General features: G+C 38.8%; 5 protein-coding genes and 1 long non-coding RNA gene across 15 annotated transcripts; 2 read left to right on the forward strand and 4 right to left on the reverse strand.

Moving 5' to 3' along the window:
• Window positions 1-47,248: 47,248 nt before the first annotated feature.
• On the reverse strand, window positions 47,249-65,450 carry LOC101446597 (uncharacterized). The gene is made up of 3 exons (XR_188545.5): window positions 65,350-65,450; window positions 64,666-64,718; window positions 47,249-47,472 (listed from the first exon to the last, which is right to left on the reverse strand). It is a non-coding gene; the product is annotated as an uncharacterized lncRNA (long non-coding RNA).
• On the forward strand, window positions 65,427-177,584 carry XPO4 (exportin 4). 4 transcript variants are annotated; one of them, XM_071208187.1, is made up of 24 exons: window positions 65,497-65,579; window positions 93,919-94,024; window positions 98,929-99,083; window positions 99,192-99,333; window positions 107,203-107,341; window positions 117,353-117,469; window positions 118,205-118,358; window positions 130,464-130,576; window positions 135,416-135,573; window positions 135,820-135,994; window positions 149,282-149,458; window positions 150,050-150,192; window positions 150,702-150,847; window positions 151,656-151,833; window positions 156,806-156,965; window positions 157,470-157,639; window positions 159,103-159,277; window positions 160,486-160,779; window positions 161,522-161,702; window positions 167,515-167,633; window positions 169,158-169,288; window positions 169,843-169,960; window positions 170,378-170,470; window positions 172,529-177,584. In XM_071208187.1, the coding sequence occupies exons 4-24, from the start codon at window positions 99,239-99,241 to the stop codon at window positions 172,724-172,726; spliced, it is 3,234 nt and encodes a 1,077-aa protein (XP_071064288.1). In that variant the 5' UTR covers window positions 65,497-65,579; window positions 93,919-94,024; window positions 98,929-99,083; window positions 99,192-99,238; the 3' UTR covers window positions 172,727-177,584. The 4 variants fall into 4 exon arrangements, with proteins under 4 accessions (XP_004467588.2, XP_023447218.1, XP_071064288.1 ...); XM_004467531.4 differs by lacking the exon at window positions 98,929-99,083 and having other exon boundaries at window positions 65,427-65,579; XM_023591450.3 differs by lacking the exon at window positions 98,929-99,083 and having other exon boundaries at window positions 65,427-65,579; window positions 170,378-170,435; window positions 172,529-172,751.
• Window positions 177,585-181,150: 3,566 nt separating this feature from the next.
• Window positions 181,151-225,419, forward strand: EEF1AKMT1 (EEF1A lysine methyltransferase 1). Of its 4 annotated transcripts, none has more exons than XM_058276334.2 (6): window positions 181,151-181,236; window positions 199,871-199,951; window positions 203,933-204,095; window positions 214,885-214,967; window positions 222,681-222,961; window positions 225,131-225,419. In XM_058276334.2, the coding sequence occupies exons 3-6, from the start codon at window positions 203,952-203,954 to the stop codon at window positions 225,265-225,267; spliced, it is 645 nt and encodes a 214-aa protein (XP_058132317.1). In that variant the 5' UTR covers window positions 181,151-181,236; window positions 199,871-199,951; window positions 203,933-203,951; the 3' UTR covers window positions 225,268-225,419. The 4 variants fall into 4 exon arrangements, with proteins under 4 accessions (XP_058132317.1, XP_058132318.1, XP_058132319.1 ...); XM_058276336.2 differs by having other exon boundaries at window positions 181,160-181,299; XM_058276335.2 differs by lacking the exon at window positions 199,871-199,951 and having other exon boundaries at window positions 181,156-181,236.
• Window positions 225,415-261,605, reverse strand: IL17D (interleukin 17D). Its single transcript, XM_071208188.1, has 3 exons — window positions 261,328-261,605; window positions 226,351-231,381; window positions 225,415-225,891 (listed from the first exon to the last, which is right to left on the reverse strand). Exons 1-2 carry the CDS (start codon window positions 261,603-261,605, stop codon window positions 231,063-231,065), a joined length of 597 nt encoding a protein of 198 aa, XP_071064289.1. The 3' UTR covers window positions 225,415-225,891; window positions 226,351-231,062.
• A 15,057-nt stretch (window positions 261,606-276,662) lies between these two features.
• On the reverse strand, window positions 276,663-427,352 carry IFT88 (intraflagellar transport 88). Of its 4 annotated transcripts, XM_058276340.2 has the most exons (26): window positions 427,189-427,287; window positions 421,683-421,778; window positions 418,997-419,059; window positions 413,733-413,789; window positions 412,574-412,627; window positions 411,907-411,970; window positions 411,178-411,247; window positions 410,532-410,622; window positions 398,102-398,206; window positions 395,320-395,422; window positions 394,517-394,631; window positions 380,505-380,736; window positions 379,254-379,324; window positions 371,326-371,412; window positions 366,766-366,865; window positions 356,909-356,995; window positions 348,188-348,374; window positions 346,653-346,761; window positions 344,736-344,886; window positions 344,152-344,267; window positions 337,519-337,571; window positions 335,902-335,967; window positions 315,651-315,757; window positions 296,177-296,243; window positions 277,214-277,324; window positions 276,663-276,960 (listed from the first exon to the last, which is right to left on the reverse strand). In XM_058276340.2, exons 2-26 carry the CDS (start codon window positions 421,770-421,772, stop codon window positions 276,839-276,841), a joined length of 2,478 nt encoding a protein of 825 aa, XP_058132323.1. In that variant the 5' UTR covers window positions 421,773-421,778; window positions 427,189-427,287; the 3' UTR covers window positions 276,663-276,838. The 4 variants fall into 4 exon arrangements, with proteins under 4 accessions (XP_058132323.1, XP_058132325.1, XP_058132324.1 ...); XM_058276342.2 differs by lacking the exon at window positions 277,214-277,324 and having other exon boundaries at window positions 427,189-427,352; XM_058276341.1 differs by lacking the exon at window positions 413,733-413,789 and having other exon boundaries at window positions 427,189-427,329.
• Window positions 424,573-425,165, reverse strand: LOC105747016 (peptidyl-prolyl cis-trans isomerase-like 3). The gene is made up of 2 exons (XM_012528638.2): window positions 424,926-425,165; window positions 424,573-424,818 (listed from the first exon to the last, which is right to left on the reverse strand). Exons 1-2 carry the CDS (start codon window positions 425,163-425,165, stop codon window positions 424,573-424,575), a joined length of 486 nt encoding a protein of 161 aa, XP_012384092.1.
• Window positions 427,353-461,419: the final 34,067 nt, after the last annotated feature.

The raw sequence follows: 461,419 nt of genomic DNA on the forward strand, positions 1-461,419 counted from the left end.
AGGTGGTGTGGGACTGAATGAAAATCACAGTGACAGTAGGGACTGACTTCTTTCCATCCAGATTAGCGCAGCCCAGGAAACGGACCTGGCCCAGTGGTTAGGGCGTCCGTCTACCACATGGGAGGTCCACGGTTCAAACCCCGGGCCTCCTTGACTCGTGTGCAGCTGGCCCGTGTGCAGTGCTGATGCGCGTGAGGAGTGCCGTGCCATGCAGGGGTGTCCCCCGCGTAGGGGAGCCCCACGCACAAGGAGTGCGCCCCCTAAGGAGAGCCGCCCAGCGTGAAAGAGAGTGCAGCCTGCTCAGGAATGGCACGACCCACACGGAGAGCTGACAAAACAAGATGATGCAACAAAAAGAAACACAGATTCCCATGCCTCTGACAACAACAGAAGCGGACAAAGAAACAAGACTCAGCAAATAGACACAGAGAACAGACAACTGGGGTGTGGGGGGAGAGAGAAATAAATAAATAAACCTTCAAAAACAACAACAACAAAAACAAAAAAACTGGATTAGCACAGCCCTAGCCTAGGCTCCATCCCTACCTCTGGCAGGGAGGAAACTGGGGGGGCCTACAACAGCCTCTCAGACAACTGCTGGTGCTTTCAGCCCTCATGGAGTTGAGTGTTGGGCACTCCTGTGGCTCCATCCCCGTCCCTTAGAGGGCAGATGGAACAATGTTCCCTTAGCCCTCTGGGCAACTGCAGTCACTTTCGGTCCACACAAACAAGATTATTGGACACATCTATGGCTCCACCCAAGCCCCCTTTGGATAGGAGGAGGATGGGTCTTCCCCAGCCTCTCTGGGCAACTGAAGTTGCTTTTGGCCTGCGTGGACTTGACTAGTGGGCAATTCTGTGGATACAGCGCCACCCCCAGTAGGATAGGAGAAGGACGGTGTTTCCTCACCCTTTCAGGGCAACTGCAGGGGCTTTCAACCCACATGAACTAGATCACCGGACACATCTTGGCTCCATCCCTACCCGTGACAGAGCAAGAGGGGGGAGAGTGCTCCCTCACCTTCTCTGGACAACTGCAGTCACTTTCAGCCTCCAAAGACACGACTACTGGGCATACTGCAGGCTCCATTCCCACTCCTGATGGGGGGAGGGGGGCTGGCGCTTCATCAGTCTATGTGAGCGATTGTGGTCAGTTTTGACTCACATGGCTTAGTTTACTGCCCACACTTGCTGCACCATCCCCACCCCAGGCAGGGGAGGAAGGGGAGTGGAGCTTCATCTGGGAAGCTACAGATGGTTTTGGCCTGCACAGCTTGAATTACTGCACATGACTGTGGCTCCGTTCCTACCCCTGGCAGAGGAGAAAGGTGGGAAAATCTTCATTGGTTCCTGTGGCAGCACAAGCAGCTTCAGCTTCCACGGCTTAAAGTACCAAATGCATCTTCAGCTCCTACTCTGCAACTAGCAAGGGAGAAAGGGAAAAAAACAGATGAAAAAGCTAAAAAATTTCAGATTGGCTAAAAACAAGTCACTATAAAGTTCCAAATTAAGTTGTACCAAGTATCAAAGATGGGCTGTTGCACAAAGACAAATAGAAAGCCCTAGACTAAAGAGAGAAAAGGGACCAAGAATAAACACTAGTAAATCAGATGCTGAGACACCAACAAAAAGTTACAATCCATACCAAGGAACAGGAAGATATGGCCCATCCAAAGGAATAGACTAAGCCTCCAGATGACATAAAGTAGTTGAGACAACTAATCATAGCTGTTCAAACAAATCTTAATAAATTTAATGAGATGGTTAAAGAGATTAAGGACATCAAGAAGACACTGGATGAGCAAAAAGAATTTGAAGGCATTCATAGAAAAATAGCAGAACTTATGGGAATGAAAGGCACAAGAAATGAAATTAAAAATATACTGGAGGAATTTGACAGCAGATTTGAAGAGGCAGGAGAAAGAATCAGTGAACTTGAAGGTGGTCTCTGAAAGTGATCATGAAAAAGAACAGATAAAGAAAAGAATGGAAAAAAATGGAAAAGGGTCCCAGGGAACTAAATGACAGCAACAGATGTGCAAACATATGTGTCATGGTGTCCCAGAAGTTGAGAAGAGAAGGGAAAAGGGATAGAAGGAATATTTGAGGAAATAACTATAGAAAATTTCCCAACCCTTTTGAGGATGTAGATATCTGTGTCCAAGAAGAACAACATACTCACATCCAAATAAATCCGGATAGACCTACTCCAAGATATATACTAATCAAAATGTCAAGTGCCAAAGATAAAGAATCCTGAGAGTAGCAAGAGAAAAGATATTCACCACATGCAAGGGATACCTACCCAATAAGATTAAATGGGATTTCTCATCAGAAACCATGGTGATAGGAAGGTAGTGTTATGATATATTTAAAATACTACAGCAGAAAAATTGCCAACCAAGGATCTTATATCTAGCAAGATATTCTTTAAAAAATGAGGGCAAGTTTAGGATATTCACAGATAAACAGAAACTGAATATGTTTATAACCAAGAGACTGGCTTTGCAGGAAAACTAAAGGGAATGTTACAGTTTGAAAAGAAAAAACAGGAGAGAGAGGCTTGGAAGAGAGTCTAGAAATGAAGATTTTATCAGTAAAAGTAACTAAAAGTCTCAAGGGTGGTGAAAACAAGATATGACAGATAAAACCCAAATGGGTGAGGTCAGAACTGCCTTTACAGTAATAACATAGAATGTTAATGGATTAAATTCCCCAATCAAAAGACACAGACTGGCAGAATGGATAAGAAAATATAAGGCATTTATATGCTGTCTACAAGAGACTCACCTTAGACCCAAGGACACCGATAGACTGAAAGACTGGAAAAAGGTATTACATGTATGCAATACCAACAACAACAAAAGCTGGAATAGCTATACTTAGATGAAATAGATTTTAAAAGCAAAGCTGTTATTAGTGACAAGGAAAGTCATTATATACGAATAAAAGGGACAATTCACCAGAAAGAAATAACAATAATAAATATATATGCACCTAACCAGGATGCCCCAAATTACATGAGACAAACACTGGCAAAACAGAAGAAATAGAAGTCTCTACAATAGTGGTTGGAGACATCGATATACCACTCTCATTGGATAGATCATCTCAACAGAGGATCAATAAACAGCTTGAATAATATGATCAATGAACTAAACCTAATAGACATACACAGCACTCCAAAACATCAGGATATACATTCTTCTCAAGTGCTCATGGATCTTTCTCCAGGATAGACCAAATGTTGGGTCACAAAGCAGTTTTCAGTAAATTCAACAAGATCAAAGTTATACAAAGTACTTTCTCTGGTGATAATAGTATAAAGCTAGAAATCCACAACATGTAGAAAAAGGGAAAATTCACAAATATATGGCAATTAAACAACACACTCTTAAATAATTAGTGGTTCAAAGAAGAAATTGCTAGAGAAATCAATAAATATTCATGATGAATAAAAATGAGAACAAAATATTTCAAAACCTATGTGATGCAGCAAAAGCAGTGCTGAGAAGGAAATGTATAGCCCTCAATACTTACACAAAGAAAGAAGAAAGAGCTAAAATTAACCAACTAAATACACTGCTGGAAGAGATAGAAAAAGAGCAAACTGTTTAAAGCAAGCAGAAAGAATGAAATAACATAGATCAGAGCAGAAAGAAATGAAATTAAGTACAAAAAACAACAGAGAATTAACAAAACCTGCAGTTGGTTCTTTGATAAGATTAACAAAATTGACAAACTCTTAGCTGGACTGACAGATAAAAGAGAAGATGCCAATAAAATCAGAAATGAAAATGGGGACATTACTCCTGACCCCACAAGATGAAAGAGATCATAAGAGGATACTATGAACAACTGTATGCTAACAAATAGACAATGTAGATTAAATGGGAGAATTCCTAGGAACAAATGAACAATCTACACTGATCCTAGAAGAAATAGAAGTCCTCAACAAACCAACCACAAATAAAGAGATTGAAACAGTCATCAAACAACTCCCCAAAATGAAAAATGCCCAGGACCAAATAGTTTCACCAGCGAGTTCTGTCAAGCATTCAAAGAAGATTTAATACCAATCTTACTTGGTGAAAGTCACTGAGTGTACACTTTGGATAGAAAGTACAAGGCAGGGGACGGTATAATACACTGAATGATGTGGTGGAAGATGGACTGTGGTTAAACAAATTTTAGAGTGTTTGTCATGAACTATAACAAATGTACTAACACATAGTGTTAGTAATGGGGGTGGGTATAGAAAAAGTATACCAAGTGTATGCTATGGACCATGGTTAGTGGTAATAGTCTGATCCTGTTCTTTAAAAATCTGTAAAAAATGTTCCACAACAATGTAAGGTGTTGGTGAAGGGGTAATATATGGGAATTCTGCATATTATGCATGATTGTTTTGCAAGCTCACAACTTTTCTAATAAAAAAATGAAAAAACTACTTTAAAAATATTAATAATCCTAATTTTACGCAGTTTTTGAGTGTTGCAGCTTAAGGCTTGTCTTGGAGAATCCTAAAAGATTTCCATTCTTTTCTTACCCTTCATCTTCTCTTTCTGCTCAGCTAAAGTAAACTATTCAATGGGTGAGTCGCCAGATAACAAATAACTGAGAACAGATGCCTTCTGTGTTTCTGACAGATTCCATAGGAGATGAATATTCTGCTTAGAGCTTCACAAGGGCACAGCCAGGCCTGGCTGCAACATATTTGTGGGCATTGCTGGGTGTGATTGGAGCCTACTGCAGGAACAAATAGCTTATTACATCCCTTCCAAGTTTCCTTCTTCACACTTACATGCTACATGTCCCTTGCTAAGTCTAAATGCAGTTCAAGGAGGAAAAAACATTAGCCACTTTGATGTGCTTCCTCTGAACCTCCTGTGGGCTAACCATTTTTCAGCTGAAAATTTTTGAAATGCCGTTTATCAAGTTCATTCGATTTCCTCCAGTATGACTTAGAAGCCAAATTTAAAACCTTATTAAATGGTTGAATATTTTATTTCCATTGGTAAAATTCAGCATACTCAAAAAGTTCTTTGCTATTAAATGCGTATTTGTTAGTAGTAATATGCTGCCACTGTTAACCTTTATAGCCCTCTCCATTAATGAAGGACCTTTTCCTCATCAAAAGAAGTTTCCATTTCCAAAAGTGACAGCCTGGGTTTAACAGTCAAAATGAGGTTATTTACCTTAGAAAAGAAGAAAATCTTATTGTGACTGGATGCTGGAATGAAAATAGAGATAGCTTAATTTTATATAGAAAACTAGCCTAAATGTCAACACGAATTCCACCAGATTCCAGCTTTCTATTACTTCTCTGGGGTGGGCCTTTGGAAACAATGGGTACTTCTTCCAAAAACTAGATAGTGTTGATAGAGCACTTTCTCCCCAATCCTCAGTTTCATGTGAGACACACTCCCAACTTCTCTGACACAGGCTGATAAGAGTAGAAAAAGGCACTAAACCAGAACTCATGGTTATATAGTTCTACCTGTGCCTAAGCAGGTAAATTGAATTCTAGGCTAAAGTATCATAATTGCATTGTATTCACACATTTTGAGTCATACCTTCTGTATTAGTCAGCCAAAGGGGGTGCTGATGCAAAATACCAGAAATTGGTTGGTTTTTTTGTTTTGTTTTTAAAGATTTCTTTCTTTCTCTCCCTTTCCCCTCACCCCCCCCCCCCCGCCTCGCCCCACCCCAGTTGTCTGTTCTCTGTGTCTATTTGCTGCATCATCTTCTTTGTCCGCTTCTGTTGTTGTCAGCCACACGGGAATCTGTGTTTCTTTTTGTTGCATCATCTTGTTGTGTCAGCTCTCCGTGTGGGCAGCACCATTCTTAGGCAAGCTGCACTTTCTTTTGCGCTGGGCGGCTCTCCTTACGGGGCACACTCCTTACACGTGGGGCTCCCCTACGCAGGGGACACCCCTGCATGGCATGGCACTCCTTGCGTGCATCTGTGCTGCGCATGGGCAAGATCCACACATGTCAAGGAGGCCTGGGGTTTGACCCGCAGACCTCCCATGTGGTAGACGGATGCCCTAACCACTGGGCCAAGTCTGCTTGTGTTTTTATAAAGGGTATTTGTTTGGGGTAGGAACTTACAGATACCAGGCCATAAAGCATAAGTTACTTCCCTCACCAAAGTCTGTTTAGACCAAGATGGCTGCCGACATCTGTGAGGGTTCAGGCTTCCTGGGTTCCTACGTTCCTGGGGCTTGCTTTACTCTGGCTTCAAGTTTCCTTCCTTCCTGGGGCTGGCTACTCTTTCCTTTGCGTGCTGACTTTCCCGGGCTCTAGTTTAAGTCTTCAGCATCAAACTCCAAAATCAAAACTCTAGCATTAAAAGCCCCAACTCTGTTCTTTGCCATGTCTTTTATATGTGAGTCCCCACCCCTTGGTGGGGACTAATCAATGCCCTAATCATAACTCAATCATGTCCAGGTACAGATCAGATTATAAACATAATCCAATAATTCTTTTTGGAATTCATCAATTATTTCAAACTGCTATATCTTCCAATCCACTTTTACCAGAAACAGAGCCAATTTCTTCATCCAGATTTGTTTCTTATGTCTGTGTTGATTCTAAACCCAGCAAGGAAAGGGGATATTATTTGTCTTTACCATAAAACCCCAGTGAATAGGTATGAAAAATTTTTGAATTCACAGGATATGCCTAAGTAATAATAAGTGATTATAGCAGTTTAATATAGTGATGAATTCCAAAAATAGATATTGGATTATGTTTGTAATCTGGTCTATTACTGGGCATGACTAAGTTATGATTAGGGCTTTGATTGGGCCACATCATCTGGGTGTTGAGTCCTCACCCCTTGGTGGATGGGGACTCACAGATAAAAGGCATGGCAAAGGCCAGAGTTGGAGCTTTTGATGCGAAGGTATTTGATGTTGGAGTTTGATGCTGAAGCCATAAGCAGGAACCCCGGGAAGTAAGCGCACAGTGAAAGAGAAGCCAGTCCCAGGAAGAAAGGAACACTGAGCCCAGGAAGAAGCAAGCCCTGGGAAGAGAGGAACCCTGAAACTAGAGAAAAGCAAGACCCTGGAAGGGAGGAACCCAGGAAGCCTGCACTCTCGCAGACGTTGGCAGCCATCTTCCTCCAACACATGGAAATAGACTTTTGTGAGGGAAGTAACCTATGCTTTATGGCCTCGTATCTGTAAGATCCTACCCCAAATAAATACCCTTTATAAAAAGCCAGCAGATTTCTGATATTTTGCATCAGCACCTCTTTGGCTGACTAATACAGTGACCAACCATTGCCAGACTCCCAATAATGCCACAGTGGCTAAAATCTTTCAGAGAAAGATTGATTTGGTCAGACTGTTGCAAATTACATACCTTATAGTACTGCTTCCATAAATAATTTATAATCTTTTAAGAAGTAGTAAAGTAATAGAGTTTGAGATAGTGTTGTTTAATAGAAATCTAATGTGAGCTACACATATAACTAAAATTTCCATATTAAAAAGAGTACAAAGAGGAAATTTTAATAAGATATTTAATTTAACCCAAAATATCCAAGATATTATCAGTTCAACATGTAGTGGATATAAAAATTATTAATGAGATATTTTATATTCTTTTTCTCACACTAAGTCTTTGAAATTTGGTGTGTATCTTAAACTTACAGCGCATCTCGTTTCAAACTAAATTTTCATCAGAAAATCTGATCTGTACCTAGATTTCATAAAATTTACATTTGACAGAGGGGATTATCATACCCAAGTTGTTTTAAACATCCTTAAAAGTTTTCCAATAACTGAATCGAGTATCCAGATTTTATTAGTTCAACTTATTTTCTAGGTAATGCTAGATTCACATGAGGTCATAGGAAATATTACAGAGATATCCCTTACCCTATTCCTCAGTGGTAACATAACATCTTGTAAAACCAGAGTACAATATCACAACTGGGATATCCACATAGTCAAGCTACAGAACAATTTCATGACCACATGGATCCTTTATTTACTCATTTATAGCCATACCCATTTCCTTCCCCTCTCATCCCCTTCTTAACTCTTGGGAGCCACTAATCTGTTCTCCATTTCTAGAAATGTGTCATTTCGAGAACGTGATAGAAATGGAAGCCTACAACATGTAAGCTTTTGCTGCTGACATTTTTACTCAAACTCATTCTCTGAAGGTGTATCAATAGCAATTTCGTATATGGTTGTCCCTGAGTTTTTTCACCGTTCACCCATTGAAGGGCATTTGGATTGTTTCCAGTATAGGGCTCTTATGAATAATGCTGCTGAGAACAATTATGTCTCTGTACTGATAGTTTCATTCCATCCTTTTTGATTTATATCCATTTCCTTTCCGTTCCTGCCCATTTTGCACTGGCAACACTATTACCACACTGGAGAAGTCTGGGAGGCATGTGGGCCACCACCTAGGATTGACCTTACACATGCTGCCCAGAAGACCGTTGCTCCTCCTTGGTTTGAAGACTCTGGAATTTACAGATAGCATAGCCTCGGTTACAAGTTGAATTGTATTCCCCTAGAAGGTCCAAATCCTAAGCCCCAGTTCCATAAGTGGGACCTTCTTTGGAAATAGGATCTTTGAAAATGTGATTAAAGTTGAGGCCAGCCTGGATGAGGATGGGCCCTACTCCAATATGCCTGGTGTCTTTATAAGAAGAGAAGAATTGAACACAGTGTTCCAACCCAGCTCCTGGAGGGCACAGGTCAGGGCCATTGCAAGACCACAGAATGCACTTGGTGCACAGTCAGACACAAGCTTTATTGGGACTTAGAGACAGGAGAGGATCTCTGGTAATGATGAAATGAAAGTGGCGCTCCTCAAACAGGTGGGAAAATGAGGGGCAATATAAAGGGTTGCAGAACAAAGACATTTCAAAACACTTTCTGCTTGGGTCACATGATGCACATAAATGGGACCTGGTGATGTTATTGTAGGAAGGAAGTGTACAGCCTGGAGAACATTACAGTCTATAATCCCATCTGTGGCACTTTGAGATAATGAATTCCAAAAAGAGAGATTATGTTCTAAACTGGTCTATTTCTCTGGGTGTGAAACCCTTTGATTGTATTAGGTTCAGCTGAGATGTCTTTGATTAAATTAAGATTAGGGCTTTGGTTTGACCACTTCAGTAGAATGTAATTCAGTTTGAATCCCCACACTGCTTGTGGGCTATATAAACAATCAAGGAGACACAGAGAAGCAGGTACACAGAAAAAGGCATGGCAGAGGAGAGAACTTGGTTTTGACGCAGTAGCCCTGGGGAGAGATGAGCCATTCACCTAATAGCTAAAGTTGACCCTGTGAAGAGAACAGAGAAGCTGAGCAGCCCTGAGAGATGAGTCTTATGCCAGCCTACACCTGACATCGGAAGAAGCTGGGACCACAGAGCCTTAAGAGGAAAGAGGAAGGCTGAAACCTCACAGACATTGTCCACCATCTTGTTTCAACACATGGCAACAGACTTTGGGTGAAAAATCAACTTTGAGTTGGACTCTTTAGGGCCTTGTAACTATAAGCTTTTATCCCAAATAAGTACCATTTATAAAAGCCAACAGTTTTCTGGTGCTTTGCATCAGCACCTCTTTGGTTGACTAATACACCATCTGAGCATTCTTTTCCTTGTTACTTTTTAACTCATGTCTGGGTCATCCAGGTGGCTACATGCTATGGGCTTTGTTTCCATTAAGGAGGTGGAGCCAGGACTCTGGGTTCCCAGACAGACATGGGAGGAGGAGGCATGTGCAGTGGGGGCAGAGATATCTGCAAGGATGGCCAACAAACACCAGACGCTTTGAAGAGGCCAGGAAGGATGCTCCCCCAAAGGTTCCAGTGGGAGCACAGCCCAGCTGACCTTGATTTTGGACTTCTGTCCTCCAGAGCTGTTAGAAGACCATTATTATTATTTGAAGCTGCCCAGTTTTTGGTACCTTATTACAGAAGTCCTAGGAAGCTGAGACAGCCTGTAGGCTGAGGCCATGTCTTTTCTTCCTGGGAAATTTGCCCTTCAGGTTTAGCTTCCAGGGGCATGGAATCTCTTTTCATGTTTTGGGGAAGTGCACACAGAATTAGCAGAGAGCCGATGCTTGAGCACAAACTTTTTTTTTCTTTTGCCTGCTCACGTACAAATACAAGGTAGAAATTAACCACAGACCTACAGTAGAGCCACCAGCATCCTACTGAGAAAATACACATCTCCTCTGGCTCAGTCTACAGCTAAGTAAGGATGGGAACTAGTGGGAACCTGAAGCAGAGCCAGGTTGCACCACACCTGTCCATCCTTAGGGCATTTGGGAGCTGAGGAACCAGGCAGGGGCTGCAAACCTTAGAGTGTTACTGTTTGGTATATTTTTTTCTTCCTGCAAGAACAAGTGATACAAGAAATTTTGGAATGAGAGACTTTGAAGGTCAACACTGAAGAGAATAGAGTCGTCGCAGAGCAGACAAGGACTTCCTTTGTGTAGATTGTTTCCTTTGCTTCCCTTTGCCCGTATTTTACCTCCTTTCCTGGCATTTCCAGACTATGCCCAGGAGTTACCCAGAGGATAACTCCTTTTGTCTTTGACCCAATTGGATCAAATCCTTCCATCAAAACACCCCTGATGGTTTTCCATTGCCAAACTCCAGTGCTGATGGCCCCCACAGTCTCCTCTAGTCAAAGTCAGCCTCTCCAGGGGACAGAAGCCAATGGAACATGAAAGAGAAAGAGGACGTCTCTGTGTTAGTGGAATGCTCTGGGTTCTGGGCTTCTAGGTCCTTTGCTATGTTGCATAAAGGAATTTAAGGACACACCATAGAGTAGGCAAGGGAGTCTATTGAGAAACAGTGGAAAAGAAAAAAACTACACACCCCAGATACATTGCGGGCATGTGTGATGGTTAGGCTATTGTGTCAACTCACCAGGTAACTGTGCGCAGTTGTTTGGTCAAGCAAGCACTGGGCTAACTGTAATACAAGGGCATATATGGACTTTAGTCACCATTGACTTTACTGCCGTGGTAAATCATAGATAGCTGGTTATAATTACATCAGTCAGCAAGATTGCTATCAGCAAGAGTGACACTTAACCCAATTGATTGAATGCCTTAAAAGGGGAAGTGATTCCAGCATTGGGAGAGAATTTCCCAGCTCATCTTAAGACAGCCAACATCTCCCAGAACTTGTCAAGAACATACACTGGACTTCCATTGCAGCCCCTGGTTGCAGCCTGCCTGCATAACCTGGACTTGTGTATCCCCATGGCTGTGTGAGAGATTCTTATAGAATCACATACTATTGACAGATATCTCTTGTTGATTCTGTTTTCCTAGAGAACCCTGACTAATATAGCTTGGTACCGGGAGTGGTTTCTGAGGAACAGATTTCTTAAACATAGGATGTCTGAGGTGGTTCTGGGAATTTTGCAATTGCCTCTGTACCCTAACTGGACTCAAGTGTACTGACAACTCCCTTTCCAATAACAAAGAGGCTGCTAACAGTCCACAGCATGAGTTGGCAATTGAAATATGCAAAATGGCATCACTGGATTCCCCTACTTCCACGCTTATAAGAAGCAAGGATCTGGGTAAAAGTGTTTTCAAATTTGAAACTTAAACACCGAATGGATGATGCAAAAGTTTCTATGTGTGCTCTGAAAGAAAATCTTGTCTCCTGTAGCCACAGCTTCGAAATATCTGAGAACCAAACTCACAGACCCTCATTGTACGAGTAGGGGAGTTACAAAGGAAACTAAAATCTCAACCCCACAGGGTTTCTGCAGTTAAAGTGAAGGCAGTGATTGGAAAAGAGTGGAATCCAGAGAATTGGGATGGAGACATGTGGGATGATGATATTGGTGGAGACATCGAAACCCTGAATTCTGCTGAGACTTTACCAGATTAGCCTGCCATGGCCTGCCCTGTCCAGACTGCCCCCTTGTCAATCTTACATCACCCAGCCGCCAGCCTGCCCCAGGGAATCTGAAACAACTTCCAGCCCTGAGGTGGCTACCAGCCAAATTGAAGCCTGCCCTGCCCAGCCTCCAACCTGCCCCAGGGAATATGGACCTCCTCCCAGCCCTAAGGCATGTACCAGCCAAACTCCATATGCACTGCGGAGCCTCCAGTTTGCCCTGAGGAAACTGCCCTGTCTCACCAGAAGAAAATGCAAGGGAATGCCCTGCGGTCGGTAGCTTGCAAGGCATTTCTAATCCTTCTTATCCAACCTCACACCTCTCTTGTCTTGGAGATCTATTACTAGACTAAAATCACAACAAGCCCCCAAAGGTGAAATACAAAGTGTGACCCATGAGGAAGTCAGAAAGAACTGCATGAGTTTTCCAATTTATATAGACAGAAATCAGGGGAATATGTGTGGGAATGAATACTAGGTCGGTAGCTTGCAAGGCATTTCTAATCCTTCTTATCCAACCTCACACCTCTCTTGTCTTGGAGATCTATTACTAGACTAAAATCACAACAAGCCCCCAAAGGTGAAATACAAAGTGTGACCCATGAGGAAGTCAGAAAGAACTGCATGAGTTTTCCAATTTATATAGACAGAAATCAGGGGAATATGTGTGGGAATGAATATTAAGGGCATAGGATAATGGTGGAAGGAATATAAAGTTGGATCAGGCTGAATTTATTGTTATGGGCCCATTAAGCATAAATTCTGGATTCAACACTGTAGCTTGAGGGGTTAGAAAGGGCTCTAACCGTTTGTTGGGGTGGCTGACTGAAACATGGACCAAAAGATGGCCTAGCATGTCTGAGGTTGAGATGCCCGATTTGCCCTGGTACACAGTAGAAGATGGAATTCAAAGGCTTAAGGAGATTGGAATGCTAGAATGGATTTACCATACAAGAGCTGCTGCCCACCCCAGAATGTCCTGAGGACACCTTTAACTGGGACTGTGAGGAATAAATTTGTAAAACTAACTCTGACTTCCCTGTAGAGCTCTGTGGTTGCTCTTCTCTGTCCAGATATTACTGTAGGGAGGGCTGTGATGGAATTAGAATCCTTAAACATTATGGGGTGATTGGATGTCAGTCTGGTAAAAGTCAACTATCAGCAGTTAATCACCAAAGTCAAGGTGGGTGTGGCTACCACAATGAAAGGCAGATTTAAAAAAGCACTCAAAATAGTCTTTGAGTCCTGTAGAGTTATGGCATTGGCTAATACATCATGGGGCACCTAGCAGTGAAACAGACAGGCAGTCTACTAAATTTCTTCTGGATCTGTATAAACAGAAGAGTTCTAGGTTAAGTGAACAAAACCCAAACTCAAATTACAGATGCAGAGAATCACTGCCCCTGAATCAATTCCCAGACTTGAGACAGTTTACAGTCCCAGAGCCCCTTGAATGAGAAGGAGGCCAGGTCTCCTTGGGAAGGATCCTGTTAAACAACCCAACATTTATACTGTTAGTCTTCCTCCCACCTTTCCCCAAGGAGATCTATGGCCTTTTACCAGAGTAACTGTGCATTATGGGGAAAGGAAATGATCAGACATTTCAGGTATTATTAGACACTGGCTCAGAAGTGACATTAATTCCAGGAGACCCAAAACGTCACTGTGGTCCACCAGTCAGAGTAGGGGCTTATGGAAGTCAGGTGATTAATGGAGTTTTAGCTCAGGTCTGTCTTACAGTTGGCCCAGTGGGTCCCTGGACCCATTCTGTGGTTATTTCCCCAGTTCCAGAATGCAAATTGGAATAGACATACTCAGTAACTGGCAGACTCCCCACATTGGATCCCTGACTTGTGGAGTGAAGGCTATTAAGGTTGGAAAGGCCAAGTGGAAGCCACTAGAACTGCCCATACCTACCAAAATAGTAAACCAAAAGCAATACCGGATTCCTGGAGGGATTGCAGATATTAGTGCCACCATCAAGGACTTGAAGGATACAGGGGTGGAGATTCCCACCACATCCCCATTCAACTCTCCTATTTGGCCTGTACAGAATACAGATGGATCTTGGAGGATGACAGTAGATTTTCGTAAACTTAACCAGGTGGTGACTCCAATTGCAGCTGCTATCCCAGATGTGGTATCATTGCTTGAACATACCAACACATCCCCTGGTACCTGGTATGCAGCTGTTGATTTGGCAGATGCTTTTATCTCAATTGCTATTAGTAAGGACCACCAGAAACAGTTGCTTTCAGCTGGCAAGGCCAGCAGTATACCTTCACTGTCCTGCCTCAGGGGTATATCACCTCTCCAGTCCTGTTTCATAATATTGTCTGCACGGAATTTGATTGCCTCTCCCTCCCACAAGACATCACACTGGTCCATTTATATTGATGATATCATGTTGATAGGACCTAGTGAGCAAGAAGTAGCAAAGACTCTAGACTTATTAGTAAGGCATTTGTATCAGAGAGGATGGGAGATAAATCAAATAAACAAGGTCCTTCCACCTCAGTGAAATTTCTAGGTGTCCAGTGATGTGTGGCATGTCGATTTATCCCTTCTAAAGGGAAGGATAAGCTGTTGCATCTGGCTTCTCCTATGACCAAAAAAGAGGCACAATGCTTAGTTGGTATCTTTGGATTTTGGAGATAACACATTCCTCATTTGGGTGTGCTACTCTAGCCCATATACCAGGTGATCAGAAAAGCTTCTAGTTTTGATTGGGGACCAGAATAAGAAGAGGCTATGTCAGGTCCAGGCTGCTATGCAAGCTGCTCTACCATTTGGGTCATATGATCTAGCAGATCCAATGGTGCTGGAAGTTTCAGTGGCAAATAGAGATGCTGTCTGGAGCCTTTGGCAGACCCCTATAGGAGAATCACAAGGCAGACCCTTAGGATTTTGGAGCAAAGCCCTGCCATCCTCTGCAGATAACTACTCCCATTTTGAGAAACAGCTTTTGGTCTGCTACTGGGCCTTAGTCGAGACCGAATGCTTAACCATGGGCCATCAAGTTACCATGAGACCTGAGGTGCCTATGATGAGCTGGGTATTATCAGACCCACCAAACCATAACGTTGGGCATGCAGAGCAGCACTCCATAATAAAGTGGAAGTGGTATATACAAAATAGGGCTTGAGCAGGTCCTGAAAGCACAGTAAGTTACATGAGGAAGTAGCCCAAATGCCCATGGTCACCACCCCTGCCATGTTACCTTTTCTTTCCCAGCCCACAGCTTTGGCCTCTTGGGGAGTTCCTTACAATCAGTTGACTGAGGAAGAGAAAAGTCTGGCCTGATTTACAGATGGCTCTGCACGATATGCAGGCACCACTTGAAAGTGGACAGCTGCAGCACTGCAGCCCCTTTCTGGGACATCCCTGAAGGACAGTAGTGAGGGCAAATAATCCCAGTGGACATAACTTTGAGCAGTGCACCTGGTTGTTCATTTGCTTAGAAGAAGAAATGGCCAGAGGTGTGATTCATGGGCTGTTGCTGATTCTTTGACTGGATGGCCAGGGACTTGGAAGGAACATGATAGGAAAATTGATGACAAAGAGATCTGGGAAAGAGGTATGTGGATTGACCTTTTTGAGTGGGCAAAAAACATGAAAATTTTTGTTTCCCATGTGAATGCTCACCAGAGGGTAACTTCAGCAGAGGAAGATTTTAATAATCAAGTGGAGAAGAATAATCTGTGGCTAATGCTCAGCCTCTTTCCCCAGCCACTCCTGTCATAGCCCAATGGGCTCATGAACAAAGTGGCCATGGAGGTAGGGATGGAAGGTATGCATGGGCTCAGCAACATGGACTTCCCCTTACCAAGGCTGACTTGGCTACAGCTACTGCTGAGTGTTCAATCTGCTGGCAGCAGAGACCCACAGTCAGCCCCCAATATGGCACCATTCCTCGAGGTGACCAGCCTGCTACCTGGTGGTTGGTTGACTACATTCGACCACTTCCACCATGGAAGGGATAGTGATTTGTTTTAACTGGAATAGACAAATACTCTGGATATATGTTTGCATATCCTGCATGTAATGCTTCTTCCAAAAGTCCATCCATGTCTTATCTACCGCCAGGACATTCCTCACAGCATTGCTTTTGATCAAGGAACCCACTTCACAGCAAATGATGTGCAGGAATGGGCACATTCCCATGAAATTCACTGGTCTTACCATGTTCCCCATCACCCTGAAGCTGCTGGATTGATAGAACAGTGGAATGGCTTTTTGAAGATTCAGTCGTGGCACCAACTAGATGGCAATACCTTGCAGGGCTGGAGCAATGTTCTCCAGGAGGCTGTGTATGTTTTAAATCAGCATCCACTCTATCATGCTGTTTCTCCCATAACCAGGACACATGGGTCCTGGAATCAAGGAGAGGAAATGGGAGTGGCACCATTCACTATTACCCCTAGTGACCCACTAGGAAAATTTTTGCTTCCTGTCCCTGCAACCTCAAACTCTGGTGGTCTACATGTTTTTGTCCCAAAAGGAGGAGTGCTTTCACCAGGGAACACAGCAAAATGATTCAGCTGAACTGGAAGTTAAAACTGCCACCTGGCCACTGTGGGCTCCTCTTACCTCTGAATCAACAGTCAAAGAAGGGAATTACTGTACTGGCTGGGGTGACTGATCCTGACTATCAAGGGGAAATAGGACTGCATCTACATAATGGGGATAAAGAAGAGTTTGCCTGGAATACAGAAGATCTCCTAGGGCATCTCCTAATACTGCCATGTCCTATGATTAAAGTCAATGGAAAATTGCAACAACCCAATCCAAGCAGGACTAACAATGGCTCAGAATCTTCAGGAATGAAAGTTTGGGTCACCCACCAGGCAAAGAACCATGGCCAGCTGAAGTGCTTGCTGAGGGTAATGGAAACATGGAGTGGGTAGTGGAAGAAGGTAGTGATAAATATGAACTTCAACCACGTGACCAGTTACAGAATGGTCATGAATCTTCCTTCCTTGTTTCATTATGATGATGATTATATATGTACACAAAATGAATTTGTCTTCTTCCCCAAACTTTCTCCTTATCATATAACAGGTTGTATCCATTTCATGTCATAATATTTGAGGATGTCAAGTTTGAGAGTAAATATTATCCAAGAACTTGCACCCTCTTCTGTATGGAATTAATGCATTTCTGGTTGTATGCAGGAGAGTTGAACATTGTTAAGCAGAAATGCATGTCTGTTATTGTTTTTCCTTAGAGACTAAGTATGGTTTAAGGTAATGTGTATGGTTGCCGAGTTGACAAGGGGGGTGGACTGTGATGGTTAGGCTATTGCGTCAACTTGGCTGGGTAATTCTGCCCAGTTGTTTGGTCAAGCAGCCACTAGGCTAACTGTAATACAAGGGTATTTATGGACTTCAGTCACCATTGACTTTCTGCAGTGGTAATCATAGATAGCTGGTAATAATTACATCAATCAGGGAGATTGACATCAGTAAGAGTGACACTTAACCCAACCGGTCGAATGCCTTAAAAGGGGAAGTGATTCTATAATTGGGAGAGAATTTCCCAGTTCATCTTTGGACAGCCAGCATCTCCCAGAACTTGTCAAGAACCTACAGTGGACTTTCATTGCAGCTCCTGGTTGCAGCCTGATCGCGGAACCTGGACTTGTGCATCCCCATGGCTGTGTGAGAAACTCTTATAGAATCGCATACTATTGACAGATACCTCTTGTTGATTCTGTTTCCCTAGAGAACCCTGACTAATACAGCATGCTACAGGGTGAGACTGAGCGTGGGGTCCTGGGTTAAGCCTTTTTATGGCCTTTCCTTCTGTTGGGGAGGCTTTTTTGATTGGTTGCCTTACAATCCTCCCCATTAGTTCCCAGGGGACCAATGAGGAGGAGGCCTTTGGCTTGGAGGTATGTGGGACCAATGGGGAGGCCTGTATGGAGTTATCCGGGGCTTCCTCTTGAGCCCAGGGTCTTGACAGGGTCTGTCCAGCTTTGTTCTCAGTAGTGGCCTTCCCTGGGTGGGGTGGTGTTTCCAGATGGAGTCTCACAGCCATGTTTTCTGCAGGGTCCCAGCTGTGACTCAGTCTTCCCTCTTTCCCAATACTATTCCGCCTCAGCTGTGTGATGGGAAAGTCAAGGAATCCAAGGATTGCCAGCAGCTAGAAAGCTACCATCCATGAGGAAGTAAACCTTCTAGTCTGAAACCCAAATCAATAAATTCCTTTGGTTTAAGCCAACCCAAGGTATAGCATTCATTTTGGCAGCCAGGAAACTATGATACCATGAGAATTTTAGGTACTTTTCTTAATTTGAGAGAGTTGCTTAATACTTCTGAGCCTCAATGACTGTAATATAAAACAAAGGTCACAGTGTCAATGTGAGAATGCAATCAAAAGCATAGGGCAAGTGCTTGACAAACAGAGACCTGCTCAACCAATAGGGACTCAGTCTCATTTCCCTCCATTTCCCCTACCCTTCTCCACATTCCAAAATTACTCATGAATCCTTAAGCCTGTGTGCTTCATTCCTGTAAAATGCCATTTCCCCCATTTTTTCACCTTAAAAACTACTGCAACACTTTGAGTCTCAGTTCAAGAGCTCTCTCTGAGGTGAGGGTCCTCCCCTCAATTGTCCTTTCCTTTCCTCCAGACTCTAGGGCAGTTTGTACAAACCTTAGTCTAGCCTAACTCTGGGTGTTTTGTAATTTTGTATTTACCAACCTGTGGCTCCTTCTAGACTTGGAGTTACCTGGGGTCAGGGACCAAGTTATCATGTATTTCTAGAAGAGAGCACAGTGTGACACAGAGCAGGCCTTGGAAAATGTTTGCTGAATAAACAAATGAAAATGGACCATTGTTAATGGCTCTTCCACCGTGGGGTCAGACAGAGGGCTCCAGCCCTCATTGAATATGACCTTGGGTGGATCCCTTAATCCCTCTAGCTTCAGTTTTGTTATATAAAATGGAGATAGGGAAGCAGATGTGGCTCAAGCAGTTGGGTGCCCACCTACCACATGGGAAGTCCCAGGTTCGATTCCTGGTGACTACTAAACCGAAGACAAGCAGACAGCAAGTGCAAACAAAGAGGTGGGGAGGGGGGAGAGAAATAAATAAAATAAATCTTTTAAAAAATGTTTAAAAATGGAGATAATAATATCTATTTCAAGGGTTTTTGTTTTGTTTTTCCTAAGCATAAAGTGATCTGCTGCATGTAAAGTACTTAGCAAAGTGATTGGCTCATTGTTTTCATTTTAAAATGTTATTATCATCAAATCATGTTACCTTGGGTAGGTCATGAGATAACTCCCATCTCAATAGTCTCATCTGTAAAATGACAGGGTAGGAGCAAATTATTCCTAAAGCTATTCTAGCTTGCAAAAATTTTTGTTGTAAGATTCTGTGACAACTCCCTTTTTTACACATGAATACCATGTGAAAGGGGTTATATAATAAGAGAACTATCAACTGGGTTGTGGGACAATTGTGTCAACCAAGAAATAATTTCAGTTGCAAGGCAACTAATGCATTTATTTGGCATCTTAGAATTGCAATTCGGGGAGCACAGATTCAGGTAGCAAACCAAACTGATTCCAGTCTTGACATTTCCAGGCAAGGATTTTTTAAGGAAAAGAAGATTAGACAAATTTGTGGTTGGTGGGTATTTAGGGTACTCTAATTGTCCTTCAGCTTACATGCTTATGTTCTTTATATTGTGGTTTGTTTTGTGGTCTGGATGTCCTTGAGGTTTTGAGGAACATTGTAGCTTGAGGCTTGCTTACTTTGGCAGGTTGGGATAGCTGACTGAGATCTGCCCAAGAGTAACCTCCAGAATGACCTCCCAACTCCATTTTAAATCTCTTAGCCACAGTAACTTTATTTTGTTCTCTTTCTTTTAGCAATGGGTCAGGTCAAAGCAGCATTTGAGGAAAATTAATATACCTGAAGGGTAATTTTTGTAGAATATTTTTTCTAAGTTACTTAAATGTCTACAGAAAATAGAAAAGCTATTTTTCAGCAATTTACCTGCTATCATATAATGGCCCATCAGTTTTTTTCACAGGAAAGTTCTTCAGATCTTCCACTACCATTATTTATCAATAAAGATCACACTTTTCAGATTTTGGTTGGTAATAAAAAAATAATAGTTTTCACTAGAAGATGCTTTTCAGCTTACTAATATTTTAATGCCCATGATCTCATTTAATATTTGCAACAAACCTGGAAAATGGTAAATATTGGTGTCTTAATTTCACAGTTGGGGAAACGGAGGCCTGGGTGACTTGCTTCAGAAAAGTGCGACTACCACTTGTTCCAGCCCACATCTCCTGATTCCCACATGCTTCCCAAGATCTTTGTTCAGAAATGGCAATGCATTTTTTTTTTCCAATGGAAATCACCCTCTGGAGGGCCGGGCCTTGCCCAGAAAGGAGTGAAGGGCACTCTGGGGTGGCAGCAATCAGGAGGCTGGGGTGGGGGGTCCCTGGGGGTGTGTGAACTCAGGCAGCGGGAATTCCACACAATTTCTATGACCTTAACCCTGAAGGGTTGTTTTCCTCTCTTAAATGCCCCCATCCCTGCATAGAGGCCTGCAGAAGCCCTGGTCACAGTGCCTGCCACCTGGGCACAAGGGCCATCTCCTCCTACCAGTATGTGGCTGGGTGGGGTGGGTGGACAGCAGCAGGTCACTCTAATGGATTAATCTTCATGGAGAGGAGGAAAGAAGAGAAACGGGGAGGAGGGAGCTAAAGGAGAAGAATGTGCAAGGGAGAGTGTGCTTTATCTGAATGAAAATTAAACCATAGTGTGTTCATCTTGTCTATTCAAACCAGGCAGCAGCAGTAGTGCTGATCGATCTGCATCAACACTCCTTCCTCCGCCTCTCCTGGATCTGCCCTGTCTTCTCATAACACGGTGATTCGCCCACTCCTTCTCGTTCTCTCCATGTGTCTCTTCCTTTTTCTCCTCTCTCCCTCCCTCTCTTCTTCCCTCCCTTCCTTCCTTCCTTTTTTCCATAAAGATAAAAATCTTTTGCATGCTAACTATGTATGGGGATTATCCATGAAGATCTCAAACAAGCTTCTTGTTGCGGGGAACTCACAGTGGAGTAAAGCATTTATTATAATACAATAGTCTAAAAGGCACAATGGAGAAGTACAGGTGCTTCTTTAGGAGCACTTATGAGAGCCCCTGATCTGGACTGGGAATACTCCTCAGAGGAACGATGAGGAGAGGTCAAGGGAGTGCGTAAGAGGTATGGTGCAGAAGGGCTGAGCATACAGTGCCTCAGGGGATTGGACGCTGGCAGGGCCAGCTCCCCAAGAATCTTATGAGTCTTATTAAGGAAACTGGACTTTATCCTCAAGGCATGCTTAGCTAAAGTTGGTTTCTGTTGCTTGCAACCAAAGAACACTAACTGGATTCATATCGAACCATAGATTAATTTATCTCAAAGCTTGTAAGGAACTCCAGAGATAATCTAGGTTGGAGCCCAGCCTTTGCACAGATAAAGTATTATTAGCCCTATTTTATAGATGGGGCATACCACTCAGGCTGAGAGACCATAAGTAGCCTGTCCAGTGTCACAGTGAGAAGGTGCTAGAGTGAAAACAACAACTCAGAGGTCTCCTGTCTCTTGGATGGAGTGGCTCACCGACTGCTGACTCTTTCAAAGCCCATGTTGTTTCTGGTATAATACCTTGCTTTGAGAGGAAATACTTTTAGTAGAGATAGTGATATGCAGTTTAAGCATTTCAGTTAAAAACACAAAGAGAAGTAGAAAGTCATGTAGCACTACTAATATTTAGAATCCTTTAGGAATTTTTTTTTAAATAACTGCCACATTAAAATATGTTCTAATCTTTCTTGACTTCCCTTTTCTTGAACTTAATCCTCTCCCACCCAAATGACTCTTTTCTGATGTTGAACCAAACAAAGAAAATTACCATAGCGACTTCAGCAACTGGTGCTTTGTCAAGGAACGGTCTCAGAATGGCGCCACCTTGTGGTCAGAGCTTGGGAGACCATGACTTACTATTAGGCAGATGCCTTTGATTTTAAAAGGGAACAAGCTGCATAGCTGAAGTATTTTTCAAAGCAATAAAAATGTTCAAATGAGTCATGTGGTTTATAACAACTCCCAGGAAACCCTTTTCCAAACAATTTATTTCTAGTCTCTGTTGAGTGCATACAGCACTAAGTTTCTCTTAGAGTATTTTTTATACCATAGCAAAAATTGCGACTTAGATTAGAATAGCATTTCTCAAAGTGTGCACTGAAGATTTCAAGGGCCACGAGGTATCCTATTCTAACTATCTGCCCAGATGAGACTGAAGTTTCTCCACCATTCTCTAACCAAGACAACATATCGCAACAGACTGAATGCAGAAACAGAAAAAAAAAAAAAAAAAAAAAAATCCAGCTGTCTTCTATTAAACCAGGGATTAAAGAGATTTGCAAAATATAAAACAATGCCACTTATCTCACTAACTTTGTTGTTTTCATTTTGGAAAAGACTTATTTTGCATAAAAATATTTTTAGCACATGTAATGGTGTTTTTTCAGTTAATTATAAATACTTTTAAAAATGTCTCGGTTTTCATTTCAATATGATAAATCTTGATAGATATAACCCTCCTCTTACCCTTCCCTCCCCCCCACACACAAAGGTCTTTAGGGCCTTTAATCATTTTTAAGAATGTAAATTGATCCCTAGCCCCAAAAGTTTGAGAAACCACTGGACTGGAGTGATGTGTTAGCCGAGCCTTCAACACACCAGGGATGTCAATGTTCTATATGGATAATGGTGATGGAGGTACAGCTTTGCGACTGTAGTTAACGCCACTGAAATGTATATTTGAAAGTGGATAAAATGGTAAATTTTAGGTTATATAGCTGTTACCAGAATAAAATTTTTTTTAAATTATAGAACCGCACAATGCAAACAGAAAACTCTGATATAAACTATGAACTACTTTTAATAGTATAATTATAATAATATTGTGTCATTAATTGTAACAAAGGTATCACACTGATGGAAAGTGCTAATAATAGGGAAAACTGTGTGTGTGAGGGGAGTATATGGGAACTCTATACTTACTGCATGATTTTTCGGTAATAAAAATAAGTTTACTGAGTTGTGCAACTATCACCATAGCTCAGTTTAGAATATGTTCATAACCCTAATAATAATCCCCATGCCCATTTATCATTAACCACACTCAGCCCCAAGAAGCCTTTAATTTACACTCTGTCTCTATATATTTACCTTTTCTTGACATTTCATATACACAGAATCATATAATATATGACCTTTTGTGACTGGTTTCTTTCACTTAGCATCATGGTTTCAAGGTACGTCCATATTGTATCATGTCTAAGAACTTCATTTTATTTCACTGCTAAGTTTATTTCATTTATTTCATTTGCATTATACATATATAGCCACTTGGCTTACCTACTCATCTGTCAATAGACAGTTGGGTTTTTTCTGCTTTTTGGCTATTGTGAATAATGCTACTATGAACACTGGTGTACATGTATCTGTTTGAATCCCTGTTTCCGATTCTTTGGGGTATATACCTAGGTATAAGATTACCATGTCATGGGGTACATTTATATTTAGCTTTTTAAGAAATGGCCAAACTATTTTCCAAAGTGGCTGTATCTGTCAATATTTTTTATTAATTTTAATTCATTATAATTTAATTAATTAATTGCAATCCTTGCAGCCTCCCTGAGTTTACAAATCAGAATACTGTATTCAATAACAACCAAAATGACCAATTTTCTATGTAAATTATGGCTTCGCCAAGTAAAAAGGTGTGAGTTGAGATAGATGTGTCTGAATTGTTTACAGAGGGGAGTCACATTTATGACTACAGGACAGGGGGTTGGGGGGTCAGGGAAGCTTTATCCAAGAAAATTGGGCTCTTGGGCCCCAGCTGTAGCCCTTTTCCTCCTGGGCCCACTGTGGTGCAGTGAGGGGTGGGTTCCCGGGAGCTTGGGAGCCTCCTGCGAGGTGCACCTGTAGTCCTTTTCCAGATGCCTGCACCACCAAGGGGCAACTGTGCCTACCCTCCTTGGTCCCCTAAAGTGCTCTTTTGTTTTACTCAGGTCGAACTTCTCTAGTCAAAATGGCTCTTTGCACAGTCATGTCCCTCAGCCAATAGATTGTGTCCTGCGGGCTCAGTCAGAAGAAGACATTAACTCTCCAGCCCTTGCTCACCCCTTATCAACCCCTTTTATTCTCAGCTGTCCTTTCTGAAGCCATCTCTCCCTCTTCTCTCCGCCTCTCCTCCGCCTCCCTCCCTTGTTACCTTCTTCTGACTTTTTGATGTTCCTTCACCCTCTCACACACAGTTTTCCCTGTTATTGTCATTTTGCATTAGGCTGGTACCTTTGTTATGATTATATTACTAATGATAGTACATAATTTACATTAGCAGTCACTCTTTGTGATGTACAGTTTTATGGGTTCTTTTTTATTTGGATTCTAATAACATACTTACAACCTAAAATTTCCCATTTTAACTACCTTCAAATATACAATGCAGAGGTGTTAATTACATTTACAATGTTGGGCTACCATCACCAGCATCCATTATAAAATGTTTGATGTATGATATGAGCAGAGACTCTGATTTGAATTTTCCTGTAAAGAGTTAATGTATTTAATTTATAATGAACACCTACAAAGCAATGAGAAAAACAGCCTCCTGATATAAAAAGTGGGTGAAGAACATGAACAAGAAATTCAAAGAAGAACTACAAGGCACTAACAAATATCTGACAAACATTCGACCTGATCTTCACTATTAATTGAATAAATACACATAAAACACTGAGATACTATTTTTCACCTATCAATATAGAAAAGATTGAAAATGATAACTTTGTGATTCTAGAGTGGTTATATTGAATAGATATTTTTGATGAAAGTAAAAATAGGTATAAATTTTCTGGAGAAAAATTTGGCAATTTCTAAGGAAACAATAAAAAAAAAATGGGCAAGGATTTATGCACAAAAGCATTTATTCCAGCAAATTTTTAGTGGTATTTTAAAAAAGGATTTATATATCAAATAATATAAGGACAATTAAAAATATTACAGATTCTGGGAAGATAGCATTGGAATAAATAGGCAGGGCTCAACTAATTAAAAAAAAAAAACAGAGCAAAAAGCTGTCAGAGGGAACTGCTTTGGGGCTCTGCAGACCAGGAGAACACTGCACATCCCAGGAGGGCAAGGGACAGAGAGATGACAATGCCAATACAAAAACCATGGGTTACCAAACCCCCTGCAGTGACCAGGAAAGGTACCCATCCTCCACCCTCAAGGCGGATAGCCTGGATAAAACCCAGGGTTCACTGCAGCAGATGTCTTCCTCCCTGGGAAGAGGGAAGGTGTGGCAGAGTGCAGAGAGTGGTTTCTCTTTAATGAATTTGGCCAGCAGAGCCAGCTTTGAATCTCAGCTCTGGTCAGACCAGATTTCAAGAATCACCTTCATGAAAAGATTTACTGATGATCCCCATCTGCTGACTGGCTGGGAAATTGCAAGGAGAAAAACTGCTTTTCAGTGTCTTTTGTCCCCTTGATTTGTGCTGCACCCCATTAGTAAAGCCCTGGTCCTATGTTGATAACTTAAGTTATGCAATGCTAAAGACTTAGAATAAGTTGAAACAAAAATCAAAGAAGAGCTGTGAAACAAAACCACTAGGCAAGAGAGAGAAATTGACCATTAGAATAAATTCACTAACATATTCAGATGCCTAGACAGCAGCAAAATTCTACAAGCCATACTAAGAAACAGGAAAATATGGCCCAGACACAGGATTTAAGACAACTATCAATGATAATCACACATATCACCTAATTCAATTCAAGGAGTTGAAAGAAGATATGACAAAAGAGATAAAGAATTCTAATAAGACACTGGGTGAACATGAAGAACATTTTGAAAGCTTGCAAAGAAAATTAACAGAGCTTATGGGTATTAAAGACACCATGGATGAGATTAAAAATACATTAGATGCCTATAACAGCAAATTTTAATTGCTGGAGTAATGAGTTAGTGAAACTGAAGACAAAACATCTGAACTTGAAAAGGCCTGAGAACAGACAGAGAAAAGAATGGAAAAAATGGAACAGTATCTCAGGGAACTGAATGACAATACAAAATACACAAGCATATGCATTATCAGGATCCAAGAAGGGGAAGCAACAGAAAAGGGGAAGAAAGAATATTTGAGGAAACAATGACTGAAAATTTCCCAACCCTTATGAAAGACATAAATATCAGTATTCAAGAAGGATAGCACACCCCAAACAGAATAAGTCTGAATAGGTCTACTCCAAAACACCGACTATTCAGAATGACAGGATCCTAAAAGCAGCAAGAGAAAAGCAAGGCATCACAACAGAGCCTCAATATGATTAAATGCCAACCTTTCATTAGAAACCATGGAGGTGAGAAGAAAGTGATATGATGTATTTAAGGTACTAAAAGAGAAGAAGTGCCAACCAGGAATTCTTTATCTGGCAAAACTGTCCTTCAAAAATGAGGGTGAGTTTAAAGTCTTCACAGACAAAGAAAAACTGAAAGAGTATTTACCAAAGACAAGATTTACAAGAGCTACTAAAGGGAGTGCTACAGCCTGAAAGGAAAAAACAAGGGTGAGATATTTGGAGAAGGGTGCAGAAATTAAGACTATTAGGAAGGCTAACCTAAAGAGTAAAAGAATGGACAATAGAGATTTTCAGGAAATGCTAAAGTGTGTGCTAGAGCCTGAAAAGACAGGAGAAAGGCCTGGAAGAGTGTCTAGAAATGAAGATTAAGGGAGGCAAGATGGTCGCTGAGTGAACTTGCCTTTGCGTGAACTTAACCAACAACAAGAAACTAGAATAAGAAGAAAAAAGTGATATCTTGAAAATAAAAAGATAAACAACCCATTTAAAAAATGGGAAAAAGACTTAAACAGACACTTTTCCGAAGAAGAAATACAAATGGCAAAAAAGCACATGAAAAAATGTTCCAAATCTCTAGCTATCAGGGAAATGCAAATCAAAACTACAATGAGATACCATCTTACACCCATAAGATTGGCAGCTATGAAAAAAACAGAAGAATACAAGTGCTGGAGAGGATGTGAAGGAAGGGGAACACTCATCCACTGCTGGTGGGAATGCAGAAGGATCCAACCGTTCTGGAGGACAGTATGGCGGTTTCTCAAAAAACTAGCCATAGATTTGCCATATGACCCAGCAATACCACTGCTGGGTATATACCCAGCAGAACTGAAAACAAAGACACAAACAGATATATGTACACCAATGTTCATAGCAGCATTGTTCACTATTGCCAAAAGTTGGAATCAACCCAAATGCCCATCAACAGATGAGTGGATCAATAAAATGTGGTATATACACACAATGGAATACTACTCGGCTGTAAGAACAAACACACTACAAACACATGTGATAACATGGATGAATCTTGAGAACCTTATGTTGAGTGAAGCAACCCAGACATTGAAGGACAAATACTACATGACCTCAATGATATGAAATAAACAAGCTGCATTAGATAGCAAGAGACTGAACGATAGGCTTACAGGAAATCGGAGGGTGGAGGAAGGATATGAGCTGATGTCTGCAGGGGTGGAATTTAAGACGAGATGGTGGTAAGTATGAACACAAAGAAGAGATAAAAGGGGGGCAAGGGGTTGCCTTTGGTTGGGGCTTTGGGGGTTTGAGGGTGGCTGGGGAGGGACGGATGGGTAACATTGCCCAAAAGTGGGGGGAGGGAGGGGTAGCATACGAACACAGGAGAGGGTCAGGTGTTGGTGGAGAGTAAAATGCCGAGAAAATCATATCAAAATATAATAAAGAGGGTTACCTGTTTAGAATGCTCGGAGGGGGTGTCTGATGCAGGATGGGCTCCTGGGGAATGTCTAAATGCTCATTCTGCCAGAGTGGGTGTCACCATGGGGTAGAAACCCAAGTAGTGAGAGTGGGGGTGGACCCACATCCTGGGGAGGACTAATGCCACCAAATAGAGGGAACTGTATCCCTCGAGAGAAAGGGTGGCTCCCAGGGCATTGGGGCAGTTGAGCAAGTTAAGTCCTGAACACTATTCCATCTATCTCTGGAAGTGGCTCCTCAGGAAACGGAGGTTGGCTGTCACTGTGGGCACCAAGGTGGAAGGGAAAATGGACGTTAGATGTGTGGAACCAAGGTAAATGGGGGATAAGAGAGGAGTTTCTTGAGAGTACACAAGGATGGATATAAAACATGTAATATTACACCATAACATATAGGAGATGACAGACTGATAATGTAAACCATAATGTAAAACATAGGATAACTAAGAATGTAAAGAACTGTATATCCTAAAGTATGCACCAGAATGTAAGCACAGATGTCACCTTGTTAGAAAGCTAATGTCTCAGACTCTGTACATCACGTTAAGTAAATATGATATGAATAGGGTGTAAGAGTATCGCTGTGGAAGGAAAAAGGTTTTGTGGTGGATGTATGGGAGTGCTGTATATTATATATATGCATTGCTGTGGTCTAGGACTCCTGTGAAGAGAAGCTGAATAATTAGGGGGGGGGGAAAAAAAAAAAGATATGATGTAGAATTTTTTCAAGTCAACATTCTTTATCTAAGTTCTTTATCTAACTTTATCCAAGTTCTTTATCTAACCTTTAAATCCATCGCTATATGCCATTCCCTAGTAAGGGACCATGACATTATATTGGGCTTCAAATTTCGGGGAGTTCTGGATCACAGAGTGTTTCAACAATGGCAATGGAGGGATACTGGTATGGGATACCAATGACAGGTAATATATGGCTGACAGGGAGCTATACAGAACATATGTCCAGGGTGCATGGTAATGTTTGGATATACTCATAGTGGCAACAATTAAAAACCACAGCAGGGGGGGTACTGGGTTCCTGGCCAATGGTGTTCTGTCGTGGTCCCTGGGGGAGCAGCGATAGTCTCCCAGGTACAGCGGCGGGGACCGGGAGGGAGTGAGGGTTCAACAGTGAGCCCCTGATGCTAATGACTATGCTTGTGAGCTGATAAGCCTAAAATAAGAACAAGGCCTAGAGCAACATTGTGCCTGGGAATTTCCTCCTGTCAGCCTTCATGTTACTCAAATGTGGCCAGTCTCGAAGCCAAACTCAGCATGTAAATGCAATGCCTTCCCCCCAGCGTGGGACATGACACCCGGGGATGAGCCTCCCTGGCACCGAGGGACCACTATCAACTACCAACTGATGATGCAACTGGAAAATGACCTTATACGGAAGGTTCAATGTGGATCAGCAGAATATCCCTGTCTACATAAAATAACATGACTTTAAAATGCTGTTTGACCTAAAGTAAGGGGGAAATGGAAAAGAGAAATGAGTTTATATGGCTACGAGTTTCTAAAAAAGAGTCTGGAGACTGGCAGAAGGATTGCCCTCATGCACAACTGAGCAGAGTCAGAGAGACAGATAAAGCAGATACAACCCCCAGATATCGGTTCCTTCGAGGGCTAAAGAGACCCATGGGAGTTATGGTCATGGCCGATGGGGTTAACTACCAGGTCAGATGGCCCCTTTTTTGGAACTGGTGTTTATGTGTGATGAATCTGGACTCAGATGGGATCTTCCTTCATAAGACTTTCATGCTAAGGTGATGGAGGTGCAGTTAATGTTGGGGTTTAAGATATATTTAGCGGATTTGAATCTCTGGACTGACAATGTGATAGCCAGGTCCTGAGCCTCAACAGACTCCAGCACCTACAATATGATTTATTGGACTTATCACACTCAGCTAAGATGGAGTTGAAGAAGGACAACCACCACACCATGGAGCCTAGAGTGATTACAACTGAAAGTGGGAGGATTGCATCCAACATCCATGTGGAATCTGAGCCTCCTCTTGACATAGAGGTGCAATGGACACAACCAATCCAATGTCCACATAGAAGAGGTGGCATTGGATTGGGAAAAGTGGACATGGTGGCTGATGGGTATGGGGAAAGGCAGGAAGAGATGAGAGGTGGAGGCGTCTTTGGGACATGGAGCTGCCCTGGATGGTGCTTCAGAGGCAATCACCGGACATTGTAAATCCTCACAGGGCCCACTGGATGGAATGGAGGAGAGTATGGGCCATGATGTGAACCATTGACTATGAGGTGCAGAGATGACCAAAGATGTACTTACCAAATGCAATGGATGTGTCATGATGATGGGAACGAGTGTTGCTGGGGGGGGGGGGAGAGGTGGGGTGCGGGGGTGGGGTTGAATGGGACCTCACATATATATTTTTAATGTAATATTATTACAAAATCAATTAAAAAAAATGTAAAAAAAAAAAAAAAAAAAAGAATGGACAATAGTAAGATATGAAACAGAAAGCCAAAGGAAAAAATGGATGAAGAAATGTCTTTACTGTAAAAACACTGAATGTTAATGGATTGAATTCCCCAGTCAAAAGACACAGGCTGACAGATGGATATAAAGAAAAATATGAGCCACCTATATGTTGTCTACAAGAGGTATACATAAGGACACAACCAGGTTGAAAGTGAAAAGTTGGAAAAAGGTATTGCATGCAAAGAGTAATCAAAAAAGATCTGAAGTAGAGATACTACTATTGGACAAAATAGTTTTTAAAATGCAAAACTTACAAGAGATGGAGAAGGTCATTATATGTTATTAAAAGGGGCAATTCACCAAGAAGAAATAATCATAATAAATATTTTTGCACCTAAACCAGGTGCCCCAAGATACATAAGACACAAACTGGCAAAACTGAAAGGAAAAATAGACATCTCTATAATAATAGTTGGAGACTTCAATATACCATTCTCAGCATTGGATAGAACATCTGGACAGAGGAGAAATAAAGAAATAGAAAGCTTCAATAATATGGTAAATGAACTAGACCTAACAGACATGTATAGAGCATTATACCCCCAAAATAGCAGGATATACACCTTTTCAAGTGCTCATGGATCCTTCCCAGGATAAGACCACATGCTCAGTCACAAGGTCTCAATAAATGTGAAAAGATTGAAATGATACAAAACGCTTTCTCTGATCATAATGAAATGAAACATCAATAACTGACAGAAAAGGAAAAATTCACAAATATATGGAAACCCCTTAGCAAGACTGACAAAGGAAAAAAGAAAGATGATGCAAATAAATAAATGAGAAATTGGGGGGTGGGGTACATTACCACTGACCCAGAAGAATTGAGAGATCATAAGAGGATACTATGAACAACTGTATGCCAAAAAACTAGAAAATGTAGACAAAATGGACAAATTCCTAGAAACACATGAACAACCTGTACTGACCTTAGAAGAAACAAAATACCTCAAAATCCAATCATAAGTAAAGAGATTGAAACAGTCATCAAAAACCTCCCAAAGATGAAAAGCCCAGGTCCAGATGGATTCACAGGTGCACCCTACCAATCATTCAAGGTCAGTCTAATCCCAATCTTGCTCAAGCTTTTCTAAAAATTTGAATTGGAAGGAATACTACCAAACTCATTCTATGAAGCAAGCATCACCCTAATACCAAACCAGGTAAAGATACTACAAAGAAAGAAAACTATGACCAATTTCTCTAATGAATATAGACGCAAAACTCAACAAAATACTTGCAAACTGATTCCAAAAGCACATTAAAAAGTGAAGCAGATTTGGCTCAACTGATAGAGCATCCACCTACCACATGAGAGGTCCAGGGTCCAAACCCAGGGCCCCCTGACCCATGTGGTGAGCTGGCCCATGCACAGTGCTGATGTGCAGAAGGAGTGCCATGCCACGCAGGGGTGTCCCCCGCATAGGGGAGCCTCACACGCAAGGAGTGCTGCCCCACACGACAAAAAAAAAAGTGCAGTGCGCCCAGGCGTGGCACCACACACACAAAGAGCTCACGCAGCAAGATGATGCAACAAAAAAAGAGACACAGATTCCCAGTGCCGCTGACAAGAATGAACGCAGACACAGAAGAACACACAGTAAATGGACACAGAAGCAGGCAATGGGGCGGGGGGGGGGGGGGGGGGGGAGGAGAGAGAAATAAAAAATAAAAAAATCTAAAAAAAATACCATATTAAAACACACACACACACACAAAAGCACATTAAAAGAATTATACATCAAGATAAGGTGGATTTTATCCCAAGTATGCAAGGGTGGTTCAACACAAGAAAATCAATTAGTGTAATAAACCACATTAATAAATAGAAGAAGAAAAATCACATGATCCTCTAAATTGATGCAGAAAGGGCATCTGCAAAATCTAGCATCCTTTCTTGATGAAAACACTCCTAAAGATAGGAATAGAAGGAAGCTTTCTTAATATGTTAATGTGCATATATGAAAAACCCACAGCTAGCATTGCACTCAATGGTGAAAAACTGAAAGTTTTCTCACTGAGATCAGGAAAAAGACAAGGATGCCCATGGATCACCACTGTTATTCAATATTGTGTTAAATGTTCTAGCTAGAGCAAATAGAAAAGAAAGAAGTAAAACTGTCACTATTCACTGATGATATGATTCTATCTCTAGAAAATCCCCAAAAATCTACAACAAAGCTACTAGAACTAATAGATGAGGTCAGCAAAGTGACAGGATACAAGATTAATACACAAAATCAATAGTGTTTCCATACACTACTGATAAGCAATCAGAGAAAAAATTAATTTATAATAGTAACTAAAAGAATAAAATATTTAGGAATAAACTTAGCATAGGACATAAAGGACCTGTATTCAGAAATACAAAACATTGCTGAAAGAAACCAAAGAAGAGGTTTCTCCTGGAGAGGATGTGGAGAAACAGGAACACTCATTCACTGTTGGTGGTAAGGTAGAATGGTGTAGCCTCTGTGGAAGTTTGGCAGTACCTCAAGAAGCTGAATATAACAGCCATATGATCCAGCAATCCCTTTACTAAGAATATATTTAGAAGAACTGAAAGCAAGGATGCAAACTGACATTTGCACACTGCTGTTCACAGCAGCATTATTCACAATTGCTAAAATATGGAACCAGGCCAAGTGTCCATCACTTAGGAATAGCCAAACAAAGTGTGGTATACACTTATGATAGAATACTATTCAGCTGTAAGAAGAAACGAAATTGGGATGCATATGACAACACTGATGAACCTTGAGGATATTATGTTGAGTGAAATAAGCCAGATGCAAAATGACAAATACTCTATGATTATGCTATTATGAATGCAATATATTGGTAAACTCACGGAGTTAAGAACTAGAATATAGGTCACCAAAAAAATAGAATGAGGTTATAGAATGGAAAACTGAGGGTTAATCTGTGCAGAATTGGTAAAAAGGTTGTTCATAAATCTTTGGAAATGAGTAGAAACAGTGAAAGCACATCATATTGTTTATAACTAACATGCTAATATCTGGGTATGACAGTGGTTAAAAGGAAAGTCTAAGGTCATGTATATTACTAGAAGAAAAGCTTAAAAATGTAACATGGGCCTGTATAGCACAGCAAAACCTCATGTGAAATCTGAATATGGGTAATATGGCATATATAAGACTCTTTTTTTCTTTGAAACTGAGTAAATGTATATTAATGTTACAAGATGTTACTATCAGGCAAAAATACAACCAAAGCAAAATATGGACAATAGTATATAGTAATATATTAATCTTCCATTAAGGGTAAAAAAAATAAAGGAAATATACTAAGTGAAAGAAGTTAGACAAAAGATACTGCATAGTTTCACAGCAATGGTAAAAAAGATATATCAATTCTAAGAGACAATTATAGAGGTGTTTATAGGGGTATGGGATTTTTCCTTACGGAGTAATGGAAATGTTCTAAAATTGACCGAGGCGGCGATGGCACAACTCTGTGATGAAAATGACAGCCACTGAATCTAAACTTAGAATGGATTGTACAAAACATGGAACTCTTCAATACGGGGAATCCAGTGGTGGAAGATGGACTGTGCTTAACACAACAGATATGAGAACATTCTTCCTGGAAATACAACAAATACCAATACAGGATGTTAATAATCAGGTGGGTTGGGGGAGAATATACCAAATGTAAGCTATTGGCTATAGTTAGTAGTAATTTTTTTTTCACTTTTTAAATTTTTTCAAAACAGACTTCAATTACATAAATGTTACAGAGAATATATATGGGATTTCCATATGCCCTGCTCTCTACACCTCCCACATTTTCCCACAGTAACATCTTCTATCAGGGTGTGTAGCAGTTTGCTTTGGTTATGAATTCCAGAAATAGATATTGGATTGTGTTTGTAATCTGACCTGTATCTGGGCAAGATAGATTTATGATTAGGGCATTGAGTCTCTACCCCTTGGTGGGTGGGGATTCACAGATAAAAGGCTTGGCAAAGGACAGAGTTGAGGGGTTCTTAATGTTGGAGTATTGATGTTGGAGTTTGATGCTGAAGCCTTAAGCTGGAGCCCCAGGGAAAGAGACAGAGCCATTTGCCTGAGAGTCTACAGCTGACCTTGTGGAGAGAGGCAAAGCCTAGAGAGCCTCTTAGTCTACAGCTGTCCTTGTGAAGAAAACAGGAGCTGAGCCCAGAGGAACCCAGGAAGCCTGAACCCTCACAGATGTTGGCAGCCATCTTGCTCCAACATGTGAAAATAGATTTTGGTGAGGGAAGTAACTTATGCTTTATGGCCTGGTATCTGTAGGTTCCTACCCCAAATAAATACCCTTTATAAAAACCAACCAATTTCTGGTATTTTGCATCAGCACCCTTTTGGCTGACTAATTGATGAACACATTTTGGAGCACTGCCACTAAGCATGGATTATAGTTTACTTTGTAGTTACACTCTCTCCCATTCAACTCTATAGGTTATGGCCAGATATATAATGGCCTATACATTAGTCAGCCAAAGGGGCACTGAGGCAAAATACCAAAGTCTGTCCCATGAACATGTGAACACAATTATATACCTTATATGTATAACAAGGTGAACTTCCCACCACATATCTCCCCTCACTGACATGCCACACCAATGCTCCTCCCCTGACGCTTATTGTAACCCTTCTGTGATCCAAAACCTCTTCAAAAATGAAGCCAATAAAATAACCACACACAATTAATAAGAAAATGAAATAATGATAGTTTTATACATAAAACAGAAGAAAATTAATAAAAATAAAAATAAAAAATATTTTTAAAAATTGAGTATTAAAAAATAATGAAAAAATATTTAAAGGGAAAAAAATTTTTTTTTTTTTACATTTTGCATTTCATCACTGTAAGACTGTTGTCCTGTATGTACAGGGACATATTCTTCCATTTATTCCCCTGGTGTCTTACTTTTTTTTTTTCATTTTTTCTTCAGAGAAATTTTAGGTCACAGTAGCGTCACAGACAGAATACAGGGTATTCAGACCCCACGCCTAGTACCAAAAAAAAAAAAAAAAGAATACAGGGGATTCCCATATACCCAACATCCTCCTCCTTTCCCCCTTTCCCCCATCAATAATATTTTATGTGTGGATGGTACGTTTGTTGCAACTGATGCACAAATATTGAAATATAGCTACTAACTATTGTCAATGGTTCACATTATGGTTTACATTTTGGACCATACACTTTTATAAAATCTGATAAAATTTAACATGGCCTGTATCCATCATTACAAGATCATGCAGAACACGTCCATCATCTTCAAAATGCCCTTTGTTCCATCTATTCTATTCCTCCCTTCCCCTCCCCTTTGGGCCCATGGCGACTACCAGGCTTCACTCCTTTAGGACAAGATTCATAATTACTTGCATTTTCACTGAGGGCTAATAGGGCTAACAGGGGAGGCATCTGTCCTCCCCATTAGGCACTGCTGATGCTTTTAAGTGACTCCCATCCCTCTCTGAGAACATAGTGGGCCTCTCTAGGATGGGAGTCCAAACTTCATGCTCATTATGTGGGTCTCTATCCACTGATGCAACACACTATGCCAAAATGATCACTCACACGCTCCCTAGAAGCCTGCCCCAGGCGCACCCTATCCTGAATGCCCCCCATATCCAATACCCTAAACCAGCAACCCTTCCTTGTCATATTGCCAAATGAGCATTCCCAACATGAAATTTCAACCACATACTGCCGATCCCCAGTGTTCACCTACTCCCTCCCCCAACCCTTCTCCCATTTCCATGGACCATCCAAGCCACACTCCCCACCCTACGTCCCTGACAAATGTGCACCACCCAACACAATATTATCACTATACCCCCGTCATGTCTCTTCACTGTACCAGTACATGCTTCCACCTTGTCATAGATTTTGCCTGTATGGGTGTTGGCTCACAACCTTCTTCTATTTCCTGTAAACCTATCTTCCAGACTCTAGCTCTGTGAGTCTGTTCAGTTGGCTTAATTTGTATCAGTGAAGTCATGTAATATTTGTTCTTCAATGCCTGGCTTGCTTCACTCAACATAAGGTCCTCAAGGTTCACCATGTTATCCCATGTGTTAATACTTTATTCCTTCTTAGAGCTGAGTAATATTCTATTGTTTGTGTATACCACATATTGTTTATCCACTTATCAGTTGATGGGCATTTGGGTTGTTTCCAACTTCTGGCAATAGTGAATAATACCACTATGAACATTGGTGTGCATGTATCTGTTAATGTCCTTACTTTCCATTCTTCTGGGTATACCCAGCAGTGGAATTGCTGGAACATATGGCAGATCTATATTTAGCTTTTTGAGGAACTGTCAAACTGTCCTCCACAATGGCTGCACCCTTCTTCATTCCCACCAGCAGTGGATGAGGGTTCCCATTCCTCCCCATCCTTTCCAACACTTGCAGTCCTCTGTTTTTTAATAGCCGCCAGTCTAATTAATGGGTGTAAGGTGGTATCTCATTGTAGCTTTGATTTGTATTTTCCTAATAGCTGGTGTTGTTGAGCATCTTTTCATGTGCTTTTTAGCCATTTGTATTTCTTTTTTGGAGAAGTGTCTATTCAAATCACTTGCCCTTTCTTAAAATGGGTTGTCTTTAAATGTTTGAGGTGTAGGATTTCTTTATATATGATAGATAATAGGCTCCTATCAGATATATGATTACCAAATATTTTCTCTAATTGGGAAGGCTGCCTTTTCACTTTCTAGAACTCCTTTGAGGTGCAAAAGTTTCACATTTTGAGGAGGTCTCATTTGTCTATTTTTTCTTTTATTCTCGTACATTGGGTGTGAAGTTCATGAAATCATTTCCTATTACAAGGTCCTACATTATCTTCCAAGTTCTTTATGGTCTTGGCTCTTATATTTAGATCTTTGATCCATCTTGAGTTAATTTTTGTATAAGGTGTGAGATGGTATTCCTCTTTCATTCTTTTGGATATGGATATCCAGTTCTCCAAGCACCATTTGTTAAAGAGGCCATTCTCTCCCAGTAGAGTGGGCTTGGTGGGCTTGTCGAATATGAGGTGTCCATATATGCAAGGATCTATATCAGAATTCTCAGTTCAGTTTCATTGGTCAGTATGTCTATCCTTGTGCCAATACCAGGCAGTTTTGACCACTGAGGCTTGTACTATGTTTTAGAGTCTGGTAGTATGATTCCTCCTATTTCATTCCTCTTTTTCAATATGTATTTGGCTATTTGGGTCCTCTTGCCCTTCCAAATAAATTTCATAGTTTTTTTCCAATTCAGTAAAAAATGTTGTTGATGTTTATTGAGATTGCGTTAAATCCGTATATCAGTTTGGGTATGATAGACATCTTCATGATGTTAGTCTTCCTATCCATGACCAGGGAATATTCTTTCATTTATTTAAGTCTTCTTTGATTTCCTTTAACAGTGTTGTGTAGTTTACTGCATATAAGATATTTAAATCTTTAAATTTATTCCTAGGTATTTGATTCTTTTAGTTACTATTGTAAATGGTATTTTTTTCCTGATTTCCTCCTCAGATTGTTCATTATTGATGAACAGAAATGCTGATTTTTGCACAGTTATCTTAAAACATGTCACTTTACTGAACTCATTTATAAGCTCTGGAAGCTCTGTTGTACATTTCTCAGGGCTTTCTATGTATAGGTTTATGTTGTCTGCAAATAGCAATGTTTATACTTCTTCCTTTCCAATTTGGATGTCATTTATATTTTATTCTTGCCTAAGTGCTTGAGCAAGTACTTCTAACATAATGTTAAATAGAAGCAGTGATAGTGGACATCCTTGTCTAGTTCCCAATCTTAGAGGGAAAGTGTAGTAATGTTTTGATGATGCTATTTCACAGTAAATGTAACAAATGTTTCACAACAATGCAAGGTGCTGGTGGTGGGCTGATGTATGTGAGCCTTGTATGATGATATGCATGTTTGTTTTTTAAGTTCATAAATTTTATTATTCTTTTGCTTATGTATATTCATGAATGAATGATATACTTCAATAAAATTGTATTAAAATATTACAGTATAAATCTATGCTATATTGGCTTATTACATCATCTTTAGAAATCATATTTTTAAGGAGTTTCTATTTTTTATTAGAACAGTTGTGGGTTTACAGAAAAACAATGCAGAGAGTAGAGTTTTCATATACTCCCACCACTACCACCATTTTTCCTAAGAATTTTTTAATGATAAGGCAAAATGATCACTATGTAATGTTAAGTGAAAAATACAGGACTCAATCTGCATGTACTATATGATCTCAATTACAGATTGAAGAGGGAAAAAGACAGAAATATGTCAAAATATATGTAAGTAAATGTCAAAGTATTAAAAAACTGTTGCCCCTTTTATGTGGTACAATTGTGGGTGATTTTTTCTTCTTCCTTCTTTATATTTTCTGTATATTTCCAAATTTTCTATAATGCAAATGTTATCTTTTTGTGTAAATAATTTTTTTTAGGAGGTACCAGAGTTGAATTCAGGACCTCATAGTTGGGAAGCAGGCACTCAACCACTGAGCTACACCTACTCCCCTTTATTCATTTATTCATTTATTCATTTATTCCCCCCTCACCTGTTGTCTGCTCTCTGTGTCCATTTGCTGTGCATTCTTCTGTGTCTGCTTGTCTTCTCTTTAGACAGCACTGGGAACTGATCCTGGCCCTGCCATAGTAGGAGAGAGGGGCTCAATCTCTTGTGCCACCTCAGCTCTCTGGTCTCTTTTGTCTCTTCTCGTCTCTTTTCTGTTCCTTTTTGTTGTGTCATCTTGCTGCACCAGCTCTCTGCTCAGGTTGGCTTGCAACATGGTGCTGACCCTGGGGAATCAAACCCTGGACCTCCCATATGGTAGATCTGCTTCCTGTAAATAACTTTAAAAAGGTAAAAATAAGGTTTGGCTTCCATGATCACTCTAAAGTGACTTTTAGTTCTAAAATTCTATAATTCACAACACATTCTTATTACAGTTTTTTGTAGTTTGTTTTTTACCTTCTCTTAATAGTAGTAGAATGTATTACAAGTCTGCTAATAACAGTGTTGTTTTGGCATGTCACTGCCTAAGATTTATAAGTCTTGGGCAAGACATTATCAGTGTCTAAGATTTGTGATCTTTTACACAATGTTTTGATGCTGCCAGAAGACTATTAGGTTAGTAATGCAAGTAGAGGGTAGGAATGTGATACTTGTAAATGTGTCAGCACTAGATTTAGAGTAATATAGAACTTAATCATCCAAGAGACAGTTTCCTTTTGCTGCATTATGATAGCACTTCTAATTGTTTCCTTAAGGCAAGACGAGTGCGATGATTGCCAAGTCAGTGTTAATTTAGAATGATTAACAAGCAGGTATGGACTCATGCCTCCAGTCCGCTCATGTGAAGAGGAAGGGGTCCACCTTACCTTATCTACAGCTGAACAGGAGGAAAGAAGAGTGAATCAAAACAGTCACACAAGGGAAGCAGACTTGGCCCAATGGATAGGGCGTCCGCCTACGATATGGGAGGTTTGCGGTTCAAACCCCAGGCCTCCTTGACCCGTGTGGAGCTGGCCCATGCGCAGTGCTGGTGTGCACAAGGAGTGCCCTGCCACTCAGGGGTGGCCCCGTGTAGGGGAGCCCCACGCTCAAGTTGTGCACCCTGTAAGGATAGCTGCCCAGTGCGAAAAAAGTGCAGCCTGCCCAGGAATGGTGCCGTACACACGGAGAACTGACACAAGATAATGCAACAAAAAGAAACACAGATTCCCAGTGCCGCTGATAAGGATAGAAGAGGTCACAGAAGAACCCACTGCGAATGGACACAGAGCAGACAACTGGGGAGGGGGCGGTGGGAAGAGGGGAGAAATTAAAAAAAAAAAATCTTAAGAAAAAAAAGTGTCACACAAAAATGGGAGTTTACAATAATGGAGGGCTTGCTGTGTGCCAGGCACTGTGCTAAGGATTTTACTAAACATCTCTTTTGAGTCTCACAACACTCTACGAGGTAGATACCCATATCCCCATTTTACAGGTGAGAAAACTGACATATCAAGATTAAATGAGGGAAGCAGATTTGGCTCAATGGATAGAGCATCTGCCTACCACATGGGAGGTCCAAGGTTCAAACCCAGGGCCTCCTGATCCATTGGTGAAGCTGGCCCACGTGCAGTGCTGATGCACGCAAGGAGTGCCTTGCCACACAGGGGTGTCTCCCGCGTAGGGGAGCCCCACGCCCAAAGAGTGTGCCTGCATGAAAAAAGTGCAGCCTGTGCAGGAGTGGGGCTGCACACACGGAGAGCTGATACAGCAAGATGATGCAACAAAGAGACACAGATTCCCAGTGCCACTGACAAGAATACAAGCAGACACAAAAGAACACACAGTGAATGGACACAGAGAGCAGACAACTGGGGAGGGGAGAGAAATAAATAAAAAATAAATATTAAAAAAAAAAGATTAAATGAACTCATCCAGAATACACAAATAATAATTGACAGAGGTCAAATTGGAGCAAAGACCTATCTTAAATCAGAGACCATTCCGCTAACCCTGTCCTGACTTTATAGAACTTACTATTTAGTAGGTAACTGCCAGCACAGAAAATTAAAATATACACTAGAAAATGTTTAGGATACTCTGAAAACACAATGAAGAGGAACCTGTGATAATCGTTTTCCCAGTCATTAAAACTCATAAAAATATGACTTTGGATGACTATGTAATTTTCCACTGTGGTGATATGGCACAACTTATTTAGTCATTTATTTATCATTGAAAATTTAGATTATTTACAATTTTAAATAATTGGAAATATAAATATTCCTTATAAAATCATAAAGCATATCTTTGTGCATAAATCTTTACCTCTAATTATATCCTTAGGAGTCTGATATCTCTTAATATATAGCCTCTAATTAGACCCTAATTTTTTTATCCCCCCCACCTCCCAGATGGTTCTCTGTCTGTTCATTGTTTGCTTGCCTTCTCTAGGATGCATCAGGAACAGAACCCAGGGCCTCCCACATGGGAGGCTACTGTCCAATGGCCTGAGCCACATGCGTTCCCTGTGGGCTGTGGTGTCTTCTGGCTTCTGGCGTCTGCTCGTTGCAATGGGTACAGCATCTGCTCGTCTTCTTTAGGAGGCACTGGGGTCTGAATCCAGGACCTCCCATGTGGTAGTCAGGCATCCGACTGGTTGAGCCACATCTGCTTCCCAGATTCTAAATATTTTAAGGATCTCGTTATGTATTCGCAAATCAATTTGCTGAAAAAGTTGTGCCAGTTTATATGCCCACAAGAGTGTGAATTTCATGATAGCTTCTAGTGAGTGTTTCATTTGATTTTATTACTGATATTAACAATAAATTAATTTTATTAAAATGTTTTCTATCTTTTGAATCGGTCATAAATTTACATGGATTTTGCATGGAGCTCTTTCTTTTGTTCCAGAATTGCAGCTGAGGCCCAAAGTCATAGACAAAAGATGTTAAAAGTCCTGCTTTCTAAGTTTACAGAGGTCCAAATACCCTTCCGGGCTTACTGAGATATACTATCACCAATCACCTCTCAAAACCTCACCGCCCCAATTAACAGACATTTTTTGTTCACTGGTTGGACTTCTGCTCAGCCTGAGTTCTTGCTGATCAGGAAAATCTATGTTACTGGCACTGGGAAAAGGAAACTGAAAAGAAAGACAAGAGCAGGTGGGGGAGCAGGGAGCAGTGCCGTCATCCCCTTTTGCCTTGGATTTTTCCCCACAGATGAAGTCAGTTTTGGTTGAGTGGGCACCATGGAAGACAACTGGACGTAAGCAGCCAGCCTATCCAAGAAGCTTGCTCACTGAGTGAGAGGAGACTGTGGGAGAACCAAGAGAAGCAGAAGCCAGCGCCAAAGGTCAAACTGGAGCTGGATCTCCCCCATGAGGGTGCTGTGCAGTGGGGAGATTCCCTCCTGCTAGAGTTTCCTAAGGGACCCCCTCCAGAAGCACCCCCGGGAATCCTCACCTCTAGGCACCTGCCTCACGGCACCCCTGTCATTAGAGACACAGGGACAACCAACAGAAGTGGGCTACAAAGGTGAGCTTACCGTGAAGAAATGAAGTTTAAGCTCCAGGGCCTTTCTCTTCCCTGAGCCTCTTTCTATATTGTATTATATGAGGATTTCCAAAATTTCTTCTATTTTTGCAAGTTTCAGTTTTCATGAATCTTGGGTCTGTACCTGGCAAGCAGTCATGTTAAGGCGGCTTCTGTCTTCCACACTTCTTTCTAGCCCCAGTGCCAGGGATGCCAAGCAGATGCTCCTTTCTATTCGTCCCCCCACCCCGCTTCCCATGGAGTCAACAAAGTAATAGTGCAGACCGCACTGAAAGTTAAGGATGCTTCGCAAGATGTCTTCAAGGGACAGCTACCCAGTTGGCAAGAGAAGTTTGACAGACCATTTTGGGGAAAAAACATACAGAATACTTCAGGTTTTGTCCCAGTGGGTGGGCTCAAAGATTCAAAGATTATACCAGGGTATACAGCTGGAGTTCTCAGCCTGTGTTCAGAGGTGCCCCAGGCACAGCAAACTCACAGGGATGACTCGGGGTATTTTAAATTTTGGAGGGAAACAGAGTGATGTCTGTTGGACAACACTCTAACCGCTAGGTAAAGGCCAGTCACAATTTTCACATTAGATCACACTGCATTTAATTTAATAACATCATATCTTTGCAAAGCTGGGATGTTGATGGCTGCTGTGATAAAAAAGCAAGCACCACCTGAAAAATCAACGTGGGACAGGAATGAGGGGGGAGTTGTGCAGTGCCCAACAGGCACACACAGCCTATGAGTAATTGGTTATATAGAGATGAAATATAAATAGTATTTTTCTTTCAATTTATGAGGACTTTTTTTTTTTTCCCCCAGTGGTGCCTTAGTTTCCTAGGACTGCCATAACAAAGCAATACAAGCCAGGTGGCTTAAAACAACAGAAATTTATTGTCCCACAGTTCTGAAGGGCAGAATTCCAAAACCAAGGTGTTGGCAAGGCCATGCTGCCTCTGAAACCTGCATGGTTCTGCTGGTGGCCAGCAATTCCTTGGTTTGTGGCATAACTCAATCTTTGCCTCTGTCACTTCTCTTGTATCCAAATTTCCTCTCCTTGTAAGGACACCATTCATATGGGGTTCAACCTAATCCAGCCTGGTCTCATCTTAACTAATAACATCCTCAAAGACCCTATTTCCAAAGAGGATCACATTCATGAGACCTGGGCTTAGGAGTTGAACATAGATTTTTGGACGACACAATTCAGTCCATAACAAATAGCTATTAGGTTTTTGGGTCATTAATACTTACTAAGGAAAAATACACCTAGAGTGACCTATGGTTAGCAGCAATGCTGTAATATTCATGAATCTATGTGAAAAATGTACTGTGTTGATAATGAGCGAGTATGGAAAAAGTGTGCCAATGTATGCTATGGACCATAGTTGATGGTAATAGTCTCATGATATTATCTCATAATCTGTAACAAATGTCGCACCATGATGTGGTGTGTTGATAGAGGGGCATTGTATGGGAATTCTTCACATGTGCATGGTTGTTTTGTAAGTTCACAACTTTTGTAATAAAAATATATTTAAAAAAAAAAAAAAAAGAAAAAAATACTAAGTTGTTGGGAACTAACTACTTAATAAATGGAACTGTTAGGTAGTTCTTTTGGCCTATGGGTGCTTAGAAAAAATTACTGAGACACTAAAAAGTGTGAACTGAGAAAGTTTGGGAACCATTGGCATACAATGATGAGATCTCCCTCTCCCAACAAACTGAAAGTTACCATCCACAGAGGCAACCACAGATATTAGTTTCTTCTATGTTCTAGAGATAATTAATGTATATAATGATAGCTAACATTTCTAAGAGCTTTGAGCTTATTAACTAATTTAATATAACTGATGTAGATGGCTGCTATTATTCCTCTTTTATACAAGAGAACATTGAAGTTGATGAACTGTCCAAATTCACACAGAGAATCAATCAATGGCTTCAGGGTCAGATCTCTTAAATAAATTCTATATTCTAATAAGTTTGGATATTATCTCTAAAATTTGTTCAATTTGACAGGGAAAAATGCTAGTTTCCTTTGGTTATTAGTGAAATAAAACATTTTTTCATAAGTTTATTGGTCATTTATATTTCTTTCCATGACTTTCCTTTCTTTTAAAAAAGATTGGGAAGCGGACTTGGCCCAGGGTTAGGGCATTTGTCTACCACATGGAAGGTCTGTGGTTCAAATCCTGGGTCTCCTTGACCCGTGTGGAGCTGGCCCATGCGCAGTGCTGATGCGCGCAAGGAGTGCCGTGCCATGCAGGGGTGCCTCCCGCACAGGGGAGCCCCATGTGCAAGGAATGCGCCCCGTAAGGAGAGCTGCCCAGCAAGAAAAAAAGTTCAGCCTGCCCAGGAATGCACCGCACACACGGAGAGCTGACACAAGATGACACAACAATAACAACAACAAAAAAGAAACACAGATCCCGTGCCGCTGACAACAGAAGTGGACAAAGAAGAACACGCAGCAAATAGACACAGAGAACAGACAACTTGGTGGGGGGGAGGGGAGAGAAAAAAGAATAAAGAAAAAAGATTTATTTATTTATTCCTCCCTCCCCCTGTTGTTTGGAGGCACCGGGAACCGAACCCCAGACCTTGTGGGAAAGAGGCACTCAAAAACACTTGAGCCACTTTCACTCCCTGCTTGTTGTGTCTCTCATTGTGTTTCCTTGCTGTGTCTCTATGCTGCCTCATCTTGTAGCCTTGCTTGTCTTCTTTAAGACATACCAGGAACTGAACCCGGGACCTATCATGTAGTAGGCAGGCACCCAATAGCTCGAGCCACTTTTACTTCCCCATAACTTTCCTTCTAAGTGAACATTTTAAAAAATATTTATTTTCCCCCCTACCCCTCCTCCTGCCCTGCTGTTTTTGCTGTCTGTGTTGTCTTTTCTTCTCATTTTCTCTCCTCTAGGATTCACCGAGATTCTATTCTGGAGACCTCTGATGGGGAGAGAGGTGCCCTGTCAATTGCGCCACCTCCTGGTTTCTGCTGTACTTCACCTTGACTTTCCCCTTGGCTCTCTTTTGATGCATCATAATCTTGCTGCATGACTCACTTGCACTGGTTCACCACGTGGGCACTTGCGTGGGCACTGGCTCACGATGCAGGCATGCTTTCTTTTTCACCAGGAGGCCCCAGGGATCAAACCTGAGCCTCTCATATGGTAGGCGGAAGCTCTTTAACTTGAGCCACATCTCCTTCCCCTAAGTGAACATTCTTAAACTTTTGTAATGTCACCATTTTCTAGGGTTGTCTCTTTAACAATTGCGTGAATTATTTTGAAATACACAATTAGGCAGAAGGGGTAACTATTGTGCCAACGAAGATCTCTACATTTCTACTCCTTTAAATTTCAGTAGGTCAAATCCATTTTTTTAAGTTACAAGTTTAATTTTTGGAAACTTAAAACCAGTACTCAGGTTTTCCCTTATGGCATCTAGATTAAAGTAGTTATTTGAGAACAATAAAAAGAGAAAAATCTCCTTTAATAATAAAATATTGTGAGTTCTACAGAAATCACTTAATGGTACTTGTTTTTCTAATAACCAGCCATTGGGTTTTTCAAAGTATGAGGAAGAACCAAGGTTATGTGACTTTTTTTGGTCTAATTTTCACTGTGGTTCACAATTTATCATTGCTGATTTTATTCCCCTTTGCCATGTGGGGATCTTGTTCCATATCCAAGTAAATTGAAAGCATTTGGAATTGGTACTACCAAGGCACAGATTTAGTAAACATCAGCCCCACAGACTTCCTGTGAGAAAGTGAGCCAATGAAGAATTCAAGGTTTCCTTGTGTGAAGAATCAAATCCTGAAGATGAAAAAGTTAAAACAAATTCCCAAACAGTATTTTTAAATTGTCTTAACTCACCTCATTTTTCATGTGATACTTTCCTTTTATTGTATAACTAGTACAGATAACTTATCTGCAGCACTAACAACCAAATATCAGCAGTGATTCAAGAAAAGACTGCTCCAGAGTATGTTTCTTCATAAGCAATCTTTTTTAATCTAAAGATTGATTGCTTTGTGAAAATAAAATGGCTTTTTCCAAATAAATCTGTTTTTTTCCCATCTAGTCTGAAGTCTTTAAGAACTAGTGAAATAATGTAGGTCAGAAACTCTAGAAATATGGATATTAGGAAGGGAACTAGTCAGAAATTAAGATAATGTACTTTGGGGATGGAGTTATGAATAATTTAAAACTCATTATTTTCTCTTATTAAGGAAAAATAACTAGAATCCACAGTCCAGAACTCTAAGAAGGCTTTAGTACTTTGGAATGAGAAATACTTTAAGGCTAGGGAAAGAAAATAAAATTGTTGCCACATATAGGACTACAGGTTTTCTTCCTAACTGTTCGTTTTATTTTCACCACAGAATTTTGAATTTGAGGAATTGATGGACTAGAGATGAAAGCTTCAATTAAACGCAGAGACAATCTCTTGGTGTTTATCGCCTCAGGCAGGGATTTTTTTTTTTTAAATTGGGTTGTTAATGGTCTTAATAAGTAGAGGTTCAGAAATAAAGGCTTAAATCCTTAAATGGCCTTTGGTTGCTCTAGCCTGATCTTCCACAAATATCTTTTCCAGAGATCACCTGAATTTTGTTGGGTAGATTTTTTGCCTGTTTCTCTCCTGGGCCTTAGAAATTTATACTAAATAAATGTAAATAAATAACTGTCGAAACTGTTTCTTCAGAAAAATGTCACAGCTGAAACAAAACAGAGATAGTAAGAATACATGCGGAAATACCCTTATGTAAACGCATTTGATGGTTTGATTTCCTTCACTCTGGAATATAAATACAGAATATGCTGATATTGATGCGGTTGCCTATGCCTTATCCAGTAAATTTATTCTGAACTCTATACAGTATTTAGTCCAGAAAGGACTGTAGCTTCTGCGGCTTTCAAAACAAGTCAACAAACAGCAGAGGGAGCTGGTGATGTGTTTTTGCAAACAAGATTTGTGTGACTTCAAGGGTCCAATTTCTTGGCAGGCTGCGTCCACAAAGAGTTCTTCATCAAGCTACTCACAAGCTGGAATGTCTTTAAAAAAAAAAAAAATTATTACTTATTTTTATTTTTAAGGAAGCTTTACATTACATTACATTGAAAATAAAGTGAATTCCCATATACCTCATCCTCTCCCCCGTCCACACTCTTCCCCATTAACAACATCTTTCATTAGTTTGGTACATTTGTTACAATTGATGAACACATATTGAAGTATTCTGGAATGTTTTCTTTTAATTATTTCTTTTTATGTCTATATTTTTCATGAAGGTGTGAATGAACCTACATAATCACTTAAAAAGAAATATTTTGTAGATTTTTATGTTAAGGAAAATCTGCATTATGTGCCCCCCCACAAAAAAATAAATAAAAACTAGACAGTTGTCCAGGGACACCTGAATGGCATGGCTTACTCTGTTTTTGAACTATTATGGGCACTTACTGTTCACTCATTCCATAGTAAGTCAACAAAAACATACTGAGCAGCATTAAACTCCATGTATATATTGAGCGCCATTTCACATATTAATATATTGAATGCTTAAAACTGAATCTCGAATGTATGCAAAATCCATGGGGAGCCTCTACATCCATTTACCATGTTTTTATAGAACAACAGTAGAAAGCAGATAGGATTATCTGATTCAGTTATTATGTTCTACAGGGCATTACTATTTATGTTGATCAAGTTGAAGATTTGCAGTGCTTCCAGATTTAGAAGAATTTAGAGCATGGGAAAGAGAAGTTTCTTAAGGCTCAGAAAGAACATGGTTTTGCTTCAAATACGACTTTTCCTTCCTTTTAAATAAAATTGTGGGGACGTGGTTAGGAGAGTTAATTGAGGAGGTCTTTGAGAAGAGGTGCGCTTGAACTTTGTTGAAAGATAAATAGAATGAAATCATTGCGGGGGTAGGGATGATGTTACAGGTGAGGGTAACAGTCCCATGGTTGAGGGCAGAAGGCAGAGTACGCGTCTCATGTCTGGGACAGTGGGTAAGTCTGGCTGAAACCGAGTATTACTTTTGTTTTTTGTTGTTTTTTTAAAAAAGATTTCTTTTACTTATTTCCCCCCTCCCCCCCATTGTCTGCTCTCTGTGTCCATTTGCTGTGTGTTCTGTGTCCGCTTGCATTCTTGTTATGTGGCACTGGGAAATTGGGTTGCTTTCTTTGTTGCACCATCTGCGTCAGCTCTCCGTGTGTGTGGTGCCACTCCTGGGCCGGCTGTGCTTTTTTCATGTGGGGCAGCTCTCCTTGCAGGGCGCACTCCTCACACATGGGATACCCCTACACAGGGGATACCCCTGCGTTCATGGCACTCCTTGCATGCAGCAGCACTGCGCATGGGCTAGCTCTCCACATGGGTCAGGAGGCCCTGGGCACCAAACCCTGGACCTCCTATATGGTAGGTGGACACTCTATCAGTTGAGCCACATCCACTTCCCAGAGCATTACTTTAGTAGTTAACAAGAAAAGAGTTCTTAGCAAATGACACTTTCCTTCCCACTAGACTGAATGTGACAAAATGCTATTCCAAATCGATAAGTTCTCTGATGGAGCAGTTCTTAAGTTGTTCTTTTGGAACCTTTCTCCACTTATAAAAATGATTGATAAGGAACCCACCAATAGTGGAGAACACCGCTCTCAGACATGAAGTCTTGTTTTGTGGCCTCTGGTGAGGATGGGCTAGGGGATAGTGAGGCCAGGCAGGTGGGTTATCAAAGCGCTACATTTTAACTCCAAGAGCCAAACTCTGAAGGGCCTACCCCACTCCAATATGACTCATTTTAATGTGCCTAATTTCATTTGTAATGACCCTATTTCCAAGTAAGGACGCACTCTGAGGTACAGGGGTTAAGACCTGAACATAGTTTTGGAAGACACAAGTCACCTCCAATGCAATCCAGTCATCCCCATGAGTTCATGCAGTCATAGTGCATGGTCCCTTTTGAAGGGTCAGCGGTAGAGTTACAATTGTATCCTCAAACAATGCTCATCACCCCAAGTGAACTTCCTCCTTTTCCCTACTCCCCACAGACACCCAGGGACTCTTCCCAGCAGACACAATGCCACTAGCATCCTTTATGGGCTGGTAAGAAGCAATTGGCTATGGTGCTTCTAAACAACTAGAAGATGGCTTGGGTTTTCATCTCTTTGATGTCACCTGAAAAGCCTTAGCTGACCTGCCTGAGAAGGAACTCCCAGGACAAGACCACATCTCTTCAGAACCCTCCTAACACAACTGCAGCCACCAAAGGTCCAGCCTGCAGATTCCTGCCAGCTGCCCCACCCATTAACACCGACTCTCAAAACAGAACCTTTTCAGTCTTGCAACAGAGCCTCCCTCAATTTCAGCAGCACCAGGTTTACAATTCATTCAGTTTTCCAAGCCAGGCCGGCACCTATCCTTGTATGGCCTTTCCATGCAATAGCATCATGCACTTGAATCACAGCAAACTCCACCTCCAATAGCAATTTCTTAGACTTGAATCTCCTGCACAGCACAACAAAGGTTTCGAGGGGTTCCTATATCATGTAGGTTCATTTAAAGCCTTTGAAAATTTGAGACTAACTCATGCTTTCAAGTTGTTGGGTGGGTAGAGAGTAGGGAGGACTTACTGTTAGTCTTAGATGTTTCTTGGGAAAAAAATATATTTAAAGTCTTTAGCATGATCTCATAAAATTTTAATTGGATGGATGTGTTATAATACTAAGCTTTATAGAGAAGGGTGTAACTGGTTATAGTTTAAAAACATTGCACCTAGAGAGTTGCCAGGTTTTCATATATCATATAAATGGAAAGCAAAAAAGAGAAGGAATAAGGGCGGTGTGGGAAGGGAGAGAGTAAGGGAGAAAGAAAGGAAGAAAAGGCTCTAAAATTATGGTGCTGTAGAGTTCAACAGCAAGATAAAAGTTCTGATTTTATACTCTAAAATTAAGTTGCTTCAAAAAGAAATTTTAAGATGGTAATTATTAAGAACAGGAGGGATAAGGCCACTCTACTTGTGACGATTACTTACTATGATATATACACACATCAAAATGGTGACATACATTAATAAAGTATTTAATATTTGATACTTCCAAATATTAATGTTTCACACATATCTTATGAGCAGAAATACACATTCTATGAAAAAGAAGTGTTCTGAGGAGAGATATTTTCCCTTTTGTTATAAAATGTTTTATTTCTGGGGAAATATATAAGGCTCCTATACGTTTGATACCATAATATTTCCAGTACTATATCAGAGGTTTTCAGAGTTTTGGGTTATAAGATTCCTTAATGTTTTACAGATCAATAGTATTTAATATATAAGGGAGTTATTATTAAAGAGTCCCCATTTAATTTGGGCTTAGATGTCTACTCAAAAGGAAATTCTGTTATCCTGATTTTTTCAAGGAGAATAGATTAGTTCCTCCCTCTGTTACACAATTCATCTTTATTCCTTGTCATGGCCTATATATATATATATACATATATATACACACACATATGTTATTGTAGCAGTTGTAGTTTACAGAAAAATCATGCAATAAGTACAGAGCCTTCCTACTCTCACACTCAGTTATTCCTATTATTAACATTTTGCACTAGTGTGGTATTTTGGTTATCACTGATGAATCAATATTATTATACTTCTGCTATTAACTTTAATCAGCTATTTACATTAGGGTTTATAGTCTTTGTATTATAGAGTCTAGGGTTGTTGTTTTTTGTGGTAACTTACATACAGCCTAAATTTCCCTTTTTAAACCTTTTTGATTATAAAATCCAGTGGTGTTCATTACATTCACAGAGTTATGCTGCCATCACCTCATCTAAACCTTTTCCATCACCCCAAATAGAAACTCTGAATCAATTAAACATTAACACCCCATTTACCTCCCCTGTCTGGCCCTTGGTAACCCATATTCCAGTTTCTGTTTTTATGAATTTGTATATTTGGCTTATTTCATATACTTGAGCTCATACAATATTTGTCCTTTTCTGGACAAATTTCACACAACATGATGTCTTCAAGGTTCATCCATGTTATAGTATGCACCTGAACTTCATTACTTTTTATGGGTGAATAATATCCTATTATTTGGATATACCACATTTTGTTCCATTCATTGGTTGATGGACACTTGGGTTGCTTCCATCTTTTGGCAACTGTGAATAATGCTGCTATGAATATCGGTGTGCAAATATCTGTTCAAGTCCCTATTTTCAATTCTTTTGGTAATAAGTGGGATTGCCATGTCATATGGTAATTATATACTTAATTTTCTGAGGAATTGCCAAGGTGTTTTCCACTGTGTAAGTCCAATGAACCGGAGAATAGGAGTTGCAACTCTATTGAGGCTCAGGGCCTAGCTGGCACATGGCCAGTCGATTCAAGTCTCCTGAGTATACACCAACACCAGCGCCAACCATAGGTTCAGTAAAAGTGACAGAAGAGGCATGTATAGAAAGGTCACATCTGAGTCTCACTCCATTACACCCAGAGCACAAATTCCAAAGTGGGGCCCACTGGCAAGGCACTGAACTCCAGAGCCATCTGCCATGACCAAAGAACCTGTGTGTCTCCGTAGCCCTCAGGAGCACCAGTACCTGGGGTTGTATCTACTCTGGCTGTCTCTGTGATCCTGCTGAGATGTGCATTTTTTTTTTTTTAAAGATTTATTATTTCTCTCCCCTTCCCACCGTCCCCTTCCCAGTTGTCTGTTCTCTGTGTCCATTCGCAGTGTATTCTTCTGTGACCGCTTCTATCCTTATCAGCAGCACTGGGAATCTGTGTTTCTTTTTGTTGCATCATCTTGTTGTGTCAGCTCTCCGTGTGTGCGGTGCCATTCCTGGGCAGGCTGCACTTCCTTTCACGCTGGGCGGCTCTCCTTACAGGGAGCACTCCTTGCGCGTGGGGTTCCCCTACGCGGGGGACACCCCTGCGTGGCACAGCACTCCTTGCGCGCATCAGCACTGCGCATGGGCCAACTCCATATGGGTCAAGGAGGCCCAGGGTTTGAACCGCGGACCTCCCATGTGGTAGGCGGACGCCGTATCCATTGGGCCAAGTCCACTTCCAACCATAAGCTTTTAATCTCATAAATTCCATTGGAAAAGCCAACCCATTTCGGGTATAATACTTCCAGAGGCTTTTAGCCATAGTTTGCCATGTGACAAACTAAGGCCCAAGGCTCACCATCAGCCAGTCCCAGAATATCAGTCTTTGGGAAAAAGCATTGCCTTTGATGATGCCTTGATTTTGACTTTATTTTAACCTCAAAATCATAGGCTAATAAATTCCCATTGTTTAAGTTGAAGCATTTCATGATATTTGCTTGAGAAGCCTAGGAAACTAAAACAATGATTTAATCTATGTACATTCAGTGTAATTACAAATAAGGGAATCATCTTGTCCTTTGTTTCTTATATATCTTGTATCTTTTTTTGCCCTTCTTGTCCTTTATTGCAGCCTTCTTTTGCGTATAGTTCATCTTTTGTTAAATAACTGACTGATTTATTTCTCATTTCTATTTTTGTATATATTTTAAATACATTCTTTGTGGTTACCCTGGGAATTGTATTAGTCAACCTAAGTCTGTAATGTAATAGTTCAAAAAGATACCAACTTAACTTCAATAGCATATACAATCTCTGCTCCTATATCTGTTTCCCCTCTATATGTTGTTTTTTGTCATACAACTCTATATTTTCCATGTCCATAACAAGTAAATATGATACTTATTCAATTATATTGTAAATTATACAAGAAACAAAGAGTAGACTTACATACTGAGGACACTACACTATTGGGTTTTTTTAAAGAAATGAATTTTGATACATATTAATAAAGCATACAATTCATCCAAAGTGTACAATCAATGATGTTTGGTATAATCACATAGTTATGCACTCATCACTTTAATCATAATTACAGCATTCTCATTATTTCAATAATAGTAAACAAAAAACAGACAAGAAAATTCTTCATCTCTCAATCTCTTTATCCTTCCCCTGCCGTACATATAGCTGCTATTTCTAGCTATTCTTGCACAGTTATTTTTAAGCAGCTTTACTGAGATATATTCATGTACCATATGATCTATCCAAAATCAATGGCATTTAATATAATCACAATATTGTGCATTCATTACTACAAAAATTTTTAAATCAATTTAATTACTCCAAATAGAACTCCACACCTCTTAGCAGTCACCTCTTAATCCCTCTACCCTTCTCCACCCTTACATAACAACTAATCTAATTGTCTTTGTAAGTTGATTTATATTTACATTTTATATAAATGGGATCATACAACATGTGGTACTATGTCTGGTTTCTTTCATTTAGCATAGTGGTTTATTTTGGTCTGATATTAACATCTTGTAGCATTAAAATACATTAGTTCAGTTTCAAAGAAAAATGGTCTTATATATACAATTTTACTCATATTCCTATTTCACATGCAGTTTTACTATTCTATACATTCCCATGTTGCATTTTTTAGCTTTCCTTTTAGTAATATACATGACCTTAGACTTCCCTTTCAGCCACAGACATACACATATAATAGTACTGCTAGTTACAATTATGTTGTTCTTTCACCTTTTGTATTCATTTCCAAAGATGAACATACAGCCTCTTTACCAACTGTGCACAAGTTAACCCTCACTTTCCAGTCTCTAACCTCATTCTATTTTCTGTTGACCCATATTCAAGTGATTAACTCCATGATATTACACAATTTATTTAGTTCATAGTAGCACAGTCATACAGTATTTGCCCTTTTGTGTCTGGCTTGCTTCACTCAACATAATGTCCTCCAGATTCACTCATGTTGTCATATGCTTCATGACTTAAGTTCTCCTTACAGCTCCCTAATATAACATTGTGTATATACCCCACAGTTTATCCATTCATCAGTTGATGGACACCTGGGTTGTTTCCATCTTTTGGTAATTGTGAATATCACTGCTATGAACGTCGGTGTGCAGATGTCTGTTAGTGTCACTGCTCTCAGTTATTTGGGCATATACCCTGTAGTGGTATTGCTGAGTCACATGGCAAATCTATATTCAACTTCTTTAGGAACTGCCAAACAGTCCTCCACAGTGGCTGTACCATTCTACATTCCCACCAACAGTGAACGAGTGTTCCTATCTCTCCACATCCTTTACTACACTGGTAGTTCTCTTTTTTTTTTAAGATTTATTTATTTATTTCTCTCCCCTTCCCCCCGCCCGCCCCCGTTGTCTGTTCTCTGTGTCTATTTGCTGCGTCGTCTTCTTTGTCTGTTTCTGTTGTTGTCAGCAGCACGGGAATCTGCATTTCTTTTTGTTGTGTCATCTTGTGTCAGCTCTCCATGTGTGCGGCACCATTCCTGGGCAGGCTGCACTTTCTTTCGCGCTGGGCGGCTCTCCCCACGGGGCGCACTCCTTGCGCGTGGGGCTCCCCTATGTGGGGGACACACCTGTGTGGCACGCCACTCCCCGCATGCACCAGCACTGCGCATGGCCCAGCTCCACATGGGTCAAGGAGGCCCGGGGTTTGAACCGTGGACCTCCCGTGTGGTAGCAGACACCCTAACCACTGGGCCAAGTCCGCCGCCCCAGTTCTGTCTTTTTATTTTTATTTTTTTCATATCATTTTTTTTTATTGACTTTGTAATAATATTACATTAAAAATATATATGTGAGGTCCCATTCAACCCCACCCCCCTACCCCACCTCTCCCCCCCCCCCCCCCCCCCAGCAACACTCGTTCCCATCATCATGACACATCCATTGGATTTGGTAAGTACATCTTTGGGCACCTCTGCACCTCATAGTCAATGGTCCACATCATGGCCCATACTCTCCTCCATTCCATCCAGTGGGCCCTGTGAGGATTTACAATGTCCGGTGATTGCCTCTGAAGCACCATCCAGGGCAGCTCCATGTCCCAAAGCCTCCACCTCTCATCTCTTCCTGCCTTTCCCCATACCCATCAGCCACCATGTCCACTTTTCCCAATCCAATGCCACCTCTTCTATGTGGGGTTCTGTCTTTTTAATAGTGGTCATTCTAGTAGGTGTGACATGGTATCTCACTGTAGCTTTGATTTGCATTTCCCTAGTTACTAGTGATGTTGAATGTTTTTCATGTGGGTTTTGTTTTTTTTTTTGCCATTTGTATTTCTCCTTTGGACAAATGTCTCTTAAAGTTTTTGGCCCATTTTTCAATCAGGTCATTTGTCTTTTTATTGTTGAGTTGTATGATCACTTTATAAATCATATATATTAAATCCTTATTGGATATGTGATTTCCAAATATTTTCTCCCATTGAGTTGGCTACTTTTTCACCCTTTTGACCTCACTTAGTGAGGTTCAAAAGTGTTCAATTTTGAGGAGGTCCCATTAATCTATTTTTTCTTGTTGCTTGTGCTTTGGATGTAAGGTCCAAGAAACTACCACCTACCACAAGGTCATTGAAATGTTTCCCTACATTTTCTTCCAATAGTTTAGTGGTCCTGGCTTTTATATTTAGGTCTTTGATTGATATTGAGTTAGTTCTTGTATAGGAAGTGAAATAGGAGTTCTCTTTCATTCTATTGGTTATAGATATCCAGTTCTCCAGCACCATATGTTGAAGAGACCGTTTTGTTCTGTTAAAATGGCTTTGGTAGGTTTGTCGAAATCCAGTTGCCCTAGAGGTGAGGGTTTATTTCTGGACTCTCAATTCTATTCCACTGATTGATGTGTCTAACTTTATAACAATACCATGCTGTTCTGATCACTGTAGTTTTGTAATATGTTTCAAGGTCAGGCAGTGAAAGTTCTCCCACACCGTTCTTTTTTTAGAATGCTTTTGGCTATTCAGGTACATTTTCCCTTCAAATGAATTTGGTAATTGCCTTTTCTGTTTCTGTAAAGAAGGCTGTTGGAATTTTGATTGGTATTGCATTGAATCTATAAATCAGTTTGGGTAGGACCGACATCTTCATGATATTTAGTCTTCCAATCTATGAACAAGGAATGCCTTTCCATTTGTTTAGGACTTCACTGATTCCTTTTAACATTGTTTGGTAGTTTTCTGCATACAGACTCTGTATTTCTTTGGTTAAATTGATTCCTCTGTATTTGAGTCTTTTTGTTGCTATTGTAAATGGAATTTTTTCCGTGATTTCCTCCTCTGATTGTACAATACTAGTTTTGCATGTTAATCTTGTATCCTGACACTTTGTTGAAATCATTTATAGGCTCAGGTAGCTCTGTTGTAGACATTTCATAATTTTCTAAATATGGGTCATGTCATCCATGAATAGTGAAAATTTTACCCGTCTTTTCTATTTAGATGACTTTTTCCCCTTGCTTAAATGCTTTAGCTAGAACTCCTAGCACAATGTTGAATAGCAATAGTGACAGTGGGCATCCTTATATTGTTCTCAATCTTAAAGGGAAAGCTTTCAATCTTTCCCCATTGAGTACAATGATTGCTGTAGGTTTTTCAAATATGCCCTTTATCATATAGAGAAATTTTCCTTCTATTCCTATCTTTTGAAGTGTTTTTATCAAGAAAATATGCTGGATTTTGCTGAACTCCTTTTCTGCATTGATTAAGATGATCATGTGTTTTCTTTCCTTCAACTTGTTAATGTGGTGTATTACATTAACTGATTTTCATATGTTGAACCATCCTTGCATACCAGGAATAAATCCCATTTGGTTGTGGTGTATAAGTCTTTTGATATGCTTTTGGATTCGATTTGCAAATATTTTGTTGAGAACTTCTGCAGCTATGTTCATTAGAGAGATTGGTCTGTAATTTTCTTTTCTTGTAGTTTTTGTCTTGGTATAAGGGTGATGCCGGTTTCATAAAATGTATTGGGTAATTTTCCCTCCTCTTCAATTTTTGGAAGAGTTTAAACAGGATTGGTGCTAATTCTTCTTGCCATCCTTGGTAGAATTCACCTGTGAAGCCATCTAGTCTTGGACTTTCCTTTGTTGGGAGTTTTTTGTTGATGGAGTCAATCTCTTTAAATTTGATTGGTCTGTTAAGTTCTTTGTATTTCTTGTAGCATCAGTGTAAGTTGTTTGTTCATTTCTAGGAATCTGTCCATTTCATTTAGGCTGTGCAATTTGTTGGCATACAGATTCTCATAATATCCTCTCATGATCCTTTTTATTTCTGTGGGGTCAATTGTATCTTCCCCTCTTTCATTTCTGATTTCATTTGTGCCTTTTCTTTTTCTTTGTTAGTGTAGCTAAGGATTTGTAAATTTTATGGATCTCAAAGAACGAGTTTTTGGTTTTGTTGGTTTTCTCTATTTTTGTTTTCCAATTTCATTTCTTTCCACTCTAATTTTTATTATTTCCTTCCTTCTGCTTGCTTTGGGAATGGTTTGCTGTTCTTTTTCTAGTTTCTCCAGCTGTTAAGTTATTGGTTTGATTTTAGCTTTTCCTTCTTTTTAAATATAGGCATTTAGGGCTATAAATTTCCCTCTCAGTAAAGCCTTTGCTGTATCCCATAAGTTTTCATTAGTTGTGTTGTTTTCATTTGTCTCAATATATTTACCAATTTCAATTGCAATCTCTTCTTTGACCTACTGATAATTTAGAAGTAGGTTGCAGACCTGCTTCGAAGGGCCTTGGGGAAAGACTGTAAAGGCCAGAAAAAGCCTTCATTATTTATTTACTTTTCATTTCCTTACGTGCACTTCCTTGGTCCACCAGTAGATGGCACCCTTTGACAGCCCTCTCAGTTCAAAGCCTGGTCAGAATATGTTCCCTGCAACACCAACCAGATCAATGGGCTAGAGGATCCTGCCTGGAGGCAAAGAGCCCCATAATTCAAATTTCCTCAAAGGCACTTCTCCAACCTTTTCTGGCAGCCCCCTCACTTTTCCAGGGTAGGAAATAATTCCACTGCTGAGTCCTCAACAACCATTCTTGGTCAGTAGAGAGAGACATCCAGAGGGTCGGATTTCTTTTGTCCCTTGATGGCTCCCAAGGCAAACATGGCGAGGACCCACCTGGTCTGGAAGGGCTCCTGGGACACTGTGGACCAAATTGTGCATCAAAAGCTGAGTCAACCTTAGGCTGTGTTCCTCTCTCTCCCTCTCCCAGGCAGGTGGATTCCTGGGGTCCCATTTGTCTATAGCCAACAGCCTCAACACCTGAGAATTCAAACATGTCTATAAGGTAGGGAAGGATGCCGGCCGTTGCAGCTGCAGGTTTTAACTCACAGTTTTGCTGTTGCTCTTCTTTTCCTTTGCCCCTTTCTCTTCTGGGCAGTGTCCAACCTTTCCCTGGTGCCCTAAATCCTAGGACACTTTTTAAAGGCTATTTCTGCCTGTCCTGTAGCTATTTTTCTGGAAGAGAAGAGAGTTCCCTATCTTTTAAGTCTACCACCTTCCCAGAAGTTGCTCTGACCATTTTAAATGTACAAATCAATGACACTAATTGTTCTTTTTTTCAACCTGAAGTACTACCTTTAGGTTTTCTTGCAGGGCAGGTCTCTTGGTAATGAACTCTCTGCTCTTGTTTATCTGTGAATTTATTTTTTTAAAGATTTTATTTCTCCCTATCCTCTTGTTGTTTTTCACTTGCTTTGTCTGCCTTGTTTCTTTAGGGGGCACCAGGAGCCAAACCCGGGACCTCTGATGTGGGAGGGAGGTGCCTAATTGTTTGAGCCACCTCCGCTTCCTCCTTTGTTGGGTTTCTCATTACGTTTTTCCTCCCTCTGTCTCTTGTTGTGTTATCTTGTTGCATTGGCTTGCCATGCCTGCCAGTTGCTTCAACTCGTTGTCCTTTTTAGGAGGCAGTGGCATTTGAACCAGTGACCTCTCGTGGTAGAGGGGAACCCAGTTGCCTGAGCCACATCCACTTCCCTGTGACTATCTTAAAGTCCTCTCATATTTGGAGAACAGTTTTGTCAGATAAAGAATTTTTTGCTGGCAATTATTCTCTTTCAGAACCATAAATATATCACACCACTGCCTTCTTGCCTCCATGGTTTCTAATGAAAAATCAATGCTTAAGTCTTATTGAGAATCCCTTTTATGTGACAATTGCTTTTCCCTTGCTACTTTTGGCATCTCTCTATATCTTTAGCATTTGACATTTTGATTAGCATCTGTGTTGGAGTAGGTCTGTTAGGGTTTATTGTGTTTGGAGTTATTTTGCTTCTTGGACATGTATTTATGCTTTTTGAAAGACTTGGGAAATTTTTGACCACTATTTCCCCAGATATTCTTTCTGCCCCTTTTTCCTTCTCCTCTCCTCCTGGAATTCCCATAATGTGTACATTGATATGCTTCCTGTTGTCCTATACATCCCTCAAGTTCTGATACCTTTTCCATTCTTTTCTCTATTTGCTGTTTTGATTATATGATTTCAATTGCTCAGTCTTAGTTTGAAGATTCTTTCTTTTGCTTGTTCAAATCTGCTTTTGTATGCCTCTAGTGTATTTTTTAAAAAGATTTATTTTCCCCCTTCCCCTCTACCCGCCCTGCTGTTTTTGCTGTCTGTATTGTCTTGTCATTTTCTCTCCTCTAGGATTCACCAGGATTTAATCCTGGAGACCCCTTATGTGGAGAAAGGTTCCCTGTCAATTGCGCCACCTCATTTCCTGGTTTCTGTTGCACTCCACCTTGACTTTCCCCTTGTCTCTCTTTTGATGCATCATCATCTTCCTGTGTGACTCACTTGCATGGGCACTGGCTCGCCATGTGGCATTTCTAGTGTATTTTTAACCTCCATTATTGTGATCTCATCCCAATAAGTTGTTTTTTAACTTTCTAATTTTCCTTGCTCATGCAATGTCTTTGTATCCTTTAGTTCTACATCCATATTTAGTTTATTTCTGTCCATATTTTCCCTTAGCTTCTTGTCTTAGTGTGCCACAGAGCTGCTAATGCAAAGTACCAGAAATGAACTGGATTTTCTAACAGGGTTTTTATTTAGGGTAAAAAGCTTATCTTTTTGAGGCTGTGAAATGTCAAAATCAAAACACCATCTGAGATGCTTTTTCACCAAAGTCAGCCATTTGTAATCCTGGCATCCTGCCATGTGGTGATCAGGCAAGAGAGTGGGCCTGCCAGCCTCTTTCTACTTTCTCTTTGAACTCAACTGTAGCTATCAGTCATCCCTCCCTGGGTCTTGGCTCCCTGAGCCTTTTGGGGCTTCTCTCCTTGAGGTAGGTTGTGGGAGATCTTGTAGTCCTTTCTCTCACATGGCCAGATCAAATATGGCAGCTCCCTTTCTCCCTGTGTCGTTTATATCAGACCCAGCAAAAGGGCAGATACCCAAGCTGGCTTACACCTCATAGACGTAGTCTAATCAAAAGAACCCACACCCCACAAGAATGGATTAGTTCAAAGACATAACAGTTTTCTTTTTGGGATTTATACAAGAACTTCAAATTGTCATACTCCTTGAATTGATTTAGAAGACCTGGCTGTTTTTGATTAGTTGTTTCAATGTCTGTGCTTCCTCTTAAGTTTCAATTTGCTCCTCTGAAGGAGACATTTTATTCCTGTTTTTTTTTTTTTTTCATGGCTTGTGATCTTTTGTTGATATCTGGGCATTTGATTATTTTGATGTGCTAACTCTGGAAGTCAGTTTCAATGTCTCCAAAGTATTAAGCAAATATGTAATCAAATTTGACATGCTGTAATAACATGCATTCATAGTAGACTTCACAGTTTTGCAAAGTTGTCTCAAAGGTATTACATCATTTGAACCTCCTGCACTTGTGATCTCAATTTTATAGATGACCAAGCTTAGTTCCCAAAATGCTGCTACTTACCCACTAAACATAGCTCATGAGCATAGATACAACTCATTCCTAGTTCTTTTGATTTGAATTCCCGTCTCTGTCCACATCACCATAAAGGTATTGAACTACAGGGCAGGTGATGGGCTCTGATTAGCTTGGTCTGAAGTCATTTAATTTCTATGGGACTTATTTTAATCATCTGAAAAATAGGTAGGACTTAAAGTTCTTTCAGTTCCAAATTCTCAAGATTCTATAACTTCAAACTTCTCTTGTAGTTTTAAATGATCATATGCGTGATCCACAACAGCTGGCTTTTCCTTTGCAGCAGAATGTAAGCAGTGGTGACAATAATTATATTTTTGCTTAGCAAATGTTCTCAGAGAGCCACTAATTTGGGAAAGACACAAAATTTAGCAAAGTTGACTTCTGAAGCAAATCCCACTGGCTTCATTAAACACATACATACACACATAATCTATGTTCCCAAGAAGAAATATATAATATACTTATTAATCAATTTTGGTTAAGATTAAGTAGGGGAGGGAAGCGGACTTGGCCCAGTGGTTAGGGCGTCTGTCTACCACATGGGAGGTCCGCGGTTCAAACCCTGGGCCTCCTTGACCTGTGTGGAGCTGGCCCACGCGCAGTGCTGATGCGTGCAAGGAGTGCTGTGCCACGCAGGGGCGTCCCCCGCGTAGGGGAGCCCCACACGCAAGGAATGTGCCCCATAAGGAGAGCCGCCCGGCGTGAAAGAAAGTGCAGCCTGCCTAAGAATGGCGCCACCCACACGGAGAACTGTCACAACAAGATGACGCAATAAAAAGAAACAGATTCCCATGGCGCTGACAACAACAGAGGCGGACAAAGAAGAGGATACAGCAAATAGACACAGAGAACAGACAACCGGGGCGGGGGGGGGAGGGGAGAAAAATAAATAAATAAATAAATCTTTTAAAACAAAAAAGATTAAGTAGGGGGTAGTGGATTTGGCTCAACTGATAGAGTGTCCTCCTACCATATGGGAGGTCCAGGGTTCAAACCCAGGGCCTCCTGGCTTGTGTGGTGAGCTGGCCCATGCACAGTGCTGCTACGCACAAGGAGTGCCATGCCACGCAGGGGTGTCCCCTGCATAGGGGAGTCCCGTGCGCAAGAAGTGCACCCCATAAGGAGCTGCCCCGTGCAAAAAAAGTGGAGCCTGCCCAGGAGTGGCCCAGCACACATGGAGAGCTGACACAGCATTAGCACAACTTTCTTCTCCTTTACTATTAAAGGATATGAAGAGCACATGATTAAATTAAACTTGATTTATTAAACTTTATTAAATATTAAAAATATTCCTTTTTTAATTTTTTGGAAGAGTATTATTTTTGAACAACAAATCAAGCAGTAACAATATGCAAGTTCTGAATGGGGTGGTTGAACTAGTAGGTAAGTTCTGAAGTGCCTTCCAACATTGAGATTCTTCAATGTTATTTTCAAATTTAGATTGCTCTAAAATTTTAGATTCCTCTAAAATTCTCAGTTATGTGAGATGAGTAACTTACTTAAAAGGGGAGTAGATGTGGTTTAAGTGGTTGAGCGCCTGCCTCCCACATGGGAGGTCCCAGGTTTGGTTCCTGGTGCCTCCTGAAAAAACAAAGATGGACAACAAGCAAAACAAATGAAAAAGTCAACTCAGGGAAGCCGATGTGGCTCAGAGGTTGAGTGCTGGCTTCCCATATACGAGGTCCTAGGTTCAATTCCTGGCTCCTCGTACCTCAAAAAAAAAAAAAAAAGAAATTAAAAATACTATATTAATTTGAAAAGAGCAACATTTGATGAAACACCTTTTCTTCCTCCTTTCGTATAGTGTGTCTAGATACTCTAGAAGCAAAGTTCTTAAGTAATTTCAACAAAGCAAATGATTTGGAACCCAAGGCCCAATCTCAAGTATAATAAGTTTCTTTCAAACATTTAATGTCACAAACTATTATTTATCTATGTAGTTGCAGATATATTATTGACCTGCGGTTACAACTCTTTGTAGCAGCTACAGTCATTTTGTAATCTTTTTGCAATAAGTTAGGCAGTATGTTAACCACTTAGTTTTACATAGTTATTAAAATTAAAAAAGGTTATTAACTGCATTTTGGCTCACTTTACACTTTGGTAATGAAATAAAAAGTACTGCCTTTGTTTCTTGCAATAAAAATCTTGTTAATTCACTTTCTTTACTTCAAGTTGTAGAGATGCCAAATGCAAGAAACAAAATGATCTTTTTTTTAAGATTTACTTATTTCTTCCCACTCTTTTGTTGTTTCATTTGCTGTGTCTGTTTCTTGTGTGCTCATTTTCCTTTTTTTATTTAGGAGGCACCAAAAATGAACCTGGCACCTCCTGTATGGGAGGGAGGTGCCTAACCGTTTGAGCCACCTCCACTCCCTGCTTTGTTGTGTCTCTCGTTATATTTTCCTCCTTGTGTCTTTTGTTGCCTCATCTTGTTGCGTCAGCTCACTGTGCCAGCCCCTCGTGTCGGCTCTCTGTTTTGCTCATCTTCTTTAGGAGGCACTGAGAATGAACTAGGACCTCCCATGTGGTAGGCCAATCCTTTGAACCACATCTGCTTTCCACAACACACTTCTTTTTTAAAAAAAATTATTTACTTATTTATTAGTCATTCCCCCCTTCCCCTCATTGTTTGCTCTCTGAGTCAACTGTTCTTCTGTGTCTGCTAGTCTTCTCTTTAGGCAGCTTCGGGAACCGATCCTGGGACCTTCTGGAGTGGGAGAGAGGTGCTCAATCTCTTGTGCCACTTCAGTTCCCTGGTCTGCTGCGTTTCTTATTGTCTCTCCTCTGTCTCTCTTTTTTTTTTGTTCCATCATCTTGCTGCACCAGCTCTCTGCTGGGTTGCTGTGTGGGCCAGCACTCCACTGGGGCCAGCTCCCTGCACGGGCCAGTACTCTGTGTGGAGCCTGCATGCTAGCTGGAACCCTGGACCTCCCATATGGTAGATGGAAGTCCAATTGCTTGAGCCATATCTGCTTCCCTCACAACATGCTTTTTAATGGCGCTAATAACATAGTCCTAGTACAGTAACATAAAATATAGAACCTAAAAAGTATGTTTTACTTATAAGTAGGGAGAAGATATATAGGAAGATTTTTCTCTAGAAGAAACATTGAAATACTGAAATGAATCTGACTTTTTGTGTAGCTCCAAAAGGCAGAGGAAGCACCAAAAAGTAGAAAGAAGATAAAAACCAAACAAAAGAAATCCCTCAGGCAAACAACTTTTTCTAATACTTAAAGCTTGTTGGCATACTCAAATAGCTGTGACAGGACCACTTAACAGGAATGTAGTAAAGGATACTGAAGTATGGGAAAGAAGGTTGGATTAGCAGACACTCTAATGTATCTTCAACATCATTAACATGACTATTATGAATTTCTAAAGCACAGCAAAGTTGTAGCAACTGAGGTCTTACTGAATTCAGGAAGACTTACCAAGCAAGGAGGGCTCCTGTTCTCTCCCTTCTCCCTTCCTACATGAGACAGCCCTAAGAAAGTGAAGAGGGCAAGATAAAAGGACGGGGTTTTTTATTTGGGTTCCCTAGAGACCCGCCGTCCCAGTGATTTTGGAAGACTCTCCTATAGAGGGACCTCCATTCAGAAAAGGTAGCAGCATGTATCCTGGAATGCTTCCTTTTTATGGCGAGAAGAAAGAGAGAAGTAGGACGCAGAAGACAGTGGTACTCTAAAACGAGGTGCAATCTCAGGAGAGTAAGGAAGTTTCCAAGTCTAAAAAACTCTTCACAGAAGCTCGATGTGCAACGGAGAAACAATTAAAAAAAAAAAGTGTGTGTGTGGGGAAAGGCTAGCGATGTGAAGGGTAGGACGACGGGGGCGGATCGGCATCTGAGGCCCTGTGCTCAGTGGAGGGGTCGCCTGGCGTCTAGGGCCCTCGGGGATGGGAAGGGGTAAGAACCAGCGTCTGGGGCCCTCGAGGTGAGCACAGGTAACTGGAGTCTAGGGAACGGGCGGGGAGTGGGGGTTGGGGACGGAGGATGTGCAGGTACGGCGCATGCGCTGGCTACCGGCGCGCATCGCAGCCTCGCAGTCTAACCCACCGTTTCGATCCCGCCCCTGCCCGGGTTCCGACTCTCTGTCTGGACCTTTAGCCCCACTCACGCTTTCCGCGGCTGCCGCCCTAGACCCGCATCCGGCCCGGGAGAGCGGAGACCAGACGTCGGCGTCCGCGTGGGGCCGCGCGCGCTCCGGGCCGCACCCTAATTGGCCGCTGCGGCGCCGCTCCCAGAATGCAGCGCATGGCGCGTCATTGAAGAGAGACCATGATGGCGGCGGCGCTGGGGCCCCCAGAAGTGATCGCTCAGCTGGAGAACGCTGCCAAAGTTCTGATGGTGAGGACGCCGCGCCCCCGGCCCCGGCTACCCGGGCCTGTGGCTGGCTCTGCCGTGCCGTCCTCGCCACCCACCGGACTGGCGACCGGGCAGGGCCTCCAGGGACTCCTGCAAGTGGAGGAGGAGGCGGCGATGGTGGCGTGGCGCAGGATTCTCCATCCTGCTTCTTTCATCCTGCCTTCGTCCCCTTCTTCTTGGGGTTGTCCCCTTGTCCTAGCTGCCCACCACCCCAGCCGCGCGTCGGGAAAGTAATGGAGTGGGAGAGAAGGTTTCCGGTGCCAGGTCTTCACCCTATACCCTGCCCGGGTCGCAGAGCAAGTCGCGGGCAGGGAAGTCGGGGCTGCATCGCAGAATTTGGGTCGGGAAAATTTGGGATCTTTGAGCGCGCCGCTGGGGTGTTGGAACCGGCAGGGAATTGATGGCACAACCTGCTGTTAGGTAAACCCTTATTCCCTCTGTGCATTCGGGTCCGCAAAAGCGCTTTCGCTGAAATGCAGCCCGGTTTGGGTAATCGCAACCGGCAGCACGTGGAAGGACCGGCTGGAGCAAGGGAAGGGAACCTCTGGGATCAAGGTCATTGGGGCAAAACTTGGTCTAGTACCGACCTCCTTGCGGGTCCCTCTTTATGGAGAGTTTGGTCTACTGTACTCGTTGACTTCATTCTTAACCTTACACAGTAAAACATAGTAAACTGTATGTGTGTGTTTGCTGGTTCATCTTTTTGTAAATTATGACTTAGGTGTTTGTATTTTTGGTTTTTATTTTGGAAGTTAGAGTTTGGTTCATGTGATTACTTGAATTGATTCAGCCTGTTTTGTTGCATTTTTGAACTTTTTTCTTTCTCTTTCGGTTCGGTGACTGGGTTATGTGTCCGAGCAACACATTTAAAAATATTTCAACTAATTCTAGCATAGTTTCTGGTTTCATTTATTAAGTTTTGTTTTCACACACACCCCAAATATTTTAACTCATGAAATTGAGAAGTCTAATAAAAGCAGGGTTTGCTTGCTTCGTTATGAGTAAAATTCAGTATGTAATTTTGTCACTAAACTGAATGGATAACATTTTGCAAGTAAGCTCAGAAAAAATTAGCCTGTCATCCACAAGGTTTTTAAAATCTGTGACATACAGAGTTTGGTGAGATCTCTGACATTTTTCTAGAGACTAAGGGCCCGTTTTCACGAGAATCTAGAAGGAATATGTGACCCCAAAAATACTGCTTTAGTTCTTACATGGATAAGATAGAATTAGTGTTCGTCATGGGCCCGATTTAAATTATTTGCACTGCCTTTAACTTCTCTTTTCCCTGGTAAAGCTAGTTTTATCACCTGTAAAGGGAAGCTGAAAAGAATAATGTTAAGTGCTGTTTATTGAGTATATACTACATGCCTGATACTGGACTTGATGCTTTACCTAATTTTATTAATTCTTGCAAGAGCCTACAAGGTTCAGAGAGAGTTTAATTAGCCCAGGTTACATGATTACTAAGTTACTGAATTAGGTCTAGAACTCAGATCTAAATAGTCTCTTTTCACTCTACCTCACAAACCTCATGTATGCTCTCTAGATACCTTTTACATGCTTTTTATCTTTCCAGAGAAGAGTATTGAACAGAAAAGTATTATTTTGTTAAAAATAATGGAAGAATTAAAGGGAATTCTCAATATGACTAAGAAAAAATAGTTATTTGAAACCATTATTAAATGGTGGCATTCTTAGGAGTAAGAGAGGAAGTCCTAGTAGTCCTAATATAAGTATTGTTCCTCACCTGGAGGCCTAATTGAGAAAATAAGATAAGAAAAAGGAGTAAGTGCAACTGTTGGAAAGAAATGTAAAAATGATGATTATATGTAGGTGATGTAATGACATTCAGGGAAAAAAATTCCAAGGGAATTAACTAAAAAACTATTAAAACCAATAGTTGTTTGGTAAATTGACCAGATACAAGATAAATAAACCTTTATAACTAGATATCCTTTTAACAATGATTAACTTAAAAATGGAAAAAAGATCTTCTGTTAGGAATGAAAATGTAGCAATATATTATAAGACACTATTTAATAAGAAACCTGGGACCTTTTTCTGAAGGAAAGCATGTAGTGTATTTAAAGAATATAAAAGAGTATCTAAATTAAATGAAGACTGTTCCTGGATCCAGTGTGTCAGTCTGGTTAAGGTGGCAGTTCATCCCTCATTAATCTAAATTGACTGTATTGTCAATCACAGTCCCTCCTCTCCTCTCATCTTTTTTTTTTTAAGATTTATTTTTTATTTATTTTTCTCCCCTCCCCCACAGTTGTCTGCTCTCTGTGTTCATTGGCTGTGTGTTCTTCTGTGTCCACTTGTATTCTTGTCAGCGTCATCCAGAATCTGGGTCTCGTTTTTGTTGCGTCATCTTGCTGCATCAGCTCTCTGTGTGTGTGGCACCATTCCTGGGCAGGCTGCACTTTCTTTCGTGCTGGGCGGCTCTCCCCACGGGGCGCACTCCTTGCGTGTAGGGCTCCCCTATGCTAGGGCTCCCCTATGCGGGGGAAACCCCTGCGTGGCAGGGCACTCCTTGCACGCATCAGCACTGCACATGGGCCAGCTCCACACGGGTCAAGGAGGCCCGGGGTTTGAACCGCGGACCTCTCATGTGGTAGATGGACGCCCTATCTGTTGGGCCATATCTGCTTCCCTTATCCTTTTTTTAAGGTGGGAAAAAAACTTGACTAATTAAAAATAAATCTGGAAGAATAATTGTAAGAGAATAACCATTTAAAAAGAAGAGAGGAAGTACTGGGAAACTTGATGTAACAATTTTTAAATGTATTCACATGTTATAGGAAGTTGGAACAGAAGAGTCCATAAAGAAAACTGTGATTAAAATGGTATTTCTAAGTGTAAATGTGTGGGGAAGCAGTGTCTGCTAGTGGAAGTATAAAATGCTACAAGTTTTTGGTAGATATTTTTGTGGTATGTTACAGGAACCTTAAAAATGTACATATTTTTTGACCCCAGCTATTCCACTTTTACTCATCCATTCTGCCTATGAAAATATTTGTACATATACAAAGGATATTTACTGTAGTATACTTTGCTATAGCAAAGAACTGTTATAATGTGAATGCATAGTTTTAAGAAATTGGACAAACTGTGATATTCTATATAATGGAATCTTAGGGAACTTTAAAAAATCTGGTAGATCTAATATTGTTAGTTTTTTTTTTTTTTCATGTGGAAAAATCTTAATGGACAAGGAAAGATCCTCAAAATAAGTGAGGAGGGTGTAGAACTGAATATATGGTATGATCCTATTTTTATTTCTTAAAAAGAAAATCACTACATATGTTTGTATATGTATAGAAACAATTGGAACTTTTAATGATGACTAGGAAATGGGATTGGAATTGGCAAGAGTCCTCATTTTCTATGTTTTTATATAGATTGAAGTTTTTACAACATAAGAGCATTATACTGAATCACAAATTTAAAAAAAGATTAAAAAGTAAGTAATGACTCAGACTGAGTAAAGACCAGATTTGTGGTTTTGCATTTTAAATTAGGTCATCCTATTTCCACAGCTATGTTTAATCACTGTTAGTTAAACATAACCTTATTAACAAAAGTGAAAAAAAAACTTTGAATGAGAAAGAGCTATTAGAAAATCATTCTACCTGATCTGGAAAAGAGGTACAGATTGACTCTCAGATCCAGCTCCATTCCCTTGTAATTATGGGAAAAATTAGGTCCATTATGAAATGACCAGAATATTCTAGAGTAGGGACTTTCACATGAATGTACATAATCCATTTTAGGATGATTACTGAGTTTTACCTATAAAGGTTCTCTTTGAGTGGGCCACTCTCATCTCCTTATCTTGAAATGGCTTTCTTAATAGAGTTCTGAAAGCTCAACATAGCTATTGGCCCCTGCTTCATATTCCAGCCATATCTCTAACTAGGCTGATTCTGCTTCTTTCTTTGTGTACCAGCCAGGACTAGCTACATAATAGCAGGGACCAATGCAAAATGAAAATGCAGGGTGCATGGTTAAAAAACAACAACAACAAAACAGCAAACAAACAAAAAACACCCAGGAAAAAGGTGTCCTTAAAGATACTAGAACATAATGTTTTTTCTTTGAAAGTATTTTATTCCTTATAAAACGCAATGGAGGAAATAGTACTTTATGAGTAATAACATTTTTAAATTGCAAAATGTTTTTGGTGTCATTAATTTTATGTAATAGATTCAATACATATGGGAGATATACACTACATACAGTACATTTATTTATGTATATCTAGATAAGATTTTTCTGGCTGTCCCACAAATTTATTTAATTCATACAGATTATATGTTTAGCAAGTTTATTTTCAGTTGATATAATTGAAAGCGATGTCAGTCAGTTGCTCTTGGCAAATGCAAGATTGCTGGTAATTTTTAATTTTGAAAAGGCTCTTTATACTGATGCAACTATTACTGGAGCTGTTAAGAGTATTTAATAGCTTGTGCCAACATTGGGATAAATTTCTGATAAATTATTTCAAAATATAAATGTTAGTACATTTAGCGTTTATGATTTTTGCGGAATAATTTTTTTCTAAAAAGATTTAACTTCATACAAATCATTTTCATGTAAGTCTAAATTTAAATTTATACATTGAACATTTTAATGTTTCCTTTGACCTTCTTGTTTCTTTTAGGGGTAATACCAGAAACCAAAAGTGACTTCATTATTTGTTATGTAATTCAGAATGCCCATGCATTGTCTCTGTATTCTTAGTTATAAGAAAAAAGTAATTTAAAAATTGTCTTCCTCATTTATAATGGGTTCACCTGAAACTTCCTATTAAAACAGCGTTCTTTTCCATCCAGTGTGATGATCTTTAATTTCCATTTTCTAAGTCTGTGGATATTTTGCTTTGCTGTCATAGTTTTCAAAACCAGGGACTCAAAAGTGTTTGAAGAATTTTAATAATTCACTGATACGCTTTATTGCAATGTCCACATTTTTGTTCTGTAGTTTACTGATAAACTTTACTGCCTGAGTGTGGCAGTTTTGTGCCAGCACTCAGGCTGGAGAGTTAACACTTGTATGGTTTCCTTAGGGTAAGCTGGCTCCCCATTGTGAATCCCAGAGCCCCAGCACTGTCCCCATGTGCACCAACTTTTTCCTATGACTGCTGCTGCTGTAGCTACCAATTGGGCCTAGGTCCCATTGACGTAGCCACCCCCTGCTACCCTGAGACGTGTGCATATGTGTGCCCCAATTCTGGCCTGTCTTCACTGCTATTGTGCATGTTCCTTTGTCCCATTGGATTTCACTTACAAAACACAAGTTCAAATATCAAGTAAAATTAAGAATTTCAAGGCAACATATACCCATGAAGTCAACCCTGGACTCTAGCAAACTGGCTTTTTAAAGTCTATTGCACTTGACCTCCTCTTTCTTATAGGATTTATAAGTATTGTATTTATAAGTATTCTTATAAGTATTGCCCTACCTTTGCGTAGAACACTGAATTCTTTAGATCTCAACTTAGTTGTTTACTTTGTCAAAAAGACCTGACTTCCTGAATGAGATTAAGTTATTATTTCATAGCACCATTTGATTTATAGCATTTATAACCCTTGTAATTTTGTACTTATTCAAGTGAGTATCTTATTGACTCCACTAAATTGTGAACTCTATGAGGATAGGGATTCTGTTTGTTTTGGCTTATTATTGATTCTCTGTTGTGTCTGCAACATCTAGCACATTGTCAAGCACATAATGGGCATTTGATAGATATATTTGTGGACTGAAATATATCAACAGACTGCTGTAGGGGAAGCCATATTAGTATAATGGGTTCCAGAGACAGATTTACCAAGGTTTGAATTGAAGCTTCATTCACTTCTTGATCCTTGTGTGGCTTTGGATTTGTTATTACCTTTCTAGCTTATAACCCTTGTAGCATGGCTTTTTTTTTTCCTGTATGTTAGCCACACCAGCCTTTTTTCAAACCTTTGTCCTCCATCCTGCCACAGGACCTTTACTTATATGCACTTCCTCTTGCCTGGAATACTTTTTTCTTTTGTAGGTTTATACGGGAAACATGCATAAAATGCAGTGTTCCCATATACCACCCTATTATTAATGCTTTGCATTAGTGTGGTTCATTTGCTACAACTGGCAAAAGAATATGTGCACTATTACCTGTAATCCATGGTTTCTATTAGGGTTCACTGTGTTGTAGAATCCTTTGTTGTTGTTGGTTTAAAATTTTTATTCTAGTTGTATATATAAATTAAAATTTCCCATTTTAACAACTATATGCAGATATAAAATTCAGTGCTGTTAATTATGTTCACAGTGTTGTGCCATCATCACCACCATTCATTACCAAAACTTTTCCATCAGCCCAAATAGAAGTTGTACAATTCGATGGTTTTCTTTTTTATGCTTTCACCTAATCCTTCAGCATCAATTCATTTGCCACTTTCTCAGAGAGACCTTCCTTAACCTTTTGAAAATGAAATTCATCTATCCTATAATCAGGTAACTGAACGTTTCTTTCATAGCACCCCCCACGTTTGGAATCGCATACTTATATGTGTGGTTAATGAATGCATGTTGGTTTCCCTTGCTAGACGTTAATATATATGAGCACAGGGAGCTTGTTTGCTTTTCCTCAATGATCTATCACAGTGCCAGACACATAGTAGTAGCTCAGTAACATCTGTTGAATGAATAAACGAATGAATAAATGAGGAAGAGAGTAGTATGAGACAAACCTACAAAAGCAGGAGGCAGGGATTGGGTCATCTAAGGCCTTATTTGCCATAATAATTAGTTTCTATTCACCCAGTAGTAAATTTTGTTAGATTAGTGCTTTAGATGTTTGTCTGACAGCGGTGTGGAAAATCTGATCTGATGGAGACAAACTGGGAGGTAGGAAGACCAGTTAGGAGGCTGTTTAAGTTCAATAAGATTCTGAACAAGGCTTGGGTAGGAGGGAATATAGTCATCTTTTCAAAATCAGTGGTGAGATAGTGACCTGATAATCACCCTGGTGCTGTATTAGTATGCACACATGGTGAAATTATTGAAACCTTAGGTGTTGAAAGGCAGTGTAAACAAAGAGTATATGGAGCCAGACTGATTATTCTTGGCTCTGCCAGTGACTAGCTGTGTGACTTTTGGCAAGTCAATTAATCTCTCTGTGTCTGTTTCTTCATCTTGAAAATAGAAAAATAATGATAATTAATGTGGAGATTAAATTATTTATTTTACATTAAAAGGAAAGCACTTAGTATAGTGAAGTTAGTAAAATTTTGCTATCGTTAGTCGAGTCTGGAGCAGCTCTGTCTAGTAAAACTTTCTGTGGTGATAGAAATGTTCTATATTTGTGTTGTATAATGTGGCATCCACTAGCCATATGTGACTATTAAGCACTTGAAATGTGGTTAGTGCAACTGAGGAACTGATTTTTTAATTTAATTTGATTTAAATTAATTTAATTAGCTTCATGTGACTAATGGCTACAGTATTGGGCAGCACAGGTCTGGAGGGTTGTGCTCTCTTTGCAGTCATCTACTGGTTTGCCTCATAATTGTGAAACACCTTCCTTTGTCATGTTTCTTCACTTTGCTGTTACGGGTGGGAAATGAAACATTCTGAATTCTCAACAGTGTTCAATGAAACATAAAAAAAAGCTATGAAGATGGTGTCTCCAGACTTATTTTATACTTTTTGAAATATGTTATATGTTGGATAATATAGTAAAAAAAAAAACAACAAAACACCACTTCAAGATAATGTAATAACTCTTTAACTATGCATCATTTTTCTAGGTAATTTCATCATTCTTCCATTTTCTGATTAGTCTTTTTTTATATTATAGTTGGGAAGAATTGATGTATTTTGATGAAATAATCCCTAGGATGATGAAATAGCAAAATGTTTTAAGATATAGGAAAAATATCATCACTAAGATCCCATAATGTATTTTATTTTTTAAAAGAAACTTAGATTACATAAATGTTACACAAAAAAATATAGGGAATACCCATATGCCCCGTTCCCTAGCCCTCCCACATTTTCCCACATCAACAACATCCTTCATTGGTGTGTTACATTTGCCACAATTGATGAACACTTCTTGGAGCATTACCACTAAGTGATGATTATAGTTTACATTGTAGCTTACACTCTCTCACACACATTTTTGCAAGTTATTACAAGATATACAATGACCTGTATCTCTCATTGCAGTGTCATTCAGGATAATACCTAAGTCCCCAAAATGTCCCCAAACAACACCTATTTTTCCCTCTCCCTCCCCTCAGAAGCTCCAGTGACCACTGCCTCCACATCCATGAAAAAGTTCTTCCATTGCTTGGATCGCAACAGGTCTACAGTAGAGCAACTGTAAGTCTATTCTAGTCCATCATTCATTCCTCATCCTGAGGATTCTGGGATCGTGATGCCCACTCCATCTCTAACTGAGAGAGCCTTAGGTCCCATGGAGCAGATGGATGGGACTATCTTGCTTGCAGTTGCAGACTCTTTCTGTTCCTTGGGATGGTTGTTGTCCATCATCATCTCCTTGTTAGTTGTCCTGGGTGAGTCCAGTGAACTGGAGAGTAGGTGTTGCAAGCTTGTTGAGATTCAGGGCCCAACTGGCACATGGACAGCCCAAAGATTTAAGTCTCTTGGAGATGTAACTGAACTCTGTTACTCACTATAGGTTCAGCTAGAGGGGCAGCAGAGCCATGTGTAGGGAAAACACAACTGAGTCCAACTCTATCACATTGAGGAGTGTAAATTCCAAAATAGGGCCCACTGTCAGGGCGCCAAATTCCTGAGCTGTCTGCCCTGACTGTAGTGTCTGGATGTCTCCAGAGCCCTCAGGAGCCCCGGATACCTGAGGAAATATTTACTTTGGCAGTCAATGAATTCCTGATGAGATGTGCATAAGTGTAAACTCTGAAATGACCTCCTGACTCACCATGAAGTCTCTTAGCCATATAAACTCATTTGTCGGGCGGTGGACTTGACCCAGTGGTTAGGGCGTCTGTCTACCACATGGGAGGTCCGCGGTTCAAACCCTGGACCTCCTTGACCTGTGTGGAGCTGGCCCATGTGCAGTGCTGATGCGTGCAAGGAGTGCCGTGCCATGCAGAGGTGTCCCCCACGTAGGGGAGCCCCATGTGCAAGGAGTGCGCCCTGTAAGGAGAGCCGCCCAGCGCAAAAGAAAGTGCAGCCTGCCCAGGAATGGTGCCACACACAGGGAGAGCTGACACACAAGATGACGCAACAAAAAGAAACACAGATTCCCATGCCGCTGACAACAATAGAAGCGGACAAAGAAGATGCAGCAAATAGACACAGAGAACAGACAACTGGGGTGGGGGGGTGAGGGGAGAGAAATAAATCTTTAAAAAAATAATAACCTCATTTGTCTTGACCCTTTCCCCCTTTTAGTCAAGGTCTTTTTCCAGTTGCATTGCTAGTTGGTTCTTGGTAGTAATCCCTCAGTACCAGGGGATTCACGGCTCATCCCTGGGAGTCATGTCCCAAGTATAGTGTATTTTAGACTTAGGAAAAGGTCCAGTAGACCTATAAGGTAACTTCAAGATGGAAGTGGTTTTATTCTATTAACAAAAAGTAAACTTTGGGAAGCGGCTGTGGCTTAAACAATTGAGCTCCCATTTACTATATGGAGGTCCTGGGCTCGATCCCTGGGACCTCCTGGTAAAAAAAGAAAAAGAAAAAAAAACGCAACCCAGACCTGTGCGGTTTGGAGAGGGGCAGGCCCCCACATGCCAAGTGACACACCAAAAAGATGATGATGCACCTAGATTTTTAAAAAAAAGTAAACTTTCTCTTTATTTTTTTTAAGATCTCTAAGAAAAAAAAAGTCATAAAATATGAATTGTTAAAAATAGAACTATTTTTTAAAAAGCCTCAGAATACAGAAATTGAGTTCAGTGGACCCAGAGTGTATACAAACAGTTAAGGGAATGCCTTTATTGACTTTATTACTGTGATGTTTGTGAAAGGTTTTTTGGTAAATTTTTTATCAAGTGTGTTAGCCAAAGGGATGCTGATGCAAAATACCAGAAATTGCTTGGTTTTTAAAGGGTATTTATTTGGGATAGGAGCTTACAGATACCAGGCCATAGGCATAAGTTATTTCCCTCACCAAAGTCTATTTCATGTGTTGGGGCAAGATGGCTGCCGACATCTGCGAGGATTTAGGCTTCCTGGGCTCAGCTCCTGTTTTCTCCACAAGTTCAGCTGTAGACTATGAAGCTCTCTAGGCTTTGCTCTCTCCACAAGGTCACCTGTAGACTATCAGGCGAGTGGCTCTGTCTCTTTCCCCGGGGCTCCAGCTTAAGACTTCAAGCATCAAACTCCAACATTAAAACTCCCACATTAAGAACCCCTGCATCAAAAGCTCCAACTCTGGGAAGTGGATTTGGCTCAACTGATAGAGCATCCACCTACCACATACGAGGTCCAAGGTTCAAACCCAGGACCTCCTGACCTGTGTGGTGAGCTGGTGCACACGCTGTGCTGATGTGTGCAAGGAGTGCCATACCACACAGGGCCATCCCCCGTGCAAGGAATGCACCCCGTAAGGAGAGCCACTCTGTGTGAAAAAAGTGCAGCCTGCCCAGGTGTGGTGCCACACACACGGAGAGCTGACGCAGCAAGATGATGAAGCAAAAAGACACAGATTCATGGTGCTGCTGACAAGAATCCAAGCAGACACTGAAGAACACGCACAGCGAATGGACACGGAAAGCAGACAGCAGGGTGGGGGAAGGGGAGAGAAAGAAATAAAAAAATAAATCTTTAAGAAAAAAAAAAGCTTCAACTCTGTCCTTTGCCGCACCTTTTATCTGTGAGTCCCCACCCACCAAGGGGTGGGGACTCAATGTCCTAATGATGTGGCCCAATCAAAGCCCTAATCGTAACTTAATCATGCTCAGACCAGATTACAAACATAGTCCAGTATCTATTTTTGGAATTCATAACTATATCAAACTGCTACATCAAGTTAAGGACATACACATTCTTTGCCGAAAGTTTACTTAGAGATCTTAATTTATTAAAATTATTTGTTATTTGTTATGATAATATGATTTCTCCCATTTAAACTGATGTAGTTTATTTAATGGTTGGAGGGCTGTTTAGGTTTTCTATTTCTTATTAAGTTAATTTTTTTTTGAGATTTATTTACACACACACACACATCACCCCCTGCCCCGCTCTGTTCCTTCTGCCATCTGCTCTCTGTGTCCATTCACTGTGTGTTCTTCTGTGTCTGCTTGTATTCTCATTAGGGGGCTCTGGGACCTTCTGGAGTGGGAGAGAGGTGATTACTCTTTTGCGCCACCTCAATTCCCTGTTCTGCTACATCTTCTTATTTTCTTTCCTCTGTGTCTCTTGTTGCGTCATCTTGCTGCGCCAGCTCTCAGCATCGGCTGGCACTCCTGCGTTGGGCGGCTTTCCTGTGCTGGGCAGCATTCCCACACTGGGTGGCTCTACCATGTGGGGTAGTGCTCACCATGTGGGCCAGCTTGCCCTCACCAGGAGGCTCTGGGCATTGAACCCTGGACCTCCTATGTGATAGACGGGAGCCCAGTTGGTTGAGCCACATCCATTTCCCTTAAGTCATTTATGTTGTTATATTTTTCTACAGATTTGTCCATACTATATAAGCTTTTATATATTAGCATAAAGTTATTAATTTTTTTTTTTTTAGTTTTTGAGGGTTTTGTGGTTATATTTTCTTTTAACTATTGCTTATATATTTGGCTCCTCTCTGTATTAACTGTACTCTTCTTTCTCTCTATGAATTTGCATAATTTTCTTTGTGGTTACCATGGGGCTTAAATTTAACATTCTAAATCTATAACAATTTTATTAGTCACTCCAAAGAAGCAATTTTTTTTTCTATTGCATATGTAATTTCTGCTTCATCAATTTCTGCCCTAATCTTTATTGTTTCCTTCTATTTTCTATTCTATTTTCTTTGGGTATATTCTGCTGCTTTTGCTAAATTCTTAGGTAGATGCTTAGTTCATTTATTTTAACTTTCTCAATTTCTTAAATATTTAAGACTATGCATTTTCTTCTAGTACTATATTTGTGTACTATAAGCTTTTGATATATTTTTGTTAGTTTAAAATGTCTAATTTCCATTATGATTACTATTTTGATCCTTGAATTTTTTGTTTTTTTGTTGTTGTTAAGTTAGTTTCTAACTTAATTGTGCTTGATTTGCAGTCAGATAATGTGTTTTTTATATATATATAGTAGTTATTTAAAATTTGTTTGGATTTGTCTTACGGCATTATGTTGTCAGTTTTTGTTGAGTGTGTGTTTGAAAAGAATATGTGATAGCTGGTTAAAGATGGAATATATTTATGCCCATCAAATCAAGATTATTAAATGTTTTTGTCTTCATAAGCTTCCATTTCATGAGTTTGTCAGTAGTCCTGTCATTTTTTACTTTGCATATATTTAGTATATTTTAATTGTTTTCCTGTTAAATTGACCTTTTGTGATTATGAGATGACTCACTTCTCTTTAGTAACATTTTGCCTAAAATTCTTCTTTTGTTCTGGTGTTATCATAGTTATATTGGTTACATCAGTTTTCTTTTGATAGAATTCACTCTGTATGTAAATGTATAGGAAACATCCTTTTACTTTTGGCCTCTCCTTGCATATATGTTTTTTGTTTTGTTTTGTTTAGATGCTGGGGCTGGGGATTGAACCTGGACCTAATATATGGGAAGCCGGTGCTTAATCACTGTGCCACATTGGCTCCCCTGAGTTGATTTTTCCCCCATTTTTTTGCTTGCTTGTTTTTGTTTTGTTTTGTTTTTTATTTTAGGAGGTACTGGGGACCAAACCCGGGACCTCCCATATGGGACACAGGTGCTTAACCACTTGAGCTATATCCATTCTTCTCTGCACATGTGTTTTGTATGAATTTTTAATAAATATCATAAAGTTGAATTTTTTTTCCATCTTGACAATTTTGTTTTTTTAAGAGATTTATTTCATTTATTTATTTCTCCCATCTCCCCTCATTGTTTGTGTTTGCTGTCTGTTTTCTGTGTCTGTTGTGTGCTCTCTGTGACTGCCCTTCTTTTTTTTGGAGGGACTTAGAACCAAACCCAGGACCTCCTGTGTGGTAGGCAGGTGCCCAACTACTCAAGCCACATCTGCTTCCCCAGTTTTTTTTTTAATCTTGGGAGTTTACTCTATTTACATTTATTCATGATTGCTGAAAATTTATTATTTATTCCTCTTAATGTGTGTTTCTTTCTTGCCTTCTTTTTGGGGTTGATATTTTTGTTTCTCATTCCATAGTTCAGATGTCATAAACGATGTCTCTCTTCTTTTGGTGCTCACTGTTAAAATTTTAACATGCATACTCAACTTAGTCTGAAGTTTATCTCCATATTCTGGTTCAACCAGAAGAGTACTAGGACATCAGACTACCTCTCTCCTGACTGTTCAAGATTTTAAGTGTCTTTTTAAAAAAATTCCACATATTAGTTTTTTGTAATACAATCAATACTTCGTTTAGATTTAATCACAGATGTAACAATTTCTTCTCTCCATATTCCTTTGAATTCAAGACCTTCCATCTGGAATAACTATTCTTGTAAATCCTTTGACAATTTCTTAAGGAAGAATGTTTTGGTGATAAACTCTCTTGGTTCTTATTGGCATAAGTATGTCTCCATTAAGTTCTAATTCTTGAAAAATAGTTTTCATGGACATACATTTCATACTATGAAATTGTTATTCTTCTCTTGCTCTTGTCTGGCTTTTCTTGTTGCTTTGAGAAATCAGTTCTGGTCTGTTATTCATTTGAAGGTAATCTCTTTTCTCTTTGCTTTTAGAATTTTCCAGTTTCCCTGTTATATTGTAATATAATTTCGAGTTTTAGTCCTAATCAATTTTGGAATACTTTCTGCCATTATTGTTTTGAAACTTCGTTTTTCTCATTTTTTTCTCTTCTCCCACTGAAACTCCATGCTCAGTCAGGATCCTGGCAAGAAATACTCAAAGCGGTAATTGAAAAGAGTGAATGAAGGGTCTGTTGACAGAGCTTTAGAGGGTATAAGGTATAAGGGAACCACAAAGGATGGTGAAGCTCTTACCAAGGGGGGAGGGTTGAGAATCTGGAAGAGCTTCAGCTGTAAGAGAGAAGAGTCTGTGGCTTTTGGTGGAGAAAAGGAGCTCAAGGGCTGGGGAAGGCTGAGTGATATGTCTCTAGAGATCAGCCTCCTGGGATGCTGAGTAGGGCAGAAAAGGTTGGAGAATGGACCATCACCATCTCATACCATCAGTACTTTTCCATCTGTTTGTATCTTTCTGCATTCTGAATAATTTTTCGTATCTGTCTTCCACTTTCCCAATTTTCTCCGCAGTGTATCTAATCTCCTTTTTAAACTGTCCATTGTGGTTTTTGTTTCTGTTTTTGAATGGCAATGTTTTTGTTTCATTTTTAAATAACTCTTCTTACTAATGGGATATAAGCAGTACATCTTTTGTCACTCACTGTACAACTTCTCAAACCTTGGAACCAGATTGCCTACCTCCACTTTCCTATTCTACATTGATTTTCTTATGGTAATTGCTGTTGTCTTAGCAACTGTTGAGAATGCAGCTTTGCAAAAAAATGATATTATTGGAAGGAATATAAGGTGATCTGGTATTGAAACTGTGGACTACTTTGAGTTAGTAGTTCATGCAGTGTCCAACAAATGTTGCTGTATTTCCTTCAAAAAGTTAAAATATCCCTCACTGTACCTTTGTGAGTTCACTTTTGGAAACTGAGGCTCTAAAGATCATAATAAACCATGACATCTCTTGCATGTTTCTATACTAACACCTAAAATTTTTCTTAATGCATTTAGAGCCTTACAAAAAAGTATAATTTCCAGTGAATTGTAAAAACTGTTACATCATTTTAAATGTCTCTAAATATAGCAGTGTTGTCTACTGAATTGTTAATATGTATTTTTGCTGAGATATGTTAACATATAGTAAAATTCACACATCTTAGATGTCCAGTTTAATGAATTTTGGCAGTCGTATATACCTCTGTAACTATCATCCAAATGAGGTATATGTCTTTTGATTTTAAATTGCTTTATTATATTGCTTCTAAAAGTTGTATTATCGTGTTTCTTACATTTTTATTTTTAGTCCTTTTATTTCTTTAAGTCTATTAAACGTATTTTGTATTTTGTTTCTGACGTTTTCAATATCTGTGAGTTTTGTTGGTCTGGTTCTATCATTTATTTTTCTGCAAACTCATGGTGGTTTGTTTCCTCATGTGTTTAGTAAAATTTGGGGATTAGTTCTTAGAACTGTTTCTGGGCAACTGAAGCCTGGATGAAGGCGTGTTTGTTCCTTCAAGCCAAGACTGCTTGAAGTGTTTTAGACCACATGGGTCCTATGTAAGCTGGCAACAAACCTGTTTGAGGGCTTTTTTGTTGTTATCAATTCCCCGAAATAGTTTTCCCTATTTCATCTTTCTCCAAGGTCCAGATTGGCAGGTTTCTCCATCCCTCCTCCTCTTCCTCCAACTTTATGTCAAGAGCTCTCTTCTTGGTTCTGTAGACACCTTAGGCAGGCCCTGGTTTTATTGCTTGTCCTTTGCCCTTCTTGGCATCTTGTCCAAATGGAAGTTCAAGGACACTAGCGGGTAGCACATGTTCCAGGGTAAATGCATCTTGCAGGCTTGCTTTCATCTTTGGATCCCTTCATTTGCTTCTTTTTTTAGTTTTTGAGGATTCCTTAATTTCTTGTAAGCTCAGTAATACTTTGGAAAAATGTTTTCGAATTTTATCCACCATTTTTATTTGGTTTTAGCAGAAGAGTTGGTCAAGGTATCTAGTCAGCCATTGGGAATGGAAGGCCCACTCATTTTTTTAAAATTCTGTGTTCAAATATATGGAAAAGTACATAGAATAATATAAACCATGCTCATGTGTCCACCTCTGGATTAACAAATATTTATATAGCCATTTTGTTTATAGTCTTTTTAAAGATAATATATCACTGATACAATTGAAGTCACCTTTGAGTCCCTTTTAGATACAATTCTCCAGCCTCTGCTTCTTCCTGTACAAAGGTAGCCACAATTTTAAAGTTGTTTATCTTTCCCTTGCCTGTTTTTACACTTTTCTCACAAAGATATATAACCATAAATGATATATAATACTGGTTTAAAAATTTTTACATAAATGATATATATGTGTCTTCAACCATTTACCTTTTTCATTCAGGAAAAATTTCAGTTTATCCATGTTGCTATTAGTTCAATCATTTAATTGTCTTATTAACCATTACAGCATACCTTGTTTTATTGTGCTTTGCTTTATTGCACTTTGTAAATATTATGTTTTTTTGTTGTTTTTTACAAATTGAAGGTTTGTGACAAACCTGCTCTGAGCAAGTCTGTCAGTGCCATTTTTCCAATAGCGTGTGCTTGCTTTGTATCTTTGTCATTTTTGGTAATTCTTTCAATATTTCAAACTTTTTCATTATTCTCTTATAGTGTAAACATAAAATGAAACCAAAAATTTCGTGTGACTTGCTTTATTACAATATTTGCTTTATTGTGGTGGTCTGGAACCAAACCTGCAATAATCCCCTAGGTATGCCTATATATGATTATATCAAATGCATTCCCTACTGATGGAAATTCAAATTGTTTCTTTTATTTTTTTGGTAATCCAGTGCTGTGGGAATACCTTTATGCCCTTTATATGTATGTAGGAGAGTTTCTCTAGGGAATAAATGCCTTGAGGTGGACTTGTGCATACTGTGCTGTTGAGCGCCATCAACTTTTTCTAGATAATTCTAAATTCCATGTGAATGTTCCATTTTGTATAACCATCAGCAGTTTATAAGAGTCCACGTTTTTTCAAAACCTCCCCAAAACTTGTTTTTGTGTTTAAGTTTTGTCCAGCTAGATAGAAATAATACCTCATTGTGTTAATTTGCATTTCCCTGGTTACTGATGAGATGGAGTGTGTTCTTATGTTTTTTGGTCAATTTAATTTTCTATTCTATGAATTGTATAGCCCGTTCATTGCCCATTTTTCTCTTGCATTGTGTATTAGTTTAGACAGGGTTTGGCAGCATGTAACAATACTCAAGTAATAGCGTCTTAAAGAGAGGTTTATTTTCTTTCATATAAAGTAGGAGTTAAGCAATCCAGGGATGGTTTAGTGGTTCCAGGATGTTGTCAGGGGCCAGGCTTCTTCTATTTTTGTTTTACTCTTTGTGGCTGTTGCCTTCCACCTTCTAGGCTGTCTTCTGGTCCAGGATGGATTGGGAGAACTATAGCCATTCTCTTCATTTCCAGCGAGCAGGAAGAAAGGACATCAAGCACAAAAAGGGATGTATTTTAAACTGAACCAGCTTCCTTTAGGAAGTCCTACCCCAAACTTTGCTTACATCGTATTGGCCAGGACTTAATCTTAATCTTATGGCTGCTCATATCTGAGAATGGGACTGGGAAATGTCGTTGAACTGGGCCCACTAATGCTGTGAACAAACTCAGGGCTCTATTACTAAGGAGGAAGGGGAGAGTGACTATTGAGGAGGTAGCTGCAAGTCTCTGCTATAAGTTGTATTTTTCTTACTCTTTTTAAAGAGTTTTATGTTATGAATACCAATCTTTTGTTAACTGTGTGCAGTACAGTTATTGTCTTTTAATCTGTGACTAGCCTTTTCACTTTGTTACTTTTTCATATTTAAAGGTTATAATTTTATGTAGTTAATCTTATTTTTAAAAAACTCTTTGTGCCTTTTATTTTTGTTTAGAAATTCTTCACTACCCTGGCATTATATTTTCCTATGTTCTTTTCTTAATGCTATTTTTGTTATGTTTTCAAATTTCATCTTTTTGATCAGCTCTGTGAAGGACATTTTGAACACTCTTTGAGACACAGCAGAATATTTCTTTCTTCGAGTATTAAAAAGATGACATTCGCAAACATTTTTAAGAGTAATTAGGGTGGCGGTGACATAATGTGGCGGTGACATAATATAGAGTGAAAAACATCTCTAGCAATCATGCTCTTGATGGAGATTTCTTCTATATGTTTGGAAACTGCTTCCTAACTGTGGTAAGAAAACATTGTGTATACATTTTTTTTAATGTCCCCAGATGCACCTTAATTTTATTTGTTTTTATTTTTTAAAGATTTATTTATTCCCCTTCCCCCCTCATTTTTTGTGCTTCTTGTCTGCTCTCTGTGTTATTCTGTGTCTGCTAGTCTTCTTTTAGGCAGTACTGGGAACCGATCCTGAGACCTTCCAGAGTGGAGGAGAGGTGCTCAATCTTCTGCGCCACCTCGGCTTCCTGGTCTGCTGCATCTCTTATTGTCTCTTCTCTGTGTCTCTTTTTGTTGTGTCATCTTGCTGCACCAGCTCTCCAAGTGGGCCAACATTCCTGCGCGGGCCAGGTCTCCTGTGTGGGTCAACACTCCTGCGTGGACCAGCACTCCGCATGGGCCAGCACTCTGCTCAGGCCAGTTTGCTGCACGGGCCAGCTTTCCTTTCACCAAGAGGCCCCAGGAATCGAACCTTGGACTTCCTATGTGGTAGACAGGAGCCCAGTCTCTTGAGCCACATCCATTTCCCAGATGCACGCTAATTTTAAAAAGTCATTGTGACCAAACTTTTTTCGTTGTTTTTGCCAGAACTAATAATCCTGAGAGCCCAAACTATAAACTAGTAAAAGATAAATACCCAGACTTTACAGTGTCCCAGAATTTGTCTTTAAATGAAGGGAAAAAATTTTGAAATACATGGAGCTTTCTAAAAGGTCTTTGATAGGCTATCCTGGCTATCCTATAAAAAAATAGAAGTTGATGTACTAAAACAAAGATCTTTCAGTGCGGCTCCAAAAATCCTTATAAGGACAGCTATTTGGAAGGACAATACTGAATCGAAAGAATTTTTATTCTTTGTGTATTTACATTATGAATGCAAACCTCATCTCAGTTGTCGTAGTTGTCTCCATAATTCCCTCCAGAGTAGTGGTCATAACCACCCTGGCTTCTGCCACCATGGTCTCTGGATCATCTATTTCCGTCTTATTCTCCATCCTCCTCCATCCTCTTCATCCTCTTCCATCCTCCTCCATCCTCCATGACTTGTATGGGACCTGAGACATGCTCTGAGTTGGTAGAGGTGATGAAGCTAAGCTTCCTGGTCCTTGAAGATGACCACTTCAGAGATAGGCCTGAAGCTGCTGAAGCGGTCTTTCAGTGCCTGCTCATCAGTTTTGAAATTGAGCCCTCCTGTAGAGAGCTTCCCTTCTTCAGATGATATGGCAGGGAATTCGAGTCCTGGATATTAGAAAATAAAATGGCCTGAGTAACACCCAATGCTAAGCAGCAGAGAGAATGGGGCCTTAATGTTTTTTCTTAATAATTTTAAAAGTTTGCTTTTCATTATTAAATCTTAAATTCACCTAGAGTTTATTATTAGGTTTGATATGGGTAAAGATCTAATTTTATGTTTTTCTTATAAACAGCCAGCTGTTTCTGCACCATTTATTGTATAGTCTATCCTTCATATCAGGGTCCTTTTCTGGAAATTCTCTCTGCCCCATTGTTTGTTTGTTTTTCCCCCTTTGCTCTAATTCTCTCTCTCTGTTGCTCTGTCTCTGTCTTGATTATTATTATACCTTCATAAGTGTTCATATCTGGTAGGGTAAGACCCCTTCTCTTTTTCCAGAGTTGATTTGATGATTCTCTCATATGTGTTAAGATCACTTTGTCACACATTCTGAGATAGTTATTGGGATTTTAATTGGAATTTTATTATTATTATTTTTTAAAGATTTATTTATTTCTCTCCCCTTCCCCCCGCCCCCCTGCCCCCCTGCCCTCGTTGTCTGTTCTCTGTGTCTATTTGCTGCGTGTTTTTTCTTTGTCTGCTTCTGTTGTTGTCAGCGGCACGGGAATCTGTGTTTTTTTTTTTTGTGTCATCTTGTTGTGTCAACTCTCCATGTGTGCGGCTCCATTCTTGGGCAGGCTGCACTTTCTTTCACGCTGGGCGGCAGGGCACTCCTAGCGCTCATCAGCACTGCTCATGGGCCGGCTCCACACGGGTCAAGGAGGCCTGGGGTTTGAACTGCAGACCTCCCATGTGGTAGGTGGATGCCCTATCCACTGGGCCAAGTCTGCTTCCCTTTATTAATTATTTTATTAATTATTATAGATTAATTTTGTGAGACATAGAATTTTCAATGCAGTTTTCATATTAATTATGGGATGATTCCTTAGTATTGGTTTGCAGGTGGGGGCCCTGAGGTGCAGGATCCAGATTTTCCCAACTAGTATGTTGTAGAGCTGGGATTAGGAATCAGGTCTTTCCGATTCCATGTTCTATTGTAATTAAAGGAGGGGCTATAAAATTGTGTAAGAGGGGGTTTTTGAGGTATAGTAGACCTTATTTGTAAGCAGAAAGGAATCAACTGTTAAAGACATTAAGATAAGATAAAGAGCTAGGGAAGAAGAAGGAAATGAGGCAGAATGGGAGCAAGGAGAACAGATTTAAGAGAAAGTTGAGATGTAGTGGATATTCTGTAAAAAATGGAGAAGGTAATAGACGGATAAGATTAGGATGAAGAAATTTTGAAAAGGACGATATGTAGAGGAGAGGATCATATCAGAAGGCTTTTATTTTGGAAAAGTAAAAACAAGGTCATTTGTTGGAGTAATGCTATTAAGATGAGATGAGAGGTTTGAGAGGATAACACAATTGAATGGACAACTTTGGGGTTATGCTAGAGAATCTTGGGATTAATTAGGGCAGTGATTCAAATTTGTTTAACTGGAAAGGTTCAGTAGCTTGAATTTATAGTATTTGTAGTAGAAAATTATGAAATTTATAGTAGAAATTGTAGTATTATTTGTACAATTGTACAATTATGAAATTGTAGTAGAAAATTATGATAAATTTAAAGTAACAAAGCACCATTTTGTGGTAGTAGGTTTAAGTTTAGATATGAGCAATTGCATGCTCTAACAGTTTAAGAAAAGATTATGAGGGAAAAATTAAAAATTGAGCAAATTCTTATCATTCACTTAAATTTTTTAGTGATGGAGTCAAAACTACTATTATTCATGTTTTGGGGTGATACAGGTGTAATTTTCTAATTGGAACACTAAACCATACTGACTCTTTAACAGTGGGAGAAGAATTAGAGTTGAGAAAAGCCTTAATCCAAGCTCTGTGGTGTAACTTCAAAGCAAGATTTCTAATTTTGGAGCTTATTTCCTATATACAAGTAGTACCTGATTTTCTATCTGAGTTTGATATCCTTGCTTTTTTTTTTTTTTTGTGGTCCTATAAATGGTGACTAGGTGTCTGATGGATCTTAAGCTTGCAGATAAGGACAAAAATTTTAGTGTATGGAAAAATCTACCCAATTGTGTATTCTCAGCAGTAATATTGAAGGAGGTTCAAATCATGGGCTTTGCTGTCATGCAGATTTAAGTCCAGATTTTGGATATGTCACTTGTAAACTTTGTGATCTGTTCCATCCTAGCTCCTGAAGGCCACAGGTTGGGGCAGCAGCAAGACCAAAGGATGCATTTGGCATAGTGACAGACATAAGCTTTATTTATTGGTACTCATGTACAGGAGAGGGTCCCTGAAGGCAGCAGTTCAGAAAATGAAGGTAGCGCCCTGCAAAGAGGTGGGAAAATGAAGGGCAATATGTAGGGTCTCAGAACAAAGGGTCACATGAAACACACACATGGGGTCTGGTGATGTTATTTAAAAGGAAGTATATAGCCTGGAGAAAATTACAGTCTGTGATACCATCTTTACATTTTTTCTTGGTGAGGAGGTCTGTCGCAATTTAAGTTGTGTTCCAGACCATGCAGGTAACTGTGCTGCAGGCTGAGTTTCCCTCAGGGAGGGGAAGCCAGGCCCTGGGATCCACTGGACCTCCATATGATCTTGGGCCTGTGACAATCTCAGAGTCTCAATTTCTCCATTAAAGGGGAAGGCCCTGCCCTTATCAAGTGGCAGAGTGAGATGCTTCAGCGCCCCATACACCCATAGAAGCTTTGAACAACCAGCGAGACCTGGCAGAAACATTTCTAAAAGCTCCAGAAAATAGTTAAAGAATTGCAGTAACAGGGTGAGAACCAAATCAAGAAAAAGGCCACTTAAAAGTAGCACCCTGGTTGGCCCCTCTGTCACTCCTCACTGGGTCAGGGGGAGCAGGTTCTTCTGCACTGACCATGTGGAAGTTAGAGAGGGAGCAGAGTAATCTCTGTACTCATACTGGGAGCATGTATGCCTGGCCTAAGCTGTTTGGTGAAGGCCTGAGGGATTTGCCATCCTAGAACTCACCCTGTGTGTAGAACCTAGAACTTGCCCTCGCGTAGAAGGCATCTAACCATGCTCTCCTTGTAGTCAAGTTGTGTTGCCTGGGTCAAAGGAATGCTGCTGTAGTACATACAGTGCAGTGCCTGGGACCATGAAGAAACAGGTTTCCTGAGAGAAGGAGAATCCACATAAAAGAGGGAATTTCCAGGACCACGTGCACATTGTCAAGACAAGAAGTACGCTCAGAAAGTATCAGGAAGGTACTTAAGCTCTTGGCCTGAACCTGTTCCCCAGACTCATTGTATGGATGAGACATGAAGGAAGAGCACTGCACATGTAAATCTGCAAGAATGGGAAAAAAATGTTTTCTTTCTTTTTCTTTGTTCACTCCTGGCATGCAATGTTGTGTCATTACTCTAGCTGGATATATAGGCTTAAGGAATAGCAACTTCAGAGTTCAAATTCCAATGATAGCACACTAAAACATCGAAATGTTCAGTTCTGAACAGAAGATTACAAAACATGCAAATAAACAAGAAGTGATGGCCCAGGTAAAAGAGGAAATTAAAACATTAGAAATCCTTAATGAAGATAATCAGACCTGGAACATTCCAGAAAAAGACATTAAGAAAATGGCCCTGAATATGCTCAAAGAGCTAAAGGAAAACATGGACAAAGAACTAAGGGAAATCAGGAACATGATAGCTGAACACAAAGAGAATATTAGTAGAGAGGTGGAAGTTATGAAAAGGAACCAAACAGAGCTAAGGACCACAATAACAGAAATTAAAAATTCCCTAGAGGGGTTCAATAGCAAATTGAATCTGTGGACTTGAAGATAAGACAGTTGACATCATCCAGTCTGAGGAACAGAAGGAAGAAGGAATGAAGAAAAGTAAACAGAGCTCGAGGAGCCTGTGGGACACCACCAACCATATCAGAAGGAAAAGAGAGAAAGGGGTAGAAAGAATATTCAAAGAAATAATGACTGAAAATTTAATTAAGACATGAAAATATACATCCAAGACATACACATCCAAGATACCAAACAGGGTAAACCCAAATAGATCCAAGCTGTGGCATAGTATAATCAAACTGTTGAATGCCAAAGATAAAGAGAATTCTGAAAGTTGTAAGAGAGAAGCAGTGTGTCTCATACAAGAGAGCATCAATAAGATTTCTCATCGGAAACTGTGGAGCAAGTACGCAGTGGGAATCATATTTAAAGTGCTTAAAGCAAAAAATTGCCAACCAAGAAACCCAGGGCCTCCTGATGTGTGTGGTGAGCTGGCCCACACGCCGTGCTGATGAGTGCAAGGGGTGCTGTGCCACACAGAGGTGTCCCCTGCATAGGGGAGCCCCATGTACAAAGACTGCGTCTCCGTAAGGAGAGCCGCCCAGTGCAAAAAAAGCACAGCCTGCCTAGAAGTGGTGCCGCATATACGGAGAGCTGACTCAGCAAGATGATGCAACAAAAAGAGACACAGATTCCAGGTGCCGCTGACAAGATTGCAAGCAGACAGAAGAACAGACAGCAAATGGACACAGAGAGCAGACAATGGGAGGGTGGGGTGAAGGGGAGAGAAATTAAAAAAAAAAAGACTTAGGTAAACCTAAGCTGAAGAGTTTGTCACCACTATACCAGCCCTGTAAGAAATGCTAAAGGGAGTTCTGCAAGTTGAAGGGAAAGGACAATAGACAATTGACTGAAGCTACATGAAGAAATAAAGATCTCTGGTAAAGATAATGACATGGGTAAATAAAAATACCAGTACTATTGTGTTTTTTTATTTGTAACTCCACTCTCTTCTTCCTACTGGATCTAAAAGGCAATTGTATAAATTGTAAGGCTAAATCAATGATTGTGTATAAATACGTAATTTGTGACAAGAACTACATAAAAGTGGGGGTAAAAAGGGTATAGAACATAGTTTATGTATGCTATTAAATTGGTATCAAAGCACACGAGATTGTTACAGATTTAGGATGTTAAATTTAAACCCAATGGTAAGCAAGAAAATATCAGAATATTCAGAATCTTAGAGACAGAAGAGTACAGGTTATCAGGGGTGGAGGCTAGGGACAGTGAGGAGTTAGTGCAAAATAGTATAGGGTTTCTGTTTGGGGTGAAGGGAAACTTAGAGCAGTAGATGTTGGTGAGGGTATTGCAACACTGTGAATGTGATTAATGCCACCGAATGTGTATGCTTGGGAGAGGCTGAGTTGGGAAGATGTATGTTGTTTATATGTTTCCACAAATAAAAGAAAAGAGAGACACACTAAAGAAATAATGACAGTTAAATGGAATCCCTGATATTGGATGGGATCTAATAAGGAAGGAGAAAAGACTCAAAAGGATGTTATTGTGACAAAGGAAAAAGTTGAAATATATAATGTAAGCTTTATATCAGCATTAAATTTCTTGAACTTGATAACTATACTTCAGGTGATTGCATAAATGAATATCCTTGTTTGTAGGAAATATACATGGAAATGTTTTGTGTTCAAGGAGTATGATGTGTGCAACCTGCTCTCAAATGTTGATGGATGAATGGATTGATTGATTGATAGATAGATAGATAGATAGAAGATAGATAGATAAAGAAAAAGAAAGAAAAGAGTGAGGGAGGGAAGAAGGGAGGGAGAGCAAAATGTTCAGATTGGTAGATCTGAGTATCTGGGGGTGGGTGGGATATGTTGGAATCTATATGGGGCTTATATTATTTTTGCAACTGTCCTGTAAGTTTGAAATCATTTCAAAATAAAAAGTTAAAAAAAAAAATCCAACAGAAATATTGTTGAAACTGAATGAGATAATGTATGTAAAGTACCTAGCAGTCTGGGAGTGGCAACTAAATGGTAGCCACTCGTGTTGTGAATAGTATAAAAGTTTTAATTATAGCTGCCAGGGAAAGAAAGAGTCTCAAGGCCCCACTGGATTTGGCAATTAGGATTCCTGACTTTTTTGAGGTTTAGTAGCATGATAAGAGAGGAAGCTAGAACGTTGTTATTGGAGGCAGAAATTACAGCTATCATAATTATTTGTGTAATTGATTAATGTCTGTCTTTTTTCATGACTCAGAATTCTTTAAGGGCAGGGACCGTTTTCCTTACTTTTGTTTCTCTAGTTATGGCATGCTGCTTCGAATGTAGTCAACCCTCAGTACATTTTTTTTTTAATAAATAGAAACTATTTAGGTACTGTGGCCTTCTCTGTCTCTTTGGATGTTCCTAGCTCTGAGCCACTGATACGTCTCCAGCCTTGTTTATAAATTGAAGGGGTCTGGACAGGGGTAGTGGGGGTGTTGAGAGTTGGGTCCTGAAACACCAGTAAATTGAGTTAGGAATTCGTGAGGTCCAAGTCTTGTGCTAGTGTGATGCCTTAGAAACAGTCTCAGATTTTCCTCGTCCATATCTTTATTTTCCTGATGATACCTGAAATTGATCACCTGCTTTCTCCCTATTTCCATCACTGTATGCTAGTAACACCTTGCATTGCTTTCAGTTTTTCTGATACATTGAATTCCATCTCTGAATTGATTTCTTTTAAACTTTTTGCCCTTAGTGACAATGAGAAAGCATAAACATGGAATATAAAGCGGCACCTTTGTTTTTTCCTTACTGAGGCTATTATGTAAAGGAGGCTATGTAAAACACTGTAATGTCTATATTGGGTCTATTGAGAAAGACTTTTTAAATATTTAAAAATATTTAAAGAAATATTTATTTCTCTCCCCTCCATTCCCCCTCCCCCCTACCCTGTTGTCTGCTCTTTTTGTCCATTTACTGTGTTCTTCTGTGTCTGCTTGTATTCTCATTAGGTGGCTCTGGGAACCGATCCTGGGACCTTCCAGAGTGGGAGAGAGGTGATTACTCTCTTGTGCCACCTCAGCTCCCTGTTGTGCTTCATCTTATTTTCTCTCTTCTCTGTCTCTTCTTGTCATCTTGCTGCACCAGCTTTCAGTGTCGGCTGGCACTCCTGTGCGGGGCAGCTTTCCTGTGATAGGCCGTATTCCCATGCAGGGGGTCACTCCAGTGCGGGGTGGCATTCCAGCATGGGCTGGCACTCCGTGTGGGCCAGCTTGCCCTCACCAGAAGGCGCTGGGCATCAAACCCTGGACCTCCTATATGGTGGACGGGAACCCAATTGGTTGAGCCACATTGGTTTCCCATAGAGGAAGGCTTTTAGTAGACTTTTGCTTCCTTTCTATCCCAGACCTTAAGAATGATGGATCTTCTATAATATTGAGCCCTGCAAGTTTACTTTCTGTTGAGAGTTAGGGCCCTGGAGTCATACTACCTCTGTTTAATTTCCAGCTCTGCTTCCTACTGATAGTGTGGCCTTGGGCACATTACTCATTCTCTCTGTGCTTCAGTTTCTTCATCTATAAAATGGGAATAATAGTATCTACCTCATAAGGGTATTGTTAGGATTAATGAAATTATGCGTGTGCATGTGCCTTACAGTGCTAGGTATCAATAAATGTTAGCTGTTAATAATGGATTATTATTTTAATTATTGGATGTCTCTCCCTTTTGTATGTGCTAGGTTCTAGGAATTTGGAGATGAATAAAATAAAGTCCCTGCTTTCAGAAAACAAATAAAGAAAAAGGCAGATAATTGCAGTACGTTGTGACAAGCTGGTGCATCTGCTTTGCTGCTTTGTTGAATTAGGGAAATGGTGGAAATAAAGAATTTGCAAAAAGGGCAAAATATATTTGCTTTTAGCTCATAGTTAGCTGTTCACAGTATTTTTTTATTCTAAAGCTTTTTTTTTATGTACTGAAGAATTTAACAGAGTTCTCTAATGGAAATATTTTCCATTTTATCTAGAGAACTGTAGAGGGTGCTGTAGTCTTAGAAATAGTTGTAACTGACTAGCTAATAATAAGAATTCTGTTAGGACAGAGTATGAAAGTTAAATAATTTCTCTTGGATATGCATCTTTTCTTACTGTTTTGACTGAAATGAGAATGACTGATGTTGGATAATTGATATAATTTATTTGTGTTCATCTAATAGTACTTGCTTGCAAAATAGTTTTCATTGTCCACATTCTTTGACTATAGCTGAAATTATTATTTAGCTCCTTTATATTGAATAGAATAATGAAGGTTTATTTTCCCACCATCTATTCCCACCCTCCCCTCCCAAATGGGAATTTCTGACTTTAATTGGTGGTCTATGGAAGCAATCTTTTCTCTTTCTCTTGGTCTTATAATAGGTCAAAAGATACCCAAACCATATAATGAGACTATATATTTTAAGTAGATCTGGTTCATAAGAGTATTATCTTTAGAAGAGAGATTGTTAGAACAAAACAACATTTAAAAACCTGGGTAGACTTTAGAAGCTACTTTTGTTAAGACAGAAGTCTGATTAATTTATTAATTGAGAGGAGTTCCATAAATTCCAAACTTTGTTCTCTAATTTTCCTGATTTATTGGTGACTTTAGAAAAGTTTAGGTGAAATTATTTCATAATACTTGTCTCAAAGGATTGCTTTTAGAAATCAAATTTTAGTAACTTTTGGATTTAGTTTTAATCAGTGCAGAAGAATTTAGAAGTTTTTTTTGGACTTTGTCAGTTAGATGGTGTGGTATATCTTGGAATAAATGGTGATGTAAATTAGCTATGTTTGAAAAAATATACAAAAAATGTTAAATATCTATCTTTCTAAAATGTGGACTACTTTAAAGGTTTCTCTGACCCAAACCTTGCCAGGAGTTTCTTTCTTTTTCCTAAAACCAATTCTTAAATATTTTTATCGTAAAGTTTATGCTACGTTTCCTGAAACATTTAAGTAAGAAGTTGTCCCTACATACTGCACTTTCTCGCAAATAATATGAATGCATTTTCTCTTGTTGTGGGTCAGAGGATTGCTGTTGTTCAAGCTTTCTCATTTAACAAGCACACTCTTTTTTTCTTCTTCTTTTTTGTTCTTCCCGTTTTAACTCTCAAGGCACCACCTTCCATGGTCAATAATGAACAGCGCCAGCATGCAGAGCACATATTTTTATCATTTAGGAAATCAAAATCACCATTTGCAGTTTGCAAGCATATTTTGGGTAAGTATTCACTTTAAAAATATTTTTGCATAATCAGATTTAGTTTTCCTATCTTCAACATTAGGTATTTTAAATTCCATTAAAGAATAATCAGTTTCATATTAGTTATAATTTTCCTTTAATAATTCTACTGGAATGGCTTTGAAAATATTCCATAAAGCCAGAGAGAAAATTTTATTTTTATTATTGACCATAACGTGAAGGTTGTTAGTGATAGGAAAAAAGTCATGGTTTTCCAATTGTTTTCAAGTGTTATATCATTTATTACAGGAAATTTACTGTTATAACATCTTATCCCAGTTTTCTAAGTGTTAGTTTTAAAACTCAGATTGTGAGGCATAACAATATTCATACAATACTTTACTCTTTTAGGTTAACGTTAAAAATTTAAAACCTCTTCAGTACTTATTGTTAATTTTATGTTTTTTTGAGGTTTCTGCATTTTCTTATATTTGTTTTCCATGATGTTCTCTTTTTTTTAACATTTAATTTGTACTCACTTTGCTTAGTGATTATTACTCATTTCTGGGTAAGTATTACTGTTTGAGAAATAAAGCATTTATTTTCACCTTTGTAAAATATGCTTTATGAGCACCCTCTATCTGACAAAAAGAAATTATTTCTTTCTTTTTAAAACAATTGCAAGTGTATAACTCTTGTCCAAAGATAGTATTTCCCAGTAAAGGTTATATAATGTTGTCATCTGCCTCTTAGCTAGTTTTCAATAATTATATGAGAGATTTCATCAGTTACTGTTATTTTATAATCGTTATTGTTGGCTCTTTTTGTTAATTGGAACCATCTTTTATAGCCCACATTTAGGTCCCTTAAAGGCTGTTTGAGTTACCAAGACCATAAAATAGTTGAGGATTAGGAACTAAACCATCTGACCTTTTTATTGTGCTTCTATATTTTTAGTAAGGCTTATCTTTTAGCCAATATGTTGGTTTCCAGGTTGAAATAAATGACAAATAAAGTTATATATTAAAAATGCTTTACAACTAAGGGCTTATAAATACAAGTGTTAAATTATAGTGGAATGCACACTGGAGTAGGAGCTCTGAGATCCAAGTTCCAGTGGTGCTGGCTGCACCTGGTAAGCTTGAGGATGTCACTTTCCCCTTTGGGCCTTCCATCTGCAATAGGGGAATAATGAAACCATTTTTCTTTTTCAACTCAACTATCTTAAATTGTGAAGCTCAAATATAGTAACGTATATTAAAGCACTTTGTAACTAGTAAAGTACTATATATAAATGTCAAACATTACCTCATTTTCAAAGGCTTTCAAATATGTAAGCTTAAAAAATTCTCTATTCTCTAATTGCAAGGAGCCAGCAGCAGTGGTTGAAAGATAGCTCTGTCTCATCAGGAATTAAAGGAATTAGGTCTTCCATCAGAGGAGCAGTTGTTTTTTTTTTGTTTTTGTTTTTGTTTTTTTAATGTAACCAGACATTTATTAATCTCTCCAAATAAGAGAATAAGCTAGTTGACTGCTAGGCACAAATAACTGTTTTAATCTGCTCTAGAGGAGCTGTTTTGACAACCACCAAAATGAGGCAGTTTTATTTTATTTTAATTTTTTTGAGTGGTTAGTTTTATACCTGGGTGAATTTGTTTCTGATACTGAGAAAATTTCTTATCTTATGCCTATACAGAATATATGAGCTAAATATTAAATTAAAAGGAGGATTCCATCAGTGTTTCACCTGACTTTGTATTGTAATTCAGTTGTCAATTCTCTACTGGTTATGAAATAGTTGATTTAAGTTATAAGAATTTTATTAGAATGTATTTGTTTATATTACTCTTTCCTTTTAGAGAATGCATATTTTGTGAAGTGTGGTTGCTTTGTTACTATTTGAGCTTGTTTTGGAATACTTTTGTTTTTCCGATAAAAAATTTTCTAAAGAGTAGCATTGCTAGTTTCCGGCACACTTTAAAAATCAGATTGGGTTTGGAGACGTTAACTATTTAAAAGGTTGAGTGTGTGTATTACAAGCATAATCATTAATGTACTGCAAAGTCCTGTGTTACATTAATGTTTATATCTAAACCTCACAGAAAATCTTTTAACTCCCTACTCAGTTGCCACCAGCACAGAAGGGTTAATTCCTCTAAGAAGACTTCTCATACAAGTGGCAGTCAATCACAGTTCAGAATTTTCACATTCTTATTTAGGGATTGTATTTCATTTTAATAGAACGTCTGGGTAATATATTCTAATATTTCTCTTTGACGCTTCCTTTTTCTGGCCTCTTAAAATTCTTCCTGCCCACTTCCAACTTAAGTTTTAAATGTTTCTTGTTTTTCCTCATTCCTTCTCTTCTTATCTTTTTGTTTTCATTCTGTTTTTTATTTTCTTTGCTTTTTTCTGTGCGTGCGCACGTGTGCATGTGTATGCTTGTTGTGCATTTTGTCAGAAGAGCACTTTTAGACTTCTTTTCCTCAGAAGTCTTTGGCACTTAGGAATTTACTGGCTTTATAGAATCAAATGCTCTTTCAAAAAACCTGAGGGTTCTAATCTTTTTAAAGAAATATCCAAGAACAGTGAGGGATTGGTTTAGCATTCCTGGAGCTAACTTTGTAGCATCTTTTTGTTCTTCTCTCAGGAAGAAATTGATTTCTTTCACTTCTCATCTCAGAATAGCCACACAAAATGAAATGAGAAACCACAAAGAAGACAGACGAGTAAACTTTCTCTTCTCTAAATCAGGAAATTATTTTTTCTTGATGCTGTCAGTTACTGGAAATTGATCATCTTTCAGCTGAGACTTTTTACTATTGACTGGTGGGCATATAGATAAATCATAAAAGTCAAAGCGAAGACTTTGTGGAGCCTCTGTTTCTTTTGCTTTGGAGAGGAATCTTTAAGGCCAAAGGAATTATTGTAATAGCTGAACTTCTGTGGCTTGAATACTAGGGTTTTGTTTTTATCTTTAACTTTTTTGATCACAATGTAGTACTTTTCCTCTCTTATTACTTACTTCACTTTAACTTTTGTTTTGCTTCAGATGGCAGACAAGAGGCAAGTGAGTTGTGTATATGTAATTAGTAGGAAAGAAAGCTGTTGTTTTAGGAAGTGGAGACTTCTGTTAAAGTGCCTTAAAATAATTTAACTTCCAGGCAGTGTCCTAGTCAGTGGTAGATCTTCCTAAAAGTAGATTCCTTTGTTCTTAGAGTTTCATATATGGGAGCAGTAAGTTAAGAGGTCTTCATTTAATGCCTTAGGAAGATATCCAAGAAAAAGTTACCAAACTCCTTTATTTCTTGAAAACTTTTGAATGTCATTCACTTCTGTAATTGTCCCTCCCCGCCCCCAAAATAGTGGAAAAGGCTAGGGTATAAGCACAAGTAGTTAGAAATCAACAGCATATTTCATTGCTCATGAAAATCAGGTGGTGCTTATTTGGTCTTATCTTCATTGGCATATGTATTTAGGAATAGATTAGTATTCGTCTAGGAATACTTTCTAGCAATGACCTTGATTTCACTTTCTTAATCTTGTGGGGGATCAGTTTCTTCAATTGTAAAATGCAAGGATTGAATTGGATAATCTCTTTGTTTTTAAAATTCTCTGAATCATTAAGATTCTACTTCCTTGTTAAAACCCATCGTAAATGATTTCGGGTTTCTTGTCCTTAAAATGTTTACTTTTGCAATAAAAAATGAAGACAGAAACTACCATCATTTTCTCGCAAGAAGAAGTTTATAATGAAAAAGTATTTGAATTTCTTTAGTGAGGCAGTACCATATTTCTCAAGTGACTAAATTTAATTGATCTGTTTCAAATCATCTTTGCATAAAACCCTTGTTTTATATTTTTCCTAGAACATGTAAACACATCTTTTTATAACAGGTTCACATTTTTTAATCTGTTTTGTTTTATTATTTTCTAAAGTTTCTAAATTTTTGTGAGTTCTGATTATCATCTCAATTAGAATCCATGTAAAGATAGCATGGAATAATCAAAACTTTAAAAAGGTCCAAATTGGCTTCTTTCATTAATTTTGGTAGATTCAAAACACTTAGGTACAAGTATAATATAATAGGAATTTATGTAGGGTACACCTTTTCTTGCAGATTTTTATTGCTAATGTGTCAAGTCCATTTGTAAGATTTTAAAATGACCAAGCCTGAGTAGGAAAGAACTGATGTGCCTGGCTATATCTTCATGCTCTTCTGATAAATTCTCGAAGGTGCCATTCTATGCCTAGAGTTAATTTCTCACGACTTTTGGATATTCCTGTCCAGTGATCTTGGCAAATAATCTGAAGTCTAACTGTAGACTTTTTATGGATTTCACATGAGGATTATTTTTTTGGAGCTTCAGAAAATTTCTACTTTTTCTTGACTTCATTTTTGACTATTTCTCCCTTTTGATAATGCTGTTTGGAAACTGATTGTAGTGGTATTGGTGAATAAAAGAAAAAATAGAAAATTAATGTACGATATTTCTTAGGTGTGTTAATTTTCTATTTTTGCCCCAATTCATTTTTTATCTCAGATAATCTAACTTGCTAGTTAAGGGCTGGCAAAGTTTAGCTTTGGGATTTTACTCAGTTTGATCAGTATTGCGATCAGAAAATTCACAAGAACTCACCTTGTGTAAACATGACTTGTTTTGTTTTTAAATTAAAAAAATAAAAAACAAACCTAAACATGGTTTTGTTATTTCTGGACTTGCTATTGGAGTTGGGTCATCCTGCTGAAAGCTTAATTACCTGAAAACCTAGATACTTTAACAGCATGGCTCATCACAAATAGTAATGTTCAAAAACTAGTTTATTAAGGTATTTTTCAGCTATTGAGTTTTGTTTTGCACAGGGTGAGAATCTCTTAGGAAATTTTCTGATTGCTTTATATTTTTATTTTTATTTTTTTTAAAGCTGTGTTATTTTTTAGTTCTTCATGCTTTGGAAGTAACAGTTGAAGAGAGGTGAGGAAAGTTTGTGAAAATTGTGATCGGTGATTAGCTGCCACCTGCCTGAGGTGTCTTCTGAGAGGAACTAACCTCTTTGTGGTCCTAGAGCAAGGTCACTGGATTAAAAAAAGAACAGGTAATCATCTTATTCCTTGTCTGAAAAGTTCTGTTTTAAAATTAATAAATCCAAAATGTTCAAGCTAATATGAACTAGTATTTAAAGAGTTTTTTATTTTCTCCTCAGAAACTAGTAAAGTGGACTATGTCCTTTTTCAAGCTGCCACAGCCATAATGGAAGCAGTTGTACGAGAGTGGATTCTCTTGGAAAAAGGTAGCATCGAGTCACTGCGAACATTCCTTTTAACCTATGTCTTACAAAGGCCTAAGTAAGTACATGGAGGAAGTACTGCTAAAATACTTCTGCTGCAGTTGCTTATCTGTCCTTCTTTTTTGTTTGTTTTTTCTTTATTTTTTAGTGATAGGCTTTCATCCTTAAACTCTGTGTGGGGCTTGTATGTTAAAAACTGATACATATGTAATTGTAGGCCGTGTTGGTACTTAATGAAACGATACCCTTTATATAAGCTTACAGTATTACACTTTGTTTCTTCAGAAAGATTGTGCTAGATATTAGGATTTTTGGTTATAAATAATAGTTGAGTTCTGAAGATTTTGGTTATAAATAAAAGTTGATCTTGGACTCAGTCTAAAATCCTGTATACTTGTTCTTATTTTGGTGCTTGGTGGGGTATTAATTTCTTTTAACCTGTTTTGAATTTAGAATGGTAATGTTAAGTCAAGTGTACAGGGGAAAATGAAGTACCATTAAGAGACCAAATGATGATTGCATATGTATATAGAAATATGCATAGAAAAAGGTTCTAGAAGAGTAGGCACCACATTTTTTAACTATTTCCTCTGGAGAGGTGGTGAGGTTTGAGGAATGGGATGAGAGTAAATTTCCTTTTTCCATGTACACATCTGTATTGTTTAAACATTTTACAAGACTGTATGCATTTTATTGCTTGTGTTTTAAAAAAAAAAGAAGGAAAGTTATTCGCCAGACAACTTTTAGGGGAAATTCAGAGTCCCCAAATACCAAGTCTTTCCTTTTTTTTTTTTTTTTGAAGAATTGTCAGTGCACATTGTATGTTTTCACTTTGTGCAGTTGAATACTTTTTGCATAGATGTTAATTTCTAAATTAAGTGAGGAGAATTTTCTTATATTTTCAGAAACGTTTATACTTAGGAATGCTGATTTCTTATAAGTACATGCATAAAACCTTAAATACCATTTAGAGTTGCAGACTTAGCTTTGTTCTTACTAACCACTAGCAGAGTTTCTGAGTTCATAATATTTAGTAGTAATTACTGACATATCTTCAGAATCAGTTGTCCCAGGCATTGTTAACTGCTTTACATATAAAGAAATGCACGAAAGAAAATAGCCAAGGTTTAATGAATAATGTGTACTAAAGATGAGTGGATATGAGTGTGTATGTAGGGGGGAGGGTATGTGGCTTATTTTTTCTAGTTTTAATAAAATAAGGAAGAATTGCTCTTAGTTTTTAAACTGTTCTTTTTTCTTTCCTGCTGCTTTTACTCTTTTTTTAAAAAATATTTATATTTTATTTACTTTTCCCCACCCCCTCCTTGTTTGCACTTGATGTGTCTGTTCACTTCCTTGTTTCTTTAAGAGGCATCAGAGCCGAACCCAGGACCCCTGATGTGGGAGGGAGGTGCCTAATTGCTTGAGCCACCTCTGCTCCCTACTTAGTTGAGTCTCTCATTATGATTTTCTTCTCTGTATCTCTTCTTGTGTCAACTCGCCTCCCTGCTCATAGCATCAGCTTGCTGTCTTCTTGAGGAGGCACTGGAAATTTCTACTCCCTGCTTTGTTGTGTGTCTCATTATGTTTTTCTCCTTGTGTCTTTTGTTGTGTCAGCTCGCTGTCTTCTTTAAGAGGTACCAGGATCCACACCAGCAACCTCCTGTGTGGTAGGCGGGAGCCCAGTTGCCTGAGCCACATCTGCTTCCCTGCTTTTACTTTTTTATTAAAAAAGGAAAAAGGCCTTTGGTGAGGCCATTTGAGTGTGATACTAGTTTGCCCTTTGATTGTTTCCATTTGACCATATTTGCTAGGCCTGATAGGACTATTTTTATTTTATTTTTTAAAATATTTTGAGGTACCAGGGGTCGGAGATTGAACCTGGGATCTCGTATATGGAAAGCTGGTGCTCAATCGCTGAGTCATATTGGCTTCCCTGAGTTAGTTTTTTCATTTATTTTGCTTGTTATTCATTTTTGTTTTTTCAGGGGGCACCGGGAACCGAACCCGGGATCTTCCATGTGGGAGGTGGGAACTCAACTGCTTGAGTCACATTTGCTCCCTATTTTTATTTTGACCCCTTTCTTTTGAAAGATTAAGTTGAAGTCTTGACAAGTGAATGTTTTGTTGCATTGTGTGCTTGTTTTTTATACACTGTAACAGCAGAAATTTTCTCACAGGGGAGCAGGTATAATTCAGTGGTTGAACACCTGGCTTTGTATGTATGAGATCCTGGGTTCAATCCTCAGTACCTTTTGAAAATATATATATATATATTTTTTCTCATAGGTAGCAATTGTGGAAAAGATAATTTTGTTGAATTTCACTAAATGATAGATCCTTTGATTTTTTTTCTTTACCCTAATAAAATATTTTTGAATCAATTTTGATAACATGGGTTTAGGAGACATTGTTGAAGTTGAGAGGAACCTTCACATTTGTATTATATAATAAAAGAAAATATACTCTGAGTTATCTATGTTTGTAAGAATTTAGAAGTGTGAAGAATTTTTTATATTTTGGCTCCTAGGCCTAGACTGGTAAAGAAAAACAAGTTTTCTGAAGAACAATCTATTTATGTGACTTTGGGGAAATGACTTGAAAAAAATCTGTTTTCTTATCTGTAAATCACGTAATTGGTACACACCTTGTGTGGTTTGTGTAGCAATTCTATCTATAAGAGTCAGTTCTGAGTCCAGTGCCTGGTGAATAGTAAGAGCTCTGGCCACTGCTGCTGCAGCTATTGTTTTCTACAGCAGTGTTTCCTAAGGAGTCAAGATCACCAGGAAGCTTTGTATCAAACTATAAACACTCTCTTACCCTTGGAGCTTCTTATTAATCATGCACCCAAGCCCCCACTCCCGGGATTTAGAGAGCTTGATAGATTTAAGTGTGTGATATATTTTGATTGGGTGTGCACGTGTGGTCTCTTTATTATCCAAAATAATATTTTTTTTTTCCCTAAGATTTTTATTTATTTATTTAATTTCCCCTCCCTCCCCCGGTTGCCTGTTCTCGGTGTCTATTTGCTGCGTCTTGTTTCTTTTTCTTTTTTAAAGATTTATTAATTTATTTTTAATCCCCCCCCCCCCCCCGCCGGTTGTCTGTTCTCTGTGTCTGTTTGCTGTGTCTTGTTTCTTTGTCCGCTTCTGTTGTCCTCAGCGGCACGTGTGGGCGGGAAGTGTGGGCGGCACCATTCCTGGGCAGGCTGCACTTTCTTTCACGCTGGGCGGCTCTCCTTATGGGGCACAGTCCTTGCGCGTGGGGCTCCCCTACGCGGGGGACACCCCTGCGTGGCAGGGCACTCCTTGCGCGCATCAGCACTGCGCATGGGCCAGCTCCACACGGGTCAGGGGGGCCCGGGGTTTGAACCCCGGACCTCCCATGTGGTAGACGGACGTCCTAACCACTGGGCCAAGTCCGTTTCCTGTCCAAAATAATCTTGATTAGTTTAGAAGCAGTTTTAGAGTTGATTATAGAGTTCCACATTGAAATAGTTTATATGTTTGCCCCCAAACTCTTTTAATTTTGAAAAAATTAAGAACTTTCAGAAAAGTTGCAAGAATAGTACATTGAACACTCATATACCCTTTTCCTAGAGAAGCACAGTTAACATTTAGCCACATTTGATATCTCTCTGTAACGTATATATGCCCCCATCCTTTTTCGAACCATTTGAAAGTATGCTCAAACATCATCCTTCATTGCTTTAGCATACCTCTCCTAAGAACATAATCCCAATACTATTTATACAGTTGGTATATTTATATTATCTAACGTTGTAGTCTCATTTCGTTAGAATAATATTGTCTGAATAGTGTTTACAGCCTTTCCTCTTTATAGGTTTTTTGATTAATCATTTAGCTAAGGATTATACTCTGCATTTAGTTGTCAAATCTCATTAGTTTCTTAATCTAGAACAGTTCTCCTGTCCTTTTTTGTCTTTCCTGACACAGACATTGTCCTATGATACGAATTAGTCAAGTTAAAAATTTTTTGGCAGACTGCATAAGTAGACTATTAGAGGTGGTATAAAATAGAAAAGAATAGTATTTAAATGTGTACTTCCCATTATATGCCCAGAGCTTTCTCTTTCCTTTTCTAGTTTTTCCTTCTAAATGTAGTAAAATTGACATAGAGTAAAATGCATGGTATACTTTTTTTTAAAAAAAATTAATTTTATTGATAAATATTATTAAAACATACAGTTCATCCAAAGTGTACAATCAGTGGTATGTGGTATAAACACATAGTTGCACATTCATCACTTCAATCATTAATTTCATTTTCATTATCTCAATAATAATAAAAAACAGACAAATGAAAATTCTTCACTTCTCAATCTCTCTATGCTTCCCTTGCCATACATAGCTGCTATTTCTGGCTATTCTTGCACTGTTATTTATTTTTTTATTAGGCAGTTTTGTTGAGTTATATTCATATACCGTATGATCTATCCAAAGTGTTTAATCAGTGGCTTTTAGTATAATCACAATGTTTTGCATTCATCACCATGAAAAATTTTAGAACAATTTTATTACTCAAAAAAAAACACAAAAAACCAAAAACACAGCACCCCTTAGTAGTCCTTCCCTACAATCTGATTTCATCTTTATAAATTGATTTATATTTACATTTTATATAAATAGTATCATACAATATATGGTCCTCTGTGTCTGGTTTCTTCCACTTATCATAATGGTTTTTTTCCATGTGATATTAACATCTTGTACAAAATTAAACACTTGCATCTCACAGGACTTTGTCAAAAGAGTGAAAAGGCACCTAAGTCAATGGGAGAAAATATATGGAAGTCACATATCCAATAAGGGTTTAATATCTAGGATATATAAAGAGATGTTACAACCCAACCCAAAAAAGACAAATGAGCCAATTAAAAAATGGGCAAAAGACTTGAATAGACATTTGTCCAAAGAAGAAATACAAGTGACAAAAAAAAAACACATGAAGAAATGCTCAAAGTCACTAATGATTAGGGAAGTGCATATCAAAACTGCAGTGAGATATCATTTCCTATCATTCACCTATCAGAATGACCACTATTAGAGAACTACAAGTGTTGGAGAGGATGTGGAGAGATAGGAACACTCTTTCACTGTTGGTAGGAATGCAGAATGGAACAGCCACTGTGGAGGACTGTTTGACAGTTGCTAAAGAAGTTGAATATAGACTTGCCAAGTGACCCTGCAATACCATTGCTGGGTATATACCCAGAAGAACTGAGAGCAGAGACACGAACAGACATCTGCACACCAATGTTCATAGTGACCTTATTCACAATTGCCAAAAGTTAGAAACAACCCAGGCGTCCATCAACAGATGAATGGATAAACAAACTGGTCTGTTTACATGATGGAATATTATGCAGCTAAAAGAAGAAATGAAGTCATAAAACATATGACAACATGAATGAACCTGGAGGACATTATGTTGAGTGAAGCAAGCCAGGCACTAAAGGATAAATACTGTATGATTGCATTACTATGAACCAAATACATTGTACAACATATTGTATGATTTTAAAAAAATGTATAGGTATCCAGTACATTTTATTGAGAAATGTGTGCTTTTATTCAACTATGTTTTCTTTTTGATTTTTAACTGTTTATATTTTCAGTTATTAAATGTACAAAATATAATTTTTTGAAAAAGGAAAAAAATCTTGTAGTATTAACATAATTGTTCAGTTTCAAAGGCAGTCTTATATATGCAGTTTTACCCATATTCATACTTCACATGCAGCTTTTCTCTCTCTCTATTTCCATGTTACATTTTTTAGCTTTCCAGTTAGCAGCATACATGACCTTAGACTTTCCCTTTCAACGACTTTCATACCCACACAAGTACTACTAGTTACAGACATTATGTTGTGCTTTCACCTTTTCTACGCAGCCTCTTTACCAATTCTGCACAAGTTAACCCTCAGCTTTCCATTCTCTAACCTCATTCTATTTTCTGGTGACCCATATTTAAATTATTAACTTGATGAGATTACACAATATATTTAGTTTATAGTGGCACAGTCATACAGTATTTATTCTTTTGTATCTGGCTTTATTCCTCTCCCCCTTTTCTTTTCTTTTTTTTTTTTTTTAAAGAGGCACCACAGTTTAGTGGTTGAGAAAGAGACTCTGAATCTCATTTCTGCCATTTACTAACTCCGTGGCCTAGGGCAAATTACTTAATTTTGTGCATCAATTTTGTAATCATGAAATGGAGTACTTAACTTGAAAGATTATTGTGAGGGTTGAATGTGTTAATGTCTATAAAATTAGTTTATATAAAGTCTTTTATATTGTAAGCACTCAATAAATGTTATTTTCCTAATAATTTATATTTCTTGCAAATAGGAATATTTAAAACTAGCTTTACGCATATTTCTAATAGTATTCTTCCATTTTATTTTATTTTTTTCAAAGAAGTGTATTTGAAACTGTTCTGTTGCCCAAACCGCCCTCCTCCCCTCCTACTCCTGCACAAAAATCCCTTTACTCAACTAATATTCTTGCTCATCGTAGGTTCTCTGCATTTATTTGCTTAATGAATGCAGGATGCATCGCTCAAGTCTATGATTTGAAGTATTTTTCAGTTCAGTCTTGACCTAAGGAAACATGGTCATTCATTGTTTAATAAATACCTGTTAAGTGGCAGGCAATGTGCTTTGCTATGGGAGAATGGTGGTTAGCTTAGTGTGGGCAGTCTGTCTGGGAAATCTTGGTTGTACACATAGTAACAGATGAGTGCATGTCCTGTGGGGAACTATGGGGCCCATGTTAGGAATGTCCAGCCAAGCTTAGAAGAGTATCCAGGGAATACTTTGTGGAGAAAGTGACATAATCCTGGCAGAGGGAATAGAAGTTGAGAGGCCTGGAAGTGCAAGTGCATGGTGCCAAGAACAGAAAGAATTCCACTTTATTCACGTTGCGCATGTATGGAAGAGATGAGGTCAGAGAGGGAACAGTCATCCCAGCCACAAAGGACCTTAGAAGGGGATGATCATATAGTACAAACTCTGAGCCTTTTGAGGGTGAAAGAGAACACTGTTATTAATTATACCAGGATAAAAGGTAAATTGGGACTGTCCCAGGAGAACAGGAATGGGCCACACTACTTCTAAGGCATTTAAAGGAGTTTGGGTTTTATCCTAAGGGTACATGGTTGTTGCAACCTTGTGGCCATCTAGAGGCAGGGTTATAAAGTTCAGGGTTAAGAAAAGGTTGTGAAAAGACAGTTAAGTATCTGCCCTTGTGGTTGAATGGGCTTTGTAGAATGTCTCGACTTGGAATCACTGCTTTTGCAACTAGACTGAGGAAGAAAAACTTGGACATGAAATTTTAAAATGTTTGTTGGAATTCGTATGTTTTCATCATGTATATCTTGTATAGATAACATGTCTTTTCATACAAAAGGGAAAAGGGACTTAAGATTATACTACTGCTTGGACATATATGTTAGATCAGAATTTATCCCAAATCATTGGACTCTTAGTGGCTTCCACCCAAAATATTTAACAGGGAACTGACTTGGGTCTATTTAACACTGCTGAAAGTTGCTACCACTTATATAATGCTTAGTATGTCTGGTACATGTTCTAGGAACATTTATTTCTTAAAACAACCCTAGTACTATTATTATTCCCATTTTATGGATGAGAAAACTGAGGCACTGAGTACTTTTTATCTTGCCAGGGTCACCAAGCCAGCAAATAATGGAGCTGGGTTTGAACCCAAGTATTCTGCCTTCAGAGTCAATGCATAACCAGTAGGCTATATAGTCCTCAAATGTGAGTGGTGGTATAAGTAGCTTCATACATAGTGGGAAACTTGGGGAGGGTTTTTTTGTTTGTTTTTTGTTTTTTAATTAGATTTAGGTAAATGTTTTCACAAATGATTTTTATGTTTTACAGCCTCCAAAAGTATGTTCGGGAACAGATTCTATTAGCAGTAGCAGTAATTGTAAAACGAGGATCATTAGATAAATCAATTGACTGCAAAAGCATTTTCCATGAAGTCAGCCAGTTGATAAGTAGTGGCAATCCCACTGTGGTAAGTATGTTAACTATCTGTGTTTATAAATTTTAAAAGAAGATTATTTTGCTTTATACAAATGGTGTTATAGCAATGTTAATGGATATCTACAGAAAAAAAAGGGAGGACTCTTATAAATCAAGCAATTTTCATTTGCTCAGGTTTTCCTCTAGTCCTTTCTTGTATGTGTACATAATATAGATATAGGGTAGGGTTTTTTGCTTTTTGTTTGATTCTGTAAATGCTTTTCAATGTTGCCAGAGTTCATAAGAATCATTTTAATGGTAGTAAATTATAAGTTAATATGCCATATTATTCTTAACCTATTCCCTTCTATTGAACATTTTGCTCTTTTTTAATAAACTTTTGACAGCTACTGATAATTATAGCAACATGTGGATGAAATAAAATACTTGATATAACAAAGATCATTAAGTGTTTGCTATCCCTCTAGGTCAAGGTACACCATGTCTTCCAGGTGCTACTGTAGACTGAAAACTTTTGAGAACCATTGTTCTCAACTGAATTACCGTGGGGAGTATGACTTTTCTGCTCCTAGTCTTCAGTCCACTTTTTAGAGAAATAAGGATCATGCCCAGAAAGTGGCTGTTTGGTTGTAATCACTCTGTCAGGCAAGAGGCCTTCCTTGCATCTTCCTGTCTGCAGCCAGCAGTACCCTTACCTCACTGCTTTAGTCATCTTCTCTCTTCTGTGCCTGAGACCCCCCCCCCAGGATCCAGACGAAAGGAATGCATGAGCACGCTTGTCAGTATTTTGGAATTTATATAAACCCCAAGTATTTTTTGTTGTTCCTTTTGAATTCATCAGTGGTCATGTATATATTTTTTTTCTCTTATCACTTTTATTAAGGAATACTTTACTTATAATTTACCACATTGATTTAAATGTACACTTTGATAAGTTGTGACAGTTATATATACTAGTAAAACCACCACCACAACCAAGGAACAGAACATTTCTATCTATATCTTGGTTTTTGATCATATAGATATTAAATTGATGCCACTTTTTTGTGGCAAATTTCTTCGAGAGCCGTGCTGTCGAGGAGAATTGTCTGTATTGATGAAAGTGTTCTTCCAGTTCTGCCTGCTCCTTCCACTTCCTAGCTACTGGCCACATGTGGTTTTTAAGCACTTGAAATATGGCTAGTATGATTGAGGAGCTAAATTTTTAATTTGTAAAATTTTATTTAATCTTAGTTAAAATTTAAATAGGCACACGTAACTAGTAGCAACTGTTTAGAACAGTGTCATTCTAGAGACTTTGATAATCTGAAGGTTTAATTTTATGCTCCTTTCACTTAATATTATGAAATTTAACTGTTAATATAAAGTTAACACTTGAAAATTAGCATGTTTGAATCATTATGTTTTCTGCGTTATTGTGATTTTATTTTGTGTAGCAAGAAGATCCCTTGAAAATAATCTCCTAATAAGGTTCCATTTAAAATTTTGGAGGTGAGAATTATTGGGAAGCTACTTTTTACTTAATCTCTGCATTCTTCAAGTTCTCTCTATTGGTAGAGTTTCCATTTCTGATGAAAACTTTGTCCTTGATGTGCTGGTGCTCCAGTGATGTCTACATTAATTGTTTAATGATAACATTGTTTGCATGGATTTTTCTTGGCATTTGTTTCCTAACTGGTAGCCACTGGGCATAGACCAGTGGTCACATTCATTGATGGCCAATGGGGAAAACATGGTGGATATAACTAGCCAAAAGTGGCAGGAAAAATATTTGGAAATAAGGCTGGTGGTACTTGGAGATAATATCCTAGCCCTGCTTCTCTGAGTCAAGTTGTTCCCTATATTTTAGATTTTGCTTAAGGATATCCTGTTTCATTTTGATAATCTGAAATAAAGTAGTCCAGTTCATTGTGATTGACCGGAACTGTATCAGTGGCTTTGGAATCAATATACTTATGACTAATGCTTTTTCCTTATTAGTTTGGTGGTCATTCCAACTGGGATTTTGATATTAAGGTAGAGTTTCTGTAGCCTCTCCTTCATCCTCCACAGCTTATTGGCACCAGGATGTTGCAGTGAAGGGATCAAGAGTTCTCTTGCTTGTATTAGGAATGAGCACATATGTAGGAATTGTGTTCTCTTGTTCCTTTCCCCTTCAGTAACTTGACCCGGGACAAAAAGTAGTCCCACTCTAACCTGGTAATTGGATTTTTTTTGAGCCACTCAAATAACTGATACTCTGAGAATGATTGGAACAGATGTAGCTGTTCAGTCAGAGGAGATTTTGCTCCTTTCACATTGAGTACACTTTTGAGAATAGTGGTTAAATTTAATATCCTCATGGAATTTTCCAAAACATAACCTTCTTTTTTTTAAGTTGAAATTCTAGCAGGGCTAATAACTTCTATAGTAGTAGGATGTCAGTAATGGGAAGTAGAATTTAATTTCAAGATTGCAAGATGAAATTTATTTGTTTATAGGTTAAATTTTTTATGATGACCACATTGAAATCTTTAAACCATAAACTATTTAATAGATACATTTTTACAACAAGTTCAATTCACACTGTCTGGCCATCCATGTTTGTCCTTGTCCAGCAGCTTGAAACAAGCTCACTCGCCAGGTCTAAAAAAAATGAGGGTACCGGCCAGTAAAACATTTTAATATATCTCCCTCTCTCTTTATCTTCTTCTCAGACTGTTAAGAATTTGTGGGAGTGATTCAAGAATTTACTTAAGATTTTCTTAGTCTCAGAGAAATGAATAACAGTGGAAGAGAGGTTTAACCTTCGGTAAGAAAGTAGAATGATAAAGTAATCAGAACACCAATATAATGTTGACTAGAAACTTACATTATAAAGTGATTTTAAGAGAAAAATCTCTAAAATAAGAGACAATTAGAGACAATTAACTATGGTTTCCTATAGATGAAAGAAAGGATTGATCTCACGAACTTTAAGTTAGGTGACTAAGTTTTCCCTCCTAGAAAATTTAGTAGATCTTCTAGAATGATGCTTGCATCAACCTTCCTTGTCCAGAAACTGTATGTAGTCTGGCTTTCCCTCTTCTCTTTTCAAGGTATTGATTTTTGGTAGTCCATCTATTTGTATGCTTTTGGTATGCATGCTTGTATAGGTTTAGGGGCAGTATAGCATAATAGAATACTGATTATCCATGCCCAGTCATTTACTGTCTAACTACTTTGAACAAATTATTTAACTTCTCTAGGCCTTAATACACTAATTTGTAAAATAAGTGTGATAATATCCATTTCAGGGGCTGCTTTTGGAATGAAAGAACATTTTAAGTGCATGTAGTAAGCATTCAGCAAGAGTTTGTCTTATCTCTCTTGTGTTCTCTTCATCCCTATCAAATAATATTTTAAATATTGAAAGTCAAACCTACAGAATTGAGTGGGAGAGAGTGTAAACTACAATATGAACTATAATCCATACTTAGTGGCAATGTTCCACATGTGTTCATCAGCTTCAGTGAATGTACCACACTAATGAAAGAAGTTGTTAATGTGAAAAAGGGTGGGAGGTGTGGGGAGGGAGGCATATGGGAACCCCTTATATTTTTTTTGAACATTTTGTGTAATCTAAGTATTTTTTAAAAAAATAAAAAATACATTTTAAAAAAGAAAGAAAAATTTATGCTATTCATGAGCGAAAACTAATTGTATATTTTAAAAATAATTATCATATTAGCTATTCTTTGAGTGCTTTAAGAAGTTTTGACAGATAGTGTTAGGGATAAATTATGTTTAACTCGTAAAGTATTTTCCTAAGGAAATTACATTTTTTAGCCATAATAAAATTTTCCATGTATCATGGCGTATTCTTAGCATATTTAAGATTGTATAGCTATTAAATAATATATTATTTCATATCTATCTCTTTGGATAGTCTCTTTTCCTTCCATGGTTGTGAAAGACCACTTCATCTCAGTTTGTACCATTGTTACACTCTCAGTACTGGTTTGAGAGGGGTATGGAAACTTTTCTTAATTTAAGCCAACATTTAAGATGAATATTTTATTCATGTTTGTCTTATTTCCTTTGAAAAGAGTAGGTAGGCAGAAGTTAAATCTCTTATAAAGCTCTTTAACTTAGCATTTAAGCCTCCTTTCTTCCCCTTTGCGATGCTAGAGAGAAGTGGGTAAGAAATTCACTTGTCTGCAGCAGTGCTGCTTCTGGATGTGATGGTCAAGTTAATCTCTCTTATCACAAGTCTCATTGATGTTTGCTTAGAAGAGCAGCTGAAAGTCTGCTTTATGTATGGCAACCTTTCATAAAGTTTATTCTTGGTAATAAAGCTCCTGGGGTAAGAGCCAGGCTATTATAAGAGACAATCCTCTCTCTGAACAAGGGTATTTTATTTTGTCAGCTGGAGTTTGTGTTTGAGTATTTTGTGCTTGTGACAGTAAGCTGGTGAGTAAGGCAAGCTATATCTGAAGGGTTTTTTTTTTCACTAGTGTGAAATTAATAGCTTTTACTAGGTTCAAGAATACTGCTCTTAAACTTTCAATGTGGAGATGAGTTATTTAATTTGTAAGCTAGTGAATTAACTTGTGCATTTTCACTACTTCAATGAAAGAAGACCTATTAGACTCTTTCGTAGCCTGGAACATTGCATTGTCTTCTAGTTGTTTTGCCTATTTAAATTTTCTCTTTGAAATCATAAACAGCTAAAGTAGAGGTAAAACATTATGTATTTCTTTTCCATTTCCATTGTGTTAACACAATGTGGGCATAGAAGTAAATGTTAATTCATTAATCCAAAAATCATTTCCTGAGCATGTACTATATTGCTTTACTGATGCTTTCATTATGGCTCTGTTTTTAAGAGATAACTTTTTTGGTCATTTTAATTTGGTAGAATATAGATATCAAGAACTAGACTGAAAAAAGACCCTTAGCCAACATAGTTGGTGCTGGTTATTTTTTATGGTAATGATAAAAGTATGGTTGCTGCTTTACCTTATCACAACCTGCTGTATTTTTATAATATTTTATGTGCATTATCTAATTTGAGCCTTAGGACAATCATTTGAGTTAGGCAGGCCAGAGAGGAGTAAGCCCCTTTCACAGATGAGAAAAAGGAGGCCAAATTAAAGTGATTTACCCCCAGTTACTTGAAGTGGTAAAGCTTGGACTGTTAAAACCTAGATTTTCTGACTCCTTGATTTAAGAAGTAAAATTCAAGTATCTTGACTCCTAAAAGAGGCCTGCAGAGATTTTATATTTTATTTATTTTAGATGTAAATGTTACTTGGTTTCTAACTTGTTGCAAATGAAAATGATCAATTTAGGACTACCTGTTAACTATTTGTGATAGTTAAATTGGCCAGCCATGAATGATGAACTCCAATAATTAAGAAAAACTTATGAAGGAGGCAAAATCAAAAGTATTGGGATTTGGTGTCCCTTTGTTAAAGGGTGCAAAACTCTATATGCTTTAGCAGTTTCCAGTTAGTCACTTTATTAAAATACCATATAGTAATTGCTTCAGAAATGACTCTTTTAGAAAAATTTACATGAAGTTTTAATTAAAATGTTTGCTTGCTGCTTTTGGAAAATTAACATATATTAACAATTCTTTCCGATCTTGACTAAATGAAACATTGCCATTTAACACCTTATAAGTCTTTAAGATTTGTAGTAAAGCTTTTTTTTTTTTTTTTTAAAGGAGGTACGGGGATTAAACCCAGGCCCTCGTACATGGGAAGCAGGCACTCAACCACTGAGCTACACCTGCTCCCCGTAGTAATGGTATTTTATACTGCTCAGATCTCTGTTAACTTTGGTATGACAATCTCATGGTATATTGCTTACTTAATCAGTTAGTCAAGTTTGGAATGATTTCATTGAAAATCACTGCTCTTAAATTATTTACAGCAGTGCTTTTCTCTGACCCTCTTAAGTATCAGAGCCACTGTCTCTAATACATATATAGTATCTAGCCCTGGCTGTGACAAAGAGCAGAGAGAAGGAGTACTTTAAGGTACTATTCAGTAAGAGGGCTCTTGAGAGGTGTACAAGTTGAAGGACTGTTGAGACCTCAAAGTGTGAAGCAAGCAGATAGGAAGCTCCAACAAGAGTAGGAAAGACAAAAGCTTGTGATCTCTTGTAGGCAGATTTGATGCTTTTTTTTTTTTTTTTTTTTCCCTCTCCTTCCCCTTTCTTTTCTTACTCTGTCCTGGGAAGGAGCTGTCCTCTTTTCTCCCAGAGGACTTCAATTTTGGCTTGCTTCTGTAGCTTTTTCTCCATTACATATGATATATCTACTTCATTTTAAGGGGAGTTAATTGCTAATTAAATACCAAAATAAGTAAACATATTTGAAAATGAGTCTTATTACTTTGTTCAATTACTCTATGAATAGGGAGAAATACTTTAGTGATATGTACAGGAGTGTCTTAATTGCTGTCTCATATATAATCAATGCTTAATTAACATTATCTTGAATTTCTATTAATTGGGAACCATTCCATAGTAGTATAGTTAAGGTTTCATGATGCTAATTTCAGATCCTTACAGGGCTTCTGAATCAAGGAGAGGTGATACTATTTGCTATCTTTTATTTATTTATTTTTGTGTGTTTTTGTTTATTATCTTTTAATGATGAAAATATCTTAATGAATTCTAAGTATTTGAAAGCTGGTCATTTTAGGTAGGGTTAAAGCCAGAATACCTGATTTCAAGTAATACTTGTAATCTTTTTTCTTTCTTCATATGATTTATTTATTTATCCCCCTCTCCCCCCCGTCCCCCCTCCTTCCCAGTGTCTGCTCCCTGTGTCCATTCGCTGTGTCCGCTTGTACTCTCATCTGGCGGCACTGGGAATCTGTGTCTCTTTTTGTTGCATCATCTTGTGTCAGCTCTCCGTGTGTGTGGCACCACTCCTGGGTGAGCTGCGGTTTTGCACAGGGTGGCTCTCCTTGCACCGAGGCTACTTCTTGCATTGGGGCACCCTTACGTGGGGGCATCCCTCCGTGGGCTGGCACTCCTTGCACGCAGCAGCACTGCATGTGGGCCAGCTCACCACATGAGCCAGGAGGCCCTGGGTATCGAACTCTTGGACTCCTCTATGGTAGGAGGACGCTCATCTGTTGAGCCACATCCACTTCCCTTTATGTATTTCTTAGTGCTTAAGTGGTAAATTTGAAAAGAACATACTTGTTTTTAAAGATTTCTCTTTTTATTTCCCAAGTATAAAGTGGAAGATCAGAATATAAAACAATATATATGGTTTGATAGCAATTGTGTATTAATGTATACCTATGCATTAAAAATTTGGGAAACTATAAACAGATGCTACAATATCGATCCTACGATGGTGGGACTGTAAGCAGTTTTATTTACTTTGTTCTTTTATATACTTTCTAGTTCTAAGGCAAAGATGTGTTATTTTTGTGGAGAAAAAAGTTATTTAAAAACAAAACATCTTTATATTAAGGGAGCTAAGTCTGTATAGTATGCATTTTAATGTTCTTAATTCTCTTAAGAATGTGCTTCCTTTTATGGGTAAATTTGTACTTCATTTAGTTAACAGTTTGCTGTTTTGGAGGGATATCTTTATAGCTACAATTTAAAGCAACTATTTCCATAAATTCCATGATACCAACTATTCCATGTTTGATGACTTTTGTAGTTAAAGGAGACCTTTACTTTTAAAAATCCTTCCTTTCTCAACAATGATTCCTTTTTCTGAGCAGTAGTAACCTCAGAAAGACTCTCACCTTTCATTGCCCAGCCCCTTTCCTTCAGTCATGTCTTCATACATATACATACATGTATGTAATTTTAGGAAAAGTTTATTTCACATAAATTGAAGCTTTGTTGTGAGCACATGCTTTTTAATCATTAATTAGAGCTGTGTTACTGACATTTTGAATATGGTCATAGTGAAAAATATACTATTTTTTGGTGTGTGTTATTTGGCACTAGATACCAATTGTGACAAGTTGTAAATTGTAGAAATTTATTATAGATACTTTATTTGTAAGAGTGATAGTAGTTTGTGTTTAATGCGTTATTTCTGGGTTTCATTTAGCTTTCATGTTTTCATGTAAATTGTTTACAAATTCTGTTTTCAGTAGATTAACTATCTCACCAAAGATGCTGAAATTAATTTCACTTTTTAATAAGACAGATTTGCTCAAACATTTAGGTATCTGTTTATAATATTCTATTCACTGAAGTCTTATTCAGAGAAGATAGTTGAAAAACAAATGCAAAAACTTACAGAAAGTTATGGAATTGTAAAATTGTTTTAAGCGTTAAGATTTTGAAACTGAGCAGGATCTTGAAAATTATTTTGTTCAATCCTTATGAGTTAGTTTTTTTCCTTTAATTTCATTAATCTGAATTTAGTACCTATGCTTTTCACCAAAGCCTAGCTATATTTTAAAACTTTTCATAGTTTGATCACTATGTATCTATGAAATTTATCTATGAAGTTTTGATTGCTGGAACTTTTGTATTAATAGCCATTGTGGAAGAAAGCTATTTTTAAACTACATTTTTGTTAACCGAAAAAAATGAAGGTGTTTTACTTGGTGAGTTTCTAAGATCCCTTTAAAGTATAAAATGAATTAAGTATGTGATACACTGTTTTTTATACAAAAGACTTTAGTGTCTGGTTGTTCTGACCAGTTTTCTCACTCTCCATGTGCCTGGGACCATGCAAAGGCACAGCTAACCCAGCACACTTTTCTTGGAGATTTGGAGAGGACGGAGCATTTTTAAATTAAAACAAATATATATTTTGAAGTAAAATTGCAAAAGTGTTTTTTCCCAACCCTTAGGCCAAACAAAGTTATATTCAGAGTGGTTTTCTTTTTTTTTAATCATTGTAGTATTTTTATCATTGTATAGTTTTGGGCTGTATACCCCAGACTCCCAGGGAATTTGCATTTGCCCTCCTTGTTGGGGCTTTCTGTGTGGAAGAGTATGAGAAACTGCTTTAATGTATGTGGCAGTGTGCCATCTATACATTTTAGTTATACCATCATGCTTATTTTAGATGTGATTAAGAGACAAGTAGGAATTTAATGTATATTTTTTTACAGTTTTTCAAAGAAAATTTCAAACACAAAAATAGTATATTTACCCATGTAATCATCATTCAGCTTCAACAACTATCAACTGATGCCTGTCTTTAGGAATTTAATTTTATGTATATTTGCTAAGATTTGCCAAGATAAGCATCTGTAAGGTCAAGGTACTGACATCAGAAGCATTTCTGAACAAAGATGTTGCAGTTGCTGGGTGGATATGACTGTGTTCAGCTGTTGTGTAAGCTTGCATAAATAGTATCATCCTGACTTTAATCTTTCGGTTGTTCAGAGGTAGTGTGCATATTTCTGTTTAACCCCTGGAATCATGCCAGAATAATTTGTATCCTTCTCTCCATCCTTGGCACCTTGACTCTAAATAGTCTATGAATGAAATCAATGAGTTGAAATTAGGAGCCTCTTGGGATAGAGCCACTGAAAAAGAAAATCTTCATCTTTAATTTAAAAATCTATTAGGTACAACCTGCTTGATATTTTGGAGCCTGTAAAACTTGTCTCACTTTTCATCTGTTTGGGAATGCATTTTTACAGACATCAGAGTCAGATGGACCTGGGTTCAGATGTCAGCTGATCTTGGGCAAATTTAGCCTTTCTGGGTCTTGGGTTTTTTTCAGATATAAAATAGGGATAGGGATTTTTATGTGAACTAAGTCAAGTAATACATTCAACGCTGATTGTTTTAAAATACCACTTGAACTCCACAGTTAAGTTAGGAATGTGTCCTGAGTTTAGGTCTTAGATCAATTTGTTTAACTGCGAGGTTGAAGAAGTACTGTTAACACTTACCAGGCAATTTAAAAAGGGAAGCTAATCTTTATTTTGTCCTATCCTATCAAATTTTCTGACTGATATTTAAAAGATCTAAAGATATAAGGGAAGATTTAAAGATAGAGGTTTATTGTATTGAAACAAAGTATTGTATAAAGAATGCCTCACAGTTATTTTTTATCAAATAATTACAGCAAACTCTAGCCTGTTCCATTCTAACTGCACTATTGAGTGAATTCTCAAGTTCAAGTAAAACTAGCAACATTGGACTGAGTATGGAATTCCATGGTAACTGCAAAAGAATTTTTCAGGTATTGGCATTTTTGTTTTTGTATTTTAATTATGGAATTACTCACTTTTTACCCAGTCTCCTCCCAGTGGGGCAAGAACATTTATTTTATCTAGTTGAATGAGAGTCTGTACTTGAGGATTTGTGTTGTGATTTCATAGGATATAGTAAAATGATAGGCTTGGAGAACATACCTGACAATTTAAAATTACTTGTTTAACTCTAGTCTGTGGACAAAATAAAAAGGAAATATACTGTAAAGACCCTTTTTTAAGGCTTATTGATTTTAAATATAACTCTTTCAATTGGTGGGACTCTGCTGGCCTTAAAAATAGGTCTGGCAGAATGCCAGAGAAAAGCCATGTATTTTAAATGTTATTTTGCAGATGGTGTGGGCTCTTTGTCTCCCATGTATTGTTTGGCTCAGGAGTAAAGTTATGTGAAGGCATTGGTTTAAATCCGGGGGCTCTGAAATACAGCAACTGACTCCTCCAGCTTTGTAGTGGTTGTCAGAGACGTGCTCTCTGTGGTAGCAGCATTTATGTTACAGTAAATGTGTTCTGATCGGCATTACTTTGAAAGCATACTAAGATGTAAATTACGAGCACGCTTGAAAATGGAAAACAGTCTTAAGGAAAATATTTTTTCCATTGGAAATTTTAAGGTTTTTTGTTTGTTTGTTTGTTTTATGATCCTAAAAGGAAATTTGTTTTGAAGAAGTTTTGATACAAAAATATTTGTGATTTATTTATTATAGGAAGAAGACCTTCGCCAAATCTTCATGCTAACTGTTGAAGTTCTGCAGGAATTCAGCAGGCGGGAAAACTTAAATGCTCAAATGTCTTCGGTATTTCAGCGTTATCTTGCACTAGCTAATCAGGTCTTGAGCTGGAACTTTCTTCCTCCAAATTATATCCTTTTAACAACTGAATAGTGTATTTGTGACCATATTCATTATTAGTGCTCAAAAGAATTCATCTGCTGTTTTCGAAAAGTGTTATTAAAAAGAACATGAGTGGCTTATTACAAATGGAATTTATTTTTTAAAATTTTACCACAATACAGTGGACTACATAGAAGATATAAAATTTCATATACTACTTCGTAGAAGAGTATTAAATAGAAGGATAATAGCTATTGCTGGCTAAGGAGCCGTAGTATATCTTGGGAAGGAAAAGGAAAAAAGGTGCAAAGAACATTTTTATTAAGAAACGGAATAATTTCCTCCTTCTTACCATGTAATTCCTAGCTTTGCTTGATTGACTTTCCTTTAGGCTTGTTTGGTATGCTTTAATGAATAATTTGATCACTATGGATGGTAATATTGTTCCAATGTAGATAATAAGATAGTAATATGTTTATTATTCCAAGACCTTTGTAATGTAACAAGAGGAAAATCTTACTTTTTTTGGAAATATATTTAGTAATTCAAAAGTTCAAATGATTTATTATGTAGAGACATATATCTGCTTTTTATCAGTTACATCAGTAGAAAAATTTCTACTTTAGAAATTTTTTGCTATTTTAGAGCAATTTTATTGATAGATTAAAAGCAATAACATGTAGGGACTACCCATTTGTAGCATAGTGGAGTCAGTCAGTCCTAGGTTAAAGTCTCAGCTGACCTTAGGCAAATTACTTAACCTTTCTCAGTTTTAGCTTTTCCAAGTGTAAAATGGGGATAAGGATTGTTGTGTGTTTAAATGACTAAAATACTCAGGTCTTAGCTACTATTTATTGAGCTCTTAATAACCACCTTGACTGAAGGACACATATAGCTATTTGTGTTATGCTTTTCATTCTTGGTCTAATACCCTTCTGTGTAGTGTAGGAAATTCAGTTTAACCTGTTCCAGAACTTTCATCAGTTCTTTTTTCTGGGGTTGGGGGGGGAGGTGGGGGGACATTGATGGACTATTTAAGAGAAAAAGGAAGATGATAAGCAGACAGGAAATAGCTTTTAGCCATATTGGAGATTTAGGGTGAAACTCATCTTTATTCCAAGAGCCAACTACATTCATCCACATAGATTAGCTAATTATTTTTGGCTGGTAAAGTGGTGGAATTTAAGGGGTCAAAGCGTGGTGAGGTATAACATTCTTTTTTCTTTTATTTTCAAGCTAATACTTTCACATGGTAGAAAATTAAGTGTAAAAGGCTGTGTAAGGAAAAGTGAGTCTGACTCCTCAAACCCTGAGTTGCCCCATTTTCTTTCCAATAGTCATGGTGAGCTGCCACAATGTGGGGAGAAGCTTACACTTTTTTCCTTTTATCTCTATACCCTTATCATATTCAGTCTGTTAATTCTTGTTGGTTGTTAGGAGGCATGTAGTTTCTTAGGTTTGCTCACCTTCAAATATTGCAATATTATTTTTGTTCCAGTTTTTGTTAGTAAGAAAAAGATGTTGAGAAACTTTGAGACAGATTTTAAAAAGTGTCAGACCATATGGAGCTATCAAAACATTAATTATATGTAGGGAAAATCAGCAAAAGTTACACTGTATATATTGTAGACAATTTAAAGTATCTGTTTAGGGGAAAATGTCCTTGGCTGAAGAGTGAATATTTCTTAGAGGGAAATAGTCTGTGAGAGTTTGGAAACAAAGTTTGTTTAAAGATACACAATGCCCATTAAATATTTTATAAAGTATTTAAATAAAACTTTGGAAAACCTGTCATCTTAAAATGATAAGTACTGCTACAGTATTGCCAAAAGAGATAAATCCTTATTTAAAGAAAATCCATCTTTTGATCTTGCTTTCAGGTTTGAGGGTGACCCACTCTATTACTGATTCATGAGGTCTCATGTGACCTCACACGCTAGGCATTTGTAGAGTAGTCATTTGTTGGCTAACTAAACTACAGTTAAGTATTCCTCCCTTTAAGTGGATTAGCTTTAAGTATAGGAGAAAGAACATTGCAGTGGGATTAAACTAGGCTACTTTGGAAAATAAGTTTCAAGAAACCCATTTCTAATATAAAATTCTATCTTGAAGATGGTTTAATGATCAAATTTAACTTTGTTAAAATATATTAAGTTGATGTCTTTTTTTTTTTAAATTGTTTGTCTTTTAGGGTAGATTTTACAAGTAGACCTTATGAAATGTGTTTGTGTATTTGTATAAAATATATTTGATTACGTAGAATAGTATGTTAAATGAGGCTGTATTAAATTATCATTACCAAACATTTCTTTTGTAAGTTATCTTGATATAATTTCAAATATGCATAAATATTGCAAGAGTAGTTCAAAGAACACCCCTTTGCAGTTTACAGTTGTTAGCATTTTGTCTCATTTTTTATTCTTTTACTCTATCATCTATCTATCTGATTGTGTTTGTATGTGTATGTATACATTATATATATATGTATTTATTTAAACACATTTCTTCTTGAACCATTTGAAAGTAGTTACAGACATCATACCATTAACCCTGAATTCTTTACTGTTTATTTTCCCAAGATTAAGAATTTCGATGATTGCATTATCAAAATAATGTCTTTCAAGTCCATCATTCATTTATCAAAATCACAAAATTTAACAGTGTACAATATTGTCTAATCTACAGTCCATATTCAGATTTTTTCAGTAGTGTCTCCACTATGTTTTCCCCATCACATGAAGCAATGCATTTAGTTGTCATAGCTCCTTAGTTTTCTTTAACCTGGAACAGTTTCTTAGCCTTTCTTTGTCTTTCACAAACTTGATATATTTGAAATATATATAGGCCAGCCATTTTTTTTTAATGTCCCTCAATTTTGGTCTGCCCAGTATTTCCTTAAGATTAGATTCAGCTTATACTTTTTTTGTGGGAGTACTCTAAGAATGGTATTGTGTCCTCAGTACGTTGTCTCTTGAGGCACATGATATCAGTTTGACCCATTTGGTAGAATTATCCACTTTGCTCACTTGGTTAAAGTATTGTCTACCAAGTATTTCCATTTATAAAGTTGCTCTGTTTGTTTTTGTAATAAGTGAGTAATTGGTGTTAATTGGTGTTACTTGGAGCCTATATAAATATCCTGCTCCTCCTAAAAGTTTCACCCGTTAGGTTTAACATCTTTCTGTGTTTTTATATGTTCGCATTCTACTATGAGAGCGTTCCCTTCTTCCTCATTTATTTATTTATCCATATATATTGATAGGAACTTGGGGATTCTTACTCTTTTGAGTGGATTCTAATCCATGGCTATCATTTTGATTCTCAAATTGTTCCAGATTTGGCTCCTGCTAGCTGACCTCTATGACTTTGACTTGTCCTACGACTTTTAATTTTTTAACTGAAACAACTTAGGTTTCCATTTATAGGATTAAATAATAATGTATTTTAGTTCTTTGTAGAGTCTGTTCTAATTCTTTAAAAGTTGTCCTTTAAATATTTAGCAATAAGAAAATTGAGCTCTATTAAAGAACATCTCTGCCTAGAAGCCCTTATCTATGCTTAGGATCAAAGTAGTTTTTATCGCAGTAATAATAGGCTGTTTTTTATAATAGCTTTATTGAGATACACAATCCACCCATTTAAAGTGTACAATTCAATGTAAGTTTTTTCTTCTATCATCTCTTGGTGAATGGGTTCCCCCCCAAACTGTTCTTTTCTCCATTTAAACCTGGTATTACACCATTTAAGAAGAAATTAAATCTATAAAGTTATTAATTGGTGTGTGAAGTAACATGTATTATTCCTCCAAAGGGATATTTCTACTTTATTCGGAAGGTGTTCAAAGGAACAAGTAAGTGTGATTTCTGGCTCTTTTGAGAGGAAGGGATATTTGGGGAGCTGTCCCTTCAGACTTGCATCATGCTTGATTACTTACATAACATAGGGTGAGGTATTCAATTTGATAATTCTTCTATCTGTTCTGTATCTTCTTCCCTCACCTCCTGTCTGTGACATCCAGCTGTGTATTTGGTAGGATCTCTGGAGCTAAGAGAACTCAGTGAAACTGCTTTTCTGATGTTAAACTGCAAGTGGTTGGCTAGGAGAGAAGAGAAAGTCCACAGAAATTGTTTGCTGCTGCCTGAGGAGTGATACATTCAATTTTATTTTCTCTTACCAAGCCCACAGATTTTTCTTTTACTACCTTAGGTAGTTTAAATCAGTGCAAGAGCAGGGAGGAATGGATTGAATCTTAGAAAAAATTCCCCTTAATGTAGAAAGTTGCTTCCATTTTTTAAACTCTCAATTGTTTAAACTTCCTTTGCTAAATTTATTCCTGAATATTTTATTCTTTTTAATGGTATTTTAAATGGAATTGTATTTTAAATTGCATTTTCACATTGATTGCTAGGGTATAGCAATACAAGTTATTTTTGTTTGTTGATTGTGTACCCTGTAACCTTTCTGCATTTGTTTCTTAGTTCTAACAGTTTTTAAAGTAAAGTTTTAAGGGTTTTCTAAATATACGATCATGTCATCAGCAAACCATTATTTTTTTTTTAAGGATTATTATATGTAGATTTTTATATATACAGATGTGAATGGTACAAAGTCTCCCCTCCTGGGATTTGGTACACGGGAAAATCACCCCCTACTTACAAGTGGTTAAAATAGGAAATGTTATATTGTATATATGTTACCACCATAAAGTTTTTTAAAAAGGCAAAGAAGACTCACCCCTGACCCATTGAGCTAACTCCCCTGGTGATTCTTCTTTGTGTGCATTTTCCTGAAATCCTATTGAGATGAAACCCAGCCTACTTTTCTTTCAGCTTTTTAGGTCACTACTGTCCAAAGAATGTGTTCTAGTCTTAGGATCCTCTGTCATTCCACCATCCCCATAGTGTTCTGACCCTACCCTGTTATAACCTCCATTCTTCCCCTTTTTCTAGATGGTTGTGTTGTGTCCTTCTCAAGCACTCCCTTAATGTCTTTAACCTCCTTGAGACTGTTTTTCTACCACTTGGTCTGATATGTCCTTCCCCACTGAGGACATCATTCTACTCAGAAATAATTGATCTTTCAGCTGGAAATTCATTCTATCTTACTAAACATCATTGACTTCGGCAAGAATCCTTTCTTTCACTCCTGTTACACTGGAAGAAGAGGCATCAGTCTGTTTTCTCAGGCTAATCTCTCCACCTGTGCTTTGGATCCTGTTTGTCTTCTTTCTCAATAATGTTAAGCACTTTCAGTGATCCCTTCTCTTTCGTGTTCCATTGCTCTCTGAAATAGCTCTTCCCCTTCAGATTTGAATCAGCTTAAATCTTTTCCATCAAAAAAAATAGTCCTTCTGTGGTCTAACATTCCCCTCTTACTACCTTCCTATTTCTCTGTCACCTTTTTCCCCCTTCCTTCACTCCTTATATCCTTTAATCTAGCTGCTTCTTCCATTCGTTTCTCAAAGTAAGTTTCCTTCAGTTTACCGGTACCCTTCATATTACCAAATTCAATAGATATTTTTCTATTCTCATTTTCTTGGAACTCTCAGAGTCTTTCCTCTTGAAGCACTCCTTTCCCTTGACTTACATGTCAGCACTTTTATTTGGTGGGGAAGGGAAAGGATCATTCTTTTACCACTTTGGCTATCTTCCTTTCTTTTTTTCTTTAATATCCTTTCTCTGTAGGTTTTTTAAAAAAGTAATCCTCCACTACCAGAGTACAAAATGATGAATTTCCTCAAGGTTCATCTTAGTCTCTTTTGTTTTATTTCCTAGGCATTCTTATCCATGGCCACCTCTTCAGTCTTTCCTCTCCTTTGAATTCCAGACCAACATATATATAGCTACCTACTCATTTTAAATCTAAAGTATATCCAGAGTGGGACTCAGAGCTCTTCCTCCTAAATTGCGTACCTGTCTTTTTTTTCATCATTCAGAAACCTAGGTGTAATCTCCTTCAACCTCTATATCAGTCCCTTCATCAAGTCTTGATAATTATATCTTCTAAATATCTTTGTGTCCAATTCTCCAATACCACTGCCATCTTCTTTGCTAGGCAGCTCTCAGTTGTGCTTCTCATCTGCCCGGTATATGTGATTTCCTCCCATTAGGCTCACTTCTCAGTTGTAATTATTTGTTCATTAGCTTAATTGGGTAATGCCTGCTTAACCCACTTATTTGGAATCTCACAAAAGCATAGGCCATGCTTTTGCTTACTGTAATGTTGATAGCTCACACAGTGTCTAGCATGTAGTAATAGGTGCTTAGTAAAAAATATTGAAGTCTTATCTCGGTTCTTGAATGTTTATTCTGCTAATATTGTTCAGCTCTTAATTTGCCCAATGTCCATAAATACTTAAAAGAATTTTGACAATGCTAATCATAAATGGCAATATCATTTTGTAATAAGAATGTTTGGCAGGTATGTGTGGTATGTTGGATTCAGTAATATTTCTTTTTTTAGTTTGGTTGCACTGCCTTTTATTGGTATTCTATTTTTGTGGATCTGATTTGGTTTGGGTCAATTTTTTAGCTTAGGGAAAGCTAAGTGGATTAAAAAATAGTAATGAGATGAAAGAGGCTTTCACCTAAACTAGTTAGAGTCAACTTTACTATTTGGGGCCCAGGCTTAGGAAAATATTCAGGTGAGGCCAATTCTCTGCTTCAGCAGTCTTATGGTTACTTGGATTACGTGCTGCCTGTGAGGCTAGGCTCCTTGGGAATGTTCTTTGTCAGAAAGAGAAATCACTTTTATTGTTAGAAAAATTAATAGTGAGTGAGATTAAATATTTAAGAAGAAAAACTGGGTTTCCCATTGCTCCTGAAATTTTTTTAACTGATCAAGTGGGAGAAAAGAATATGAGAAGATGGAGAAATTTATTCTTTGTACAAGTTTCCATTGCTGCTAAAGACCTTCCTTTATTGTAAAGTACTTAGAAGAATAGGTATTAGAAATTTTCAGACTGTAAATATTTGTTTGAGAATATTTTGTAGCTATTGTATGACTCATTTAATTTTTGCTCCCTACTGTTAATTACCACTACAAAATGATACTGTAATCAAGGTGTTAGTAATTGAACAAGAACTTATTTACATATGTAAGGACCTGTAAATTTGGAAAGATGACATTTTTCCCTCCTGTTAAGGTGTGTGTACTTGATGGCACTAATGTTTGTTATTCGAGAAGTTGAGACAGAAGACTTAGTAGGATTTATCAAGTGACAGTCGGTTGCAGGGTGCGTTGAAACTCTGTCCTTCTGGCTCTCAGCCTAGTGTGTGTCTCTATAGGGCAGGTGGTATATTTATATGCCTTTGATTTCTCAGAAGTGAGGTACTTTACTAAGCATAGAATTTTAGAGCTAGAAAGGTTCATTGTGAAAGAACAGGCTAGGGGATGGAGTGTTAGTTCTTTAATGTTCTGTAGTACAATTGAATTTCTGTCCACCTGCAGCAGATTTCTCCATTTTAAAATTAGTGTTGATCTTAGAAAACTTGGTTGGGTTTTATCACTACAGAATTTGAACAATGGAGGCCTTGCAAGAGAGAGTAGGATCGTGTTTTCTGTCATTTATAACTCCTGATTCTTGAGTTTGGTGAGAACAAGGGAAGATTAGATGTGGGTGACAAGGTTTTAAAAAGATAAAGAATTATTAAAAGACTAAAAAAAAGTATCTTTGGCTATTTTATTGTTACACATAAATTATTCTGATACAAAATATAAATTACATACATTCGGTATTCTTTTTAGAAAAATTATAAAGTGACAGCCCAAGAAAATCCTTGAATTATACACTGATTTGAATTTTTCTAAATGATAGCTAATTTGTGTCAATCTGTTGTGATTCATATGTCTCAAAATCTGATAAATTTGAGTATGTATAGAACATATAATAAGAGATTGTTTAGTAAATAATCATTTCAATATCAGAAATTCTGCTTTTAATTATTACAATTGGGTAAAATAGATAAAGTAATATAATGTCCAGATTTATAAAATATTAAATTAGTGACTAAACCAGTACCTTTTGAAACTATTAAAAAAGGAACGTATTGTTTCATTAACGCTTTTTTAAAATGTGAAATTATTGCTTTATTTAATTTTAAATAATATAAAGAAATATTGTTTTAATGGACGTGCCAGATTGCTGAATTCTGGTGGCTTTTATTTTTATTTTTTATTTTTCTCTCCTCCCCCTACCCCCCCCCCCCCCCCGCCTCGGTTGTCTGTTCTCTGTGTCTATTTGCTGTAGCATCATCTTTTGTCTACTTCTGTTGTTGTCAGTGGCATGGGAATCTGTGTTTCCTTTTGTTGTGTCAGCTCTCCATGTGTGCGGTGCCATTCCTGGGCAGGCTGCACTGTCTTTCGTGCTGGGCATCTCTCCTTACGGGGCACACTCCTTGTGCGTGGGGCTCCCCTATGCAGGGGACCCCTGCATGGCAGGGTACTTCTTACATGCATCAGAACTGCGCATGGGCCGGCTACACATGGGTCAAGGAGGCCTGGGTTTTGAACCGTGGACCTCCCATGTGGTAAGTGGATGCCTTATCCATTGGACCAAGTCCGCTTCCCTCTTTACAATATTTTGAATGTACGGATATGTTCTAGATCTCTGTGTATCTGCTCATATTGCAATATGCTTTTTACTAATTTTTAAAATTGAGAAAGTAATAAATGTGCAGGCATATTATCCATATTTCATGGATTACTAAAAGCTCTTTAATGGATAGTAAGCCTTCCTCCCAGCTAAGACCCCTTCAGTTTCCTACTCAGAGACAACGTTAACAGTTTCATGGTGCAGTCTGGTAAATAAAACATTTCATGTTTCTTGTCTGAATCACATTACTCTTGAAAATACATTCCATTCATCATCATTATGCTGTTTATTATATGCTTAGCTTTTTATTAAAATACTTTCGGGTAAGACATGTTCTTTTAGTAGAGAGAGGAACTAATTGTGTAGTTGTATGTTTGTATCTTACAGTAAAAAGTAGAATATTTGTACAGTTTTATTATAAAAAAGTGGTAGTGGTAATGCTAGGCTGACTAATAAAAAGGTTGTTAGATCTGCAGTGTAGTAGATTAATTCTTCAAAGAAAAATAAATTTCTTTGCATAATATGGTTACAACTTAGTTTTCCTAATAAAAGGCAAGCATCAGGCCAAAGATAAAATTCTTTCCAAATTTGGAATTGGCAAACAAAGCTCACACGTGATTTTAAATAATTATGGCAAAAATTATATTCTGATAAGTGTCAGATATTAAAATTACAGATTTTCATGTGCTGTTGGCAACATATATGAATTCACATCCTAAAATTTTATAGATCATCAGTGGTTTTTTTTAAGGATGTTTGGCCATACAGATTGGGCAGTGGGGATGGTGTAGTTACAAGTAGACCAAGATTAGGAGAGACTAAAACTAGGACTTAAAAACTAAAAAATTTGGGGGTTATTTCAAACCTGATATTTAGGTAAGCAATTGTAATTAATTTCATTTCATATTTGGAAAAGGCCCTCTCTTCAACTCATATATTTCCTCTTACCCTTAACATAAATAACTGATATCCACAAGTATTTACTAATTTTATGCTTTTTGTAACTAAAAAGTAGAGGACAAATATCTTGGTTTAAGTTTAGATTTTTTTGGTAATATTTATTAATTTTTGAAGTTTCACCTCCCATTTACTAAAAAATAATAATGAACCCCTTACTATAGTATAATTGGCAAGGTTAGTTACAGTATGGGAGACTCTCATTCACTTGTAGTGAGATTTTCCATGTTTCCACAAATAGCAAAATCCATAAATGTTTCTTCCTTTGCTTCTGCCACCTCTATTCTGGTCTGTGCATGAATGGGTGTAGAATCCTTGAGGGTTTTTGCTTTCTCCTGCAGTTACCAGCTGCCTTTCTTACCCTGAGGGAGCAACGGGCATCTGCTAGCTACAAGGGGTGCTGTATTAAAAAGAAAAATTACCAGTAATCTGCTTTGAGACCAACCATTTATTATGGTTATTTAGACCAACCATTTGTTATTAGTTATGTGTCTCATATTCTACCTGATTTAAAAATGAAATGATAATACCTTTTGTAAGCATATTAATATTTTTTGTTAGTTTTACCAGTTGAAAATGTTTGGTAATTATATTTTGCTTTCAGATTTGGTTATGCAAAAAATAAATATTTTAGTGCCATTTTAATGTCAGATTATCCTTTAAAAAAAGTAAAGAGATTGTCGTAATTTTCTTTTTGCATCTTTACTCAATACGGTAGTCAATTAGGCAGTTCATACTTTTCATTAGAGAACAGCTTAAAAAACAAAAAAGGTCTTTTAATTAATTAAATAGCACATTGGAAGTTATGGGAAAAAGAATAAATGGAATATTTTTAATTAAATACAAAGAATTTATTGCCTTATTCACCTAATTGATCTCATACACTCAAGCCACCTTTTTGTCCCCTCTTTTATTGTGGAAAATTTCAAAGATACACAAAATGGAGAGAACACCCAATTTCAGCTTATTTCATCTGTGCTCTTCCATCCCTAGACTATTTTTAAGGATATCCAAGTCATCCTATAGTTTCATCCATTAATATTTTAGTTTGTTTCTCTAAAAGATAATCAAGCCTCTAGTTTTATATAATGTATAAGACCTATCATTTAATCACTATATTCTGGTCAAACAGCTCAACATTAACTTTAGATCAAAATAGGTGCCAGTTGAGGAATTGAAATCACTTTAGAAAATATGGACATTTTTCATAATTCTTAGTATTCATGGCTGATTTTCTTTTCCTCTGTTTCAGGCTTTTGAGTTCCATCTGCTTCTTATGTTTTGCTTTCAATTCTTTCCCTGCACCTCCACAAGGGGGCAGGTAAAGGAAGAGTACAGTGAAATTTAAATGAACCTGATTGGGATTTCATGATTGTTCATCAGTCAACTGAAGTTGCAAAACAGTTTTGGGGGTGGCTTTTTATAAACAACCTGTGACTCCTCTTCTTGAAACTACTTGAAACTCTTCTTGAAACTCCCTTCTAACTCTTTAGAGACAAAATAACTTTAAATGTTAACAAAAAGGGGTTAAGCAATAGTTTTTAAAAAATGGTTTCCTGGGCATTATCATAGCCTTTAGCTTTCTCTGTTAATGATTTTGACTTTAATGAAATAGTACATTGGAATTTATATTTAGCTTTTGCAAGTTGTAGTTTTAGATAACTATTGTAAGGATTTTCCTCTCACTGAATGAAGAAAACGTTGCTTAGTTAATGTATTTTAACTAGGTTAATGTACTTAATTAATGATTAGCACTGGCAGATGCATAACTACTGCCTTTATCCTGAAACAGCTTTCTCATTTCTTAAAAGAATCTCAGTATAGCCGTGTCATTGAATGAATGAATGATGTTCATAAGCTCTTACAAATTTATGTTTACTTATTAATTATATGTAAGTTTATATTGTATGTAATGTATGTATGTAACATAAAGCCAGTGTTCTATATTGAGTACTGAACACCACATAATAAAGTGCTTTATTGCTTTTTTACGCAGTGAAAATTTTAAATGAGCATTCGTAAAGTTTTGTATATACTCTTTGAAATTGTATTTGGGCATTGTGATCAGTGACAAATCCTTCTTCTTTGGTATAATGTGCTCTTTATTCTTTTTTTGTTTTCCCAGTGAATGTATTTCTTTTGGGAAAATGTTCTTTTTCCAAATATCCTGTATGAGACTCACATTTTGAACATGAGGTTTTGGCTGTTATAAAATATTGAGGGAAATAATGGATAAATTTGCAGAAATTGATTCTTCCTTTTGTATAAATTTTGACACCTCTTGTTATTAGTGTTTTTCCTTCTGTTGCCATCGTGTTGAGATTTCTGGTTATTAAATATTTCTGTATTCCTGCATGACACACAATTATAATCAAACTGCTGTCTTACATTCCTGTAGCATTCTTTTTTTTCAGCACTTAATGCCTTTTATTCTTTAGCTTCACGCATGAATTATGTAGCATATGTGAAGAGGCTTAAACTGTTTGCATTGCATTCTTTCTGGAGGTTCCTGTTATATTTAGGATATACTTATACTTTAGACAAGTAAGAATGTTATTGTTGTTGACCTTGACACCAGATAACTGGGCCGACATTATATAGCCATGTTTGAATCCTCACAAAATGTGATGTTAAAGCCAACGGAGTCCTGGCGTGAGACCCTTCTGGACAGCCGAGTGATGGAGCTTTTCTTCACAGTAAGTCAGCCTGCATCTCTGGTAGGAAGGGCGTGAAAGTGCCACTGTCAAGAATAAGTGTTTTTGTAATTTTCTTAAGTAGAATAGGACAGATTATGTTTCTCCGCTGTAAACCTTCTCATCTGATCAATAGCTCTGCTTATAAAGAAATTGTATAGAAATGTTCTTGCTAATTTATAAAAATATTATTTGATTTTGAAGGGGTTAATATTCTGGAGCAGAAGTTATCAAACTTTTTGATCTTAGGACCCCTTCACACACTCTTAAAAATTATTGAGGACCCCAAATAGCTTTTATTTATAGCTACTGATATTTATGCAAAAAAAAAATTTAAACTAAGAACTTTTAAAAATAGTTTATTAGTTCAGTTAAAGATAGCAATAATCATTGCATATTAACATAAATAATTTTGATGTTAATATGTTATATAATTTATCTCTCCCATACTATTTTTACACTATTGCTGACCCACACAGATTAAACACACTAGCACATTACTTTTTTTAACTTAATAAAACATAAGTAACACTTTAATGGGCAAATAACGACATTATTTTTAAAACAAAAGTTTAGTGAGAAGAGTAGCATTGTTTTACATTTTTGCAGATATCTTTAATGTCAGGATTAATAGAAGACAGCCACATTCTCTTATCTACTTCTGCATTCATTCTGTTGCAATATCACACGTCACGCAGCCTCTGGAAAACTCCATAGCACACTTGTATGACAATGAGAATGGAAAAGACACATACTCTCATGGTGTTATTTTGAAATAGTTTGGACCTCACAGATGATCTGAACAGATCTTAGAAACCTCCAAGGATCCCTTGACCACACTTTGAGAACTGTTGTTCTAGAATAGTGCTTTTTTTTTCTTTTTAAAGAAGAGTGCATTTTTAAAAGTACTAATTATATTCATCAGTCATGGGTTAAATTAGTATTATTGAATAATAATACATTTCAACTGTAACTTTATTGCTATTTATTATTTAGTAAAATTTAAAAGTGAGCAAAAAGTTCCCACATTTGCCCATGTGTTTTCCCAATATAACCAATCAAAAGTTGGAAAAAAAATATATGTGGTATATGTGTGTGTGTATGTTGGTTGCTAATCTGCTGTTAGGGATTAACTATACAATTAGACAAAACTCCCAATAAAGGCTGTTAAAAAGGAAAAACCTATTTGCTTAATCCCAACTGGTTATAGTTTTGTTTATTCATTTGTTTTGAAAATATTGTTCACTACCTTTACAAAGATTTCCTTTTCCATTGAACCATACAAAATTTTGTAGTTATATGGTATGCATTCAGAAATATAGTGAACAAGGTTATCCATCCATGGATATACATAAAAGATGTTTTCTATGGAAACATGATCAGAGAAATGATGGTTTAAACACACTTTCAAGATCAAAGGGATAATTGTAACTACATTTCAATTTTTTTTGCCTGCTTTTTATCTGACATGAATTGTTTTGATATGTGTCCAAATTCGATTCTTTGTATTCACTTAACTGAAAGTAGATCCTGCTCCAGCAGTTTTTGAAAAGGTGAAAAACTTGCTGGCAGTACTGGAAACAGCTACACCGAATTTGAACAGCTGTCCAGACAAACCAGACAGCTGCTCCTGTCAACTGTGAACTACTACATGCAAATAACTTTTGAATTTGAAGTTAATCCTTTTTCATTTATTTTACCATTTAAGCAGTTTATAGACAATTTTATGTTATTTGTTACAAAAATGAATATTGACTAATCTTTTCCTTTAATTCAATTTTTGTTAAAGTTAGTTTCAATCAACTCATTACTTAGTTTAAATCAGCTTACCGCTGGATATCACTTGCTTGATTTGCTTGATTGGAATAAATACACATAGGTGTAATATTGCAAGGGATTAATACTTTAAATATGTTAATCATCTCTGAGTATAGGATATTTTACGTTGTATTCTGCACCTCAGAAGTTTGCAGACTTCTTGATTTTTCTTTTTTCCATAAGCTCCTGTAAAAACCACTCTTACTATGTTTTCCTCCTACCTTTTTGACAGATTGTTCCTGACCTCGTTTCTGGTCTCTTTGTTCTGTGCTCCTCACATAAATGCTGGTGTTTCTATCTCAGTTCTCAACCTTGTTGACCGTGTGTACTCTCCTTGGGCTGTCTCTCCCACATGGAGGACTTGTAGCCCCACTATTCCACCGATGACTCCCAAGTCTATATTCAGCACAGGCCACTACAAAGTTTCAGAGCCATATAATCCAAGTGCTTACTGGACATTTTAATTTGGATGGCCCACAGACATCTCAGATTTAACATGTTCCCGTGGAATTCATCATCTTACTAACTTGCGTCTCCTTTATTCCTTGTCTTGATGAATAGCCTCACCACTTACCTTGCTGCATGGTCTGTTAGACTCTTCCCTTTCATTAATCCCTCTGCCTCCTTCCCATGCTAAGGTGGTGAATTCAGTTTTTAATTAGTAAAATATACATTGAAATATTTTTCCAAATGTAGCAGAACTACTTCTTAATGCTAAATTGGGAGAAAGGCAAGAGTATACTATATGAGAATGAATCTTTTATTATGAGTTTTATGTGGTTCATATTTCAGGAAACATAACTTAAGCCTGAACAATATCAGCAGGTACTAGGGACAGTGTTTTATTTTTATTTTATTTAGTTTTATTTTTTTTTTTAAATAATAAACATTGACTATTCCATTGAGGCTCTTCTTTCTTTTGATTCCTCACTTTTCTAACTTCTAAACCAGGCACTGGGAGACATTTTGACTCTGTGAATAGAGAAGATTGTGATGTGAATTTCTGTTGTCCCAGATTGCATTGTATCCATTGATAGAATGTACCACTGGATATAATGTTTAAATGTTGATTAGGCTCCAGGTATGGTGACAAAAATTTAGTTATGGTTTTTAGATAAAGCATTTAAGAATGGGTTGTGTTCAGAAGTTCATGAAATAAACAGTGTACATGTATGAAATTTTTATATTATAATTTGTACTTACTTTATAGAAATTAAAATATACTAGAATATATTTTAGGAAGCATTTATGATGTTCTGGACCAGTATTGGGAAACTTTTTCTATAAAGGTCTATTTTGTAAATTTTGTAGCCTTTGCAGGTCATATAATCCCTGCAACTACTCAACTCTGCCATTATCATACAAAAACAGTCCTAGGTTGCAGGTAAACAAATGAGTATGACTGTATTCCAAGAAAACTTTATGAGTGGACTTCTTGAATTTTTAATAATTTTCATGTATCATTAATTATTTTTATTTTTATTTTTTTTTCCCAAGTATTTCAAAACATAAAATCACTCTTACTTTGTGGACTAACAGTCAGGCAGGCCAGATTTGGCCCATGGGTGATGTTTTGGCAGCCCCTGTTCTAGATCAAAGAGGATAACAACATATTTTAAGCATGTCAGTGTATTGGTTAACTTTATAATTTCTAGAGACTTTTTAGCACTTACAGATTTCTTAACTAGAGCCTTAAGAAATTTGGAGATGAAAAATGAATGGAGGGGAGTGGATGTGGCTCAAGCAGTTGAGTGCCTTCTTCCTACATAGGAGATCCTGGGTTCGGTTCCCGGTGCCTCCTAGAGACAGGAGCAAACAACAAGCAAACAAACGAGAGAGCCCATGTGGCTCTATGGTTGAGTGCCAGCTTCCCCCAGAAGAGGTCCCCAGGTTCAATTCCCGGCTCTAGTACCTAAACAAAACAAAACAAAACACAACACAACAACAGAAATGAATGGAATCAATCTGTGAATGAATATGTGCTCACTGTGTCTCAAACACTGTACCAATGAATATTTATAAGAAATGTTTTAATCTCTAATAATTTACCAATATTTGCAGAGAAAAAGTGAACAGAACCTGAAACAATAGGAAATAAATGTTCAAAATTGTGTGACTCAGCAAAGTGCTTGTGGAAACCAGAAGATGGCCACATAGGGACATTTGTGGTAGATTAAAGCAAATAGTTACCGTATAATTTCTTTACTAAATGTACATTTTCCTTCGCTATTTTAATTATGTTAGGTCACAGTAATGAGGCATCTATAAAATTTGAGAATATTATTAATACTGTAAAATTAGATAGCAGTATTTTGAGAACATTTCCTTCACAGTATATAACAGGTCTTTTACCATCAGTAATTGCATCATTGAAATAACATTTTGATGAGCTTTAAAATTAATATAAATTAAATTAATTGAAATTTTAATAAAAAAAATAGCATCTGTTAATAAAATAACAATGTTGAAGGATAGAATGAGATTCAAACAAAGGAATTGTGGCAATTTGAATTAGTAAAAGAGTATGCTTGTATATTTGTTGAATGAAAGATTATCTAGGGATTGAATGGTATATTGATTTTCTAATTCTGCAGTTATTTACTTGAACCAAAGCAACATCTATATACTCTTGATTGAACTTGTCTGCTAACTTTAGCAAGAAGCCGTAGCTAGGCATAGTTAGCATAATACAGATGACTGTCGTTGTTGCTGTTTTTAGAAGTAGCAGTATGTCTGACTGGCTGGCATCTGTTTCTCTCTTTGTCATAACATGCTGGAGGCAGTTCAATTTTCAAAATGTAGGAAGCCCTCAGTTAAAAATTAATTGATATGTTTAAAATCATGGCTTATGATGTAAAATGGATGAGGGACAATTTTCAAATTTAGTTTAATTCAGGAATTAAATCTATTTTCTACAGATAACCAGCAACAGTGAAATTTTCTCTTACCTCATTCGGCATGATAGACACGTGACCCTTACAAAAGAAGAATTTATATTTATGGATTAGTAATTCTTTCTAACAGGTACATCGAAAAATCAGAGAAGATTCAGATATGGCACAAGATTCTCTACAGTGCCTTGCCCAGTTAGCTTCTCTGCATGGACCCATCTTCCCGGATGAAGGATCACAAGTTGATTATCTAGCACACTTCATTGAGGGATTACTGAATACTATCAATGGGTAGGTATACTTGCCCCTTATAGCTGAAAAAGGAACTTGGAGTTTTTTGTGTTTAGCTCTGGAGGAAGAAGAGGGACTAATTATTTGTCCCCTCTTTTTATATTTTGAAGTAATATATTGGTAATTTGAAATTAATACACAGACATACCTTTGAACAGGAATAGGTCATAATATTTGCATGTTTGGAAATGAGTTATTGTGACTTCTTTTACTACTACTTAATAATACTCATTACTTGATTTATAGAATTGAAATAGAAGATTCTGAAGCTGTGGGAATCTCCAGCATTATCAGCAACCTGATAACTGTGTTCCCTCGAAATGTTTTAACTGCCATTCCAAATGAACTTTTCTCCTCCTTCGTTAACTGCCTCACACACCTCACTTGTTCTTTTGGGCGAAGTGCTGCATTAGAAGAAGTGGTGAGTGGCTATTCTAAAATAAATACTTTTCAGTTTTTATAAGGAAATTTGCTGTGTTTTTAGAACAGGTTTCATGACGATTAATTGTTTTTAACAAGTGTTAAAATTTCTTTTGTGTTTATATGTACAAATTATTTGGCAACATGAGTTTGGAAATATGACCTTAAAAATGTGTGGATTCAAATTATTTTAGTGGATGGAATGTATTGGTCTTAAGATTTTAATTTTGAGGTAATTTACTCCCTGACATAGAAAATGGAGTGAGATATATTAAAAATTATTTTGGAAGCCCATCTTAATAATAAAAATTTTAAGTTAAAGGGATGCTTCTTCTAACTTTATGGTATGGTTATGACTGTGGGATTTTATAAAATTATTTTCAGAAACATTCTAGTTTGGACTTAACTGGAAATTATGTAAATATAATTTGGTTCAATTAATTGTAACCATGCTTATTTTTATTAGATTGTGCTCTTTGGTTTTTTTTGGTGGTATAGTTTAATAGTATATTTTGGTAGAATTTAATTTATGTTGCAATTTAGCTACAATAAATAATCCTAAAGGTGTTCTTAGGCACAAGTTTTCAAGTATGAATTTTCCAAGTTTTATTTTTAAATTTGGAAAACATGTTCTAGGACCTCTTGACAGCATTGCTGCTTTTTAAAGTTACTATGAAAACTATAATCATAGAAAATAATTGATTTATTTTAGTTATTAAATCGTTGAAACTAGTTTTTCTTTCTATAAATTAAAACGTGAATCTTTTTTTAAAACTGTAAGAGTAAACAGATTATTTGTATTCCATTAAATTTCCAGGTTAAATCCTAACTGAGTTGTTTAGGTAGGGGTCTGACAAAAAATATTTGAGTTTAGCATATTCCTTCAAAAGTTGTTCAGAGAGTAACGAACTTGGGAAGGATTGTGTTTATATAGTTGGGCACTTAATAGTTATCTGAAAAGGAAACGAACCAGGTCAGGTAGGTATTTAAGTATTGGAAAAAATATAGGCAGTGGAGGAATAGAAGTATAAAGGCATCATATGTGGCATTTGAATTTCTCAGGGGAAAATTTGTGTTCTAAAAAGGGAATTCCAGGGATTTTTCAAGTATTTAAGCTTTACTCAGATACCTTGCAAATCATCACAGATTCCGCATCAGTCATTTTCATTTAACATAGTTTCATTGTACTTTGTTCTTTTCCCTTGGTTTGTTTTCCCTTCTAAACCAGTTAGGTTAAACAGCATGTATGTCACATATTTAGAAACACAACTATCTTAGTTTTTTTTGGTTGTGGTTTAAGAATGTTGCTAACCGTTTTAAAGAATTGCTGGAAAATATATGGCATTCTTTGTTTGCAAATTTTAATTTCAGAATTTGTTTTGACCAAGAGACTGACAAACTTGGCAGAGAAAGTTTGTCTGCCAAGGCTTGATATAAGAATATTAGAAATAAGAAAAAAAAAACTAGATACACTTTTAGAGAAGTAGGTACGTACTGTGCTTTGTTTCTCAAGAAAGTATGTTTCAGTTATGGTGTAACTAAGAGGTTTTATTTAAAGAAAAGTGTGATTTCTTTTAGTCTTTTAATCTGTTTATGATATTGACTTAAGTATTTTTAAAAATAACTGGTCACCTGTTGTAAAGGGCAGAGGAAAAAGATTTCCCTAAAGGCTTGCATTATTATAGAGGCCAGGTGGTGAGGTTTGGTAAGGTTGAGGGCTAAGGGTGGCCCTTGCAAGATGAGTTGCCTGAAAACTGAATGGATACTGTTAATGTCATGGCTACCCTGTGTGGTTTTCAGTAGATCTTGTGTGTGTTGGGGGTAGGGCATGGGGTGTTGTGGAATGGGTAGCTAACACCAGAAGCACATAAACAAATCTAACCAAACTGATTGGCTCTTCTGGAATAGGGGCCATGCCCTCTTCTCTTTCCTTGGACACCCAGTAATTGTAATACTCATCCATAATACACAGTTGATGACCTGTCAGCTGCATAAATTCTCTGAAGTTCAATTAATTTGTGCTTTAAGGAACATCTAGAAAAAGTCAAAATAACTAGATAAGGAAGTGTTTGACATTCAAAGACTTCTAAATCTTTTTTAATGGACATTTCATGAAGTTTTACTCATGGCAGTTCTGTCATTTTTCTCCATTATTGCCATATTGGCCGAAGTGATACTGCAGTAAGAAAAAAAACTAAATATTGCTAACAAATGAATAATGGCATAAAATAATATAGCTTTTAGTCTTTGATCTTTAGTATGTCATTCTCTATTAAGTTTTTACACTGTGCAATAAAAATATTGCTTATGATCTGTCAGTGGACTTGGGGATTGTGCCAATGCCTGTAAAATTTAAATTTCTTGGGAAGTATTTTGTTCATATAGAGTAAAATTCTTAATGTGTTTATGAAAGGTATAAAAGCATAATGAAATGAACAGTTGTGTATTAACCATTCAGATTAAGAAATAATACATTGATAGAGCCTTTTTTCCTACATTTACTTCCTGTTTTTGCAAGCACATTTTTTTCTTACATAAATATTTTTGCCAAATAATTCTTTCCATCATGTTTGCTAGCAGATGCTGCTAGTGAACTACCCAGCCAGTGTTTACCACATATTTTCCCAGCTTCTACAGTCTCTGATCATTTGAATTTGTTTTCAATCTGAAGTCTTGTAAACAGTAAGAGAGTCAGTACCAGCAGCCTCAGGCTAGAAATAGAGATCCCAAAGTTAAGGTTAAGGAATTTATTAAAGTTTATTCCTTAGGAATAAACATTCTGTGTGAAGATTAATTGCCCATACCATCTCATTACACTTACATCCATGAATTATATGCTTTCCTTAACTCATATAATTTATGTTTACATATGAAGATAGTCTTACGAGCAACAGAAAGACTTTTCCAGTTTCATGAAAATATTTGGAGTTGTCAAGTTGGTTATTTGCTTTTTGTGGGAGAAAAATCGATTGTAGTGGTAGGGGTTATACCCAATGTATGATAATAACCATGGTACCATGGTACTTAGGAGTAGATTTGGAGTTTTTCACAGTATAATAATCAAAATAACTTAGATGTATTCTAGCATGAAGTTTATCTTATATACCTTTATAGTATTTGATATTAGATTTTAATCTCAGAAATTCAGTTCAGTGTCAGGAAAAAAGATGTATATACTGAACATTTTCTTTCCAAATCTTCATTTGATGGAATTTTCATGAATAAAATTAAACATTATTTTGGAACTATGTATTCAACATAATTATCAAAACCTAGAAGTTTCACATTTCTCCTCTGACTGAAAAGCTGCAGCTATATATACTCCTCTGTACACTGGCAAATTAGTTATGGGACTTGACGTGCAAGTGCCAGTCTTACATTCTGATCACCTTCTCCCACTCTCTACTCCCAAATGCAGCAAAGTGGGGTCAAGTAGTCTCAGCGGCTCTAAGCCCCTCTCCAAAGCCTCTCTGGCAGCTGGCCTGGCAATGCCCCGTGCATGAGCACATCGTGTCTAGCTGGGCCTCCTGAGTCATCTCTGTGCACGTGCTGCTGGCCCGGCTTCTGGTTGTGGGCCAGCATGGCCGTGGAGCAGGGCCAAGGTATTATGAAAAAGCACTAGCTTAGGTTTCAGTTCTCTGTGAGCAGACTGAAAGATTTAGTTGCCAATTGTCATCAACCAAACTTCTCACCCTTTGCCTGATGAGTTAAACTTATATTTGTATCCAAAAGGAACCAGAAAGCAATTTTTAAAAGCCCATAATTCCTTATTTTAAGTCACTATCCAGTGACTAGGAACTCTTACAGTCTACTTAAATCTTCGGTTTTGTCTAATAATGGCTTTATAGAAGGGATTGTTGAAAACTCTTTCAATGATAACAAGGCTTCTACATTCCATATGTAAATAATTGAACTATGGTAGCATTTATTAGATATGTACTAACACAGTCCTTAGATACTATGTCCTGCTTTTTCCTTTTGAGATTCTGTAGGCCACCTAAATGCTATTCCATTTAGATGAGTTCCTCTTAAGATATGTTACCCATCTGTTTATTTTGGCAAGGTAAACTGTTAAGACTTAACAAATGATGTCCGCAAAGCACATGCTTTGTTAAGTATATGAACAGGCTGCAGTTGTTTCTTTGGGAAGAAACTATCTTATTCATCTCTGTATTCCAGCATTAGCTCTTAGCATTCAATAAATTTTTGTTGAATGAATAAAACCACTTCCTCTGGCTATTAACAAATTGAGTATTGTACTTGGCCATTTGAGCACTTTGATCATTTTATATATCCTATCTTTAGTTGTCAAGACCAACAGGAAGGAGCTTGTCATATCTGATCCAGACAAAAAAATTGTAACAGATATAAAATTTAAAACAGAATAATAAAATGATCATTTGTGAACCCATAACTCAATTCAAGAGCTTGATTGTTAGCAGTACAGTTGCTGATAGTACCACTGTACTCCATCCCAGTCCCATTTCCCTTGATATTTTTGTTTCCACCCCCCAAAATAGAAACAACCACTCTTTTAAAATTTATTATTCCCTTGCTTAAAATTTTTTATCATATATAAAATATGCCATTGTGTGACTATTATACAATTTGTTTTTCCAATCTGGTTTTGTTGTTTGTTTTTTTTTTAAGATTTTATTTATTCCCCTTCCCCTCCTCCTGCCCTGCTGTTTTTGCTGTCTGTGTTGTCTTCTCTTCTTACTTTCTCTCCTTTAGGATGTACCAGGATTCGATCTTGGAGACTCCCGATGTGGAGAGAGGTTCCCTGTCAATTGTGCCACCTCACTTCCTGGTTTCTGCACCTCACCTTGACTCTCCCCTTGTCTCTCTTTTCTTGCATCATCATCTTGCTGCGTGACTCACTTGAGTGGGCACTGGCTCACCGTGGGCACACTTTCTCTTCTTTTTTTCACTAGGAGGCCCCAGGGATCAAACCCAGGTCCTCCCATATGGTAGGCGGAAGTTCTATCACTTGAGCCGTATCCGCTCCAATCTGTTTTATTTTTTTTAGTTTTTTTAAAAATTTTTTTAAAGATTTATTTTTTATTTGTTTCTCTCCCCTTTCCCCCAACCCCGCCCCAATTGTCTGTCTCTGTGTGCATTTGCTGCATGTTCTTTGGTCTGCTTCTGTTGTTGTCAGCGGCATGGGAATCTGTGTTTCTTTTTTTTTTTAAGATTTATTTATTTCTCTCCCTTCCCCCCCCCCACCCCGTTTGTCTGTTCTCTGTGTCCATTTGCTGCGTCGTCTTCTTTGTCCACTTCTGTTGTCAGCGTCACGAGAATCTGTTTCTTTTTGTTGTATCATCTTGCTGCGTCAGCTCTCCGTGTGTACAGCACCATTCTTGGGCAGGCTGCACTTTCTTTTGTGCTGGGCGGCTCTCCTTATGGGGCACACTCCTTGCGCGTGGGGCTCCCCTACACAGGGGCACCCCTGTGTGGCACCGCACTCCTTGCACACATCAGCACTGCACGTGGGCCAGCTCCACATGGGTCAAGGAGGCCCAGGGTTTGAACCGCGGACCTCCTTTGTGGTAGACGGACCCCTATCCACTGGGCCAAGTCCGCTTCCCTCCAATCTGTTTTAGATGATGTTTTTATTTTTATTTATTTTTTTTTTTGAGGTACCAGGGCCAGAGATTGAACCTGGAATCTTGTATATGAGAAGCCAGTGCGCAACCACTGAGCCACATTGGCTCCCCTGAGTTGGGTTTTTTGTTTGTTTGCTTGCTATTTGGTTTTTTGTTTTTAAGGAGGCACTGGGATCCAAACCTGGGACCTCTCATGTGGGAAACAAGGTATTCAACCACTTGAGCCACATCCATTCCCTTAGATTAACTTTTTTGGTTCCCCTCCTTTTTTTGCCAGTATACCCACTGCTGCAATAAACATTTTTAAACATGTTTTCTATTACACATTTCTGAGAGTTTTTCTAAGATATAAACCTAGGGGTGGAATTTCTGGATCATAAAATAAGTGAACATTAATGCATAAAGTACAGGACTCCCATATAGTCACCCTGTTATTAACACCTTACATTAGCGTGGAACATTTGTTACAATTGATGAAAGCACGTTTTGAGTTCAGTACCATATATATAATATAAAATTTCCTCTTTTAATCACATCCAATATATAATTCAGTGCTGTTAATTAGGTCACAATGTTGTACTACCATCAGCACACCATCCATTACCAAAACTTTACAATCAACTGAGATAGAAACATTATACAATTTAAGCCTTAACTCCCTGTTTCCTACCTGCACCCCATTCCTTGTAATTTATATTCTAGATTTTGACTCAGTGAGTTTGCTTTTTCTCATTATTTCATATCATACAGATCATACAATATTTGTCCTTTCGTGTCTAGTTTGTATCTTCAGGGTTCATCTATGTCTTTTATGTGTCGGAACTTCATTCCTTTTTATGGCTAAATATTACAGTGTGTGTATATACTAGATTTTGTTATCCATTTATTAGTTGACGGACACTTGGGTTGCTTCCATCTCTTGGCAATTGTGAATAATACTGCTGTGAACATTGGTGCACTAATATCTGTTTGAGTGTCCACTTTCAGTTCTTTTGGGTACATATCTAGGAGTAGTATTGCTGGGTCATAACTTTTTGAGGACCCGCCAAACTGTCTTCCACAGCAGCTGCTCCATTTTACATTACCACCAGCAATGAATGACTATTCCTGTCTCTTTATACCCTCACTTGTAATATTCCATTTTCTTATTATTAGCTGCTCCCAGGTCTCTCATTGTGGTTTTCATTTGCACTCCCCTAATGGCTAATGATGTTGAGCATCTTTTCATGTGCTTTACAGTGATTTGTATGTTTGTTTTCTTTGAAGAAATGTCTATTCAAGTCTTTTGCCCATTTTTTAATTGGGTGATTTGTCTTTTTGTTGTTGATTTGAAGGATTTCTTTATGTATCCTCTATAGTAAACCGTTATAAGAATATGTAGTTTTTAAATATTTTCTCCCATTGTGTAGATGATAGTTTTATTTTCACGATAAAGTCCTTTGATGCATGAAAGTTTTAAATTTTGACTGGGTCCCATTTACCTATTTTATCTTTTGTTGCTTGTACTTTGAGTGAAAATTTTAAGAAATCATTGCCTAATATAAGGTTCTAAAAATGCTTTGCTATGTTTTCTTCTAGCAGTTTGATAGTTCTGGCTCTTGTATTTCGGTCTTTAGTCTGTTTTGAATTTGTTTTTATGTAAGGTATGAGGTAGGGATCCATCTTCATTCCTTTGCATATGGGGATCCAGTTTTCTCAGCACCATTTGTTGAAAAAACTATTCTTTCCCCATTTAATGGAAATGTCAAAAATCATTTCACCATCAATGTAAGGGTTGATTTTCTGAGATATCAGTTCTGTTCCCTTGGTTTGTAAGTCTGTCATTGTGCCAATACCATGCTGTTTTGATTTTGTAGCTTTGTAATAAGTTTTAACATTGGGAAGTGTGAGTCCTATAATGTCATTCTTCTTTTTAAAGATGGCTTTGGCTATTTGGGGCCTGTTTTAAACTTCCATATAAATTTGATGATTGGCTTTTTCATTTCTGCAAAGTAGGTTTTTCGAATCTGCAAATCATTTTGTGTAGAATTGACATCTTAATATTTGGTCTTACGATCCGTGACCATGGAACATCCCATTTGTTTGGGTCTTCTTTTATTCCTTTTAGCAATATTTTATAGTTTCCTGTGTACAAGCCCTTTACATACTTGGTTAGATTTATTTCTAGAATTTTTTTTTAGGAGGTACTGGGGATTGAATCGTACATGGGAAGCAGATGCTCATCTACTGAGCTACATCTACGCCATTTTCCTGGATTTTTTATTCTTTCAGTTGCTCTTATAAATGGAATTTTTTCCTTGATTTCTTCTTCTGATTGTTCAGTGCTAGTGTATAAAAACGCTACTGATTTTTGGATGTTGATCTTGTACCTGATATCATTCAGTTTTATAAGATGGTGTCAAAGTGTTGCTGAAGTAAATGGACAGAATTTCAAGTCCACCAGTGGTGTATATGTTATCACAGATTCATGTCCTTACCAACATTTACTGGCTTGACATTTTTGCCAAACTTAACAAGTAGAAAATATGGTCTTGGTGTGTTTTCCTCATTACTAACAAGGTTGAGCATTTTTTAGCCTATAGAAGTATATAATTTCCCTGTATCCACTTGTGAAATAAATGCTTGTTCATGTCCATTGCCCATTTTTCTATCATGTTAATTGCCTTTTTCTTATTGATTTCCAGAAATTCTTTATTCTGGACACTAATCTTTTGTTGATTATGTGTGTATTGCAGATCTATTCTTCCAGTTTTGTCGCTCCTCTTTTCACTTTATGATAAATATTTTTTAAATTTTTATATGAAATAATTTTAGATTTATAGAAAGTTGGAAAGATTTACAGAAAGTTCAGGGAGTTCTCAAAGACCTTTCACCCAGTTTCTCCTAAAATTACATAACTTAACCCTAATATGTTTGTCAAAACCAAGAAATTATCATTAGTACATTATTATTAAGTAAACTACAGGTTTTATTTGAATTTTACTGATTTTTCCACTCATATCCTTTTTCTGTTCCAGGATCTAATCCTAGATACCAAATTGCACTTGGGCTTTATAGTATCTTTTCATGGACAAATATTATTTATCATACTGTAGTTGAACTCATTTTCATTTCTTCTATTATTAGCATTATTGGTACCTTGCCTAAGACACCTACTGTTCTTGTGATTTATTTTTAAAAGCTTTATAAACGTTTGTCTTTCACAACTTAACCATTTTAGAATTGAATTTGGAAAGCATATTAAGTAAAGATCCAATTCCATTTTTTTCCATGTGGATAACAGATTTTTTCCAGCACTGTTCATTGGATAGCCCTTCAGTTCTCAATGATCTGCATGACTACTGCTGTCGTGGTTCTAGTTTCCACAAATGTGTGGGTCTTTCTCTGAGATGTCTAATAAAATTCATTGGTCAGTTTGTCTACTTCTTCAACTATATCCCATTGTCCTAAGGGGAAGTCTAGATACTTGATAGGACAAGTTCCCTCACCGTATTCTTCAGAAAAGTCTTAAATATATTTCACTTGTTAGGCTTCCATATAAACTTTTTTCATTTTGTTAAGTTGGGATTTTGGTTGAGATGGTTGTGAGCCTTTGGTTTCAGGAGAATGGACATCTTTACTATATTAACTCTGTCTATCCATATATGGTATATCTCTTTGTACTAATTTAGGTCTTATTTATTGTCTCCCAATAAAAGTAAATTCTTCTTAAGTACCTTGTTTTTTGTTACGATTGCAAATAGTATATTTTTAAAACTACATTTTTCCCATAGCTGTTGACATAGAGAAATGCAACTGTTATTTGTAAGATTGATTTACTCAAATTTCAGAATTCTTATTAATTCTAGTAATTTGTCTTTAAAGTTTTGGTTTTCTATGGATAATCATCTCATCTCTGAATAATGACAATTTTACTTCTTTATTTTTAATCTTTTTTTTTTTTAAGATAATTATTTTATTTATCCTTCCCCCACCCCACCCCATTTGCAATCGCTGTGTACTCTCTGTGTCCATTCCATTTGCTGTCTGCTCATCTTCTCTTTAGGAGACACTGGAAACTGAACCTGAGACCTCCCATGTGATAGGCAGGAGCTAATTGCTTGAGCCACATCCACCTTCCCCTTTTCAATTTTAACAATTTTATTTTTTTCTCTGATTTTTACAATGCATTCTTCTTTCTTTTATGCATTGTTGAATACAATCTTATATAGAAGGCATCTTTTCTAGTTCATCATTAGGAATAATGTTTGCTGTAGATTGTTGCACTATACTGTATCAGAATTAAGTTTTTTTAAAAAACACGAATAAGTATTGAATATTACCAAATGCTAATCTGCATAATTTGTTAATGTTGTAAATTGACTTTATAGATTATTTTAATATTAAAATTATCCTTGTGTTTCTGAGTTGAACCCAACTTGATCATGATGTATCATGTTTTTTATGTACTGTTGTATTCATTTGGTATCAAAGTTTTATCAGCTTCATGGATCACTTCCCAACTCATTCTCTTTTCTATTCCCTAGATCAGTAAAACTCACCTGTGAATCTGCTGGGCCTGGTATTTCCTTTTGGGAAAAATTTTAAGTAATTATTATTTTTTAAAATGATTAAATATAGGAGCATTCAGGTTTTTGTTTTTCTTTTTTCTTTTTCTTGATCAAATTTTGCCAAGTCATGTGTTCTAGGAATGTGTCCATTTCTTGTAAGTTTTTAACTTCATTTATAATTTCAACCTCCTTACTAATATCATTTAAAAATTCAGTTTTATTTTATAAAAATGGTATATGCTCATGGGAAAAAGTAATTCAAACAGTGCATAAAGTTAAAATTTTTCAAACATGTCGTCACCTATCACATATAAGTTTGTTATCATTTGGGTGGCAGTCTATTTTTGCATCTCTGTATTTATACATAGAGCTTTTAAATGCCTTTTTTTGTAAATCTTGGAAATACAAACATTTAAAAGGACACCAAATTATGAGCATTTTCTTGCATCATTCATTAGTGTGAGAAATCATCATTTTAAATGCTAAATAGTAAGAGAATGGCTCACTAAATCAATTTGTACTGAATAATGCTGCAGTGAAAATTCTTGTATTAAATCACCACATGACTCTCCTGGGTAGTATACATTTTACTGTACTTAAAGAAGTAAAGCCTCATTTTCAATAAATTATTTTAGAGCCCAATTAACCCTTCCAGTGGTGTCTTGTGCTATATAAGGCCCTCTTCACAGTTTATCTTCCATAAATCATGTAGGCTTTAGAAGAATGGATGTTATTTTAGAGAGAAACAAGAAAAATAATAAGCATAGCAGTTGAAACTGTATTAGAGGTTATTTTATTTTATAATTCTCTTTGTTCCATACAAGATTTCTAGTGGCTTGTAAAAGGAGCATTTAAAATGAAATCGTCTTTTAAAACTTGAAAACAATTAGAATAGAAAATCAAGACTAGAGAAGGGAGCAACCCTGCTATATAGGCCATAAGCTTATCTGAGATAATAAGTTCGATTTTCACATTTGGATTTGAAAGTCTTGGAGTATCATCAAGGGAGATACAATTCTTTAATAGAAGCTTATGTAAAAAGAGGAAGCATACCAGCTCCTCAGAGGAATTTTTCCTAATATTAAGTAAAAATGAAATTGGAAAAAAAAAATGCCTTGTAAGTAGCTTCATTTTGGGAACAGTGAATGATATGGAATCTACAATCCCTGAAAACAGGTGATGCTTTAACAGGTTTTATTTGGCTATTTCTGACAACATTCTTTAGCTTTATCATCAGGGTCTATTGGACCCATTTTTAGTTTTTGATTTCTTTGAATAGTTCTGACTGTTTGTTTTTTTCCCATAACTTTTATTCTTTCTCAGAGACCTTAAGAACAAAAAGACACGTTAAAAAAAGAGGAAAAAATTCATTTTTTCTTTCAATTACCTTATAAGTCCAATGGACTTTTCTTGTCTATCTTGTCACCTTTTGCTCTTTCATCTTAGGAATTATTTTGCCATTAGTCATCAATTATTCCCACATATAGTAAAATAGACTAAAGTAATAGAAAATGGAAGAATGATGGAATCACCTGAAGGATGAAATAATAGTAAAAGAAATCATTTCTAGTCATTATTCTTCAGTTTTCAATTGCATTGCCCAAAGTATGACATGATCTTTTAAGAAGCTATAAAGGAAGTTTGGAGACACAGCATCTTTTTGAAAAGTCTGTCCTTCCTCCCTCCCTCCCTGCCTCCCTTTAGAACTACCCATAATAACAGTGAAGAAAATTAGCAGGACAAGATGGTTCAGAGTAATTAAATGAAATCACAAGGTGCATACAAAGAGACAGCAGCACTCTAGACTGTATAGTGATGGTAAAAATGACAATAAAAGTGAAATCTCAGATATATATCTAAGGACACCAAAAAATATGATATTGTCATCCAGTCATTCCACTGGGAGAAATTCATTACCCAGTATTTTGTGACATGAATCTGTGTCATCCAGTTTTGCTAAAAACATGTTGACAGTACTTTTATGATGAATGAGCAAGGAGAAGAATCAGTATTAATAAGTTAGAACCTATTAGACATGGATTTTATAAGTATTTACAAGTTGTATATATTCCACTAAATCACATTCAAAGACTCTTATCCATTTGGGGTATATATCCCTTTAAAGTCAGGAAAATATAAAATGAAAATTTGGGTTTGAGATGTGGCTTAAGTGATTGGGCTCCTACCTGTGACATGGGCTGGCGGGGGCGGGGGGGAGGAGGTCCCTGGTTCAGTTCCAGGTACCTCCTAAAGAAGACAGCAAGCTGATGCGATGGGCAGGTGCAGCAAGATGACGCAACAAGATGATGCAACAAGAGACACAAGGAAAATTTAATGAGACAAAACAAAGCAGGGAGTGGAGGTGGCTCAAGCAAGCACCTCCCTCCCACATTGGAGATTCCAGATTCAGTTCCCTATTTCTTCTAAGGAAACAAGGAAGGTGAACAGATACACAGCAAGTGCAAGCAGTGAGTGGGTGGGAAGAAATAAATAAAATTAGTCTTTTAAAAAAATAAAAGCCTACATGTTTACATCAGTGTTTGACTTGATTAATTCACTTTATAATGAACCTATATAGCTGGGTTATTGAATAATAAGTAGGAACCTATGTTAAAGGAAAACTTTTTTTTTTAAGATTTAGTTATTTTATTTTATTCCCCACCCCCACCCCAGTTGTCTGCTCTCACTGTCCATTCACAGTGTGTTCTTCTGTGACTACTTCTGTCCTTATCAGTGGAACGGGAATCTGTGTTTCCTTTTGTTGTGTCATCTTATTGTGTCAGCTCTTCGTGTGTGCAGTGCCATTCTTGGGCAGGCTGAACTTTTGCGCTGGGTGGCTCTCCTTACGGGGCGCACTCCTTGCGCATGGGGCTCCCCTACACGGGGCCACCCCTGCCTGGCAGGGCGCTCCTTGCGCGCATCAGCACTGCGTGTGGGCCAGCTCCACACGGGTCAAGGAGGCCGGGAGCTTGAACCCTGGACCTCCCCTGTGGTAGACGAACATCCTAACCACTGGGCCAAGTCCGCTTCCCAAGGAAAAACTTTTTAAAACTATTTTTATGCTTAGCTATGTGGTTCTTGCAATAATGCCCATTTTATTTCTCTGGCCATTTGTTCTTTTCTTTCTTCTAGCTTGATAAAGATGATATGGTATATATGGAAGCATATGACAAATTGTTGGAGTCCTGGCTAATTTTGGTCCAAGATGACAAACATTTCCACAAAGGCTTTTTTACCCAGCATGCAGTTCAAGTGTTTAACTCCTATATTCAGTGCCACCTAGCTGCTCCTGATGGCACAAGGAATTTGGTAAGTTTTAAACCAGATGATAATCAAAAATCATCAGAGACTGATTATGTATTGTGTAATAATTGTGTAATATTAGAATTTTACATTGGAGTCCCTCACATTTGCTGAGAGCATTAAACTGGAAGGAAAGTGATCCCCATTGTCTAAATGAGTTCTTTTTTATGAGAGATGTTGCTTGTAGTTACCCTCTTTCTTTTCAGTTGTGAGTTATCTACCTGTGTCTTTATAGTTGTCAGGCAATATAAGTTACTTCCTGTATCCAGAGAACCATGGATTTAAAAAATGTCAAATCCTTTCAATGACAGAAGTTAAATTCTCTGGGTCATGGGTTTGCAATGAACTGTATTTATGGTAGGGGTAAATATCCTCCACTTTTTTCTCTTCCTTGTTTTCCCCCTTCTTTTTGCATCTAATAGGGCTGTCAACACAATTAGAAAAGGAGTCCCTTGGCAACCATACTATAAGGTTGTCTCTGTCCAGCTCTGCCTTTCATCTTCAGTACCAGAAATTATACATTATCAGCAGAAGTTAGTGTTACTGAAGCAGATAGTGCTTCAATTCCTCATTCTTTATTTCTTTTATCTACAATAGACTGCCAATGGTGTGGCCTCTCGTGAGGAGGAAGAAATAAGTGAACTTCAAGAAGATGATCGAGACCAGTTTTCTGATCAACTAGCCAGTGTAGGAATGCTAGGAAGAATTGCTGCAGAACACTGTATACCTCTTCTTACAAGGTACAAACAGTCCAAAGAAACCCCATGGAGAAAATATTCTATATTCACAATTCCCTGGAGAGCACTTAAAGTGTTTAAAGACTTTAAACACCCCCACCCCGTATTCCAGCACACTGGAACAAATGGACAGAAACATACTCATGATTGCATTCCTTGGCATATACATTTGGAGCACAGGCACTACAGGATAGATGGCAGAGAGATTATGGAAAACATGGTATGAGAAATGATTTGACCCATGTAAATGAAAACTTGGAATAACCAATTTGCAAATGCCTGTTGTAAAACTTGATTGTTTGTAAAACAGTGTTTTAATTCTTTGTCATAAACAGTAAATCACAATTGCTATAGTGCTATGAGAATACAGTTGTGTACTATAATAAATATATTTGTATATGTGTTTTTGTGCTAACATTTTAATTTATGTTTTCTAATAAATGAAGGTTATGTATTATTCTAGGTCTTTGAGTATCAAATTTTATGAAGCTATTGTTTTGTGCTCCTTTTAGTTTATTAGAAGAAAGAGTAACAAGGCTCCATGGTCAGTTACAAAGGCATCAGCAGCAATTACTTGCTTCACCTGGTTCAAGCACCATTGACAACAAAATGCTTGATGATCTGTATGAAGATATTCACTGGCTCATTTTAGTGACAGGTTGGTCGGTGGTTCTTTTTAGAAATGTAATTGCTAACTGGGCAGTTGAAGCCTTAAAAGAAGCTTTGTATTTTAAAAACTTTGATCCTTACAAAGTATTGAATGAAATTTGGATGTAGCTGCTAACTGTCAGAGCTATGGATACATTTTTAAAAATAACGGTTAACATAATGCCGATTGTATACCAGATGTTTTATGTGGATATCATTCATTTTTCATAGTATTCCACTGCATAAGTACTGTTACTAGGTGGTATTGTTATTATTTTTATTATCCCCATTTTATAAATGAAGAAGCTGAGACTTAGAGAGTATGAGCAACTAGGCCATGGTTACATTGCTTTTGATTTTTAGAGCAAAATGCAGATCTAAGCAGTCTGATTTTTAAGGTCTTCACTCTTAATCACCATGCTATTAGTGTTTTCACACTTTGAATAATCAGAAAAAAAGTCTTAACTTTTGAAAAGCTATTCCCAAGTATCAAAATTTGATGGAGATGATAGAATTCCTATTAACTTTATAGAACATATTACTGAAATTTATCAAAAGGTTGTAGATTAAGAAAACCTATGTGTCACCATGAATTATAAATTGGTAAATAAAACATTTGTCCTTTTCTCTATTTTTAAGGGTTAAATCAGAGACAATTTTTCTCAAAAAGCCTGAAATTAACAGATTAGCATTTATAGTTTATTTTTACTTCAATTTATATGATGCATATAAAGCAAATAAAACTGAAAACAAATATAGTACAAGTTGATAAATGTAGATTTGTTAAGTTGTCATTTTTAATTTTTTTTAAACTGAAGGCTACCTCTTAGCTGATGGTACTCAGGGAGAGACTCCGCTAATACCTCCAGAAATAATGGAATATTCCATTAAGCATTCATCTGAAGTTGACATTAATACAACACTTCAAATTTTGGGATCTCCAGGAGAAAAGGCTTCTTCCATCCCAGGGTACAACAGAACAGATTCTGTGATTAGGTAATATGAACTCTATAGCTGTGCTCTTGTAATTTATACTGTTTTATAAATTCTGAATTGATGGGTAGATGACTTGAGTTTTATAAATTCTGAATTGATGGGTAGATGACTTGAGTTTACTTTCTTTCATGTATCAGATTTACAAAATTAATCTGATACATGAAAGGAAATAAAAACTTGGAGAAGCCTTGAAATACAAAAGGATTGCAAGTACTACATATTGATAAGCAATGCCACTCTAGTGAGAATCGATAGCTATGTCCAGTACTTGAGGGTAAATAATGTAAAAGTATTCTGAATACAATGAGACTTTGAACGGACATTCAATCTGATGTACAACGAACATATCCCTCATCCACCTGAAAGCAGTGGTGATGAGCTTCCAGGCACCCTAAAGGAAGGGAAACAGAATTTGAGATTCTTAGAAACCAAATGAAAGTTAACATGTATTTATTGTCTATGAAAGCCAAAATCATGTTTCAGTGGCTAAATTCTTAAAGAAAATTGTATAATTCCTTATAAAATGGAAATATTTGTATGCATATATGCATCGATGAAACTTTGGAGCACATCTTCCTAAATATTAATGGCAAAGTATTCATTAATTCTTAATGATGAAATTGAGGGGTAAACCTGGGCTAGATTTGCTCCTAAAAATGGATTTGAAAACAGCATTTTAAAATTCATAATCTTTATCTTTAAATTTTAAGTTGTAGGCAGAGATGTTGGTAATGATAATAACTTTGTTTTATTTTTTCATCAATATGAAAAGTAGTAACAGGACCGACTGACCCTTTTTTTTAATGCAAAAATGCCTGGCTATCATTTAAACCCTTACTTAGAAAATATGATATTTTATAAAGTTGAAATATTACACTAATATGAAGGAAATAGTTAGGGATTTATTTCCTTTATTATTATAGTCTTTTGTTTGAAATAAAATATTGAAATGCTCTGTCTAAATAGTTTTCTCTCCTTTGGGATTACTGTAGGCATTAGATTCAGCGTTTGTGGAAATCACTGCTTTTGGTTTGGGTCTTGGTGAATGTTAATGCCAAATGCAATTCATTTCAGGGTACTGCCTTTGATATATTCTCTGTCATATTTCTTGCCTGGGCAGAGGAATGCTTTCCTTGTATTTTAAGTGCTTTTTCAACTTTTGCCAGTCCCAGGGATCAGTATGGGAGCAAAACACTTTGGTATCTGAGAGCACAGACTATGGAGGGTTGAGGTGAGAGGATTTGGACAAAAAATCAATCCCCTTACCTGAGGCTAAACTTTTTTAGTCCAAAGAATTTTTGCAAAACTGAATGGAATATTAGAGAAACATCCCTTGTTTGATTTTTTTTTTTTACAGTACTTCACATTACTTAAATAAGAAATTATCATTTAACAAATAGTTCTTGAATATCTACTATGTACCAGGCACAATTCTAGGTTATTTGGGATACATCAGTGAACAAAACAAAAATTGGCCCCCTTTTAGAGCTCCATGTGGGGGGAGAGAGATGATAAATAAGCGTTTATATGTTAGAAGACTAATTAGCACTGTGGGTAAAAATCCAAGCAGGGTAAGTGGTATAAAGAGTACAAGCTTTAGGGATTGTTTGTAATTTTGAATAATATAAGCCTTACATGGAAGGTGACTTTTGAGGAAAGACTTGAGGTTGGTAGCAGAGGTGGCCATGAAGATATCTGGGGGAAAAGCATTCCAAACAGAGTGAACAGCCAGTGCAAAGGTTCTAAGGTATGCCTGCTATGTTCAAACAGCAAGAATGCCATCTTGGGTTGAGCAGGGTGAGGTAGAATTTTGTAGGAGATGAGTTAGGAAAATTAAGACATGGTCTTCTGGCCTTTGTAAGGTCTGGCTTTTGCTCTGAAGTAAATAGGGTGGTGTGGTAAAGGTTACAGTGGAAAGAATAATATCCGTGTTTGAAAGGTTAGTCTGACTGCTGCACTGAGAGTAAAATGTAGAGGGCGAAGATGGAAGCAGTAGGCCAGGAGGGAGATGCCGGCTCCCAGACCAGAAAGAGTGGCATGGTGGGGAGGAGCTACGGAAAGCTCTATTTGATTTACAGGGCTAATTTTTGTTTTATGAAATGAAATGTTATCCAGGTTTAATTTGAAACATGGGAAATTTTGTTGGCTGTCTGTAACATAAAGTGTTTAGATTAAATGCTTAAGTAAAGGAAGTCAGATTGGAGAATCAGCCTTGGGACATCAACAGTTAAAAAATATTTTGATGTCTTCATCAGTTGGTTTTTCAACTGCCTGTGTGCCAGGATCAGAGGATCCAATGAAAGTATGGTGAGAGTGGTATAGGAGCTCCTGGGTTCACCTCGCTTATGGGCAGGGGAGGGCCAGGAAAAGGGCTTCTTGGAAGAGACCGTATCTAAGCTGCTACCCAAGACTGAGTAGGAGTTTTCGAGGAAAACCAAAGAAGGGGAAGGGGTATCTCAGGCAAAATCCAAAACTTAGGCAACGGCCTGGGAATGAGAGAACATGGCTCAAAGCAAGAGGAAGTTTGATGTGCTGGTATATAAACATGGAGGGGAGGAATAATGGCCACCCTGATGGAGAGTTAAGTGTTGGCTGGGCTAATGAAGTAGGATTGAAAATGGGGAAAGGACTTGAAGCAGGCCAGTGGATTAATCAGATTGTTTTAGAAGCATTTTACTGTGGAAGATAGCTATAGGAATAAAGAGTGACAAAGCAAGTTAGCAAGCATTTTCAGCAGCAGTGGTGGCAGTGAAGGTAGAAGCACACAGACGGCTTTGAAGGGTCCTTCTGATATAGCTCTGTAGGACTTGGATGATTGGCTGAACACCGCAGTGACGAGGGAGGAAGGAATCAAGAAAGGCTCCCAAGGGATCCTCAAGTTTATCTTCCTGACAATTGCCTGTAGCACTCTTTCATTACTTATCCTTTCTCCCACTTCATAAAAGGGGAAAAAGCCCTGCCTTATTCCGAGCCTTTCTGTAATGGATTGGCAGGTGTGAAAAAACCTGCAGCATGCCAAACAAAGGAAAGATAAAACTAGTGTGGTGGAGAGCGTGAATGACCGAGTAATGAGTAGTACTGTGTTTTACAATTCAGGAAATTTTCAGCCCTTTGCAAAATTATTAAAAATAACTTTTGAGGTAGATCTCTGATTTGGGGCATGTAACTTGAAATCTATTTATTTATGATATCTCTTAAAATGAAAAATAGGAATCAAATGTTCAACCCTACATATACTAGCAATAATATTTATTCACTGATACATGAACTAACCATGAAAAACAAAGCCCTGCTAAGTTAATCTCATTAAGACATGCATAAACATTTATTTTTTATGTTTAATAATTTATATTTGTAGTGTTTTGGTCAATTGCATAATAATAATATCACTAAATCTAGAAGACATTTTTAAGCAGTCTTATGATCATTGAAAATTTTGTAAAGTTTTACTTCAATTTATAGCCTTAATAGTTGTTTCAGAAAAGTATATAGTTATGTAAATAAAATATTTAAGCATTTATTTATTATTTTAGGATAGTGCTCTATTGAGGAAGTAAATTTAAGTGACCACTTGAGAAAAACAATATAAAGTTTCCAGCTGTTATAGAAAAGCTTACTTATTTTTTAAATGGATGATGGTGGGTATCAAAACACTGTGATAATCAAATATCAGTGCATAAATTTGAAGGACTAATGCAGCCATTTTATTGCAGATTTTGTTGATCTGGATACAATATCATTTAAAACTAATCTTACCAGGAAAATTTGATACATCAATTTAAATGTATTGCAAGGTAGTTGGGTTTTTCGTTGTTGTTCACATATAGCCCCTAAAATAATTTTCAAAAATTTGAAAACTGGTGGTATAGGAATGTATAGTGAAAAAGAAAGAATTTACTGATAGAACCCTAAACCGACCTAACTTAAAGACGGTCAGAGGAAGAGGAGACTCTAATGAAGTCTGAGAAGTAGATTAGTTGGAAATCTGGGAAGAGTGGGGCTAGGAAAACTGAAAAGAAGAAAATATTTCAAAAAAAGGGAAGTGGGCAGCAGTGTCAAGTATGCTGAGGCATCAAGTTGGATTAAAGAACTGAAACATGGCCATAAGATTTAATTACAAGAAGATAGTTTCAGTCTTGTGATAGCAGTGGAGAGGGTGATAGAAGCCAAACTTCAGGTGATTACAATCCATGTCTTGGCAGTAATATTTACAAAATTGTGTTATAATGGTTATTTATTGGTTCTTTCAATTCCATCTTTGTTTCTTTGCCTTTTGGTAAAGTTAAGTTAAAAATATATCACTTCTGATTATGTCCTATCTCCCCCATTGCCATTCTCACTTCCAGAACACACTTTTTAATTTACCTGCAATATCATGCTATGTTTTTGAAACCACACAGCCATATTTATTGTTTAGTATAGGAATTGACAAGATGTGCAACTACATAGGTAATTTTTCTAGCAAGATTTTAATTTTAAAATAACAAGAATCAAGTGTGTTAGAGCAGTGAGTAGGGCTGTCAGCTTCATAGACAACAGTTGATAATCAGAACATTATAAATAAATCACTTATCATATCTTACACTGTAACACCACTGTGATGAAAAACAGCTAGCCTTGGGATTTTTAAGGAGTAAAGGAGTACTGAAAGAATTTAGCATGTATTCTGAACATTTTATTGTATATATTCATCTTCAGTCTGAAAATTCTCTGTAGCCTGTTATGCTGAGATTGGCACATCACTTAATTCAGGCATTGACTCTCTTCCTTTTCTTTTTCCTGTCTCCTACTTCCTGAAAGGTCAGAAATAAAATGGGATAAATTTATTTATAAACTGTATTGGTGAAATTTTCAAGTATAACCTGATCTAAATCCAGAGAGTTAAGAAACATAAAAGAACTTAAAAATAATATATGATTAAACAACCAATAAATAAATAAAAGAATAAATGAATTCTGTTTTATATCTACAGACTGTTATCTGCCATTCTGAGAGTTTCAGAAGTTGAATCTCGAGCAATAAGAGCAGATCTAACTCATCTACTAAGCCCCCAAATGGGGAAAGATATTGTTTGGTTTCTAAAACGCTGGGCAAAGACTTATCTCCTGGTGGATGAAAAACTGTATGATCAGGTCAGAATGTAAAACTGTTGAACTTGATTTGGAATTATGATGACAGCTATAGAAGTGGTTACATTTTTCTTGGTGATTTTTCATCAAATTGTAACTGCTTGAAAACTTGAACATCTTTCATTTGAAGAGAGCTGTATGAATGGAAGCCATTTAAATAACTTCTTAGAGCATATCATTTGATTCAGTTTATTTTAACAAATACTAAGTTTCATATAACTATTTGGGGATGGGTTAATTTAAGTTCTTTGTATTTTATAAATAGCGTTTCAGCATGTTAACATGAGAACAATTAAAGTTAATAGGAATATCACAATGCAAAATATGGGTGGATTGAGGATGTCCTTCATTGGATTTACAGAAATAAATGCATTTATAAAATCAATGTGAAGTAAGCAGTACTTCAGATTAATGTGCTTATTTCAATTTTTGTTTTTGTTTTTTTTCTTAATGGATTTTCTTTCAGCTGATCTTTCTGACCTTCAAAAATTTGTGTTCTCTCCTAAGATAAGTTTGCCATTCAGTACAGCATTTGGAGCAGATACAGAGGGTTCTCAGTGGATTATTGGCTACCTCTTACAAAAAGTCATCAGTAACCTCTCAGTATGGAGTAGTGAGCAGGACCTTGCAAATGACACTGTACAATTACTTGTTACTTTGGTTGAAAGAAGAGAAAGGTAAGCAAATTTTGGGAGGCTGTGTGTACTTATGTGTGTGTCTTGAAGTTCAGCTTACTTTCTAGTATAGTCTTTTCAACTGGGAAACAGTTGTAATGTTCCTAAGTCCAGGTAGACCCTACATTTTTAGAGCTTTGGAGATTATTTTGTTTGTTTTTTGAGGTACCAGGGCCTAGGGATTGAACCCGGGACCTCGTATGTGGGAAGATTGTGCTCAACCACTGAGCCACATCGGCTTTTCTGCGTTGGCTTTTTCGTTTGTTTTGCTTGTTGTTTGTTTTTGTTTTTTTCAGAAGATACTGGGAATCGAACATGGGACCTCCCATGTGGGAGGTGGGAGCTCAACCACTCGAGCCACATCTACTCCCAAGCCCTGTGCTTTTGAAAGTGATTTTATGCTACTGATATAAATGCAAATGGTGCTTTCCCACAGGAACCATGATACAGTTGAAGATTACTGACTGTTCAAGGGTTCAGCATCAAAGAACCTTATGAGTAACATATAAATTTTACTTAGTAATTTCTAGGTTTAAAAACACTTTCATTTGGAATATTCTCATTTAGGTTTTACACCATCCTATTAGTAGTATCCCCTTTTAAAAGATGGAAAAAACTGGTATTTAAACTGTTTCAAAAATGCTGCTACAACAAGTTCTGGAAATGTTTTTTGTTTTTCTTAACACATAAGAATATCACTATTATTATTGTTGTTGTCTACTATTTATTGAATTCTTATAATTTGCTGCTTACTGTGCTAAGCACCTCATGTGCAGTATTGTGTTTAATTATCACGTCAGCCTCAGCCCTGGGATTTACGCCGTTGTTTTTTTTTTTTTTTTTTTTTAAGATTTATTTATTTATTTAATTTCCCCCCTCCCCTGGTTGTCTGTTCTCTGTGTCTATTTGCTGCGTCTTGTTTCTTTGTCCGCTTCTGTTGTTGTCAGCGGCACGGGAAGTGTGGGCGGCGCCATTCCTGGGCAGGCTGCACTCTCTTTTCACGTTGGGCGGCTTTCCTCACGGGCACACTCCTTGCGCGTGGGGCTCCCCCACGCGGGGGACACCCTTGCGTGGCACGGCACTCCTTGGGCGCATCAGCACTGCACATGGCCAGCTCCACACGGGTCAAGGAGGCCCGGGGTTTGAACCGCGGACCTCCCATATGGTAGATGGACGCCCTAACCACTGGGCCAAAGTCCGTTTCCCTACGCCGTTGTTATTACTGGTGTTATTCCCATTTTACAGATTAGGAAATTGATGATTAAGAAAGATTAAATAATATTTATGTGGTCATACAGCTAGTGGGGTTTGAGCACAGGCCTGTCTGATTTTTGATTCCAAAATCTGTATCAAGTTTATTGTACTAACATTGCACAATTAATTAGATCTAGTTGTCTTTGATGTTTGTTTTGTTAGTATACATTTAATGTAAGTACTAAATCATGTTTCGTTACTTCTGCCTTTAGGGCGAATTTAGTAATTCAATGTGAGAACTGGTGGAATTTAGCTAAGCAGTTTGCAAGACGAAGTCCACCTCTTAATTTCTTGTCAAGTCCTGTGCAACGGACGCTGATGAAGGCCTTGGTTTTAGGAGGTTTTGCACACATGGACACAGAGACCAAACAGCAGTATTGGACAGAGGTAACTGTCCCCTCTATTTTGATTGCATCCTCTTGCGTAACCTTCTAGTTGCTTTACCTATGTGTTGCCATAAAATAATGTATGGAGTCATAAATATTTCAATAATAGCTTTTCTGATATTTTCCTTCCTAATGAATAGATTAAACCTTATTGTCTTACAAGTATTATTTGTCCAAACCTGCTTGTGTGATGATGTTGATATTATCAAGTATTCTGCCAGTTAGGCATATTTTCCCCAACTCATCATTACATTGCTATTGTAATTTCTTTCCTAAAATGAGAGCCTGAACTGGTGGATTAATTCTTCTGTAAGAACCAGTGAAGGATTCCCATCTTGAATGAGGAGATGTAGGTTAACCACTCTGGGTATGTTATCTTATATAATAAACTTTAAATTGGGGACCAAGAGTTGCCTTTCTATTTGGCAATCATCTTTGACTTCAGAATCAGGGGAAACTTAGCTCACTGTATGTTTCTAATTTAAACAATTGTATTAACATATGGATAATCTGATAACTAGAATTAGGGCATTATCTTCATGAATATAAGTACTCATTTATATCCAGGGCAGGAGTGATCGTCTGAAGTTATATTCTATGCCAAGAGGAATTGGGGAAAGGGGGAAAGAACAGACAAGAACTTTGTGTTGGGCTTGATTTTGTAGAGCAGAAGTTGACGAACTGTATTCCACAGGCCAAATCTGGCCTGCTGTTCTGATTTGTCAATAGGGTTTGTTTATATTGTTGTTGTTGTTGTTTTTTTAAACATAGTCATGCTCAGTTGTTCATAGATCATCTGTAGCTACTTCCACCCTAAAAAGGCAGATTGAGTAGTTGGGAAAGAGGCTGTATGGCCTGCAGAATCTTAACATGTTTGCTGATCCCTGCTGTAGAGGTTTGGTTCTTTAGCTGCCCCCCACCTCCATGCTTGTGATTTGGAAAGAGTTAGTAGGGTATAGTAGAGTTCTCTGAAAGGCACTAAAGAAACAGTGTTCAGTAATTTGTGTGTCTTTTCTTTTTATGTATGTTACACCTTATGATAACCCTCAAAATGGGGATTGTAGGGTTTGGTTCAAATGTACCTTGTTTCCTGTGCTTGTCCTGCCTCCAACAATTAGATATTTTAGAATGTGAATAGTTACCCAAATTGAAGAAATAAGCAAGGCCAGTGAATTGAACTTTTAGAAGATTCATGCTTTGATTTTGTAGGTTCTTCAGCCACTTCAGCAGCGATTCCTAAGAGTGATAAATCAAGAAAACTTCCAGCAGATGTGTCAGCAAGAGGAGGTCAAGCAGGAAATCACTGCCACGTTGGAAGCACTCTGTGGCATTGCCGAGGCTACCCAGATCGATAATGTAGCAATCCTTTTTAATTTTTTAATGGACTTCCTTACCAATTGCATTGGGTTGATGGAAGTTTACAAAAATACCCCAGAGACTGTAAATCTTATAATAGAAGTTTTTGTTGAAGTTGCACATAAACAAATATGCTATCTTGGAGAGGTAAGCACTTACTAATTTTATCCCTTTTTAGGATTAAAATTTTTTAAATTGTCATTTATGTTTGTTTTGTAACTCAGGTGAATGTTTAGACACAAAATCTTCATATATTCAAGAAAAGTAAAAGTATATTTTTATCCTAATGTGTAGTTTTAAATAGTTTTAAAACAGCCTGGAAGGAATGTATTTGTATTTATTACAGATTATGTATCTTGTCTCAAACCATTTAATACAGGATGCTGATTGTAAAACCTTTGTTAAGTGAGGGGAACCTGCCCAAAAGGAAGGTATTTTATTAATATTACAGTCCCAGATGCACTGAGTGCGCAAGCCATCTAAAACATATTGTAATGTTTAAGACCACTCTTTGGTATTCTGCTGTTGCAAGTTAAATACTTTTAAACCTTAAATGTTGTACACAAAATTGAATGGCAGAAGTAAAACAGTTCTGTTGCCTTAATCTTATTGTTGCTAGTATGTATTATCAAGTGAACGAAGACCTGGATGTCAATTTAATTGTTAGAAAATTGTTGTGTTCTTACTTTAAACATATTTGTAACCTTATTTTAAACTTACTTGTAATCTTTTGCCTTATTGTAAGTGTTTTAATATAGTTTAAAAGTATTAGAGCTACTGTTGGAATTTGGGATAAATTGATTTAGATTATATTTTTAAATTTCTCTAACATCTATATTTCCAAACTAGGTTCTACCTAGAAGCATAATTCATGTATGCTTTTTTACAGTCCAAAGCTATGAATTTATATGAAGCCTGCCTTACTTTGTTGCAAGTATATTCTAAGAATAATCTAGGGCGACAAAGAATAGATGTTACAGCAGAGGAAGAGCAGTACCAAGACTTGCTTCTCATTATGGAACTTCTTACTAACCTTTTATCAAAAGAATTCATAGATTTCAGTGATACAGGTATGGTATGTGGTAGCTTTTAATCTTTGTTTTATGGCTGTTGTTGCCAGAGTCATTGTTTTTAATAAAAGCAAATGAATGTTTTAAGTGAAATCCCATGAGGAAGTTGAGTTTACAAAATAGGTGAAAGTAACCTTTTTGGTTGACATGAGGTAGAGAAGCAACAGCCCTTCCTGCTAGGATAATAGTATCTTCCATTATTTAGTTTTTAAAGAATGCCAGGCAGTGTTCATACTAATCACGATGGCATGAAGTAGTTTGCCATTATTATACTCATTTATAGATGAAGAATCTAGAGCAATGAGAGGTTAAGTAACTTGCTCACAGATGTTTAGCTGGTAGGTTGCAGGGCTGGGTGTCACAACCCAGCATGTGATTCCAGCCCGCTCTTCATAATGATGCTGTCTCCACCTCCTCTGAGGTGCCCACACCAGAAAATCCCAGCACATCATGGAGTGCAGACTGAGAGGGGGCAGGAAACTCTGATGCCTGGAATTGACAGACTGAATACCTACCCTAGTGGCTTACCCACAGAATGAACTTCGGGAAGTCACTCAGCCTACCTGTGCCTTTACTTAAATTAAAACGGACATGATAATACATACCTTTCAAAATGCTTTACGCATCGGTCATGAAGTATCTAACTATAGCATGCACTACAGGACTGTGAGCTTGAGTGGAAATTTTAAAAAAACATTATTCTTGTGGGAACGTGGTAATGCAGGTATGATATATTTATTAAACAATACACAGTGTAGTATTACTTAGTAAAGGGTCTATGATTTTCACCTGACTGACAAGGAGATCTGTGGAACAAAAAGGTTAAGAACCTCTGCTCTAGGTGAGAGATAGCTGTTATTACAGGCAAGAGCTTAATCAGTAGTAAACACCTCATTCGTTTGTATAGTTTTCCTTTACTTCCCTTTCATCCCAGTCTTAAAACAAAATAGATCCTTTGTTTTATAAGAGAAAAATGAATCCTACTTAGAGTTTCTTTTCATGTGTTGTATAGATATTGTATAGAAACACTTTTGAGTGTTTCCTTATAAGATTGTTTTCTAAGATGGGTGCTCTAATATCTCACTTTATTGTTACTCCCAATAGCTGGTTGTTCTTTCTCTGTTTCCTTTATTGGTTCATTCTCCTTAATCACCACATAACAGTTTTTAAAAATATCTGACCTTTGCTAGGGAAGTAAACCTTCACAGTCCAAAAGATTTACTACCCTTTGCAGCTGACTAGGGGTACCTAGGTGAATAGTTTGAAAATGTTTTACCCTTTCCTCAGTGAGCTTATTCTTTACCAAAGCCTCACCTGTACTCTGCCTTCAGGTCCAGCCTCTCACCTAGGCTCATTCTCATGTGTTCAGAGTCCTTTTAGTCAGGGCTTCTTAAATCAAAGATTATTGTATTTTGGAATGGAGTTTTTATCCATCTTTTTTTTTTTTTTTTTAATTTAAAGATTTATTTTATTTATCCCCCCCCCCCCCACATTGTCTGCTCTCAGTGTCCATTCACTGTGTGTTCTTCTGCATCCGCTTCCATTGTCAGGTGGTACCGGGAAACTGCATCTCTTTTTTTTGTTGTGTCATCTTGCTGAGTCAGATCTCCATGTGTGCGGTGCCATTCCTGGGCAAGCAGTGCTTTTTTCATGTGGGGTGGCTCTCCTTGCAGGGCACACTCCTTGTCTGAGTGGTATGGCACTCCTTGTGTGTGGACCAGCTCACCACACGGGTCAGGAGGCCCTGGGTATCGAACCCTGAACCCTCCATATGGTAGGCAGATGCTCTGTCAGTTGAGCCACGTCTGCTTCCCGTTATCCATTTCTAAATCATATGTCCCTTAAAAAATCTGAGGTAGCTGTAGATCCTTTCTCTTCAAAGTGTACATTATACCAACCCACAAAGTTTAACCTATACTATTAGTTGGTTCAAGGGCCCTTGGAAACTCTTTTCTAGGCTTCCCAGGAGTGTAAGAATCCCATGTTAAAAACTCTATACCCAGAGTAACTATGGCTCCGTGATCAGACCTAGAGCAAGAACATATATGTTTAGATGATTTACTGTCACACATATATATTCCTGTGTATCATAAATCAGCACTTTGCTTCAAATTCTTGTTTCTAGAATAGTAGCATTTTCTTGTTCCCTATTCTTTGCCTGAAACACCCAGCTCCTAACCTACTAACTTACAAGTTCATATTTTTAAAAAACTCCTGAGATGTTTTTGATGTACAACCAGATCTGGAAAATACGGTTATATGCATTTTCAGAATAATTTTCCTAAAATAATTTTATCATGTATCATAACTACTTAAATACTGCAGTAGATCCCAGTACTGATTAGCATATAAAAAGAGAAAGGAGATGGGGACATTCTACATTTCCAGAGTATTCTATAATCTTATTAAGGGAAAGATTATAATAGAGAAAAACACTTAGAAATAGGATGGTGGTGGCCCTAGCCAGTTTATACAGCCTCTCCTCTTCCTCCTACCTTTAAAAAAAATCCTTATATTTTATATTTTGAAATACTTTCAAACTTAAAGGATAATTTCAAAAAATAATAGAAATCCTATAAAAAGAACTCTAAATGTCCTATCCTCCCAGATGTCCAGTTCCCCCAATTTTAACATTTTGCCACATATGCCTTATCACTCTCTCATTCCAAATCTTTTTTTAGGAGGTACTGGGGATTATACCCAGAACCTTGTACATGGGAAGCAGGCGCTCACCCACTTGAGCTACATCCACTCTCCCCCACATCATTCTATATCCATCCATCTATCCATCTCTGTTCATCTATCCATCTATTTATCAGTCCATTTTATGAACACTTGAGTGTAGATTGTATACATCATGCTCCCTGAACACTTGATCCTGCCATGTACATTTCCTAAGTACAAGGATATTCAATTATGAATCTACCTTAAGAGCAGTCATCAAGTTCAGGAAATTTAACATTGATACAAAGTTTACAATCTATATTTCAATTTTTTGATATGTCCCAATAATATCTGTTTGAACCTTCTCTCCTTTCTTATTAGATCCCATCCAGGATCATGTATTGCCTTTAATTGTCATTCTCTTTTTTTTTTTTTTTCAAATTTATTATTTTTTTAATACGCTTTTTAAAAAAAATACTTAGATTACATAAATGTTACATAAAAAATATAAGGGATTTCCATATGTCCTGCTCCCAACCCCTCCCACATTTTCCCACATTAACAACATCCTTCATTAGTGTGGCACATTTGTTACAATTGATGAACACATTTTGGAGCATTGCCAGTAACTGTGGATTATGGATTGCATTGTAGTTTAAACTCTCTCCTGTACGGTTTTGTAAGTTATGACAAGATATATAATGGCTTGTATCTATCATTGCAGTGTCATTCAGGACAACTCCTAAGTTCTGAAAATGTCCCGATAAATTTCACCTGTTTTCCTCTCTCCCTCCCCTTAGAACCTCCAGTGGCCACTATGTCCATATCGATAATTAAAGTTCTTCCATTTCTAGAATCATAGTAGGTCTACTCTAGTCTAGCGTTCATTCCCCAATCCTGAGGATTCTGGGATAGTGATGCCTACTTCACCTCTAATTGAGAAAGCCTTAGGTCCTATGGGGCAGCTGGATGGGACTATTTTGCTTGCAGTTGCAGACTCTTTCTGTTCCTTGGGATGGTTGTTGTCCATAATCATCTCCTTGTTAGTGTCTTTGGTGAGTCCAGTGAACTGGAGAGTAGGTGTTACAAGTCTGTTGAGATTTAGGGCCCAGCTGGCACATGGACAGCCCAAAAGTTTAAGTCTCGGGAAGATACAACTATCAACTCTAGCACTAACTGTATGTAGTCAGTTGTGTCTTTAGTTGAAGAAGTTTTGGTAATGGATGGTGCTGGTGATAGCATAGCATTGTGAATGTAATTAACATCTCTGAGTTGTACACTTAAAAATCATTAAAATGGGAAATTTTATTACCAGAATATTGTTTTTGAAACATCTTAATTTAAAAAATAATTGAAAATGAAGATAATTAAAATAGAAAATGATTTTAAAAAAACAGAATATTAACTAATAAAATAGAAAAAAGGTACTTTAAGTATTTTTAAAAATAAAATGATAGGTGAGAAAAGATTTTAAATATAAAATTAGCAATAGGTGAGATATTAAAAGCATAATAGAAAATGGGCATCTTCATTATTCTTCAGCTTGGTCCTCTGAGCTATTTTCTTGAATCCATAGCAGTGCAAGTGGGTAGAGAGCGAGTCCTACAAAAAGCCTTATTTATAGGCTCTGAGAAGACCCATCTTGTTAGCAGCCAGAGCCTGGAACTGTTAGGTGAGCACCAGAGTTTGTGGCTCCTGATGGATGAAATCCAAGCTCTCCAGTTGGACTTTGAGAAAAAAATTTGGTGACCTCTCCTTTGGAGAATTAGATTCTTCCAACTAGAACTTAGGCTACTCGGGAGAAGAAGTTCAGAATTGGACTGAAATAGAGTGGTTTTCAGGTAGAAGTACCTTTTTCCCTATTTTATCCTTTAAAAAAAAAAATGAAAGTAATATGTTCATAATAGAAACATTTAAAAACACAGAGACAGGGAAAGATCACCCATACTATTCAGCGCCAACTATTATATTACATTTTGGTAATTTCCTTTTTGGTTATTTCAATACATTTTTCTTTGACAGCATACTGTAAAAATATAGTCTACCTTTTTTATTAATGTATTTTTAGCCTTTTCTTTGTCATTAGAATTTTCTCATAACACTTTTAATGGCTACACGATAATACATTTTGGAATTTCCTGTTTCCTTAAACTGGACATCTGGAATATTTACAATTTTCACTCTTAAATAGCAGTGCAGTGTTCAAGTTTCTATCTGAATTTCTGATTACATCTTTTGTAGATATAATGCCAAAATGCATGAATATTTTAGGGCTTTTAATATATTGTTTTCGAGGTAAACCATAATACTGTATCTTCAGCAGCAAAATGTTATTATTTAAAAGTCTTTAGTTTAATGAATCAGAAGTATCTTTTAAGAATTTGTGTGGCTTGATTAATGGTTAAGAGAATAAGTTTTTTTTTTTTTCATTGTTTTGTGTGTGTTGTGTGGTTGTTTTTGTTTGTTTGTTTGTTTTTTTTTTTTTTAAGGTACTGGGGGCCAGGGATTGAACCCAGACCTTGTATGTGGGAAGCCCACACTCAACCACTGAGCCACATTGACTTCCCTGAGTTGGTTTTTTGTTTGTTTGTTTTGCCTGTTATTTGTTTTGTTTTGTTTTTAGGAGGCACTGGGAACCAAACTCAGGATCTCCATGTGGGAAGTAGGCACTCAACTGCCATATCCACTCCCATCATTGGGTTTCTTATCGCATTAGATGTTTTAAATGTTTGTTTGTGGATTTGGGTTATCTACCTGTTTAAGTCTTAGGGTTTTAAATTAAGGTTTTTTTTAATATATAAAGTTTTAATTTTTGTGTTTTCCCCCATTTCTTTTAAGCTTTGAAAGATCCACACACCGAAGCAAAGAATTAAATATTCTTTTGGAAATTATTTAGTTCATAGGATGGCCAGTGTGCCAGTAGAGCAGATTACTTTTCAAAACATTGATTTAGCATTAGTTTTACTTTCTTTTCAGACCGTCACCAGTCCAAACTCCCTAATACTACTGCATCCCTGAGAAACAGAGTTACCAAACTTCTTTATTATCTACTAATGGGTTTATTTGGGCTTTGGGGCTTGAATTTATATCCAGCTTTGTAGATTTTTTACATTACAGCTGTAAGATTGTGTTATTTTTATTTTAATAGACGAAGTATTTAGAGGACATGAGCCAGGTCAAGCAGCAAACAGATCTGTATCAGCAGCTGATGTTGTTTTATATGGAGTAAACCTAATTCTGCCCTTGATGTCACAAGATCTTTTGAAGGTAATTAAAGAAAGTAAATGGGAACATTAAAATATACATGCGTGAAGTTTAAAGACTTTTTCAACAAGAATATACCTCTGATATAATTAAGGAGTTGTATCTGTTGAGTGCTCATGAAAATAAAATATTTGAGGTTCTTTTACTGTTACGTGTCATTCACCCTTGTGTATGCAGCTTAGTAAAAGATCTTCCTTAATCCTCTCATCTTGGCCACAGTTCTGCTTTCACTGATACATTAGTGACTAATTTTGTCAAGGAGCTTTATAGAAAAAAAAGAAAAAAATCTGTTCTTTCAGAAACTTGAGTTCTAAAATTAGCAGATTTGACACCATCATTTGACTTTAAGTGAATTAAGTTACATGATTATGTGTTTTCCTCTTATACTGTTTAAACAACATTCTCATGTTGAGGGATTGAGCTAAATAAGGCATTTTCCAAGCCACTCCATGTAAAAATGGGGAAATGGGATGCTAAGAAGACCAAGACCAATGTAGTGGTTTAACTTTTGCTCATTCTAATTACATCAGGCCATAGTTTCACCAGTCAGGATTGAGAGTGTGGTGGTGGTGACGCTGCCCTTTTCTTCCTCCTATACATTCCATCAGGGAGAGGGAGTCTCTTATCCTGAGTTATGATAGGGGGGAATAGGGACGAGGACAGGGATGGGGAGGAAGAGGGAAAGCGTAATGTGTGTGTGCCTGTGCACAAGTGTTATAGAAAGAGAGGGAGAGAGGTAGGAAGAAAGAGGGATGAAGGTAGAGAAGCATTTAGAAGTAGATTGTGAGAAGAATAAGAATGCTCTTAGATTTCCAGGGTAGCAGGGGCTACCTCATTTTTGGAAAGGTTACTGAAGATGCATGAGCCCTCACTATTGGAAAGGTTACTGAAGATGCAGTAACCAGTAGGTAAGGAAGTTTAGTCAACTCTATATTGACTTTTTTTGTTTTTGTTTTTCTTTCCCATCAAACTACTAAACATTTAGGTCTGTATTTTCGTAAGTGGCTTTTTTTTTTTTAACCTCGGTTCTCCAAGACCGTCTTATACCTTTTTTTTTTTTTAACCTCAGTTCTCCAGATCTGTCTTAACTAGGGCTTTTCAACTTTGGAAATGTGAAGGACTGAACACTTTGTTTATGCATAGTCTTAACAGTTTGTGTTATCTTCTTGTATTTTCCCAACATGCTTTTCCATTTGCAAAGCAATTTTATTCCCAGGTCATTTAATAATTTTATTTATTGCTGCTGTGTTTATTCTTTCAAGGTAAACATAGACTATCTAGAATTGATTATAGCTTTTATTACGTATGCAGAAGATGATTATTTTCTACTTTGTATTACTATCATATTAATTACTGAAATATTCCCTGTATTGTAACTTATTTTTAGGTTTAATTATGTCTTGTTTTCTATCTCTTATGCACTTTAAAGAAATCATTATATTTAGAGTTTGTCAGTTATTACTTTATCTTATTAGATTAATGCAAATAAAAATGTTATTGAACATGTATTTAATATTTCTTTTTCAGTTTCCAACCCTTTGTAATCAATACTACAAATTAATCACATTTATCTGTGAGATATTTCCTGAAAAAATACCACAGCTTCCTGAGGATTTGTTTAAAAGTCTGATGTACTCCCTAGAACTAGGAATGACATCATATCCTTTCAACGACCATCACAGTCACCTGTCACTTGGGGGAAAAGATCTTACCTGAAGAAAAGTTTTTACAATTTGAAATTTGTTACTTCCAAAAGCTGTCATCTCTATAACTCTCCTAATTCTGCATTTTATTATGTTTCTTTTGCTAATTTTCCACATTCTCCTTTCTCACAAATTCTGGAGACATTTGGATCCCAGTCCCAAAGTCATTCTGAGAGCTCCAATTATTAATAGTACTATCATATATTATTGCTGGGTCTCTGGTTTTAGATCCCTGCTGGTAAATATGGCCTTTTATCAGTTGTATGTACCATAAGCAAAAAACAATCTAGAAATCCAGTCCTAGATCTAAAACACTTAGAAGTCATCTCAAAAACCTGTGAAATTTCCTTTCCTTAAATAAGTCTGTAAAGACATTTTGCCCACTAGTAAGCTAATTTATCTGTTTTCATTTCTAGAAATTGTCATCCATTTGATACTTGCTATTTTTTTAAAATCTTTTATAAGTTGAGTATATTCAATCTAGTTTATTCTTTGACCTTCATGATCAGAATGAGTTCGGAGGTTTGCCAGCTTTGCCTGGAAGCCTTGACACCATTAGCTGAACAGTGTGCAAAAGCACAAGAAACAGATTCACCACTATTTCTAGCAACACGGCACTTTCTTAAGGTAAGATGTTTGGGTGATATGTGGCAAAGTCATCTGCTTTGATAAGTACAGTCATCTCTACTTATCAAAAGTCTTCATTCAAATGAGGAAATGCATGTAGTTTTTCATAGAGGAGGAAATAATTCCTTTCTGTTCACATGAAGGCCAACTTCATGGACACATTTTTCTCATCCTCTTTTATTTTGTATTCTTGAAAGTTGAAGTGATAAATATAACAATTTGATAATTTGATTATTCAGTATACTATAGCAAGTAATAACATCTGTAAGTTATCCTTGGATTTAAAAAAACAATTTCTTTAATTATTAGATTAATTTAATAAGAATACCATCCCTCTCTTATTTGGAGAAGGGAGGGGCTTGGGGATTATATGATCAATGTTTATTTTCATTAAGAAGTCTCATTATATAATTTCAGCTGGTTTTTGACATGCTGGTTTTGCAAAAGCACAATACTGAGATGACAACTGCCGCAGGTGAAGCTTTCTACACTTTAGTGTGCTTGCATCAGGTATTGTGTAACAGATCTTTTCACATGATGATTCTAATTCAGGATTGCAAAGAGAGTGTTCAAATGATTAATACCGCCATTCTTTCAAGATTTGCAACTCAGTACTTCACTTCTGTCTCAGTGAGGCAGTATTTTTTAACCTCCTCATTAGCTCTGACTTTTTATTTCATGTTTATCTGACAAGATATTTGTCAGTTAATAAACATTTAGTTTTTCCTTTTCTCTTAATGAACCATCATTTGCAAGGATTACTGCCCTAAAGCTTGTCCTTCAACAACTACGGTAGGCACCAGGAATACAAACATGAATGAATAATGGATACATGATTTTTGTCCTTGAGGAGATACGATGAGCAAGACTGGAGATTTAGGAGGATAGAACTGCCTTCAGAAATTGTAGAATAATTTAAAAATCCATATGTTATTTCTTTTCATTTTGTTGAGCCTTTAAAGACAGAAGCAATTATTGATTTGAGGTTACTATAACAGCCAAGTTATCCCAGCTCACCTGTCTCCTTTCCTTGTTCTAATAGGACAGGAACCCACCAAGTGTGTGTGTCGTGTGTGGTCTTCTACTACATCTGTTTCCCACCACCCTCTTCATGTACATCTAACCTCCCTACCTGACCAACTGATAGAATAGAGAAGCTTGGGCGTTTATTTTTAATGCTATCAGATGTCAGATGACTATGGGGGGTTTAACACTTGCTCTGGCTGGCTCTTAGTATTTGGTTTTATTTCCCTTATTTAAAAAGATAGGGTTTGGGGGACATGTATTCATACCACTTAAAGACCTTTCCAGAGACTTCCTATACCATCTGCGTGCCAAGCTGAAGGTGCTCTAGGACTCCATCTCTTGCTGTCTCCTAGAGAGACCAGTTTCTGCAGATGGTCTGGCTTTTCCATCATTTGGCTTTCTCGTTGCTTACGGGGAAGGTAGGCTTCTTGTTCTGTACATATATAAGGCATTTTTAGTCTGGTCGCCTCTTCTCTGCTCTGCTCTGCTCTTCAAACTTATACACAGGAACTTGGGAATAGCTGGTATTCTAGCCTCCTGCCCTGGCCCCTGAGGCACTCTTTCATTTCTTGTGACTAGGAAAGCATTCTGAGATGATACTTGTTTCCCTGTGAGCAGGACAATTAAGGCAGTCACCTTGCTCCATGCTGTGGGTTAAGGGTTGGGTTACTGCACCTTACTCCTTTTTTCCTAATGTAATTAACATTTCGCTTCACCTTTTTGTTCTATAATGATATCCAAAGAAGCTAATGAAAAATAACAGCCCTGCTTTTTTTCAAGAGAGCTTATCTGAGAAAACTGTTCTGGTCAGGCCTCCCTTAACCCCATAGCCACTTCCCTTTATAGGGCTTTATTACAGAGGACATTTAAACTAGAAACCCCATCCCCACAAAATTCCCATGCTTATTAGTAAGGTTCTTTTCCTGCCCTTTCTGTGAGAACTGCAGGGCACGGTGCTGGTTTGGAGCTGCATTTACACAGCTCCTCACAGTACTGTGCTTCCACTCTGAGAAAGAACGGAGGTCACTGTTCCCCATTGCTCCTGGCTGTGTTCATGTGGGTCTGCTGTCCACAGACCGTTATTGCAAAGATATCTCCATAAACCTCTGGCAAACTGTTGAAAAGCATGTTTCAGACCTAGGTTATATATAAAATACAAAACAAATGAGAGGTACCACAAAAGATATGTGAATGAGGTGCTTTGAAAACATAGGTGAGGCAACACAACAAAGTCATTAATCACATGGAATCTCGAGTCAAACTGCCTGCACGCTTGCTCAAAGGCTGCGTGGTCTTTGGATATGTTACCTAATCTCAATGTAAAAACCTTTATCTATAGAATGGGAATCTTGCTGCATAGGATTGTTGTAAATATTAAATGAGTCCCATGTGAGAGGCTGGAACAGTATGCAAAATATGGTAAACATTAAACAGGGTTGCCAGACTCTGCCTTGATGGATTTCAAGCCCAGTAACTGATATGATCATCTTGTGTGATATTCTGAGGAAGATGCATTTATATTTATATGTTATATCTTCTTAGGCTGAATATTCAGAGTTGGTTGAAACATTACTATCAAGCCAGCAAGATCCAGTTATTTACCAGCGGTTAGCAGATGCCTTCAACAAGCTTACTGCAAGCAGCACTCCTCCTACGCTGGATCGGAAGCAGAAGATGGCCTTCCTAAAAAGTTTAGAAGAATTTATGGCAAATGTTGGTGGTCTCCTTTGTGTAAAATAAATAGCAAAACCTTATGCTTAATTTAGATCCTTTCTGCAAAGTGCACTGAATTGCTGAAAGTCAACTCAAGTCTTGTTCCTGGTCCTCAGTTCTTTGACCATTTTGGATTTTGGAGAGCCTGAAAGTTTGATACATAATGCAGTGAAACAGAAGAGATCAGCTTGAGTCAGTGTCTGCTGTTAGGTGTTAGCCACAATCTGTCATATATATGTGTTGTAGATTTCTAATGGAGATTTGAAAATTTCAAAATGAAATTCCATATATGTGCAAACAGATATGGGCACCACAAAATATATATTCAGTGCCTTTCCCCCCTTTTTATCAAAACATAAGTGGCTAGCCAAAGTTTAGAATTTTTGTTATTAAATATTAGATGGATATATGCCAAGGCTGTTGTTTCTTTAAAGGTTTTCCATGGATCACTGCATCACCTGAGGAGCTGGTTGAAAAGGTAGATTCTTGAACCCAACCCTAGATTTTCAGAGTAAGAATTTGTGGTTTTTGGACTGTGAGATCTTCATTTTAATAAGTTCCCCATCACCACCCAAAAAATTTTTAGAGTCAGTGCAAACACATTGAAAACTTGTAAGAGGTTTTGTGTTTTCAAACTCAGTTCCTCCCTTTGATGATTAAGTTCTTGATTCAGCAGGAAGAAAAAAACATCACCAGGTGTTTTTTGGCTTCTTTTTAGCTCTGTCTCTCTTTCTTTATTGTAACATCAATTTGGTGTTGCAGGTTTTGTGTAATACAGGTCTCTATATCATACTCTGAACTTGAGGAGGAAAATGTATATTTTTGTTCCATAAAAAGAACTTTAGGAACTGTAGCCATTTCATTGCCTTAATTTTCAAGAGTAAAATACAAAAAAAAAACAGATTTGTTTTAGGAAGAAAGCAAGTCTGGATGCTTCAGAGTTGGTTAGGGTGTTAGCTGCTATGAAACTGTTGCTTCTTCGTTCGTGTAAGTATTTATGTGAATTTATGAGTGAAATGAAAGGCTCATTCACGTGTAGGCTAACTTTGAGTGTGTTTATGTCTAGCCCCATTGCCCATGGCCAACAGTCTACTCTGCGTAGCTTGTTCAAGCAATAACTATTTCAAAGGATGTAAATTACGAATTCATACAGACTGCTATATGTTGGGGTATCGGGGGGTAGTAATTATGCTAGAGTGGGTGTGATGCTTATTTCATAGGAGCCTTGTCAGTTTTATTTAAGAGATTAAAATTTCACTTCAGATCATCTATTTTGATTTTTCTAATCAGGATTTCTGTTCTGCTGCCATGCCTCTTTCTTGATTCTGTGTACCAGCTTAATTATGGAATTGAAAGTTCATTTTATAAACTGCAGGCATATGAAACTCAGTCCAATACAATACCAGAATCACAGCACACTATGACAGCTGGAGGATTCTGTGTTATAAGTGCACTCAGAAACTGTTGGGAAGAGTGACCTTTCTCTTTCTACCATGTTCTTGAAACCTATATGCTAAACCATCTGAAAATAGTTTTTATATTCAAATTGCATATAGCATATTTATCTCCTGTGTGGTGCTGTGCAAAACTTTATATAACTATGCTATTTCAAAAACAATTACAGTTAGCAAAACTGGAGCATCTAAATTACATCCAACCTGTGCATGTTACATTATACATGAGTGAATGCAAGGCCCAGGGCCATAACATTTCAAGGAAAATTTGTCTTTTAATTTAATCACCATTGAATAACAATTGAGGTGGAGCAAAAACATCTTAAAAGACTGCTAAAAAAGAAACTAATCACCGTTCATGAAATATACATTTTTTTTGTATTTTAAAAAAGTACTTTGAACAGTGCATTTATTTTCAGATTTCTCTTTTTTTCCTCTTAACAATTTTAAGCCATGAATAGCAGTGATTTTTAATGGTTTTAAAGAATAAAACCATTGCTCTTGGTTTTTATTTTCCAGCTCCTTCAGGCTTTCTCAGTAGCTGAGTTTTGTGTATTGCGTGTGTGATATAAGTTCCTTTGCCAAACGGCACTGAAACAGGCAACTGACTGGCTAATCCATTGGCCATGGCACAGCTCTAATCACGTTGTTCTGACAGATAAAGATGGCTAGGGAAGGATTGCCTTGGTCAATAAAAAGGCATCTGTATTTAATAACTTATCCCCAAATAGAAATGTATTTGCTAAATTTGCCCGGATTCCATTATGGTAGTGCAAATTTTATTAAACTAGTTTAAATGAAGACAACACTTACTTCAGATTGGACCAAATAATACTTACGAGATCACCAGAATGTTGATTAATGGGAAACTGGGGAAAGGAAAGAAAAATAAACACCCACCACCACCTTTTAAGGTATTGGGGATGCTACTTAATTGCAGTGGCTAGACAGTTTTCAAGGCGTTTATGTGCTTGCTGGGTTGGACCTTTTTTGCTTTATTTTGTTCAGTTTCGTCTTTTGCTATGTGTGTTAGCTTTTCTGTTTTGTTTTGTTATTTAATATTGGCCCAGTAGGTGTCAAAAACACTGGCTTAATTCTCATAAATTGATTTTTCCTATTAAAACTGACCAATTAAGTTGTTAAAAGACTTTTAAAAACAAAACCATTATTTGTGCCCTATGTGACAATAACACTGTCAAGTATTTGATTTTTAGATTTTTGTGTTTTATAAAATTTCTGTTGTTGATGTATTATTTTTTAACCTCTAGTTTTCAATTCATGCCTTATTCGATTTACTTCTCATTTAATTTCCTTGGCCTATTTGTTTCCCAAGGCACAATCTCTAGGGGATCCCAGGAACAATCACTAAGGACTTGGTAGTTTTATAACATGTATTCATGTAACAGCACCTATAAGTGTGTTATTGTAGCTCTGTTAAAAGGGTTGGTTTGCTTTTCTGGTCCTTCTGCTGGATGGATAGCTGCCTCAGTCACTGAACTACTTACTTGACAGTATTTGACAGTATCCTTTGCAACAGTTATTCAGGTCTCTTTCCCTTGCTATCTCATAATCTGTTGGAGCACAGTGGCATGTTAACATTACTGCATTGAGTTTTCATCTGGTATAAACTATGATATTTTATGTAAAAAAAAAAAACACCAACTTGGCAAACTTTTTTCAAATTCATTTTAAAAACTCAGTGTAAACTATGTATTTAATTATATTTCATTACTCTGTTCAGATGAGATGATAGCTACTTCTCTTCCCCCCACAATTTTCATTGCAAAACTAAGCATCTATAGGATTTCTCCCTATTCAACATTATTTAACACTCCGCTTTCTTTAATTTAAACTTTCTTTTACCTAAAATGTCAAGTTTTTACTTTTCTAATATCACCATGTTTCCCATTTCTGTTAATAGTTGTATGCACCCCTCAAGTATTGAAGGGAACTAACTGTAAATTTCAAGTATCTCAAGTTTGAGTATCCTTATGCACAGTATCAGCTGAACCTTTAAAATGTTATTTTTCACTTACAATTTTACTTGTGTTCTATGTGCCATCTCTCTCAGTAGAGGTGGTTGTCATCAGACCTTGCTAAGTTTGTCGTGAGGTATGACTGCTGTTATTGGTTCCTAAATAAAATATTAACCTCTTAAGTCAGAAGGAACCCAGTACTTCCTAGGGTTTGTTTTGTTCTGTTTTGTTGTAAACCAGAGAATAAGGAACTGATTGGGTTGAGTTTTTAACATAATTTTCTATAAATTCTTCTGAAAACATCATAGCTGATTTGAGGACATAATAATGTTTTAAATTATTTTTAAATGTACGTGGATATTCTCTGACTTGGCAACTATGTTTTAAAAACACTGCATTTAAGAATTCTTTAAGAATTGATTTTCTAAAATTAAAACATGTCTCATTAGGCAAATTGCAGAGCTTAAATTGATTTGAAAGTCCCATGGTTAAAGTTGAACTTATTTTATTTATTTTAATTTAGATGTAAGAAATGTGACATTTTTCTGATTGATTATAATGGGAACGCATGACATACATAGCCAAAGAATATATTTGGTTCAGGTAAAGGTATAAGCTCAACAATAATGAGCATCCATTCTGTTTTAAAGAGGGTAGATAAGGAGATCTGTTCCTAGCCTCCAGCTCTGTGAAAGCCTTTCTAAAGACTGAAATACTCAGGGTGGCTTTGGTGGTGATTTCCTTGTAAGAACTGGAAGATGTGGCTTGCACATTAGAGTCATAGGGCTTCTTCCACAGCCATTTTGACATAATCCTTTGTAGTTGGGCCTTCCTGGCAGAAGAGAGGTTTTGTTTTCTCTTTCACTCTATATTCTTAGATCTCTTAGCTATTAGAAACTGTCAGATATGTACTAATAGCTAGTTTACCAGGCCTGAAAATAAATAATGCATCTGCACTATGTACCTAATGGATATATGACCTACAGTGCGATCTAAATACATGCTTCCTGGTATGGTGTCTTTTACCACATAAAATGATGATAAACTGCAAATATTGGTTTTGTGATCTGATTCTCTGTACAAAGAAAGAAGCTCTATGCAGTGAGTGAGGTTTAATAGTCACAAAATGTTAGTACTGCTACCATTCAGCACGTATAAAAATTTTTAAATTTATAAATATTAAAATGTTAAAGTTACTTTAAGACTTTTCAGTTTTTTTAAGAGACACAGGGACAAGTATACTGTTTTAAATATTTACCTCTTGAACATAACTAATGAAGGTATAAAGTTGCATTTAATTTTTCAAAAGATGGAAATATGATTTTAGGAAGTAAATCAAGGCTATGTATTAAGCCAGTTACACACTGAATATTAAATTGATAAAACTTTATTTGTATTTTTAAAATCCATAAATGGGAGTTAAAATGTGTCTTTTCACTAAATATTTTTATTACATTTTTGTTTTGGCCATGTGTGATTTGTTCATGGGTATTTAGCTAGACTATTTTATAAAACTTACTGAAATGGTGCTAGTTCATTTACCATCACAGAGTGATTGACAATGGGGACATTATTACAGTTATAAAATAATTTTAAATTTTAAAAATGAGGAAATTATCTGTCAAGATAAAATAAAGATTTGCATTATCTTCTGGAAGAACATCCAACCCTAATAGAATTCCCAGTTTTCAGAAGGAAAATAAAAATTTTGCTTATATGCTATAATATTTAGCATATTTATTTTTAAATCAGCTCACAGTTTTAGAAATAATTTCAGAGTTACTAGTTAAAACATTGGTTTGGGGGCATATTTATAGTAAATATTCTTAGTGGTTTGAAGTCATTAATTTTGGCCTTTTGGGAAAGTGGAGGGTTACCATTTTCTTGTATACTAGATAGTCTTTCACCCTTTGCCCAATCTTAAATTTTGTAAACATATGCAGTGAAGTTATTTAAGGAAGAAAACGCATTTTGAAAATATATTTATTTTAAAATTGATTTTGCTTTGAATGTTCATTGATTTCTCATGGTATTTCTTATTCAGACTTGATTCCAACTCAAAGAAAAATTACGTTAAAAGGACTAGGTAGAGTGTGTGTTTCAAGTTTTTCCTCTCTTGAAAGGGGAAAGGTGGGACCTTAGGCATAGAGACACTCAGATTATTTTAAAGGTCCCAAATATAAAAGTTTATTTTTTTAACTTTTTATTTTTTGATAGTGGTCACTCCTGCCTACTATGCTAGGTTAGTCTTCAAATAATCCTTTCAGTAAGCTCAAGGGTTTGGGCTGTAATCTTCATTTGCACATCCTGCTTATAAGTGTGCTGTGCTTGATGAGCTTTACTGAGGACAGCTCTGATAAAGCTGTTTGACCTGATACGGTACAGATTGGAGGCAGAATGACAGATTCAGTTCCTAACTTAACCACTTAGGATCTGCATTATTTTCTCTGGGCCCAGTATCCACATCATGGAATCATAAATGTTGTTAGTTCTTTTCCCCCAAGAAAAATTTTGAAATAGTGATGGATAAAATATATTAGTATATGCTTAGTAAATTCCTGTATATTAAAAGATTATTTCTCAAAATGCATTTTGCTTCATTAGATAAATGTGTCTATCACCAAGTCTAATGGCTGGTAAACATATTTTAGTACTGGGATATCTTCACATCCATTCAGTTTGATCTTACAGATCTACTACCATGGGGATACTGTGTTAGAGTTCATCTTACTAGTCACTGTATCTTTTTTACATGAGAAAGAAAAATAGGCCCATTTAAGTCTACAGCTTCTGGTTCTCTTGAATATGGTCCTATTATTATAAAAAAATTCCTAATAGTGATTCCCAGGGTTTCATCCATCATTAGTTCTTCATAACTTAGTTTGTTATCAAATAAATTTGAGAAATAAAGCAAGTTTCTTTGCTGTGTGACTTTAAAGGCTTTAGTACACTAATGCACATTGTGAAGCTCTAAGAGATCCTAATATTTTCTTCAGCTTATTTAATACAGTCTTCTCAAAAGCGTCTAATGGAACTGGAATTCTAGGAAACACCCTTTGCAGCATTCTTAGGATAATTTCTGAGTAATTCATGATAAAACACTTGGAAGAATGCATCTGAATCTGTTTGTTTTAATTATTAGGTAATTAAAAGTTATTTTTAAGAACTGGGAAAGCAGCCCAGCTTGATATTTATATTGAGACCTTTCCAAAGTGATTTCCATTTCTTTTTTATGCCATTTCTATGAGGAATTTAGTTTTAGATATAGAGAGTAGCCAGATGAACAAAAGTCATTTCTGAACAAGTCCAGTTTAACATGACAAGTAATTTTCCCTTGTCACATTACTTAGCCTTTGATAATTTTAAACTTTTATGACTTGTGAAAACCAGTATAGTACAAAGTTTTCACCAGGGCAATATTAATCTTCCTGTACTGCTGACATGCTGAGAAGTCAGCACTTTTGATGGGTTTATAAAGATTCAAACTCTGACTTCTATGGTCACTTTAATTATAAAAATACAGTGTAGTAATATACATTACATTCAGGTAACTATTTCATTTACATGCTTTTTAAAAAATCAATAATTCATTTAATAATTAAAACTTCTTCACATAAACCTGGCATGCATGCTTTTAAAGCAAATGAAGCATTGAAAGATTACAAAGATCTCTTTCAGACCAAAAATAATTTGCTTCCACATAAACTTCTTGTTAAATTATAAACCAACAGTCTCCTATATAAGGAACACTATGGAACACTACCTCTGTAATATATATATATATTTTATATATATTGCTGTGAAAGTTGGTTATTGCTTGTTTCATTTTCATTGATTTCTTTACGTTTTGTTTTATGTATTTTCTTTCCTCATTTGCTAAGTTACACTTGGTTTGGAAATATTTAGTCTAGTAGACTTGTCATCAATTGAAAGTGAATAAATGTTGAAGCATGCTGTTCCTATAAACCTGAAAACAGCTCTTAAAATTTTAGAAGTTACGGTATGCTCAAAGTTATAAGTCCACTGTTTTGTGAACACTCTATAGCTCAGATGGCAGCTGACTATATTCATTTATATAATTGCCTCATCAGAAAGGATTTGAAGCTGCTCAGCAGATTATGTAAAACTCAACAAGATAATGCAATTGGTTAGGAAAAAAAAAAAAGGTAAGTGCATGATACAGATAGCTTTGGAGGATGGTGACTATATCACTTCAGATCTGGTCACTGCCAAAGCCAAAGGAGACCTTTCTTTTACTAAGTGCCTGTTAATGTGCCAGGTACGAGCTAGATGTTTTCATATTTATTGACCAATGCTTGCTACCCCGTGAAGACTGAAAGACTAAGGTCATGTCAGCTGAAGAAAAAGTTTTAACTTACATTTCGGATCATTTTCATAGAGAATGTTGCCTCAATCAGTTTACCTGCCTAATAAGTTGTTGGTCTTTCAGTTTGAAGAAGATAGCTCTCTATATACATCATCAGTTCCACACACCAATCAGATTCCGCACTCATTTAAGTCTTGGATTTTTGGCATCAAAACCAAGAATCAAAAACGTGTATGACTAGACTTAACCACTTTAGTTTAGGAAGGCAAGTCATACTTAGGAGGAAATCTGATTAAAATGCACGGTTTTCTCTTTCAGATTTTAAAAGTCTCTAATCCTATTAGTGGTATAAAACCTCAGTGTCTCGGTTAAATTAGACTGAAGCACTGAATAGACAAATGAGGTCTTATTAATATGAAAACCTGTAACTGCTCTCAGTGCCAAAAGTTTATTGGTACGCGCTTAACTTGAACGGAATCTAGATAAAACTTTAAATCTTTTATAGCCATCATGTAGAGGCATTTGGTGAGCTACCGGAGAGAGGGAACAGTTCCCTGATATCTGCCTCGTAAAACCCTGAGTTGGAACGCAGGCCGAAAGACTTCCAGTAACCTGCGGTCAGAGTTTGTGCGCGTGCGCAGACCAGGCCGGTCCCACCCACTACTTCGGCTGGTGGGTGAAAGGTCCTCCCGCTGAAGCAGGCGCCTGCGCGTGCGCGAGCGGGGCTACCGGCTGTGCCCACTGTTCCTGACCCGCCCGACAACTGCGCAGGCTCGATGGGTGAGTGAGTCTGCGGCGCACCGAATTGAGTACTGGACTTTCTGCAGCTCTTGGGCTCAGGAGGTGATAATAGGTCTTTTTTCCCCTCATCTTTTCTTCAGTGTAATAAAGAAGGAGAGGTTCTTTATTGGTGGCGGGAAGTGGCAGACGAACTCGCACTGAGCTGAAACCGGCCTTGTACGGCCCCACAGGCACCCGCGCTCGGGAGCCTCGACCGGGCTCTCCCGCGGCGGCTCTTGTCCGCGATGGAGGCATCTGTGCTGCGGAGGAGGGCAAGGAAACTCGGCCTAGGGCAGCACGCGGCGAGCTAACTTCCTCCCGAGCAGAAATAACCTGCCCTGCACTAGGTCTGCGGTCCTTTGTGTCCAATAAATGCAGTTTGAGAAGTTCCCAGCCGGGTTTACTCGTTTAATACTTGCGGGAGGGCACGCGTTCAGTAACCTGAATGGAGGGCTTAAGAGGCAAGCCCTGTGGTAGGCCCGCGGTGGAGACGGGAGGCAATGTGGAATCGGCCATGCTAACCGGCAGTTGCACCTTTTGCGGTGTAAGGCTAAGTGCTGTGATTGGAGAGGCACTGAGTACAGTAGCATCCCCGCGGGGCACCCACCCCGAGGATGGGGAACAGGTCAGGAGGGAGTGCTAGGTAAGACCCGAAAGTTATGATAGAGGTTGTGGTTATGTGTGTGAATACAGAACTCATCACATTGTACGTTTAAGATCTGCTTCCATTTGGTAAATTTTACAACTATTTTTAAAGTTACTTTGAAAAAAAAAAATCCAGTACAAATAATTTTAGTAGGCTAGAGGGCAGGAACTCTTTCAGGCAGGGGAACTGCAAATGAAAAGGTGAAAAGAAAATGAAAAATTATGGCCGAAACTTTTTAAGCAGTAGAATAACAACAATATCTAAGGGAATTAAGAGAACATCTAGGCCAGGCCAGTTTTCTCCCTTCAGAGGTGAGGGTCACAGACAGGCCCAGATTTGCCAGCAATTTAATGAATCAGGACCCCACAGCCTTGACCTAAATTAAATTACTTGGCAGAAGGCAGTATAGTACTGTGTGAAATTATACGTAGGGCGTCTTGCTTTTAAGTATTAATGAATTTGATACGTGGAAATTGAAGAACTGCAGGCACTTATACAGTTGCAATGTGATTGGATTTACACATTATTTAGGATTACAGTAGAGTTGAGTACTGTTTAAAGAAATGGAGATTAACCACAACCCATTAGGAGCCTGCTAATCCCTGCTGATGCTTCACGTTATTGTGTCCAACCCTTTGCTCCTGCTGTACCTTCTTTGTGTAATCCTCACTCTTCATGCTTTCCTCTCCCTCAGGACCAAGAGTAAATGCCACCTGCTAGTTCTCTTTTCTGCTGTTCCTACCTATGCTGTGATCCCATGGCACTGAATGGTACTACTCTAACAGAGAGCTCACAACATTATTATTTTTTTTTATTAACAGCTTTTTTTTCAAATTCACAGAAATAAGCAGAAAAAGGCAGCTCAACAAGTTATGGGAACATTACTCCTAAAAAATTCTTTTTCAGACACTTACCTAATTCTAACTGCTAATTGAGTTGTTCCTTGAATGTTCAGAAAGATACATAAGTAAAAACAGATTAATTAAATGAAATAGTCAGGGTCTCCTTATTAATGAAAAAAAAATGGAGGGAAAATAAGCTTAATCACATTCATATCTCAGAAAACCAAACCCCATATTTTTTTTTACTTTTAGAATTAATATAGTACCAACTTTGCTCTTGCTACAAAACATTGCAATGTTGTTAACTATAGTCCATAAATTACATTAGTTATATTTTTCTCATATATCACCACATTCTTAACACCCTGTAGTAGAAGGATATTCCTTTATTTATATTATTAACCACAATCCTCATCCACTTGCCGTCATCTACTTTCAAAATCATTGTTACACATGTAGGTCTCACTACATTATGACAGTTATTTATCTTTCTGTCTAGAGCAGGGTTTCTCAACCTTTCCACTATTGACATTTTAGGCCAGAATACTTTGTTGTGTAGGATTGTCCTGTAAATTGTAGGATGTTTAGTAGCATCACTGGCATCTACCCACTAGATAACATTTAGCACCCTCCCCAGTTGTGACAGCCAAAAAATGTTTCCAAATACTGTATTAGTCAGCCAAATGGGTGCTGATGCAAAATACCAGTAATTGGTTGTTGTTTTTTTTTTAAGATTTAATTTTATTTATTTCTCTCCCCTTTCCCCCCCTGCCCAGTTGTCTGCTCTCTGTATCCATTCACTGTGTGTTCTTCTGTGACTGATTCTATTCTTACCAGAGGCACTGGGAATCTGTGTTTCTTTTTATTGCATCATCTTGTTGTGAGAGCTCTCTGTGTGTGCGGCACCACTCTTGGACAGGCTGCACTTTCTTTTGCGCTGGGCGGCTCTCCTTACAGGGTGCACTCATTGCACGTGGGGCTCCCCTACGTGGGGGACACCCCTGCGTGGCACTCCTTGCTTGCATCAGCACTGCGCATGGGCCAGCTCCACACGGTTCAAGGAGGCTCGGAGTTTGAATTGGGGACCTCCCATGTGGTAGGTGGACGCCCTATCCATCCGGCCAAGTCCGCTTCCCAGTTGGTTTTTATAAAGGGTATTTATTTGGGGTAGGAGCTTAAAGATACCAGGCCATAAAGCATAATTTACTTCCCTCATCAAAGTCTATTTTCAAGTATTGGAACCAGTTGACTGCCAATGTCTGCAAGGGTTCAGGCTTCCTGGGCTCCTCTCTTCCCAGGACTTGCTTCTTTCCAGGCTTAGGTTTCCTCTCTTCCCGGGACTCCAGCTTAAGGCCCCAGCATCAGACTCCAACATCAAAACTCCAACATCAAAAACCCTTAACTGTCATTTGCCATGCCTTTTATCTGTGAGCCCCCACCCACCAAAGGGTAGGGACTGAATGCCCTACTGGCACAAGAGGTTTACGTAATTACTTAATCAAGTTAACCTATGAATCCAATATAATCTAATATGCCTAGAGGAAAATATCAGTTTACAAACATAATCCAATATTTCTTTTTGGAATTCATCAATAATATCAAACTGCTATACCCTTGAAGGGCAAAATAGCCTCAGGTTAAGAACCACTGATCTATATAGTATGAGGCACATGAGGCTAAGGGTCATTATGATAATAATATAACACAACACTGCCCAACTCTTATGGATTCAAAAATCCCTATAACATCAATCTCAAAAGCCTTCTTATACATTTTTAAGATAATACAGAGTATATGATAAAGTACTTCACTGTATTGTGCAGTTCCAGGTTTTTTGTTTTTTAAAAATTTTTATTCAAGTACCATACATACAATCTATAATTTCCCCTTTTAACCACATCAAATATAATTCAGTGTTGTTCATTACATTCACAGTGTTGTACTAACAACGACTATCAATTGCCAAAATTTTTCCATCATCACAAATAGAAACTCTGAACAATCTAAGCATCAACTCCCCATTCCCTGTCTTTACCTGGTCCTTAGTAAACGATATTCTGAGTCTATGAGATTATTTATTCTAATTATTTCATATCTGTGAGATCATACAATCTTTGTCCTTTGGTGTCTGGCTTGTATTACTCAACATGATGTCTTCAAGTTTCATCCATATTGTCAATATATCAGAACTTGGTTCCTTCTGAAGGCTGACTAATACTCCGTTGTGTGTGTATACTACCCTTTGTTTATCCAGTCATTAATTGATGTACACTTGGGCTGCTTCCATCTGTGACAATTGTGAATAATGCCACTGTGAACATCAATGTGCAAATATCTGTTCAAGTCCCTGCTTATAGTATTTTGGGTGTTTACTTAGAGTGGGATTGCCAGATCATATGGTAATTCTATATTTTACATTCTGAGGAGCCACCAAACTGTCTTCCACAGTGAATGCACCATTTTACATTCCCACCAACAATGAATGAGTATTCCTATTTCTCTACATCCTCTCCAGCACTTGTAATTTTTTTTTTTATAGTAGCTATTCTAGTCGGTATGAAATATCTTATTATGGTTTTGATTTGCATTTCCATAACGGCTAATGATGTTGACCACCTTTTTATGTGCTTTTTAGCTATTTGTATATCTTCTTTGGAGAAATGTTCTGTTCAAATCTTAGCCAATTTTTAATTGGGTGTCTTTTTGTTGTTGATTTGAAGGATTTCTTTATATAATATTCTGAATATTAAGCCCCTTTTGGATGTGTGGTTTCCAAATATTTTCTCTCATAGTGTGTGTTGTTTTACTTTTATGATTAAGTCTTTTGATACACAGAAGTATTTAATTTTAAGAAAACATGACATTTTATTTGATTCGGTTAGTAAAGGAGCCATTAAACATGGCTCAGATGACAAGCTTATAGCTTACAGGAAATATTAGCTTGCAAAGTTATACACAAAATCAGCATGTTTGACAGACCAACAAACTAACCTCAAATGCAAAATGGTCTCTTTATTGCACAAAAATAAGAACATGACACTGGGACCTTTTATCAGTATCAGGGAGTTGCAAGAAGAATCCCTTAGATGCTCCCACAATTTTGCCTTTTAGACCCCTTCCAGTAAAGTAGGGAAGGACTGTACCTTCACATGCTTAGTAGTTTGAATTACAGGTGATGTAAATATGTTTCTAGTAATTCTCCAGGGCATCTGAGAAGGAACCCACAATAACGGGCAAACCAGGAACTCAAATACTCATCCCAGCCAAGCTAAAGGTTTGAGCCTACAAGAAAAGTATTTAATTTTGATGAAGTCCTGTTTCTCTATCTTTGTAACAAGCTTACAAAGCTTGAGCTTTCAGTATAAAGTCTAAGAAACCATTACCTAGTACAAAGCCCTGAAACTTCTTCCCTATGTTTTCTCCTAGTAGTTTTATAGTTCTGGTAGGGGTTTATTTTCATTCTTTTGCATATGGACATCAAATTTTCCTGGCACTATTTTTTGAAGAAACTATTCTTTCCCAATTTAATGGACTTAGTAACGTTGTCAAAAATCAGTTGACTATAAATGTCAGGGTTGATTTCTGAAGAACTCTCAATTTAATTCCCTTGGCCTATGTGTTTGTCCTTTTGCCAGTACCATGCTGTTTTATTATGGTTTTGTAAAAAAATTTTAAGATTGGAAAGTGTGAGTTCTTCAACTTCATTCTTTTTCAAAATGGCTAATCGGGGCCCCTTACCCTTTCATATGAATTTGATGATTGGCTTTCCCATTTCTTGAAGGAAGGTTGCTGGATATTGATTGAAATTGTGTTGAATCTGTAAATTGCTTTGGGTAGAATTGACATCTTAAAATATTTAGTCTTTGAATTCATGAACACATAACATAATGTGCTTCCATTTATTTAAGTCTTCATTGATTTAGTAGTGTTTTATAGTTTTCTGTCTATAAGTCCTTTACATCCTTAGTTAAATTTATTCCTAGATATTTGATTCCTTTACTTGCTATAGTAAATGGTTTTTTTTTCCCTTGATTTCTTCTTCAGATTGTTCATTAAGTATATAGAAACATTATGTTCTATATACTTAATGTTATGTATATGTTTATTTTGTACTCCACCACTTTTCTCAATTTTTATTAGCTCTTATAGCTTTATTGTGGATTTTTCAGGATTTTCTGTATATAAGATCATGTCCTCTGCAAATACAAAGAGTTTTACTTCTCCTGTTCTAATTGGAATGCCTTTTATTTCTCTTTCTTACCTAAGTGCTCTGACGAAAACTTGAGGAATAATGTTGAACAACAGTGGTGACAGTGGTCATTCTTCTCTTGTTCCTGACTCAGATAATTCTTTCTTTCTTTCACCATTAAATATGCTATTAGCTGTGAGTTTTTCATATATGCCCTTTATCCTGTTGAGGAAGTTTACTTCTATTCCAAGTTTTCTAAATTTTATTACCAAAAAGAGGTACTGAATTTTCTCAAATGCCTTTTCTGCATCAGTTGATATATCATGTGGTTTTTTTTCTTTCATTCTGTTAATTTGGCATACTACATTAATTGATTTTCTTATTTTGAACCACCCTTGCATACTGCGATAAATCCCAGCTGATTATGGCATATAGTTCTTTTAATGTGCCAGTGGATTTTGTTTGCTAATATTTTGTTGAAGATGTTTGCATCTATGTTCATAGGAGCTGTAATTTTCTTTTCTTGTGATATCTTTATCTGGCTTTGATATGAGTTTTGTTGGTCTCTTAGAATGAGTTAAGGAGTATTCCCTCCTCAGTTTCTTGGAAGAGTTTGAACAGGATTAGTGTTAATTCTTCTTGAAATGTTTGGTAGAATTCCCTTGTGAAGCCATCTGGTCCTGGGCTTTACTTTGTTGTAGGTTTTTGATTACTGATTCAATCTCTTCACTACTTATTGGATGTTGAAATCTTTTATTTCACCTTGAGTTGTAGTAGTTTGTATATTTTTAGGAATTTGTCCATTTCATCTAGGTTATCTAATTTATTGGCATATGGTTTTTTATAGTAAACTTTTATGGTCCTTTTTATTTCTGTGGAGTCTGTAGTAATGGCCTCCTTTACTTTTCTCATTCTCTCCTTTTTTCTTTGTCAGTCTAGCTAAAGGCTTTTCAATTTTATTGATCTTTTCAAAGAACCCACTTTTGCTTTGTTGATTTTTTTTTTATTCTATATTTCATTTATCTCTGCTTTAATCTTTGATATTTCTTGCCTTCTGCTTGCTTTGGGTTAGTCTTCTCATCTTTTTCTAGATGCTCCAGTTTTGAGGTTAGGTCTCTGATTTGAGATCTTTCTTTTTTAATGTAAGCATTTAGAGCCATAAATTCCACTCTTAGCACTACCTTTGCTATATCCCATAAGTTTTGGTATGTTGTGTTTTCATTTTCATTCACCTCAGGCTATTTCCTAACATCCTTTGTGATTTTTCTTTGATCCACTGATTGTTTAAAAGCCCATTTTTAAATTTCCATATATTAGTGACTGTTCCATTTCTCCTTCTGTTAATGATTTCTAGTTTCATTCCATTGTGGTCAAAACAGACATATCAATGATTTCAAAATTTTGAATTTATTTAGACTTGTTCAGTGATCTAACATATGGCCTGTCTTGCAGAATAATTCATGTGCACTAGAGAAGTGTGTGTATTCAACTACTGTTGGGTAAGTGTTCTATATATGTCTGTTAGGTCTAGTTGGCTTTGAGCAGGATTTCTTAACCTTTTTATTCCATGGACACCTTTGCCAGTCAGGGGAAAATCACAAACCCCTTATAAGTCCACACTACACTGTGTATTATTTAATAAATATATCCCACCCACACCAACATGTCCCCACAAGAACAATGTTGTTGTTTTTTTTAAAATTTCAATTAAAGGTCACAGACTCTTTATTAAGAACCCCTGGTTTAGAGTATCAAGTCTTCTGTTTCCTTATTGATCTTCTGTCTAGATGTCTAGATATTTTAGCCATTTTTTTTTAAAGATTTATTTTTTATTTATTTCTCTCCCTTTCCTCCCCCACCCCCCTTCCATTGTCTGCTTTCTGTGTCCATTCACTGTGTGTGTTCTGTGTCTGCTTGGAATCTTGTCAGTGGCACTGGGAATCTGTCTCTTTTTGTTGCGTCATCTTGCTGTGTCAGCATTTTGTGTGTGTGGCACCACTCCTGGGCAGGCTGCGCTTCTTTTTTGTACAGGGCAGCTCTTCTTACAGGGCACATTCCTTGTGCTTGGAGCTCCCCTACGCGGGGGACACCCCTGCATGGCATGGCACTCCTTGCGCACATCAGCATTGTGCGTGGGCCAGCTCACCACACAGGTCAGGAGGCCCTGGGTTTGAACCCTGGACCTCCTATGTGGTAGGCAGACACTCTATCAGTTGAGCCAAATCCGCTTCCCTGTTCTAGCCATTTTTGGGAGTGGGGTATTAAAGTCTCCTACTATTAATTTAGAACTATCTATTTCTCCCTTCAAATCTGTCAATATTTTTTTTCCTTCAATATTTACTTCATGTATTTGGGCTCTGCTGTTAGTGCATATATTAATATTTACTATTGTTATGTCTTCTTGTTGAATTGACCCCTTTATTAGTATATAATGACCTTTGTCCCTTATAACAGTTTTTGACTTAATCTATTAAAGTCTATTTTACCTGATGTTAGTATAGCTACTCCAGCTCTTGTTTCTTTACAACTTCTATGTTATATATTTTATATAATTTTTTCATTCTTGTCTTTGAATTTAAGGTCTCTTGTAAACAGCATATAGTTAAGTCATGTTTTTTGTTTTTAAAAAATTAATCCTGTCAATCTCTTTCTTTTGGCCAGAGAGTTTAATCCATTTACATTTAAAGTAACTACTAGTAATGTAGGACTTTCTTCTACTATTTTGCTATTTAGTCTTCATTAGTCTTATACCTTTTTTGACTGTGAATTCTTCCCTTAATGCCTACATTCATATTTATTTGATTTTTTAAAAAATGTTGTACCATATTGATGCCTTCTTTTTTCTACCTGGATGTGTATAGATATAGATATAGATAGATATATAGATATATATATTTTTTAAGATTTATTTATTTCTCTTCCCTTCCCCCCCACGCCAGTTGTCTGTTCTCTGTGTCTATTTGCTGCGTGTTCTTTTTGTCCGCTTCTTTTGTTGTCAGTGGCACAGGAATCTGTGTTTCTTTTTTTGTTGCGTCATCTTGTTGTGTCAGCTCTCTGTGTGTGCAGCGCCATTCCTGAGCAGGTTGAACTTCCGTTCGCGCTGAGCAGCTCTCCTTACGGGGCGCACTCCTTGCACGTGGGGCTCCCCTACATGGGGACACCCCTGCGTGGCAGGGCACTCCTTGCGCGCATCAGCACTGCGCATGGGCCAGCTCCACACGGGTCAAGGAGGCCCGGGGATTGAACCGCAGATGCCCTAACCACTGGGCCAAGTCTGCGTCCCAGTAGTTAATTATTATTCACTGTTATGGACTTCCACTTGAAATAACAAGGACTAAATTTACTCTTTCGCCTGAAATAACTACAAAAACAGACAAAATATGTGAAAAAAAATATTTCTGAAGGTAATGAACATAGACAGTGATCCTCGAGGGAGGGAAACAAACAAAATGAGCCCCATGGTTGCCCCAGGTAACTGTGTAGGGAAGGGGGGCCCAGGCAGAACCCAGTAGATTTCTTGAGTAGTGGAGCTGATGCTGAAATTCTGGAGGCCAAGGTGGTAGAGTTTGCTAAGTAGAGTATTGGAGAGAGGAGAGCTACAGAAAATACTCCAGACTACTATAGAGGGACCTCTTTGAGAAACTGGGTAAACCTAGGAAAAGAACCAGCTGAAAGGATTAGAAGGAACAGTTCTCAGAACTCATTCACAACTGGAAATACTGCCTGTTCCCAACAGTCATACTGTAAAAGTTTCATAATTCATTAAGTATTAGGTAGAGTACTCATAAGAGTTTTGGTTCTATAGTGGGGAATAATTAGTATTAGACTAAATTCTGCTCTGATCTCACCTAACAAATCTCAAAAGCAAGACCTGAAAAGATCAGAGTGTTTCCAAGTTACTTAACTTTGTTCCAGTACAAAGCACAAAAATATTTATAGGAATACAAAAAGTTAAAATTCACAATGTCTGGGATTCAATAAAATATTACCAGGCATGCAAAGAAGCAAGAAAGTACAACTCAAAATGAAGAAAGTAATCCGTTGAAACTGACACAGACGTTACAATAAAACATAACTGTATTCCATATTTAGAGATTGAATATGTTAAATAGAAATATAGAAGACATGAAAAACACCCAATTCACCTAGAGATGAAACTACAATGTCTGAGATGGTTTTAACAGCAGATTAGACATTGAAGCATAAAGGATTATTAAACTTAAAACCATAGAAATAGAACTAGAAACTATCACAAATGATATACAAAGAGAAAGCAGACATTTAAAAAATGAACAGAGTATTAAAGCATTAGAGAGCTATGGGAAAATTTTAAGCTACCTAATATATATATATAATGGGAGTCCCTGAAAATGAAGGGAGGGTAGCAGAAACATATTTGAGAAATAATGGCCAAAAATATTCCTAATTTGAAGAAAATTGTAAACCCACAGATCCAGTAAACTCTAAACTCCAAACATATGAAACATGAAAACTACACCAAGGCACATTAAAATTAAATATAATTGAATGCTCAAAAACAGCAATAAAAAGAAATAAAATAGCCAGAGGAAAGACATTATATATATATAAAGTAACAAAAATAAAATTGAAAGCAAATTTTATGTCGCAAACAATGCAGTGAATAAACAGTGGAGGAATATCTTTACAATTAAAAGAAAAAAAAAACTTTCAACCTAGAATTCTTTGCCAACAAAAATATTTTTAAAAATGAAGGCAAAATAAAGATATTATCAGACATATGAAAGCTGAACAAAATCTTCACCAGCAAAACCACACTAAAGAAATGTCAAAAAGTCATTAAAATGGTATCAGATGGAAATATTAATCACAATAGAATGAAGAACACTGAAAATCTTATGCATATTATAGGTAAATTTATATATATGTATATATATAACTTTTTCTTAATTAAATCTCCTTAAAATGCTTAAACCAAATTAATAACAGTTTGTAGTGGGTTTATAACAGATGTGAAAGTAAAATATATCATAATAGCACAAAGACTGTGAGGAGATAAATGGAAGTTTGCTATCATAATGTTCTTACACAATATAGGAAGTGGCATTATATCATTTGAAGGTAGACTGTAATAAGTTAATGACAAATATAAATCCTAAAACAAACACTAAAATAATAAAATAGAGTAATAGTAAGCTAACAAAGGAGGAAAAATGGAATCATGATGTTTTCACTGATGTATAGTATTCTATATAGGAATCTACAGCAGTTTGCCTATTCCCCAGTGGTTTGACTTTTCCATTGATTTTAGTTTTTGTTGTTGCACATATTTCTACTTTGTATTCTTTTACATATCTTTTAATGCAAATTATAGGAGCTGCATAAAGTTATATGCTTAGAGAATTGCTATGTTGAAGGGTGTAGAGGTAAAGTCAAATTGTTTTCCAAAGTGATTATATCATCATACATGTCCATCAGCTGAGCAAGCAATTTCCATTATTGCACATTCTCAGAAACACTTGGTATGGTGTCTTTTGAATTTAGCCATTCTGGTAGTTGTGTAGTGGTATCTCATTTTGATTATAATTATTTTCTACGACAAATAATATTCATATCATTTTGGACTATTTGTATATCATTTTGTGATGTATCTATTCAGAACTTTTGCCCGTTTGTATGTTTTATTTAAACTAAATTTTAGGAAGTGTTTAAGCATTTTATAGGAAGGCAGGAAAATGAAAGTGAGGAATGAAAAACAGAAGAAAAAGCAAATAGTGAAGTGGCAGGTTTAAGTCCTAACATATCAATAATTGCATTAAACATAAATGGTCTACAAATACTAATTAAGAGAGAGCTTGGCAGAATGGATAAAAATAACTATTTAGGGGAAGCAGATGTGGCTCAAGTGATAAGAGCTTCCACCTACCATATGAGAGGACCTGGGTTCGATCCCTGGGGCCTCCTAGTGAAAAAGAAGAAGAGAAAGTGTGCCCATGCAGTGAGCCAGCACCCACGTGAGTGCCCACATGGCGAGCCAGTACCCGCACAAATGTCCGTGTGGTGAGCCAGTGCCCTGTGCGAGTGAGTCATGCAGCAAGATGATGACGCATCAAAAGAGAGACAAGGGGACAGTCAAGGTGAAGTGCAGCAGAAACCAGGAACTGAGGTAGACAGGGAACCTCTCTACACATCAAAGGTCCCCAGGATCAAATCCTGGTGAATCCTAGAGGAGAGAAAATGAGAAGACAACACAGACAGTGAAAATAGCAGGGCAGGAGGAGGGGGAGTGGGGGGAATAAGTAAATAAATCTCTAAAAAAAAACTTTACTGTTTATGAAAACTAACTTCGCATATATTGATATAGACAGGTTGAAAGTAGAAGGAAAAATATACCATATATATATTAATATAAAAAAATGAAACTGGAGTAGCTATGTTAATTTCACATAAGGTAAATAAACATCAGAGCAAAGAAAATCACAAGGAACAAAGACATTATATAATGATAAAAAGAGTGACTTTATCCAGAACACAAAGCATTTCTTAATGTCTTTACACCAAGCAAGAGTGTTTTAAATTAAAAAAACTGATAGAACTAAAAGGAGAAAAAGAAAAATCCACAATTATAGTTGGGAACTTCTCCTTCTTTCAGCAATTGATAGAACTACTAGATGAAAACTATTAAGGTTATAGGAGAACTTAATAACACCATCAAACAAAAGGATCTGTTGACTTTTATATAAAACTCCATCCAACAGTAGCAGAATATACCATCTTTTCAAGCACCCAAAGGACATTCACCATGATAGAGCAAACCCTGGGCCACAACACAAACACATTTAAAAATGGAAATTATACAGAGGATGTTCATTGATCATAACAGGAACATCTCCAAACAATTGGAAATTAAAACACTCATTTCTAAATAAACTGTGGGTCAAAGAGAAATTCTCAAGAAAAATAAATTCATTGAACTGAAGGAAAATGAAAAAAAATCAAATATTGATGGAGGTAATTCAAAGGGAAATTTATACCATAGTATGCTTACGTTAGAAAAGAAGAAAAGTTCTCAAATTAGTATTCTCAGATCTCACGTTAGAAAAGAGGAGAAAAATTAATGCAAAGAAAGCAGAAGGAAGAGATGTGAATTCAATGAAATTGAAAGCAGAAAAACAGTAGGACAAATAAATGAAACAAAACCTAACTATTTGGACATAGAGTTTCTGATCCAACATGAGCTTGGAAGTCGTCATTCCCAACCTAACTACAAGAAAAAGCTGAACAAACAGAAAAACAATTCTTCTTAGATTCATAAGAGATTCTGCTGCCCTGAAATCTGGAGAAAGGTGGATACAAAGAATCATAGTTAACTGAAACAGAAGCCGAAGACCAGAAGCTCTCCTATGACTTGTCTTACCCATATGAGCACTTAAACTAATTGATGAATAACTGGAGGTTTAGCTTGAGAGTTAAAAACTACAGGGGGGCTGGTCTTGGGGGGTCCTCCTTGCCTTTGTTAATTTTACCTTCAGGAGTCCCACTTGGTTCTTACTGTGAATATTGGAGGAAAATCTCTTGTTTTAATACAAACAAAGGGTACCGCACCCAAGGTAAGAGTAAAAATGCCTATTTTGAAATGCACCCAAATGATGTTACCAGTCTCTAGCTAACTTGGGTTTTACCAGAGCATAGTAGATGTGCATGAAGGGAAGTACCCAAACTTAGCTTCTTCTCCCATTGACATGGGGGATGGGAAATACCAACTCCAACCCTCTCTAGCCTTCCTGTCTCACCTCAGAGTAGGGAAATAAGCTGAGAATCACTTGTGACAATCACAACCAAGGGCACAGCTCACTAAAAGACTGATACTAAATCACAGAATTATAGAACACACTTCCCCCAATCTTAGTACCATATCAACAAAGCTACTGTATAATAAGAAGGGATTACAACAGAAAAAACTGCAAGGCTCAGATCTTAATTAAGTTCCTAGGGGAATCCAGAGAGAACAGGAGAGAGAAAGCAAGGACACCAGGGGAAATTTTAACCTCTGATACCTATGACTACAGCAAATACAGCCTAACTGATAGCAATCAGGAAGAAGAAAGAAAAAAAAAAACCTCACACTGAAGGCCTGTTTACCTCAGTTGCTTTTTACCTGGTACATCATGCCTGGCTTAAAAAAAAATAAAAGGTACAAGGCATAATAAAAGGCAAGAAACACAGACACAGCAAACATCAGAACCAAACTCAGGTATGACAGAGGTGTTGGAACTATCAGGCTCAGATTTTAAAATAACTATTATACTTAACTATAATATAGGTAATGTAAGCAGAGAGATTGAAGTTTAAAAATAAAAATCTAAAGGAAATCTAGAAATTAAAAACACAGAAACAAAGAATGCCTTTGATGGGCTCATCAAACTTGACTCAGTTGAGGAATGAACTTTCCAAAACAATTACACACAAGAGAGAAAAAGAAAAAAAATGAAACAATATCCGAGAACCATGGGACAAATACAAAAGATGTAATGTGTAATGGGAGTACCAGAAAGAGAGGAAAAAGAATAGAAGTATTTGAAGTAGTAATAGCTGAGAATTTTCTAAAATTAAAGACAGACACCAAACCATAGATCCAGGAAGTTCAGAGAGCAACAAGCAGGATAAATACCAAAAATCTACATCTAGGCAATATCATAGTCAAATGGCAGAAAATCAAAGGCAAAGAAAAAATATTGAAAGAAGCCAAAGGGGAAAACTCCATACCTAGAAGGGAAGAAGGAAAAGAGTCACATATGGTGGAGCGAAACATTTAAAGTGTTGATAGAAAAAAGCCACCAACCTAGAATTCTGTAGCTAGCAAAATCATCCTTCATAAGTAAAGGAGTAGAGACTTTCAGATCAACAAAATTAAAGAATTTGTAGCAAATAGACATGCCTTGCAAGAACTGTTTAAAGAAGTTCTTCAGAGAGGAAGAAAATTAGGGCATTTTCAGCAGCTCTGTTTATAAGGAAGCCATTAATCAGTTAGGCCATCTGTTCATGACAAATACCATGCGGGAGGTTGCAAGTGACACTTTTTTTTCTGAAATTGATAGAGAGAAATATACACTTCTCCTAGAATAGCCAGGAATTCTTTCTAATGTCCAGGAAGAGAAAGACATTAAGTACAAATTTGAAGTCTATGAGAAGAATGAATAATGTGAAGATATTTTCTGACTTATTTCAGTTTGTTTCCCTTCCACTCCAAAAAAATTTATGAATTTTACATTAGAAAAAGAAGACGTGTTTGACTTGAAAGTGTCCAAATCAAGGCATCATCAGGAAATGCTTTCTCCCAAAGCTGTATTCAGGCACACGGCAGTATATACTTGTCTCTCCCCTCTCCTACTTAACTTCTGGCTTCAGTGGCCTCCTCTCAGCTTCTGTGTTCCATTCATTTCAGCTTCTAGATATTGCTAGAAGCCAAAATTGGTATGCTAGAACATAAGTTTCACAGTATTAAAAAATGTAAGGGAAATTTGTAGCATTAAATGCATATATTAGAAAAGAAAGATCTGAAATCAGTCACTTAAACTTCCACCCTATGAAATTGGTAGAAGGGTGAGTTAAATCCAAAATAAACAGAAGAAAAGATATAGTAAAAACTAGAGCAGAATTCATGAGATTTTCAAGGAAATTGAAAATAAAATGGAGAAAATCGACAAATTAAAAAATCAGTCACAGGGAAGCGGACTTGGCTCAACAAATAGAGCGTCCGCCAACCACATCGGAGGTCCATGGTTCAAACCCAGGGCCTCCTTGGCCCGTGTGGAGCTGGCCCACGCACAGTGCTGATGTGTGCAAGGAGTGCTGTGCCACACAAGGGTGTCCCCTGCATAGGGGAGCCCCACATGCAAGGAGTGCATCCCATAAGGAGAGCCACCCAGCGTGAAAGAAAGTTCAGCCTGCCCAGGAGTGGCACTGCACACACGGAGAGCTGACCCAGCATGATGACGCAACAAAAAGAGACACAGATTCCGGGTTCCGCTGACAAGAATATAAGCAGACCCAGAAGAACACACAGCGAATGGACACAGAGAACAGACAGCTGGGGTCTCCCAGTCACAGTCTGGGAGAAAACATGTAAAACACAACTGATAAAGGACCTGTAGGCAAAATATACAACGAACTCTTAAGAACTCAACAATAAGAAAAGAGGGAAACGGACTTTGGCCCAGTGGTTAGGGCGTCCGTCTACCACATGGGAGGTCCGCGGTTCAAACCCCGGGCCTCCTTGACCCGTGTGGAGCTGGCCCATGCGCAGTGCTGATGCGCGCAAGGAGTGCCGTGCCACACAGGGGTGTCCCCCACATAGGGGAGCCCCATGCGCAAGGAGTGCGCCCCGTAAGGAGAGCCGCCCAGCGCGAAGGAGGGAGCAGCCTGCCCAGGAATGGCGCCGCCCACGCTTCCCGTGCCGCTGACGACAACAGAAGCGGACAAAGAAACAAGACGCAGCAAAAAGACACAGAAAACAGACAACCGGGGAAGGGGAGGGGAATTAAATAAATAAAAAATAAATCTTTAAAAAAAAAAAAAACAATAAGAAAAGAAACAACCAATTAAAAATGGGTGGAAAGTGGATGTGGCTCAAGCAGTTGGATTCCCGCCTCCCACATTGGAAGTGTCTGGTTTGGTTTCTGGTGCCTCTTAAAGAGGATGAGCAAGAAAGTGAGCTAACATGATGGTTTGGTGCGGCAAGCTGACACAACAAGATGAGATAAGGTAACACAATGAGGAACCTCAATGAGAGACAAAACAAGTAGGGAGCAGAGGTGGCTCGAGCAATTGGATGCCTCCCTCCTATATGGGAGGTCCCAGGTTCAGTTCCCAGTGCCTTCTAAAAAGAAAACAAGCAGACACAGGGCACAACAAGTAGACACAGCAGACAGTGAGCACAAACAATGGGGGGAGGGAGAAATTAAATAAATCTTAAAAAAAAAAAATAGGCAAAGGATCTGACCAGAGACCTCACTAAAGAAAATATACAAACAAATAAGCATATGAGACAATGCTCAATGTCAAATGTCATTAGAGAATTGTATGTTAAGACACTGAGAAACGACTTCACATCCATTAAATAATTTTTTGTGCTTGCTCAGTATCTTCTTCATGTCATTTATCTCTTGGAACATATCATCTTTCAGCTCATTAATTTGATTTTGGAAATTTGTGTGCAGCTCGCTGATTCATTCTCTCAAATTCTGCATTTCTTCTGGGGCTTTTATATATTCCTTTTCTTGGACCATATCTTCTATTTTCTTAGTATGGCTAGTAATTTTTTGCTGATATCTAGGCATCTGATTAGGATGTGGTTTATTGTAGGGATTTAGTGGCAGGAGGCTGTGTGTTACCACTGCTCTTGATTCTTGGCTTAACCTGGATTATTAGGATTGTCCTGCTGGTTGCTCAAAACTGGGTACTGGACCCAGTAGTTGGTTGTAGAATCACTACCTAGGGCCTTGGGGATGGAGGCTATAGAGCCGGGAAAAAGCCTCTCCTACTTATTTTTAATTTTCTTGCATGCACTTGCTTCGTCTGCCAGCAGATGGTGCTCTTTGAAAGCTCTCAGTTCAATGCTGTGGTTGGAGTGTTTTTTGTTGCGACACAGACTGATCAACCTGATAATGCGTCCTACCTAGAGGCTATAAGCTTTGTAATTCAAACTTTCCCTGAGACACTTATCCAGCCTTCTCTGGCAGACTCCTCCCTGTCCACTCTGTTCTGAGTTCTCAACAATCAGTACATTAGTAGAGGAGGAGATTGAGAGGGTTGTATTGTCTTTAGCCCCTTGCTGGCTCCAAGGCAAACAGTGGCACAGACCTACATGACCTGGAAGGGACCCTGGGACACAGCAGACAAAATTTGAGTTAAAAGCTGAATCAGCCTTAGGCTGTGTCCCTCTCTTCACCTTTCCCGGGATAGTAGATCCCCGGAGTCCCCTTTGTCTGTAGTCGCAGGCCCAGAGGCCTGAGAATTCTAAAGTGTCTTTAGTGTGGGGAATGGTGCTGGCAGTACAGTTCTGTCATCACAGTTTCCCTCCTTTGTCCTCTCTCCTCTGGGTGGTGTTCAGCCTTAGCCTGCTGTCCTAAACCCTAGATCTTTTTCTTTTTTTTAATTTTAATTTATCCTAGATCATTTCTAGGCTGTTTCAGCCTGTCCTCTAGCAATTTTTCTGGCGGAGAAGAGAGTCCCGTCACTTCACATTCATTAGAATGGCTGACATCCCAAGCATTGAGAACACCAAATGCTGTCAAGGATAGGAGCTACAGGAACTCTCATTCCTTGTTGGTGGAAGACGGCTTAGAAGTTTCTTGCAAAGTTAAACATAGGCTTAATACATGATGTAGCAATCATGCAACCTCACTATTTCAAGTGAGTTGAAAACATGCCCACGCAAAAACCTGCACATGCATGTTTATGGCAGCTTTATTCATAATTTCCAAAAACTGGAAGCAAGCAGTATGTCCTTCAGAAAGTGAATGGATAAATAAACTGTGGTATATCCATAAAATGGAATATTATTCAGCAATAACAAAAAGAAATGAGCTATCAAGTCATGAAAAGACTTGGGGAATCTTAAATGCACATTGCTAAGTGAAAGAAGTCAGTCTGAAAAGGCTACATACTTAACTCCAAAAAGGTACATACTATATGATTCCAACTATATGATATTCTGGGGAAAAATGAGTAAAATTGAGTCAGTAAAGAAATCACTGGTTGCCAGGGCTTAAACAGGAGGGAAGGAGGGGTAAATAGGTGGAGTACATGGCACTGTCAGGGCAGCAAAACTATCTTTTTATTATACTGTAATGGTAGATATAAGCAAATTGTCATAATCCATAGAACTGTACAACACGAAGAGTGAACTCTAATATAAAGTATGGACTTTAGTTAATAATAGTGTATCAATTTTTGTTCATCTTTTTTTTTTTTTAGGAGATACCAGGGATTGAATCCATGACCTTGTACATGGGAAGCAGGCACTTAACCACTGAGCCACATCCACTTCCCAGTGAGGTTGGTTTTTTTTATTTGTTTGTTTTCAGGAGGTACTGGATTGAACCCGGGACCTCGTACATGGGAAGCAGATACTCAGCCACTCAAGCTACATCCACTCTTGGTTCGTCACTTTTAACAAATGTGCCACACTAACACAAGATGTGAATTATAGACATAATATTTTATTTATTTTTTTATACTTTTTAAATTAAAGTTAATAGATCATAAAGAACATTACATTAAAAAACATAAAAACATAAGAGGTTCCTGTATAACATAATATTTTATAGCTAATATTTTATGTCCATCAGAAAGTAAATGGGATGCTGTTTTTACCCTTTTCAGATAATTTTTGGTTTAAAAATGTGCTTGATAGCCCAAGAAGACATAACTTCCTGTCTATCAATTCCTATTAAAACATTTTATTCTCCTTCTTTTACTCTTCCATTTTCTACTTGTGATCGCTTTTATCTTTCATTGTTTTCCTATTCCCTTCCTCTTTTTTTTTTACATTTTTAAAAGAATTTTAGTTACATATAAATAACCTAAAATTTCACCCTTTTATCTCCCTCTTCTTCCCTTCTGCCTTCGCCCTTCTCCCTCTCCGCTCTCAATTAAGATAAAGACCCATCTTGAATGAGGTCACAACTTAACTGAAGTAGTCTCATTGAAACGTCCTACTTAAAATGGGTTTGCATCCACAGGAATGAATTAGTTTTAAGAACATGTTTTTCTGGGGAACATGCACCTTAAACTACCATCTATGTCTATACCACCTTTTGTTTATCCACTCATCTGCTGATGGACACTCAGGTAGCTACAATCACTTGACAATTGTGAATAATCTACTATGAACATCTTTGTACAAATATCTATTCGAATACCTGCTTTCAAAAATTTCCACAGTTGCTGCACCATTTTACATTACCACCAACAATGAACAAGTGTTTCTCCACATCTTCTCCAACATTATTTTTCATTTTTTAAATAGTAGCCATTCTAGTGGGTATGAAATGGTATTTCATTGTGGTTTTGATATGCATTTCCCTAATGGCTAATGATGTTGGCAATCTTTTCATGTGCTTTTTAGACACTTGTATACTTCTTTGGAGAAATGGATATTCACGTCTTTTGCCCATTTGTTGATTGGGTCGTTTGTCTTTTTATCATTGAGTTATAGGATTTTTTATGTATGCTGAATATTAAACCTTTATTGGGTATGTGGTTTCCAAATATCTTCTCCCATCATTTGGTTTGTTGTCTTTTGCTTTTTGTTTTTTAAGATTTATGTTTTGTTTTTTAAGATTTATTTATTTATCTATTTAATTTCCCACTTTCCCTCCCCCTGCCCCCACCCTGCTGTTTTTGCTGTCTGTATCCATTCTCTGTGTGATCTTCTGTATCTATTTCTCTTTTGGTCTTCTCTTCTCATTTTTTCTCTAGGATTCACCAGGATTCAATCCTGGGGACCTCTGAAGTGAAGAGAGGTTCCCTGTTAGCTGCGCCACCTCAGTTTCTGGCTTCTGCTGTGCTTCATCTTGACTCTCCCCTTCATCTTTCTTTTGTTGTGTCATCATCTTACTGTGTGACTCACTTGCACAGGCACTGGCTCACTGCATGGGCACTTTCGCCATGTGGGTGCTCGGCTGCCATGTGGGCACTGGCTTGCCACATGGGCACTGGCTTACTATGTGGGTACTGGCTTACTGTGCAGGCACGCTTTCTCTTCTTTTTCACCAGGAGGCCCCAAGGATCAAACCCAGGTCCTCCCATATGGTAGGCAGGAAGCCCTATCCCTTGAGCCACATCTGCTTCCCTGGTTTGTTGTTTTACTTTCATGATAAAGTCCTTTGAGGCACATAAGTTGTTTTTTTATCTCCCCCCCTTGAGGCTTGCTTGCTATCTGCTCCGTGTGTCCCTTCACTGTGTGTTCTTCTGTGTGTCTGTATTTATTTATTCATTTCCCTCCCCCCTTTGTGGCTTGCTTGTTGTCTGCTCTCTGTGTCCATTCGCTGTGCGCTCTTCTGTGTTTTTTTTACTTGTCTCCCTTTCTGTTGCATCACCTTGCTTAGTCGGCTCTCCAAAGCACTTGCGGGCCGATGGCTCTCCGTGGCATGCGGGCAAGCCTGTCTTCACAAAGAGGCCCCGTGATGTGAACCCAGGGCCTCCCATTTGGTAGGCGGGAGCCCAACTGATTGAGCCACAGCCACTTTCTGGCACATAAGTTTTAAATTTTGATGGGGCCCCTTTTCTCTATTATTATTATTTTTTGTCATCTATGATTTTGTTGTAAAGTCAAAGAAGCCACTGCCTAACACAACATCCTGACAATGTTTGCCATCGATTTCTTCTAAGAGTTTTATTGTTTTCATTCTTATATTTCGGTCTTTGATCCATTTTGAGTTAATTTTTGTATATGGTGTGAAATAGGGGAATCCACCTCATCATTATTTTGGAAAAATTTGAGCAGAATTGATACTAATTCTTCTTGGAATGTTTGGTGGAATTCAGTGAAACCATTTCATTCTGGGCTTTTCTTTCTTGGGAGGTTTTTGTTTACTGATTCAGTCTCCTTACTTATAGTTGGTCTGTTGAGATAAATATTCTAGAGTCATTGTAGGTTTTTTTTGTTTCTAGGAACTTGTCCATTTTACCTAGGTTGTCTGATTTTTTCATATCCAGTTGTTCATAATATACTCTTATGATCCTTTTTATTTCTGTAGTGCTGATAGTAATGCCTCCTGTTTAATTTCTGATTTTAATTATTTGTATCTTCTCTCTTTCTTTGTCAGTCTAAGTAAATGTTTTTCAATTTTATTGATCTCTCCAAAGAACCATGTTTTGGTTTTGTTAATTCTATTTTTGTTTATTCCATTTTTCATTTATTTCTGCTTGAATCTTATTATTTCCTTCCTTCTACTCACTTTAGATTTAGTTTGCTAGTGTTTTTTTAGTTCCTCCAGGTGTGTGGTTAGGTCTCTGATTTGAGCTTTTACTTCATTTTTAATGGGAGCATTAGAGCTATATATTTCATTGCCTTTGCTGTGTCCCATAAGTTCTGATATATTGTGTTCTCATTTTCATTTGTTTCAAGGTATCTCCTGATTTCCCTTGTGATTTCTTCTTTGACCAATTGATTGATTGAGTGTGTGGTTTAATTTTCATATATTCGTGGATTTTCCAGTTCTCTCTCTGTTATTGTTTTCTAGTTTAATTCTACTGTGGCCAGAGAAGATGCTTTTTGTGATTTCATTCTTTTTAAGTTTACTGTAGCTTTTTTGGGACTTAACATGTGGTCTGTCCTGGGGAATGATCTGTGTGTACTTGAGAAGAATGTATATTTTGATTTTTTTTTTTTTTGGTACAGTGTTGTAACCCTCTTTTTTTATTGATCCTTCATTTACTATCAATAACATACATGATCCTTAATTTACTTGAAGAATAACATTCAAGCATAAAAAGACATTTAATTCAGAGAATCTATTGTGAAATGCCTGCATGTGGCCATTAGGGTACCAGAAGAAAACAAAGTGTAAATTTTACTGTAAAATTTTTTGTTCTGGGAGCGGAGGTGGCTCAAGCCATTGGGTGCCTCCCTCCCACATGGGAGGTCATGGGTTTGGTTCTTGGTGCCTCAAAAAAAAAAAAAAAAAGATGAAAACACAACGAACAGACACAAAGAGCAGAAAGCGAGTGCAAAATAATGAGGGGGTAGAAATAAATAAAAATAAATTTTTAAAAACTTTTATGTCCTGCAATGAATCATAAAGATGTGAAAATGCCATTTGAAAATGAAATACATTTAAAGGGAAAGTCTGCATTTGTTAACTGTAGTTCACTAGAATACTCAGTAGGTGCATGATACTAGAAATTAAAGATATATATGTTTCCCTTGTAAAACTCACTACCAGTTTGTATTCTTGCTGTGACATTTTTTTTTTCATTTTTATTTGATGGGAAGAGAAAAAGCTCCCAACACTTTCCCTCATTTATTTTCAGATTATTAACATTTTGTGAAATGAGTGACTCCAGTGATGATGATATCCCCCAGCTTTCTTCCCACACCTTAGCAGCCCTCCAAGAATTTTATGCTGAGCAGAATCAGCACACTGACCCAGCTGGGGATGATAAATATAACATTGGCATAATAGAAGAGAACTGGGTAAGTAAATGTATTCCCGATCTATCAGAAAGTATGGATATGATATCTATTCTGTACCTTGTCCAATGTTATCTCTATCCTACCTACTACCACAGTCCTTATCACCTGTCATTTGGGAGGTGATAATCTATTTGGGGAGCTAAGACAGAGCAGACAATGAACATGTTAAGACAGGATAAATGCACATTTTCCCAGTTCTGACTGTCAGGCTGGTTGGAGATCAGAGAAGGAGGCTTTTCACATAGGGGGATAATATGTTATTAAGTCCAGCACAAATGTGTGCATCATTCTTGTTAACAGGGGTACTCTGCTGGTTTTAATGGAGCCCATCAGTCCTTGTGGAAAGGAAAAAGGAGATATCACAGTAAATGGGGAAACAAATTAAACATGCAATGAAAAATTGGTAGGAGGGAGTTTACAAGAAGATATGGGGAAACGGACTTGGCCCAGTGGTTAGGGCGTCCGTCTACCACATGGGAGGTCCGCGGTTCAAACCCCAGGCCTCCTTGACCCGCGTGGAGCTGGCCCATGCGCAGTGCCGATGTGCGCTAGGAGTGCCATGCCTCGCAGGAGTGTCACCACATAGGGGAGCCCCACGTGCAAGGAGTGAGCCCCTTAAGGAGAGCTGCCCAGCGCAAAAGAAAGTTCAGCCTACCCAAAAATGGCGCCGCACACACAGAGAGTTGACACAACAAGATGACGCAACAAAAAGAAACACAGGTTCCCATGCCGCTGACAATAGAAGCGGACAAAGAACACGCAGCAAATAGACACCAAGAACAGACAACTGGGGTGGGGAGGAGAAGGGGAGAGAAATAAATAAATAAATAAATCTTAAAAAAAAAAAAAAAAGAAGATATGGATAGTTTCTGGTGCATAATATGTGTTTTGAAAGTCCAAATAAAAATTGGAATTAGAAATGAAACAAAATGAGGTGAAGGAAACTCCTAACATAATATGAAACCTAGAAATTTAAATTTTTTGAAGTAGAAAACTGAGAAGCAGTTAAGGCCTGAATTTTCTGTGACTCCTTCTAGTTCTGTCTTCCTATCAATTTGCTGGTGGAGGATGCTTTTGTATGCCTATCTTTTTTCTTACTATCTTTCGCAGTTTGTTCCCAGTTTCACTCTCTGGCATATAAAATTTTCCTATTTACTACCTGTTTAAAACTGAGATAAAAATGATTTTTTTATCTTCCAGGTAGATGCATTTTCGGATGGTAAATATCAGAATCTTGAAGGACTGCATTATTCTTAAAGTGGTCTTTTCCTCCTACCTAATTTTGTTTTTTAAAGATTTATTTTATTTATTTCTCTCCCCTGCCTCCCATTGTCTGCTCTCTGTGTCTATTCACTGTATGTTCTTCTGCATCCACTTGCATTATCAGGCAGCACTGGGAATCTGCATCTTTTTTGTTACGTCAGCTTGCTGCGTCAGCTCTCTGTGTGTGCGGCGCAACTCCTGGACGGGCTGCACTTTTTTCATGCGGGACAACTCTCCTTGTAGGGCGCACACCTTGTGCATGGGGCACCCCTACACAGCATGGCAGCACTGTGCATGGGCCAGCTTACCACATGGGTCAGTCGGCCCTGGTGATCGAACTCTGAACCCTGCATATGGTAGACAGACACTCTTATCAGTTGAGCCACGTCTGCTTCCCCTTAATTTTGTTTTAGTATTGTGTACTTTTTTTCTGATTCTAAAAGTATCCTACAGTTGTTGTAGAAAATATATAAAAGTATGAATAAGGAAATAAAAATTAGTCCCAATCCTGCCACTTAGAATGAACTGCTTTTATAATTTTGAAACTTCCTTTTGGTTTGTTTATAAATTGAGGAAATTTCTCAGGAAGTACAAAAAAAATGATAATGATATGAAGTATAGAAAAGAAAGTATTAGCAAACTAGAGGATCAATCCAGGATGCTCAGTATTGAACTGACAGTTCCAGAAAAATAAAGAGGGTAGGAAATCTTTGAAGAATAATACTAGAAAATTTCCCAATACCCTTACTAAGATATATGATTATGACAATTGTGAAAATTCAAAATATAGGTAACAGAGAAATGATCTTATAGTCTTCCAGGGAAAAACATATCATGTACAAATTATCAGAACGAATGAATCACATTATACTTTTCAGTGGCTTATTAGAAACTCAATAACATATCGTGTAGCAGTGCCTTCAGTACTTGGCTTGAAAATTATTTACTTAGTTAAGCTATCAGTTAAGTGCGAAGATAAAATAAAGACCTTTAAGACATGATAAGTCTCAAAAAATTTACCACCCATGAACTTAGGGTCTGGTCTGCTAGGGGATGTGCTCTATCAAATGAGGAAAGAAAGCAAGAAAGAGGAAGGCATAAGTTCCAGAGAACAGGAGATCTAATGCATATAGTGAGTGAGGGAATTCCCAGAATGATGGTGGCATGGAAAGTCAGTATAAGCTGTGCTGCAAGCCTAGAGAGCAGTTGGGCCAGATTGGCTTATGATGATAGAGGATTATATATGATAGAGATCTTCAAAGGTGAAAAATGAAATTGATAGATTGTCTGTTAGAAATTATTTTGAAAAACCATTAAAGCATGTGGAAAGAATTAAGGATAGGTACAAAGAAAACCAAACAAATGAAATAATCATGCATTCAAGATTGGCTTATGATGATAGAGGATTATATGATAGAGATCTTCAAAGGTGAAAAATGAAATTGATAGATTGTCTGTTAGAAATTATTTTGAAAAACCATTAAAGCATGTGGAAAGAATTAAGGATAGGTACAAAGAAAACCAAACAAATGAAATAATCATGTATTCAATAACTAGAGGAAAAGTGAAAAAAGAAAAAAGAAAAAAAATCATCATGGAAGGAAATGAAATCATAGTATATTATATGACTCAGCACTGAACACTGAAAATTGAATTTAACCACAACTTACAACTATATTGGGAGGTTGTGGGAAAAGGAAAGGATGTGTATGAAAGAGCTAATAACATAATAAATAGGTAATATATAAAATAGAATAACCCAAGAGTTAGCATTTTTATACATAATATTTAGAAATATGGTGATAAATAATCAAAGGAGGAGCCAAAAGTTAAAAATGGTTATTTCTGAGGAGTGGGACTAAGTAGTGGGGAAGAATGGGTCAGGTAACTTTTATTTTTCATTATAAGCCTAACTGTACTTTTGGCTTTTAAAGATGTGTTCATGGAACACATTGATAAAAGTAAGATTTAAAAAAATTTTTGGAATGCCCTGGGGACAGTCATTGTTTCCTGCCAGTGTTGGAGAGAGGGAGGAAGGGGACAATTTTAGTAGCCAACCAGAGAAAACTCTTTACTACCTAAGATACTTAGTAGCATGTTATCTACCTCTCTCTTATTTGGGAATAAACTTGACTAAAGATGTAAAGGATTTGTATGCAGAAAACTGCACAACTTGCTAAAAGAAGTCAAAGAAGATCTAAATAAGTGGAAGGATATTCCTCGTTCATGGATTGGAAGACTAACCATTAAGACTACCTAAATTTGATTTACTGGTTCAATGCAATCCCAATAAATATTCCAAAGCATTTTTTTTTAACAGATGGAAAAGCCAATTATCACATTTATTTGGAAAGGTAAGGGACCCCTGTGGCAGTTTGAAATTATTTTATAAATTCCAAAAAGAGAAAGATTATGTTTGTGGGCTGGTCCACTCTTATGGGTGTGAGACCTTTTTTCAATTGGACTACCTCAGCAAGGCATCACTCAGGTTGAGTCTCTGCCCTGTTGCTGGGTCCAATAAAAAAACAGAGACACACCAGAAAAGAGAGCTCTGCCATATTTGATGTGCCATGTGATGGAAAGAGAGGCTCAAACAGCTGAGGCCCTAGGGAGAGAGCCATTTACCTGATAGCTTGCAGCTGAAATTGGGAAGAAACAGCAGCTGAGCCTGAGAGAAAGGTAAGAGATGAGCCCTATGCTTGGTTTCCCTCACCTGAGCTCCAGGAGACAGTACAGCCCTGATGGGAAGGCAGAGATCACTACCTTGCTTCAACAAGTGGCAGCTGACTTGAGTGAGAAAGCACCTCTTATGGTGCTTTGAGTTGGACTTTTCACACAGATACTTGGCATCAGCCGCCTTTCAGCAAACTAAAACTGCCCTGAATGGCCAAAAACATCTTGAAAAAGAAAAACAAATTTGAAGGACTCACACTAACTGACTTTAAAACATACTACAAGGAAGTGGATGTGGGCTCAAGTGGTTGAGCTCCCACCTACCACACGGGAAGTCCTGGGTTCAGTTTCTGGTGCTTCCTGGCAAAGACAAGCAAGACAGCAAGCTGGCACAGTGTCTGACTCAACAAGATGATGCAACAAAGGAGACACAAAGAGGAAAGGCGATGAGAGGTGCAACAAAAGCAGGGAGCTGAGGTGGCTCAAGTGATTAAGTGCCTCCCTTCCACCTCAAAGGCCCCAGGATCAGTTCCTGTTGCCTCCTAAAGAGAAGATGATCAGATACAGAGAGCACATAGCGAGTGCAGTCAATGGGGGAAGCGGGGGTAAATTTAAAAAGAAAATACTACAAAGCCAAATAAGTCAAAACTGCATGGTTGTTGAGCACATGTGGCTCAAGCAGTTGAGCACCTACCTCCCAGATGGGAAGCCCTGGGTTTGGTTTTCAGCACCTCCTGAAGAAACCAAAAAATGAACAATAAGCAAAACAAACAAAAAGACCAAGTCAGGGGAGCTGATGTGGCTCAGTGCTTATTCACTGTTGGTGGGAATGTAGAATGGTACAGCCACTGAGGAGGACTGTTTGGCAGTTCCTAATGAAGTTGTGTATAGACTTGCCGTGTGACCTGACAGTACTATTACTAGATACATACTCAGAAGAACTAAGAGCAGAGAAACGAACAGACATCTGCACACGGATGTTCATAGTAGCATTATTCATGATTGCCAAAAATTGGAAACAACCCAGGTGTCCATCAACTGATGAATGGATAAATAAATTGTGGTGTATACATACAATGGAATATTATGCAGTGTTAAGAAGAAATGAAGTCGTGAAACATAGGACAACATGGATGAACCTGGAGGACATTATGTTGAGTGAAGCAAGCCAGACACAAAATGACAAATACTGTATGACTGCTCTATTATGAACTAAATATATCGTGTAAACTTGTGGAGTTAATAATTAGAATATATGCGTCATCAGAAAACAGAAGGGGAGGGTAGAGAATGGAAAGCTGAGGATTAATCTGCTCAGAGTTGGTAAAAAGGTTGTATGTAAATCTTTGGGAATGAATAGAAATGGTGGAAACATATCATGGTGTTTGTTACTAGCATAACTCTGCTATGGGTATGACTGGTTGAAAGGGGAAGTCTAAAGTCACGTGTATTACTGGAAGGAATGCTAAAAACTAACATGGGACTTATGTGATAGTAAAACCTCATGTTAAAACGAATATGGGTGATATTACATATATAAGACTTTTTACAAAATAAAAATATACTAGAGAGAAGGAAAAAACAGCTATGAACAGTAGGGGAAGCATAGAGAGATTGAGAGGTGATGAATTTTGGTTTTTGTTTATTATTATTATTATTGGAATAATAAAAGTGCCCTAAGAATGATTGAAGTGATGAATGCACAAATATGTGATTATACCAAAAACCACTGATTTTACACTTTGAATGGAATTTATGCTTTATTAATATGTATCAATAAAATTGGTTGTTTAAAAAAACAAGAGTTCTTATGGCTAAGAGATATCAAAGAGAATCTACAAGTCTTTCCAAAGGTTATGCTTATTTGGGTCTAAGACAGATTTCACTAACTGCCTCAGTAAGCAAAGCACAAAATGGAAACCATAATGTAAACTATAGACTTTAGTTAGTAGCACTGCTTTAATATTGCTCATCAGCTATAACAAATATACCACACTAATCTGTTAATAATAGGGTAAACTATGTGTATGGGTTTGTAAAGGTATACAGAAATTCCCTATACTTCCAGTGTAATTTTTCTGTAAATGTAAATCCAAACTTCTCTAAAACTGAAGTTTAATAAAAAAAAAAAAAAATCCACTGAAACAATCCCCTACTTGCTCTATGCACTAGGCTTTCCTAGGAGTTCTATGTGAGGATGGAGAGATCAGAGCTGAGTATTTTTCTTGTAGCTAAGACAGGCTAGATATAGACAGATAAATAGATGATGATGATGATAGATAAATTTCATTCATACCATTTCCCATTTTGAATAACACTTATTGATTATCATTTTGAATGTCATCTTGTTCTCCACAGTTTAGAACCATTATGTATTAGTGAGACCTTTCATATAGATAAACTTGTCAAAAGGCCAAGTATAAAGTTTCTTAATTTTAAGAAAGCTGTGCTATGATATCTTACAAGGTTAGGTTACAAAATAAGTTCCAATAGGTAAAATGTTAGTATGTATCTATTAAGTATGAGTGTTTTTTTAATATTTAGAACACTTGATTCAAGATAATTGATGGGTTGGGAAACGGACTTTGGCCCAGTGGTTAGGGCATCCGTCTACCACATGGGAGGCCCGCGGTTCAAACCCCGGGCCTCCTTGACCCGTGTGGAGCTGGCCCATGTGCAGTGCTGATGCGCGCAAGGAGTGCCGTGCCACACAGGGGTATCCCCCGCGTAGGGGAGCCCCACGCGCAAGGAGTGCACCCATAAGGAGAACCGCCCAGCGCGAAGGAGGGAGCAGCCTGCGGAGGAATGGCGCCGCCCACACTTCCCCTGCCGCTGACGACAACAGAAGCGGACAAAGAAACAAGACGCAGCAAATGGACACCAAGAAGAGACAACCGGGGGAAGGGGGGAATTAAAAAATAAATAAATAAATAAATAAATCTTTAAAAAAAAAAAAAAGATAATTGATGGCAAAAATCAGTAGTGTTTCTAGACACTAGCAATGAGCAATCTGAAGAGGAAACCAGGAAACAAATCTCATTTACAATAGCAACTTAAAGACTGAAATATCTAGGAATAAATTTAATCAAGGATGTAAAGGTCCTCTCCTCAGAAAACTACAAAACATTGCTAAAAGAAATTAAAGAAGACCTAAACAAATGGGAGGACATTCTGCATTCATGGATTAGAGGACTAAATATTGTTAAGAAGTCAATTCTACCCAAACTGATTTACAGATTCCATACAATCCCAATCAAAATTCCAACAGCCTGTTTACAGAAATGGAAAAGTCAATAACCAAATTTATTTGTAAATGAAACACAAATAGCCAAAAATATCTTTAAAAGGAATAATGAAGACGGTGGACTCACACTTCCTGATTTTAAAGCATATGCAGTGGTCAAAAGAGCATGGTATTGGCAAAAAGATAGTCATATTGACCATTGGAATTGAATTGAGAGTTCAGAAATAGACCCTCACTCACCTCTATGGTCAATTGAATTTTTTTTTAATAAAGCTTTTTATTTTATTTATTTTTCATTTTCCCCTTCCCCCACCCCACCCCACCCCAGTTGTCTGTTCTCTGTGTCCATTTGCTGTGTGTTTTTCTTTTGTGCACTTCTGTTTTTGTCAGCGGCACAAGAATCTGTGTTTCTTTTTGTTGCGTCATCTTGCTGTGTTAGCTCTCCATGTGTGCAGCGCCATTCTTGGGCAGGCTGCGCTTTCTTTCACGCTGGGTGGCTCTCTTTTGAATACTATTTGATGCCAGGCACCTAGATAACAGTATTATTGCTGATCCTTACAGTGATTCTTCAAAGAATATAGTACCCCCATTTCACAGACTCAGAGAGGTTAAGGGGATAAAAATCAGAACCTATTTAGCTATACATTTAATGAATGAATAAATTCATACTGAAATTAGAATGGTTCCAGGAAATTTTACATATAACTGTAAGAATTCAGGGAAGGAAGAGATTATTGTGTTCTTAAGGCTTCCTGGAAGTCTTGGGCTAAAGTAGGCCTTGGAGAATGGTTGTGTTCACATAGGCAGATTGAAACGAAGAGAAAAGAAAAAGTATAAAGTCCTGGTGGCGGAAATGTTGGAGAGATGAGTCAAGTCATCCTCACATCACTCTGCCTCTAAGGGAAAACGGGTGAGTGTGGTGGTTAAAGAGTGGCTTTGAAGTCATACACAACTTAATTCAATGCCCTGCTCTGCCAATTACAAGCCTTGTGGCCTTTGGCCAATTCTTCCAACTTCTTAAGCCTTAGTTATCTCATTTCCAAATGCAGCTAATGACACACACCTCACAGGGGCTTTGTGAGGATTAAATATCAAATAGTTTAGTTCTGCTGCCACAAGATCTTAAAGATGCTTTCTTACATTTTCTCCTAGGAGTTTTATAGTCCTGGCTTTTATATTTAGGCGTTTGATACATTTTGAGTTGATTCTTTGATAAGTATGAGACAGGGGTCCTTTCTTTCTTTTGGATGTGGATATCCGGTTCTTCCAGCATCATGTGTTGAACAGACTGTTCTGACCCAGTTGAGTGGCTTGGTAGCCTTGTCAAAATTCAATTGAGGAAAGAGAACTTGGCCCAGTGGATAGGGCATCCATCTACCACATGGGAGGTCCTTGGTTCAAACCCCGGGCCTCCTTGACCCATGTGGAGCTGGCCCATGTGCAGTGCTGATGCGCGCAAGTAATGCCGTGCCACGCAGGAGTGCCCCGGTGTAGGGGAGCCCCACACGCAAGGAGTGCGCCCCATAAGGAGAGCCACCCAGCGCGAAACAAAGTGCAGCCTGCCTAAGAATGGCGCCGCCCACATGGAAAGCTGATACAACAAGATGATGCAACAATAACAACAAAAAAGAAACACAGATTCCCGTGCCGCTGACAACAACCGAAGCGGAAAAAGGAGAAGACGCAGCAAATAGACACAGAGAACAGACAATGGGGGGGGGGGAGTAAATAAATAAATAAATCTTTAAAAAGAAAAGATAATAGCTGCTATAATTATTAGATGTGAGCCCGATAAAAAAGAGTGAGCAACTTTTTTTTTTTTTTTAATCCTAGGGCTAATTCAGAAAAAAAAAATCACAAATGCTTTTAGCCTTGCATAAAAAGCCACCTTCTCCTCTTCTACTTTTTCTTCTTTCTTCTTTCAAGCCCATTAAAACAAACATAATTGTGATTACCTTAAAAAAAAAACAACTTGTGGGAAGTGGTTTCTTAGACCTTAAACCCAAAGTACAAGCAATGAAAGAAAATGTAGATAAATGGGACCTCCTTAAAATTAAATACTATTGTGTTTCAAAGATCTTTGTCAAGAAGGTGAAAATAATTAAAATAATTAAAAAATAAAAATTAGTCTTGAAAAGAAAAATTTATATCCGTACACATTTACACATATGCATACACACATACACACTGGTATGGTAGCCTCCTCTCTAAGCCAGACCCAGCATGTAAATGCATTGCCTTCCTCCCAGCATGGGACATGAGCAAGGGATGAGCCTCCCTGGCACATAGGGGGGTTACTGCCAATACCAATTAGCAGTGCAACTGGAAAAAAACCTTGAATAAAAGGGGAAAAGGTAAAGACAAATGAGTTTATAATGGCTAAAAGACTTCAGAGTGAGTCGGGAGGTCATTCCAGAGATAACACTTATGCACGTCTCAGCAGGATCTCATAGACTGCCAAAGTAGATACTACCCCAAATAGTGGGGCTCCTGAGGGCTCTGGAGACACCCAGCTCCTACAGTCATGACAGATTCCTCTGTAGTTTGGTGCCTTGCCAGTGGGCCCTACTTTGGAGTTTGTGCTTCTGAGTGTGACAGAGTTGGGCTCAGTTATAACTTCTCTACACATGCCTTTTCTGTCCCTTCTATTTGAACCAGTAGTTTGTGCTGGAGTTGGTAGGTAGACGTCCAAGAGACTTGAATCTTTGGACTGTCCGTGTGCCAGCTGGGCCCTGAGCCTCAGTGGAGTTGCAGCACCTACTCTCCAGTTCATTGGACTCACCCAGGATAACTAACAAGGAGGTGAAGATGGACAACCACCATACCAAGGAACCAAGAGTGTCTGTAACTGCAAACAAGAGAGTCCCATCCATTAGCCATATGGGATTGAGGCCCCTTCTCAATTAGAGGTGGAATGGGCATCACCATCCCAGAATCCTCAGGATTGGGGAATAAAATATAAACTAGATTGGACTTACTGGTATTCTACTATAGACTTATTATGATTCTAGCGAAGGTAGAAATTAGATCATTGATGTGGAGACAGTGGCCACTGGAGGAGCTGAAGGCAGAGAGAGGGAAAAGGAGGTGTAATATGGGGGCATTTTCAGGACTTGGAATTGTCCTGAATGTCATTGCAACGACAGATACAGGCCATTATATATCGTGCTATAACCTACAAAATTGAGTGGGAGAGAGTGTAAACTACAATGTAAACTTTAATCCATGCTTAGTGGCAGTGGCAGTGCTCTAAATGAGTTCATCAATTGCAATGAATGTGCCACACTAATGAAAGAAGCTATTAATGTGGGGAAGGGTGGGGAGTGGGGCAAATGGGAATTCCTTATATTTTTTTGTGTAACATTCTGTGTAATCTAAGTATCTTTAAAAAGTATATATATATATGGGGAAAAAAGTAAAAATAAAATAATTTAAAAATTAAAATAATTAATCTTAAAAAGAAAAATTTATACATGTACACATATACACATGCACATACACATATGCACAGTGGTATGGTAGGTATAAATTTTTTTTTGGTAGGTATAAATTAAATGATGGAAGTTTATGCTAACTCTAAAATAATTTCAACCCATTCTCTGTTAATAGCAGCTGAGCCAGTTTTGGTATAGTCAGGAAACTGCATTACGGCTTGCAGAGGAAGTGATTGCTGCTGCTGGTGAAGGGGGCAGGTGAGTTTCAAAATTCTTGTTTTGTCTTCTAAGCTAAAGGAATATTTTAAATATCCTTCCTAGATGAGAGATGGTTTGTAAGACATCTACATTGTAATTTGCAAAAATTGTAGCTAATGGTTTGCCTCATATGAGGAATTGAGAACTTTTTCCATACAGAGTTTAGAAGCACACTCAGAAATTCACTCTTATAAGATTGCTTATCTCTATTCTTTATTTGAACATTTTCCAACCTGTTTCTTTATACCTCTTGACATTTTTTAATCTTTGACCTTTTTGAAGTTTTGGGCATGTAGGTTTTCTTTTTTGTTAATTTGGTGGGAGTTTTTTCTGGATTTTTAATTTATTTATTCCCCCACCTTGTTGTTTGTGGTTGCTCTCTACTCTCTGTCCATTTGCTGTGTGCTCTCTGTGTCTGCTCATGTTCTCTTTAGGAGGCACCAGGAACCGAACCTGGGATCACCCATGTGAGAGAGAGGCACTCAATCACTTGAGCCACCTCTGCTCCCTGCTTTGTTGTGTCTCTCATTGTGTTTCCTCTGTGTCTCCTTGTTGCATCATCTTGCTGAGTCAGTTCACTGTGCCTGCCTGTTGCATCAACTTGCTGTCTTGCTTGTCTTCTCCAGGAGGCACAGGAACCCAACCCAGGGCCTCTCATGTGGTAGGCGAGAGCTCAATCACTTGAGCCACATCCACTTCCCTCTGGTGCTTATTTTTTATCAGAAGTCTGCATGCTGTTTTAGTTTGCCAAAGGAGTGCTGATGCAAAGTACCAGAAATGGGATGGCTTTCATAAAGGGGATTTATTTGGGGGTAAAAGGTTACAGTTCCAACGCCCTGAAAAGTACAAACCGAGGTACGTCCGAGATGCTTTTTCACCAAAGTCAGCTACTGTTGATCCCAGATGTGTGTTGCACATGGTGAAGCAAGATGGCCGCTGATCCCTGGCAAAGTCTCAGCCTTCCCCTCTGGGCTCACTGTCTCCTCTTGAACTGCTCCATGGACCCACCCTCTTGGGGCTTCATGCTTAAACAATCCTGTAATCCTCTCTTTTACATGGCAGGATCAAACATGGTGGCTTCTTTTTCCTGTGTCTGTCTGAGTGAGTCTCCCTCTGTGTTTCCATTTACATCAGACCCATAAAGGGGACAGACACTCAATCTGAGTCACACCTCACTGACATCCAATCAAAGGCCCTAAAATGATCTTACCAAGTCATCTAATCAGAGGCCCCTCAAGTAAATTTAATGCAATCAAAGGGTATTGCACCCAGAGGAATAGATTACTTTACAAACATAATCCTTGTATTTTAGGTATTCATAAAAACTGTCACACGTGCATATAGAGTCCAGTGGTTCTAAAAGTTGTGTTCAAAGAAGCAGCCATTGCTAATTTCCCACCTCCTCTCTCCACCCATTTTTAGCTCCCTTTCAATGGACTCTTTTTGTATTTACAACTAGGAGATTTCTTAACAACAGGTTTATATTGCCACTTAGTGCCTTGTGACTTTTAGACATTATAACTTTTCACCTCAGAGACTGAGATTGCAGCTTTCCGTCACACTTCCACCCCCACCATGCACATGCATGTGCTGTCTGTTCACAGTGTCAGTTACAGCCTCATTTTGGCTAGAACGAGGTTTATTTGGTATGACTAAGTAAATGTTCTTCACAGCCGAGGCATTTACTTTGCCTTTCCTGTACAACTTTTCATTTTCCCTGATGTAAATAACTCATTTTTTATGTATTTCTATGTACATTTCACTAAGTAAGCTCTAATCTCTCCTTTAGTTGTCTGGGTCTCCAGTCAATAAGTTCAAACATATTTCACCTTCTTGAAAACAATTTTTATTAGAAGTTTACATGTTCCCATGTGGACTAGTTGCTCCTTTCATTACTATACCGTGGGTCCCCCTTACCTCGCTTTTGTTTTAGATTCCCAGTTTCCTTAATTCCTGATCGTTTTTCTTAGTTCATGACCTTATATTGGTGGGGCATGTCCTCTAACAGTTTCCAGAGAAATGGTGTATAAAAGGAAAATTTTTGGAAATTTTTCATGTCTGAAGCTGACTTGATTCTACTTTAACCACCGATTGTGATCATTTGGTTGGATATCTAATTCTAGGCTGGGAATATCAGTCCCCATTACCATGAACTCCTGGCATTTTGAAGGCATTGCTCCAGTGTCTCCAAGCTTTTATGAATGCTGTTGTGAGAAATCCAATGCCATTTGAGTTTCTTGTGGAAAACCCATCTTTTTTTCATTCTTGTTCCTTGTAAGCCTAGGACTTTCTCTGTAGCCCTAGGCTTTGATCTGGCTTGGTGTGGAGCTTTTTATCTGGTGTTCTAGGCATTTGGGGAGCGCTTTCATTCTCATAACTTGTGCCCTTTCTTTTTCTCTCTTACCTTACTTTTTTTTTTTTTAAAGATTTATTTTATTTATTTCTCTCCTCTTCTCCCCCTCCTCTCCAGTTGTCTATTCTGTGTCCATTTGCTGCGTCTTCTTTTTTGTCCACTTCTGTTGTTGTCAGCGGCACGGGAATCTGTGTCTCTTTGTTGTTGCGTTATCTCTCTGTGTGTGCGGCACCATTCCTGGGCAGGCTGCATTTTCTTTCGCGCTGGGCAGCTCTTCTTACGGGGCGCACTCCTTGCGCGTGAGGCTCCCCTACGCGGGGACACCCCTGTGTGGCTCGACACTCCTTGCGTGCATCAGCACTGCGCGTGGGCCGGCTCCACATGGGTCGAGGAGGCCCAGGGTTTGAACCGTGGACCTCCCGTGTGGTAGACGGACGCCCTAACCACTGGGCCAAGTCCGCTTTCCTCTTACCTCACTTTTTAGGAGAATTCTTTTTAAGTTTTCCTCTTCCTTACATAGTCTGTTTGTTCCAATATACTTTTTTTTATATTCCAATATACTTTTTTTTGTCTGGGTAGTTTAATCTCTAATATTACATGCTTTCCTTCCATGTCTGTTGGGCCTTGGTTGTCTGCTCATATTTGAAGGTGAAGTGCCCCTAAGTTGGAAGTGTTGACACATGAGTATACCTGACCTACTTTGGTCTTTACAGTTGGGCATCGGGATGAGTTATTTCTGGGGACTCCCCACTGTCAATATCTATAAGTGTTTTCTCTGAGGCTGGTCAGAACTCCAGGGAGGATTCTGCTCATTCTGCCTGGAATTCTGCATCTAGTTTACATCATCCTGGGAGGCATATTCAAGAGGACTGGAGGTCTCAGCACCCAGTGGGTTCAACTTAATCTTCTTGATTTCCACATGGTACCTTATCACCCACTGTGCCCCATTTCGGTAATCTACAGTCCAGAGAATAATCCTCTGGTTTCCTGCCGCAGTCAGGGAAGGGCAGATTCCTGGAGGCTTGAGGTAGGGAAGAGAGCCCTGGGTCAGGAATAGGCCAGCAAGGGTGCTGCCATGAGGTTTTCCCACCATTTTTTTTAAACAAATCAATTTTATTGATACATATTAATAAAACATACAATTTATCTAAAGTGTACAGTGAATGTTATTTGGTATAATCACATAGTTGTGCATTCATCACTTCAATCATTATTAAAACATTTTCATTATTTCAATAATAATAAAAAAAACAGATAAGAAAATTCTTCATCTCTCAACTTCTGTTTCCCCTGCTGTACATAGCTGCTATTTCTGGCTATTCTTGCACATTTATTTATTTATTAAGCAGTTTTATTGAGCTATATTCACATGCCAAATGTTCTATCTAAAGTGTATAATCAATAGCTTTTAGTATAATCACAATGTTGTACACTCATCATCACAGGAAATTTTAGAATTCATTACTCTGAAAGAAAAACTACACACCCCTTAGCATGCCTTCCCTAGTCCTACATAACCACCAATCAAATTTCATCTTTATAAATTGATTTATATTTATGTTTTACATAAATAGAATCATACAATATGTAATACTCTGGTCTCCTTCACTTAATTTTTTTTTTTTTTTTGGTCTGATATTAACATTTTGTAGTATTAACCTACATTTGTTCAGCTTAAAAAAAACGGTCTTATGTATGCAATTTTACCCATATTCATATTTCACATAATATTTCTATTTCACATAATATATTCTAATATGGCAGTCATACCGTATTTGTCCTTTTGTGTCTGGCTTGCTTCACGCAACATAATGTCCTCTAGGTTCATCTATGTTGCCAGTACCATGGCTGTTTTTACCAATGTAGCTAAGTAATATGTCCTCTAACCTCATTATTCTTTTTATAAGAATAATTTTTTGGCTATTCAAGTCCCCTTACCCTTCCAAATAAATTGGATCATTGGCTTTTCAATTTCTCCAAAAAAAGCCATTGGGATTTTTATTGGGATTGCGTTGAATCTGTAAATTAATTTGAGTAGAATTGACATATTAATGATATTTAGTCTTCCAATCCATGAAAGTGGAATGTCCTTCCATTTAAGTCTTCTTCAGTTTCCTTTAGCAGTGTTTTATAGTTTTCAGAATAGAGGTCCTTGGTTGAGTTTATTCCTAAATATTTTATTGTTTTAATCGCTATTATAAATGGAATTTTTTTTCCTGATTTCCTCCTCAGAATGCACATCAGTAGTGTGTAGAAACACTATTGGCTTTTGCATATTAATCTTGTATCCTGCCACTTTGCCGGTCTCATCTATTCTAATAGCTTTTTTGTGGATTTTTCAGGATTTTCTAGATATAGGATCATGTCATCAGCAAATAGTGAACATTTTACTTCTACCTTTCCTATCTGGGTGCCTTTTATTTCTTTGTCTAGCCTAATTGCTCTAGCTAGAACTTCTAGCACACTATTGAATAATAGTGGTGACAGTGGGCATCCTTGTTTTGTTTCCTGATCTCAGCGGAAAAGCTTTCAGTCTTTCACCATTGAGTATTATGCTACCTTTAGGTTTTTCATATATGCACTTTACCATATTGAGAAAGCATCCTTCTATCCCTATCTTTTGGAATTTTTTTAATCAAGAAAGGGTGCTGTATTTTGTCACATGCCTTTTCTGCATCAATAGAGGATCACGTGATTTTTCTTCCTCAGTTTATCAATGTGGTTTATTATACTAATTGAATTTCTTGTGTTGAACCATCCTTGCATACCTGAGATAAAACCTACTTGATCATGGTGTATACTTCTTATAATGTGCTTTTGGACTCAGTTTGGAAGTATTTCGTTGAGGATTTTTGCATCTATATTCATTAGAGATATTAGTCTGTAATTTTCTTTTTTTGTAGTATCTTTATCTGATTTTGGTATTTGGGTGATGTTGGCTTCATAGAATGAGTTTGGTAGCATTCTTTCCTGTTCAATTTTTTGGAAGAGCTTGAGCAAGATTAGGTCATCTTTGAAGGATTGGTAGAATTCACCTGTGAAGCTTATCTAGTCCTAGGCTTTTCATCCTTGGGAGGTTTTGATGACTCTTTCAGTCTCTTGTGATTGGTTTGTTGAGGTCTTCTGTTTCTTCTAGGGTCATTTCCTACCATTTTTAAGTTGTCTTTTTCTTGATTTGGCATTCACCCTATGACTGTAACCCTTTAACTGTGTTCTGGATCTCTGAGAAAGGTGATTCCTCCAGTTTTTGCTTGTTCAAAAATTCTTTGGGGGACAGACCTGGAATGCTTTACTTCATCATCTTGTTGACATCACTGTTTTCTTTGTAACACTGTTTTTACATATGCTTTCATTTCCATTAATGTAAGGACCTTGGAAGCAACTTTATTATTTCTGAAAAGCAACTTCAGTATTTTTAGGAGCTAGGTAATCATTTTAAAGACAACCAATAATAATAGGTAGCATTTATTGAGTACTTCTAAGTGCCAGGTACTAAGTGCTTTGCAAGTGCCACTCCTTTCATCCTTACCTCTGTCTCTGTGAAGTGGATTCTATTGTACTCTTCATTTGAAAGATAAAGACATTGAGGCCAGTGAGACCGAGTAACTTACCAAAGGTCACAGAGCTGGTAAATGAGAGCTGGGGTTTGAACTCAGGATATCTGATTCCATTGCTATATAATCAATTATATATTCACCATTGGATTTACTACTTTCTCTGCTCCGATTCCTTCTTTCATCTCAGACTGCTTTCCTTCTGTCTAAGGTCATTTGTTGACAAATGCCCAGCTTTTGTTTGTCTGTATCTTTATTTCATTCTCTTTGTTGGAAAATAATGCAACTGGGCATGTAATTCTCAATTGCTGGTTGCTGTCTGTCAGCACATTGAAGCTGTAATTCTGCTGTCTTCTCCCTCTCCCCTGCCTTCCACTGACTCCGGAGCTCCGTCGACTAGAGGAGCTAGGGAATGGCAGGTGGCTTGAGAGCTGCAGGGGGAGTCGTGGCCCTGTTGTCCCTAGCTGGAACACATGACTGCCCACAGAAGCACTGCTGTGTGAAATCATCAGGCTTTTGTTGGCCTCTCATGGCTACCCAACCAGGACATGTAACACTGTGTGAAGAACGCATCGCACATTTTTAAAGCTGAGTTTAATTTTGAATGACAATATATGTACATGATAAAAATTCAAAAGTTACAAAGAGAACTGAGAAGAAAGTCAGTCTCTCTTTTACCATGTCTCCAGGTCCCCCAGTTCCCCTCCCATGAGGCATCGTACAAAAATAGCCTAAGTGTATATAAGCATGCGTATTTTTTTCTATTTTACCATTTTAAAAAAATTGTGGTAATATATAAAGTTTGCCACTGTAACCATTTTTCAGTATACAATTTAATGGCATAAGTTACATTTACAATGTTGCATCACCACCATCCATTACCAAAACTTGATTTTCATCACCCAAACAGAAACTATACTTATTAAGAAGTGAGTCCCCATATCCCCTCCCCCCAGCCCATGGTAACCTCTAATCTACTTTCTGTCTCTATGTATTTGCCCGTTTTCTAGGCATTTCAAAGAAGTGGAATCATATAATAGTCCTTTTGTGTCTGGCTATCAGCATATAAATGGTTGCTTCCTTAAGTCTTTTTAAAATGGCTACATAATAGTCCCTGATAATAGATGTACCACATTCAACCCAATAATTCAATATTTAGGTTGTTTCTAGCTTTTAGAGCAGCTGGTTTTAAAAGTTAACTTTTGGAAGACTGCCCATTCATAAATGGGGAAATGCCTGTAGTGAAGTAGATTCTTTAATTTCCTTATATTAAAAAAAGGGCAGAAATTCATACTGGCTGGTCTGCAATTTAAATACCTGTAAACATAAGACCTACTTTTAGTGTATCTTTTCAGAAACATGGAGTTATTTGGGGGGTTTTCTTTCAAAATCATGAATATTACTAAATGAATTAAAAATATTTAGTTTGGGACTAACGGTATTTGAAATAAGTATTCAAGGACCAGTATGAAAATAATAGGTACATTAAGGCTTTACTGTCTATACTGTTATAATGTGTTCCTGGTGTTTTACGTCATTTACTATAAAAAGTGCATTTATGCTTTCTTACCTCAAAATTATGAGTTGCAGATTTTCAAATACCAAATTCCTTAAAAGCAAGTCTGTATAGTTTTTTTCTCAAAATTTACTACTATTTCACTAGCTTCCACTATTTTTTCCCTTCAAGAAAATGAAACCATAAATCTGAACACAAGGACCCATATATTTTTAGTGAAATAATTGTTATGTAAAACCACAAGCTATCTATGAAAGGTCTCTTACAAATGTGTCCAATTTGCATTCTAGAATAGCATGTGTGAGTGCCCCCAGTGTCTACCAAAAGCTGCGAGAGCTGCATCGAGAAGACTTTTCCACATACATCTTTGAGTATGACAAAAGATTTGCCATCTATGGAGAGGAGTTTATCTTCTATGATTATAATAACCCATTAGATTTACCTGAAAAAATTGCTGCACAAAGTTTTGACATTGTAATAGCAGATCCTCCATATCTTTCTGAGGAGTGTCTCAGGAAAACGTCAGAAACCATCAAGTATCTGACTCAGGGCAAGATTCTGCTGTGCACAGGTAGGTGCCACTCTCCTGTTCCATGACAGCTGATGAGTTGGAAGAGATCTGAGAACCCAAGTCCTGAATCCATCACTTACTGCTCGGCAAATTATTTATTCTCTCTTTGCCTCTGTTTCCTTATCTCTAAACGGAGACTAATAATTCTGTGTGCTTTACAGGGTTGCTAAGAATTAAATGAAATAAAACACCAAAAATACTTAACACAGAGTCTGGCACAGAACAAGTGCTCAGAGAGTGTCAGCCATTATTTTTACTCATCATCTTCATGATCAGTAGTAGAAGCATTTGATTCAGTCTCTACACTTGATAAAAGAGAATCTGGGAATCTCTAGAGTTAAAGTGAATTGCCTAAGATTATATAGCTAGAAATTAGATTAAGCTTATTAAAGTTGAATAGTTTTCTCTTCTGGTAAGATTGATACATTTTCCTAAGATGGGTATCCTAAAATTTGAACAAGAGCAAAAACGTCAACAAAAAGGAAGTTGAGGTTTTTTTACTTCAAGGCATCCTACATACTCAGGTTCTTCTGTGAAATTGCTCAGTTCCTCAGTTCCCAGTCTCAGCCACTGCTGCTTCCCCTGGGAACTCTGCTTTCCACTCGCATGTCTCTTCTGGGCAGGCTGGTGCGGATAGTGCCTTGGGCTGCAGGGAGCCTGTGGTTTTCTGGTGTTGTGGGATTGTTTATGTAAAGAATGCCACTCTTTGTTCATGTAAATAAGACTTTTTGAAAAATGATTATAAAGCCAACCACTGTTTACTAGCCCTTTGTGCTCTGATCTCATGAAGAATATATTTTATTTTTCAAGGATAGGTTAAAAACTATAAGAAAAGAGACTAAAGGAATGAATTACTAACTCTGATAATGTAATGAAAGGAACCAAAGCGGGGAGGGGCCGGGGAGGCACGGCACAGAGAATAAGGAGGGATGTGTGTCAGGTGAGATGTTGAGGGTGGTCAGTGAGGCGGCATTTGAGCTGAACCCTCAGGAGGACCCACACACACCAGGTGAGGTAAAGGACGGCCAATGGGGCTAAGCCTGGTGGATAGAGGTGTGGGAGAGGTGGGCCAGCCCTACAGGTGGTGGGAGGGAGCACGGGGCTTCTTTCACAGCTTTCAGCCCCAATGCAGCATGATCAGTTTATCTGAGATCACTTTTACTCTATGCCGACATAAATTTTGGGAAGAGAGTGGATGGGGGCAGCCAGTAGGCACTCACAGTGGTCCAGGGAGAGAGGACCGTGTTCGGGCGGAGCCCGCAGCAGTAGGAAGGAGGGGAGAGATGGGTTCCAGGTCCAGTCTGGAGATGAAGCTGAAAGAACTGGCTCAGGTTTGGATGTGGGGGATGAAGAAAGGGTGGAATGAAAGAGTCGCCCAGCTCCGGGCACACACCTGCAGGACTGATGAAGCCATTTGCTACCACCAGGGCCAGATCTCAAGTAGAAACCAAGGGTTCTGCCTTGAACAAGTCAAGCCTGAGGCATGAGGCACTTTGAAGTATCTGGCTGGAATCTGTCCACCTGGCAGAGGCCCTGCAATAGGGTTAGTGGGGAGACTGGGCCCAGGAGAAACTGGGATGTTGGCAGGAAGGTGGTGTGTTCAGATGAGTCTGCAACTCCATATTACTGAAAGTCGTTCTTTTTTTTTTTAATCATAAATTTTATCAGAAAGCACAAACATACAACGTAATCCAAGAAAAATTTGGTAAAGTTCAATGGGGAAGTTATCATGGTTTCAAAATATATTCTAATGTTGAAATAATTAAAGGAGTTTGGGATCACAGGATCCGAAGAAAGTGAGTCCAGGAAGTCATTCATAGCTTTAAATGATGATTCAAAGTTAGAATATAATTTTTAGTAATTTTTTGCTGTGTACTTTGTGGAACATAAATGTGTTTCTGAATTTCTAAGCATCTTAGCTTTGCAGAGGTAGAAAAATCATTAAATATTTTGTGAAAAGGAAAGGAGATGTAACTAGGTAATTTGCAAAAATGTTGACAAGGCAACAGCGCTATAAAGAACTGACTTCTAGTCCCTTATTTGTTGAGTAGCACTGTCAACTTAGTGTCTCAAGGATATTAGTTTAGAATCCCCTCCAGGTATGTGATAGGCACTGAACTCACAATTAGCATTGCTCACCTTTGGACTCGTTTGATCTATCCTCTTCAGGTGCCATCATGGAAGAAGAGGCAATAAAACTCCTTGGAGTGAGGATGTGCAAGTTTATTCCCAAACATACCCGGAATTTGGCAAATGAGTTCCGCTGTTACGTGAATTATAATTCTGGACTAGACCATGAAAACTAGCTATAGATACTGATACAATACAGTGAAGGACCCTGTGAGACAGTTCCCTCTTTTTATTTTTTTTAGTAGATTAAAAAGTTATTAACTACCCACCCCAGACCTCAATGGGGCTACCCTGGCCTAATTTTCAAAATAAAAAGTACGGCATCTCATTACTGTTTCTTTATTGAGGGTACTCTAGAGCTCGGGGCTCTTCTGCGAACTCCAGTCCATGGATTACAGTTGGAAGAAAATTTAGAATTTAATCCAGTCTCTTCACTTTACATATATATGAAACAGAAGTGCAAACAGTGTAGTGAAGCCAAGGCCTGCTGAGTTAGGCCAGGTCCTTGCATTCCCTTGAAATGGGCTCTGACTGTGCTCCAGGGACTGCTGATGATTCCCACCAGCTCTCTTGTAGCACTGGAGAACTGACTTGTAAGGGAGCCCTGGTCCTGCTTAGGCTCCGGCCCGTCTAGGAGACAAGACTTGCCTCTGTGAAATAAGTTGATAATCCTGGGAAGAAGCGTCTGAGAGCCTTTTGGAGTCTTCCTTTTCTTCCTGGTTATGGGAGTGATGTCAGGATTATAGCCTCAGCTCAGCTTCAGCATCCTCATGGAAGGCCAAGTCAGAGGCTCTGATTTACTGAGGAAATGAAAATACCATCTGTAACCATTTTTACAAAAGGAATTGGGGATAGTGACATTTTTTTTTAAAGGAGGTATCAGGGATTGAACCCGGGACCTCGTACATGCGAAGCAGGTGCTCAACCACTGAGCTACACCTGCTTCACGATGATACTCTATTATTCTCATCATTCATCCATACTACAGAATACCACTCAGCAATTAAAAGGAACAAACCACTGATCCACGCAACCACCAGGATGCATGGCTCTCAAGAGCATGTGCTGAGTGAAAAAGCCAACCCAAAGAGTTCACATACTACACGAATCCATTTATACGACAGTCTCGAAATGACAAAATTGTAAAGGTAGAGAACAACAAAACACCCTCTCTCTAGGAAAGGATCAACCCCCCCCACACACACACACATTGTGACTTGCTTTAAAGGATAAAAGATGAGAGCCTGATTTCCCCTTACCCAGTGAGCAGCAGTGTTCCCAGCAAAGGCTGCTCTGCCGTCCAAGTCCTCCCGAGCTGCAGAGCCAGAGCCAGCCTGGAGGGAGCGAGGAATCAGCCTTCACAGCTCAAAACTGACTGGTGAATGGTAGTTACTGGAGCCAAGTCCAGCTTATCCTGACTGGTACTGAGGTAGAGGAGGGAGACCATGCAAACTGGAAGCCACCGATCAATAAACACTGGTTAAATATTGATCCTTTTGATCCTATGGTTTGTTACTCTTATTTCTCAGACTCGATTATCATATATTTGGACAATTTTTAAGTAATTTACTCTAAAAATTGCTTTGTATTTTTATGAGACATTTATATGTCTGTCAATATACCAGCACATGGCACATGTTAAGTTTCATTCAATAAATGTGTTTTTTAAAAATGAACCCCATCTTATTATTTACTTATGAATTGGTTTGCTAAAGATTACCTAGGCCAGTAACAAATTATAGTAACAAGTTAGGTCTAGAAACTTAGTAATTGTGGGAGTAGTAGTAGTCTAGAAATAACAGAATTTTAGTTGTCCTATAAATCTATTTAGATGAAGTAAAGAAACCTTATTTCTTCATAGGGGGTGAGAGAAGGAAAGGGCAGGCAAGGCTCAAATTAAAAATTTACACATCTTAAGTTACGAACCTTACAAGATGAGGTAATTAAATTTTTGTTTAATAAGCAGCCAACATAAATTTTATTACACTGGACCCCTTATGTGATTTCAATTTTAGCAAATCTATGTTTATAAATGACCCACTTCTGGATTTCATAAAAAATTTTGCAAATATACCTCTGAGAGCCTTAAAAAATTAATTAGGTCTGGTGTGTTCCTTGGTGCCTTCATTTTAACTGTGTCTCTGTAATGTTGCTAACAACACAACTCTGGCCAGCCAAGGAAGAGGGTGTGAGGAAGGCTGGAAGGCAGCGCTTTCCACTGGGTTTTTATGTCTCTGCAAAGTGGATAACAGATTGAAATAAGCCTTATGCATTCTTAGGAAGCACCCTAATCTCTTACACCTTCCCAAAGAGCAAGAAATTAAAAGGACTACTTTAATAGACATCTTGGTTTCCTGATTTAAAAATTTGCACTGAGACACAAAACACCCACAATGTAAGTAGTGAGGGCAAGGACAGTTAAGTTCAATTTTGCTAACAATGTTCAAAGGTTCCCTTTATAACTACTCAGCTATGTACTGGGGCCAGGGATTGAACCCCGGACCTCTTATGTGGGAACTCAGCTCCCCTGAGTTGGTTTTTTCATTTGTTTTGCTTGTTTTTTTTCCTGTTGTTTGTTTTCAGGAGGCACAGGGGACCAAATCCAGGACTTCCAATGTGGGAAGCTTGAACCTCATCCACTCCCCTGCGGGTAACTTTAAAACCCCATTTCAGTCAGGAATTTCAGCTCTTTCCCCTTCCATTCCTTTTTAAAATCAGAGCTGAAACCAGTTACTAAAAATGAGCCCTTTGCCCTAAAAGAGAGTCAATAAAATGAGTAATTGGCCCCTGAATGTGGACCTGCTGACATCTGCAGAATCCTTTTTAGTATTCCCAAATTGTTTTAGTAGACAGGCATACAGTAGAAAAACCGCCCTTGGGTTGGAAAACATCTTCAACAACCAGCGAGGTATCTTGATTCTAAGGGCTGCCGCAAAATCCTCAAGGCAGCACCTATCTAAAGAAAATGCATGCTCTGTGGGATCGAGGTGGGGGGAGAAACTGAAATTTACAATAATTAAGCATTGTTACTCCCCAGAGCCTAGAAATTCATAGACTCAATGTAAATGAGATGAGTCCATGTTAACTGCATGAAATAATAAGCAAAATGTTACTGAGAAAAGAAGAAAATAAAGGTGTGTCATTGAAATCTGGCTGACATAATTACTCTAGCCAGTAAATTTCTATACATTTGACATAATTACTCTAGCCAGTAAATTTCTATACATTTGATAACACATGACACCAAGCCCCCCCCCAATAACTTCAGTTTTAACCAGAGAACAAAATTCTGTATCAGTAAGATTTTGTTATTCATTGAAAGTTTCTCCCCTACATAATCACCACCTTCTAATTTTACCATATTATATCTAATTGTTGCTGCCTAGTGAAAGTTCTGTAGATTTCATTTTAAACTTTTCCTTTATACAAAAAATATAGTCATATTTAAGTGATATAATCTGCTAACGCAACAGACATAATGAAGAAAAAAAGAACTTGGTGTTTATTTTACATGAAGCTTATAAATGATTTGGACCAATATCAGGCACTGTGATGGGTACTTTAAAAATGGTATTTAATTCTCACAATAACTCTTGTGAGGTGGGTGGCACTATCTCATTTTATAGGTGAGGGAAATTTAGCTCAGGGAAATTTCACTCAGTGAGGCAAAGTTACTCATTCACGGGGATTAACACTTCCTGCGTCAGAGGACATGGCACATTTAAGGGTAATTCTGCTTTGACAGCTGTGCAATTTCTTCATTCACACAGGACAGATATTGTATCCTGTTTACTGTTGTCTCCCAAGAGCTCAGTGACTGGAACAGAGCGGGTGCTCAATAAATATTTACTAGATGTATGAATTTTGCATTCAGAGTACAGGTTACCTCTTTAGTTCTTAGAATGGACAATTAATGTCTTCCATCGGGAATGTGCTACTATTTCTTTTAACAAGCTAAGTTTAGTTAAAATAGTAAGTAATGCAATTAACAAAATAGTGATATTTTCCTCATGCATTTTCCTCATGCAAACAGTTTATTCTCCCTAGTTTACTATCCTCTGATTTTTGTACTATTTGTACCTAAGGAGAGATCTGGAAAATACAAATGATCAAAACAATTACCCAAATCACTGGTTTGAAAGGCATTTTTTTTAGTTTACAAATTGTCGTTGCTCTGACCTGGCAACAAAAAGTTTGCTCTGAAACTTCTCTTTTCAGGACAAAAATTTATTCTAGATATACCACTACCATTTTTTTCCCAAGGGCTGTACCAGGGAAAGAAAATTTCCCAACTTGTTCAGAACTATATCCACAGCTATCACATTCAATTTTGAATATTTTATTTGGAAAATCTGGATTTTGCACAGTGATGGTGTTTTTTATGTACAACTCCTGTCAATACTTAGTACAAGCTGGAAGTTCTCTCAGTGAACTTTCCATCCAGATCAAAACAAGGCTGATTGGTAAAGGTAAAGAAGCTAAATCCCCATTATTTTTGTGAGAGCTGAAAATTAGCAGTGAAATGTCTATAAATAAAGGATACTTTTTGATGTTGCTTGGGGTGTCACAAAAGACCAAAAATTGTAAAGATATTGACTTTACCTGACTGGTTTATCATTCTATAATAAGACCAAATCAAATCTTGATTAGTTTAGAACTCAACCATTAAACTAAGTTAAAGTGAAGTCCTTAATTAACAAATTGTTTCTCCCCAAAATATATGAGCTCATCAAAGCAGAAGCCAGAGAGAAATGCTCATAAGCAACATACCCTCCACCTACCATTGTTTTAATGATTTAAAAAGAATTTCCACTTTTTACAAATAATTTTGTTCATGGACTAGACCTTCAACCTAAAGAGTAAGGATTTAGTTCATATTGCAGAGGCCTCCAGTATTGATCTCTGGAAATTCTAATTTGGCCCCTTTTCCCTCTTCATACTTAGCTAGGTTCTGAAGCTGTTAACATCCAGCCTAGGGACTCTTCCTGAAGAACTGGCAACGATATCACAGTCCACATCGTATCTTTATTTAATAGCAGGCTCTGAGGCTAAACCCAATATAAATATCCACCAGTTGGCCCTACTGGCTTTCAAAAATGTAAACTTCTTTAAAAAACTGAGTCCATTTATATACTTGTGAATAAAACCAAGTTTGATGTGTGGAATTCTTAGCTTCTTCCTGGGTCAAATAAGCCTTTTGTGTATTCCATTGGTTCATTTAACAGTCTGTGAAGGTCTCTGGAAGGTAGGTTAAGTCAAACTCACATGGTTCCTTTAGTTATTGTCAGCAATGTGCCACGGCACTAGCTACAAAGCTTATCTGAGGATTCCAATTAAGCTTTTTAAAAACTCCTACTATGGGAGGAAGTAAACAGTGAATAGGAACTCTTAATTACTAATTTAAAAATAGTTTCTTACCTCTATTCAAAACAGTTGAAAAAATAGGTATATATTCTCTTTTTTAATACATTTTTTAAAGTTTGTTGTTGTTTTTTAAACAAAAGCATACCTATTTATCTATCTACCCGTCTGTCTGTCCATCTGTGGTGGAGGCTCTGATGTACCACAGGGAGAAAGGCCACCATTTAACTTACTGGTAAGTAAGCAGCGCCTTCTCGATCCTTACTTGAGTTCCTTTCACAGCAGCCGTCACACACAGCGCCCACTTCAGGGGGCTGGGGTGTGTGGAGCCTCCAAGTGCATTCATAAACTTCCTCAGCACAGGTTACTGTGTGGTCTGCCCAGGGCCTTATGCCCAGTAGGACAGGTGCTCTGTACCTGCCCAATTGCTCATCCACTTTCAACAACCCTGACTAGCTGCCTCAAAAAGACAAACAACAACAAAAAAGGAATGCCAGTGTCAAATGAACTTGCTAGCTAACTACTCCAGACCGAAAGTGCTCCCCAGTTCCTCTGTGACTTAGCTTCCTCTCCCCAGAGGCTGCTTCGTTGGCCCCACTGCTGAGCAGCCTCAGGGCACGGCGGGCTTGTCGTGGGGGCTGAGCGCGAGCTTCAGGGCCTGCTTGTCCATGCTGGAGTTGAGGCTCTCGGCCTCCTTGTCCTGCTCCGGGACGCAGGTGCAGCCCACGGGCACGGTGACATAGTGCTCCGTGTACACGTAGCGGCCCCCCACGCAGGCCGGCGACCGCCGCAGGACCACCGTGGGCATGTACACGGGCGTGCTCCGGAAGTGGAAGTCCTCCTCCCCGGCCAGCCCGGTCAGGCAGCCCCGGCACAGGCAGTAAGCCTCAGGCAGGTACTTGGGGTACCTCGCGGGGTCGTAGGAAATTCTGTGCAGGAAGAAAACATCAGTGGAGTCATGCTTTGGGGGCAACTGAGGCACGTGACATACTGGGAAAAGATAGTACCTGGGAGATGTTTGCCCCTAGGACCGGGGAAATACGGAGAGAATAAGTGCTGGGGCCGGGAATTAAACAGACATTGCCAAGGGATGGCCTGCCACTTCCTCCCACAACGGGTGTCCATGCAAAACCACAACCCAGGGCAGATGTCGTCAAGGATGGAAGCAGCACTTACAGTTGGCACTTCCTTGTGCCGTTCCATAAAGCCACTTTCCAGGGTCTGCCATATGCAACTATAGAAATAAAATGCACTCACAACAGCCGAGAGGCGGAGACAACCCAAGTACTTATAAGATGGAATGTTACTTGGCCACAAAGAAGTTCTGATTGATGCTGCATTATATATGAACCTTGAAAGCATTATACTGAGTGAAATAAGTCAGACAAAAAGGACAAATATTGTATGATTCCATGTAAGTGATATTATCATTCTATTATAGACTTACTATTATTCTGGCAATGGAAGAACTTTTATCACTGATGTGGAAGCAGTAGCCACCACAGGTTCTGAGGGAAGGAACAGGGAAGAAGAGGTGTAATATGGGGGCATTTTGGGGGCACTGGAGTTGTCCTGCTTGACACTGCAAAGACGGATACAGGTCGTATATTTTGTCATAACTTACAAAATTGTACAGAATAGAGTGTAAACTATAATGCAAACTATCGTCCACAGTTAGCAGCAACACTTCAATACATGTTAATCAAGTTTAACAAATGCACCACACTACTGAAGGTTGTTAATGCAGGAAAGTGTAGGAGGAGAAGGGGATGGGGCATATATGAGAATCCCCTATATTTTTTACGTAACACTTACATAATCTAAAGCTTCTTTAAAAGTTAAAAATGTTTTTAAAAAGTAGATGAAAGGTTGCCCAGGGCTGGAAGGAGGGGCAGGGAGAGTTATTGACTAATGGGTACAGAGTTTCTGTTTGATGTGAGGAAAAGTTTTGGTAATTGATGGCGGTGACGACAGCACAACATTGTGAATATAATTAATAACACTTAATTGTGTACTTGAAAATGGCTAACGTAGGGACTTTCATGTTGTCAACGACCTATACACACTGTAGCGCATGATGAGCCGCGGCTCTGGCTGGGAGTGGAGGTCCCAGAGGTGCCTCTCTCCAATGGGACGTGTCAAGGGCTGTGCCAGCCCCAACACGGTGCTGCGTGTGGTCAGCCACATGGTCGGTGCCACGGAGCCACCGGCAGCTCCACGCCCACGAGGACAGGGAGCTAGTGCCAGTGGCCCACAGAGCCACAAGGTGGCCTGTGTCTCAGGTCCCTCGGTGGGCTGCCTTCCTCTGCACAGAAGCTGAAGCTGCCCTGGGGTTGCCCTGGCCAGCCTGGAGTAGTTGAGAGAGAATGACAATTCATACTTGATGTATTTCACACCATCATCCTCCAAGGCATCCTCTTTTCCTGTGGGATGCCAAAAAAACCAAGAGTCTGTACCTCAAGAAGTGCTGGCAGCCACAGAACAGGTAGGTTGGGGGTTGGGGATCCAGGGTCATGGCGGGGGGGGGGGGGGAGCCAGGAGGGCAGGACCAGGAAAGCCTAAAACATAGCACTGGACAGAGAGGGTGAGGATGACCTCTCAAGGCACCCAGAGAGGATGGTAAAGGCTCAGCCCGATGACCACGCTAGCCCTGAAACCTGAACATTCTAGAGCCGAGAGACACACGGTTAAGTATTTGGCCGCTGTTTGACTGAGCGGGGTGAGGTCAAAGAAAAGGTCAGAAGTGGTTGGCAGGCTTCCAGTTTGGGCCACCGGGGAAATGCAGCAATGCTGGGGGAAGCCAGAGTTCCCAGGGTGGGGCAACCCTGCTGGTAGCTGCACACTCAGGCACGGGCCCCTTGACCGTGGTCATTGCTGAGCTGCAAAGAAGAGAGGTGGGGTTGAGAGCCCAGAGCCAATTGCACTGTCACACACTTGTCTAGGAAGCAAAAACATTCACCTGCGCACACACTTGACTTGGCAATGGCCTGCCCTTACCTTTCCCACCTTCCTCCACCTGGTTCCCGCGCCCCAGCTGGCCATTCTCATGCACAGGTTTCCTGTGCCACCTCTTCTGGCAGGAAAACTCCAGACTCCCCTGCTTTGCCTTCCGAGGCCTCCACTACTGGTCCTTACCCACATCACTCTCCAACTACCCATCACCGTCTTCCTGCTTGACCCTGGTCATCCCACAACGCTCACCACTGGGGGCTCCTGGCTGGTGCCACATCCATTCTTGCTCACAATGCCCTTGCCCCAAAGTCCACAGTGACTCCATGAATCTGGCCACGTTTTAAGGCCCAATTTAAGTAGCTATCTTTTTTAAAGAGTTTTCAAACTTGCCTTTGCTTTCTCCATACTCCCGCAACCCCCTGTGCCTCTGAGAGAGAACTCACCCCCGCAAGGGAAGACAGCACTGTTCTCTCTCATGGCGCACGCGCTGTCACAGTGTGGTGAAGGCTAAGCCATGGGGATAGAGAGAGTGATGGTGAGTCAGGGGTTCATGTTGGCTCCCTGTCCTTCATACCGAGTCAGTGAAAGACTCTTAAAATGTAAAGGGAGGAGACCCAAGTGGCAAAGTAGAGCATGGCCGCATCCTCCAGAAATGGCAGGACAGGCTAGGGGTGGGGGCAGCCATGCAGGAGTGGCATGGGCGGCTCACACGGGTTGCCCCAGGGATCACAGGGAAAGGGGAGGTAAGCAGCGGAACGTGCGGCACCCTGGGTGGGTGGCCCTGTACGGAGTGGGAGACGTGGCGTAGGAGCAGCAGAAGTGGTGCACAAGTGTCCGTGCCTGGCCTGTAGGATGGAGGGAGAGCAGTGCCGAGTAGCTGAGTAGCACAGGGGACTCGTGGGTGACCTTGCTGGATGGGGGTGGAGTGGCGTGTGCATCCTCCCAGGTGCTGGGGGGCTGTGAGGGTGACCTAGCAGGGTGCTGGGAGCAGTGGAGAAGCAGCACGAATGGCCATGGGGTAGGTCTCACCGGGCACAGGAGGGTGCAGGTGGGCACAGGGTGAAGCCAGGTGGCAGTGCTTGGACTTGCAAGGACAGGAGATTAAGACAGGCCACCGCAGAGAAGGTGGCTCTTTGGAGCTGCTCTGCACCACCTTCATGGGTCCCTAGCCCAGTTTTGATCAAAGACAGGCAAGTCTAAAGAATTAAAATAAGCTGAAATGAGTGTCGAAAAAGAGCCTTATCACAAAACCAAACAATAAAATCCCAGACAAGAGAAAGAAACTGACCATCAGAGTAAACTCATCAAGATAAGCAGATGCCTAGGCACCAGCAAAAAACTAGAAGCTGTACTAAGAAACTGGAAGATATGGTCCGTTCAAAGGAACAAATTAATAAGTTGGAGGAGATACAGAATTTGGAAAAATTACTTAGAGATGTCCAAACAAATGTAAATCAATTCAAGAATATGAGAGATGAGATAAAGAATATTAAAAAGACACTGGGTGAGCCTACAGAAGAAACTGAAAACATACAAAGAAAAACAACAGATCTTGTGGTAATAAAAAGGCACAGTAGAAGAGATTAAAATACACTAGAATCACAAAAGCAGAATTGAGCAGGCAGAGGAAAGGATTAGTGTATTAGAAAATTGGACATTTGAAACTGAACAGATAGATGAATAGATAGAGAAAAAAATGGAAAAAATTGAGCAGGGACTCAGGGAATTGAATTGGCAGCACAAATTGCAAAAACATACACATTTTGGGTGTCCTAGAGAGAGAAGAGAAGGGCAAAAGGGCAAGAGTGTTTAAGGAAATGACGACTCAAAATTTCCCAACTCCTATGAGGGACATAAATGTCCATGCCCCGGAAGCAGAGTGTACTCCAAGCAGAATAAATCCTAACAGAAATAGTCTGAGACACATACTAATCAGATTGTTAAATGCCAAAGATAAGGAGAATCCCGAAAGCAAGAGAAAAGTGATCTGTCACGGACGAGGTAAGCTCAGTAAGACTAAGGGCTGATTTCTCATCAGAAACCATGGAGGGGAGAAGGCAGTGGGATGACATATTTAAGGTACTGAAAGAGAAAACTGCCCGCCGAGAATTCTATACCAACAAAAACTGTCCTTCAAAAATAAAGGAGAGATTAAAATATTCACAGATAGACAGAAACTGAGGGAATCCTTAAATAAGAAGCCCATCATAAAAGAAATACTCAAGGAGAGTTCTGCGGGATGAAAGAAAAAGACAGGTGAGAGAAGTATGGAAAAGAGTGCTTTCCAAAAAGAACTAATGACAATCCTGCTCAAACTATTCCAAAAATTGAGGAGGTGGGAACATTATCTCACTTCTTCTATAAAGCCAACATTGCCCTAGTACCAAAGTCAGATAAAGAAGCTACGAGAAAAGAAAATTACAGAACGGTCTATGAATTTAGATGCAAAAGTTCTCAACAAAATACTGACAAATAGAATCCAACAACATATTAAATGAATTATACAGTTTGCTCAAGAAGGTATGCAAGGCTGGTTTAACACAAGAAAAGCAATTAATGTAATACACCACATTAACAGAGTGAAGGAGCAAAATCACATAATGATCCCTATTGATGCAGAAAAGGCATTTGACAAAATCCAGCATCCTTTCTTGACAAAAACACTTCAAAAGGTAAGAATAGAAGGAAACTTCCTCAACACAATAAAGGGTACATAAAAAAATCCCACAGCCAACATTGTGCTCAATGGGGAGAGGTTGAAAGCTTTCCCTCTAAGATCCATAACAAGACAAGGATGCCCACTGTCACCACTCTTACTCAACATTGTGCTAGAAATTCCAGCTAGAGCAGTGAGGCAAGAAAAAGAAATAAAGGCATGCAAATTGGAAAGGAAGAAGTAAAACTTTATTTGCAGATGATATGATTCTATATATTAAAAAGAAAAACCCAAAAAATCTATAACAAAGAAAGCTAGTAGAGCTAATAAATGAGTTCAGCAAGTGAAGGATAGAAGATGAACATGCAAAAAAAAAAAAAAATCAGTAGTGTTTCTATATACTAGTAATGAGCAAGCTGAGGAGGAAATCAAGAAAAAAATACCATTTATAATAGCAACTAAAAAATCAAATATCTCTGAAAAAATTTAACTAAGGATGTAAAGCACTTGTTACACAGGAAACTATACAACATTGCTAAAAGAAATCAAAACATACCTAAATAAGTGGAAGGGCATTCTGTGCTCATGAACTGAAAGATTAAATATTGTTAAGATGTCAAGTTTACCCAAATTGATTTACAGATCTACTAAGAACCCAATAAAAATCCTGCCATCTTTTTTTTTTTTTTTTTTTTCCAGAAATGGAAAAGTTAATTATCAAATGTGATTGGAATGTTTTGGTGGAATTCACCTGTGAAGCCATCTAGTCTTGGACTTTTCATTTTGGGGAGGTTTTTGATAACTGATTCAATCTCTTTACTTGTGATTGATCTTTTGTGGTCTTCTGTTTCTTCTAGAGTTGGTGTAGGCTGTTTGTATGTTTCTAGGAATTTATCCATTTCATCTAAGTTGGCTAATTTGTTGGCATGCAGTTGTTCCTAATATCCTCTTATGGTCCTTTTTATTTCTTTGGGGACAGTGGTGAATCCCCACTCTCATTTCTGATTTTATTTATTTGCCCCTTTCTTTTTTTTTCTAAGGATTTGTCAACTTTGTTAATCTTCTGGATTTAATTCTCTTTATTGTTTTTTTTATTTTTTATTTTAATTTCATTTATTTTTGCTCTCATCTTCATTATTTCTTTCTTTCTGCTTGCTTTGGGATTTGTTTGCTTTTTTTTTTTTTTTTTTTCTTTCTTTCTTTCTCTAGTTCCTCCAGGTGTGCAGTTAGGTCTTTGATATTTAACTCTTCTTCCTTCTTTTTCAATGCAGGCCTTTCTCAGCACTGCCTTCACTGCATTACATAGAACATCTGAACAGAGGATAAATAAGGAAACAGAGAGTTTGAATAATATAAATGAACTAGACCTAACTGACATTTATAGAGTATTACACCCCCAAAACAGCAGGATATACATTCTTCTCAAGTGCTCATGGATCTTTCTCCATTATAGACCATATGCTAGGATATAAGTTTGAGCTCAATAATTTTAAAAACACTGAAATTAAACAAAGGACTTTCTCTGATCATAAGGGAATAAAGTTGGAAATTAATAACAGGTGGAAAAAGGGCAACTTCACAACTACATGGAGATTAAACAATACACTCTTAAAACATCAGTGGATCAAAGAAGAAATTGTAAGACAAATCAATAAATATCTCAAGACAAATGAAGACAAGAACACAACATATCAAAATTTACTGGATACAGTAAAGGCAGTACTGACAGGGAAATTTAATCATCAATGCTTATTTTAAAAAGGAGGGAAGTAGATGTGGCTCAAACAGCTGGGCACCTACCTACCACACAGGAGGTTCTAGGTTCAGTTCCCAGTGCCTCCAAAAGAAGATGAGCAAGACAGCAAGCTGATGTGATGGGCTGGCCCAGCTAGCTGATACAACAAGAAGACAGAGTGAGATGACTCAATGAAGAAATACAGCAAGAAAACACAATGAGAGACACAAAACACAGGGAGCGGAGGTGGCTCAAGTGATTGGGTGCCTCCGTTCCACATGGGAGGTCCCAGGTTTGGTTCCTGGTGCCTCCCTAAAAAGACAGAGAGCAGACAGTGAGCACAAACAACAAAGGGAAAGGGGGAGAAATAAATAAAATATCTTAAAAAAAAAAAGCAGGGAGCAGATGTGGCTCAAATGGTTGAGCACCTGCTTCCCACATGGGAGGTCCCAGTTTTGGTCCCCAGTGCCTCCCAGGAACAGAAACCGACAACAAGCAGACAAATGAAGGAGCCAACTCAGGGGAACCTATGTGGCTCAGTGGTTGAGCACCGGCTTCCCACATGTGAGGGCCCAAGTTTGATCTCCAGTGCACTTGGAGGAATTAGAAAAAGAAAAGCAAACCAATCCCAAAGCAAGCAGAAGGAAAGAAATAATAAAAACTAGAGCAGAAATAAATGAAATGAAGAATTAAAAAAAAGAAAATCAACAGAACTAAATGTTGGTCCTTCAAAAATATCAACAAAATTGATAAATCCTTAGCTAGGTAAAGAAAAAGAGATGATACAAATAAAATTAGAAATGGGAAGGGAGATATTATCACTGACTCAACAGAAATAAAAGAAATCATAAAAGGATACTATGAACAACGATATGCCAATAAATTAGACAACAGTGATTAAATGGACAAATTTCTGGAAAAACACATATCACACTGACGCTAGAAGAAATAGAAGACCTCAACAAACCAATCACAAGTAAAGAAATTGAAAGTCAACAAAACCTACCCAAAATGAAAAGTCCAGGACCACATGCCTTGACAGGTGAATTATTCTACCAATCATTTAAAGATCTAATACTGGTCTTGCTGAGGCTCTTCCAAAAAATTGAACAAGAAGGAATGCTACCAAACTCATTCAATGAAGCTAGCATCATCCTAATTCCAAAGCCAAATAAAGATATTATGAAAAAAGAAAATTACAGACCAATTTCTCTAGTGAATATAGATACAAAAATCCTCAACAAAAAAATTACTAACCAAATCCAAAAACACATTTTAAAAATATACATCACAATCAAGTGGGATTTATACCAGGTATGCAAAGGTGGTTCAACATAAGAAAAATTTTTAGTATAATACACCACATTAAGAATTTGAAGAAGAAAAATCATATGATCTCAAAAGATGAAAAAAGACATATGACAAAATCCAGCATTCTTTCTTGACAAAAACACTCTGAAAGACAGGAGTAGAAAGAAACTTTTTCAATATGATGAAGTGCATATATGAAAAACCCACAGCTAACACTGTACTAAATAGTGAAAAACTGAAAGCATTCCTGCTAAGACTGGGATCAAGACAAGGCCCATTCTCTCCACTGTTGTTCAATAATGTGCTAGAAGTTCTAGCTAGAGTAATTAGGCAAGAAAAAGAAATAAAAGGCTCCCAAATAGGAAAGAAGAAGTAAAACTTTTGCTATTTACTGATATGATCCTATAGTTAGAAAATTTCAAAATATCTGTAACAAAACTATTAGAACTTACAATTTCAGCAAAGTGGAGGAATACAAGATTAATATGTAAAATCAATAGCATTTCTATATACTTGTAAAGAGTAATCTGAGGAGGAAGTCAGAAAAAAATTCCATTTACAATAGCTACTAGGAGAAATATTTAGGAATAAACTTAACCAAGGACCTAAAGGACCTGTCTGTACTCAGAAAACTACAAAACATTGCTAAAAGCAACCAACAATGATCTAAATAAATGGAAGGATAGTCTGTGTTCATGTGCAAGAAGACTAAATATCATTAAGATGTCAATTCTACACCAACTGATTTACAGATGCAATGCAATCATGATTTTTAAAATCCCTATATCCTTCTTTGTAGAATTGGAAAAGCCAATTATCAAATTTATTTGAAAGGGTATGGGTCCCTGAATAGCCAAAAGATCTTTGAAAGGAACAAGTTTGGAGAACTCTCACTTCCTGACTTTAAAACATATTATATAGCTACAGTGGTAAAAACAGCATGGTACTAGCATAAAGAGAGATTGACCAATGGAATCAAATCAAGAGTTTGGAATTAGACCCTCACATTTATGGTTAAGTAATTTTTTCTCATTTCTTTAATTGTCTCTTTTTTTTTTCTCCTCTCTATTTTTAAAAAATGTGACATTAAAAAAATATGAGCTCCCCATGTACCCCCCACCCCCTCACCCCACTCCTTACATTTTAATATTCAAAGTAGGGATTTCATTTGTTATTTCATTTGTTTCAAGTTGTTGGGAGAATTACCTGTTAAATACCCTAAAATACATGACTTTTCCACTTTGTTCTCAAACTACATATTTTTTTTAAAATTAAAGTTAATAGATCACAAGGAATGTTACATTAAAAATGTAAAAAAACAAAAAACATAAGAGGTTCCCATATAACCCACTCTCCACCCTCTACCACATCATTTTTGTAAATTGTATTTTTCTGAAGATATATACATCACACAAAAAAAGTTACATTAAAAAATATAAGAGGTTCCTGTATACCCCCCACTCCCCCACCCCACTCCTCCCACACCAATAACCTCCCTCATCATTGTGGCACACTCATCGCACTTGGTGAACACATTTTGGGGCACTGCTGCACCACATAGATAATAGTTTACCCTGTAGTTTGTACTCTACCCCAGTACATTCAGAGGGTTATGGCAGGATATATAAGTCCAACATCTGACCCTGCAATATCATTTAGGACAACTCAAAATCCCAAAAAAGCCCCCACATCACATCTCTTCTACCCTCTCCCTGTCCTCAGCAACTACTGTGGCCACTTTCTACACCTCAAAGCTAAAATTTCTTCTATTACTTGTCATAATAGTTTTAAAGTAGAATATCAGTAAGTCTACTCTAGTCCATATTTTATTCCTCCATTCTGTGGACCCTGGGATGGTGTTGCCCTCTCCACCTCTAGATCAAGACGGGGCTTAGATTCCACATGGATGATGCTTACAGTTGGAGGCACTCTTGATTCTCTGGTATGACGGGTAAGACCAATGAACCAGAAAGTAGGAGTTCCCACTCTGCTGAGGCTCAGGGCCCAGCTGGCACGTGGGCAGTTCAGAGATTCAAGTCTCCTGAGTATGGACCATCCTTAGCGCCAACCACACGTTCAGTAAAAGTGACAGAAGAGGCATGTGTAGAAAAGTCACATATGAGTCCAGCTCCATCACACTCAGGAACACAAATTCCAAAGTAGGGCCCTCTGACATGGCACAGAGCTCCAAATCCATCTGCCTAGGTACTGGTTCTCCCGAAGGCTACAGTTAAGTAATTTTGGACAAAGCTGTAAAACCCTCTCAGCTGGGTTTGAACAGCCTATTTAACAAATGCTGCTGTGAGAACTGGATGTCCATATCATACCTTATACAAAAATTGACTAAAATGGATCGAGGACCTAAATATAAAAATTAGAACAATAAAACTCCTACAAGAAATGTAGGGAAACATCTTCAAGGTCTTGTGGTAGGTGGTGGTTTCTCAGACCTTACATCCAAAGCACAAGCGACAAAAGAAAAACATAGATAAATGGGACCCCCTCAAAATTAAACACTTTTGCATTTCAAATGATTTTAAGAAGTTGAAAAGGTAGCCAATTTAATGGGGGAAATTTTTCAGGAACTACATATAGGACAACAGTTTGGTTTCCACTGATAATATAAAGAGATCACACAACTCAATGGCAAAATGACAAGCAACCCAGTTAAAATATGGGCAAGAGACTTGTATAGACAATTTTCTGAAGTAGAAAAACAAATGGCTAAAGACACATGAAAAGATGCTCAACATCATTAGCTATTAGGGAAATGCAGATCAAAACTATAATGAGGGAAGCAGATTTGGCTCACTTGATAGAGCATCTGCTTACCACATGGGAGGTCCAGGGTTCAAACCCAGGGCCTCCTGACCTGTGTGGTGAGCTGGCCCATGTGCAATGTTGATGCACGCAAGGAGTGCCATGCCACACAGGGGTGTCCCCCACATAGGGGAGCCCCATGTGCAAGGACAGTGCCCCATAAGGAGAGCTGCTCCACGCAATAAAAGTGCAGCCTGCCCAGGAGTGGCGCCACACACACGGAGAGCTGACGCAGCAAGATGATGCAACAAAAAAGAGACACAGTTTCCCAATGCTGCTGACAAGAATACAAGTGTACACAGATGACCACACAGCGAATGGACACAGAGCACAGACAACTGGCGGGGGTGGCGGGGTTGGGGGGGAGAGGGAAGGAGAGAAAAAATATATATAATGAGATATCATCTCACACCATACCACATGGCCATTATTTAAAAAACAGAAAACTACAAGTCCTGGAGAGGATGTGGGGGAAAAAGGAATACTGTTGGTGAGAATATTAAATGGTGCAGGCCATTGTGGAAGACTGGCAGTTCCTCAGGAAGCTAAATACAGAACTGCTCTAAGATCTCCCAATTTCGCCACTGGAATATATTCGGAAGAACTGAAAGCAAGGACGTGAAAAGATATTTGCATACTAATGCGCAATGCAGTATTATTCACAATTGCTAAAGGATGGAAACCACCTAAGTTTCCAATTAATGGATAAACAAGATGTATATACATATGATTGAATACTACTCAGATGTATATACATATGCTTGAATACTATTCAGTTGTAAGAAGAAATAAAGTGGGGAAGCACACGACAACAAGGAGGAAGCTTGAGGACATTATGTTAAATAAAATAAGCCAGACACAAAAGGATGACTATTGTATGGTCTCACTGATATGATCTAAATACAATGAACAGACTTACTGATTTGGACTATGAAGTTTAGGCTGGTGGGAGACAAGAGTGTGGGTCGAGAAGGAGGAGATGATGCTGGATGTATGCAGAATGTTTAATAAGATCAATATGTGGTAATGGATGGACTTGATGGTAACATGTTATAATGAATTAACAAACACTGTTGATTTATGGATGTTATTGTGGCTGAAACAAGTAGTCTATGGAGATTAATTTTAGTTGGAGGACTGCTGGAGAATAATATAAGATATATAACACAGTGATTTGGGTAGTTGAAGAGGATTGTGGTTATTAATATAAATACAGGAATTTCTACTACAAGGTGTTAAGAATGTGGTGATACATGGGGAAAATATAACTAATGTAATTAAAAACTGTAGCTAACAAATTCAAAAGTACATCACTGTACAAAGTATTAATAATAGGATGGTATATGGGGGAAAATATACCTAAAGCAAAATATGGAACATAGTTAACTGTTAACATTTTAACATTCTTACATCAAATGTAACAGAGGAAACATAACAATGTTCAGTGCCAACAATGGGGGGGAGGACGTTGCTAATTTTATTAAAGGAAAAATATATTATATGTCACAGAAACAACCACATTTCCCTGTAAGCTACAATGTCTTACACAGTGAGAAGCCTAGACAGACAAGGCTTTTAAAATAGTCATATAGGGAAACGGACTTTGGCCCAGTGGTTAGGGTGTCTGTCTACCACATGGGAGGTCCGCGGTTCAAGCCCCAGGCCTCCTTGACCCGTATGGAGCTGGCCCATGCGCAGTGCTGATGCGTGCAAGGAGTGCTGTGCCACACAGGGGTGTCCCCCACGTAGGGGAGTCCCACGTGCAAGGAGTGCACCCATAAGGAGAGCCGCCCAGCACGAAGGAGGGAGCAGCCTGCCCAGGAATGGCGCCGCCCACACTTCCTGTGCCGCTGACAACAACAGAAGCAGACAAAGAAACAAGACGCAGCAAAAAGACACAGAAAACAGACAACTGGGGGAGGGGAGGGGAATTAAATAAATAAAAATAAATCTTTAAAAATAAATAAATAAATAAAATAAAATAGTCGTATAGTTACTTATTTCTATGGGATATAAATGTAGCCTTGATGCCATAGGTATGTTTTCTGGATAGAGAACTGCACAGTAGTTAACAAAATACTAAACTTACCTCCTGGGGAAGTCTTACTACTTTCTCAAATAAGATGGCCAGACACTTTGGAACACATAAGCCTTGCCTAATAAATGAAAATAGGCTAATAATCCAAGACCTTAATAACTGCACTTATGAATCTTATTCTTATAGTAATGAAACTATGCCTAATTATAATTAATTCCTAAGAGGTGCCTCCTGAAAACCTCCTTGTTACTCAAATATGGTCTCTCTCTAAACCAAATACTACAAATAAACTCATTACCTTCTCCCAGATGTGAGACATGACTGCCAGGGATGAGCCTCCCTGGCACTGATGGATTATTACGAAGTGTTAATCAGTGAAGCATCTGAAGAATGACCTTGATCAAAAGGGGGAAATATTAAATAAAACTGAGTTTTTATGGTGAAGAGATTTCAAAGTGAGCAGGGAGGTCATTCCAGAGGTTACGCCTAGGCAGGTCTCAGCCAGCTTCCACAAAATGCCACAGTAAACAAAGCCACAAAAAAGTGCTCCTGAGGGCCCTAAGGACATCTGGACACTGTAGGCAAGACACGTGGCCATATGAAATCAACACTCACTCAGCAGGTTCTTATCTGGGAATATATGAAAAGCTATTTCCCCAATACACATACTTATACTTAGGTATAAATTCTCTTATCATGATTCTCCTACTTCTTTTACTTGAACTTATAATTTTCAGTATACTCATTAAGTATACGTCTTAGGGACTAAAAGTCCTTGGATTCATCCTATGCCAGTGGAGCCATGAAACCCGCAGATATGTGGCCAACCCTACTTTCCAGTTCTTTAGGTCTGCCCTGGACAACTAACGAAATGATGATGATGGACCAGCCCCATCCCAAAAGGAAGGAGTATCTTCAACTGCAAGCAAAATGATTCCATTCCTCTTCCCCATAATTTATTTCCCTTCTCAGACAGAAGTAGTCAGAGTGGACATTATCCCAAATCCCACAAGACTGAGAAATGAACAAAAATAAGGCGGGAGGGTAACAACTGCTGACTAAAGCAAATTTATTGTTATTGTAGTTGTTTTGTGTTAACTGAGTAGCATGTAACATTGATATTTAAAAAATAAAATTTTCTGAAGGAAGAAGAAACCCTAAATATTTAGGATTTATAATACTTCCCTTCACTTTCAGCATTTATTCAACAAAAATATGAACGCTAGTGTCGTTTCAGACAATGGGGATACAGATGACACCCAGACCTACCATCAAGCCCTCCCTAGCTGGAGAGAGGAAAGTATAAGCACAGCACAGCATTAACCTAGCTCACAGCAGCTGAGACAGGTTTCTTGGAAAGGGAGCTTCCTGGGTGGATTTATTCAGCAGAAGAGGGAAAGAGGCAGAGAGGGTATTTCAGGCAGAGGTAGAAGCAGGGAGCTGCAGGAACATGTCACAGGAAGAGCAAATAGAGAAGAGGGCAGAGCCTTAGATGGAGTAACAGCTATAATAAGGTTGGAGCAGTCGGTAAAGGCTGCCTCAAGAAGGACCTTGAATTCAAGCTGAGGAATTTGGGTTTAACCCTGAAGGCAATGGGAGCCAAGGAAGGACACTAAAGAGGAAAGTGACTTGGTGGGATGGAATTTTCAGACTGCAGTGTGCAAGACAGGCTGGAGAGATCAAGATCTTGGCTGAAGATAAAGATTTCTGAGTTGTTAAGCAGGTGGCAGTTAGATAAGATATCTCAGGGGGCTGTAGAGAGAGAGAACCATCAAAGGGAGAGAACCTCAGGGAAACCAATGTGGGAGGGGGAAAGAAACCAAACCGAGTAGAAGCAGAAGGGGCGCCCCAGAAGCCAAGAAGGGAGGGGCTTGAGGGGGCTGGTCCAAAACTCAAACTTGACTCAGATAAAACAGTTTCCCAGAAAGACAGGGATAGAGGAGCACGGTAAATGACACCAAGAGGATATGATTGGCATGATGTAGAAAATGAACAGAAACCCATAGCAACTCCATGACGTCTTGCCATAATTTAAGGTCCAATTCAGGTAACTTTTAAAAAAGAGTTTTCAAATTTCCTTGGTCAAATTTCCTCATACACTCATAACACTTTGCCCCTCTGAGACAGAACTACACATCATTTGTCCAAGGGGGGAAAAAAAAAGGGAGAGAAACCTCTCTCTTAAAAGAGCCTTGAGGGGGAGCAGATGTAGCTCAGTGGCTGAGTCCCTGCCTCCCACACATGGGGTCCTGGGTTCAATCCTTTAAAAAAATTCCATAAGAAGAAAAGAAACTTGAGAGGTGACCCATGCCCACTGGCACTGCTGCCTGATGTCTGCCCACTGTCCTGATAGAATTAACTGCACCCCCTTTTATTCCCAAGAATCTCTGTATGGATGACAAATTAAATGGTCACTTAAAAGACATATCAAAACCCAAATCAAGGGACATTCTACGAAATAACTGGCCTGCTCTTTCGAAGAGTATCACTGTCACAAGGAACTGTCACTGATTGGAGGGGACTAAGGGGACATGACCACTCGATGGGCTCTGGGCCAGGAAAAGGACACGTGTGGGCACTCTGCCTGGGGCCCCTTGGAGGTTCGTAATGGCACTCTATCAGCCTTCACTCTGCATTTTGATAATTGTGCTGAGTTAAGATGTTGACATTTGGGGAACCTGAGTAGAGGGAATGTGGGAATCCTTTGTACTAATTTTGCAACTTTTTTTGTTAGCATGAAATCCCAAAATGTAGAGTTAAAAGTAAAGGAAAAAATTTTAATTGTTTAAAAATTACTTAAGACAGTTCGAGAATTTGACCCTCACTATCTGAGGATGTTATGGAAGCACTAACTTTTAGAGGTGTTAATGGTTTTGTGAACTTGTCCAGATGAAGAGTCCTTACCACCTAGATGTGTGGCAGTGGGCTGTAACTCAGGGCTGTCATAAAGCTCCCGTGGCGGGCTCTGGGTGATGACCAGGGCCTGCCTCAAAGAACGCACAGTGCAAGGGACCGCAGCCTTCCAGGAACCCATGGGAGGGGGTCCAAGGTGGCACCCTGGAGGAGCCTGACATGGGTGCAAAGGCCAAGGGGGGGGTCCGCTTTGCAGCACACACCCAGGCTGGGAGGCAGCGCACCAGGGCGGGTGGGAACTGCACAACCGCAAGGAGGTCACGGCACTGGAGCGACAGGTGTGCGGGTGTGTGCACATGTGGGCCGACTTCTCTGTGTGTATGTGTCCATTTGCGTGTGTGTCCACATGCCTGTATTATGGCTACATATGTGTGTGTCTGTGTGGGTCCATGAGCATCTGTCCATGTATGTGCATCGCATATGTGTGAGGTTGCCCACATGCCTTGGGGTGAATGTAAGACCTATCAGAGGGAAGCGGACTTGGCCCAGTGGTTAGGGCGTCCGTCTACCACATGGGAGGTCCGCGGTTCAAACCCCGGGCCTCCTTGACCCAGGTGGAGCTGGCCCATGCGCAGTGCTGATGCGCACAAGGAGTGCCCTGCCATGCAGGGGTGTCCCCGTGTAGGGGAGCCCCACGTGGAAGGAGTGCACCCCGCCCTGTAAGGAGAGCCGCCCAGCACAAAAGAAAGTTCAGCCTGCCCAGCTGCACACACGGAGAGCTGACACAGCAAGATGATGCAACAAAAAGAGACACAGATTCCCGTGCCACTGATAACAACAGAAGCGGACAAAAACAAGAACGCGCAGCAAATGGACACAGAGAACAGACAACTGGGGGTGGGGGGGGGAAGGGGAGAGAAATAAATAAAAAATAAATCTTTTTTAAAAAAAAGACCTATTCAGAGGGAGGCAGGAGGCTTGAAGCCCAGGGCAACGAGTCTGGATTTTATTTTGCAGATGGTGGGAACTTGTGAAAGGGCAGTCAACAGTTGAATGTGTGATGAGATCTCCATTTAGAGAGAGAAACTGGAGAGGAGTGGAGGGAGAAAGCTGCAGGAGGGTGAGAGAGAGGGAGGCAGGAAGGCCTGTTAGGCAGTTTCCCTGTCCATGATCTGAATGTGGCCTGCTGGCATCAAAGACCCCTCTCCGTTCTAAACAACCTGTGTCTGTCTTTCCATGCACCAAGGTATTTAGGTCACAATCCAGGTACCACCGCCCAGTGCCTCGTGCAGGGGCCACCGTCCCTCGGTTTCACCAGTTAATTCTGAAGGGGACAATGACGGTCACTTGGGTGGTGCTGGGCAGAAGGCTCATCTGATATTTTTATCCAGCCTCCCCCTGAGTCTGCCCCTGGGGACTGGACTTCCACCAGCACAGTGACACGTCTGGGCCAAGGCACTGTGACAGAGGGACAGCTGCCTGCCCTTTGTCTTTGCCTGAGAGGTGGGAGGTCAGAAGGTATAAGCACTGGTGGTTTCAAACTGATTTTCAGATTTCTCTTAAAACAAAGAGGAGCTATCCTGAAGGGGGCTAGGCGGCGCCCAGATCGCGGGCGTCGATGCCAGCAAGCGCCCACCAGTGACACCAGGACGTGCAGGACGACGCCTTTTGAGGGAGACTACTGCGGAGAGAGACAGTAGGGAAAGGTCTGAGGGCCTTGGGGAAGCCAGGGACAGGCACAAAGCTAAGTTGTCACCCCTCCCCACGCTGACTTCAAGATTTGTTTTAAGGTATCTTGAGAACCAGGAGTGCTTTTTAAAGAAAAGCTGCCATGAAAAGCAACAGCAGGCACCTCCAGCAGAGACCCTCACACGGCGGTGCCACGAGGGGACGCGGGCCCAAGCAGGGAGGCCGCGCTGCCGGGCAGCCTGCCACGGAGCAATCGCTCTTTTGTCTTCGCATGCTCTGCATGCTGCGCTGCGGAAGCTTGGCACAAGGACACACTCGAAACAAATCAAGTTTTCCCCTCGGACGGGGTCCCAGAAATGTCCCACGGGCCACGTGTGAAGCTTGGCATGAGTGAGGGACAGCTGGCCCCGCTTAATCCAAGAACAAAGGACGAGTCCTCCAGGGATGATTAGGGGTGATGGAAACTGAACTCGGGGAGGAATGTCCATGGCAGCAGAGGCTGAAACAGACCACTGCCCCCGGGACCCTGAACCTCGTGGAAACAATTCCAAGCCGATCCGGGGCGGGGGCCACGTGGAGAACAATGAGCGCATTCCCGCAGGCAAGAATCCCGCCGCCTAATCTGCTCTCTCCCTGGTGCCCAAGTATAGCGGTGACCTTTGCTGGAACACACGCTCACCTCGGCTCACTCTACCGCTTTCCCAAACACAGAACTGTATTCATTTCCAAGCAGCAGAGGCCAAGTGTGGGCACTTTTTTCACAGCAATCCCCAGACCCCAACCCAGGAACAAAGTATATGTGTGTGTGTGGGGGGAGGGGGCTTCCATTCCAGACTAGAAATGCAGAAGGACTGAATAGAGTGAAAATAAAATCATCCCAACAGTCTAGGTTCACCAGGTCAACCCAGCAGACTTTGTTCAAAAAGGCAGGTGGAGCCAACCACAGTCCTCAACCTAAAATTTTGGTTCCAACTTAGTGACCGACTGGTGACATGGGGCAAATCATCCCCCCACCCAGTTGTCTCCCCAGTTGAAGAGGATGGATGTGACGACCCGATGGCAGGACTGGTAACGTGATATTTGTTAGCAATGTTTCCTGCTTAGGAAAGACACCTGCCCATACTGCACTTCCAAGAAAATGGAGCATTCCCGAATTAATCCACAGAGTAAGTCCCCCTCCAACCCAAATCCCACTCAGGCCTCTGTGAGATTTGGCAAGCCTGATCTTAAAATTCCTATCAACAAGAAAGGACTGAAACTAATCAAGGCAGAGTAAGAAGGGGAGCTCACTTTACTAGATATAAAGACATCATAAAACTATGGTAATGAAAACATACCTGCCAGGCCTTCTGGAAAAGCTGCAGAGAAAACTGGTCAGCCTCTCCAAGAGCTAAGGCCCTTCTGGGAAATACCCGCCTTTGCCTGCCAGATAAGAAGGCAGCAGAAATAAGACTTCCAGAGTGTGGTGCCTGGACCACGTGGGTCAGAACCATCTGGGGCCAGTTTCCAGGTCTTCACCCCAGACCCCTGAATCAGAAACCAGGAATTGGCACTTCCACAAGCTGTCCGGGCTATTCATTTAAACCAGGAGTCACTGCAGAGTCCATAGCAAAGTCACCTAGTTAACCAGCAGTTAATCACAGGTACACTGTAGTGGCGAGCAAGGAGCTGGCTGCTGCATTTCCCCAAATAAGCTGGAATTTCATGACCCACCTGCCTGACACTTCCATAAGCCGCTAAATCTAATTAACGCAGAAGGTCATTATTAGCCCAACAAGCAGTGAGCACTGAAGACAGGATGACTTTGAGTTTTCAGCTGTTCTTCACTAGAGGCCCCTAAACGAGCTTTTAAAAAATAGTGGTTCCTGTATAAACCCCACAGAACGGAAAGCAGAGGCTAGGACAGATACCTGCACATCAAAGTCCAGTGTAGCCTTATTCAAACAGCCGCATGGGGAGAACAACCCAAGCATCCATCAACAGACACATGGATAAACGAAATGCGGTACGTCCATACGAGGGAGTATTATTCAGCCATAAAAAGGAATCGGTTCTGATACACACTACTATGAAGACACTAAGCTAGGTGAAATAAGCCTGACACAAGAGGACAAATGTTACTTGATTCCATTTAAAAGCAATACCCAGAATAAGCACATTCATAGAGACAGAAAGTAGATGAGCACTTACCAGGGGCTGGGGGTGGGGTGGGGGTGGGAAATGGGGAGAGTTTCCGTTCAGGGTGATAAAAAGGATTTGTTAATGGATGGTAGTGATGGAAGCACAACACTGAATTAATATCACTAAACTATACACTTAAAAATGGTGAAAATGGTATTTTTGGGTTATGGATGTTACCAAAATAAATAAAAATAAAAACGAAAACAAAAACAAACGTGATTCCTGTCCTCCCACCCCAGAGATTCTGATTTAATTGTTTGGAATGGGGCTGGATGTTGGCATTTTTTAAAAAAGCTCCCCAGAAAAGTCTACTGCCCAGTCCTGGTATGGGCCATTTGGTGTCCAAGTTAAAGAGAGATAACGAGTGGCTAAGATAGGGGCTTGTGTCAACCATTCCGTCATTCACTCCCCTTTGGAACCAACCTGCAGCCAGCAGGGGCAGTGGCTATAGGTCCCCAGGTTACAGCAGAGGGCGACCACCCCAGAAGGAACACTTGAAGGCCAGGCCTTGTTTGCTGCCTGGGAGTAACTGGGGACACGGAAAACCACAAACAGCTCTCCTCTGCTGAGAACCTGGCCAGCAGTTCCATCGGCCCCACCCTCCCTCCATTCGTTAAGGCCCGGGAGAGCCAAAAAGCTCATTGGGCGACGCTGCCAAAGGCTCTGAAAAATGCTTTTCTGGCTGCTGTGAGCAAACATCAGCGTGCATTTCTCCTGAGAGAGGACATGGAAAAATCCGCCGCGGAGAGTGGGGCGTCTACCCCAACCAAATGCCAACGAATCCGGGCCCCAGCAGGCCTCGCGTGGCCTCCTCACGGGCCAAGGACAGCCAGGGGTCAGTGCTCAGCCCATTGGGGCTGGGGCTGACCTGGCATCAGAGCAGCCCCGGGTTCCAGACCCCCGATGGCTCAGGCTGCAGGGAGTCACCCGGGGCTCAGCGTGCCCACCCTCACTGACACCCAGGGAAAATGAGTCACAGCCCAACCCCTCCCCCCCCCCGCTGGACCGGCCAAGGAGCCAGAGGTGAGGGGTGACAGACCCCGCTCTTCAAAGTTGTGGACACTACGCAGTCGGCCAGATGCCGGCGGGGGTGGTGGGGCCACCACCAGGGAACCCATTCCGTCCCTGTAAAATCTGCTCATCTGGGCGGTCAAAGAGCAGCTAATGCTCTGGGGAAAGTATCTGGGTAAGAATTCAGCAAAAGTTTTACAGAGAGAAAGAGAAATGTGAACAAGCGCCAGAATTTCTCACAGGGTTTAATCTTTTGTCATCCCAAATGCCACACATTCAGTGAGGCTGGGAAATATCACTTCAAAGGACAGGCACAAGCTCCTGACCCTGAGACGGCTTAACTCTCTGTCCAGGGGAAGCTGCAGAATTTGGGTCCACGGCCATCTGCAAGTGCCTGTCCTCGGGCGATGGGGTGAGGTGTCCTGCCGCTGTGGCCAAAACGGTGGAGGCCGTCTTGACCCCTCACGGGGGGCGCAATGCATTGGTCATGAGGAACAATTACTGTCAGAACTGAATTCCAGAAGAGCTCTTGGCAGATTATTTTCCCCTTGACCCCTTAGAATTTAGTGAGTACTGTACTCATTTTCCTCTATCAAAATGTTCATGTGTTTATAATGGAATACCATTCAGTTATCAAAAGGAATGAAGTGCTGATACGTGCTACAACGTGGATGAACCTTGAAGACGTCACATCAAGTGAAATAAGACACAAAAGGACAACGAGTGTATGATTCCCCTTATATGAAATATCTAGAATAAGCAAATTCATAAAGACAGAAAGTAGATTAGAGGTTACCAGGAACTGAAGGGAAGGTGAATGAGGAGTTATTGCTTAACGGGTACAGAATTTCTGTTTGGGGTGCTGAAAAAGCTGGAAAATGGACAGAGGTGAAGATCTTGTAAATATAATTAATGCCACTGAACTGTACATGAAAAATGGCTAAAATGGGAGGTTTTGTGTTACATATGGTATCATAATAAATTTTTTTTTTTAATGTTCACATGTTGTTTCTGGAAAGAAGACACCATATGGAATTTCACCTCACAGTGTGTGTGTGGCTTCCTGGATTTTCCCAAATCCTTCTGTTGGCATTAAGGATACATTTTTTTTCAGGTAAAGAAATTTGAAAGACGTGACGATAGGATGAAATATTATCATCACCCCTGGCTACTACCAGAATGCTAAAGTAAAGCCCAGCAAGAGAAAACAGCTATCAAGCAAAACCACTGTATCTATTTTCAGAACCAGAGACTTTAATTCCACTACAATGCTCTATGACAATGCTTTTATTTTTACTTTGTGAAACAGTGAACAGAACAGTAGAGCCTGCTGTATTTTGAGTAGCTCAGGGAAACAAAAAGCTGTGGGGTACTTTGGCTAATTAAAGTTTACTTATCCATAAAATATTTCTGGGGAAAAACACCAACATTTCTTAAATAAGTGGTTTTAAACAAGTACCTCCTTTTCTCCCACAGGGAGTTATGATCACCCACCTGCTATGTGTATCACATGCTATAAGTGGAAACTTCTCAACCAGGCCATCAGTCACTGTTCCTGTTCTTTTCTCTCATCTTTTCTCCCTTTCTCCAGCCCTTCACTTCTTTCTTATTAACAGACTATTATGGCAGCGGACTTGGCCCAGTGGTTAGGGCATCCGTCTACCACATGCGAGGTCCGCAATTCAAACCCCAGGCCTCCTTGACCCGTGTGGAGCTGGCCGTGCGCAGTGCTGATGTGTGCAAAGAGTGCCCTGCCACGCAATTGTGTCCCCGACATAGGGGAGCCCCATGCGCAAGGAGCGCGCCCCATAAGGAGAGCCCCCAGCGCGAAAGAAAGTGCAGCCTGCCCAGGAATGGTGCCGCACACACGGAGACCTGACACAACAAGATGACGCAACAAAGAGAAACACAGATTCCCGTGCCATTGACAACAACAGAAGTGGACAAAGAAGACGCAGCAAATAGACACAGAGAACAGACAACGGGGTGGGGGGGGGGATAAATAAATAAATCTTTAAAAAAAAACAGACTATTATGAAATGGCATGGAAATGACAGCGTACCTGTGCTAACACATTAGAGCTATTTCTCAGTATTCCCCAGGTGGCAGAAAAGTTTTATTTGTCCGTTTTAATGTCACAAGCATGAACCACAGGTTTAACTCTGGGATCCCGGAAAAAGTGAACTGAGGGGGAAAAATTATAAATAAGAAAAGAAAAGCAAAATTCTCAAGTTAATTCCGAATGTGATGTTCGGGTGCAGAAGGCAATGTTAGTGCGCACTGCCCCCTATCGACCACAGTGGAAGTTTTAAAAAACCACAGAGGCCGGTGAGAAGCTGTCACAGCTGCACACTTCACAGGACCGGAGGGGCTGCGGCCACTCCCAGAACCACCCCCCCCACCACCCCCCCGGGTACAGGACCCCACAGGCTTCTCCATCTGTAGGAAACCCTTTGTTCTGAGTGTCTTGAGACAAATTTAGAAGTGCATTAATGGGGGATGGGGGTTTGAACTGAGTTTGAAAAAAGATAAACGGGAATATTTTTAAAAGGATAGTTACCATGGGAATAAACTTTCTTTATTGCTCTACTCCTGCTTTCTCTAATGTATTCCTAGCTCTCCTATTTTTCTCTGTTACATTCTTAACTTCTCTAACTCTCTCTAATGTTATGTTCTTTTTACAATTTAAAAACAAAAACCTGTAAAAGAAAAATGGATGTGAGTGGTGCCCTGACTTTAGGAGAAGAGCAGCCAGGTCTCAGTTCTCAACAGTGTTCCCAGCAAAGTACCTGGCACACGCAGGCCCTCGGGCAATATTTGATGAGTGAATATAACCTTAGAGTTTTATATGGGTAAAGTATGATTAATTCACAGCCCACACAGGAAACAGGAAGTTTGGACTAACTAAATTTAAGGGTTATAGGAGGGGTAAGCAAAAATACCCTTTTTTATTTCAACCTTTCAAGATGAAAACACTTCTAAAATGCAGCAATGTTAAATATTAAATGATAATATACAGAATATATAAAGAACTACAACACCTCAACAACCAAAAGACAACCCAATTCAAGAATGGGCAAAAGACTTGAAGAGACTTTTCTCCAAAGAAGATATACAAATGGCCACTAGGCTCATGAAAAGATGTTCATTATCATTAGTCAGCAGGGAAATGCAAATCAGAACCAAAAGATTCCACTTCCTACCCAATGTGATGGCTATTGTTTAAAAAAGAACAAATGTTGGAAAAGATGAGGATGCACATGTGGAGAAATAAGAACCCACATGCACTGTTGGTAGGAATATAAAAATGGTGCATTTGCTGTGGAAAACAGTTTGGTGGTTCCTCCAAATTTAAACTGAACTACCATATGACCCGGCAATCCCACCCCCAGGTATATATCCAAAAGAAATGACACCATGGACTCAAACAGATACTTACTTGTTCACCGATGTCCACAGCAGCATTCATCACAATAACCAAAAAAGGTGGAAACCACCCAAGTGCCCATCAGCTGATGAATGGATAAGCAAAACGTGGTATATGCATATGATGGAATATTATTCAGCCATCATAAGGAATGAAGTTCTGATACCTGCTACAACATGGACAAACCCTGAAGACATCATGTTGAATGAAATAAGCCAGACACAGAAGGACAAATATTGCACGATTCCACTTTTACCAAATACCTAAAATAAGTAAATTCATAGTTAATGCAAAATGGGTGCAGGGTTTCAGTTTGGTAGTGGATGCTAATGGTAACACAACATTGCAAATGTAATTACTGCCACTGAATTGTTCACTTAAAAGGCAAATTTTAGGCATATAGATGTTACCACACTAAAATTTTTTAAGAAAATTAATTAGATTGATTTATCAGAACCTGTAGTTCATCCCCATGAATGAGCCATCGCTGACATGGATAACAGTGTGTGACCTCTGCCCACCCAAGTGGAACCTGGAAGTTGTCACTGCTGGACGCTTTTCAAGGTATATCCCTGAGATGAAATTAGTTTCTTCAGCTTTGCTCCTCTTTCCAAAAGACACCTGTGGAAAGTTCTGGTAATAGAGCATTGTGCTCACTCGGGTTCTCTATGGGGAAAATACCAGATCGACTTAAGCTTGGGGCACCTGTGCTGGTCTCTCTCTGCAGGCACCCCTACGGGAAGGTGTCCCTTGCCACCAGGCCTTCTCACCGCCTCTGAAACTGACCCTGCCTGTGCGGTCAGAAGTGCCCGCCTCTTTTTTTAAAATTGTGCTAACATATAATGACATAAAAAATGTCTGTCAGCCCCTTTGAAGTGATATTCAAGCGCATTCACAGTGCTGTGCAACCATCGCCATCATACACTACCAAGACCTTTCCATCACCCCAAACAGAAACTCTGCACCCATTAAGCCATAACTGTCCATTCTCTAAACCCCCTCACCCCCAGGCCCTGGTAACCTCTCAGCCAATTTTCTGTCTCTATGAATTTGCTTCTTCAAGGTATTTCAGGTAAGTAGAATCTTACAGTATGTGTCCTTTTGTGTCTGGCTTATTTCCTGAGGTTCATCTGCAGGACAGCATGGATCAGCACTTCATTCCTTTTTATGGCCGACTAATATTCCACTGTATGGCAAGACCACATTTCGCTCATCCATTCATCTGCTAATACTTGGGTTGTTTCCACCTTTTGGCTGTTGTGAATAATGCTGTAGTGAACACCGGCGTACAAATCTCTCTCTGTATCCTGCTTTCAACTCTTTGGGGTATGTACCTAGAAGTGGGATTGCCAGGTCACATGGTAACTCAATGTCGAACTTTTTGAAGAACCTCCAAAATGTTTTCCACAGCTACCTAGTCTGTTTTTAAGTCGCTCAAGCTCCCTTCCCTGTGTCCTCACTCTCCTCCTTTATTCCCTATTTGTGCTTCCTTATTTCCTTATTGTTATTGAGATCCATGGTGTTGTTAATTGCAAAAGAAATATAGGTATAGTCTCTTTTCTCCCCTGGAGGAAAAGAGTTGCAAAGAAAGGCTAACAAAGCCTAAAAATAAACTACTTTGCTTATTCATTTCCTAGAGAAAAGTTATCTTTAGACTATTACCCCAAATTGCAAAAATATAAACACTTTTAAATTATTTAGAGTAGTGGAAGGTGTTTATCTTTGGTGTTTCCACACAAATCAGTGACGTGGAGCTTTAAACCTAATAAACCTCAGTGTTCCCACAAAGTATTTCATAATGCAGCAACTTGGCTTAAAAAACTTAATGTGCCATCATATTGATTTTATTTCGGGCGTTTTTATTTTTAAAGCTTAAGAGAAACAAATATTATGGCACGAAGTAAAGGTGAGAATATTTTTAAACTTTGGTGTTAAACGTTGCTTTTCTAATCGTACGCTGCCGGGGGCAAGAGCTACATGGAATCAGAGGTCTAGGAGCAAATCCACTCTGCCCTTCACCATCTGCTGCCCAGGGCCTGAGAGTCATCACCACCACTCAGCCCGGCTATGACATTACCAGGGGCTGGGTTCAAAATCCTGTCAAGGCTGCACTGCGTCTTCTGTCAGAGGAAAGCTATCATTACGTGTTGAAGCTTTATTTCTTCAACATTTGCTTTTCCCTCATGTTGGTGAATCTCCCTTTCTGCTTTCAATTCAACAATTAATTTTTGAAATAAGTAACACATACCCATGGTAGAAAATTCAAAATACAGAAGACTGAGAGGTAAGTCTCCACCACACCACTGTCCTCCAGCCTCTCAGTTTCCCTAAGTGGTACCATGTTAACCGGCTCCTTCTGGAATCCTTCCAGAGGCAGAGAGGCCTGTGCAGCGGGTCTACATTTACTCAGATCAGACCAGCATATGTACTGTGCAATACTCTCCTTTTTAACACTGTAGAGCATGTGACCTTTTTCCCATTGCGGTGGTAACTGTTTTACTCAGGTACGTGTAGAGCTGCCTCGTTCTTCAGAGCTGCATAGGATTTTTCTAACTTGCTGCCTATTGGTGGCTGTTTACACTGTCGTCAAGCCCTGGCCATTACAACAGTGAATTCCAGGTACACATACCATTGGGCACCCAGGCAGGTGCATTTGTAGGAGAAAAACCCCCAAAAGTGGAATTGCTGGGTCAAAGGCTGTGTGAATTTTAAATTGTGAGTTACTACCCAACTGTCCTCCCCAGAAGCTGAACCAATTCACACTCCCACAACTGGATGAGAAGGCCTTTTCCTCAAACCCTTGCCAATACAGCCTGATGGGTGCCAAAAAAAAATTTTTTTAAATTAAAAAATAAAGGTTTCCTGCATTTCACTGATTAGGCACTGATTGTTTTGCTTCTACTGCATCTTTTCATGTTTCTAGTGGTTGTGTCAGTTGAATTTCTTTCCTGGGAATGGTCTGGGGCCTTGGTGCATCTCTCCAATGGGTCACTGGCCTTTTCCTTATTGATTTTCAGGAGCTCTTGAGGAAAAGAGTTGTTTGTACCATGGGATGAAAGTATTTTTCCCAACCTGTCCTTGCATTTTATTTTTCCAAGAAGAAATTATATATAATTATGTGACTAAATTTATCAATCTTGTCTTTTACAACTTCTGGGTGTGGGAGCTACTAAATAGGCCTACTCCACTCCAAGATTATAAATATAATTGCCTATGCTTTTATCTGTTTTTCCTGGCATTATTGTTTTACATTAAAATCTGTTTTGATATAGGAAGAATAGCCCATAGTGGTTTTTTCCAACTGACTACCCAGTTGTCCCAATACCATTTATTGAACAATCCTCTGTCCCAATGATATGGAAATCCACCTTATATTCCACATTCTTTCCTATTTTAAAACCTCTCTCATCCACCTAAAGGAAGCCTTTTGGTACCTCCCAGTATTTCTGACTTGCAGTCCATTCCCATTAATCTTTCTTAAGAGTTTCTGTTTCTCACCTTAAAAGATCCACCTCTGGTGATGACAGCAAATGCCCTGATGGCACACTGCAGATAAACTGTATGGTTTATGAACAAAATAAATGGAGGGGGTTGGAGGAAAAATACACGGAACGTAAGATATGGACTATGGTTGGTACTAATACTTTGAAGATGTTCTTCCATAATTTGTTACAAATGTTTCACAGCAGTGCAAGGTATTGGTGGTGGGGTGATGCATGAGAGCCCTGTATGATGTTATGCATGTTTTTGTAGGTTCACAACTTTCACAACATACTTAGTGTTTATGCATAGTTCATGCATGCATGATAAACTTTAACGATTTTTTTAAATGAGAGATGAAAGGAAATCCAGCCCTGGATGCCAGCTGAGAAGCCACCGAGCCCCCACTAAGAAACCACGCCCCCTCCACCTCACCCCTCCTTTAGAAGCCGCTCTGAGTTCCCAGGAGGTGGAGAGGGTAAGTGAGCAGAGACAGGAGTATGGAGGCTCCTGGCGGGAAGACGCTAGCACCCGGCTCCCAGGAGCCCCAGGCCTTGGAGAAGACTGTGCTGCCTCCTGAGCTGCAATTGCAGAACCTGCATTTGCTCCTGGAGAGGAGGAAGGGCAGGGCTACACTGAATCACTTTGCTAAATGTCAGGAAAGATGATGCACATGCTACCCTCACCCACCTGAGACAAATGCCATTCCTGCTCCTGGGCACCTGCACAGAGGCTACCTGGGTCTGTTGGCACCCAGCCGGGGACACCAAACCCTGGGTGCTGCTTTCACCCATAAGCTCCTGGGCATTCCTAGTGCTCCCTGCGGGTCTCCTGTCCTACCCAGGAAACAGAGTCAGTTACAGCGAGTGCAGTACAGTTGAACTGCTAAGTGCACAACTCCAGGGTTGCGCTCGCTTCTGAGCTCAGTGGCACTGTCAGGGCCTCACAGCTCATCTTCCCCCCTGCGTTCTCAGCCTCAAGAAACTCAACAGGCCCAAGACTGAATTCACCAGATCCTCCCACAAATCTTGCTCCTCACTCTTAAATCTCATCCACAACCCAACACAGAAGTACGGGAGCTATCACTAACAGGAGGGTTGGAAAAAGCCCTGTGCTGTGTTTCAACCCCGCCTTTCTGCCCGCAGGGCCCTGGGCAGTGGGAGGCGTCCACCGGCCTGGAGAGAAGAGAAGTCATTACAGAAAGACGCGCAGAGGGCAGCCACTGGCCCGAGAGACCAGGCCGATGTCTTGAGCGAACTTCCAAGTTCTGTTAATCCTATTAGGTGTATCAAGGGCATAATATGAGGTTGGAGGAAAAAGGGTAAGATGCCATCCCGCCCCCTGGGCTCTGCGAATGGCAGGAAGAAGAAGGAAAGAAAAGCAGGAGGAGCCATCAGAATGAATGGGTGGGCTGCAGGGGAGTAGGGAGCGGGAAGGGGCTGCACTTCCAGAGTGGGGCAAAGGTCAGTGAGGGGGTGCAGCCACAAGGTGGACATCAACTTCCACTGAGTGGCCAGGCAGAGGGAAACCCTAAAATTTAGGCTTCTAGGGTCACCTGGGCTTCCCTTCCCATTATCCTCAAGGAAGCCCCAATCCATTTTAGGCAAAACCATTACATTTCTCTGCACATCCAAATAGTGGTGTGGACTAAAGCTTTGGCCCAATACACCTTTTATGGCCCTTAAATCCTGTCACTTTTACTTCTTTAATTAACAGTCTGCCAAATCGATCCTCATCGCACCTTCTCCACTCCTAAATTCAGGCTCCAACTGCCTTTGGCCCGAAGGGCTGCCATGAATTCTGTCCAGTTCCACCCCTCCAACCCGCCCTTTATCAGGGGCACCTTCCCAGCACCCAACGTGGTAGAGGCTTCCTCGGCGCAAAGGCGTTCGTTCTGCAGGACAAATGTCAGACGTTCAGCCCTGTTTAGGAGGCCCGAGTCTGGCTGCGGCTCCCTCTCTAGGCCTGTCCTCTCCCCCGCACCAGCGCACACCCACCCCGGTCTTGGGGCTCCGCGCACCCAGCTCTCCCTCCTCCCGCCGCCAACCACTCCCCTCTCGGTCCTCCCTCGTCCTGGGCTGGAGCCTCAGGCTCGTCTCAGAGCTCGGTGCCCGCGCTGGGCTTCCCGCGGCTTCGGGAGCAGGGTGCGGGGCTTGCCCTCAGGCGCTCTCGCGGCCGTCGCTGCACCGGGTGCGCAGGCCGCTCGTCAGGAGGGCAGAGGGAGGGCAGTGCCCGCCCAAGACGCGCGGGCACACGGCACCCCGCACCCCTGGCACTCCCCAGCCTCCCCTCCGTGCACGCTGTTGCCTTCTTCTGAACCGACCTCCTCACCAGGGCGCCTCCAGAATTCTGACCGTTCTTCAACGTGCATTTTCACCACCACCTTCCTGCCCCCTCGTGGGCGGCCTCGTTTCCACCACGCCTCCCTCAGACGGTGAGTGAAACCGGGACAGAGGGCAGCTTTGGGGAGCTCAGGGCCCAGCAGCGCCTGCATCTCGCAGACCGCCAGGCACGTCTGTGGGGTCCCCAGGCCCCTCTGTAAAAGCTAACAGGTGGCAGGATGGTTTGGTCCCTTGTGACGCCTCCTTAAACATGCACCCGGCACAGAAATGTCAGGGGAAGCACAGGCAAGGGGGTTTCCTGCAAGGCAGGCGACCTGGGCCTCGACCGTCCCCAACCCCGCCGCGCCACCTGCCCCCGCGCCGCCCCCGCGCCCGCTCACCTGTAGGCCCAGGGCGACACGCTGCGCAGGTTGGCGGGCGGCCGCAGGCGGCGGTCGGAGGGCCGGGCCCCCGCGGGGCAGCTCGCGTTGCGCGCCTGCTCGCGCGGGCCCAGCTGCAGCGCGTGGTGGAAGGCGCCGAGCACGCCGGCCACCAGCCGCCCGTAGAGCTGCTCCAGGAGCTCCTCCGGCCGCTCGGCGCAGCTCCGGGGCCGCGCGGGGCGCCGGCCGGCCCTCAGGGCGCCCGCGGGCAGCGCCAGCAGGAGGCCGGCCAGCAGCATCCAGGCCTGCGGCGACAGGCCGCGCTCAGCGCGCGGGCACCCGGCCTCCCGCCCGCGCCCGGGGGACCCTCGCAGGGCCGGGCCTGCGCGCCCCGCCCCCCCCCCCCAACCGAGGGGCCTCCCGCCCGGGTACCCCCGCGCCCCAGGGGCTGCACCTCCCCTCAGCCGAGCCCGGGCCGGGAGGTCCCCGCCCGCCCGCTCACCTCGGGCCGCCTCATGCCCACGGCCGGAGCCCGCCACGCGCGCCGCTCGTCCAGCGCCCGGGCCGCCCCGCGCCCGCACCAGCTGCTCCGGCTAGCGCCCCGAGCCGGCGGCCCCGCAGTCCCCGCGGGCTGCCCGGGGGCGGGCCCCGGCGCTCGGCTCCCCGGCCGCGCCCACCCGGGGGCGCCTCCCCCCGCCGCGCTGCGGCCCGCCTCGCTCGGCGCCACGCTGGCCCCGGGTCGGGAGGGGGGCGTGGGACCGGCGGCTCGGGGCTGGAGCCTCGGCACGGTTCTCGGCCGCCGTCCGTCTTTCGAGGCGTGTCGGTCTCTCCTCCTCGTTCCAAAGAACGTGCACGGAAGGCGGAGCGGCACGAGGTCGCTGCCCTGGGTGCTCGGAGAAGACGCGGGCCCGCCGCCTCCTGCCTGGGGGATTTAAAACAGTTTGCCGTTGTGAAAGCGCACTCACCAGCGACCAAGACAGCCCCTCCCTCCGAAAATACCTTCAGCTTAGCTATAAAATGTTAAAAGCACCGCACGCCGAGCGCTCCGAAGCCGCGTGGGCCCGCCCGGCGGGGAAGCTGGGGCTCCAGGGCCTGGAAGCGCACGTGCTGGGGACAGGAAGGAGGAGCGGGCGGGCTCTTCCCGCGGGCTCTGCTCTCCTGGCCGCCCAGGACCGAGACGGGACCGGCGAGCGAGGCTCCGCAGGGTCCCAGTGGGGCCCACAGAGCCAAGCAAAGGGGAAGCGGATTTCGACTCAGCGTGAAAGCATTTTCCTAGTAATTAAAGCTGTCGCCGAATGAGAACAGGTCGCCTGAGTAAAAAGACCTGTTAGACACGAAGAGTATCTCGATTTTTCACAAGGTGAGAGTAGGCCAGCTCTCCTTTCCCTTAAACACGCCTAAAATGATTCTTCTGTGCCTCTCTACCAAACGACTCTGAAAACCTGAAGTACCGTAGACGTTCCCCAGTTGGCGCCTTTAGTAACTCAATGGGCGGCACCTGCCCCGTTAGCCCAGTGTTGGAGAATTCCTATTCCATGAAACCACATTGCACGGAAGTGCCCAGGTCGTGTAAAACGAGCCTCATGCTCTGTGAGTTAATTAAAGGAGATAGACGGAGGAACTCTAGTATACTTTCAGAACAAAAGAAAACGTGCTCTTCTGTTTATTCTGCAATTAAATACTAAATGCCCACTAGGGGCTGGCAGATAGAGGGGGTCGTTTTAAGGCAGTCCTCCTTTGAAACTGAAAACGAGATCTGTACCAGCTGAGAAGCACCCTGTTATCTGAAAGGGTACGAAATATGTAATTTATGGCTCCTTAAATGGTTTGCAACTTTGGAATCTGACTGAAATGTAAAACACTGGTTAAACTACACTTCAGATAGAGTATAGAAAAGGGCACTTTTTACAAGCTTTTGATATTCTATAATTGAGTTTAGGAAGTATTTAATATATTGCTACAAATTCCACTGAAATCTCCAACTTAAACGAGGTAAAACCTGGAAATCTAATACTTACACGTTAAAAATCACCACCAGTTAACGCTGGCTTATAATGGAGCAGGCCTGTGGACTTCAGAGGTGGTAACTGTAAAGAAGCTAACGCTAGACTAGTCAACTGAATAGTAATTGAAGGGTGAATTCCACATGGTTGTCTCAAGGGAGAAAACCTTGAACAGTGGAAAAAAAAAGAATTTTACACCACCGGTGAGTAAACATTTGTTTTGGGGTCATAAAATACTTTATTTTCCCTGACTACTAGGTAAATTATTCATGTTCTTTGTTCCCTTTTCAGTAAAATAGGAATAAAGATATCAACACTCAAATACTGCCTTTTTTTAAAAAAAAGATTTATTTATTCATTTCTCTCCCCTTCCCCACCACCCCGGTTGTCTGTTCTCTGTGTCTATTTGCTGTGTCTTCTTTGTCTGCTTCTGTTGTCAGCGGCATGGGAATCTGTGTTTCTTTTTGTTGCGTCATCTTGTTGTGGCAGCTCTCCGTGTGTGCGCCGCCATTCCTGGGCAGGCTGCACTTTCTTTGGCGCTGGGCGGCTCTCCTTACGGGGCGCACTCCTTGCGCGTGGGGCTCCCTTACACGGAGGACACCCCTGTGTGGCAGGGCACTCCTTGCGCGCATCAGCACTGCGCATGGGCCAGCTCCACACGGGTCAAGGAGGCCCGGGGTTTGAATCGCGGACCTCCCATGTGGTAGATGGACGCCCTAACCACTGGGCCAAGTCCGCCTCCTACTGCTCATTTTTTATTTTTAAAATGTGGGCTTTCTGGGGGAGACACTATCATTACAATGGCTTCACAAGAAAACTTGATGGTGGAAGTGGATGTGGCTAAGCGACTGGGCTCCCTTCTACCATATGGGAAGTCCAGGATTTGATTCCCAGGGCCTTCTGGTAAAGGCAAGCTGGCGTGCGCAGGCCAAGTTAGCCAAAGTGGAGAGCTGGCGCAGCAAGATGATGCAACAAAAAGAGACACAGAAGAGAGATAATAAGAGACACAGCAGACCAGGGAACTGAGGTAGCGCAAGATATTGAGCACCTCTCTCCTACTCCGGAAGGTCCCAGGATTGGTTTCCGGTGCTGTCTAAAGAGAAGACAAGCAGTCTCAAAAGAACACACAGCAAATGCACACAGAGAGCAGACAATCGAGGGTGGGGGAGAGGGGAGTAAATAAATAAATCTTAAAAAAATAAAGAATACTTGAGGGGAGCGGGTGGGGCTCAAAGGGTTGAGTGCTTCCTTCCCACGTGCAAGGTCCCAGGTTCTGTCCCTGGTGCCTCCTAAAAAACAAAAACAAGCAAACAAACAAAAAAACAACTCAGGGGAGCCAAAAGAGCCAATGTGGTTCAGTGGTTGAGCACTGGCTTCCCACATAGGAGGTTTCAGGTTCTCAGTACCTCAAAAAAATTTTTTTTAATAAAAAAATATGTGATATTCTTATACCATCTTTTCATCTGTGAAGTGATATGAGAGTTTGAATTTGGTGAATCCAAAAAAAAAAAAAAGATTATGTTCTTAAACTAATCTATTCCTGTGGGTGTGGTACCCTTTGATTGCATTAGATTCGTTTTATTTTTTATTTTAAATTTTTTTAGCGTGTGCTTACTCTTGTCTATTTATTAAATTGTCTTTTTTTTTAAGGTAAATAGATCACAAAAAATGTTACATGAAAAAATATGAGAGGTTCTTCCATACCTCACACCCCACACCCCCACTTTTCCCACATCAACAACCTCTTTCATCATCGTGGGACATTCATTGCATTTGATGAATACATTTTGGAGCACTGCTGCACCACGTGGATTATAGTTTACATATAATCCATGTAAACTATATGGATTTACACTCTCCCCCAGTCCATTCAGTGGGTTATGGCAGGATATATAATGTCCAGCATCTGTCCCTGCAATATCATTTAGGACAACTCCAAGTCCCAAAAATGCCCCCACATCTCATCTTTTCTTCCTTCTCCCTGCCCTCAGCAACTACCGTGGCCACTTTCTCCAGATCAATGCTACAGTTTCCTCCATTACTAGTCACAATAGTTCTATAGTAGAATACCGGTAAATTCACTCTAATCCATATTTTATTCCTCCATCCTGTGATCCTTGGGATGGTGATGTCCACTCCGCCTCTATATCGATAGGGGCCTTAGATCCCACATGGTTGATGGATGCAATTCTCCTGCTTGGAGTTGTAGGCACTCTTGGAAACCTGGTGTGGTGGTTGACCATCTTCACCTACCTGATAGTCAACCTGTACAAGTCCAACAAACAGGAGAGGAGGAGCTGCAACTCAGCTGAGCCTCAGGGCCCAGCTGGCACATGGTCAGTCCAGAGATTGAAGTCTCCTGGGTATACACCAACTCCAGTGCCAACCACAGGTTCAGTAAAAGTGATGGAAGAGGCATGTGTAGAAAGGTCACATCTGAGTCCTACTCTATCACACTCAGGAACACAAATTCCAAAGTGGGGTCTACTGACAAGGCACTGAACTCTAGAGCTAGCTGCCCAGACTGTAGAACATGTGTGTCTCCATAGCCCTAAGGAGCACCAGTACCTGGGGTCGGATCTACTTTGGCTGTCTCTGGGATCCTGCTGAGGCATGTGTAAGTGCGACCCCACTGATGACCTCCCGACTTTTTTCTGAAGACTCTTAGCCATATAAACTCATTTGTCCTTACCATTTCCCCCTTTTATTCAAGGTCTTTTTCTAGTTGCATCACCAGTTAGTGATTGATAGTACTCCCTCAGTGTCAGGGAGGCTCATCCCTGGGAGTCATGGTGGGGGGAAGGTAATGCATTTACATGCTGAGTTTGGCATAGAGAGTGGCCACATTTGAGCAACATGGTGGCTCACAGGGGATAACTCTTAGGCACCTTGTAGCTCTAGGCCTAGCTCAAATTTCAGGCACAACGGCTCATAAGCACAGTCATCAGTATCAAGGGCTCATCATTGGAGCATCCTTCTTTGCTAGTCTTTGCCCTTGCACTTGGAGGATTGTTGCTGTTCCACTGGGGAATGTGACAGAGCACCCCTGGCTAGGAAATCAGCACTCTCTCAGTTGTCATTTGTAACTGTAACTACTATGAAAATATTCAACATATATCTGAACATTTTTATGTACCCTATATACATGCCCTGGAGAACTCCCTCCCAACCTAGTGTCCCCCATCCATAACACCCTTCACCAGCGTTCCTCCCCTGCAATAGTTGAACCCCTCTGTGGTCCAAAACTTCTTCAAAAATGAAGCCTAATATATTGCCAAATTCAATTAATAGGAAAATGAAATAGTAGTGATAGGTTTAAAGATTAGAAATAGAATGCATACTAATTTAGGAAAACTAAAGTAAAGTTAGATTCATTTTGGATCATTTGATTAGATTGCTTTTGATTGACCTACATCAGTGAGGCATGACTCAGGTTGGTTCTCTACCATCTTGCTGGGTCTTATATAAACAGAGACACAGAGAGACACACACAGAAAAAGGAAGCTGCCATTTTTGATCCTGTCATGTGAGAGAAGACTCTAGGATTGTTAGCAGCCAAAGCGTAAATGTGAAGCCCCCAAGAGACTGGTCCCACAGAGCAGCTAAAGGCTAAAGAGATGAACCATATACCTGATAGCCACAGCTGAACCTGGGAAGAAAGCAGAGCAGTCAAGACTGAGAGAGGAGGCCTGAAAATAGACAAGTCCAATGCCTGGTTGACCAGAGCTATGTTCTGGGAGATGGCGAATCTGGCGGGGAAGGCAGGGACCTTGGCAGAGGTGGGCCACCATCTTGCTTCAACCCATGGCAGGACCCCAGGATCACCAGCAGCTCACTTTGGTGAGAAAACATCTCTCCCAATACCTTGATTTGGACATTTCACAGTCTCGAAATTGCAAAGCTTTTACCCTAAATAAAATTCTAATTATAAAAGCTAACCCATTTCTGGTATTATGCATCAACAGCCCTTTGGCAAACTAAGAACAGGTGACACAGTGGCGACTATTAATTCTGAAAATTATTCAAGAAAATCTTTTCCACTGTCTCTCTTATTATCCTTTGATTATCTGGAAGTGAAAAAATTTACTTTCATTTGTTTAAATCCTCTATTTCCTTATTAGTTTTCTGTCTGGATGTTCTATCCATTGTTGAAAGTGTTATACTGAAGTCTCTATTTCTCTCAATTCTGTTGATGTTAGTTTCATATACTTTGGGTCTTTGTTGTTAGGTGCATATGTTTATAATTGTTACATCTTCAGGGCTGAATTGACTCTTTTATCAATATATAATGTCGGCGGCGGACTTGGCCCAGTGGTTAGGGCATCCATCTACCATATGGGAGGTCCGCGGTTCAAACCCCAGGCCTCCTTGACCCGTGTGGAGCTGGCCCATGCGCAGTGCTGATGCGCGCAAGGCGTGCCCTGCCAAGCAGGGTGTCCCACGCGTAGGGGAGCCCCACGTGCATGGAGTGCACCCCGTAAGGAGAGCCGCCCAGTGTGAAAGAAAGTGCAGCCTGCCCAGGAATGGTGCTGCACACACGGAGAGCTGCCACAACAAGATGACATGACAAAAAGAAACACAGATTCCCCGTGCCACGGACAAAGAAGACGCAGCAACTAGACACAGAGAACAGACAACCGGGGTGGGGGGGAAAGGGGAAAGAAATAAATAAATCTTAAAAAAAATATATATATATATAGATATATATATATAGATATATACTGTCTTTCTTTGTCTCTTGTACAAGTTTCTTACTTAAAGTCTATTTTGTCTCTTATCAGTCCTGTTTTAGCTTGCCAAAGGCCTGCTGATGCAAAGGACCAGAAATGTGTTGACTTTTATAAAGGGTAATTATCTAGGGTAAAAGCTTACAGTTCTAAGGTTGGGAAAAGTCCAATTCAAGTCATCATCAGTCTCACCACTTGTTGAAACAAGATTGTGGGTGATCTCTGTCTGGTCTCTGCCTTCACCTTCAGGCTGTACTGTCTCCAGGAGCTCAGTTGAGGGAAACCAGGCATAGGGCTTGTCTCTTACCTCTTCTCTCAGGCCTGGCTGCTCTGCTTTTTTCCCAAATTCAGCTGCAAGCTATCAGGCAAATGACTCATCTCTCCCTGGGACCTCAGCTGCTTGAGCCTCTCCTTTCTGTCACATGGCAGGATCAAAAATGGGAGAGCTCTGTTTACCTGTGTGTCTCTATTTTTTATCAGACCCAGCAAGAGGGCAGAGACTCAACCTGAGTCACACCTCACTGACACAGTCCAATTGAAAAGGTTGCTCACACACACATGAGTGGGCCAGCCCACAAACAAAATCTTTCTCTTTTTGGAACTCATATGACAATTTCAAACTGCCACACCACCACAGTTCTCATTTGATTACTATTTGCTTCTGATATTTTTTCTGTCCTTTCACTTTCAGCCTATTTAAATCTTGGATTGTGTCTCTTGTAAACAGCATATAGTTGGATCATGCTTTGTTATCCAGTCTGCCTTTTGCCTGCAGGATTTAATCCATTTAGACTAAAGAAATTACTGAAGAGGTACAACTTACTTCAGCCATTTTGCTATTTGCTTTTTGCATGCCTTACACTCTTTTGTCCCTCATATGCTCAATTTTTGCATTTTTTTGTAATTAGTTGATGATTTGTAGTGAATTGTTTTGATTTTATTCTCATTTCCTTTTCTGTATATTTTTAAAGATATTTTCTTCATGGTTACCATGGTCTATATATTTAATATCCTAAATTTATAACAATCTGGTTTGAACTGATAATTAACTTCAATAATATGCACAATCTCTGCTTTTATGCCCCTTTATCTCCTGCTTATGTTGTTCTTGTTACAAATTATTAATACATTTTTACACTCAGTGTGTCCAGTAACATAGATTATGACTCTGTACGCATTTGTATTTTAGATCATGTAAGCCATAAAATGTGGAGTTGCAATCCAAAAGTACATTTATATTTACCCATGTAGGTACATTTATTGTGGCTCTTTATTTCTTATGACTTCCAGTTACTGTCTAGTTTGCATTTCTTTCATCCTGAAGAAATCCCTTTAGCATTTTTTTGTAGGGCAGATTTAATGGTAATGAGCTCACTCAGATTTTGTTTATCTGTCTTAATTTCTCTCTCATACATGAAGGACAATTTCACTGGATAAAGAATACTTTGTTAGTAGTTTTCTTCTTACAGTACTCTAAATATGTCAGCTCACTGCCTCCTGGTCTCCATGCTCTGATGAGAAATTGGCACTTAGTCTTATTGAAGATTCCTTGTAAGTGACAAGTCACTTCTCTCTTATTGCTTTTAGGACTCTGTGTCTTTGCATTTGACAGCTTGCTTATAATGTGTCTGGGCATGGATCTCTTTGAATTGCTTGTGCTTGGAGTTCATTGAACTTCTTGCCTGGCTTTATTATTATTATTATTACTTTTAAAGACTTATTTTATTTATTTCTTTCCCATTCCCCTTACCCCCCGTTGTCTGCTCTCTGTGTCCACTCACCATGCATTCTTCTGTGTCTGCTTGCACCCTTGGTGGCACTGGGAAACTGCATCTCTTTTTTGCTGTGTCATCTTGCTGCATCAGCTCTCCGTGTGTGCGGTGCCACTCTTGGGCAGGCTGTGGTTTTTTTCACATGCGGTGGCTCTCCTTGCAGGGCGCACTCCTTGTGTGTGGGGCACCCCCAAATAGGGGTGCATGGCACAGCATTTCTTGCACGTGGTAGGTCTGCGCATGAGCCAGTTCACCACATGGGTCAGGAGACCCTGGGTATCGAACCCTGGACCCTCCCATATGGTAGGCAGATACTCTATCAGTTGAGCCACATCCACTTCCCATGCCTGAATTTAAATGTGGGAAGTTTTCGACCATTATTTCTTTAAGTTTTATTTCTGCCCCTTTCTAGTTCTCTTCTCTGAGACTCCCATATTGTGAATGTTGATATGCTTCATGGTCCTTAGGCTCTGTCCCACTTTTCTTCATGCTTGTTTTCTTTCTGTTCTTCAGAATGAATAATTTAAATTGTCCTATCTTAAAGTTTGCTGATTATTCCTTCTGCCAGTTCACATTTGTTGTTGAACTCTCCAGGGAATTTTTTTTACCTCAGTTATTGTGCTTTTCATCTCCAGAATCTCTGTTTGGTTTCTTTTTTACATTCTGTCTCTTATTGAAATTCTCATTTTGTTCAGATATCATTTTTCCTGATCTCCTTTTGCTTTTTGCCCATTGAACTCATTTAGGAGAATTAACTTATCATCTTTCATTTGTAATTCCACTATCTGAGCTTCTCATGGATGGTTTCTATCAATTTATTTTGTTCACTTCAATGAACCATCTTTTCTTGTTTCCTTCTGTGTCTTATGATTTTTCATCGAAATTTGGAATTCAGATTTCATCGAAATTTGGAATTTTAATGTTTTAACTCTGGAAATCAGATTCTCCTCCCTTCCCTAGGGTTCTAACTCCATAATCTTGCTGATCTCCTATCACATTCTTTCTTCCATCATATCTCAATTATCAATTATATGGTCATATTCCAGAAGTTACACCACCAAGGGCTGCATCACATTCAATAATTTGATTTCAAATATCCTATTTCCTGACACAATCACCTTCTTTTCTTACCCACTCCTGAAATTTTCTAACCTAATCATGTCTTCTAATCTTACCTTTTTTTTTTTTTTTTTCATCATCCAACACTTGTGTTCTTATTTCCTTTCTTGGAAAGTTTAGGTTTCACAGTTCAAAACGATTACCACACCCTTGCAAAAATCTTTAACCCCATTGTTCTTTTTTTCCTCTGATGTACTTGCCTGGAATAATCCCAACACTGTTAAACTAAACTTTCCACTACTTTACACCTTCCCCTGAGCCGCAAAAGATACCTAGAGAAACACCATACAATTGGTCTGACTATAGTTGAATCTAATTTATGACCACCAATCTCAGATTAGCATTCAAAACAAGTATCCTATTACACTTTCCCAGTTAAATTACCTTTTTCTAAGATCACCAATTTGAATCTCCTCTCTCCTCAAATCTCTATTATCTATTTATCTCCTCACCTCATACTCCACAAAGATGAGAAGTATTACTTAATTTTTCACCATCAAATGTACTAACCAATTTGCATTCAATGTCATATATCCTGTCTTCTTTCCTGATACATTTGATGGACCCTTTCATGACCCCAGATCCCACTCTAGTTACTGTCCAATTAATCATCTTCACTTTTCAGTAAAATGTTCTAAGTTGTCTTTCATCTGTGGCTCCAAATTCCTCTCATTCTCTGCACCATTTTTCCAAAAGCATGTGCTAATTCATGTCACTGTGTCATATTTGAATTAAGGTATGCATATATATTTTTAGACATAATGCTATTGCACACAATATGCTACAGTATAGTGTAAACATAACTTTTATGTGCATTGGAAACCAAAAGATACTGTGACTCACTTTATTGCAAAATGCAATTTGCTGTGGTGACTTGAACTGAATCGACAGTATCTCCAAGGTATACCTGTACATATTACATCTATTAATGTTGCAAACCCAATAATAAACTATTGAAATAATTTCTTTACTGTCTTTAGCTATTTACTTAGCCCAAATTTGGATCATCAGCTCATCTAGAAAAGGTTCTTCCCTGTCCAAAATTTTAGTTTATCTTGTCTTGTTGCTTTCACAAATAAGAAGTGATTTTAAACATACAATTTGGGAAGTGAATGTGGCTCAAGCAATTGGGCTCCTGTCTACCATATAGGAGGTCCAGGGTTCAATGCCCAAAGCCTCCTGGTGAAGGCGAGCTGACCCATGTGGTGAGCTGGCCCACACAGAGTGCTGACCTGTGTGGGTTGGTGGCCTGAGCAAAGTACTGCCCCACATGGAGAGCTGGTGCAACAAGATGATGCAACAAAAAAAGACACAGAGGAGAGACAAGAAGAGACACAACAGATCAGGGAGCTGAGGTGGTGCAAGAGAATGATTGCCTCTCTCCCACTCCAGAAGGTCCCAGGATCGGTTCCCAGAGTCGCCTAATGAGAATACAAGCAGACACAGAAGAACATACAATGAATGGACACAAAGGGCAGACAACAGGGAATGGGGTGGGGAGGGGAGAAATAATTAAATAAATCTTTTTAAAAAATTAAACACTTAAAAAAATTAGCATACAATTTATTTGTTGTCATTCTCCCTGCCTCTCCCACCCCAGTTGTTGCAGTAGGAATATTGGACTGCCATGACCTATTCCAACTTCCTTGGAACTGGAAGTCCCAATCTTGAAACCTTCTGCATCATTTATTATTCATCTCAGTATCTTTTGATGGATCCTGACTGATTTTACTTTCTACTGACCTCCAAATGTTGTATTGTATGGCTCATTGCTTGGACCTCTTCTTTATCCTCACTCTCCCTAAGTGACCTCATTCAGTTCCATAGTATTAAATATTATCCATATATTGATGGATCCCAAATCTACATTTCCAGCACTAACCTCTTCCCTGATCTCCAGATTTGTATAACTGCACTCTTTCTATCTCCAATTAATGCTTAAGAGACATCTCCAATTTAACCTAGCTAAATCATGACTATTGATTATCCCCAAATCTACTCCTATTACCTCAGTAAAAGGCAAGACTAGCCACTCAGTTGCTTGGCCACAAACTTTGGCATCATCCTCTCCTCTCTTTCTCTCACAACTCATATTCAATCAATTAGTAAGTCCTCTGAGTTCTACCTCCCAAACATATACCAAATGTGACCAATTCTCAACATCTCAATTGCTGCAAACTTGATGTAAGTCGCTTTGATCTCTCAACTAGGCTACTGCTAGTAATTTCAACTCTGCTCTTCTCTGCTTCCTTTCCCCCTAACCCATTCATCTTCATGGTAACCAGTTTCATAACAACTGGCTTCTAAAGGCTAAATCAAATAATGTGCCTCAATTCCCTTGCATACATTTTCTAAGGAATTCTCTATTGTAACAAGAATAAGACCTTAATTTCATAAAGTGTTACAAGCTTTAACATGATCTGGCTTTTACTTACCTCTTGGGCCTCCTCTCCTTTCACTTTCCCACATATATAGTACATCACACATACTTTTGGATCCAAACCCTATGACTCTAACTCTAAATTGCTCTAACTCAAGTCCAAAATCATTCCTATCTTAGTATGTTTGCAACTGCTGTTCCTTCTGCTTAAAACACCGTGGTCTCCTTTGCATCATTCTGGTGTTTATATAAATGCCACTTCCTAGAGAGATCATCCCTCACTATCCTATTTATTTATTTATTTTAAGATTTATTTATTTATTTAATTCCCCCCCTCCCCCGGTTGTCTGTTCTCTGTGTCTATTTGCTGCGTCTTGTTTCTTTGTTCGCTTCTGTTGTCGTCAGCGGCACGGGAAGTGTGGGCGGCGCCATTCCTGGGTAGGCTGCACTTTCTTTCGCTCTGGGCGGCTTTCCTTACGGGGCGCACTCCTTGTGCGTGGGGCTCCCCTACGCGGGGGACACCCCTGCGCGGCAGGGCACTCCTTGCGCGCATCAGCACTGCGCACGGGCCAGCTCCACACGGGTCAAGGAGGCCCGGGGTTTGAACCGTGGACCTCCCATGTGGTACACGGACTCCCTAACCACTGGGACAAGTCCATTTCCCTCACTATCCTATTTAATGAACCCTCCTTCCACCACCTTCTGCCCCTTTCTCTCTATCCTTCTATGATACCTGTAATGCATATATTGATGTGTTGGATGGTGTTTCACAGGTCTTAGGCTCTGTTCACTGTTTTTCATTTTTTGTTCTTTCTAATCCTCAACCTGAATCATTTGAATTGTTTTGTCTTAGAAGTCACTGATCTTTTTTCTTTTTTTTTTTTTCTTTCACTGTGGGTTTGCCTGGTTTCAGAGGTCACTGATTTTCCTCCTGTCAGCTCTAATCTGCTGTTGAAACCCCCTAGAGAATTTTTCATTTTAGTTATTGTGGTTTTCAACTATATTATATGTTTGGTTCATTTTTAAAATTTCTGTTTATTGAGCCCCTCATTTTGTTCATCCATCATTTTCCTGATATCCTTTCATTCCCCCCCCTCCCCCCCAGTGTTTTCCTTTATCTCTTGAGCATACTGAAGGTTATTTTTAAGTCTTTTCCCAGTATGTCCAACATCTGGTCTTCTTTATTGACAGTTTCTGAACTTTTATCTTATTCCTTTGGATGGGTCATTATTTTCTTTGCCTATAATCTTTACTTGCACACTGTACATTTTAATATTTTAATGTGTTAATCTGGTATTTAGTTCCTGAGCTGTCTTTTCCTTAACTTTCTATCCAGCTAGTGATATAATGGAGATTTTATTGAGTATCAGAAGTGAGTAACAAACAAATCAAGATAAAAACAACTTTCACAGTCTTTGTAAATTGGTTCTGTACTGGCTGGCGCTCTCCTTCAATTCAGCCTTCCTATCATGAAAATAGCCCAAGGTGAAAATAAGGTGCAGGGCCCTGTCAATATTTTTTTATTCCACCCCTGCCCCCGCCATCTGCACCTGCTGTCTGCTCTCTGTGTCCATTTGCTGCCCATTCTTCTGTGTCTGCTTCTCATCTCGTCTTCTCTTTAGGAGGCACCAGGAATTGATCCTGGGACCTCTGACATGGGAGAGAGGAACTCAACTGCTTAAGTCACCTCAGCCCCCTGATCTGCGGCATCTCTGTCTCTCCTCTGCATGCCCCTTTGTTGCGTCAGCGCTCTGCTGCACGGGCCATCAGCTCTCCATGGCACAGGCCAGCTTGCCTTCACCAGGAGGCCCCGGGAATCAAACCCAGGGCCTCCCATATGGTAAATGGGAGCCCAATTGGTTGAGCCACATCCTCTTCCCAGGGCCCTGCCCTTTCTGATCTTGGATCTTGTTCTGGGGTTGTGCTCACTCCTGTCCTTAGGGATTTCCCAATTTACAGGAATCAGAATGTCTCCTCTACTCCCTGAAATAGACTTCCTCCCCCTCCTAAGTGCTGTATTGTATGCCTTAAATCCAGTTATTCTTTGCCCCAGGCCATTCTGATTTATTAATATTTCGTTCTGCCTACAGGGTAAGTTCTGAAAGGGAGAGTCAGAGAGAAGTTTCCTGGTTCACTCTATCAGGTTGCCACCTGACAGATTGGCACTGACACACAGGCACCCCAGTATGTGCATGGGGTGACTCTGCTCCCTCCAGAGCAGGGCCAAGGACTCACAACAGGAGTGCAGGCTGGCTCTGCAATATGCAGGGAAAGGGTGGATGAGAGGCCAGCAAGTGTGTTACTGTTTTTAAAGCTGCATTTTCTTGATTTGGCACTTGCCCTGCTACTGTAACCATTTAACTATTTTTCAGAGTTTTGAAGAAGATGGCTCTGCCAGTGTTTGCTGTTAGTCAAAGATACTGTGGGGGAATGACACTCCAGACTATCTTATGCAACCATCTAGGTCAACCCGAAGTCTCCCCATGGAATTTAAGTTCTTTTGAGGACAGGGTCTTGTTCACGACTATGTCCTCAAAATCATAATATTGCTCTGCATATTAAATCATTCATATACTAGGCGTTCAGTGTATTTATGGTCTGGTTCCTTCATTAGATCATCATTTTTTTTGGGGAGCAGGGAATGTGTTCTCATTTTCCTCCTCCTGCACCTGACAGTAGCAAGCACACTGTAGAGAAAACAGAAATAAGATGGAGAGGACCATCTTTTCTAGTGTAGTACAATGCTAACAATGAGCCACTTCGTTCCATCATGGAAATTCCTCTGGATAGACTTGGTCAGCCAAACGCATTGCTAAAGAAAAATGAAAGCAGTCCTTCCCTCCCTCCCACACCCTAAATCACAAATGGGAAAAGCATTCTTAGACTTGTTCCTGCTCAGTTTTATTGGTACATGCCACTAAGATGAAGGGTAGTGACAGGAACTAGAGAAAAGAGTGATAGGCTGCGGTTTAGTTTTTCTCTCATTATACTTTGCATTGTTTCCAAAACACAATTGTTTTAATAGCATTATCATCCCCAGGAGGAAAAATTTCCAAAGATTTATAGTTTACAACTCCAAGCAATTTAGCTTGAATAAAGATTCATCACAGATATGTCCTAGTGTAGTGTTTTTCAAGTGCAAGCCATGAAATCAATGTAGTGATTTCACTACCAGTGTTTGGTTTGTTTGAATGAAATTATAGAAAATATCAGCATGCACTGAGGCAGTAAGGGTAAATACTTTTTGAATGCATGTGCACACATATATGTATGGGTATGTCTGGGTTGTGCTACAAAGTTTTTCTTACTGTGTTCAATGTTTTCAAAAAGGTAAGAAAGTCACTGGCCTAAAGTATTAGTTTCATATGATTTTATTTCATTAAAAAATAACAAAACATAGCAAAACAAACCTATACTCATAGAACAGAATACAGTCATTTTAAATTTTGACAGTGTACAAAATTAAAGTTTGGATATTTAAAGTCTAACAAGTCAAGGTCTTTCCTTTAATAAATAAAATGAAGGTATATATTATTCTGGAAGCAAATCATCTCCTAACTCTTCATCAGCAAAATCATCCTCATCAATTCTTTTTTTGGCTGCAGTTTTTGGTCTTTCAATTTGAGGGCCAAGTGGATCCACATAGGAGGCATCTAGATTTCAAAACAGATTGTTACATTAGAATAATGCAGAAAAACAAAGCACATGTGAAACCAATTGCATCTCATAATCAAAAGTGAACTCAGAGTGAACAGAAATGCTCTTCCAAGTCATTTAAATTTTGTCTGTATCTATCAAATTCTTAATACTGTCTGCTTACATGTTTTTGCCATCTCACCAGTCTTCTTCAGACCTGCTATGTCTTTAGGAACTGGGGATGGGGTGGGGGGCGGAACCAGCACTTGCCTATTTCTTTGTTACTGCTACTTTCATAAGGTTCATTTGTCCCAGGTAAAGCTCTGAGTTTGGCACTTAGTCGTTCACCTCTACTACTGGCACTACAGTTCTGGCCACTATCTGAAAACACAAAAATAAAAATGCATTTGTTTAATACGTTGAGAAAACATATAACATTATATTATGCATCTAAAAGCATCCTTATTTGCCAGTAGCAGGCAGGTTGTTTCATTTGGAAGCCAGATTCTTATGGCTATAATTCTTGTTTCTGAAATTTAAATCTCTTGAGATTCGATAATATTGACAAAACATCACTTAGTTGTCTTCATATGTATTCTTTCAAATATATGCTTAGTTATAGGTTTCAATTTTATAGATGTGCCTTGTTAGAAGTCAGAGACCCTGACTAGTATAACCTAGCAAAGAACAAATAGAAACTGAATGAAGAATGAATAGGAAGTTCTCAGAGCAGTATGCGCAGTATGCGTTGTATCAACAACTTCCTATCAAGGCTGGTAAGAGGCCCTAGAAGCACATCCTATGAAAAACAGTGGAAAAGGCTGGGTATGCTTAATCCAGGCAGGAGAGAACATAGATCACACATCACTTTCTTCAACCACTTGAAGATTGTTCAAATAGAAGAAGACTAAATTTGTCCTGTGTAATAGGACATGTTTCAGTTCAATACAAGGGAAAAATTTGTAAAGTATTGTAGCTGTCCAAATATGGAATGGGCTGCCTGGGAAAGGAGCACAATCCGAATCCCAGAATGTTTCAAAGAGGGTTGAACACTAAAGTAAGTAGGAAGCAGTAGTAGTACTTTTTAACCTTAAATTTCTATTATTATATTTTCTAAAAGAACCACTCCTCTAGCCCCACAGTTTTTATTTCTTTCCCTTAAAATTCCTGCAATGGTATTTTTTTTCTATTATGGAAACTTCACTTTTAATGAGAGTAAGTCCACCCATTTATACTGATCATTTTTTTTCCTAAGTGTATTTTATATTTAGTTTACTGATAATGTCTCTGGGAATGAATCAAAATGAGACAGACTTTAAAATATTCATGTTTTAAGGTTGATTAACTGAATCAAACTTATAAGTCCTGTTTGCGTTCTTGTCATCACTGATGTCTTTTTGAAAATAAAAGTCCTTAATTTAATGAATTGAATGTATCTATGTTTCAGTATATTTTTATTTTGTTCCTCTATAATTTTTTATTAGAATGAATTTTATTTTTCATTCAGAAGTGTAAAACAGTGTCTTTCAAACTGGCTAAGTGAGATCAATTCAAGAAAGTTTGAGAGCCATTGCTCTAGGCAATATTTCTTTTATTTCACTTTTCATATAGACATGTTAGCAACAAGCACTCTGACCTCTCCCCCAGAAAACCCAGTGCCTCTGAATGCTACTCTATAGTTCCCAGTCTGAAGGATTCAACTCAGGTGAAAAGAGCAAAGCTTTTTAAAAAATGGAAACTTGCCTCCCATTAAAAACTGTCCAAGTGAAAACCAATGAGCGCTGTTTTTAAAGTTTCTACAATAAAGATCAGTTGGGTTTTAAATTAAACACCCCTGTCTCGTCATTTTCAATCAGCTTTCATGGAGTAACACTGCCACACACGGGTAGATGTGAATGGGTCACTAAAACATGTCAGCCAGGGTGGGTTTAATACCTAATTAAAAAAAACACATTGTTATACTCATTTCAATATAGGAACAAACCTAGAGGGAACTTAAATAACGAATGGGTTCTGAAAATGAGATTTTGGAGATCAATTTATCTGAATAACTGTTTTATCAAGTAACCCTAAAGCTTTCAAATGATACTTTTATTTTGTAAGAGAAAAATCATAGAAGTCAGAATAAGAAGGAATCTTGAAAATTATCAATTCCAGAACAAAATAAATACCCCTATTAAAAATTAGACAAAGAATATAAAGAGATAATTCCCAAAGTAAGCAATACAAATGGCCAATAAACATAAAAATGTCAAACTTACTTAACCTTAAAAACATAATGCTAAGTTTTAAAAGCAGGTCTGAATACTACATACTGAGTGATAACATTTTCATAAAGATAAAAAACAAGTAAATTAAAATAGATTGTTTACATATATGATAAAATCATATATGAAAAAGCAAGGCCCTGAAAAAACACAAACTCCCAACAGTGGTTATCTGTGGGGTGGGTAGAGGATGGGAGAGGCAGAGCACAGAAGTGGTGCAGTTGTGATGGTGGTGTCCTGACTGTAATGTTTTATGATGGGTTCATGGAAATTTATTTCATTAATATGCTTCTTAACTTAAATGTGCTACATATATTCTTTTGCATGTATCAACTATTATACAAACGTTCAAATAATTCTAAAGGTAAGGTTGTAAATGTAAGACACCTTTTTGCCTGTTAAAATGGCCAAGATTTAAAAAATACCAAGTTAACAAGTATAATGAACAAGCTTTCTGACAGTAATTTGGGAGTTCAGTTGATTGTCGTTATTTGTATTAATTATGTTCTATAAAGTCTCCACAAACACTGGATTAGCAAATACTGAACTACTGCCCTTAGGGAAATACAAGACTAGAGGGTTCCTGCCAGTCTTTGGGCACCTTTCCTCAGTATATCAATAAAGAACCTTGTTTTATGTGTTTCTGTTTAAAGACACCTTATCTTTTACTTTCTCCTTAAATGTATTAATACATACGATGAAGATACTGGGGATTGAACCTGGGACCACCTACATGCAAAACAGTCGTTCAACCACTGAGCTACATCTGCTCCACAAGAGCAATACTTAATCAAAGCCTTTGAACACAAATTAAAGCAAGCTTAATCGTGTTGAGGGGCAGGTAATTGGAGCTCATTAGATAAGGTGCTGACTCATTAAAATTGAATCCATGCCCCAAAGCACTATACTCAAGCCTGAATAAAGCTTATGTAACATACATATTTTCTCTGTAAAGCACATCAAGGCAAATCAGACTTCTTTTGCTTAGGAACACTAGACAACTCTTCAGCACTACACTTGGGGGTCATTTTAAACAATGAAATTACTAACAAAAAGCACAAAAATGTGAAAAACATGGCCCTAAAGATATCATTAAAAGGATACTTGTGTACAGTATGAGAGCTGAAACAAGAATGCAGAGTATCACCTTGTGAGAGCTCAGCTAGGAATGTGCGCATCAGGTGACTCAAAGTTTTTGCCATTCTAACATGTCTGTGAATGATTGTGTAAGAGCTATAAACATATATTTTAAAATTTCTTTTCTTTTTTTTTTTTTAAGGAGGTCCCGAGGATTGAACCCAGGACCTTGTACAGGGGACACAGGTGCTTAACCACTGAGCTATACCTACTTCCCGAAAGAGAGGCAAATATTGATTTGGGGTTTGTTTTAGTTTCCTGGTTGCTAAAACAAATACTCTACAATGGGTTGGCTTAACAACAGCAATTCATTGGCTCCAGGTTTTGGAGGCTACATTAGGCTTACTTCCTCCCAGGGCTGGTGTCTTCTGGCTGGCCAGCAATCTTCCATGTTCCCTGGCTTTTCCAATACATGACCAAGCACATGAAGGCATCTTTTCTTTTTCTCTTCACAGATCCAATAACTTCCAGCTTCTGGCTTCTCCCCATGGCTTCTCTCTCTGTGTCCTTCTCTATAAGGCCTCCAGTAAAAGGATTAAGCCCCATCCTGATTCAGTTGGGTCATACCTTAACTGAAGTAACCTCATCATAAACATCCTATTTACAATGGACTCAAACCCACAGGACTGGATTAAGAACATGTTTTTCTGAGGTACTCAACTCCAAGCCACCACAGGGTTACAAATAAATTTTAGTAAGTAGGTAAATTCACAAACACGGAATCCACAGATAATGAAGATCAACTGTATATATCAAATGTCTTAATACTTTACTCAGCAGTTACATATCTAGAAATTTTTACCAAGAAATTAATAAAATTATTTGATGACACAGGAAAATGTACATGATATAATGGTTATGAAAAAAGCAGGGTAAAAATTTGCATAGCAGTAAGATCCATATTTTAAAAATATACATATACACATTCATATTTGGTATAAGATTTTGAGTAACTTTAGTTTTCTCTTTATTTTTGTCTAAATATTCTGCTTTTTCTATAATAGAGAGTATTCATTTATTTTGTAGTATTTTGGGAGATTTTATTATATTTATGAGGTCAAGAGACTTCTTTGGAGAGAACTATGAAATGCTTCGAGGCCATATCAAAGGAGTAGATTTTGACCCAGGTTTCTCTCACTGAAGCCTCTTCATTACATTGTCTAGTGCAAGAGAGAAGACTCCCTGCATGCTCAGGTTTATTGAGTCATAACTGACATACACAAAATAGCAAATATTTAATATGTACAGTTTGATGAATTCTGTAAAACTATCACAATCAGGATAATCTGTCACCCCCAAAAGTTTTTTCTTGTCTCTTTGAAATTCATCCCCTGGTCCCCTTCCCTCCACGTCCAATCATCCACCCCTGTCTCCAGGCAATTGCTTATCTGCTTTCCATCACTGTAATTTGTTTGTACTTTTTCTCCTTTTTTCTTTAATCTGGCTTATTTCACTCAGCAGAGATTCAGTCATGTTGCAGATGTACCAATAGCTCCTCCCGTTTTATATCTTAGTTTTAGTCCCTTTTATAGACATGGTATGTTATAATTCATCTATCCATTCCCCTGTTGATGACATTTGGGATATTTCCAAGTTTTGGCTATTTCAAATAAAGCTGCTATGAATATTTGCATATAAGTCTTTGTGTGGATATAATGCTTTCATTTCTCTTGGGTAAATAACTGGGAGTGGAACGGCTAAGTTTTCTGATGGGTAGATAGCTTTTTAAGAAACTGCCAAACTATTTTCTAAAATGTACATTTTACATTGCCACCAGCAGTGAATGAGAATTTCAGTTGCTCCATATTCTCATAATCACATGGTAGGGTCAGTCTTTTAAATTTTAGCCTTTTTGTTTTTTAGCAGTATCTCATTGTGGTTTGTAATTCCCTAATGGTTAATGATGTTGAGCATCTTTTCAAGTGCTTATTTGCCATTGTGTATCTTCTTTGGTGAACTGCCTGTTCAAGTCTTTTGCCCGCTTAAAAACAAAACAAAATGAAATAAAAAAAACCAAACAAACAAAAAAACATGGATTGCTTGTAAGAGTTCTTCTTATATTCTAGATAGGAATACTTTGTCAATATGTGTTTTGTAAATATTTTCTCCTATTTTGGCATGCCTTTTCATTTTCATACTGTGTCTCCTGAAAAGCAAGAATTTTCAATGTTTATAAAGTTCAATTCATCCATTTTTTCTTTTATGGATCATGTTTTTGGTATCATATATAAGAAATCTTTGACTAATCCAAGGTCACAAAGACTTTCTCCTGTTTTCTTTTACAAGTTTATAGTTTCCAGTTTTACCCTTAGGTCTCAGATCCATTTTGAACTAAATTTTTTTTAAGATTTATTTTTTATTTATTTCTCTCCCTCCCCCCCCACCCCAGTTGTCTGCTCTCTGTGTCCATTCGCTGTGCGTTCCTCTGTGACCACTCCCATCCTTATCAGCGGCACCGGGAATCTGTGTTTGTTTTTGTTGCATCATCTTGCTGCATCAGCTCTCCATGGGTGCGGTGCCATTCTTGGACAGGTTGCACTTTCTTTTGCGCTGGGCAGCTCCCCTTACAGGGACTCCCCCACACGGGGGACACCACTACGTGGCATGGCACTCCCTGTGCACATCAGCACCATGCATGGGCCAGCCCCACACGGGTCAAGGAGGCCTAGGGTCCGAACTGCGGACCTCTCATGTGGTAGGTGGACGCCCCATCCGTTGGGCCAAGTCTGCTTCCCTTGAGTTAATTTTTATGTATGGTTCAAGGTTAATTTTTTTTGCAAATGGGTGTCCACTTGTCCATCACCATTTGTTGAAAAGACTATCTTCATTCCATCAAATTTCTTTTTGCACTTTTGTGAAAAGTTAATTGTTTATGTTTGGGTCTATTTCTAGACACTGTATTCTGTTCCATTGATCAATGTCCATAACTTCTCAAATCATATATAATCTCTGTTTTTCCTGTTTATTCTATTTTTTCCCCTCTACTAACTGGAGGTTTTACATCCCATTTCCTTATTTTTATATTTACTAAACATTTTAGACATTTTAATATGTATATTTAACTTTAACAAATTCAGAAAACAATCAGTATTTGTCTCCTTCTCCCAAACAAAACCAGGGCTTTTGGCTCTCTAATTCCTATCGGCTCTCTAATTCCTATCATTGCCACCCATATCCCTACCCTAAATGCAACTGTGGGTGAGAATTTTAGTTTTATCTTGTTTTTTTAAAAAAATTCAGCAACTTAGATTATTGCCATTATTTTAGACATTCAATATATGCTTAGATTGAATAGCATATATATCATTATGTTTGCTCACCATAATGCCCTTGTTCTTTAAATACAGGCTCAATGGTATATAATTCCAAGGTGGTAGCTATTCTTTCTGTGCACATTGAAGATAGGAATTATCTTCTGGCTTTCATAGTAGATGCTGGGAAGTCAGCAAGAATTTCTCTTTCATACATTGTAACTTGACTATGATGTATGTACATATTTCTTTTCATTTATCCCACTTAAGGTTTATTTAGCTCTGTAAAGCTGAGGATTTCATCAATTCTAGAAAATTCTTAGCCATTATCTCTTTGATTATTGACTTTCCCTTATTCTCTGTCTAGTCCAATTAAACATGTTAGACCTTTCCACAATATCCTTCCTGTCTTTTAACTGCTCATATTTTCCATCACTTTGACTCTGTGATGTACTCTGGGTAATTTCTTCAGCTCTACTTCTGGCTCAAGAACTCTCTATCTGATCTAATCTGCTCTTCAGAGTTGGTAAACCTTTCCTATAAAGGCCTAGACAGCAAATATTTTAAGCTTTATGTGGCATAAAGTCTTTGCTGCAACTACTTGACTCTGCCATTACAGCACAAAAGGGGCCATAGACAATAAATCAATGACCATGACTGTATGCCAATAAAACTTTATTGACAAAAACGTGGTAGCTTGAGCTGGGTTTGGTTTGCAAGCTATCCTTTGCTGATCCATACTTTAAACCACCTATTATTCAGTTTCTAATTTCAATTAGATTTTTCCATTTCTAGAAGTTCTAATTTGGTTCTTTTTCAAATCTGCCTAATAGACTTCTGAAGTCTTTTATTCCTCTCTCATACCTAGAATATAGAAGTATTTCCCACTCTTAATCTGATACCTGAGTTTGGACAGTGAGGAATCTTATGTTAGTTAAGCCCTAAATTTTAGACAAGTGTTTATAGAGTTCAGATTACAGAGGATACTAGTTCTATCTAAAATAAATAAATAAAAAATAATAATTAAATAAATTACCTGAGTCTACTCAGATTACTGTTCAGATACAATGTATTCTTTGAAAATACATTCTTTTTGTGATAATTACAATATTTGTAGTCTTTGCAGATCAGATCTCTTAGTTTCTGCTGTTGCTCACAGTGGCTTGTTTCTTAACATGTTAAAACTTTAAAAAATTGTAGATTATTGCTCTTTGGAACTTTACTTGAAGGAATTATTTGTTGCTTAGCTTTAAAGTGCATTCCTCCAGGAAGGATTTACATTTCTTTCTTCTAGGCCCCTGGGAGAACCACCAACTCAAGTCTATAAACCAAAGTCTGGGATTCTTTAAGACACACAGGTAATGTGTGTTCTAGCTCTAGAACTATGTGAAGGAAGGCTTATGGTTAGGAATCCTTACAAGAGAATTTTTTCTACTATTTACACTCCACTTAGAGCCAAGATGGAAACCCATCCTTTGTGATATAGGTTCCTTTCTAGCTGGCCTGAGGGTATTGCTCTTTTGATGGTCTTGGCTTTATGAAGGGGGTTCTTTGATCTGACTTCTCACCCTTGTGGGTCCCCAGGCTTTATCTTTTTCCCTGAGTGGCCCATAAAACCCAGGCTGTAGGCCACTAGGGATTAGCTGGAACAAATGCCAGCTCCAGTACTTGCCTACTCCTTTAGACTAAAATTTTCTAAACATTTTGGCATCTGAAGAATTTCCTTCTTTTCCTGCCAACTCAGCTATGAATTTAAAGTCTTTTTTTCATTTTGTCGCCTCCCCACCACCCCTTTTTAAAAATATGCCATCCACCAGGACTACTACAGTTTCTCCGAATATTCAGTAATAGTTTTATAATCAGCAGAAACACACAAAAATAATTAAAAAGTTGTTAATTTTAACCCCTTTATTTTTCAGATAAGCAAACTGGCCTAGAGAGGTAAAGTCACTTGCTCAAGAGTTCACAGTTTGTTAGTGGGAAGGTCAGCACCAAATTCCAGTTTCCTGATTCCCAGTATGGTGCCCTTTTATTACACAATAATACCTCCTTAGCAAAGGAACTGTATAAAGCTGTGCCACATTGTTTTATTTATACACACATTCCTATCATATGATATTCTAACCATAGGAGCTTGGCTGACTCCATGGAAGTAGTTATTTTAATAATGACATAATAATAAATCTATAATAGAATAATAAGTCTACTTTAGACTATTATTCTAGCAATGGAAGAACTTGGATCACTGATATAAAGGCAGTGGCCACCAGAGGTTATGAGGGGGGAGAGAGGGGGAAAAATAGGGATAACATGGGGGCATTTTTAGGACACTGGAATTGTCCTGCATGACAGTACAATGATGGATACAGGCCATTATACATTTTGCCAAAACATATAAAATTGTTGAGGGCAAAGTGTAAACTATAAAGTAAACTATAGTCCATGGTTAGTAGCAATGCTTCCATATGTGTTCATCAATTGTAACAGATGTACCACACTAATGAAAGATGTTAGTGTGGTGTGGAATGGGGAGGGGGTGGGTTATATAGGAATCCCCTATATATATATATATGTATATTTATTTTTTTTAAGATTTTTAAACTTTTTATTTATTTCTCTTCCCTTCCCTGCCCCACCCCCAGGTGTCTGTTCTCTGTGTCCATTCGCTGTATGTGTCTGCTGTGTTCTTGTCAGCGGCATGGGGAATCTGTGTCTCGTTTTGTTGCATCATCTTGCTGCGTCAGCTTTCCATGTGTGCGGTGCCATTCCTGGGCAGGCTGCACTTTTTTTGCATGGGGCGCACTCCTTGCGCGTGGGGCTCCCCTACACGGTGTCATTCCTGGGCAGGCTGCACTTTTTTTGCATGGGGTGCACTCCTTGTGCGTGGGGCTCCCCTACACAGCCCTGCGTGGCAGGGCACTCCTTGCGCGCATCAGCACTGCGCCTGGGCCAGCTCATCACACAGGTCAGGAGGCCCTGGGTTTGAACCGCGGACCTCCCATGTGGTAGGCAGACACCCCATCCACTGGGCCACGTCAGCTTCTCTCCCCTATATTTTTGATGTAACATATGTAGTCCAAAGCTTCTTTAAAAATAAAAAAAATATATTTTAAAAAAGGACAGTTAAACATCCAAAGTAAACTCATAATCTATTTTCATAGCCTATGATTTAGACTCTTCTATCTGGCAGAACAGCCTAAGCCCGCTTGCTATATTGGCAAGTTTACAATCTTAAGACTTGGTGATAGTCTCACAAAATTTCTGCTTGGTGGGAGATTGCATTCTGCCTTGACCAAATGTGGTGGTTTGAAGCTGTATGTACCCCAGAAAAATGTTCTTAAATCTAATCCATTCCTGTGGATGCAAACCCATTGTAAGTAGGACCTTTTGTTGAGACTATTTCAGTTAAGCTGTGACCCACCTCTTTCAGGCTGGGTCTTAATTCTCCTACTAGAGTTCTTTATTAATGGAATGAATATATATAGAGAAAATAAGATAATTGAAGCATTAAGCTGAAATCGGTGAAACCCGGAAGAGAAAGGAGAGACCAGAAGACACTGTCATGTGCCCTGCCATGTGGCAGAGGAGACAAGGATCACCAGCAGCTGGTCTTCAGGAAAAAAAAAAGCATCACCCTTGTTTCAACATTTTTCCAGCCTCGAAAGTGTAAGCTAATAAATTCCCATTGCTTAAAGCTGAACTGCTTCATGGTATTTGCTTAAGCAGCCTAAGAAACTAACACACCAATATTTTCACAAGGCAGCTCACATTAGGAAGGTGACCTGTTTGTGATGTCTTAGAATGCTACAGTTTTTAAATATGAGAAGTTCTTTTTTGTGTGAAAGTGAGTTTTATAACACAGGCGCCATTCAAGGAATAAATTAAATAAGGTTAAGAGGCTGACTACATAAACTTTCACCATATGTTCTCTTGAAATAAAATTGAATGCAGCTCCAAGGAAGACAGTCTTTGCTTATTTAGAAAGATTATATTAAAGAGCATGAAAATTACTTACAATGGTAGATAAAATGAAGGCAGAACTTAAAAAAATTGCACAGAATAGATGAAAAGCAATGCATTTCATTTTAAATATTTTAAACAGAATTAAATTATGGCAGAGATTGAGTCAGCTTTAAATAAGATGATTTTGTAAAATTAAGTACATAATACATTTGCAGAAGAAGACAGAGCCACTACCTTCAGGTACTTTCCAGTCTGTCTGGGTGAACTTTTCTTTTAAACATTTACTATAAAAGAATTTCCATGATGTCATAACTATACCACGTTTTAAAAATCCAATAAAAATATCTGCTTTTCCAGAATTTTTTTCATTTTATTGATTTCTCTATGCTTTTAAATGAACATTAAATTGTTTGAAGAAAAGTAAAAATGAAACTATACTGTGTAATTACTCTTTTTCATTATAGTTTAGTTGCAAATAAGATGGTTTCTTAGAATTATATCCTCTCTGGAAGCTGTTATTTTAAATGATCCCACAGCACTATAATCCCCTTAAAAAGTCAGACAAAGAAGTAAGATATTGGGATCACCCCACAGAGGGTGGGAGGGGCTGGGGGCCAGGTGGAAATGGACCCATATTAACTGCTTCAGGGGATACAACATTCGAGAACATCATTACACTCAGAATTATTTCCAGTTTAATAGAGTTTATTCCCAATGTTTTCTATTATGAATAATGTTATCAACACATTTGCATATAATTTTTTGTGTGAATCTATTTCTTTAAAATAAATTCCCATCTCAGGGCATACTCCCAGAAAGATGTGCCACTTTCAATTCCCATAGTTATGTGAAGTCCATAAAGAATACCTATCTCAAATTTTACCCTTCTATCCCTGAGAAGTATCCTTAAAAAAATCTTTGTTAAATTTATAGGTTAGTTTGCATTTCTCTAATTATTGGTGAGAATGAATATTTTTACCGCCATACTTGTAAGAACAGTTTATATCTTTTTCTCCACTTTCCTGCAACCCTCTTACTTCTTAAATTATTAGAATTTGAGTTTTGCCTCCAGCAGCGTACCAAGTCTGCTTTCTTTGGGGCTACCAACACTATACAGTTAAAAAATCTAGTGTCCTTGTTTAGTCTTGAAGGCCCAATTAATCAATACATGTCCAATAACTCTTCAACATTCCTCTTCTTTTAAGCATGGAAGCTATCAATTCTGTCTTATTTTGGGAATGCTCTCTACAAATGAAAACTTCTAACAAATTCTTCCCACTCCTTTGAATTGGGTTACATCATGGCCCTAATTTTTCAAATCTCTTCTTAAATGATTCTCTTTATAAACTGCTATTACTATCCATTAGACACTTGTTAAAAAGTTATTTTTGGATTTGCTCTTTTATCCCCAAGATGATATTCAATTTACCACTTACTAAGATGCAGTCTCTCAGAAAGACCTACTCTCATTCTATAGATCAGCAGAAACTTTTGTTCACACCTAGAAATACTGAAAAGCATCTGAAAACACCTTTGAGACCTTCAGCATGAGCCTACTACTGTACCTCTAGGCACTCTGTGGTCTGACTCACAAATAATACATCCTCTTATTATGAGGACACTGATCTTCCCACTGCTCCTTTCTAAAGTCAAAGGGCAGCATACCATAGCAATGGAACCTAAGTACCCCACCCGAGCCCCACTGTCTAAAAAAATAATGTCAGCATTAGCTCAAATGACATAATCCTATAATTTTACAAGGACCATTGCTTGGACCTAGCCTTCCTCTAAGAATTTTAGCTCATTCTTACGTTGTTACAGCAGCAATTCTCAGTTTAACTTCAGTCTGTACCCATAGCCCATTGATTTAAATTGCTCATTATTACCCAACAAATCAGCTAACAGGAGTACATCAAAATTGGAAAAATTGACCCTATTAGCTACATTCAATTTTCAGGCAAAACGACTCAATTGAAGAGAGGGAGCCTGTGAAGAGAATCAGTGAAGACATAAGCAAAGATCATTGATTCAGTGATGAAAGAACCAAGAAGGGGTGGGATTTGAACACAAATAGAAAAATTCATCCTGGCAAGGAGGAAGGATGACAGGGGGAAAAAAAAGGAAGGATGAGGGAAGTGGACTTGGCCCTAGTGGTTAGGGTGTCCGTCTACCACATGGGAGGTCCGTGGTTCAAACCCCGAGCCTCCTTGACCCGTGCCGAGCTGGTCCATGTGCAGTGCTGATGCGCGCAAGGAGTGCCGTGACATGTACGGGTGTCCCCCCTGTAGGGGAGCCCCACATGCAAGGAGTGCGCCCATAAGGAGAGTCGCCCAGCACGAAAGAAAGTGCAGCCTGCCCAGGAATGATGCCACAAACACGGAGAGCTGACACAATAAGATAACACAACAAAAAAAAACCATAGAATCCCGGTGCTGCAGTTAAGGATAGAAGCGATCACAGAAGAACACACAGCAAATGGACACAGAGCAGACAACTGGGGGAGGGGGGGTGGGGGAATGGGAGAGAAATTAAAAAAAAAAAAAAAAGGAAGGATAAAAACAAAAAATTTGAGGCAGTAAAAAAAGAACTTGGAAAAAAGTCATGCTGAATGACTCTTTTAAGTGTGTAGATAACACAGGGAGTCACACAGCTCGTTGATACTTAGTGATATATAAAAAATATATGAAAGTGACAATCTAGAAGAATTACTTATCATGGAGTCAAAGTGGATATGTAAGGCTAGGCTCAGGGCTCCTCAAGGACAAAGACTATCATTTATTATATTTTGCATCCCAAATGCTTAGCTCAGTACCTGGCATACAAGGCGGGTGGGAGAAGAGGAGAAACTGAAAGAATTTGAGTGCCTACTATGTTCAGGAAGTTGGTAAATGCTCTTGTTTGAGAAAAAGGCAGAAAGGAGGGGAAAGGGCATGTGGGAGAAGAACCAATAGAATATCTATATATACCTGCAAAAATTTTGCCCTTGATAGTAATTTCAAAAATGAATTTTCACAAATGTTTTGATTATTAGCAGCATTATTGGAATAAATGTTCAGCCCTCCAAACAGGTAACTAACACTCACTTATATATATAATTTCTAGTACTTTTGGTGTTTTAAAACCTTCTTAAACTTTATAGGAAGATAGAGGTACATTTGTTCACATTTACCTCCATGTGTGCATAAATGTAACCCTGTAGGGGTACGAAAAACACTGGGAATAACAAGTGAAAGGTTAGAAGAGGTAAGAACACGAGCCCTCACGACATTTCAGAAATTGCTCATGTATTCCTTTCGTCAATAGGAACAACGGTAATAGCACTTACCCTTAAGTGCTTGTTATGTGCCAGAAACTTTTAAGTGCCTTACATGCATCGACCATCTCATCCTCTCCACCCATTAGGTAGGTCCTGTTACCATTCCATTTTACTGATGAAGAAACTATGGTACAGACACATGATGAGGTGCCCTAAGGGGCTCCGTGGATGCTAACGCACAGTAGGACTGAGGGATTCATACCGACTCAGACTCAGGACAAACAGCCCAAGTGCTGGAGGAATGGAGCGCATTCTGTGAGAGACACAAAGCCTCACTGTCACCATATGGCTGACATGTTTGGAGGTGACTGAGTTGTAAACAGCTGAGGCAGTTTTGAGAGAAGCTTGCTGCTATAGAATCTTCTGGAACAAGCTGCATGCTTGGGTATGAGCGCTATACTTAGTTTTCTTTTTTTTTAAAAAAGATTTATTTATTTATTCCTCCCCCTCCATTCTGCTTTCTGTGTCCATTTGCTGTGTGTTCTTCTGTGTCTGCTTATATTCTCAGTATGTGGCTCCGGGAACATATCCTGGGACCTTTCAGAGTGGGAGAGAGGTGATCACTCTCTTGCGCCACCTCAGCTCCCTGGTCTGCTGCGTCTCTTATTGTGTCTCCACTGTGTCTCTTTTTGTTGCATCATCTTGCTTCGCCAGCTCTCTGTGTGGGCCAGTATTCCTGTGTGGGGCAGCACTCCTGCGTGGGGCAGTACTCTGTGCAGGCCAGCACTCTGCACAGGCTAGCTCATCCCATGGGCCAGCTTGCCTTCACCAGGAGGCCTCAGGAATCGAACCCTGGACCTCCTATATGGTAGATGGGGGCCCAATTACTTGAGCCACATCCACTTCCCTATACTTAGTTCTTTGATCAAAAGGCCCCCACCTGTCATTACCAGGATTATTCAGAGTCTCTGGCTTAGAGGAGGGATCAGCAAACTACAGACTGGCCAAATTCAACTGCCCATGCTTTTATACAACCAATGAATTGTACAAAAATGGTTGGGAAAAAAGAAAAATAAATTTAAAAAATAAAGAAAAAAGAATATTTGTGACACATGCAAATTATAAGGGACTCAAATTTCACTGTCCATAAATTAAGTGTAGTGGAACGTAGTCACACCCTCTCTTTTACCTATTGTCTGTGGTTTCTCTGGCGCTACAATGGCAGAGTTGAGTGGTTGCAATAGAGAAGATATGGCCCACAAAGCTAAGTTATTTACTATTTGTCCCTTGACACAAAAAGCTTGTGACCCCCCCACTTAGAGAACCACTGTATCAGAAAACAAGCATCCACCAGCAGATGGGACCAGCAGCCTCTGCTAACATTTACATTTCTTCTAGGAGCTAAGACACAGAGGGTATGTTGGTGCCGGCAGTGCTGCTCATGGTCTCTTCTCATCTATTTCTTAACAAATTTTCCTTTGTAGCACATACATGCTTAAAAGGGGTCAGATACTAGAGCTTCCAGCAAAATTATGGTCCCAAATTTCTGGTAAATAGAGTGCTTGTGTTGGGCTGAAGCTGAAGGGGTGATGTCCCTGAGATACGGCAGAGCCCTCGCCCCAGCCCTACCCTCATCATGCCTGGCTTTTACTCCACATACTCACTCTCTCTCTCTGAATGCACCATGCTTTGTCTACTTGGTGCTCTGTATTTCAGTGTATTCAAGTGTGTCTCTTCTATCTCCCCTCTACAGACTGTCTGTTCCTTGAAAGCAAGGCCAATGTCTTTGTGTCCCTTTACACAAGGTAGACACCAAGCATGTTGTTCACTTTGTAATATCATCAAGGCCCAACAAAACATGACAAGGTGTTCTAGCCAAAGAATTTGCTCACCCTTGGCCTATAGTTTTAAAATAAAACATGGTTACCACGACCTTTATAAAACAGATGTTCCTCAAAAAAAAAGTTGACTATAAATTTCTGTTCACTGAGTCATGTTATCCTAGATTTTCATTATAATATCATTTGCATTATTAAGTTGAGATACATTCTCATAGGAAAAGTTCACATTCAAGACAATAAAAATGAAACTTAAAAACACAGTAAACTTCTGAAAATCATACAAAATAAAAGGAAAAAGAACTGAAAAATTAAAGTAAGACTGTACTTAAAATAAGTCACAAAATGCAACTACCATGCTAATCAGAGAATACTGTACAAGGAAGCGCATTCTCTGGAGGACAGCTACACATGAGAACCAGATGTGTTGTGTGGGCTGCCTGGCCTTTCCAATGCAGCTAGCACAGCAAGCAGGAATATGTTATTCCTCTCATCTATTTCATGCACCAGACTATAAATATTGTTGACTATCAAGACTTTAAACTCATAGAATACAGCTGTACTTCATGTGACTTAATTTTTTTTTCTGAATAGACTGTGTTTTGCCTGATTTGCCAAAATTCTTTCCCTTAGAATTTTGCACTTAAAAGAGAAATGCATTTTCACTTTAGTTCGTCCACAGCTGTTTCACTGAATACTCACAGGACCTCACAGAGGCTGAGAAAGGCCATGAGCCACTCTCTCCAAAGACACCACGCTGAGTAGTGACAGCCCAGACCTGGTGCCAGGTGGCTGCTACATGTGAATTTGGATACGGTGGACATAGTATTCGCTACCTTTTCATCAAGACTATATCAAATTTAATCTCAACATTATTTCATTTAATATGAAGCAGGGTTCTGGGGTGTGGTCTTAGGATGCGCAGCATCAGCACATATTTTCGGGCTTCATCAAAACCTCACTGATTCGAAAACCCCAAGGTTGAGTTCAGCAGTCTGTTTTAACAAGCCTCCAGGTGGTTCTGACAAGCACCAAGAAGCAGAAGAGGAGGGAGCCTAGGCTCAGCCACCACATGAGAAGGCTCAGTAAGCAACAGTGAAAACAAGGGTGCCACACCACCAGTCTGACCCTCCAAAGAGGACGAGTTTCAAGGGCCCTCAGGGATTTCAGAAAGAGCTATTTAACATAAATTACTTATTTAATTATACTTTTATTGTAATTCTTATGTATCACTTAAAGTTCCCTTTGGTGATCTCCTAGGCAATACTTAAAAAAATCTAGTCCCAGGGACTCTATGAACATGAGTGTAATAAAACTGCATTTATTTTAACACATTATACTTGAATTAGCTTAAGAAAGGCCTCCTTCAGATTCACATAAAATAAATTGTCCCTTTTCTCTATCTATTCAGAACTGTGGATCTAATCCAGACAGAAGGGTCAAATAGTTCCATGTTAAAATATAAATGCCAATCTCTAGGTTTTATAGGTTAGGGGTGAAGATGGGTGTGATTGGGATACCATTAACAGGTAAATCTGTACTAGAAATTTCTAAAAGAAATACAAATGGCGAAGTAAACACAATTTTCAAGGATGACAAGTGGTGGATGGGGAGGAACTGAGTGGTGAGGCTGGGGAATGCATCCAGAGTGTGCTAATGCAATGCCTTGTTTGCTGACTTCTTGGCTGTTAAGAACATAAATTTTAGTATGGGTCCATGATCCCTCACCTACAATTCCAAATTCTGAAAAGCTCTGAAAACCAAGATTTGCTGTCATTCATCCAGTGGCACAGAACTTGACTTGATTAGATGCTATTTATAGGCTTTATCCTTAGTTATGTGAATATTCATATGCTTCACCGAGTTAATAAGAAATAATACATTTTGGCACAAAGTGGTCCCTACGGAGCATTCCATGATATGTGACTAATCCTCTGTACTAGTTTTCTAAATTCCAAAATTTTCTGAATTTCAAAACACATCTGTTCTCAGAGGCCTTGGGTAAGGGATAGCTTTCCTTCAGGCCAGGACTTGGCTAACTCCAATCCCAGATGACCAAGTGAATAGATGAGAGCAGGAGTTGGCAGAGCTGGGGGTAGTGGTGGTGGGGTTAGACTGGGAGACAGCATGGAGAGAGTAGAGCCCATGAGGATCACGGAAGGCTGAGGAGATAGAAAAGTGCTACTCATTGAGGTGGGAGACTGTACTTGGCATTCTTGGGCTTAGGTCCAGTGCTGCTTCTAACTTCTCAAGTTCTGGGTAAGGGGCTCCTGTGGCTTATGGGTAAACAGGCCAGAACTGTGAGGTTCAGTTGGAGAAGCTAGACTGACCCTTGGATAGCCAAGTTATCTGCTAAAACTAGATGTCATTGGTAACTGGAACTGCCTGAACTTTCAGCAACGTAGACCTCTGAATTCAGGGAGGAGTCTCTGCCCCAGATGCAGTTTCTGTCCCTAGGCAAGTCAGAAAACACATGTATTATCTCTCTATCATAGCAGCACTGTCAGCAGCATTAAAAACCTGTCTGTCTTTCCAACTAGGTTCTCAGGTTCTTGAGCACAGGTACCATGTCTTATTCATCCCTGTCTGTAATACTTAGCACAGGAACTGGCACATCGTATGTACCCCACAGATGTTTGTGAAGGAATGAACACCTAACTAAACTCAGAGTTACATTTTTCTTTGTCCTGACTCCTAGACCACAGCAGGAATAAGAGAAGGCAGGTGGCTGGTTGCATGGGCCTGGGTCACATGTGCATGACAGTGCTGCATATGAAGATGAGAAAAGGAAGGTAAGTTTAGAGAACCCAATGGAGCATTGATTGTCAATGAACTTCATGAACTTCTTTAAAACCACCATGTTTCTACTGAGTTTAACTTTTACTAGTCCCCTGAAATAGGGAAAGAAAGATTTTGTTGATAGGAAAATGGAAAATAAAACTCACAACTTTTTAGTAAGTAGTGAGTAACTTTTTAGTAAGTAGTGAGGTTAAAAGTAGTCATTGAGTCTAGGAATGTTAAAGATGCAAGGAACTGCAGAAACCACCTGAAGCCTACAGCAATAAAGGGTTGGTCCAAAGATATATGGCTAGTCATGAACAGGACCAGGACCAGAACCATGTCTCCTAATTCCTAGACTGTTTCTACATGACAAGTGGGATTAAAGAGTCTTGACTGTCAGCATTCGATTAGACCATCCTACTTCTCATGGTACTTCCTTGAAAGGGAAATTCTAAAAATGTGACATAGTAAAACCTCATGAACATGATCATTTGCTCTAAACGAGCTTGTTTATTAATCAGGTATGGTTATTAAATAGGTATGGTTACTTAAGAACTACTCCTCCCCCCAGCATTCACAAACATTCATTCACATATCAGACTTCCCAAATTTATCAGAATAAGGGAGGTTTTACTGTGTACAATCAATAAAAGGAAACTGTTGGACTATTTCAAGATTTTTCTAAAGCCCATCTGCTAAAAATCTGTCAAATGTATTTCAAAGTAACAGGAAATACTTACCACTGCCAGCACTTCCCTCTCTTCTGCTACGGGAACTGCCACTGCCATCTCTGCCAGACTTTATGCGCTATAGCAATAAGGAGACAATTTTAAAAGAATAAGCAATATTACTTCAAAGTTGGATTTAACCAAAGGCAGATTTTTTAAAACTTAGTAATTCTGTGTAATTCTTAAGATTTACTATTCTTATCACCATTTCTAAAAGTTGGGTTAAGGGAAGCGGATGCAGCTCAACTGATACAGCATCCGTCTACCATATGGAGGGTACAGGGTTCGACCTCCTGAGCTGTGTGGTAAGATGGCTCACGTGCAAAGCTGCCTGTGTCCAAAGAGTGCCACACAGGGGCAACCCCGAGTAGGGGTGCCCCATGCTCAAGAGTGTGTCCCTGAAGGAGAGTCGCCCTGTGTGAAAAAAAGTGCAGCCCGCCCAGGAGTGGCGCCACACACACAGAGAGCAGATGTGGCAAGATGATGGAACAAAAAAGAGACACAGTTTCCCAGTGCTGCTGGATAAAGCAAGCGGACACAGAAAAACACACAGCAAACGGACACAGAGAGTAGACAACCGGGGGGACGAGGGAGAGGGGAAGGGGAGAGAAATAAAGAAAATAAATCTTAAAAAAAAAAGTTGGGTTAAAATTCATCATTACTTGAGAATTCAATCTATAGGAAAAAAGACTGATTTGTTTTGTAAGGAAAGGGTTCAAAGCATGCCCTGTAAAACTTTGGATAGTCCTTTTTTTTTTTAAGATTTATTTTTTATTTATTTTTCTCCCCTTCCTCCCCAAGCCCCCCCCCAGTTGTCTGCTCTCTGTGTCCATTCGCTGTGTGTTCTTCTGTGACCACTTCTACCCTTATCCGCGGCACCAGCAATCTGTGTTTCTTTTGGTTGTGTCAGCTCTCCAAGTTGTGCGGTGCCATTCTTGGGCAGGCTGCACTTTCTTTTGTGCTAGGCGGCTCTCCTTACGGGGCGCACTCCTTGCGGCATTCAGTACTGTGCATGGGCCAGCTCCACACGGGTCAAGGAGACCCGGGGTTTGAACTGCAGACCTCCCATGTGGTAGGCAGACGCCCTATCCATTGGGCCAAGTCCGCTTCCCTGGATAGTCCTTACAGGATATCCAAAACATCATTTTAACTTAAAAGTACAGCATAATCTTTGCTTACACAAACAACTTTAAAGTCAAATGGTGTTTTCTTTATGTGAAGTTTCAAGGCTTAAACATAATAGTTTAAGGGTGGAAGAAGAAGAAAATCTACAAAAGGGATATTTCCTGCACTAGTCTTCATCTACATCGGTTTGACCCGAATACTTTGAAGGAGAAATAAGGGTAAACTGGCTTTTGAAATTCCACTTCTAAAATAAAGGCACTCTTAAAATCTCACAAAATACCTAAGATCTGTTAAACAGGCTACTTTCTTAGCTCCAAACCACCCTCAAAACATAAGAAATATTCCCAAACTATGATAGTTTTAGGTTTCTGTTTTACATTTTACAGTTATCTAAGTGTTAGAATATTTAAATTAACATTGAATCTTACTCAAGCCACACTTCCAAAATTTTATATGAAAAATGATTTGGTTATAGAGATAAAGAGTAGTCAGTGAAGAGAGACATATTTCTTTTGATAAATATTTACTCTACAATTGAATTAAAACTCCTTAATATGGGCTGATATCTTGTTTAGATCAGGAATATAAACATGTCATATCTAATTCAAAGGACAAATTACTATTCTCTCAAGCCTGACAACTCCCCAAATATTCATAAATTATCAGGTCACGGAGGAGGTTATTGACTTTTGGTCTCTTAAAAAGAAAAAATTTCTTATAATATTTCAAGGCTCACTAGTTGTAAAATGAAATACTTTCCTAAAATGTAGGACTTTCAAATATATGTACACATGCTCAGGTTTTTTCTATTAAAAAAGAAATCTCCACCTTGGATTTGACAATGGATTCTTGGATATGACACCAAAAGCATGGGCAACAAAAGAAAAAATAGATAAATTAGACTTCTTCAAAAGTAAAAACTTTTGTGCATCAAAGGACATTATCAAGAAAGACAAACTACAGAATGAGAGAAAATAGTTGCAAATCATTTAACATACATGTGTTGGCTTTGCTGGTGAGACTGTAAAATGGCATAGTCACTGTGGAAAACAATTTGGCGGTTCCTCAAAATGCTAATCATAGAATTACACTATGACCTGGCAATTCCAGTTCTAGATATATATCCAAAAACACTGAGAGCAGGGGCTCAAATAGATATTTGTACACCAATGTTCAGAGGAGCATTATTCACAATAGTGAAAAGATGCAAGTAACTCAAGTGTCCATTAACAGATGAATGGATAAACAAAATATGGTATATCCACACAATAGATAATTAGCCATAAAAAGGAACGAAGTTCTGATACATGCTACAATAAAGATGAACTTTGAAAACATACTAAGTGAAATACACCAGACACAAAAGAACAAATATTATGAGTCCGCTTATATGAACTTTCTGGAATAAGCAAATTCATAGAGACAGAAAGTAGATTAGAAGTCACCAGAAGCTGGGCAGAGGGGAGTTATTGATTAAAGGGTACAGAGCTTCTGTTTTGGGTGATGCAAATTTCAGAAATAGATGATGGTGATGATTGCACAACACTGTGAATGTAATTAATGCCAAGGGATTATACACTTTAAAATGGTTAAAATAGCAAATTCTATATTTATATATTTTACCACAATAACATTTTTTAAAAAAGAGCCTCAAATTTCCCTTCACCTTCACAAACAAAAGAAAATCTAGAAAGATGTAATAAAATAAAAAGTAATAAAGTAAAAAGTTAAATATCTATAATCTCATTTCAAAGCTCCTCAATTTTCATCTATCCACAGATTGATAATCTCCAACAAACATAAGAGATATATGTAATGCTAAAATAATTAAAACCAATAAAGACAAATGCCCAGGTAACTTGAAACGTTTTCAAATCAAACATGAAAAAAGATCTCACATCCTGTCAAGACAAGCATAAATTTAGAGGAGGACAATTCAGGAGAGTGAGCATTTTTCATGATCACTATATGCTTTACCTGCACAAAACCTGTTCTTTGCCTTCATCTAGAACTTTCCAATCCCTTGGCTCTCAACCACCATCTCCTAATTGGTCCCTTTAAGTCCTCGCTTTAAATACATTCACATCAGCCTCTTCAAGACCCTAGTTGTCCTCCAGTCTTTCTGCTTCACTCACCAGGAGAAACCTAAAATCTGGACTGATTTAATGACTGCCTTCCTTTTCCTCTCCTACTTCCAGAACACGGAGCCCCGCTGGACAAAGGTCATACAAGCAGGCAGATGGGTGCCACCCTCAGGCAGGTGCTCCCCACTGCTTACCAGATTCCTTTCGAGGTCCAAGATGAGTATCTCACACCTGTACCTTCCATGGTCTCTAAAACACCCTGTCTGCCTCATTTTGGGCAAATCTCTGCCCCTCCTACTTTACAAATAAAAGTGTGGGAATCTTACTCAAGCACCCACCTTTCCCTTACTCTGCTGGCCTTCTTACCTCCATGGGTTTGCTTAGGCTCTTCCTTGGGTCTGGAAGCCCTTCCCTTATCTTTGTCAACTCCTGTTCACCTTTACAGTTCGGCTCCGTCTCCTCTCCCTGAGTCAGGGGGGTGCTCATTTGTTGCTGAGCAAAGCAGTACCTGCCACACTATGACAATGCTCTGCCTGTTTACCTTTCTCCTTTGCTACTCCTTCTTGGGCACAGAATGTGATTTTTTAAAAAATGTTTTTCTAAATTTAGTCTTTTTTTTTTTAAGGTTTATTTATTTTATTTATTTCTCTCCTATTCCCCCATCCCGCCCCAGTTGTCTGTTCTCTGTGTCTATTTGCTGCGTGCTCTTCTTTGTCCGCTTCTATTGTTGTCAGCGGCACAGGAATCTGTGTTTCTTTTTTGTTGCATCATCTTGTTGTGTCAGCTCTCCGTGTGGGTGGCGCCATTCTTAGGCAGGCTGTACTTTCTTTCCCGCTGGGCGGCTCTCCTTACGGGGTGCACTCCTTGCACGTGGGGCTCCCCTACGCAGGGACACCCCTGCTTGGCAGGGCACTCCTTGCGCGCATCAGCACTGCGCATGGGCCAGCTCCACACGGGTCAAGGAGGCCCGGGGTTTGAACCGCGGACCTCCCATGTGGTAGACAGACGTCCTAACCACTGGGCCAAGTCTGCGTAAATGGTTTTTATCCTCCCTTCCCACTGAATACCCGTTGGTAGTTGGAAGTCAATGAATTCCATCATCAACAGTATTAGTCTTGTGCACCTGCCACAATAGTCCCTTTGGGGCTGTAGCAATGATTCTGTGTGGAAATTACTAAAAAGAGAGAAACCAACTTCAAAAGTAAAAGCAAAATATTATGAAAACTTTAGTTGATAAGGTTCTGAGTTCAAAGAAATAGGAATTAAGTGCATGGTAAAAAGAAAAGCAGGCCTTGGGGGAACCCTGAGAAACAAACTGTTTACTGGCTAAGCAGGAAGAGGTAGGAAGAAAACTCCTAGAAAAGTGGGGTGTATTTTAGAGACCACAGACAGAAATACTTTGCTGGCAAATCAGGCAAAAAGAAAACTAAAAGGGGCCTCTTAGAGTTATCATTACGGAGGTAATTAATCTCAGGGAGGGTAATTTTAGAGCAGTGGAACAAGAGGAAACAAAGTTAGATTGTTTGAAAGGTGCCTGGAAGGTGAGAAAATAAAGATGAAGCATAGATCATTTATTGTACATCTTTGGCTCTGAGGAAAGAGAGAATAACGGCAACAGGGACAGATTCAGAGTCTGTGGGGCCTGAAGCTTACACAATTTGCAGGAACCTTCTGAAGGAAAAGACTACAAAATTAGAAAAATAAAATAGGTACAAAAATAAAAATTTAGTTAGAAGAGGCCAATGCAAATACAAGTCAGGGCCATGACGCTTAAGCTCCCTCAACTCCACAGGAAACCCGCTTCTGAATGGCAGCAGTTTCCTTTCTGTGCAGCCTCCCACAGCACACAAGGAGAAAAACTTGTCCTGCCACTGGTCGACAAGCTCCTCAAGAAAACAGGGTCGGTCTCACACCGTCATCTGTGACACATGACCCCACTGCAGGGGCATCTCTGGAGCACACTCGGGTTGTCAGCCATACTGTTGCACTGACCATGGGGTATGTGACAATCAAGGGGGGCAGAAGAAAGACCCACACCAGGTTTCCAGATTTCTAAGACACACAGAGCTCACAGACATCTGTGCTCACTTTGGAATGGAGTGAGATAAGGCTGGTGACAGATGAGGGAAAGACTGGAATAAGGATGGAATGATTCTCATTTCATTAGTGCTCAGGTGTGGAGAGAAGCTACAGAATGAAACGTGGAGCATAAGAGGGCATGGATGTGTGTTCACTGACATGGAAGGCTGTCATCCACGCTGGTTTGTTAGGGGGGCCCACAGGGGTGGGGAGAAGCAGGTTATATAATGGTATTTTGGTAAAAATGTCATTTTTGTAAAAAAAAAAAAGTCCCCTTTTTGGGTAAAAAAATGTTAATATTGCTTAAAACGCCTGGGAGGACCTATATCAAAACTGTAATTTCTGAGTGGTAGGATGGCTAATGTTAACTTTTTTCTTTATACATTTTTATTTGAAGTTAAAAACTTATTTACAGGAAAGTGGACTTGGCCCAGTGGGTAGGGCATCCACCTACCACATGGGAGGTCCACGGTTCAAACCCCGGGCCTCCTTGACCCGTGTGGAGCTGGCCCATAAGCAGTGCTGATGCACGCAAGGAGTGCCATGCCATGCAGGGGTGTCCCGCTTGTAGGGGAGCCCCACACGCAAGGAGTGCACCCTGTAAGGAGAGCTGCCCAGCGCGAAAGAGAGTGCAGCCTGCCCAGGAATGGCGCCGCCCACACGGAGAACCGACACAACAAGATGACGCAACAAAAAGAAACATAGATTCCCAGTGCAGCTGACAAGAATATAAGCGGTCACAGAAGAACACATGGTGAATGGACACAGAGAGCAGACAACTGGGGGGGGGGGGATAAATAAATAAATAAATAATTTTTTAAAAATTTATTTACAAAACCAACCTACCTAAAATTTTAAAGGAACTTTTTTTTTTTAATTTTCAAGGTTTTTCCCCCTGAATTTACCTTTATTGTATCCTGTTCTTTTTTTCATAATTGCAATATCTTATCTCTTTGAGGATAATGATGGTCTTTTAAATAATTATTCTCTCTTCATAATCTCTGTTTTACCAAGTTGCTCTTTTCTATTTGTTTTGGTCTGTCTCTTTCAAGTTAGAGGCTGTCCTCAAACATCTTGTATTCCTTGATGGTCTGGGCCTAGTTAAAATTCAGGGACTAAAAACAAACACACAGGTGTGGTTGATGACTCTGAGCTTCAGTCTGGGGTGATCTGCCTAATGTGATTTTTCCTCTCGGGCTGGTCAGATTCATCAGAATATTGTTTTAGTAATATATATATATATATATTTATTTATTATTATTATTTATTATTATTTTTTAATTACATTAAAAAAAATATGAGGTCCCATTCAACCCCACCGCCCCCGCTCCCCACTCCCCCCACAGCAACACTCTCTCCCATCATCATGACACATCCATTGCACCTGGTAAGTTCAGTAATATATATTTTAAAATGGCATTAGCATTCTTTAAAAAAATGCCACTGCCATTTAAGAAGAGAGAGAGAGAGGAAGATACAAAAGGGAGACGTGAAGTAGATGGGAGTAAAACAATGCACCGCATTAAATAAATGTCCGGAGACAGAAAATAGACACTTTTCCTTTACACTCTCCAATACAAATCCACGAACACAAGTGTCACATAATTGCCCTCTAGAACTGAAACAAAACCAGAACCTTTAGGAGTGGAAGGATCTTCCAGATCTCCCACAAGAGCACTACGCAGATTTTGTCTGTCAACCACTGATGTCCACAAATTACCTGTCACCTGCCTGTGACAAGTACAGAAATCCTGAGTAAGGGTTTAAAAGCTTCTACAGCAATTTGACATAGCCAGGCATCCAAATGCATGATAATTTCTCTAGTAATTCATTTTTATTGTATTTTACCAAAGTATCAGATTGGATAAGAAAGTAACTTTACCACAGTTTGAAAATACTTTTCTAGAACACTGTTATCATTTTACGGATAATGAAACTGAGGTTCAGAAAGGCTAACCTGGGTCACAAAGCTAAATAATGGTCAAGCTAAAAACCATGTCTGGGGCCTGTTTACCATACTATGACACCTTTATTCTATAATAACTGGATTTTTGTACACTGGAACAAAAAACAATAACTTGCTTTCTTGTTAAGGATTCTTAAGATTGGCTGTGACTTCAAGAGGTAAAAAACAGAATTTAAAACATTTTTAGTGGCTTTACTCCAAAGTGTCCATGAGCATGGCTTTTACTTCTTGTATTCACATTCTTTCCTCCTCACACCGAACTCTAAGTATGCAACTCATACCTCCTCCGGATACTCTAATACCTCCTCCAGGAACGACCTCTGATTCCCTCTCAATCTCCACTGCTCTTCCTGACCTCAAGTGCCCCACGTCTCCCTGGGTCCGTCTGATCCTCTACGCACCTTGAGCTCTTGGGTGAGCTCTCACACATCCCTGTATCTTCCACAATGCCAAGTACAGTTCTCTGCACAAGTAGATTTTCATAAATGTTTCCCAAGTGAATGAATGAAGGAACTAACACAAGGCGATGTATGAAGGTATTATTACCCTGGAAAATGTAAGTACCACAAATCTGATGCCAAGGACAAATACTATATTTGGTATTTTTGATGAATTTTATAAATGCAATAATGCATGAAATGTGCAAGACATTCTTCCTAGTTATGTGAACTTTTTTGAATTTGCAGTTTTATTACTGTATAGTCAACCTTAAAGCGAGTTTTTAAAACTGAATTTTTTTTTTTTCTTCAGTTTTTTTAGTTTTATTTTATATACAAAGAACTGGTTTAGTCAGGAAGATGTCCTGGACAGTCCATTCAAGGAAGATTAGTCCAACTTGATGAAGCATATATCCTTCGCGTACTGACGGAAACACTGGCGGCACATATTGAGACCGTATTTCCGGATCAGACCATGTCGGTTTGAGCAGACGTGGCAAGAGCGGGAACCCTGACCGAATTTTCGCGGATGGCTCCAGTAGAGCTGTTGGTGACCCATCGTACTCTCTGGGCGCAACAAGGGTAAAGGCTTTATTTTTCTTTTAAAGACATTTAAAAATTTTTTAAATTTCTCTCCCCTCCTCCTCCCCCCATCCCCCACCCCTTACCCCCCCCCCCCCCATTGTCTGCTCTCTGTTTTCATTCCCTATATATTCTGTGTCCACTTGCATTCTTGGTGGCACCGGGAATCTGTGTCTCTCTCTTTGTTGTGTCATCTTGCTGCATCAGCTCTCCGTGTGTGCAGGGCCACTCCTAGGCAGGCTGTGCTTTTTTCGAGTGGGGCAGCTCTCCTTGTGAGGGCACACTCCTTGCACATGGGGCTCCCCTACGTGGAGGACACGCCTGTGTGGCATGGCCCTCCTTGCGCACATCAGCACTGCGCATGGGCCAGCTGACCACACTGGTCAGGAGGCCCTGGGTTTGAACTCTGGGCTCCCATGTGGTAGGCAGATGCTTCTATATTATAACTTAATTTCACTTATTTTTTGGTAATTACAAGAAATTCAAGGATAAGTCTCAATTATGTTTTATACTAATTTTGAATGTTATATGATATTTTGCAAATTTGGCCTAAAGAAAGCATTTCCTGAAATTGTTTGCTGAATTCTTTGGGGAGGAAATAGCAAACATGAGGGCAGCATTTCTTTGAGTATTTTGAAAAGTAGAAACTTGATTTTAAAATGGAGCACTAATATACTATATTTTTGACAAGAAATTCCACAATAATGCGTTTCGTACATTTTGTAAATTACATTTTTACCCATTTTCTTTTTCCTCCTAACATCTTCCATCTTTCTCTTTGGTATTTTGGCTAATAGTTTTCTCTTCCTTTTTTATATTTAAACTACTCAATTTCTGTTCTTCCCATTTTGCTCTTTTCTAGATATATGATCTAGCTTTAACAGACTTCCTTGGAGTTAGTTTCTCGTGCATGGTGAAGAAGAAAAGCCAAACTTCTTTTTGAAAACAGCACTGCTAAGGGGCTTACAGTGTTCAGACATGCCAAGAGACCAAGTCGTCCTCGCCTGGCTGACGGCCTCTGTGCCTGAACTGCTTACTGCTGGCACTCTGGAGTATGAAGTATGCAGGGTTCTCTTCTCACTCAGGAATGTGGTCCCCCAAACACAGGGGGAAACACACTTCCTTTCCATGACAGCTCCAGGAAGAGGTCCATCTTCCATGAAAAGCCAGGCTATATAAACCTTCTAGCTTTAACATCTTAAAATAGAAGTTAGGGTCTCAGGGAGATAAATTGTCCTGGCCCAAATAAACCTGAATCATGAATCTGTTCATCTTCCTTGCTCAGTCCATGCAAGACTCATTTCCATTTTAAAACAATTTTTAAAAATGCACTGCCTGATTTATTTTATGTTCACTTTAATTTTCTTTTCTTAAATCAAATGATTGGTATATGAGCATGTGCAAGGTGACCTTTTGGCCTCGGCATAAACTTAAGACCAGTGTGTCTCAAACTTTAGCGAGAATAAATATCACATGAAGAGTTTATTTAAAAAGACACGTACATTTAATTTTATATAGAAAAAAAAAAAAAGACACATACAGATTCTTGGGCCCCAAACCCAGAGATGTGGTTCATTAAGTCTGGGGGTGGGGCCTCAGGTTGCAACTCTAATAAGCTACCCCAGTGATTCCGATGTTACAGATCCACAGACCACACTCTAAATAGCATTATTCTAAGACCCTAACTCTTAATAAAATTATGGTGGGCTGAAGCAAAGCACATTTTAGCATAATGCATGATATGAGTTAATGTTTTGAATGTGTTTATAAGCAGAATAAAAATATTTAAGGAATATATATAAACTGAAAATAATTCCTTGAACCATCATATTTAGCAACTATCTAAAGGTATCAAGATCAAGGCCCAGCAGTTGAAAGTCTGGACTTTGGAGCCTGACTGCCTGGATTTGAACCCCAGTTCTGCTCCCTAATCGCTGTGTGACTTGGAACAAGTTACTAAGTCACTACCTGTTTCAATTTTCTCATCTGTAAAAATAGTGATAAAAATGCCTACTTAATGGGATTACCATGACGATTAAATTAGTCAATTCACGTAAAGTGCTTAGAATAGTTTCTGCACTTATCCATGTAATAAATATTAACTGTTATTATTATTAATATCTAATTAAGCAGTTGTAAATTAAAGGGAAGTTAAAGGGAAACAAACCAGAAACATGAAGACTGTTGTTATTATTCAGGAACAGATTAACCAGGCTCCCTCTCTTTTTTCCTTGCTGCCAAACTTCTACCTTTATCACCATTTCCAGAGGAAAGAAATGGATGAAGACTGAGGGCTAGTTGTATGGGTTTTTTTTTTAAGCTGCTCTGTGTTAAGGTTTGATGTAGTTATCTAGGATATCCCTGGTTCCAATAACTAGACTAATTTAGTTATATGGCTTGTCTCAGATAAAAAATATGGAATATAAATAATTAGAGATGCCATCTATAGCAAGCCAATTATAGACTTGCCAGCTATAGCAAGACATACCTGAAAATTTGACTAATAGGTTACCAACTATAAAAAAGATAGCTGACTAACAATGTGAAAATGTTTAAATTAATCAAGTTCATCTGTATAATGGGATATATGGGATATTATGCAGGTATTAATAATGAAATGTATGAAGAAATTTTAATTACAAAGGAGAAATGTTAAATTTTTACACTGGGACAGATTCTAAACAAGAAACAGAAAAAGTAACAGGAAGTTGTAAGTTCAAGTGTAGAAAAGGACAGCATTCTTAATTCAGAAGTTTATTTATTACATTTATTGTTTTTAAAAAATTATATTTTATTTCATAGCTAACAGTGTTTTATATGTTATACTAGATGGGAAATAGAATGTGGTACCCTATGGGCTCACAATCTAAGAAAGACACTGAAATGGTACATATAATAATTAACTGGGAGGTAAGATCAAACTGAGAAGTGAGATCTCAGATATGTAAGAATTCTTTCCTTTTAAGCCTCTTTCCTTGCTCCCAGGAAACTTTGTTTTCCACTGACTTTTCTTCCTTTACTTTAAGTATTCTTAAGCAATGCTTAAATGAGAAAACATGAAGAAAATGTTTCTTTGATATATGCTCTAATGAGAAGTACCTAAGAATAGTGGAGTAGACTCTTATATGCACACAGAACAATTTGAGAAATAGGGAGAAGCATTGTGGAAGAAAAGAAAAGGAGCCACTAAGAATGAAGCCTAGAGAAACCAGATTTCAAGGAAACTACAAAGACAGATGAAATGTTTGTTGTAGGACCATGTAGATGAGGACATGACTTTAAGGCTTAACAAAATTTGAAGTGAAAACTCTCAGTCTTTCTGAGAGAAGATATTACCAAAAGTGGATATGGCTTAAGTGATTGGGCTCCCATCTACCATATGGGAGGTCCAAGGTTCGAGTCTCAGGGCCTCTTGATGAAGGCAAGTTGGGCGGTGTGGGGAGGTGGCACATTCAGAATGCTGGCCTGTAGGCGGAAAGCTGGCGCAGCAAGATGATGCAACAAAAAGAGACACAGAGGAGAGACAATAAGAGACATAACAGGCCAGGGAGCTGAGGTGGCACTAGAGATTGAGCACTTTTCTCCCACTCTGGAAGGTCCCAGGATAGGTTCCCAGTGATGCCTAAAGAGAAGACAAGCAGACACAGAAGAATGCACAGCAAATGGACACAGAGAGCAAACAACAAGGGGGGACAGGAGGTGGAGAAATAAAATAAATCCTGAAAAAAAAAAAGGTACTACCAAAAGAGGCACTACTGAAGTATAGTGAGATGCTGAATAATTTGGGTTAATAAAAACAGTGAGTCATTTAAATGTATTAATGGTAAAAATCACAGGATTTTACTACAGTGTTCTTAATTAAGCCATGAGGGGATTATTTTAGTGAGTTTAATATATGGATTATTTACAATAAACAAATCACTTATTTGTACAAAATGGATATTTCTAAAATTCCTAGGAAGCACTCAACAAATGGTTTGTGCACAGGTATTTTTAAATATTCTCCCTGAAATATAGCTGACACTATTAATTTGTACCATTTTTTATGGAAATAAGACTTTTTAAGCAAAGATCTAACCCCTTTTTGCATATACTCAGTAGAAACCCTTACATTTAAACATTAAAAAATAGTTTTATTTTTACAAAGCACAGTCGGATATGAAGAGGTCAGGTCTATGAGAATAAAAGAAGAGAGTTTCCTATAGTCAAAGAATGTATAAATATCTTGATGGAAAAGGAATTTACAAGGTGGGTATTAATCAGGAAAAAAAGCACTTTTAATTTTAACCAATGTATTCACTTATAATAAAATTCATTAATCTATATGAACACTAGTCTATATTAGTCAGTGGAATGAAATAAAAGAGTTTAATAATGTATGGAAAGAATATAATAAAGGAAAGAGTGCAGATGAAAGGACAAAAGGAGAGATGAAGCGAATGTAAAGGGGAGTCACAAATACTGTACAGATTTAAAAAGGAGAATGATATAATGATCGAACAAGATACAACAGAAAATTAAATGGTAAGCTACAAAAAAAAATTGTGTAAAAGTAATTCTGAATCTCTTTAAAGGGGAATGTTTGGTTTTTACCTCTCAAGTTCATTTCTTGGGAACTCCTTGGAATCAACATTTCCTAAGTTTGAGTTATGATATCTTGTGACCTGGATGCAAGCATGCACCCAGAGAGTTAGAAGTCTACCTCTTACTATTTTAAAAGGGGTCAACAATTGAAGTCTACTTCAATTTTTCTATTTAAGGTTGTTAAGTTGAAGAAAGCAGGGAAGTGGATTTGGCCCAGCTGATAGAGTGTCCGCCTATCATATAGGAGGTCCAGGGTTCAAACCAGGGTCTCCTGACCTGTGTGGTGAGCTGGCCCACGCACAGAACTGATGCACACAAGGAGTGCCGTGCCATGCAGGGGTGTCCCCATGTAGGGAAACCCCACATGCAAGGAGTGCAGCCCTCCTTGAAGGCAAAAAAAGTGCAGCCTGTCTAGGACTGGCGCCACACACATGGAGAGTTGATACAGCAAGATGACACAACAAAAAGAGACCAAGATTCCCAGTGCCACTGACAAAAATGTAAGTGGACAAAGAAGAACACACAGCGAATGGACACAGAGAGTAGACAATTGGGGCGGGGAGGAGAAGGGGAGAGAACTAAAGAAAAAATAAATCTTTAAAAAAAAAAGAAAGCATATTACACATAATCTATAATTTATATTAGTTTTGTGTTCATCATTCAAAGTAATTAACTTTAACTACTGATGTTAACTATTTCCACAGACATCCATGGTTCTATACTAGGTAGTTTTATATAACAACTAATTGCAACTTCTAAAGAATACTTGTTAAAATTATTCTTAATGAAACAAATGTAATAACGAATACAATGACAATTATAATAATTAGAGCTTCCATTTGTATCAGTTTACATTTTACAAAGCTTTCACAAAAGTTACCTAATTTATGTGTTAAACTGGTCTTCATGGAAGGTTTTAATTACATGCCACAGCATGGCATTTTAATACCTGCTTGATATTTTACAGGACTTTTAGGTGAAAAGTCTAGGTAGGGCTCATAATGGTTTTACAATTGATACTTTTAAAAAAATAAAACAATTAGATTACATCGTAAAAGCAAAAAGATAACCACATTTTTTTTTTTGAGAATTTAAGTTTTATTTCTTTGTAAATAACATATCAGTAGTTTCAACAGTGTTTGGCTTCTTCTAGTTGCATAACTTACAATACAAAGCACCTTTTCTATGCCTTTCTAAGTTTGGATCAATTTCCAACAGTTTATCCCTTGCAATTTCAAAGTACGAAGTATCTCTGACAGGTCCTGTTCTGTGAAGTTTTTTATTGGCATCACTTTCCCTGGGGTATCTGCTTCCTTTTTTTTTTTTTTTTTAACATTTATTTATTTCTCTCCACTCCACCCCCCACCCCCACCCCAATTGTCTGTTCTCTGTGTCTATTTGCTGCGTCTTCTTTGTCCGCTTCTGTTGTTGTCAGCGGCACAGGAATCTGTGTCACTTTTTGTTGTGTAATCTTGTTGTGTCAGCTCTCCGTGTGTGCAGTGCCATTCCTGGGCAGGTTGCACTTTCACGCTGGGCAGCTCTCCTTACGGGGCGCACTCCTTGCACATGGGGCTCCCCTACCCGGGGGACACCCCTGCGTGGCAGGGCACTCCTTGCGCACATCAGCACTGCGCATGGGCCAGCTCCACACGGGTCAAGGAGGCCTGGGGTTTGAACCGCGGCCCTCCGTGCGGTAGACAGACGCCCTAACCACTGGGTCAACTCCGCCGCCCTCTTCTTCCTTTTCATCACAACCATTCTCTTCACTTATGTTAAGTTCACCTTCACTAAGCTTCTCTGGCTTCACACGTAGAGTCTCTCAAATAGTTGTCGTGTCAGCACTCCCATGGCCAGCTATTTCTTCTATAACTCCATTTACATTCAATTTGAATTTCCCTCCAAGTTTTATCATTTTTCACTTCTTTTCTGTACTTTCATTTTTCTTGGCCAAATGGATAATTTTTTAATCACACATTTTTGTAAAATGGCATGTGGGTTTATCACTGGGAGTCAAGGAGGCAACACAACTAAACTCTGTTGTCTGTTCCTGAACTGAACAATAGATGCAGTCACTGTATTCATCAGCCAAAGGGCTGCTGATGTAGAATACCAGAAATGGGTTGGTTTTTATAAAGGGTATTTATTTGGGGTAGCAGCTTACAGATACCAGGTCATAAAGCATAAGTTACTTCCCTCACCAAAGTCTATTTGGACCAAGATGGCTGCCGACATCTGCAAGGGTTCAAGCTTCCTGGGTTCCTATGTTCCTGGGGCTTGCTTTACTCTGGCTTCAAGATTCCTTCCTTCCTGGAGCTGGCTTCTTTTTCCTCTGCATGCTGACTTCCCAGGGCTCCAGTTTAAGTCTTCAGCATCAAACTCCAAAATCAAAACTCCAACATTAAAAGCTCCTCCCATCAAAAGTCCAACTCTGTCCTTTACCATGCCTTTTATCTGTGAGTCTGCATCCACCAAGGGGTGGGGACTCAACACCCTAATGATGTGACCCAATCATAATCAAAGCCCCAATCATAACTCAATCATGCCCAGGTGCAGACCAGATTACAAGCATAATCCAATAATTCTTTTTGGAATTCATCAATTACATCAAACTGCTACAGTTTACCAATCACTGATAGGCTTTGAAACAAGTGATTGGGCACTGATCATGATGCACATCTCTTTTGATATAATGATATGTGGCCTGAAAAGCTAGCCTCTAAGGTTGTACTTCATGCAAATAGTCAGTTAATATGCTGTTAACTGAAATTTAAACTGTTTTGGTAGAGGATTGGTAAGTAAACTGTGATAAGTGAACTTTATATATATTGGTTGGAACTGGGCAAAGTGAGAACTACCTCTATTTTTCTAAAAAAGGTGATTGCTGATGGAGATGTTTGTAATTAAGTCAGCAAAATGTGCTTCTCGTGCTACTAAAACCCAGGTTACAACATTTACCTTCTTTTACATTGTTCCCAGTGTCCACACAGTCTAAGTCCCAGCTAAATGAGCTTAGACTAAAGTTTTACCTTATTCATTGCATTTACAGAATTGTCTTTGAAATGAACTTTCTGATGCCAGCAAAGGCTTGAGCTCTTGATGAAAACTTTTCCATATATATCACATCTGTAATGTTTCTCCCTGATATGGACTTACATAATTTTTTACAAGAACTGAATGTTGACTAAAGCATTTCCCACAATCTTTACATTTATATGGTTTCTTCCTTGCATGGATTCTCTGATGTTGAACAAAGTGACTTGGCAATGAAGGCTATCTCACATTCATTATACTTAAAGAGTTTGTCTCCAGAGTAGATTCTCTGATGGAGAGTTAGGCTGGAACTGACATTAAAACCCTTACCACATTCTTCACATTTGCAGGGTTTCTCTGGTGTAGATTATTTGACGTTGGATAGGATGTGTACTTGCACAAAAGCTTTCCCACAGTCACTGCATTTGTAAGGTCTCTCTCTGGAGTGAATTCTCAGATGCAGAATTAGGCTGGTGCTCACACAACAAAGGCTCTTCCACATTCACTACACTGAAGTGGTTTCTCTCCAGTGTGAATTCTCCAATGCTTAATGAGATCAGAGTTCTGCATGAAACTTCCCCCACATTTACCACATTTAAATTGTTTTTTTTTTCCTTTGGAATTGTTCCGTGGGTGTTTAGCGCGCCTCTGTATTTACTGACTTCTCTACTGTCAAGTCGTGGGGCACCGACTCCACCAAATCTTTCAAATATCTCCACTTGGGATTTTATTTCTTCAGAAATTTTCTGCTACACATTCAACTCCCTGTTGTCAATCCTGAGCCTGCCATCAAGTTGGACTATGGAGATTCACTTTTTGACTGGGTTGGTGAGGGCAGGAACTTGAAGTTTGATCATTCCTTTGCTGTTTCCACAGGTTCTGTCTCCTTCGGGGCACTTTCTGTGTACTAACAAGAACCTGTTCTCTTGGCTCATCCAGCTCTCCTTAAATCCTCCAGGGCAATCACCACCTCCTCCCATTTTCTAGATGCTGCTGCCATACCCAGGCCTGGAGCACCTCAAGCAGGATGGTCATGAACCACTCCAGCACCAGCATTTCCAGGATCTGCTCTTTGTCGTGGGTCTTCGGCTTCAGCCACTGTCAGCAGAGGTCCTGGAGCTGGTTCAGAGCTTCAAGGCCCCGGTGTCTCTTGGTAGCAAAACTGCCTGAAACACTGGCAAAAGATTCTCCCTGGTATGGGGTTTCTTCCTTTGAAAACTAGATTACTGTTTCCAGATATGTTTATCTTCCTCCCCCTTTTGGATTAGAAGCCCCACAGGCTCCTGGGGAACTTGAAGGGACAAAGCTGCAGCTTTTCTTAGTTTCATGGTCTGCTGGGTTGACAGAACTCCAACAAAAAAACCTATTAAATTCTCTACATTGAGAGTTACTTCCCTGAGCTTCTTTTCGGCATAGAAAGGAAGTAGGCAACTCTTTTTATGATGAACAGGACAACCTAGATGCCAGATATATTTGGAGTATCTCTGTGTCCAGAGTTTTCACTGAGGATTCATTATGTAGACATGATGGCTTGATTCATTTTGGCCATGTGGTTTATCTCAGTTTTCAAGATAACCACATTTTGAAGGAAAATATAGAATTCAGAATTTGTCTATCCATGATAATTAGATTCTTGAAAAAGCCCTTTATCATTACATTTTACAATGTTATAAAAGGAAATACTTTAATTCTTGCCTCAAAACTTTATTTCCAATACAGCAACATAAGTTTCAAGAATAAATTATTATTTATAAAAGAAGATACTCAGGGAAGTGGCTGTGGCTCAATGATAGAGCATCCACCTACCATATGGGAGGTCCAGGGTTCGGTACTCAGGGCTTCCTGGCCCATAGGGTGAGGGGGCCCACAGGCAGTGCTGCCATGCACAAGGAGTGCCATGCCATGCCACGGTGTTCCCTGTGTAGGGGAACCCCACGCACAAGGAGTGTGCCCTGCAAGGAGAGCTGCCCCATGTGAAAAGCACAGCCTGCCCAGGAGTGGCATCCCACACACGGAGAGCTGATGCAGTAAGATGACACAACAAAAAAGAGACACAGATTCCCAGTGCTGCCAAGAATGCAAGTGGACACAGAAGAACACACAGCAAATGGACACAAGAAAGCAGACAATGGGGGGGGGCAGGGAGAGAAATAAATAAAATAAAATAAATCTTAAAAAAAAAAGAAGACAATCATATTAAATTTTTAAATATTCTGGGCTCAAATTTAGGAGAGCTTATTCTTTTAAAGAAGTAAAAATAAAAGGATTGTTATTTCACATACTGCAAGAAAAATAAAAATATACTTAAAGTGCTTCCATGTATATTAATTTTCTTAAAGCTACGCTCTACTATAAAATGATACAGTTAACAGAAAAAAATACTATTGTTTATATACAAGTAATTGCCTTATATTCTAACTGGGCCATGGGACTCTCCAATTAAAATTTAGTCTGCAAATAACCTGACAGTTATTTTGTGTTGTAGAAAGTTACAGTTACTTGTCTGTTAGGAACTATCCACCACAGACTATTGTGAATGCATCATACCTACTCCTAATGGAAATCCACTTTTGACAGAATTTCACTCCCAAACTAGAATTTTAGTTATTCCTTCTGTTATGCCAAAACAAAAACAAACATTCCAGGTGGTGGACTTGGCCCAGTAGTTACGGTGTCCGTCTACCACATGGGAGGTCCGCAGTTCAAACCCTGGGCCTCCTTGACCCACGTGGAGCTGGCCCATGTGCAGTGCTGATGCGTACAAGGAGTGCCATGCCACGCAGGGGTGTCCCCCGCGTAGGGGAGCTCCATGTGCAAGTGAGCCCCGTAAGGACAGCCGCCCAGCGTGAAAGAAAGTGCAGCCTGCCCAGGAATGGTGCCGCACACACAGAGAGCTGACACAACAAGATGATGCAACAAAAAGAAACACACGGGAAACGGACTTGGCCCAGTGGTTAGGGCGTCCGTCTACCACATGGGAGGTCTGCAGTTCAAACCCTGGGCCTCCTTGACCCGTGTGGAGCTGGCCCATGCACAGTGCTGATGCGCGCAAGGAGTGCCCTGCCACGCAGGGGTGTCTCCCGCGTAGGGGAGCCCCACGCGCAAGGAGTGCACCCATAAGGAATGCCGCCCAGCGCAAAAGAAAGTGCAGCCTGCCCAGGAATGGAGCCGCCCACACTTTCCGTGCTGCTGACGACAACAGAAGCGGACAAAGAAACAAGATGCAGCAAATAGACACAGAGAACAGACAACGGGGGGAGGGGGTAAATTAAATAAATAAATAAATCTTAAAAAAAAAAAAAAAGAAACACAGATTCCCATGCTGCTGACAACAACAGAGGCAGACAAAGAAGATGCAGCAAATAGACACAGAGAACAGACAACCGGGGTGGGGGGGGGAGGGGAAATAAATAAATAAATCTTTAAAAAAAAAGAATGTGTGGGAGAATAAAAAATGTATTTAAAAATAAATAAAATTAAAAAAAAACACACAAATATTCCAACTGTTTTTCAGATAGAGGCTCCCAAGATCACTCATTTGAGCTACAGAAGTGTGACATTTTGAGAATTGACAGCAGTTTTCAGCCCGTATGAGATACCTGTTCCCTTATTTCTTTCATTTTTTCCAATCTCTTGAGTTTTGTCGCATATTCTTGAACTTCTTTTAATCCAATATCTGTGCAGAGACGAACCAAGAAACGCAGACCTAAATTGTGAAAAATATATTTAGGAATGTATTTATGTACAGTGTTGAAAACACAACAAATCAAACTCAATCATTCGGGACACAGGAATGATGTTCACAAATAGCGTTTCTTTCTCTCTTGAGAAATATCAACACTTTCCGTTCTCTTCTCTAGCCTGGGTGGACAGTCTTCCTTGAAAGGGGGTTTAAAGGTACTCTCTCCCCCTGCCCTGTCCTCACCCTACTAGAAGGAATGCTAGCACAAGGACATTGCCAGGAGAGAATGTCAAAGGCAGATGTAACATGTATTAATGTTCCAATTTGGAACCTGAATACGCTACTGAATTTACCTGTAGCCCTGACTGATAGTTTCAGAAACACGTATGAGGAGTTCTAAGGGGGATGACTATGTAAAAAGTATAAACTGTCTATATATATTATCATCATAAAAATTACTAATAAATGTTCTTTCTTTTGTTTTTTGTCATTAGATTCATTCTTTTAATATTCACACTATATGCAAAGCACTGGGAATGTAAAAAAAGATTTTTACAGTTATTGTACTTACAGTTCATGTTAAATATATGCAAAATAACTACAATAAATGGTGGAACATACACCTAGAACACTACCAACACCTTGCCTCTGCCTCTGTGCTCTTCCCCATCACGATCCCATGCCTCCATCCCGGGATTATCATTTCTTTGCTTAAAAAAAAAACCTCAAAACAACAAAAGCTTTTTTCACTTATATACATATCCCTAAATGACATGCTGTTTAATTTTGCTTTGTATTTTTATAAAAATGGTCTTTTTACTCAATATTGTGTTTCCAAAATTAGCAAAAACATTTAAAACAGGCAGCAAGCAGATGCTAAGAACTATACATATTCTGTTTCTACTTTTATAAGAATAGCCTCTGTCATTTATGGTCTAATTAAGTATTTTTATCATTTTAAAACATTCTGCTTTCCTCAAAACAACAGTAATACATGGCATTGTAGAGAGTTTCTAAAATATAAAGGAACAAACAAGGAAATACCTGCTGCTCCTCTACCCTAAGATAAACTAAAAATTTTTCTTTCTTTCTTTCTAGGCTTTTCTTGGTTACCAAAGAGAATATTCCAGGTTATTAAGTTAAAAAAATAGTTTCTAAAGGCTGCAAAATATTTTATCATATGCCATCATTTTATTAACTAGTCCTCTATTACAGAGCATTGAAGTTGTTTCCATACAACTTTTTGCATGCCTTGCTTTTCCTTGTGATAAATTACTAATAGTGGAACTACTGGATCCAAATGTTATGATTATTTTGAGGCTCTTGATAATATTGCAAAGCTGTCCTGCAGAAATACTGTATTATATTCTGATGAGAAGTTTATGAGAGGTCTCATTGCTTCCTTTCCCATTAGAATAAAATATGACTAAAGAAAGTCAACAATAAGGAGCTTGGTATATTTTCCTATCAAAATCAAGAATTAAACAGTATTTTTTAATACTCCCATAAATGGGGACTATAGCATACTTCTCATTTTTCCTTTGCTTACACCCACCACCACTACCATCTAAATTATGCTTTATAACATTTCAAATTTAAATCTATATTAAAATAATTTCTACTCTGTTTGGACATAATTTCCCTTTTTGAGTTCTAAATTTTTATTCAGTTTTCCAGTGATTTTTCTGAAGTAAGTTTCCAAATAAACTTTGTTTCCCCAAGTAGGGAAGATGAGTATACAATCCCCTTCTATATCTAGGTATACGTCTTTCTATTGGTTTTACATGTGAATGTATAGAAATTCTCAAAATTCTGGAGACATTGTTCCACTGCCTTTGATATTTATTGTTGTAAAGAAGTCTGAAAACAGTTCAGTTTTTCTTCTTTTGCAGAAAGATTATTTTTCTGTTCTAGAATGTTTTCTTCAGCTATTTTTTTAATTATTGCTTTTATTCCTTATAATTCTTAGATTGTATCTCTCACTTTATCTGTCAAACTGTCATCTTCTCTCATCTTTGTTCTTTTCTCTACATGCCGAGAGAACCTACGAAGTTTCCAGTTACTAATTTGATTTTCCAGTCTTATTTCTGCTTTTCATTGTCTTCAAGTGGATTTTAATTGTTTTCCATTTATAGTTTTCCTACTATCTTTTCTTATATATCATTCTATTATTGTCTTTCTTTTGTATCACCCTATTGTCTTTTCATAAAATTTGCCTTTTAACCATTTTAAGTATACAATTTATTGAAAATTATATTCACATTGTTGTACAATCATCACCATTATCTATTTCCAAAACTTTTTTTCATATCACTAAAACAGAACTTTGTACCATTTAAGTTATAACTGTCCATTCCACCCAGGCCCTGGTAACCTAGGATATACTTTTGTCTCTATGAATTTGTTTATATAGTTCATATATGTGGAATAATACAGTATTTGTCCTTTGGTGCTTGGCTTATTTCATTCACTTGATGTCTTCAGGGTTCTTTTATGTTGCATGTTGCAGCATGTATCACAATTTTACTTCTTATGGCTGAATAATATTGCATTGTATGTATATACCACATTTTGTTTAACCATTCATCTGTTGATGTAAACTTAGGTTGCTTCCACATTTTGGCTACTATGAATAATGCAGATAGGAACGTGGATATTTGTTAAAGTCCCTGCTTTCAATTCTTTTTAAAACGTTTGCTGTATGAACATTATTTTTTTCCTTTTAATATAAAACTATTTTCACGCCACAGAGTAGAACAAGTTTCTGATTACTTTATGACAGTGGGCAAGGGGGAGCGAACAGGAGGTGGGTGGGGAATGACTTCGGTATTGGAGGAGTGTCCAGACCATCAGCCTCCCCTCCCTGTCCACACTTCCTCAGCTCGGATCTCCTGCTTTCCCATGAAATGCTGCATACAAATATACGTGCAAATGACCTCTAGATCTTAGGAGTGGAATTCCTAGATGATATGGTAACTCTTTGGTTTAACTTTCTAAGGATCTGCCAAACTATTTTCCACAGCATTTGCACCATTTTACATTCCCACAAGTAATGCTTGAGGGTTCCTATTCTCTTGCATGCTTACTAAAAGTTATTTTTTGTTGTTGTTTTATCTTTTTTAAAAAATAAAATCAATTTTATTCGTACATATTTAAAAAAGCATTCAATTCTTCCAAAGGTATTTGGTATAATCAATGGTATCTGGTATAATCACTTAGTTCTGCACTCATCACTTCAATCATTACTAGAGCATTTTCATTATTTCAATAAATATTAATAATAATAAACAAAAACCAGACAAACAAATGAGACAATTCTTTACCTCTCCATCTCTCTATGTTCCCCTGCTGTACACAGTTGCTATTTCTGGATATTATTGTACAATTATTTATTTATTTATTAAGCAGTTTTATTGAGATATATTCACATATCTTACATATATAGCTTTTAGTTAGTATCATCACAATGTTGTGCATTCATCATCACAAAAAAGTTTTAGAATTATTTCATGACTCCAAAAAGAAAACTCTGCACCCCTTAGCTTGCCTTCCCTAGTCCGACATAACCACTAATCAAATTTCATCTTTATATTGAGAAGCAGCTTTGGTTCAACTGATAGAGTGTCTGCCTATCACACAGGAGGTCCAGGGTTCAAACCCAGGGCCTCCTGGCCCATGTGGTGAGCTGGCCCATGCACAGTGCTGATGCATGCGAAGAGTGCTATGCCACACAGGGTGTCCCCTACATAGGGGAGCCCCATGCGTAAGGAGTGTGCCCCTCAAGGAGAGCCACCCTGTGTGAAAAAAGCACAGCCTGTCCAGGAGTGGTGCTGCACAAACAGAGAGGTGATGCAGCAAGATGAGGCAACAAAAAAGAGACACAGATTCCCAATGCCGCTGACAAGAATGCAGGCAGACACAGAAGAAGACACAGTGAATGGACACAGAGAGCAGAAAACAGAGGGGGGGGGGTAAGAGAAATAAAAAAATAAATCATTAAGAAAAATTTCATCTTTATAAATTTATATTTACATTTTAATAAATGGAATCATACAATATGTTACACAATATCTTTAGTTCAGAATAATGCAATCATACAGTGTTTGTCCTTTTGTGCCTGGCTTTCTTTACTCAATGTAATGTCCTCCAGGTTCATCCATGTTGTCACATGCTTTATGACTTCATTTCTTCTTAAACCTGCATTATATACCATCATGTGAATACAGCACAGTTTGTTTTCTCATTCATCAGTTGATGGACCCCTGGGTTGTTTCCAACTTTTGGCAATCATGAATAACACCAGTATGAACATAGGTGTGTAGGTATCTATTTGTGTCACTGCTCTCAGTTCTTCTGGGTATAGACCCAGTAGTGGTATTGCAAGATCATGTGGCAAATCTATATTCAACTTCTTTAGGAACTGCCAAAGAGTCCTCCACAGTGGCTGTACCATTCTGCATTCCCATCAACAGTGAATAAGTGTTTCTATTTCTCTACATCCTCTCCAACACCTGTAGTTCTCTGTTTTTTTAATAGTGGCCATTTTGATAAGTGTGAAATGATTTGCATTTACCTACTCATTAGTGATGATGAACATTTTTTCAAGTGGTTTTTTTTTGCCATTTGTATTTATTCTTTGGACAAATGTTTATTTAAGTCTTTAGCCCATGTTTTAATTGGGTTGTTTGTCTTTTTATTGTTGAGTTGTAACATCTCTGCATATAACCTGGACTTTAAAACCCTTATCAGACATGTGATTTCCAAATATTTTCTATCATTGAGTTGGCTGCCTTTTACCCTCCTGACAAAGTCCTGTGAGGTGCAAAAGTGTTTAATTTTGAGGAGGTCCCATTTATCTATTTTTTCTTTTGTTGTGCATGCTTTGAGTATAAGGTCCAAGAAACCACCAAAAGGTTTTAAGATGTTTGCCTACATTTTCTTCTAATAGTTTTATGGTCCTGGTTTTACATTTAGATCTTTGATCCATTTTGAGTTGATTCTTGTATAGTGAGTGAGATGGGGTCCTCTTTCATTCTTTTGGTTATAGATATCCATTTCTCCAGAACCATTTGTCAAAGAAACCGTTTTGTCCCACTAACATGGACTTGGTAGGTTTGTCAAAAACCAGTTGACTGTAGAGGTGAGGGCTTATTTCTGGACTCTCAATTCTATTCCACTGATCAATGTGTCTATCTTTATGCCAGTACCATGCTGTTTTGACTATTGTAGCTTTGTAATATATTTCAAGATCAGATAGTGAAATATCTCCCACATGACTCTTCTTTTTTAGAATGTTTTTGGCTTTTGGGGTGCACTTTCCTTTCCAAATGAATTTGGTAATTGCCTTTTCTATTTCTGTAAAGCAGGCTGTTGGAATTTTGATTGGTATTGTCTTGAATCTATAAGTTAGTTTGGGTAGGATTGACATCTTCACAATATTTAGTCTTCCAATCCTTGAACAACGGAGTGTCTTTCCATTTGTTTAGGTCTTCATTGATTTCTTTTCGCATTGTTTGGTTAAATTGGTTCCTAGGTATTTGAGTATTTTTGTTGCTATTGTAAATGGAATTTCCCTCCTGATTTCCTCCTCAGATTGTTCAATACAAGTGTAAAAAAACATTACTGATTTTTGTGTGTTGATCTTGTATCCTGCCACTTTGCTGAACTCATTTATTAGCTCAAGTAGCATTGTCATAGACATTTCAGAATTTTCTAAATATAGGATCAGGTCATCTGCAAATAGTGTGAGTTTTGCTTCCTCTTTTCCTATTTTGATGCCTTTTTTTTCCTTGTCTAATTGGTCTAGCTAGAACTTTCAGTACAATGTTGAATAACAATGGTGACAGTGGGTACCCTTGTCCTATTCTGGATCTTACAGGGAAAGCTTTCAACATTTCCCCATTGAGTATGATGTTGTCTGTGGGTTTTTCATATATGCCTTTTTTCATATTGAGGAATTTTATTTTTATTCCTATCTTTTGAAGTGTTTTTATCAAGAAAGGATGCTGGATTTTGCCAAGTGCTTTTTCTGTGTTAATTGAGATAATCATGTGTTTTTTCCCCCTTAAATTTGTTAATGTGGTGTATTGTTTGATTTTCTTATGTTGAACCAGCCTTGCATACCCAGAATAAAGCCCACTTGGTTGTGTGCATAAGTCTTTTCTTTTTTCTTCTTTTAAAAATTTCTCTCCCCTCCCTCCCCCCCCAAGTCATCTGCTCTCTGTGTCCATTCTCTGTGTGTTCTTCTGTGACCGCTTCTATCCTTATCAGCAGCACCAGGAATCTGTGTTTTTTTTGTGTGTGTCACCTTGTTTGTCAGCTTTCTGTGTGTGTGGCACCATTCTTGGGCATGCTGCACTTTCTTTCATACTGGGCAGCTCTCCTTTACAGGGTGTACTCCTTGCACACGGGGCTCCCCTACGCAGCGGACACCCCTCCATGGCTCAGCACTCCTTGCACACATCAGCACTGTGCATGGGCCAGCTCCACACAGGTCAAGGAGGCCTGGGGTTTGAACTGTGGACCTCCCATGTGGTAGGCAGACGTCCTATCCATTGGGGCAAGTCCGCTTCCCTATAAGTCTTTTGATATGCTGTTTGATTCAGTTTGCAAATTTTTTTTTTGAGAATTTTTGCATCTTTGTTCATTAGAGAGATTGGACTATAATTTTCTTTTCTTGTATTGTCTTTATCTGGCTTTGGCATTAGGGTGATGCTGACTTCATAAAATGTGTTGGGTGATTTTCCCTCCTCTTCAATTTTTCGGAAGAGTTTAAACAGGATTGGTGTTAATTCTTTTTGTAATGCTTGGTAGAATTCACCTGTGAAGCCACCTTGTCCTGGACTTTTCTTTTATGGTAGATTTTTTTTGTGATGAATTCAATCTCTTTAAATGCAATTGATTTGTTAAGTTCTTTTATTTCTTGTAGCATCAGTGTAGGTTGTTTGTGCATTTCTGGGAATTTGTCCATTTCTTCTAGGTTGTCTAGTTTGTTGGCATACAGTTTCTCATAATATCCTCTTACGATTCTTTTTGTTTCTGTGGGGTGTGGGGTCAGTTGCAACTCCCCCCTTTCACTTCTGATTGTATTTATTTGCATCTTCTCTGTTTTTTTCTTTGTTAGTCTAGCTAAAGGTTTCTCAATTTTATTGATCTTCTCAAAGAAACAGCTTTTGGTTTTGTTGATTTTCTCTACTTTTTTTTTTTCTCAATTTCATTGATTTCTGCTCGAATCTTTATTATTTCATTCTTTCTGCTTGCTTTGGGATTGGTTTGCTGTTCTTTTTCTAGTTTCTCTGATTGTTCAGTTAAATCTTTTGAGTTTAGCTCTTTCTTCTTTTTTAATACAGGCATTTAGGGCTATAAATTTCCCTCAAAACTGCCTTTGCTGGATCACATAAGTTTTGACAAATGGTGTTCTCATTTTTATTTGTCTCAATATATTTACTGATTTTACTTGCATTTTCTTTCTTGACTAACTGATTATATTTTTAAAAGATTTATTTTATTCATTCATTTCTTCCCTCCCCTCCTCATTGTTTGTGCTTGCTGTTTGCTCTGTTTCTGTTCATTGTGTGCTCGTCTTCTTTTTTGGAAGGTACCAGGAACTGAACCCTGGATCTCTCATGTAGGAGGGAAGCACCCAATAGCTTGAGTCACCTCTGCTCCTGCTTGTTGTGTCCCATTATATTTCCTTGTTGTGACTATTCATTGGGTCATCTCGCTGTGCCAGCCCATTGAGTCTGCTTGCTGTCTTGTTTGTCTGCTTTAGGAGGCACCTGGAATGGAACCAAGGACCTCCCATGTGGTAGGCAGGCACCCAACTGCTTGAACCACATCTGTTTCCCTTCCACTGATTATTTAGGAATGCGTTGTTTAGCCTCAACAAATTTGCATATTTACTTTTTCCTGTCTATTACTGATTTCCAGTTTCATTCCATTATGAACGGTGCTTTGTATAATTCCAATCTTCTATATTTATCGAGAGTTGCATTGTGCCCTAATGTGTGGTCCATCCTGGAGAAAGATGCATGGGCACTTGAGAAGAATGTATAACCCAATGAATTTGGATGCAACAATCAATATATATCTGTTAGGTCTAAACTCTTCATCGTATTGCTCAAGTTCTCTATTTCCTTTTTGATCTTCTGTCTAGTTATTCTATCTAACAATGTGCATGGTGTGTTGAAATCTCCAACAATTATTGTAGAGATGTCTATTTCTCCCTTCAGTTTTGCCAGAGTTCGTCTCAGGGGTTTCTGTTTATCTGTGAAATTCTAAATTCACCCTCATTTTTGAAAGACAATCTTGCTGGATATAAGATTCTTGGTTGGAAGTTCTTCTCCTGCAGTACCTTGAATATATCATATCACTGTCTTCTTGCCTCCATAATTTCTGACAAGAAATCAGCACTTAATCTTACTGGGTATCCCTTATATGTTATGCATTGCTTTTCTCTTGCTGCTCTCAGAGTTCTCTCCTTGTCTTTGGCATTTGACATTTGGATTTATACTAATGAGAGTACCTTGTGCTTCTTGGATATGGATATCCATGTCTTCAAAAGGGCTGGGAAATTTTCTACCATTATTTCTTCAAATATTCCTTCTGTCCCTCTTCCTTTCTCTTCTCGTTCTGGGACACCCATGACACATATGCTTGCACGTCTTTTGTTGTTTACTTCCCTGAGACCTTGTTCAATTTTTTCCATTATTTTCTCCATCTGCTCTTTTGTATGTTCGCTTTCAGAGGCCATTTCTTCAAGCTCACCAATCCTTTCTTCTGCCTCCTCAAATCTGCTATTATATGATTCCAGTGTATTTTTTTTAAAAGATTTATTTATTTTTTATTTCTCTCCCCTTCCCTGCCTCCCCCCCCCCCCCAAGTTGTCTGCTCTCTGTGTCCATTCACTCTGTGTGTTCTTCTGTGTCTACTTATATTCTTGTCAGCGGCACTGGGAATCTGTCTCTTTTTGTTGCGTCATCTTGCTGTGTCAGTTCTCCGTGTGTACAGTTCCACTCCTGAGCAGGCTGCGCTTTTTTCATGCTGGGTGGCTCTCCTTATGGGGTGCACACCTTGCGCATGGGGCTCCCCTACATGGGGGACAGCCCTGCATGGCACAGCACTCCTTGAACACATCAGCACTGCATGTGGGCCAACTCCACATGGGTCAAGGAGGCCTGGGGTTTGAACTGTGGACCTACCACATGGCAGGCGGACACCCTATCCATTGGGCCAAGTCTACTTACCTGAAATAAGTTTTTAACTTCAAATAAAAATGTATAAAGAAAAACTACCACTCAGAAATTACAATTATTAGCATTTTGATTTAGGTCCTCCCAGGCATTTTAAGCAATATTAACATTTTTTTACCCAAAAAGGGGACTTTTTTTTTTTTTTACAAAAATGACATTTTTACCAAAATACCATTATATGACCTGCTTCTCCCCAACCCTGTGGGCCCCCCTAACAAACCAGCGTGGATGACAGCCTTCCATGTCAGTGAACACACATCCATGCCCTCTTATGCTCTACATTTCATTCTGTAGCTTCTCTCCACACTAATGAAATGAGCACTAATGAAATGAGAATCGTTGTCCTTCCTTATTCCAGTCTTTCCTGCCTTATCTGTCACCAGCCTTATCTCACTCCATTCCAAAGTGAGCACAGATGTCTGTGAACTCTATGTGCCTTAGAAACCTGGAAACCTGGTGTAGGACTTTCTTCTGCCCCCCTTGATTGTCACATACCCCATGGTCAGTGCAACAGTATGGCTGACAACCTGAGTGTGCTCCAGAGATGCCCCTGCACTGAGGTCATGTGTCACAGATGACGGTGTGAGACCGGACCCTGTTTTCTTGAGGAGCTTGTCGACCAGTGGCAGGACAAGTTTTTCTCATTGTGTGCTGTGGGAGGCAGCACAGAAAGGAAACTGCTGCCATTCAGAAGCGGGTTTCCTGTGGAGCTGGGGGAGACACTCTATCCGTTGAGTCAAATTCACTTCCCTCCAGTGTATTTTTTATTTCATTTATTGTGCCTTTCAACTCCCATAAGATCTGTTATTTCTCTACGTATGCTTTCAAATTCTTCTTTGTGCTCATCCAATATCTTAATATCCTTAATCTCTATAGTAATCTTACTGAATTTGTTAAGAAGATTTGTCTGAACATCTCTGATTAGTTGTCTCAACTCCTTTATGGTCATCTGGAATCTTATCTTGTTCCTTTAACTGGGCCATATCTTCCTGTTTCTTGGTGTGGACTGTAATTTTTTGTTGGTGTCTTGGCATCTGGCTTACTAGATGTATTTATTCTTAATGGTTTCGCCCTTTAGTTTAGGGCTTTCTTGCCCTTTCTCCCTGGCTGGTTGTGTAGTAGGAGCCAAGGATGCAGTTGGTGCTATAAACTGTGGAGGCTGAATTGCCCTCATTTCCTCAGGGACCAATGAAGCTTCTCCCAACTCTCTCCTTTTCCAGGGATAGGGACAGAGTCACAGCTGTGTGGAACAATCCAAGTCGTGTAGGCCTAGACTGTAGTTGCCCAGAGAGACTGATGAAGCTTCAAGTCCCTTTCTCCCCTGCCTAGGACAGGAATGGCAAGTGTGAGCAGAAATCTATGTGGTGCAGGTCCAAAATTACTGCATTGCCTCGGGAGACTTATGACTATTCAGTCTGCTTGCCAAATGTACCTCCGTTTCCTGGAGAGGCTGGTGCAGAGCCCGCCAGCTTCCTCCGTACTAGAGGTGGGACTGAAGCATAGGCTAGGGCTGTAGGCCTGTCTAGGTAAAAGAAGCCAGTCCCTATCAGCACTGTGATTTTCAGTCAGCCCAGCTTCCCTTCATGCTGGGGGCAGAGTCAAAATGGCAGCTACTGGCCTCTTTCTGTCTTGGACAGGTTCAAACTTAGCTGTTCTTAGAGCTATACTTTAGCCAGCTGAATTTTCTAATCAGTAGCTAAAATCAGTGGCCAACTATCTCTTCCTCCTGTTTTTGGGAAATGGAGCTTCCAATTCCAGCCACAGAATAGCTCCTGAGGTGGCTTTCACTGCCAGAAAAGGATGAACATTGCCCTCCAAAGCATGGCCTATGTTTTCCCAGAAAGGTTGCCATAGGTCTCCTCAGCTTCCTCCCTGCTGGAGGTAGGGCTGGGGCTTATGCTAGAGCTGCAATCTTATCTGGATGGAAAGAAGTCAGTCCCTACCAGCACTGTGATTTTCAGTCTGTCTGCTTCCCCTCATCCCAGGGGCAGAGTTAAAATGGCAGCTACTGGCCTCTTTCTGATTTGGACAGGTTCAAACTTTAGCTGTTCTTAGGATTATACTTTAGCCTGACAAATTTACTAATCAGGGGCTGAAGTTGGTGCCCAATCATCTCTTCCTCCCCTGTTTCTGGGAAGTGGAGCTTCCAATTCCAGCCGTGGAATAGCTCCTGAGGCAGGTTGTGCCACCAGTGGAGGATGGGCACTGGCCTCCAGAGTGTGGGGTGCTCTACTTACAGATCTTCTCTGCAGATGGGCAGTCTCCTCCTTCCATTCTTTCAAGGATGTTGCAGGATGCTCTCTGGTATCCTGAAGCCCCCAAATAGGTGCTTTAGATAGCTCTGGGTGATTAATAACTGCCCTGTAGCATAAGCTGTCTCTAAGAGCTCCTTACTCTGCTACCATCTTGCTGGTTGTCCTTCTAATGTGCTCTTTATTTTTATTTTTATTTTTTAAATTATTCCCTCCACCCCTTGCAGCTTGCTTGCTGCCTGCTGTGTCCATTTGCTGCGCATTCTTTCTGTGTCTGCTTGTCTCCCTTTGTTCCGTCATTTGCTGTGTCAGTTCTCTGTGGCATGTGGGCAGTCAGCTCTCCACAGCGTGCAGGCCAGCTTGCCTTCACCAGGAGGCCCCAGGACACAAAACCAGGGTCTCCTATATGGCAGACAGGAGCCCAATGTGCTTTTGAACTCACCTATTTGTGTTTCATCCTCATGGACTATGTTACTTTTCCATAGAGAATTTCAAATTCTTCTTTGTGCTCATTCAGTGTTTTCTTGATGTTATTTTATCTCTTTAGCCACACTGTCTTTCAACTCTTTGATTTTGGAAATTTGTGCACACATCATTAATTAGTTCTCTCAAATTCTGCATCTCTTCTGGGACTTTGATACATTCCTTTTCTTGGACCATGCCTTCCATTTTGTTAGTATGGCTCATAATTTTTGCTGATGTCTAGGCATCTGATTAGGATATCGCTTACTCAAATATTCTATTTCTTTCTCTTTCATAGGGATTTAGTGGTGGGAAGCTATGTGTTACTGCTGCTCTTTGATTCTTAGTTCACCCTGTATTGTTAGGATTGTCCCTGTTTGTTAGTTGCATAAAACTGGACTCTGGACTCAGTACTGGGTTGCAGACCTGCTACCTAGGGCCTTGGGGAAACTGGCTATAAAGGCTGGAAAAATCTTCCCTTAGTTATTTTTAATTTTCTCACATGCACTTCCTTGGTCTGCCCTCAGATGCCACTCTTTGGCAGCCCTCTCAGTTCAATGCCTGGTTGGAGTGTGTTTGCTGCAACACAGACCAGATCAATGTGATAGAAGTTCCTTCCTGGAGGCTAAGAGCCTTGTAATTCAAACTCTCTCAGAGACAGTTCTCCTGCCTTCTCTGGCAGGCCCTTCCTTTTTCCCAGGTAGGAAATAATTCCACTCCCCTCTGCATCCTCAACAGGCAGTCCAGGTAAATAGAGAAGGAGTTTAGGTGCGCCGGATCTCTTCAATCCAGGGTCTTTCAGGTCCTTGACAGCTCCCAAAGCCAACAATGACACGGCTCCACCTGGCCTGAAAGGACTCATGGGACACAGCAAACCAAATCTGTGGGTCAAAAGCTGAATCAGCCTGAGGCTGTGTCCCTCTTCCCTTTCCTGGGGAAGTGCATCCTCAACAATAAGTTAGAAGAGAGTGAGATTGAGAGTGTCGATATCTCCAGTCCCATGCTGCCTCCCAGGGCAAGCAATGGCATGGTCCTACCCATTTCAGCTATTTTTTTGGAAAAGAAGTGAGTCCTGTGTCTTTCTAGTCTCTCTTTTTAATAATAGTCATCCCAGTGAGTGTGACGTGGTATCTCATGCTTTTAATTTGCATTTCCTTAATGACTAATGATGTTCCTATTATTTTTTTAATCTCAATCTGTTGTCTCTGGGTGATTTTCTTAGAGGTCATTTGCTCTTGAATCTTACAGAAGATATCAAATTTCTCTACACATTTTCTTTTGGTTCCTGTAATTTTTTTTAAGCTCTTCTATTCCTCTAGGTCATCAAAATTATTTACATCTCCTTTGTTAAACAGTAGTTTTTCAGAGCTCCATGCTGACTTTTCCCTGCTTACTTAGGCTGAAATGAGGAGAGATCTACCCAGACCCTGTGTTGTGTGTCTTGCCCATGGCCCTCATCTTTTTCTATACGGACAGTGGTCAAATGTCCTTCTCCTGTTTGGGTAGGTTGAGTTTTAACTTTTCTTTTTTATGAGGAGTATCCTAGCACTTTTCAAATTTTAACCTCTCTACCCTGTACCCTGTAAATTACATTGCTCAAAACTTTTTGTTCCAATGATATTCCTTCTTTGGCATGTTTTAAATTTCTCCTTTTCTACTGGATCCCATTGGTCAACAGAAATGTTCAACTTTTTTATCCTTTAAAGAAAAAAAAAGTCTACTGGACTCAGCTACATTCTTTAGGTATCACTATCCTCCTCCTTCCTTTAACTGCGAATTCCATGGAAGTGTTACCCATTTCTTCACCTGACATTCACATTGCAAACCTGCTGCAATTTTACTTCTGCTTCTACCACTATAATGAAACTGCTTTCCCAGAAGCCACTAATGGTCTTCCAAAGCCAGTGGTTTTCTTTCAATTCTAAACTTTTAAATAGTTTTAACTTTATAACATCTTCTTGAAATTCTTCCCCCTTGGCTTCTAGGATATGGATCTTTTCTGATTTTTGTTTTTTTCTTATTTTCTTGATCTTCCTTTTTTGTCTCTTTTATCAGTCTCTATCTCCTTACCTGGTTTTTCTTCATAGCACTATGACTACTGATGAATTATATATTTGTTTACTGTCTTTCTCTTCCCATTGAAATTCAAGCTCCAAGAGACCAAGGATTTTGACTGCTTTGTTTTCTGCTGTATCCCCAGTGCTAGAACATTGCCTGGTATATAACAGACACTCAGTAAATATATAAATTGCCTCATAATACACGTTTGCCTTAATAATTCATACAACAATATACAATTGTTTCTCCTCTCTACTCACTCTCAAAGGAGAGACTTAGGGATGGTTCAGGTAAAATAAAAATCAGTTTTTGATAGGTGTCCTCTGAACTTAAATTTGTAAATTATCTGTAATTTCATAAAGTAGGTCAAATTTTAGAAAATGAAGAGTACATTTTAAAAATAAATTACCCTTTTGGCTCACAAGAAAACTACTCTGTTGAAAATGAGATGGTCCATGGGTGCAAATGTTGTTTCTATGGATATAGTTAAGGTAGACTACTGAACAAATCTGTTTTGAAAGTATGTCACCTTGGGCATGCTTATGGCACAGATAAACTTCACATTTTGTAATACTTTCAAACTTACAGGACAGTTACAAAAATAATAAAACCCCATAGAGAAAACTCCAAGATATCCTTATTCTCCCAGATATCCAGATTCATCAATATTAACATTTTGCCACAACTACTGTACATTCTTTCTTTCTACCTGTTTTCTGAACACTTGTGTGTAGGTTGTACATATTGTGCTCCCTAAATACCTAACACAGACATGTATATTTCTTAAAAACAAGGATATTCATTTACATAATCACCTTTAGTGCATTTATCAAGCTTAAGAAATTTAACATCAATATAAAGCTTAAGTCTATATTTCAGTCTTTACATATGTCCCAAAAATGTTCTTTTGAGTGTTTCTCCTCCCTTATTAGATCCCATGAAGGAGCATGTACTGCTTTAATTGTCCTTGTCTCTTTGGTTGTTCTTTTTTTATTTTTAAAAATTTATTTAATTTTTCATGTATTTAATTGAATTATATACAACATAAACTTTCCAATCTCAACCACTCCCAAGCATACCATTCAGTGGGATTAATCCCATTTACTATGTTGCAGTATCCTCTCTACCTTCCATCTACCCAAAAAGAAATCCTCTACCCATTATGCATTAACTCCTCATTTCCCTGCCACCTGCCCCTGACAACCTAAACTCTAATTTCCATCTCTACAAGCTTGCATAGTCTCTGTTATTTTCTTTGTAATTACTGTAGGGCTTAAATATAACATCCTAAAACTAAAACAACTTTGTTTGCTTTAACTTCAATAGTATATACAAACTATATTCCTATACCCCTCCAACTCCTTACCTCTATGCAGTTCTTGTCATAAATTAATGTTTACCCATTATGAGTCCCAACCACTGAGTTATCATTTCATTTTATGCATTTGCATTTTAGATACTGTAGGAAGTAAAAAGTGGAGTTATAAACCAAAAATAAAATAGTACTGGCATTTATATTTTCCCATATTGTTACCCTAACCAGAGATTTTAATTTCTTCATGTGGCTTTGGTCCATTATCTATTGTCCTTTCCTTTCAACCTGCAGAACTTGTTTCAGCATCTCTTGTAGGGCCAGTCAGTGGTGACAACTCCCTCAGCTCTTTGTTCATCTGGGAATATATTAATCTCTCCTTCATTTTTAGAACAATGTTTTGCCAGATATAGAATTCTTGGTTGGCATTTTTTTGCTTTCAGCATTTTCAATATGTCATTATTGTCTTCTTGACTCCATGGTTTCCTACGAGAAATCAGCACTTAATCTTACTGCGGTTCCCTTGTATATGATACGTTCCTTTTCTCTTGCGGCCTTCAGAATTTCCTCTTTATCCTTGGCATTTAACAGTTGACTATAATATGTTGTGGTGTAAGTCTATTTGGGTTTATTCTGCTTGGAGGTCATCGAGCATACTGGGCATGTACATTCATATCTTCCATTAAATTTGGTGAGTTTTAAGCCGCTGTTTCTTTGAATATTCTTTGTCCCTTTCTCTCTCCTCATTCTGGGATTCCCACAATATTGGTATGCTTGAAGGTATCCCACAAATTCCTCAGGCTCTGTTCATTTTTTCTCCATTCTTCTTTCTGCTTCTAAGACTAGATGATTTCAAATGTCTTATCTTCAAGTTCACTGATTATTTTTTTCTGCCAGTTACAATCTGCTGTTGAACCACTCTAGGGAATATTCCATTTCTGTTACTGTTGTCTTCAGCTCTGTTTGGCTTCTTCTCATAATTTCCATCTCTCTATTGATATTCCCTTTGTGTTCATCCACTGTTTCCCTGATTTCTTTTAGCTCTTCATTCATGCTTTCCTTTAATTCTTTGAACAAATTTAGAATTATTATTTTTTTAAGTCTTTGATATGTCCCACATCTTGGTCCTCCTCATTGATGGTTTATTATGCTTTAATATTCTCCTTTGTCTGGACCATCATTTTCTGTTTCTTTGAATGTTCCGTAAACTTTTGTTGAAAGCTGGACATTTTTATATTTTAATGTGTTATTGCTGGAATAGATTCTGAGGTGTCTGTTCCTTAAGTTTATATCCAGTTAGGGTTACAACAGAGCTTTCCTTGAATGCCAGGAGCTAACAGAAAAAAGAAAAAAAAACCACAACCTTTTCCAGTCTTTCCTGGAAACCTGTGCAAGTGCTCTCCTTCAAGGCTTATCTATACAACTGAGTTTAGAGAATAGCTCTATGCCAAAACATAGCAGCCTCACCTTCCTGATACTTTCTGGACATGTATCTTATCTTTGGCATGCATGTATGGTCCTAGGAATTCTCCCACTTACATGTTTTTGAATGTTTCCTCTTCTCTAGGAAAAGTTTCCTCGTGGTTTAACGTACTGCACTATATGTCTACAGCTAACAATCGTTTGCCTCAAGCAGCATGTCTTGACTGCTCTCCCAGCGTTCTATAGGAAAGCTTGGTGCCTTCTACAAGCTTCTGTGATGGCAAGTCCTTAGGCCACCACCAAACAGATTGGGCCAGACATACATGGTCCTGGTGTGTGTATGAACCAGAACCAGAACCATGGACCAGCACAGGGAGTGAGTGCCAGCTGGTGAGGGGTGGGGCAGGGGCTAGCCAGGGCATCACAAGATTCTACTGCTTTTGATTTGGCACTTGCCCTGTTACTGCAGTATATTAACTGTGTTCTGGAGCTTTGAGAAAGATGTTTTTGCCAGTTCTTTTGGTTATTCAAAGCTTCTAGGGTGGCATGGAGCCCTGAAGCATTTTACTCCTGTATCTTGATTGGGGAGGGGCCTAAATTCACACTTATTCATTTTTAAAAAGTGAATCTTAAGTTCTTCATGAAGAAAAAATTTGACCTTGCTTGAAGATATCCTTTTACTGGCCCAGGGCAGAAGTGCTATAGCTATTGTAGTTGTTCTCAGCTGGGGATGATTTGGTACTCCAGGGGATATGGGCAATGTCTGGAGATATTTCTGGCTGTCATACTGAGAAGGTGCTACTGCCATCTAGTGGGTAGAGGCCAGGGATGCTGCTAAACATCCTACAAAGCTCATCTCCCACCATAACTACCCAGTTCCAAATGTTAATAGTTCTGCAGTTGAGAAAAACCCTTTTGCCTCACAGACTGTGAGAGTCAGATTACTTAATTTTCACACACAAAAAACATTGCTGCTACTTCTCATTTACTCTCGAAGGCACTAGTTCCCTAATGTGACTGAGCCTAAGAATCACATAGAAAGTTTCTAATAACACACACATTCACAAACAGGAAAAAAAAAAAAATAGATATCTGGGCCCCACTGCAAATCTGAATTTTTTAAAAGATCTAGAAATAATTCCCATTTTGCCTGACTCTGACAGGTATTTGGAAACCACTGTTCCACTGCTGATGAATCTTCTTTTAGACATTACAAAACATCTCATTCTTAAGCTGCTGTCAAAGGTGGAACAGTGAGCTATCTGCTGCTGTTGGACTTTTATCAAAAGCCTAATTAAGAGAAATATTAAAGGGAAATTATTTAAGGAGCATGCAGTACATCTAATCCCTGGATCAGGCTGGGCCATCATAAAATTTAGCTAAGAAAATACTTATTTTTACTGAATCCTAATTTTTGTTTTATTGTCCATTTTCATTGAAAGACAAAATTTTAAAAAACAGCTTTTTTCAGACATGTTATTTTATCTGCTATAGGGCTTTTATGAAAGAAGTCTATACTTAATCAACTATATCTCTCAATATATTTCAACATGAATGAAGAATTGGAAATTTTTTTCTTCTCCCTAAAGAACTGTTTTTTATTTCCTCCTGAAAATTTATACAATTGATTGTAATGTCCTTCTTTCCTTTGGCCACCAGGCTATTCAGGGCCAAATTTACAGGTTAGTGGGAGTATGTAGCACATGAATGTGCTTGGTTTTGTATTTTTCTTGATCCTGATTTTATTGTTGTTATTATGTTATACTTCACTTTATTACTGTAAGTTGCATCAAATCCATTGTTCGATAAGGTTGGGAATAAATGAATATTTTCTCTAAAGCTAGCTTTTTAGAGGGAAATAACAAACAGCAAGAAAATGCATTTGCTATCAGTTTTGGCAAGATTATCAGTGTTCTATTTTTCATAAACTAAAAGTATTTATTCAACTTCCAAGTGTTGTATGATAATGGATAGCATAAAAAGCCTTTTCTACAAAACACCACATTTTATAAACTTTTAAAAATCAGTAATCAGGGAAGCGGCTGTGGCTCAAGCAATTTCTTTTTTTTCTCTCTCCTTTCCCCCTCACCGCCAATTGTCTGTTCTCTTTGTCTATTTGCTGTGTGTTCTTCTTTGTCCACTTCTGTTGTTGTTAGGCACAGCAATCTGTGTTTCTTTTTGTTGCATCATCTTGTTGTGTCAGCTCTCTGTGTGAGTGGCACCATTCCTGGGCAGGCTGAACTTTCTTTCACGCTGGGCGGCTCTCCTTACGGGGCGCACTCCTTGCGCATGGGGCTCCCCTACGCGGGGACACACTTGCACGGCAGGGCACTCCTTGCTAGCATCACAGGCCAGCTCCACACGGGTCAAGGAGGCCCGGGATTTGAACCGTAGACCTCCCATGTGGTAGATGAACACCCTAACCACTGGGTCCGCTTCCCTGTGGCTCAAGTAATTGAGCTCCCATTTACCACATGGAGGACCTGGGTTTGATCCCCAGGACCTCCTGGTAAAAAAAGAAAGAAAAAAGACATCCCAGACATATGTGGAGAGGCGTGGGCCCCCACGCAGCAAAGTGACTCACCAAAAAGACAATGCAACCAGGTAGGAAAAAAAAATCAGTAATCGGCCAAAAGCAGTAAGGAAACAGAAAGCATTCAAGGCAAGTACTCTACGAGATTGATAACTTATGACATACCTCATTTATTGTTTTCACTATTATCATTTAGTAATGCATCCTCCACTAGCCTGTAGGCTCTTCTAAGGTAGAGCATACTGCTTCTGTTTTTAATTGCACTGGCTACTAAAAAGCTTAAAGCCCACTGTGGTGCACTTTCAGCAAATCAGGTTTCCAAAATTCACATCTATCTTTACCTTATTTTCCTTCCTTCATTCTCCTGTTAAATATTCTCCCTCACTTTTTCTTCTTTCTAAGTATTCTGTTATATTTAAACTCTGTAAACCATTAAGAATTTTTTAAGGCACAAGGCAGGATATAAATAATAAATATTAATCTATATAACTCATTGTATTACACAGTACCTAGCATAAAAACAGAATTTAAAAAATATGTGATGAATGAGTGAACATATCTACTAGGAAACAAACAAATGTAGGCCTAGTAATTTAAATAAAACCTTGAAATTTATTGTTAAAATTTCATAAAACTTTAAAATGTGCAACTTGTTTACTATTGAAAATCCAGCGGTATATTTAAAGTCCATTAACAAATTCCATAAAAATTTATACTAATATAGTTAAATTTTCTAGTCCTAAAAACAATTTAAATATATGTAAGAAATTATAGGTTGGTATTCAAACATGTAATTACTGTAGCAGATGTAATTTTATATATTAGAACAAGAAATGTGAGAACCTATAATAAGTGTTAGAAAATACAATCTTACTTACATTCAACATTTTCTGGAAATTTTCTGTGAATATCTTTGTAAGTATCTAATGCTTTTTGGTAGTTACCTATAAATTAAAAAGACAAAAATATGAAACACTAGCAAATTATAGTAATTAATAAGACTCAGAAAATGATTAACTTAAATCTAATATACTGGCATACTTTATCAGTTTGGTAGGAGAGTTCATATTTTGCCATTAGCATATATATACCATTCTTAATATAACTTCTGGAAGAAAAAATATACAGTCAAAATAAAAAAAGGGTTATAGCAGAAGTAAATGGGTGATGACTGAAACTTAGTTATACTTCTTAAAATAAATATTTTCGTGGCAAAATTTAAGATCTAATTGTAAAAGTTACAGTAAAATTTATTCTAGATGACTGACATTTAAAAATGAAGTGATTCAGTGAATAGACTAACATTAATTTCAATGTCATCCATTTAGTTGGAAAATATGAAAAATAAGGTATCTTGTGTTTTTATTTTGAAATATTAAAATTTTGAGAGAAAGCAAAATTTTAAATAATAAATTAGCTTCATGTAGCTCTGGACCACATTCTAAAACAGGGATGGCTGTACTGACACTTCAAAGTTGCTGTGGGAATTAAATGAAATAAAGATATGATACATTTAGCATACATTAGGTTCTCAATGAATGTTAACTACTCTTCTAACCTGCACTTTAATGACTCAAGCAGGTTAATGTCTTTAAAGCATTCAGTATATTTCATATTTATATATGAACACTTTACATATAAGTGATGCTGAAAGGAATATAGGAAATTCAGAAGTTACGGTGAAAAAAATAAATAAAATGTATATAGTATAGTCATATAGTGCTTTCAAAAGGGAATACAGTAAGGTTAAAGATCAATCCTTTAATGATTTGAGGACTATGCTGAGTATATTTGAAAATATTTCTGATGCCATTTTGAAGATGTTCACACAGATAAAAAGAATTCTTAAAAATCTCACGAGAACACAATGTTAATTTTTTCATAATTTGTACTTCTCTTGGACTAAAGAATTTCTCGTTGTGGTCATGCTCTACAAGAGGGATTACAAATTTGTTAACATTTATCTCCCAGCTTAATCTCTGATATAATACCCTATCATTCACTTCATAGTTATTTCAAAATGATTAGCACCTATATAATTCATGATGACTCATCAGTACAATATGTAAATAAAGCAGTTGTAGAACAAACCAATCTAATAACAATTGGCTCTGCAGTTTTCCTTGAGATTGGCAGTGGAGGCTTCTGATGTTTAGTACATTTGGTAGAGCACATAAGGACATTTTTTAATTAGTAGAGGAGAAAATTATGTATACAGAATTCTTATTTTTCTATGGTTAACTTGTGAAAATGATTACATGTTAACTTTCAAAAATATGTTTTTAACAGTGGTATGGAAAAACGTGATTAATAACCATCTTGGAATCATAACTGTTTCTGTATGTAATTGTTATATTTGCCATAACATGCTTTAAATATGTATAGTTAACAAAAGCTACTATTTTAATAAAGAAAATGCAATTGGAACAATTTGCATAATTATCTAAAAAGAAAAGCAAAAATATATTAAAAATGACTAAAATTAAAGCACTTACCACTTCTTCTAAAACAACTAGCTACCATCAGCTGCCATTTCACTTGTGTAGGCCTATAAAATACATAAATTATATGGAATTAGAAATTTTAAAAAACCTGTGATATTAAAAAAGTTTTGTTAAGCTAAATAAATGCACTATCTTTCAATTACTTTCTGACCATTTCCCTTCATAATTACCAGTCATATTTATATTAGAATATTTAAAACTGAGGGTCCTTCAAAATATATCTAGCTCATGCTTTATTTTTTTAAGATTTATTTTTTTATTCTCCTTCTACTCCATCCCCCAGTTGTTTGAGCTTACTGTGTCTGTTCATTGTGTGCTTGTCTTCTTTTTAAGAGGCACTAGGAACCAAACCTGAGACCTCCCATGTGGGAGGGAGGTGCCCAATGGCTTGAGTCTTCCTCTGCTCCCAGCTCATGCTATTAAACACTCTTTTAAGAACCACTTGGTTGTTTGGATAAAGGCCATTGCATTCTATTTTAACCATTACAATGCCCTTTGCCATAATTTTATACTTAAGTTTACAAATTTGGTATTAAAAGAGATTATTGTGTTTGAACAATCAGGCCTCAACTACAGGGACAATGATAAAAGATTTCCATTCATTCTTTTTTCACTTTAAAAATAAATGAAATTCAGGGAAGCAGATTTGGCTCAAGCAATTGAGCTCCTGCCTACATGGGAGGTCCAAGGTTCAGTTCCTGGTGCCTCCTAAAGAAGATAAGCAAGACAGAGAGCTGATGTGATGAGCCAACAAGACGGGTTGGCACAACAAGATGATGCAAAAAGAGACACAAGGAGGAAAATGTAATGAGACACAACAAAGCAGGGAGTGGAGGTGGCTCAAGTGATTAGGTGCCTCCTTCCCACAGGAAGGTCTCAGGTTCAGTTGTGATGCCTCCTAAAAAAAGAAGACAAACACACAACAAACAGGCACAGCAAATGGAAAAACGAGGGGATGTGAGAAATAAATAAAACTTTAAAATAAAATAAAAGTCATTTCTAAAGTAACTAATCATAACCAGTATTTTTTTTGTCTTTACTCATTTTTTTAATATTGCATTAAAAAAATATGAGGTCCCCATTTACCCCCCACCCCCCTCACCCCACTCCTCCCCCCACAGCAACATTCTCCTCCATCATCATGAGACATTCATTGCATTTGGTGAATACATCTTTGAGCATTGTTGTACCTCATGGTCAATGGTTCACATCATAGCCCACACTCTCCCATATTCCACTCAGCAGGCCATGGGAGGACATACAATGTCCGGTAATTCTCCCTGCAGCACCACCCAGGACAACTCCAAGTCCTGAAAACGCCTCCACATCTCATCTCTTCCTCCCATTCCCCACATCCAGCAGTCACCATGGCCACTTTCTCCACACCAATGCTACATTTTCTTCAATTACTAATCACAATAGTTCATTAATAGAATATCAGTAAGTCCACTCTAATCCATATTCTATTCCTCCATCCTGTGGACCTTGGATTGGTTGTGTCCACTCCACATCTATATCAAGAGGGGGCTTAGATTCCATGGATGCTGGATACAATCCTCCTGCTTTCAGTTGTAGGCACTCTTGGTTCCATGGTGTGATGGTTGACCTTCTTCAACTCCATGTTAGCTGAGTGGGGTAAGTCCAATAAACCAAAGTGTAGGAGCTGAAATCTGTTGAGGCTCAGGGCCTGGGAGCTGGACTCAGATGTGATCTTTTTTTCACAAGCCTTTCCTGTTACTTTACCAGAATTGTATTTGGTGCTGGGGTTTAATATATACCCAGGGGATCTGAATCTCTGGACTGACCATATGATAACCAGTATTTCTAAAGATAACTGTTAAAAATACAGAAGAAAAACAAAATTTTACAAAGTAAAATCATAGAAACAATTAAATGCTCTTCTCACTGTTTTTTCAGAATCTCCCTTCTAATTCCCTGATGGCTTCAAAACCTTATTTCCTACTCAGTTTGATGGTAAACAAAACACCTATCTAACCATATTACTTCTCTGCTTAAAGCCCATCATCTCCTCCCAGCTGCGTGATAAATCTAATATCTGCACCCAGATCATCCATATATCAGCCCTTTCTCCGTCTTCAATTTATGTCCTACCATTCCCTGCATACTGATATTCCCTCTGCAGACACCCTCACCTCTACCCAGGGGCTTCTAATCCCTTCACATCTTCTAGTCCAGGCTGGATTGTAAAGCCTGTTCAATGTGCTCCCATGACGCTCTTGAATCTCTTTAGCACCACAGTTACTGTACAGTATCACTATGTGCTTATGTTTCTGAATCCCTTATTAAACAGTAAACTCCTTGTGGACAGCAATCATAAATCTTTGCATCCCCAGGACCATACCTACTGGGTGCTCATTAATCATTATTCCTTTTCCTTTGCATATTCAAGTACATGTCTTGATAGTTGACTTCAAGGTTGGGATTCTGAGTTTTACCCTGGCAACCTATTAATTATGTGAATTTGGGTAAGTTTTTATCTAAACTCTTTATGTCTTAGTTTCTTCATCTGTAATACTGGGATAAAATAATACCTACTTCAGTGGATTGTTGTGAGGATTAAATAATATAATGCATGTAAACAATACACATTCGTTATTATTATAACCACTTTTTTTTCCCTTCTAATTTCATGAAAGCCACCTTTTGGGAAAAAAAACAAAAAACAAAAAATAGCAAGCCAGAACAGTTGTTAAGTATATGTGTGTGTTTGTGCGCGAGCCATATGTGATCCTTCTGGGGAAAAAGGATGAATTCTTCTAGAATTGAAATTGTCCAGTGAAGAGAGGAAGAACAGGGCTCATGACTTTATGCTAATAAAGCCTTAAGCAATATTCTAGGTTATCAATTCTAGTTGATCTGAACTACAGATCATTTGTGACAGTGTTTCCTTGCATTGGTATGGATGATTGCATACTGACATGATTAATATGATCAATAAAATATTTTCTGCATTATAACAGTTAATAAGCTTCCACATATAATAAATGTAACAAAGGAAAAATTTAGGATGTAAAATAAATGCATTTTATTAATGTTCAGAATTAAGGTGCCAAGTTCTTACTGTCTCTTCCAGTAATTGGAGAGAGCCCAGTGCAGGCAAGTTAATATAGGACATTCAACTTTTATACAAAAGCAAATTAGCTATGCTAATAGTGTTTACTATATTATTTTTTAAACTATATTATTTTAAACTTTTAACTAGAGGGTAAGAGATTAAAAAGCATAATTTAAAAATCTATATGTAATTATAAGACTAATCAAAATTACAATTAAACAATTTGATTACTATTTTGAAAATTAAATTTCATTCTTTATTAAAAAGTATTAGATATCAACATTACAAATACTGCAAAAAAAGCACTGTCGCTAGATGATACTGTTTTTATCCTTGCTAAAGTAAATATTTACTGCTTCAAATTACTAAAGGAGTTAAATTTGTTGAAGAATGAATCATTTTCCTTTTCTTAACAATCAAAAATTTTACTACAGACATAATAATCATGAAAAATCTTAAAGAACATTCTCTAATGCAGTCCAATAATGGAATTACATTAAATGGACCAGATAGGATTAGGATTTCTTGAAGTGTTAAGACATGACTTATGGATAAAAAATACAGAAGACAACAATATGAGCTTAAACCAATTACCTGAAAGATGAGATTACTAGGAACCATAAAAATCTCAGCAATGAAGCAAGGTAAGGCATCTCAATAGCAAAGGAATATCATGACAGCACATAATTTAATCTGACTCTAAGCCAACCACTGTGGAACAGGCAAAGAACTATGTGATACAAGACTCTCCCCTCCAAAACAGCATACATTTTTATTGTAGAAGCAACTTACTTAACGAATAACTATTTAGCAAATGAAAGAAGAAAAAAGTGTTACTAGATGCATGGTCAGGAAGAGGAGTGATGAATGCATATTAAATGTCTCTGACACTTAGAAAGGAGGATATAAGAACAGATGTAAATAAGTAAATTTAGAGGATGTGAAGGAGAGAACTATTAGGGAACTTTCTAGAAAAGACTTATATTTTCGGAAACTGAATTGGGAAATAGGGAAAGGACTTGAGACCTGAGGGAAATGGGAGAGAGATTAGAAACACTTGAGACGGAAGAAAAGTGTTCAACTAATAAAATTTTGTATAGCATTGATTAAAGTGGTCACATAATTTATCTGTGATTCACAGGCTGTGTATAGGAATGGAAATGAATGGCTGGATTGACCATGAGCTGAACTCTTTTGGGATGGATGTGTCAGTAAAGCAAGAGAGAAAAAGGAACTAAGCATGTTTAGCAAGAAAGGGAATATATGTAATCAATTAAGCAGACATAAGGATGGGCTCAGAGCCAAAGCCAGGAGAAGCCTAAGAAAATAAGAAAAGGAATGGTCACGAGACTGCAGATCTCAGTGTCACCAGAGAAAGACACACTGGAAAACAGGGAGTAAGACAACTAGAATGAGAGAAGGTTATGTTCACACATCTAAATATGGTAACGTAAGATTGTATTGATATTAGGTAGGTCAAGACTTGTGAGGCTAGAATACTGATGGGAAGAAAGACTTTGAGCTAGACTAGGCAAATCTGTATATGACAACAAATAGAATTCAGTGATGGAACAGCTGGTGGACCACACTTCAAAGAAGGAAGTGTTTTATATGAGATGCTTAAGGTTAGGCTAGTATTAAGTCTAATAAAAAGATTACAGTATATTACCCACATAATTTTAAGTTTAAAGATATAATTAAAACTATTCCCATCCTTGGTAATTGATTTTATAATTCTCAAAACATTTATGTGAAGCAAATGTAATATATTTTAATAGCCTAATACAAATTTTATACAGAAATGACTTATCATTAAGGGTTCCTCTATAGTTTAAATGATTCTAAGTCACATTTGACCTTAAAATTCAGTTTGGCCAAATATGAAATAGACTATGACATAATCAAATTATTTTTTTTATTTCTCCTCCCCCTTGTGGCTTTTTTTTTTTTTTTTTTGCTTGCTGTCTGCTTTCTGTGTCCATTCACTGTGCATTCTTCTGTGTCTGTATTTTATTTATTTATCCCCCTCCCCCTGTGGCTTGCTTGCTGTCTGCTCTCTGTGTCCATTCGCTGTGCGTTCTTCTTTCTTCTGTGTTTTTTTTTTTGCTTGTTTCCCTTTTTTTGTTGTGTCACCTTGCTGAGTTGGCTCTCTGCAGCGCTTGGGGGCTGGTGGCTCTCCGCAGCGTGCAGGCAAGTCTGCCTTTACAAGGAGGCCCCGGAATGCAAACCCAGGGCCTCCCATATGGGAGCCACAGCCACTTCCCTCAAATTATTTTTTAATCAAACATATACCAAACATTCTTATACTAACTTAAAACATGCAAAAATTTTCATTTTTAATATACAATTGTAAGTTAAAACCAATTTTTAAAAAATATTTATTTATTTTGATTTATTTCTCTCTCCTTCCCCCCAACCCCAGTTGTCTGTTCTCTTTGTCTATTTGCTGCATATTCTTCTTTGCCCGCTTCTGTGGTTGTCAGTGGCATGGGAATCTGTGTTTCTTTTTGTTGCGTCATCTTGTTGTGTCAGCTCTCCCTGTGTGCAGTGCCATTCCTGGGCAGGCTGAACTTTCTTTCGCTCTGGTGGCTCTCCCATGGGGCACACTCATTGCGCATGGGGCTCCTCTACTCCGGGACACCCCTGCGTGGCAGGGCACTCCTTGCGCGCATCAGCACTGCGCACGGGCCAGCTCCACACGGGTCAAGGAGGCCCGGGGTTTGAACTGCGGACCTCCCATGTGGTAGACGGACACCCTAATCACTGGGCCAAGTTCGCTTCCCTAAAATCAATTTTATCTGTTAAGACTCTTTCAGATATGAAACTTTGTCTTAAGACTGAGATATTCTTATTTTTTCGTTGGTAATGAAATAATATAGTTTGCTGAGGCATGAATAACAAGAATAAAGGAAAATACCTTAAAGAAGATATTTTTAAAATTCTAATGCAAAGGAAAAATATACTTATCACAATAAAGACCAAGTCAAATGAAACATAATAGAATGCATGTGTTTATTAATATCTGCTCTAGAAGTTAATATGTCTATTACATACATATATATTTTTAAAGATTTATTTTCTATTTAGTTCTTTCCCCTTCCTCCCACCCCCTGTTGTCTGCTCTGTGTCCACTTGCTGTGTGTTCTTCTGTGTCCACTTGTATAGTCAGTAGCACAGAGAATCTGTGTCTCTTTTTTTGTTGCATCATCTTGCTGTGTCAGCTCTCTGTGTGTATGGCACCACTCCTGGGCAGGCTGCACTTTTTTCACATGGGGCACACTCTTTGAGGGGCACACTCCTTGTGCGTGGGGTTCCCCTATGCAGGGGACACCCCTGTGTGGCAGGGCACTCTGCACGCATCAGCACTGCACATGGGCCAGCTCACCACACCAGTCAGGAGGCCCTGGGTTTGAAGCCTGGACCTCCCATATGGTAGGCGGACGCTCTATCAGTTGAGCCAAATCCGCTTCCCTCTCTATTACATATTAAGAATAAAAAATCTTGACGCAAAACTTTTAAATAAATGTAAAATAATAATAATGACTTACTGTATAAGAGAAGCTCTTTCAAAGTACTGAATGGCCTTTTCACAAAACTGGGTGTCAATGTAATAGGCTCCCAGCCACTCAATGACTTCAATGTTTGAAGGGAAATACCTATATGACTGGAAAAAATATGAATAATGACAAATACATTGTACAGTGGCAATGTACAATTTACTTCTTCAATACTTTATTTATTGAATGTTTTAATTTATACATATGAAATTTCTTAAAGTATGAGCTGCTATTAAGTATAAGTTTTGAAACTGTACAAGACATTAAAAACTTAAAATCTATTTGACATATTTTTAAAATTATCTGCAAATATATTTTTGATACTGATAAATGAGAAGCAAATTAAATATGTACTAGAATTAGAAAGAATGTAAAAGGTGCTTCAAGAGAAAAATGAATTAAATTTCATTTTTAATTAAAATTAATAAAAAACTAACTTCATATTCCATTTTTATTTTCTATAAATTATTCATTTTAAAATTAGTAAGTATTTTTATTTTAAAAAACTAAAAGGCCTGCTGCCTTCTTTATAACAATTCATAAAATGTTAAAAAGTAGAAGAATTATATACTTACCTCATAGTAATATTGAAAAGCTTGGGATTTATCCCCTTCACTATCATATAATTCTCCTAGTTTAGACAAAGCTCTAGAATCTGTTGGAACGACACTGATTAGCTGCATTAGCCATTCAATAGCTTGATTGGGATCTTCCATTAATTCATATCTTGGATAATGTCAGTTAAGGATAACACAATTTTCCTAAATTCATTCATTAATAAGCAAAGCTAAAAAACAACACTGTAATAAAAATATTTCTTAGTCTACAGTAATGTACTAACACTGTTTACATTGGATTTCTTCACAAGTGGGGACAGAAAATGGAGTAGTAATTTATTTAACACTCTTGTTCCCTATACATGTCACCATGCTTTTCCTTTTCCTTCATTTCTATCCACTAAGAACACTCCCAGATTTCTAGGAAAATTCATTTTGTCATTTTAATTCAAAGCATCATCCAAAGTTTGCCTTTAGTAAAAATTCCTGAATGTTGTCTTCAATCATTCTTTCTCTCAACAAGCTCAGCAAATTAAGGGAATGGTTTTCATGAATTTTTCCTGTGAGTTTTCCCTAATTAGATTATAAACCTGAGGATAGGGAGATCTTTTTTATATCTTTGCTTTAGTATATACCTAATAATTCCTCTGTACACTGTCAAATGATTTATTCACACCAATATTTATCGATTACTTACTACTTATTTTTATATTTGATGTTTGAATCAAACAAAAACATTCCAGTCTAAAGTTTTACCAAAAGGAGGGTCTTCTGCTTTTAATGATAACAACTCTTATTCCTCAAGAAAGTATAAAAATAAAGAAAGATATTTAAACAGACTTTAACATGTGAATTGTTTGAGTGGATCCAAATTGATCATGAACTGTGCAGTATCAGGTCATGATACTGGCAGTTTCAGAAAAATTAAATACATAAAATAAAACAAAATGTTAAAAGAAGTATCTATGAGGTCATATGCTTTAAAACTAAGTTTTCAAATAAATTCTTTAAAATCTACTCTACCAAAAGTACTTAAACTAAGAATGGTATGCATCATAATATACTTTACTGAAACATATTTGTATAAAATAATATCAACAAAATAACTCAAAAAACTACATAAGATTTAATCCTTCTCCAAGGTTGTTGTCAAAGCTCATTAAAATAAGGAGAGAAATCAAAAGTGTTTTTCAAATAGTCTGAAAGGTATTAAAAGCAATAATAAATTTCTGCTTTTCTACCCAAGGGCAGGGAGAAAAAAGAGAAAAAACAAAAATTAAAGAAAGCTAACAGTTGCAAAGGAAACTGACATAAGAGTAATGTGTTGTATTTCTATATTTCCCAGACACCTTACCATAATACTGGCATATAGGAAGAACACATATAGGAGACATTCAGTAAACGTCGGCTGAAGGAATAGAATGAATGAGTGAATTCATATAAACTGTTAAATAATTTTGGAGGGTAAAGATCTTTGGGTAATTATATTCACTATAATTACATGTCAGCTAGAACAAGATAAATTATCCAAAGTCAATCACCAGTACTAATCAGTAATGAAAAATATTTTTCTTTTAATTAGTAAATTACTGCTTCAAAGATACCCTAAAAGCCTCAGAATAATGCAATGTTCTAAAGTATCTCATTTACTTTCAATGAATAACTCAAGGAATAGCTTATGGATCCAAAATGTTATACTCAATTACTTCAACTATTATTTAAAAAATAAATAAGTATAACCTTCAATTAATTCCTCTTATAATGTGAATAATCTTTGGAAACAAACACTCAAATAACATTTTCATCACATATTAATCTGCTATTACATTTTTAAAATATTATCCTCATCAGTTACTCCATTAAACCTACTTAAATAATCAGTACACATTCATCAAGTGAATTAATAACTGTCCTTAAGTTTTTCAGATAAGATACACATTTGCTATCTGGTAAAGAACTTGGGCACTGTTTCGTAGGATTGCATGAAGTTTCAGGAAACAATCCAAAGCCTCATCTAGCCGGTTTAGCTTCTTATAGGTGAGGCCTTAAAGAAAAGAAAAAGAAAAAGAAAAGCTATAAGCATTATTATTGGCAGTAACTAATTTACTCAAAGTTTACCAGAATAAATCTATAAATATATGTAGATATTCATCTAAAAGAGAAAATGAAGATGAAATGAGAAATTTTTTTAAAAGAGCAACGTGAGGGTGGAGGGATGAGGGAAGTTCCTTGGCAGCTACTAAAATATGCCATAAAGCTTCAGGAATTTCTTAAGTGTGGTATTGGGGCAGGAAAGGACAAACAGATTAACAGAACAGAACATATAGTTTGGAATTTGACTCAGTTATGGAATTTAGTTAATGGGCATTTAAAATCATGAAAAGGAAGGTCGGACTCATCAGTAAATGGTACCAGAACAACTCACTACACGAATAAAAACAATTAGATTTCTATTTTGTAAAACAAATTCAAAATTTATTTAAATAGAAAAAAACAAAGCTATCGGAGTATGAAACAGAGAAAGGAGTGTTTGTAAAAAATATTTTTTAAAATTATGAATATACAGGAAAATTATTTTATAATTTTGGGGTAGGAAAGGGGTTCCTAAAACAATAAACAAATGAAGCTGTGAAAGAAAAAAAGACACAACTGTATCTATACTGAAAATCTGATTGATAAAAGAAATTATAAACAAAGTTAAGAGTCAAGCAATGGACTAGGAAAAAAGTATTTAAAAGTTATAAAGAGAATAAATACGTAATTATATTTGAGTTGGAAAGGGAAGATCATAACATGAAAAATACAGAAGAAAACAAACAAGCAAAAATAAATAAAAAGCAAAAAAGGCCATGTAGAGAAGAAAAAGAAGTTTCAAAATAAGCTTCATTAATAACCCAGGAAATAGGAAACAATTTGTCTTTAATATGTGTTTGTAATATCACACTAACATGAGCTATTTCAGGTCACCTCTTAGGAGAAGGGAAGAGAAGGGATTGGAATGGGGTGAGCCTTTAACTCTTGTAACATTCTGCTTATTAAAAACACAGTCTGAAAGAAATATGGCAAAATGTTAAAAGGTATTAAATCTGGGTGGTAGGATTTTTCAAGAGCACTTTTTAAATATGTTTGCTCATAATTATTGCTCATAATTAAAAAGGAAGAAAATTAGCTTTACTTTCACCTATCAGTTTGGTATAAACTGAAAAGAATCAATAATATTGACTATCAGCAGAATTTGGAAATCAGTAGGTCGGTGTCATACACTGGTAGAAACAGATAGTGAAAAAGTATTTTTGAAGGGCAATACAGCAACATAGAATCATTAATGCCATTTAAAATATTTATAATCTGAGAGGCCTTTTCAACTTTTTGTTAGAAGGAAGTCAACTCCTCTTCCTAATCAGTTGGAGCACTTTAAGAAACCACTGGCATGGGCAAAAAAAGATAAATTTTCACTGTGTTTCACTTACCAATATTATAAAGTGCTTCAGTACAAGAAGAATCATTTCTCAGAGCCTCCTTATAGAATTCAGCTGCCTTCTCATAATCACCATTTGCAAAAACTGTATTCCCTTTATTAGTAAGAGCTGATGGATTATACCTATCAGAGTTCACAGCTAAATCTGCATAGCTGCTGGCTTGTGCAAATTCATTTTCCTAAATAAAGTATAAATTATATGCAAATTATTTGAATATTATCAAATATCTAAATCTAGTCTTTTCTGACTATTCTGAGATTACAGACATGATAAACAGAAACAAACTATTTTACATATCTTGGTCTTAATAACTTATTTTACAAAGCTTTTCTTAATTTTCAAACTCAACTATCCAGGTTTCCTACTGACTTCTCTACTATCTCATGGTTGGAATAACAATATTTATATGTAGGTGGTCCTACTTCAATGCCCAAATTCCATGATATTATTTACCGTAGCTCTATCCTTCTAAAGCCAAAAACACTGAAATATCTATAAAGACATTACTATCCTTTATGCCTTCTATCAAATTGGATGAGTCACATACTAGGTCTTTCTATTTTTAGCAATCTTTCTAGCTCTCCCTCTCTACTGCCAAATTCTTGACACAGGACATTGCCATCATCCACTGGAGCTACAAATAACTTCTCCCTCAAGTTTGTTGGGTTTGTGCCATGTCAACTTGGGGAAACTACAACTACATTTCCTAGAATCCCCTTCTCTGGAGGCTCTTATTCAGAGCTGGCCTGAAGAGGGGCTTCTCTGCAATATGGAGAGCAGAAGTGAAGCAGGAGCCTTGTCTCTTGGAAGGTCTTTTCATGTAATCAGATGCAGGAACTGATGCAGAAGTGCCCTGAGGGCTCTACATAGTCCACATTCACCTCCGCTCCTCTTCTAGTTCTTGCCCCCAACTGGACAACTCAGACCCATGACCCGTGCTTGGTCGTGGGCCCACAAAGGAGGTTGCTTAGACGGAGGTTACAGCTTCCCAGAGACCTCTCCACAGTCTCCCTTTGATAGCCAGACACACTTGACCTCTCAGATTGACTGGCGACTCCTCAGATACTCCAACCTTTACTTCCATAGCTCCTCCCACAATTGTCTAAGAGCTAATGCCTTTATCTCTTCTCCCATAACACTCAAAGTGACTATTTCCCATTGAACTTTTCTAAATTTGAGATACAATTTACATAGCCTAAAATTCACTCTTTGATAGTTTTTGGCATATATACAGAGTTGTGCAAACATCAGTACTATCTAATTCCAGAACAATTCATCACCCCAAATAGAAACCCATACCCATTAGCAGTCACTTTCCACTTCCTTCTTTCCAAGCTCCTTGCCATCACTAATCTACTTTCTGTCTCTACGAATTTGCTTATTCTAGATATATAAGTGGAATCTCATATTATTTCTCTTTTTATGGATGGTTTCTTTCACTTAGCATAATGTTCTCAAGCTTTATCCACGTGGTAGCATGTATCAGAATTTCATTATATTTTGGCTAAATAATATTTCATTGTGTGAATATACCACATTTTTCTTATCCATTCATCTGTTGATGGACATTTGGGTTGTTTCCACCTTTTAGCTTTTGTGAATAATGAATGCTGCTATGAACATTCATGTATAAGTTTTTGTGTGGACACTTGATTGAACTTTGATGCAAAAATTGGTACCTAGAAGTGGGGTGCTCATCTCATAAAAAGACTATAACATATAGCATCGTTTTTTAGAGCAGGCAGGAGGTAGAATTTACAAAAGCAGCAAGGGATTACTATTGGAGACTGGAGAGATATGAATCAAGACTAGAGGCTGGAAAGGCTGCAGGGAATTGTGACTGGAGGCTAGATAAGGGCAATGTGGGTCCTGGAGTAGTGAAATGATTGGCACAACTGGCATCTACAGTAACTTGGAAGATAGAAAATGTATGAATGAATTTGTAAATCTGGTAAGGAGATTTCTATGCAAGATGTTGAATGTGCCAATTAGCTTATTTTAACTGTGTGTGATAAGGTACAGGAAGAGAGAGATGAGCTAAAGAGAGAACTGTTCAGTTTGCACACAGAATATAGAGGAAAATAGAAGAACTAGGACTTGCTGGGTTGGAAAATATAACTATTTTATTTATCCAGTCTCTTCTGGCAGCAAAAGATTTTCAAAATGAAAAATGGTTGCAAGGTGAAGATTAATTCAAGAGTGTGGCTGTAATACCCTTTACAAACATCTCAGAAAGACTTAAGGTAGTGCCTACCATATTTCTCAGTAAAAGAAGTTCTAAGAAACTATTTTCTTTTTTTGTTTTTTTATTTTGAAATCCTTTCAGACTTACAGGACAGTTACAAAAATACTACAAACTCCATACAGAGAACTTCAACATACCCCTATTCCCTAGGTAACCAGATCCACCAATTTTAACATTTTCCTACATTTACCATATCATTCTTTATCTATATAATATATATTTTTACATGTATTTATATATCTACCTATCAACCCATTTTCTGAAAACTTGAGTGTAGGTTGCATACACCATTCTCCTTGAACATTTAACACTGCCATGCACCTTTCATAAAGCAGGGATTTTCACTTATGTAATCCCACCAAATACAGCTATCAAGCCCCTTGCAACATATACTGTACATTCTGTCTGTATGAGCTTGCATATTCTCCAATACTTTCTTTTTAGTTACCAACAGGATTAAATTTAACATCCTAAACCTATAACGATCTCATGTGCTTTGATACCAACTTAACTACAATAGTATATACAAACAATGTTCTCATACCTATCTACCCTCTTGCCCACATGTATGTAGTTCTTGTCACAAATTGCACGCTTATATATTAGGAGCCCAAAACCATTCATTTTATCATTCCATTTTATGCATTTGCTTTTTAGGTCTTGCAGGAAGTAAAAAGTGGAGTTACAAACCAAAAATACAATAGCACTGACATTGATATTTATCCATGGTGTTACCCTTATTGGAGATTTTAATTTCTTCAGGCAGCTTAGATTAATCAACTATTGTCTTCTTCTTTCAACCTCCAGAACTCTCTTTAGCTTTTCTTATAGGGCCAGTCTAGTGATGATGAAATCCCTCAGCTTTTGTTTATCTGTGAATGTATTCATCTCACCCTCACTTTTCAAAGACAGTTTTGTTGGATCTAGCATTCTTGATTGGCAATTTTTTGCTTTCAACATTTTAAGATTCCTCAGGCTCTGTTTACTTTTCTTCATTCTTTTTTCCTTCTGCTGGATTATTTCAATTGTCTTATCTTCAAGTTCACTAATTCTTTCTTCTGCCAGCTCCACTTTACTATTGAACCTCTCTGGGGAATTTTAAATTTCTGTTACTGTGGCTCTTTTTCATAATTTTCATCTATCTCTACTGATGAAGAGAACTTTGTATTCATCTACCATTTTCTTGATTTCCTTTAGTTCTTTGTCTAAGTTTTCTTTTAGCTCTTTGGGCATATTTAAAAAAAATTTTTTTTAAACTGTGGCTTAAAACTATAATTTATTTCAGGCTTGAGAAGAGGAAATAAGGTACATTTGAGGTCTGGCTGTTCATACAAGAATAGATAATGTGCTGATTCTGGTGCTTAGAGCCTGGGTTAAGCTGGAGATTCATTCTTAGGTTTATACTGTAATGTCCTGCTTGCCTTTTTCTCTCCATTGATGCACTATAATGCAAGTACCCCAAATGCAGGTCCCTGGTCCTAGTTTTAGAGGAGACAGAGTAGCCCAACTATATATACTGGGAACATATAAGCCTGATCTAGTCTGTCTGGTGGTGTCATGTGGAACTAAACCAGCATATTTATTGCAGGCTTGTGGTCCTATAACTTCACAGTAAAAGAACCTGCCTGCAGAACAGGCTACCTGGGGCAAGGGATTGCTGGGCATAGTACATACAGTGCAGTGCCTGAGACCCTAAGGAAACTTTGCTAGAAAAGAGGGGACATTTTTATCCATGTAAACAGGAGAATTCCTAAGGCTATATGGAATTTCTATGCAAGCAAGAAGCAGTCTGAGATAATTACTCAGCTGTAAATACTGGCTATATATTAAGTAACAGGAGGGCCTACTCAGAAGTCAGATCCAAGAGCCCCAGAGAATGAAGAATTAGGGGTGTACTCCCAGCAAGCAGAACTGAGTCCTAATCAAGAAACATTCCCTTTTCCCAGACTAGGAGTCCTTAACCACACATGCCTAGCTGGATTTCAGAACTGCTAAGGTCCACTGACTGCTATGTGCCTCCCACTCCTCCCATTTTTAACAGAAGTATCTATTACAGTTCTTCTGTTCCTATCTCTCCCAGTATGTTGAATACATGAGGAACAGATAACTTGTCTTTTTAGTTCACAAACTCTGGATCAGGAGAAATGCACCTAAGAAAGCCTCATCTTTATCCAACCAGATGCAGATCTTGGCCTTTGAGCCTGTGCTAAGACGGGATGAGGTTCTTAGAGTCTCATGGGAAGAATGTGGTTGATATAGGGGTATAAAGAACCAGCACCATCACCCCAATTGAGGACAATGCTTAAGCATCTTCACAGCTGCAGAACTTCCTACAGGATAGCTAAGGCCTTGCAGTTACTGTATCACAGACCAATCTTTCCCTTTGCTTAGTCTCCAGAGGGGTAAATCAAAAGAACATTCTTCAGTAAACTTCCTGCAGATAATCAGAACCTGCTTTCTTACCTACAACAATTATCTTTTCTGAGTCTTCACTTTCTTGTCTGCCCATCTGGTTTCAAAACTACAGACTTCTCTTCCCCTTTCCTTTTCTTCAAAGACATCATACTGTATTGGCTCCTTTCCTACCTGACTTCTTGGTCTGATTTTAACTCTTGCCTGTATGATGTATTTATGTCCCAAAGTTAGTTCTTAGTTCTGTGCTATTTTCTCACCCCTGGAGATATCATTTACTTTCAAAGCTTTAACCTCTACAAAGGTGATCACCAAATCTGTATCACCAGTCTGATTTCTCTTCTGAGATCAGTTCTACATGCCTCCTGGACATGTCCTTTGGCATACATCACCATCACTACTAAAACATTTTTTTTTTCATATTTAAAAACAAACTCAGCCTCTCTCCTCACTAATCACACCCCCTTCTGGACATGTAGTTGGCACCACTCTCCTTGCAGTAGGTTTAAAACACTGGAGTCATTCTTCAACTAGTGGTTTTGGTCTCTTTTTTCATCTTAAAACATAAAAGGAATGGAGCCCCTTTCTACTTGTCATGGCAACTCAGCATGGCAATGATTCCCAGTCGCAGAAATATCAGAAGCACCCTAGAGAGACTGGAAACACAGTTTAACAAAACACAGGGATTTTTAAAAATGTACATTTCCCTTCCACTGCTTTCTTGCCTCTGTGCTTTTATTTCATTTGTCTCCTCATAAATTGCCCCTTTCTCTCTTACCTGTGTCTGACCTTCAAAATGGATTTTCACTGTGAAACCTTTCCTGAAAGGCTTAAATTTAAATGTTTTCTGACAGCTGTGAATTGCTGAAGCATTTATTATCTACATTAATTTATTTTCCATTACTTTGGATTTTCTTTCCTTCACTTTTTCTTCTTTCTTTCTTTTATATCCATCCAATTGTCTCCTTTGTTCCAAATTAAGAAAGCTCCCTTTTAGGGAGATTTTAGACTTTCATTATTCCCAATTAGTGTCATCTATTAGATGCTCAATGAAAATGTATCATACATGTAACCTAATATAAGTCATTTAACCTAAGACATTAGTTTAGTAATTACTAAAATGAAGGAATTGAAATGCATCTGTAGCTTAGCTTCCAGCTCTAAAGCTCTATAATTCTATGATGTTATGCTTAGAAGCACAATTTTTCTCCTTTCCTTTTCCTTCAGAGTTATTACTCTCACTCACCTTTGCAAACCCAGCACCTGGCCCAGCACTTGTCATGATAAGAAACCTCTATAAATCTCACTCCATACGTGTCCTCCACTAGTTTTCTTTAGGACATTCCACCAGGCGTGATCCTTTGTTAGAAATTTAATATTATAAAAATATCACATAATGTAAGAAAATGAAGTTGGATCTCTACCTCACACCATATACAAATGAACTCACATCAGTGTATTGTTTTTTTTTTTATCATGTCATATCATATTTTATTTTATTTTGTTTCATACATATAATTGTTTTTAAAAAAAAAGTTTTTTTCCTAGGACTAACAAAACAACTGGTCTGCAATTAAAGAATAGGCTATTTCATATTCAAGTGATAAGAACATGAAAGAGGTAGTACTCCAAAGGCCACAGGAAACTTCAATGGGTGGTTTAGACAGTTGATGATTTCCAAAGGAACAAAGAGAATATGAGAGTTTTTCTAGAAAGCTGGACCTGGGCCATGAAGTGCTGTAATTACTAAGCTTAAAAATCAATTCTTCTCATCTTAAGAAGCCACTGTGTTTTATCCAAAATTAGGGACACATGAAAAGGTATCTGTGAGCTAGTTAATGCTTTTTACTAACTCTTCTCCTTAGTAGTCAAGTGGATACTGGATGCAGGCCAGTTAGTAGCAAGTGAAATAGTTAATATTTGATGGAAGCATTCAGTACTAAATGAGAGCACTTGAAATTCAGTGATGAAACTTTCATGAGATATCAGGATCTTTACTTGAGAGATACAGCTTCTCCGGGGAATTCATTTCATCTCCATTGGAGTTCCCAACTTGTAACTTCTCCTGGGGAACTCATTTGAGTCTCTGATTTACAGTCTGGCCTATGGAATTTGGATTTGCCAGTCTCCATGGTCATATGAGCCAACATCCATAATAAATCTCCTAATATTTACAAATATTCTGTAATTCCGTTTCTCTTGAGAACCCTTAAAACGGGGAGTTGTTTAGGGCTTGCCATCTCCATATATGGGGAGATATCTTGTCCAGGAAGCTTAAAGGTGGCAGTTCTGGGAGCTAGAAGTTGAAATCTGTATGGGTGAATCCTTCTTTGCCTCTTTCTACCTTCTGGTGGTTTGCTGGAAGTCCTTGGGCTTCACTCTCTACCTCAGTTGTCACATGGTATTCTCTCCTCTGTGTCAGTGTATTGTGATAGTTAGGTCCATGTGTCAACTTGGTCAGGTCATGGTGGTCAATTGCTTGGTTAAGCAAGCATTGGACTGATTGTTACCATGACAACATTTCATGAACTTAATTTATCAGTACGTCTATTGCATCTATGAATGATTACATGTATAATCAGCTGAGGAGATTACCTTCAACAATGAGAGATATCTCATCCAAATAGTTGAAGGCTCTAAAAGGAAGAGTGATAACTTCAGCAGTCAGAAGAGAGAATTTGCATATCTACTTCAGTTAGCAAACTTCCACTAGAAAATTCATCTAGGACCTTCATCAGAGTTCCTGGCTTGCAGCCTGCCCAGCAGAATTTGGACTCATGCATTCCCATCACATGAGACAATTCCTATAAAAGTCCCATAATATTTACAGATATCTCCTATCAGTTGTGTTTTCCTAGAGAACCCTGACTAATACATTGATTAACAACTTAAATATAAGAGATAAAAATCACAAAACTCTTAGAAAACATAGGAGGTAAATTTTGAATTTGTCAATGGATTATCAGTTATGACACCAAAAGCATGATCAACAAAAGATACGACTTATAAAGTGGACTTCACCAAAATTAAAAATGTTTGCATACCAAAAGGACAATGCCAAGTAAGTAAAGACACAACCTACAGAATGGAAGAAAACAGTTGCAAATCATGTATCTGATAAAGGCCTAATACCAAAAATATATGAAGAATTAGTTTTCAACTTAACAAAAAAATACCAAACTCAACTAAAAAATGGGCAAAAAACTTGAACAGAGATTTCTTCAAAAACGATAAACAGCCAACACCTACAGGAAGAGGTGCCCAACATCAACAGTTATCAGAAAAATGCAGATTGAAACAACAGTGAGATACTACTTCACACTCACTAGGATGGTTTTAATTAAAACAAAAACAAAAACGGAAAATGAGTGTTGGGGAGGATGTGAAGAGATGAATCCGGTGCATTGCTGGTAGGAAAGCAAAATGGTTCAGCTGCTTTTGTAAAACCAGTTTGGTGGTTCCTCAAAAAGTTAAACAGATTTACCGTATGACTAGTAACTCTACTAGTAGACATAACCCAAAAGAACTAAAAGCAGGGACTCAAGCAGATATTTGTACACTAATGTTCATAGCAGTATGATTCGTAATAGCTAAAAAGTGGAAACAATTCAAGTGTCTAAGAACAAATTGTGGTAAATACATGAAAGAGAGTATTATTCAGCTATAAAAAGTAATAAAGTACCATATATGTTACAAATTGGATGAATCTTAAAAACATTATGCTAAATAATAGAAGTAAGGCAGAAAGGGTCACATATTATATGATTCCATTTATATGAAATATCCAGAATAGGTAAATCCATAGATACAGAAAGCAAACTGGCAATTGCCAGAGCTTGAGGGGAGGCAGATTAGCAGTGGGTATGGGGATCAATTTGGGGGTGATGAAAATGTTTTGGGACTACATAGAAGTAGTGGTTGTACAACATTGTGAATGTATTAAATATCACTGAATTGTTGACTTCAAAATGGTTTACTTTATGTTATGTGTATTACATTTCAATAAAAAAAGAATACCCCACAATCAACTATTAGTTGTAAAAAACAATACTTACCAAATAATACAAGAATGAAAGGTTGGTTGCAGCTGCGCTTTTTACTCTACTGTCCTTTTTTTCAAACATTTTTAAGGTCTCTACAGCCTAGAAATGAAGCATCCGAAAGTTATTAACATTATTAGCATTGTAGAATGACAGTTTTCAAATTATTCTTTGAGAAAATATAGACACGATATAGTAAATATTTTACTTATGATACACAGTAACAATGTATATTTACATTAGGCTTTTACTACCCTGATACATGCTTCACAAGAAAGCACTCGATTATAAATTCTTCCAAGAACAGTAAATGCTAATTAGATTTTTAAAATATAAAGTCTAAACTTATATACCTGCAATGAACTTTTGGGGAAACAATATGATTCAGTCAAAAGATTGAGCTTTAATGATAGATCTAGAATAAGTTATTTGTTCTCTCTCAATATCTGATTTTTCACCTGAAAAATGAAGCTATTAATAGCTTTTTTGCAAAATTGCTTTGAGGACTAAGTGAAAAAAATATATATAGCCTGACCCTTAGGAGATTCAAAAATCTACCTCATCTGCACTCACCTTCTCCACTTTCCTCATTCAATAAAGGTGTTCTTCCCTGACAATAGGCCAATCCTTTCTTGTTTGCTCCGCATCCCTTCCTTTCTTGTTTTCTCTGAATCACCTTCAGCTCTTCTATATTACCAAGAACTCCTTCTAAAACAGGCACTCCTTCTTTTACTTTTTTTTGAGGTATGGGGGGCTGGGACTGAACCTGGGACCTTGCATGTGGGAAGCTGGTGCTCTACCACCAAGCCACATCAACTTCCTTGAGTTGTTTTATCATTTGTTTTGCTTGTCATTTGTTTTTGTTTTCTCAGGAGGCACTGGAAATGAACCCAGGACTTCCCATTTGGGAGATGGGTGCTCGACTGCTTGAGCCACATCTGCACGCCAGGCACTCCTTCTAAAAATAAAAACATGTCTTTGGGGACCGGATGTGGCTCAAGTGATTGAGCATTCACTTCCCACATGGAGGTTCCTGGTTCAGTCTCCAGTGCCTCCTAAAAACAAAAAACACAAAAAGCAAACAAACAAAAAAACCAACTCAGAAAGCCTATGTGGCTCAGTGGCTGAGTGCTGGCTTCCCACATACTAGGTGCCGGGTTCAATCCCCAGCCCTGGAACCAAAAATAAAATGAAAATAAACTTGTCTTTGCATTCCCTATCCTTTATAAACACTTCTCTTTACCTGCTCGTCCCCTGCCAACCACTGCTGATCTTTCTTCTCTCTTTCACAGTCAGGCTTCTCAAGAGTTACCTATATAGGCCTTGTTTCTACTATCCTATCTGCCAGGCACTCCTCAAGTCACTTCAATTTGGTTTCTCTCCCAAATAATGCACTAACGCTTCTCTTGTCAAGGTTGCCAAGGATCTCCATGCTGCCAATGCCAACAGATGTTTTTCCATTTCCCTGTTATTCAAGTTCTCAGTGGCAATGAACAAATTCTAATATTCCCTCCTTGAAACACACTATCTGGATTGCTGCGGCACTACATCTCAAGGTTGTCTTCCTCTTTGGCTTGCTTTTCTGTTTTGTTAGCAGATTTCTCAATTATGGAGTCTGGCAAAATTTGACTCTAGGGCTCTTTTCCTCCATATATTACCTACATGGTCTTATACATACTTTATGTTGAAAAAAATTCCATTTAAAAAATCTATGCCCAAACCTCTCCGATGAACTCCATATTTGTTTACCAAGGTAAATGGCTCATTCATCTTCTGTATCTTTCCTGCCTTCTCCTAATAGCAGATTGAGTGGGTGCTCATTTCATAAAATATTTGTTAAATGAACAGTATACTATCAGTCTTTAAGAACCTGTTAAATTTACTAGAACCTATCTATGAAACTAGAGTCTACAGCTACAAATGCATCAATTTTCAGTTTTTTTTGAATTCTGTAAAAATCCTACTAAAGAAGAAATGCTCGATTTGGAGATTTGAAACTTAAAACCCTTGTATATGAAGTTAATCTTGAAACAATAATACATTAAAGTTACCAAGCATAAAGCTGTATTAGAATAGTTTAAAGTAATTTCATTTGTACAATGTCATTTTCATTAAATTCTTACTATTTTATTTCTAAAAGGAGTCACTGGCAACCTTAATTGAAAGATCCATCCAAAAATTCAACATTTTCGTTAGACTATAAGTTTCAGGAGGGCAGAGATATTTGTCTGCTTTCCTCACCAACATAGCCCTAGTATCTAAAAAAGTGCTTGGCACAATGTACTCAATAAGTTTTCCAAAGGAGCATTTTCCTTTCATAGAAAGAGAAAGTCCACAATTTTAAAACCCTTCCTTCCTAATATCTATGTATTTCCCCATTTCAATTTTTGTAAAGTTTCAAAGTATCTTAAAATGATTTGTCATTCTAAATGTGTATTAATATCTTAAAGATCTTTAACACCAAAACAAAAATTTTTATTTTAGACATTGAACTTATTTTAAAGTTATGACTATAGTTTTACCACATATACGGTAAACATAAAGAGGAAATTATTTGGTACACATAAAGAGGAAAAAACAAAATATAAGAAGAAATAAAACTTATGTTTGATAACTACCATTTACATGGAGGAGCTACACTTTATAGGAAGGGAGTAAAGCATAGAATTTCAAAGTTTGGTGCCTGGACCAGCAGTATTAGCCATCACTTAGAAACTTGCTAGAAATGCAAAGTCTCAGGCTCTTGTCCAGTTCTAGAATCAGAAACTCTGGAGGTGAGGCCCAGTAATCTCGGTTTTAGTAAGTGCTCTGGGTGATTCTGTAGGTACAGAAACAATACCTATGTGATAAATAATAATAATAATAATGTACTCAAGTCTTTAAAACAGTACCTGGAACAAAGTAAAAGCACTCAATAAATTTAGTTATTATTGTTAGTATTATTACTGCTGCTACTACTATAGGTACAAAAAATAAAGAAAAACATGGTATCCATTCTATGAAGAATTCAATATTCTTGAAGTTATAAAAATTATAATATGAAGAGTGTTTAAAAAGTGCTATAAAAACACATATGGGAAGCGGTGTGGCTCAAGCGACTGGGCTCCCATCTACAATATAGGCGGTCCAGGCTTCAATTCCTGGGTCCTCCTAGAGAAGGCAAGCTAGCCTGCACAGCAAGCTGGCCTTAGCTACAAGCTGGCCCATGTGGAGTGCTGGCCTGCGCAGGAATGAGAGCCGTCAATGGAGTGCTGCCGCAGCAAGATGATGCAACAAAAAGAGACACAGAGGACAGACAATACAAGATGCAGCAGGCCAGGGAGCTGAGGTGGGGTAAGAGATTGAGCACTTCTCTCCCATTCCAGAAGGTCCCAGGATTGGTTCCCAGTACCGCCTAAAGAGAACACAAGCAGACACAGAAGAACACACAACAAATGGACTCAGAAAGCAGACAATGGGGAAGTGGACTTGGCCCAATGGACAGGGCATCCGCCTATCACATGGGAGGTCTGCGGTTCAAACCCCAGGCCTCCTTGATCCGTGTGGAGCTGGCCCATGCACAGTGCTGATGCACGCAAGGAGTGCTGTGCCATGCAGGGGTGTCTCCTGCGTAGGGGAGACCCATGTGCAAGGAGTATGCCCCATAAGGAAAGCCGCCCAGCAGGAAAGAAAGTTCAGCCTGCCCAAGAATGGTGCCACACACAAGGAGAGCTGACACAACAAGATTATGCAACAAAAATAAACACAGATTCCCCATGCCACTGATAAGGATAGAAGCGGCCACAGAAGAACACACAGCAAATGGACAGAGAGAGCAGACAACTGGGGAGGGAGGGGGAGAAATAAAAATAAATAAATAAAAATTAAAAAAAAAAGCAGACAGTGAGCACAAAAACAATGGGGGCGGGGGGAGGGAGGAAATAAATAAACCTTTTTTTAAAAAAAAACAAAAAAAAAAACCTTACAAGAAAGTACCTAACTGCTAGAAACTCAATGAACACTTCACTGATAAGATAACATTCAAACTGAATTCCTGAAAGACAAGCAGGAGTTTGCCAGTCAGAGTAATAGAGGAAGGGCACTCTAAGTAGAGCACACATGATGTTCACAGGTAAGCACAGTCGGGAATATGTCAGTGTGTCTGTAGTGTATGAGTGGGGAAAAGAACAAGAGTGGCAGGTTAAAATGTTTAAGAAAAGAGATGACATCATGAGAATTTCATTTGAGAATCAGAATTTATAAAAAAGAAAACAGAAATTCTAGAACTAAAATATACAATAACTGAAATTAAGAACACAATAGACAGGTTTAAAAGCAGATTAGATACAGCTGAAGAGAGAATTGGTAACTGGAACAAAGGTCAGTAATAAATGTGGAGCCTTGTGAGTCACATTAAGTTTTATTCTGTTGGTGTTTACACTGCACTATGGGATGGGGGAGGGACTGTGAAAGTTTTACATAAGAGACATAATCAACTTTGCTCTTTATATAATAATCCTGGGATTTTTTCTTCTGAATATATATAGTTTATAGCAGACCATTTTCTTACAGAGAACATCTAGAAAATGTACATAAAATACTAAAAAATATATTTGTAAGCCCCGCTATCAAGGTGTTAAAGGCTAAGACCCCAGAAAAACTTCAGATGAAATAAAACATAGCAAAGGAAAAGGCTGAAAAACTCAGTAAACAATGTAAGAGACATATGGGAACACAGTATAATTAGAGTTTCCGGAAGAGGAAGAGAGTTAAAGAGAGAGACAATATTTTTACCATTAAGCATGTTGATTCCATTTTTTTTAAGAGCAGAAGACTCTAAATTACTAGATTTCATATGCCATGGTTACAACATGAGTAAGTTGTTTTTCTTTTAAAAGGTTTTTTGATGATTTTAAAGCAAATCATTGGATGTTTCTAGACCAACAGTTTATAATTCCACAAAGTAAATTCTGGAAGAGAAAACCTCAGATATTATATTCTCATTAATGAGATTCTCTTTCTCTCCTGAAGGATTTTCTATAAAATTGCTAAGAAGTTTTTGAACTTACTTCAAAATTGATTGCTGATAACACTGATTCTTCTGTAGAGGCTATCACATTAATTCTTCATACAACTTCAATAGCTATTAATAAAGCCATTCATGTTTTGAATCTTTAAGTTTTATAAGATACATTTCATTTTGAATAAGAATTGAAATATTTTTTAATCTCCACTTTTAGTTTGTGTCATAATAAACAAATGTGTTCCTTAAAAATATAAAGCATTTGGATAGGTATAACTCAAGCAAAGTATTCCTGAAAACCCTATGGAATACCCTAGGTCCTATCTGAGAATGTATAAAAAGTTTTTTTCCCAATGTAGCATATTTATAAGTCATCTAACCATAATACTTCTACTCCTTTTATTTAAACTTATAATTTTCAATTAAGTTTGTTTTTCAGAGACTTAAAGCCTCTAGATTGTTCCTATGCCAGTTAAGCCCTGAAACTCAGAGGTACCAGTCTCTCCAAGAATGACAATCAGTTTCGTTCCTCTATCCCATAATGGGAACACCCCTTTTTAACATGAAGAAGTTAAAACAGATGTTTCCTAGATATCCTTTAAGATTGAGAGAATGAACAAACAAGAGGAAGGACTTGTACAGAGAGTTAAGAATTAACAAATGGGAAAGTGGGTGTAACTCAGTGGTTAAGTTTCTGCTTCCTATGTATGAGGTCCTGGGTTCAATCCCTGGTACCTCCAGAAAAAAAAAAATAAACAAATGATTATGACTACTGAATCATTCTATAAATACCTTTTTACTTTCTAATATATTGTAGGATAGCCAAAAGTAAACACCTGAAATTACAGAAATTCATTAGACTGGAACCCACATGCTTTTATCTTTGATAATGGTTATAAAACTATATCACCTTTATCTTGTGATTGTAAAACCCTTGTGACTGGCTCCTGTTTGTATCCCCTCCATCCTGTTTCACAATTTTGAAATCTGATGATCAACAGCTAGTCCTCCTAATTTTATTAAAGAAGAAACTAACCCACACCAACTCCTAAACTATCTCACTAGATGAAGATACATCTAACCAAAATTGGCCTACCTGACATGTGTAGCAATTCAAACCTTAACCTATAAAAGACCTATACTTACCTCATTATAATACTAAAAACTATGCTCATCATCATATTAAGGCTGACATTTTTCTTACATACATTCCATGACTAGGCATGTAATCAATCTGCACATATTAAATAAATAGATCATCTCTAACTTTATTTCAAGCCACTAGACTCAGCATAAATCTTCCTGTCTTTTTGCTACTATAAGACTATCATAACTGCAGTTTGGGGAGGCAGAATTAAGACCACTAGACCATCTGATCTGCTTGCTTTGCTGCTAAGCATTAAACTCTTTCTCCTTTTGAAACCCTATTATCTCAGGAATTGGTCATTCAAGCTTATCAGGCAGAGACCGTCCCACTTTTGCTCAGTAACAAATACTTTTAAACTCCCTGAGGGAAAGTATAGAGGGAAAGAAAGCTATTCTCCACTATTTATAATATCCAAAATGCAAAATACAAAACACAACAATAATAAAGAAATACTTAAGAGAATTAAGAAAAGTATTCAGAAATTAAAAATATTCTTTAAAAAACATGATAGAATTTAAAAAGTATTTTATCCTTTAAGTTTCTAAACTATAAACTATTCTACAAATGCTATATAAACAACTCTTTTAATAAAAGAAACTCTTCTCTTGTTCAAATTTTTGTTTTTGAAATAGACCATTTCATAATTGTTCTCCACATGTTCCATGTATATATATCCAATATTTGTTTTAAAACTTAGACATCATAAATGAATTTACAAATGAAACTGACAAAAGTGCACTAAATGTCACGATTAAATTAAATTTTAATGGCAAAACAAACAATGAAAATAAACATTGTTAGTTGCTGGGTTTTTTCCCCCAAAAACAGTATTATGAAAATAGATACATTCTCTGTTTTGGTTTTCTTCTCTGGCTGATGCCATCTGGTTACTGGCTTCTCTGCCAAATGTGTCCCTAAGGCCAGCACTGGCCCCTCATTTCCTTTACCTTCTGCTTTTTTTTTTTCCCCCATAAAATTTTATTTACAAAAACAAGTAACAACCTGTTTTGGCCCATGGACCATAGTTTCCGCCCCAATATAATGGAAAACATTTTTAAAAACATAATTTGCTTTACTTGTAGTGCTTGTATAATTAGTGGAAACCACTCTCCAAAACTATCAAAGAGAGCAGAATCATATTGCTTTTACCAGGTGATTCACGTCAGGCCTGATTTTTCCAGAACACAAAGTCCTTTCTGGACAAATGACTTTACTTACAAACAGCCACACAAATCTAATCCTTGGTTGATTTGAAGATCAACCAAGATTTGAGCAGATTCTTTTTTTTTTTTGTCTTAATTTTTTTTTAAAAGATTTATTTATTTATTTATTTCCCCTTCCTCCCCCACCCCGGTTGTCTGTTCTCTGTGTCTATTTGCTGCTTCTTCATCCGCTTCTGTTGTTGTCAGCAGCATGGGAATCTGTGTTTCTTTTTGTTGTGTCATCTTGTTGTGTCAGTTCTCCGTGTGTGTGGCGCCATTCCTGGGCAGGCTGCACTTCCTTTCACACTGGGCGGCTCTCCTTATGGGGTGCACTCCTTGCGCATGGGGCTTCCCTACTCAGGGGACACCCCTGAGTGGCAGCGCACTCTTTGCATGCATCAGCACTGCGTATGGGCCAGCTCCACACAGGTCAAGGAGGCCCGGGGTTTGAACCGCGGACCTCCCAAGTGGTAGACGGATGCCCTAACCACTGGGCCAAGTCTGCTGCCCTTAATTTTTTTAATATTACATTAAAAACATATGAGGTCCCCATATACCCCCCACCCCCCTCACCCCACTCCTCCCCCCATAACAACAATCTCCTCCATCATCATGAGACATTCATTGCATTTGGTGAATACATCTCTGAGCACCGCTGCACCTCATGGTCAATGGTCCACATCATAGCCCTCACTCTTCCACATTCCACCCAGTTGGCCATGGGAGCACATACAATGTCCGGTAACTGTCCCTGCAGCACCACCCAGGACAACTGCAGAGTTGTCTCTACCACAAAGATGACTACAAATGACATCTTTACCAGAAAGAACCAAATTTTAGCGTCTAAATAAAAGTATTTAGAGTTAACTAAGAATATTTTACCTTGAACTTTAAATAAATAGTCTTTAACAAATAGTCAACCCAATCCCCAACCTGATAATATTCCTTCCAAACTAAGATTTGATTATACCTACCTCTTCATACTTAGAATATACAAACAAAAGAAACACAAAATGAAAGCAGCAATATTGAAAAGAAAATAGAGATGGCATTTTAAAACAGTGGTAAGCAGATATTAAAAACTTAAAAATACAAATGGAAAAGATATAATATTTTGAATGAGAACAACTAGAAAAGCAGAAGACAAAAGACTTGTTTAAAGGAGGTTCAATATGAAAAAATTAGATTATTCCTTAATGATCACAAGTTTGAAAACAAACTATGGTAATTAATTGTCAAATATATTTAAAAGGACAATTTAAAAATAAAATGTCAAGAGAAAATTGGCACACATAGTTTTCTTTACACTGCATAAAGTATTTCTCATACAAACAAAAAAATTATTTGGTTTGGTCTATAGACAATTTGAACAAGGTAATAAAAATCAATTTACCTTGAACAAGCATTACAGCAGTTATTAGAGTTATCACTGACATTTTTAATGACAAAGGGTATGAAGATCAAATGACAGAGCAAATATTAAGATACTCTGAAAGGTGATTTATTGCTTTGTAAATGCCAAGAAAGTGTATTAAGCATTCATATGTGTACTGGAACCACCCCACTGTACTACACTAATTATCATATAATTATGACATAAATGCTGGGTTGCTTTATTCTACTCTCATATTCTTTGAGTAGATGGTATTCTTGTCCGTTCTTCTTAAAAGGAGTTATTTTTGTCATATCCTGGACAAGAGGAAGGTCTTTAACTAGGAGGAAAAACTGAAAATACAGGCTTAGAAAAGGATGTAGGGGAGACTTTGTGGCTTTCTTTGGGTCTAAACCTGAAGAACCTAAGTTTTCTAGCTGTGGGCACATATGGTACCCACTGTTAGTTTTATAAACCAGTATACCAGTATATCAGTTTCATCCATGTGTATTTTCTTGTCATTCTCTCTTACTTTGCAATGTGTCGAAGCCTTCTGATCTTGTCTCACTATGCCTAAGGTTATATAGGGAGGGCCACTGGAGGAGACTAGTGAAGGGGAAAGTACACATCCACTTCCACCTCGGTTAGCATGGAAGCAGTGCTACTAGAGAGATATCCCTTAGGGTTTGCAATGAGACCCCTTTATTCCCAAGGCAATGTGAATGATAAACCAAATATATACACTGACATGAGGAAAGATGCTCGGTGACATGGGTGGGATAGAAGAATCAGGGATGTAGCCAGGCCTCCTTGCCATGCTCCCTATACATAGTACCTGACCCTGGGGAATCCTTGGGCTTCAAGGAACAGTTTGGATACCTCTACAGTAAAGTTACTCTTGAAAAGAATATGGTTTTATAATTTAGCAACCATACTTCAAATGGAAATTATTCACATTTTAAGAAACAGGACAGAGATAAAAATAATAATACTATATTAGTGAAAATTAATTTAGTAAGATAGAACTAAAAATGTTACTCAACTTCATGTTATTTCAAAGATAACATTATTCTAGAAAGGAGTTTCCTGATTTTATTGCTTTGACCAACTGACATGAAATTCCATCTAAAAAATGTTTTAAAAACTTACTTGGTTAAAATCCTTTTGTCTCAAGTATGTAATTGCTTTATTTATTTCCAGATCATTTGCTAGCTCAACATATTGAGACGCTTTCACGACTTCAACACACCTATAATGTAAAAAAAAAACAAAAACAAAACGGTTGCTTTGTTTTAGTATACTACATTTTTGCTGGTTTTCTTAAATAATGACTTTTCAAAGATTTGTTAAAATGCAACGCCCCTAGTGCTATATACAGCTAACCACTTGAATTCCTCCTATAGAGGCATTCATTCACTGAATTCTTCAGTTCTAAACTAATTCTATTATCCAATTTTTCATTATACCAATGTCACTTCTAATAATTTATGGGATTTTCAATAAAAATTGGATTAAAATCTGTTTTCTCAGTTTTTAACTGACTTCTTTAAAACAATTTCATTTTGTAACAGTAAAATTGTTTCAAAGCTTCAGAAAACAATGAAAGGACTGCAGCAACAGGCAAGTGATGAATCAAGAAAAAGGCTACTTAAAAGAGGAAGGATTTTTTTTTGTTGTTGTTATCAGGACTTCATTACTTTTTATTGTTATGTAGTATGTATTCTGCTATATGAATATACCACAGTTTATTCATCCATTCACTTGTTGATAGATATTGGAGTTATTTCCAGGTTTCCTATTACAAATAAAGTTGCTATGATCGTTCATGTACATGTCTTTATATGGACCCATGCCCTCTGGCTGGCCCATTCCTCATTCCTCACCAGCTAGGAGTAGGACCTCACTTCCAGTGCCAATCCCTGGACTTGGTTCCGGCGGTAGCAAAGTAACCCTCATGCATATACTGGGGGCATATACGTTTGGCCCATGATGTCTGTGATGGCCTGAGGGACTAGCCGTTCCAGAATTTGTCCTGTATGCAGAAGGCAGTTCACCAAGCCCTCCTATAGAATACTGTGGGAAAACAGTCAAGCAGTTGCAGAGGGCAACGCAATGCTGGCTATAGGACATACAGTGAAATGCCTGGGATCATGAGGAAACTATTTCTTAGGACTGGGGGACATTTGTTTCTGTGTAAATGGGAAAATTGCTAAGGCCACATTGCATGCGGAAGACAAGATTGCACAGAAAGGATCAGGGAGGCCTGAAGCTATTCTCTAAATGCACTGTATGGATAAGCTCTGAGGAGAGCACTCGCACAGGTCAGTCTTGAAGGACTAGGAAAGGTGTTTTCCTTCCTTTTTTTCCCCTTGTTATCACCTGACATTCAAGGAAAGCTCTGACATAACACTAGCTGGGTACAATCTTAGGAACAGATGCCTCAGAGTCTAAATTCCAAAGACAACAAATTAAAGTATCAAAATATCTAGGTTTCAACAAAAGATTTAAAAGCATACAAAGAAATGAGAAGTGATAGCTGAGGCAAAGGAGAAGATTAGAGGAAAGCATTAGAAATCATCAGTGAGGAGGATCAGACCTGGGACATAGCAGACAAAGACTTAAAAAAAAAAAAGGTTCTAAATAGGTACAAAGAGCTAAAGGAAAACATGAATAAAGAACATAAGAAAATCAGGAAAACAACAGATGAACACAAAGAATAACCATAGAGAGATGGAAATTGTGAAAAGGAACTAAACAAAGCTGAAGGCCAAAGCAATAGAAATAAAAAATTCCCTTGGGGGGTCAACAGCAGATTGGAACTTGCAGAAAAAAGAATTAGTGAACTTGAAGATGAAAATTGAAATCATCCAGTCTGAAGACAGAAAAAAGAAAGAAGAAAAGTAAACACATCCTAAGGAATCTGTGAGACATTATCAACGGAATGAACATAAGCATTGTGGAAGTTCCAGAAGGATAAGAAAGAGAAAGGAGCAGAGAGAATCTTCAAAGAAGTAATGGCTGAAATTTCCCAAATTTAGTGAAGCATGTGAAAAAAAAAAACCATGCAAGATGCTGAATGAACTTCAATCAGGATAAATTCAAATAAAGCCATGCTGTGGCATATTATAATCAAATTATCAAATGCCAAAGATAAAGAGAATTCTGAAAGTTCCAAGAGAGAATTGACATGTCATATACAAGGGAGCCTCAGTTAGATTAAGTGGTGATTTTTCATCAGAAATACTTTTATAAACATAAAGTATTTTTAAACACCAATCAGAAGTTCTGATGTTGACTCTAAATAGCAATGTCTTACATTTAAATATATACATACACACACACATAAACTGCAAAACACTGCTAAAAGAACTCAAAGACAACCTAAATAAATAGAAGGACATTCCGTGTCCATGGGTTGGAAGACAAAATGTCAAGAGGTCAATTCTACCTAAAGCGATTTACAGATTCAACTCAATCCTAATCAAATTCTAATGGCTTTATTTGAAGAAATGTAAAGTCAATTATCTAATTATATGGAAAAGTAAGGGGCCCCGAATAGCTATAAACATCTTGAAAAGAGAAGAAGGAACTTGGAAGATTCATACTGTCCAATCTTAAAACTTACTACAAAGCCACAGTAATCAAAACAGCATGGTACTGACACAAGGACAGACATATAAACTAATGGAATCAAACTGAGAGTTCAGAAATCATCCTTCACATTTATGGTCAACTGATTTTTTACAAGGGTGTAAGTCCACTCAATTGGGAAAGAACAGTCTCCTTTATACATGGTGCTGGGAAAAGTGAATGTCCATATGCAAAATAATGAAGGTAGACCCCTATCTCACACCATATAAAAAAACCAACTTAAAAAGGATTAAAAATCTAAATATGAGCTAAATTTATGAAATTCCTAGAAGAAAACAAAAGGAAGCATCTTCAGGACCCTGTGTTAGGCAATAGTTTCTTGAACTTTATACCCAAAGCACAAGCAATGAAAGAAAAAAAAAGATAAATGGGACCTCCTCAAAATTAAACTTTTGTGCCTTAAAGGACATTATTATGAAAGTAAAACAACAACCTACACAGTGGGAGAAAATATTTGGAAACCATGTATCTGAAGAGTTTAACGTCCAGAATATATAAAGAAATCCTACAATACAACAACAAAATACAAACAACCCAATTAAAAAATAGGCAAAAGGTTTGAATAGACATTTCTCCAAAGAGGATATACAAATAGCTAAAAAGCACATGAATAGATGCTCAACATCACCAACTATTAGGGAATTGTAAATCAAAACCATTATGAGATATCACTTCACACCCACTAGAATGGCTACTATTAAAAAACAGAAAATTATAAAATTTTCTGTTCCTTGCTGGTGGAAATGTAAAATGGTGCAGCTGCTGTGGAAGACAATTAGTTACTCAGGAAGCTAAATATAGAATTACTGTATGACCCAGCAACCCCACTTCTATATATATATAAACAAAAGATGCTCTTAGTGACAGTATTCACAACTGCCAAAAGATGGAAGCAACACAAATGTCTATCAACTAGTGAATGGATAAACAAAATGTGGTATACACACACAATGGAATATTATTCAGCCATAAAAATGAAGTTTGGATACATGTCATAAATGCATGAACCTTGAAGACATCATGTTGAGTAAAATAAGCCTGATAAAAAAGATAAATACTGTATGATCTCACTTACATGAAAGGATTAGAATAAGCAAATTTATACAACCAGAAATTAGAATATAGGTTACCATGGCTGGGGTGAGGGTAGGAAACGGGAAGTTAATGCTTTAATTGTATAGACTTTCTATATGGGATGATGGAAAAGTTTTGGTAATGGATGGTTGGGATGGTAGCACAACTTTGTGAATTTAAGTAACAGCACTAAAATATATATTTGAATGTTGTTAAATGAGGAAATTTTAGGTTGCATGTATATTACTAGAATATATGTTTTTTAAATCCACAGAACTGTACCACATTAACAGTGAGCCTGAGAGTAATTCACATAGTTAACAGAACAATTATAAAAATGTTCTTTCATCAATTGTAGCAAATGCACCAACTAATATTAATAATAGGGTAGGATATGGGAACTCTGTATGTTATGCATGAATTTTCCTCTAATAAAAAAATAAAAATACATATATAGATATTTCCATAGTTTTTAATGTGTATCTATATGCATACTCACATGCATATAAACATATACCATCCATACATATATACACACACACATGTATTTGTAACTCACATAAACATATTTCAATTTCTGAAAAAACTGTTTAAGAAAGTTTCATGAGTACACAAAAGTCTTTCTTCAGCATTACTAAAAATTAAATTTGCACTGGGCTTTCCATGTTACCTGAAATCCCTGGTTCCATCCAGGGAAATGGATGCCTACCTAGTTAATATATAATTACCTAGCAAATGATAACACACTTGCCCTAAGAACTTAGTTTAGCAAATGGACATGAACAATAAGAAAAATGTCTTACTAGAATTTTTAGAATGGCCTGTATTAATCTAATACACAGTATTACCTACCTGATAAGCCCTAATCAATATTTATAATCATTTTATTCACTTTTCTAATAACAATATTAATTTTAGATTACTAACAATAGGTATTATGAAAAGAAAAACACCATATCCAAGTATACTGAATCTCTTACTTACCAGTCATAACCTACAGCAAAAGATGTTTCAATTACAGGAGCAATGAGTTTTGCAGCTGTCATGATGTATTTTTCTGCCATAGCTTTCCTACATCAAACAAAAAAAAGTTACATTTAGAAGCATGGTAAAACAATAGTTTGTTTCTTAAACTCTAAGTGTAAACATTATCAATCAAAGATAACACATAAAAGCCAATTAACTGATGAAGAGCTATACTAGAAATCTGTTTCTAAGTCAAGTTAAAAACCATGACTAGAGGGAAGGGGATTTGGCTCAACAGAGCATCCGCCTACCACATGGGAGATCCAGGGTTCAAACCCAGGGCCTCCTGACCCATTTGATGAGCTGGCTGATGCGTGCAAGGATAGCCATACCATGCAGGGGTGTCCCCCACGTAGGGGAGCAAGGAGTGCGCCATGTAAGGACAGCCACCCAGCGTGAGAAAAGTGCAGCCTGCCCAGGAGTGGCACTGCACATATGGAGAGCTGACGCAGCAAGATGACACAACAAAAAGAGACACAGATTCCCGGTGCCACTGACAAGAATATAAGCAGACACAGAAGAACACACAGCAAATGGACATAGAGAACAGACAACTCGGGGGGAGGGTAAGGAAGGGGAGAGAAACAAATGTAAAAAGTAAATAAATAAATAAATCTTAAAAAAGCAATCGTTTAAAAGAAAACAAAAAGAAACCATGACTAGGAAATATGATTAGGAAGCCATTACTGCCTTCTGGATCATCAACGTCCATTTCTCATTTTCTCTGCTCTATGACACCTTCTGACAAACTGAAATATGAAAGTTACACTGAAGGGACACAAGATTGTAGCAGAAGGTACATAAAGAGTAAAGAGTAAAAAAATTAAAGAAATTAAAGAAATAATTTGTGATAAATACTACTATATACTAATTATTCTTGTACATAACTATAACCTGCTTTTCACACTAATATGCTGTCTTAACACGGAGAGACTATCCAAGTCACAACATTCTTTAATAGCTCTCTTTGTTAGTAATTAAACTTTTTTTGAGATAATTATAGATTTACATGCATTTGTAAGAAATGATACAGGGAGAAGCTGTGTATCCTTTACCAAGACCCCTAATAGCAACATCTTTCAAAATTACAGTGCAATATCATAAACAAGATATGACATTAATAAAATAAAAATACAGAACATGTATCCCTCATGTTGCACTCATATAGCCACACTCACTTTCCCTCTTGCCCCCTACTGCCTCCTTAACCCCTGACAGCTACAGATCTATAATTTTGTGATTTTTAACAGTGATGTAAGAATGGTATCAAACAGTATATAACTTTTTGGAATTGGCTTATTTTCACTAAGCATAATTCTCCGGACATTCATCCAAGCTGAGTGTATCAATAGTTTGTTCCTTTTTTTTTTTCTTAAATGTATTTCTGCTATAGATGTATAACAGTTTAACATTCATCTGCTGAAAGATCTCTGGGGTGTTTCCAATTTTTTGATATTAAAAATAAAGCTGCTATATATGTTCACGTATAGGTTTTTCTGAGAACCAAAGTCTTGATTTCCCTGGGGTAAGTGCTTAGCAGGGCAACTGTTGGATGATACAGAAGTTGCATGTTTACTTTTTTAGAAACTTTTTCCAGAGTGGCTGTAACATTTTATATTTTCCACAAGCAAAGTATGACTGATCTCCTTTCTCCCCTTCCCTGCCAACATTTGGTGATGCCAGTCACTTTTTAGCTATTCTGCTAAATGAGTAGTGATATTTCATCATGGTTTTCAATTGCATTTCCCTAAAAGCTAACAATGTTGAATATCTTTTCATGTGCTTGTCATCTATATATCCTCTTCAATTAAGTGCTTCCTTCTTTAGATATCTTTTGCCCATTGTGTAATTGGGGTGCTTTTTTACTGTTGAGTTTTGATAATTCTTTATATATTCTATATAATAGTCCTTTTGGATGTAGTTTGCAAGTTTGTTCTCCCATCCTGTTGTTTTCTCATCATCTTAACAGAGCATTTGTTAGAGCAAAACAAGTTTTAAATTTTGATGAAGTCAATTTATCAATTTTTCCTTGTGTGGATTTGCTTTTGGAGGTAAGTCTAAATTCTCTGTATTCTCTCCAACACTTGTTACTTTCCATTTTTTAATAGCAGACATTCTAATGGGTGGGAAATGGTATCTCACTGTGGTTTTGATTTGTATTTCCCTGATAGCTAATGATTTTGAGCACCTTTCATGGGCTTTCTGCCCATTCGTATATCTTCTTTTGAGAGATATCTGTTCAATCTTTTGCTCATTTTTAAATTGGGTTGTCTTTTGTCATTAACTTGAATGATTTGTTTATATATTCTGTTTGGTTTTTTTAAAAGATTTATTTATTTATTTCTCTCCCTTTCCCCCCCACCCCAGTTGTCTGTTCTCTGTGTCTATTTGCTGTGTCTTCTTTGTCCGCTTCTGTTGTCGTCAGCGGCACGGGAATCTGTGTTTCTTTTTGCTGCGTCATCTTGTGTCATTTCTCTGTGTGAGTGGTGCCATTCTTAGGCAGGCTGCGCTTTCCTTCACACTGGGCGGCTCTCCTTATGGGAGGCACTCCTTGCGCGTGGGGCTCCCCTACGCAGGGGACACCCCTGAGTGGCAGGGCACTCCTTGCACGCATCAGCACTGTGCATGGGCCTGCTCCACATGGGTCAAGGAAGCCCGGGGTTTGAACTGCGGACCTCCCATGTGGTAGACGGATGCCCTAACCACTGGGCCAAGTCTGCTGCCCCTATATTCTGGTTGTTAATCCTGTACCAGAAACGTTGTTTTCAAATATTTTCTCCCACTGTGTAGGTTGTCATTTTACTTTCTGAACAAAGTCCTCTGAGGTACAAAAATTTTTCATTTTGGTAAGGTTCCATTTCTCTTATTTTCTCTTCTGTCTGTGCCTTGGGTATAAAATCTAAGAAACCATTGCCTAACACAGGGTCCTGAAGATGCTTCCTTATGTATTCTTCTGGAAGTTTGATAGTTCTAGCTCTTATATTAAGGTCTTTGATCCATTTTGAGTTGATTTTTGTGTATGGTGCGATGTAGGGGTCCTCGTTATTTCGCAAATGGAGACTATTATCCCAGCATCATTTGTTGAAGAGACTATTGTTTCCCAATTGACTAGTCCACCTTGTCAAAAATCAGTTGGCCTTAAATGAAAGGGTTGATTTCTGAGCTCTCAATTCCATTTCTTTGGTGTATAAGTCTGTCCTTGTTTCAGTATCATGCTGTTTTGATTACTGTGGCTTTGTAATAAGCTTTAAGTTTGGGAAATATGAGTCCTCCAAATTCATCTTTCTTTTTTTCAAGATGGTTTTAGTTATCTCTTAAATTCTAATATTGTTTGTTCATTGTTTTCCTGATATCCTTCGTTCTCTCTCTGTACCTTCCTTCATCTCCTTGAGAATTTTAAGATCATTTTTTAAAAGGCTTTGTTTGGTATGTCCACATTCTCATCTTCTTCAATGATGTTTTCTGTATTTTTATATTCTTCATTTGGATGGACCATCATTTCCTGTTTCTTTGCCCTGTAATCTTTTATTGCATACTGTACATTTTAATATCTTAAAATGTTAACTCTCAGATTTATTCCCTGGGATGTCTGTTCCTTGGTTTTGTAACCAGCTGGAAATAAGAGAGATTTTCTTGACCTGCAGCCCTACTATTAGGAAGGTCTGCTCAAGGTAAATGCATTGTGCAGGGTTTTCCCTCTCTTTCTGGGCCTCTGTCTTTTCCTGGGCTTTTGTTTGTTAGTTGTTTAGGAGTTTGACCATTTACAGTAGTTTGTCTCCTCTGTTTCTTAGGAGACTGACCTTCCTCTCCTGGGTATTTGAAGTCAGCAGTCATATCTCCCAGACTTTCTGCCTCTAATTTTTATACTCCTTTCACTGTCTCATGCTCCTTTTACCCAGAGGGCAAATTCTGGGAGAAGGGTCACCCCGGGGAGAACTTTCCCAAGTCAGTCTTTCCCCGTCTAAACAGGGCCAGGGACCCAGGAAGGGGATACAGATAAACGCCAAAGTGCCCCAGAGAGTGAATCAAGAGGAGTACCAACAGCTTCCTGCAGCTAAGCTGTCTTGGTTTGCCCAGCAAATGCAGCCCTTCAGCTAAATGTCCCCCACAGTCACAAGGAAGCACTGTCTAAGTCTTTAAATTTCTACCACCTACACCCCAGTGCTGGGCAGGGTTGAAACAAAGGCTCCAGCCACCTTCGTCTTAGATGGGTTGAAACAACAGCTGCCCTCAGAGCTGGGATCCAGCAATCTGAGTTCCCTAATCAAAAGCCATGATCAGTGATTGGTAGTGCCCACCCTTGTCTTGGGGAAGATGACTTTTTTTTTAATCACCATAAACTTTTTTAAAAAAGATTTATTTATTTACTTCTCTACCCCTCCCCCCATTGTCTGCTCTCTGTGTCCAGTCACTGTATGTTCTTCTGTGTCTGCTTGTACTCTCATTAGATGGCTCCAGGAACCAATCCTCAGACCTTCTGGAGTGGGAGAGAGGTGATTACTCTCTTGTGCCACCTCAGCTCCCTGTTCTGCTATGTCTTCTTATTTTCTCTCCTCTATTGTGTCCTCTTGCCGGGCTAGCTCTCCCTGTTGGCCGGCACTCCTGCACAGGGCAGCATTCTTCTGTGGGGCAGCACTCCCGCAAGGGGTGGCATTCCCATGTGGGCCGGCATGCTGCATGACCCAGCTCACCATGCAGGCCAGCTTGCCCTCACCAGGAGGCCCTGGGCATCGAACCCTGGACCTCCTATATAGCAGATGGGAAATCAACTATTTGAGCCACATCTGTTTCCCAAAGATGATTGATTTTTATGACCTTGGTGTCACCAGCAGCTGCTAGGAACTGGACCCCACTGTGGTCTGCAGCAAGAGTAAGGTATGGTTGCTGGTAGCTGCACAAGGAGGAAGCAATTTACAGTTCTATATCATAATTTATCGGCTTCTTCCTCTTGCTCTTCCATGGATGCTGTACAGTGTTCTTCTGGCCTCTGTCATTTCAAAATAGTTGTTTCAGACAGTTCCTAGCTGTTATATAGTTGTTTTGGTGGAAGTACTGAGTCCTGGAGCTCCCTATTTTGCCATCTTCCCCAGAAGTTCCCCCCACCAAATTTTTTTTTTTACCTCTATTGAGATAATTATGTGGTTGCTTTTCTTTATTCTATTGTTATGTTGTATTACACTAATTTGTTTTCTCATGCTGAACCAATCTTTCATTCCTAGGATAAATTCCACTTGTTCAGAGTGTACACTTTTTCTATTTGAACTGGGGACCTCCCATGTGGTAGACGGACGCCCTAACCACTGGGCCAAGTCCGCTTCCCTGCCTTGGATTTATCAAGCTTGGGAATATCTTGCTTAGTGTAGCAAGATGTAAGTAGGCTTATATCTCTTGCCAAATTTGGGGAGTTTTCAGTCAATTACATCCTCAAGTACTTTTCCAGCCCCACTCTCTTTCTCTTCTCCTCCCCAGTCTCTGATGACACAAGTGTTAGATTCTTTGTTATAGTTTCACAAGTCCATGAGGCTCTATTATTCCCCCTTCCCACAGTCTATTTTTCTCTCTGTTGTTGAGATTGGGTAATTAACACTGTTCTGTCTTCTATGTCACTGAATCTTTCCTCTGTTCCCTCCATTCTACTGTTGAGCCCATCCACTGAACTTTTTATTTCAATAATACTCTCAATTTCTAAAGCTTCCATTTGGTTTTTCTCTATATCCTCTATTTTTCTGCTAAAACACTATTTCTTTTCTGAAGTTTTCTATTTTTTTTTCACTTGTTTCAATTATATTAATTGCTTGTCAAAGCATTTCTTCATCATGATTGCTTTATAATCTTTGTTCAACGATTGTAACATTTCTGTCATCTCAGTTTTGGCATCTATTGATTATTGTTATTGTTTTTCATTCAGGTTGAGATCTTTCTGGTTCTTGGTATGATAAGTTAATGTTGACTGAAATTTAAACATTTCTGTATTATGTTATGAGACTCTGGATCTTATTTAAATCTTCTGTTTTAGCTGGCTTTCTTTGATACCACTCAGCAGGGAAGGTGGGGAGGCTGCACCTTGGAGGTAGGGGTTCCATTACTGCCAGTGGAAGTAGAAGTCCAGATTTTCCACTCTTCCTCCTCTGAAATCCAAGGTGGGGGGGGGGGGGGGGCTTCTACCTTCTGGTGGGTAGAGGAGAAAGTTCCTGCTTCTCATGTGGTTTCCACTGATATACAGTGACAGTGGCTTTGTTACCATCTGGCTGGTGGTGGAAGTCCTGACTCTTCACTAGGTCTACTCTGACACCACTCCCAAGGAACAGGGGGTGGGACATATTGTTACTACTGGATGGGGTAGAAATCCAGATATCCCATATGTTCTCCACTGGTACCACAGGAATTAAGGAGGAACAAGGACTTGTTACCAGCCTTTGGGAATTAAAGTCCAAGCTCTCTACTTGGCTTTCTCTGACACAACACTGGTAGGGGTATTGAAGTGCCTCATTATAGCCTCACAAGGGTGGAAGTTCCTCATTTGGCCTTGGCTAGCCAAGGTGGGGATGGAGCCATAGTTTTTTTTTCTGTGGTGTCTGGTAAGAATAGAGCAGTTATTGTCTAAAAATTTTCTGATCCTCGAAGCTAGAGAAAACAGACTTTTATTGGGGCTTTTTTTGGTCTGTTCCTATTGGCATTTACTGGTTATCAGCTTCTTTAGCTCCAAGTCTGGGATATTGGAAGGAAACTTGTCACCATGGGTCCCAAGGTTACTAGCCGGTCTGCCTTCTTCTCTCACCTTTCTTCTTCTGTTTGCTTTATATAAAAATGTCCAGGGTTTGTAGTTGTGTTTACTGAGAGAAAAAGGGAAACGTATCTAGTCCTCCTTCCTGAAAGCTTAAATCTGTTTTATTTTGAATATTAACCTAATCCTAAAGATTAAGGGCCTTCTATCTTATGATTTATTTCTAATGCACATGTTGGGTATTCCATAAATATTTAAACTTTCAAACCATACTTGGCAGTGACCAGGTACCATTTGGATAGAAGAAATTAAATAAGTAAAAATAATTTTGTTTCTGGGAATTGAAATTTAATTGGGAAAGCAGGACAAAATACATAAAGATATAACTTTTTAAAACAAAGGTATATATAAACAAAATTCCAATAGGGCACCAAATGAAGAGGAAAGATGAGTTATAGAAAAACAGCAAGAATAATTGAATTTTAAAAAAAGGAGGGAAGCAGACTTGGCCCAATGGATAGGGCATCCGTCTACCACATGGGAGGTTCGCGGTTCAAACCCTGGGCCTCCTTGACCCATGTGGAGCTGGCTCACGCACAGTGCTGATGCGCACAAGGAGTGCTGTGCCACGCAGGTGTGTCCCCGCAAAGGGGAGCCCCATGCACAAGGGGTGCACCTGGTAAGGAGAGCCGCCCAGCGTGAAAAAAAACTTTAGCCTGCCCAGGAATGGCGTCGCACACATGGAGAGTTGACACAGCAAGATGACACAACAAAAAGAGACACAGGTTCCCATGCTGCTGACAACAGAAGTGGACAAGACATGCAGTGAATGAACACAGAGAAGAAACAACTGGGGCAGGAGGGGAAAGGGGAGAGAAATAAATTTTTAAAAAAATCTTTAAAAAAAAAAGAAAAGAGGAATAACTGAGTAAGAGTAATTGGGCAAATCAGCATGAGGACTAATTTATTTTGAAGAAGAAAGGAAAATCCAGTAAAATACAAAAATGGAAAAACAATAGCACTAGTCAAAAAATACATTGAAAAAAATATATTGAATATGACAAGTTTCATATTAGATTGCCAAATGCATATCTGATAGTTTTATAAACATCAAAACTACATTATTGTTTTCATTTAAATTATTAAATGCCCAAAACATTACCTATCACGTTCCATTTGTCTTAGATGATCATTTTTTATAGCTTCAATCACTAAATTAGTATGTGGATCATCCTGAGAAAATAATTAGGAAAAAAATGAGTAATATAGAAGTGAGCACCAAGAACTTGCATTTCTAATCAACCTTACCACTAACTAGTTGTATAAAAAGGAAGGTCAGTTAATATTTCTAAATTTTTCCTATGTAAAATAGAACAATTTTTTTTCTTATTTCTGATTACCTATCCCATTTTCCATTGAACTAACACAGAATCTGAGCAGCTGATAAAAGGGAAAGGCTGGAAAGAATAGGGCTAAATACACAGAAGATGTGGTTGTTATTAAAATTTGTGACATTATGAACAAATACAAATGCTTTAATGATCATCAATTGCTTAGTATCTCTATTCCCAGATTTTTTTCCCCACAGCATATACTGCTTTTTTTCTTATTATGAAAGTAATATGTAACAGCTAACATTTACCCATCACTATGTTCCAGGTACAATTTTAAATACTTCACATGCATTAACTCATTTAATCCTCACAACAACCCTATAAAATGAATTGTTATAATTAGTTCCATTTTATAAATGAAGAAATTGAGGCACAAGGAGATTAAGTACTGCGTGGTAGAGCCACAAAGTCTGGTTTCAGAGCCTGCACTCTTTAACCATTAAACTATTACATAATATAAATGCAGAAAATCTACAATGCTCAACTATATTAAATTGACGTTATTCTACTATTTTGACCTAAAACCAAAGGCAATTTCATATGGTTTAACTTAATAATATAGCAGTATACCAATAATTTATGTATAAAAATATGGAAACTATTTTTAAATATTAAGAAGAAAATCACTTCAAAATTGACAAGGAATTACTTTCGTTTATTCTTGATATGTTTAATCCATGGTTTAGGTTCCCTCTGCTCAGATAATGATTTAAAAAAAGGCCACAAAAAAGTTTGGGGCTTCCTTGGTCAAGAAATTACTCTTATGAATGGTATGTAATCTTATTTTTAGTAAGATGTTTTTTTAATTGGCTGAAATAGTGATCTGTTTTAACCATATTTGGGCCTACTTCAATGAAGAGCACCAATCTCAACCAAGTTTAAATAAGAAATGAAATATATCAACGATAAAACACATTAAGATAGGGCTGGGAGAAACCTAAATTATCCACTCCAGCTCTCTTGTTTCTGAAAACAGAAAGGCACATACTTGGCTACATAACAGACTTCTTCATACTCACACTTGGTGAAATATATTTATCATCTTCATCAATTTCTAATGGAACAGCAATCAGTTTTTGGAATGCCTTCTTCATTTTTTCTCGGTCTCCAACAGCAAAATAACTAAGAATTAGGTTGAAGCCTGCCTTTAGATTTGGTGCCATACTCATTATATGCTCAAATGAATTAATTGCATCTGAATACTGGCCAGTTTTAATAAATGTAACTCCAATGTTCTGCATTATTTTAATCCTAAAAATAAAGAAACATGAGCTCTTTAGTCTGGCATTCAAGGTTATCCCACAAATAGATTCCTCCTTTTCTTTCACATCTTACTTCTTTTGTTATATTTTGTTAAACATCTATAGAGGTATAATTTACCCTCCATAAAATTGACTTTTTAAAAGTGTATGATTCAATGAGTACTGCTATATTTACACACTTATGCAACCAAAACCACAACTTTATTTTAAATCATTTCCATCACCTTTAACAGAAACCCAACACCCATTAGCAGTCATTTCTCATTCTCACCTCTGGCCCTGAGAAACCACTCATCTGTTTCTGTCTCTGTGGATTTGCATTATCTAGACACTTCATACAAATAAAAGAAACTCTCCATGTGGAATCTAAGCCCCCTCTTGATATAGATGTGGAGTGGACACAACTACTCCAAGGTCCACAGGATGGAGGAATAGAGTATGGATTAGAGTGGACTTACTGATATTCTATTCATGAATTATTGTGATTAGTAATAGAAGAAAATATGGCATTGGTGTGGAGAAAGTGGCCATGGCTGCTGGGGGTAGGGAATGGGAGGAAGAGATGAGATGTGGGGGCATTTTCAGGACTTGGAGTTGTCCTAGGTGGTGTTGCAGGGACAGTTACCGGACATTGTATGTCCTCTCATGGCCCACTGGGTGGACTGTGGGAAAGTGTGGGCTATGATGTGGACCACTGACCATGAGGTGCAGCGGTGCTCAGAGATGTATTCACCAAATGCAATGAATGTCTCATGATGATGGAGGAGATTGTTGTTAAGGGGGGAGGAGTGTGGTGAGGATGTGGGGGGTATATGGGGACCTCATATTTTTTGAATGTAATATTAAAAAAAAAACAATCATACAATATGAAATCTTTGTGGCTGGCTTCTTTTATTCTTTTACTTAGTATAATCCTTTTGAGATTCCTCCATATTGTAGCATGTGTCAGCACTCTGTTTCTTTTTTATTGTTGAATAGTATACCATAGAACAGATATAACACACTTTGTTTATCCATTGCCTAGTTGATGGATGTTTGGGTTGTATGTTGCTTTTGATTTTAATGAATAATGTTGCTATAAACATACTGTACCAGTTTTTGTACAAACTGGGTATATACTTAGGAGTGCAGTAGCTGGGTTAAAAGGTAACTGTATGTTTAGTTCTTCAGAAGCTGCCAAACTATTTTCCAAAGTGGCTGCCATCATTTTACATACCCACTGTATGAGGCTTCGAATTTCTCCATGTCCTTGTCAACATTTGTTATTGTCTTTTTTTATTCCATGCCCCAGGGGGACCCTTCCCCATGTATCCCCCCATCACTGACACCCTTCGTCCTCCCCTGCCACAGCTGCGATTCAAAACCTCTCCAAAAATGAAGCCAACAAAATAACCAAATAAAATTAATAATAAAATGAAATAACAGTTTTTAAAATAACAAATAAAATACAAAAACATTTTTAATTTGAAAAAATAAAATATTTATAGACATTGTGTCCTTCACAATGTGAAAGATTATATTTCCTTCCATATATTCCCAGTGTCTTATTTTTTTAATTTTATCTTCGAAGAATCTTTAGGTTACAGAAAAGTCACATAAAGAACATAGAGATTCCCATATACCCAATGCCCTCCCCCTTTCCACCTCTCTGCTATTAATAACATTTTACATGTGGATGGTACATTTGTTACAACTGATGTACAAACAATGAAGCACTGTTAACAAACCATGGTTGATAGTTTACATTATGTTTTGCATTTTAGACCATACACTTTTATAGGCTTTGATGAAATTGAAAATGGCGTTCATCCATCATTGCAAGGTCATGGAGAATAATTCCAATGCTCCAAAAATGACCTATGTTCCATCTATTCCATTCTTGTCTGTCTTTTTAATTTTGGCTATTCAAGTAAATGTGATCCCACCTTATTTCTAACTATTCCTTAACTAAATTAAGTTTATTCATTATTCTCGGATGAGATCACGAATGTTATTATTTCCCTGACTCTTCTGTGCTGTTTTATTGGTTAGGACTGTTATTCCTTTTCTCCTCTCCAATTAAGTAACCTGCTTAGAATAGTTCCTTCATAAATCCTTCCTTGACCATTCTGGTTCTCAGTAATTATTTTCTCAACTGAATTACTCTAGCACTCATTACATCAATTATGAAGGACTTAATATATGCTACTTAATTTATATTTTTCTAAAATGCTCAAATCCTTGGCCTCACTTGGAACAAAAGAATTTCAAAAACACTGTATTCCACACTTAAATAATACTTGTTAATAACAAGATATCATGAATATTTCAAAACATGACCATGAAATTTGGCTTCTCTCTCTATATATATATATATTTTTATTTATTTATTTTAGGAAATGTACTCTGCCTAGGGGAAAGCATGACTGATGAATATCCTGGAAACTTCCTATGTTCCCATAATTTTCACTAGACCATAAAATATTTTACTGTTTCTCCTTTTGAAATATTTTCCCGACTCTTCTGAGATTCAAAAGTAATCCCTTCCTTTCACTATTTCACTCTCAAGTTATGGCAAGACCATAAGGGAATCTTACTTTCCAGACTTGCATTCTAGAGTCTGATATGCTATTGTGATTTTGTGTGAGCAGTAGATTGCATTATGGTGCTAATGGCCTGCAGGATTAACTCCTATATATAGGCCAATTAGCTTAGTTCTTTTACACTTAATCTTATATACATTTCTATAAAAAAATAAATTTTATTGATACATGTTAATAAAGAATACAATTCATCCAAAGCATATAATCAATGTATTTGGTATAAACACATAGTTGTGCATTCATCACTTCAATTATTAGAGCATTTTCATTATTTCAATAATAATAATAATGAGCCAAAAAAACAGACAAACAAAAAAATTCCACACCTCTCAATCTATGTTTCCCCTGCTATAAGTAGCTGCTAGTTCCGGTTATTCTTGCACAATTTGTTTATTAAGCAGTATTACTGAGATATATTCACATACCGTATGACCTATCCAAAGTGAATAATCAACAGCTTTTAGTATAATCACAATGTTGCACATTCATCATCGCAAAAAATTTAGAACAATTTCATTACTCCAAAAATAGACTCCACGCCCTTTAGCATTGTTCCTCAGCCCTACAAAACCACTAATCTAATTTCATCTTTATAAATTGATTTATTGGGAAACGGACTTTGGCCCAGTGGTTAGGGCGTCCGTCTACCATATGGGAGGTCTGCGGTTCAAACCCTGGGCCTCCCTGACCCGTGTGGAGCTGGCCATGTGCAGCGCTGATGCGCGCAAGGAGTGCCGTGCCACGCAGGGGTGTCCCCCGCGTGGGGGAGCCCCACGCGCAAGGAGTGCGCCCGTGAGGAAAGCCGCCCAGCGCGAGGGGAGAGAGCAGCCTGCCCAGGAATGGCGCCGCCCACACTTCCCGTGCCGCTGACGACAACAAAAGCGGACAAAGAAACAAGACGCAGCAAACAGACACCAAGAACAGACAACCGGTGGGGGGCGGGGGGGGGGGGGGGGAGGAATTAAATAAATAAATAAATAAATCTTTAAAAAAAAAAATAAATTGATTTATATTTACATTTTATATATATGGAATCATACAATATGTAGTACTCGGTCTGGTCTCCTTCACTTAGTATGATGTGTCTGATATTAACATTTTGCATTATTAACCTATATTTGTTCAGCTTCAAAGAAAATTTGTCATATATATAATTTTACCAATATTCATATTTCACACAATATATTTATATTACACATAATATATTTAGTTTATAATAGAATCATACAGTATTTGTCCTTTTGTTTCTGGCTTGCTTCACTCAATATAATGTCCTCTAGGTTCATCCATGTTGCCATATATTTCATGACTTCATTTCTTCCTACCACTGCATAATATTCAATCATGTGTATAGTCCACAATTTGTTTATCCATTCATCCATTGATAGACACCTGGGTTGTTTCCAACTTTTGGCTATCATGAATAACACTGCTATAAACATTAGTGTACAGATGTCTATTTGTGTCATTGCTCTCAGTTCTTCTGGGTATTTACCTAGCAATGGTATAGCTGGGTCACATCACAAGTCTATATTTAACTTCCGTAGGAACTGCTAAACAGTCCTCCACAGTGGCTATACTGTTCTACATTCCCACTAGCAGTAAATAAGTGTTCCTATCTCTCCATATCCTCTCCAAGATTTAGGGTTTTCTGACTTTTAAATAACGGCCAGTCTAGTAAGTGTGATATCTCATTGCAGTTTTTTTTGTTTTCTAAAGATTTTTTTTAAAGAATTATTTATTTATGTCCCCTCGCCCCACCATTGTCAGCTCTCTGTGTCCATTCACTGTGCATTCTTCTGTGTTTGTCTGTCTTCTCTATAGGTGGCACTGGGAACCAATCCTGGGACCTTCCAGGGTAGGAGAGAGGTGCTCAATCTCTTGCACCACCTCAGCTCCCTGATCTGCTGCATGTCTCATTGTCTCTCATCTGTGTCTCTTTTTATTGCATCATCTCGCTGTACCAGATCTCCGCATGGGCCAGCTCGCCTTCACCAGCAGGCCCCAGAAATCGAACCCTGGACCTACCATATGGTAGATGGGAGACCAATCGTTTGAGCCACATTCACTTCTCTCATTGCAGTTTTGATTTGCTTTTCCCTAATGGCTAGTGATGTTGAACACTTTTTCTTCTTTGGACAGTTGTCTTCTCAAATCTTCTGCACATTTTTTAATTAGGCAGTTTGTCTTATTGTTGGTTGTATGATCTCCTTATATAGCATGGATATTAAACCCTTATCAGATATGTGATTGCCAAGTGTTTTTTCCCATTGAGTCAGCTGCCTTTTTTTTCTTAAAACAATATTTATTTTTTTCTTCCCACCCTCACCATTATCTGCTATCTGTGTCATTCACTATGTGTTCTTCTGTGTCTGCTTGTATTCTCACTAGGAGACTCCAGGAACTGATCCTGGAACTTTCTGGAGTGCGAGAGGGGTGATCATTGTCTTGCATCACCTCAGCTCCCTGTTCTACTACATCTCTAATTGTCTCTCCTCTGTCTCTTTTTATTGCATCATCTTGCTGCGCCAGCTTTCTGCATCAGCTGGCAATCCTGCACGGGGTGGCACTCACACGTGGGGCAGCACTCCCGTGTGGGCTGGTACTCCATGTGGGCCAGCTCGCCATGGGGGCCAGCTTGCCTTCACCAGGAGGCCCTGGGCATTGAACCCAGGACCTCCAATATGGTAGACTGCTTGAGGCACATCCACTTCCCCCTTTTCACCTTTTGGCAAACTCTTTTGAGGTGCAAAAGTGTTGAATTTTGAGGAGGTACCATTTATCTATTTTTTCTTTTGTTGCTCAAGTTTTGGGTGTAAGGTTTAAGAAACTACTGCCTACCACAAGATCTTGAAGATGTTTTCCTACATTTTTACTAGGAGTTTTATGGTGGTTGTTTTTATATTTAGGTCCTTGATTCATTTAGAGTTAATTTTTGTATAAAGTGTGGATATAGATATCCAGCTCTCCCAGACCGTTTGTTGAATAGTCTGTTCTGGTCCAGCTGGGTGGGCCTAACAGCCTTGTTAAAAATCACTTGATTGTAGATGTGAGGGTCTATTTCTCAGTTCTTGATTTGGTTCCATTGGTCAATCTGTCTGTCCTTATGCCAGTACCATGCTGTTTTTGCCACTGTAGCTAAGTAATAAGCTTTAAAGCCAAGAAGTGAGAGTCCTCCAACTTTTTAAGACATTTTTGGCCATCTGGGGCACCTTACCCTTTCAAATAAATTTGATTATTGGCTTTTTTATTTCTACAAAAAAGGATGTTGGGATTTTTATTGGGATTGCATTGAATCTGTAAATCAGTTTGAGTAGAATTGACATCTTAGTTATAGTCTTCCAATCCATGAACATGGAATGTCCTTCCACTTATTTAAGTCTTCTTCAGTTTCTTTTAGCAATGTTCTGTAGTTTTCTGAATAGAGGTCCTGTATGTCCTTGGTTAAGTTTATTCCTAAATATTTTATTGATTCTATCATAAATGGAATTTTTTTCTGATTTTTCCCTCATATTGGACATCAGTAATGTATAGAAATGCTATTGATTTTTGCATATTAATCTTGTATCCACCACTTTGCTGAACTCATCTATTAATTCTAGTAGCTTTGCTGTGGATTTTTCAGGACCTTCTAGATATAGGATCATGTCACCAGCGAAGTGAAAATTTTACTTCTTCCTTTCTTATTTGGGTGCCTTTTATTTCTTTGTCTGGCCTAATTGCTCAAGCTAGAACTTCTAGCACAATATTGAATAATAATGGTGACAGTAGGCATCTTTGTTTTGTTCCTAATCTTAGTAGGAAAGCTTTCAGTGTTTCACTGTTGAGTACAATGCCACCTGTAGGTTTCTCATAAATACACTTTTTTATACTGAGAAAGCTTCCTTCTATTTCTATCTTTTGGAGTGTTTTTATCAAGGGGCAGTATTTTGTCAAATGCCTTTTCTGTATCAGTTGATAGGATTATGTAACTTTTCTTCTTCAATTTAACAATGTGGTTTATTACACTAATTGATTTTCTTGTGTTGAACTACCTTTGTACACCTGACATGAAACCCACTTGATGGTGGTGTATAATTCCTTTAATGTGTTTTTGGATTCAGTTTGCAAGTATTTTGTTGAGGATTTTTACATCTATATTCATTAGAGATATCAGTCTGTAATTTTCTATTTTTGTAGTGCCTTTATCTGGCTTTGGTATTAGGGTGATGTTGGCGTCACAGAATGAGTTTGGTAGCATTCTCTCCTGTTCAAGTTTTTGGAAGAGCTTGAGCAAGATTGGTATTAGGTCACCTTTGAACAATTGGTAGAATTCATCTGTGAAACCATCTTGTCCTGAGCTTTTCATCTTTGGGGGGTTTTTGATGACTGTTTCAATCTCTTACTTGTGATTGGTTTGTTGAGGTCTATTTCTTCTAGGGTCAATGTAGGTGGTTAGTGTGTTTCTAGGAATTTGTCCATGTTGTCTACATTTCCTAGTTTTTTTTTGCATACAGTTGTTCATACTATGTTCTTATGATCACTCTTATTTCTGTAGTGTTAGTGGTAATGGCCCCCCTCTCATTTCTGATTTATTTGCATCTTCTCTCTTTTTTTCTTTGTCGGTCTAACTAAGGGTTTGTCAATTTTGTTGCTCTTCTTAAGGAACCAACTTTTGGTTTTGTTGATTGTCTATTGTTTTTTGTTCCCAATTTCTTTTATTTCTGCTCTGAGCTTTATTCTTTCTTTCCTTCGGCTTGGTCTGGAATTAGTTTGCTGCTCTTTTCCTAGTTCCTCCAGGTCTGTGCAGTTAGGTCTTCAATGTTAGCTTTTTCTTCTTTTTTAATGTAATCACTGAGAGCTATAAATTTCCCTCTCAGCACTACCTTTGCAGTGTTCCATAGGTTTTGGTATGTTGTGTTCTCATTTTCATTCACCTCAAGGCATTTGCTGAATTCTCTCACAATTTCTTCTTTGTTCCACTGATTATTTAAGAGTATGTTGTTTAATCTCCATTTATTTATGAATTTCCCTTTTCCATCCATTACTGATTTCCAGCTTCATTCCATCATGATGAGAGAAGTGTTTTGTATAATTTCAATCTTTTAAACCATATGGTCTATCTTGGAGAAGGATCCACGAGCATTTGAAAAGAATGTATATCCTGCTGTTCTAGGGTAAAATATTCTACAGATGTCTGTTATGTGAAGATCATTTATCATTTTGTTCAATCTCTTTGTTTTTCCATCCTTTATACAGTTGTTCTATCTAATACTGAGAGTGGTGTATGGAAGTCTCCAACTATTATTGTAGAGACATCTATTTCTTCCTTCAGCTTTGCCGGCATGTGCCTCATGTACCAGGCACTGATGTTCCGTGCACAAATATTTAGTAAAGTTATTTTTTCTTGTTGAATTGCCCCCTTTAATAATATGTAATGATCTTCATCCCTTGTAGCAGTTTGATATAGTTATGAATTCCAAAAAAAGAAATTGGATTATGTTTGTCAAATCTGGTCTATTACTGGGCATGATTGAGTTACAATTAGGGCTTTGACTGGGCCACATCATTAGGGTAAGGGGTGGGGACTCACAGATAAAAGGCATGGCAAAGGACAGGGTTGGAGCTTTTGATGCAAGCATTCTTAATGTTGGAGTTTTATGTTGGAGTTTGATGCTGAAGTCTTAAGCTGGAGCCCCGGGGAAAGACACAGAGCCATTTGCCTGATAGTCTACAGCTGACCTTGTGGAGAGAGGCAAAGTTTAGAGAGCCTCATAGTCTACAGCTGACCTTGTGGAGAAAACAAGCGTTGAGCCCAGAGGAACCCAGGAAGCCTGAACCCTCACAGATATTAGCAGCCATCTTGATCCAACATGTGAAAATAAACTTTGGTGAAGGAAGAAACTTATGCTTTACGGCCTGGTATCTGTAAGCTCCTACCCCAAATAAATAACCTTTATAAAAACCAACCAATTTTTGGTATTTTGCATCAGCACTCTTTGGCTGACTAATACGGAATTTGGTACCGAGAAGTGGGGAAGTTCTTTTGCAATTAACAAAATGCTGGAACAGTTTTAGAAATGAGTAAGGGGTATTTTTTGGAGAAATTGTGGGATGCTTGATGGAAAAGGCCTAAATTGCTTGGCAGAGACTGTTGGTAGAATTATGGAACCTAAAGTTATTTTTGATAAGACCTTAGAAGGAAATAATTGTGAGATGGATACTAAAGAGACTTTTTATGATGCCTTAGAAGTTAATTATGAAACTATTATTGGAAACTAGAGGAAAGGCGATCCGTGTTTTAAAGTTGCAGAGAACTTAGCAAGATTAACTCCTCGTGTTTCATGAAGGGCAGATTTGAAAATGGCGAGCCTGAGCATTTAGCTGAAGAAATTTCCAAAGTAAACCCAGAGAATGTGGCTTGGCTTCTGCTTGTAGCTTATAGCAAAAGACTAGAACGATAAAGATATACTGAGGACTGAATTGTTGGGCTCAAAGAAAACAGAAACTAATTCTGGAAAGTCCAAGCCTTTGGAAATCAAGCTCCCAGAAAAAGTGCCCCATTGGAGGACTTAACCAAACTGGGCACTTGTAAATCAGGATGGAAGATGCAGTTATCTTGGAAAGATTTGTGGAAAGTGTTACTGTCTGATGGCTTGGACCCCTGCTTCTTGCATACTAAACCAATAAGCTTTTTGAGAGAGCTGTATGAACAAAACTGCTGCCATCTTGAACTAAAAGGGACATGGAAAGGAGAGACTGAAGGAGAAACAGCTTTAAGAGGAAAACCATGGAAGCTGAGATCTGGAATTAAGACATCACCTTGGGCCAAGAGAGGAACCCCATCCATGTGTACAGAAAGGGTGAGCAGCAGTTGAAGAGGGTGGATGTTCCCACTCGATGTTCTGGGAGAGTTTTGCTGGCCCAGAGTACAGAAAGGGTGGAGTACATTCCCCAAGGATTAGGGCAGTTAAGGTCGGCACCCTACAGGTCTGAGAGGGTGGACCTGTCCCCAAAAGGTTAGGGAAGACCAGGTGGTCAACTCATTGCTCTGAAAGGGTTGGGCCTATATGCCAAAGGTTAGGGGGAATGTTATCTTCATATCACTGTGCTGGGTGGGTTAAGACTCTAATCCAAAGATTGGGTAAGGTGTGGCAATCACCCAACCACTCTTGGAGGGAAAGTTCTGGAGCTTGGTCAACACCCAGATGCTTGATGAAGGTGGAAACAAGAATACGGCTGTTGGGCAACCTGTAGAAAGGGTGGTTCCCATAAGGCACCAAGGAGAAGAAACCATCATCTTAAGAATGACTCTCGGGAAGCGGACTTGGCCCAGTGGTTAGGGCATCCATCTATCACATGGGAGGTCTGCAGTTCAAACCCTCGGCCTTCTTGACCCGTGTGGAGCTGGCCCACGTGCAGTGCTGATGAGCGCAAGGAGTGCCGTGCCACACAGGCGTGTCCCCACGCAGGGGAGCCCCACGAGCAAGAAGTGCGCCCCATAAGGAGAGCTGCCCAGTGTGAAAGAAAGTTCAGCCTGCCCAGGAATTGCGCCGCACACACAGAGAGTTGACACAAGAAGATGACGCAACAACAATAAAAAAAAGAAACACAGATTCCTGTGCCACTGACAACAACAGAAGCGGACAAAGAACACTCAGCAAATAGACACAGAGAACAGACAACTGGGGGGGGGAGGGGAGAGGAAAAAAAAAATGACTCTTAGACTTTGAAATCCAATAGATGATGCACTGCAGGTCTATTGAAACGCAGAGAAACTGTGACTCATGTTTCCCTCCCAATTTCTTCTTATTGTAATGAAATTGTTTATCCTCTTTCTATGCATTTGTGTATTGGAAACAGATAAATCATTTTGTAAGTTTCAGATGTCTACAGCAGACAGGACCTTGCCCCAAGAAAAACTGTATTTATTTAAAATGATTGTGATATGATTTAGTACTTGCATTGTTACTGATTTAAGGTTTTTTTTTTTAATATTATAATGTCTTTTTGGGATTCAGAGGATGGAGTGTAGCAGTTTGATATGGTTATGAATTCAAAAATAGGTACTGGATTATGTTCGTAATCTGATCTGTACCTTGGCCTGATTGAGTTATGATTAGAGCTTTAATTGGGCCATGTCATTAGGGATTGAGGCCCTACCCCTTGGTGGGTGGGGACACACAGATAAAAGGCATGGCAAAGACAGAGTTGGGGGCTCTTAATGTTGGAGTTTTGATGTTGGAGTTTGATGCTGAAGTCTTAAGCTGGAGCCCGAGGAAGTAAGCACACAGAGGAAAGAGAAGCCAGCCCCAGGAAGAAAGGAACCCTGAACCCAGAGAGAAGCAAGACCCTGGAAGGGAGGGACCCAGGAAGCCTGAACTCTCGCAGCCATCGGCAGCCATTTTGCTTCAACACGTGAAAATAATACTTTGGTGAGGGAAGTATCTTATGCTTTATAATCTGGTATCTGTAAACTCCTACCGCAAATACATACCCTTTATAAAAACCAACCAATTTCTGTTATTTTGCATCAGCACCCCCTTGGCTGACTAATACATCCCTTATAACAGTTTTGCATTCAATATCTATTTTGCCCAATATTATTATCTCTACTCCAGCTCTTTTTTGGTTACTATTTGCATGGAGTATCTTTTTCCAACCTTTCACTTTTAACCAGATTATGTCCTTATATCTGAGGTGAGTCTCAGATATAGATGGCTCTTAACAATATTGATGGATCTTATTTTTTTAATCCATTCTATCAATCTATGCCTTTTGATTGGATAGTTCAAGTCATTAACATTCAATGTTATTCCTATAAAGGTATTACTTACTTCATCCATTTTCACCTTTGGCTTTCTGTTTTCATATTGTGCTATTGTCTACCTTTTTACCCTTTAATTTACCTTTCTAAGATTCTTTATTTCTACATTCTTCTCCAAGTCTCTCGCCCTCATTTTTTCCTTTCAGGCTGCAGCGCTCCCTTTAGTATCTATTGTAATTCTGGTCTTTTGGTAACATATTCTATCAGTTTTTGTTTTTCTGTGAAGACTTTGAACTTCCCTTCATTTCTGAAGGACAGCTGTGCTGGATACAAAATTCTTGGATGGCAGTTTTTCTCTTTCGGTACCTTAAATACATCATACCATTTTTTTTCTCTCCTCCATGGTTTCTGATGAGAGACCAACACATAATCTCACCTCCCTTTTATGTGATGCTTTGCTTTTCTCTTGCTACTTTCAGAATCTTCTATCTCTGATATTTGTGATTTTGAATAGTAGGTGTCTCAGGGTAGGTCTATTCATATTTATTCTGTGGGGTACACTGTCCTTGGATATTGATATTTATATCTTTCATAAGGGTTGGAAAGTTTTCAGTTATTATTTACTCGAATATTCTTTCTGCCCCTTTTTCATTTTCTTCTCTTTCTGGGACACCAACAATGCATATCTTTTTACATTTCACATTGTCATTCAATTCCCTGAGACTCTGTTCCATTTTTTCCATTCTCTTCTACTGTCTTTTCCAGTTCAGTTCAGTCTTTGAAATCACTAATTCTGTCTTTGAGCAATTCAGATTCGCTTTTATGTGCCTCTAATGTATTTTTAATTTCATCCATCATGTCCATCATTCCCATAAAATCTGTTACTCTTCTTTTTTTAAAGGTTTATTTTTTTATTTCTTTCCTTCCCCTTTCCCCATCCCCAGTTGTCTGCTCTCTGTGTCCATTCACTGCGTGTTCTTCTTTGTCCACATTCTTGTCAGCAGCACCAGGAATCTGTGTCTCTTTTTGTTAGGTCATCTTGCTGCATCAGCTCTCCGTGTGTATGGTGCCACTCCTGGGCAGGCTGCACTATTTTCACATAGGGCGGCTCTCCTTGCAGGATGCACTCCTTGCGCGTGGGGCTCCCCTACATGGGGGACACCCCTGCGTGGCACAGCACCACTTGCACACATCAGCACTGCCTGCGGGCCAGCTCACCACACAGGTCAGGAGATCGATCCCTGGACTTCCCATGTGGTAGGTGATGCTCTGTCAGTTGAGTCAAATTCGCTTCCCTGCTGCTCTTCTTTGCAGACTTTCAAATTGTTCTTTATGCTCACCCATTATCTTCTTAATATCCTTTATCTCTTTAGTCATATTTTCTTTCAATTTTTAAAAATTATTTAGGAGAGTTGTGTGCTTATCATTATTTGTCTTAAATCCTATATCTTTTCAGGATATTTGGTTTGTTCCTTTGATTGGGCCACCTCTAGTATGGGCTGCAATTTTTTGCTGATGTCTAGGCATCTGAATATGTTGGTGAATTTATGCTGATGGCCAATTTCTTTCTCTTGCCTATTGTTGTTATTTTTTCACAGCTCTTCTTTGATATTTGGTTCAACTTATCCTAAGTCTTTAAAATTGCCCAGCTTAAATTATCAAAATTGTGCCAGGGACTCACTAATGGGGTGGAAATTTTCTCCCAGAAGTTAGAGAACAGAGAGTCTCAAGTGCAGTTTTTGTCCAGGCAATTTCCAGACTGGCTAGCAGGTAGTGCTTGTTGGCACACCTTTCCATGGAGGTATAGATCTCTTCATTTACCTTTGTTTTGGTCTGGCCAGAGCCAAGATTCAAAGTAGGCTTCACTGGCTGAATTCACTGAAGAAAATCCCCCTGACTCTCCCTCCCTTTTCTCTGGTAACAGCTGACTGGGAGGAAGATGTCTGTTCCCCTCTCAGTCAGCTACAACGAGTCAGGGATTTTACCCCTGCTTAATATCTTGGGGGTGGGGGAGGGGACCCCTTCTCGACAAACAGGGTTGTAACTCAGTTTGTTGTTTCGGTTTCTTCCTCTCTCTGTTCCTCACCCCCATGGGAATTGTAAAACACTGTTCTTGGTTTGCTGACCCTAAGAACAGGTCCCTTGGGCAGCTGTTCGCTTTTTCTCCATTGTTTTTATGAGAGAACTGAGCCTTGCCTGCCTAATCCAACACCATCTTCCCACAATCTACATTTAACTTTTAACTTCTCATTATACACATGTGTACAAGCAGTCAGAGGAAACAGACCAAAATATCACAGATATAATACAAATCTAATAGCTGTCATGTAGAAATACCTCAAGATATTCACTCCACTGAGATTAGGTCAGAAGAGTTATTAGCTTGTTTTTGAAAAACTAACACAATAAATTTTAACAAAATTATCATGGTATAAACTTACCTCATTTCTTTATGGACACTTGGAATTTGATCTAATGCCATTCGGTAGAATTTTATGGCTTTGGAATAATTTCTTTGCTTTAAATAAATATTTCCCATATTCACTTTTAATCTTCCTAATTAAAAAAAAGTTTAATAAGTATAATATTCTAGTTTTTCTACTTTTTCTATGATATTTCAGATGAACTTAAATCCTATTCTGTTAGCTTTACTCAACTTACGAAGCTTCAGATACCACCTAAAATTCAAATTTAAGGCAGTTATACTATTTCACATATATACCCACACTAATCTTCTCTGAGGAAATGAAAATATGACTGCAAAACAACTGATGCCTATTATAAAACTGAAAGCACATTCTTCTAAGTAAAACAAAGGATTTAAAAATATAAGATATATTTAAATTACACTTAATGTTATACACATTTTAATATGTTAAAGGAAATGACATTCTGGTAAACTTTAATATTGCCACCAAAAAAACTATACAATATAAAAGCTAAATTTAAAGCAATAGTCCCTTAGGAAAAAATTTATATAAGGGAAAGCACGTTCTATGGGGTTGCCATAGAACTTCTGGTGACAAAACATTTTGTTTACTAATAGGCAGTATACCTTATACCAACTAATTTTATTTCACTTACATTTTTTTGCATTTTCACATAAATAATATCTTTAAGCAGGACACCTGTATCATAAAAACAAATTTGCTCAAAGCATAGATCATTTCATTACGAAGAAGTATAAAATGAGGACAGGTTGGTTAACAGTACAAAAGAACTATACTTTGATTATGTAACATACCTGCATTGCTAAACATTTTATTTTTCACTATAACTTGATATGTGTTTAGTGCTTCAGCATACATTTCATTAGCTGAGTATTGACTGGCCAAGTTGAAAAGGACCTAAGGAAGAAAAGATAGCCAAAAAGATGGATAATGAACATTTTAGACCACTTCTGCCTCCAATCTTTCTAGAGATTAAAACAACAACAAAGTTAGCTGCTTATACAGGACATTTGCATTCCAAATGAACCAGAACATTAAGATAGGTAGAGCTGTCCTTTAAATTCCACCTTCATTTTCTGTGTCTTCTACTTAGGTAGTATTTGCCATCCATTAATCTCAAGAATATCTACAGAGAATGAATGTATAGTATTAATGCAGCTAGCGATAAAAAGAATAAACAAGACAGTGAAAAAATTCACAAATATTACAGAACATAAATATAAATTAAACATTTGGAAATATCTTAAACCTCAAAGTACATAACAGAGAAGCATCTGTGTATTATTATTATAATAAAACAATACAGGAATGTTTTCCTATAGGGTGTTAAGAATGTAGTGATACATGGGAAAATATAACTAATGTAATTTATGGACTATAATTAACAAAAGCATAGTAATTTTTTTGTAGCAAAAGCAAAGTTCGTAGTATGTTCATTCTACAGGTTAATAAAAAGAATATGGGGTTTGGTTGTGAGATATGAATACGATTAAACATTTTTTTTTTAATTAATAAGGAGACCTTGACTATGTCATTTAACTAAACTGAGTTTATCTGTGTATCTTTCTGAACACTAGAGGAACAACTGAGTTAGCAGTTGGAATTAGATGAGATAAAAATGCCTAAAAAAGAACTTTTTAGGAGTAATGTTTCCACATTTCATACATTTGGACTATTACGTAATATCTTTTGGCTTAGCATTTTAACAATTTTTTTTCAAATTGAGTTTTCTTGAAGATTGCTAGTATTCTGAACTATACAGTGTGGTTATTTTTAATGAGATTCTAATATAGTTATTTTGGTTTGTGATTTTCAAAGACTTCAAATTAGGCAAATGAGATAAAGTTCTATGACAGTAGTTAAAAAAAAATAAGCAAACTTTCAATTTCTAGCTAAATTTCTTTAATCCTAAAAAAACACTTCCAAAATCCTTGCTTTATACTGGTTTTTTTTTTTAGATTTATTTTCTTTCTTGCTACCCCCTCCTTGTTTGCACTTGCTGTGTCTGTTCATCTTCCTTGTTTCTTTAAGAGTACCAGGAACTGAACCCGGGACCTCTGATATGGGAGAGAGGCACCTAATCACTTAGGCCTCCTCTGTTCCCTGCTTTGTTGTATCTCTCATTGTGTTTTTCTTCTTGTATCTCATGTTGTGTCATCTTATTGCATCAGCTTGCTGCACCTGTCCATTGTGTCAGTTTACTGTCTTCCTTGTCTTCTTTAGGAGGAACTGGGAACCTCTGCTCCCTGCTTTGTTACGTCTCTCATTATGTTTTTCTTCTTACGTCTCTTGTTGCATCAGCTTGCCATACCTGCCATTGCAACAGCTCACTGTCCTCTTTAGGAGGCACTGGGAACAGAACCAGGGACCTCCCAAATAGTAGGGGGGAGCTCAATTGCTGAGCCACATCTGCCTTCTTATACTGCTTTTTAAAAGGTTACAGTTCTAGTGGAAAAAGTCTTTGTTGTTAAATAAATTGAGAAAAAGGACATCTGAAACTGGATATGAAAAACTCAATGTTTATTGTTTATAGCTAATATTTTAAAATGCCATGAAATCTTTATTAATAGATTAGGGAGTAATTTATGATAATCATTTTTTACTTCTGGAAATACAGTTTTCTATAACATAATGACCTAAACTGTCATTTTGTATATGGAGAAATAATATACTAAATGTTGCTCTGATATATACTTTGACGTTTAAGAAATTAAGATGGTGGCAGACTTGGCCCAGTGGTTACGGCGTCCATCTGCCACATGGGAGGTCCGTGGTTCAAACCCCGGGCCTCCTTGACCCGTGCGGAGCTGGCCCATGCACAGTGCTGATGCGCTCAAGGAGTGCCCTGCCACGCAGGGGTGTCCCCCATGTAGGGGAGCCCCACGCACAAGGAGTGCGCCCCATAAGGAGAGCCGCCCAGTGCAAAAGAAAGTGCAGCCTGCCCAGGAATGGCGCTGCACACACGGAGAGCTGACACAACAAGATGATGCAACAAAAAGAACCACAGATTCCTGTGCCACTGACAACAACAGAAGCAGACAAAGAAGACACAGCAAATAGACACAGGGAACAGACAACCGGGGTGGGGGAGAAGGGGAGAGAAAAAAATAAATTAAAAAAAAAAAAAAGAAAAGAAATTAAGAGATAAAAACTACCATAATAAAACAACCTATGTTTTAGGGATTTAATAGATGCAAAAAAAAAAAACTAAAAAAGGAAAACAAGATAATGACAAACATGATTTAAAATGATGGCTATCTCAAGTGGGGGGAATGGGTTGGTAAGAGGTACTATATGATTAGATGAAGGTTATTGTAACATCCTAGCTTTATTTTGGATGATGGGTTTGCATGTAATCATGACATTATTAATGTCTAATTAAATAACTAGCTAAATAAAAAAGATCCTTGCATAGATAAAAGGTGAAAGTGTCTAATGAACCAAGGATTATTGTAATTCTAGATACCTGAGGTCCAATAAGATTTAAAAAAAATAATAAAGTAAAAAGATAAAGACTACAGGAATCCACAAATCATAGCCAAAATAATCCTATGCAGCAGGTATTTTAATACTCACTGAGTAAGTTAAGTCCAAATTGATATTTTCTGGAGTTGTAACTTGCTCTCGTTGTCTCACCAATACTCGCTCTTTTCTTCCTGCATCTTTTGCCTTTTCTAAGGCCTGAAATAAAAGTTATACTTTATAAATTATTTTGAATTTTTATCAAATTTTATGAATTTGGAAAATAACTAAGGGAAGATTGGCTGGATTCATTTTCCATCCTTGGATTCCCCCAAGAAGCCCTTCTGTATTCTTACCATACACTCCCCTTGAAAACAAGAGCACCCAGAGTACTTGTTTAAATTGGAGCTCACCATCATAAATATGTCTGTGTGTTCTTTCTGTGAAAAAAGGCAAGTAAACCTTCTAACAACTTTTAGGTTAGACCATGCCAACTCCTTTTTTCCTCCCAACTCTTAATCTTTATGTATTTTAATTTGATCCAATGAGTGGGTTTTGTTAGGCTTCTGAGGTCTTCAAAGTAGAGACAAGTTAAAGATAATTACTACCTACTATTACAACAGATGCTTAATTTTGCTCTCATAGGCCTACTTGAAAAGTCAAGAACCCTGAAAGGCTAACCAAAGACAGATTAATTCAACATGAGCTTTTAAAAATAACCAGATTAAAAAGCATTAGTACAATGGATAACTTTATATACTGAGCATTTCTTTCTAATGATATTTGTTAATCTGATAGCTAAGTCACAGAAATTATATTTCTATAGTACGGCAATCAAAGTAATATGAACAGAGCAAATGAAAAGAAGAGCTAATTAAAAAGTAGACTTGGGGGGCCCCACCTCAAACATGATTGGGGAGTGAGAAGCTTCAGGGCTTACTACACAGAAGCTTTGAACAATCAGTGAGAACTGGAAGACATGTTTTCTCAAAGCTCCAGAAAATGGTTAAAGGATGGCAGTAACAGGATGAGCACCAAGTCAAGATAAAGGCTTCTTAAAAGCAATTGGAGGGAAGGAGACTTGGCCCAGTGGATAGGGCGTCCGTCTACCACATAGGAGGTCCGCAGTTCAAACCCCGGGCCTCCTTGACCCGTGTGGAGCTGGCCCATGTGCAGTGCTGATGCGCACAAGGAGTGCCCTGCCATGCAGGGGTGTCCCCCGCATAGGGGAGCCCCACACACAAGGAGTGCGCCCCATAAGGAGAGCCGCCCAGTGCGAAAGAAATTTCAGCCTGTCCAGGAATGGCGCCGCACACACAGAGAGCTGACATAGCAAGATGATGCAACAAAAAAAAGAACCACAGATTCCCCTGCCACTGACAACAACAGAAGTGGACAAAAAGAAGAACATGCAGCAAATGGACACAGAGAACAGACAACTGGAGTGGGGGGGGGAGGGGGAAAGGGAGAGAAATAAATAAAATAAATGAATCTTTAAAAAAATAAATAAATAAAAGCATTTGGATCTTGTGGCATACTGTCTAGTCTTTCTCCAACCCCTCATCAACTTGATACAAACTGACCCGAGCTCCAAGTGCAGATCTGTGGTCTCATTTCCAGAGTACACAGTAACCCTCTTGTACATATTGGGAGGATGTATGCCTTCCCCAATCAGTCTGGTGATGGTCTGTGGTTCATTCTGTCCCAGAACTTGCCCTGTGTGTAAAGACAGCTCACAGAACTCTTCTACAGAACACTATGGGAGAGCAGTCAAGTCATGCAGCCTGAGGCAAGGGACCGCTGCTGTAGGACACTTGGAATAGTACCAGGGACCCTGAGGAAACTCTTTCCTAAGGAAGAGGTGGCATTCATAACAGTGTAAATGGGGTAATTTGTGAATGTGCAGAAAAAATCATGGAGTGCCTGTGCTTCAGCCTGGAGCTTTTCTCTATACTCATTGTATGGATATCTGCAAAGAGTGGAAAAGGTGTTTCCTTTTTTCCTCCTGCTTTTTCTTTTTTATTATATCCTGGCATTACAGGAAAGCTCTGCTATAATACTAGTTGGATACAAGCTTAAGGAACAAATGCCTCAGACTCTAAATTCCATCAACCACACAATAAAATAACATAATGTTCAAGTTTTTTTAAAAAAAAACATACAAAGAAACAGGAAGCAAAAGCTCAGGCAAAGAAGATCACAGCAATAGAGATCATGAGAGAGAGGGGAGGGGCAAGATGCTAGCAGAGGAAAGAGCTCCAAGAGTCAGCTCATTTTACAGTGCAGTTAATAATCACTCAGAGCTATCTAAATCAGCTAGTTGGGGAACCAAGGAGACCAGAAGAGCATCCTGGAACATTCTTGGAAGAATGGAAGGAGGGGAATGCTCATCTTCAGTGAAGATTTGTGAGTAGAGCACTCCATGTTATAGAGGCTTGTGCCCATTCCCTTCTGGTGGCACAAAAACACCTTGGGAGCAATTCCCTGGCTGGAGGTGGAAGCTCCATTTCTCAAAAACAGGGGAGGAAGAGATGGTTGGCCATCGATTTCAGCTACTGATAAGTAAATTCAGCTGGCTAAATTCCAATCCTAAGAATAGCTAAAGTATGAACCTGTCCAAAGTAGAAAGAGGCTGGTAGCCTCTACTTTAATTCTACCTGCAGCATGAGGAGAAATGGGGCTGACTGAAAATCACAGTGATGATGAGGACTGGTTTCTTTCCACCCTGGTTGTACTGCAGCCCTAACCTAGGCTCCCTTCCATCAGGGAGGAAGCTAGGGTGACCTGCATCAGACTCTTTGTGCAACTGTAGTTGCTTTCAGTCTGCATAGACTAGATTAATCTGTTGAGCACCCATGTAGCTACATCCTCAATCCCAATAGGAAAGAAGTGGGGGGAAGTTTCCTCAGCCTCTCTGGGCAACTGTAGGTGCTTTTGGCCTGCAGAGACTAGATTCATCTGTTGGGCACACATGTAGCTACATCCCCAACCCCGACAGGAAAGAAATGGGGGGAAGTTTCCTTAGTCTCTCTGGGCAACTGTAGGTGCTTTCAGCCTGTATAGACTAGATTTGGCCTGCACAGACTAGGTATCTATGGGTCCATCGTAACCACAAAAAGGACAGAAGGGACACCCTCTTCAGACAACTTTAGCCACTTTTGGCCTGCACAGACTAGATTAGCGGTCATAACAGTGGCTACATCTCCACCCCTGATGGAGCAGAAGAGGGACAATGCAACCTCACCCTCTCTGTGCAACTGCAGTTGCTTTTGGTCCACACAGATAAGATTCTTGAGCACACCTGTGGCTCTGTCCCTGCCTCTGGCAGGGGAAGAGGAGGGCTGGTGCCTCATCAGTCACCTAGGCAACTGCGGTCAGTTTTGACCCACACAGCTTAGTTTGCTGCCCACACCTGCGGCTCCATCCCTGCCCCAGGCAGGGATGGAAGGGGTATGGAACCTCATCAGTCTCTCCGGGCCTTCATGGCTTGGATTACTGCACACGGCTGTAGCTCTGTTCCTATTCATAGCAGGGAAGAAAGGTGGGAGAAGCTTTATCAGTTCCTGGGGCAATGAAGGCAGCTTCAGCCTCCAAGGCTTAAAGTATCAACCACATCCTAAGCTCCTACTCCACAACCAGCAAGGAAGAAAGGGCAAGAAACATATGAAAAAACATGAAAAAATTCTGATTGGCTAACCACGAGCCACTATGAAGTTCCAAATTAGGTTGAACCAAGTATCAAAGAGGAGCTGTAGCACAAAGCCAATCAAATAAAAACCCCTAAAGAAAGAATAAATACACCTAGTAAATTAAATGCTGAGACACCAACAAAAAAATTATAATCCATACCAAGAAATAGGAAGCTATGTCCCAGTCAATGGAACAAACTAAGCCTCCAAGTGACATAAAGGAGTTGAGACAATTAATCAGAGAAGTTCAAAGAAATCTCCTTAATAAATTCAATGACATGGCTAAAGAGATTAAAGATATTAAGAAGACATTGGTTGAGCACAGGCACAAAGAAGAATTTGAAAGTATACACAGAAAAATAGCAGATCTTATGGGAACAAAAGGTGCTATAAATGAAACTAAAAATACACTGGAGGCATATAATAGCATATTTAAAGAGGCAAAAAAAGGATCAGTGAGCTTGAAGACAGGGCCTCTGAAACATACAAAAGAACAGATAAAGAACGGAATGGAAAAAATGGAACAGGTCCTCAGGGTACTAAATGACAGCAATAGATATACAAACATATGTGTCATGGGTGTCACAGAAGGAGAAGAAAAAGAAAAAGGGGCAGAGGAAATATCTGAGGAAATAATAGTAGAAAATTTTCCAACTCTATTGAAGGACATAGATATCTAAGTCCAAGAAGCACAATGTACTCCCATCCAAATAAACTCAAATAGACCTACTCCAAGACACATACTAATCTTAATGTCAAATGCCAAAGATAAAGAGAGAATCCTGGGAGCAGCAAGAAAAAAACAATGGACTACATACAAAGGATGCCCAATAAGATAAAATGCTGATTTCTCATCAAACACTATGGAGGCAAGAAGGCAGTGGTATGATATATTTAAGATTCTGAAAGAGAAAAACTGCATGCCAAGAATTTTATATCCAGCAAGACAGTCTTTCAAAAATGATGGCAAATTTAGAATATTTACAGATAAACAGAAACAGAGTTTCTATCCAAGAAATTGGCTTTGCAGGAAATACTAAAGGGAGTGTTACAATCTGAAAGAAAAACTGGAGAGAGAACCTTGGAAGTGAATCTAGAAATGAAGATTATCAGTAAAAGTAACTAAAAGTGTAAAAAGAGTAGTGAAAATGAAGATATAACAAATAAAACCAAAAGGTCAAAATGGGTGAAGAAAGAAGTGGCAAAGCTTTACAGTAATAACATTGAATGTTAATGGATTAAATTCCCCAGTCAAAAGCCATAGCCTGGTGGAATGGATAAGAAATACAAGCCATGTATATGCTGTTTACAAAGAGACTCACCTTAGGCCCAGGGATACAAACAGATTTAAAGTGAAAGGCTGGAAAAAGGTATTCCATTCATGCAGTAACCAGAAAAAGAGCTGAAGCTGACGTAGCTATACTTATTTCAGATGAAATAGACTTTAAAAGCTATTATGAGAGACAAGGAAGAACGTTATATATTAATAAAAGGGACAATTTGCCAGGAAGAAATGACAATCATAAATATATATGCACCTAACCAGAATGCTCCAAATTACATGAAGCAAACTGTGAAAACTGAAGGGAAAAATAGATGTCTCTACAATAATATTTGGAGACTTCAATACAGCACTCTCATCATTGGCTAGAAAATCTGGGCAGAGGATCAATAAAGAGACAGAGAGCTTGAATAATATGATAAACAAACTAAACCTAATAGACATATACAACAAAACTGACAAACCCTTAGCTTGACTGACAAAGAAAAAGAAGATGCAAACAAAATCAGAAATGAAAATGAGGACACTACTACTGACCCTACAGAAATAAAAGAGATAATAAGAGGATACTATGAACAACTGCATGCCAAACAAACTATGCAATGCAGATGTAATGGAAAAATTCCTCGGAATATACAAACAAGCTACACTGACCCTAGAAGATATAGAAGACCTCAACAAACCAATCACAAACAAAGAGATTGAAACAGTCATCAAAGAACTCCCCAAAATGAAAAGCCCAAGACCAGATGGCTTCACAAGTGAATTCTTCCAAGTATTCAAAGATTTAATACCAATCTTACTCAAACTCTTCCAAAAACTTAAAGAGGAAAGAATGCTACCAACCATTCCATGAAGCCAGTATCACCCTAATAACATAGCCAGATAAAGATTTATTATTATTTTTAAGACATTTAACTTTTTAAAAAATTTCTTGCCCCCTCCCGCCCCCCGTTGTCTGCTGTCTGTGCCATTCACTGTGTGTTCTTCTTTGTCCTCTTGCATTATTGTCAGCAGCACCGGGAATCTGTGTCTCTTTTTTTGTTGTGTCATCTTGCTGTGTCAGCTCTCCATGTGTGTGTGCAGTACCACTCCTGGGCAGGCTGCACTCTTTTCACATGGGGTGGCTCTCCTTGAGGGGCACACTCCTTGTGCATAGGGCTCCCCTACCTAGGGGACACCCCTGCATGGCAAAGCACTCCTTGCACACATTGGCACTGTGCATTAGCCAGCTCACCACATGGGTCAGGAGGCCCTGGGTTTGAACCTTGGACCTCCTCTGTGGTAGGTGGATGCTCTATCAGTTGAGCCAAATCCGCTTCCTGGATAATGATATTATGAAGAAAGAAAATTACAGATCCATTTCCCTAACAAATATAGATGTAAAAATCTTTCCTCAACAAAATATTCACTTAATCAAATTGAACAACACTTTAAAAGAATTATTCATCATGATCAAGTGGGTTTTATACCAGGTATGCAAGGGTGGTTCAACACAAGAAAATCAATCAGCATAATACACCATATTAATAAGCCAAAGAAGAAAAATCTATGATCATCTCAACTGATGGAGAAAAAGCATCTGACAAAATACAGCACCCTTTCTTGATAAAAATTTTTTCAAAAGATAGGAAAGAAGGGAACTTTCTCAAACTTATATTGGCATATATGAAAAACCCACAGCTAACATTGTGCTCAACAGTGAAAGACTGAAAGCTTGAGATGCATTCACATTGAGACTGGGAACAAGACAAGGATGCCCACTGTCACCACTATTCAATATAGTGCTAGAGGTTCTAGCTAGAGTAATTAGGCAAGAAAAAGAAATAAAAGGTATCCAAATTGGAAAGGAAGAAATAAAACTTTCCTATTTACAGATGATATGATACTATACCTAGAAAGTCCTGAAAAATCTACAACAAATTTACTAGAGCTAATAAATGAGTACAGCAGAGTGGCATGATACCAGATTAATACACAAAAATCAGTAATTTCTATATACTAGCCATTAGCAACTGCATATGAAGTTAAGAAAAAAATTCCATTTACAATAGTGATTAAAAGAATTAAATATTTTGGAATAAACTTAACCAAGGAGGCAAAGCACTTGTATTCAGAAAACTATAATGCATTACTAAAAGAAATTTTAAAAAGACCTAAGTAAATGGAAGAACATTCTGCATTCATGGATTAGAAGACTATCAAGATGTCAATTCTACCCAAATTGATATACAGATTCAATAGAATCCCAATAAAAATTCTAATTATAGAAAACAAAATTATCAAATTTATTTGGAGAGATAAGGGGCCCCAAATAGCCAGAAACATCTTAAAAAGGAAGAACAAGGTTAGAAGACTCCCATTTCCAGTCTTTAAATCATAATATCTAAAGTGGTGAAAAACAGCATGGTACTGGCATAAAGATAAGACATATAGACTAATGGAATCAAGATTCTATTCATTTCTGTTCAGAAACAGACCCTCACATCTGTGGCTATGTGATTTTTTTTTTTTTTTTTTTTTAAGATTTATTTATTTATTTAATTCCCCCCCCTCCCCTGGTTGTCTGTTCTTGGTGTCTATTTGCTGCGTCTTGTTGCTTTGTCCGCTTCTGTTGTCGTCAGCGGCACGGGAAGTGTGGGCGGCGCCATTCCTCTGCAGGCTGTTCTTTCTTTTCGCGCTGGGCGGCTTTCCTCACGGGCGCACTCCTTGTGCGTGGGGCTCCCCCACGCGGGGGACACCCTTGCGTGGCACGGCACTCCTTGCACGCATCAGCACTACGCATGGCCAGCTCCACACGGGTCAAGGAGGCCCGGGGTTTGAACCGCGGACCTCCCATATGGTAGACGGACGCCCTAACCACTGGGCCAAAGTCCGTTTCCCTGTGGCTATGTGATTTTTGACAAGGCTGTCAAGACCCAAAGTTTTCAAAAAAACTTGTTGGAAATGTTTTTCAACAAATGGTGCTGGGAAAACTGGATATGCATATTACAAGAAAGAAAAAAAGACATCTATCCCACACATTATACAAAGATTAACTCAAAATGGATTAAATACCTAAATATAAAAGCTAGAACTATAAAACTCCTAAAAGAAAATGTAGGAAAACATCTTCAAGACCTGGTGGTAGGTGGTTTCTTAAACCTTACACCAAAAGCACAAGGAATGAAAGAAAAAAATGGATGAATGGAACCTCCTCAAACTTATATACCTTTGAGTTTCAAATGACTTTGTCAAGAAGGTGAAAAGGCAGCCCACTCAACGGGAGAAAATATTTGGAAACCACATTATCTGGTAAGGATTTGATTTTCATGCTATATAGAGAGATCACACAACTCAATAATAAAAGATATAGCAATCCAATTTAAAAATGGGCAAAGGAATTATACAGACGCTTCTCCAAAGAGGAAATACAAATGGAAAAAAAGCACAAGAAAAAATATTCAATATTACTAGCTATAGAGAAATGCAAATCAAAATGACAACGAGGTATCATCTCACACCTCATAGAATGGCCATTATTAAAAAAACAAATAAAACTACAAGTACTGGAGAGGATGTAGGAGAAACAGGAGTACTCCTTCACTATTGGTGGAAATGTAAAATGGTGCGGCCTGTGGGAGACAAGTGGTTCCTCAGGAAGTTAAAATAGAACTGCTATGTGATCTGGCAATCTCTCTACTAGCAATATATCTAGAAGAACTGAAAACAATGACATGAACACACATTTGCATACCAACGTTCACAGAGGCATTATTCACAATTGCCATAAGATGGGGAAAGATCCATCAACCAAAGAATGGATAAACAAATGTGGTATATACATACAATGGAATACTATGCTGCTGTAAGAAGAAATGAAATTGTTTAACATATAACATGGGTGAACCTTGAGGACATTATGCTGAGTGAAAAAAGCCAGACACAAAAGGACAAATATTGTATAGTCTCACTAATATGAACTAAATACAAAGAACAAACACATGGAGTTAAAACCTAGAGTACAGGTTACTAGGAGATAGGCTGAGAACTAAAAAGGGGTACTGATGCTTAATGTATGTAAAAGTTTTAATTAACTTGACTGTAAAAGTGTGAAAATGGATAAAGTAGATGGTAACACATTATAGTGAGTATAACTAACATCACTGGTTTATAAATGGGAATACAGCTGAAAGGGGAAGTTTACGGATGTAAATGTCAATTGAAAGAAAACTAAAGAATAGCTAGGGACTGAATAACATAGTGAACCCAGAGGTGAATGAGGATTGTGGTAAATAGTACAAATACAAGGATGTTCTTCTATGAACTAGACCAAATGTAAGTCACTAATACAAGATGGCAAGAATATGGTGAGGCATGGGGAAAATACAAATGTAACTTATGGACTAGTTAACAGCATAGTGTAATATTCTTGTATCATTGTCAAAGAAGGTACTGTATCAACACTAAGGGTCAATAATAGGGGATTTTTTTCTTGTGGACTGAGGAAAACATTAAAAAATTTACTTAGGCAATAACAGCACAACTCTGTGATGAAAGTGAGAGCCACACTTTGGATAGACTGTACAAGGCATGAGACTGTATACCATAGTGAATGATGTGGTGGAAGATGGACTGTGGCTAACAGTACAAATATAAGTGTTCTCTAATGAACTATAACAAATGTGCAAAACTACCATATGGCATTAATAATAGGCGGTGTATGGAAAAAATATACCAAATGTAAGCTATGGACCACAGTTAGTGGTAATAGTCTGATAACATTCTTTCATAATCTGTAACAATGTTCCACAACAATGTAAGGTTTTGATGGAGGGGTGATGTATGGGAATTCTGCATGATTGTTTTGTAAGCTCAAAATTTCACTAAAAAAATATATATAATAATAATAAAAAAAGAACACATCAATGAAGATATACCAGACAATGACTTTAAAAATGATCCTAAATATGCTTAAAGAACTAAAGGAAAACATGGACAAGAACTAAAGGAAATCAGAAAAATGACATATGAATGCAAAGAGATCATCAATAGAGAGATGGAAATTACGAAAAGGAAACAAGAGCTGAGAAAATAAAAAATTTCCTAGAGGGGTTCAAAAGCAGATTAGAGCAGGCAGAAGAATCAGAACATGAAGATAAGAAAATTGAAATAATCTAGTCTGAAAAACAGAAGAAAGAAAGAGTGAAGAAAGGTGAACAGAGCCTGAGGAACAATCAAGCATATCAAGAAACACATTGTGGGAATCCAAGAAGAAAGAGAGAAAGGGGCAGTGAGACAACCCAAGACATAATTGCTGAAAACTTTCCAAATTTAACGAAACACACGACTATATACATTCAAGACACTTAACCAACTCCAAACAGGATAATCACAAATAGACTTATGCTGCAGCACATTATAATCAAACTGTCAAATGTCAAAATTTAAGGAGAATTTTGAAAATCACAAGAGAGAAGCAATATGTCATGTACAAAGGAGCTGCAATAAGATTTACTGCCAACTTCTCATTGGAAACAATGGAGGCGAGAAGGCAGTAGGATTAAACCAAGAATATTATACCCAGCAAAACTGTCTTTCAAAAAATGAGGGAGAGATTAACATATTTCCAGATAAACAAAAGCTAAGGGAGTTTGTCACCAATATACCAGCCCCTAAAAGAGATGCTAAAGACAATTCTTTAGGTTGAAAGGAAGGGACTACAGCGAATAGATCAAAGCTGCATGAAGAAATAAAGATCTCCAGTGTTGGTAGCAACATGGATAAATATAAATGTCAGTACTATTGCATTTTTGGTTTGTAACTACACATTTTACTTCCCATAGAATTTAAAAGGCAAATGCATAAAATGTAATGAGAAATCAATGGTTTTAAATTCATAATATATATAATTTATGACAAAATATATATAAAGGTGGGGGATGGACAGGTATGGGAACATAGTTTGTATATACCATGAAATTAAGTTGCTATCAAAGCAGACAAGATTGTTATAGATTTAGAACATTAAGTTTAAACTCCATGGTAACTACAAAGAAGATATCAAATAATATTCAAGTTCCTAGAGTCAGAAATTAATAGTACAGTTTTCAAGGGTCTAGGGGACAAGGGAAATGGAGAGGTAATGCATAATGGATATAGGATTTCTGTTTGGGGAGATGGGAAATTTTACTACTGGAAGATGGTAAGGGTACTGCAATATTGTGAATGTGATCAATCCCACTGAATGGTATTTTCAGGAATGGCTGAGATGGGGAAATTTATATTGTATATATGTTCCCACAAATTAAAAAAGAAAAAGAAAAAAGAGAGAGCAACTAAAGAGACAGTGGTCATTAAAGACAATAGATAATCCTGGATGAGATCTAGCAAAGCAGGAAAAAAGACTCAAAGAAACATTATTGGGCATATGAAAAAAATGGAATATAAATGGTAAGCTTTGTATCAATGTTAAATTTCTTGGGCTTGATAACTGTAGTTACGGTAATTATGTAAGTGAATATCCTTGATCTTAGGAAATTTATATGGAGGTAGTCAGTGTTTACCGAGCAGCATTATTTAAGTGTTCAGAAAATGGACTAATGAATACAGAGATAGATAGACAGACAGATGGATAAATAGCTGAATAGATAGGATGATGCAGCAAATGTGGCAAAAGGTTAAAATTGGCGGATCTGGGTACTGGGGAGAGAGGAGTAGGAGTATGTTGGAGTTCTGTGTATGGAGATTGTATTATTTTCATAATTTTCCTTAAAGTTTGAATGTTGTTTTTTTTTGAAGTTTTAAAAAAAGGGAAAAAAAGGAAAAAAAAAAAGACAAGGTACTATGTTCTCCTGTCAGAAGAGCAGGAAGTGAACTGACAATAGTTGTAAATCTGGGTATCTGGGTGGGGTATGTTAGAATCCTGTGTATTGTTGTATCTGCATTATTTTTGCAACTTTCCTGAATGTTTGAAATTATTTCAAAGTAAAAAGTAAAAAGAAAAAAAGCAGGTCAGTAACTTCTAATGTTGGTAAGGGTCTGACAAAATGGGCAATCTCATCCTTCGTAAGTGGGAACATGGGAAAATGAATTGCTACCACCTTTTAGAAAACTAATCAGGCATTATCTAAAGATATTAAAAATTCACATGCCTTTGAATTTTAAAAAAGTTAGAATCTCAAAAACAAAACTATGATTTTGCATTTTACATAGGAAAAAAAACATTTCAGGGTAGTAAAGGTAAATAAGAAAAATAACATGGAAGCACATAGTACTGTGCGTGGCTCATGGCAGTTATGCCTTTAGTGAGTCTAATCCAACAGTCCACCAGGCCAGAAAATTTAATCACCCAATACATTAGAAATTTTTTCTCTACTAAAAAGACCATTGTTGGGAAAAATTATAAAAGCAGCCAATTGCTTTGACAGTGCCTATGAAGCAAATTTACAATTCTAGGTTCTGGAAATAATTGCTTCATTCAAAATCCAGTCAATTGATAAATATTTATGCTTGTATAGATACATACATAAAAACATACACATACATATATACACACTTCATTATTCTGAGTCCTATGAATTTATGAGCTTACCAATTTTAAGTCTCCACAACTGTTGGCAATACAGCTTTCTTCTACCAACTCATTTACTTTCTTCTCTAATTGTCTAATCTTTTCTTCTGGACTATTAAAGAAAAAGCAGGTGTAATTTAAATCACTCAACCACTAATATTACATATTAAAATTTAATTTACTTTTAATATTACCTATTACGTGCTTTCCAAATTTAACAAGTCATAGATAAGAAATGTATAAATTTAAAAAAAAGAACTAATATTTTAATAACTACATTACATAATTATTCATAGCAATAGTAAGAGTGAAAATAATAATAATGGTAATATAAGAATAAAATAGTAGTAACATGTTCTCTTGCTTTTTTTTTTTTTAAATATCTCTTTAAAATAAGTATACCTTATTATATTTATAGTCCCATTTGGCTTCTAAGGGAACCAATACTGACACATAAAAATGAGACCATATTTTGAAGATACATATCAAAATAAAATTGCCCGGAACATATATTCTTCTCATACTTGATTCTATTGCTGTACCAAGAACTAGGGATGATATATTGATTGTTATCTTGCTAACATAAGCTTTTAAAATATTTAAGAAGTATTTGGAAAATAAAATTTCTATAAATATTTCAACAAAAACAGCATAAGGATTTGCATACCTATCTTCGTTTTTGGCTTCCAAAGGAGGAGCAGGGCCCCTTGACTGACTTAGGGGGTCAAATGCAGAGCCTGAGACACAATTCAAAAGGTCACATGCAATTTGCATAATTGAACAAAATATGAAAACTGTACAAGTTATTCAATTCACCTATTTAAAGGGTTTTATTTACTTAGCCAATGGACACAACGTTATGACTGCATAAACTTTTTGAATATTTGCATACATAAAACCACTAAAATTAACTTTTGTGTTAATGTATAAAAACAAAAATGAGATCCTCTGTCAGCATTTCCTTTCTCCCTATGGTGATCTCTTCCTATTATGAACTCTAAAGTATCAACCATACGAGTAATAACTAGGTGTTGGCTTTTTAATTTTCCTTAAAATCATAATAAATATTAATTTTGTCATTATAACTTACTCTAAATGATTGACTTAGCATGTATTTAAATACTATTTCTACCTTTTTAAAATTGAGCTATAATTTATGTAAAACAATTCTCAGATTTTAAGTGTAGAGGTCAATACCTTTTGACAAATCACACATTAGTGTAATTACCACTTCAATTAAGACGGAGAAGATTTTTATTACCACCCACATTCTTTTCTTAAAGGTACATAAAATAGTGATGCAGCTTATAATCAATGGTATCTCAGAGGTGATAACAAATGGTAATAATATATATACACATAAAACAGTAAAAAATGGAAAGCTAGCACAACAAACCTCTCAGAGCTGCTTTGGTAAAACCAGCTGCTCTCACTGCTGTCATAGGTCGAGTAACGCCATCCTTAAAAGAATAAGAATCATTTAAAAAGTATTCTTAAATAGTAGCTACCTCATATCTACTTTTTCCCAATTTTAACATGGATTTTAAATCACTGTCTACTTATTTCTTACCTCTGCCTCCTCATGTATCAGCCCTGTCTTTACTTTCCCTTCTCCCTATAAAATTTCAATTCCTTGATCTAATTGGGCTCATTCTCAGTTTGAAAAGGAAAAAGTGATTAGCTTCATAGCTGGCTTCACCTCTAATCTTGGTTGATTTTTCCATAAGCCCACGACAGAAACCATGGAAAATTGTTATAAATGCAGGTATAGGAAAAACAGGTCACAAGGGAAGTCATTTGAGAAGACTCTCAGTCCTACGCCCATTCCCCAATGGGACCTCATTTTCAGACGTAAGTAAAAAAATCCAAAGAAATCTTGCAACCAAAGATTTAGAACATTCTAAACTTTAGCCCACAATTTCAAGCATCAAGGTCACCACAAAGATAACATTTTCATTGACATTTTAAAAGAATATTCGTAATTTTTAAAATGCCACTTTGGTCATAATGTTTAATTGTCATAAGAAAGGGACTCAATAGAACAATCGGCACCACAGAGATACCTGGATAGCTCCTGTCATTGGTCTTCCCATTGATGATGCCAGGGATGTCTTGGACTAGTAAACAGAAAGGCAAGTTAAAATAATTTGTAAAAATATTTATCTTTAATTTTATAAACCACTTTTGAAAGTTTTATCCACAGCATTATTATTCAATTGGTAGGTAATTTAAACATGTTTTTTTCCCATTAATCATCTGATAAAACAATAAAATTCTCAAATAGGGGGTAAGCAAACTACAACCCCCAGTCTCTGTAAATAAAGTTTTACTGGAACACAGCCAAGCCCATTCATTACACATTGTCTCAGCTATTTTTGCATTACAACTTCAGGGCCGAGAAGTTTTAACAGAGACCTGCAAAACCTAAATACTAGAATATCTGGCCCCTCACAGAAAAGCTGTGCTGATCCCTGCTCTAAAACACCACAAAAAATGAAATTTATGATTAATACAGGCTCAAGCTGATTTTAAAAAGTGTGTTTCGTATGATACAGAGTTAAATTATAAACAAGGCTACTTTCTTTGCTCACATAAAGGAACATTATGAAGGCAAGTGCCCTGCACCTATAGGTTCTAAAGCTATTTTTCTGACCCCTAAGAAAATATTATCATTAAGGTCAGGAAATGCTAATCTATCTCGTTCTTCCATTTTCTCCCACTCCTCCATTGTTTCGTATAAGCATAAACATATAAATTATAGGTAATTTGGGCAAGAAAATAAGGTTTATTACTCTTAAATATTTTATATAGCATCTTTCCTCCAAATATATGCCTCTGAAACACTTGTTTTATTTTTCACTTATTAATATTTTTAACAATTGTAAGCACTATTATATTTATTCAACATTTGACTTCATATAAAATATGTAAATGAAATATACATGAAAACTGGTTCTATTATGTCAAAAATGAAAGGAAATTAATCAACAAACACTAGATTTACAAATGGAAAAAGGTAATAAAATATTTTCTAATATATTGACAAATCAAAGTGACAAGTGAAAAAAGCTCAAAACTTTTAATCAAATTAGATTTTATTAAGTTTGTAACTATCAAAAATGGATATATCAGGGTTATGGGTTTGAAAGATAGCCAAAATTATTTAGAACTACCTAATATGTATGACAAAAATCTTAATATTTTCAGCTTAAGAAAACCTACCCCATATCCAGTAGCTATAGGTCTAGTAACTGCCGTGCTTGGAATTTTAGCAGTTATCTTGGGGAGGGAAAAAAACACAGTTAATAGAATTCAGATTTAACTATATAATAGAAAAGTGGAAAAGAAATAGAAAATATAGATTTATTGATAAGGAAATATTTACATAATATTTAGAATAGGTTCTTTTAAATTACCTTAAATATCAGAAAGCTAAGATATTTTAAGTACTGAGGAGACTCATTCTGGAATTCATTTTAAAGGGGAAAAGGGACTTTAGAAAGACCTGAGATGCCAATAATATTAATTTGCATGCTCACATCTCCCAATTAATTCATTAAACATTTATTGCATGCTTATTACGTCCAGCCACTAGGCCAAACAGACACAAAATCTGGAGCCAAAGAAACGGAGTTTGAATCTCCTCTACTAGCTGGGTTTACTTAAACTCTTTGAACCTAAATGTTCTCATCTTTAAAATAAAGATACAAAGTATCCTGATCACAAAATTGTAGCTGGACTCAAATAAGACTCTGTTCATTAAATTATTCTCAACATGTTAGTTATTAGGCATATTTATTTGAAATATTTGATTAAAATATCATTAGTTGAAGAGTTCTAATTCAGGCTATGGTAGACTAAGACCAACTTAAAAAGCTGGGGACAAAAATATTTTCTAAAAAAAATCAACATGAATATATTAGAGAACCTTCAAGGTAGTAAAGAATTGCTAAGTCCCAAAATAAGAAAGAGAAGTCCAAAGAAGTAAGCACGCATTTAGGCCTGCTTTTTCTCCCAGAGAAATCTGTCATTCCAAAGTCATGGTTGAGAAACTGGGCACAGCTTTTAACTGACTCACAGTTCTGATGATATAAAAATTGGAGTTGAGTACCTGCCAAGGGGGCAGCCTTGGTAATCCTCCACGCTTTAGACTGGCATCTCAAAAGGCTATGCTCTAAGACTGAAATGTAAATTAGAAGTATACCAAACCTCACAAGGGCTGAAGCCCAATTTAGAATGATTCCAAACCAAACAGATCAAGATAATACAAGATTCCTAGTGCTACTAGTGCACTAAGCAAAAGTAAATTCTCTCTGATGAAAGATAAGATCATCTAGAGCTGTACTGTCCAATAGAACTTTCTGCAATGAAGGAAGGAAATGAAGGAAACGTCCTGTCAAATAAGGTAGTCATTAGCCACATTTAGCTGCTGAACACTAGATATGTGGCTAGTGCAAGAAGGATCTAAAATTTTTTATTTTATTCAATTTTAAATCATTTAAATGTAAATATCTACATGTAGCTAGAAACTACACATTGGACAGCAGATCTAGAGCCTTAAATTATCTCTACAATTTTTCATTCACCATGTCTGGCATTCAATCAAAAACAACCAGACCTATAAGGAAACTAGACCACCTAACCAAAAATCAAAAGAAACAAAAGACAATAGAGGGAGTAGATGTAGCTGAAGTAGTCGAGTACCCCCTACACATGTATGGTCGAGTGCCCCCTACACTGGGATCAATCCCCAGTAACTCCTAAAAAAAAAAACCAACAAAACAAAACAAATTAAAAACAAACAAACAAACAATTCCCATTGGGGAATAGATGTAGCTCAGTGGTAGAGCACCTGCTTCCCACGTATGAGGTCCTTGGTTCAATCCCCGTTACCTCTTTAAAAAAAAAGAAAAAAAAAAGAGTGATATAAAGAAATCCAAAGGTAGGGCCCATATAATTGAAATATCAGACACTTTAATATATGTGCTTAATGTGCTCAATGAATTAAAAGCCAAGATTAACAATTTTAGAGGAGAACTGGAAAATATTTTTAAAAAGGAAAAAATGGAAATTTTAGAACTGAAAAAAATATTTTAAAATAATTTAAAATCTTGCGTTGTCAGAAAGTGGTAAAAAGACTAATTTACATTAGATCTTGCTAAGTCAAAGATGAGTGCTGTAATCACTAGGAAAGCACTAAAAGAATGGCTAAAGAATGTGTACACTATCAATATAATAGAGGGGAGAGATGGAATAATAAGAAATAAAGAAGGCAAGAAAGGAGAAAAAAGGGAACATAAAAAAGGTAGGACAAACAAAAAGCAAATAGTAAGATGGTAGATTTAAACTAAATCAGTAATTTTATTAAATGCAAATGGACTGAACACTTCACTAAAAAAAAATATTACATTCAGACAGTATAAAAAAGCAAAACCCAATTATATGCTGCCAATAAGAGACACATTAAATATATGGATATGGATAGGTTGAAGGTAAATATACCAAGCAAACAGTAGTCAAAAGAAAGTCTGTGTAGCTATATTAATATCAGAAAAGTAGGCAAAAAGCATAACTAGAGATAGAGGGGTATTTTATAACAATTAAAGGTTCAGTTTACCAGGAAAATGTAACAATACTAAATATCTTTGTGTGATATATATAAAGCAAAAACCTAAAAAGGAAATAGAGAAATCCGCAATCATAGTAGATGTGATCACACCTCTCTCATTAACAGAACTAGAAGACTCCCCCCAAAATCAATAAAAATATAGAACACTTGAACAAAATAATGAACAAACTTGAACTTCAATTGACACATAACACTATATCCATTAACTTGAGAATAGACACTCTTTTCAAAAACAGTTCACTCAACATAAGGCCCTCAAGATTCATCCATGCTATCCCATGTGTTAATACTGTATTCCTTCTTACAGCTGAGTAGTATTCCATTGTATGTGTATACCACATCATTTTGTTTATCCATTCATCTCTTGATGGGCATTTGGGTTGATTCCAACTTTTGGCAATAGTGAATAATGCTGCTATGAACATTGGTGTGCATATCCTTGGTATTCATGTCCTTGTTTTCAGTTCTTCTGAGTATATACCTAGCAGTGGAATTGCTGGGTCATATGTCAAATCTATAGCTAGTTTTTTGAGCAACCACCAAACTGTCCTCCAGAATGGCTGTAAACTACAACATAAACTATAATCCATGCTGTGTAGCAATGCTCCAAAATGTACTCATCAAATGCACTGAATGTACCACACTAATGAAAGAAGTTGCTGATGTGGGAGGAGTGGGGGGTGCGGGGAGTGGGGTATATGGGAACCTCTTATATCTTTTAATGTAACATTTTGTGTGATCTATGTATCTTTAGAAAAAAAGATAAAAAACCAACAAAAAACAGTTGGAATATCAACAAATTTCAAAGAATTGAAATCATACAGATTATGTTCCCTGACTTCAGATGAATAAAACTTGAAATCAGTAACACAAAAATAACTAGAAAATTTTAATATGTTGGGAAATTAAAATATATACTTCAAAATAATCCAGGAGTCAAAGATAAAATCACTATGGAAATTAGAAAATATTTTGAACTAAATGATAATGAAAATATTATTAGAGGGAAAATTAAGAAAAAACCAACTTTATGTCTTGTTCTCTATAATTCAAGTATCTACGTTCTTAGAAAATCAACATATGCTTATTTAAGTGAACTTTAATTACTCATTCCTTACCATATTAGAGTAAGGCCTTTTAATTTTATACATATTGTGGGGAAAACCAATGCTTGATAAAGTTAGCTACAGGTCATAGAAAATATTCACCTTTAATATTCAGCTCTAAATTTATCTTCTAACCAGCTTCTTCTGATTGTCCCAAACAGAGGTAAATAACCTCTCTTTGTTGTTCCATAGGCATTTATATTTGTTTTCCTTTTTTTTACAACAGTTATTATGTTATGCTTTTTAACATCGATTTGTGTCCATTTTGTTTTTCTTTCTAAGACTGTAAGCTCCATAAGACCTAGGCTAGAATTTTATTCCTCTGGAATGAATCTAGTACCTTTCATATAAAACACATAAAATTTTCCCACTTAATAAAGTAATTATGGTGTGATGAAACTATCACTCAACAGAGAGTCAAGAGAGCTGCAATTCTGTTACAGAAAGCTGTGAGACCTTTGGCTTCTCCAGGCTTCAGTTTCCTCATCTATAAAATGAGGATCTCTGAAATCACTTCTAGTTCTAAAGCTCTTTGAAGGATCAGTCTGGTAAAATTATCACCTGCTGTCTGGTACCTGAAATAATTTAATTGAAGATAAAGTTCACTTATTTACTAAGCTATTCAATAAAAATTTATGCAGCACCTATGTTAGACAAATTGCACTGATAGTAGTAGGAACAGAACAATGACTAAGACAGTGTGCCTCTTCAAAAAGCTTACAGTCCAGTCACTAGTCTAGTGGAAGAACTCTGAGCGTATGGTATTTCTTTCTATATTTAAGGTAATCTTAAAATTAAAATATAGGTTATAGAATCACACTGAATTCATTTATACCAAATGTGATGGGCAAGTTACTCAGCAAATATAAATGACTGGTATGAGATTCTTCTTTTCAAGTGATTTAATACTAATCATTTATTTTTGTTAAGTAAGTATGTATGGCAGGAAGGAGTGGGAGATAGAAACAAAGTAAGGGAAGATGACAGCAGGAAGACATTTCATCTAAAAAGGAGGAGTTACTATATATCAGGGTTTCTCAGCCATGGCACTCTTGACCTTTTGAGCTGGATAACTCTTTATTGTAAGGCTGTCCTGTGCATTGTAGGATGTTCAGAAATTATCTCCAGCCTCTTCACACTAGATCACAATAGCACCCACCCAAGTTAGGTCAACCAAAAATATCTCCAGATATTACCAAATGTGTCCTGGAGAACAAATTGCTCCTGTTGAGAACCACTGCTGTATAGTACCGGGTGGGTGAAGAGAAGTAGTTTAAAAGAAAAAAAGGAATATTAGGAATAGAACATTAGGGTAGAACTTTCCATACTTCACTATTTTACCTAGTATCAACCTTGTTTATTTTCAGCTACAAAAGGAGGATGATTGGCAGTCTTCATGCACTGAGGAAGGCAGATATCTATGCTTTGCAAAGATTTATAAAAAGTTTTATTAGTAATACTGTAAAAAAATCACTCCAGTAATTTATGTACTAGTGGAAGATTAATAAATGGAGGGTTATTAATTCAAAAGAGGAGTAATTTGAAAATTAGGCCCCAATGTTCTGAAGAATCAATATTTACATAACTTTAAAATTAGAAAGGCAAAAACTTTTAAACAATGAACGTTTAGGTAAACCTATTCCAATGCCTTCTGTAAAAAATAATATTTTTATTATTTATTATAAATAATATTTATATTTGCAAAAGCATAAATAAATCCTTCCATCTAAAATGCTTTAAAATTCACTTACTGGGGGTCTTCTGCCATGACTAGTTCTCACAGCTTGCTGAAAAGCTGTATCGTTTTCCAAGTCCTAAAATGAAAAGGCAAATTTAACATTCAATGTAAAAGTGGGACTAGGAAAAAAAAAGTTTATAGATTCCTCTGTTTGGTATTTAAAGATCCTCTATAATTTCCTGTAATTTCCAAGGCGCCTTCCTCCTTTAGGAAGAGCAGTACTGATACCGACAATCTGAAGGACCTTTTATTGTTTGCTGTTCAGAGATGTTGTCCTATTAGCAGCTAAAAAATCAAGTACACAAGGATATGGCCTTCTGTTTCTTTTTTTCCAAGTGGCTAAAGCAGTAAGAACAGAAAATTCTCTTTCATTCTCATTCTCCTCTCCCTGTCCCTCCTATACACTGGGACCACGGCTACTAGCCCTACCTGAGAAAGGACAGACAAGGCCACATTCTCCACAAGCACTGGGTAAACACTTTCTCTTGTTCCATTTCCTCTTGCCCAAGTGAATGAGGCTTTTCATCTTACTGGAGTAGTAAAGTCTGAGATTCAGATTGGAGTTTACGGGAAGGAGACCACATAAGCTGCTAGGCAAATAGTGTACTCCTGGGAGTTCAGCCTACATTGCCATTTGGAAACAAAGCCTCAGTTAATAAAGTGTTATTTCGCTTTGCTGATTCCTGGCTTGTACTTATATTCTCCCTCAGGAAATCTGAGGAAAAGAATATTAGTCAAGGCAGGATAGGTTTCCTGGACAAAATGGCATTTTACATTCTCTCAAAAGCACCCTAATCTACCAAATGCCAATCTTCTAATGAGCTGTCATTTTCTCTTACTTATTCCCCAACACAAAATTTTACTCTAATTCTTCATACACTTATGTCCAATTCTCATACCCTCCTCTCTGATTTACCTCAATCTATTTCACACAAATACATACCTGATTATTAAAAGATAACTATAAATAATGTTAAAAAAATGGACTCACTAATCCACTTTTTAAAAATCTGCAAGTAATCAAAATAAAATGTATTATATAACAAAAATGTCAGTGCAAGGCACTTTCTTTTTATTTTTTTAAGATTTATTTCTTATTTATTTCTCTCCCCTCTCCCGCTGCACCCAGTTGTCTGCTCTCTGTGTCCATTCGCTGTGTGTTCTTCTGTGTCTGCTTGTATTCTTGTCAGCGGTACCGGGAATCTGTGTCTCTTTTTGTTGAGTCATCTTGCTGCGTTAGCTCTCCGTGTGTGCGGTGTCTCTTCTGAGCATGGGGCTCCCCTATGCAGGGGACTCCCCTGCATGGCACGGTACTCCTTGCACACATTAGTACTGTGCGTGGGCCAGCTCACCATATGGGTCAGGGGGCCCTAGGTTTGAACCCTGGACTTCCCATATAGTAGGCAGATGCTCTATGCATTGAGCCAAATCCACTTCCCAAGGCACTTTAAAACATTATTTTTAATGTATAAACATTCTTTAATTTTTATGTAAATAATCTTTACTACCTTATATATCAGCTACATACACCATTCTCCTATAAATGCTAATATTTGATTCTCATATAGCAGCAAGTAAACTAACACATATCTATTATCCTTACTTTATTTCCCCCATTCATCTAAAAATACCTTTATAAAGAGGTCTGTATTTTACATTTGAAAACTGTAATCCTCAAAAGAACTGTACACATTTAAAATACAAAAATCTAATTAACAATTTCATCTTTTAAAATTACTTTAACACTAAATATTAAGAGATATAGATGTAACGACATAAATGGATATTCATGAAAGAGAAAAAACAGATTATAAAAAAGACACAGCATGACCTCATTTTATCCAAAAACACATAAGAGACATACACATATGCATAGCAAAACATCTGGAGCACTATAAAGTTAACGGCTTACTCTAGGTGGTAAAAGTTTCTGTCATTTAATTTTTCTTTATACTTATCTCTATTTCTTAATTTTTCTATAGAACACTGATATAAGTTAGTTAAAAGAAGAAAAACTATTTTCAAGTAACATTTTAAATTCAAAGTATTAAAAAAAGGAGATTTAGGAAGCGGCTGTGGCTCAATCAGTTGGGCTCCCGCCTACCATATGGGAGGCCCTGGGTTCACGTTCCAGGACCTCCTTGTAAAGGCAGGCTCACCCGCAAGCACTGCAGAGTGCCTCCCAGCTTGCAAGTGCCACAGAGAGCCAACTCAGCAAGGTGACGCAACAAAAAGGGAGACAAGCAAAAACACAGAAGAACGCGCAGCAAATAGACACAGAGAGCAGACAGCAAGCAAGCCACAAGAGGGTGAGGAATAAATAAATAAAAATAAAATACAGACACAGAAGAACAGAAAAAAAAAGGAGCTGTAGGTACCTTGGGGTGATCTATGTCTTTTGATTTACACATTCAGATAGCTAGTGCTGAAGAATACAAGGACATAATTCATCTTCATTAGTTTCCATTACTCTACCCATGATCTCCTCATTTGCTGATCTCCCCAATTTTGATTGGTGGTGGGAATTAGTGAGCCTTCAGTAGTAGTACTTTTCTAGGCTTTTGAACGAGCATACTTAATCAGAAGCATATTAAAAGCAGACTTTCCAAATCCAAAGTTTTCATCATAAATCAGCTTGTTAACAAAGACAAATGTAAAAAACAACCTCCCTCCCCACTTTTTTTTTTTTTTTTTTTTACCTCAGTATCATAGGTTGGATTGTAGTCATTATAACCAGAATAAAGATCATCTTCATCTGTCTCTGGAGCCAGGTGCACATTTTGCATCATTTGTTCCTATGAAAAATTGGCAGTATAAATATGTTCTCAGTATAAGAAATAATTCTTAACTCAAAGTATAATTTTTTAACAATCTTTTTGGCCACATTTTCCATACATATTCTTATAGTTTACACTTTTTTTTACATCAAATTCAAAACTAGGTATCAAAACATTAATTCATTGCACATTTATTATGCAAATTATACAGATTGAAAGAGCAGTGAAAGGCACTGGAGAGGTATACATACAGCTGACTATTATCAAGAATAATCAACTTATACTTCTGCTTAGTATAAAGTGCAGAAGAAAGATATGTATTAATAACAAGCAATTAAAATGCAAGGCAGAAATCAGAATGGGATACCTCTACTAACTCACCAAAGTGGCTACAGTTAAAAAGACCAACAGCAAATGTCAGCAGAGCACTTATACATTGGGGTCAAATTATAACTTTGGAAAAAGGTCTGGCAGTTTCATAAAACTAACATATACCTGTTATGGCCCAGCAATTCCACTCCTAAGTATTTAACTAAGAGAAATAAAAACATATGTCTATAAAAAAGATTTGTACAAGATGATCATAGCAGCTTTATTCATAATAGTAAAAAATTAGAAACAGAATAATGTATCCATCAAGAGAACGATAAGTAAAATGTTTCATATTTACACAATGCAATACTGTTCAGCAAGAAAAAAGACAGTGATGATGTACGTAACAACAAGGAACAATCTCACTTATGCTGAGTTAAAGAAGCCTTACATCTTACATTATTTCATTTATATGAAGCTCTAAAGCAGGCGAAACTAATCTATGCTAGCAAACAACCAGAACAGTGGTTGCTTCTTTCAAGTGGAACACAGGGCCTGAATGGGAAATGCATAAGAGAATTTTCTGGGATGGTGGTAAAGTTCTATCGCTTGACACGCAGGTTGGGTTACACAGGTATATGCATTTGTGAAAACTCAGCAAGTGTTAACTTGAGATTTGTGCTTTTCAATGTTGATAAATTTTAGCTCAAAAGAAAAAACCGTAAACAAACATTGAACTCTAATTTGCATGGTGAAGTATTTAAGAGAAACTAATGATATTTTTAAGCTAGTTGAAATGCATAAATATAAGGTGGGTTGATAGATGGATAGAGGGATGGATAAATAGATAGGTATATGATAGAGCAAGTACAGTAAAGTGTTAATCATAGAATCCAGGTAACAGAGCTGATGCTCACTGTAAAATTCTTTCAACTTTGCTGGACATCTGAAAATTTTCATAGCAAAATATTGAGAAAAATACAACATGATAAATTAGATGTCAGGGCAAAGTAAAATAGAATCATGGGGGAAATGTAATCCATAATTACTAGGAAATCAGGGAACGCTTCTCAGGGGAAGTCAACTCAAGTCAACACATTAGGCAATTTTTTGGGGCAGGAGGTGGGCTAGTTACCCAAGATATTTATAATTTCTATTAAACTACTTCATATATCTTAAAACATACTTTCTTAAAGCTTGTACGATTTTAAGTGTGCAAGTAAATACCTATGAAAATTTCAGCTTAACCTTTTTTTTTAAAGGTTTATTTTTATTTATTTCTCTCCCCTTCCCCCCTACCCCCTGCCCCGGTTGTCTGTTCTCTGTGTCTATTTGCTGCGTCTTCTTCTTTGTCCCCTTCTGTTGTTGTCAGTGGCAGGGGAATCTATGTTACTTTTTTGTTGCATCATCTTGTTTTGTCAGCTCTCCATGTGGGCAGCACCATTCTTAGGCAGGCTGCACTTTCTTTGGTGCTGGATGGCTCTCCTTACGGGGTGCACTCCTTGCACGTGGGGCTCCCCTACGTGGGGACACCCCTGCGTGGCAGGGTACTCCTTGTGCACATCAGCACTGCGCGCGACAGCTCCACACCGGTCAAGGAGGCCCGGAGTTTGAACCGCAGACCTCCCATGTGGTAGAAGGATGCCCTAACCACTGGGCCAAGTCCGCTTCCCTCAGCTTAACCTTATTGCTCAGCATAATAGCAGTATTTTCTTGGGGTTTCACAAGACTTTTAAAATTAATTTTTAAATTAAGGTGCAATTCACATACCATAAAATTTACCCTTTTGAATTACATAATGCAATGGTTTTTCGTACTTTCAAAGTTGTGCATCCATCACCATCATTAATTTTAGAATAGACACATTCCAAAAATTAATGCTATCCTATTAGTAGTCACTCTCCATTGTCCCCTTAATCTCTTCCAGCCCTAGGCAATCACTAATATATTTCCTGTCTCTGTGGATTTGCCTGTTCTGGACATTTCATATAAATGGAATCATGTCAAGTGTTTTCTTTTGTGATTGGTCTTTCTTTCTTAGCACAAGGTTTTCAAGATTCATCCAAATGTAGTATCAATACTTCATTTCTTTTTATGGCCAAATAATTGTCTACTGTATGTATATACCACATTTTGTTTATCCATTCATCAGGAGTCCCTTCCACTTTTGGGCTATAATAATGCTGCTCTGAACATTCACGTACAAAATTTCGTGCAGACATATTTTTATTTTTTTTTAAGTAATGTTTCTTTATAACAAAAATTAAACAAAACTTATTTATATTAAAATTAAAGAAATACACTGAATAATAGTTTTAGTAAGGAATATGCTAAGAGTGGGAATAAAATCTGTTTATCTCCCTTTGGTTCCAACAACTCAGAAAAACTTAGCTGAAAACAAGCAAAAGGATCATGCAATCTCTGACAATTAAAACTGGGTAAACCACAATTGGTGTATTATATGAACAGCTTGGTAAATATTTGTACAGGTCTATTACAGCTACTGAGCAAAGGGATTGGCATGAATAGTTACATCTTTAATGTGAACATCATTAAGAGGTCGGAAAGTCTTCTCATTTACTGGTAACTTCTCCGATTCATCTAGTACCTCTAGAAGATCTATTACCTTTCCAAATACTGTGTACTTCATGTCCAAATGTGGCTGCTTGCCATGGATGATGAAGAACTGGGATTTATTAGTGTTTGGGCCATTATTAGCCATGGATACAACATCTCTAACATTGTGATTTATATCAAGCAATAGTGTGCTAGCATGAAATGATCAGGTAGGCACAAAACCAATATCCCCATGATCTCTTTGCACACACACTGGACTCTGCCTAGTTTCTTTATCTTAAGATATTCACTGTATTCATCCTCAAACTTCTCACCCCAGATACTGTTACTTTCTCTTCCAGTACCTGTTGGATCCCCCTTTTGAACCATGAAACCCTTGCTATTTCTATGAAATATATAGCCATTGTAGTAATTACTGGCACAAAGAACCAAGAAATTTTCACATGCTTTAGGTGTCCTCTCACAGAAGACTTCTATCCTAATATCACCCACATCTGTAGGCAGTGTTACAGACATTCTTCTTCTTGATGGTTTCAGGAAGCACTGTTAACGTAATTTCTCAGTCCTCCAGAGAAAAGCTCAAAAATGAGTCTCTGGAACACCATGACAGTGAAAGGGGGCTCTATTAATAAGTACTTGGACAAGAAGCATAAATCAGGAACATAAGGGCCTCCTACAAAAGTGCCTTGGGTTCAGCAGTAAAATGGTGTGGGCCATTTTTGTTTATATTGGGTTCATACCTAGGAGTAGAGCTGCTGAGTCAAATGGTAAATCTATGTTTAACTTTTTGCATATTCTTTTCCAAAGTGGCTGCATCATCTTACAACCCCACCAGCAATGTAAAAGGGCTCTGATTTCTCTATATCCTCAACACTTGTTAGTATCTAACTTTTTAGATATAGTTATCCTGGTGGGTGTCAAGTGGTATCGCATTCCAGTTTTTATTTGCATTTACCTGATGACTAATTGTGTTGAGCATCTTCTCATGTACTTATTTGCTATTTGTATATCTTCTTTGGACTAATGTCTATTCAGATCCTTTGCCCATATTTAAATTGGGTTATTTGTCTTTTTATTGTTGAGTTGTAGAAGTTCTTTGTATATTCTAGATAGAAGTCCCTTATCAGATATACGATTTGCAAATATTTTCTCCAATTCTGCTCATTGTCTTTTCACTTTCTTGACAGTGCCCTTTGAAGCACAAAGTTTTTATGCCTCAAAAAAATATATATAAATTGATGACATCCAATTTATATATATTTTTCTTTGGTTGCTTGTTCTTCTGTTGTCATCTAATAAAATAATGCCTAATCCAAGGTCAACAATATTTACAACAATGTTTTCTTCAGTTTTATAGTTTAAACTCTTATATTTAGGACTTTGATCTACCTTGAAGTAATTTCTCATTACCTTTTGAAGATGAAAAGTCACTACCACGAGGTCAAATGTCAATCACACTGAAACTGGTCATTCCAAAATACCTATTTTTAACTTAGGCTAACAGGTATTAGTGGCTGAACCAACATTAGGACTCAGGTTTCCTGGACTTTCAAAACGGTTTCAAAAGTAGTTTCCACACACAAGACTCTCCTGTTGAAATAATCTGGGGACAATACCACCTCAATATAAATTAATTGCCAGTAAAACCTTTTATAAAATGTGACTGTTATTTGTTTTTATGATACTCTTGTAATGACTACCACGGACAGTCTATTTCCAAGATGTCTGCCATAGTTCTCACAACCAGAAAATCAGCTTGGTAATGGAAACAGCGGAATTTTAGGTCTAGACTGAATCTTGGAAAACAGCACTTCATGTTTTTGGAATTTTTTCTCATCCTTGTGAGAAGTACGTGCTTTACGCATTCTGCTGTGTACTTTCACATTTCACTCCTGACCATACTTTTTATTAGAAAATTTCAGAAGCTTTATATAACAAAAAGAAATGCTCAACGTATCTGCTGTAAAGTTCAAGAATTGATGAAACGGTTTGATTTGGCTTCGAATTTCCCTGTTAGCTTGTGACCAAGCGGAACAGAACTACCTATCCCTGTTAAGAGAAGCAATAAAAACTTATTGACTATGGAAATAAGTGTTTGGGAATCAACGTCCATGTTTCAGAGTTGACAAGTCTGGGCACCTAACGGTCAAATTCTGATGGAAGAGGACGGGAAGGAGGTGTCGGTGGAAGCCGGAGTCCATTCACAGGCACTCTACGAAGCCCGGCAAGCCCACGCCGCCCCCAAAGGAGGGATGCTGGCAGCCAGGAGGAGGCCGCAGAGAGGTGGCCAAGGGGGAAGATGCCGCAGACCCCGCAGGGGGGGCGAGACGGTGGGCAGGGGAAGGGCGGCCTCCCTCGGAAGTGCGCTGTGGGGAGGAGTGCCCCCAGCCCATCAGGAGGCCCGGCGGCTAGGGGTCGGCGTTCCACTCTCAGCCCGGCGGGAAGGGCTTCGCGGGGGACGGCTTCGCGGGGGACGCGGCGCAGCCAGTGGGCCCGAACATCGCCCTGGACACCCTCAGCCTCCCGGGCCTTCTCCTACCTCACGCTGCGGGGAGCCAGCAGTAAGGCGGAGGCGAGAGGCGGCCTCTGAGAGCGCCAATTGACCTCCCAGTCTTCGCCAGCCACACCGCGGTGCCTGAGCCGTTGCCAAGCACTGAATCCAAGGAAGCCACTCCCACAGTGCTCCGCGCTGAGGGGGCGGGGTCGACTGAGAAGGGGCGAAGGGGGCGGGGCGAGAGGCCCGAGGGAAACGCGGAAGTGGAAGCGTGGGGACCGCCGAAGGGTTAGGGAAGGAGCCGGCGGGTACTGTACGTGAGTGGAGGGGGCGGGGGACGGAGGGCCGTGGAGAGGGACCCCAAGGGGTCCGGGAGAGCCGCCTCTTATAAATTCTGATGAAGACATTCAGAAAGCACATTACCTTGGTTACTGTAAAAATATATCCCAAGGCACCATATTAATCTTGTAAGCCTTGGATGACAGTTTTGCGTGTAGTCCTAACTTCTCTCTGATCACCCGATGAAAGTATTCTCTGGATGGTACCTGTGTGGAAAGCCTCTCCCTCTCTTTATTTCCTTCTCCCACCTACGTTATGAGTTCCCAAGGCACCCTGTGCACACCTTTGCCCTAGCTCTTCAGGTGTTCTTGTCTGCCTTCCTCACTAGATCATGAGGGGATATGAAACTCGGTCCCAAGCACCTAGAACCTGGTTCATAGTAAAGCTTAATAAATACTAGATGGGTAAATGAGGAACTAAATTCATAACTGCTTCATTTCTCTATAAGTTGCGTTTTGGGGGAAACTGAGGGAGTCTACAAAAATAGTAATTAATGGCTTTTTAAAAATTAGGTATCTGTTGACAGCCAGTTCTCTACAGGTCTCTAGCTGCAGTTCTTGTGAGCAGAGACACTGGCATGCCTGTAAGAGATTTTGAGTAGGCAAGTGTATATAAAATGTAACTCTTGGAGAAGAAATCCAAACTGGAGATACACATTCAGGACTCACTGACTCCTAAAATAGATGGATTTGAGGCTTGGGAGTGAGCGAGATTGCTTAAAGGGGAGGAGGATATAGAGGGAGAAGAAAGAGAGCCTAGAACTGAGCCTTAGAAAACTTAATATTTAAAGATTTTGTAGAAGAGAGGCAACTAATAATTGTTTTTGATGGTCAGAGATATTGGAGCAAAACCAGGAAAGTGGAAGTAATAGGAACTAAGGGAAGAAAATGTTAAGAGGGAAGAAGTAGACAGCCATGTTAAATGCTGAGGAGAATCCAAGTAAATGGACTCAAAGACATTTTACTGTATTTAGCAGTGTGAAGGACACGGGTGATTTAGCAAAAGCTCTTTCAAGGAAACTGAGGGCATTAAAGCCTGATTGTACTCACCTGAGCAGAAAATGGAAGGTGAAATATAGAGACTGTATATTTCAACTCAAGAAATCAGACTGAGAATGGTTAGAAAGAGATAAGGCAGTAGTAGATGGACAGGACTTGGCCAGTCCAAGGAGGGATTTTTATCAGTGTGTTTTTAAATAGAGGAGACTTGAGAACATGTTTGAATGCTAATGGAAATAATCAGTAGAAAGAAGTTGAAAATGCAGGAAAATGGCTGAGAGTAAGGGGAGAGAGGAAGTTCCAAGGTTTGAGAAAAAAGGAGAAGGGATATATCTTAGTTCCCTAGGACTGTCATAACAAAGAAATGCAAATTGGGTAGCTTGAAACAACAGAAATTTATTGTCTCATAGTTCTAGGGGCTAGAAGTCTAAAATCAAGGGGTGCATGTGTATATGTTTTTAATATATTTTTAAATTTATTTTTAAAAGATACATACATCACAAAATGTTACATTAAAAATATATAGGAGATTCCCATATGTCCCACTCCCCCACCCCTAAAATCAAGGTGTTGGCAAGGCCATCCTCCCTCTGAAACCTGTAGGGGAGCATCTTTCCTTGCCTCTTCCTAGCTTCTGGTGGTTTGCCAGCAATCCTTGGCATTCCCTGGCAGTTTTAGCACTCCAGTCTCAACCTCCATTCTCACATGGCATTCATCCCTTTCATCTGTCTCCAAATTTCCCTCTTATGAGTAAAAAAAATCATATTGTATTAGAGCCCATCCTAACCAGTTTGATCCCATTTTAACTAATTCCATCTGCAATGACCCTATTTCCATATAAGGTTATATTCTAAGGTACTGGGTTTAGGACTTCAATACATCTTTTTGAGGGGCACAAGTTAGCTCAAACAGTATAGAATAAGCAGAGAGGAGGAGAGCACATTAACTAGAGAACTACAGTAACATTGTTCAGTATCTTTCACTGCTCAGTTGAGAATGAAGATCATGAATTTATAGTGATGCTAATCTGCACTGTTGTCTGGTACTCCCACGGACTCATTTTTTCTAGTGGATCTCCATTAAGGTATGGACATGGAAAATGCAGATGGTGGAATTAATCCAAGGCTGGAATTTGTTAGACTATTGCAAAGAAAGGACAGAGGGGAAAAGGGAGCAATAATGATAGACATGAAATTTAATAAAAATAAAAACACTGAAATGAATGGAGTTAATGAATAGGAAGAAAGTGGAAGAGTCAGACTAGAAGTACTGAAGCAGTAAGAGGAGTAGTTGAAGTAGGGATACTTCAGCTCATTGGGAGAGGAGGCTTTTGAATTGGTGATTATATAAGTGGTAGAGTTTTGAGGTGGTGACAAGGGTCCAAGGTTTGATGATGGGTGTGATCTTGTGGAAGCTATTTGAGATGAGGAGACCAGGGTTTGAAGTCACTGAGATAAGTGGAGAGGTATACTGTAAGCCAAGTGGCAAAGACTGAGGGGGATTGAGGAAGAAGTTGGAAGAGGGGTGAAAGGGGTATACCAGATGGCCCAAGATTCACAGACCCAGAAGATTTGCAAGAGGGTGGAAAATTGATGATCTGGAAGTGGTGCTGGAAAGTAAGTGGAAATTACCAGCCCTACTTTCTGATTCTGAGGGTCCTGAGCTGTGAGAGAATGAATAACCTTTTGCCTGAGATGGCTTCAAGGGAAGCAGTATCCTTGGAGGACCGCCATTTTTCCTTTAAAGCATCGAGGCTGAGAGATTGCGTGAAGTGGAGATACGGGGCATTTGCCAATCACAGGACAGGAATTCAGTGGGCTTCAGGAGGAGGTGGACCAGTGGAACGATGCACAGAGCAGCCAGGGTTTGGCTGCCAACTGGAAATGCATGCACTTTGGGTGGTGACCAGAGATAACAGGAATTGGAGAGGATATGAGTTTAGACCTGATAGTCTCTTGGAGGGTCTGAGTGCATGGTTCTACCAGGATTCAGCATGGCCTAGAAGGGAGACTGAGCAAGGCAGTCACAGTCAGCGCAGAGTCAGCTAGTGATGGCAGCTGCAGATCATTAGCAGTAGCTGCAGCCAAGAAGAAGCAAGCCTTGCCTTGTGGACTTGTATTCCAAGAAGGGAGAGAAGGGTGGTCGGGAGGGGGGAGGGAGGATGGAGGAGTGGACCATGATCAGGCTGGTGTTCTACAAGGGGCTGCTGCTCTCCTGGCCTCAGGGTCCACGTTCTTCAAGGGATCGACTGTCTGCAGTTCATCAGTAATTCTATCTAAACTGCTAACTTGCTCTCCCATCATTCTGTCTTTCTCCAACCCCTCTCCTATCCAGAGAGCTTAGGCAGCCATCTTCTCTTGCTAGTTCTCACAGCTTCTTCTTTACTCTTCAATCTTCCATCAATCTCTTCTTCACACTGTTGCCAGAGGGATCACCAGTAAGTGAAAATCTGATCACATTATTGCCCACTCTCTCCCCCCGCCCTCCCTTGATCTCTGCTCAAAGTCTAAACTCCATGTTTACAGGGTCCTTCCCAGCCTGACCCTTGTTGCGTTACTCAAGATTTTTTGTTGCAGCCATGAAAAGCCAATTCTTGCTATCTTAAGCAGAAAAAGAAAATTTTGGAAGGATACCAAGTAGCTCACCTCACAGAATTGTCAGAGAGGCTAAAGAAGTAGGCTTGGAGAAACAAAGGAAGCTTAGTTTGCTGAGGCACAACCAAAAGCAAACCAGAGGACAGATGAATGGATAAACAAAATGTGTTATGCAAACACAATAGAGTATTATTTGGCCTTAGAAAGGAATGAAGTTCTGAAAAATTCTACAACATTTGAACCCTGGAAACATTATGCTATGTGAAATAAGCCAGATACAAAAAGGGCAAATATTGTATGACTGCATTTACATGAAATATCTAGAAAAAGACAATTCACAGAGACAGAAAGTAGATGAGAGGTTACCCGGGGCTAGGGAGAGGGGGAATGGGGAGTTACTGCTTAATAGGTACAGAGTTTCTGTTTGGGGTGATGAAAAGTTTTGAGAATGAATGCTGGTAGCATGACATTGTAAAGGTAACAATACCATAGAGTTGTACCCATAAAAATGGTTAAAATGGGAGATTTTCAGCTATATATAAATTACCACAATTAAGAAAAATAAATAACGCACCTCAGGAGTGATCTGATTAGTTATGGCAACCAACCCCCCCAGTTTGTCTAGGATGGAGGGGATTCCCAGAACATGGAAACCCAGAGCAAACAGAACAAGCTGGTCCCCCCACTTAGGAGTCTGCTGTGGGCACTTTCTCCTCTTGATACACACTGCCTTGCCACTGGACACTTGTTGCCACACAACTGCCTCAGTTTCTTCTGGGTCCTTTCTGCTTACCACTGGACATGGGGGCCCACGGAGCCATTGTGAATACCTCTGGCTACCAGCCCCTCTGTCTCACTCCTTCCAGAGCCAGAGGCCCAGGTAGAGGAGTGTCAGGTGGCTAGGTTTAGGTCCTGCACCTGTGTTCTAGCTTCCAGGGAGCCCAGAGGCAGAGTATCTGCTCCCCTCGGACTTCCTCCCACCTATTTTGGGATTCTCTTAACATAGAAAGGGTGTACAACTGTTGGACAGCCCAAAGTGGTAAATGTCCACGCCGTCTCCCCTACCTCCCCTTCTCATCCGCTCACATGTCCTAGCCAGACTGAACTTCCACATCCCTAAAGGGTGCCATGATCTCTCTCACCTCTTGTCATCCACACATGGATTCTCTTATCCCAAAAGTGTCTTTCCTGAGGTCCTCTCAGCCTGACCACCTCTTTGTCAAGGAGGCCTTCCCTAAGCCCTGGTTACTGTGTTAGTTCTAGGCTATGTTTCTATAGCATGTTGTCCTTCCACCATCATAGCACATACACAGATTTGAAATTACTATATATCTGTAAAAGTTTACCCAAGTACACCCTATGCTCTAGGTTTGGCTTGGTTCAGTGCAGAGACGGCATGTGTGCTGTTTACCTCTGGATTCCCAACACCTAGCATGGCAAAAACCTGGTCTATCTAATAAGTAATTTATTAGGCATGGTTTAAACCTTTCACTTACTCTGCCCAGAAAAATAACCATGAAATGCAGTGACTGCCTGTTAAATATTTTAAATTATCCTGATACTTTATCCTCTCAGATTAGCCTGAAAACAGAGTGAAATCTTTTTTTTCTCCTTTTTCAAGTAACAGACCAGTTCTTTCCTGATCAGTAAAACACGATCAGCAAAACTTAAAATCCTTTTTATACTTATTTGGAGGATAATCATCACTCAATGTTGTGAAAACACAATCATTAAATTCTACACCCTGTTTTTCTTTCACTGTTTGTATCACACAACTGCAACCTGTATTGACCATTGGGTGTCTTATCAGGGGCTCTTTTTATGTTGAAATGTGTAGGAGAGTGAGTTAGCCTACCTTTGCATAATCTATATCAAGTGTATTGTATTCTCTCCCTTCAGGAGTACCCTAAGTGAAATTTGTATTCCATTATATAAAAATACTGTTTGTCCAACTGTACAAATTAAGTCCAGAGAAATCATTATCACTGCCTTTGGAGAGGAGCTTTGTTTCCTAAATTGTGAAGAGAAAATTATATCACACTTTAACCAAAATATCACACTTTGTGCTCAGGCTTGCAAGATTTCTTACTTGAAAGTTACAAATTAACTTTAACCTGCCAATAATTTCAATCTGTTCTAAAATAAATGGACATTGGACTGTAAATTACCCTGATAAGTGGGTCCTGATCCATTCACAACATTAAACCACAGCCATTAACAAGTTTAGATTAATATGTAATATATAAATTGGCATGAGGAATTTCAAACTGTACTCGTACTAACACATGCCCCAGTGGTAGCACAGGAAATAAACAAAGCACAGTTTTCTCTAAGGAATTCTCATTTTAAGATAGGGAGTACTCAGGGAAGTCCAACCATTAATTGCTTGCTGTAGCAGTTTGATATACTTATGAATTCCAAAAATAGATATTGGATTATGTTTGTAATCTAGTCTGTACCTGGGTGTAATTAAGTTATAATTAGGGGGAAGCGGATGTGACTCAACTGATAGAGCGTCTGCCTACAATATAGGAGGTCCAGGTTTCAGTACCCAGGGCCTCCTGGCCCATGTGGTGAGCTGGCCCACACTCAGTGCTACCGTGCAGAAGGAATGCTGTGCCACGCAGGGGTGCCCCCCATGTAGGGGTGCCCCACGTGTAAGGCATGTGCCCCTCAAGGAGAGCTACCCCATGTGAAAAATGAAGCCCACCCAGGAGCGGCGCCTCACACATGAAGAGCTGATGCAGCAAGGTGACGCAACAAAAAGAGACACAGATTCCTGGTGCTGCCTAACAAGAATGCAAGTGGACACAGAAGAACACACAGCGAACAGACACAGAGAGCAGACAATGGGGTGGGGTGGGGGAAGGGAAGAGAAGAGAAATAAATAAAATCTTTTTTTAAAAAAGTTATGATTAGGACTTTGATTGGGCCACGTCATTAGGGCATTGAGTCTCCACCTCTTGGTGGGTGGACACTCACAGATAAAAGGCATGGCAAAGGACAGAGTTGAGGGTTTTTTGATGTTGGAGTTTGATGCTGAAGTCTTAAGCTGGAGCCCCAGGAAGTAAGCATGCAGAAGAAAGAAAAGCCAGCCCCAGAAAGAGAGGACCTGAGCCAGGAGAAGAACACAGAGGAATAGAGACAGCTCCTTAGACATGGCAGAAACCCCAGGGAGAGAGACAGAGCCATTCACCTGATAGTCTACAGCTGACCTTGTGGAGAGAGGCAAAGTCTAGAGAGCCTCAGAGTCTACAGCGGAACTATGGCTCAAACAGAGGAACTGTGCCCAGAGGAACGCAGGAAGCCTGAACCCTGGCAGACATCGGCAGCCATCTTACGCCATTATGTGAAAATAGACTTTGGTGAGAGAAGTAACTTATGCTTACGGCCTGATATCTGTAAGCTCCTACCCTAAATAAATACCCTTTATACAAACCAACCAACTTCTGATATTTTGCATCAGCATGCCTTTGGCTGACTAATACACTTGCCAAATAGGAATTTGCCAAAATAGATAATGACTAAGCACCACGCTTGATTTATTATTTTTTTTTAAAAGAAGTACCAGGGATTAAACCTGGGACCTCGCACATGTGAAGCAGGCACCCAACCACTGAGCTATACCCACTCTACCACACATGACTTTTAAAGGATGAAAAAGCAAGCTCTTGGCCTTCTAATGATACAATAGCTCAACTCAAATGCACATGTAAAAAATAGCTAAAGATATTGGCTTTAATATCACTCAAAGTATACTAGTCATACAATCAGTAAAAAGTATCTATTTGCTTTTGCCTCATTTCTTTTTTTAATCTTGATTTTTTTTTTTTTTTTGGTCCTGGATCACTCTTTCCATTTTAATCTAGTTCTAAAATGCTACAATCATGCTCCTAAACTTAATACTACTGAAAGGGAAACGGACTTTGGCCCAGTGGTTAGGGCGTCCGTCTACCATACGGGAGGTCCGCGGTTCAAACCCCGGGCCTCCTCGACCCGTGTGGAGCTGGCCATGTGCAGTGCTGATGCACGCAAGGAGTGCCTTGCCACGCAAGGGTGTCCCCCGCGTGGGGGAGCCCCCACGCGCAAGGAGTGTGGGGGAGCCCCCACGCGCAAGGAGTGCGCCGGTGAGGAAAGCCGCCCAGCGTGAAAAGAAAGTGCAGCCTGCCCAGGAATGGCGCCGCCCACACTTCCTGTGCCGCTGACGACAACAGAAGCGGACAAAGAAACAAAAGCAGACAAAGAAACAAGACGCAACAAATAGACACCAAGAACAGACAACCAGGGGAGGGGGGGAAATTAAATAAATAAATAAATCTTTAAAAAAAAAAATACTACTGAAAATCCTTGATGTTTACAATAGATAAAAGCCTAATAATTGAGTTGATTTGCGTAAACATCTAGGACATTTTACATATCTATCACAACTCTCCCATTTTCTTTTTATTATTTCCCCCAAATATTTTCTTGATTAAAAAATACTAACAGATAAATTGTTAACTGAGGATTTCAGAGGGAGTTTTAACAACTGTTTTGAGTTTAACACTTTCTATTTATAAGCAAAAGTTTATTTTCTATTTTGACCCACCTTGCCATGATTTTGCACGTGTTTACTCAGTCTGCATTCAAAGGTTTCCAGTAGCCCAGGTCCTACCTGTACTTCTAACCTAATTTTCTGTTAAGGAGAAGTAAAGACTTTGGAAGCAAAGATAAAGTTCCGAGGAAAAATGTATTACCAAGCAAGGAACCTGACCCAAACCAGAGGTTATGCTCTGGGGGTGAAACTCCAGGGAGGGAACCAAGTCTATGTCCACAAAGCAGCATCTTCTCTAGGTAAAGTCTTCTATATCTAAAGAAGGCTGGTGATGTGTGAGCTAAGTGACTAGGCATTGTGAAAGCATATTTCTGTGTTTTTTCCAGGAGACAGTCTTCACTCTGGACAGGAAGTGCTTGTTTCAGGATTATGGTGCCCAGGAGTCTTTTCAGAAGAAACCAAGTCTGCACTGCCCCCTCTCAAATCATCATTATTGTGACTATTGTTATTATCATTCTAAAATCGTGGAGACAAGGGTTACATATTTTACTTCTTGGCATCCTCCATGAAGCCAATCACAATTCCATGCACACAGTAAATTTGCAAAGAACAATTTTTCTTTTGGTGTTACCTTCTTCAAACCATAAAAAGAAAATGGTAAAGTTCTTAAAAATACTTGGACAAAAATTGTATGTATAAGGGATCATAATAGCTTCAATAACTTTTAGACCTGCACATTTTCTTACCCAGCTCATAAAGCTAACTTATACCGATTTCAAACTACATTTAGTAATTCAAGCTCACTTACATTGAGTTTAATAATAAATAATAATCCTAATACTCATGATTAATAATTTCCACATAATAATTGTACAGACAGCTAATGATGATATAAACATATCAAATAATTATAGTTAATAATATCAACATTGCATTCTATATAATTGTTATATTAGCAATAATTGATAATTAAATAAATTTCAGTTAATAATTGAAGCATATTTATACTGAATTCAAATTCCATTTAATAATTCAAACTTTTCTTTCCAATTTCATCTCCTCAGTACCAGAATGTTTACATTTTTTTTTAGCATGCAGTTGTGCCCTATTCCTCTTATCTCTAGTTTAAGAAAGCATAAGTCGGGAAGCGGACTTGGCCCAGTGGATAGGGTGTCCACCTAGCACATGGGAGGTCCACGGTTCAAACCCCAGGCCTCTTTGACCCATGTGGAGCTGGCCCATGCGCAGTGCTGATGTGCACAAGGAGGGCCGTGCCACGCAGGGGTGTCCCCCGCATAGGGGTACCCCATGCACAAGGAGTGCACCCCATAAGGAGAGCCGCCCAACGTGAAAGAAAGTGTAGCTTGCCCAGGAACCGCGCTGCCCACACGGAGAGCTGACACAACAAGATGACGCAACAAAAAGAAACAGAGATTCCTGGTGCCACTGATAAGGATAGAAGCAGTCACAGAAGAACACACAGTGAATGGACACAGAGAGCAGACAACTGGGGAGGGGGGGAAGGGGAGAGAAATAAATCTTAAAACAAAATAGAAAGCATAAGTTAATGATGCATAAACAAAGATCATGACTTTATCTCCCACAATTAAAAATAGTATTTCTAAGTTTAACTTGAAAAAATGCAATGGAGAAAAGGTAGAGCTAATTTGATATGTATTTTTTAGCCTACTAACTGATGTCCGTGAAGCTTGATAGACCACTGTGCTTCTCAGATATGTTCAAATATTATTTTATGTTAATAAAAGTATGGATATTTTATAGGGCAGAATGCAAATCATTATATATTATTAAGAAAACATTCTAGGGTAGTGGATCCAGCTCAAGGTGTTGAATGCCTGCTTCCCATGTATAAGGTCCTGGGTTCAATCCCCAGTATTTCCTAAAAAAAAAAAGAAAAGAAAAGAAAACACTCTAAACATTGATGAAACGTTAAGTTTGGAGGAGGTGCCCTCCCTGACCCAAGGAGGGAAGTATGTTCATTGTCCTCTGTCACTGAGTTTCCTCTACGGGAAAAACGGAACAACATTGGCGACAGAAAAGTTACTTTCCTGAATTGGGGATTCTGGTTCTAGCTCCAGCATTGCCTCTGAACTGCTGTGAGATGTTGGGTAAGACCCTTCCTCCACTGTGGTTGTCTTGTTGTCTATAAAAGAAGGGCTTGGATTTGGCCTTTTTCAGTTCTAGCTTCTTCTGAGTCTTTGATCCTATCTGACTTTTTTTTCTTCTTTTTAGCAATGGAAGACAATTTATCATTATTTTTAAAATTATCTCTCAAACTTTCAACTCTTGGTAGATATCAAGTGCAAAACGTGCATTTTAAAATTAGCATATATTTAACTGTCTCAATCATGGCAACCTCATATAATAAGATACACACCAAGAAGGAGGACAGGCATAATAGCATTTCTTACTTCAGTCTGTGAACACAGTGTGTCTGTGATATGTACATTGGACTCTTCTTAGCACAAGTCAATCATTCCTGCTTTTTGTTCACTGTGTCACGCGGCATCACGTTTGATTAAGAGTTACTGCAGTACTGTGGGAACCATCTGGAAATGGAAACTAGAAAAGTAGAACTTTTAGAAGTGGGACAGGCATTGATACTTCCGAAATGTAAAAAAGAAGAACATCAAAGAAGAATGCCCAGGGCCGATCTTAGTAATAGAGTTGGTAGAAATTCAGCCTTATATCTACATCGTATATGTATCTACATGGGCTTTACCAGAGATTTTTAAGAAGAACCATCTAAGATTTGGAAAACCTTTAAAATCACTCAATTGAGTTGCAAGAATATCAGCAAATGCGAACTTCTTGATCAGGCTGACACGGATCTGTGTACTGACCCAGAGCCCAGGCCACCTACCAGAGGCAGGAAGTCCTGTGGCTGGATGTGCAGCTGCTCAAAAAATGATGCAACACTTATCTGACTTCTTTTAATTCGTCAGAAGGACAACTCTATCCTAGAACTTCGTTGCCTGCTAATTTAACTGATTTTATAATAAAAGGAACTGAAGCATTGTTGGGGAGGTTCCCTTAGTATTAAATTATATTTTAGTTTAGGTTCAAAAGTAAGATTCCCCTTTACACAAAGCTCTTACTTTTAAGAATCAGTAAAGTCCTCTAGTTTTAAGGTAATGAATCTGTATTCATGTGAAAGGAGATGGCTGATGAACACAGAAGGGAATGGGCAGACGGAAAAAAAGGAAAGTGGAAAAATACTCTAATAAATGTTCAAGCAGCCTTTATGGGTGGAAAAGAGTAAAAGGGGGTTTGTAGTACACCTAATTACCACTCCATGTAATCTTACTGTGCTTGGCAGAGCTGGAGCCTGTGAAAGAGTTTCTTCACAAAGCAGCACACTCCCGTTCTTTCATGAAAACCACACACTGCTCTGTTGTTAAAACCAAGGCTTTCATGTTGTACCAAAGCTTATTTCTCAAAGAGCAGCTTGTGCTGTGTATGTACAAAGTAAATCTCTATCATTTTGGCTTTCCTTTTTCTGCTTTCATAAGTGTTTGCTTATCTTATAAAAAAAAAAAAAGGAAGGAAAAAACACTCTAATTCCCAGTTATAGTGTCAATTTTTTCCACTTCCTTGAATCAGTAATTAAGTCAGTTTCTTAATAAAGGATGTATATTTAGCTTTTGAACTCCAAAGTAGATTCAGTGAAGGCTGGGAATATGGTTTGAAAGGAAACCAGTAACTCCCATCCAACCCAGAGTAAACTCCCACTTGTTCAACATTCAAAATCACCAAAAAACAGGTATGCTCAAATAACCAAAAACTTTTACAGAATATTATACAAAGAAATATATTTGACGGCATGAAACAGTGAAATTCAGTGCATTTTACTCTCGGCATTAATTGGTCCATATAACATAGGTACAGTGTCCAACAGCAACATGTTCACTCATTCATTCCTTTCTGGAAGTGTCAAATGGATAAGTCAAAAAAGGACGTTCCTGGCAGATGGAAGGGCATACTTTACAAGCTGCACTAATACAGTAGCTACTAGCCACATGTGGCTTTTAAAAATTAAGCATAATTATTTCAAATTAAATAAATATTCAGTCCCCAGGCCACATGTGGTTAGTGTCTACCATACTGGAACATTTCCACTCTCTCAAAAGGTTTCATTGGACAGTACCAGGAGGTGGAGAGAATGTTAAAATCACCTGGCAATAATGTATCAGACATTTTGAATACATTATCTTTTGTTTGCAACCCCCAAAGGATGGCCCAAAGAATCATTTTGACCTGATGATATGCATTAATGATGTGTGCGGTAATTTCTTCCGTAAGATTACAGTACAAAATGTTATATGTACGTGTGCTTTTCAAATATTTTCTTATTAAGTACTAGATGTCACTTCTTTGAAACATATAGTCTTCCCATTTATTCTGAGGGGGTGAGTTTGTTGAATGCTACAAGATGGAGTGGTTTGGGAAGATGGCAGGTTTTTGTTTTTTTTGTGGTGGTTCATTTACTTTGAGAATCACCATCCTGTAATTTAAAACCAACACTTGTATGTAAAATTGTCAAACTGTGCTGAAAGGCCCAGAAAGTCTTTCTTTTTCATTGCAAATGTGTCTCTATCCAGTAAGGGACTTTGAAGGGGGCATCTAAGTACTTTCTCTAAAACTCTGGCAAAGAAAGTTAGGGTTTCCCTGGATAGAGCTGAATTGTCCTATTTGCTTAAGCAAGAATACCTCCTTGTTAATTTAGCTTCTCAGCTTCTGATCTTGGTCAATTGCACAAATTCAGGATCTCCATCACCCATTCTCTTTCTCATCCTCCCACCACTTCCAGAATCTTGAACCTAGACAAGATAAAATACATGAGTGACACCTTCTCTAAGAGAATTCAGAAATACTTGGAAATGAGTCACAGTAATTATAACAGCAATGAAATCCTAAGGTTCTGACAAAAGCCTACCATGTATTTGGACATGCTTATATTCAAGTTCTGTAATTTCCCTAGACAGCATTTTACTCATTCCATCCTTTACACATATAGTTGTATAGGTTGTGCACTGCACAAGGGAGACACCTAAGGAGGTTTTATGCACATTAAAGATATCATAGATTTGGCATTTATAACAATAACAAAAACAACTTTCCAAAAGACGTCAGTAAAGTATCTTATTCTAACAAAATCAATATATTAGGAAAATTTACTGCAGATGGGAGTACAGTGTAATGTGAAAGAAGTGCCATTTAATGATTTATACAAAGGTATCAAATGTCCTACCATTGACTCTAAGTCCTGTATCAAATTCCACCCCAGTTATTAGTGGAAGTGAACCCATGAAGTTTAATAGGTAAAGAAAAGGAGAAAAGATATACTGATGATATATATTGAAATTCTGACTTCCAAGAATATGTTTTGGAAATGCTGACTCTGTTAATATAATAATATCAATATATTATATGTGTTTTATAGTGTAATGTAGTGAACAGCTCTTCAGTGTTAAGGAACATCTTTCTTAACACTGTTTTTCTCAAACTTCTTTAAGTCTTCTCATTCTATACACAGTAGCCTTACTCCAGTTCCTCCAAAAGAAAACATATCAAAATTACTATGATATTAAGGAGCAAAAGGCTGTACAGAGGAAGTGGATGTAGCTCAAGTGGTTGAGCACCTGCTTCCCACACAGAAGTCCAATCCTCACTCCCACTCCTGGGTTTGATCCCTGGTAACTCCAGGGAGCAGGGTTGGGGGAGAAGGCTGTACAGAAAAAAAAATCATGATTCACTTCATGGCATGTTTAAATCATTTTGATCCTATTTAAAAATGCCATCCTTCTGGCTTGGGCAACTGAGTGACTGATAATGTAATAATATTTTTCTTATAGGGGGGTTTTATCATGGTAACATTTATATTTCATTCACTTCAGAAATGATCATCCTCCTTCCTTTCTTCTTAAGCAAAGATAAATTTAGGCAGAGAATGGATGATGAGAAAGCATTTTGTAAGCTGTAAAGTGCTTTTTTTTTAAGGAGGTACCTGGGATTGAATCTGGGACCTCATATATGCAAAGCAGGTGCTCAACCACTGAGCTACACCTGCTCCCTGTAAAGTGCTTTTGAAAGTAAGGTGTCACATGATATTTTAAAGGATCTCTATAAATAGACTGGAGGATGAGCATGTATGAGCAGGGGTTTAGATAGGGGACAGGAAGGGATGTGCACAGCAATCTGTGATCCTTCAAGGCCTTTTGATGTTCCTGGAGACTACTCCTGAGTGCTTTCCAATGCACCTTTTGAAAAACATTGTTCAAGCTTAGCATAAATATCAACTTTAAGGCATTTTAACTGGAAAGACAAGTTTTGGATTGAGATTTACCAGCCAATAACTTTGATGACTTGGTTCTTCAATGGTCATCTGTGTCCTCCCCTGTAGAATGAGTCTGATGAAATCTGCTTTATGTACTTTGCAAGGGGGTTCCAACAAGAGTCAAAGTGGGGAAGCAGATGTGGCTCAAGTGCTAGAGTTTCTGCCTACCATATGGAAGGACCTGGGTTCAACCCCTGGGGCCTCCTGGTGAAAAAGAAGAAGAGAAACCATGCCTGTGCGGTGAGCCAGTGTCCACATGGTGACCCAAGTGCCCACGTGGTGAGCCAGTGTCCACACAAATGAGTCATGCAGTAAGATGATGACACAACAAAAGGGAGAACAAAGGGAAGAGTCAAGGTGAAGCACAGCGGAAACCAGGAACTGCGGTGGTGCAGCTGACAGGGAACCTCTCTCCACATCAGAAGTTCCAGGATCAAATCCCAGGGAATCCTAGAGGAGAAAAAGGGAGAAGCGAAGACAAAAAGAGAAATAGATACAGAAGATCACACAGTAAATGGACACAGACAGCAAAAACATCAGGGCAGGGGAGAGGAGGAAGGATAGGAGGGTAATAAAAAAAATGGCCAGATAATTACTGAACACTTACCATTTGTCAGGCACATTTTAAAATGGATTATGCCTGTTGAGCTTTACCATCACCCCATTAGAAGAGAACTAATACTATGTCCATCTTACTGATGAAGAAACTGAGTGTGGAGGAATTAACTCATCCAAGATCATACAACTAGTAAATGGAGAACCTGAGATTAAAACCTCGGCAGTCTGACTCTAGAGTCCACATTTTAACCACTTTCCTATTTTGACTTCTGGGTACTGACTTGTATACTATTACCTATGTAGCAAGATGTTAAATTGGGGATTATAGCCTCAATTTAAGACAATAGATAGATGTAAGAATGAAATGCCAGACCAAAGTGCTTTTTTAACCCGAAGTCAGTGGTCAAGAATGTTTTAGAAATTTCTGATAGCTTACCAGCATTGAGGGTAAGGGAGGGAGAGTTGGGATTTAAAGGACAGATTTGTGGAGGGATTTTGGGGGAGTTGCTGTCATACTAAGGGAAGTATGGGGGTGCTGCCTCCTTTACCTTAAGTCTAGAGACAAAGAGACTGAAAACAAAGCCCCTCAGAGAATTGAGGTTTGGGAGGTTAAGGACTAGTGTTTGACTCTTGCCCAGGAATTCTAAAGAGCAGGAAAACTGGAGAGCAAGAAGCAAGTTGAGTGACTGCTTTGTCGGTAAAGCCAGCAGATGGCTGTGATGTAGGGATCAGCCAAAACTCAGAATTTGTTTCTCCTCGGCAAGATGTGGACCTCACAGTGAATAGAGAGAACTGTTGGAGCCACTGGATTCCAGAGCAAGAGGATGACCTAGAAGGTCAACGGGACCCCAAAAAGGAAAGGCTGAAAAAAGGGGGCCACCAAAGGAACAGAATGGATCCCCCCCACTCCTGGGTGTGACCATCAGAATGACTCAGAAGGAGTCCTCTGAAGATTCCATGGAAGTGCCCACAAGAGAGGGCCCACTTCAAACACCCAGGAGGTCCAGAAATCACGAAGCCATCTGAGAGCACTACCAGCAAAGCAAAGATTGTCTGCCTCCCTCCCCCTTCCTCCCCCTCTGCCCTCCAACCCTGAAGAGGCTAGAAACAGAGCTGGTGAGTAGTGGAGGGAAAGAAACCTGTCACCTCTCAAAATTCTTTCCCCAAACCAGTCCCAGTCTGAGGAGGGGAAATTTAACTACCTAATTGAGACTGTATTTGCAACTTAAATTATCTGTTAGACTTTTATTCCCTGAAAAATCAGAGGCCTGCCTGAGTTTTCTTTAATTAAGGACAGGGGAAAAACTTCTTCCACTGAGTAAGTTGTAAAGGAGGAGAGGAGACATGATTAAAGTTGGATTGATTATATGCCATGAGTTGTTCTTATTAAATAGACCAACTACATACATGTCATACTTGTATGTGCTGTACAAGTTCTTCATAGTACAATCAGCAGTTAATTTCTATAAGCGAGTTTTATAGTTAACCTTCTTAATAGAAAAGCTTTTCATTGTTATATGAAAGCGATACATTCACAGAGCTCAAAATTTCTTTTCAATAACATAGTACACATCTAAATTTCATTCAACGTAAACAATCATTTTCCTCTAGCCATTTTTATAATGTTGTGATACATGAAAGTGGTATAATTTTTGCTAATATGACCTCTTTTTTTGGTTCCAATCACATTTAGTGTGACTATATTATTTCTGAATGGCTGTATTCAGAAGTATTTCATTCTTCATATTGAAATAAATCCCTTAAAGACAAGCTATTATTCATTATTTCAAATTTTTATTCCTCTCACCTTGTTTTGGAATATAACTTTCTTTGCTCTTTTTCTGTATCCTATCATTCTATTCCATATTTTGCTTTGAGGTTTGTTTGTTTTTGCATTCTACAGGGGGTAAACTCATCTGATGTTTTCAGATGAAATTGGAATCCAAATCCTGTATTGTACAGCATCAATGTAAAATTGAAAAAAAAGAAAAGAAAATTGGAGAATGATGTTTTCCTCCCTTGCTTTTGGAAATAAGTAGAAGAAAGCTTTCAGGAGCACCATTCATTTAAAGAGAACGACTATTGTATGTTTAGTAAAGAAAAATAAGCTGTGGTCCCTATATTAGGCAGGGTTCTCCAGGGAAACAGAACCGACAGAGATATCTATATCTACCTTTCTATATAAAGTGGTATTTATTATAGGAATTGGCTCATGTGACCATGGGGATTGACAATTCTGAATTCCACAGGGCAAGCTGTAAATTGGGAACTCCAACAAAGGTTTCAATGAATTTGCAGGAGAAGTTGGATGGCTGAAGTAGAGATAGGAATTTTTCCTTCTGACTGCTAATGATCAGTTCTCTCTTTAAGGCCTTCAACTGATTGGATGAGACTTCTCTCATTGCTGGAGACAATCTCCTTTATTGATTATAGATGTAATCAGCTAGAGATTAACTCAATTGACTAATGTTTTAAATCCATAATATACCCTTAGAGTAACAATCAGGACAGTGTTGGTTTGACCAAACAACTGGATTCTATAACCTAGTCAAGTTGACATAGGAACTTAACCACCGCAGACCATAACCTTAAGAACTTTACAATGTAGTTGAAGACTAAACACTAAACATTTCTTAACCTAGTGGCTTGTACCATGAAAAATTGAGTAAGTGAAAGAATAAGTGAATAGTGAGGGCTGTACTGTGTAGTGAGGAAAATAAGCATCCTAGGATTCAGAGAAAAGAGTAGTCACTGTGGATTGAAGGAGTCATAGCTTCATGGAGGAAATAGAGGGTTATTTAAGAGAAGGAGAATTTAGACAACTTGTGGCAAAGAAAGCATAGGATTTGGAATCCTATAGATCTGTATAATTATATAAGCACCTGAAACCTCACTTTCTAGGAGAGGCCTTGACTAATCATTGATTCCAAAAGACATCTTCTTCACATATACCCCCTCCCCATCAGTCTCAATTCACCCTAACCTGCTTTATTTGCTACATAACATGGTTAGAATTTTTAATTTCATTATATATTATGCCATTTATTTATCTGCCTACTTGTTTATTTCCTGTCTGTTGCTAGAATATAAGTTCCATACCACTAGCAGTAGCTGTCTTGTTCGTCATTCTATTCCCAGAGTCTAAAACTGTACTAAAAAATAGCCACTAGCTACACCTGACTATTTGATGAAAATTAAAATTAATTGAAATTAATTTCCCCAGTCATATTAGCTGTATTTCAAGTGTCAATGGCCATATGTGGCTAGTGGCTGACATATTGGACAGTGCAGAGTTAGTACACATCTACCACTACAGAAAGTTTCAAGGACAATGCTGATTTAGAATAGTGACTGGCATACAGGAAGTTCTCAATAAATATTTCATGGATGGTTGCTAAATAAATGAAAGTTGTTGAGACTGCCTCTTCCAGTCTCCTGTTGTCTCCTCTGTAAAATGAGGAACAGTGGCTAAGTGATTGTGAGGATTAAGTGAGTTAAGGAGGTGAACTTACGTGGGACACTGGATGCACAACACTAATGTGTATTATTGTCATTGTACGTCACACTTCATGGAACTGTGGGTAAAAATGAGCTTAATGCAAATAGGAAGGTCTCAAATTTCATTGGATCTTGCCCTTGCTATGGAGCACACAGGCTCCTAGGAAGCCCCTCCAGGAGTCTCCTGCTTGGGAAGCTGCTGGAGTGCGGGAGGGCTCTTACTTGCCTCTCCTGCCAGCAACTTGCTAGACAACTTCAATAACCATGCTGTGGATCTGTCTCCAGAAGTATGTAGAGTCACAAATTTATGGGACAGTTTCAGCCACTGTAAAGGGTGTATGGCCCCCTAGAATCCCTCATGGACCAAAAGTGATGCTTTGATTTTCTGCAGGCTTTGCAGAGCCTCAGCAAGGCAGTGTCCCCCCACCCTACCACACACACACACGGAGAGGCACTCCTCTCCCCAAGTCCTCTCTTTCTTAAGCTTTGTCTCATGGGCACCAACCCTGAGTTGCTTGTAGCTCTTGGTCCCATGGAATTCCTCAAGAATGTAACTCCTGCAGCTTCTGCCTGTGGTTTCTTTCACCCGGACTCAGGCCAGAAGAGGGTTGATGGGAGGAAAACGGTCCTTGATGTCCCCTTTGATTTATGTAATTTAGCCCACGGAAACCTGCAGGCTGCATGCCCAGTCAGTTCATCAGACACAGCCAATCCAACAGTTTCATCTCACTTGTGCTTCTGCTGCACCCTCTGTTCAGTGAGTGAAATCTTTCCAGTCCCTTTGCCAAGGCTTCTGTTCTCACCCACAAATAACTTCTTGGAGGACACAGAAATGGACAGCCTGTTTGCTCACTTCTTCTGATGTAGTCTTGGACTCCATTCTCAAGCGTGCGGTTCCCAGCACTGAGGATACTGAGCTGTGTATACCTGAGTCTATCTGTCCAGGAGGGAGGACACACCTGGACCATGAGTCAAGATCTCCACCTTGCCTGCAATATCATGCCCTGTGGAGCTAACCTTTTCTGCCCAGTTCTACTTCTTGAAGGCTGGAGGGCTGGGAGCAGCACTTGCCTTCTTCCTTTAAGCACTTTAGGATAGTGGATATTTGCAGGTACCTTAATGTCAAAGGAAATCCTCAGGGCTGAGGCCTCATGTTCTGGAGGTTTCCTAGTTTTGCACCATGGAGAGCAGTTTGGGGGCTGTTTTAATATATAGAAAAGATGATTCAGGAGTTACTTAAAAATGATTAATATTCAATTTATTAAAGTTATAAGAGCAAAATGCTTCTTTAGATTTTGAAGGGCAACTTGTAAATCTTATTTTTCAGTTTTGAAGTGCATGACATTTTTATCAATTGTGGCAGAGCGGGGGGATTCCAACCTCACTCAGGCCCAAGAGTCGGGGGGGCTTGCTCCTGCCAGGCAGCCGGCGGGGGGTGCTCCAAGAGGGAACACCGGTTCTCCAGGCGTGGGGGACGTGCGGTTGAGGAAAAACCACGGAGACCGCTTGAGCGCAAGAACAGGTCTGCTTTATTGCGGAAGTACACTTAGTTATATAAGGTTGGGTAGAGGGAGGAGTGTGAAGAAGGGAGGGTTGGCTAAGGGGCGGCTGTGGATAGGCTGAAGCTGATGGATAGACCTGAGGTAAGCAGTTACTGGGGAAGAGGGCAGATTGTAGGTTGGCAGTATGGGCGGGACTGGCAGGAAGGACGGCGGGGCTGGAAGGGGAGGAGGGGTGAAGAAAGGCGGCAACAATTGCTCCTTTTGTTTTAAAAAGAATTAGAAGCAACAAGTTTTGGTGCGCACGGTGGGTGTGAATGGCTCGGCGTGCGCAGCAACAAAAGACAAGGATTAGGAGGAAGAGTAGGAGGAAAAGGAGGTTATAGGGATGGGTACTGGGATGAGACGAGAGGTAGGGGGAGACCCCGAGGACCGGCTGGCCATTAGCGGACGACATAGCATCTGGCCAGGACACATGTGCCCGCCATCAGGGTCGGCGCACACCGGCGCCTGGCGCGTGCTGAGCCTTGCCAGCGAAACGGGCCCGTGATGTCCCCGAACCCCCCGCCCAAGGGGGAGGAGTAGTTGGAGAGAGGTGGGGGGAGGAAGATAAGAAGCTATAGGCGTGTGGTCTGGAGTAGGTGGCGCGGGCTGAAGGGGTGTGGTGGACGGCTGGGGGGGGACTCAGCGGTGGCGAGGCGTTGGTAGTGGACTTGTACAAAGGAGCTGAACACTGCATTGGCTTGCTCTTTGGCGAGGCAGACTATCCTTCTGATGGCCCAGGGGCCTATAGTGAGGGCTAAAAGGATAATGATAAGGGGGCCTAGGAATGGGAGCATGTACGGGAGGAGCGAGTGGAAGAATGCGGAGGAGTAGCTCGCGTTGTCGCATTCTCTTTGGCGTCTCTCCAGGCCTTCGCGGACCTTTTGTAGGCTATCTTCTGCGAGGCCGGTGGTATTGGCGTATACACAACATTCTTCTCCAAGGGCGGCACAGAGGCCCCCCTCTTTGAGCAGGAGGAGGTCAAGGCCGCGGCGGTTCTGTAGAACGACCTCAGAGAGAGAGTTAAGGGAGTTTTTTAGATGCTCAACAGCTTCTTGGAGATAGGTAATATCTTGATCGACCGCATTCGTGAGGAGAAGCTTTTCCTGTTGCCAAAGGGAGAGAGTCCAATTGAAGGGCTGGTGACTCGGGTTGGCGGCGGCTGGGAGAGCGAGGGAAGCCAGGATGAAGAAAACGGTCGCGAGGCTGTATAGAGGCATCATCTGACGGTGCGGCATCTGTGAAGACAAAAGAAGAGAAAACTCCTCGCTCTCCACGCGTGGCGAGCGGGCAGCATGAGGGGGGAAAGAGAGCGGGGTAAGGGTTTGAAACGTTTTAAGAGGGGGCGTTTCTTGATGATGGCTGGGGCTGGATCCGGGTGAACAGGGCGATATCTGGGCCATACCCACTGTCGATATTATCTCTCACCGAAGGCATAGGGTGTTGATCGTTCGGTGGAACTAGTGGGTCAGTGGCGGGCCGGATGCAGTGCCCAGGAATCCAGAGCGGCTGCGGCTCAGAATCTGGAAAGACGCAAGCAAAGCCCCTCCCCTGTGCTAGGAGGGGAGCTGGATCTTGCCAACGATTTGTGGCAGGGTCTTTCCAATGGACGAGGGGAACTTGCGAGGGCTGCCACATGGGTCCCCAGTGTTTATGGGTGGGGGAGAGTCCATGGTCATCGAAGGTTAGGAGATTGTGATGAATGAGGCAGGCAGTCACGACGTCGGCAGGGGCCTTGTGGGGAGAGGAGGCCCTTTCTTTTTGAATGAGTAGCTTGAGCTGTTGGTGAGTGCGCTCGACGATTCCTTGCCCCTGTGGATTGTATGGAATGCCAAAATGATGCGTGATGTGATACATTTGCACGAAGCTGGCAAAAGAGGCACTGCGATATGCTGGTCCGTTGTCTGTTTTGAGATCCCATGAAATTCCCATGAACAAAATAGCTTGGCGAAGCGCCTGGATGCAGTGTTTAGCACTTTCTCCCGCAAGAGGGACTGCATAGCACAGATGCGAAAAGGTGTCAATTGCCACATGAAGATATTTGAGGTGGCCGAATGCACTGACATGAGTGACATCTAATTGCCACCTTGAGTTCGGGCGGAGGCCGCGGGGGTTAACACCTTGAGGCTGCAAAGGTCCAAATGGCAGCAAGGGCGCGCAAGTTTGGCACGTGCGCACAAGGTGCTTGCAAGTCTCAATGGGTATGTCTGGAAAGAGCTTTCGGATGGACCGCGCAGAGAAATGAAATTGGGAATGTAAGAGCTTAGCTTGATTGACAAAGTCCCCAAGCCGCGGCCCGTCGGCAGGGCTTTCATGGAGGAGGACTGGGTTTACCTGGCGGCTTGACACAGAAGCATCAGCGAGGTCATTCCCTAGAGCCAGCGGTCCTGGTAGGCCAGAATGGCTTCTGATATGAGCAATGAACCAGGGCTGCTGCCTCGCCTCAAGCAGTCGCTGTACGAAGGCGAGCACCCGATCGATGTTTGAGTCACCTGGTAGGAAAGTAGCAAGCGGGAGGCTGCGACACACCTGAAGAGTGTATAGGCTGTCAGTAAAGATGTTGAGAGGCTGGTCTGGGTGGAGATTGAGGACTGCAGCGACAGCTAGAAGCTCGCCCACTTGAACAGAAAAGTCATTTGCGAACAGCAGTTGCCGTGGCTCAGGATTCCCGGGAGTGTATATGATGGCAGCAAACGCCGTTTTTGAGGCATCTGTGAAGGCAGTGATGGCTGAAGGGATCGGGTTCCGTGCGGGCAATGGACGGAACGGGTTGGAAAACGCCAATTGAGACATTCCCTGCAGCAATCGGTGATGAGGATAGTGGTTGTCAAAGGAGCCGCGAAAGAGCTCTACCAGGCTCTGCATTTGGGCATTGTTCATGATGAGGGAGGTAACTTCTTTGGCATCTAAAGGCCAGACAATGGTGTGTGGCGGGATACCATACGTCTGTATGGAGAGAAGTACTAAGTCAGTGGCCAGCGCAATCCAGGCCCTTATGAAAGGGCAGATTTTTGGGAGCTTGCTTTTTGACGTATGAAGAAAGAGGAGGGGGCCATCTTGCCATAAGAGACCCGTGGGAGTGACCGGCGTTGGCAGAACTAAAGCCAAAATTGGAAGGTCAGGGGAGAACTGCTCCAGGCGGCACTGCTGCAGAGCGGCGCTGACCTGTTGGACGGCTTCTTGGGCAGCGGGGGTGATGGTGATGCTGCGAGTGGCTGCAGTTGGTGGGCTATCCTTGGTCTGCAAGAGCTCGAAGAGGGGCTGCATTTGCGCTGTTGTGATGGGAAGCGCCGAGCGAAGCCAGTTGATTTGTCCGCAAAGTTGTTGGAGTTCAGTCAGTGTCATCTTGTGAGAGACATGAATTTGTGGGCTTGTGGGCTGAATGAAGTGATGAAAATGAAAGCCCAAAAATTGAAAAGGAGGTTGGAGGTTTATTTTGTCTGATTGCACGGTAAGTCCAAGGCTTGAAAGGTTTGTCATCACTGCAGACAGCAGGTCATTGAGGAGCGCGCTGGAGCTCGCTGCTAAGAGAAGGTCATCCATATAGTGGAGAATGTATGTTTGCTCTGGATGAAACTTTGAGCGCAGCGGCTCAATGGCATGGTTGACATAGAGCTGACATATGGTTGGGCTGTTCGGCATACCTTGCGGTAGCACTCGCCATTGGAATCGAAGCGCTGCGCCCTGGTTGTTGGTGCGTGGGACTGTAAACGCAAATCGCGGACAGTCTCGCGGGTGAAGAGGAATAGAGAAAAAGCAGTCCTTGATGTCGATGGTCGCCGCGTGAAAATGCTGGGGGACTGCGGTGGGATGCGGGCATCCTGGCTGAGGCGACCCCATTGGCTTGATATGCTTGTTGATTTCGCGGAGATCGTGGAGAAGGCGGTATTTGCCAGTGCTCTTTTTGCTGATGACAAAGACTGGTGAATTGTAGGGACTAGTGGATGACTCTATATGCCCTGCTTGTAGCTGCTCTTGGACGAGGGCGGAGAGAGCTTGTAATTTGTGAGCTGGCAAGGGCCACTGCTCGACCCAGATGGGCTCCTCTGTGTCCCATTCCAGAGGAATAGGGTCAGGTCTTGAGATGTGAGCAGTGGCCCCTAGTGGGGGGGGGGGCAGCGCAGCTGAGAAGGCCTCTGTGGTAATTCAGGCTTTTAACTGGCTGAGGACATCTCTCCCCCATAAGATGGTCTGGACAGACGAAAGGACGAGTGGGCAAATTTGGCCTTCGTGGCCTTCCCGGTCGCTCCAATGTAGAGGCTGGGACATTTTCCAGGAGGTAGCAGCTCCCGTGGCGCCGATGACTTCAGGGCCGGTTTCTAGGGGCCAGTGATTGAACGCAGCGACTTCAAAGGGAACACAGGAGACTTCAGCGCCGGAATCCAGGAGCCCATCGAGCCATTGCCCATCGATTTTAAGCTCCAATGAGGGTCTCTGGCGGTGCGTGATGGGCATTGTCCACATTATGGCTTGGGAAGTCTTCTGGAGGCCTCTTGGGGGAGGGGCTGAGGCCTGCCCCGCTGGGAGTTTAAAGGCTGCTGAGGACTTTGGGCAGAACGGCAGTCACGGGCCCAGTGATATCCTTTCCCACAGCGCGGACATGGCGTAGAAGGGCCCCTTGGCCGCCGCAACGGCAGGTCTGAGCGAGGCGCTGGGCCTGGTTGGGAGCACTCGCGGACGAAGTGGCCGGGCTGGCCGCACCGAAAGCAGACGGAAGTGGGGCCGGATGAAACAGCCATGGCAGAGGCAAAGGCAGTAGTGAGTGTTTTGACTTGTGGGTCGACGTCACGGCAAGCAATGACCCATTCGTGCAGAGCCTTGTCGCGTATGGGAAGGACTACGGCCCGGAACGGCGCAAGGCACCCGTCAATGACTAGCTCTTTGACTAACGCAAATTGGGCATCCTCGCTGGAAATTTTCCGTTGACAAGCTTCCAGGACGCGGGCGACAAATGCTGGGAAGGTCTCATTGGAGTCCTGAAGCAGCTGCGCGAGCTTGGTGGGCTGCTTGGTGGAAACTAGAGAGAATGACTGCTGGACGAGGACTTTTACCCGGTGCCAAAACCCTGGGTCAATTTCGAGATAAGAACGAGGGTTTGCATAATTGTTGGTGCCCATGTATGCATCGGAGGGATCGAGGACGCCAGCTTGGGCATTCTCCACGATTTGCCGGTCAACAGCTGCTTGGTAATGGGCGCGCCATTCAATAAATTGACCCGGTGTCAGGATGGCACAGGCTAGTGCAATCCAGTCATATGGGAGAATGAGTTGGGTCCCCAACTCCTCAAGTAGTTGCTGCGCATAAGGGCTGCCAATTCCGTCTTCCTTTACAGCTTTGCGGAGGGTCCTGACCTCTTCCACTGTAAAGGGTAGCCAAGTTTGGGGTTGCTGCGGCGTGGGCTGTGGATTCAGTGGATACAGCTGGGGGGTTTAAGAAGACATGGCACCGGGGACTGATGGAGCAGCCAAGGCAGGTGAAGGGCTATTGCCGTACGGCGGCGGCAAGGGATAAGCGGAACACGGGTGAGAAAATGGCGGCTTAGCGGCTTCTGGGCGACAACAAGATGGCGGCGGGACCCTTCCGGGCGCCGGCCAAGATGGCGGAGCAGCGACATCCGGCAGCGGACAAGATGGCGCGAGGGGCGCTTCCGGTTTAGTGGAAGATGGCGACCATGCAGTTTCCGGGCCCGAACCGGATGCTGACTGGGCAGGAAGAGGCGGGTAGAGGCGGGAGGAGGACACCAGCGAAGAAGAAGCCGGATGCGCGCCATCTTGGGCAGAAGTGGGGGAAGAAGGCGGAAGTCCGCCATATTGGGGAGCGGCAGGAATGGTTTCTGTCTGCTGCGGGGAGCTCGGGCGGGGAGGTTCGCGCTCGAGAGCGGCAGCAAGTTGGTTAGACAAAGAGTCAGTGTCGGCGGACTCATCAGGATCACAGTCTAGAGGCCGTTTGGGAGAAGCTTCATAAACGGCTTCGGTCGGAGCGCCAAGGAGACAGGCGAGAATGGCAACGAGAACGGGTAAGAGGCCTGCTGGGAAGGTGCGTTTCTCGTGCTCCATGGTGGAGGTGACTCGATCTATGAGTCGCGAGTATGTGTCTGGGCTCCAGAGTTGGCAGGTGGCGAGCCACGGATTAAAGGGGAGCAAGAGATCCCAGTACTTTTGGAGCTGCCGCAAAGAGACGCAGACTCCATTGGCATCGAGCAGGGCAGCGAGGGCCCTGACTTGCGGCGCCTGACGCAATGACAAAGAGGCGCCCATGATAGGATAGGGACGGGACGACGGCGAGGGGTCCCTTGGGGCTCGTCCGGGCGAGGGGTCCCTACCTGGAGAGGAGGACGATCACAGCAGCAGCAGCAGCAGAGAGGGGCCGGGGGAGGAGCTGCCACGTTGGGCGCCAGTTGTAGCTGAGCGTGAGGGTTTCGTCCTCGCTCAGGCCCAAGAGTCGGGGGGGCTTGCTCCTGCCGAACCGCTGGCGGGGGGTGCTCCAAGAGGGAACACCGGTTCTCCAGGCGTGGGGGACGCGCGGTTGAGGAAAAAACCACGGAGACCGCTTGAGCGCAAGAACAGGTCTGCTTTATTGCGGAAGTACACTTAGTTATATAAGGTTGGGTAGAGGGAGGAGTGTGAAGAAGGGAGGGTTGGCTAAGGGGCGGCTGTGGATAGGCTGAAGCTGATGGATAGACCTGAGGTAAGCAGTTACTGGGGAAGAGGGCAGATTGTAGGTTGGCAGTATGGGCGGGACTGGCAGGAAGGACGGCGGGGCTGGAAGGGGAGGAGGGGTGAAGAAAGGCGGCAACAATCAATCACTTTTTTAAAAAGATTTATTTATTTATTTTATTTCTCCCCCTATCCCACCTCCCCACCCCAGATGTCTGTTCTCTATGTCTATTTGCTGTGTGTTCTTCTTTGTCTGCTTCTGTTGTTGTCAGCGGCACGGGAATCTGTGTTTCTTTTGGTTGCGTCATCTTGTGGTGTCAGCTCTCTGTGGGTGGCGCCATTCCTGGGCAGGCTGCACTTTCTTTCGTGCTGGGCGGCTCTCCTTACGGGGCGCACTCCTTGTGTGTGGGGCTCCCCTACGCGGGGGACACACCTGCATGGCAGGGCACTCCTTGCGTAGCATCAGCACTGCACATGGGCTAGCTCCACACGGGTCAAGGAGGCCTGGGGTTTGAACCGCGGACCTCCCATGTGGTAGACGGATGCCCTAACCACGGGGCCAAGTCGGCTTCCCCTCAATCACTTTTAACGGACCTTTAAATTGACTGAGTTAAATACTTTCACAGCATTCTGAAACTGATTTCCTTTTTACATATTTCAACCATCTTACTTAACAAATCTCCCCCAAATACTAAACAATTCTTATAAACCTAATAAATAAAACTTATAAAATAAATAAATAAATAAAACTTATTAAAAAACGTTGATGAGGCTTAAGCAGTTGGGTGCCTGTCTACCACATGGGAGTTCCTAGGTTTGGTTCCCGGTGCCACCTAAAGAAGAGGAGGAAGATAGCAAGCTGATGGGCTGGGCCGGCATGGCATGCTTCTATAACACGATGACATAATGAAGAGAGACAATGAAGAAACTCAATGAGAGAGACAACAAGCAGGTAGCAGAGGTGGCTCAAGCGATTAGGCACCTCCCTCTCACATGGGATGGTCCCAGGTTTGGTTCCTGGTGCTTCCTAAAAAGAAGATGAGCACACAAAGAAAAGACATAGAGCAGATAGTAAGTACAAACAATACCCCTCCATCAATACACCACACTGTGGTAAAACGTTTTCTACAGATAAGATAATATCATCTGATTGTTACCATGTCCATAGTGTACATTTGGCTCACATTTTCCATACTGCCTCATTATCAACACAGTACATCTTTCACATAGATGAGAGAATATTATATTATTACTGCTAACCACAGTTCATAGGTCATTCCAGCTATATTTTTCCCATGCTTCTCCACATTCCCACGATCCTGCAGTAGTGATGTACATTTACTCTAGCTCACAAAGCACACCCTTGCATCTGTACCATCAACTACAATTCTCATCCACCTCTTGGTTTACTGTGCTATTCAGTTCCTAGATTATTCTCTAGCATGCTGTCAATTGGCATTTACATGCCTAGACTACCATTTTCAGCTACATACCCATTTACAAACTAGCTATTACTTACTATGTGTTGCCATCCACTCTATACATTTGCACACTTTTACAGTAAAGCTCATTAAAACTTCTACATACATTAAACATACTGCTGTCCATCTCAGTCCTCCTCTTATCTCCTTTAAGAATCCACCACCTACCACTAGGTCTTGAAGATATTTTCCTACAATTTCTTCTAGAAGTTTTATGGTTCTTGCTTTTATTTTTAGGTTTTTGATCCATTTTCAGTTAATTTTTGGATAAGGTGTGAGATCAGGGTCCTCTTTCCTTCTTTTGGCTATGGATATCCAATTCTTTCAGCACCATTTGTTGAATGGACTGTTCTGACCGAGTTGTATGGATTTGACAGGCTAGTCAAAAATCACTTAACATTGATGGTCTGTTTCTGAACCATCAGTTTGGTTCCATTGGTCTATGTGTCTGACTTTATGCCAGTACCATGCTGTTTTTACAACTATAGCTAGGTAATATGATTTAAAGTCTGGAGATGAGGGTTTGCTTTTCCTTTTTATGATGTTTCTGTCTATTCAGGACCCCTTACCCTTCCAAATAAATTTGATGATTATGTTTTCTTCTTCTTTTTTTAATGCTGATGGAATTTTAATTGGGATTGCATTGAATCTGTATATCAATTTGAGTAGGAATGACATCTTAATGATATTTAGTCTTCCAATCCAGGAGCATGGACTGTTCTTCCAGTTATTTAGGCCTTAAAAAATTTTTTTTTGGACATTGAGCTGCAGTTTTCTGAATACAAAGTGCTTTACATTATTGGTTAAGTTTATTCATGACTATTTGAGTTTTATCTGTCTTATTTTATTTTCACTACTCTTTTGACACTTTTAGTTACTTTTATTGATATATCCTCATTTCTAGACTCTCTTCAAGGCCTCTCTCTCCTGTCTTTTCTTTTTAGGCTCTAGCATACCCTTTAGTATTTCCTGAAAATCTGGTCTCTCGCTTAGAAATTCTCTTGGCATCTGGCTCTAGAGTATTTATTCTGGGTGCAGTTTTTCTCTTTAGTTTAGGGCTTCCTGCCCTTTTTCACTTTTTGGTTATGCAGTAGGAGCCAACGTTGTTAATGGTGCTATAAGCTGTGGAGGTTCAAGCTGCCCTCATTGCACCAGGGACCAGTGAAGCTTCTCCCACCTTTGTCCTTTGCCAGGGATAGGGACAGAGTCACAGCTGTCTGGAGTAATCCAAGTCATGCAGGCCTAGACTGTAGTTGCCCAGAGAGACTGAAGAAGCTTCACGCCCCTTTCTCCCCTACCTGGGCAGGGATGGAGCTGCAGGTGTGGGCAGCAATCTATGCAGTGCGGATCCAAGATGACCACAGTTGCCCTAGTAGACTTCCAATTTTCAATCTGTACCAGACAAATGTACCTGCAGCTACCTGGATAGGCTGGTGCATGGCCTGCCAGCCTCCCCCCAGCCAGAGGCAGCGCTGAAGCCTAGTCTAGGGGTACAGGCTGATCTGGGTGAAAGAAACTGGTTCCTATAGTCACTGTGATTTTTGGACAGCTGGGCTTCCCCTTAGGCTGGGGGCAGAGTGAAAATTAGGGCCACCGGCCTCTTTCCAACTTGGGCAGATTCACATCCCAGCTGTTCCCAGGGTTATATCTTAGCCAGCTGAGTCTACCAATCAGCAGCCGAAATCAGTAGCCAACAGTCTCCTCCTTCCCTCTTTTTGGGAAATGGAGCTTCCAATTCCAGCCACAGAATAATTATAGCTCCTGGAGCAGCTCGTGCTGCCAGATTAGGATAATCACCGGCCTCCTCAGCTTGGCTGGTAGTTTCCTGGAGAGGCTGGTGCAGGTCCTCACAGCTTCCTCCCTGCTGGAGGTGGTACTGGGGCCTAGGCTAGAGTTGCAATCTGATCTGGATGGAAACAAGCTAGTCCCCACCAGCACTGTGATTTTCAGTCCGCCCCACTTCCCCTAGTGACAGGCGCAGAGTTAAGATGGTGGCTACCGGCCTCTTTCTGACTTGGACGGGCTCATACTTCAGCTGTTCTCAGGATTATACTTCAGCCTGCTGAATTTACTCATCAGTAGCTGAAATTGGTGCCCACCCGTCTCTTCCTCCCCTGTTTTTCGAAAGTGGAGCTTTCATTTCCAGCTGCAGAATAGCTCCCGAGGTGGCTTGTGCCTCCAGTGGAGGATGGGCACTGGCGTACATGGCGTGGAGGGCTCTACTTATGAGTCTTCTCTGAAGATGGGCAGTCTCCTCCTTCCATTTCTTCAAGGATGTGGCAGGATGCTCTTCTGGCCTCCTGGATCCCCCAACCAGGTGCTTCAGCCAGCTCCAGAGAGCTCTGGGTGTTTACTAACTGCCCTGTAGCTGGAGCTGACTCTAGGAGCACCTTACTCCACTGCCATCTTGCTGGTTGTCCAAAGATTATTATTTTTTACCCATGTGGGGACAAAAGGTGGAGATGGGGTGGCAATGCAGTGAGGTAAATTTCTGTTCTTGAAAGATATAACTTATCCAATATCCTAAGTATTTAAAAGATCAACTTATTGAGGTATAACAGTGTTCAGCAAAAGACTTGAGGGGCCTCTGCTGATCTCCAGAGTTCTATCTTTTTTGTGCATCTCCCTCTTCTTTGGGCCTATGCCTTGCAAATTCTAGCTACTCGGCCTTTCTGAACTACTCTCCCTGCCTCCTTAACTGGACTGAATTTTCCCTTCTGGAAATACAGCCTGAAAATGGTCTCCAGTCAGTAAGCTGGTAAAATGTAACCTTTGCCTGGTTGTTTTCCCTTCTCTTGGGGATCACCATCCTGGGCTACCCCTTGTCTAATGTATGAGAACACTGTTTTCTCTATTTTTGAGGGTAAAAGCTTAAGTGTGCTTCTATTTTGGCCAGAATTAGAAGTCCTCTGTACCACAATCTTTAAAACCATTTCTTATTGGTAGATATTTGTGATGAATTGAATTGTGTCCGCCACCCCCCCCCCAAAATAATGTGTTGAAGTCCTAACCCCCAGTACCTCAGAATGTGGCCTTATTTGGAAACAGTGTCATTGAGGATGGTATTAGTTAAGATGATTTCCCAGTGGTGTTAGAAAGAAAGCTGTACCTGTAAGAGAACAAAAGCTCACCCGATTGTGGAGGAGAAAAGAATTTTATTAAGGATCTTGCAAGAACAAATGCGCAGGACCTGGATAAAATAGCCAGTGCGCCAAACAGCAAGAAACACTGACATTTATACCCTAAACCTAACACGCAGGGCCCTCCCATGTTCCCCATTGATAGGGCACTTCAGGGGTTATAGCCTATCCCAGATGACTAAGTTCCCGAGTTCCTCTCTCAGTTGCAGCTCCCAGGTTCCCTACACTCCCTCTGCCTGGGCAGCTCCACCCTGCTTTCATTCCTGGCACGCTTTTCAAATTTGGCCTTGTTTTCACTATTGGCCTTCCCTCGTTTCGGCGCCACTTTTCAAATTCCTGGCGCATCAAAGACGGTAGAACCCCTTTCCTTCCTTCTTCAAATGGCAGGACCCAGAGCCGCCTCTGGCTTCCCCTTCCGGAGAATTAAATTTAATCCTTTCCCACACTGGAGTAGGGTGAGCTTTCCTTCAATGTGACTGGTGTCCTTAAATGAGGAGGAAAGACAGACACACAGGAGAGGCAGCCGTGTGGAGCCAGAGGCGGAGGTTGGAGTGATTCAGCCACAAGCCTTGGAACACCAAGGATTCTGGGAGCCACCGGAAGCCTCAGGAGACCAGAAAGGATCCTCTCTTAGCGCCTCAGAGAGAGCATGGCCCTGCCTGCACCTTGAATGCAGACTTCTAGCCTCCAGAACTGTGAGAGAATAAATTTCTGCTGTTTAAAGCCACCCAGCTTGTGGTCATTTGTTATGGCAGCCCTAGGAAATGAATACAGTATTCATCGTATTTTTCAATATTTTTCTTTTAAAAACAGTGCTGATACAAAAGACCTTGTTTTTTGTATCTTTGTGCCCAGTTGTGAATATTTCTGTAAGACAGAGCTTTGGAACTGAAATTCCTAAGCTGAAGGATGAAGGAGACTAGAACAGTCTATGGACTCGTCGGTGGGCACTGTGGAATATCCAGACACACCGAACTAGGCTGAAAAGAAAAAGGGGCTTTATTAGCCTGCGAAGGACGGGGGCTCTGATCAACAATAAATCTGCCTCCGCCAAAGGTTGGTTTTTTGTTTTTGTCTGTTTGGTTTACAGCTTTTATACAGGTTTGAAACAAAGAGAATTAATCATAGACATGATTTGAAACAAAGAAAATTAAGCATAGACTTGACATCCTTGGGAAAGGGCTTGGGGAGCTTTACTAGTTTTTCTGCCCTGGTTACTGGGCATGTAAGGTATGTATTGTGCCTTATGCCTCTAAGTTTCATGGTGGTAAGAATAGGGAATGAGTGAAGCAGTACAAAGACACATCATATGTTTTCTTCTCAAAGAAAGAGACGTAGGGAGCGGGTGTAGCTCAGTGGTTGAGCACCTGCTTCACATATATGAGGCCCTAGATTCAATCCCTGTACCTTCTTTAGAGAAAAAAAGAAGTGAAAAGTCTAGTTAGCATTAAACTTAACTGGGTTATGTGCTTTTATTTCTATAGAAACTTTATGTTTATTCTAAGGTACTTGTTAGGTTATAAGTACATTATATTCTGCTCATGCTACAAATCCCCCTGACTATACTTGAGCTACAAGGGTACAAATGTATTTTATCATATGTGTTAAGGCCTCTGAGATTTTTATCTCCCTGTAACCTAACAAGTTAGCCTGCCACAGTTTCATGGATAAAGACAGAAAAGGGAAGCAGTCTTGGCCCAGTGGTTAGGGCCTCCGCCTACCACATGGGAAATCCGCAGTTCAAACCCTGGGCCTCCTTGACCCGTGTGGAGCTGGCCCATGTGCAGTGCTGATGCGTGCAAGGAGTGCCCTGCCACGCAGGGGTGTCCCCCGCGTAGGGGAGCTCCACGCGCAAGGTGTGTGCCCCGTAAGGAGAGCCGCCCAGCGCGAAAGAAAGTGCAGCCTGCCCAGGAATGCTGCCACACACATGGAGAGCTGACACAACAAGATGATGCAACAAAAGCAAACACAGATTCCCGTGCCGCTGATAAGGATAGAAGCGGTCACAGAAGAACACACAGTGAGTGGACACAGAGAGCAGACAACTGGGGCAGGGGGAGTGGGGAAAGGGGAGAGAAGTAAATAAAAAATAAATCTTAAAAAAAAAAAAAAAAGACGGAAGACTGAGATTCCTGAATGAGAGATGAAAGACTGTATTACTCCCAGCAAAAGCCATAGCCAGTTTCAGCCTATTTATGCTGGTTTCTGGAGCCCCAATATTCCTACAGGGTGACCCGGAGGCAGGTTACCCTGCATTCACATCGGGCTCTTTTACAGGAAAGGAACCCAGGGCCAAGGCCCAGAACTTTTTGAACAAAGAGCACATATTGTCACAAGCAGCAAACAAGACAGTCGTCTTCCACCACCCCAGGAGTGAGCAGGTAGAAGGTCCTTACTCTCTGGGTGCCTTGAACTATTTAGCTGCCTGTGTGACTAGCTACAGAAACTGCTTGCCATCAGGACCTCAGGGCCCATGGCAGAATGGCCTCCCAATATACACTAAGATTTCCTCCAGAAAAGGCTGTGCCAACTTAAAGCTACCTTCTGCTGTGTGTGTGAAAGAATTTTATATCTGAAAA

The sequence above is a fragment of the Dasypus novemcinctus genome, chromosome 15 (assembly GCF_030445035.2).
Source record: "Dasypus novemcinctus isolate mDasNov1 chromosome 15, mDasNov1.1.hap2, whole genome shotgun sequence".
NCBI lineage: Eukaryota > Metazoa > Chordata > Mammalia > Cingulata > Dasypodidae > Dasypus > Dasypus novemcinctus.

Coding starts and splice junctions, on each gene's coding strand:
- XPO4 (XM_004467531.4), top strand. CDS start 65,511: ATGATGGCGGCGGCGCTGGGGCCCCCAGAAGTGATCGCTCAGCTGGAG. Junction 160,780..161,521: donor AAATATGCTATCTTGGAGAG/GTAAGCACTTAC, acceptor GCTTTTTTACAG/TCCAAAGCTATGAATTTATA. Junction 169,961..170,377: donor CAACACGGCACTTTCTTAAG/GTAAGATGTTTG, acceptor ATATAATTTCAG/CTGGTTTTTGACATGCTGGT.
- EEF1AKMT1 (XM_058276334.2), top strand. CDS start 203,952: ATGAGTGACTCCAGTGATGATGATATCCCCCAGCTTTCTTCCCACACC. Junction 204,096..214,884: donor GCATAATAGAAGAGAACTGG/GTAAGTAAATGT, acceptor CTCTGTTAATAG/CAGCTGAGCCAGTTTTGGTA. Junction 214,968..222,680: donor GCTGCTGGTGAAGGGGGCAG/GTGAGTTTCAAA, acceptor TTTGCATTCTAG/AATAGCATGTGTGAGTGCCC.
- IL17D (XM_071208188.1), bottom strand. CDS start 261,605: ATGCTGCTGGCCGGCCTCCTGCTGGCGCTGCCCGCGGGCGCCCTGAGG. Junction 231,382..261,327: donor GTGTCGCCCTGGGCCTACAG/GTGAGCGGGCGC, acceptor CTTCCTGCACAG/AATTTCCTACGACCCCGCGA.
- IFT88 (XM_058276340.2), bottom strand. CDS start 421,772: ATGATGCAAAATGTGCACCTGGCTCCAGAGACAGATGAAGATGATCTT. Junction 398,207..410,531: donor GTTGTGGAGACTTAAAATTG/GTAAGCTCATAA, acceptor CTTTTATTTCAG/GCCTTAGAAAAGGCAAAAGA. Junction 344,268..344,735: donor CTTTTCAATATTACTATGAG/GTAAGTATATAA, acceptor TATTTTTTCCAG/TCATATAGGTATTTCCCTTC.
- LOC105747016 (XM_012528638.2), bottom strand. CDS start 425,165: ATGTCTGTAACACTGCCTACAGATGTGGGTGATATTAGGATAGAAGTC. Junction 424,819..424,925: donor AATACAGTGAATATCTTAAG/ATAAAGAAACTA, acceptor CTTGATATAAAT/CACAATGTTAGAGATGTTGT.